Source organism: Gymnodraco acuticeps, unplaced genomic scaffold (genome assembly GCF_902827175.1).
Source record: "Gymnodraco acuticeps unplaced genomic scaffold, fGymAcu1.1, whole genome shotgun sequence".
Classification (NCBI taxonomy): Eukaryota; Metazoa; Chordata; class Actinopteri; order Perciformes; family Bathydraconidae; genus Gymnodraco; species Gymnodraco acuticeps.
Window position 1 is genome coordinate 8,243 of NW_022990736.1, and position 576,716 is coordinate 584,958.

Below are 576,716 nucleotides of genomic sequence, written 5' to 3' on the forward strand. Positions count from 1 at the left end.
TATAGTTTTGCTGAATAGTTTCATGTCCGCTTACCTTAGAAACATAAAATGCCATGGCAGTGTGCAGATGGGGAGCATGTTAGCTTAGCAGCTTCAGCTAGCTCTGGAACTTCCAGCTCGGTGGCAGCAGGTCCCGCCTCGGCTCCGCCTCTTTGCCCTTATTTGGAGCAGGCTGGATCAGAGCCCTAGAGATACTAAGAGATACGACACTCCCATAGACCTCCGTTGTAAAAAATGGCGGCGCCTACTTCCGGGGTATGGACATAGAAATAGTTCCAAATATTGTCATTTGGGCGTTGGACCTGATTGATTGATTGAACAGCTTGTATATTGGGTACGGTACAGTACAGCTCAAAACATACAATTGTTAAGGGGATGCAGACCAGAGAAAGACTTTCGTCTTGTTTACATCAGGGTCCCCCATTTCCAATTCATCATGTCATTTAAGACATTTAAGACATATAAGACATACAGATGGCTTATTTACCATTTACATACAGGTGGTTTTTTACATACAGATTGCTTATTTACAATTTTCATTTTAGATTTCGTTCTAATACATCCTAACCGGACATTTAAGACATACCAAGTCTACAGATATACAGTTAGTAACAGAGTCTAAAATGCGAGTATATACATAGATGGGGGGGGGGGGGAAGCTGTCCATTGAACGACAGGTTGAGATTTGTACCATTACCGGGGCCAGTTTTGCAATGCTCTCCCCCGAAGGTGCTCTTTAAGAGAGGTTTTGAAGGTAAGTATAGTTTTACTTTCCTTTACAGTTGTGGGAAGAGCGTTCCACCTTGATGTGGCATAATTGCGAAACGTGTATTCCCCCTTTTTTGTGCCAAATCTGGGTTTCACATGATTTGTGGAGCTCCCTCTGGTGTTATGATCATGGTATTCATTGACCTTTGGGAAGAATTTTGACATGTACATGGGTACCATAGAGGTGTAGTGGATCTTGTAGACCAGGCCCATTGCAAGTAGCTGTACTCTGTCGTCTACTCTAAGCCATCCTAGGTTGTCAAAGTGGGCAGAGGTGAGGTGGGTTCTAGATGAAAGGTCAAGCAGTAGTCTGACCAGTTTATTTGCGATGTTTGAAGTTTTATTTTTAGCGCCTTGGAGGTGCTATGGTACCATGACGTGCAAGCATAGTCATAGTACCCTTGAATGAGTGCTCCTGCCAGAGTTTTCAGGGTGTTTTTGTTTACCAGAGAGGAGATCCGGTATAGGAATCTAGTTCTTTGATTGACTTTTTTTATTACATTGGATGCCATTTTGTCACAGGAGAGGTTTGCCTCAAGAATAGATCCTAGGTATGTAATTTCCTTCTTACTTGTGACAATAATGTCGCCCACTGCAACTGAGAAGTCGTCGGATTTGCTGAGATTATGTTTCGAACCGAAGAGAATGGACTGTTTTACCCAGGTGTAATGATAATTTATTATCGGCGAGCCAGGTGCAGATTCTGCCGAGCTCGGAGCTGAGGGTTTTTTCAACCTGAAATCTGCTCCTGTCAGAGACCAGCAGGGCTGAGTCATCCGCGAACAGGAACAAGTTGCAGTCACATGCTGATGACATGTCGTTTGCATAAATTAGGAACAGTAACGGACCTAATATGCTTCCTTGTGGAACACCACAGCTCACTGGGAGGGGGGGGGGGACAGAGTACCGTTTACCTCCACCATCTGTTCTCTCCCCTCCAGGTAGGATTGCATCCAGCTCACCGATAGTTTATCAAAACCAATTGCTTTTAGCTTGTCAATCAGAATGGGGTGATTGATAGTGTCGAAAGCCTTTTGTAGGTCCAGCATCACCATGCCGCAGTACTTGCCCTCGTCCACCTCTTGTTTGATGTGGTCGCTCAAATAAAGAAGGCATGTGTCAGTGGAGTGGGATGTTCTAAAGCCAGATTGAAATTCATAGATTAGTTTATTTTCCGCGAGGTACTTTTCGACCTGTTCATATACTATTTTTTCCATGACTTTCGAGATGGAGGTAAGTATAGAAACAGGGCGGTAGTTGCCTGGGTCCAATTTGCTGCCCTTTTTGTGCAGGGGGGTTACTCTTGCAATTTTGAAGTCTTTGGGTACTTTTGCCTGTTTTATGGAGAGGTTAATTATGTGAGCTATGACTGGTGAGATGGCGATTGCTGTGTCTCTGAGGAATTTGGAGGGGATATTGTCGTGGCCAGTGGCCTTGTTAGGTTGGAGGACGCTCAGTTTAATGAGTACCTCTGCTGTTGTTACCCTTGCTAGACTGAAATCATCTTTGCGTACCCCTAGGTTTTTGTAGTAGGTCATGATGTGATCTACTCCAAAAAGCCCTGAGTGGGAGGGTCATTTATTTACAAGAGTTGTGGCTATGTTTGTGAAAAAAATGTTCAAGTACTTGGCCACATCCAGTTTGTCTGTGATGAGCCTGTTATCTGTCTTTATGTTTAAGTTAGAAAATCTCGTTTTGAGTTTTTTTACTGCAGCCAAGCTGGTTATTGAGTAATTTCCAAAGTTCATTGGGTTTATTTTTGTTTTCCTCAGTTTTGATATTGATGAAATTCTTTTTGGCAGTTTTGATCATGGAGCTTATGTAATTTCTTAGTCTGTTTCTTTCAATTTTTTGTTCAGTCACGTGGGCCTGGAGTTCACTGCTCGTGCTTTTGGAAAGCATTGACTGACTTTTAAGAAACTCAGAGCATTTTTTGTCTCTGGTTTTCATGGCGGTCAATATGCCGGAGTGCATCCACGGCTCAGCGCGATTTTTTATCCTGGTTGTTCTTAGGGGGGCCAAATCATTGAGTATTGCAGAGAATTTGTTTTTGAAACCAAGCCATGTTTCTTCAACTTGTGTACCACTGAGCTCATCTGACCAGTCCAGGCTCTCCAGTTCTAGGTTAAAGGCCTCACTTACATTACGGCGCGTCGATTAGTTCCAGAGGTAAGTTGCTGAAATATCGAACTCTTTTGAATTGTCAACTGTCTATATTGTATCAGAGGCCCTTTATGATGCTTATACTGGTCTTCATTTGTATATGCACAGCGTAATTATCTATATTTTATCTTGGTTGTTATAACCAATTTTGCTAGCATTGCCTGCTAGTTAGCTAGCGCAACTTCGTCAGCTTTGAAGGTAAGATTTCAGTAATGAATCGCTAGCAGCTTATATATCAATGATGCTGGGTAACTAACAAGCAGGATTTAGATTGATTATGTGTTTTTATTGTTATTTTGGTTTTTATCTGCTGAACCTGACCGTGTCAGCCATCCTTAGTCGGCTTTTTCTGTATGATATGACTTAACTGCTAGCACTAGTAGAAATGAGGTGGCGTTTGTGATAAATATTTCATTTAATATTTCATTGAATTTTGAGATATACTAACATTTCATTATGTGACATGTCGACTGTACTTAGTTTTTTTTGTACTGTTCTGTGTTAACTCATCTGTACTGTACAACTAGCCTAGCGCTACTTTTTAATGCTTGATGGCATGCTAGGATAGATTCCTTTGTATTGTAATATACACACTAGTTTAATGATTGTTCTTCAAAGGTATTATTCAGTCTTAAAAAAAACAATAGCCTACTGAATAGGCTACTCTACAGCAGTGAATGAAGGATGAGCCTAAAACATGGTCATGCATCCAAAATGTTTATTTTTAACAAAATAAACACTTTTTTTTTTTTAAATGTGCACTTTTTTTAATTCAGCCTCATATGTCAGCCATGGCTGTTGCTGCTGCTGCTGGCGGAGGCTGCTGCTGCTGAAGGAGGGTGCTGCTGCTGAAGGAGGGTGCTGCTGCTGGAGGAGGGTGCTGCTGCTGGAGGAGGGTGCTGCTGCTGGAGGAGGGTGCTGCTGCTGAAGGAGGCTGGTGCTGGCAACGGCTGCAGGTGATGACTGCTGAAAGAAGAGCAGGCTGGAGGCTGCTGACGGTGGACCGGGAATGGATATGCCAAGTACATCGATGGCAACGAGTAAGGTGTTTGGCAGTGGCCTAGATGTTATGACCTTCGGTGCAGAGGTCTGTTGGGTCTTCTTTGCCTTCTTACTCTGACACTTGCTGAGTGAAAAAAGCTGAGAGTAGATTTCTTGGAAGTTCTGTTAGTACATTCAAGCGCACAGCACGACATTTTAATTGTCTGGTATTTGTAACAATATTCCCTAAAAGGCACAATCACCACGAACACGGCTAAAGCTAAAGGGTCAAGTACAGTAACTACGACTAACTAACGTTGTAGCCTCTTCTATGGTTGTAGCCTAGCAGAGTGGACAAGTTGCTGTTAGCTGACAGTGAGGCATGTACGTGTCCATCAAAGTGACCACGCCCTAATTTATGCAAAAACTTTAATATAACCTAATATAAATAAAAGGGTTGTGTTAGAAACAATTCACTCACATATCCATAATCATGAAGGTGGAATCTAACTATATCGATAATAAAAATGTATGGAGCCAGGGGTAGAAACATGTTTTTTTCTGCTGTAAAATTGGGCATTTTAACATGGGGTCTATGGAAATTGCTCCTTTCTGCAGCCATCGCCTATCGGCCAATATATGAACTGCAGTGTGTGGCACTTCCGTATTGGCGTCCCGGCTCTTCCCCAAGCCCCCAGGAAGTACGCCGGAGTCGGATGAGAATATTCGTGCTGGCCAAACTGCGGTACTACACTTCCTTTAGGTAGCTGGGCCCGGAAACACTTTTTCCCATTGACTTACATTGGGAAAGAGTGGTCTGTAACTCGTTGGATATTTTTTTTAAAACTAAATAAACAACCCAGTATGAACACTTGTATAGCCCTTATTCAAAACATTCGTTCCTCAAGTTGTAAAAATGTGCTAATAACATTATTCTGAGAGTTATTTCCCTCTGCATTATGAACGCGCATCTAACCCACGGGACCGTGCCGCCCGGCACGTTCATGTTACGTGTTCAGCACTACATGCGTTTATCTTTACCCATGGATGCACAATAAGAACGGACCCATATCGCCTTACTGCCATCCCACGGAGCTGTAATGATGGATATATTGCACATGTTTGCTGTAATTCATCATTTGTAAAATATTATACTACATGGGCTGTATGATCAAATCTTGTACCGTAAATGTTATAAAGTTAATATTACCGACGTTAGATTAACGTCCCTGCAGCTTATTATTGCACTAAGAAGCTTATTGCACTGTATATATATATATATATATATATATATATACAGTGCAATAATTATTTCATGCTAAATGAAGCTCTGTTGGATATCACTAGATCCTGTTACAGCGTAATTTTATCATCATGCGCTAATGAGCAACTCTCATAGGAATGAATGAGGCCCCGCCTCCCACGCTGTATCCAGTTCTTATTATACATCCAGACAGCATCTTAGACCTGCAAAAGTATACATTTTCTAGGGGGAGGCCCCCCAAACCCTTCGTGCGTCATTTCGTCAGCGCATTTTTCAGGGCAATCTCTATTGGGCTCAGGGCCATCTGTAAATTAGCTTAGATGGCCCACACCAGAACCAGTAGCCAGTCAGCATACGAGGGAACCAGCAGCCAGTCAGCATACAAGGGAACCAGCAGCCAGTCAGCATACGAGGGAACCAGCAGCCAGTCAGCATACAAGGGAACCAGCAGCCAGTCAGCATACGAGGGAACCAGCAGCCAGTCAGCATACAAGAGAACCAGCTGCCAGCCAGCATATGAGGGAACCAGCAGCCAGTCAGCATACAAGGGAACCAGCAGCCAGTCAGCATACGAGGGAACCAGCAGCCAGTCAGCATACGAGGGTACCAGCAGCCAGCCAGCATACGAGGGAACCAGCAGCCAGTCAGCATACAAGGGAACCAGCAGCCAGTCAGCATACAAGGGAACCAGCAACCAGTCAGCATACAAGGGAACCAGCAGCCAGCCAGCATACGAGGGAACCAGCAGCCAGTCAGCATACGAGGGAACCAGCAGCCAGCAAGCATACGAGGGAACCAGCAGCCAGTCAGCATACGAGGGAACCAGCAGCCAGTCAGCATACGAGGGAACCAGCAGCCAGCCAGCATACGAGGGAACCAGCAGCCAGTCAGCATACGAGGGAACCAGCAGCCAGCCAGCATACGAGGGAACCAGCAGCCAGCCAGCATACGAGGGAACCAGCAGCCAGTCAGCATACGAGGGAACCAGCAGCCAGTCAGCATACGAGGGAACCAGCAGCCAGCCAGCATATGAGGGAACCAGCAGCCAGTCAAACAGATCTATTAAAAAAATTAAAGAGAAAATTAAAGAGCCAAGAAGGAATCACCAAAAAGCAAAGGCTGCACTAAGAAAAATCAGGAAGGAAAATGCAGCTCTCAAGAAAACAATGAAAATCAGGGACAAGAAATATAAGAAAACGTTTTTAAAAGACAAAGGGGATGAAATGGAGCAATGAGAGAATTAAGAAGGCTTTAAAAAAAATGTGCTTTCCGTGCGACCAACGGGTTACAAAACTCTGCAGGAATTGCAGATTCCCCTTCCAGGAATAAGGACACTGCAAAGAAGGATGCAATGTGTTAAGTTTGAGCCTGGTGTGTTGACAGAGGTCTTTGATTTCCTAAAATTGAAGGCAGATAGATTGACAGACCTTGAAAGGGAGTGTGTGTTGACCTTGGATGAAATGGCAATCACACCAAGTGTGGAGTTAGACATGATTACAGGCAAACTGTACGGTGATGTGACTTTAACAGGTCACACAGGGGTGGCAACACATGCTTGTGTGTTTATGTTGGCTGGAAACAACACGGTGGAAGCAAGTAGTGGCATATCATTACACTGGCAATTCTACCAATGGAGCAGAGTACAGGCCAATCATTATTGATATAATACAGAGGGCAGCATCCATAGGGCTACATGTGCTTGATGTCACCACCAACATGGGTAGCCCTAACCGAGCCATGTGGAAATCCTTTGGGGTGGACCAAAATAAAACATCAGTGCCACATCCAGCAAAACCAGACAGGCATCTTTATTTCATGCCCGATGCCCCACTTCTGGTAAAAAAATTCAAACGTGCCCTTGTCCGTGGGCAGGTCTTCATAATTCCTGAGGATGTTGTTAACAGAGAGAACCTCCCCTCTAACGAGGTTTCTGTGGTCCCTAGGGGTGTAACGGTATCCGTATTCGTCCCGTACCGTTACGGTTCGGCACACGCAGTCACACGACGAATACGCCTTTTTTTTACGAGTGGGAAAAAAGTCTGTCATTCAGGGCAGTATCCACTGACTACACTATATATAATCCAGGGGGCGGTATTGCACCTAAAAGCTGTTTGCCAGCCGCCCTTAAACAACAAATGAAGAACAAGAAGAAACACAACAACAAAACGAACAAAATACAAGAAGAAGAAAAGTTAGTATGGCGATTTCAGATAACACACAGGAGCTAGAACCCACCTGCTTCTTTTAAATCAGCTGTGTGGGAACATTTCGGGTTCCCTGTGGACTACAATAACGATGAAGTGAAATCAACACATAATGAAATAAGACCCCACGGTTTGATGATTGATAGGTGTGTGGGCTGTCTTTCATTTTGACACACGGAACAATGGGGCTATCCACCCTTATCCACAATGTAAAGTAATTCACAGCCTCTTCTCTCTGTGAGGATCAGCAGGTTCAGCTTTCAGAACAAAGTAACGAAAAACTAAAATGGCATTCATTTTTTTAAATATGTCGTGGAGTAATAGATTTATTTATTTTTCTTCTCAAGAGTACCAGAATGTGTATTTTATGTTAGTATTTCAAAAAATCTCCTGGGGGAGAATCCCCCCAGACCCCCCTGCAGGGGTTGGGTTTTCAGCATGTCAACTCTTTCACCTGTGGGTAAATTTCAGGATTGGCTCCAGGTCCAAGACAAATGTGCCTTTTTATTTCATACAGTTCGATTTGGATTGAGACAGGGAAATAATCTAAACCTCACGCGTGGCGTTTCACTGTCAAGGGGAGCGTGTATGTAATTACATTGCAAATACTGACTTGAGCCCCACCACTGTATGGGTTAGCCCTACCATAGATTACCCAACAAAAATACTCTGGAGCCGCCACTGATTATGTTTATTGTTGTTATTTGTAGGGCTTTGTCCTAATATTTATTTTTGTTTTAAACTATGTTGAAAGATTAGTTTAATATCATTTTTTGTATTTTGCTATGAAATTCTGAATGAAATTCTGAATGAAAGGTGGGCGCAAGACTGGTATTTCGCTGGGTTGAGTCGTGTGGGTTTTTGAGTGAGATGCGGCACAGCAGCCTGTCAGTTTACACTTGCTAGGTTAGTTTGGCTATTATCATTTATATTTATCTGCAACAATGGATATCAGGAAGTGGTTCACACTTATACACTTGAAAGGCATATGGCAACTCAGCGCCAGATGCAGGCACATTAGAAGACATCAGTTACGTTACCAAGGAGCTAGCAAGCCAGCCAGGAACAAGGGAGGCTGGCAATCAATTATATTTTGAAGAGAAATTGACTCTCAAGCCCTCTCTCACAAACTCCTGCTCTGTGCGCAAGCAGACCACTGCACACACTCTCTGCCTCGCTCAATCTCTCTCTCTCTCCCTTTCTCTCCATCGCTCAACCTCACTCCACCTCTCCACCCTGTGTGCGCTCAAGTTTGCCTGCGTGCTTGCCCAAGTTGGTACAGCGTTACAAATGTGCCACAAAACCAACCAATGGATGTAGCCTATAATAAGACCATCAACAGCCTTATGGCAACCTAACCCCCCCCCCCCCTTGACAAATCTCGAGATTTCCCGGGAAATGTAAGTTTCGGGGTGGGCCCGCCCTGGTAAATCAAATGCCCGCCCAGAGACGTATGTCTGCCGCCGGGGCTGACTGATAATATCCGCAATATACATCTTTAAACTTCTTCTTACCTTTAAAAGTCCGTCACGAACGGTCTATTATGCTGCAACTCTACAGCTCTGCTAGCCTTGGCGCTAACTTCCGGGGAACGATTGAGAGGCTCCACGATCCGCCATTGCTGTAAAAAAAGTGGTCCATCGGAGTGAACGGAGATGACGTAACTCTCAGTCTATATGGCGCTGGGCAAGGCAAGTTTATGTATATACTGTAGCACTTTTCTGTACACGACAATTCAAAGTGCTTTACAAAACAAATTAAAAGACTTTTTAGGAATAAATACAGTAAAAACACATTATATAATGGCATCTTACAACAGGCATTACAAAGCAAAGATAATAAAATAATTAAAATAAACACCACAGGTATACAATACATGTTTAAAGGGCATACTGTCGTTTGAATATGAGCAGCTCAATTAAAAGCAGCGGCAAAGAGATATGTTTTTAGTCTCGATTTAAAAATAGTACGCGTTTCTGCGGACCTGCATAATTTGGGTAGTTTGTTCCAGAGTGTCGGGCATAACAGCTAAATGCTGCCTCTCCATGTTTTGTTGTTACTCTCGGAACCGATAGCAGACCCGTCCCAGAAGACCTTGATGGCTCGTAATTATGTAGGAGTTCAACAATATACTTTGGTCCAAAACCATGTAATGATTTAAAAATTAGCAATAGTACTTTAAAATCAATTCTTTGGCCGACTGGAAGCCAATGTAGAGATTTCAGAACCGGACTGATGTGATCCATTCTTTTAGTGTTAGTGAGGACACGTGCAGCAGCGTTCTGAACAACCCGATATCACGGCAAGACGTGAACATGTGACGATTTACCATGCTGGGAGACGTGAAGACGTCACAATTTCGTCCCTTCAAACATGACAGTTACACGGTATTGTTAACTGTTGGGTTCAGAATTCCAGAAAAGACATACAACTTCTAAGTTTAACTATTTATTGTAAAGAGAGCAAAATATATATATTACTTGGCCAAGGACTCATCACGTCTTTGGGAATCACAGGCAGCAAAGCCGTAATCTGTAACCACCAAATCCGTCAAGAGCCTCGAACCTCGTGCGCCAATACATTTGATTACACAGAGCGTTGCCCGTACATTCATGATTGGTCAAGACTAGCTGAAGAGATACAATGGTTTAGACTTGGTTCTCTTTGGTTGGTGCGCAGACTCAGATAGAGTCTCTTGGCAACACGATCCTCCAATCAGCATTTGGCCGGCCTGTGGAAGTCCCTCCCTACTCTGGCACCATCATACGTAATTGTTTTGATGAAGCTTCTACAGAAAAGTGGAATCTTGGTTATACTGATTCCCAGCTATGCGTGGGCGCGGAGCTAACCCAGGCGGCCAAGGCCATAGCCTCAATAACTCATTGTTCCTACAGTGCCTGCATCTGGCTTCTGCTACTTTCTATTGCAAGCTAAAACTTTCTTCTGACTATTCCCCTCGTTGGTATCTAACCCATCAGAACCTGGGATTAGTGATTGTGTCTATTTATTCTATAGTCATAGCAATCTCATGAGCACAATAAGCATATAATGTAATAATAACAATCAGTCTTGTAATGTTATATAAAAATAGACTCCACATAACCCATGTTAACCAGGGTTAATAACAACCGACGTCGGGGTAGCATTTGCTAGGCATTTCCGGTTTAATAATAAAAATTATTTTATTATTGATCGATGGCTACTGTCAGCCCTGTGAATACACTATTGCAGTAGTCGAGTCTACTGAAAATAAAAGCATGGACAAGCTTTTCCAAATCCTCTTGTGACATTAGTTTTTTAATCCTCGATATTAGATATTAGAGGGGTGGAGACAGGGCAAGATTTTAGCTGGCGCCCCCCCCCAAATGCAGACACTCACTATGACTCACGCATGCACGGTTCTATATCGTATAAGGCTTCGCCCTCTAACGGCCCGTCCACACTACAGCGTCGACAGCTTCAATCTGCCCATTCACTTTGAATGGGGTGACGTCACGTTGCCTCGCTTTTTCGCCGAACTGAATTGTGGGTAGCATAGCGGTCCGTCTCCGCCGTCAGAAGTTGAACAATGTTCAACTTCTGACGCCGGAGACGCCGGAGTAGCCAGCGCCAGCCAATCAAATCCCGTTTCGGAAAATCTGACAGCTCAAGCCGTAGCCAATCAAACCGCGTCTAAGTTGGGAGAGATATCCCGCCGTTCATTTCTATATTTCAAAAAAAGATGGAGGAGAAACTAGTTATCGCCGTAGCAAATCACACGGTTTTGTATGACCAGACCCTCTTCACCTACCGGGATACAAACCGGAAGAACCAGTCATGGAGGGAGGTGGCAGAGACAGTGGGTGAAACTGGTAGGTTTTCGCCTGTTTGGGGAGTTTATATATATATATCAGGGTTTCCGTTAGCCGGTAATTACCGGTTTTTAGCTGGTAACATTTATTAAAAACCGGTAAATTCAAAACCTGCCGGTCAAAATGTCTGGTAATAATTAGGAAGGCTCCGATAGATCGGCCACCGGTCATTATCGGCCGATATTCACTTTTAATAGTTTGATCGGTGCTCTCTATAAAGAACGATCAGGAGAGCTGGATCTGATCGATATGGACATAAACGCGAGTGAAGTATAACCGGACACGCGAGAGAGAGATCAGATCAGCTGCTGAGTCAGACCGAGACACGCAGCTCTGCATAATCACCTGAAGCCCCGCCTCTGTTCAGCGAGCTGCATGAGAAACTGACGGGCTGTCAGGAGAGAGAGGGAGGGAGAGGGGAAAAGAGATGATCCGTTTCTCCCGTGTTATTATTCAAAGTTAATGTAAACTTTTGAATAATGTACGTTATCTAGGCTACTACAAGTAGTTTGTTTGAATGTAATAATTATGTTGTTTGTTGTTTGTGGAATCATTTATTGAAAAATGGATCTGAATTGTTCGATCTGTTACGATTATAGACTGAAGCAATATAAAAATGAGCCCCGTGAACTGAGTTTTAAACTGAAGCATATCTGCTCATAGTCCGGTAATTACCTGCTAACGGAAACTCTGCTACACAACTCTTACTATTATTATTGAAATATGACCGGTAAGTTTCAAATTTGTCCGGTAAAATAAATTCTGTCCGGACATTTGACCGGCGAGAAAAAATCCTAGCGGAAACCCTGATATATATATATATTGCTCCCATAAAATCCCCAGGGGTTTTTGCTTTCTATGTCGGGGGCGGGAGATTCATGTGATTGGTTGTTGGTCGCGTTGCTTGAATAAAATCCCCAAGCTTCAGACACGCCCAGCTCCAAGCTTTTTTTGAAGCTGTAGTGTGGACGCTCTGTAAGGCTATTGCTATTGGGTAATCCCACGTGTCCCACTGACAGACTTAATCCACGCCCACCTATGACGTGGGCCCCACCTATGACGTGGCCCCCACCTACGGACTCACTTCCGTATAAATCTGCTCCCACTTTTCTTCAGCACTCACTTTTTTGAATGTAGTAAACTGAAAGTGTACTTTGAAAGGTTGAAAAAGCTGATTGATAAATGTTGGGGTGACAGAATAATAAAAACGATGGTATGGAAGGAGTTGTGGCTGTTTGGGGTGAATGGGAGAATGAAAGGTCTCAATGTGAATCTCTGCAACTATGTGCTGAGCCATGCTGTGAAGATCAGGAGGGACGTAGCCCATTATGGGAGCAGAACAGTCGATGTATGGGATGCTTTTAAGCAAAAACATTCAAATGGCATACGTGTACCTGGAAACATTTATTTTTCTGGAGAACTTTGTGGAAGGGTGCGCTCTAGTGGATGTTAATGACAATGACAGTCTGGTGTTTGATTATGATGGAGTTGGCTAACATGTGTGGTGGAAATATGAAAATAAGTGGCTTGACAAGCATAAAGTGTGACTTATTCATAAATGATTACCAGTTTAGTTGTGTTTCTCATATTATGGTTTTGTGTTATTGTTTACTGTGATTGGGCTATCAAAATGAAGTCTAATCGTACAAGTACGTCTGGGTCTCTGTGTTTCATTCAAGCTCGGCTCTGAGTGTGTGTGGAATGAGCCATTTTGTGCGTGCGCGAGTGAGAGAGAGAGAAAGAGCGCACCGGTACCGGATGTAAGAGAATATTTTCATCTGATCTGTTTATAGAGTTTCTTATTGTTTTATAGAATCTGTGATACTGCAAACATCTGCTTGTAGTCAGTCAAAGACCCCTGTGTAGGTTGAGGCTTGTCTGGATCTCTTTGAGACAAGTAGACCATTGTCTCACATCTGCTACTAATTAGGTATACGCGGGCTTTCTGGGAGCCCGCCTCTCCTCGTGTGGGTTAGATGTTTTGTGTCTTTTGGGGCAGAGATTACCTTGGTGGAGCACAAGGACAGTGTGAAACTAGGATGATCTCCCGGCCGTACGTAATTGTCTGTCTCTCAATAAATATCAGTGTATCTACAGGTGAATCCAGTTTCCCTCATTTGATGATGCGCTCAACATTGCTGCAAAGAAGTTTTTACTTCACAATTGGCGTCGCGAACGGTTACCAACAAATCGTCGAGCTGGTGAGTGTAATTTCAAATCTATATTTTGACATTGCCTCGCCAGACTCTGTGATTGACGGTATAAAATTACCTGTGGAACAGATAGATGCAATATTTTTGGTTTCCTCTGTGTGTGTGCACGGCAAACATTCGGAGAGACCTTAAAGAGGGCATCAGTAATGTGGAACTTCGGTTTAAAAGCAATGTAAAGATTTGTACTGAAACGAATCGCCGAATTCTGGAGATTTCAACGGTTTAACTAGTTAAATCAACTCGCCTCGAAATGTTCCTGTTGCTGCTGCAAGGAGGGTGTGGGTAATTCCCCTCCCCCCCCCCCCCCTGTGGGGAGCAGCACACACGGGGATAAACAAAGCACAGTGTCGTATCTTCTTAAATCGCACCATTATGAGTTTTGGAACTAAACAGAACTCTTATTAACGGGAAACGTGATACGAAATATTACGTCACGCTGTGTTTCATAAACTGAGGGGTTGTTGAATTTGGCTGTTGTTAAAATAAAGGGTACTGAATTCATTAAAAGTCTCTGCTCTCCGGATCGGGGAGGGCAGAGCACCACTAAATTAGCATAGTGGTTGTTGATTGAGAATAATGTGGTTATTACTCTTCAGCAGATTCCGTTCTTAGAATTAATTAAATTAATTAATATCTCTGCTCTCGGTCGGTTGAGCAGTTTTACCACTACATTTGCATAGTGGTTTTGATTGAGAATAAGGTAGTTATTTCTCATCAACTGAATTAATGTTTAACAACACAGACTTGTATTTTTGTTAATCACACCATAAGCTCAAGAACTAAATTGAGCTATTAAATGGGAAGGGTGGTGGCAGAATATTACATTCACACTGTGTTTAATAAACTTACGGATTATTGAATTGGAATTTGTTTAAAAAAAAAAAATTAATTAAAAAAAAATAAAATTAAAATTAAAAAACAATAAGTAAAAATAAGTACTGATATTTCCCTACCCCCGCTGAAGTTTCCCTAATTCGGATTAAAATTAAACTGGATGAGTTTAGCTGTCACCTGATATTTGTTGCGGGTTCATGTTTGTTTTGTATAATTGTTTCGTGTTTGTTTGTATACCTGCCGTCTTGTGCATGTTTTTGTAACAACTAATAATGAATCAGTCCACAGCCAAGGTAAAATGAATCTAAATTTCCGCAAAAGGAAAATAAATAGCAAAAAAAGCCTCTGTTTTACACCCGGGAACCTCAGAGGCATAACTGCGGGTCATCTGTCTGCTCAAAGCCATTAGGGTCTGACTCAAATGAGTCAATGTTGTATTATTTGTTTCATTTATTCTTAATCTATGTATTGTATTGTAATAATGAAAATAAAATAACCTAATGTATTGAACACATTCCGAAACAAAGCAGATAAGACAAGACTTAGACACAATGGTGATTGAACCTTTTTGCACGATTGATGCAAAATGAAAACTTTGTCATTATCTGTTTCCAACTGGCCACTGGAATCAGATAATGGATATGAGTTGAAGTTCAATTACAGTTTTAAATATAGTTCAACATCCTTTTCTATACTCTGCTTGGTGCTGCAGAAGAAGAAAATAAAATAAAACGCAAGACACGGGGTCAGAGACAGGCGTGACCTCTGGAAGGAGAAGATAATCTGAAGCAGACCACGGCGCGACCCATTTTCATGCCTCTGTGCATGGCTTAGTCTTTCTATCTGTATAGCCACTGGTGTAAAGTAACTAAGTTCATAAACTTAACAAGTACTATACTTGGGCACAATTTTGAGATACTGGTACTTTATTTGAGTATCTAAAATGTTTTGCTGCTTTATTTTTCTACTCCACTACAGTTCAGTGGTAAATGGTGTACTTTTACTCCACTACATGTATTAAATACCTTTAGTTACTTTCAGATGTGGATGAATGATGTGAAATCTAATCAAGTGTTGAATCAGACTTTAGTTCCACCTGGAGTAAATCCACCAGCTACCCTGCAGTATACAAAGTCATTCAAACTAGCTGCACCTTTACCAGCTTTGAGAACACTTTCATGATCAATCATTATAAAACATATCATATATAGTATTCTGGAATAAACCAATCTGCACAACGACTACTTTTACTGTCGCTATTTTCACTATATTTTGATGACAATACTTTTATACTTTTACTTGAGTAACATTTTGAATGCAGTACTTTTACTGTAACTTAGTATTCCTACACTCTGGTACTTCTACTTGTACTCAAGAACAAGATCTGAGTACCTAAGCTAACGTTAGCCAGAAACCTTCCATTTTGACACAAAGAACAATGGGGTAATTTCAAAGTAATTCGAAGTAATTCACACAGCCTCTTCCCTATGGGAGGAGCAGCAGTTTCAGCTTCATTTAAATATGTCGCGTGGTTATAGATGGATTTATTTTTTCCTCTAAAAGAGAGAATGTGTATTTTATGTTAGTATTTCAAAAAATCTCCTGGGGGAGAATCCCCCCAGACCCCCTGCGGGGGTTGGGTTTTCAGCATGTCAACTCTTTCACTTGTGAGGAAATGGCAGGATTGGCTCCAGGTCGCTTTTTATTTACTACAAGACAAATGTTTTTATTTTATTTTAATTTCATACAGTTCAATTTGGATTGAGACAGGGAAATATTCTAAACCTCACGCGTGGCGTTTCACTGACAAGGGGGCGATATAGCGTGTATGTAATTACATTTCAAATACTGATTTGAGCCCCACCACTGTATGGGTTAGCCCTACCATAGATTATCTAACACAAATACTCGGGAGCCGATAAGTCAATAAGTTGCTTATCGCGACAGGCACACAATAAAACAGTGGAAACAAACATGTGTTTGACTTTCATTATTTAATGAAACTGTGTGGCCTTTATAGTCTGTGTCCAATATTGTGTATTTGTATATATATATTATATATATATATCCTAAGTATATGCTAAGGTCCCGCTACGGACACGATAGCAGTCGCTTCGTGCGCATGTGTGTAATTAAACCCATGATATCAAAATCTCACTCCAGCCAGGTACCCAAAGTTAGCAACCCTGTCCATACCCCAATAATATTTTATTGATGACAAGTTTGCATCCCTGCCTGTTATCGTTTTCATCACGGAGCTAAAAAAAAATGGTGTATTGATTACTGATCTGTGCAAGTCAAATTTGTTAACTCACTTTGGTTCTAATGTTAATGTTAATTTGATTTCAACCCATAAGTAATTATTTAAATCAACTCAACATTCCACATGATGGATTAGTGTTCCACATTTTTCCCACTAATTTGTTTATGATCAGGCCAATGGTAAAGAGAGACATTTATGACCCTGTGTCCTTTTTGTTAGCACGTGGTTCCATTTTGTCTAATGGCGTTGGACAGCTTCACTAAGAGTCACCCAGTTCTACCCTGCTGCAGTCCGGCTGAGTGCAGTCACAGAGATGCTATGGCTGCTCTACATGACATTAATGGTTTGGTCCGAGAATGGACACCATTTCCTGCTCCCAGAGAGAATGACGCTCCTCACACTGAACAATACAGCCATTGACACTGTCTCACGTGGGTCTGCTCCCCCCCACCGAGCCATGAACCGGAAGCTGGAATTCTGCTCTCGGAACTGTCACACCAGCACCAACCCTTGGGTCAGTTAGATGAGACTAACGGCTTCACTTAGGGCATATGGGTCAGAAATATGACTCTCGTTACCACGGAGTGGGTTGTTTGTTTTTTTAAGGCTATTCATACTGCTATGCAGAGTGAAGAGCCCCTACTATTTTAACAAATAGACCTGATGTCAGGGGCCTCTTACTGTCTACTTCTGCATGTATTCACATTATATGGACCATGTTTACACCTGTTGAAACTAGGGCTGCACGGAACTCAGGCTACAATACAACCATTTTGTTCTGCTCTAACGATTCAATTTATAAATTCTACATCAAAATAGTTCGGTTTATTGTTTCCAATGATAACGTCACCTTAAGTGGAGGAATGCAAACCTCTTTTAAAATGTAAGGTTTTGAATTTCTTTGACATTTCTCAGTAATGACACCCTCAGACGCCCACTATCATTTATGCCAGTGGTTCCCAAACTTTGTTGTGCCCAAGGCACACCAAAGGACAAGTAAAAAATCTCAAGGCACACCTATTGTGAAAAGATAGCCCTTATAACACGTGTTATCACTCATATTATGTAAAGTATCTGTAAATGTGCATAATTATTTACTAATGCCAAATAAAATGTGACAAAGACAACTATATTACGAAATATTTCCGAAATTAATTTGAAACTTTATCAAATTAGGCTTCATCAAAGCAGCAACACACTCATTTACACCAGACAGGTCACAAAATAGAAAATGAGGCAAAAGAAACTCAGCAGAAATTCAGCACAGACAACTGTCAATGCAAGGAAGCTGCATTGTCCATGGTCCGGAACTACAAATTATAAATGTATTACTTTAAAAAAAATGTAATATATTACACTACTTCGTTACTATCTACATAAAGTAACTCGGTACTTTACTCGTTACTTTCCTCGCCGAGCACGTACAAACTGCGCATGCGTGAGTGGCAATAACTTTCCTTACCAGCAGGCGGCGGTAGTCAAGCCCCCAGGAAGTGCGCCGGACTCAGATGAAAATATTCGTGCTGGCCAAACGGCGGTACTACACTTCCGGTTTGGTTGCCAGGCCCGAAAACACTTTTCCCATTGACTTACATGGGGAAAGAGTGGTCTGTAACTCGTTGGATACTTTTTTTAACTAAATAAAGTACCCAGTATGAACACTTGTATAGCCCTTATTAAAAAACATTCGTTCCTCAAGTTGTAAAACATTTGCTAATAACGTTATTCTGAGAGTTATTTCCCTCTGCATTATGAACGCGCATCTAATCCACGGGACCGCGCAGCCCGGCACGTTCATGTTACGTGTCCCGACCAATCAGAGCACACTGTGCTCACAGGGAGGGTGCTGGAGCCAGGCTCTGGCTGGAGCTTTTGGAGCTACAACGAGCGTTAAAGGCAGAGAGTGAAATTCAGTGAATACACGTAGTTTACAGAGATGCTGTATGAGGAACCAATGTGAGTTGCGTGTATCTTTACCCATGGATGCACAATGGGAACGGATCCATATCGTCTTACTGCCATCCCACGGAGCTGTAATAATGGATATATTGCACATGTTTGCTGTAATTCATTGTCATACTACATGGGCTGTATGATTGAATCTTGTACCGTAAATGTTGTATTAAATGGAGTTAATATTACCGATATCACTAGATCATTACTAGCTAGCCGCTAGCTGCTAACTGCCGCCTCGTTCATATCAAATCCATGGCGGTAGTGTGTATTTGTCATTTAATACAGGCAACAACCGGAAGACAGAGAAGAAGAATAGACTGCGTGATATGGAGAGGCGAAGTCACGCCCATCTACTTCCGGACCATGGGACCCCGGAAGCGAAAAATTTACATTGAATTCAATGGAGAGAGAACACGTATCTTTTGATCCCGTTTGAATTGTGCCACGAACTACACATATGATGTTTGTCAATCTTAAACAATCATTTCCATGTCAAAAAAGTCACATTTTGTCGTAAAACTGCTGAAATATAAGACTATGAAAAATACGCTACTACAAAGACTACAAATCCCAAATCCCATTATGGGTCGCGTAAGTGATGTCACAGGCATGCTCGGTGATTTATAATAAGACTCGTAATTAAAGCGAAGAAGAAGAAGATCTCATAACTGATTTATTCCCTCCAATAAATTATAGATCGCTAAAAATAAATTCACTTTTACAAGATGCCTGTGTGCTTTGTACCAGGTTGTAGTCATAAAAGTGATCATACCACTTGCTCCTTCTATCGATTCCCGTCTGATGAAAGGACCAGGAGTCGCTGGATCAGACATATCAGGTAATATCATAGGTAATATACATGTTGTGCATGGAACATAGTCAAGTTAGCTACCTAGCTAGTAGCGACGAGTAGCGAGCACGTTAGTTAGCATTACATTACTTAGCCTTGTCATTTTTAGTAGCCTTACCATGAAGTTATTATTTTATTACATGAAGTCAACCAAAATGTTAAACAGTAACCAAACATGATGGTAAGTATTTCGTGAAACTTTTGAAGAGTAGCCTACTGCGCCCTCCACCGGGTGCTAAGGAAGCAGTTCAGGGAGAGTCGAAGGCAGGCATGGAGCTTTGCATGACATTCTTCTGGACGTGTTTCATTGTGATGACAATCTGTTTGTTGGAAAGACAGTCGTTGTGTGCTTATTGAGAGAAAATTGTTAGAAGAGATAATTATTCAAAGTGTTGTTACTTTAAAGTGTTGTTACTGACCTTTTTCTCTTTTATTTTCTTTACCTCACCTGTAACTGCTGAGACGTTGAGGAACATGCACACTGACCTGCTCTGGCAACCTGATTTCCACTGTACGTAATAGTATTTGGTTATGATATATTATTTATATACATCAAAGGCACAATGCACCCCCCAGAGACACACATGTATTGAGTGTGATATTTTGCATAGGTCATGTGAAATCATCTTTACATACTAGAAAACTGTAGGAGCGGCAACTTGTTTTGAAATTGAATTTTTAATATCCGATAATAAAGTTGATCTGTTTTCTTTATTCTTCTCTCTTCCCAGCTCCATCACCATTCTCTGTTCCTGCAGGTCCTGCTTGCTAATCAATGCTCATATTTTTTTACACAATTACAAATAAAGTCATTGTATTGTATGACATGAAGTTGTGCTTCATTCGGAGTCAATAATAAATTCATTCTGCCTTCAACTGCGCAATGATTGTGGACTGCACCGACATCCATGTAGCTGCCCCCCAGTAAGATGAACCAAGCAAAGAGGGTCCCCATCATGCCCAAGGACATCCAGCTGGCCCGCCGCATCCGCGGAGAGAGGGCTTAGACTGACCTGAGACCAGCACACCCAAACACAACAGCTCTTTTAAGAGCCACATACATTTTCAAAGAGTTGCAATCCTACGTTATTATAATGATTAAACTGGTTCATGTATCACTTAGTTTACTGAACCGTGATGAATGAAAGAAATTAGTGAGGTAGTGGTTTACTGAAGTTACAAAGACATTAATATATGAGTAACAGGTCAGTGTAAACACAAGCTTCTGTCAATTATGGATCATTCAAACTATTTATATAAAAATATGTAATAAAGTTCTAAAACAAGTATTCGGTATATTCCTTGATAGCTTTTGGAGAAGGTTGTTTTTAAGTTTACTAAAATCTATCGTTTCAACTGTTTCACTTTATAAAAAGGGAACAGGTGAGTAGAGCATCATTGAGTTTCTTATTCTGTCAGTAAATTATCCAAATGAATGTTTTTCATTATTTTAGTCAACCCTAAACAAATTGATTGTACCTTTTAATGATGACCTTACATGGTCGGCAAAGTTAAATTAACTTCAGAAAATTAAATCTGTTCTGAGAAAAAACTAATAAATGTTTAAAGATAGGAACTTGCCATCCCACTGAAAAACAGTCCGTAGAGATTTAAAGGCGTAGTTGTAGTTCAGTCCAACGTTTCATTTGGATTCATTTGACAACAGTCAACTATTTTCATAAAGAATATATATATTTTTCAAAGTCAACTTTATTGTCAATCTTACTCAGTTTGAGAGATCAAAAAGACGTTTAAATACAATTATACAATTTACAGATATGTATACAAATATATATATCCTATATACACCATCATGTATAATGATGGTGTATGATGTAGAAGGAAGTGTGGTAGATAACAAGTAAATATAGAGTTACATACAGATCCATGTTACAGCAAAAGATGGAATAACTAAGAAGCACGCAGTATAATAATAATTACATGCAACAATTAAATAACTGCTCAGCATCTCCACCACAATCCCAATCTGCTGTGTCCTGTTTTCCTCCCCTCTGCATAACACCCCATCACACATACGAAACACAACGCAGAGTCCGAGGGTGTTAAGAGTATGTTTATTGAAATGTCCTCCTCTCTACTGGCCAACACAGGGAGCATATGCTGGGTGTAGAATTGTTCCAGGAGGAGGAGATTTCCATGCCATGCAGGGTCTTTGGGGATGGGGATGATGATAGCCTCCTTCGTGGTCCACACAACAAAGTAGCAGAGACTCCGGTCTGTGATGTGCAGCTGCCCTTGGACCTGGTGCCAGTATGGGTGATTCTCCTTGAGAATATATGACCCACCCTCCTCACGGAGACAGAAGGATGGTAACTGGACTGCCTCCGTGATGGTCATGTTCCTCTGGCTGTGTGGACACTTCACCTCCAGCAGGGCAGATGGCTGCACAAGTCCATCGGGTGATGCTCCCAGAACACCCGACTCACTCACAAAGAGACCAGACTCGATTCGAACACTGTCACTTGATAGGCCTCCACAAAAGCCTTCACCCCTTCGGCCTCGTTTACAACCCCCCAGTTGACAGTTGGCGATGTCTCTGGCCAGTGGGTTGTATGTCTCCTCTCGCTGTTGGTAAAGTTGAGACACCGGCTGGACTACTTTGGAAGTGCCAGGCTTCCTCCACTGGCACTCAACATCTGTGGAGCTGATCTGCCACATGGCAAATATTGCCAATGCTGCAGCGTGGCTGCATTTGTACATCTCCTGTGCACAATCACAGACAGCGCTCTGCATCGCGCCATCGTCTCCCATGCAGATCTGTAAAAATAAAGTAAGTACCATTTGTTAGCATGCTATAATAGATTGAATGAGCAATAATACAAGGATGGTCCGGATCTGGGGGTGGGAGGGTTTATTTTTCCATAGTTTTGTCCTCTTGTCTGTTGTTATTGTTTGTTTTTCTGTATTTTTTGTAATTTGTGTTGTATTGGTTGTGATTGTACATTGTATTTTTCTAAATGTGTATGAATACGTTTTTGAAAAACATTTGATCAACAATAAAAAAGGATTTGGTCAGGATCTAGACTCAGTGTGTAGTTTATTAATTAATCAATTCTCTCTACATTAGGAAAACACATACCGGTGTACCAGAGGGAGTCACACACAGCTGTGACTAGATAACCAAAATCCTTGAATCGACACACAGCAAATAAACTCAAATGACACAACGAGAAAAAGGAGATCACACATACAGTATAGTCGATATAAAACTGGCCGCTTCAATCTGAAGAGCAACTAAAACAAAACACAGGAGTGTACCTTGTTCTTGTGAACACTAATGTTATCCACAGCATACACAGAGACCACGAAGTTCTTAAGGAGAAAACTAGTTGCTAAAACAAAACACGTTAGTGTACCTTGTTAGCTAATGTTAGCTAGCTGACATTAACGTTACACATTGCACTCATATTACTCACCGAAACCTTGTAAAGCCGGTCCCGCATGCTGGCTCTTACAGAACCGACTAACTCCCCTTTCATATAGGTACAGCTTTCAACGTGCCCAGACTTGTAGTGATTTTCACCTCGTAAAATACTTTTATTCTCATTCTGAAAGAATGTGGTGAAATGTGCTAACGTGACGGCCATCTTTATGTTGGTGACGCGTATTGTGCGAGACGAGAGACCTGTAGTTCACTGAGCGGTTTCACACGAAACAATGTGTAACTTCACAGTTTTACGACACATTTTTATTTTTTTGACTTGCAAAATGTTCTTTTAAATTGACAAACATCATATGTGTCATTCGTGGCACAATTCAAACGGGATCAAAAGATAACCTTTCTCTCTCCATTGACTTCAATGTATAATTTTCCGCTTCCGGGGTCCCATGGAGGCTTTCGGAAGGGGAGGGACTTCGCCTCTCTATAAAATAATGGGCATACCTCCACCCCTCGATAGTTATCGCTGACTCAGCCATGTTTATGCAGCACTGCACGTGGAGATGTGGACGCGCAAGTCGCGCAGATTACGTACATAAACCTACAAAGTACTGATATAGTAAATTAAAAAAATAAATGATTATTTTTGTGTAGTTGTATATTGAAAAAATAATGTATGGTTGTCACAAAATCCCACGGCACACCCGGACTTGCCTCACGGCACACCAGTGTGCCGCGGCACACCGTTTGGGAACGGTGGTAACTCAGATGCTTACATGGACTTGTATGTTTTTCCTTCATATCTAACAGAAATAAGAGAGAAAGAGATGGGAAAGTGAGTAAAGAGGGATAGGAAGGAGGAGAGATATTTGCGAGTTGCATACTCACTCTGAGTTTTCTCGATTAATAGCTTATATAGACAATACCATGCTTAAATAGACTCCTGAGTTATTATTTCATATGTGACAATATGTAAGAAAAGAGGGGAAGAGTCAAATTATATTGAGAAATTGAGAAATTGATTTCATATTGGAACATTCATTTCTCAAACCTATGTTTTATGGAAGAGGAAATGTACTTCTGATAAACTAATCCTTGATCAAACGGTAAATGGTGAATTAATATAACATCTAGAATCATTGAGAAAGGGTTATTCCACAGGGACTAGCTCACATTTAACTTAAAATAACATGTATCTGCTTTGGACTGATGAGTATATGATTCTTGCATGTTAAATGACTAACACAAACCTTACATTTATAATGTGCATGTCTCAGGAAGGCTCCCAAATCATTCTGAGGGGGCCTATCCTATTTTTGTAATTGAATGATAATGTGCTAATCCATTACCTTGAGTTGTCTGCACTCAGGAAAACATCCCTATCAAGTGTTAACCCAATAACTAGGACAGCTCTGAAGGCCAAGGGTCAGAGAGAGAGGATCACACTCTGCGGCTGCAGAGAGCAACTTATCCACAGGCAAGGAGGTCGTTCGAGATGAGAGGATTCTAATCTTCAACTTTCTGATGAGATGGGATGCTTCTTCATTTTCGCTCGCAGGACGAGCGATGGCTTCATACAAGGTTTCTATGTTTCTTGGAGGAGCAGATGTTTTCATAACCTCTCCCATCACGGGGGGGGCATCTGGATGTGCCACTTGGAATAGGCAGGTGCACTGCTCTCAAGCAGATAGCAGAAGGAATGCAGGCAGATGAGCCTCTGTTTCACTGGGAGATCATAAAGTGCTCACTGAATTGAGCCACAAAAGCAGAGCAATTGGGGGGGATTGAGATATGGCGCTCTGATGAAGAAGAGTTTTGAGCCAATCAGCACCTCAGTGCTAATCTACAGATAATTGAGTTATGGCGCTCTGATGAAGAAGAGTTTTGAGCCAATCAGCACCTCAGTGCTAATCTACAGTATCAGGATGCCTTTACACACCAGACATTCTGTGTCATAAAGAGAGGAGGAAAACATGTCTTCTAGCTCTCGTACAAAGATAACATTTGAATTGAATGACCAGATGATTACAGATGTACAATTAATGATTGTTTTTGTATTCCCAATGAACAGATATGTGTTAAATAGTGGTGATAAATATATTTTATCAGATTACACTTTCACACTAAACTAATTAATTGATTGATATTTTCAGATTTATAAGGTATTGAACAATAAGATATTTCTAATATTATAACAGACAATGTTACTATCCTTAATCATTACCAGGTAAAACAGATGTTTTGATGTTGATCTCAGTTGATGCTCTGAATAAAGAACAGATGTTTGATTTTTTCCTTTTCAGGTTGTTATACAATAAAATGTTTGATTCTTCAGATTGTTAAACATTTTGAGAATTGTTTAGTTTTCCCTTCAGATTTTGAAATGACATAATGATTGATAGTTGAAGTAATGTAATTAATTAAATATCATGCCTTACTCTTGAATAAAGCGTAATGAAGTAAACGTAAAGTAATGTTAAAGATTGAGGACACTGTAACTTTACAGATTACAGATTGATCGATTCATCACTGTGAATTTATACCTTAACTAGGAATCTTAGCTGGATCTCTCATGATTCTGATTTATACCTCAATTGGATTTATTATAAATCCTAAATTCTAATTGTGTTTTAATAAGTAATTGCCTTAAAGTAAATCTTTGAGATGTAAGCTGATTTAGAATTTGTGTTTGATGAATGAGATTAACTGAGTGATAAATGATAAAAGATCTTATTTTTGAAACATATATTTTGCTATAATATTTTGTATCCCATGTGTTTATTATTGTGCCTTTTGCCAAAAAATGCCAAGCACTGAAGAGAGATGATTTGTATTATGATTGACTGTGTTCAATCAGGGTGATTGAAGTGTTTTTCAATCTTGTTCTATTTTTAATGTAATGAATGTATCTGAGCCCACCCAACTCTGAAGACGCTTATTGATTTTAAGTATTGACTGAAATATTCTTAGACTAATGTTAATTGGTTATCAATAGATTGATAAAAGGGTGAATCTGTAAGAGAATATTTTCATCTGATCTGTTTATAGAGTTTCTTATTGTTTTATAGAATCTGTGATACTGCAAACATCTGCTTGTAGTCAGTCAAAGACCCCTGTGTAGGTTGAGGCTTGTCTGGATCTCTTTGAGACAAGTAGACCATTGTCTCACATCTGCTACTAATTAGGTATACGCGGGCTTTCTGGAAGCCCGCCTCTCCTCGTGTTGGTTAGATGTTTTGTGTCTTTTTGGGCAGAGATTACCTTGGTGGAGCACAAGGACAGTGTGAAACTAGGATGATCTCCCGGCCGTACGTAATTGTCTGTCTCTCAATAAATATCAGTGTATCTACAGGTGAATCCAGTTTCCCTCATTTGATGATGCGCTCAACATTGCTGCAAAGAAGTTTTAACTTCACACCGGAGATCGTTGTTGTTAGCTTCTGGTGCCAGCGAGCTAGTGGCCGGGTCTCAAACGTTTTGGTCACGATTAATGTAAACAATTATTTCCGAGGCACACGTTTATATGATCATTATACAGGGTGTCCGCGGGGTTTATTTATGGCATCCCGTTAGATTTGACGTCATCTGAACAGGACATCGCACGCTCACTGCTCCGTTTACGCCGGTTGTTAAACAACATCGTATGGGGAAATGCAAGTTTGCGTCCAAATGGTTGGAAGATAAGGAGGAAGGACAATCAATACTGTAGTCAATGTGAGGTAAAGTGTGTCGCCAATGTAACCGGTTAAAACTCCATGTGGCGATGAGGTCTTAAAATGTATGGAAAGGGTCTTAAAAAAGGTCTTAAAAGGTATTCAATTTGACTTCAGGATTCCTGCATATACCCTGTTATAGTTATAAAAAATTAAAAGAATAAATGAAAAACAGGTATGAAATACTATATGACAGTAAAAAAAGAATAAGGTTTAAAAGGGGAGTGATTTGTAAAATATCCATAAAGAAATAGTACATCTGTTTACAGTTCTGTTTCATATGGGTGTTGAGAGATGTATCCATAGATCTCTTCATTTTGCTCTCAAAGTGCACCAGATTGATGCTTTTAACATCAATATTTAAAAATAAATCCCCCCCTGAAGTGAAGTGACGTACTTCCTCCCTGCTCAGCTTAGGGATGTCTTAATTGTCTCCATATTTAAGAAGGGAGACAGGGCAGACTGCGGAAATTACCGTGGCATTTCTCTCTTGTCCACCATAGGGAAAGCCCTAGCTCGGGTGTTGGCCAACAGACTCACCCCCCTGTCAGAAAGCACCCTTCCTGAGTCTCAGAGTGGATTTCGCCCAAACAGAGCCGTTACAGACATGATTTTCACTACTCGCCAACTGCAAGAAAAATGCCGGGAACAAAATCAACCATTATACATGGCCTTCATAGACCTCACCAAAGCCTTCGACTCAGTGAACCGTCAGGCCCTCTGGCTGGTACTGGCAGAGATTGGCTGCCCAGAAAAATACGTTCGGGTACTGAGACTGCTGCATGACAATATGTCAGCCATGGTACTCAGTGGCAGTGGAGACGAAACTGAACCCTTCCGGGTCGACACAGGAGTCAAACAGGGCTGTGTCATCGCTCCAACGCTATTCTCCATCTTTGTTGCTGCTATCCTACATCTCACAAGCAAGCATCTGCCCCAGGGAGTCAACATGATCTACAGAACTGACGGCCAACTCCTCAACATCAACCGTTTCAGGGCTAAAGGTCAAACCACCACCATATCGATCATGGAGCTGCATGCGGACGACAACGCCCTTGTAGCCCTCTCGGAAGAGGACCTACAGGGTATCCTATCAGCCTTTGCGAAAGCATACAAACAGCTTGGTCTAGCCATCAACATAAAAAAGACCCACATCCTCCACCAACCACCACCAAACAGCAGTACGCCTGTCCTACCCCCAAACATCTCCATTGACAACATCAGACTGGAAAATGTGGACTACTTCCCATACCTTGGCAGCCTCCTATCATCACAAGCTGTTATTGATGATGGAATACACCATCGCCTCAGCTGTGCCAGTGGGGAAGGAAGCGAGTCTTTGAGAACCGTGACCTCCAAGCAAAGACCAACATCTTGGTCTATAAAGCTGTGGTGCTCCCCACTCTTCTGTATGGATCAGAAGCCTGGACCACATACAGCAGGCACTTAAAGGCACTTGAGGCATACCATCAGAGATCCCTCCGAAAATTCCTTAGGATTAGCTGGGAGGATCGGCGCACTAACACCAGCGTCCTGGAGGAGGCTGACATTCCCACCATCAGGGGCGGACTGGCCATCGGGAATACCGGGAGTTTTCCCGGTGGGCCGGTGCTGTGCGTGGGCCGGAGGGCCAAAAAAAAAAAAAAATCCGGTAGGATTTAGGCAAACATTTTTTTTTTTGCCTAAATCCTACCGGCCCACATTTGTAAGTGTTCCGGCCACTCCCTGGAGTGTGTGCACCAGATTGATGCATTTAACGTCAATATTTTAAAAAAAATCTTCCCGGGGGAGCATGCCCCCAGACCCCCCTAGGGGAGGTGAGGTCCACCACCTGCCCACACCCCGTGTTAAATTGTCTCACCCATATTGAGGATGTTGCCTACGCCCATGTTTTATTCCATGTGTCAGGCAAATTGGGTCCAAATGTTATTGCATCAATGATCTGTTAACATTAAAATCACTAAATATATGCTGTAACTATTTTGCTCTAGGCAACTCAAGCGCTCAGGTAATGTGATTACTATATGAATAATGGTCCAAAATAACATAAAATGCATAGGGTTTTTTGTTAAGTAACATACTTTCGTCGCCGACCAGCCGATACATGCCACACATTAAGTGGGCCTGTCTGTCAATTAATCCCCGGGCCACTTTTTTCCCCCAGTCCGCCCCTGCCCACCATCACTGCCACCATTGTCCAAAACCAGCTCAGATGGACTGGCCATGTTATCCGCATGCCTGACTCTTGCCTCCCAAAACAAGTCCTTTATTCCCAGCTTGTTAAAGGGAAACGGGCCCCTGGAGGCCAAAAGAAGAGGTACAAAGATAACATAAAAACAAACCTAAAGAAGTGCCACATAGACCTAAAAGCTTGGGAAGACATGGCAACAGACAGGGCGACCTGGAGAAACCTTGTCCGTGAGGGTGCTGCACTATATAATGATGACCTCTGCCATGCTGCACAAGACAAGCGCAGACTCAGGAAGGAGAGAGCAACCACCAAACAGGTACAACCCAAACCCTCCACCACTACATTCCCCTGTCCACACTGCACAAGAATAATCGGGTCCAGAATCGGCCTCTATGCCCACCTGAAGACCCACAAGGACCAAGAAGGAGGACAGTCATACTCGACTACGAGTGACCGGCGATGATGATGACTTCCGGTTCAACATGAAAACATTCCCAGTTAAACATGCAAAAACAAATCACTAAATAAAAAGATAAAACACTGGCATGTAATTTACGTTAGAATAAATAGAATGGTTTTGAATAATAGATGAGAGTAAAATCTACGTCACTTTACAGCCCCGCCCACTTTTGGGGAAACCAACGCTGTCATTTGAACGGCGATCAAGCCTGAAGCCACAGAGCTCTTCTTTACTGTCCTTTCTTCTTAGAGGAAGTACAGAAACACGTAACTCTGGATTTGTTTTAATGTTTGAGGTGCAATAAACAACACAGCAGCTTTTTGGCATGTTAAAACTGTTATTCTCTGCCTCGCTCATGAGAGTAACAGCTGGCGAAATTACAGCCTCGCATACTGATTTTAATTTAACCATATATCGAGCCCGATTCTCAATTTCAAATGTGTGCTCTAAAATGATATTTATAAATGACTATTATCATTATTATAAGCAAGACAATAAATGGCAAAGATATGTAGAAAATAAACGTATTTGAGATACATTCATAACAAACGTAACGTGGGAGAAAATATGTTTCTAGAAGATATGTAGAAAATAAAGTAAACGCTAGTCGAGAATGCAGTTTAGTTCTGTGGGAACGTAATTTTTAGGAGACAGGGTTGCCTTAACAGAGATAGCAACAATACCCAAGGCCGTAGACCTATGCCATGGGAAAAGATACAGTGAAAGGAGAAAACGATCATTCCTACCATTTGCTTTGGGAACCACTCACTTTTTGAAAATACAGCCACTGTGAAGTCAGACATGGAGACACCAGAAATGACATGGCTACAAGAGCAAATATATACACACTGCAGTTATAGAATACACTTTTCCTTTTTCAAGTGTGAATATCTGTAAATAAACCTTCTGGGCCAGCAAAAGGAATACAAACTCTCATGAGCTCCTCTTTGGCTAGGTCACTGGCAGAGAGTATGAAGGAGTATTGACCTTTCTGAAAGGACAGACAGACAGCAAACATCCAAGTAAATAGAGACAACAGGGAGCAACAAGGCACACAGGAAATTAGCTGGAGAGATCAAATTATTTATTTTGTGTGGATGAGATTTATTTGATTTGAATGGTCAACGTGTCCTCCCAAGGTTATCATTCAATGGCCTGATGTGCCTGGCCACTGACTAGCACAGACTATATCATTATTAATGTGTACAAGTTGGTGTGTGTGTCTTTGTGTTACATGAAAAAGTGTAATATAGTCATTTCATTGTAATGTATTCATAATAACAATGAGCATACAAAAGAATAGCTCCTAAAAATTACAAAATACAATAAGAATCAATATATGTTTAAATCTATTTTTTAAATGTTTAATACATATTGTATTTATTACGTAGTGTTTGATCATGTCTTGGAAGTAAGAAGGAATGGTTCCTTTCATCGTCCTGTGGAGGACTGCGAGAGTGTCAGTGTGCTGACTGTCACACAGAAGTCTTTTTAGCCACAAACCTGAACATTCAGTTTGTTTAACAGCACAACATTTATAAAAACTAAAAACCTTCCCAGGGTGCTCTCAAACCTTTATTTAACGAGATTGGTCCCATTGAGATCATAGATCTCTTTTTCAAGGGAGACCTGCAAATTTGACCTCTCATTGTCATCTGTGACATCTTTCCCAATTCATTGTCAATGAAGACGTTCCAGACTTTATACTTGATGACATCACATATTTGAGTGTCAGCGCTGTACTTTTGGATTTGAAAGAGAGTTGGTCATGTTTTGGTATACTGATGGAATGTCTTGGACAAAAGACATCAAGTATTGCAATATTTGATTTATGTATAAATACAATAGGGAAAAGTGCAATATTTGATTATGTATGAATGCAATAGGGATAGTGCAATATTTGATTTATGTATGTGCAATAGGGATATGTGCAATAGGGAAAGTTCTGTATCTGTATGCTTCTTGTCTGTTTCTTTGCCATGTGATATGTGATCTCTGTTCTGTATCTATGACTGATTGTCCTAAATGTTTTATGTTTATTATCTCGATGCCCAAGACAAATTTCTCCTAAGGGAGACAATAAAGCTCTATCTAATCTAATCTAAAAGTATGGTGTTTGGAAAAAGGCGTAGTTCCCCTCTAAATTATACAATTACAATTGTATTATACAATCAAGTAATATTTGCATTTCCGTAGCCCTTAACGTTCCCTCATTTTTTATTGTGTCATAAACATAAAATAAATAATTTTTACTTTATATCTAATGATTAAAAATACTCAAATACTTGAAAGAAGATGATTTCTAAACTGGGTTCTGTAACTATACAGCCAAACTCCTCCATCGCTACACCCCAGCCAGAGCTTTAAGGTCTGCTGACCAGCTGCTGCTGGTAGTGCCCAAGACCAGGCTCAAAACCCGAGGGCACCGAGCCTTCGCAGCAGCTGGCTCCAGCCTCTGGAACACTCTGCCCCTCCATGTGAGGTCGGCCGAGACACTAGGGTTTTTTAAATCCTCACTAAAAACACACTTCTTCTCTCTGGCCTTCTAGTCAGAGTGGAGCATGACACCTGACTTTTCCCTGTGTTTTTGTTTTTTATATTTCAGTTGTAAATTATTGTCTTTTGTTCTGATTGTAGTAATGTGTTTTTATTACATGTACAGCACTTTGGCTCAACCAAAAATCGCTTTTAAATGTGCTTTATAAATAAAACTTGATTTGATTTGATACTCACCACCAGATGGTGCTCAGTTGACAGCTCCGTCTCTCTCTTCACTCATGGGTAAATCGGATAATACAATAACACAATCGATCATCGGCCTTCAGCCACGTTCTCTACCTCCGGGCTGGGAAGCTTCCCTTCTTCCTCAATCTATCATTAGGCGCTTTCACACCAAAGTACTTTTCCCAGGAATAGTTCCGATAGTTCCTGGGATTTTGCGTTAACACCAAAAAGATCTGGAACTAGAACTTTTTTTCGGGAACCTTTTATGGAGTCAGATTTGGGTCAATATTCTCGCGCGTAAAACAAGCTACTCACGAGCGGAAAATGTGCTTTTACACGCGCATAAAATGACCCTCGCGCGCAGATTAAACCCCCGCGAGCGGCTCTGCGCTCGCTCGCGAGAGAGACAGCCCTCTTGCTTGCTCGCGGGAGTGTCAGCCTCGCGGAGTCTGTCTACGCGCGCGTGAAAAGTTTCTGGCACTTTGGGGCGGAGCCACTGGACTTTGATTGACAGCTGCCAGGAAACCCGGGGTTGCCAGGTTTGATAAATGCCTGAACTACCAAGAGCCGAGCAGTGACGGCAGCAAAATCTAGGTGCGTACAGCAGACAGTAGCTAGCAGTTTTCGACGGACACAGCCCACTGAAAAATATATTGTTTTATATCAAATTAATGTATATTACATTACATTACATTGCATTTAGCTGACGCTTGTATCCAAAGCAACTTACAATAAGTACATTCGACCAGGAAGACACAACCTTGAAGAAAACAGAATCATATATATATATATATATATATATATATATATTAGCTGTACACTTTACGAATATAATAGTTTTTTATGGACAACTTTACCATTCAATTTCGTCCAACTGATTTTGCTGCCGTCACTGCTCGGCTCTTGGCAGTTCAGGCATTTATCAAACCTGGCAACCCCGGGTTTCCTGGCAGCTGTCAATCAAAGTCCAGTGGCTCCGCCCCAAAGTCCAGAGCCGCTCGCGGGCGCAGAGCCGCTCGAGGGGGTTTAATCTGCGCGCGAGGGTCATTTTATGCGCGTGTAAAAGCACATTTTCCGCTCGTGAGTAGCTTGTTTTACGTGCGAGAATATTGACCCAAATCTGACTCCATACCTTTTCACCCCCTTTCAGTCCCTGCTAGAGAGGTGGTACTTTCCTGGGGAGGACAAGGTTAGAAAAGGTTAGAAAAAATGCTAACGGCGCTAATTTGATTAATAAAATAGGGAGTGGCTATATACAGGACCGTCCTGTACACAACGCCAAATGGCTATATACAGGACCGTCCTGTACACAACGCCAAATGACTATATACAGGACCGTCCTGTACACAACCCTCTGAAATGGCTATATACAGGACGGTCCTGTATATAGCCATTTCGGAGCTTGTATACAGGACGGTCCTGTATATAGCCATTTCAGAGACCTTATATACAGGACTGTCCTGTATATAGCCATTTCAGAGAGCTGTGTACAGGACGGTCCTGTATATAGCCATTTGGCGTTGTGTACAGGACCGTCCTGTATATAGCCTCGGCCAATAAAATATAGTTATTTTAAAGGTCCCATGTCATGTGTAGGAGCCAAAATGCTTGTTTTGCCATTACTTATTATTTTTATTATTATCTTCATTTGTGTTTGCATCACGTTTAATTTTGATTGTTTATCACTTCCGGCAATGGTCATGTGGGTGTGGTTTATTGTTATTTAGGTCACCTGTTGGATGCCGGTTTGGGAGGATATGATGTAGGAAGAGGGTGAATTTGCTCTGATACTTTCTGTTGACCGTCAGGTCGGGAGTTGTACATTGTTTGTTTGCGTACCACAAAGCTAACGCTGAGCCTCTGAATTAGCCAAGAGCGAAAAAACGCTAACGGCGCTTGCACAGAAAACACGGTTTAACACCCTTATTACTTATCGTAGCTGCACATCCAACATATCGACTAGCATCATGAGAACACACAGAATCGATCGGTACCTACATAATCACTCCATGATAAGAACTTGTGACTTTATAAACAAAAACAGACATTACAACACATGGCGCTAGGTAGCAAAAACGGGAAAATGGCTTACCTTTGTCGTTGTCTGGTCAAAGGTGGTCTTCAATGGCATTAAAACGATAAAAAAAACGTTGCTGAAGGTTAATCCATAGGTTAATCCAATGTGTCTGTGTCACTTTGAAATGATTTCTGATAAGCAATAAACCTACTTTTCCGTTTTCAGTAGTGATGTTACGTATTGCGCCGAGGCTTCGGAGCGTGTGTCGAGTAATCTCCGAAGCTTTTTGTGAAGCATGTATCGAGGCTTGTATCGTTTTGGGCCAGTGACGTCATCGATGACAAACGAAGCCTCGCTGCCTGTCGATACCACGTGACTGCTTCACGAAGCGATTCAGATCGGTTGAACCACAACGCTCATAATACCCATGGATGTATAATAAGAACCATATAACCCAGGGGTAGCCAACACGGTGCCCGCGGGCACTCAGTCGCCCGCAGGGGCAACGTGAGTCGCCCGCGGAGCATGTTCTAAAAATAGCTCGCCAAGCAAATCCAAAATGTATAAAATACACAAAACAAAAAAGGAAATGTAATTAAAAGAATCTACCCTATGCATAAACAAAACCTAAATCATAGCGAACTCTATCTACTGACTACAACTCTATATCTATCTAACACCCCTCCTCCCCCACAATGAATATCGACCAATCACATTCTTGCTTGATTTGCGGGACCAGCGTCAGCCCCATTGAACACAGCCTAGTCATGCCAGCCTATACTGCACATGAGGGGCCAACACACTCTCACTCCCTAAGCGTCCAGGAGCGACGTTTGGACAGTGTCCGTGGCGTCCAGTTGTGACGCTCCTAGGCTCCTTCAGCGTCATAAAGGGACGCAAATAGCTTTCAACTGATTGCAATGTATTCCCATCTGCGGCGGGATTTGACGCTCATGGAAGCACGGCATTCGTTTGTGTCGGCTGCCCTTAAAGGCAATGTGAGCGTCCATTCCCATTGGATAACGGAGAATTGTACACCCGGAAGTAAGTATTCCCCTTACTGTCGATTGATTTTACACTGATATCTGCACTACTCATTGACTAAAAAACACCAGATTATCCTTGTTAATTACACAACATTGATTGGTTTAAATTGTGTGCAATGCTTTTGTATTTTTCCCCTTCGATTCGGAGAAACAAATATTTTTTCGGAGTAAAGGATGGCAGAAGACACTACACTACCCAGAATCCCCAGCTATCGTTTGGACTACACCATGTGCTCTGTTTGACAAACCACGTTTTTTTTCACCATTCATTCCAATGGCTGGCGTCTATGTCACGTGATCTTCAAATTTCTCCCTGCAGAAAAAGAAAACATGGCCGAACTTCGTTTTATTCTCGGTGGAAAATGCCTATTTTAAAGTTAGTTTGGCCATTAAAATGCGTTTTGATGTCATTTGATGCGAGAAATATGAGTTGTTATTTCAGATTATGTGTGCAGTGGATGTACATGATCTTTAGTTTTCTAGTTATTACGAAGATTACTTCAGGAAATCGCGACGTTTTCATTGTTACCAAGGTGGTTTCTAGGGACGCTGCTATCGATATTATTTCTGTTATGTTGTGTAACTGTTGAATGGTGTTATCTTTATTGCTACCCCCTTCTCCGTCAATGTATAGTGTTGGTCCACAGCGCAAACGTATTAGTTTAACAAAATCCGCATCTAAAGATAGCCTACGTTATTTTCCCCTGTGCAATTCCAGTCTCACATCTCACAGCACATCGTCATTAACAAATACCGGAAACAGACCGAAAACATTTTTAAAAAAAATAATACTTTATTCCGAGTGTGCTTGCTTTTCTCTTTGAAAGTCATCACATAGCGGCATTGTAATACACGGTTCGGCTGCATTAAATATGACATATCTGCCGTAGTTCTGTATTTATAGAGCCCTGATGAGAAGACTTCTAGACAAACAGGAGGAACTGAAAACGTGACGTGGATCATAAATATATCAGCCATTAAACAACATCTTACATTTATTTTCACACAATACGTCTCCTTGCAGTATCAACACTAATTCGGCTGACTTTTATATTTGATCCAATTGGTAGATAGGCTGTATTTACACCATAAAGGTGCACAGCTGATATAAAGGGACACCTAGTGGTTAAAGCATGTTATTGAATTTCATTATTTTTATTATTAGATATTAATAGGATCCCTATAAAGTATATTCATTACTCGTTATTCTCTACTAATAGTTAATTAAAGACTGTATATAATGACTATTATGCACATCCCTTTTCAAGATTTAACTATGGTGTAGTTCTGCATTGAATGAAAAACTTGGGTCGCAGGTTCCTCAATAGTGCATTACAAGACATCTATCAATATTTGTGCATACCTCCGGCAATGTTAACTATGTTGAAGCACTTATTTTAACTGATATTATACATATGTATTATACTCTTATAAGATGTATGTAGATATTTCATCTCCGACCTTGTCAGGTATTGAACAATCAATCAATAAAGAACACAGAATTGTTAAATATAAAACACAGAATTTGTGTGATTATACTAAATGATTTACAAATAAACACCACTGCATATTTAACTGTTACACATGCTGATGTAACGCAAATGTTCCAACTTGGGATCAATAAAGTATATCTTATCTTAAGCTGATCGATGGCTACTGCCATATTTGCAAAATTTGCCTCTGAACCTTGACAAGTGCATGTTTCAGGCTTATCAATTAATGTAATGTAATGTAATGTAATGTTATCAATTAACAACAGGGGTCACAAACATAAGACCAGCTGTTAAATAAAGCTCTTCTGACCTTAGCTGGCATGTGTGTATGCTGCTCATTATGGGCACAAGCAATTTTCACCCATTTATTAATTATATGTTTTAAATGTGAGTGTTTCCTATCCCCTAAATGTACACAGTTTAATACGGGCAACTTCTTATTATGGGAAATACGAAAACGTCTTTTAAAACTACAACTCCCAGTAGAGACGTGCCATAGATAGAGAACATGTTGCGAAACAGAATAGCCAGCATGTGTAGTTCTGGGGACGGGGTGGGGGAGGGGGGGACGCGGTGGACCCGTTCAAATCCAGTTTTGGACAGTCTGCCTTGATTCCATCCCATTTCAAGTGCTGTTCGAGAATCGGCGTAACCCTCGGAGCACACTCTCCAATCACAGAGCTTGAGGACTATCACGAGGTTTGTCAAACAGAGCACATGGTGTAGTCCAAACGATAGCTGGGGATTCTGGGTAGTGTAGTGTCTTCTGCCATCCTTTACTCCGAAAAAATATTTGTTTCTCCGAATCGAATGGGAAAAATACAAAAGCATTGCACACAATTTAAACCAATCAATATTGTGTAATTAACAAGGATAATCTGGTGTTTTTTAGTCGATGAGTAGTGCACACATCACTGTAAAATCAATCGACAGTAAGAGGAATACTTACTTCCGGGTGTACAATTCTCCGTTATCCAATGGGAATGGACGCTCACATTGCCTTTAAGGGCAGCCGACACAAACGAATGCCGTGCTTCCATGAGGGTCAAATCCCGCCGCAGATGGGAATACATTGCAATCAGTTGAAAGCTATTTGCGTCCCTTTATGACGCTGAAGGAGCCTAGGAGCGTCACAACTGGACGCCACGGACACTGACCAAACGTCGCTCCTGGACGCTTAGGGAGTGAGAGTGTGTTGGAGGGGCAGAGTTTTACTCTGTGTGTTGTAACTTGCATATATATATTTATTGCACTTGGCGCACACACACGCATGGTGTAATCTCCACTGGGGACATGTCCCCAGCACTTTTCGAAATCCCGTTTGTGTCCCCCCACTTTACAAATATGTTTATTATTATTTTTTAACACAAGCCGCCATCGCCACGGAGGAGCACACAGCCTCTCTGAGCGAGCGAGACAGAGGAAGAGAGAGAGAGAGAGAGCGAGGGAGCTAGGGAGAGAGGGAGAGAGAGCGAGAGAGGTAGGGAAAGCACACTTTTATCTATTTAATATAAAGTAAGAAATCATTCCAATGTGTACTATAGGACAGTACAAAAAACAGTTTAAAAGTGATCAGTAAAATATGCATAAAGAAAAAGATAGAATGCTAACTAGGTAACAAGATAAGAATAAACAAGTTTAAATGATTTGTTATTGGTTGTGATCATATTCTAAAGATGTTTGGATCATTGAAAAGTATACAGCTCCCTTTCATCTGAGAGTTGAGAGCTGTATCCATAAATTCATTTTGTGCTCAAAGTGCACCAGATTGATGCATTTCACTTCAACATTTAAAAAAACATCTTCCAGGACCCCCCTAGAGGAGGTGAGGTCCCCCCTAGAGGATGTGAGCCCCCCCCTCCCAAATAAAGCAGTTTAAAATAATTAAATTGCATACATGTTATTTGAGTAAACACTAAAAATGGGTCCCACAGACCCAAACAGCACACACAGGTTAAAGGCATATAATAATGTTAAAATGTGCTAAATATATACACTGAAAAAAAAATGAAAAAAAGAGGAGTAAAAGTAGCCCCCGACTTGTTTTATTTTTTTAAAGTAGCCCTCATCCTAAAAAAGGTTGGTGACCCCTGATATAACCCCTCCTGTACCCGGGCCCGGTGACACGATGGAATTAAGAGAGCTCAGACCCTCACTTATAGAGGTCGGAACATGTCATAAGTATAAATAGATACAAGCATAAATAAATGTAGGAATAAAAACATCAATAAATACAGGAATACATATCTTGCAGTGTTTTCAGGGAGCTTTAGTGTGTGTGCTGTGGCTCAGCTGGAAAGCAGTTGACTCATGACCGCAGGGTCCCTGGTTCAACGACTGAACAATACGTGTTTTTTGTTGTTTATAAAAGTTACAGCTAAATGAGAATGTAGTTAATAAATGTATTCTTTGATATGGTTTAGCCTTTCTCAGGCTACAACATGGTTAAGTTTATGAATATTATTAAGAAATACAAATCCCTCTTTGCAATGTTTACCAGCCTCCTTAGGCTTTTCAATCACAATCATTCAACTGGAATAAATACAATATTGTTAACATGAAAATATGATTTAATGTTCGTTGTTTAGAGTTATTCTAAGGCTTTACTCAATGGGAACTCGGTATGAGATGATGTCCAATCTGCCTGTTTTACACACTTTGACCAACAGGGGGGTTTGTGTTCAAATGAAGCCCATGATGAAGCCTCATGAGATGAACCCTTTTGCGAACCAATTGGCTGGAAAGCTTCAAAGCTTCATAAGGCTTCATCTCGCCATCACTAGTTTTCAGATTTCAGAGCGTGAGACAGCTTTCGCTCTGGGCAAAACTGCATGCGCGAAGCCCCCACTTTTTGTTGGTAACGTTGGTGTGTATGTGGAAATGCCCCTTTGATTCTATTGGCTCTAATGGTTAAAAAGATATCTCAATTACCAAAATCGACCAATGGGTTCCAGAGAAACGGCAAAAACGCCCATTTCCACCCAGGTGGAGTTTATTTTTCTAAACCTCTCTAAAAAGGTCAAATGTCACTTATTTTGCATCAATCTTGATACAGGGTACTTATTATATGTTGTAGTTTGGATTCCTAAAGCTTTTAGTATACCTTACTGTAACCGCGGCCGCGCACACGGCCTAAAGTTTAGCTGTTCTACTGATCAAAGTTGCCCTCTGACTCAATTTGATCAAACGGCAAAAACTCCACAGATTCAATTTAAAGAAAACACGATACAGTTGGCAGTCAACAAAAAGGCCTAAGACAAGGATTTTCTCCCAAGAGTATGACATTTATTATCATATAGACACATTTACAAACAATATTTTAACCAGTAAAAACAACAACAATTTATTAGGAATTCATCTACTATGCTATTTAAAATGGTATCCAGCGTATAAAAAACGACTAAATGAGCGCAGACAGTTACTGTTGGGAGGGGGCAACAAGCAGGTCTAATCTGAATACTACTCACCGCCACTCACACGTGCCCTGTACAGACACAGCAACTGAAAAGAAAGTGATAAATTAAGAAAAGTGCAAAATTAACTAAACACACACACACTTAAGGGGCAGTGAAGTGCACGTGAAGGCCCAACACCGCTGAATCCCAACTCCCAAGGCTGCCGCTCACGTCAGGGGGGCTGGATCCCTCAACAAAAGACACAAAGCACAATAGTACATCAATCCATTGAAATAGTAAAAAATACTAATACTCTTGGGAGATTAGGAATTGAAGCAACAATGTAAACAAAAGCATCAAAACGAACAACTATAACAAACCAAAATAAGGGAAACAGAACGGTAAAACAAAACAGCAGTGGCGGACAATCTATAAAAGAACAAAGCACATGTTACAGAAATGCTGCCATGATCATAGTCTTTGTAAAAAACCATGATCGTGCATACCTTATGTCCCTCAGACGGCGCAGCCCCTCACACACACAATACTGCCGGTCTTATCACCGTCACGGGCAAAGCTACAGTCTGCTGGAGTAATGTGTAAAAGTTAAACACCCAGAGCCTAACATGCCACTAACTCGATAATTGTGGAGACTTACCGGAAACGTCTCGGTCGAACGGGAAAGAACTATTGGGTATCAGCTGTATAAATATTGTTTACTAATGCCCCTTTCACACCAGCGCTTTTTCAGCTCCGGCTCGGAGCTGGAGCCTGAAAAGCGCCGGTTTTTTCCTGTTCACACCGCAGCGGCGCCGGCTCTTAGCTCCGGAATCGGGTTCACTTCCAGCTCCGGAATCGGGTTCACTTCCAGCTCCGGAATCGGGTTCACTTCCAGCTCCAAAAAATTGTCGGTCTAGAGGCAAGAGCTTCGGAGCTAAGAGGTGGCGTCGCTTACGTCTCTCTTACGTCGAGGCGTGCAGGAAACTAAACCCACCTCCCCTGAACATGGGTCGACTGTCATGCCTGCCTACAAGCAGTAGTGCTTATAAACACACTTTATAAAGTCAGGCAACACTAACCAGGCTTCGTGTGATTCTGTTTATTTGTACCTTACTTTGATCATCCGTTCACTGTTATTGATCATTGTGGAGAGAGGCAGACGTTTTGTTTTGTATTATAGCAGCTATCGGATGGAATCAATACATGGGCTGCACAGGTTGTCGTGTCCGACTATCACAAGTAGAATCATAATAAAAATACGCCGGTAAAATGTGCCTGTAGAAAACGGTTTATGCCACAATAGGATAGCAATAGCAAGTAGTCAGTTTAGCTTCGGTTGCTATGCTAACATCACCAATTTTATATCAGAGAAACTTTCATAACAGCGTTGTGATACCAAACAGCGTCAATTCAGACTGACACACATTCACTTAGGCTAAGGGTAACTGGGGATATGTATCAGCTGCTTGTGTGAGTCGGACAGTGAATACTTTAGAGCGGCCGCTGCAGTGTGAGCTAACCGGGAGCTAACGGGAGAATAAACTCCCGTGGAAGAGCAGCCAACACTGCAGCGGTCGGTAAATGCTGCAGAAACACATGAATAAACAATGAACCACGGCACTCTGGAGAAAAGTATAAGGTTGGAGAAGTCGTTATTCAATTTAATCTGGCTTTGTGTGATTAAAAGCAACACGATCATCGACCCGACGCAGTTCCCCGTTGTTGTTGATGTGAGCGCCGTAATGCCGTTGGGGAGCAAATCAGCGATGTAAACAATGACATCATGACGCAGCAGCGGCAGCACCAGTCGGGTGCTGGGCGGTGTGAACAGAGCGGGAGCAGAAAAGGGAAACCGGAGCTGAACCAGAAAAGCTCTAACTCGGAGCTAGAAAGGGAAAAGCACTGGTGTGAAAGCCGCATGAGTGAAGGGAATGCGGAAGTGGGCGGTACCTCTGTGGCGCAATACTACGGTGGCCGAAAAGTGTTTTACCTCTATGGTCGGCTACATTCATCATTCAAGGGTGGTTTTCACTATAAGTAAAAAAGAATATTTGGACGGACACTATAATTTACAGTTTTTTACTATGTTCAATCAGAATTTTCTTTAAAATAAAAAACATCTCTATTGATTCTGACTTTTCTACATCCAACTCACAGGTTTATCATTGCTTTGAGAAAAAATATTATTAATTTTCCCCTTTTTAGAAGGGAAGATATGGTCATTTGTTCTGGAAATGTCATTTTCGAGCCTGAGACCTGAAAAACAGGGATGGGGTTCAACAGGTTAAACACTATGGACTATGAATGACTTCGGACTCTTATATGGAATGCGTCACAGCAAAGAGCACATTTTAGCCTCTCAGCGGCATAACTCATAAGGAGTTTGTGCCGCTACATCATGCTTTTCCGGTTATTACCCGTCCCCTTAAGTGTTATGAAGGTTTTTCTGCATGTAAACGGTCTGCAAAGTCACAAACCCTCAAAGTACACCCTGTAGCGAGTACAACTCTAACACAGAAAATACCTGTCTACGTGACCATCGGGCGCACAACGTCCGGCAAACACGGCACCCAGACCCCACGCAGCATTCTCACCTGTTTGTCATTACTGGTGTCATTTTCTGGTTGCTAGTGCCATTGTAACTCATAATCACTGATGTTCCGCTGCAACGGTGGTAGACTCATCAGAACAGAGAGGGTGAGCTGACCAATCAGAGCACAGTGGGCTCACAGGGAGGGGGGGGGGCAGGAGCTCCAACAAGCCGTGTAGGACAGAGAGTGAATACAGATACTATACAGAGATGCTGTATGAGAAACCAATGTGAGTTTGGAAAATTGCACAATATAAATCTATTCTAGTAGACCTCAACAATGGAATTATGATCGGTAGAAATGGCCATGACATGTGACCTTTAAGTCATCGGTGTAGTTTCCAGGACTGGGTTTTTATATGTTTTTGACGATGCACTGCTGAATCAGGCTCGTAATGAATACTGAACGGAACATTTTGTTCATCTCAGTTAATGAAATAGGTTACTTGCTGTGTGTAGCACAGACCTTATAGTGTACAATCTAAAATTGTTCAAGAGCTGGTTGAAAGTTCATGAGGGGAACCTGGAAAACAGGGAAGAAGGTCCAGAACTCAGTGCTGTATAGCTCAGTGATTGGTGTAGCCATCACCCATTGTACATTTCAGACACTTTGTCATCAATCCTGCCCTGCTGGTTTTTTGGAAAAAGTCAGCTCCCTAACCATTGGACATTGAAAAGGGTTCTCCAGCTTCATACACTGCTTTCTGTCAGACGGAAGTCCTCTCATCAGCCTACAGGTGGAGTCAGGGGCATGCAGTGGGAGAGGTTGTTCTGCAGCAGAGTTTTGAAGGCAGAGCTGAAATCTGAAGTTACCTACTGTAACTCCAGCTTCTATGAGTATTGGCGTAGCCCTCTAAGGCTATCACTATTGGGTAATCCCCCTGCGCACCCGCGCAGCACTGAAAACACTTGTAGTCCACGCCCGCCCGCAAGGTGGGCCCCACCCTCGGGCTCCCTTCCGGTATAAATAGGAAGGAGGCCCGACAATCTGCTCCCACACTAAACAACTTTTCTTCAGCTATTCGTGGAGCCAGTGGGGCCCAGCACTTATACCTAATTCACACAACTCCGGTTCAAGAAGCGTGCTAGAGCTTTTCAGGTTCAGAACCGGTTCTTCGGTTTAGCTCCGGCTCTTTTCACACAGCCCAGAGTCCGACTGGTGCTGCGTCATTGCGTCATCGTTTGCGTCATGACGTAACCGTTTGCGTGCCTGCTTCATAAAGCCAAACCGCGCGGAAACCCCTCACAGCTCACACCGACAACATCAACAATGGCCGATTGTGCTCCAGCTTCCTCTGTACCTCTTCGAAAGACCAGATTCCCAGTAGGTAGCTGGTCTCTTCAGTGGACCACTGCTGCTTGCTAAATTTCTCCATCGTTGTGTACAAACTGGATAAAATGCCGGCTTTTTGTTGTTGTTCAGGAGTTGATCCCTGGAGTGAATCTCCACACGCTGCATTTCACTCTGGCTCTCATCATGAGGCACATACGTCCAGGGGATGAGTAGTGGTGTGTGCAGTGCTGTCCACACGAGGCGTTATAATGGTGCTCGTGGATTTATTATGACCGTGTGGAGGCATATCTGGGACAGAGGAATGCCGCGAGCTCTGCAGTTTATAAACCAATAGGTTAAAACAGTAGGCTTCTGCAGTGAATGAACCACCTCTGGAGACTCCACCTGTTGGAAGAGACCCAAGGGGATCATCACGTGACCAGCTGACACCAACGCCGAGCAGCTGCGTCACGGAGAGGGCTGTGCGGGGTTGTGACATGCCGGAGGAGAGCTGTCAGTTTCTCCACTCGCTGCCGCGAGAGCCGCGCTCTGCTGCTGGCTGAGTTTAATTCCACTATCAGATAAATGAATATCTGAGAGGGAAGAGGACAGCTTTTCTTCCAATTCATTATGAAACCCAGGCTTTGACAGATGCGATACGAGATGTACCGTCTGTAAAGCGACTTCCTCCCTGGAGCGAGCCAGCCAATAGCAGGTCGTCCAGAGGAAAACACACTCTCATCTAAATGGGGGGGGGGGGAGAGGTGAACTGCAAGGTGTAGGCTACCCTCTGCTGATCAGCCTGCCCACCCATCTGTCCATCAGACACACGCGCTGCCACTCTGAGAAACACTCTGAGAGCGGGCGCACATGCTCGAGGTGTGTCATGGTTGTCATGGCGACAAGCCCCAGAGCCCTCCGAAAGGGCTGTGAGGGACAACGGCGCTCATGGGCTTATTATGACCGTGCGGAGACGTATCTCTTAGCGAGAAATGCCGCGAGCTCTGCGGTTTAATAACCGAGGTTAAAACCAGCATGCTCCCTGCAGCGAGCCCTGCTGACTACTAATCAACAGATTGGTGACAGCCGGCTTAATTAGCGAACTCTGCAGTTTAACATTCCGATAGATTAAACCTGCACGTTTATGCAACGAGCCCTGCTGGCTACTAACCGAGGTTATAGGCAGCCGGCTTACACGGAGTGGGGAATATGTGAGAAACACTTGATACTGATGACTCAGACAAGAAATTGGAAAATGAAACCATTTTATTTCCCTCACAACACGTCAGAAACGGCTCTGCTTCCTCGGAGGCTCTCGCGGAGCAGACCAAGAGCGGTCCTTGAGGCAGTCTTGAATTGTATTTAGATGATTAATTTCATCAGGCTTGATTGATAAATATAGTTGAGTATCATCCGCATAACAATGAAAATGTACAGAATGATTCCTTATAATATTGCCTAACGGAAGCATATATAATGTGAACAAAATAGGTCCGAGCACTGAGCCCTGTGGCACTCCATGGCTAACTTTGGTTTGCGTGGAAGATTCATCATTGACACGTACAAACTGAGAGCGTTCAGATAGATAGGACCTAAACCAGTCTAAAGCAGTTCCCTGTATGCCAACTAAGTGCTCTAGTCTTTGCAATAAGATATCATGGTCGATAGTATCAAATGCAGCACTAAGATCGAGCAAAACAAGAATAGAGACAAGTCCCTTGTCAGAGGCTATTAGAATGTCATTTGTGACTTTAACCAGAGCTGTCTCTGTGCTATGATGTGTTCTAAAGCCAGACTGAAAAGCTTCAAATAAATCATTGTTTTTTAAGTAATCACACAACTGTTTTGCGACCGCTTTCTCAAGAATTTTTGAGAGGAACGGAAGATTAGAAATAGGTCTATAATTGGCTAAAACCTCTGGATCGAGGTTGTGCTTTTTAAGAAGCGGTTTTATCACTGCTACTTTGAATGATTGTGGAACATAGCCTGATAATAAAGACATATTCATAATGTTTAATAAATAAGTGCTAAATAATGGAAAAACTTCCTTTAACAGCTTAGTTGGAATTGGGTCTAACATGCACGTTGATGGTTTAGAAGAGAGAATCATTGAATTTAATTGTTCAAGGTTTATGGCTGAAAAGCATTCTAGTTTACTATCTAGTGTAATATTATAACTTACGTTTCCGGGAGCTATTGATAACACTATACTGGTCAAAGGCAAGAGGTCATTAATTTTGTTTCTAAGAGTAACAATTTTATCGTTAAAAAAGCACATAAAATCATTACTACTGAGTGCTATGGGAACAGAAGGCTCAATCGAGCTATGGCTCTCTGTCAGCCTGGCTACAGTGCTGAAAAGAAATCTTGCATTATTCTTATTCTCATCTATTAATGAAGAGTAGTAGGCTGCTCTCGCTTTACGCAGTGCTTTCTTATATTCATTGAGAGTAATATGTCAAATTAAACGAGATTCTTCAAGTTTAGTGGAACGCCATATCCTTTCAAGTTGTCTCGACTTTTGCTTTATTTTGCGGGTTTCGGCATTATGCCATGGAGCTAATCTATGTTGTTTTATTTTCTTCTTTTTCAAAGGAGCAACAGAGTCTAATTTTATTCGCAGCGCATCTGTAGCACTATCAACAACATGATCAATTTGGGGTGGTGTACATTTTGTATAAGTTTCCTCCCCTACATGCAGACATGCTATCGAGTTAAGTATTGGTGGAATCTCTTCCTTAAATTTGGCTATAGCACTAACAGATAGGTTTCTGCTGCAGGAGCTTTTGACTAATGCTTTGTAGTCTCGTAATAGTACTTCAAAAGTCACTAAGAAATGGTCGGATAAAGCAGGATTATGCGGTTTGACTAATAGTTGCTCAATTTCAATACCATAAGTCAGAACAAGGTCGAGAGTGTGATTATAACAGTGGGTTGGTTTATTTACACTCTGACAAAAACCAACATAATCTAATATAGAGTTAAATGCAACAGTAAGGCTATTTTTATCATCGTCAACATGAATATTAAAGTCACCTACGATAATTACTTTATCTGTTTTAAGAACCAAAGTTGATAAAAACTCAGAGAATTCTGATAAGAATTCTGAATAAGGACCTGGTGCACGGTACACTGTAACAAATAAGATTGGCTGCAAAGTTTTCCAGGTCGGATGCGTAAGACTAAAAACGAGACTTTCAAAGGAGGTATAATTTAATTTTGGTTTAGTATTGATAAGTAAACTTGAGTCAAAGATGGCTGCAACTCCACCTCCTCGGCCCACACCTCGGGCAATATGAGTATTGATATGGCTGGGTGGAGTGGCCTCATTTATGCTGACATATTCTTCATGTCTCAACCAAGTTTCAGTGAGACAGCATATATCAATATTATAATCTGATATTAAATCATTTACCAATATTGCTTTAGATGCTAGAGATCTTATGTTTAAGAGACCATATTTAATATTCCTGTTTTGTTGCACTGTATTAGTTGTTACATTTACTTTTATTAGGTTATTATGTATGACACCTCTATTAGGTTTTACCTTAACTTGTCCTTGGGCAGACACACACACCGCTAATATTGGGTATTTTATTGGGTTCGGGATTCCTATGGATGACTGCCTAGGAGAGAGCGCAGAGAAGCGTGTAAGACTGTGACTCCGCCTCCTGGTCTCAACTCCAGTTTGTCATGGATTAAGTCCACAAAGCCCTGAAATGTTTGCTGAAATGAGATCGGCACCTTCCAAAGTAGGATGAATGCCGTCTCTCTTAATCAGACCAGGTTTTCCCCAGAAGGCTGTCCAATTATTTACGAAGCCCACATTGTTTGCTGGGCACCACCAATACAACCAGCGCTGAAATTATGACATGCGGCTATACATGTCATCATTGATCAGATTGGGGAGGGGACCAGAGAAGATTACGGTGTCCGACATTGTTTTAGCATAACTACACACCGACTCCACATTAACTTTGGTGCATTCTGATTGGCGTACACGAACATCATTACCACCGACGTGAATAACAATCCTACTTTTCTATCGTCCACAGAGCCAAGCATGGGAATGCAGATGCCCTGCCCCGTAGAGATGCCCTGTGGACCATGGTCGCCTCTCCTAGGCCAGAACTGAAGGGGGGGGGGGGGGGGGGGGTGTAAGGGGCTGAGAGGCAGGGTAGTGGGAGGCACCTACATTCCCAACAGGTGGCTCCAGCCTCTTCCAATTAGCAGTATTGGGAGCAGGTGTGGAGACCTCACACCTGGTGCTAATCACTCCCTCAAGGGAGACAAAGCACACAGAGTTGCTCAGTTGTGTGTGGCACATGGAGGGAGCAGGAGGCTCCCAGTGTAAGGAAACGTTTTTGAAAGCTGGTAAATCGGTTAGCGGCCCGGCTACGTTAGCCTTTGTTTAATGGAAGGTATTTTTGGAGTTTGATAGCAATAAAGCCTCTTTTTGGATTTGAACACTGCCTCTGTCGTTATTGCTGCACTACCACTTTCCTCTTTATCTGCCCAGTCCTGTTACAGTAATTATACAATAGATTGGTTTTAAGTTTCCAGGATTTAGCTTTTACTGAAGTTGTGATATCTCTCAATGATAATTTGACAACTTTAGTAGCAGAAAATGAACAAAAAACTATAAAATGCTTTACTTTATAAAAGGCTCTGCGTCCTAATCAGATTGAAGACCTCAACAACTTCTGAGTCTGCAGGAACAGTTATTGGATGTTGTTTATATGAATCGCATAAAACACATTTCCATCTGAACATAAAGCATGTCCAGTAAAGGATTGAACTCTGAGGCAGTTTCCTCTTAAATATGATGTTCCTCTCAAATACTGTATCACTCCTTTCACTGCACTGACTTGTTGAGATTAACAAAGTTTATGTTATACATTATTTCATGTGTAATAGTTTGGCTCAATTTCAGTGTTCCTGTACTTAAATGTTGCGTTATTGATATGATGAAGTATAACCAAAAAGTGTAAACAATCTCAAGATCAGAAAGAACATCTACATCTGTGTGTGTGTGTGTGTGTGTGTGTGTGTGTGTGTGTGTGTGTGTGTGTGTGTGTGTGTGTGTGTGTGTGTGTGTGTGTGTGTGTGTGTGTGTGTGTGTGTGTGTGTGTGTGTGTGTGTGTGTGTGTGTGTGTGTGTGTGTGTGTGTGTGTGTGTGTGTGTGTGTGTCTGGCCTGGTTACGATGATCTCTGCTATTCCTGGTCTGAAGGGGAGGAGCAGGGTGAAAACAAGACTTTGCCCCTGACTCATGCCCTCTGTGGCAGCATAATGCTGACCATCCAAGTGTGTTTGTGTCTCCTTGTTTGAATATGTGGCTGATAATATATATATATATATATATATATATATATATATATACATAACCACCTAAAAACATGTATTGGTGCCAAAGTGCGATATGTTTCTGGTCAATTTCGGTTTTGTTGTTTTTGCTTGTCCCTAAATGTTTTCCTCTTTGCGTTGCATAACCGATGGTACATTTAGCCCCCAAATTAGAAAACCAGTGGCCAAAACTGAATTTCTCTAAGGGTGTGGTATATTCCGGTTCTTTTTATGATAAAAAAGCACTTATTGTAAATGTAAAAGTTTAACCGTATATTAATTTAGTCCCTGTCTTTTATCTGTCTTTTATTTTCTTAGAGGTCGCACGTGCTATACATTATTATCTGACAGGGCTGTAATGTCTCTGAGAGCCGATCCACTTGCTGGCTCACACGGTGGTCAAACAGCAGCAGTTGATGAACTCGTTCAGTCCAACCTGGCTCTTTCGTAACATTATATAAGGTTATGCCATCTGCACAGACTTACTCATTGTTACATATTTGCCCAGCCGAGGGTTAGGGTGGTGGGGGGGTAATAGAGTCCAGCATACTGTGTCACATGTATTGATCCCTCCTTTTCCAAGCACAATCTCCCCCATACACACACACACTCTGGTTTCTTCACACACAGCATTCTATTCGCAGGGAACTCAACAAGTGGCCCTGCAAAATTATTTTAATATTTGATTATTGCCAATATGTGTTGTTAAATGTATGGTTGAGGTTCAACTTCATTTTCAAAATGTTGATTAAACTATAGGTCATTTACCTCTGCTACCTAATTTTAAGGTAGTGTAAGGTACCTTCTATTCCAACCTTAAAAATGATCATAAGTCAGATCAACACATCTCCGTGTTCAAGGATAACCTCATCTAACATTGCATAATGTCACTCTGTCAACAACTCTGCATGCTGTCTCTGGCCCTTGTGAAGAGAATTGCAGCCCCTTTGGAAATCAATGGTAATAACAAGCTTAAAAGTGATCGGCAGATTTCGGGAACATAAAAATATTGGGTAACACTTTATATTAAGGTACACAAATTAACCATCAACTAGTTGTTTATTAGCAGTATATTGGCTCTTTATTAGTCATTATAAAACACTTATTAATGCCTTATTCTACATGACCATATTCTACAAGTAATAAGCCATTAGTTGAGAGTTTTTCCTCAATAACCCTCTAATTAGTGCTTATTTATTGCAAGTAAGGAAGTTGTTGTACATTCAGATTCAGATTCAACTTTATTGTCATTACGTAGTACATGTACTAGTGACAAAATGTAAGTTTAGAAATCTGACCAGAAGTGCAAAATAGCAGTGCAGGAGTCTACATAATGAGAATAATTATACATGGAATTATTATAAATAGAATAATTATAAATAGGCTATAAACAGATGAATATATACAGTGTAAACAGCATTCACAGTAAAATATATAAACAGGTGGGTGGTGGGTATGGGCTTGAGTCTATCAGCGGGCAGAGTTCAGCAGGGTAACAGCCCTGGGGAAGAAGCTGACCCTGAACCTGCTGGTCTTGGACCGGAGGCTCCTGAGGCGCCACCCCGAGGGTAGGAGGACAAACAGATAGTTTGCAGGATGAGAGGTGTCTTTGAAGATGTTGTGCGCCCTCTGCAAACACCGTATCCCTGGATGTCCTCGATGGCAGGGAGTGGGACACCGATTATGCGTTGGACGATTTTCGTCACCCTCTGCAATGCCTTCCTATTGAGCATTGTGCAGTTCCCATACCAGGCTGTGATACAGCTGGTCAGGATGCTCTCAATGGTGCAGCGATAAAAGTTCACTAGAATCTGAGGAGAGAGGTGATCTTTCTGTAGTCTCCTCAGGAAGAAGAGACGCTGGTGAGCCTTCTTTACTATGCTGGTGGTATTGTTGGACCATGAGAGGTCATCAGATATGTGGACCCCCATGTACTAATAAGGCAGTAGTACCACAATAAGTACCACAATAATAGTTATTCTCCCATAATAACACTTAACAAATATGATCTCTTCTGATGTAACAAGACATGAAACTACAAGTGTTAATTGAGTCTAAATAACTCAAAATGAGGTATTTCTATCTAAGAATATGTTCCCTATTTTAAAGTGAAGTCTTGTTCATAACCAATAAGCTATTAGTTTGACTCTAATTGACCTGAACAGGTTCCCTATTCTAAAGTGAAGTCTTGTTCATAACCAATAAGCTATTAGTTTGACTCTAATTGACCTGAACAGGTTCCCTATTCTAAAGTTGCCTCCTCTTCACACTTTGTAAATACATTATAGCACACAACTACTGAAATTAACCTCAACAGTACATGAACAAAGTAGGCACACGTTGAAATATCTGTTTTATTAATGAACCACTGAAGAGAGGTTCAGACACATACCAAAACATATCAAGTTTCTCCAAGGCTGAGAACACATATGTGTCAGGGTTTGAGTCTAGTTGTGGGGTTATTTTGCTTATTATTTTGTTATTGCTGTTCTCCCTGTCATGTTTTCCTCCTTGTTTCTTGTCTGGTCCTTCTCCCTGTGTTTTCCTCCTTGTCGTTAGTTTCCCTGGTGTGTCTAATTGTCTGATTGTGTTCACCTGTTGCCCTTGTGTTTCTCCTTCCCTGCCCGGCTGTTTCTCGTCTCGTGATTACCCCTCCCTGTATTTAGTCTTGTCTCTTCCTGTGTTCGGTGTCGGTTAATTGTTTGTTTTTTCCTGTCTCCCTCTATGTTGGTCAGAACCGTGTTTTGGGTATTGTATTTTCCTCGTGTTACCTCTGTGCTATCCATGCCATGCTATTTTGTTTATCGGCTTTGAAATAAAGCTCGCTTTTGTTTGTAGACCTTAGCCTTTTTTGTAATCTGTCCTACCTTTTCCCAAACCGTAACAGAATTAACCGACCAGCTTTGGACTCATCAGATTCAGCTTTTTTGATGCTACAGACGGAACGTCTTGGGTAGTCTCTGGAGTACATTTTGTATACGTGGTATGACGCCTCATCAATACGGGGTAGAGTGGCTGCTTTGAAGGAGGCATGCCAGGAGGTTGCTCGCCAGCCCTGGCTCAGGAATTTGTTGCCTGAGTGGCTACAACTTTTTACCAGTAGTCCTGGAAACTTTTCTCAAGCCTCTAACCCTTTCCTGGGTTCCGACTACTATCCTGGTAGAGGTCCACGGTGGCTCCAAAGGGCCTCTAGGAGAGGCAGGGCCAGGATTCCAGCCCGTGCCCCAGCAGCCATGGTTCCGGCCCCAGCAGCCATGGTTCCGGCCCCAGTTCTGGCCCCAGCAGCCATGGTTCCGGCCCCAGTTCCGGCCCCAGCAGCCATGTTTCTGGCTCCAGTTTCGGCTCCAGTACTGGCTCCCCGGCCGATGTCAGCTCCCCGTGTCCTATCGGCGTACCGGCCGACTCCAGCACCTCGTCTCCTGTTGGCTCTCCGGCCGACGCCAGCTCCCGTGTTCTGTCGATGTGCCGACCGTCTCAAGTCTCCTCTCAAGTTCCCTCTCGAGTCCCCTCTCGAGTCTCCTTTCGAGTCACCTCTCGAGTCACCTCTCGAGTTCCCTCTCGAGTCACCTCTCGAGTTCCCTCTCGAGTCCATTACATTGCATTTAGCTGACGCTTTTATCCAAAGCGACTTACAATAAGTACATTCGACCAGGAAGACACAACCTTGAAGAAAACAGAATCATATAAGTACATCAGGTTTCATCGAGCCAAACATTTCAAGTGCTACTCAACTGGCTATAGATAAGCCAGTCCTTTATTAGTATATAAGTGCTTTGTTAATAATTCTATCGCTCGAGGTGGAGTCGAAAGAGATGAGTTTTCAGTCTGCGCCGGAAGGTGTGTAAGCTTTCTGCTGTCCTGATGTCATTCCACCATTTTGGAGCCAGGATAGGAAACCCACGTGTTTTTGCTGATGGGAACTTGGGTCCCCCTCGCAGCGAGGGTGCAGCGAGTCGTTTGGCTGATGCAGAGCGTAGTGCACGCGCTGGGGTGTACAGTTTAACCATGTCCTGGATGTACGAAGGGCCAGATCCATTCGCAGCATGGTAAGCAAGTACCAGTGTCTTGAAGTGGATTCTAGCAGTTACCGGAAGCCAGTGAAGGGAGTGGAGGAGCGGAGTGGTGTGGGAAAATTTAGGAAGGTTGAAGACCAAACGAGCCGCTGCATTCTGGGTGAGCTGCAGAGGTCGGATGGCACATGCAGGTAGACCAGCCAGGAGGGAGTTGCAGTAGTCTAGGCGTGAGATGACGAGAGCCTGGACCAGAACCTGCGTCGCTTTCTGTGTCAGCTGGGGACGTATATTCCTGATGTTGTAAAGCGTGTATCTGCAGCAACGGGTTGTAGCAGCGATGTTTGCAGTGAAGGACAGGTTGTTATCTAGGATCACACCCAGATTCCTTGCAGTCTGAGTCGGGGAAACAACAGAGGTACCGATGTTGATAGTCAGGTCAAGAGTGGGACAATCTTTTCCCGGAAGGAAAAGCAGCTCAGTCTTGTCAAGGTTGAGCTTGAGGTGATGAGCAGACATCCACTGAGAGATGTCAGCTAGACAAGCAGAGATGCGTGCGACGACCTGGGTCTCTGAGCGGGGAGAGGACAGAATTAATTGGGTGTCGTCAGCGTAGCAGTGGTATGAAAAACCATGCAGGCTAATGACTGATCCGAGCGAGTTTGTGTACAGGGAGAAGAGGAGGGGACCAAGAACAGAGCCCTGAGGGACCCCTGTAGTTAATTGACAAGGGTCGGACTCAGACCCTCTCCAATTTACCCTGTAGGTACGGTCTTTGAGGTATGAGGTGAGGAGGGAAAGTGCAGAGCCTGAAACTCCAAGTTTTTGGAGAGTGTGAAGGAGGATCTGATGGTTCACTGTGTTGAATGCAGCAGACAGGTCCAACAGCATGATGACAGAGGAGAGGGATGCTGCTTTGGCAGTGTGCAGTTCCTCAGTGACAGCAATGAGAGCAGTTTCTGTGGAGTGACCTGCCTTGAAACCAGACTGGTGCGGATCCAGAAGGTTGTTCTGATTGAGATAACAGGAGAGTTGTTTAAAGACAGCGTGTTCAAGTGTTTTAGACAGGAACGGGAGTAGAGAGACAGGCCTATAGTTTATAACATCAGACGGGTTGAGAGTGGGTTTCTTTAGGAGAGGGTTTACTCTTGCCTCCTTGAGACTGTTTGGAAAGTGACCAGAAGTTAGAGAAGTGTTGATGAAATGGGTGAGAAACGGTAGAATATCAGGAGCGATAGTCTGAAGGAGGTTTGAAGGGATAGGGTCCAGAGGACAGGTGGTAGGGCGGGCAGAGGTAATGAGGGTAAGAACCTCACTTGGAGAGAGAGGGGAAAAGGAGGTTAGTGTGTGGGTGAAAGGAGGGTCTGGTGAACCAGCGGTGAGTAAAGGTGAGTCAGAAAAAGAAGAGCGAATATCATCAACCTTTTTTTCAAAGTGGTTAACAAAGTCACTTGACAGAAGTGAGGAGGGGCAGGGGCTTTGGGAGGATCCCAGAGGGTGGAGAAGATGGAAAATAGTTTTTTGGGATTGTAATAGGAAGATTGGATCTTATCCTGAAAGAAAGTGCTTTTTGCCTGAGAGATCGAAGCAGAGAAAGAGGAGAGGAGAGTCTGATAGGTTAGCAGGTCGTCACGGTGTTTGGATTTCCACCGTTTCCGCTCTGCTGCCCTAAGGACGGTTCTATTAGCACGCAGTGCATCATTTAGCCAGGGAGCAGGAGGGGACTGACGAGCCTGCCGAGATGTGAGAGGACAGAGAGAGTCCAGAGAGGATGAGAGAGTAGAGAGGAGAGTTTCTGCAGCAGAGTTTGGAGGCAGCAGTTGGAACGAGTCAGAGGAAGGGAGGGCTGAGAGCACCGATGAGGCAAAGGTAGAGGGGGAGAGGGAACGAAGGTTACGGCGGACAAGTGCAGGATGAGAAGAGATTAGTTTGTTATGTTTGGAAAGGGGTAGAGAGAATGAAATGAAGAAGTGATCGGATGTGTGGAGCGGGTTTACAGAGAGGTTAGAAGTAGCGCAGTTCCTTGAGAATATGAGATCAAGGACATTGCCAGCTTTATGAGTTGGTGGGGAAGGAGACAGTGAGAAAGCAAAGGCGGTTAACAGAGATGTTAGTTTGTCTATCTTCCCTGTCTGGAGGTTGAAGTCTCCGAGAAGTACAGCGGGAGGGCCAGTTTCAGGGATGTGTGAGAGGAGATGATCTAATTCCTCCAAGAAGTCCCCCAAGGCGCCTGGTGGACGGTAGAGAACAACAAGGGTTAATTGTATAGGATGGGTTACTGTGACGGCATGGAATTCAAAGGTGGAAGGAGTGAAGTTAGGTAGCTTGAAGAGGGAAAAGCTCCATTTGGGAGAGAGCAGGAGACCAGTGCCACCACCTCTGCCAGTGGGTCTGGGTGTATGGGAGAAGGAATATGCTGTGGGGTGGAGCTGCTGGGGTGGATGTGTTGAATGGAGTAATCCAGGTCTCAGTGAGAGCAAGGAAATCCAGGGACTGCAGGGAGGCGTAGCCAGAGATGAAGTCAGCCTTAGGAACAGCTGACTGGCAGTTCCACAGGCCACCTGAAACTAGATGCTGGATCTCAGTGGAGCATGTGGGTTAGACGAGAGCAGGCCGGTTATAGCGATTAGGAGATACACGGGGCCAGTGATAATTGCGAGAAGACACATGAACAGGAATGGAGAAAATACACATGATTATAGCATGAGGGGCTAGAAAACTAAAGAAAAGAAAATAGGACACCAGCGGTAATTAGCTCAATCAGAGTAGGATTTGCCTCCTCTTTGCCTCCCTCGTGACTCCCGCAGGACTCCAATGTCTTTGTCAGTCTTACTCCCGCAGGACTGCAATGTCTTTGTCAGTCTTCGGCTGTCTGACGCTGAAGCTGACGCTCCAGGAAAGAGCTACCTAAAATGGACGCCTGATTGCTGAGTTCTCACAGCTGATGGGCGACAGCAGAGTGGCCTTGCCTATATTGTAATGCAGGCTTGAGTGCCCACTGCGACCTGTGTAACAGGTTCCCTTGAGCAGATATGACATTTAAAATCTCTCAAAAGCGCCGTTTTAGCTACAATAACTACAGAACAATTATACAGAGTAGAATAAATGAAACAGAGAAGTCTAATTAAACAAGAATATAACTTACAGTGGTTGCTGCGTCAATAGGTATTGTCGTCACCCGGTCTAGATGCACACTGTCCCCTCTCGAGTCCCCTCTCGAGTTCCCTCTCGAGTTCCCTCTCGAGTCCCCTCTCCAGTCCCCTCTCGAGTCTTCTTTCGAGTCACCTCTCGAGTTCCCTCTCGAGTCTCCTCTCCAGTCTCCTCTCGAGTTCCCTCTCAAGTCTCCTCTCGAGTTCCCTCTCTAGTCCCCTCTCCAGTCTCCTTTCGAGTCACCTCTCGAGTTCCCTCTCAAGTTCCCTCTCGAGTCCCCCCTCAAGTCTCTTCTCGAGTCCCCTCTCTAGTCCCCCCTCGAGTCCCCTCTCTAGTCCCCCCTCGAGTCCCCTCTCTAGTTCCCTCTCGAGTCTCCTCTCCAGTCTCCTCTCGAGTTCCCTCTCAAGTCTCCTCTCGAGTTCCCTCTCTAGTCCCCTCTCCAGTCTCCTTTCGAGTCACCTCTCGAGTTCCCTCTCAAGTTCCCTCTCGAGTCCCCTCTCAAGTCACCTCTTGAGTTCCCTCTCCAGTCTCCTTTCAAGTCACCTCTCGAGTTCCCTCTCAAGTCCCCTCTCGAGTTCCCTCTCAAGTCCCCTCTCGAGTTCCCTCTCAAGTCTCCTTTCGAGTCACGTCTCGAGTTCCATCTCAAGTCCCCTCTCCAGTCCCTACTCGAGTCCCTACTCAAGTGCCGTTGGAGGTTCCGCCGGGGGTCCTGCCAACCCTATGTTCTGTCCCGTTGGGGGTCCCGCCGACTACTCTTCTGCCGGGGGTCCTGCCAACCCTGTGTCCTGTCCCGTTGGGGGTCCCGCCGACTGCTCTTCTGCCGGGGGTCCTACCAATCCTGTGTCCTGTCCCGTTGGGGGTCCCGCCGACTGCTCTTCTGCCGGGGGTCCTGCCAACACCATATCCTGTCCTGTTGGGGGTCCCGCCGACACCTGCTCCGCCGGGTTTCCTGCCAACACCGTGTCCTGTCCTGTTTCGGGTCCCATCGACACCAGCCCTTGCTCCATCGTGGATCCCACTGACACCAGCCCAGGTTCCGTCCAGGGTCTCGTCCATGTCTGACCCGCCAGGGGTTCCACCAGCTCCTGCCCGGCCCCCTGAGTTCCCCAGCCGCGGTCTTCACCCTCGAGCCCGGCCCCCTGAGTGCCGCGTTCTTCGCCCTCGAGCCCGGCCCCCTGACTTTCCCGGCCACGGTCTTCGCCCTCGAGCCCGGCCCCCTGAGTGCCGCGGTCTTCGCCCTCGAGCCCGGCCCCCTGAGTGCCGCGGTCTTCGCCCTCGAGCCCGGCCCCCTGACTTTCCCGCCCGCTGTGGCCTTCGCCCCTTTGTGAACCCTGCCTTGCCCCCGGCCGTCTGCCCGAGACCCCCTCCATGGACTCTGCCTTGCCCCCGGGCTGTCCGCCCGAGACCCCCTCCATGGACTCTGCCTTGCCCCCGGGCCGTCCGCCCGAGACCCCCTCCATGGACTCTGCCTTGCCCCCGGGCCGTCCGCCCGAGACCCCCACCATGGACTCTGCCTTGCCCCCGGGCCGTCCGCCCGAGAGCCCCTCAATGAACTGTGCCTTTCCTGGGCTGTCGATCCAGGGTTACAAGGCACTTAGTGATCTCATACATGCAAGTGTAACATACACATATTAACACATAGGACCACTAAGTGTAAACAAGGTAAATATAGCTAATGCTAGCTGTGCAATAAGCATGTGTATAATGTATACTAATATATGTATAATAAGAACGATACAGGCTAGTATGGCTAACGCTAGCATATATGCTAAGTTGCAAACAAGCCCCCAGGAAGTGCGCCGGATTCAGATGAAAATATTCGTGGTGGCCAAACGGCGGTACTACACTTCCGTTTGGTTGCCAGGCCCGGAAACACTTTTTCCCATTAACTTACATGGGGAAAGAGTGGTCTGTAAATCGTTGGATCATTTTTTTTAAACTAAATAAACTACCCAGTATGAACACTTATTAAAAACATGTGTTCCTCAAGTTGTAAAAATGTGCTAATAACGTTATTCTGAGAGTTATTTCCCTCTGCATTATGAACGTGCATCTAACCCACGGGACCGCGCCGCCCGGCACGTTCAAGTTACGTGTTCAGCACTACATGCGTTTATCTTTACCCATGGATGCACAATAAGAACGGACCATATAGCCTTACTGCCATCCCACGGAGCTGTAATAATGGATATATTGCACATGTTTGCTGTAATTCATCATTTGTAAAATATTATACTACCTGACCCAGATTAATTAGCTATACCATATGGTATTGCCCGAGGAAGTCGTCATACTTATACATATATAAATAAAGATACATGTGTCAAAGCTCTAATCAAATTAACAGTTGTATTAATTATACTTGTGTATATATATAAATGTATATAGCCTGTGTTGTATATTTATACACACAAATGAACAACCTTGTGTGTGTCAAATAACAAGTTGTATTGTAGTGTTTATTTTAGTGTTGTTTTATGCTTATCCATATTTTGATTTCAGAGCACAGGAGAATGCTGGGCACAACATAAAGCTCAACAGTGAAGCTGGCAATGCTGAACAAAACCATCACTCGATCCTGTTACATCAGCGTAATATAAAAGTACATAACGATTGATGTCTACATTAGCATAATTACTAATGGCTCGGACGTTACTCAACAACCGACTCAAACAACCTATTATCAGACCACCAACACGGCTTCGCCCAGGGCAGATCCTGTTCAACCCAACTCCTGGCCTGCCTTGACATATGGTCTCGTACCCTGGACGAGAGAGGAAGTCTCGATGCCATTTATTTGGATTTCCAGAAAACATTTGATACTGTACCTCACAAAAGATTACTGAAGAAGCTCTATGGGTATGGTATCCGTGGAGACATACTCACCTGGATCTCAGACTTTCTCAAAAACAGGCGACAGAGAGTCTTTGTTAACGGGAAACCATCTGGATGGTGCCCAGTTCTCAGTGGAATTCCACAAGGTAGTGTCTTGGGTCCTGCACTGTTTGTCCTCTATATCAACGACCTACCCGATAATGTGAGCTACATGGTCCAGATGTTTGCAGATTATACTAAAGTCTTCAAGGAAATTAAGTGTAAAGAGGATGCAGAACAACTCCAGTCAGATCTCAGAGAAATGCAAAGATGGTCCGAGTGTTGGCAGCTCAAATTCAATGCAGCAAAGTGCAAAGTATGCACTTAGGTTTTCAGAACCCAAAATATGAGTATAATATGGGTGATAATTCAAACACTATAAACCTATCCGAGACTCAGAATGAAAAGGACCTTGGTGTGAATGTTGATAATACCCTGACATTTAGTGACCATATCCGTCGGGCAAGTAACAAAGCGAATGTTATCCTAGCAATCATACACTTATTTGGACTCTGACGTAGTACGTAGTTTATACATCTCTCTTGTACGGCCACTCCTCGAGTATGGGAATGTCGCTTGGTCCCCCATGTACAAAAAGGTTGATGAGCTCATCGAGAAAATACAGAGAAGGGCAACGAAGCTAGTTCCAGAACTAAAGGACCTACCATATCAAGAACGACTGCAAAGTTTTAAAATCCCGAGTATGTATTATAGAAGGGCAAGGGGAGATATGATCGAAGTTTTCAAATATCTCCACAACATCTACAAAACATCATGCCCACTACAACGGGATTATAACACCAGGACTCGTGGACACTGCCTCAAGTTGAAGAAACAGTACTCAAGACTGGCTATCCGCTGCAACTTTTTCAACCTGCATGTGGTTGACTTGTGGAATGATCTGCCAGAAAGCGTTGTCACATCCAAGACGGTTAACTGTCTCAAGTTTCCTGTCTAACCTTTGTTGGAGATTTGAAGGGATATCTGATCCGCTTTTCAAATCTCCGCGCGTTCCTATGAAGCTGGTTATAATACAGGAAGGAATCCATATCTACAAAGTAACCGTTAACAATAATCTACTTTAATGGCAATATGACAATGCAATACAATCATTACAATACAACATGATATATTACAGTTATATTGCAATGCTTAAGGAGTAATGCCGGCTTACTCCTGCTCTAGTCCGCATACTGCATGAGCTACTTTCACCCGAGGGCAGCATGTGAAGAAGAGGCCGAACGCCAGGGATCCACCGGATATATACCAGAGTAAGAAGGAGGCGTTTGGTGTTAGGTCAGCTGGTCATCTTTTCAGGTCATCTCATTGGGAGACGCAACGCAGCAGGAAACGCAGCAGGAAACCAAACAGGCTCACTTTACAACAAAAGGTCTCAAGGCCTGCATACCTACACCTCCCCCACAGAGCCATAAAACCCTGTTTACTCCAACCAGCCCAGAATGTTTATAGCCATTTGTAGTCCTTACATTTATGAAAGGATAAAACAGAGAAATCAATATAAAACACAAACACAGGTATTGTTTGAACAGTATTCACTTAACTGCTACTATTGATAAGCACCAGAGAAACCCAAGAGACCTCTCTTAATAGCACAACCACTGTAGCTCGTTCTAAGTTGAATGCAAATCAGGACATGCTCTCACCTTCCCCCATCTTCCTTTGTCCTCAAAAACACATGTCAACAGGCCCCAAATGCAGCTCACAGTTTTACCCAAATTATTCCCATTTTAAGCTTATCCATAGTTTGCTAACATGAATAAATACAAATATAACTCTACAAATCCCCCTTTTTATCTCCTTCTCCAGAGATAAACTTAGACAAGGCATTTTGAAATATACCCACTGTCATTATTTTCTACTGTGTCCGTAAATCCATCCGAAGCTGGTATTCAGAGTACCTGAAACCTTCATGGAGACAGAACACCACTTTCCATGGCAGTGAAGGAACCATGAGGGGGTAGCTGAGTGCTAGAATCATCAGCCCCCCCCCCGGAGGAATAGCCCACAAGGACAGCTAATAGGGAGGGGGAGATGCAGCTTGCCCTTCACGGGTGGAACTGATCAGAGCGAAGTAGACTCCTCTGCTGCCTCGACAAGTTCCCTGTGCCGTCCTGGCTTGCCGTGTCTTTGTCCCCCCAAATCCGCTGACAGCAGCTTCTGGGCTGCCTGCTAGAGAGATGTCTTCCTCCTCCTCGTCCTCCGGCCTGCTGATGGCGGCTTCCGGGTCGATGCTGTAGAGATGTCTCCAGGGTCCTCCTTCTCCGGCCCGCTGATGATGCCTCCCGGGTCGTCTGCTGTAAGGATGTCTCCAGGGTCCTGCTCCTCCAGTCTGCTGCTTCCGAGTAGTCCACGTCTGCCAGGGCCACGTCCGTCCTGATGTCGTCCCCTGGTCCTAGTAGGTGGTTTCCCCGCCGCACACTGGCTCCCGTGGTACGAGCTGTCCCCCTTTTCTCCCAGGCAGACGGCATAAGAGGTCCGCTGGGTCACTCGGTCGGGGTCGGAGAGCCTGGGGTTGAGCCACTTTGTCCTCGTGCTTCTCGGGTCCCCCTTTTGGCGCCAGTGACCTGTGTGGAGAAATCTGATACAACTCCCTCAAGCCTACGCTCAGCTGTTTTGCCCCACTTGGAGCCTGTTGGTGGGGTGTCTTGAAACAACAGCCGTCTGTGAACAGGTTTTCCAAATTAATTGTAGACCTCCTATCTGCCAGTGCAGCTTCAGAATCTTAATACTTGGACTGTGCCAACTAAATAAGAACCCCAACATCTTTAGGTAAACTAAATAACATATTTCAATAGCTCTGAATTTCTGACAAGCATCCGTGTTTATTTTTAAATGAAATCCTATTTAAAATCCAAACATAATATGAACTGCTAATGTTTCTGGTAAAGAAACACACTAATGTTATGGATTCAAAAACAACCAAAATCACGATGCTAACAAAGTGAATGATTTCCTGGTGATACTGCTTCTACCTGTCAGTGCTTAGATATTATCACGCTGAAAAAATGAATACAGAATTCCAACAAACTGTCATCAAATGTCTTTCTATTATAAATTTAGATGAAATGTATATCCCTATAATGACCTAAACAATAAAGTCTATGGCTTTTACTTCTTTACCAGGCTAGTTACATGATGTTGTCTAAATTAAATTCTGTCTCATTACATTACTATGTTTTAGCTTAACTTAACTGTAATATGTTCTTTCTATATTTCAAACCTCAGTTACTCTAATGTCTGTTAATATTACAAAATTGTCTCATTATCACAGGTCAACTTCTTCGGTTTCACAGTAGCCCCTTGGCCACTGCTTCTTTGTTACCTGCTATAATTCAAATCAATATTTAGAAACATCTCAACATTCATCAAACAGTATCTTATCCCCAGATATGGAGCAGGTTAATTACATTCAATGCTCAATCCTTAAAAAATGTAAATTGTGAATTTTACAGCCATGTTGACATTTATACATTATACTCACTCCCCCCTTTTACACATGAAATAATGTGTAACAAAAGCCTGTAATGGGAGGGGAACAAAAACTGTCAGGTAATTGGTTAGGAACATAACGAACATTATTATCATTATTTCCACAGTGAACACTTCAGTGAAAAGAAGTGTTCCTCTCCGTCCTTCAGGCCTAAAAGAAACAGAATCTTCAGATTGTAGTTTTACATTTGCCAACCGCCAACTCATGTGAGAGGAAAATATCACATGTGCGGTTTCCTCTTTTTGTGGAATTTTTAGGAAACCTCTCGTTTCCCTTGGAGCTCCAAAATAATATGTTAGTCCAAAAACATGCTTGGTTTGTTATTGTTTTAGAATCATGCAGTTACACTGATCACATGCCGGCATACATTCACACTCACACTGTCTGGTTGTCATGTCAAGTTTGGTCAGGTACACCCCAGAGTCAGTCATCCACAGTGCCTTGTCAAGTTACACTGTCGGTCAGGGTCAAAGGTCAGTTGGTCTCCGTCTTTTTTGGCCATGTGTCGTGCTCTGCAGAGACTTTGACATTTCAGCATAGGCCAGTATCCTTTGTCTACAAAAATATGTCACGATTTCAACTATGATTTTCAAGATGATTCTCACTTGTCATTGGGACTTCCGCCTCCCACTTTTCCTGAAACTTGGTACAAAACTCACTTCCTTCGAGTACCACTACTAATTAAAATGTCTAATGATCTATTTCAGAAACTTTTGTACAATAACTATTATCTTGAGTCAAAACATTACTAGGATCTGTGTCGCTCTGCATTTCATAGCTCATTATAATTCTGGTCTACTTAAAAAACAATGATAAACTCTTTAGCAGTGTGTGGAACCTTGGGTGTCCGAACATGCAACAATTACTCCCTCCTTTATCAAGGATTTAAAACCGAAGTCTGGTAATAACTATGCCACAATGGTGAAATCAACACTTTAGATTGGAATTTAATATGTGGCTTGGCACTAGCCATTAATACAAACAAAGATTTGTCCTATAGAGTGGTTCCTAAAACTATCCTTTTAATGGTGATCAATATTGTAACCAATGAGACCGCTACTTTATTCACACATGAATAAAAATGTCTTAAAGAATGAATTGTTAACATGATGAAAATATTGAAGAATATGGTTCTACTCTGTCAGTGTGTTTTAGGATGATTATCATTTTACTTTAATAGTTTCCTCTTTACTGCTATTTTTAATTTACCAAATGATTAATAAATCTTTCTGTCTTTACGTATTTATGAAGTTAATTCAAGTTATTTAAATGTGCGTTTTGTGAATAAGTGTGTTTATGTGTAACTCACTCATTCCCGTTCTCCTTTCCTCCTCCCCTGGTTTTCTCAAGCCGTGACCCCGGCCTCCTCACTTCTAATCGACCATGCCAACTCCTCTGATTCTGTCTTCTCTTCAGTCCATCAGCTGTTGAATCCATCCGCTGTAACTTTTGTAGGCAGCCATTGGCCCAGTCACATCTGCAGCCCCATCATGCCACTGTTGTTGCACTCCTCCTTTACAGTCTCTCTGCTGTTTTTATGGAGGGCGGATTCTGCTCTCATGTCTATTGTGCCAAATCTCGCGGCGCAGTTTGGAACTTCATGTCCTGTTTGAGGGACCGATGAGAGTATCTCTCTGTATGTCAGCATGCTGGTTTGGTTCTGGATGCCACAGGTGGAGATAGTTCTGGCTGCAGTCTTGATGTAGTCTTGTTGTTGTTGTTGGTTCAGCTCTGGTTCTCTGTCTGTACGATGGAGAAGGAGGAGTCTCCTGTTGGGTTAGGTCTCGTTGTCTGCTTGGAGGGTCGGGATCAAAGCCTTTCTAACTCAGAGGGGGAGTCCAGGTCCCGGTACACATTACCTATAAGAAGTCTAGCCCACTGATGTTAAATAAATCCAACCCTTTCCACTCTGTCTCTTTCTAATCATACTATCTGTCTTAGTTGTTAAATGCCATCTAAACAACATAATTAATGTCTACTTATGATATTACAAAAACTAACTCCAAAAATTGTTTCATCCATTGTTACATATTTACCCAACACAACTCTGAAATACTTACATGTTTCCAGCATCACATATTCCACACACTATGAAAGAACATCTCCATATCTTCTCTCATTTTAAATCCCACTGTTACTTCGAACAATAGTAAACCTGCAGAGCACACCAATCGGATCACAGTAATGAAATTTGAATCAAGTGTAGGCCTATGTCTTCTTTCTGAACATTTATTTATATTGTCTACATTTGCAAACAGTTCGAGTGTAAAATGTGTTTTGCACAATGTATTTACACTCTACAGATTCTTGAGTTTACTCATCTCCAGGTGCTGTCGTTGTAAAAAATGTTCAATCCCTTATTGTTTTGTACCAGTTTACCAAACAATACCGGCCAGCAATGTAATGATTAAACTCTAAGCTCGCATAAGTTTCAAGGGTGTGATACCCCCTTTCAGCCACTAGATGGCAGCAGCAGAAGTTTCAAGGGTGTGATACCCCCTTTCAGCCACTAGATGGCAGCAGCAGAAGTTTCCAGACAAAGGGAAACGCTCTACCTTGGTTTAATATATAACAGACCTCTGGCTTTAAGCTTTTAGCATTGGTCTGTTATTTAAACCCCAGTTTTAAACGGCGACTCGATCTGATATATCGAGTTTTCAGGTTTTGCCGTGCAGGATTCAAACCTCGCATTCACACAAACTGCACCATCTCTACGCCACTCAGGAATAAACACCTGCAGATCCGCGCCAAACTGCTCTATTTCACGTCACGCAGGACTTTCGTCTACCTGTCGATCCACGTTTACGTTTTGTATATAACTTTCCTAACATAGTAAAATATGCATTGTATATTCCATTTAAACTATAAAAACACTGTGAAACGCCTACAGACAATCCTAAAGTTTTAGCGTATCCAATTACAGACAGGCGACTTTCATCGTCTGCTTACCTTATTTGCAAAGTTGCAGAGTCCTGCTGATTGTCTGAGATGTTTGAAAGCGTCTGAATTCTTCCTCAGCTTCGTTATAGACGTCGGGTCACCATTTTGTTGGAGATTTGAAGGGATATCTGATCCGCTTTTCAAATCTCCGCGCGTTCCTATGAAGCTGGTTATAATACAGGAAGGAATCCATATCTACAAAGTAACCGTTAACAATAATCTACTTTAATGGCAATATGACAATGCAATACAATCATTACAATACAACATGATATATTACAGTTATATTGCAATGCTTAAGGAGTAATGCCGGCTTACTCCTGCTCTAGTCCGCATACTGCATGAGCTACTTTCACCCGAGGGCAGCATGTGAAGAAGAGGCCGAACGCCAGGGATCCACCGGATATATACCAGAGTAAGAAGGAGGCGTTTGGTGTTAGGTCAGCTGGTCATCTTTTCAGGTCATCTCATTGGGAGACGCAACGCAGCAGGAAACGCAGCAGGAAACCAAACAGGCTCACTTTACAACAAAAGGTCTCAAGGCCTGCATACCTACACCTCCCCCACAGAGCAATAAAACCCTGTTTACTCCAACCAGCCCAGAATGTTTATAGCCATTTGTAGTCCTTACATTTATGAAAGGATAAAACAGAGAAATCAATATAAAACACAAACACAGGTATTGTTTGAACAGTATTCACTTAACTGCTACTATTGATAAGCACCAGAGAAACCCAAGAGACCTCTCTTAATAGCACAACCACTGTAGCTCGTTCTAAGTTGAATGCAAATCAGGACATGCTCTCACCTTCCCCCATCTTCCTTTGTCCTCAAAAACACATGTCAACAGGCCCCAAATGCAGCTCACAGTTTTACCCAAATTATTCCCATTTTAAGCTTATCCATAGTTTGCTAACATGAATAAATACAAATATAACTCTACACCTTCAGTACACATTTTACAAATATATAAATTTGCAAATATGAAACATACAGGTCAATATCACCTTGCTATTGGTAGCTGAACTGTCAATACCCCAACACATATTCTTAGATATAAATACCTAATTTTGAATTATTTAGACACAATTAACACTTATAATTTCATGTCTTGTTAATAAGTGTTATTATGGTAGAATTACTATTCTTGTGGTACTACTGCCTTATCAGGCCCATATTGAGCAGAGCATATTAAGACCAAAACTCATAATAATAATAATAATAATAATAATTTCATTTTATATAGCGCCTTTCACGAAACCCAAGGACGCTTTACAATGGGAAGTAACGAACAACTTCCTTACTTGCAATAAATAAGCACTAATTAGAGGGTTATTGAGGAAAAACTCAAAACGAATGGCTTATTACTTGTAGAATCTGGTCATGCAGAATAAGGCATTAATAAGTGTTTTATAATGACTAATAAAGAGTCAATATACTGCTAAAGCATGTTGATTAACAACTAGTTGATGGTTAATGTGTGTACTTTAATATAAAGTGTTACCAAATATTGTTTCTCAGATCAAACCACTCAAAACTGTTTATCTGTAAATGCTGACATTAATCTGACAGGGTACAATTCAATAACTAGAAGGCACATATACTACATTACACTGCTCGGATGTATGCTTGAAGCAGCTGTGGGATGTGATTTGATGCTTTTAGGCCAAGAAGTTGCCATGGTAAGCATGTTCAGCTATGTGTTGCTTTATTAAGCAATTGTTGGTAATTAAACTTTATCATGACGGATCAGAATTTAAATAAATAATTTCAGATTCAACATATGAAACTTTTGGCTTGTGTTCCTCAGTAATAAATACTTTAAAAAAAATGTTTTATGTTTTTCACAATATCTGATCTTGTTGAGCACAATGTTAAATCCAGTCGAGGTGTGGGCGCACACATATATCAGCACACTCAGCTAATGTCTGTTTTAAAACTGATACGGCTGTTTACTGAGTACACATCTGGCATGTGTATTCATGCTTGCTGTGGAACATTCCAGTTAATTCATTCACAGTATGTATGGCATACTGAGAAGTTGAGCCATACTTGGAAAGAAAAATGTAATGAAAGGATTGTGTCTTTGTTGATATGGGACAAATTATTAAAAAAAAACATCCTGTGATAACCTGACAGCAATCTATCTTTTCCAATATGGTGGTGGGAGGACATAAGGGGTCTCTGGTATATATTTATATTTCAGGTAAAAGCTGACTGTACATACATGGTTCAAACACCATTATGGAATCAAAAAACCCATATAACACACTATAGGAGAGGGAAACCCTCAAAGAGCAGAATAGGGCCTCTTTAACGACAAAGAAATGCTGTCATAACATGAACGAAGATGTGCAACATCGGCCATAAAAGTGATGAAAAGCTGGTAAGGATATCTGATTATTACACTTGAAACCATGTATGCCTCTAGTAATTTAACTTTTAAAAAGAAAACCGAATCAATTTAGATAATGAGCACATTTATGTCATTTATGTCCTATGGCCTTGAGGTGGCAGTAGTGCTTCCATAAACTAAAGGTGGGGCATTTACAGAAAAACTGTAAGAAACACCTATTCATATTTAGACCAGCAAATAGTTCAATGGCATTCTTGCTTATATCGTATTTGCATACCTGTATTTATCTGTCATGCTGGCCGATTACATATTCAGCCTTATTTTGTAAAAATGATGGGGGATACAATAGACTTGGTAACAAGTCAAACAAGAAACCTACATGTGAATGTAGAACAAGGACTATACTGTATCACAATGTTAACAGTGCACTTGCACAAGGGAGGGATTTCCTCATGGTCAGTGTTCACCAAATAGCACACTTTTAGCATACGACTCCAGGGTTGTTCCCTCTGGACCTCTTCCAGGTCTTTACTTCAACCAGACCTGAGACTTTAGGACGTCTCAGTCCTGGTGTTGTGTTAAAGTCTGCTTCTCCATTGATTTGTGTTTCCCTTCACAGCATTACCTCTAACTCAACCACTCCTCTCTTATACCTGACAGCTGACACTAACACAATATTTACCTAAGCCTTATCCCAAGGTGAGCACTAAAAAAAAACGTATTTAAAAGAGCAACGGACTTTAATACAAGATATGACATTGGTGCACCAGTTCACTTTTGACTAATGACTGTGTGGATTATGTCTACCTAATCAACATGTATTGCTTTCAAAAAAGTGTTTATCTGTTTTTTTCTTTAATACCTCTGCAGTGCCCCGGAGGTGAGGTGGCATCTCTCTATATATAGAAGTCAGCACGCAGGATTTCGGCTTTTGGCTAATTATAGACCGCTTTTTGGTCAGTTTGTATATCATTTAAATATATAACACAATAAAGACTTATTAATTAAAAATGTTTCCTCATTGTGGCAATATGCTTTCTAATAAAAAAAACAAGATTTATACATCTCAAATGTTCCCCCCCCCCCCCACAGGCTCAGTAGAATTACAAATTGCTCAGAGAAACCTTTACAGAAAAAAGAAGAAGGAAAAACCCAAAGTGGAGCTGCAGCTCAACCCGAGGGAGGGGGGGAGGAGGGTAGTCACTGTCTACATCTGACGTCAATCTTTCTACAAAGATAAGCCGTGTGGCTTAATATGAAATATAATGTTCGCACTTATAGGGCGAGTTATGGAGCTCCAGCCTCCTCGTGCAGCTACGAGCACACAGCAGGGGGACACAGGCACGCTGAACTCTTATGGAAAGCCATTTGCGACATTATTCACGCGTAGTTTCGCGTGAATTAACGGGGAGGTCCGTTTATTAGCGCGAAACTTATGGAAAGCCATTTGCGCCATTAATCGCGCGTTTATTCGCGCGTAGTTTCGCGCGAATTAACGGGGAGGTCTGTTTATTCGCACGGTCCGTTTAATAAACGGGGAGGTCCGTTTAAGTTCAAAGTTTCAGTAACCAATCAGTGAAGAGCAAAGCCAGACCAAAGCAATCTGTAGATGAAAAGTTCCTGACATTGTGAGGCTGTAAATTGTACATTATTCCAGATTCAGGGGACTATGTATTAATTTGCCTTTCAATATAATAAATATATCAATCAATATAACCTGCCTTCATTGTCTTTTAAAATAAAATCGCCTTACCTTACCTTACTGAAGTGAATGATATGTATGTCTCTTTAAATCACCTTTTAAATGTACTTCTTATAACATGGCATGGTGTAACATATCAAAATGTTCAGTCTGGTCTTGCTAGAAATGCAATGTCACTCACCTTAGAGCACTGTCTTATGAGATACTTAGCTTAGAAATCAGATTTTTGGAAAACTTAAAAACTCTTGTGAAAACACAGATGTACTCATGTCATCCATTTTTGTTGGTGTTTCAGATTTGGTTTACCAACGTTTTTGGTTCACAAAAGTAGTGAAATATATGAATTACACTATAGGCCTATATAAATGTGTTATTCATGTCTAAAATGAAAATGTGTAAATTAGAATTTGGAGTAAAATAGTTCTATCACTCTACTTTCACCACAGAAAAGTTACATCAGGACTGATTCATGACCTCATATTTAGGGTTGGGTATCGTTTGAATTTCCACGATTCTGATTCCGATTCCGATTCTACTAATCGATTCCGGTTCTTAACGGTTCTCTATTACGATTCTTTGAGCGTCAGGGTAAACAAATTATACATGCTTCTTCCTCCAAAAAAAAATTACATTTATTCGAGAAACTTTTACACAGGTTAGTTTACAGCAGGGGTGCCCAACCAGTCGATCGCGATCGACCGGTCGATCGCGGGGAGATTCCCAGTCGATCGCGAGATGTGTCTAAAAATAGAACAACAATATTCTGTTTTATCGTTAATGTCCTATAACATAATCTTCCTGTGCCAGAATAATGCACTTGAACGCATCAAAGCTTTGTGATTGGCCGGCGTGACCCCATGTGTCGGGGCGTGGCAGTGGGCACTATTACGCTGACGTTGTCCGTGTCAACAAGAGTGACAGTCCGCACTCCGCACACACACAAAACCAAAATTATGGCAGAAGCAAAAAAGCCCAAATATATAATTTTCACTCCGAGTGGGAGGATGATTACTTTTGTATCTATTCCAATTCAAAGTCCATCTGTCTCTCACCTGCATTGCGAGCGTGGCTTTATCGAAGAAGGGTAATTTAGGAGCGGCATTTCAAAACAGTGCACAAACGCTACAAGACGGAATTCCCTCCTAATTCTGCCCTACACTCCCAAAAGGGGAGGGGCCTGAAAGGACAGCTAAATGCACAGCAGTCAATTTTCACCAGGCCCAACAACAAGAGCAAGGCTGCTACCAGAGCATCTTATCGTGTCAGTCACGTTCTTGCGAAACACACATGAAGTCTTTCAAAGACGGCGAAGTTGTGAAAGAAGCTTTCCTGGAGGCTGCCGATGCGCTTTTTGAGGACAGTAAAAATAACAGTAGCATTTCAACAGGTTTTTGATATAATAAAAACTCAAGTTAGATACCGTTATTATTCATCTTTAAGTTTTAGTTTGTTTGAACTTATTCGATATAATTATTGTACAAAATGGTATAAGAATGCAAACTTAAATTGATTATAGTCTATTATCAATGCAGGTTAAGAAACTAGTGTTGCTTGCATCCTATTTTAAAGGCATTTCTTTTTATACTCTACTAAAATGCAACAAAAAAAGGGTTTGATTCTATTAATTTTGTCTTTTTTATTGCACTTTGGCAGCAGATTCCTGTGTAGCTTCAGATCTGAGTTGTCTTATTAGTAAGCCTAATTTATACTTTTGAAGCAACACTATTTTTATATAATGGCAAAGAAAGGGTTCAGAATATTTTCTTTTTTTCCTGTGTCATATGTGGCAGCACTGTTCAATGTTTCTTGAAAACATTACCCACTGTAGTATGTGAAGTGTGAATAAACTCCAACTCTGTATCAACAACACTGTTGTGTAGCTTCAGTTAAATACTTGTATGTGTGCAGATTAGAAAGAGGTGAGATAAAGGATCTGCAGTATTTTATGAAGTATTAATCGTACAAAGGTCAGTTTTATACAAGTAGAAGTGTGTATTTACCTGGTTGTAGGCTGTCAGTAATGGCTACGCCTCTCTATTTGGACTGGTAGATCTCGGCAGACTGGCAACTTTAAAGTAGCTCTCAGTTCAAAAAAGGTTGGGCACCCCTGGTTTACAGTAATATTCACATTAATCAGTCTGTTTATATTCACTGCTATGTAACTGTAACCACTGAAGCTACAACAGTGCAACAGTCCAACTTTTAAAGGAACCCCCCCCCCCCCCATTTAAAAACAGTTCTTGTTGAGAAAAACAAGCATATCTGCCTTCTCAGGCATACTGGGAAGAAATGTTTGAACATTTTAAAGTAAAATGCTTCAATCTGGTGCACTTTAAGCAGAATGACTAGAGACTAGATCTAGGGGGTACAACTCTAAACACCCATATGAAAAAGATCGGTTTACATTTTAATAATCAAATAAGTATGTGAACATAACCAATAACCTACCATAGCCAATAACAAATACATGTAACGTATTTTATTTTTGTTGTTCATTCGTATCTTATTTTACTATTTTATTTATGCATATTTTTTTATCTCTCCAGTTTAAAACGATATGTCTGGTTTACTGTCCTATAGTATACATTGGAATGATTTCAAACCTGTTTTATCCCAATAATTATAAAGGAGTGCCTTGGAAATATGTGTTTACATTGTGATCAAACCGTTTGAGACCCACTGAGATAACTTAGACTAAAGTGAACTATCTACTACACTCAGAGTCCTTTACCTCACTGAGCTGTAGTTATCAGCCACTTAGTCTGACTGGAGAGGACTCTCCCTCCACATCATTGTAGAAACATCTTCTTCTTCCGTTAGAGCAGCTAAAACCAGATGCTAATAACAACAGCGCTGGTACCGGTGCACCCTCCCTTTATCCCTCGCTCACTCCCACGCTCACTCGCACTTTGGTTAGCTGCGGGTGCCAGATAAGCCAACATCCCCCATTTTCATCACTTACAGCGCCCATCGTACAGGGCGAATTAAAAGTGTAACCGGGATGAACAGGGTGTTACATTTACTTAATTATGAATGTTGTTACATCAAGGCCGAAAATTAGAATGAGCACCAACGGTCAAAACTTTTTTTTTCCCTCCCAGAGCTGTCAGCGCAGCGCCTCCACAGATCTGGCGCCCTAGGCGAACATGGTTACGCTGTAGGAAGTGTAGGTACAACGCTACATTTCCCGCCCCGCCGCAGTCTTACAGGCTACGGAGAGCGGCGAGAAACATTTCCTCAGGCATCGAAAAGCGGAACCGAAATTCACATTTCTAAATTATGCCGTTGGAATCGAAATGTTGGAACCGGTTCCAAACCAGAACCGGTTCACGGTACCCAACCCTATTCATATTCCATACTGAGGTTCATGTGATGTGTACAAATACAAATTGAGCATTACAACTTTTTTATTCAATCAACTATTTATGTTAACATAAGAAACTGTAAAATCTTAATATTTACAATACAGGGTTCATACACTTTTTCACCAATGATTTTCAATGACTTTTCCATGACCAAAAAAATGAGTCTTTCATGTGGCTAGCATGCGCTGCCTCGCCCATATTCGAAATATCGAATATGTTACAACACAGTTTGCATTTAGCACGTCTTGGGTCAATGTCTTTTGATAACCACAATTGGTACTTATTCTTTAGAAGCCATACATTGTTGAAACTGCACTTCCCTAGCATCTTGGCAGCTTTATATCAAATAGTAGCTCCTGTAGACTAGAGGGCGTGATTGTAAACATCTCTCACCAGCGAAATACTGCCACAGTTGCCATTATACGATACTGTCTCGTGACAGTTATCATGTTATGTCACGTTTGTAGTTTTGTATGTTTGGGTGTTTGCTGTCATGTTTTCCTCCTGGGTTATTGTCTGATCCTTTTCCCTGTGTTTTTCCTCCCGTCGTTAGTTTCCCTGGTGTGTCTAGTTGTCTGATTGTGTTAACCTGTTGTCCTTGTGTTTCTCCTCCCCTGCCTGGCTGTTTCTCGTCTTGTGATTACCCCTCCCTGTATTTAGTCTTGTCTCTTCCTGTGTTCAGTGTTGGTTCGTCTTTTGTTGGTGACTGAGTTCACCGGTGAGTGTTCTGTTTTGTCTGTGTTAGTTTCATTATCCTTGAAATAAAGGTTTATCAGAGTTATCTGCATTTGGGTCCTGCTTCCTTCACTCAACCGTGACAGTACGAACCAACCAGAAATGGACCCAGCAGATGATCCATTTGAGGTGGAACTACAACATTTTCCCTTTTATTTGGCTTGCTGCTATGATTGGTGGAAGAGAGCGTCCAGTGTTCGGCAGAAGGAGGCCGCTCTGGTAGAGGCGCACCGGTTGGCTATGGAGAAACCAGACTTGGTGAAATTCTTACCTGGCTGGATTTTGAACTTCCTCTGGGTGTGTGATTTCCAGCCTGCTGACTACAAACGTCTCGGTGTGGTCCGTCTGGAGTCAACCAGTGCTTCTGCCCCAGTTCCTGCTCCTGTCCAGGAGTCGTTTTCTGGAACTCGTCTGGCTTTTGGAGGTCCACGGAGCCTTCAGGCGGCTTCTAATAGAAGGAGTCGAAAGTCCAGGCTAGCAGCCCGAGCCCCAAGAGCCATGATTCCGGTCCCAATTCTGGCCCCAGCGGCCATGGTTCCGGCCCCAGCAACCATGGTTCCGGCCCCAGTACCGGGCCCAGCAGCAATGGTTCCGGCTCCAGAACCGGTCCCCACAGCCATGGTTCCGGCTCCAGAACCGGCCCATGCAGCCATGGTCCCTGCTACTGAACCGGCCCACACAGCCATGGTCCCAGCCCCAGTCCTGGCCCCAGCAGCCATATCTCCGGCCCCAGCAGCCATGGTTCCGGCTTCAGTACCGGCCCCAGTAGCCATGTTCCCAACTCCAGTTTCGGCTCCAGGACTGGCTCTCCGGCCGACGCCAGCTCCCCGAGGCCTGTCGGCGTACTGGCCGACTCCAGCTCCTCGTCTCCTGTTGGCTCTCCAGCCGACGCCAGCTCCCCGTGTCCTGTTGGCGTACCGAACGACACAAGTCCCCTCTCAAGTTCCCTCTCAAGTCCCCTCCCAGGTCCCCTCTCGAGTCTCTTCTCGAGTCCCCTCTCAAGACCCTTCTCAAGACCCATCTCAAGACCCCTCTCAAGTCCCCTCTCGACTTCCCTCTCAAGTCTCCTCTCCAGTTCCCTCTCAACTCTCCTCTCGAGTCTCCTCTCGAGCTACCTCTCGAGTCACCTCTCAAGTCTCCTTAGAATTCAACTCTCAAGTTCCTTCTCGAGTCATCTCTCAAGTCTCCTCTCCAGTCTCCTCTCAAGTCTCCTCACGAGTCCCCTCTCGAGTCCACTTTCAAGACACTTCTCAAGTCCCCTCTCGAGTCCCCTCTCAAGTCTCCTCTCCAGTTCCCTCTCAAGTCCCCTCTCGAGTCCCCTCTCAAGTCTCCTCTCGAGTCTCCTCTCAAGTCTCCTCTCGAGTCCCCTCTCAAGTCTCCTCTCGAGTTCCCTCTCAAGTCCCCTCTCAAGTCCCCTCTCAAGTTCCCTCTCAGGTCCCCTCTCGAGTCTCTTCTCGAGTCTCCTCTCAAGTTCCCTCTCGAGTCCCCTCTCGAGTCACCTCTCGAGTCACCTCTCGAGTTCCCTCTCGAGTCTCCTCTCGAGTCTCCGTTCAAGTTCCCTCTCGAGATCCCTCTCAAGACCCTTCTCAAGACCCATCTCAAGACCCCTCTCAAGTCCCCTCTCGACTTCCCTCTCAAGTCCCCTCTCAAGTCTCCTCTCCAGTTCCCTCTCAAGTCTCCTCTCCAGTTCCCTCTCAAGTCTCCTCTCCAGTTCCCTCTCAAGTCTCCTCTCCAGTTCCCTCTCAACTCTCCTCTCGAGCTACCTCTCGAGTCTCCTCTCGAGCTACCTCTCGAGTCACCTCTCAAGTCACCTCTCAAGTCTCCTTACAATTCAACTCTCAAGTTCCTTCTCGAGTCATCTCGCAAGTCTCCTTTCCAGTCTCCTCTCAAGTCTCCTCACGAGTCCCCTCTCGAGTCCACTTTCAAGACACTTCTCAAGTCCCCTCTCGAGTCCCCTCTCAAGTCTCCTCTCCAGTTCCCTCTCAAGTCCCCTCTCGAGTCCCCTCTCAAGTCTCCTCTCGAGTCCCCTCTCAAGTCTCCTCTCGAGTCCCCTCTCAGGTCCCCTCTTGAGTCTCTTCTCGAGTCTCCTCTCGAGTTCCCTTTTGAGTCCCCTCTCGAGTCCCCTCTCGAGTCCCCTCTCGAGTCCCCTCTCGAGTTCCCTCTCGAGTCCCCTCTCGAGTCACCTCTCGAGTCTCCTCTCGAGTCTCCGTTCAAGTTCCCTCTCGAGATCCCTCTCAAGGCACCTCTCAAGTCACCTCTTGAGTCCCGTCTCGAGTCTCCTCTCAAGTCCCCTCTCGAGTCTCCTCTCGAGTTCCCTCTCAAGTCCCTACCCAATGTCCTGGTCTGTTGGAGGTTCCGCTGGGGGTCCTGCCAACCCTGTGTCCTGTGCCGTTGGAGGCCCCGCCATCTACTCTTCTGCCGGGGGTCCTAACAACCCTTTGTCCTGTGCCGTTGGAGGTTCCGCTGGGGGTCCTGCCAACTCTATGTCCTGTCCCGTTGGGGGTCCCGCCGACTACTCTTCTGCCGGGGGTCCTGCCAACCCTATGTCCTGTGCCGTTGGAGGTCCCGCCGACTACTCTCCTGCCGGGGGTCCTGCCAACCCTGTGTCCTGTCCCGTTGGGGGTTCCGCCGACTACTCTTCTGCCGGGGGTCCTGCCAACCCTATGTCCTGTGCCGTTGGAGGTCCCGCCGACGACTCTTCTGCCGGGGGTCCTGCCAACCCTATGTCCTGTTCCGTTGGAGGACCCGCTGAGAGTCCTGCCAATCCCATGTCTTCCCGCCGTTACCTGTCTCGCCGGGGGTCCTGCCAACTCCTGGTCCTCTTCCGTGGGGGATCCTGCCGAAGCCTGTCCCGTTAGCGCCTTCCTGCCCGGCCTCCGGAGCTGTCTGGTCTTCGCCCTCGAGCCCGGCCCTCTGAGAGCCGCGGTCTTCGCCTTTGAGCCCGGCCCCCTGAGAGCCGCGGTCTTCGCCTTCGAGCCCGGCCCCCTGAGAGCCGCGGTCTTCGCCCTCGAGCCCGGCCCCCTGAGAGCCGTGGTCTTCGCCTTCGAGCCCGGCCCCCTGAGTGCCGCGGTCTTCGGCCTCGAGCCCGGCCCCCTGAGTGCCGCGGTCTTCGGCCTCGAGCCTGGCCTCCTGAGAGCCGCGGTCTTCGCCCTTGAGCCCGGCCCACTGAGTGCCACGGTCTTCGCCCTCATGCTTGGCCCCCTGACTCTTCCTGCCACTGCCTTCGCCCTCATGCTCGGCCCCCTGAGTTTGCCCGCTGTGGTCTTCGCCCCTCCATGGACTCTACCTTGCCCCCGGGCCGTCCGCCCGAGACCCCCACCTTGGACTTTGCCTTGCCCCCGGGCCGTCCGCCCGAGATCCCTTCCGGGCCCTCCGCTGTGCTCCTGGGCTGTCAGCCCAAAACCCGTCCTCCAGACCCCCTCCACCCACCCTGGTGGCCCTAGTTTTATCGGAAAGAAATATAGGACAATAATTACTACTAAGTTCATTAAAATATAAAGTTCAAGTGGAATGTTTCTCAAGCACAAATAACAATGCACAACTCAAAATAAAATGGGGAGGTGGGACAGGAGTCTCTCTCTCTTACAACCTATTTAACTAAACTCACACAATGAAAGTACACTATTACTGTAATATTTACATTTACCTATCTTCAAATGGATCCTTGTTGTTGTTGCTGTATTCTCCAGGTTCTGATGCTCCATCTCCACTGCTGCTAGTGTTACAAGTCCGCTGTTCAGAGCTGGTAATCAGATAATAAGCCTGTTGAACAGGAGACAAGAATGAAGCAGAGGAAAAGTTGCTGCCGTTTGTGTGGTTGTCCTAGCCAGAATTTATTAAACACATTAATAAATTCACTTACAAATTATATCCATTTTCTCTATTTATCTAATCATTCTCTGGTTTGACGCCAAATCTATCTCTGCGTTGTGTTGTGTGGTCGAATGAATATGACTTCCTTCTTGCCAACCAGCTTTATTATCTGTGCAAACAGAATATAAGGAATTGGCTTCACCAGCTTTCTATCTCAATACTTCTCCTCAGTGAGGCCTGAAGCTAACTGAGAATGTAAAAATACATTTAGCCAATCAAAATAACTGTATGTCTGACATATTTCGTTTTCTAATCAAAAATGGACATAAATCCACATGCCATATTATGACTTTCATGAAGGATTAAAGCCTTTTTCATTTACAGTATATAATACAGTGATAACAGATAACACACACAACCCGACTGTACTCACTTTAACATGGCTGTTGTACAGGCACAATATTAGCATAGCATTAGCGCTTTAGCATTTAAATAATATGAACAATTATGACCTCAGACCAGCATTTCACATATTTATACAAACAGAATAAACTTGAAATGTAAGCCAGACTAGTGCACGGGACTCATACACATAGTAACATAGTAGAGCTACATTATTCAGGGAGCAACAGCCATTAGCCATTAGCCACACGCTAGTAGCGTAGCTCACAGAATGACATTAAACTACACATAAAACAGTTTCAAACACACTTCTTAGATCGAAATATGACATAATCTGTGTACACACTACTAACTTGTTGAACAGGAGAAATGAATGAAACAGAGGGAAAGTTGCTGCCATGTGTCTGTCGTCTTCTTCTTCTTCTCTTGGACCATGCCGTTTCTCTAACGCTAAACCGGAAGTGGCGATACCGTAAACCGGAAGTGAGGCTAAGAACCTGTCCTTTATCTCTTTTTGCCTATTGAGTCTTTGCATAAGGAATGCAATTTGTGTTAATTTGGCAATTTCTTACCCTCCACTTGCAGCAGCCAGTCCCGCCAAAAGCCAATGGTCCTGGCCTGCGGTTGGAACCAGGCCCTGAAACCCTCCCAGTCTTAAAAAGTTCAACCATTTCGGACGCCAAGAGTGGCTTCTGGTCCTGAAGAAACACGCTCTTCAGGACTGTTGGGTGAGCCTTCAAAATGTCCAATGCTCCAACAATTTTAAGACCTTCGCAAAACCTGTAAATGTAAGAAGTACCAGAAGAGAGAGAACATAACTAAATGTGTGAAAAATGTCCTGTTACAACCTGTTTCCATTTTACAGCATGTGTACATTACACTTACTGTTGGAGGGCTTCCACCTTGCGTCCATCAACATAGTGGTGAAGAGCGGCCGCCAGGAGCTCATCCCTCTGGGTCATGTTTCCCACAAATTGCAAGCAGCCCAAGAGTGAGAGCTCCTCTGTGGCCTCCTCCACTGCCTCTCTGGCCCCTTCAAGGGTTGTTGCATCGGCAATCTAATGTTAGAAATTTGAACATTTGAATACAAAATTCATGGATAACATTATGCTACAATAATGATCATTCTGAATTGTCCACCCCTATAAGTTAAGCTAAATATATTCTAACAATGGATAACGATTAACTTAAGGGTTTCACTTTATAATAAGGGTTTATAATATTCCTTAATAACATAAATCTCCCATTGGAATACACAATACACTTCAGAGTAAGTATGCTATGACAAATTCAAGAGTACTCTAAGGACACACCAGACCGAAGCTTTGTACAAAACAGACTAAATTTGAAAATGTGAATGGAAATAAAGAATGTACTTGCCTTTTTGAGCTTGGCCCTCAGGGCGGGGTCGAATATGTCGTCTATACAGGCAGGGAGAGGTTGTAGACCACATATCTGCCTGTATAGGCGCTCGGAGAGAAAATGTGGAGACACTGACCCCTGAACCAAGCAGATGACCAGCATTTTGGCGACCACCCTGTATAGCCCTTTCTGTAATTCTGAAGATAAAGTATTACAAGATTATACAGTGACCATAGGGCTGCTCGATTATGGCAAAAATCATAATCTCGATTATTTGGATCAATAAATGTAATTGCGATTATTAAATGCGATTATTCATTGACTTTGAAAACATCCATTTATTGGAGAAAAAAATGTGAACAGTATGTTTTTAACAGTTGATTACCCTGAACTTTAAGTATAATTCAACTGAAAAACCATTATAATAATAATTTAAAAAAGGCACTAAAGGCACAATCAAATTCTTCCCCCCGGAAAGCATTTATTTGATTGGCTCTGACTAACTCCACTTTGACCCTGTCTTGTAGACACCGCAAAACCGTTTCAACGTCTACATGTCTGGAAAAGAAACAGATAAAAAGAAAATTGGAATAATAACATTAGCAATATTCGATGGGAATGTGCTTTACACAGTGATGCATGCAGATGGACACAAATCCAGAGAACTGTAAAAGATTATATAATACATTTATTACTTGCAGACAACAAATGAAGTTGCAAATGTACTGGTGAGAGCTGCAGGTAACATACATTATTGTATGTGTAATCTGTACTGTGGCAATCCATGATGGAGCTTCATTTATTTAGTAGGCCTATTACAAAAGGGATATCATCTAAGGTCAAATGACCACAAGATCTCTCAAGCTACAAACATTTATCAAATTACGGGATTCTGTGACTCTTGTCAGCTTTTTCCACAACCTTGAAATCACCAGAGATAAGATAAGATGGACTTTTATTAATCTTTGGTGGGGAAATAGTTTCTCTGCATTTGACCCATCCTAGTGTTAGGAGCAGTGTGCTGCCATTTTGAACGGCGCCCGGGGAGCAGTGTGGGGAACGGTGCCTTGTTTAGGGACACCTCGGTAGCACTTGGTCTTTCCGGGACTTGAACTGGTGACCTTCCAGTTGCCAAGCCATGTCCCTATCGACTTCACCACCACCAAGCGAATGTTCATTACTCACACACTGGCTGGTGGGGAGGGGTCTGCGTTGTGCGGAGGGGCTGCCTGGTGGGGATGGGCTGTGAGGTGGGGATGGGCTGTGAGGTGGGCTGTGAGGTGGGGATGGGCTGTGAGGTGGGCTGTGAGGTGGGGATGGGCTGTGAGGTGGGCTGTGAGGTGGGGATGGGCTGTGAGGTGGGCTGTGAGGTGACAGCGATTCCTGAAAAGATAAGATAGTCAGTATTCTTAACTCAACAACAATCTGCAGTACTGCTTTAATCTCGAGCCAAACTCGAGTCCTGAATTTCGTGTCTTGATTGAAATCTAAAACCTATTTCATATGGGTCAGAGGTATCTCTTCAAGTACATTATAAAAAACCAAACCATTTTGAAACACATGTCAATGAGCTGGTTATGAATGTATGTCAACATTTGGTAATTGTCCTTACTACTTTTTATTTCATACCTGAACTTGGGGAACAACCCGAGATGGGCCGGGTAATGGTTGAGGGTGGGAGACAGGTTCACTGTAAAAGAAAGTGCTTACTTTAGATATACAGAATTATACAGTGATCAATGTTTAATTTATTGTATTTGTAAAGTTGTTTTTAAATGTAAACATTTATCTACCTTTGGCCGAATGTAGAGATTTGACCGACCCAAGGCATTGCCTGGTCGGATCTCCCTTGGACACAGGGAGGTGAGGGCAACAAATCTCCGCTGTTGTCCAACCATCCGGCAGAGGTCAAATTCTGGAGGGACGTTGGGCACTTTCTCCCTAAGGGCCTGTAGGAACTGTGCCGGGTCCAGGTGAAATGGCACAACGACTGTGCAGGTGACTGCGATATCTGACAAAACGACAAAATTATATTACATAACTCAGTGGCCACTTTATTAGGAAATATATAATTGTACACCTGCACTCTAATGCAAATATGTAATCATGTAGCAATAACTCAATAATTATGCACATACTGGTCTTGAGCTTCAGTTAAATTCAAACATAAAAATTACAAAATATTTTGATATTAAATTATGTCTATGAGGCTTATAGTTTTGAGGATTATGTAAGAAGGCATTTTTAGGTGTAGTTCATTATAAACCCACTTACCCATAGGAGAACTGTAGGTGTCTTTGTCCTGCTTCAGGACAGACACTTTCAGTGTGACAGGTCGGCTCGCCACTGTTCTTCCTGTTCTCCTTCTTCTGTCAGGTCCTCCCCCCTCGTCCCGTAGAAACATCTCAAACCTATGAAAGTATTTACATTATGCACAATGTGCACGTTAATTATAAAATATACGAGGTTTATTACGATGTATTATACAGTATAGATATTATTCACCAGGTATTATGTTTATTGTGTACTCTGTGCTTTGCAGTTACTTTAGTGCATTTAAAAGGGTTAATTAGAGTAACCATTGTAGAGTTCAGAGGTGGAAAAATTAGACACATTATCTACCTAAATCAGGGGGGCCAAATCCGGCCCGCGACTTTGTTTTGGCTCGCAAGAGCTTGTAAAGAATATAATACGTTTAATATACGGCAGGGATCACCAACTACATTTGTCCAAGGGCCAAAATGTATCCAATAGACACTATCGCGGGCCAGCGATTTTTATATAGTCCAGAATTTTGAAGTTGTAGACCGGGGGGGGGGGGGGGGTATTGAGTGTTCTGTAATCAGTTACTAAATACTGAATACATGGCTCTGAAAGTAATCAGAATACAGTTACAGTTACGTGTCTTAAACGTTGGAATCGGGTCTACTTTAACGTATTCAGATTACTTTTAGAATACTTTTGGAATACTTTCTTTTTCCATAACAGATGGGTATGTTTTGGTGAACAGGAGACACTTATTTTACTGTTTTAATGGCTTATCAAGAACTCAAACACAACATCTTGGTGTCATTCTGGACAGCTCTCTCATCTGCACCACACATAAAAAACACCACCCGGACTGCATTATTTGTACTGTCTTAAAACCTTTCCTTAGAATATGTTATGAATTGTAAGGTGTCCTTGGATGCTTTGAAAGGCGCCCCTAAATAGAATGAATTATCATTATTATTTATTATCTGAAATGATGTTATAACTTTTAAAACTAATTCCAGTCACTTGCCCCAGGCATTCAGCAGCAGCAGGCCATTCACTTTGATTTGATCCCGTTATGAAATGTCATCATTTCGATAATAAATAAATGCTACATAAACGTTATCTTGCACATTTTATCTAACCATCTCCGTTTCTAACTTTCAATATATTTTAAAAGAGACCTCTCTCTCATCTGCGTGCGGGGGCGGGGCCTCACAGACGCGCTGCATCTCTCTCTCGCTCACAGACATGCTGCAGCGCCGTGCAGTGTGCACACAGCTCTGCCGGTAATGAATATTACATTTTGTGAGGAAATTTTTCCACCAATAATTCCAAAAAGTATTCCAAAATGTATTCACTTCAGGTTTACGAAAGTAACCAGATTACTCGTTTTTCAAATGTAACGCCAGCTGAATACAGTTAGCCTACTTGATTGTTGTATTCTGATTACATAACGCCGTTACATGTATTCCGTTACAACCCAACCCTGCTTCTAGGCTACTGTCCCGCAGCTCCTGCCTCTATGTTGGACTCTGTCGCATCAGGGTTACTGCTGTGGTGCGGAGCGCACAAACCAGACTCTTCACAACGAAGGATCACTTCTTCTTCAAGGCAGGGAAGGTTTTGCAGTACGCATGTCTACTGTCCCGCAGCTGCTGCCTCTCTGTTGGACTCCGGTACTGCACACAGTGGTTACTGCGAACGCAGTAACCACGCCGCAGTCACCCCCGTCGTGCGGGCCGGACGAGAATGTCTGGCGGGCCGGGTGTGGCCCGCGGGCCGCCAGTTGGTGGTCACTGATATACGGTTTCATGCTGCTTTACAGAAAGAAGCACGTTGTCCATAAACTACATGTCCCACAATGCATCTCATTTTGAGACGACATGCCACTGAAGAGACTTGCAATTATTTGCCCTCGACTTCTGCTTTCAGACGTAATTAATTACCAAGTTATTTTCCTATCCGATAATAACCCAATGCAGAGGCAATAATGTCATATAATACATCATTTTATATATATTTATATATGTATATATATATATATATTTATATAGTCTTGTGGTGACACGTTATTGGACATAATTCACCTCTCGTATTGTGTTGCCACACGGACCCTTTAGTGGGAACACCTGTAGCGTTAGCTGCCATTCCTGCTAGCTCGTCAAGCAGAGCAGTTGATGTGATAACCTCTCTGTTATTAATGGCTAATAAAGATTGGAACTCTGTTCTTAATATATCGCCTCCGACTCCCTTTTCCTGGCACTACACTGATGACCTTGACTTTTCCGAGAAAGTTTCCGGGAAATTAACGAGCATGTCTGAACGAGATGTGTTTCGTAAAGCTGCCGGAATTCTGGGAGCACGCCGCGGAGGCATGGTTCGCACATGTGGAGGCGCACTTCGCCTGCCGACAGGTCCGTGACGGGGACCTGAAATACTACCATGTGGTAGCAGCGCTGGGCAGCTCTGCGTCGTCCAGGTAGGTGGGATTCATCGCAGCCACCCACATCATGGCAAATATGAGGCGATTAAGGCCCTTCTCCTTAAGACATTTAGCTTATCTGCTAAGGAGAGGGCCCGCCAGATACTTGACATTCAAGGCCTAGGAGACAGCAAGCCATCCCAGCTAATGGAGAAAATGCTAAATCTGCTAGGGGGGGAAGATCCCCGGATTTTATTCACGGAGATTTTCCTGCGTCACTTGCCTCCCCGGGTACAGACGGCGCTGGCCAACACGCCTGTCACGGAGCCCCGTGCTTTGGCTGAGGAAGCGGATCGTTTTTTCCTGGCTACACAACAGCTCGGTGCAGAGACGTTAGCCGCGACACTCAGCGGCCCACCTGCAGTCAAGAAAGCGTGGCGGAGGCCGGACACGGCTGTGGCGAGCCGGCGTGGAGACGCCGGAGAGTGCGTTTACCACGCACATTTCGGGACAAGGGCGAAGAGATGCATCGCTCCGTGCAGCTACAAACCCCCGGGAAACGGAGGGGCCGGCGCTCAGTAGTGGCCCTGAGCGTCGGCGGCACGTGCAGGCTCCTCTTCGTCAGCGACAGCGTTTCGGGGAGCCTGTTTCTGTGTGACACGGGCGCTCAACGGAGCGTAGTTCCAGCGTCGAGTGAAGACGTCGCCCGTGGGGGGCACGGACCGCGATTGACGACGGCTAACGGCGGTCCCATTCGCACGTACGGCGTGAGGCCTATGTGTCTGTGCATCGGAGGACAGCGTTTCAGCTGGGATTTCGTGACAGCGGACATTTCTTTTCCCCTCCTCGGAGCGGATTTTTTGTGTGCTCATGGACTCTTAGTGGACGTTAAGAATAGGCATTTGGTTGATGCCTTAACGTTTTCTTCCCTCTTACTGATATGTGATGGGTCCAGGCTCAAGGGCGTATGGCACTCTCAACTCTTTCCAGGACATGCCGGGGCCCTGCCTGCCAGTAGCTTTGCCGATATCTGTGTTGATAGGTAATAGATTAAGAGCGGTGAATCATAGAAACAGGAAGCGCTCAAACGTTTGTGTGAGTGTATCTAATTTAGCAGTGATTCCATGTCAGCCACAGCTTGTTACAAAAAACATGACTGATAGTGTGTTTAACAAACTTAAACTAGCTTTATTAAATGTCAGGTCTTTGGCAGGAAAAACATTTTTAATCAATGATTTTATCACTGAGCACAATCTCGATTTTATGTTTTTAACAGAAACTTGGATTGAACAAAATAACAGTGCAGCTGTTCTTATCGAATCAACCCCTCCCAACTTTAGTTTTATGAGTCAGGAAAGAATGCATAAGAAAGGGGGTGGAGTTGCTATTCTTTTAAATGATTCCCTTTAATGCAGGAAGACATCGTATGGAAACTTTCATTCTTTTGAATATGTGGCCCTTCAGCTGAAATGCTCCTCTCGAGCTCTGTTCCTAAATATCTATAGACCACCCAAATACTGTGCAAGCTTTTTTGATGACTTTACTGAACTGCTGTCTATAGTGTGTATTGACTTTGACCGTCTAGTCATTGTTGGTGATTTTAACATCCATGTTGACAACCCCCAGGACAGAGGGGCTAAAGAACTGTTTTGTGTTCTTGATAGCTATGGACTGACTCAGCATGTGACGGAGCCCACGCACAATAAGGGGCACACTCTGGACTTAATTATCTCAAAGGGTCTGAATATCTCTAAGGTTGTGGTGACTGATGTTGCACTCTCTGACCATTCCTGTGTTTTCTTTGAGAGCTCTATTTCTGTTCACAAAAATGTTCAAAAAGAGGTAACCACAAAGCGATATTTAACTGAAAATACTAGGGAAATGTTTACTCAGAATTTCTCTTCCACACTTGCCCCTGCCAACATCTCAGTAAATGAGCTAGTAGATCATTTTAATTCAAAAATTAAAAATGTTATAGATGCCATTGCTCCAACTAAGGTAAAGGAAGTGTCTGGCAAGAAAATATCTCCATGGAGAAAGGCCATGACCGTGAAAACAGAAAAAAGAGAATGTCGAAAAGCTGAACGCAGGTGGCGAAAAACAAATCTCCAGGTTCACTTTGAAATCTATAAAGAGAGACTTGGCCTTTATAATTTGGAATTGAAAAACGCACGACAATCGTTCTTCTCTGACATCATTACCAAAAACAAAAACAACGCACGTGCCTTGTTTGCTACCGTCGACAGACTAACTAACCCCCCAGTGTCAGTAGCCTCTGAATTTCTATCCACCAGGGCGTGCAATGATTTTGCCTCCTTTTTCACTGACAAAATTCAGAAAATCAGACACGCAGTCAGTGCCTCTGCATCAGGAACAGCAAATGTGTTGTCCCTATCTCCACTTAACATCAATTCAGACATCATGACACAATTCCATCAGATTAATGATAAAAACCTAGAGGACATTATTCAACTTCTGAAATCCTCCTCCTGCTGCCTTGATATTATTCCAACAGGATTTTGTTCCAAGATGTTTTGCCTTGCATGGCCTCAGATCTACTTCATATAGTAAACAAATCTCTTCACTCAGGTATTTTTCCACAGGCCCTGAAAACTGCAGTCATTAAACCGCTCTTAAAAAAGAATAATCTAGATGCTTCAGTAATGAACAATTACAGGCCCATATCAAACCAGCCATTTCTAGGTAAAATCATTGAAAAAGTTGTTTTTCAACAGTTGAGTAATTTCTTGCATTTAAATAACTGTTTTGATGTGTTCCAGTCAGGCTTTCGTCCAAAACACAGCACTGAGACTGCTCTTGTAAAGGTCTTCAATGACATCCACTTAAACACAGACAGTGGCAGAACTTCAGTGTTAGTATTATTAGATCTCAGTGCTGCGTTTGACACTGTTGACCACAGCATATTACTAGACCGACTGGAGAACTGGGTGGGACTTTCGGAAACAGTTCTGAATTGGTTTGAATCCTACTTAAAGGACAGAAACAACTTTGTTTCTATAGGTAAATACACATCTGAGTTGACAAATATGACATGTGGGGTTCCTCAAGGCTCCATCTTGGGGCCTCTTCTCTTTAACATCTACATGCTACCACTGGCTCAGATAATGAAGAACAACAAAATAAGTTACCATAGCTATGCAGATGACACACAAATTTACGTAACAATTTCACCAGGAGACTATGCTCCAATTCAAACACTGAGTAAGTGCATTGAACAAATCAATGACTGGATGTGTCAGAACTTTCTCCAATTAAACAAAGATAAAACTGAGGTAATGGTTTTTGGAGCCAAGGCAGAACGTATAAAAGTTAGCGCTGAGCTTCAGTCTGCAATGTTCAAAACAACAGATAAAGCCAGAAATCTAGGTGTAGTCATGGACTCTGACCTGAGTTACAACAGTCACATTAAAACAATTACTAAATCAGCCTACTATCACCTAAAGAACATATCTAGGATTAAAAGACTAATGTCACAGCAGGATTTGGAAAAACTTGTCCATGCTTTTATCTTCAGTAGACTCGACTACTGCAATGGTGTCTTCACAGGTCTCACTAAAAAATCTATTAGGAAGCTGCAGCTGATTCAGAACGCTGCTGCTCGAGTCCTCACTAACACTAAGAAAGTGGATCACATCACTCCTGTTCTGAAGTGTTTACACTGGCTTCCTGTGTGTCAAAGAATATATTTCAAAATACTGCTGCTGGTTTATAAAGCACTGAATGGTTTAGGCCCAAAATACATTTCTGACCTCCTGCTAAATTATGAACCATCCAGATCTCTCAGGTCTTCAGGGACTGGTCAGCTTTCTGTCCCCAGAGTCAGAACTAAACATGGTAAAGCAGCGTTCAGTTATTATGCTCCAAATATCTGGAACAAACTCCCAGAAACCTGCAGGTCCGCTGCAACTCTGACTACTTTTAAATCCAGGCTGAAGACTTTTCTTTTTGTCGCTGCTTTTAATTGAACTATTCATATCTTAGACTGCACTGTAACTTTTATCCATGTATTTTTTCTTTTAATGTTTATTTTATTAGCTTTTCTTTTTAATGACTGATTTTAAATGCCATTTTCTTAATCTCTTTCATTTTTTGTAAAGCACTTTGAATTGCCTTGTGTTGAAAAGTGCTATATAAATAAACTTGCCTTGCCTTGCCTTGCCTCGTGTGCACACTTGGCAGCGCAGCTCTCAGGGGCAGACACGTTTCTCAGACTGTTGGCCGAGTTTCCAGACCTGTCGCTACCCACCTTCTCTGCGCTTACCACTAAGCATGGCGTGGAACACCACGTCACTATCGGGGGGCCTCCTGTTTACGCCAGGGCCCGGCGGTTGAACCCTTCTAAGCTGGCTGTAGCAAGGGCGGAGTTCGCAACCATGGAGCGCCTGCGCATTGTCCGCCGCTCCGACAGTCCTTGGGCTTCCCCCCTGCACGTCGTTCCCAAACCGAACGGCGGGTTCCGCCCGTGCGGGGATTACCGCTGACTCAACGACGCCACTACGCCTGACCGCTATCCGGTGCCGCACATTCAGGACTTTTCGGCGCATCTGGCCGGTACGAGGGTGTTTTCCAAGGTGGACCTGGTGCGTGGATACCACCAGGTGCCCATGCACCCCCTGGACATTCCCAAGACAGCAGTGATAACGCCTTTTGGACTTTTTGAGTTCCTGCGGATGCCTTTTGGACTCAAGAATGCCGCTCAGACGTTCCAGCGCCTGATGGATTCGGTGCTGCGGGACCTTCCGTTTGTGTTTGTCTACCTCGACGACATACTCGTCGCCAGCGCTTCAGTGCAGGAGCACCTGTCCCACCTCCGAGCACTTTTCACACGGCTCAACGAACACGGATTAATCATCAATCCTGCAAAGTGCCAGTTTGGGGTGTCGGACATCGATTTCCTGGGGCACCGCGTCACCAAGGGCGGTACGACACCTCTGCCAGCGAAGGTGGATGCTGTTGTGGCTTTTCCTCGCCCGCTCACAGCCCGGTCACTCCGTGAGTTTCTGGGGATGGTGACTTTTTACCACCGTTTCATCGCCCGGGCCACACACATCATGCGTCCGCTGTATGAAGCGTTGAAAGGCAAGACCCCCGTCCAGGAGATCGACTGGACAGCAGAGGCGGACGGCGCTTTTGCTGAGGTCAAGACCGCGTTGGCTCAGGCGGCTTTGCTGGCACACCCATCATCTACGGCTCCCATCTCCATCACCACGGACGCGTCGGACTACGCGGTCGGCGCAGTGCACGAGCAGTGGGTGGAGGGCGCTTGGCAGCCGCTCACCTTTTTCAGCCGCCAGCTGACGCCTAGAGAACGCAAATACAGCGCCTTTGACCGGGAGCTCCTCTGACTTTATTTGGCCGTGCGGCACTTCCGTTTCATGCTGGAAGGCCGTGAATTTACGGCATTTGTCGACCACAAGCCGCTCACCTTCGCCATGTCAAAAGTGGCGGAGCCTTGGTCGGCACGTCAGCAGCGGCAGCTGTCCTACATATCGGAGTTCACTACGGACATTAAGCACGTGGCTGGCAAGTCGAACTTGGTTGCTGATTGCCTCTCCAGGGTCGTCATCGGTGCCGTCCAGTTGGGCCTGGACGATACTCGCATGGCGGTGGACCAGGTCACAGATCCTGGCGTCCAGGCTCTGAAGGTGGAGAGCGCGGGGCTGTGCTTGAAGGACGTGGTGTTCGGCGACGCGGGCATTACTCTCCTGTGTGACGTCTCTACGGGCCTGGCACGGCCTGTCGTCCCTGCCAGCTGGAGGCGTCCTGTGTTCGAGGCTGTGCACGGCCTGTCACACCCCGGCGTTAAACCTTCGGTGCGTTTGGTAGCGGCGAAGTTCGTTTGGCATGGGCTGAAAAGGGATGTGAGGACTTGGGCCAGGGAGTGCGTGGCTTGTCAACGCGCTAAGGTGCACCGCCACACGAAGGCCCCGTTGGAGCATTTCCTGGTGCCTGAGAGGAGGTTTGATCACATCAACATTGACCTGGTTGGTCCGTTGCCTTCCTCTCAGGGGTTTTCCTACCTCTTCACCATGGTGGACAGAACGACCCGTTGGCCGGAGGCGGTTCCGCTCGTTTCGACATCAGCCGCAGACGTTGCCCGGGCCTTCATTGCAAAGTGGGTGTGTCGTTTTGGCCCCCCCGTCAGACATTTCCTCAGACAGGGGCTCTCAGTTCACGTCCGAGCTCTGGAACGCTGTGGCAGGCGGTTTGGGGGTTAAGCTGCACAGGACTACCGTTTACCACCCTCAGGCTAACGGCCTCTGCGAGCGCTTTCATCGCTCCATGAAGGCGGCCCTCAAGGCCGGCCTTACGGACGGTAACTGGGTCGACAAGCTGCCCTGGGTGATACTGGGCCTGAGGACCGCACCTAAGGAAGATCTGCAGTGTTCTACAGCGGAGATGGTCTACGGTCAGCCGCTGAGAGTTCCGGGGGATTTCCTCCCAAATGCATCAGCTCCCTGGTCTGCCACGGCCCAGCGAGTTTTTCTGCGTGACGCGGCGGAGGCTTTCGCTCCAGTCCCGACTACTCAGCACGGTGCGCCAAGGGTCTCAAGTTCCCGCGGAGCTACGCTCGGCTGGGCACGTCTTCATTCGTCACGACGCACACAGAGGCCCCCTGCAGCCCCCTTACGATGGACCTTTCCGGGTTTTGGAACACGGTGAAAAACACCTGGTGGTCGACATGGGCGGTAAGGCTGAGCACGTCTCGGTTGACCGGGTGAAGGCTGCTCACTTGGACGTGGACCGGCCGGTGGTGCTGGCTCGGCCGCCGGGACGGGGCCGACCCCCGGCTTTGATTCCTGTGAGGGAGTGTGGACCTGTTGTTCCGGTCCCTCCTCTGTCAGGGGCCGCACGGGCGGAGGTCGCTGTGCCGACTCCGGTGCGCAGGTCTCGTGGGGGCAGGCGGATTGTTCCTCCCCGCCATACGGATTTTGTCTACATGTGAATTCTGGGGGGGCTTGTGTGGTGACACGTTATTGGACATAATTCACCTCTCGTATTGTGTTGCCAAACGGACCCTTTAGTGGGAACACCTGTAGCGTTAGCTTCCATTCCTGCTAGCTCGTCAAGCAGAGCAGTTCATGTGATAACCTCTCTGTTATTAATGGCTAATAAAGATTGGAACTCTGTTCTTAATACACCGCCTCCGACTCCCTTTTCCTGGCACTTCAGTCTTAAAGTTACAACTGGCCCTTTGAGTGCAACCTTAATGCTAATGTTTCCCCCGATGAAATTGAGTTCGACACCCGTGATAGTGACTAAGTAGAAGTAAAAATACCTGTTTAAAACAAAGACTCCGGTAAAATGATAAGGAGTCCTTCAGCTTCTTTACTCAGGTAAAAGTCCAAATTACAGGCTATAAAATGTTCTCACGGTAAAAAGTCACTTTTAAACCGTCTTTTATGTTGTTTTCATCTGTCGTGCATGATATGCACCGAGGTCGTTTTTTCTACGTGTTATTGTCCCATCCATTTTGTTTTAAATTAGTCTTTACATCGAGGAAGGAACGCAATGATGCAAAATAAAAATAATCCATAATTCACCTCAAATGCATTACAACTAAAACCTACTTACGTCCGACCTCTGCATTTACCTACTTACCATTTCCACATGGTGGTTGTGGTCTGTGTCTGTTCACATAATTTCAATAAACCCAATCCATGTTATATTAAAATGACATAGGCTACCTTTCCACAACGCCTCCTTGGTTTGGGTGTGGATGTTCTTGGGGCTGGTTCAGCAACATGTCGAAATAATTGTTCATGGTGTCTCTCAGGTCAGATAGCCTTCTCCTCATGTTCACCAATCTGCTGCGAATAGGCGTTAACATCAAACCTTTATATAGCCGCAAATAACAAAAAAACAGTCAAACAGTTAGGGTCAATTATCCAGTCAGTGTTTAATAACACTAATAACAAAAACAATTGATTTGAATGTTCATGTTTTTAATGTAATTTATGTTACTTACTGTTTTACTACCAATAATGATTAGAATTATTATTCATTCTTGTTCCAACACGTGTAGTTAACATATTAAACTATTCTCACATTTTACTTTTTGATAATTAACGTTACTTTTCAATTTTTAGGTTTTATAATGAAGAACCAAAAAAGGCAGATAGGTGATTAAAAATAAATATTTAAAAATAAAAGCCAGGAGGAAAGAATGTCTGAAAACAATGTAATTGTAAATCAAATACTGAAATTACTCACTCATCATGTCTCATACACACATCATCTAATTATTTATATATCCTGCTTCAATTCACAGGGTATAAAACCAGGCCCAGTAGAGAACATGGCTGTGATGTTCGCAAATGCAAAGCAGAGAACAATGTCAGATGAACTAAGTTGAGACATAAGAAATTATGTGAAAGAAAGATATGCACAAAGAATAGCTTATGTTGATTTGTATCTCATTACTCTGAATTGCTCTGAAATACTGTGATTTTAGTGACTCCACACATACTTCTCAACATTCAGGTTTACTGACATAAGCCGTGAATATTAATAAACATTACAAGCATGTAGGTAGAGAAAAAATGGGTCTGCTGACTCGCTTGTCATATCAGCAACCCACAACAGCAAGAAGTCACACCACTGTTTGGCTACAGACTCCAACCATCTGCATGCATTTTTGTTTTTTTCGTGAACATCAACAGCTGCACTTAAAGGGATAGTTTGGGTCTTTTGAAGTTAAGTTGTATGAGGTACTTATCTATGGTTATTGTGTATTATATACAGACAGGAGCAATGGTACAACAGCAAAGCAATGTACTGCTGTGGACGGTGGCAACAGAAAAACATATTTTAGCCATCTCTAAAGAGGCCCATCTGCAGAGGAATATACGATGATTCAACACAGACAGAGAGAGTGGCAAGTTCCCAGTGATAAAGGAGAGAACAGACCCATTCTTTGCCTACATGCCTGTAATGTGTGTTAATATTCACGGCTTATGTCAGTGAACCTGAATGTTGAGAAGTATGTGTGATGACACTAAAATCATAGTATTTTTTCAGAGTAATGAGATACAATTGAATATAGCAATGCTCACATTTGTAACAGACTGATCAATACAAAACATTTTTAGCTGTATAATATCAAAGTCTTTCTAATATCCTACAGGATTCAGCAGGAATTTATGCTGTGAAATTCATACTGTACCATGCCATGTGATCAAACCTCAACACAGTGTGTAGCTATGATGGAGATATTTTCAGTTTAGCTGAATGTATGCCATGGCATACATGTATGACATACATCCCAGGTCTTAGAACACCAAATGTATAACTTTATCAGTTTAAAAACAAAAAATAAACGAACCTGAAAACGTGATCAATTCCCAATGATGCATTATATTTTCACGAGAATTTTAGATTATCCGTTGCTAGGTTTTAGATTATCAGTAGGTAAAAGTGGTATCACAATTAGTCAGTCGGAATATTTTATTACATTATGCCCAGGTACTCACAAGAACATATCCTAGATGTCTGAGAACATCCAGAGATTACATTATAAACTTAATTGTAGCCTCTTCACCTCATTGGAGTCAAGAATTACTGTCAAGCTCACCAAGAAACAGCATCGCGTATGAAGACTGAATGAAAATGGATAGATACATGTTGAAAAGCATTGTAATTAGTAAAAGAAGCAAGAGCATTTTTTAAACTTCATGCAGATATTAATAGCATTTCAAGCTGTGCATGTTCTCAGGCAGCAATGCATATGTGCATTTGTTGCTTTCCTACAGTATGTGCTTATGTACCGTGGCACTAATGAACAGGGATATATTTTGTAATATATCAATGTCAACACATTATGTTTTTCTTTAAAAAAACATTTAGTGGCTATTATTGAATTTCCCCATGAGGTCTGGTCTGTTATTTGTCGAAAACACATCCCAATGGATGACTATATAAAGCCCAGTCACCGTGGCAAAGTGCAGGCCACAAGCAGGGCTAGTAACTGCACAACATCAATGACAGAGACCATTGTTTAAACAAAGTAATTTATTTAAGGAAAATGCACTTGAATACTACAACATAAAAACAAAGGTAGGTACACACATATACTCACTAGAAAATTGTGCAAAGTAGTAGTTTTAAAAAAGGCAATTAGTGTGAGTTCAAAGGGCAAAGAACAGCCTGCGGAGGAGCCGTTGTGAAATATGTGTCATGTCCGTGACAAAATCAGACAACATTCAATGTTGCCATGAATGACAGTATATTTTGGATGACGTCCAGTCCAAGATCTCCTCTACGACCAGCAAGAGGATCAAACTGTGCGGTGAGTTGCTCCATGTCCTCATCGCTTAGCAGGTGCTGGTTTCGAGGTACGGTGACCCTCTCTGGCCAGTCCAATGCAACATCCCCATCATCAGCTCCACCCTCTCTTTCTGGCTCCTCCTGAGCATCTCCTTGTCCTCCACCAAAGAGGCTCTGCATGGCAGAAGTGGTCTGGCCCTGCCGTTCCAGGCAACCTTGGACAAAAACTTGTATGGGACTCTGGTGTCTTTCGGTCCTCAACCCATGATTGTTCCACTGGTCCAAAAAACCCCGTAGGTCATGGTTTATGCGCGGGAGATAGACATAATGCAGGGCCCACATGTGCATTTCATTGTCTATGTCTATTATGCCTTCACTCTCCAGGAAGTTGAAGAGGTCGTAATAGACATTGCTCACACCTCGCCACAGGTCACCCCAGAGCCGTTCTATTCTCTGGTTGTGGGTGCTTCTTCCACGGAGAGCACTGCCTCTGTGAGAGCCTCTGAAGATGCTCATCATTAGGCAGACAGATTTGTTTTCTGCCCCCATGGTCGGTTCTGACCCTCGAGGGCACACCATACTTGGCCACCGCGTCCATGAAGCTCGCCATCACGGTAGTGCTCCTGTTGTTGTCTGAGGCCCAGAGGAAGACGACCAGCCGAAGAATGACAATCCTCCACCTGAAACAAAAACATGAAAAGTATAACTAGTTTGATGCACAATACATAAACTGAAGCAGGATGTAGTGGCCAATTGTCCAAAGAAAATCCATGTTCAAAGGCCACTTAGTCTAGGAGGCGAGCTCGAGTATTGACTCGCGTATATTCAAACAATCAGATACCTTGCTCGTTCCATTCAGGTGCTTTATTGAGAGGTTCAATAGATCAGCTGGCGGCCCACTGCCGACGTGCAACATTTGCACGGTATTTAAACAAATAAACAAACAAGATCCCTCGGTCATACGGATGTGTACGTTCAAAAACTTTTTCCAACTGCCTCTCTAGACTTCCTGCTGTGTCATGCTGGCAGCGTCATTTATACCTGAGCACTCTCCTACGATTGCTTTTTATAAATAATAACAAAACATAAACTAGAGCTGTCCATAAGCAAGATGACACGTTACAAAAACAGTATAATAATAATTCATAGTTATTCAGCTCATTTAAGTTAAATTAAAGAATATTCAATTGGCTCACAAAACCATCATTCATTACCATAAAATAATGTGCCTAAATGGCTCTTACAATTCCGGCCCCTAATTATAAGGCGGGAAGACTTATAATTAATAATAATAACAAGAGTCATTTCCAAACAAACATATGGCTAATAATAGCTCAATTATACTCCTAACAAACAACGTTTGCATTTACTTTTGGGGGAGGAATTCACCTACACCCCTTGACATAGGTTTTCCATAAACAAACTAAATATACATATTTTATGTATATTTTTTTTATATATATATTTTTAAAGGCAAAATCAAGTGTCCTATTCACAAATGAGGCAAAGTCTTTCCACAGGCCTCTCCAAAGTACTGGATTTTGTTTTAACCAGTACTCTACGAACCAGTCCTTTAGAGTCTGTGATGGTCTGCACGACTCTTCCCAGAAGCCACGAGCTCCGAGGGGCGTTGTCGTCCAGGATCATGACAATGTGCCCTGGTGCTAGATTCTGCTTCACTTTAGTCCATTTTTGACGCTCCTGTAGGTCAGGCAGGTACTCACTCACCCACCTTTTCCAGAACAGGTCTGATATGTACTGCGTCTGCTTCCATCTGCGACGTGTGTAGCAGTCATCCTTGCAGCTCAGTCCTGGAGGAAGCAATGGCTGTTTCTTTAATAACAGCAGATGATTTGGCGTCAGCGGTTCAATGTTATTTGGGTCATCAGATGATGTGGTTAAAGGTCTGTCATTAAGTATGGCCTCAACTTCACACAACACAGTCTGGAGACACTCGTCGTCAATTGTTTGCTCATGAAGGACAGACTTTAAGACCTTCTTTACGGATTTTACCTGCCTCTCCCATACTCCACCGAAGTGAGGTCCAGCAGGAGGGTTGAAAATCCACTGGATTCCTTTCTGAGCAAGAGCTTCCTGCATTTTGGCTTGATTCCACTGCTGCATAGCTGCCCGTAATTCTTTGTCTGCGCTGACTAGGTTGGTGCCGTTGTCGGATCTCATAAGCGACACTTGGCCCCTTCTGCACATGAAGCGACGCAGAGCATTTATACAGGAGTCTGTGTCAAGTGTGTGAGCAACCTCTAAGTGTATGGCTCGGGTAGTCATACATGTAAACAATACTCCATATCTTTTAAAGATGCTGCGACCTCTTTTGACCTCTATAGGCCCACAATAATCCACACCTACATTGGTGAAGGGTGGTTTGTTTGGAAGCAGTCTGTCTGAAGGTAAATCTGCCATCTTTTGTCCTTGACTCTTTGCCTGTAATTTTTTGCATGTCACACACCTAGACAGGATTTTTCTTACTGCTGAATTTGCAGCAGGAATCCAAAATCTCTGGCGCAGACGGGAAAGCATGTAGTTTCTTCCTGAATGTCCGACTCTTTCGTGTATATCTTGCAGAAGCAGCGTTGTAGGATGCATGTTGTTGGGCATGATTATGGGGTGCTTTGATTCTTCGGGCATAGCAGATTTACTGAGTCGACCTCCAACTCTCAGAACGCCATCCAGCAGCACTGGGTCTCCGAATGGGACTATTACCTTTGACCAGTGTTTTTTCGTTTTTTAGAGCAGAAATCTCTGCCGGGAAACTGCGGCGTTGACAGTAGCGGATTATTTCCATCTCTGATTCGTTTAAGTCCTCCACAGTAAGGAGCCCCATGCTTAAGGTGCCTTCATACTGCTGCGTTTTCTTTTTCTTTTTGGCCCTTTGCCCGTTTGAATCTTCGTCGTCTTTGTGGATACGCACCTCCAATTCTTGACGTATTTTACCTAGAATCAGGAGACCTTTTCTTAGTCTGAGCATCCATGCGATGGCTCTTTTCAGACGATACCAGCTTGAATAGTAGAGCATTAGCTTGTCCAATGCGTCCATGCCTTCAACAACGTCTATACGGTGCATGAAGACAGGTTTTCTCACCTCATTGTCCTCCTCAGGGAGTTTTACACTGTCCTGTTTTTCAGGCCATTTGTAGTCTGGGTCTTTTAGGATCGCTGGTCCTTCCATCCAACTCTGTCTGGCCACAAACTGCTCTGCTGTGATACCACGAGAGGCACAGTCAGTTGGATTTTCTGCGGTGTTGATGTACCTCCATTGATCCACCTTTGTTTCTTCATGTATTACAGCAACCCTATTGGCCACGAAGGTCTTTAGACGTAGGGCCTCATTTGCTATGTACTTCAAGACTGCAGTACTGTCGATCCAAAACACTGATTCTTGTAGTTCTAACTGGAGCTCCTTTCTGAGAAGTCTGTCCATCTTTACAGCTAGTAGGGCAGCAGTTAACTCCATACGTGGGATGGTAGTTTGCTTTAGTGGAGCGACCCTTGCCTTTCCCATCATAAAGGCACAATGCACAAGGCCTTCCTTGTTTTTCAGCTTCAGGAATGACACCGATCCATAACCACTCTCACTGGCATCTGAGAAGTGGTGTAGCTGTGCAGTAGCAATACTTCCAAATCCCTCAGGCTTGATGCACCTCCTAACTAAAAAGTTGGAAAGCTGTGGTAGTTGGCTTAACCAGGTGCTCCAGTATTGTGCAAGCCCATCAGGAATGTCCTCATCCCATGTAAGCTTTTCCTTGCATAGTTGCTGGAGAAAGATCTTAGCTGGGAGCACAACTGGGGCAAGGAATCCTAGTGGGTCATAATAATAATAATAATATATAATATTTTTATAGCGCCTTTCAGGAAACCCAAGGTCGCTTTACAAGTCGGGTAGGGGGGGGGTAGTAGGGAAAAAAAAGGCAGACAGGTTAAGGGGGTGGGGGGGGAAGTAGCGGAAAAATAAACCTATTAAACTAACTATACAGTGGCGAAAGCCTTGGTAAAAAGGTGCGTTTTGAGGGCTTTTTTGAAAATGTCCAGGGTTGGGGCGCTGCGGATTTCGGGGGGGAGAGAGTTCCAGAGGGTGGGGGATGCCACACTGAAGGCTCTGTCACCAAAAGTCCGCAACCTGGTGCGGGGGGTGGAGAGGAGATCCTGTCCAGATGATCTTAGCTTCCGGGATGGAGTGTGGTAGCGGAGAAGGTCAGACAGGTATTGGGGGGCGAGGGCATGGAGGGATTTGTAAGTCAAAAGAAGGAGTTTATAGGTGATACAGTGCTTGACTGGGAGCCAGTGGAGGTGGATCAGGGTGGGGGTGATGTGCTGCCAGGGCTTGGTGTGAGTGAGCACCCTGGCAGCCGAGTTCTGCACATACTGGAGCCTGTCCAGGGCTTTACTGGGAACCCCGAATAGGACTCCGTTGCAGTAATCCAACCGGGAGGAGACGAATGCATGAATGAGGGTCTCGGCCACGGAATCAGAGAGTGATGGTCGTAGACGGGAGATGTTCCTGAGGTGATAGAAGAGATGGAGCTTACCACTGACAACACTCCTCTTCTTGTGGCTGCTCTCAGGCTGATGTTGACTCTGAACTTGAATGAATCTGATTCTATGCACCAAAGGACGCCGAGTGCTCTTTCGACAGGCAGGGCCTCTTTAGCCAGATCTAGGTATTTTACTTCCTTGGCTCTTTCACTCTCTGGAATAGTTTTCAAGAGGGCTCGGCTATTGCTTGTCCATTTGGTAAGGTGAAAGCCTCCTGAGGTGCACAAGGACATGAGGTCTTTGCTCAGGGCAATGGCTTCAGAGTCACTACTGACCGACTTTAAACAGTCATCAAGGTAGAAGTTCCTTAGAACTGTCTCTACGGCCTGAGTTGATGCCGCAGTCCTGTTTTCTTCTGCTGCTCTTCTTAAGGCAAAGTTAGCACAGCTGGCAGACGAGGTGGCGCCGAAAATGTGTACAACCATTTTGTAATCAACCATTTCTTGTGTGAGGTCTCCATTAGGCCACCACAAAAAGCGTAGGAGGTCTGTATCCTCTTCTGGGACTCTGACTTGGTGGTACATGGCTTCTATGTCTGCCATCATTGCAACATGCTCTTGTCTAAAACGTGTCAGGACTCCGATGAGGGAGCTTGTAAGGTCAGGACCCTGAAGCAATTCGTTATTGATTGAAGTTCCATGGAAACTTGCGGCACAGTCAAAGACCACCCGGAGTTTTTTCTTTTGTGGGTGGTACACACCATGGTGTGGGATATACCACACTCTGTCGTCTTGCCGGCTCAGTTGTGTCTCTGGCATTTTGACTGCATATCCCTTGTTTAGCAGGTCACTAATACAGTCTGTGTATTCCTGGTGAAATTCTGTTTTTTTGGTGAGTCTCTTCTTTAGGTTAATTGCTCTCTGCACTGCAGCATACTTATTGTTTGGCAAGCTGACCAATGATGTCTTTGTAGGTAGATTGATGTAATAATGTCCTTCAGCATGATGGATTGAGCTGGACACAGAGCTGATGAATTTGTTGTCTTCTCGTGACATTTCCAGTTTGTCGCTGTAGCAATGCTCAGGAAAGTCTGCATTGTATTGCTGTATGAGAAGCCTTTCCACAGTCTCTACTGCAATCCGGTTGATTGTGACTTGGTGCTGCTCACCGTCCTCTGGCTCACTGCCTTGTTCTTTACGTGGGCCATTAATAGTCCAGCCAAGGACCGTCTTTACGGCATATGGGCCGTTGTTCTGACTGTGAATGACTTTCCATGACTCGAAAGCTTCATACACGTCATTTCCAATTAGGAGTCCTATCTCAGCAGCGATGCACGGCAGCTCTACTTCCTGAAGGTGTGGCCATTTTTCAATGTCTTTCTGAAGAGGAATATGATCCTTTGTTACTGGGATGCTCTTTTGCGTGAAAACCTTTTTTAAGCTGATAAACTTATCTTCTTTGATTCCACAGACCTCCAAATCTCTCAGCAGAGAACTTTTCACTTGTTTGGTTGAGCTCATTGTTGTTAGGACAAGCTGCGCTCCTTTTCCCTGCAGGTTTAGCTGCCTTGCTAAAGAGTCTGTGCAAAATGTTGCAGAGCTCCCAGGGTCCACGAAGGCGTAGGTTTTCACAAGCTTGCTTCCTGTCTTTGCTTTGATGTAGACCGGAAGAATCGCAAGAACACATCTATCTCCGGCCCCTTCACAGGTAGTAGTCTCCTGGTTTAAGCTCACCAGTGCACTTGAAACTACTGTGTTGTCTGACCTGGCCACGTCTTGGCTTTCTGCACGTGCATGATTGGAAACATTGTCTATTCTATGAATGTGTAGCAAGCTTGGGTGTCTTTCTGAACATGTTTGGCATGTCATTCTCTTTTTGCAGTCTTTACTCACGTGCCCTTTAACTAGGCATCCAAAACATAGTCCAGATTTTCATATAAAGTCCACCTTGTCTTTATGAGGTTGTTCTGCAATCTGATGGCACTCCAATAGTGCGTGGTCCTTTTTGCAGAACAAACATGGCTTCATGAAGGCAACATTACTTGACGTCCTGCTATTTACTGTCAGTGGTTTGCAATTATCTTCCTCTGTTGATGTGGCCACACTGGTTGCAAAGATGCTTCCTTTAATCCTTTCACTCCTGGTATTTTTCTCCATTTGTAAAACGTTCCTGCTTTTCGCTTCGGCAGCAGATCCCTGCAGGTCACCAAAGAGAGGGTCAGCCAGGATTTTGGCTTGTTTATCCACAAAGTCGACCAAGTCTTTGAATCTCACTCTTCTCTGGCTCCTTTCTTGGATCTTGAATGCCAGCACCTTCCATCTTTCTATGAATTTATAGGGTAACTTCGAGACGATAACTCTCATATTTGTAGGGTTATCCAGCTCCTCCATGTAATTCACATCCTCCAGGGCGTTTCTGCAATTTAAAAGGAATAGGGAAAACTTGTTGAGTGCTTGTGAGTCCTCTGGTTTTATTTGCGACCATTTTAGCACCTTTTCCATCAAAGCGGTGGCAATCTTCAGTGGGTTGCCGTAGCGGTCTTCCAACATGTCCATGGCTCTCTGAAAACCACGGTCGGGGGGCATATGCTGGCAGCTTTTTACAATGTCTTTGGGATCACCTCTTGTATACTGTTCCAGGAAGTACATCTTATCTGCAGCATTGTCTGTTCTGGAGCTGACTGTGTGTTGGAATGCCTTAAGAAAAGATCTGAAGTCGAGCAAGTCACCATAAAAAACAGGAATATCACGCTGTGGGAGAAGGGTGAGCTGCTGATGTTTCACAAGCATTTCTGTTATATCAGTCTGCTTCTTGATTACTTTGCATATATGTCCTTTTCATAGTCACTTTGTCGCTGATGTGCCCCACTGGCTAATGTACTTGAGTCCAGAGCCTTTGGTGCTTTAGGTCTAGCTCCAGGTGCTGAAATAGACCTATCTGATGGGTTTACATGACTGCTTGGGATTAGTGGATGGCTGTGTCCTGCTTGCTCTTGTGTGTCTTCTTTCTGCCGTGTCTTTGCATTGTCCAAATACGTGTTCATTGCATCACTCTTATCCTGTGCGTCATACTCTTCATACATTTTAATTTTAGCATTTGACGCTGCTAAAGCTGTTTTCATTTTCAGCTCTTCTTTCTCAGCCCGAAGATGTGCCTCCTTAACTGCCAAGGCTTGACTTTGCTTTAGCGAGGCAGCCTTGGCTTCCAAAGCTGCACGCTTTACTTCCTCTCTTAATCGTGCTGAGGATGCTATTGAAGCGGATGAAGCCCTGCTAGCTCTACTGGATCTTGACACCACAGATACACTGTCCATATGAGAAACATCATCAATGCAGGCTTGTGGTATTTCTTTGCAATGCTCCTCACAATTAATCCACACATCAGATTCTTTAATAAAGTCCTGAAACCTCTGAGATTTAGGCTCAAACCAGCTCTCTTGATCATGGCTCTTTTCTTCTTCGTCCATAAAAAGCACAACTGAGCAGTTACAGTCTTTAAACTCTTCAAAGATTACCTTGAAAAGTCTCATCTTTGAGATAACTTCCATCAAGTTACAGGTGTTGCCCATTAAAGGCTCAACTTCATTCATTTTGGCAGTGAGTTGTCTTAATTTACCTCTCCTTGCATTGATGCAGAGCTGTAGCTGCTGCTCCATGGCCTTTTCTGTTGATTTTGCTGCCCTCTTGTGGGCGTCGACCGTAAACGCACCCACAGTGGCGCTGTCCTCCGACATTATTCAGCTGGTTTGGCTGAACAAAAGACAACAGCTGTTTTACCAAGTGGCTCGAACTCCAACGGAAAGGCATGCAGAGTAGCGTGACAGCCTGCAGTCCATGTCCACACGGTAGAGGATAATCCAAATGGTCCTTTGCTCAAGTAGCCACGATCAGATCCACTTCGTTTCTGCCGCAGCTCCAGTAGTGACGATCAGATCCACATCCGACAATTCCAGTGATTGTAGGTTCCTACACGCTAGTAATCCTCACGACGTTGTCGGTTCGTTTTTGACTTAATGTAGTGGCCAATTGTCCAAAGAAAATCCATGTTCAAAGGCCACTTAGTCTAGGAGGCGAGCTCGAGTATTGACTCGCTTATATTAAAAAAATCAGATACCTTGCTCGTTCCATTCAGGTGCTTTATTGAGAGGTTCAATAGATCAGCTGGCGGCCCACTGCCGACGTGCAACGTTTGCACGGTATTTAAACAAATAAACAAACAAGATCCCTCAGTCATACGGATGTGTGCGGTCAAAAACTTTTTCCAACTGCCTCTCTAGACTTCCTGCTGTGTCATGCTGGCAGCGTCATTTATACCTGAGCACGCCCCTACTATTACTTTGTATAAATAATAACAAAACATAAACTAGAGCTGTCCATAAGCAAGATGACACGTTACAAAAACAGTATAATAATAATTCATAGTTATTCAGCTCATTTAAGTTAAATTAAAGAATATTCAATTGGCTCACAAAACCATCATTCATTACCATAAAATAATGTGCCTAAATGGCTCTTACACAGGAGTTTGGGTTTTGTGGCCTACTGATAGAAAGTATCCATCTTTCAAGTCTGGTATTGGTCATATTTACCTTATTAATTTGTGGTTTCCATCTAGGTGCCATAAGGAGTTTGGTCCGGCGACCCGGTATGCTCTACGGTGCAGTCTCTGTGACATTGCCCGTAGTGCAGCTGCTTCTGGGTTTATCCGCCTCATGCTGTCCCGCACTCTGCTTCTCTGTATCCACAACTGCTGGGCCTGCAGCTGTGCCCTGACAGATTCAGGGCCAATCTGGTTATTCCCAGCTACTATCTCCTTGATGAGGTCGTCTAGTGCAGCATCTGAGATGGTGGAGTATATCCCAGAGCGCAGCATGTGGAACCGCCTGAAAAATAAACATGTTTTAAAAATATGTGAGACCTACGGTATTCAGATTTACTTTACAACATGCATAGTGTAACATGGCTACAACCCCTCCTTGGGATGTTTACAATAAATTGAGACAAGAAGCCCATTCCAATGTTGAAGACATTGCTACATACCTCAATCGCCGTGTCACTGTGCGCAGAGATACTTTTAATATCTGTGCCATCTTTGTAGCTGTAAAACCACAGCTCCTCAAAAAAGAGAGTTGCTCTCTCGAAATGCTGTATTGTGGGGGACCTCGGCCACCCAACAGAATGAGCGGGGCGTGGTAGCCAGAATGACCTGCAACAACAGCAAAAGACTAGATTACATTTATTGTCATTGTTGCATTTCTGTCGTTGTGCCGGAAACCCACACTTTAGTGTCATTGCCCAGCCAAAAGTTACGATGAAAAGGAAATGCAGTTTGGCATTAAACCAGTGGACATGCAACACACTATAGTTGTAGTATACAGTATGAACAAAAACATAAAATGTGGATGGGCATAGAGATACATAGTTGCAGTCAAACCCTGAAGACAGAGACTCCCCCCTCTGGCACACTTCCAATGTCCTCATTCACACGTTTGATGATACGTGGTGTGTACTACAATGAGAGCTGGCCAGACTGCCCACGATAGGGGAGGGGGAATAGCGTCTAGTGCAGCAGGAGATAAAGGTGGAATTTGGAGTCAAGTTTTAAGGTTTCAGTGGACAACTCCAGACTCAGCGTCTCACTAGAATGTGCTAATTAATAGCTGGCAACTACAGATTAAAAACGTTTTTATATTGGTATTACCGATATTTTAATAACAAATAAATACTTTAACCCTCCTGTTGTCTTCGGGTCAAATCTGACCGATGTACTACTTTCATCAATCATAACTTTTTAGTTTTACATTCGATTGCATTAAGGCTTTATGATATCCTTCACAGTAGACATTTGAACATATACAATTGCTGATCACCACTTTCATTGCATTTTGGATGATTTACTCAAATGACCGCCATAAAGAAAAGGAATTTGTAACCATCCGGATCAGATAAAACACAAACACACACACACTGTAGATGTGTCCCCACTCTTATGTGCCGATCCCCTTAGGTGTCTATCCTTTATATATTTACTGCATGTATACCAGTAGTCTGATACAATATCTACAGTTTGGAAGGGTATTAAATTAAATGTGGTGATGATTAATGGTTTTTGTGTTAATGTAATAGCAGTTAAAACAGGACCGGTCACGAACACCAAAGTAAGGGGGGACGGGACGACGACGACCACAATAGGAGGGTTAAAATGTATTGGCCTGTTGGCCACTTACTACTCAACAATACTAACACTGGTTTCTCAACGATAGCCTATCCTAAAGTGAAAAAGTATCACATTGGCCTACCTTGTTGTGCGGTTGTGGTAGGCCAAGATCTCCGGACTTCAACTATATATTCCCGAAGGTCCTGAAGTAAAAGATCAGCTGTAGGGACGTTAATCATCCTGCCCCGTGACCACTCGAGGCTCCTCTCCATTGTTTCTAACCTGCCAGTAAACGGTTTGGTGAAATAGGGAAGAAGACAGAATTTGTAAGTGTGAAAAATCTCACAGCCCCTCAGTAAGTTACATGCAAAAACAAACTACATTCCTTTGTGTTCGATAGTAGCGATAGGCTGGGCCCTTCCTTACTTCACTATTGTGGATTGTAACACAGCATGACCAGCAAGTTTGGAGAAGTCTTGTGCAGTCATTTATTGTCCTTTTGCAACGCAAGATGAAGTTTCTCGTGGACATTTTTCGATGATTTTATTGTTTCTATAAATAAGAAACGGTTTCTTCTTCTTCTTCTTTATCCTATCCTATCCTATCCTATCCTATCCTATCCTATCCTATCCTATCCTATCCTATCCTATCCTATCCTATCCTATCCTATCCTATCCTATCCTATCCTATCCTATCCTATCCTATCCTATTCTATTTATTTACCTTGTGCTGCCCAGCCCATTTGTTTAGCTTCCGGTTTAGTAGACAACGAAAAAAGTAAACGAGGCGAAGTCCCTCCCCTTCCGGTGGGACTCATGGGACCTTATTTCGGGAAAAGTTTGTATTGAAGTCAATGGAGAGAGAAAGATTATCTTTCGATCCCGTTTAAATTGTGGCATGAATTACACATATGATGTTTGTCAATCTTAAAAAATAATTTCCATGTAAAAAAAAAGTCACAGTTTGTCGTAAAACTGTTTAAATATAAGACTATGAAAAATACGCAACTAGAAAGACTACAAATCCCAGTAAATGATGTCATAACTGATGTCACAATTGTTTCCTCCGCTAAATATAAGAGATAGCTAAGATAAGATAACTTTAACAAGATGCCTGTGTGCTTAGTACCAGGCTGTAATCATACCAGCAATGGGTCTTGCTCGTTCTTTCGCTTCGCGTCTGATGAAAGGACCAGGAGTGGCTGGATCAAGTTAGCTACCTAGCTAGTAGCAAGCACGTTAGTTAGCATTGCAGTCTTAGCCTTGTCATTTGTATTAGCCTTAACATGAAGTAACATCAAGTAGCCTAACCCAAAACGTTAAACAGTAAGAGTAGTAGTCATATTTCGTGAACCCTTTGAAGAGTACTGTCACCGGTGTGATCATTCTATAATACACCATTTAAGCCCGGGGGAGAAATGCTAACGCTAACGCTACATTAGCACCGGCGATCTGTTCTACTTCATGCTATCTGCACAAATGGTTGACATTAAACATTGAAAAGATCAGGCAGTTCAGAGAGAATCAAAGGAAGGCAGGCAGCTTTGCATGACATTCTTCTGGACGTGTTTCATTGTGTTGATAGTGAGGTCGATCACAAGACAGTAGTGACGACCATCTTGGTGACGTGTGTTGTTGTGAGAGTCTGCGAGAAAGAAGAAGAAGAAGAAGAAGAAGAAGAAGAAGAAGAAGAAGAAGAAGAAGAAGAAGAAGAAGAAGAAGAAGAAGAAGAAGAAGAAGAAGAAGAAGAAGAAGAAGAAGAAGAAGAAGAAGAAGAAGAAGAAGAAGAAGAAGAAGAAGAAGAAGAAGAAGAAGAAGAGACAGACACATGGCAGTCCCTCTGCTTCATTCATTTCTCCTGTTCAACAGGTTAGTAGTGTGAACACAGATTATGTCATATTTCGATCTAAGAAGTGTGTTTGAAACTGTTTTATGTGTAGTTTAATGTCATTCTGTGAGCTACACCACTAGCGTGTGGCTAATGGCGTCCGCTAGCTTCTTTAACACAGGCTGTTGCACCCTGAATAATGTAGGGCTCTACTATGTTACTATGTGTAATGAGTCCTGTGCACTAGTCTGGCTTACATTTCAAGTTTATTCTGTTTGTATAAATATATGAAATGCTGGTCTGAGGTCATAATTGTTCATATTATTTAAATGCTAAAGCGCTAATGCTATGCTAATATTGTGCCTGTACAACAGCCATGTTAAAGTGAGTACAGTCGGGTTGTGTTATCTGTTATCACTGTATTATATACTGTAAATTAAAAAGGCTTTAATCCTTCATGAAAGTCATAATATGGCATGTGGATTTATGTCCATATTTTATTAGAAAACGAAATATGTCAGACATACAGTTATTTTGATTGGCTAAATGTATTTTTACATTCTCAGTTAGCTTCAGGCCTCACTGAGGAGAAGTATTGAGGTAGAAAGCTGGTGAAGCCATTTCCTTATATTCTGTTTGCACAGATAATAAAGCTGGTTGGCAAGAAGGAAGTCATATTCATTCGACCACACAACACAACGCAGAAATACATGTGGCGTCAAACCAGAGAATGATTAGATAAATAGAGAAAATTGATATAATTTGTAAGTGAATTTATTAATGTGTTTAATAAATTCTGGCTAGGACAACCACACAAATGGCAGCAACTTTCCCTCTGCTTCATTCTTGTCTCCTGTTCAACAGGCTTATTATCTGATTACCAGCTCTGAACAGCGGACTTGTAACACTAGCAGCAGTGGAGATGGAGCATCAGAACCTGGAGAATACAGCAACAACAACAAGGATCCATTTGAAGATAGGTAAATGTAAATATTACAGTAATAGTGTACTTTCATTGTGTGAGTTTAGTTAAATAGGTTGTAAGAGAGAGAGACTCCTGTCCCACCTCCCCATTTTATTTTGAGTTGTGCATTGTTATTTGTGCTTGAGAAACATTCCACTTGAACTTTATATTTTAATGAACTTAGTAGTAATTATTGTCCTATATTTCTTTCCGATTTCATAGCTGCCTGGGCCTAGCAGCAAGAACCTCCATCTGTGCCTGCACCCAGGTCAAGATCTACCGTGGCTCAAGGGCCTTCACCAGAGCCATCACCACCAAGGACCAGAGGACCAGCATCACTACAGCAGCCTCCACCTCCATCTGTGCCTGCCACAAGATTAAGATACACCTCAGTACAAAGGCCACCACCACAGCCATCACGATCAACCCAGCCAGCAAAGAAGTCTCGCCAAGCACACCTCCCTCCCACCGACACAGCCACCAGCAGCCCATGCACCATCACCCCCACCTATACACACAGCAGCCAGACCCACTGTCTTGGAAGACAGACAAAGACCATGGCACTGCTCCCCCTGTCTTTACATTTATAATGAATAGTTGGTTGAGAAAGTTCTGATATTGTCAGGGTTTGTACGGTCATTAAAAACCTGGAAAAGTCATGGAATGCAATATTTTTCCCAAAGTTTTGGAAAAGTCATGGAAATATAACTAAAGTTGCATCAAATATAATTTATATGTTATCTAATCGCCAACATAGTAATACTATAATGATAATAAATACTGTATCGTATAATGAAACGTAAAATGGAAACTGTGGCAGTATTTCGCTGGTGAGAGATGTTTACAATCACGCCCTCTAGTGTACAGGAGCTACTATTTGATATAAAGCTGCCAAGATGCCAGGGAAGTGCAGTTTCAACAATGTATGGCTTCTAAAGGATAAGTACCAATTGTGGTTATCAAAAGACATTGACCCAAGACGTGCTAAATGCAAACTGTGTTGTAACATATTCGATATTTCGAATATGGGCGAGGCAGCGCATGCTAGCCACATGAAAGAGTCATTTTTTCTGGTCATGGAAAAGTCATTGAAAATCATTGGTGAAAAAGTGTATGAACCCTGTATTGTAAATATTGAGATTTTACAGTTTCGTATGTTAACATAAATAGTTGTTTGAAAAAAAAAGTTGTAATGCTCAATTTGTATTTGTACACATCACATGAACCTCAGTATGGAATATTAAGTCATGAATCAGTCCTGATGTAACTTTTCTGTGGTGAAAGTAGAGTGATAGAACTATTTTACTCCAAATTCTTAATTTACACATTTTCATTTTAGACATGAACAACACATTTGTATAGGCCTATAGTGTAATTCATATATTTCATTACGTTTGTGAACCAAAAACGTTGGTAAACCAAATCTGAAACACCAAAAAAAATGGATGACATGAGTACATCTGTGTTTTCACAAGAGTTTTTAAGTTTTCCGAAAATCTGATTTCTAAGCTAAGTATCTCATAAGACAGTGCTCTAAGGTGAGTGACATTGCATTTCTAGCAAGACAAGAGACTGAACATTTTGAGATGCAAAACCATGTTATAAGAAGTACATTTAAAAGGTGATATAAGGAGACATAAATACCCTTCACTTCAGTAAGATAAGGTAAGGTAAGGCGATTTTATTTTAAAAGACAATGAAGGCAGGTTATATTGATTGATATATTTATTATATTGAAAGGCAAATTAATACATAGTCCCCTGAATCTGGAATAACGTACAATTTACAGCCTCGCAATGTCAGGAACTTTTCATCTACAGATTGCTTTGGTCTGGCTTTGCTCTTCACTGATTGGTTACTGAAACTTTGAACTTAAACGGACCTGCCCGTTAATTCGCGCGAATAAATGCGCGAATAGTGGCGCAAATGGCTTTCCATAAACTCTGAGCGCGCACGGAGCCTCGCGCCGCTGGAGGCATGCAGGGCGCGCTGCAATAGTTGTGCTGCGGTCGGATACACGCAGGAAGACACAATGGGCATGGCGAGTGAGGATCTGCTGGTGACCCTCCAGATACTGCCCGGCTTCTTCTCCAACTGTCTGTTCCTCGCACTCTATGACTCCGTGGTGCTGGTGAAGCGCGTGGTGTCGCTGCTCAGCTGCTCGCGCCCCGCGGGCTCCGGAGAGCGGCCCCGCATGCTGACCTCCGCGGGGCTGCGCTCCATCTGGAACAGCTTCCTGCTGGACGCATACAAACAGGTAGGGGCTGATCCTGCGGAGTCCCAGGGACCTGAACCCATCATCATTCACTCACTGTGTTTCAACTTCAGGAATATTCCACATGACGTAGTTTTACCAAATACTGTGTGTGCGTGTGCGTGTGTGTGTGTGAGTATCCCAGGCTTACTGTTCGTTATGTTTCTGTCTCTGTCTTCGTACAACCAGTGTGTACGCAGAATAAATACTACAAGATAGAGCTTTATTCATTCTGAGACATGTAATGCAAATTAAGGGTGTAGGAAGTAACACGTAAAACAGTTTTAAATAGAATATCAGTACAAGACATTTAGTAAAATACAAAAGTAGGGTCAACAACATTAAAATAAAAAAGAGTAAATATATAAAGTGCATAATTAATTAGGTCAATTCACTTAAAGGTCTCCTATTATACTCTTTATCTACAATATATTATAGGTCTCAGATATATAAACATGTATCTCAAGTGTTTGTCTGAAACACCAAACAGATCATTGCAGCATACCTCAGTTGGTGATTGGCTAATACACAACCCCAAAAATATTTGGCACAAAGTGGCAAAATCAGATTTTTCAGATCTCATTTTATGGTTTTTATATAAATGGATCAGGACAAAAAAGAGGGAGAATGTTTTTTCCCAAACGTTCAGAGTCAGAGGTGTTACCTTTAAAACAAACCATAAATGTTAATGAGAGCAACTGTACTGCAAGTGTAGATCAGTTATGATTTAGCTTTGTATTTTCCATGCATGCCCCTCATAAGTGAAGACCACCAGACAATGGTCTATTTCTAAGGCAAGTAGCCTCTTTGTTAAAAACATAAAAATCATTGGAGGAGATATATAACTCTAAAATGGCCAATCATTAGACCCTAAATGTTATCACTCAGAAAAGTATTCAACCGGGTCCCAAGGTGGATAGATCTGCAAACGCTCTGGGGGGGCAAACGGCTCTGTGTGTACGCCTATACCAGTGGCGTCGCCTGGCCTGGGCATCCGGGGCTTTCTCCCTCAATAATATAATACATTAACCATGCTTTACGTGAACCTCATCATGACACCAGAGAGGACGGCAAGACTTTAATTTCCCGTGTTCAGTGAATGCAACAGAGGCATGACACCAGACCAATCAGAGAGTTGCATGGAAATAAACGTGTGCTTGTGTCATTCAAGCTCGGCTCTGTGTGTGTGTGGCGATAGCGCATTTAGTGTGATAGAGAGAGAGACGGAGAGAGAGAGGGAGAGAGAGAGAGAGGGAGACGGAGAGGGAGACGGAGAGGGAGAGAGGTAGAGATGGCAAATCCGGATCCTTTTACGGACTCAGGGTCTTCTGAGTCAGTCATTGAAGAGATCCGGATCATACGAGTCATTTGAGTCATATGAGTCATTTGAGTCATATGAGTCATATGAGTCAGCATCACCAAGACCGTAGAAATCCTATCGGTGAAACCGAAAACTTGTTGCATTTCACGAGCATATTAAACTGACGTTATATTAACCTCCGCTATACAGTGTCTTTTGCTTTAATAAAAAATGTTGATCACAAAAAAAAGGGTTATTTTGCGATTTGGCGAATCTGAGTCTGCTGTTGACTCGTGCATGACCGGTGCTAGCACGGACCGTGTTGTTAGCATCTGGTTAGCTAGCTGCACTAACGGACATAAGGAGCTGTTTGTTCCACAACAAGCTGGAGTAGAGTCCTCTCCTGGCAGACTGAGAGGCTCAGGTGAGCTAAAGGACTCTATGAGTGTTTAGATAGTTCACTTTAGTCTAAGTTATCTCAGTGGGTCTCAAACGGTTTGGTCACAAATTATTCAAAAGATTATTTCCGCGGCACACCTTCATATGATCATTATAGTTATAAAAAAAAAAAGAGAATAAAGGAAAAACAGTTATGAAATACTATATGGCAGTAAAACAAGAATAGAGTTTAAAAGGGGAGTGATTTGTAAAATATCCATAAAGAAAAAGTAAATCTGTTTACAGTTGTGTTTCATCTGGGTGTTGAGAGATGTATCCATAGATCTCCTAATGTTACTCTCAAAGTGCACCAGATTGATTCTTTTAACTTCAATATTTAAAAAAAATATATTCCCGGGGGAGCATGCCCCCCGGACCCCCCTAGAGGAGGTGAGGTCCGCCCCCCACTCATAAAAAAATAGCACTTTACTAAAATCCCAAGAACTATCGGCCTAGTTCCTGGGAAAAGTACTGCGGTGTGAAAGTGCCTAATGTGTTGCACCTGTTCCTATTTGAAAACCTTTGTGATTATATTTACTTTACTGAGTTTGGCCACCTCATCAAAGTCCCCACCTAATGCCTCATTCATGCAATGTCAGCAGAGCGGGAAAAATTAAAACATCTGTTTCTGACTTCCTGTTTCATCCCGAGGTAGTCTCCCCACTTACATTGTTGTCAGAGTAGAGCGAAGCAGGCAGGACCCAAATGTAGATTTTTACAGAAAATACCTTTATTTCAAGGTTAAATAGTAACAAACAGAACTCTTCCCCGTGAACACAGTCAAAGACAAACAAGGATCTCACAAAGACTAACAGGAAAAAACGAACCTAAATGCACACAGGACTAATGAAAGAAACAAGAGACAGGTGAGGAGGGAGGAGGAAACACAGGGGCACAAGGTGAATACAATCAGGAAAGCAGGTAGGAGGGAATAGGTAGGAGGGAACACACAGACAGGAAACCAAAGACAGATCTAGACGAGACAAAACACAACACAGACAGATCGTGACAATTGTAGCCAGAGCAGATAAAACAGATTCAATTAAGAGAGACAAATGAATAAAACATAACGTCTATAAGAACATGATAGGTGTATGTTTTGAGTTGTTGGCCTGTCACGATAATACATTTTGTTGGACGATCAATTTTCCTGGAAATTATTGCGATAAACGATAATATTGTCGGCACCGTTGTAAGACCATTTTAGACCACTGACATAATGATAATATATAATAATAATTCGAGTACATCCTTTCAAACAGAACTTTTTATTGAACATTCAACATTGCAAATGAAATGTGAAATAATATTAAAATATATAAATTATATATAATAAATAAAACAAATCAATTAAATTATAGAAAACTAATTATATCACACACAACCAAAACATTAAATAGACTCAGGCTGGAAAATAGAACTCTCTCTCTCTCTCTCTCTCTCTCTCTCTCTCTCTCTCTCTCTCTCTCTCTCTCCTCTCTCCTCTCTCTCTCTCTCTCTCTCTCTCTCTCTCTCTCTCTCTCTCTCTCTCTCTATATATATATATATATATATATATATATATATATATATATATATATATATAAGCACACATTGTCTCACAAGCACTGTCCATACAAAGACCCAGAGGCCTCAACAGGCCATTTCGAAATCTGTAATTCAAAGACTTCGAGCAAGGAACACCAACATGTTTGCATTGTCGGGCAAATGCATCTTTGATTGTAAACTATCGGGAAGGTGGGGGCTCTCCATCTCCAGCTGCCGTGTTTGCTCCCAGCTGGGAAAACGGAATGAGGGGTGGTTGTGTTTCAGGTGCAGTTTAAGGTTGGTCGTATTACTAGCTTTTGTTGCTACCTTTTTAAAACAAATGCGACATACCAGCTCATTCAAGGTTCGCCTCGTTGATTTGGCTTAAATCCAAAATATTCCCACACCGGAGATGTGGAGTTTTGCAACCACTTCCATTTAACTTCAAATTCCCCTCGAGTAAGTCACACGTTGTCTCCTGCTGCGCGCCGGGCCGGTAGAGTGGCCGGTCACATCTTTATGTAAACAGACGCGCATGTAAACGGCAATTTATCGAGGTCAGAAAAGTTATCGAGGTCATTTTTATTTATCGTACGATAAGTCAATTAATTGCTTATCGCGACAGGCCTAGTTAGACCGTTCAGACCAAGCGGCAAACTCTGGGGAAGAGCCGGGACGCCAATACGGAAGTACCACACACTGCAGTTCATCTAGTGGCCAGTAGGAGCAGGCTGCAGAAGGGAGCAATTTCCATAGACCCCCATGTTAAAATGCCCAACTTTACAGCAGAAATAAACATGTTTACATCGTGGTTCAAAAAACCGTATTCTCTGTATAGTTAGATTCCCCCTTCATGACTACTGTGTGGGGGGTGCATTTTTTCTCAACTCATCTGTTTAATTAATATTAAGCCTTAAAGCTTTTGCATAAATTAGGGCGTGGTCACTTTGATGGACATGTACATGCCTCACTGTCAGCTAACAGCAACTTGTCCACTCTGCTAGGCTACAACCATAGAGGCTACAACGTTAGTTAGTTATAGTTACTGTACTTGACCCTTTAGCCGTGTTCATGGTGATTGTGCCTTTTAGGGAATATTGTTACAAATACCAGACAATTAAAATGTTGTGCTGTGCGCTTGAATGTACTAACAGAACTTCCAAGAAGTCTAAAATTATAATAGTATACATGTTAACCCCGTTCGCAGGTGTTTGTGTGCTTGGTAGCTTAGCTTGTTACTTATTAGCCAGCTAAGGACGTAACCCTTTATACATACATATACATTTTAGTTTATGATTCAGCCTTGGGTAAGACTTTTATAGTCTATGGATATGACGCCCATCATACTAAACGGGAGCAAATGTTAATAGGGGACCGAATTATCCCAGTGGTGGCCGCCAGAGCTAACAGAGCCGCAGGGGGCTAGCTCCAGCCGGTGTCCCGGAGCTAGCCCACTGCGGCTCCGTTAGGTCCGGGCGGTGGAGTCCGTCTTTTCTCAACGTGTGAATGACAAGCATTAAGAATAACAAAATATAGCTAATTCTCTTGCAGATTGTCTCATTTGATTATGAATGTAACGTTTATATAGGGGAACTACACTGTTAGCAGTAACTTGGTATGCATGTATTTCATGTTAGCTTAGCTTCTTAGCCTGAGCTAGCTCTGTTTACTTCCAGTTCGGAGGCAGCAGGTCCCGCCTCGGCTCCGCCTCTTTGCCCTTATTTGGAGAAAGCGGGATTAGACTCGACGTCACAGTCGAGCCGTTAGTGGCCGACTCCGCCTACTAAGGGATTCACGGCAACTCTGCAGAATCCTATGGGTGACGTCACGGACACTACGTCTATTTATATATACAGTCTATGGTTCAGACTCTTCAGGGAGATTTATAATGGATAACACTCAACAGCAGCATGATGATAGGCTAACAATGTAGGTGTGTCGCTGTGCTATTGGATAGATGTGACCAGCTGATGAGAACAGCTGACAACCAACAGCCACAGACTCTGGATGCCACGAGTCTATTAACTTGCATCAAAGATACTCTGACTTGTGTCTTAGTCCCTTCCACCTTGAAATGCATGGAGATTAGGGGTGCAACAACTAATCGACTTAATCGATTACCAAATTAGTTGCCAACTAATTCAGTCGTGGATTCGTTGGTGACGTCATCACGTGTTTTTTACGCGCCGTTAAGCTCCTATTGGTCTTTTTATCGGTACCGGAGACATTTAAAAATTACATGTCATGTATTATTGCTACATAAGCATTATATCGCAGTCTTAGTGTCGCCAACTCGTTTCTATTATGCAAAAAGACAACAAAATGCGTCTATGATGTATTTTCGATCTTTCCAATCCAGAAGAGAAATCTTTCTCTCCCCCGTCTGTGTGCGAGGGGGCGGGGCAGTTTACACACACTCAGCTGCTACATGCAGCAACACACTGCGGAGATGGCGGAGAGAACTCGCTCCGAGGTGTGGTTAAACTTTACCCGTCTCGATGCTCGTTGCCAAAAGTGCAATAAGAGTTCAGCATGTGAGGGCGGTAACACGAGCAATTTGTCTAAACATTTAGCAAAAGTGCTCCACATCCAGACGGAGGAATGCACCGGGTTCAACTGTCTATCTAGTAGCTCTGTAGCCCCATCCACGAGTAACGTTTCCACGTCAGGTGTTATGTATGCTAGCAGCAACACACAGAGTTAACTACATTATACAAACATGGGTTAATGATTAGAGGAAACAGTTATTTATTTTGTTAAAGTTTCAGCTATTCTGTTTACAGTTCTGTCATCACATTATTTAATACGATTTGTTAAAACACTGTTGTTTCTTTTGACGTGAAATATTATTTATTTAATTTAAATAAAAAGCAATGTTAATTCTGTTCACAATGTGTTTAGTTAATTTAATAATATATGTATTTTTAAATCAAGTATTCATCTTTATTGTCTTCATTGTTAATTTCCACATGCCTAAAACAACCTCACGCTAAATCTAAAAGTTGATGGCTAAATAAGAGCGTTTGAGAAATTGTGCAAGGCGTAATAGTCCGAATAGTCGATTAATCGTTTCATTAATCGATAGATTAATCGATTATTAAATTAGTCGTTTGTTGCAGCCCTAATGGAGATATGCAAGGAGACTATCTGAGGAGAGAGGAAATGGGTTTTATAGAATATGAAGATGTGGTGCTCCAGAGGAAAGGACATCTTCATATTCTATAAAACCCATTTCCTGAGGCGATCACAGTCGGATCAGCTTTAACAACTGCAAACACTTTTCATAGGACCACAGCACTCTAGCTATCAGCTATTAAATCTGTATTCTGACCTCATTCCAGTATGAATCTTCAGTGATCAGCTGCAGTGTCCATTTAATAACTGATATACAAAAAGGGAGCGTGTCGGCTGGTAAAATATTTCCCTGAAGGATGCTCCTGTGTATCCCCGCAAGTAGTGAAATATCAAATCAGAGACTTGGGATGCACCCAATCACACCAGGAATTGTGAGTGAGGATGCCTCAGGGGAGTGAAATGGCAGAATTAGAAATGAACTAAAGGCATAAGCTTCAGACTGAACTTAATTAAAACATATTAGCTGTGTGAGGTAGACATCCATTATCAAGGGAAACTATATATTATATATATTGGATTTTATTCTGATGAATTGCATAACATTGAAAAAAGAGTTTGTTAAAAGCTAAAAGCAGAGCCCTTATCAATCTAATCTATTTGTATCTCCGTAGGTGAAACTTGGCTGCGAGGCACCCAATTCCAAAGTGGTGAAGGTGCCGGATGGCCTCGGGGGGGGCAGCAGTCTCAGTGATAAGACAGATGTGCCGCCTGGTGCCATGGCTGGAACCAGAGATGAGTGCAACCTTCTGGATTTTGAGTCGTCAGATCGCCCCCTGGTGGTCAACTTTGGCTCAGCCACCTGACCCCCCTTCATCAGCCACCTGCCAGCTTTCCGCCAGTTGGTGGAGGACTTCAGTGAGGTAGCTGACTTCCTGTTAGTGTACATTGATGAGGCTCACCCGTCTGATGGTTGGGTGGCCCCTCCTATGGGCTCCTGCGCGTTCAATGTCCAAAAACACCAGAACCTGGAGGAGCGGCTAGGGGCCGCACGCAAACTTATCGAGCACTTTTCCCTTCCCCCCCAGTGTCAGCTGGTGGCAGACTGCATGGACAACAATGCTAATGTGGCTTATGGTGTGTCCAATGAGAGGGTTTGTATAGTGCAACAGAGAAAGATTGCCTACCTTGGCGGTAAGGGTCCTTTTTTTTACAATCTAAAGGATGTGAAGCACTGGCTGGAACAGAGCTATGGTAAACGGTAGGAGTCATCAGACATGTACAGAGGACATATTTCCATAAGAGACCAGTACGTTTTGTAGACAAATACAGACCAAATTAAAAAGTGTATTATTGTGATATCATCTGCAACAAAGCTGTAATTAATTCAGTTACATAATTGTGGCTTACTTTTGAAATCAGTCCAACTTTTTGCACAGCCGTCCACTTAAACTGGGATGAACACACACACACATGTGCTAAAAAGTCACATAAACTAGGCAATGCGTTGATTCGGGGCAATGTATTATGACAGACAGTGTATGTGATTCATATGTATTTCTGCCCGCCTTTGCTTTTAAAATCCTGTTTGAAGTGTCTTCTGTTGAAAAAAATAAAGGGCAGAAATCTCAAGTTACCAGTTTTTATCAAATTGGAGTTTATACTATTGATTGGAGATTTGATGTTTGTATTCACTGTCAACAACTTCATTGAATGTTTTAGGTTTATTTACCCCACTTCCTCTAAGGATAAATGTTCATAAATAGATACTGCCCATTGTTGACCATCGAACAGCTCTGTAGTGCCCCCAACCCCTAACAAGGGTTTGTGTTTACTCTGTTGAATCAGAGTAGATTCCATGTGGCTTTTTTGACACTGATCCACACAAATAGAACAGTTGAACAAAATGAATATCCATTAGCATTACTAATCAGCGGTGAACAATATAAGAAATGCATCAACTCTAATAAAAAACTGACATCCTGTCATTGATCATTTTAAATGTGCCCTGGGCAATACTGCTGTTTTTATTATCCCTCTATAAGGATGTAACAGGATCAATCTGAACATGCAGGTTTTTTTTGTTATGGGTTATGTCCGTCCTACAATACATTAAAACACCAGTGATGATTTAAGTGTCTCCTATAAAGTTGGCTGAAACAGTTCCTTCAACTCTGCATGCTTCACACTGCAGTGCATTGATTTAAAAACAAATCGGAACAGCATTATGTTTTCAGACACACTTTGTGTTGCATAGTAGTATGTATACTTTATTATTACAATCTTTGCTAAGGATCCTTTTTTGATTGCATCAGCACATTAGCATTAGCTTATTACAGCTGTATTACTTCACACACTGCAGAATAATGTGTAGCTAGCACTAAATCCCTAAGATTGTATTGGCAAAGTGGTCAATACCACTGACAGATCAATTTAATGTTAGATTCATTTCCTGGATAAAACATTTCTATCCAGAATACATGCATGGATTTAAAATGAATGTACTGTTATGCTGTATTAAAACAAAAAAGTTGTTCTTTAAGGTTCAGGCATTATCTAAAAATATCGCCACAGGGTGGGAGAATGGTTCTTGATGTCCGCACTTTTCTTAGACATACATATATCAGGACCTTATTCAGAGTGCTTTGAATTTTAACCCGACTCGGTTCTTCTTTGGGCTCGAGGTTATGAAGTGACATGTGAAGACCTCTGCTTGTCATGTTTTTTAAAGAAGGGTCAATAAAGATGCTTTAGACTTCCAAGAGTTTAAGTGATAGCATTTGAGTTCTATAGGACACACAGATGGTTTGTTCTGCTCGCAGTGACAGAGGTGTGCTGATGAAAACCTCTGACGAAAGAGTCCCTGACTCGGTCTCTGGTTGGATAGTGAACTGCACCTGGTCAACATCACAGAACCATTGCATATGTTTCGTTGTTAACTTAACTCATGCAGACAACTGTCTTTCATGTCACCAGCTGCACTTTTTCATTCCTGCTTAGTGCAATGTTTAGATTGTCCAATAAGAAGAAAAGGAAAATAAATAAAGTGGAAAATAAAGCTGCTGAAACTGCTGGGTTTGTTGTCTTTATGTCCCAAAGAAATCACAGATGTTAGAAAATTGGACGGGTTTATCTAATTGTGCCATAACTACTGCCAAGTTTATCATTCGTACAAGGAAGTATACAACCTCACAAACATATCAGTAATATCTCACTCGTGTCAATGAAACGGGCGGAACAATCCAAATAAAAGAAGAATATTTTATATTTTAATTAGTTCTCTATGAACATTGATCTCTTACTGTCTAGTCAATAAAATGATAAACGTTGGCATTTGTATCTGCATCTTCTTTAGTAATGTCCCTGCGCTCTAAGAAGTAGTCTTAAAAAATAGCAGTGGGGTGTGCAGTGTATAAACTGAAGACTTACTTTGCCCTTTATTAGAAAAAGTGGAAAGAAATGTCCTCCTCCGCAATGTTTTGGTTAATAAACAAATAATCTATATAATTAAATACATGTAGATGTGCAGCTCTTAAAGCCCCTGTCACACTGTCCCGAAATTGACACCCGATGGACACACGATAAAGGAAATGTTCAAATTCGGCTGTGATCGTAGCAACATCGGGCCATTCGTGAGGGCATCTAAGCCATCGTATGACCGCCGGTGGAGTTTCTCAGGCTCCGGCAGCAACTTCGTGAGCGGCAACTTCGTAAGGCACTCGTGAGGGCATCTTGTCAAATCGTGTCATCTTCGTGTTATCATCGGTGCATTCACCCTCACTCTGATCGGGCGAATGCCCGATGGCACCGATGATAACAAGATGCCCTCACGATGGCCTTATGAAGGGCAACAATGACACACGAATTCAACACGAAAATGAACCTTCGCAAGGTCCTTCGGCAATTTTTTGGCATGCCAAAGATTTTGCCACCGCTCACGAAGTTGCTGCCGGAGCCTGAGAAACTCCACCGGCGGTCATACGAAGGCTTAAGATGCCCTCACGAATGGCCCGATGTTGCTACGATCACAGCCGAATTTGAACATTTCCTTTATCGTGTGTCCATCGCGTTGTTTTATTGCACAACAAAATCATGTAAACATATTATGTAAATAACCCAATTTGTGTTCTGTGAAACTAAAAAGGATATAATATATTATTTTGAAGGACAGTTGACAGGAAGTTGTTGTTATTATGGAAACAATATTACGTTTTCTCCGTAATGTTGTTTCGCCGGTGGAGTTTCTCAGGCTCCGGCAGCAGCTTCGTAAACGGTGGCAAAATCTTTGGCATGCCAAAAAATTGCCGAAGGACCTTGCGAAGGTTCATTTTCGTGTTGAATTCGTGTGTCAATTTTGCCCTTCGTAAGGCCATCGTGAGGGCATCTTGTTATCATCTGTGCCATCGGGCATTCGCCCCGATCAGAGTCAGGGTGAATGCACCGATGATAATACGAAGATGACACGATTTGACAAGATGCCCTCACGAGTGCCTTACGAAGTTGCCGCTCACGAAGTTGCTGCCGGAGCCTGAGAAACTCCACCGGCAGTCATACGATGGCTTAGATGCCCTCATGAATGGCCCGATGTTGCTACGATCACAGCCGAATTTGAACATTTCCTTTATCGTGTGTCCATCGGGTGTCAATTTCGGGACAGTGTGACAGGGGCTTAAAGAAACACTGTCATTGTTACACAATACACTCAAGCAACACCAATACCAACATGACATTGTGTTTGTAAAAGTATCATTTATTTTGTGTTGGGCATAAACTGAGTTTCCATAACAACAAAGTTGTATTGGATTTGACCTATTTGCATAAAATATTTCCTGTTACATTAATATGAAACTAGAGTAATTCCAGTAATGCAATACCAGACTATACATATTCACTTGTATAACATTGCTACAGATATAGAAAAACAACACTTATTTTGCCTTTGGCCAGTTGTCATCTCATCACACCTTATTTCCTCTCATTTTGTCCAAAGGAGACATTTGATCGTGTGGTTTCTGGTCATAAACTTTCCAGCTCCACGATAAAAAGGAATTCCTCTGTGTCGTTGAGGGAAAAGTGACACCTTCCTGTAAAGAGCTGTAAATGACTCGGTGACTGGAAGAGATCAGATGAAGCCACATCGTCCAACACAATCCCAGAAGCTTCTGGATTACACATCAGCCGCTTCCTCTCCTCAAGTGCACAGCTGATAGCACACTGAGTATCTAACACATTACACATGAGTGAGATTCATCATTGCAGCATCAAGTCACTCACTGAAAATAAGAACACTTTATGACTCCCACTGCTATCCAGCAAGACTCGAACAAAACAGTTGAAAGTAGGAACAGACACAAGCAACATGAATTGTGGTCACTATCCTAACTGCCATCAATAACAGCCTGGCTCGACTGGGCACACTTCATGATACATTTTTAAAGAGCGCTGCACAACCATTTGGAGTTTTTTTATTTTTAAAGAATGGTCTGTTATAAAATAAAATAAAACTGTGAATGAGACAGTAATGAATATTTAGAACCAGAAGCATGCGGGACAATCGGATTTTCTCTGGCCTTCTCAAATATCCATGCGATAATCCAGAGGCACTGATCCGAAAACCCAGCTAACCCAGATCACTTTCTTCCCTCTTGGATCTCAGGCCACACTTTCTGCTCCTAAACTGGAATATAAAAAGGATTGGCTCCAAAGCCAAAATGAATAAATTATGTACTTATTTAAATACATATAGGATAGGATATAAGATATGCAATACGGGAGCGGTCAGTGGCAAGAGAGGGGTTGCTCAAAAACTAAGAAACATTCGGTAAAAAATGCGCCACAGGAACCAAGTTCTCCAGCGTACTTTTCTGGTGCGGGCACATAGGGCTCTGGAAGGTGTAGGGCAGGATTAGAGATAGGATCAACTGCTGCTGGGGGCAAAGAGGAGGAGATTGGCGGGGAGAGTTGAGTTGATAGAGCGGTGGGTCAACTGGCTGACTTGATGAAGCATGGCCTGGTTGCTATCATTGAGGGCCTGTAATATCTGCTCATGCTGCCCTAGGAGTTAGCCCTGGTTGGAGAGGGCATTCTTAAATTGTGAAAAATCCGGGGAGACCTCAGAGTCTGTGTCTGCTGGGTTACATTTTCTGGTCAGATCGTACTGTCAGGCTAGAAAACCGATTGAACCCAAATGCAGAACACAAAGCACTGAGATAGGGAGCGGTTGCAAAAGGCTTTGTTAAGATTACTTAGAGCAGTGGTCGCCAACCGGGCCGGCTAAACGGATTGGTCGTACTTTTTACAGTACTACAGCTTCCACAGATGACATTTTTTTATGGATTTTTTGTCAAAGCACTTAAGATATTCATTGCTATCGGGATGTTAAGAGCATTCCATGGAATATAACAAAAAGTATATCTCGAGCCGGTTTCTGAAACGTACCTACCCCACCTTTAATGTCGTATAATTAACAAGGATAAACTGATGTTTTTTAGTGGATGAGTAATGAAAGCTTTAGCGCAAGTTCAATAAGGAAGACCTAACTCGAGTCACTCACACGTCACTCTATGGCTCCCTTCCCCCCTCATTAAATATGAGGGCGTCACGCCTCAGCAGCCAATCGCTGCACATGCTAAATGCCTTAAATACCTGCTCTTCCTCCCTGTCAGTTGTCATTGCAGATGATCACACGCAATGGTAGTTGCAATACAATACTGCTTCTCGTGAGAAAAACCGTAAGAAACAACTAGCTCAAGATGTCCAACTCGGACAATTCGGAACACGAACCTTCTCTGGAAGTCTCCGATCCCGGTTCGGCTCCCCACAGCGGCTTATCAACAGAGGAAGACTTCCTCATCGCCCGGCTCCTGCAGCAGGGCTTTCCCACAGCCCCAGGCCTCACTCTCTCTCAGCGGCGATAGCTCTCGGACCAGGTCTCCATCGTAGCTCCCCTGTCCGGGGCAGCAGCTCCAGCCAGCTTCCCAGAGAGCAGGACGAGGCCGCAGCCGCGGAGGTAAAAAAAGGGCAGGAAGTCGAGCCCTCCAGGATCCCGTCCCCCTCCAAAAAATCCACCCCTTCTCAGGCTCGCCAGTCCGGGAGCGTCACACACCCCTATGGAGAGTAGCGCGGCCGGCTCCCTGCAATCCCTGGCTAGCTCCATGATAGCTATCGATGCTCGCCTCCAGGCTCTGGAAGACTCCGCCACAGGAGCTTCAACTTCCGTTGCACTCAGGTACTAGTTTTAACGAAAACGTTTGCACTCGACCCTTACACAGGGTTGGGTCGTAACGGAATACATGTAACGGTGTTACGTAATCGGAAGAAAAAGAAAGAAAAAAAAAAAAAAATCAGTACATTCAGCTGGCGTTACATTTGAAAAAACGAGTAAACTGAGTGCAGTTACTTTCGTAAACCTGAAGTGAATACTTATTGGAATTATTGGTGGAAAGTTTCCTCACAATGTAATATTCATTACCGGCAGAACCGTGTGCACAGCGCTGCAGCGTATCTGCGAGCAAGAGATGCAGCGTGTCCGTGAGGCCCCGCCCCGCACGCAGATGAGAGAGAGAGAGAGAGAGAGAGTTCTCTTTCAAAACATATTGGAAGGTAGAAACGGAGATGTTTAGATAAAACGTGGAAGATAACGTTTATGTAGCATTTATTTATTGTCGAAATGATGACATTCATAACGGGATCAAATCTAACTGGATGGCCTGCTGCTGCCGAATGCATGGGGCAAGTAACTGGGAAAAGTTTTAAAAGTGATTACATCGTGTCAGATAATAAATAATAATGATAATGTATTCTATTTAGGGGTGCCTTTCAAAGCACCCAAGAACACCTACAATGCATAAACTTTTCCAAGGAAAGGTTTTAAGACAGTACAAAGAATGCAGTCTGGGTGAGTTTTTCTTTTTTATGTGCGGTGCAGATGAGAGAGCTGTCAAGAATGACACTAAAATGTTGTGTTCGTGCTCTTCATAAGCCATTAAAACAGTAAAATACGTGTCTCCCGTTCACCAAAACATACCCATCTGTTATGGAAAAGAAAGTATTCTAAAGAAGAAAGAAGAGGAAAAGATAGAAAGAAGAGGAAAAGGAGAAAAGAAAAGATAAAAAGAAGAGGAGGGAGGAAGAAAAAGAAGAGGAAAGGAAGTATTCTAAAAGTAATCTGCCACCGGTACCGGCGGGATCGTGGGTAGTTTCCGATGCGGAGAAGAAAAATCTGGCCCACCCTATATTTTTACAGGCCCACCCTAAAGTAAATTTCTGCCTACGCTACTGGTCCGCACAGCAGCAACAACCAATCACATGAATCTCTTGCCCCCGACACACAAAGCAATAGCAATGTTAAAACTAAGTAAACTGGAAAAAAAAAAAAAAAAAAAAATCCCCAACAGGCGAAAACCTACCAGTTTCACCCACTGTCTCTGCCTCCTCCCTCCATGCCTCGCTCCTCTGGTTTGTATCCCGGTAGATGAACAGAGACTGATCATACAGCACCGGGTGATTCACTACCGCATAATGAATTTTCCCTCACATTTTTGGAATATGAGGAATTACCTGCGTAGTCTCTCCCAACATACACGCGGTCTGATTGGCTAGCGCTTGTACCGGCAGATTTGCATAAACGGGATTTCATCGGCTGACGCTTCTGCCGAGGCGCCAAAAGTTGAACATTGCTCAACTTTTTGAAGCGAGCAACGCCAGCAAACGCTCCACGTCGCTTCCCAAAATACAGTTCTACTAAAAGCGACGTCACCCCATTCAAAGTGAATGGGCAGAAGCGTTTGGAAGCTGTAACGCACGCCACCGTGTGGACGGGCCGTCACAGTGGCTCTGCGCCAGAAACATCAACAAATAAATAAATAACTAAAAAAATAAATAAAAATAAAAACATTCTGGAATATCACCCCTCCACTCCCATTAACATCCCTCAGCTAGCAGCTGCGCTATCTACAGATTCCGTGTTTGTTGACTATCTCCCGTCATGGCTCTCCCAAGGCTTCAGGGTAGGGGTCCTCCCATCTCCCACAGTGACTTTCGTAGCAAGAAACTTACAGTCAGCCGCTAAAGAACCCAACATAGTTTCCCAGCTCATCGACAAAGAACTTCTCAAAGGATATATAATCGGTCCTTTTAGCTCCTCCCCCTTCTCAGTGTTCCGTTCAAATCCCATCGGAATAGCCACACGTAAATAAAAGGCTGATTTTCGATCTGTCCGCTCCCTGCTCCGGCCCATTCTGCAGCGTCAATAGCATCATCCCTCCAGATCAGTTCTCCCTTCACCATGCCTCAGTGGATAATGCAATAAAGATGATCAAGTTCACAGGGCACGGAGCTCGGCTCTCCAAAGCGGACATTACCGATGCCTTCAAATCATCCCCATTCATCCGTCTCAGTGGAACTTGTTCGGTATTAAGTGGGAGTCCAAACTCTATCTTCGCGTTCGCCTGACCTTCGGGTGCAGAAGCAGCCCCTGCATCTTCAATTCCTTCTCGGAAGCGCTCTATTGGATCCTGCTGAACATCGTCAGAATCCCCTCCGTCCTTCACCTACCGGACGACTTCCTCCTCATAGATCCGCCACAGGACAGCTCAGGGATCTCACTGGCCAAGCTTAAACACTGCTTCAGGAGTGAGGTGTCCCTCTCTCCAAAGAGAAAACGTTAGGTCCCGTCACACGCTTAGAGTTCTTAGGCATCATCCTCGACTCCATAGACATGAAGGCGTCTCTCCCCTCAGACAAATCGCAGCGCATCCAGGACATCACCAAGTCATACTGCGAGCAACAAGTTATCACAAAACAATTGTCGCTCTCCCTTCTCGTACACCTCAACTTCGCCATGCACATCATCCCCCAGGGGCGCTCGTTCATCTCCCGCCTCCTGGACGCAGCATCAGCGGTCGACAACCTCCATGACTGCGTTTTCTTAGACGAAGGCTGCCGCTCAGACCTTCGGTTCTGGTCCCTCCTGCTCGCCCACTGGAACGGAATTACTTTATTCTACGATGGCCTCGTGCGTTCCTCTGACTCAATGAGGTCTTCACGGATGCCGCCCATCCATGGGTTTTGGGGGGTTTCTTTCAGGGAGAGTGGTTCGCAGGGTCATGGCCCCGTCAATTTCTACCTCAAGACGGTGGTCCTCCTCCGCCTTCACAACCTTCATTCGTCCGGACATCAGCGCCGTACGGGCTTCCCAAAGATCTCTAAGACCCTAACTATGGTAGTTATACATATAACTGGTGGTGGCTCAAACACATTCACAAGTATACATGTCTCACTAAGGTTCCCGATATTCAAAACTGCATTCCTGTCCTAATTCCGCGGGCCCCGCCCACAGGGAATAATGTCTCGTCTCACGCCGCAACTACAGGTAACGGGCTTCATCTCCGGCACACAGGTATTTCATTCCCAGGCCTTGCTCAAACGCATCAGTGTAAAATGTATTTCCTGCAGTCCGCGCGGACTCGGGCCACCGTACACTCCGGTGTCAGTTACAAAACAAAGGAAATAAAGAAAGAGTAAAGATATATATAGCCTGCGAAGTCAGGCGTGGCGGAAGGCCACCGTACACTTCGGTGCCAGTTACAAAACAAAGGAAAATAAATGAAGAGTAAAGAAAAAAAAAATATATATATATATAGCCTGCGAAGTCAGGCGTGGCGGAAGGCCACCGTACACTTCGGTGTCGTAGCGGAAGGCTACCGTACACTTCGGTGTCAGTTACAAAACAAAGAGTAAAGAAAAAAGATACATATATATATATATAACCTGCGAAGTCAGGCGTGGCGGAAGGCCACCGTACACTTCGGTGTCAGTTACAAAACAAAGGAAAAAGAAATAAAGAAAAAAAAAAAATATATATATATATAGCCTGCGAAGTCAGGCGTGGCGGAAGGCCACCGTACACTTCGGTGTCGTAGCGGAAGGCTACCGTACACTTCGGTGTCAGTTACAAAACAAAGGAAAGAGTAAAGAAAATATATATAACCTGCGAAGTCAGGCGTGGCGGAAGGCCACCGTACACTTCGGTGTCAGTTACAAAACAAAGGAAAAAGAAATAAAGAAAAAAAAATATATATATAGCCTGCGAAGTCAGGCATGGCGGAAGGCCACCGTACACTTCGGTGTCGTAGCGGAAGGCTACCGTACACTTCGGTGTCAGTTACAAAACAAAGGAAAGAGTAAAGAAAAGATATATATATATATATAACCTGCGAAGTCAGGCGTGGCGGAAGGCCACCGTACACTTCGGTGTCAGTTACAAAACAAAGGAAAAAGAATAAAGAGATATATATATATATATATATATAGCCTGCGAAGTCAGGCGTGGCGGAAGGCCACCGTACACTTCGGTGTCGTAGCGGAAGGCTACCGTACACTTCGGTGTCGTGGACGTTGGGCCACCGTTACAAAACGAAACCGCTCGCTCCTCGGCGTAGTCAAGCCCTGCTGGCCAGGCATGCGACCCGCAGGTCGTTTTCAGATAAGACCGGCACTGATTTCGGCAGTCAGAGTCTCAGCATGACCAGTAAGCTCCGGCAGTGATTCCGGCACAGTGTCGCTCATATACGTGTTAATCTATTATCTCTCCTCCCCAGATCACCAGTCACCCCACAAGGTAAGCAACTCAGTTCATCTCAGTATTCATACTTCACTGGTTTTGGGGATTTCATCGGAGCGGTGCTTTCCCTCCTGAATGATTATCCTGCAAACCGGGGGCCTAATCGCCAAACACCATTACATTCTCCTGTTGTACTATCATGGCAATCATTTCATTCATATGACGTGTAAACAATAAATATGTAATTCTTACATCACGTCTCTCCGGGTTGAAATGAAAGCTTTAGCGCAAGTTCAATAAGGAAGACCTAACTCGAGTCACTCACACGTCACTCTATGGCTCCCTTCCCCCCTCATTAAATATGAGGGCGTCACGCCTCAGCAGCCAATCGCTGCACATGCTAAATGCCTTAAATACCTGCTCTTCCTCCCTGTCAGTTGTCATTGCAGATGATCACACGCAACCCGCCTCCACCCCTCTCGCCTCCCGTCTCCTTCAGGACAAAGCTAAACCTTCCTCCTTCAGACTGGTCTCACCTACTCATCACCACCACCAGTGTCTAGACCCCGGGGATTTCATCGGAGCGGTGCTTTCCCTCCTGAATGATTATCCTGCAAACCGGGGGCCTAATCGCCAAACACCATTACATTCTCCTGTTGTACTATCATGGCAATCATTTCATTCATATGACGTGTAAACAATAAATATGTAATTCTTACATCACGTCTCTCCGGGTTGAACTGCAGATATCACTGTTAAATCATTTGATCATTGGTTTTATTATGAAAACATCGAGACCGGAAATACTGTTTTCAACCCGTAACTTTACATGGAGGCTGCCGCATACCTCAAATCATCTTCGTAATATCTATCAAACTATAGATCCTACATATCGACTGGACGTGGATTCTAAAAGTACAATATACACTTCTCGCTAGGAATCTAATCAAAAAGCGTTTTAATGGCCAAACTATCCTACAATTTAGGATTTTACAGAGAGGGTTATTTGTGAATAAACGACCATCTGTAACGTTTGCATTCAACGGGAGCACTAGAGGGCGAAAACTTTAAAACGTAATTATAGGACGTATTAAGCGCTTGAACAAACGGCATATTTGGTCGTAATTAGGGCCTGAACAATCGGCCCATTTGGTCCTATGAGTTGCAGGACTTGTTGATACTTTGTCCTGACTTTGTTTATTAAATTCAATCTTTAATATGAAAACTTCATAAACATGTGGATGACAATATACTTAATGAACAATATTTTGACATTCATTGAAAAAAATATTCTTCTATCTTTTTTTTATTCGGAAGAAAGTCACATGCGCCTTTTTGGAACTAAGATTTGATCTCATATAAAAAGAAAAAGGGCGTATCTGATCAAAATTGGAAAAAGGCTTTACATTTATGAGTTAAAAAGTAACAGTAATCAATTGTTATAATAAAAAAAAAAATCCTTATATTATATTAGTTAATTGAATGTAATTATTAAAAAAAATACATTAATAACCATTTTGCCAAATAGTTAATTGTTTAGCCATTTCCCCAAATAACCAATTGAAAATAGGCTGCAGAATCCATTGTGATCATATCAAATATCAATATCACATTAGTTCACTGAATAACAATACATTACATTAAACCTGGCCTAATAACTGTTTGGCAAATCAAAAAATACTTTAGAACATTGGGAATGTCAAATATAGCAATATAATTATCTACGACAACAGCATATTTCATGCAGATCATGTACGTTTCAGATTGATTTGAAAGGACATACTAGCCTACTCTGCCTGAATGACTTGCAAAGACTGGTAGAATTCCACATAGGAGTGAGGGATACTCCCATTTCTGCGAGTACGTCTTTCTTTTTCACAGCAGTGATCCCAGGTGGACCTGTGTGCATCTTCTTTGGTTCAATTGCATGAGCACCTCTGGTCTCCTGCTTCCCAACTTGCAGCTTGGTCGGAGAGCTCATATTTGAACTGAATCCTTTTTGGATCTTCTTTTGTGTAGCGCAGCCATTTCATTTTCTGCCAATGAACTGTTTGTCCCTCTGTGTCATTGGTTCTGTTTCGGACCGTGTGTTGTAGGGCTGTGCAATTAATCGTATTTTTATCTCGATTACGATTTTGGCTTGCAACGATTACGAAAACAACGTAATCGAAATTAAACGATTATTTAGCTGCGTGCGCTTTCGCCCCTCCCTAAAAGCCCCCTCAGCCAGGTTGTGAGTGACAATAGTTGTGTGAGTTCAGCGCGAGCAAAGATGGCAGAACAAGAGCAACTTGTGACCAAGAAAGGTAAAACGAATTCCGCTGTTTGGAAATACTTTAGGTTTCAGGAGTCCGATGTGGAACAAAAATAGTACAGTGCAGCAGGGGCGAACTGGCCATCTGTGTGTTCTGGCAACCCTGTCTCCTAAAAATTACGTTCCCACAGAACTAAACTGCATTCTCAATTACGTTTAGACAGAAACGTATTTTCTCCCACGTTACGTACGTTATGAACGTATCTCAAATACGTTTATTTTCTACATATCTTCTAGAAACATATTTTCTCCCACGTTACGTTTATTATGAACGTATCTTAAATACGTTTATTTTCTACATATCTTTGCCATCTATTGTCTTGCTTATAATAATGATAATAGTCATTTATAAATATAATTTTAGAGCACACATTTGAAATCAGTAGGCGAGGCTGTAATTTCGCCAGCTGTTACTCTCATGAGCGAGACAGAAAATAATAGTTTTAACATGCCAAAAAGCTGCTGTGTCGTTTATTGCACATCAAACATTCAAACAAATCCAGAGTTACGTGTTTCTGTACTTCCTCTAAGAAGAAAGGACAGTAACAGAAGAGGCTTGTTTGAGACAAGCGAGACCTGCGCAGACCTGCGCAATTTCGATCAACGTCTTGCTCGTGCGTTGCATGATGGTTAGTCATTTTGTCCGACTTGCTCTGGAGGCTCGCCTACATGAGACGTTGAAATCTCGCGGGACAAAGACGCCCACAGCCTTGAGAGCGAGGCGCGGCGAGGCGGCGCAGTTCCTCTCCACGGGCTGCGGAAGTGAAATGCTTGATGGGAAACGACTCGCTGATATCTCGAGCTGAGCGCTCATTGGTGGTGTTTACCCCGTGCTGGTGATGAAACTCTCCAATTGGCTCAGCAAAAGTTTGTTGTTGTTTTGTGTCAGTTTTACGTCGCCACTTCCATTCACATTTTTCATCATTGTTCCACAATATTTATCATCATGAAATTAATATCTATATTTTTATACTATACTTGCACTGCTTACCGTTTTTATACTTTATATATCTTAGCATATTCATACACACTGTTCATACTGCTCATACTGCTCACAGGCTGATATCTAGTGTATTCATACCCCTCACTGTTTATTCATCATTCAATTCATTCTATATTTTATTCTGTAGATTGTGTACATTACTTTTCACTTCACTGCTTGTTGGACCTGGTTAGAAGCTAAACTGTATTCCGTTGTCTCAGTACCTGTAATATGTGCAATAACAATAAAGTTGAATCTAATCTTGCGCAGGAACAAATGTATTTACTTAGTACATATCTGACATTAACGATTAAACACATGTGTGCATTCTTTATAAATGCAAACCGAGTCAAGCCGACTCCGGAGGTGGCGGTATGCACCTTAAAGTTGTTTGCAATCCGCCGAAGAAGAAAAGAAGAAGAAGAAGAAGAAGAAGACATAAGAAGAGGAAGAAGAGGAAGAAGAAGAGGAAGAAGAAGAAGAAGAAGAAGAAGAGGAAGAAGAAGAAGAAGAAGAAGAAGAAAAAGAGAAGAAGAAGAAGAAGAAGAAGAAGAAGAAGAAGAAGAAGAAGAAGAAGAAGAAGAAGAAGAAGAAGAAGAAGAAGAATCCGAGCTGTCCGACTTCAGGCGAGCATTTTGAGACCTCCCGGCTGCGATCGGCTATTCTCGTCTACTTTCGAGGCGAGCCGCAACGCGTCTCAAACAAGCCTACTATCTCTGTGGCTTCTGGCTTGATCGCCGTTCAAATGACAGCGTTGGTTTCCCCAAAAGTGGGCGGGGCTGTAAAGTGACTCATCTATTATTCAAAACCATTCTATTTATTCTAACGTAAATTACATGCCAGTGTTTTATCTATTAGTTTTTATTTTAAATCGTATAATGTCGGACTTTTTTTTCCGTCTGTGAGGAAAATAAATGGGGCTCAGAGCCTCAAAATACTGAAATCTGTATTTTTTAAAATCTTTTTTTCCTTCTAATTTGTTATTATTTTCTAAATAACACACTGTTATTTACTCAACAATAACACACAATTATCCTTGTTTTTATTTATTCGTTTAATTCTATAATCTTGGGCTTTTTAGCCGTAAATAAAGTCACCGTAAACAGACGTAGGCCTGCTATAAGGGACATTTCGAGCGATACACACCACAAACCCACTGAACAGATTACCCAAGATCCTCAGCTTGAAGCTCGTTGATTGGATGTTTTAGCTGCAATGCATGTTGGGATATGATGTTAATGTGATATGATATCCGAAAACATTTCAAAAATATATAATAATACTTTATTCCGAGTGCTCTTGCTTTTCTCTTTGGAAGTCATCACATAACGGCATTGTAATACACAGTTCGGCTGCATTAAATATTACACATCTGCCGTAGTTCTTTATTTATAGAGCCCTGATGAGAAGACTTCTGGACAAACTTGAAGAATTGCATCTTGCATTTCTTTTCACAAAATACGTCTCCTTGCAGTGTCATGGTAAATGGTAAATGGACTGTACTTATATAGCGCTTTATCCAGTCTTTAAGACCCCTCAAAGCGCTTTACATTCACACCCATTGATTATCAATAGTAATTCGGCTGACTTTTATATTTGATCCAATTGGTAGATAGGTTATATTTACACCATAACGGTGCACAGCTGATAGAAAAGGACATGTCGTTTTTAAAGATATTACTGATTTTCTTTGAATTAAAGAATGTAAATACTGAGTTGAGAGAATAGTCAGGGGATTTGGGTGATGGGAGACACATCTATGGAATCACAATTTCAATAGCTTACCATTAAATGATGGATAGGCCTTTCTGTCTGTGATGTTTTACAAATCAGATATTAATGTGTAGAAGTAAAACATGAGAAATAGTATAGCAATATCCTGTAAAATTATGTAAAAACATGAATAAAACTACACATCTTCAGATGTTATACATACATAAGTGTCCTACACTAATAATACAAAGTTATTATTAGTATGCTGTGTGTACCTTGTGTGCACTGCCTAGTGGTTAAAGCACGTCATTGACTTATTTTAGTTGAATAATGTTATTTTTGTTGAATAATGTTATTTGATGAAAAAAATATTAAGAGTACATACTTTCGTAGGGGGACAGTATAAGGTCAATGATAGAAATATAGAATATAAAAAATCAAGAAGATACTGTAAGTGATCTCTCCAATAAAACAGTTTAGTGCTGGATGTACAAAGATATTAATATGAGGATGTGCAAAACAGACAAACTAATTAACCTTTATTAACACATTAATGAGTACTTTAGGTTAAGGTCTTCTTTCAAATAAGAAAAAAGCTTTGGGGGTATCCATCTACAGATAAATATTAAGCCTGACAAAGTACTTAACGTCTAATATATTGCTTTCCTGCAATGTTAACTATGTTGAAGCACTTATTTTAACTGATATTATACGCATTAATTATACTCTTATGTATGTAGATAGTATAAGAAATGTGCAGAATATGACAGTTTAATGGTGGAGGTATACACACATATTGATAGATGTCGTAATGCACTGTTGAGGAACCTGTGACCCAAGTTTTTCATTCATTGCATAACTACACTAGTTGTGTATATGATATGTCAATAAACCTTTGAACATCTTGAAATCTTGAAAGGGATGTGCAAACATAGCAATTATATACAGTTTTTAATTAACTATTAGTAGAGAATAACGAGTAATGAATATACTTTATAGAGATCTGCAGATAAATGTTTAGTCTTCTCAAGCACCAACTATCAAATATCTCTCCTGATTGTTGGCACTTGACAATCACCGTACCTGAATTTTACTCAGGTGTAACTAAAGTCTGCTTTAAGGGATGTTTATATTTCACATCATTAATCAGAATCTGCAAAGTAACTAAAATAAATGTAGTGGAGTAAAAATACCAGGTTCACCTTTGAATTGTAGTGGAGTAGAATTACAAAGTAACAATGAGCTGTCATGTGGGTATATATTAATGCTGCCCATTATGGATACAAGCGATTTTCACCCATTTAGTAATTACATGTTTTACATTTGTACACACCAATGTGTTTCCTATCGCCTAAACCTCCAGGGCTGTACACAGTTTAATACTGGCAACTTCTAATTTTGGGAAAAACGAAAACGTCTTTTAAAACTACAATTCCCAGTAGAGACGTGCCATAGAGAACATGTGTAGTTCTCGGGGGGCGTTCAAATCCAGTTTTGAATAGTCTGCCGTGGTTTCGTTCCATTTCAAAGAGCTTGACGCTCGGCGTAACCTTGGCGCACTGCCACTCCAACATCCAATCCCAGAGTTTGAAGATTAATCACGGGGTTTGTCAACGGGATTGTAGTCCCAAACGATAGCTGGGGATTTGTAGTGTCTTTGGCCATCCTAAACTGCATTTTTTTTCGGATATCATATCGCATTACGAACACCACATCTGGCATCACAGAGATCTTCTGTTACTGTCCTTTCTTCTTAGAGGAAGTACAGAAACACGTAACTCTGGATTTGTTTTAATGTTTGAGGTGCAATAAACGACACAGCAGCTTTTTGGCATTTACAGATACTTTACATGATATGAGTGATAACACGTGTTATAAGGGCTATTTTTTCACAATAGGTGTGCCTTGAGATTTATTTTGTTTTACTTGTCCTTTGGTGTGCCTTGGGCACAAAAAAAGTTTGGGAACCACTGGCATAAATGATAGTGGGCGTCTGAGGGTGTCATTACTGAGAAATGTCAAAGAAATTCAAACCTTACATTTTAAAACAGGTTTGCATTCCTCCACTTAAGGTGACGTTATCATTGGAAACAATAAAACCGAACTATTTTGATGTAGAATCTATAAATTGAATCGTTAGAGCAGAACAAAATGGTTGTATTGTAGCCTGAGTTCCGTGCAGCCTCTAGTTTCAACAGGTGGAAACATGGTCCATATAACGTGAATACATGCAGAAGTAGACAGTAAGAGGCCCCTGACATTAGGCCTATTTGTTAAAATAGTAGGGGCTCTTCACTCTGCATAGCAGTATGAATAGCCTTAAAAAACAAACAACCCACTCCATGGTAACGAGAGTCATATTTCTGACCCATATGCCCTAAGTGAAGCCGTTAGTCTCATCTAACTGACCCAAGGGTTGGTGCTGGTGTGACAGTTCCAAGTGTTCAGAGCAGACGTCAAGCTTTCAGTTCATGGCTCGGTGGGGGGGAGCAGACCCACGTGAGACAGTATCAAGGCTGTAATGTTCAGTGTGAGGAGCGTCATTCTCTCTGGGTGCAGGAAATGGTGCCCATTCTCGGACCAACCATTAATGTCATGTAGAGCAGCCATAGCATCTCTGTGACTGCACTCAGCCGGACTGTAGCAGGGTAGAGCTGGGTGACTCTTAGTGAAGCTGTCCAACGCCATTAGACAAAATGGAACCACGTGCTAACAAAAAGGACACAGGGTCATCAATGTCTCTCTTTACCATTGGCCTAATCATAAACAAATTAGTGGGAAAAATGTGGAACACTAATCCATCATGTGGAATGTTGAGTTAATGTAAATAATTAGTTATGGGTTGAAATCAAATTAACATTAACATTAGAACTAAAGTCAGTTAACAAATTGGACTTGCACAGATCAGTAATCAATACACCATTTTCCCAGCTCTGTGATGAAAACGATAACAAGCAGGGATGCAAACTTGTCATCTTTTGGGGAAATTTGCCGTTTTGAATCCAAAATAGGTCGTTTGTGTGATTCATGTTGATCTGCAATAAAATATTATTGGGGTATGGACAGGGTTGCTAACCTGGCTGGAGTGAGATTTTGATATCATGGGTTTAATTACACACATGCGCACGAAGTGACTGCTATCGTGTCAGTAGCGGGACCTTAGCATATATTTAGGATATATATATATAATATATATATACAAATACACAATATTGGACACAGACTATAAAGGGCACACAGTTTCATTCACTAATGAAAGTCAAACACATGTTTGTTTCCACTGTTTTATTGTGTGCCTGTCGCGATAAGCAACTAATTGACTTATCGGCTCCCGAGTATTTGTGTTGGATAATCTATGGTAGGGCTAACCCATACAGTGGTGGGGCTCAAATCAGTATTTGAAATGTAATTACATACACGCTATATCGCCCCTGGAGAGTGAAACGCCACGCGTGAGGTTTAGATTATTTCCCTGTCTCAATCCAAATAGAACTGTATGAAAATCAAAAAAAACACATTTGTCTTGTAGCAAATAAAAAGGGCGACCTGGAGGCAATCCTGCCATTTCCTCACAAGTGAAAGAGTTGACATGCTGAAAACCCAACTCCCGCTTGGGGTCTGGGGGGATTCTCCCCCAGGAGATTTTTGAAATACTAACATAAAATACACATTCTCTCTTTAGAGGAAAAAATAAATCCATCTATTACTACACGACATATTTAAATGAAGCTGAACCTGCTGCTCCTCGGGAAGAGGCTGTGTGAATTACTTTACATTACCCCATTGTTATGTGTGTCAAAATGGAAGGTTTCTGGCTAACGTTAGCTTAGGTACTCAGATCTTGTTCTTGAGTAAAAGTAGAAGTACCAGAGTGTAGGAATACTAAGTGACAGTAAAAGTACTGCATTCAAAATGTTACTCAAGTAAAAGTATAAAAGTATTGTCATCAAAATAGCGACAGTAAAAGTAGTCACTGTGCAGATTGGTTTATTTCAGAATACTATATATGATATGTTTTATAATGATTGATCATGAAAGTGTTCTCAAAGCTGGTAAAGGTGCAGCTAGTTTGAATGACTGCAGGGTAGCTTGTGGATTTACTCCAGGTGGAACTAAAGTCTGATTCAACACTTGATTATATTTCACATAATTCATCCACATCTGAAAGTAACTAAAAGGTATTAAATACATGTAGTGGAGTAGAAATACACCATGTACCACTGAACTGTAGTGGAGTAGAAGAATAAAGTAGCAAAACATTTAAATACTCAAATAAAGTACCAGTATCTCAAAATTGTGCCCAAGTATAGTACTTGTTGAGTTTATGAACTTAGTTACTTTACACCAGTGGCTATACAGATAGAAAGAGTGCTGAAATTAGATCTTCCTTTGTGCTCAGGCTCATAAAACCCCCAACGCACCGTGCTGTGGTCTGCTTCAGATGATCTTTTCCTTCCAGAGGTCACGCCTGTCTCTGACCCTGTGTCTTGCGTTTTTTTTCTTTTTTTTCTTCTTCTGCAGCACCAAGCAGAGTAAAGAAAATGAGGGGATTTTGACTAGAAATAATTTGAAACAGTTTAATAAAGAATGTTGAACTATATTTAAAACTGTAATTGAACTTCAACTTATATCAATTCTCCAATTCCAGTGGCCAGTTGGAAACAGATAATGACAAAGTTTTCATTTTGCATCAATCGTGCAAAAAGGTTCAATCACCATTATGTCTGAGTCTTGTCTTATCTGCTTTGTTTCGGAATGTGTTCAATACATTAGGTTTTTTTATTTTCATTATTACCATAGATTAAGAATAAATGAAACAAATAATACAACATTGACCTATTTGAGCAGACAGATGACCCGCAGTGATGCCTCTGAGGTTCCCGGGTGTCAAACAGAGGCTTTTTGCTATTTATTTTCCTTTTGCGGAAATTTAGATTACAATGTATAATTTTGCTCTACATCCCTACATCATGCATTTTTTTTCTCAAGTAATTTACTTTTGGTGAGATAACTAAAGTTTAGTTCATTTTACCTTGGCTGTGGACTGATTCATTATTAGTTGTTACAAAGCATGCACAAGACGGCGGGTAGACAAACAAACACGAAACAATTATACAAACAAACATGAACCCGCAACAAATATCAGGTGACAGCTAAACTCATCCAGCTTAATTTAATCCGAATTAGGGAAACTTCAGCAGGGGTAGGGAAATATCTGTTTAATATGAGTGCCTTCTTACTCATATATACTTGTACAAGTGCTAAGAACGGAATCTGCTGAAGAGTAATAACCACATTATTCTCAATCAACAACCACTATGCTAATTTAGTGGTGCTCTGCCCTCCCTGATCCGGAGAGCAGAGACTTTTAATGAATTCAGTACCCTTTATTTTAACAACAGCCAAATTCAACAACCCCTCAGTTTATGAAACACAGCGTGACGTAATATTTCGTATCATCCTAATAAGAGTTATGTTTAGTTCCAAAACTCATAATGGTGCGATTTAAGAAGAATACGACACTGTGCTTTGTTTCTCCTCGTGTGCTGCTCTCCACAGGGGGGGAGGGGAATTACCCTCGCGCAGCAGCAACAGGGAGATGTCGAGGCGAGTTGATTTAACTAGTTAAACCGTTGAAATCTCCAGAATTCGGCGATTCGTTTCAGTACAAATCTTTACATTGCTTTTAAACAGAAGTTCCACATTACTGATGCCCTCTTTAAGGTCTCTCCGAATATTTGCCGTGCACACACACAGAGGAAACCAAAAATATTGCATCCATCTGTTCCACAGGTAATTTTTATACCGTCAATCACAGAGTCTGGCGAGGCAATGTCAAAATATAGATTTGAAATTACACTCACCAGCTCGACGATCTGTTGGTAACTGTTCGCGACGCCAATTGTGAAGTAAAAACTTCTTTGCAGCAATGTTGAGCCAATCATGAAATGAGGGAAACTGGATTCGCCTGTCAATACACTGATATTTATTGAGAATTCGTACGGCCGGAGAGATCACAGTATACTACAGTTCTCATGTAAGATACCAGCCAACTCTGAAGACAAAAGCGCCAAGAACCCATCTATATGTAAGAAGAGGAGGGCCCTAAAACACGCGGGTTTTCCTTTAATGCATGCCAGATGTCGAGACAAAGACTCGTTGCATTGCCAACCCACATGCGCCAAGCTTCTCCCCCCACAAGACATCAGATGACCTCTTGACCTGTGTCTTCCTGAGAAGCTATGGATCACATTACAGGCAGGAATACACTTTAACCATTAAACAGATTCCCGAGGACAAGTCACTAAACTCTATATACTTTAACAAGACTAAAATATTCCTTTACAAAAACTATTATGTTCTGCCTCGCTCATGAGAGTAACAGCTTGCGAAATTACAGCCTCGCCTACTGATTTCAAATGTGTGCTCTAAAATGATATTTATAAATGACTATTATCATTATTATAAGCAAGACAATAAATGGTAAAGATATGTAGAAAATAAACGTATTTAAGATACGTTCATAAGAAACGTAACGTGGGAGAAAATATGTTTCTAGAAGATATGTAGAAAATAAACGTATTTGAGATACGTTCATAACGAACGTAACGTGGGAGAAAATATGTTTCTAGAAGATGTAGAAAATAAACGTATTTGAGATACGTTCATAACGAACATAACGTGGGAGAAAATATGTTTCTGGCTAAACGTAATTGAGAATGCAGTTTAGTTATGTGGGAACGTAATTTTTAGGAGACAGGGTTGGTTCTGGAGAATCACAGACGGCCGGCTCGGCCCGCTTTTTTTAAACGTTTAAATAATTTCAGTTGCGCTGACAGGCAACAGAGGTCCAGTTTCCCCGCAGCGAGCCCCCCCCCCCCCCCCCCCCCCCCCTGTTGACAGTTCACGAGCTGCGTCCCCTCGACTTCATCCGCCACATCACAGTCATCAATTAAGGATACGCTTTACAGTGCAACGGCCTTCTCAAGCAGCTCGCAAAGACACAACCATATAACAGATGCCATCACATTCTACTTAGCTAAATACATGTGCCCAGTTAGCACGGTTAGCTATCCTTGCCATCCTCACAAGAGAGTAGTACCCCTCCGAACTGTACACAGGCCCTTTTTTTTCTGGCGGTCTCAATGGCTGCATGGACACTGTCACATTCCATCTTGCTGTGTCCAGTCTCCATGAATGGAGACGGGCAAGGTTTTAACTGCATGGAGACACATGGCACTAAAACCAGCATTCCTGTTCTGCCCACTACATGTGTCAGAGTACAGCACCACATGCTCAGTACCTAAAAGAGTTGACAGATACTGGAACATGCATGTGCTGATCTCTGATGAGTTGAATTATCTGTTGAAGATGGATCTGTAGAAACTAAGTTTCCTTTGTCACTCAGCATTGACTTTGAATCCCTGATTATTTCATTCTCTTCATCAAGCTCTTCTGCATCTTGAAATAAACTTGGTAACACTTCTTCAACAGTGAAAAGCTTTCTTCTCATGGTTGACCTAGCTTGCTTACATGTGGTATCAGCCATTTTGACTCAAGTGCTATCCAAAGGCTTGACCCATAATACAAACTCATTTTTGACCAAAATGTCACTTGCGCCCCTCTGGTTCTCACCCCTCAACATACATTATCTCTGGACTCATAATGTATGTGTATAAATGTAGATTCATCTTTCTCACCACAGACCAGTCAACACAACCTGAGGGTTGCTCCTGCAGACCTCCTGCAGACCTCCCCACGCCGCTGGACCGGGAGCTGCTTTGAGAGGACAATGCTTTCACTAATGGCGCAATTCCACTACAGCGTGCCGAGCCGTGCGTGGCCCGTTTTTGGTTGCGTTTCCACTTGGCGTAGTACCGGCTAGCGGGTACTATTTCACAGTTTGTCTGGCCCCATAAAATCGAGGTTCTTTCCGGGCCAACAATCAGGCTGAGTCGGGCTGAGTATGCTAAACTAGAGAGAGAATCGCTGGCAAGGGGGCTACAACTACAACAAGATGAACATATTTGACCGTGATTTAATTGTAATACACGTTTCAAAACTAGGGCCACCAGGGTGGGTGGAGGGGGTCTCGAGGACGGGTTTGGACTGAACGCCCAGGAGCACAGCGGAGGACCCGGAAGGGATCTCGGGCGGACGGCCCAGGGGCAAGGCAGAGTTCGCGGTGGGGCTCTCAGGCGGACGGCCCGGGGACAAGGCATAGTTCACAAAGGGGCGAAGGCCACAGCGGGCGAAGGCCACAGCGGGCGAAGGCCACAGCGGGCGAAGGCCACAGCGGGCGAACTCAGGGGGCCGGGCATGAGGACGAAGGCAGCGGCTGGAAGAGTCAGGGGGCCGGGCCCGAGGGCGAGGACCGCGGCTGGGAAAGTCAGGGGGCCGGGCTTGAGGGCTGGTGTCAGTGGGACCCACGACGGAGCAAGGGCTGGTGTCGATGGGACCCGAAACAGGACAGGACACGGTGTTGGCAGGAAACCCGGCGAAGCAGGTGTCGGCGGGACCCCCAACAGGACAGGATATGGTGTTGGCAGGACCCCCGGCAGAAGAGCAGTCGGCGGGACCCCCAACGGGACAGGACACGGAGCTGGCAGGACCCCCAGCGGACCCTCCAACGGCACAGGACATAGGGTTGGCAGGACCCCCGGCAGGAGAGTAGTCGGCGGGACTTCCAACAGGACAGGACACAGGGTTGGCAGGACCCCCGGCAGAAGGGTAGTCGGCGGGACCCCCAACGTGACAGGACATAGGGTTGGCAGGACCCCCGGCATGAGAGTAGTCGGCGGGACCTCCAACGGCACAGGACATAGGGTTGGCAGGACCCCCGGCAGAAGAGTAGTCGGCGGGGCCTCCAACGGCACAGGACATAGGGTTGGCAGGACCCCCAGCGGAACCTCCAACTGCACTTGAGTAGGGACTTGAGTAGGGACTGGAGAGGGGACTCGAGATGGAACTCGAGAGGGAACTCGAGAGGAGACTCGAGAGGTGACTCGAGAGGGAACTCGAGAGGGGACTCGAGAGGGGACTCGAGAGGGAACTCGAGAGGTGACTCGAGAGGGGACTAGAGAAGGAACTCGAGAGGTGACATGAAGGGAGACTTGAGAGGGAACTCGAGAGGTGACTCGAGAGGGGACTCGAGAGGGGACTCGAGAGGGGACTTGAGAAGGAACTCGAAAAGAGATTCGAGAGGGAACTCGAGAGATGACTCGAGAGGGAACTCGAGAGGGGACTCGAGAGGAGACTTGAGACGGTCGGTTCGCCGACAGAACACAGGGGGCTGGAGTCGGCCGGAATGCCGACAGGACACGGGGAGCTGGCGTCGGCCGGAACGCCGACAGGACACAGGGAGCTGGCGTCAGCCGAAGAGCCAACAGGAGACGAGGAGCTGGAGTCGGCAGGTACGCCGACAGGACACAGGGAGCTGGCGTCGGCTGGAGAGCCAGTACTGGAGCCGAAATCATGGCTGCTGGGGCCGGTTCTGGAGCCGGAACCATGGCTGTTGGGCACGGAACAGAAGCCTGGACCCTGGCTGTGTAAGCCAGGTAATGGAGCACGGAAGCATGGCTGTGTGGGCCGGTACTGGTGCACAGATCCATGGCTTTGTGGGCCGGTTCTGGAGCTGGAACCATGGCTGCTGGGGCCAGGACTAAGGCTGGAACCTTGGCTGCTGGGGCTAGGACTAAGGCTGGAACCATGGCTGCTGGGGCCAGAACTGAGGCCGGAACCATGGCTGCTATGGACAGAAATGGGGCTGGAACCATGGCTGTGTCGGCCGGTTCTGGAGCCGGAACCATGGCTGTGTGGGCCGGTACTGGAGCAGGAACATGGCTGTGTGGGCCGGTACTGGAGCATGGAACCATGGCTGCTGGGGCCTGTACTGGAGCCCAAAGCATGGCTTCTGGGGCTCGGGCTACTAGCCTGGACTTGCGACTCCTTCTCTTAGGAGCCTTTTGGAGGCTCAGTGGACCTCCAAAAGCCAGACGAGTACCCGAGAACGGCTCCTGGACAGGAGCAGGAAATGGGGAAGTAGCAGGGGTTGACTGCAGACGGAACACACCGAGACGTATGGTGTCAGGTTGGGAATTGGGAGGCAGGGGGCTAGCATGCCTGGAGCTAGCAGGCCGGGAATCACACGTCTAGAGGAAGTCCATAATCCAGCCAGGTAAGAACTTCAACAACCATGGTTTCTCTGTTGCCAGCCGGTGCGCCTCTACCAGAGCGGCCCTCTTCTGCCAAACACTGGATGCTCCCTTCCACCAATCAAAGCAGTAAGCCAAATAAAAGGTAAAATGTTGTAATTCTACCTCAAATGGATCATCTGCTGGGTTCATTTGTGGTTGGTTCATTCTGTTAAGGTGAGTGAAGCATGCAGGACCCAAATGCAGAATAAACAGAAAATACCTTTATTTCAAGAATTTCAGGAATAAACAGAACTAGTGTTAATTTCGTCAGCTATTTTTTAATTTAGTTTTAGTCTTAGTCATGTGTTAAATGTCCTTTTTAGTTTTAGTCATATTTAGTCACCTTCATCATGTTTTTATTTAGTCAAGTTTTAGTGGACTAAGAGTCTGAGCATTTTAGTCTTATTTTAGTCGACTAAAACAGTAAACATTTTAGTCAAGATTTAGTCGACTAAAAGTCTGAGCATTTTAGTCTTATTTTAGTCAAAGAAAACTAATTATTTTAGTCTACTTTTTGTCAATGAAAACTGTTGAGTCTTTTTTAGTCATCAGATTATATAGAACATTTCAGTCAAACTAGTCTAGCCAAAACCAATAATTTGTCCTTTTAGTCAAACGTATTTCACAATAAGATTATATCTTGTCCTTATTTGATGAAAACCACAGGTTGAATGATGAAGAAGCTTTGCAGAGAGTATCTGGTCAGGTTTGTGGTGTTTTTACCAGCTGTGTTATGGCCACATTGCTTCCCTTCTGATAAAACAATGCATTAGCTTTTTTTCTCCGCCTCATTGTAGCGAAAATGGGCCCAAATATCACATTGTTTCTTTCTCCCAAGCAGTGGTGGCTTTAGACTTTTTCGTTGTCAGTCATTTTGACGGACAGGATCGTAACATTTCCGTCATAATCCATTATTACCCGTCGAGTGTACAATTTATCAATCACTCGCGCTGACGGGGGGGTATTCGGTTAACGCGAGTGCGACCACTGCTCCCAAGCCATGTTGTTGCCATTTTATTTTCTGTTGAATAAGGTTAGTTAGACCATGAGTTAGACCCGAGTCTTCCTTACAGTTCACAGTGTGCCGCTGCCCGGTGTAATTCAAATCTACCGCCGCGCGCAGCACAGACACACAGCTGCTGCCCGGCCACAGCACCGGAAATGGAACTGCTGGGAGAAAAACTGACTATCAGAGATGTAACGTTATCTTTGATAATATTTCGTTTCCTCATTTTTCGTCAACGAAAGTAAAGAGAGATTTTGGCATAGTCTTTATTTAGTAAACTACATTTTCGTCTCGTCACTTTTCGTCAACGATATTGCATGATGATTTCGTTACAGTTATTGTTTACTGCCGTCAGTGCCGTCTCGTCATCGTTTCGTTTTCGTCATGGAAAAAAAGGTAATTGACGAACATATTTCGTCATAGTTTTAGTCAACGAAATTAACACTAAACAGAACACTACCTCGTGAACACAGTCAACGACAAACAATGAACCAACAATGACAGACAGAAAAACCAGAACTTAAATACACACAAGACTAATCACACAAATAAGACACAGGTGAGGCGGGAGGAGAAAACACAGGGGCACCAGGTGAACACAATCAGGAAATCAGGCAGGAGGGAAAACAGAAAGAAAGCGACAGGCAAGACAGGGGGTGAAGACTTTCCAAAATAAAACATGAAACCAAAGACAGAAAAAGACAAGACAAAACACAACACAGACAGATCGTGACAGCCTGTGTCTGAAACCATCTGGCCATGACATCTGAAAAAAAAAATGTCAGGCATTGATTTTGTTCCACACTCATGAACTGTGGGCAAAATTGCCCCCGTTATATTGACAATATTTATGAAAAAATTAATTAATTCACAATGATGCCGACTCAACATTACTTAGAACAAATCTCTGGACTAAATTGTTTCAAATTTCTCCGGGAAAACAGAGCATAGCGAATTTTTAAACAATTGTCCATTGACCATTCATCTTTGGGAAATAAGTTTTCTTTTTGAAATTTGAAAAAGAGATCACACATCTTACACACATCTTTCCTAATATTCTATTCTGCTACTGATGTAACGAGCAGCCTCGTCCCTGAAGGGGCTTTTGATATCATCTGTATGTGGTGTGTGTATGTAAATGTGTGTATCAGAGTTATGATCATCTCGCTTCACACTTGTGTGTGTGTAGTTTAGGACCCATGGATTATTCTAATCAGTGGTTCTGTAGAGAACCCTGATTTGCGCACAAAATAGCTGCCTGTTCATGCCATTGCGTTATCGCTAATTTAAATGAGGATGTGTGTGTTTGTGTGTATGTGTTGCACGTTTATCGTTAAGGTACAGGTGCCTGGAGCTGCCAAAAAGGCATGTTGTCAAAGTCATAGTAACACGCTGTGTTGTGATGTGCTGTGAATTTGTATTTAGTGTTTTTTTTTCTTTTACTTATAGATTCCATTCTTTTCTCAGCTTGTCCAACTTGAAGGAGACCCAGACTCAAGTAAGGCTGACTTACCACATGAAGACTTTCCATCCATCCATCTTCTCCCGCTTATCCGTGGTCGGGTCGCGGGGGTAGCAGTTCCAGCAGAGAGCCCCAAACTTTCTTTTCCCTGGCGACATCAACCAGCTCTGACTGGGGGATCCCAAGGCGCTCCCAGGCCAGCGAAGAGATATAATCCCTCCACCTGGTCCTAGGTCTACCCCTTGGTCTCTTCCCAGCTGGACGTGCCTGGAACACCTCCCTAGGGAGGCGCCCAGGTGGCATCCTAACTAGGTGCCCGAACCACCTCAACTGGCTCCTTTCGACGCGAAGGAGGAGCGGCTCAACTCCGAGTCCCTCCCTGATGACCGAACTTCTCACCTTATCCCTAAGGGAGACACCAGCCACCCTGCGGAGAAAACCCATCTCGGCCGCTTGTATCCGCGATCTCGTTCTTTCGGTCATGACCCATCCTTCATGACCATAGGTGAGGGTAGGAACGAAAATGGCCCGGAAGACCGAGAGCTTTGCCTTCTGGCTCAGCTCCCTTTTCGTCACAACGGTGCGGTAAAGCGACTGCAGTAGTACCGCTCCCGCTGCTCCGATTCTCCGGCCCATCTCACGCTCCATTGTTCCCTCACTCGAGAACAAGACCCCGAGATACTTGAACTCCTTCACTTGGGGTAAGGACTCATTCCCTACCTGGAGTGGACAGTCCATCGGTTTCCTGCTGAGAACCATGGCCTCAGATTTGGAGGTGCTGATCCTCATCCCAGCCGCTTCACACTCGGTTGCGAACCGATCCAGTGAGTGCTGAAGGTCGCAGACCGATGAAGCCATCAGAACCACATCATCTGCAAAAAGCAGTGGTGCAATCCTTAGTCCACCGAACTGCAGACCCCCTCCCCCATGACTACGCCTCGAAATCCGATCCATGTATATTACAAACAGGATTGGTGACAAAGCGCAGCCCTGGCGGAGGCCAACCCTCACCGGAAATGGGTCCGACTTACTGCCGAGGACCCGGACACAGCTCTCGCTTTGGGAGTACAGAGATTGGATGGCCCTGAGTAGAGACCCCCTCACCCCATACTCCCGCAGCACCTCCCACAGTAACTCCCTGGGAACTCGGTCATACGCCTTCTCCAAGTCTACAAAACACATGTAGACCGGATAAGCGTACTCCCAGGCCCCCTCCAGGATCCTTGCGAGAGTAAAAAGCTGATCCGTCGTTCCACGACCAGGACGGAATCCGCATTGTTCCTCCTCAATCTGAGGTTCGACAATCGGCCTGACCCTCCTTTCGAGTACCTTAGAGTAAACTTTTGGTGGTTCAATTTCACGTACTGTATAGTTCTTCACCTGTTTGACCTTTAGGCACATGCGCCATTGCTGCATCTGTGCAAGATGATTGTGAATGGTTTAAGGGAACGAGTCAACCCTTATAGCAGAATGATGACAGCTACAGCCAGCCCTCCTCCAGAGCGATGGAGATCTGCCTATGCTGGACCACAAGAACCAAGCAGACCTTTGGGTCATATCGCCAGGATTCCTATAGGTAGACAAAGTAAGGGTAACAGTTGGGATGATAGCAACATGTATTGATTGATTGATTGATTGAATCCTAACTAATTGAACAGATGGTCTTATCTTGTATGAAGTATGCTTTTAGTTATGTGAAATATTGTTCATTGTATATGTGAATAAAATCTCAAAGTAGAAATGCCATTCTTCCTCACCGTCAAGGCCCTCAAGCTCACCTTCCTCACTTCCATCACATCTGAACGGCTCTGAAGTGGTTCTCCTGCTACCTCAGCAACCGGAAGTACCACTTGTCTCTGGGGGGTTCCAGGTCTGACGACACCGCAGTGACATGCGGGGTCCCACAGGGCTCAGTGCTGGGGCCGATCCTGTTTTTAATCTATCTATTACTTCTGGGTCATATCATCAGACAACATAACCTCAACTTCCACTGCTATGCTGACGACACCCAGGTCTATATCAAAACACAACCCAATACCACCAATACTATCCAAACACTAAACACCTGCCTGGAAGACATCCGCTCCTGGATGACCACCAACTACCTCCAGCTCAACAGCAGCAAGACGGAGGCAATCCTGATCGGCACCACCGACCAGCTTGCCAAGGACACCAACATCAGCCCCTCCCTTGATGGTCAGCTCATTTCTCTCTACTCCGTTGTCACCAAGCTCAGTGTAAGGTTTGACCCCACTCTGTCTTTCCAAGCCCACATCAAACATATCACCAAGACCCCCTTCTTTCACCTGAAAAATATTTCCCGACTGAAGCCCTCACTCTCAACTGATGACATAAAAAAACTGGTTCATGCACTAGTCTTCTCAAGACTAGATTATTGCAATGCACTCCTCTCCGGTCTCCCAGCCAAATCCATCAACCGCCTGCAACTTGTCCAGAACAGTACAGCCAGAGTTCTCACTGGTACAAAAAGGTCTGCACACATAACTCCCATACTTGCACAACTACACTGGCTCCCAGTCCACTACAGGATCCAGTTTAAGGTTCTGCTCCTCACTTACAAAGCCCTGAATGGACAAAGCCCAAAATACCTCTGTGACCTCATCCGTACCCAGACATCTACCCGCTCTCTCCGCTCCAGCCACGCTCCTCTTCTTTGCATCCCCCGCACACGTCTCCAAACAATGGGAGACCGAGCCTTCTGTTCATTCGCCCCGCGCCTCTGGAACTCCGTCCCAGATCAGCTGAGGTCTGCCCCTTCCACGAGGTCTTCAAAACCAGCCTTAAGACCCGCTTCTTTCGGCAGGCCTTCCAATAAACTTTGAGCATGGTACACCAGGAGTACTGCCATTGTTATCGCTATCTCCGACTTTTATTTAATTTTTAATTGTATTTATTTATTTTTAATTATTATTACTATTATTTGTTTAATCTCTCAAATTGTATCAGTGTCCTTTGTTGTGAAGCGCTTCAAGATTTGTCTTGGCAGATGAGAAGCGCTATATAAATGAAATGTATTATTTATTTATTATTTATTATCTCCCTTACTGCTATTGAGTATTGGTGGTTGTATAAACACAATCATTTGTCGGGTTCCTCATATAACATCATAGTGCATCTACATCACTACAGCAGAATGTCACCTTCAGGACCGTTTCTTACAAGTTGCCTTTATTTGAAGGTTTTTTAATAGTGACGTTCATTTGACCTTCTTGGTTCAAGATGTTTATATACTGCATGCTTTCCCCATTAAATGCAAAAAATGATTGACCAAATCACACCTTATCGCGAAAACCTTATGTAACTGCACCCATTCACGCTGTGTGCCCAACCCTGCAGCCTGGGAAGCAGCATCATGAGTGTGTTCTTTCCCAGAATTCCAAATAACAATTAATTGATGGTCATTGGACAACAAGATAGAAAAAGCCTTATCATAGTTCAGGTCCCTAAAATGTGACACCATATTTATGTAAAGGGAATTTGGCAACACTACACGTTTATAATCATGGGATCACACATATCCTCCATTGTAGCTAACTCTTAGGTGAAACATTTAGAACAGATTTCATTGACTTGACATCTGGTCCAGGTATTCACTTGCTGCATTTAATGCATGACTTCTGTATCAACAGCTTTATCAATATCCTCAAGCTACATATCAATTGAACTTGTGAGCAGGAGGATGGTTAGCTGGTGTTTCTAACTAACTTGTCAGTGGGGAGGAAGAATAAAGATGTTAGCAATCCCAATTTGGAACAGAAAGGGTTTCAATCTCCCCAAATATACAACCACATGTTCCACTGATCGAGTTCCATTCTTATGATCCGAACCATAAAGGAAAACTGTCCGGCGAAGGACATAAAGGGACATTTGAGACGTGGTGGAGCGGGAACGGTTAACATTAGGGGGTTTCCTGTTGCTACTGTGACTTGAATCTGTAAAAGGATTACAAAATAAATGGATGACTGGTTCTTTGATTGAGTTTTATTTTTTGATTGGGCAAGGTACATTACATTCTGTCATGAGTTAAAGATACGTGTTCTCTGTGGAACCTTGCTATATCTCTCAGTCTGAACCAGTATCAAAAATCTTCTTTTAAAGATCCCAAAACCAATATTCTAATAGCATGAAGACACATTTACCTGGTTTATGGTTAGAAAATGTTCAGGTCACATTCCGTTTTGTATCAATCAGAATAAAGCAAGGTTTGAATCCAAATCGAATGCTTCTGTTGCTTGGCCACAGTCAGCTGCGATCCAACCACAGATTAGCTGGACGTCAATTTTGCAAATGTTATCGTTATTAAGTAATGTTGTAGGGAAAAACTGAAGATTTCAAAACAAGTTTTCAAAGGCTTTAGAGATGCCTTATTTTCTCTCCTGTTGGGTTATTATTTATTATTGGATTTATCCAAGGACTACAGTTTACTTTCAGAGAAAACTTTATGTTTGAATTGTTATCAAACTAATACAAAAAGGGTGAAAAACTTAATTAAAACACAAAAACTGTTAATTTCAGGCAAAATAAGACTGCACCTCCACATCATTTAATGGACAAGTTTTGTCATTTGTCATTCATGGATAAAGTGGACTGCAAAATATATATTTTACTCATGATAAAATGGTGACCAGTCCAATACTTTAGGTCTTCATTTCCAGACTCCATCCATTATAGCCTCTTTATCTTTCTGGATTTGTCATAACTCTATCTTTATTCGCTTTTAAAAATAAATATCACTAGTGTAACCCATAATAAGAGAGCCATAATACAGAAGAAAGGGCACCTTGTATTTGTTGGACAACTGCAAGTAGTTAAATATTCATGCAACTTTAGAAACATCTCTGGTTAGATCTCTAGGCTAACAATACACTTTATTCTTTATGAAATATCAATATGATTCTTCACATTCAGATTAAAGTTTTTTCTTCATGTAAATTAACAGTTAATAGATTCTGTCATGAAATACGCTGATAAATCATATCTTCAGTCTGTACAATAGAGGTACTAAAAATTACAACTGTCATGGTATATGTACAATTTCCTACCTACAAAGTACAACAGCTAGCATGTAATAAAATATGTAAACAAATGTCTTGTTTTTTGACACAGTTGACTGTGACAGTAGATAGAAGTCACACTTTCAACATTAGATTTATTTCTGTATACACATTTGTTAACAGTTTGTAGTACTGCATTTGTCTTCCACCTGACACCTTCATAGAAAAAGAGAACGACAGGCAATGAATCAACATACAGTTTTGCAAAAAGATAAAACCACGACTGGCTGTGCATTGATAATAGACCTTTTTTAAATAGATATTTTTTTCATTGGTTAACACTTTTCAGGGGTTTAATAGTAGGAAGGGGTTGAGTTCTGATCTTATCATGAAGAACTGTTTGGCATTAAGTCAAGAACATGGTCCCAGTTGAACACTATACGGGACTGGAAAGTCTGGACTGGACTTTACTGTCGATTTAGGATGGCATGCATTTTACAATCTGTTGCTTTTTACCAAAAGCACCGGCCAGGGGAATAGTCTGTCAACCACTAAGAATAATTGTTGTGAATCAGAGTAGAGTATGAGATCTGCCCATGGCCTTTTGCTCACTTAGTATCATTTTATACACAGACATAGTTTTCTTTTCTTGCTGTTCTTTTTGTCATTTTTTTCCTTTTGCTCAAAGCAAAAAAAAAAATAGACACCACACTTGTATTATGTATAAACCATAGAAAAGTGTCATCCTTTGATACAACAAGAGTCCTCTTTTACGTTTACACTGATGGTGTGCCTGAGCCCCTGTTGTTAAGCACTACGTGTTGCTTACATGCTGAAAATGTATAAGATTATGAGCCTTTTGAAGTTGACAATTTTACAAAAAGGTTTTTTCTTTAATGCCAGAGATCACATAGCTCTAAAAGTCACTTAGGAGAATGATGTCGCTTGAAATATTTCTCTACTGATAACGTCTCTGACCAGATAGAACGTCTAAAGTTGCTATTTAGCCTTGTTGTTATGCTTACAATAGTAAGTGTGCTTTATATTACAGTACATATCATCAGTTTAACTACTCAGCACAGTATAAGATTATTCAAGTTCCATGTTATACCATCATTTGTCATAGCTCCTCGCAAGGAAACTGATAAGGAAATGTTCTTTTAGTGCTTTCTTTCTTCTCTCTCTCTCATATGAACGATAGTCTCACAGTCACACATAATACTCCTTATCCTTGTTTTTCTGTTTCTTGTTGCTGCCTTTCAAGCTCTGCTGTTTGTCCTTCATGACAGCACCATTGCTCTGCACAGCTGAGTTGGTTATGTAGTTCCTGCTCTCGTCCACCTGGTAGGAGCCCTCATCCCTGTTCCTGTACTTATACATGGCATACAGAAGGATGAGGATGCACAGGGCAGCGGCCGCCACTATTCCGATGACCATCCCGGTGGTGCTGCTAGATTCACGGACCACTTCCGAGGGTCCTGGAACTCGCCTGACGCCCGGCTCTGTGGGGAGTGCTGTGGGTATTATGGAACATTGGGGAGGTTATTAATGGGCCCCTCAGCTTGGTGCTGTCTACCTCAAAGGATGTGGGCAATGGAAGCAACACTAGGTCGGGCTGGGGTTTTAGCTCGCGGTTATTCATTTTGCCAGACGGCTGTTTGGCCGGAGCATTGTGGAGGGTTGCGGTGGAGGCAGAGGTGGCGGTGGTGCGGCTCTGGTCGGCGGTTAGTAGTTAGTAGATAGTGGTAGTCCTACCGCGTCTGGAGATTGAAGGTTTATTAGGTCTAAAAGTCTTGGGTGCGTGAGATTTGTAGTCACCTTCAAAGCCTGACGTGGATAAGGTCTGATATGTTACCAAGGAGAAGGTCGTGTAAAAATCTTCGTCATCAGTAGGGGGCAGGTTAGACTTGAACGCTTCCCCAGAGCCATACCCCGATATCACCAAGCCATCATCATCACAATCATCGCTGCCTTGGTCCGACAAGCAAGGTACCCCCGCCTCAGTGGCCTTGGACAGGGACTCTTTGGTGGTCTCAATAATGGTGAGGAGTGGGTGGTGGGTTGAGGGGGAGGGAATGAAGGGTGCACGAGGAGCTACAGAGGGGGGTGCTAATGGATCCTGAAGTACTGGGATGACTAACTCAGCTCCTGGAGTTGGACAGAGACAGGTAGGCAAGTCAGATGGCAGCATGTGTGTTTCAGGAAATATTCTTTAAGCACTAAACAGTCAACAAATCAACCCAAATCCATTCAAAGTAAACTTAGCATATACATTGCAGACTGCTATATCAAGACAAAATGAAGTCAGCATATCTTATTTATTTCAATAGGGCTAAGAGGTGAGCAAGGATGAGCCAGAAAAATCGAGTTTGCTTTTTGAATATGCACATCATAGTTAGTTATTCTGGGTTCAATCTGATTTAATACACTATTTTAATTAAGTGGTAACAGTTAAAATACGAATAAAAAACGTTCATTTCATAGCAAATGCATTCAAATGAATACAGATTTGTTTAAAGTATAACCCAAACTAAAATTTGCTTTCATAATAGAATCAATTTAGTTAGAGCAGTTTCACTGATCAATGGATCTCCGTTCATCTCACACCTGTTACTTATTCTGGTAAAACAAACGGTAGTTATAGTTCTACAAACACTTCTCAGATGCAGAGCCGCTCTGAATGTGAATTCACTGTGTGTTGGGGCTATTAGTAGCCATGTTGAAAAGGGAGGATGGAACTGTTACTGTAAGATAAATCCTCCACCAATGCATCGGATCCAATGATGATGTCTTTATACTGAAGAGCACAGTTCAGGACTGATTTTGAAATGGATGCACAGTGCAGGCATTAGTCATGAGAAATGACCAAAAGTTGTTTATAAAGTCAACAGTCCTTGTTGCCAGGCAGAAACCATTTTAGGGAAACTGAATAACAGAAGACATTTCTGAAAATTATTTGTATCAGTTTATTTCATTGAAACCTTTCCATTTGATAATTTGTATATATATATATATAAGTATTTGTCCATATATATACATATATATGGACAAATACTTTCATTCAGTGTATGCTCAACAGCTTCATGTCACAGACTCGGAGCTGCAGTGTGATGAACTGGTTTCTGTCAGTTAATTATTTAATTCACGTATATTACATAACTGTAACATGTGTGGTTACTTCAGGAATAGTTTGATGACCATTGGCGGCAAAACATCTGCCTTGCTGTGGAATTTAACTGTTATACTCACTGCTCACTATGAATGATTATTGGGTGTCAAACATTTGCTGCTTTAGAGTTAAAATGCTCTCGAACCAAGATGACCTAAGTAACTTTCCCAACACTAAAATTCAAGAACAACTGAAGGCTTCTGAAGGCCACATCCCAACGCTGCAATAACACTGCTCTGTGTGTTCCCGCTTTACAAGCTTCAGATGTACATCTTACTGTAAGTCTTTCCAGATTGTTGGAACTACTTCAGTTATAAAATATGAATAGCTATTTTTTTGTATCATCCTTTAACGCTCAACAGCCCATTTTAGCAAACAAAAGAAGAAGTAGATATCCTGGTTACAGGGCGCACTTGTTTTTTTTAAGAATCTTTTTTTTAAATGTAATTATCATGGAGATGTCATCTAAGACAAGTATAATTGGAGTGAACATTGACTAGAAAAGTAACCATGTGCATAATGAATCTCTGCATATTGCATATCTATGAAGCAAGCATACTCACAAACTATCACCAACACCAACACGCACATTCACAAGCACAACTCTGTAGCTCCAGGCACTTTAATCTACAACCTTTAACAATTAAACACTTATAAACATCATTCAGTTTTCAATGTCCACAGCTTAATCCAAGATGCAGTTTGTAAAATGTAATACTATCTACTTCAAACAGATGTTTGTAGTAGGTATTACATGTAACATTTAGTGTTCATTCAGAGTATTACTCATGGATTAATACTCATTCACACAATAGTTTCTATATATTTAATAATGAAGTTATGTGAAATTGCTAAAAATGCTACATATAGCACCTACCATGAGCATTACTCAGTTGCTCTGATTGAAAAATGACCAAGTATACATATTTAGGATCATCACATTTTACAAACTGCACCTTTAAAAAACATTTCAAAAGGTAGATTGAAGAAAAAAAGTGTAAATTGTCAACTTACATCAACAAATTGCCCGCATGATATAGGCATGAAAAAGAATTTACAAAGGAAAAATTGTGTAAGAATGTTGGATAGCCGCTTGGTACCGTTAAAGATCATTTTTATCCATTGTAGATTGTGTTCTATCTTAAAACACGACGGTACAGGAGGCAACAACAAATACATCCACAACACATAACATAAAAAATAAACACCATAATTCTGTTTTTTTTCTGGTAAATAATTTGTCTTTTCAAAAAATGTGTATTTACATTTTTTTTCATTGTAATAGACTTCAATAGTAACTCAAATCTATTCATGTTACAGTTTTTGCTTGTATTGTAATTGGATCTTTAGTGTAGAATGGATGGATGACATTATACTTTAATATCTCTAAAGACAAGGGAGAAGGTGAAGAAGGGGGGGGGGCTCTGAACATACTACATAGGAGATGAGGGTGATGAGGGTGACAGTGTAAGTCAGTTGCCATGTCCATGTAAAGGCAGTACGAAGCGGTCGGGCGGCATTAGAGCTTTTGGCTGTAAGGAAGGGATGGGGATATACAAACAATGAGCAATATACATGCCCATCTACAGAAAAGAACAGAAGAACTCTAACACTGACAAGTCTGACAAACCCTAAACTGCAACTTCTTCGCCATGCAATTCATTTGTTTTTTGTCTGACAGGCAAAATATTATTCAGCAAAGATTCATTTGTTTTGTCAGAATAGATTTAAAATGAAAAACAATTTAAAAAAAAATGGAAGATAAGTGAGAAGTGGATCCGGAACTGCTTCACCTTCTAATGTGTGGGTTTTTGCATATTGACGAGCAATCTCTGTCCCTGTTGTTGTTTTGAATGTTTTTGTTGTATACTCAACACTTAACAGGAAATAATACAGTCGGAAAAGAAAAACCCACAGGTTAGTCATTGAAGTAGTTCCAAACCTCCCAAAAAATATAAATATATCAAAAATATGTTTCACACTGTTATTCAAATATTATCTGATTGACAAAAAAAAAAACTAAACATACTTAATAAGCCAGAAACCATAATCAGAACCAAAATGCCAGTGATTAATTTGATAAATACAAAAAATATGACCCGTTTAAACTATCAAATGAAAAATATTAGGATGAAATAACAAAGCCAAAATGTAGCACACACTACAACCAGATGCACACAATATAAAACAGAGGGTGGTGAGAGAGGTGCTCGGCCGGCGGACTCCTCTCTCATGTGTTCCTGATGAAACTCCATCTGTAATGTTAGTCTTTAAACATGACGGCCGTGCAGTCTGGGTGTACATCAGAGAGACACGGTACTGGCTGACAATGGGATATAGTTATTATTTTGGTTTTGTTTTAGTTGTACTGCTGGATGTTGATGCATGCTTAGAGTAAGTTGCATTTAGGGAAAGTAGAAAATAAACAACACAGCAAACTGGGAGAAGGTAAGACTGACTAATGTTAGAACAATATGAAATGGACACTGTGTCCCAATCCCTTACTATAGATAGTGAGTTAAGTGAGTGTAAGAAACAACATGTGACACTCTTGATAAATATGTGTGCAGACAGAAGTCAGTGAAGTAGAACTGTGTAAAGATGCAGCCTCCTCTGTTTCTGTCAGCATCGCATTACAATGTGCAGCAATAAACTAAACATTCACTGAATTCTGTTCGCAAACTGACATGTACAAAGCAGTTTGTCACTGTTAACACATAACCTCCCAGACCCAAAAAAACTAAGCAATAAAACCCCAGTTATTATTGTGCAGTATGCGATTGGGACACAGCTCAAGTTAAACTAAGCAGTAGAGGGACAAATCATAACATAAAACATGTGTTAATAATATATAGTCACATGCTATATGTTTAATGCAATTTACTGAGGATTCAAGTATGATAAAGAGTCAAAAGACAAGCAGAAAGCTGATATCCATAACATTGTGCATGGTGGAAGATGGAGTGGTGGTTTGTGTAAAAACCTGCCAGAGTAAACTAATGACAATCAATATGCACTAAAGCTGTTAAATTTGATGCATGAAAATACAAACACGTTATACAGAACATGAACCCCAATGCTGGCACTGTCGAACCATGACAGGTAGCAATACATGTGATTTATTGTACTTATTGTAAGTCAATTTGGATAAAAGCATCAGCTAAATGCTACGTATTGTACGTGCCTTGTTATACCGTCGACAGACTAAAAAAAAAAACAGTGTCAGTAGCCTCTGAACTTCTATCCACCAGGGCGTGCAATGATTTTGCCTCCTTTTTCACTGACAACATTCAGAAAATCAGACAAGCAGTCAGTGCCTCTGCATCAGGAACAGCAAATGTGTTGTCTCTGTGTCCACTTAACATCAATTCAGACATCATGACACAATTCCATCAGATTAATGATAAAAACCTAGAGGACATTATACAACTTCTGAAATCCTCCTCTTGCTGCCTTGATATTATTCCAACAGGATTTTTCAAAGATGTTTTGCCTTGCATGGCCTCAGATCTACTTCATATATTAAAATCTAGATGCTTCAGTAATGAACAATTACAGGCCCATATCAAACCTCCCATTTCTAGGTAAAATCATTGTTTTTCAACAGCTGAGTCATTTCTTGAATTTAAATAACTGTTTCGATGTGTTCCAGTCAGGCTTTCGTCCAAACCACAGCACTGAGACTGCTCTTGTAAAGGTCTTCAATGACATCCACTTAAACACAGACAGTGGCAGAACTTCAGTGTTAGTATTATTAGATCTCAGTGCTGCGTTTGACACTGTTGACCACAACATATTACTAGACTGTAAAACTGAGTGGGACTTTCGGCAACTAAATTGGTTTGAATCCTATTTAAAGGACAGAAACAACTTTGTTTCTATAGGTAAATACACATCTGAGTTGACAAATATGACATGTGGGGTTCCTCAAGGCTCCATCTTGGGGCCTCTTCTCTTTAACATCTACATGCTACCACTGGCTCAGATAATGAAGAACAACAAAATAAGTTACCATAGCTATGCAGATGACACACAAATGTACGTAACAATTTCACCAGGAGACTATGCTCCAATTCAAACACTGAGTAAGTGCATTGAACAAATCAATGACTGGATGTGTCAGAACTTTCTCCAATTAAACAAAGATAAAACTGAGGTAATGGTTTTTGGAGCCAAGGCAGAACGTATAAAAGTTAGCGCTGAGCTTCAGTCTGCAATGTTCAAAACAACAGATCAAGCCAGAAATCTAGGCGTAGTCATGGACTCTGACCTGAGTTTCAACAGTCACATCAAAACAGTTACTAAATCAGCCTACTATCACCTAAAGAATATATCTAGGATTAAAAGACTAATGTCACAGCAGGATTTGGAAAAACTTGTCCATGCTTTTATCTTCAGTAGACTGGACTACTGTAATGGTGTCTTCACAGGTCTCACTAAAAAATCTATTAGAAAGCTGCAGCTAATTCAGAACGCTGCTGCTCGAGTCCTCACTAACACTAAGAAAGTGGATCACATCACTCCTGTTCTGAAGTCTTTACACTAGCTTCCTGTGTGTCAAAGAATAGATTTCAAAACACTGCTGCTGGTTTATAAAGCACTGAATGGTTTAGGCTCAAAATACATTTCTGACCTCCTGCTAAATTATGAACCATCCAGATCTCTCAGGTCTTCAGGGACTGGTCAGCTTTCTGTCCCAGAGTCAGAACTAAACATGGTAAAGCAGCGTTCAGTTATTATGCTCCAAATATCTGGAACAAACTCCCAGAAACCTGCAGGTCCGCTGCAACTCTGACTACTTTTAAATCCAGGCTGAAGACTTTTCTTTTTGTCGCTGCTTTTAATTGAACTATTCATATCTTAGACTGCACTGTAACTTTTATCCATGTATTTTGTATGTTTATTTTATTATAGTTGCTTTTTAATGACTGTTTTTAAATGCCATTTTATAATGTGTTTCCGCTGCACTATTTATGAATGTTCTTAATGTCTTTTATTTTTGTAAAGCACTTTGAATTGCCTTGTGTTGGGAAATTACTGAATAAATAATACATGTATCCTGATATTGAAGCTCAAGCTGGTGACAGGTGATCTTTTTCGAACACCTTGTGTTGAAAGGTACTATATAAATAAACTTGCCTTGCCTTGCCTAATGTAATGTTTGGGATCTCAGCAATAACCCCATAGCTGTGAAGTTGAATGGATAAATGGTTGTCAGAAAAATCAAAGGACAGAGACTTCTGCCATTTATTTCGAGGTTGGGGTGGGTTGAGCAAGTATACTTGTATACTTTTGCCAAAATAAACACCATTGTTGTTTTCGTAGCAATGATAGTTAATATGGGCACTTTCCGGAAAAGACTCAAATGTACTTTCAGCGCAACAGTTAACCATGTGATGGGGGGGATCGGCATCAGATTTTGGAAACATTTCACTAAGCATTATTATGGATACCAGCTTTAACACCACAGAATCTTTTGACATATGATTCAATAATTTGCCTTGTGCAAATTCCATAAGATGGCACATGACTGATTAGTCTATCAAGGAATAATGAACAGAGACCAATGGTTGCCTTGAGTGATAAGTATATAAAAACATAATAATTCTCATTTATGATTCATTTCAGTCCTTCAACATAAGCGTATAAAGAGCATTACACTTTTAAGGACATTTTGTAGTCATATCTACGTATTCTTGGATCATCGCTTGTATTTTAACTCCACATTCCCAACTTGTCACTTTAAACTTTAAAGTGGTTCATGTTGTGAATTTAAACAAAAACTCCAATAAACAAAACCACTTGGTTGGGTTAAGGCCACACTTGAATATGTTGGGAAGTATCATACTTTAAGGTCAAAAGTGTAGGTTTGTAAATTATGTGAAGTAAATCAATTAAATTGTCCAAATCAGTTCATGGTTGACTTTTGGTTTTATACAGAAGACAAACAGTGGCCTCCTGGGAGAAAGTCATGTGACGCCGGCATCCTCTCAACTTTACAACCCCACTTCAAAACATCCAAACCATCCCTTTTAGAGATTAACTTTGGCAGAGAGATAATATTGTATTATTAATTATTGGTCATGGGATGGTTCTGTACTGTTGTCATATTGTTCACAGTATTAGCTATTCAGGAATCTTGCCATCTTATGAAATGAATCTAAAGGAAAGGAGAACACTACAGATTACCAACAGAGAACAGAATCACTCGAGAACTTCTCCAACAAACCAGACAGCCACACTGACAGGATGGAGACGTGTGGACTAAGATAGACAACATTCAATGGAGCTGCGATCGCAAAAATGATTTCCAACTTAAACTCGAATGCAGACAAAGCAACCAATTTAGTCTGAATATGGGGGAATGGATTTAAGCATCAATCAAAAAACATGCAAGAACATGATCAGACGTCACCCAGAAAATAATGATTTCAATAGTTTGCTAAACAATGGTTGATAACAAATGATGAATAAAAGAAAATAAATAAATAACTAGAATTGTTGGCAAAAATAACATTTGTTTCCCATCTTCACTGAAAAATATGTAAACGCAATAAAGCGTTAGGAGGAAGATGACAGGGGAAGGAAAGGGACTGGAAGACTGAAGACTAGTTGAGAATTAGGAGAGGACGACACGAATTTGATGGTGAGAAAATATTGTTTTTGCCTTTATATTTGCTCTGAAACCTTCAAACTGGAGGTACATGTAGAGCTGCATGGTGCAAAGCCGCATGGTACCCGACTATAAGAATACAAAATGATCACCCACCAAAACGTCATGCCACACATGATGAAGGCAAAATACAACAGGGTCTCGATAACAAAAGTTATAAAAGGCAAAACAAATCTAATTGGACAAACTCCCAAAATCATACAACAAAGCAGATTTGAAATAAAAGCATGCAACTTTCAACGCGATGTTAGGGTTAGAGTGGTGTGAATTTCTGTGTAAACACATGATTGGATGACTGGGGCCCTGTCTTTGTCTTTCTTAACAAATCCCCATGAATCACAGCACAGCTTTAACCCCATTTACACCACAACCTTTCACATACCCTGAACAACACGGGAATGATCTTCAAAACGAAGGACCTTTCGCTGGTCAGCAAAAGTCCTCAGAAATCAAGCTTCTGACACACTGAACAAACTGAAACATTAGCCGTTTCTCAAAGTCAAGGACGCTTCCTTGGTAGGACATGTCCTTCCGAGTCAAGTCCTTCAGAGACCAGGCAAGAATCCTTCCTAGCATTCGGAGAACGAATAATGGAACAGGCTAGCAAGTGTGCGTCAAATGCAAGGCTCCGCCTTATTGAGCGTGATTTGTTTGAAGACTCATAACTGATTTGCTAAGATCGAAGATGGACACGTTTTTTTTGTGTCTTTTGCCATGAATTTTTTTAAATGGAGGAAGAGATAGAGCGGGAGTATCGTCGGCGTCTGTCTGCTCGGAGGAGGAGGATGTTCTAGTTAAATAAGTCTTCCCGCTTGCCTTCCGTACGAGTTTTATTCTCTAATGTAAATCAAGTAAATTAAGCATACATAATTACTCCATAGTTAGTTTGTGAGTTGTCATGATGGTTTAAATCACCCTTGGTAGAAACCCCTTTCTATTCCCTCTATTTAATTATTCCCGCACAATAAGCAAGCAACACTTTTCTCCCGTGTCAATTTTGCATATGTAGTTTGCGCATGTTTGTAGTCGATCTAACACTTATCGATGCAGAGAACATGTGTAATCACATTGAAATTGTATTTTAATAATGTAAACATACACAAGCAAATTGCAGATTTGAAAAAAATAACCATTAACAATTAACAAATGTCAAGTAAACAGAAACTGCCCCCTGTTCTTTATGTTGTGTAGGCCCATCATTACTGCATTATTAATGCCACCGTGCCAATCTGTGGAAATTGGTCCGTGCGCATTGTGGGTCATTTAAGGCCGCCGAGGATACACATGAGCAGTCTTGAAATTTCCTGCAATGAAGGATTCTGTCCTCGGTAGAATTCCAAGGATCCTGTACATTGGAAGTCTTTCGGCGGGATTCGATGATGTAGCATCCTTGAAATAGAGGCTCTGAAGGATCCTTCCTTGACATTGAGAAGCAGCCAGTCAATTGACTTAATTACATGTATTATGCCACAAATTTCACGAGTGTACAAGGTTAGCTGAAATAAATAATATTAAGTTGAACCTAATATTTTAATTTAAAACGTAATATTATTGCTTTCAACTAACCTAATACAGTTATGTGAAATCTGCTGAAGTAATAGATTTGATTAAAGTCAACAGCCTCAGTTTGTTCAGCGCAGTCACCATCTGGCCTTCAACTTTAAATATTTCACACTCTAAAGTAAAATGTGTATTTTCTCATGAGATGTCATAGGGCACAACTCACCCACATTCAGTTCATCAATCTTTTTATTTGCAGAATAGCTCACCATCATTTTAAATGCAAATGTTATTTAGCTAAAAGCCTTGTTTTATGGTCAATAAGGCCTTCAAAGAAATTCCTAGCAATAATAAATTCCTGATAATGCTAAGCATGTTTGCCAATTGGAATCCATTGCAACTTTAGTAATAATTTGTATAATGACACTTAGTATTTCATATGAGCTGCAGGTGAAAGGAGTGTGTGGATTTACTGCAGCAGTTTGTTTTGGTCCGCAACATGAACTAAATACTGAAGCTGACATTTCGTCTGGACATCCGAATACATGTATATTTGAAAGGTTATGTTGCATTATTTGAAATGGGTTAAAGGATGTTCAAACTAAAAAAACCTTTAGAAAAATAATCTAACTGCCATGCACATCAGAAAGCTGTGTGACAGTTTGATTATTTAGAATGGAAGTGAAAACATGGCTGTTTGCTGTGTCCTATAATTTTATGTTGTTAAATATGGACATTTCCAAATGATTAATTTGCTTCTCTAAGTTATCACAAAGCTTGAATATTTTAGAATTTAAGCCTTTAGATACAAAAAAGACAGAATAACAAGTACACCTAAAAGCAAGAATATGTACACAGAAATTCAATGATATCTGTTCTCTATCACATGTACTAACATAAGCGAGTATGGAAAAACACAAATGAAGACAAAACATCACCGTAGTCTTTACAACATTCTGCATTAAGCTAAACAAATACAAATAAAATAAGACTTTTAAAAGTGTATTGTTTTAAAATGAAGGTCAGTGGAGCAGTGAATGGCAGCAGCAGTGGACTCAAACACCATGTACATGTAACAGCATCAGTGCAGATAACATGGTTCACCCTTATACAAATTGTGCACACTTGTACTAACCCTTATTATTCCGTTCTGCAGACAGAATTTGTATTTATATTGGTGACCATGTTAACCACTTTGGAAGACCCCATGTGCAAGTGTAGCACATGATATCAATGGCTTTCTGGGCTACTGAAAGAATTGGTTGTATGCCTGATTTACAAGTTTAACTATTTTCAATGTAGCTTCAATTGAACTGTGCATTTCTTAAACCAGCTTTCCTTGTATTGGTTAATGTTATTTGCAGCTATGTTTAATGTGACTACATTGGCTGTTATATGAAGTTACACTTTGTTTAACCATGGGGTTGTGATGCTTTGAGGAAGCATTAATCCTCTGGTGCAGATGAGTGAAAGCACAAAAAAGCAAGCAAATGCAAACTAACCTAGCCCACCTGCATGGCTAGTTTCACACTCCTCCAGGTCCTCGTCATCACTGGAACACTCTGCAGAGGACACAATGTCATCTGCCGTATGCTTCATGTGCAGAACATTGGTCATTAGAGGTCATAGCCACAGCAGAGATACCCGCGAAGAGCCAACAAACACAAAAAACAGACAAGGGAAATGATACAAAAGGAGTTAGAAGGTAAGCATGAATTTTCATTCAATCTATCCCGACAGGTAAGGCCTTCAGGATTCAGCATTGCATCATAACAATGCTGAGGTCATTTCCGATCTTCAATCAATACAAATGTTGTCCAAGTCATCAGAGTCCTCATGGATTAGTGATTTTTTAAGCTTATGCAGTTTTGTCTAATCTCATTCTTGAATAGCATTCTGGGGTTTCCTGGGGACCATTAGGAATACCACTGTGTACGTACATCTGTTCAAAAGCCTTTTTTGGTCCGAAGAGTGGAATATACTATATAAATGTAAAATGTATTTTAAAAAAAATATACCATTTACAAGGATCTCCCTCTCAGGAGAGTTATTGTTAGCGTGTACCAGCAGAGATGTCGATGCTTTGAATTGTATGTGGTAAGTGGAATTTTTGTCAGGTTTATGTAGGAATTTTGGATAGGTTCTTTCCAGTCAGGGAGTTCCACCTTTATTTAGCAGTGTCCAACGTTAGCCCTATTCTGGGATACTTCTGACAAGATTCTGTATTGTGATCTGTGTCGTAGAGTCCTCGTCAATGATATTGTATATTGCATGTGGTGTTTAAGTTAAATCTCAGAGATTAATATTATATTTATGGTAACATGGTATTTTAACTGTGGTCTCTATGTGTCTTTAAGAGCATGGTTGAAAACTTGAGAAAGTCAAATGCTGTGGTTTGCAGAAACGTACAATGGCAACATGTTTATCTGTTAAGGCGGCTGGTGTGTATTATCTAGATTTAAACTGACCATCAATCATCATGTGAAATATATCTATCATGTCTTTCAATCCTGACATGTAATAGTTATTATAGTAGTGTATCCTTACCTGAACAGTTGAAGAGGATCTGTGTTTCCGTGTAGTAGTGGTGGACATCATGGTCGTGGTCTCGATGAAGGTGGTGGACATCTCTGGAGACATGGCGGTGCTCCTGGCTGAGCCCGGCCCACTGGGCACGTCCCCTACCAACCTCACACTCCCATTGATCTTGATGTTGACGTTGCCTTCAGAAGCCATGTTCAACACTTTGAGGCCATTGTAATAAAAGCCAGACAGTTGGCCCTGAAAAGGCCGGCTGCGATCACTACCACCGATAGAGACTGTTGCTTGGGTGTTGAAAATGGTTAGCTGCCGTCCTAGAGGAGACATCCAGATGTGTGAATGTTTGACAGGGAACAGCACCTTTAAAAACACTTATAAAGCAGCACTATTAATATAAATAATGAATAATGAATAATTACTGTCGGGCAGAACGACCAGCGCAAGCAGAACCATTTTTGTATTTTCCTGACATAAAAAATGGGTTGTCCATCTGGGAGGTATGTTGCGACCGGGGTAGGGTGGGAAGATTGTATTGTATAAGAATGTTACAGTTAAATATGTCTTCACTCTGACATTGAAAAGCAGTCGGGTTGAGATGCATCAGATCATAGGAGCTGCTGCATCGTCCAATCAGTGATGGAAACACAGTAAGGGGGCGTGTCGTCCGGCAGCATCCAATCAGTGACGTAAACACAGTAAGGGGGCGTGTCGTCTGGCAGCATCCAATCAGTGACGGATACACAGTAAGGGGAAGTGTTGTCCGGCAGCGTCCAATCAGTGACGGATACACAGTAAGGGGGCGTGTCTTCCGGCTGAGGATTTCCCTGAAGGATGGTGTGGTGGTTCCTCGACTATCGCCCTTCAGAAATCGCTCCTCGCTTCTCGAATAAGAGACTTGCATGTACCCCGTATGATTTCCTACAAGCATCTTTCCATTTGTTGAGTACTTTTTGGCATATTACACTGTGATTGGCTCAGCTGTTTTAGACCTCACCCAGACTTTGGTACATTGAAATACTGGACATACATGAACCATAATAGCAGGAATGCTTAAAGACGGCCACATACTTGCGCTGGTCGTTGCACTTGCAAATTAAAATTGTTTGATTATTTAGTTCCTAAGGTAGTTGTGTATTTATATTTTTTCTTTAGTACACATGATGCTCCTGAAGTTGCATGCAAGGATTTACATTTATGTTTGTTCTAGTGCATAAGTTTAATGGTGGTGTTATAAATAAGATCACAAATATCTGCATTAACATGGAATATCACAGAAACATATTAAGTTAAATCTCACTGTTGAACTTGATCATTATAGTGCAGAGGAGGTTTCTACCCATCAGTATCGTGAGCAAAAATAGGCAGAAGCATGTTAGTTTGAAATTACCTTTCTCTTGTAGCCACTCTTCTACTGGTCTGGCGTATTTGAAAGGAATTTTCTTATTGGCCATTTGATAGCGTTCAATGTCACTGTTCCCTTTAAAGTTTAAGAAAACATTTAGAAATACATTTAGTGATCATCAGCATCATGTCACCAGGGATATGTTCACTTTCCCTAGAAGATTAACAATATGTTTAAATGATTTTAGCTGAAGATTACATCTGTATTAAACTTGTTTAGGATAATTAAGGTCCCTAACAAAATGACAAAAATGCATACATACATGATACTGTAACAATAACAAACACATGATACAGAAAACAAAACGTTTAATTTATCCAGACAACACATGGTTTTCTAGCCTCCCTATTCATTTCAGTCAAAGCACTGGGTTGGCACAGCGGGTTGTTCAGAGATCTGGTGGACCTGACTCCTGTGTTCCAACACGATAGTCAGCAAAGGATTCGGTACCACTTTACAATAAGACTACCCTTATAAAGGGTTTATGAATAGTTTGTAATTAATTTATTAATTAGGTTGTGAACACTTTATAAATCCTTAATAAGCTTTTATAAGACATGAGATAAACAGGGCAACTGTGACCGGATGCTTGCCAAATAGTGAGCCCACATTTATCTGTACTGCTAAGCCTTATTAGAAATGGTAGTAACTCATTAATAAATGGGAATGTGTTTTACACTTTACAACAAGGCTCCCTTTTGGCAACTATAAATGTTAGTAGCTCGTAAATAAATGGTCATAAAGAGATGCCAAGAAACATCAAGATGGAAGGGGGGAATCAACTCAGTGAACAACAGATACCAAGGATGCTGGCTGATGAAGAACACGAAGTAAGCTAGGTAGCCAATATAAGGCTTAGTCATCTTGCCAAATAGTATATATAGACATTTTATTCATTGGGATAAACCACTTGAGATGCACCATCTCGTTTTCAAGGGGGTCCCGACAATAGCAACAACTTACAGACATACATAAACAAAAAGACAAAAAGCAAAACATGACACACAAGACAAACCACATACAGTCTGTTAAGTGAAATTCAAGCAATGCATACAATCATTACAATTTCAGACAGTCGAGCAAATCGGTTTCATCAATATCAGTTAATAACAAGTACAGACCAGTTGAAAGTGAGATGATAATGCATTTTTAAACAAACCCAATGATGCAAGAGATCTAATAGCAGCAGGTAAAGTATTCCAGTCTGTTGGGGCTTTGAACATGAACGCTCTTCTGCCAATCAATTTTTTTGCAGAGGGGACAGAGAAATAAATCTGAACAGAATGTCTAACTTGATGAATTGGTGAGTAGGGTACAAAATACTGCTTTAAATAAGGGGGATAGTTAAGATAAATGTATTTAAATATCAGCTGAAGCCAATGCGTGTGTCTTCTTACATTTAAAGAAGGCCATTTAAGTTGGTTATACATTGTGCAGTGATGTGTACGAAAAGGACAACCAAGAACAAATCTGCATAGTCTGTAGGCTATGTTGAGTGGAGCAATATCTGATTTATGTGCATTTTGGTAGACAACATCACAATAGTCCATAATCGGAAGAATAAGTTGAGAAGCAATTCTCTTTCGGACACTGAGCGTAAAACAATTGCGAGAGCGGTGTAAAACACAGATTCCGTAATTGACTTTTTGTATTACATGCTTTATATGTAGTTTAAATGAAAGTTCAGAGTCTAGCCATACACATATGTAAAGCTATCAACTTTATGCAGAGAATCCTTACATGTTATTACTACATTAGGTTTGGATTTGAGCTTCTGCCTGGTACCAAAGACCATGGTATAAGATTTTGTTTTGTTAAGCAGTAGTTTATTGTGTGATAGCCAGTCCTGTAAGATATTAAAATCCGATTGAAGAGAGATCTGAATTTGTGAAAAATCTGATTTGGTTGTATATATAACAGTGTCATCAGCATAAAGGTGAGTACAACAATTAATGAGACAAGAAGATAAATCATGTATGTAAATAGAGAACAGAAGTGGGCCCAGAGTTGATCCTTGGGGTACACCCTTTTGTTGGATCAACAGGTCAGACTGTTTTCCATTAACAACCACACATTGCTTTCTACTGTGAAGGTACGAGTTAAACCATAACACTGTATTATTAGAAAGACCAATGCCGTGAAGTTTATCCAAGAGCAGATATCGATCAACGAAATCAAAGGCTTTTGTCAAGTCAAAAAAAATGGCACCTGTGAGTTCACCATCATCTGCAGCAGAGTACAAGTCATTCGTAAATGTAAGTAGAGCAGTTGTTGTGGAGTGATTAGCCCTGAAGCCAGATTGAACCGGAGATAAAATATTATAAGTATTGAGATAATGTGACAGTTGATTATAAATTATTTTCTCCAAAACTTTGGAAATAGAACAGATTATAGAAATTGGTCTATAATGATTTGTATCAAGTAAATCACCACCTTTATGCAGTGGAATGATGCATGCACATTTCCAAATAGTCGGCAACAGGTGGACAAAGACAGGTTGAACAAATCAGCAAGTGGGTACATGAGAATATGTGACGTTAATTGTATGAACCTATTTTCTATACCATCGAGTCCTGCACTGCCATCCACTTTTAATTCTGTGATAGCATTATGAACTTCATGTGCTAGAATCTTCTTAAAAGAAAAATAACTGTTGCAGTATGAGTTACTATTAGAAATACCAGTCGTCAAATAGGAGTCAGATAGTAGTGTGGAACATACATTAGCGAAATGCTGATTAAATATTTGGGCAATGGATAATGGGTCATGAATTATTGTATCAGCAGTTCTTATTTTATTAATAGAATGTTTACCTGATTTATTTCAAATATATTTAATTTTAGTCCAAAATTGCTTGGGATTCTTAAAGTCCGATGTGAGAGATTCTTTATAGTAGTTGGATTTAGCATTTCGTGTTTTGGTTTTACTCAGATTTCGAAGATGCCTGTATACTTCCCAATCGACTATAGTTCTTGAATGACGATATATCGACCATGCTTTATCCCTTTCCCTAAAGAGACTGATGAGTTCAGAATTGATCCAAGGGAGATGTTGACCTTTGACCTTAACCGTTCTCACAGGTGCATGTTTGTTCATGACATCAGTGAGGTCTTTATGCAGAAAATCCCAAGCATCTTGTACAAAAGGTATTAGTTGAAATCTGTCCCAATTAAGGGCAACAACATCATTAATAAATAAATCAACAGTCAATTTTTTATATTGTCTGATTTTGACTAATTTTGGAGGTAGTTTAATTAATTTGATTTTCCATACGCAATAAACAATTGAATGATCGCTGAAGCAATCCGACATGACACCAGCTTTTAAGATTCTGTCAGGATGTGACACCAGTATCCAGTCAAGCAGAGATTAGGTTCTAAGAGTGATACGAGTTGGCTCATTAATTAGCTGTTTAACATTTAGACTACTGAAAAGTATTTTCTCTATCAGATGATTTATCCAACCAATGTTTGTTGAAATCACCAAGTAAGATTATTTCATTTCCGCGGGAAATGGAGTTGATAGTGTCAATTATATGGTTAAAAGACTCTGCAGGTGAAGAAGCTGGCCTATAGATGCTACCAATAGTTAAGCATTTATTTTCATGAAAAATAATTTTAAGAAAAATGCATTCAAAATGTAGAGGCTCTATAGAAGTAGCAATTAGCTCAGTCACAAGGTCAGAGGAGACATAAATAGCCACACCTCCACCCCTGCTGCATCTATCAGATCTGTAAAGCAAATAATTTGTGATTTGTAGTTCACTATCGGAAATGTTACTATTAAGCCAAGTTTCAGAGAGTGTGATGATTTTAGGTTTATGTAGAACAACCCATATCCGAAGTAAATCAATTTTGGGCAATAGGCTCCTGATATTCAAATGAATGAATTGTATACCCTTTAATTCATCCAGTCTGGAATGAATAGCAAATAATGTTCCTGTCACTTGTTACGCATACATGCGATTCATGATTGTAAAGATTGGTAGATTCAACCATTAATGTAAAACAGACATTCAAGCACAAAAAGAAAAATACAGAAAAACACAAAACAACCTTTAAGAAGGCCCAGCAGCCCTGGACCCCAAATCCCAGAGCATTACCATGAGTAAACTTAAACATAAACATAATAAATAATTACACAGAGCTCAGTCTGCATTACAAAGAGGATAAAGAAGTCATAGCTCAAAGAAATTCATCCGAACGAACACAAACATTATTTAACAATAACAGCCACTCGGGGCAGTATTGCAATAGTAGTGGGCTCTAACGTGCCAAAGAAGAAGAAGTGACGTCAACGTCACTGTAAAATGTAAACAAACAACACAACTGAAAGAGCCAGGCGGGTGCCCACCTGTTATATTCTTTCACACACAGTGACGTCACGAGCTACCCACAATGCAACGCGCGCCATATATCTATATAGAAATACGCCATTTTCGTGGAGGTGCTAATATCCTGGAGGTGCTAATATAAACAGCTAGGTAATGTAGCCAGGCAGAGCGCACTAGGTTTCTTTTCTGAATTAACGACCGAAGAAATCGTTGCATGTCTTCGGATTACATCTCTGGTCTTGAGGGGTGTGCTCTAGGTCGTTACCAGCGTAAACTAGAGCTGTGTGGGTTGTCCGATTGCCCTTACAGACTGCCTGCAGATGTATGGAAAAACGACTCTCGAAAGTGGCCTTCGGTCGATTTTGGCAGCATCTACGTCTATCTTCTTGAAACACCAGATGATTACCCCACTTGTCACAATAATATTATCATGCCAATGCATATATGTGGTATTTTAGAGTTGACTAGATATTGATTAAGGCAATAGACTATGATATTCTGCTTGCACCTCGTGTGAAATGGTGGATACCGGAAGTACGGTGTCGCCCTCGGCCCAAAACCCGTATGTGTGTGTGAAAGAATTAAGTTATAATAAACACAAAAGAGAGTGTCAACAACATATCAGCAGTCATGACACGTCACGTAAACAGGTCTCTGTTTTTAGAGAAGATGAGAAAAATAAAGAACAAGAGAAGAGAAGAGAGAAAACCGAGGAGAAAGTCACTTAGCTGCACCATCGAAGTGGATCAACATGCTACCATTAGCAGCAGCCTCATCTCTAGGGATGTTCGTCACCCAGGAGAGTTTGAGGTAGACATGAAGACTGCCTCCGCGTCTTTGTGGGTAGAGAAGCGTTGTTGTGTGCCATCAACAACAACGCAGAGGGTGCACGGGTAGAGGAGAAAGTACTTCATGTTGAGTTCACGGAGCTTGCGTTTGACTGGATCGAAGCTCCGGCGTCTTCTGGTAAGCTCGGGACTGAAATCGGAATATATGCTGATGTGTTTCCCGTTGTAGTCCAGAGACTTTTTCTCCCTGGCAAGACGAAGGATTTTCACTTTGTCCTGGAAGTTCAGCAGCTCGATCATGATGGCTGGCACGGGAGTTTTGCCTGGCAGTCGGTGAGCGGTGAGCCCTCTCAATGTTCGGCAGGGTAGGGAAGGCATCTGGCCCCAGGAGCCGAGACATGAAGCCGATAATGTCACTGCCTTCAGCGGACTCCTGGATTCCTACGAAGCGAAGGTTAGAACGTCGCCTCCGGTTCTCCAAGTCATCAACTTTAGACATTAGGAAGGAGTTGTCTTTCTCAAGCTGTTTGACTCGAGCGACACACTCGTGTACATTGTCCTCATTAGCCCCGACACGCTGCTCTAACAAATTCACCTGGTCTCCCAGACTAGACAGGGAATTGTGTATCCTGCTCAAGCTACTTTGAATGGGATCCATTTTTGAGTCAATGTGAGTCAGCATGTCGGTCTTGATTTGCTGAATCGCGTCCCACAAAGTTTGCAGAGACATGTTTCCCTCCATAGTTGCAAATGCAAAAAAATACAATAATCCAGAGACCGTAGTGAGCCGCTTTACTATGTTAATCAAATGTTCGTGTGTTCAGATCATGTGGATCAATGATATGAGCTTTAAAGAGCTAATTTAACAGCGACAAACAGACGAGCTTGAGATGCGCTTACTCACGCTGCGACCATCTTGAAAAGTGACACATGACTTTCCTCCCTTTTGGCAACTATAAATGTTAGTAGCTCGTAAATAAATGGTCATAAAGAGATGCCAAGAAACATCAAGATGGAAGAGGGGGAATCAACTCAGTGAACAACAAATACCAAGGATGCTGGCTGATGAAGAAGACGAAGTAAGCTAGGTAGCCAATATAAGGCTTAGTCATCTTGCCAAATAGTGAGCCTGTGTTGATGTATGAAACTATGTTAGAACTGGTTTATAAATGGTTCTTAATGATTAATAAAGTGTTTACAACCTAATTAATAACCTAATTATAGACCCTTTATGAATCCTTTATATTGTAAAGTGGTACCAAGGATTCTAAGTTATTGTTTGTGTGCACGCTCTCAAGTTAAATGTATCTGCATATGTTTATATGTTTAACTTATCTTTACATTTAAATGTGCTTTAGAAGCTGTAAATCTCTATATCCCTTATGTATTTATAAAAAAATATGTCTGGTCACAAGATGGCTAGGGACAAAACTACTTGCAAGAAACTCCTGCTGAAAGGCTGGTTTCTGTCAGGACATGGACCACTCTGTCCCTGAGCCCGCGGAGACACAATGCCTCCACAGAGAGGGTTCACTGCTCACTCACTCGCTTGGTTGAAGCAACAGCCAAATTAAAGGCTGTTTTCAAATGGAGAGGCCGCGGGCCAAGACTGGACGGAAGCTAAAAAGGGGGCAGACAAAGAGCCCAGTGAACAACTTGAACATCCCAGGTGGGCAGCTCTGTGATCTGCTTCAAACATGCGATGCCAGGGGTGCTATGGGCAAGGAAATCATTGAAAGGTAGCCTCATATGGTAGATTCCACCAGTCCAAGCGCAAAAAATGTGCTGGAGAAACAACACGATTACAGAGATAAAAGGTTGAAGGGCCCCCCCTGCTTAATCCATGCCAAGTGGTGCGCTGACTCCGCCAAGTACTGAGGCGAGTGAAAGCCCTGGCATCGGGCTGAGCATCGTCAGGTGTATGGCAGATGAACTGGCCTGCTCCCAACAACCAGGTCAATAGTGCAGCCAGGCGTCTGCTGGGGGAACACCATGTCTGTCTCAGGTTCACAGAGCTGCAGGAGCGCCCTGTTCCATGAATCAAGAGGTCTGAAGGCTGTGTGCACCCTGACTTCCAAGATGGTGGCACAATCTGCATCTGCCACTCAAAACTGGCTCAACTAAATATGCCTCCGAGCCATTGTCAGTGCTGTGAAAGGCCATGTGCCAGGACTTTATCAAAGCACTACCACAATTGATTAGCGTGAACAATACACCTTGATATTTCTAACAGGAGCTCTTGGACCCCAGCCAGCCTTGAGAATATGCCTGATGAGAAAAGAAGCTTCACTAACAGCCCGTTCATGGCACTGAGCTTTGTTCAGGAAGCTCTACTTCCTATCTCTGTAACCTCTGCCAACAGGGCAAAGGTTGAACCCAGCTGTGTTGTGTTTCAACAGACCCATGCTCTGCAGCATCCAGGACACTGAGTGCAAGACGAGGAGCAGTTGCATCTTTGGGTTTAGCCAAAGACCCCTATAGTGCTCGAGGAGAAACCCCATCAGCTGCCAGCCTGCCGCTTCCTGTGAGAGCAAAGCTGCAGCAGATATTTGAGGACATGGGGAGCTGACTAGGAAACTGTCAGTCTTCTTTTTTCTCTGACTTTGAGAATGTCACTCAAAACTGAGCATTTCTCTAAAACGTACCACGCTGGGACAGTCAGAATACATACTGGTTTTCAAGTATTGCTATAAGCATCAAAGCCCACCATTGTGACAAATATGCAGTTTAAAAAGTTGGAAAGTAAAGTGTCACTATAAAGAGGTCACACCAGTGGAAACAAACAGGTTGATGCACACAGCCATTTCCCTGAGCTGGATGTTTGCAGTTGACCTTAATCATTGAATAGTGTTGTGTTGGGGACATTGACAGGATGTTAGGGAAGAGAAAGGGGGTGAATAACATGCAACACAGGTCCCTAGTATCAATCCCAGGAATGTAACCCCGTAACTACCAGTGGCTTGTAATACGAAGCAGGATTTGGGGTTAGGGAAGTAGATCTCTAAAGGAACTTCGTGAACACCTTCTCTGGAAGCAGGATATGTTGAAGATAAGAGATCAACTTGTAGAAAAGCACTGTCTACTGACAAATCAGAGCTCGTGTTATAAAATAAAATCAGAAAATATGAAGACGTTTAAAGCTATGATCCACGTTAATGGAAACACAGTTTAAACTTCTAAATGCAGGACGTCTGGCAATGAATCACTTAATATGTGAATATGTAAATTATTGCAATATCACTGTGTTATCTTATTTATTTTGGTATTTGTTTAAAAAGTGTCATGCAACATGCAAAACTCATGATATCACTGTCTCGAGGGGCCTCTGCAGAAGTCAAGATACTAAAGGAGAATGTTCACTGCAGCCACAGTGTTATAGCAGATCCCTTATCAACGTATGTTTCGTTATTCACACAGGACAAGGGGGGCCTAGGTTTGGATTAAACTATGTGTATACATTTAGTCCTGACAGTTGTATACATTAGCATGTGTGGTAGTTGCTAAATAAGGTCATGGAATCTGGGATGATGTAACTCAGAGGAGACGGAGACATCTCTGCCATGTATGTTCAAGTGTATGTTATATCTTTCTGGTCTATGGAGCATTACGCGTTTGGTTGCTGTTGAAGCAAAGTGATGTACTCCATTATTATTGTTGTTGCACAACAAAGTAATAATTCATCTCAATCGTATCTGTTTTATTGATCTCTCTCTCTGTGTTATTCTTTAAAGTTGGTGAGCTATTAATTGCACTAACATTTGGATGATTGTAAATGCTGTGATTTGTTTGTGTCCTAGAAGTCTCAAGTCTCTTGGCCAGGCAGATACATAGAAAGCTGTGGGAAACTCAAAGAATTGAGGATCCAGACTTGAGCTTCCGCTAAAAAAACAACTAACAGTCAACAAAAAACGTACTTGGGAATTGTAGCGAATGAATTGGCTTTTGAAGTTGAATTGGTTACTTTTCAGATTTCTAAAAACAAAAGAGAGTGGATTTGAGACGTGCACAGTTGTGGTTGAAATGTTTTATGTTGTTTGTTTTTTGTCCTTGTTGATTGTAAAGGTTTGTCTGTTGTTAAACGTTTATGCTGGAGGAATCATGTTTATTTGCCTCGTAGTCTTGAGTTTCTGCCTAATGACTAGTATTAAGGTTCAGAGATGTATTGGCTGAGGGAATATTGATTTGCTTTGCTACTAAGTATTAATAAATCCGATCTGAGTTGAGGGAGTTAAACATAGAAAACTTGCCTCGCGACCCTTTGAGTGCACTTACAAAAAGTGGACTGGTTTCCATGCTTTTGTAGGATCCTTTGTGAGATAGAATCTCAGTATAAAACACTAAATGTTTTGGTTTACCATAGTTTTTTTGATCAAAGAAGCTGGAGCCTGAAGTTTTCTTTTTCTTTCTCTGTGAGAGTCTCCTCCTGATTTTTGTCAGTGGAGACGTTGTTTATTCAAGGGCTGAGAGCTCCAGTCCGGGGTGTGGGTGTCTTTGTCTGTGAAGAGTCATTTTCACTCCTTTTTCCTTCTTTAAACCATAAAGAGGGTTATTTTTCTATGTTTAGTTTTGTGTTTCTCTGTTTAAAATAAGGAGTTTTTGGAAGATCAAATGAGTGAAGTCGGAGTGAATACATTGAAAATCAATGTGTGATTTGAAGTAGTAGATATATTGAAATAAATAAGAAACAATAATTTGTTGTTGTTAGTCTTTGGTTGGATACACTTACGTCAATGTTTTTCACATTGTGGATTTTATGAAAAGTTTTGAGAACTGATTTTTGCCATTGTTGCATTGTGAATTTCATGGTATTTGTCATTGACTAAGAAATGTACTTCATTATATTTTAAAGGGGTCCAGGGTTGATAAGGGGCAACTTATATTAAATACATGAACGTTAAGGGAAAGAAAAAAGAGGTTTACTGAGTATATGGAGTACATATAGAAAGGTTAAGGTTGTATTCAAATTAAATATAATAGTGGATTTTTCCACCTAGACATAGAAAGAGCAGCATTTGTTAAACATTAAATAACAAACTCACTGTAAGAAATATATTGTAATGTTATTTAGGAGTTGTATTTGTCATACTCTCATTTGGTGGTTGTTTAAAGTAGATAGGAAACTGAAAACGGTTAGGGTTAGGGTTAGGGTTAGGGTAACTATTCACCACAATTGTATTTTTAAGTTTATGAAGAAAACAAAAAGTAGTAACTTAATGTTTAAGTATGACAGAGGTGCCCATGTCATGGCCATTTCCACTGATCATACTTCCATTGTTGAGGTCGACTAGAATAGATTTACATTGTGCAATTTTCCAAACTCACATTGGTTTCTCATACAGCATCTCTGTATAGTATCTGTATTCACTCTCTGTCCTAAACGGCTTGTTGGAGCTCCAGACCCCCCCCTCCCTGTGAGCCCACTGTGCTCCGATTGGTCAAGCGACGTGCAGCTGCTCGTGAGGAGCAGACAGGGCTTCTGTGTCGGCGAAATAAATACAGCAAGAACAAGCTAAACTCATCCTGAGCAGACAAACACTCACAGCCGAAGTAAAAACAATAAGTGTGGCTTGATATTGAGTAAGAAAAAGGTTTATAACGCTGTGAGCATGGGTCTGCGGAGAGCATTTCTCTGCCATCCCAACGTAGTAGCCCGAAAAACGTTTACCCATGTAAACAGTCGTGGTGGTAGATACCTTGTTTGTTTTAAACATCATAAAAACCTTCATAACACACAAGGGGACGGGTAATAACCGGAAAGCATGACATGGGCCCTTAAAGCCCTCTCACACTGTCTGGATAATACAAGAGGTCAAGTTGTGTGATTGATGAGAGAAGCTTGTGGAAAGGAGCAGCTGCACAGCACAGTGAGGAAAGAGCCAGAGAAAGATAGAAGTAAGATGTTTGAAGAGTTTGGTCATGTTTATAGAGAGAGTAAATGTTATTATAATAAGATTCCTAAATATAAAGTGAACTACTATTCTGGAAAATGTTCCTATGGTCCTATTTAATAGATATAAGAACAAGATGCTTATCTAGGTTAACAGAAAATTGCTATTAACCAGTTTCAGCTGCAACTATCCTATCTTTGTTCTAAAGAGAACATACGTTGAATTTACAATTCATATTAAAGTTCACAATTGATACCATTAAAGACCGTTTTGGACTAACAGATTGTTCTTTACGGCCCAGAGATATTTATTTTTGGAATATATGGCGTGTCTGTCATAAACACTCGTGCTTAGATGGAATAAAGTGTTGATGTTCTCAAGAGTGGGAGTTTCAAGGTGTTTTTTTGTTTACAACAATTCAGATTCCTCATTTTTTCAAATATAGCGCGAGTTGAATACAGTTACTTTATTTGTTGTATTCTGATTACGTTACACCGTTACATGTATTCTGTTACAACCCAACCCTGCTTGTAACACACAACTTAGATAAACCATTTGAAAATGGATAGGATAAGTAAGTAGATAAAAGATGAATCGATAGTGTTTAACGAGGGTTTCCTTGTTTTGCCTTAGAACTGAAGTAAACTGAAGTTTTATGAAAACTGTCAGTACTCGTGTTTTTTAAAGATAAATCATCAGTTGTTATGGACTTTGATGCATCTCCACCATGTGTCTCCACCATGCATCAATACCTTTTTGTTTCAAATTTAAGAAGATTTTAAAGATGATGTTTATGCTCTTTTCCTGACTAGAATTTTAAAGCAGGACGTCACCTAAAAAAATAAATGTTACAATGTAGTTTTACTTCTTTTACTGAAGATCTTGAGACAGGCTTGTCTTATAAACTCTCCTCAGACTGTTCAGACCCTGAAGAAATTATGCAATGATTTTACAGCATAGCTTTGCAAGAGTTTTCCAGAAGGTGGTGTATAGGACATTATGCTTCGTCTTTAAGAAAAGAGGCTGCTTGTTTAACGATGGTCTAGAATACTGAAAAGATTCCATCCATCCATCTTCTCCCGCTTATCCGTGGTCGGGTCGCGGGGGTAGCAGTTCCAGCAGAGAGCCCCAAACTTTCTTTTCCCTGGCGACATCAACCAGCTCTGACTGGGGGATCCCAAGGCGCTCCCAGGCCAGCGAAGAGATATAATCCCTCCTCCTGGTCCTTGGTCTCTTCCCAGCTGGACGTGCCTGGAACACCTCCCTAGGGAGGCGCCCAGATGGCATCCTAACTAGGTGCCCGAACCACCTCAACTGGCTCCTTTCGACGCGAAGGAGGAGGGAAAGATTAATACTATTAATCTCCTTTATTTTGCATACAAGTAATCTGATTATTTTATCACACAGAATAATCTTGATCTAAACTAGCTATTGGTAAAACATGTGGTCGTTATACCATTATGGTCATGAACTGAAAGTAAATAGTAAAATAGTATCTGGTGAAAGATGAACTGATTTGATATCCTAGAGCAGTGGTTCCCAACCTTTTTTCCCAAGAGCCCCCCCAAATGACTCCTGTTGGAAGTTGTGCCCACCCCCCCCCCCCAACAGCGGTAATTAAAGTTTCATAGTCTCAAAATGCTACAACTACTGTCACAAACTGGATGAATGTAAAGTATTTTATTAAAGGGGGATGAAAGCGTAATTAAGGAGCACTATTGGAGTGACTTTGATGGTTATTGGACTCACGATTAATTCATTTGGAATCCCGCTATATAAAGAAATTAAAGGACGGCGCAAGTGGAAACAATTCACAAAGGGATTAAACTGTTTAAAACTAGGGCTGTCAAGTTAACGCGTTAATAACGCGTTAACTTGAAAAAAAAAATTAACGCCACTAATTATTTTAACGCGATTAACGCATGTGTATTTTTTTTCCTCGGCCGCCCCGTAGTTTCAGAGCACATCGAGTTTAAAATACCATCTACAAGCTGATGCTGACAGCCCCGCTCCTGCCGCCCGCTTGTGGCAGACCACACTTCCACGCTCACCGGCAGGCACCGACTGGCTGTTGGGAGGACCGGGAGGGTGTGTGTATGTGTGGCCCGAGCGAGCGAGAGAGAGACCTTGTGCATTGTTGTTGTTAGCATCTGGTGCTAGCTAGCTGCGCTAACGGATATAAGGAGCTGTTTAAATGAAAACAGAGGAGCGACATTTCGCCACAACTGCGCCGAGCACTTGACTTTATGCAGGAAGCCAGACAGTGGGACATTGTACGAGAAGTCAGCACACTCAGCACGGATAGTGCGCAACATGATTGCAGCGTCCAGGCAGCTCCCGTTCGAGCATGCCTTGAGTTGCACATAGCTCCAACGAACACACACACACACACACACACACACACACACACACACACACACACACACACACACACACACACACACACACACACACACACACACACACACACACACACACACACACACACACACACACACACACACACACACACACACACACACACACACACACACACACACACACACACACAGAGGTTGTTGTGTTTAATATTCATGAGGATATTTGTCATTGTTCAAATGATAATAAACATTAGCATAAAGCATATTTGTCCACTCATATGTTGATAAGAGTATTAAAAACTTGAAAAATATTCCTCTAAGGTACATTTAAAACAGATCAAAAATGTGCGATTAATTTGCGATTAATCGCGATTAACTATTTTAATCGACTGACAGCCCTAATTAAAACACATGCTCAAAGTAAGCCGGATTTTGCCAATGTGTTTATGTGGATTCAAAAGTCGTAAATAATCTACAAAATGGAGGAGACTGATCTGATCGGAGCAACTGTGACAAATAATCCAACTGAAACCGACATGGACAATGACTATGTTTAAAAAATGCGCTTATCCAGACAAGCCTGGTTTGGACACTTAACGCGCAGAAGAAACATTTTTATTAAAGAAATAATTATACATTTCTGTCTTTTTATGCCTTTAATAGCTACTAACTTGAATTTGTATTCAAATTAATTAATCAATTATTTTTTATATTTTATTGTAATGTAGAGACAAGGCTTTTAGTGACAATCGTGTATTGCGTTACAATTATATGTAAAAAAAAGAAAAAAAAGAAATCTAAATATGATATTTGGCCTCAAATCATCTGAGGTCTGGCGCCCCCCCTGCGATCTTTGGTGTGCCCCCCAGGTTGGGAACCACTGTCCTAGAGGGTTAGTTATATTGTGAATACTTCACAAATTATGTACTAATCTATTTTGAAGTACAAATAACAAAAACACGAGTCCAATTTTGTTTTGTTTTTTTAGTTTACCAAAACTGTTCACCTTAGGTCTAGCTTTAGACTTTGATAGTAAAGGAGTATTTAGGTTTATTTTTATATCTGACATTTTTAAAACATGTTGGCTATTTACTAGATAGAGAGATGGCATTGCTCTCCATTTATTGAGAACATTTCTGAAGATTGAATATTTGTTCCATTGCTAATATTCCTATTTAAAATGTAATTTTCGAGTTAAAAAGGTTTTGTTTGTTCAATCACTAGTTAAATCTGATACATTAATAATGATTTACTTCAGTACCTGGTACTGTAAAATTGTTTGGTATGATTGATTAGGCTAAAACTTTATTTAACATCTGAAGAAAATTCTGCTGCTAACACGGAAAAACGTATTTGGCATCACAGGACACAATGATGTCACTAGTCAACTCCAGCTGGTAGAATAACAAAGAGCACTTTACTATAGGACATGAGATCTCGAGACTGACTTAGATTTTGCAAAGACTGAATGAATGTGAATTGATTAGTCAATTCCTGACCCACCGACACATTTTCACAAAAAACCACAGCATTTCAGAAAACACTGCAGCATTTCAGAAAACACTACAGCATTTCAGAAAACACCACAGCATTTCAGAAAACACTACAGCATTTCAGAAAACACTACAGCATTTCAGAAAACACTACAGCATTTCAGAAAACACCACAGCATTTCAGAAAACACTACAGCATTTCAGAAAACACTACAACATTTCAGAAAACACCACAGCATTTCAGAAAACACTACAGCATTTCAGAAAACACTACAACATTTCAGAAAACACCACAGCATTTCAGAAAACACCACAGCATTTCAGAAAACACTACAACATTTCAGAAAACACCACAGCATTTCAGAAAACACTACAGCATTTCAGAAAACACCACAGCATTTCAGAAAACACAACAGCATTTCAGAAAACACCACAGCATTTCAGAAAACACAACAGCATTTCAGAAAACACCACAGCATTTCAGAAAACACTACAGCATTTCAGAAAACACCACAGCATTTCAGAAAACACTACAGCATTTCACAAAACACTACAGCATTTCACAAAACACAACAGCATTTCAGAAAACACTACAGCATTTCAGAAAACACCACAGCATTTCAGAAAACACTACAGCATTTCAGAAAACACTGCAGCATTTCAGAAAACACTACAGCATTTCAGAAAACACCACAGCATTTCAGAAAACACTACAGCATTTCAGAAAACACTGCAGCATTTCAGAAAACACTGCAGCATTTCAGAGAAACAACCACAGCATTTCAGAAACACTGCAGCATTTCAGAAAACACCACAGCATTTCAGAAAACACAACAGCATTTCAGAAATCACTACAGCATTTCAGAAAACACTACAGCATTTCAGAAAACACCACAGCATTTCAGAAAACACTACAGCATTTCAGAAAACACCACAGCATTTCAGAAAACACCACAGCATTTCAGAAAACACAACAGCATTTCAGAAAACACTACAGCATTTCAGAAAACACTACAGCATTTCAGAAAACACTACAGCATTTCAGAAAACACCACAGCATTTCAGAAAACGCCGCAGCGTTTCAGAAAACACTACAGCGTTTCAGAAAACACTGCAGCATTTCAGGAAACACTACAGCATTTCAGAAAACACCACAGCATTTCAGAAAACACTACAGCATTTCAGAAAACACTACAGCATTTCACAAAACACTACAGCATTTCACAAAACACAACAGCATTTCAGAAAACACTACAGCATTTCAGAAAACACCACAGCATTTCAGAAAACACTACAGCATTTCAGAAAACACTGCAGCATTTCAGAAAACACTACAGCATTTCAGAAAACACCACAGCATTTCAGAAAACACTACAGCATTTCAGAAAACACTGCAGCATTTCAGAAAACACTGCAGCATTTCAGAAAACACCACAGCATTTCAGAAACACTGCAGCATTTCAGAAAACACCACAGCATTTCAGAAAACACAACAGCATTTCAGAAATCACTACAGCATTTCAGAAAACACTACAGCATTTCAGAAAACACCACAGCATTTCAGAAAACACTACAGCATTTCAGAAAACACCACAGCATTTCAGAAAACACCACAGCATTTCAGAAAACACAACAGCATTTCAGAAAACACTACAGCATTTCAGAAAACACTACAGCATTTCAGAAAACACTACAGCATTTCAGAAAACACCACAGCATTTCAGAAAACGCCGCAGCGTTTCAGAAAACACTACAGCGTTTCAGAAAACACTGCAGCATTTCAGGAAACACTACAGCATTTCAGAAAACACCACAGCATTTCAGAAAACACTACAGCATTTCAGAAAACACTGCAGCATTTCAGAAAACACCACAGCATTTCAGAAAACACTGCAGCATTTCAGAAAACACTACAGCATTTCAGAAAACACTGCAGCATTTCAGAAAACACCACAGCATTTCAGAAAACACTGCAGCATTTCAGAAAACACTACAGCATTTCAGAAAACACTGCAGCATTTCAGGAAACACCACAGCATTTCAGAAAACACTACAGCATTTCAGAAAACACTGCAGCATTTCAGAAAACACAACAGCATTTCAGAAAACACTGCAGCATTTCAGAAAACACAACAGCATTTCAGAAAACACTACAGCATTTCAGAAAACACAACAGCATTTCAGAAACGCTACAGTATTTCAGAAAAAACTTCAACATTTCACAAAACAGTGTTTTGTGAAATGTTGTTTTGACTTGCACTTCAGGACCACCGTAAAAATCAGTCATTGAAATCAATTTTCCAGATGATCCTCCCTAAATCCCCTTCTGTTTGCTGAAACTGCAACTTAACTCTCTTTAAAGACCTAGAAAGGGTGATTAATGCCTTTGTTACCTCAAGACTGGATTACTGCAACGCTCTATACGTGGGTATGGACCAGGCGTCAATTAGACGCCTGCAGTTAGTGCAGAACGCAGACACGTCTTCTCACTGGCCATAAAAAGTGGGACCACATCACCCCAATTCTGGACTCATTCCGAATTGATTTTAAACTTAATTTATTTGTTTTTAAAGCACTAAATGGGCTGGCTCCGGCCTATTAGCGGAACTCCTCCATCGCTACACCCCAGCCAGAGCTTTAAGGTCGGCTGACCAGCTGCTGCTGATAGTGCCCAATACCAGGCTCAAAACCAGAGGTCACCGAGCCTTTGCAGCAGCTGGCCAGGGCCGGCCCTCGGCATAGGCAGTATAGGCGAATGCTAAGGGCGCATCAACCCATAGGGGGCGCCAAAAATTGGGGAGAAAAAAAAAAGTTAGAAATTAAAAATATATATATTGCGTACAGCGCCCATAAACTATGGCACACACCCCCCCCCCCCCCCCAAATCAAGTTGAACTGCCCCAGCCCCAGTAAAAACCAGAGGTTTATGTGAAATTGTTCTTTTTTTGAAATAATGGTTTTTAATGTGCAATTATAGGTTTTAATTTTGTATTTGTGTTCATTTAAAATAAATCAAACTCCCAAAAAACATACACAGCTTCTGTGTGCTTTTATTAACATTGGAATTTACTGTGTAAGCGGCCGCGGGGGGTTTCCTGAAAGACTGAGAGGCTCTGATAACCTCAGCTCAGTGAGGTAAAGGCACACCTTTATATGATCATATAGTTATATAAAATCAGCCAGCTAAAATCTTGCCTAGGGCAGCAAATTGGTCAGGGCCGGCCCTGCAGCTGGCCCTAGGCTCTGGAACACTCTGCCCCTCCATGTGAGGTTGGCCCAGACCCTAGGGGTTTTTAAATATATACTTAAAACTCACTTCTTCACTCTGGCCTTCTAGTCAGAGCGGAGTACGACTCCTGGCATTTCCCTGTGTGTGATTTTTATTTTTGCTGTTGTAATTTATTGTCTTCTGTTTGCTATTGTAGTAGCGTTTTTATTACATGTACAGCACTTTGGCTCGACAAAAAAATCGTTTTAAAAATGTGCTATATAAATAAAACTTGATTTGATTTGAACTCTGCCCCATGACTTAATGTACGGTCGCAATGAGTTACTGTACCCATGATGTCATCACATAAACAAAACTGCATCTGGGCCATGCATTCTTCCTTTTCTGGACTCCATGGACCGCTAACAACGCCAGAGAACCCCTGAACACTGGTGGCACTTTGGATGTGCAGTCAGTAAGAACTAATTCACTTTATTATTTTCACAGTAGAGACGGAATCGCTTGCCTGAGAGTTAGCCAGCATTAAAAACCAATAGTAATCAAGTGCAGTGCATTCCCGACAACTGGCTGGACTTAATAACAATAGGACAAACTGGCAGTTAGCATTAAGCTAACTGTACTCTGCAAGGTAACCAGCGGAGCAAACAACCTACATCCATCTTGCAGCGGCTGCATATAATTTGAATTGGCAGTAGTAGTTACATTTGATAGAAGGTTCGTTCTCTTCCCATATAAATGGGTGAATGTTGAACATTTGGATCTCTCATCTCGTAGTCTGTGACAGATGAAAGATTGCCCAAATTATTAAATGTTTTGCATACCTGTAAATAAAAAGCAAGATCAGATGTACATAATGTAGTATACCATTAAAGTTTATTTTATTTGTCAAGAAGTTAACATTTGGCCCTAGAGTTAAATTAAGTTAATGCAATATTGTTCTTTGAATATTATAGAAGATTTCCATTGCTCCTCTAACTGAGTTATTGTTCCTAAGAGATGATCAGATGATGCATTGTTTTCATGTATGTTTGTGTGTGTGTGTCTGGTGCCTTCTCAAGTTTCCTGCAGTAGTTTTGAACGAGAGTTGACTTCTATTTTGCTTCAATTACACTGTTTCCATTTTCTGTCCGTGCCAGTTGTTATTCCATTAAAATGATAGGAGAGCTGTGCTACAGACTGAATGATGTAGTTCCTGCTGGAGACCCACATAGGTTCACAGAGTTCACAAATGACATACCAACACTTCAAATGTGAGGAATGACTCCATATGTTAGCCACTGCATAGCTCAATATTTTTTTTAAAGAGTACAAAAAGCAGAGAAGAGTGTGTGTGTGTGTGTGTGTGTGTGTGTGTGTGTGTGTGTGTGTGTGTGTGTGTGTGTGTGTGTGTGTGTGTGTGTGTGTGTGTGTGTGTGGACAGCTTTTTGTTGTCGTGTTACTCTCTCAATCAGTCAAGTACAAGTTCAAAAGTATAAGCATCAAAATAAACTTAAAGTACCAAAAGTAAAAGTACATATTATGAATATTTCAGAATAATATATATGATATGTGTTGATTATAATTATTGATGTATTAATGTGTATCAAAGGTAAAGGTGCAGCTAGTTTTAAAATCAATGTTGTGGAGTAAAAGTACAAAGTAGTATTAAATGGAAATATTCAAGTAAAGTACCAGTATCTCAAAATTGTACAGTATTAGAGTAAATCTACTTAGTTACCTCCTACCCCTGCTCTCAATATAGCACTGACAGACACTGTATATGCCACCATGTGCTAACTCAAAGTGTGTATACTTATTTTCAGGACTATTTAAGCACTCAAGGTGAAACAATTTCAAGAGTTAAACAGACCATTTAATACTAATAATACCCTTCGGTTAGAAGCATATGCTCTCACCTGTTTTATAATGATGCTATCCTATTGCCATATTATATCTTGTTAAAATTAATTGTTTTACTTTAGCAGTTGGTTTCATTTTAATTGATCATTGTAATTGCTAACATATATGATTGCCAACATGTGTTATTCAACATAAAGATGAGATTGATAATGTACTGTTTTACCTGTTGGGAAGTGTTCGTTGATTGACCAATTATCCACCTGCAGTGTAGCATTCCCACCGTTCCTGGTGAAGCGAACAACGTGATACTTCCCATCATTCACTGGGGTACTGCTCTCCTGCACACTGATATCCATAGTGCCAATGTTGAAAGTCACTCCAATGTTGCCTTGTTGCTGAAATTAGGATTTAAAAAGTGCTTTATGGTTATTTTTGTTTACCTAGAGGTAATATCCGTTATTTGTATCTCGATGGTGAACGTGGAAGTAATACACATGAGTTGGTTCTTTAGTTTAAACTGTGTGTCAAAACAGTCTGATTAGCTGCATCAAGATACAGTATTTCCAAAAAAAGGGGGGTGTCAGTTTGGTAAAATACTTCTACGAAGGCTGGTCTCATGAATTCTCACTTTTGTCTCCATCTCCTGGCTCCTCAACAACTTGCAGGTCAAGTGAAGTGAGCAACAAATGATCAAATACAATAATGGGATGTCCCAAAACTTAAAAGCGGAGGACACGTTAGAGGAAACCGTTATCAAGGATGCCGAGCAAGACACAGGTAACCACAAGGAATGGAAAAAACCTTTACATACCGTCTGCAAACGTACATGCAACGTCAGCCTCTAAGGCCAAAAAATGAAAATAGGATGTAAAAATGTAAATGGGATTCAATCATTGTGATGTTCAGATCTTTCCTTTATTTTTTAATGAATGCTGCTATAGGAGCGTTCACACCGCAGTACTTTTCCCACTTTAGTTCCGATATAGTTCCGAAATGTTGCGTTCACACCAAAAAAATCCAGAACTAAAATTGGTTCATGAGAACCTTTTTACCCCCTAGAGAGAGCAGGGACTTTCGTGGGAGAAAAAGGTTCCTATGTCTGATTGGCTGGGTGGAATGCAAACCATGCCCCGTAAAACTCCCAAAAAGTTTTGTGAAGCTTCCAGTTTATTATCCTCGCATTAGCATTATTAGCATTAGCATTCGCCCAGCGCAGAAACACAGAGAGACTAACTTATGGCAACACAAAAGAAAACATGGGAGCGGTGGAGATGAGGAGGTGTCGGCGTTCTGGCGATTTACTCGGAAGTTGTTTGCGGCCTGTCAGTAAACCCAAAGCAGAAGAAGAATAAGTGACGTCAGCGGCTTCATTTGCCTAATCCTCCCTCAGGGACTCATTCCGGTGTGAACGCGATCTGTACTTAGTTCATGTGAACTAAAGAGTTCTCATGAACTAAGTTCTGATGAACCTTTGTGGGAAAAGTACTGTGGTGTGAAAGCGCTTTGTGCTATTGACAAAAAAAAGGAACACTGAGTGTGTGTGAGTACTTACTATATGCAGCATGAGATAGTCCCCCAGACCAGAGGCACTATCAATCCTGACCAGAATGCCATCTTTCAGGGAGGTGCTGAAGCCTACGGTCAGCCTATCGGTCCTGGTGCTGGGTCTCTCATTGGCTGGCCACTTGAATGTAATGAGGCCTCCTCCTTTGCCAAAGATGTACGTCGTCCCAGCTGAAAAGAGCAGGAGGAGGAAATATGAAAAATGATCTCAACTCCAAACTAATGTCATGAAAAGTGATCAACATCTGGGGCTGTTTGGGCTGTTTTTGCTAGGGAATAAAATGTGTTCCTTTGGACTACAAGCTAAGAACATTTGTCTCTGTAAAACTGACAACTGAAAATACCTCTTCTCATGTCCTTAAGAGGAGAGCTAGTTAGCTGTGTGTTTTGATATGCCCTCACTACTAGTTCACCAATGCGGAAAGCTCAGGCTTTTGCACCTTCCCTTCATTTCATTCCTAACCTGTTCCAAGGAACAGCTCGTCAAATTGGTATTTTGTTGCAGGAGCCTGGCACCCCAACGCTTGCCTCTTGCCAAGCCACTTTTGGCTGTACACATTATGGCTTTTATGAAAAGATCGTGCCCCTTTTGACCTGCTGAAAAACAGCATGTTTTTCATGTCCTTAAAACAATACTCCAATGACAAGTGCGTTTTAAAGCATTAAGCATCAGTTTTTTCAAATGGAACCACACGACAAAAATAGAAAGGAAGAAACAATATAATTCAAGATAGTTGGGTGGGTAGAAGGGGGTATCATGCACCCCCCTGAAATTTACTTCTAATCAGCTTTTCTAGATTGTAAAAATTGTGTAGGAAACGATTAGCTATGTTAAAAAGTTGGCAAATTGTCCCACGTATATTTTTTTCCCAAATTAGTGTTTATTTACCCTAAAAAGTTTCACTCTTTTTACACCTTTCATGTTATTGCAGATAACTGAACAAATAAGGTATCCAGATCCATGTTTTGAGGGTCAAGGAACACAATAAAACTATTCTTAAAGTGATCACATGTGTCTGTGGCATGCTATTATGCTAATTTGTGCCGCCATTACAAGAAAATAGCATTTCAGTCTTGTACCAAGAAGGGTGTATTTTGCACCGACACAGAAATATACTTATAATAAGTGTTTCCTAAGTGGAAAAAGTATGTAGAAAATTATGAGCTATGTTAAAATGTTGTCTGGATGTCCCACATGTATTTTTTATGCAAATTTGTGTCATCATTACCAAAAACGGAATTTTCACACTTTTCCAATATTGCAGATAAATGAACAAATAATAGTAGTGCAAATTCCGCCTTTTTTCCCGCCAAAAACAAACAAGTAGCTGACTTGGCTGCACACACACACACACACACACACACACACACACACACACACACACACACACACACACACACACACACACACACACGCACACACACACACACACACACACACACACACACACACACACACACACACACACACACACACACACACACACACACATTCATCCTTCAAACAAACAAGGTAAGTAGCTAACTCAACTAGACTCATGTGTTTTGTATGTTTTATGTAGGTTTCTAGCTTAATTGTTGTTAACACATCATTTTGCAGCCCAAAGTAGGCTACACACTAGAACATGTGTTAGTGTTATTCTGCCCTGCAGAGGCCAACTGCAGTAAAATATGGTAAACTATTAGCTAGCTAACGTTAGCTAACTAACTAACAGTGAATAGTGAATGAGGGATAGCTACTGGTGTAGCTTGTTGAATAAAGCTATTAGCTAGGTAGTGCTAGGTAGCTAGCTAGCTGTACAGCTAGCTAGGCTTAATTAACTCCTAAGCTAGCTAATGTTAATTAAAAAAAAATGTTTTACCTAAACGAAACATAATTCCAACACCAAGCGTCTAAATCAGCACTCACAACGCCACATTAGCACATGACTGGCGATTTTTCTACTTCATGCTATCTGCACAAATGACATATCATATGAAAGCTGAGATTCATCAGATTACATTGGTATAAGTCTCATCACTGTATGACAAAACTCACTGAACTAGCAGCCAGGAAAGAGGGTTTCCATCATTATGTTTTTTTTAGGCGGGGGGTTTAACCTGAGCTTACTCTGACACAGCAATATCTATATTGATTCTGACACTTCTACAGCCAACTCACAGGTGTATCATTGCTTTGATACAAAATATTATTCATATATATATATATATTCATAAAGTACTTGGTGTGAAAGCGCCTTTTAACTTGAATGGTGATTTATATTTCATTTATCTGACAGGGACGTAGTAAGCCAGCATGCCCAAAAGAAAACGAAGTGTAGATCGTCCAGCCCACAAATGCTCGCCAAGTGTCTGCATCCTTCATGTGCCATCCATGTCTGATCATGGTCCGTTTACACCCCTCACTAAAATTAAAGGAACAGCTATAGAAAAACTACAACAGCTGCATGAGATCCGGGACCAACGTCTCCATCAACCACATAAATCCCCATATTGTATTTAATCAGTGTGTGACCAGATCCCTACAACTCTCCCTGATGACCTGGAAAGTGTTGGGTATCACCGCAACTGTCATCAGCGCTTTACTTGCAACCTTCATCTTCTGGAAGATAATCCAGAACCATCAACCTCACAGTGGATCCCATCTTCCCACCAGAATGCATTTTTTGTGACAAAGTTGAGATCAAAGATGGTCATCGTAAAACTGAGAGACCTGAATACCTCCCATCTTATAAGAACAAAGAAAATGCATGGAAGCAAATCGAATCACGGGCTGAGAAAATGGGTCTAGTTCGACTTCAAAGACAAGTGAAGGGCAAAGACCTCTTTGCTTGTGAGGCTAAACACCATCAGTCGTGCTTTAAATCTTTCCGCACAGCATTCGCCAACTACCATCGCAGCAGTATTCTTAAAGCAGGAGCTAAGGATACTAACCAAGCTTTCGTGTCAGCCTCCCACGAAAAGGCATTTGTTTCAGTACTGGAACACATTGGAACTCATGTAGTCCAGCTAAATGAGGTCCTACAGCTATCTTCCTTGCGCTTGCTGTATGTGGAAGAGCTGAAATTGAATGGGTACGAGAACACAAATTATCGCTCAGAGAAACTCCTGAAACGGCTACAGAAAGATCCAATCAAGGAGCATATCCAGTTTATGAGAGTTGACCACGACAATGCTGATGCCATTTCATTCTGGCTGGTGTACAGCTTGAAAATCACGGTATCGAATGCCGTTGCACGAGCTTACACTCTCGGAACCACAGACAAGTACAAAAACGTTGCTCTCCTACTTCGCCAGAATATTCTGCAGGCTTTCAGAGAGTCCAAAGACCTAAAGTGGCCGCCAACAGCTGACGACATGGAGCTCACTCCTGAAAATCTCCTACCCACAGACCTCATCCGGTTTCTCAGCATGGTTATGGCTGGCAAGGAAGACATGGAGACGAATGAAAAGATGAAGCGCCTGGTATTCTCCATTGGGCAAGACCTGTGCCGTGCAGTGTCAGAGGGAGAATGGAAGTTACCAAAACACATTCTACTCTGTGACTGTCAGGCACTTGTTCAGAAGCAAGCAGCTCACCACAATATTACACAGGCTTGGCCACTCTGAGAGCTACAGATTTGGTTTAGAGTTGGAAACTGCCCTGGCAAAGGTCCTGGACAAAGTCTCATCCTATCGGACACCCGCAATTGTGATAGGAGAGGGAAACCTGGTATTCCACTGTGAGTGGGACAATTTGAATAAAACCACGACCAGTGTGCACGGCAGCAACATTGTCAACAGTGCTGGGGGAATCATGGTCCAGGAGGTCAAGATACATTTGTCCGTCATGTGGTTATGATTGGACCCTTTCACACATCCATGAACTATATTGGGATGCTCACACGCCGCAAAATGTGTGGTTCTGGATATGCAGAGATTCTGTTTGAGGCACAACTAGTGACAAGTGGATCCCTCAAAGGTGTTTTAAGTGGAAAGGCATACGCAAAGTCCCTCTTTTGCCTCAAAACTGTGTGCGAGTCAACGGAGAAGCTGTTGATCGAGCGGTTCATTGAGGAGGAAAGCGTCCTTATCACTGACCCTGCTGCACTTCTCAACATGACCCAGTCTTGCAATCGAGAGCACCTCGATGAAGCCCTCAAAGACCGCTCAACTCTAACCCTCATCGAGAAGTATCACGCCTAGGAGAAGGTGCTCAAGGGTCACCTGGGAAAGACAGCTTCCTTATGGATGTCATTTATTAACCACTATCATCTTGTCTTCATGCTACTCCACTCCGTTAAGACCAACAACATCCAGTTATTTCACAAATGCAATGGAGAGATGGCAAATATTTTCTTTGCATTTGATGGACACAACTACTCAAGGTTTGTGCTATTTACATGACAATTTACCAAATTGGCATTATGAGACAAGCTTTGAAAATAAATGTTTCTATGTCTAATCTGTGCATTTCCTTATCTGCAGATATCTGACTTGGCTGGAGGTCTATCTGACAAACCTGGTGAACACACACCCAGGGGCCAAAGACCTGCTTTCTAAGGGTGCAATTGCGGTGGCCCGCTCAATGATACCAGGGGCACTTAGTGCAGTCGACAAGACCATGGAGGAAACGTTCATGCGCTTTGCCAAATCATCAGGTACATTTCGATTTTTACCCAGACATTGTGTATGTACATGAACAGATATACAGACATTGTATCAAGATTATTTATTATATAATACAATTGTATACTGCTCTCACAAAACCACATTTTATTTGATGATTTCTGAATTAAAATGCATGTAGCTTATTGTGTGGGAGCAGTAGATCACATATTTGTTTCATACTTTTAAGGTGGCTTCACTGGACTATACAGCCAGTTTGGGGCACACCAGAGGTGGTGTCGAACAACCTCCACACGGGCACAGTTTTATGAAAAGACCCTTGAGATGGTGGACCTCATCAAAGACCCAGACTGCCAAAGGGCGGGGAAACATCGGGAGCTGGAGAAGGCAGAGGTCAAAAAGGGTGAGGAGGCCATTCAGCAAACCATCGAGACAATTAGGAACTTTACGAACCCCTTCACCATCTCAGACAAGGACAGGCTCTACTCCCTGGCTTCTGGTGCTCCTGTCCTCATGGAGGTTGAGATGGACGTGCTACAAGCAGAAACTGTGGGCAAGGCTGCTAAAGCTGAGATCATCAAACGGCTACAGAGCAGAGAGCCAGGTAGCTTCTTTGACCCAATCAAAAAGAAGAAGCTCAAGACCATGGAAGCTTGTAACAAAAAGGTCACCCTCACATCCTCACAGGGAAAGGTAATGAGATGTTCCAATACCTGAGGTCTACTATATTATTGAAATTAAGTATTTTAATAACCTTTATTTTTTATTGTTGTGACCCCATATTTTGTTAATGATACACTATCAATATCATTCCAGGTCATCCAGTATCAGGAGCAAAGCAATCTTGCTTTCCTGCTCCTTGTCAAGTCACAACGTGCAGAGGAGCCATTGGACTTGGAGGAACTCATGAAATATCCCCTAATGCCTGTGCCCCCTAGCCTTGGGACACCAGATGGGTTTTTCTCCAAGACTAATAAAGCGGCTCTTCTGCACTACATTCTGGAGGACACCACCCCAAAGGATCTGCCATACCCTAAGGATGACCTGTTCATCCAGGATGGCATGGCTCTGCTCCATGTCCTCACCAACCTTCTCTCAACCTGTGGGGAGATATGCCTACAAGTGCTTGATCAGATGGTGGCCAAAAAGCACTTTTTGTTCTCGACTGACAGTTACCATCCAGGATCTATCAAAGCACAGGAGAGGTTGAGACGTGGCAGTTCAGAGAAGATCATTTTGGCTGGACCAGCAACCAGGAAACCATATGACTTCAAGATGTTTCTCACAAATAATGACAACAAAAAGCAACTCTGCCAGCTCCTGCTGCGAGTATGGAGTGATCAACAGGCAGCTTCAAGGCTGGAGAGAACATAAATGGCAGTGCTGATCATGGAAGGGAGAGCCCATCAACTTCTCTCCTGAAATGGCAAGGTAAATTGAAAGCCCATATTAAAAGTGATTGATGGTTAAATTATACTCTAAGTGATTATCTGTGATTTGTGTCTAGTCTCTGTCATTGTTGATCAAAGTGCAATGTCCCATTGTGTATCAGGTTGAGGTACGTGAGCTCCCCACAATCTACAGCAACCAGGAAGAGGCTGATACAAGGGTGGTACTCTACCTTCATCACGCTGCTGCCTATGGGTACACGAATGCTGTAGTCAGAACACCTGACACAGATATCTTTGTGATTCTTCTTTACCATGCTCATGCCATCAGGCTGACTATATACCTGGATACGGGGTCAGGGAAACATAGACAACTTCTCAACCTCTCTGAGCTCGCAGAATCCCTGGGAGAAGACTACTGTGCCACACTTCTTGGATTCCATGTGTTCAGCGGAGAAGACTGCACCAGTGCCTTCAAAGGGAAGGGGAAGGTGGGGCCCTTGAAAAAGCAGGAGAAGAACCCGAAGTTTCACAGGGCGTTCAGTCAACTCGGTGACAACTGGAATGTCAAGCCTGAGGTGCTGAAGCAGTTGGAGCAATTCACCTGTCTGATATATGGAGAGTCGTGAGTCTTCAGTGGACGTAGTCCGTGCCAAGTTGCTGCGCAAAATGGTGGGGCAGGACGATAAACTCACTGCCAAGTCTAAGGTTGACCTGGCTCGCCTTCCTCCATGCTATGATGCTCTGAAGCCGCACGTCCAACGTGTGAACCATCGCGTCGCCCTGTACAAGCGAGCTGATGAATCAATTTTTAAAAAAAAACAAACCCTATGATGAGGAGCAGGGATGGATGAGGACTGATGGAGTGTTGAGACCGGTGTGGTCCTGCCAACCTCCCTGGTTGATCTCCTGGACACGACAGAGCGTGAACAGGAAGACGAAGAGGAAGAGGAAGAGGAATTTGACTCTGATGATAGCATTGAAAACGATGATTGAGTATTAATCAGATAGTGGAGAGCCAAACCTTGACTGCTTATCTGGAATGGGAAAGAGTAGTCACATCAATACTTATATTATGATGTTTGACCCTTGCTGTAGGCTAGTACAAAACAAATAAATATTGGTTAAATACACGACATCTGTCTAGACACCTTATTTGTTCACTTACTGTACTGCAATATTGGCCTCTCTTAATTTGCATAGCATGCCACAGATACATGTGATCACTTTGGGAATAGTTTTATTGTGATCTTTGACCATCAAGACATGGGTCTAGACCGCCGGGACGCCAATACGGAAGTGCCACAGACTGCAGTTCATACATGGGCCGCTAGGGACTGGCTGCAGAAAGGAGCAATTTCCATAGACCCCCATGTTAAAATGCCCAACTTTACAGCAGAAAAAAACATGTTTCTACCCATGGATGCAATACATATTATTATCGATATAGTTAGATTCCACCTTCATGATTATGAATCTGTGAGTGAATTGTTTTCTAACACGACCCTTTTATTTATATTATGTCTTAAAGTGTTTGCATAAATTAGGGCGTGGTCACTTTGATGGACACGTACATGCCTCACTGTCAGCTAACAGCAACTTGTCCACTCTGCTAGGCTACAACCATAGAGGCTACAACGTTAGTTAGTCATAGTACTGTACTTGACCCTTTAGCTTTAGCCGTGTTCGTGGTGATTATTGTTACAAATACCAGACAATTAAAATGTTGTGCTGTGCGCTTGAATGTACTAACAGAACTTCCAAGAAGTCTAAAATGATAATATTATACATGTTAACCCCGTTCGCAGGTGTTTGTGTGCTTGGTAGCTTAGCTTGTTACTTATTAGCCAGCTAAGGACGTAACCCTTTATGCATACATATACATTTTAGTTTATGATTCAGCCTTGGGTAAGACTTTTATAGTCTATGGCTATGACGCCCATAATGCTAAACGGGAGCAAATGTTAATAGGGGACCAAATTATCCCGGTGGTGGCTGCCGGAGCTAACGGAGCCGCAGGGGGCTAGCTCCAGCCGGCGTCCCGGAGCTAGCCCCCTGCGGCTCCGTTAGGTCCGGGCGGTGGAGTCCGTCTTTTCTCAACGTGTGAATGACAAGCATTAAGAATAACAAAATATAGCTAATTCTCTTGCAGATTGTCTCATTTGATTATGAATGTAACATTTATAAAGGGGAACTACACTGTTAGCAGTAACTTGGTATGCATGTATTTCATGTTAGCTTAGCTTCTTAGCCTGAGCTAGCTCTGTTTACTTCCAGTTCGGAGGCAGCAGGTCCCGCCTCGGCTCCGCCTCTTTGCCCTTATTTGGAGCAGGCGGGATTAGACTCTGACGTCACTGTCGAGCCGTTAGTGGCCGACTCCGCCTACTAAGGGCTTCACGGCAACTCTGCAGAATCCTATGGGTGACGTCACGGACACTATACGTCCATTTATATATACAGTCTATGGTCTAGACACATTATTTGTTCATTTATCTGCAATATTGGCTGAGATAGAGTGAAAAGTGTGAAAATTCCGTTTTTGGTAAGGGTGACACTAATTTGCATACAAAATACATGTGGGATATCCAGACAACATTTTAACATAGCTCATCATTTTCTACATACTTTTTCCACTTAGGAAACACTGATTATAAGTATATTTCTGTGTCGGTGCAAAATACACCCTTCTTGGTACAAGACTGAAATGCTATTTTCTTGTAATGGCGGCACTAATTAGCATAATAGCATGCCACAGACACATGTGATCACTTTAAGAATAGTTTTATTGTGTTCCTTGACCCTCAAAACATGGATCTGGATACCTTATTTGTTCAGTTATCTGCAATAATGGCTGAGATATAGTGAAAGGTTGTAAAAAGAGTGAAACTCGATTTTTAGGGTAAATAAAACACTAATTTGGCAAAAAATATAAGTGGGACAATTTGCCAACTTTTTAACATAGCTAATCGTTTTCTACACAATGTTTCCAATCTAGAAAAGCTGATTAGAAGTATATTTCAGGGGGGTGCATGATACCCCCTTCTACCCACTAGACTTTGTCACTACCCGATCTGCAGTGCGCATGTGCGAGATGGTCCGCCATATTGGACAACTCCGGACGGCAACCCAAGTAGGACAACATTGACACAGTGGCTTTTGGCAAAGCTCAAAATAAAACGAGAGAGAGATGAGTTATTGTTATTATTTACAACGTGACTTCACTATTATTTAACAACTCTTTTTATTGGGTTCTTTTATTGGGGTTAAGTACATTGTCAGAATAAGTGAGAAATGGCTTTAACTTCTGTTAGACAGCTATCATACAAAATACATATTTACTGTGAATGTGTGCAAAAATGTATGGCATATAGCTGTCTAACATAAGTTACATTTAAATATTTGCAAACAAAACGAACATTATAATACTAGTATTGTGTCATCGTATAGCTCAGTGGTTTGGGCTGGCGTGACCTGGAGCTCATTGCACTCGGTTGGTCACAGGTTTGAACCTAGCCTTTACACATTTTATCCCCTATAATCCCCTTTCAAATAAATCTCTCTGAAAATGGCTACATTTGCCCAAAAATAATCTAAAAGAAAGTAAAATAAATAATACTCAAGTATGGAGCTGAGAGAAGAGTTTATTATTTGTAATGTCAGTAGAGATTATTACTATTTACTAATGCATGCCATGATACCCATAGTTCTTACTGAACTGTGATAAAAAAATAATATACATAACCATCTGTAATTGCCTAGGCAAATACATTATTATTGATAATAATAATAATAATAATAATAATAGCTAAGACCACTAATGAAGCCAAATGTGCAGCAATGAGTACAAGACTTCAATTTTTAACCTACAATTCATCTTCCAAAATGACTCATGTTTTATGACTCTTAAAATATATTAAGACATAGATCTGGTGAATGAGGACATATAAGAATAACTCTGGTGCAAACTTCATTTTGTTATTGGATAACATGCTTCCTGAGCAACCAGTTGACTCCAGCTCCGAAGCTCCTCCGGGATGTCATGCCTGGCTCCGGGCAGTAGCACAGGTCTAAACCATAGACTGTATATATAAATGGACGTAGGGTCCGTGACGTCACCCATAGGATTCTGCAGAGTTGCCGTGAAGCCCTTAGTAGGCGGAGTCGGCCACTAACGGCTCGACAGTGAGGTCAGAGTTCAACTCCCGCCTTCTCCAGCCTGCTCCAAATAAGGGCAAAGAGGCGGAGGCGGGACCTCCCTGCCCACCGAGCTGGAAGTGCCAGAGCTAGCTGAAGATACCAAGCTAAGCTAACATGCTCCCCATCTGCACGCTGCCGTCGCATTTTACGTTTCTAAGGTAAGCGGACATGAAACTATTCAGCAAAACTATAAATAATAATCTAAGTTATCGAGTTTTAACATAATACTTCAGAATCTTAAAACCCCTTAACGTTTGTATGCAATTGTGCTAAATTCAACACTGGAATCAAGCAAATATTAATATGTTTGCATGACATTAGTTATTTATATTTTGATATCACTTAACTATACGTTTAATACATTTAAGTCAAGCTAAGGTACATGTGATGGAAGCTAGTTAGCGCTCTTACCTGTGAGGCCTCCTCCAAACAGCATAATAACCAGACTGTATCATTAAAACTAAGTACCAGTTATAGATCCTTGACTTTAGACAAACAATTCAAAAGACAAAATGTATTTAAAGGCCAATCTTTATTTGAAGGTGCCTCTTAACCTGAGATATTAGTTATACAGTAATAGTATTGACAATCTAAAAAAACTGAGCAACTCAACAGTCAACTTTATGTTTCTTATTGTCTAAAGCATTTATTATTTTCATTTGCCCCTCTCATATTCAGTGTGGACGGATTGAGACAGCATTGTGTCCAGAGAGCTGCAGAGACTTCAGGGAGAAACCTCCATGTGATGGACGTCCTGTCTGTTGGTTTGGAGAGGACTGAGGGTCTTCCCTCTGCGAGGAGGACTGAGGGTATTTCCTCTGCGAGGAGGACTGAGGGTCTTTCCTCTGCGAGGAGGACCAGGCCTGATGGAGGAGCCCATGCTGGGCAAAGCTGATACCAACTGCACAGGCCTAGTCGGTCACTTTATTTGACTAAATGTGTTTACTTATACATTTAATAGGTTTACACCTTCTGTCCATATGTGCTTTTGGTTCACATTTCAATAAATTGTATTTGTATTTGCACTCCTTTCGTCTATTATTCTTACTGAAAATGTTAGATTACACATTCACATCTGACTGAAGATTGGCCCCATTTATTTGTGACGTTGCAAAACAAGGTACATGTTGTGAAGCTCATAAAGTGAGGCAAATAGAAATAATCAGCAGATGGAGTGTAGATGTGGAAATAGCTGCATTCGATCAGCTGACTGTTTTTACAATAAAAGTAGTTTCTTAGTGAAGGTCCTGTACTGGTCTTAAAATCTCATAACATCAGCTTTTAATGTTCCTCTTGGATGTTCTTCTTGACCCTCAGAGAAGGAGAAAATGTCCTGTCTTTCAGGCATGTCCTTTCATAACAAAAATGACAGGAAACATAAAACATATTATTGCAGAACAAGTGTGTTATTTATGAAAGCGGTGTGTTTGTGTGTTTAGGGGCTGTAGATATAATTATTTTGTAATTGTAATGTTTTTTTTTTTATTTCAACAGTGAGCTACAAAGACAATCAGATTATGAATGAACAGTATGAAGTTCATCAACATTGAAATATATGTTATTATCAAAATAATATGTAACTGTTATCAAAACGTAGTGCAACTGGAGAAAGCTTGCTCTGTTGTCTCACTGAAAGAATCACTTTTACCACGTTTTTTACAGACAATATTCAGAGATAAATAGTAGCAGTTCTCACTATGTGTTCAATATCTTTGCCTTCAATACATTAAATTAGAAAGCTGACAAAGTCATATTGCTAAATATCTAAATGTAACTTTTTGCATGGAAAACCCCTCAACTTAACTGATGTGTAGGTGATCTAGTATTTAGTATTGTTTAATTGAATGTATATCAGTGTATTCAAGTCAATACTTCATTCATTTAAACCAATGTCTTTCTTGATTCTTTGTACAGTATGAAAAAAGAGTCTTTGTACCTGTGCTGAAGTTCACTGCTGTGAGGAGTCCAGTTCTGTCTCTCACTCTCTGGTCCAGCCTGTCTGCATCACCTGGACACCTTAAACAAACAGATATATATGTAAAGTACCATGTGTACAAACAATATAACTGATTCTCTTCTGTTGAACATGTTGGATTGTGTATTGTCCGAGTCAGGGTCCTTTTTATTTTACTGTAACTTTGGAAGTTGTGTTACCAATGCTTACTGTTTATTTGATACCCATTTGGTAATGCAATGAATAAAAACAACAAGGTTTGGGTTCGTTCTTCAGATGACTGTGACGTTAACGTGTAAGCTCAATAATGAACTCCAGCTCAACCAACCATATTGTAAAATCTAAGTAATCATCTTGAAATATGACATTAATAATTGTAATATACACACATCTTATTGTGAGGTTGATTTCACATACACTACTTCGACATTAGCTTGTCTACATACTTGAGCGTAGCCAATTTAAATTAACCTTAGATGCATACAGTTCTACCTACATAATAAAATATCTCTAAGTTACAAGGATAACCTTATTTTATCAACCTCAAACAGAAGCCGTTTGTTCTACAGTATTATCCCACTTAACGCTTAACACTTGTCTATTTCGTTTTAACCTTTATATACAGTCTATGATTTTAACTTGGAGGCTACGATTACAATCGTTAGCACCGATGTAGCTACCACTAGCTTACATGCTAACCCAAGCCTTACCATTCTATACGTAGCTGATTAAAATCATTAACACATACATAAAGCACTAGAATTTCACTTACCGCAAAACCGCATTCATGCACCGTCTGTTTTAACCGCAGAGCGAGTCACAATAGTCCGATATATAAGCATGAAGAACAAACAACCACGGCCGGCTTCAAGTTATGTTTCCTGGATGAGCTGAGCAGGCAGAGTCCATGTAGCTTCACGGAGCAGGTAGCAGAGAGACAAGAAGCTAACAGCGGCAGGCACTTGACAGAGCCGTCACTCAATGCGACCACGCCCTAATTTATGCACAAACTTTAATACCTAATATAAATAAAAGGGTCGCGTTAGAAAACAATTCACTCACAGATCCATAATCATGAAGGTGGAATCTAACTATATCGATAATAAAATGTATGGAGCCAGGGGTAGAAACATGTTTTTTTCTGCTGTAAAGTTGGGCATTTTAACATGGGGGTCTATGGAAATTGCTCCTTTCTGCAGCCATCGCCTATCGGCCAATATATGAACTGCAGTGTGTGGCACTTCCATATTGGCATCCCGGCTCTACCCCACAGTTTGCCGCTTGGTCTAAACAGCGCAATCAGCTGCTCACGGGAGTAAACAATGACGTCACTCCTCTGAGCATGGCTCTCCGTCACAAAAAGGGAAAAAAGTAACAGAAGAATGACCAGGAAACGTTTGAAACAAAACGTGGCCATAGTTAGTTACAAAACAAAAATAAATAAATAGTAAAAGTAGTAAAAAGACAACAAATTAATAAAGACACAGGGAGCTGGAGCAACAGGCAGCCACATGCACAGCGCCAACAAAGCCAGATTGAAGCATGAGGGAACAACAGCCTGGCTCAGGAATATGTTGAAGATGTCTGTGAGCACATCCAACCCAGTCTCATATCTAAACGTGTAATAACTACGTTGGTCCACAACTTGGGATGTAGTATTTCGACAAAAACGCCTCTGAAATTGTAGGATCCCTACGTTTTTTTTCACCATTCATTTCCAATGGCTGCCGTCTATGTCACGTGATCTTCAACTTTCTCCCCGCAGAAAAAAAAAAACATGACCGACCTTCGTTTTATTCTCGGTGGAAAATGCCTATTTTAAGGTTAGTTTGGCCATTAAAATGCGTTTTGATGTCATTTGATGCGAGAAATATGAGTTGTTAATTCAGATTATGTGTGCAGTGGATGTACATGATCTTTAGTTTGCTAGTTATTACGAAGAGTACTTCAGGAAAGTGTGTCCATACAACCTTTTCATTGTTACCAAGGTGGTTGCTAGGGACGCTGCAATCGATATTATTTCTGTTATGTTGTGAACTGTTTGATGGTGTTATCTTTATTGCTACCCCGTCAATGTATAGTGTTGGTCCACAGCGCAAACGTATTAGTTTAACAAAATCCGCATCTAAAATTGTGGCATAGATACGTTATTTTCCTCTGTGCAATTCTCCAACCCAGTCTCACATCTCACATCTCACATCACGTCGTCATAAGCAATACCGGAAACAGACGTAGGCAAGATCCTCAGCTCGGTGATTGGATGGTTTGGCTGCAATGCACGTTGGGAAATGGTGTTTATGCCATGTGAAATCCGAAAACATTTTTTAAAAATAAAATAATACTTTATTCCAAGTGTGCTTGCTTTTCTCTTTGAAAGTCATCACATAACGGCATTACACGGTTCGGCTGCATTAAATATTACATATCTGCCGTAGATATTTATAGAGCCCTGATGAGAAGACTTCTAGACAAACAGGAAGAACTGCCGCCAAAACTGAAAACGTGACGTGGATCATAAATATATCATCAATTAAACAACATCTTCAATTTATTTTCACACAATACGTCTCCTTGCAGTATCAACACTAATTCGGCTGACTTTTATATTTGATCCAATTGGTAGATAGGCTGTATTTAAACCATAACCGTGCAGAGCTGATAGAAAGGGACACCTAGTGGTTAAAGCACGTTATTTAATTTTATTATTTTTATTATTAGATATTAATAGGATCCCTATAAAGTATATTCATTACTCGTTATTCTCTACTAATAGTTAATTAAAAACTGTATATAATGACTATTTTGCACATCCCTTTCAAGACTTCAAGATTATCTAAGGTTTATTGACGTATCATATACACAACTACGGTGTAGTTATGCAATGAATGAAAAACTTGGGTCGCAGGTTCCTCAACAGTGCATTACAAGACATCTATCAATATGTGTGTATACCTCCACCATTAAACTGTCATATTCTGCACATTTCTATACTATCTACATACATCTTATAAGAGTATAATTAATTTTGTATAATATTAACATGCTTTGCTTCCCCTTCTGTCTGCCCCCCGCCCTTCTTGGGACTGTAATGTGGATTGCCAACCTTCCTGTGTCTCATCTAGGGTTTCCCACACATAGACTATACTTGGGCGGGCCGCCCAGGTATATTAACGGCCGCCCAAGTATATTTCGCAACCCATTTAGTTCTTTTTTTTATTCGTCCGTGACCACGACGCCATCTGCGATCGATTAACTTGTGGAAAATGATCCCTCGCTCTACGCCTCCTGTACCCAGTCCCGGACTAGCCATCGGGAGGACCGGGGGATTTCCCGATGGCCTGGCCTGTTAAGTGGCCTGCCTCACACAGGGTGACTGGCTGTCTACATGATGTGGCCTGCCGACATGGCCACTGTCATAAAGATCATAAATCAAAGCCCTCGATTGATCTCTGTGTGTCATTCAAGCTCGGGATAACCTCAGCTCCGGTGAGGTAAAGGACTCTGAGTGTTTAGATTAACTTAGTCTAAGTTCTCTGTGGGTCTCAAACGGTTTGGTCACGATTTATGTAAACACATATTTCCATTTGAGAGGGTAGTGATTAGTAAAATATGCATGAATAAATAAATAAAAAGTTAAGTAGGTGAAAAAAGGTAAGATACACTTTTAAAACTTGTTGAGAGCTAAAACTAGTTTTTGCTGCTGCCTCAAAGAGGAGCAGGGGGAGAGGAGGGAGAGGGGGGATACAGGTGAGGCTGATTCAGGAGCACAGACACACTCAACTATAAATGAACCACAAATAAATAAATAAACAAGTTTCAGTGTTTTTTTCATATCGGAAATTTGATGTTATTGGTTATGGCCATGATTTTATGATTATTTCATATAGGTGTTTCCATAGATCTAGTCTCTTTATTTTCCCCTCAAAGTGCACCATATTGATGCATTTCACTCCAACATTTTAAAAAAAATCTTACCGGGGGAGCATGCCCCCGGAACCCCCCTAGAGGATTTGAGGTCCACCCCCACTAAAAATCACATTGATAGGTTCCTAAATACATTTACCATTTCTTTTAAATAGTAACCCATGTCCATATGTTTATTTGTGGGTAGTAGATTTAAACTATAGGGCTATCATTATGGGCCCTGCCTGTACCTGTTCGCTCTGCCATCGCGTGAAGGGTCTGCTAACAAGCGACCAACGGAAAGGTTAATGTTAATGTTGTTGCACATCACCTCAACCCAGGAACACTCACATGCAGCATCGGCTGTTCAAATGACCTGTCTGCTGTGATGCATAGCTGTTTGTCTCCCCTGCCCTAAACCTCACTCATTATATGCTCTCTTACTTTTTTACCCCTTGCACTTGATTAATCGAAGGCAGAACAGTAAAGTGCAACACTTACTCCAACAACAACCGAGAGAGACGTACGAGGTGACGCTCAACAAACACATTGTCCTTCACTTATCAACAGAGTATTACCACAGTTCTCTGCCTATAGCAGCAAAACTAGGGGCTGAATCTAATCAGCCCTAACTATAAAATGTATCAAAAAGGAAGGTCTTAAGCTGACTTTTAAAAAACGGATAGGGTGTCAAAAATTAAAGATGATGTTATGTATGCCACACTTGGCTTATATAAAGTCAGTGCAGCAGCACTAACACGGTTTTGACTTTATTTTGAGTTTCTTTCTTCATGGTTAAATGCACTTACTGTGACTTGCTTTGGATAAAAGCATCAGCAAAATGTAAACAATGAAGCAATTCTAAGACATACATACATGTGCAACAAGCATCAACTATGTTTCCCATCACATTTGAAACTACATTGCATACATAATTATGATGATACAAGCCTCAAGTTCAAGCCACCTAGAGAAAGGATGCAAAGTTATGTTTTGTTATGCTGAATGCATGGATGTTAACCTTCTGAAGTGCAACCTGCGTCTTAGTTACAAACAGCTGTCGGTGCAGGTTTTTATACCTAAAGCTCTGTAAAATAATGAAATTGAGATTTCTTATCTTCATTGTCAATGCACAACAAAACATGTCTTTCCTTTACTCCTTTTCGCTTCATTACTGTAGCTCCCTGTATACAAGGCATGGGCAAACTAATGCCCACGGGCCATATACGGCCCGTTGGGCTTTTTAATCCGGCCCGCCGAATATTGGTACAAAATTGTCCAAATTATAGTAAAGACCGCATTCATTTTGCCTTTTTCCTCCAATACCCGGCATTTCAGTTGATCCCACTAGATGGCGCACTCTAGACACAATTGACCTTTGCTGGAGTCTGGTCTATTCTCTTAGACCCCGGCCACACGAGGACGAAAACGGCTAAACGCATAGGATTAACGCAAACGCAATCGCAAACAAGCTTCCGTCCACACGCAATAGTTATCCGGATAGTAGGCTTGTTTGAGACAAGCGAGACCTGCGCAATTTCGATCAACGTCTTGCTCGTGCGTTGCATGATGGTTAGTCATTTTGTCCGACTTGCTCTGGAGGCTCGCCTACATGAGACGTTGAAATCTCGCGGGACAAAGACGCCCGCAGCCTTGAGAGCGAGGCGCGGCGAGGCGGCGCAGTTCCTCTCCACGGGCTGCGGAAGCGAAATGCTTGATGGGAAACGACTCGCTGGTATCTCGAGCTGAGCGCTCATTGGTGGTTTTTTCCACGTGCTGGTGATGAAACTCTCCAATTGGCTGGGCAAAAGTTTGTTGTTGTTTTGTGTCAGTTTTACGTCGCCACTTCCATTCACATTTATCATCATTAAATGAATATCCATATATTTTATACTATACTTGCACTGCTTACCGTTTTCAAACTTTATATATCTTAGCATATTCATACACACTGTTCATACTAATCTCAGGCTGCTGTGTATATCTAGTGTATTCATACCCCTCACTGTTTATTCATCATTCAATTCATTCTATATTTTATTCTGTAGATTGTGTACATTACTTTTCACTTCACTGCTTGTTGCACCTGGTTAGAAGCTAAACTGTATTCCGTTGTCTCAGTACCTGTAATATGTGCAATAACAATAAAGTTTAATCTAATCTTGAGCAGGAACAAATGTATTTACTTAGTACATATCTGACATTAACGATTAAACACATGTGTGCATTCTTTATAAATACAAACCGAGTCAAGCCGACTCCGGAGGTGGCGGTATGCACCTTCAAGCTGTTTGCAATCCGCCAAAAAAACCGAGAGAAAGAAGAAGAAGAAGATGAAGCCGACTCCGAGCTGTCCGACTTCAGGCAAGCTTTTTGAGACCTCCCCCGGCTGCGATCGGCTATTCTCGTCTACTTTTGAGGCAAGCCGCAACGCGTCTCAAACAAGCCTAGTGTCTGCCCATAGACTGTATATATAAATGGACGTAGTGTCCGTGACGTCACCCATAGGATTCTGCAGAGTTGCCGTGAAGCCTTTAGTAGGCGGAGTCGGCCACTAACGGCTCGACTGTGACGTCAGAGTCTAATCCCGCCTGCTCCAAATAAGGGCAAAGAGGCGGGACCAGCTGCCTCCGAACTGGAAGTAAACAGAGCTAGCTCAGGCTAAGAAGCTAAGCTAACATGAAATACATGCATACCAAGTTACTGCTAACAGTGTAGTACCCCTATATAAACGTTACATTCATAATCAAATGAGACAATCTGCAAGAGAATTAGCTATATTTTGTTATTCTTAATGCTTGTCATTCACACGTTGAGAAAAGACGGACTCCACCGCCCGGACCTAACGGAGCCGCAGTGGGCTAGCTCCGGGACGCCGGCTGGAGCTAGCCCCCTGCGGCTCTGTTAGGTCCGGCGGCCACCACTGGGATAATTGGGTCCCCTATTAACATTTGCTCCCGTTTAGCATTATGAGCGTCTAGCCATAGACTACTGTATACAAGTCTTACCCAAGGCTGAATCATAAACTAAAATGTATATGTATGCATAAAGGGTTACGTCCTTAGCTGACTAATAAGTAACAAGCTAAGCTACCAAGCACACAAACACCTGCGAACAGGGTTAACATGTATAATATTATCATTTTAGACTTCTTGGAAGTTCTGTTAGTACATTCAAGCGCACAGCACGACATTTGAATTGTCTGGTATTTGTAACAATATTCCCTAAAAGGCACAATCACCACGAACACGGCTAAAGGGTCAAGTACAGTAACTATAACTAACTAACGTTGTAGCCTCTATGGTTGTAGCCTAGCAGAGTGGACAAGTTGCTGTTAGCTGACAGTGAGGCATGTACGTGTCCATCAAAGTAACCACGCCCTAATTTATGCAAAAACGTTAAGACCTAATATAAATAAAAGGGTCGTGTTAGAAAACAATTCACTCACAGATTCATAATCATGAAGGTGGAATCTAACTATATCGATAATAATATTTATTGCATCCATGGGTAGAAACATGTTTTTTTCTGCTGTAAAGTCGGACATTTTAACATGGGGGTCTATGGAAATTGCTCCTTTCTGCAGCCAGTCCCTAGCGGCCCATGTATGAACTGCAGTCTGTGGCACTTCCGTATTGGCTTCCCGGCTCTACCCCACAGTTTGCCGCTTGGTCTGCCCACACGAGACCGCTCCGTTTAGCTCCAACCGCTGGAGAAGCTGCAGTACATATGCAGGAGCCTGTACGTGGCGCTGTAACTTCCTCCACAAAAGCAGCGAAGAAGCATGGTTGTCATTTTTGCCCTTCTGTTTATTCTCCGCGGTGGGGGCCGAGGGAACCGGGCAGAGTTTTTCGCCAGTCAACGTGTATTAAAGTTTAAACCTTCCGACAAAATTATAAAAGTGCCGGTCAAAGGTCTTCTTTGTTATTTATTGAGCTTTTAAAACAAATGAATAACGACTCTATATAATATAATAATAAAAATACACGGAGCCTCTCTTTTTCCTCCCTCTCTTTGGACAGCGTCAGTAGGCTTGTTTGAGACAAGCTAGACCTGCGCAGACCTGCGCAGTTGCGATCAACGTCTTGCTAGTGCGTTGCATGATGGTTAGTCATTTCGTCCGACTTGCTCTGGAGGCCGGCCCACTTGAGACGTTGAAATCTCGCGGGACAAAGACGCCCGCAGCCTTGAGAGCTAGGCGCGGCTGTGCGCGGCGAGGCGCGGCGAGGCGCGGCGAGGCGGCGCAGTTCCTCTCCACGGGCTGCGGAAGCGAAATGCTTGATGGGAAACGACTCGCTGGTATCTCGAGCAGAGCGCTCATTGGTGGTTTTACCCCGTGCTGCTGATGAAACTCTCCAATTGGTGGGCAAAAGTTTGTTGTGTTTTGTGTCAGTTTTACGTCGCCACATCCATTCCCATTTCTCATCATTGTTCCACAATGTTTATCATAATGAAATTAATATCCATATATTTTTATACTATACTTGCACTGCTTACCGTTTTCATGCTTTATATATCTTAGCATATTCATACCACTGTTCATACTGCTCAACAGGCTGATATTTCTAGTGTATTCATACCCCTCACTGTTTATTCATCATTCAATTCATTCTATATTTTATTCTGTAGATTGTGTACATTACTTTTCACTTTACTGCTTGTTGCACCTGGTTAGAAGCTTAAACTGCATTTCGTTGTCTCAGTACCTGTAATATGTGCAATAACAATAAAGTTGAATCTAATCTTGAGCAGGAACAAATGTATTTACTTAGTACATATCTGACATTAACGATTAAACACATGTGTGCATTCTTTATAAATGCAAAACCGAGTCAAGCCGACTCCGGAGGTGGCGGTATGCACCTTTAAGTTGTTTGCAATCCGCCAAAAAACCGAGAGAGAAGAAGAAGAAGAAGGCGAAGAGAAGATGAAGAAGACGAAGCCGACTCCGAGCTGTCCGACTTCAGGCGAGCTTTTTGAGACCTTCCCCCGGCTGCGATCGGCTACTCTCGGTCTACTTTCGAGGCGAGCCGCAACGCGTCTCAAACAGGCCTAGTGTCTGTCTCATGCAGCAGCTGATCCAGTAATGAGTGACCCGGCCGACAGTAAAAATAAACATATTTATAACTAGTTTAGGTAGTTTGAGAGGTGTCTCCGTCCTGTCAGATTAGACTTCTCTCGCGTTTATGTCCATATCGAGAGAAAGATAAATAATCTGAATTCCAGTGTGCAGTTTACTTTGACGCGGGGGTGAGCAGCAGAGGTGGGGAGAGGCGGGGCTATTGCCTCATCATTATCAGAAAATGATCGCTGAAGCTGCAGTACATATCCACAAAAGCAGCGAGTAAGATCCCCCCCGGATGTGTAAGTCTGCTGTAGATGTTGCACAAAGAACTGTAGCATGGTCAGTAGCGTCCGGAGCACGATAACAACTCTGTGATCCGCCATTGTTGTTGTTGTTGGTGGCGAAACACATCAGCAATGGCGCGGGGTACGCGGAGGTGAGCAGCAGAGGTGGGGAGAGGCGGGGCTATTGCGCAATCATTATCAGAAAAATGATCGTATAGGGCAGGGGTGGCCAACCCGCGGCTCTCGAGCCGCATGCGGCTCTTTGCCTAGTTTCATGCGGCTCTTCAGTTCATATCGAATTGTATATGTGTGAGTTTGGGGGAGAGCCACTGACTCCTGACTAGTGTTGTACGGTGTACCGATACTTGAAAGGTACCACGATTCCCTGCCGTTAAAAACGTTACTATTCCTCCGTTTCATTAGTATCGGTACTTTAAGAATGACGGGGGAAAGTACTCCGGTGAGAAAGCGCCGTTTAATAAGAGCCGTGTGTGTTCAGCGCTCTGCTTCCATTCCCTGCACTGCAGCCGTGCCTGCAGTCCCGCCCCTCTCAAGCACGCTCTAAGTCCCTCCCCTCTCTCATGCACGCGCTAGCTGCCAGAGCATGTGAGAAAACGAGAAGCATGGCTGCAAGTGGGAGTGCAACTGCCGCTGCGCCTCGGCTTGTTGACAAAAAAGACGCCAGAAGCGACATTTGGAAGTATTTTAGCTATATCTCTGACAGTGAGGACAAGCCTACGGACACCACGAGGCCCGTCTGTAAGAAATGTATTAATTTTATTTAATACGAATTATTGTCATTTATTTTATTTATTGTTCTCATTGTTTAAAAGTTTGTGTTATGGTTCTGGTGTGAAATAAAGCACGATAATTACATTTAAGACTGTTTCCCTTTTTTTAAGAAAAGTATCGAAAAAGAATCGGAATCGCAATTCTTGACTTGGTATCGAAAACAAAATGTTGGTATCGTGACAACACTAGCTAGCTACTCCTGACAGTTAAACCTGATATTTAGTAGGTCTGTTAAGTATTGAATGCTGATAATTCTGACGTAATTTGGCCGGTCAAAGTTGTTTGGGCTCGGATAAAATCGCTCCGTTACTTTCGTTTCGTCACGTGTTACTTTCGTCCCGGCTCTCCCTACGTGTGTATGTGTGGTGTCAGGAGTCAGTATGAGAGGATGACAGCGTGTCTAATTTTGATGTGGCCCAAGAGCCAATCACAATAATACCTGTGATGCTGTGAACCAATCACCTTTGAGGGGGGGAAACCTATAGTTGATTAAACACTATCCAGTGTTTCCCCTACCATTGTCTTGGAGGGGCGCTGCACCCTGCCAACGGAGCCCCGCGCCCCCCCTGGAATTCAAGGTGTTTCAAAAATATATATAATTATTATTTTTTAATATATACATAGCACCAAATTGCAAATAATCTATAACTACTGTCACTTTTCACATTGAACATGTGCTATTTTATTAAATAAACTAAACGCTTTCATTTTAAGTTGTGAGTTTATTGTTTTTGACCCTAAGAAACACTGATGCATTAATCAATACCAATATTGCTCCTCTCTCTGCTCCAGAGGATTTAAAAAATATATATCCCAATGCCACAAAAATGCATCAGTGACGTGGTTGAAATCTTGTCTCCAGAAAACAAAAAACTGAAACAAGCGGTATCAGTGACTGTGTGTTTGATGTGGCTCTTTGCAGTAAAATAGAAACAAATTGGCTCTTAACCTCTGACTGGTTGGCCACCCCTGGTATAGGGCGTACACACGGAGCTGTTTGACCCCCCCAGAGCGTTGCGTATGCCGTTCTATCCACCTTGGGACCCGTTATCATTTCCTCAGTCGTTTAGTGCCGTATGCGCAGGGCCGGCCCTCGGCATAGGCAGTATAGGCGAATGCTAAGGGCGCATCAACCCATAGGGGGTGCCGAAAATTGAAAAAAATACAAAGTTAGAAATTAAAAAAATATTATTTTTTTTATTTCATAACAACACAATTTCCCGATTTTGGATCAACAAAGTACATCTTATTATCTTATACTAACAGAACTACGCCTATATTGCATACAGCGCCCATAAACTATGGCACACACCCCCCCCAAAATCAAGTTGAACTGCCCCAGTCCCAGTAAAAACCAGAGGTTTATGTGAAATTGTTCTTTTTTTAAATAATGGTTTTAGTGTGCAATTATAGGTTTTAATTTTGTATTTGTATTCATTTAAAAATAAATCAAACTCCCAAAAAACGTACACAGCTTCTGTGTGTTTTTATTAACATTGGAATTTACTGTGTAAGTGGCCGTGGGGGGGAGAGCTTTAGAGAGCTCTCTCCTGAAAGACTGAGAGGCTCTGATAAGCTCAGCTCAGTGAGGTAAAGGCACACCTTTATATGATCATTATAGTTATAAAAAAATAAGAGAATAAGTGAAAAACAGGTATAAAATACTGACAGTACAAAAAAGTTGTTATTAATAAACAAGAATACAGTTTTGAAAGGGGGAGTGATTTGTAAAACAATCCATAAGAAAAAGAAAATCTGCTTACAGTTCTGTTTCATATGGGTGTTGAGAGATGTATCCATAGATCTCCTAATGTTGCTCTCAAAGTGCACCAGATTGATGCTTTTAACTTCAATATTATAAAAAAAAGTCTTCCCGGGGGTGCATGCCCCCGGACCCCCCTAGAGGAGGTGAGCCCCCCCCCCCCCCCCCCCCACTTAAATCATGTTCAAATGGATAGGAAACTAAATACAGTTGAACACATCTTGTGTCAATATCTTTGTTTTGGTGGTCATGCCACAACCGTGCACGCGCGAATCATAGTGAGTGTCTGCATTTTGGGGGGGGGGGGGGCGCCAGCTAAAATCTTGCCTAGGGCGGCAAATTGGTCAGGGCCGGCCCTGCGTATGCGGTCGTCCTTGTGTGGCCGAATGGTCTATATGACACTAAACAGTAACGCAAACGGCCGTTTTTGTCCTCGTGTGGCTGCAGCCTTAGCTGGCCCTACTCGGCAACCCGGCAAGATCCAAGAGCCAAATACGTCACGCTTACATTGGAGGGGGTCGAGATTAACCTGAGCAATAACAGTTCATGGCGAGTACAGCGAATACAAGTTGTAACAAGCAGTAGCGCTGAGCAAAGTGACTAGAACGCGACCACACACTTATAAAAAACACTTATATAAAGTCAGGCAACACTTACCAGGCCCAGTGTGATTCTGTTTATTGACCTTACTTTAATAACCATCCGTTCACTGTTATTGACCATTGTGAAGAGGCAGACGTTGTTTTGTATTATAGCAGTTATCGGATGGAATCAATACATGGGCTACATGTGGCCATCACAAGTAAAATCATAACGAAAACTACGCAGGTAAAATATGCGTGTAGAAAACGGCTTATGCCACAATATGATAGCAACAAGTAGTCAAGATAGTCTGATTAGCTAACATCCCCTGTAGAATGCCAGAGAAACTTTCATAACAGCGTTGTGATGCCAAACAGCTTTCAGACTAAAACACATTCACTGATGGGGATGGGGGATATGTTTCAGCTGCTTGTGTGACAGTCAGACAATGAAAACTTTATAGCTGCCGCGAGTTAACGGGAGAATAAACTCCGGTAGACGAGCAGCACTGCAGCGGGCAGTAATGCAGCTGAACCACATTAATAAAAAATGCACCACCACGGTACTCTGGAAAAAGGTACAAGGTTGGAGAAGTAGTTCTTTAATTTAATCTGGCTTCGTATAATTAAAAACTACCCGACGCAGTCCTCTATTGATGTTGTTGTGAGCGGTGTTGCGGAGAAAATCTGCGACGTAAAACGCTGTGTGGGTCATAAGAAGACACGTAAACGGTTACGTCATGACGCAAACGATGACGCAATGACGGAATAATTCAGCTTTGAACCTAATTCACCTTTGAACCATAGGCGGATTTTGCGGGGGGGGGGCAGGGGGGGCATTGCCCCCCTTAGTGGCTGAAATATGTTACAGCATTACTACTTCTAAAACTGTTCCAATACAAATATTTCGTATATCAATATTTTAATAGATGTAATATAAGGATTGTTACAATACAACTCTGAATAATATCATGTTTTGTTTGAAATCATTTCATTTTTGAGCAGTCGCATGTTGTGACGTGTGTGTGTGTGACGTATGAGGTTAAGGACACAAGTTCCCTCGCTTTTTTTTTACATACAAGTGATTCAGCTATTGTATTACAATAAGATATGCGGTGATTTTTAAAACGTCCAATTTCTGGGACGTTTAAGGCGTCTACTTCTGCACTAAGTAGGACACTGGTTAATAATATTGTAGCGTGTTCAAGTAACCAAGGGATATAGTAGTTATCAAATAAGTATAAGATGTGCACAGTTATGATAAGTTTTACAGATGTAATGCACTGTTGTTGGGGGGAGAGACCGGCCCTTCCATATGAGTGTGTGTGTACGGCGGGCATGAGGCGTGCATGACGAGACGAGTTGTGTTCGTATGTGGAAAAGTCATACTCAGTGCGGTGAACGTTGGTTTTATTGCTTCTGTATCCGTAGCACCCCACGCAATAGTTGGGACTGTGTACTGACGTCAGTAAAAAAGGTTTGCCCCCCCAAGCGCAAATGTCAAACTCCGCCTATGCTTTGAACCTGCATTTGTAACAATGAGTGGACCAAAGAAAATAAAAGTCAACATTGAGTGCCGAGTGTATAATGAGGAGTGGACAGCTAAATGTTTTTTTACCGTTCTGCTACTGCCCGTCTGTCAAATTTAAAACTCATAGTGGCCCCCGAGCCAAAAAGTTTGCCCACCCCTGCTGTATACTGTGCTCAGTCATCCCTGTGCCTCTAGTGGAGAACGCTGGAGGAGGCTCCTGACAGGGGCCCAGACCAGGGCCCCATCTCTGGCCTCTTTTACTGGCTGCCACTGCAGTTCAGAGCTGAGCACACCTTTGCTTTTGCAGTCCCTAGACTGTGGAATAGCACCCCCATCAGATCAGCCCCCTATATTGACACCAAACTCAAAACGTACTTTTACCCTGTAGCGTTTGAATCCTCCAGGTGCCAACAGCATGACTGTTATATTTGGCCTTTCACCTGCGTGCACTGCAGTTATGTTTATGACATAACAAGTTTATTTCTTTGTGATTAAGCTACCTGCACTGGTGTGTACGGCAAACCCTGACATTTTGAAATATGCCTTATAAAATTATTTGACCTGAATCAGCTTCCTATTACTTTGAGGATCAGTAATTGGAGGCACAACAATTGGTTTTTAGTGTGTGTGATTTTGATATGGATAATCAAAGTGAGATCAGCACTTACGGTCATTGCACTGTGTGCCAGTGTACGAGGTCATGGAGCAGTCACAAGTGTAGTTCTCCCACTGCTGGATACACACACCCATGTTGGCACAGGAGTCCTCCTGACAGGTGGTGCTGGGACCTAAGGTAACACACACACACACACAAACAGACACACAGTGTAATACTATATTTTATAGTCGGTGCGCCTCATAACTGAACCCAGATTCTACTTTAAAGGAACACTGGTGTTCTTGAGAACACACAACCCAACTATTGACATTCTGTTGTCTGTGGACCAAATGACCATATATGGTGTCATCTTCTTTGGGGCAATCCTATGACTTCTCTGTTTACTCTGTGTTTAGACACAGAGTAAACATTAAAGTAAAATAAGTCAATCCACTTGAAAATCAAATATTAAAGCTCAAAGTTTTGAGTGAGTATTTAAAGGTAGGGTAGGTAAGAATGGAGAAACCAGCTCGAGTAAGCTAGAATTTGAAAGTACACAACCGAACAAAATCTGCCCCTTCCTTCAGAGTTCCTTACAGAGCCCCTCCTCCAACACACACGGACGCGCACATGACCAATGAGGGCACGAGATAAGTTTGTGCACGAGATGGAAGGCTCACAGGCAGGTAGGCCATCCAGTTATCTGCCGCGGGCTGAGGCAGATAATTGGACTTGCTTTTTACAGAGCCACGGCTTCCACAGATGAAATAGTTGTATATATTTATTGTCAAAGCATGGAATATAACAAAAAGTGTTTCTGAAGTGAATTACCTACCCTACCTTTAATAGACCTTTATTTGCTGTTGGACAAATTAAATATTTCTGATTCAGATTATGCATGTTGTACAGGATAATGGCTTAAAGAAAAATACATAAGAGTTTTGTTACTTTTAGAATTTCAGAACCCTGCTTAGACCAAACAGAACACTCCGAAGCGCTAGATTTGTGGCTGTTCCTGATTTTCTTTAATACATTTCTTTAATAAAAACTGCCTCACAAAGCCTTTCTAAACAGTTTTTTTAGAGTATGATTGAACCCTGATGAAGGCCATAAGCCGAAATGCTTTGTTACACAACACAGCTTTTCTATATTCTACACGTGTTTCTGGATTTGTATATGTTCACACTTGTTTTCCCTCTCCATGCACTTAGGAAGTAGGTGAGGTTGTGCCTGAAATCCCTGCTATGCTTCTGGAATCGTGCAACATTTGAAAACATGTACATTGATCTACCTAAACAGTCTGCATGTCGTCACAGAGCCATGTCGAGTGGAGACCTACCTGCTGACACTGTTCAAGCTGCTGTGTGGAGCTGTTGAGGAGCGAGTGAACTGATGATGAGTTGGAGGAGCTGATGGAATGTTGGACCTGACAGTGACTTACAATGCAGGAACATCTTTCAGCTAGTCCACTGATCTGCCTCAGAATGTCATGTATGATGTAACACCGTGAACAGCTGCTTCATGTTTGTTCTGTAGTTAAATGCTGCTACAGTACAGTACCACCATCTAGTGACAGTACCAAGTACTGCTAACTCAATAGTAATTGCATTGATTAGGGATCACTGGCTGAAACACATAAATCAGTTGCATGTTATGAAAGCATGTAGTTGAAACAGGCAGTACACCGCAATAAATAAAGTCCAATCAACTGACAATGATATATCGGCAAAAAAACAAAAAAATTATAAATCACACAAGCACACGTAAAAAATGAGACAGAATGCCATGGACGACAACAGCAAGCTGTGATTGAGAGTGATAGCTTTTATTTTGAAAATAATTAATGAATCAACCATTACTTCCTTGCAGTTCATACAATACAGTTACAACATTGTTATCAAATCCCATTCAGATGGCCACAGCTGGAGGACATACAGCACACAGCGTTAGTGTCTGTTTTTATTGATATGATTCAAATGAAACTAACACATGTATTGGTTTAACATGGGGCTATGTTATAAGTGAATGTCAAAAAATAAACACCATACAGTACAATCAATATCCAAATGAATGATATGGCAGGCATAGGAAAACACAGCTGTACAGAAAATGATTTCCATGCAACAGGTTGTGGGAATCCAGAACCTTGAGATGATGACAAAAATAACTACAAAATAATTTGCATTAAAACAATGGAAACATTTTGTCCTTGGGTGAGATTAGCTTGCATGTGCAAAATGTTTCAACAACCAATCAAGCTGTATAAGATGCATTAACAATTGGAAATCAACACAAAACAAATGAGGCCTTTGTTTGTTTTGCTTTGTGAATGAACTGTATAACTGCAGGGTCCGTATGGCCTGGTATAAAACTGCTCATCCTAAACCTAGACTTGTGTTATACCTTTGACATTTGATTCTGTTCTAATTAATAAAGTTGTATAGCTCACATTTCACATCTTCTCTACATGTGTGAAACGAGTACTTTTACTCTTTAAGTCTATGTGGTATGGAGGGCTTTGAAGGTAAATAATTCCTTAGTGATTTGAAGTTAAGATGACATTAAACATTAAAATGTGTGTCGACACATATAATGGAGGCATTGCTAGCCCATCCATGGAGCAAACAAACTCTGTGTTAGGATAAGCTATGGAATTTATCAATTCAAACGATTGTCCAGCAAGCATAATGATGCTGTTTGCCTGATCTTTAGCATTGCATTTTTCTTTACAATACAAACGTTATGTTTAAAGAGTTTTTATTAATTATTATATAAATCATATAATGTAATATTAACACAAAATCTCTAAGAATTTTATTGTGCACATTTTAAAAAAGAATCACGAGCGTAGTTGTGTTTTGGCTAGTTCTGCCATGAAGTGGGTGACATACACTTAATAATGTACACATATGTAGACATTGATAGAGGACTGAAGCTTTAACTAGCCTATTCAAATGACAACATTATTTTGTGAGGTTAAAAAGGTTCGTCATAAAAGTTTGCATTTAGGATTGACACATCCACTGCGTTAATGATGGTATAACACCGGTCTGAGATGCTACCATATTAGTATCACATTTAAAGTAACCTGAGCTTTTCTAAAATGTTCTGATACATATGAATGTGAATGTGAAACTCTACAAAAGCCTCTGAAATAAAAATAGACTACCTGGCAGTATTTTCACACCACTAGCTCTGATGGTGGTTGGACAGCTGTGTTTGTGGGCGACCAATGTGGCCGATAACTTGGTGGTGTGTGTGAGGAGGTGTTCCTTGTTTGGCCTGAGTTTAGCAATGGCTAAGTGAGGCAACAAGTACAGTTAATAGAAGGAAGGGGTTTCTGCATGGATACAGGACGGGGGAGCTACTGTTTGCATTGAGCAGGTAGAAAGGGCTGCTGGAGTTGGAGTTTGTGTTGTAGTCTAAATCAAGTTCTGATCGTAGCGACGGTGTACCTTCACATCCACGCTCAATCTGTCCGCTGCGAAACAATGCGTCATTCAAGAGATCCGGCAGGCGACCGTTGAGGTCCACCGACGCCAAACAGCCCTGGTAGCCTTCTCTGGAAGCCACCAGCTTAGGAAGGTTTCCGTACATGCCTGGACCCAGTCCTGCGATGAACAGATCACCTGCGAGGTAGAACACACAGAGGAGAAGAATAGGAGGATCCAATCATGTATACTCTTTAAACAGTTTCTTTAAGATCAATGCGTCTTTATTTCTCAGGGTCAAGTCAAATCTGAGGTATTTTATCAAGTCCAGATTAAATGTACTTTCACATTACACATCTGCAAGGCACACCCCCTAGACACAGTTTTGGTAGTGGCATGGTGTTAGAAGGGATGCTGTACAATGCACTACAGTTACAATACTTAAAGCTCACCTATTATTCTATATTTGAACAATATATTATAGGGCCATATCTATACAAAACATGTTTCTGAAGTGTTTTGCTTAAAATACCAAACAGATCACCCATTGTAGTGATGGCATACCCCTCTATTTTAGCCCTGTTACTAAAGTGCTGATTCTGGGTTCAGCCCTTTAAATGTAACCGAGCTGCTGCTGGCCACGCCCCTTTAGAGCTGCTGGCCACGCCCCTTTGGAGCGTCCATATGCAAGCAGTGAGCTCTGTGAAGAGAAGGCTGTCTACCAGCATAAACTCAGCTAAACGCTGCCGTGAATAAACGCCATATGATGTTCCAAACCACATCAAGCATTATTTCTGAAACAGTGTGGAGCTCAAACTATACAAGATGTAAATACCTTTTACATTTGGTTTCTTTACACATATTCTCTCCAGTACAGGTTAGCTCTGAGCGTTAGCGATGCTTGCTAATGTAAACACAGACCAAATTACTTCCAAAACAAGTCACGCATTGTTTCTGATACAGCGACGTTTCTGATAGGGGTTTGGTGGGTGGGACGTTGCCAGGAGTTCAACGTAAAGCCAGCCCACATTTTAGTAATGTCGCCATGACCTTAACAAATCTGGATCAGCTCCGTTGTACCTCAGTTTTTAGAGATGTAGGTAAGGAGGAAAAGAGAGAGGGTTGTATTTTCTGACACTTTGAGTCTCCTTACACACCGGGGACACATATTAATGTACAAAAGACTTAAAAAAGTGCATTTTGCATAATAGGGGACCTTTAAAGATTAACAATGATGGCATATCAGACACAAAATAAGATGTAAACATTTCACAGGTGTCATGTCCTCTGCATACCTTTCAGGTCGAGGTTCTTGGCCCCGTTGATGCTCTGACTTGTGGCTGTGGCATCTACTTTCAGTGTGTGGGTGTTGCTATTGTCTCGGGTGATGGCCACATTGTGCCACTGGTTGTCATTCAACGCTCTGTCACTTTTACCCTTGATGAGATTGGGCCCATTTCCAAGGTCAAAGACATAGTGAATGTATCTGCAAGATAAATGGTATTGAGAGTTACACAAAATGATTTCCTAACGTCCTGGTTTTTTTTGCACATTGTGGCACATATGGCCTGGAGACGATGATGTCGGTTTATAGTGTAAAGTGAATGTTAGGCATTTTGGAGAAACCGGGTCTGACCATGATTCACTTTGTGGACTAGCCCAAACTGAAGACTTGGAGGAAATATGCAGCAAGTGGTTCAAATTGAAAGTTGCAAGTAGAACACAACACTATAGAGCAGGGTTGCCAACTCTCACGCATCTGGCGTGTGACACACGCTTTCACTCTCAATCTCACGCTGCCCAAACTATTCTCACGCCAAAAACAAGAATACCGAAGACTAGAAACGGTTTTGAAAACTGTTGTCACGTAGTGATCGTCTTCTCAATAAAACATCTTTGATAATGTCTTCTGGCCAATCAGAATCAAGATAACGGCGTTGTGTTGTTGCAGGAAGTCCCGACGGAGAATACTTTTGCTGTAGTACATCTCTATATACATTGATACAACATTACGTGTTGATAGAAATCAACACATAATGAAATAAGACCCCACGGTTTGATGATTGATAGGTGTGTGAGCTGTCTTTCATTTTGACACACAGAACAATGGGGGCTATCCACCCTTATCCACAATGTAAAGTCATTCACAGCCTCTTCTCTCTGTGAGGATCAGCAGGTTCAGCTTTCAGAACAAAGTAACAAAACCGGGGCGGTGGTGGCAAAGTCCATAGGGACTTGGCTTGGCAACTGGAAGGTCACCAGTTCAAGTCCCTGAGCAAGGCACCGTTCCCTATACTGCTCCCCGGGCGCCGTTCAAAATGGCAGCACACTGCTCCTAACACTAGGATGGGTCAAATGCAGAGAAAAAATTTCCCCACAGGGATTAATAAAGTATATCAATATCAATATCAAAACTAAAATGGCATTCATTTTTTTATAAATATGTCGTGGGGTAATAGATGTATTTATTTTTCTTCTCAAGAGAGTACCAGAATGTGTATTTTATGTTAGTATTTCAAAAAATGTCCTGGGGGAGAATCCCCCCAGACCCCCCATGCAGGGGTTGGGTTTTCAGCATGTCAACTCTTTCACCTGTGGGGAAGTTGCAGGATTGGCTCCAGGTCGCCCTTTTTATTTACTACAAGACAAATGTGCCTTTTTATTTCATACAGTTCAATTTGGATTGAGACAGGGAAATAATCTAAACCTCACGCGTGGCGTTTCACTGTCAAGGGGAGCGTGTATGTAATTACATTGCAAATACTGACTTGAGCCCCACCACTGTATGGGTTAGCCCTACCATAGATTACCCAACAAAAATACTCTGGAGCCGCCACAGCCGACCCGTATTGCGCAAGCGCAGATCTAAGATCCAGTAGAAATGATAAAAAGTCAAAGTCTGCTGCTTATTGTTCTACTAGGCCAAAATAGAGTCAAAGAGTATATGAGAGTGAGAGTGTGTTAATTAATATATTTGGCAGTTTGGAGTAAGTCTGTAGATGTGTTTGTGTGTGTGTGTTTCATGTATAGGCCTCTCACGATAATTAATTTTGTTGGATACATTTTCCCGGAAATTATTGCGATAAACGATAATATTGTCGGCACCGTTGTATGACCATTTTAGACCCCTGACATAATGATAATATATAATAATAATTCTAGTACATCCTTTCAAACTGCTAGTCACATCCTTATGTAAATGTAAATGTATTGAGTTCATTTTTATTTATCGTACGATAAGTCAATTATTTGCTTATAGTGGAAACAAACAAGTTTGACTTTCATTAGTGAATGAAACTGTGTGCCCTTTATAGTCTGTGTCCAATATTGTGTATTTGTATATATTGTATATACTGTATATCCTATATATATATGCTAAGGTCCCGCTGCTGACACGATAGCAGTCATTTCGTGCGCATATGTATAATTAAACCCATGATATACAAATCTCACTCCAGCCAGGTACCCAAAGTTGGCAACCCTGCTATAGAGACACATTTAATTTAGCATAAAACCAACTATGTAGTTAAACATGTATTTACTTATTACTTTACAAACAAGCTTTCATTTAGTCTTTCCCTGCAGCCACGAGGAGCAGCTGGACATCTAGATGAAAGGTGGGGCTAATCTTTAGTTAGGTGATCCAAAACCTACTGGTCTTTGTCGTTGGGGAAATATTTTCCTGGGCCCATAACTTTGACCCAGTTTATCAGTGTGTACTGCCCTCACTGAGCACAGGCCTGCAACCTTGGGCTGCTCTCAGTGTTGTCTCCCTATTCCTGCCTGTTAGCGTCAGCTGATAGAGGTGTTGTAGTGCTTTATCTTGTTATGCAGCATGTTGATTATTCTCTCAGAACTAAGTACAGGGGTCTGGGGTAGAGATCTTCAGAATTGGTTTGGCAACCACTGTGTCAACTCGTGGCACAGCACATGTCTTGTGAATTCTCCGGCCGAAGCTCCAAATAAACCATCAGTGTTTGCCATCAAAGTTCCTGCTCTCCTCGTGTCTCCCTGAGTTTTGTCTCCATTGCTTCAGAAGTTTCCATCACAATTGTGAAGCTACTTTTAGAAAAGAAAAGCCCCTTAAAACATTTGAAACATAAAATCGCCTAAAGCTGCACGTTTAAAAAAAAAAATGTATTATTTAAACATCCAGAGCTGTGTATGTGTCATGCTGCATAACAAGATAAAGCACTACAACACCTCTATCAGCTGACGCTAACAGGCAGGAATAGGGAGACAACACTGAGAGCAGCCCAAGGTTGCAGGCCTGTGCTCAGTGAGGGCAGTACACACTGATACACTGGGTCAAAGTTATGGGCCCAGGAGAATATTTCCCCAACGACAAAGACCAGTAGGTTTTGGATCACCTAACTAAAGATTAGCCCCACCTTTCATCTTGACGTCCAGCTGCTCCTCGTGGCTGCAGGGAAAGACTAAATGAAAGCTTGTTTATATTAGTAAAGTAATAAGTAAATACATGTTTAACTACATAGTTGGTTTTATGCCAAATTAAATGTGTCTCTATAGTGTTGCATTAAAAAAATGCAGATTTCAGTATTCTGAGGCTCTGAGCCATTTCTTTTCCTCACGGACGGCAAAAAAAGTCCGACATACGATTTAAAATAAAAACAATAATCGTGGCTTGATATTGAGTAAGAACATGTTTTTATGAACCCCACAGCTTCCGGTCTTCCAAGACCTGAACGGACAAAAAGACGTGCTGCAGGCACGAAACACACTACCAATAGAAACACATTGCTTTTAAAATCGTTCTGTGTGACACGAAAAAAAGGGGAAAATCGTGTTGGTGAACACGAATCAATAGATTAAATGTTGTGACTATAACACGAAATGCTGTGAGAGTGGGTTGAATAATAATAGGGCAGAATGTCTCTTTTTGTGTTGCTTTGTGTGTTTACTTTGTTTTTGTCATGCAATGCCTGGAATACTTGCTGTTGTAAGACAAAAAGTTCAGAATGTTGGATCAATCACCTGGCTCAGCTACATGGGTTTATGGTCGGTTTGTATCTCTCATTTTGAATGTTTGTTTCTTGGCTTGGGTCATGGTGGCAGAGGGGGAATAAGGTTTTTTAAATGTTTTGACAAAACTGGACTGCTTCCCGGAGGGAGTATACAGCTGGTGTAGGCCTTGGTCTAACCTCTGCAAAGGCAAGAACAATAAAGCAGCTCTGGCTGAATCAGAGCTAACTGCTAACTGCTAAAGACGTTCTGAGTCTCTTTACACGCTCTACTCCCTTAGAAGACAGGCAAGATGGAGCATTGGGGCGAGAGAACTATCAGACTTCAGGTTTTCTTGATACAACATTCATTTGGACAAGCTCTTATGTCTGCTCGAACCAGCCGAGTCTACTCATTAGCTTGCTGAGGTGATAGAAGAATGGTGCAGCATGTGGTATTGAAAACAGAACGTCAGTCAAGCTGAGAAGATATGTCACTAAAACTTTTAAAATATATAAGGCTAACAAGCATCTTTTAAAAATAAAACATACCCTTTAACCAATTCTACAGCAATAAAATCATTGCCATCTCCAGAGTTGAAGATGATGAAGCCGTCGGGGGAGGTGGTCTTGAACTGGAAGAAGAGGTGCATGGATGCGTAGGCCTGCAGCGTCGCCAGGCTCAGATAGCTGTTCTTTGATTTGAAGGTGACGGGGTCAGCGATAATTGAACGAACCCCAAAGCGGGCATTGAGCTCACAATAATCAATGTCCCCATTCTTGCACAGGTCAATGTAGAGCATGCCGTTAAATCTGCAGAAAAGATAGGAACAGGCACTCAAAATGATCATCTTTAAAATAAGGTCTTACTTGTCTACTTCAGGAAAAAGGATAATAAAAAACTGTCTGAAGTGTGGATGTGGGAGACCCATATTGAAATCAAATCCACAGTAAATGACATGATGGCTTCTTGACAAATAAAGCCACAGTCACTGACTTGTTGTGCCATGTGGGGGCAGAAGAACTGCTCAACAAGCTACAGTAAGTGCAATAAAGCACTGTGAAATGTGTGATCGCATTGAATGTCATTTTTTTTCAGTTTTTCTTAATATGTGTATAACTTTTTTATTTATCTTATATTTACTATTGGTTCTTGAAAAAAAACGAATTTGCTGACGAATAATTTGTCTTACAAGGCATATTTGAATTGTAACTGACACAGAGCAACCATTCTCATGTTGTGTCCACTGGAAGAACAAGAGTCAAACATTAACTAAGAAACACACATGTGATGTGAAACCAATTGTATTATCTTTAAAGGGCAAAATAAATGTGTAAAGCTACTAAATCTGGGTGAAAGCTCTGTGAACAACTTACCTTGTCATTTGATTCATTGCTGGATGCAATAATTAGTAACATTTGAATGTCTGCACGTTAACACAGTAAAGTAAGTAGGCCTAGTTGTACCTGAGGCTCTGCAGATGACCGATGAAGCTGGACGGAATGCTGGAGACAAAGCGACGCTCCGTCATTATGCCGGTTTCGATGTTGTGGAACTCCAGGCGAGTGTGGTCACCCACCATTTGGCCTGAAGAGGGGGAGGGTGGAGGGGATGGGTTGAAAAGAAAGACAAAAACGAAAAGAAAAGAGAACACTGTCTGACACTAACACAAAAGGGCTGATTTAAGGAGAAAATTACATTAACAGTATTAGATAAATGCAGTCTGTCACTAAAGCTTACATATCTACATCCTGTCTTTACTGCAGAATTATATATTGATGTATCAATCTCTAAGGCGACACACCACAGCATGGTGTGATACCACAAGGAAACGCTAACATTCATCTTCAAGCATGAACCGAGTTGTGGGTGTGTACCTTCTGCTACATCATCGTCAACAGTTAGCTTGTAGGTTTTTCCGCGACGCACCACTCTCACTGTATGCCATTCATTATCATTGAGCTTTTGCCCGGCATACAGAGTCTCCGGTCCCTTGCCTGAGAACAACGGTCAATCACAAAGTTAAAGACATCCTGAGCCCAAAACCAAACTGTTGTTTTCCCACTGTACGTTTGGAGTCATTGTCAGAATTCTACAAGCAGCTTAGCTTTAGCTTGAAAATGGCTTTAAATCGGTTTTTCAATATCTTTCTTATTACTCTGGGAAACAAAAGTTTGGTTTTGAAAAAAGTACAAAATACTTGACATTTGTATTTCTTCTAAAACACCTGTGCACTATGAAGTGAGTCAAGGCTTTCAAATAATTTGATCAGAAAGAGAAAGGGTAACGACAAAATTGCTTTTACTCATTTTTGAATTAGAAAAACCTTTTATTTCTGTCTTTATTACTCTTTTGATTACATTTACTTTTAATATGTAATTTCTGTTGATAGGGGCGCAAATCAATGTCAACAACAGAAGACGGCGCAGCAGCCCATGACAGTCAGCTTCTCCCAATCAGAATGATTACATTGTTCACAGTTAAAAATAACTGAATATTTCAACCAGGAGCCAAATGATCCACATAGGTCCCCACCTTTCCAAAAAGCAGAGCCAGTGAGTAAAGAGGTTTAATTAGGGATGCACCGATGTTACATTTCTTGGCCGATGCCGATGTTAAGAATAACGAATGCCGATGCCGATGTTTTAATGTATTTTTTTCCACTGTTGTTATTACACTTTCTGGCACGAAAAACAAATAATTTTTCTCGCAAAATGGTTTCAGTTTCAAAGGCTGAGCAAGTTCATTATTATAACATAGTACGCTGTTTAGAAAGTATGAAGCGGATCACCTGCAGCTCTGCCCGCTGTGAGGGACCGGTGAGCGGAGCAAAACACATGTTTAGAGTTAGACCTATCACACTTAGCTATTTTATCTACCTCTGAATCTACCTACACTAGTTATGAATATATGTATTCTTTACTGTCGGATCACTCATTAGTGGATCAGCGAGCTGCATGAGATGGATACTGACAGGCTGTCGAGAGAGAGAGAGAGAGAGAGAGAGGAGAGAGAGAGAGAGAGAGAGAGAGAGAGAGAGAGAGAGAGAGAGAGAGAGAGAGAGGAGAGAGAGAGAGAGAGAGAGAGAGAGAGAGAGAGAGAGAGAGAGAGAGAGAGAGAGAGAGAGAGAGAGAGAGAGAGAGAGAGAGAGAGAGAGAGCGAGCTCCGTTTCGTGTCAACGGAACACTTTTTGTTCCCGGATCTCTGGGTGAAAAAGTGAAATAGTCCCACACTTCCGACATTTTGTTGTTTTGTTTAGTTCATGTTTTTTTTATATAAACAAACTACGGCTGCCGCAGATGTTATGACGGAACGCAACAAAAAATAACAAAAACATCGGTGACTGCCATCGGTGAATGTCACCTCATTTGCCGATGTGCCGATGGCAGTAAATAGGGCGAACATCGGCCGATGCCGGTGTCTGGCCGATGTATCGGTGCATCCCTAGGTTTAACCTTTAAAACCAGCACAGTGTGGGCACAGATAACACATGCTCAGCCTGTTTCTCTAATAGCTTAGGATCCAATCAGAAAGGCTATTTTTTACTGGGAGACAAGTCAAAATATATCCATGGCCTCATTATGAGTAAAAGCAATCCATATGAATTCATTAAAAGAAAGTATACTTTTTGTACCTAAGACATTACATCTTTCGACAGTAAGAACTCTTCTGCATATTCTGCGTATTTCTGCGAGTCCAATTTATATATTTAGTTCATTTGACATAACTAATAACATGTCTTTAGAGAGACACATCTTAATGTATCATAGTTTTAGTTTTGACGATAGAATAAGTAAACAACAACAATATATGAGTTGGCATTCACATGCATGTTGCCCATGGTTAATAATAATGTTAAATATTTGTATTATCATGTGTTCCCTGGATTTAAATGACCTCATTTGTTTCTTTAATTTTGAAGAAAAAAAGTATGCATTGTGCCCAGAAACGTTTGGATCCCAATGAAAATGTCAGATAAGGTCTATAGGTTTGAACAGCGGATGCAGCGGGGGGTTACGAGCTACAGCTTAAATTTAAATCTGGTCATTACGCCATTTCTCTCCGTTGGGATTTATTGTTGATAGATTCAGGTACTTCTGTTTTGTTTTAGCTTTGTTGGTTACCACGACTTATGTACAGATTGGATACAAATTGTATTTCATTAATTACATGTGAATAGACTGTGAATAGACTTTACTATATGTAAACAGTTTTTTATTTATTTATTGGAGAGTCCAACTATTCATTCTCTATAATCAATCACCAGATGGAAGGATTTTAATGTAGACTTGTTAGCAAAAGTTTTTTTGGGTACTAAAAAAGGGGTCAAGGTTATATGGCCCGTGGAGGTCCACCAGCATGTTGAACATCTACATCAACAGTATTAAAATAATAAACAAGCTTTCCAAATAAAGTGTGTCAGTGAGAGATAACAAACCTAAGTAGCTCTGTTTGCTCTCAGATTGTAAGCACTTATTGTGATCACTTATTAAATGTTCTGCATTGGTGTTTATGCTTACTTAAACATTGTGGCAGAGTGAAATACAATAAATATGTATGTGGCTACTACTGGGCAAAATGAGTGTTTCTTTCTGATAGCAATTTGAGAAAAGGGAAGGGCGGTGCAGAATTCACATTTAATAAAAGACATTTCATTTAAAGAAATAACATCAACATAGCATCAACATAGAAAGCAAAATGAAACTTGAGTGTTAACTTACTGGAGTTACAGTTTATCCTGATACAGTCTAGATGGGGAAGAATAAATGACAGATGAAATTGCATCCTTCAAGGTTACTGCTGCAGACATCCAAAAACAAAAAGTCCACCCTTCCGGGGACGTACACATGCAGGAAGGCAGCCATTTTATTCATTAAGTTTACTTTTAAGATTTCCAGAATCATCTTTTAAATGTTAATAAGGTAAAGCATGGATTTGTCATTAAAATGTACTGGTTTTTACAAGCTGCTTTTCTAGAGTTGTGTTACCCTTAGAACCAGACTTAAGATTTAAAAATTGTTTAGGCACAGTATTACAGTAAAATGGCCACTTATAGTACCAGCTACATGAATGTTTCAACCCAACACTGCCTGTTCCATTTTAGATTTACATATTTAGATTAGAACAGTCAAAGTCTCTGGCTCCAAAGCCTCCGCACCGACACGGTGGAAACAGCTATCCATTTTAGAGCCATCGATCTTTGAAAAGTCAGGAAATCAAGAATGTTTCAATTGTATGTTGCTGTTCAAACAGCAGAAAGGTTATATTTGAGGTGTGTTGATGTGATCTGTTAACAGTCCCAGTGAGGCCAGAATGACTGCTGTATTCAGTTGTGAGACAGTGAGGGTTGGTCACCATGTGGCTGGTGGTTTCATGTGTCGTCAACCGCAACAGAAAAGTGGGAGCAAACAGCCACGATCCAATCAGCACCAGCACCATGCAGAGGCACAACAACCCCAACCATCAGATCTGCAACTCTATCCTACGCCTAGTGTCACTTAATTAATCCAAGACTAGATCTTAACATTTTTACAAAGTGCAGAAATTCACACAGATTAATATAGGTTAAGAAATGATATATGCTCTGACCAATTAGAGCTGCATAGCATGAACATTTTACCTGGTATCTGGGATATTGCTTTCATGAATTAACATAATGAATTATTATCTATCTACAGTATGTGGTATGGCAAACCAGCCAACGTCTGCTGATAGTGCCATTACTCTTACTGTACATGTTATCCTTTTAAAAACACATACTGTATATGTGACTAATTTGTCATTCTTTACTAATTATGATTGAAAATGTTTTTGGGGTCACAGCCAGCTGTAGGTTTTGCTGGGCTCTGTTCTCGGGCTGTTCGCCTGACGGGCCGCAGGCTTAAGGCCTTTGAAGGGGTGAATACCATCTTTTGACAAAGCAGGATGAAAAATGGAGTTGAACGGGAAACATAAAAACTAAAAACTGAAAAAGCATAAAATTCCAGATAAGACACAATCATCAGCAAAGAAAACAAGCTCCCAGAAGAACAGGAGGGTGACAGAGAGACGGAACAATGAGGTTAGTGAGAAAGACAAGAAGTTTCTTCTGATGTCCTGTTAAATGGTGGACTGAAGATCAGTGGACATACTTGGTGGAAATCAGTTCTTAGAAAGTCTCAGCACACTTGGGTCTTTAACTAAAAACTTAACTAGTAACCAGACTTTAAAGCCCAGTGTCTCTTCATTATAATGCATATTCTGTAAAGTCTGTGCTGAGACTGTCTCAAAAGTTCTGTACACAAGAATATGGATATGGTTTGTTTGTTTCAAAGATGGGCAAAACATGTTTACCATTAAAATAAATTAAGTTATGATGTGTAGCCTAAGATGTTATTGTTGAATTCAGTAAGCAGTCCGTGGTTCTCTGTGTGCACAGCATTAAAGGACATGCACAAATGTTGTAAAGTTAGAAACCAGTTAGAAAGGCATTATAGTAATGAGTAACTGATACAAAAAGAAAACAAAGGGATAGAGGTGAAAGCAGAGGTCACCGCTTAACAGTGAACAGTCTCACGGGAAAGGTGGAGCAGTGGAGGCAGATGGGGCAGGGGGGGGGTTTGGGGGTATACGATACCTAGGTTGACCGTGAGTTTGACACGACCCCCATCCAACTCCAGCCTGAGCGTGTCGGCTGAGTCTCGGGAGGTGGTGGCCATGAGGAGACCGTAAGCCCGCTGAGACCGGAAGCGCAGCGAGACGTCCTCCGCCTCAGTGTGCATGATGTTTGGCATCACTACCTTCATATACATGCTGCCATCATAGGATAGGATGGAAGCCTCTATGAGAAAAAAATCAAGAGCATAAAGTCATTTTAGACATATTTCATATCAATTTCATCAGCTAGGAACTGATGCTGTATACATATTCAATAAATCCTGGCAGTGGCTCTCGGGCTGTGTGTTGGTCAGTTGGTCCAACACTTGTTTCAGACCAGGGGCCTCATTTATAAAGGGATATACGCTCAAAAGATGGCGTACGCCAGTTTATACGCAATGTTTGCGATTTACAAAATACTAACTTGATGGGAAAACGTGGGTCCTTCACGCAAACTCTAACCCATGCGTACGCACTAAGCACAAACACGGGAGAGACGAGAAACTGCGACACCGCGTTGGCAGAAGGAAGAATGGAGAGAAATATGTGGAAATAATACCATAAATAAAATGTTACAGTACCTCTCATTTATCATATATGAAGAATTCATTTTCAAACATTGATTAAAGCCAATCTTAAAATGTTTAAACAAACGCCTGTTTGAGACTCCTCAGTGCACACAAAAACATAACTTGGAGAAATAAATAAATACGGATATGTTATTTAAAACCACCTCGAATATGTTGTGTTAATGTTATGAAATGTTTTCTCATAAATGATGCGGTAAGCAGGAGGACAGAATTACGTCTAAACTGACGCCGTGTTGCTTTTCTATAGGTTGTAGATACGAGCATGGTTTTATATACTATCACGTTTAATCGTGTTTTATGCCGTTTGCCAAGACTTGATAAGTCGCTCGTAAAACACAGGAGGTATGGAAACTAAGAACACCATATGTGGTAAATTGTACAGCTGATATAACACAACACATTAGTTGTATTTCCTTTAACTGGTGGATATAGGGTTGCTGCGGGGGGGGGGGGGGGGGGTTGAGACCATAGACTGTATATACTGTATAAATGGACGTAGGGTCCGTGACGTCACCCATAGGATTCTGCAGAGTTGCCGTGAAGCCCTTAGTAGGCGGAGTCGGCCACTAACGGCTCGACTGTGACGTCAGAGTCAAATATCCCGCCTGCTCCAAATAAGGGCAAAGAGGCGGAGCCGAGGCGGGACCTGCTGCCTCCGAACTGGAAGTAAACAGAGCTAGCTAAGGCTAAGAAGCTAAGCTAACATGAAATACATGCATACCAAGTTACTGCTAACAGTGTAGTTCCCCTATATAAACGTTACATTCATAATCAAATGAGACAATCTGCAAGAGAATTAGCTATATTTTGTTATTCTTAATGCTTAAATAAGTACCGATACATAGCAGAACAATTGTGGCGATGTTCAGCTTAATAAGCCTTGTTCAACATAATTTATTTAGCTAATACTACAGCAGGCGAACCAAGTCTGCGTTTCGCTGCATTCCTTGATCTCCAGTTATAACGACGGACTCCACCCAGTGTTGCCAATTCCATAGTAAGGAAAGTAGCTTTGGCTGTATGAAAAGTCACCAGAAGTCGCTAAATGACGTCATCGCCTAATTTGCATATCATGTAATAGCGGCTGTAGGAGAGAGCATGGTAGAGGGGAGTACAAAAAACATTCCCAACCCTTCAAGGATCAAAACTTGAAACCACCGGAGTTAAATCCAGACGACAGTAGATCAAAAATGTCTCTATTCTGCAAGGTAAAATTACTTTTTTGCTTCCCCGTCTTAAGCAGAACATAACTCAAAATGTATTATAGTGTGAAAGTGAGTGAGAAACATTTACATTTTACATTTAAATCCCGCTCAAAACCAGGACGGCTTGGCAGGTGGCGCATGCGCAATTCATTTGCAGTCTCGACGCGGGGGAGTGTGGTTGTCTCCTCTCTGCTCTGACTGCAGCATCAGCTCTGCTGCGGCCAGGCAACTGTCAGTCTGAGCGCCTGTGAGTACTATGGAAGGGAGGCGGGGCTCACGGCAGCACCCGCGGCTCGTTAACTGCAGAACAATACGTGAGTCTCCAAACACCAGAAAAGTCCCTAATAACACCATTATAAATCGTTAGATTAGTCGTTAGTCGCTTTTGACACAAATAAGTAGCCGGAGGGTTTGGAAAGCCGCCAAATTTAACGAGAAAATCGCCAAGTTGGCAACACTGACTCCACCGCCCGGACCTAACGGAGCCGCAGTGGGCTAGCTCCGGGACGCCGGCTGGAGCTAGCCCCCTGCGGCTCCGTTAGCTCCGGCGGCCACCACTGGGATAATTGGGTCCCCTATTAACATTTGCTCCCGTTTAGCATTATGGGCGTCATAGCCATAGACTATAAAAGTCTTACCCAAGGCTGAATCATAAACTAAAATGTATATGTATGCATAAAGGGTTACGTCCTTAGCTGGCTAATAAGTAACAAGCTAAGCTACCAAGCACACAAACACCTGCGAACGGGGTTAACATGTATAATATTATCATTTTAGACTTCTTGGAAGTTCTGTTAGTACATTCAAGCGCACAGCACGACATTTGAATTGTCTGGTATTTGTAACAATATTCCCTAAAAGGCACAATCACCATGAACACGGCTAAAGGGTCAAGTACAGTAACTATGACTAACTAACGTTGTAGCCTCTATGGTTGTAGCCTAGCAGAGTGGACAAGTTGCTGTTAGCTGACAGTGAGGCATGTACATGTCCATCAAAGTGACCACGCCCTAATTTATGCAAACACTTTAATACCTAATATAAATAAAAGGGTCGTGTTAGAAAACAATTCACTCACAGATTCATAATCATGATGGTGGAATCTAACTATATCGATAATAATATTCATTGCATCCATGGGTAGAAACATGTTTTTTTCTGCTGTAAAGTTGGAAATTGCTCCTTTCTGCAGCCAGTCCCTAGCGGCCCATGTATGAACTGCAGTGTGTGGCACTTCCGTATTGGTGTCCCGGCTGTTCCCCAGAGTTTGCCGCTTGGTTGAGATGCACAGGCTGCAGTGGAGACGCTGCGCACAGCTGATCGACAGCTGGAACACAAACCACCAAATACAAAAACATAATTCAGATCCAGTCGTCATGACTCCACTCCGGAGGGATTCCCCGTTCACTTCTTACAGTTTCTCATCTAGGGGGGGGTCTCCTGTCTCCTGTTTTGGTGACGATCCGACCTCCATGCTGCTACTCTGGTTCAAACTGCATCCACCAAACAATATGATTTATCTCCACCTCCCCAAAATAACCAAAATCTGACACGGTGTGAGATGTCTTTTTTAGCTGTTCTGTCGTCATTTCCTGCGATCTTCTTCATGCTGTCAGTCAGAATGAATGAATGGGCGTTTCTTTGACTATTTATAGGCAAATATGGGCGTTACGTGAAGCCTGCAAAAGCTGCACTGCATTTCGAGTCGGTTGTGATTTATAAAGGGAAACCGGCGTAGGAAGTGCCGTACGCACTTTCCTCGCCGGTGCGCAATGTTTGGTGAATCGGAAAATTTCGGAAAATGTCTGTAGCTATTTTTTGGATTTCTACTACGTAAGCAACCTTCCCACGTGAATCCTATGCACGGCGTTATAAATGAGGCCCCAGGACTGCATTAACCCCAACTCCAGAGGACACTCCGACTTGTTAGTCAACCTTAAAGAAACTTCGAATCACCATCGCATAATAACATATTGAGGCTTGCAAAAAACATTGTCTCTGAGCCCAACCATGTTCTGAACTGTGAATATGAGTTGTTACCATCAAATAAGAGATACGGGTTCCAAAGATTTAATAAGGTTTGCCTGAAAAACTCTTTAGTGCAATCCCATATCAAATGTACATCAAAGAGTCTTTTACATATTGTATTCAGTGTTTGTGATTTTATGTTTAATATCTGTTTCTTTGTTTCTTGTTCTTATATTTGTCCTTGTTAATGGAGCTGCTGTGGTGCGCTGTAGCTCCTGCTAAGACACATGACATATGGCAACAATAAAAAAGGGTGCGGTTACCTACGTTTTCCTTTGATTGTGGTTCATAAGGATTTACAAATAGATGCAGACAGAACCTTAATCAAAATGCTTGTAGTTATGAGGGTTTCAATTAAATTCAAAACCTTTATTTATCCAGGTAAAATCCCATTGAGATCAATGATCTCTTTTTCAAGGGAGACCTGCAGATCTGCAGGTTTGTCATTCATAGTCCATCACTGTCTAAACCGAAAGTCCTTTGTCACTCTCTTCCATCCACATCTCTTCTCTCCTCCCTACGACGTCTGTTCTCATTAGGTAAGACCTGCCTTCTTGGCAGCCAATCAAAATGACAAATGACAACCTTGAAAGAAACAGATACAGACGGTGTGGTGTATATAATTACCAACCTTTTTACCTTAAACTCACACAGGGGTTGCCTGTATGTGGATACAAGAAACAGTGTGTACAGCAGCAGCAGAGCACCACAGTGGTGTGAACTGGCCATTATGAAATTCTAAGTAGTCTGAGGGAATGGGTCGCTGTCAGTGCTTGAATTGGAATAAAAAGGTGCCAGTACTCTAAATCAGCAACCGTTTCAAGTCAATTTATTTATACGGCCCAAAAACAAGTATTTGGCTCAAAGTCATAGTATATCCTATAATGCTGGTGGGTTTGTCTCTGTACTGTATATTTTAGAAAGGCTCACTGTACTTAAACAAAATGACTCAGGGTGCATCTGAGACTAGAGGCAACCTGATCTCACCAGAATGCGTGACTCCACCACGACTCCTTAACACCGCATTGCGTGGTGGAGTCACAAACTTTGCTACATTTACGTGTCTACACCACGCAAACAACGCCAATGTAAAGTGAATGAGGCTCCTTTGTCGTGGTGCACACACGCATTTCTACAACGTCCAGCAGTCAACTTTTATTCTATAAAACGTTTTTTAAATCTACTGTATAGCTTGTAGTAACTCACGGGAGGCTTCTTTTATTTTATTTGTATTCATAATAATTTGTATTTTTCGTCAGAATGTATTATGGTGCATTCTCTGCCTCTGCCTCCTTGCTTGGTCGGGCCGCTCAACGGTCAGCTTCACAAAGTCACAGGCTCCTCCAAAAGTGCAACACAATAAAACAGATACACAGAAAAAATTGTGCAAGTCAATACAAACAGAAAAATAGTAAAAAGTGAAATAGTGCAATCAGAGTCTATACAAGTGAATGGAATATGATATATTAGATCAATACTTTCCAAGTAGCAGCCAGATGAATGTTATCGATGTTGTTTCAAAGTGCAGGTGTTTAATAGTCTTATGGCCTGTGGGATGAAACTGTCCCTGAGTCTGGTGGTTTTAGTCCGGATGCTGCAGGAAGGTAAGATAAGATGGTACTTTATTGATCCCAATTTGGGACATTGTTTTTGTTGCAACAGCATAAAAGACAAGGCATTTTATTTGCCTTGTCCATTCCCCATTTTATATGGGAATGGACGCTCACATTGCTCTCCGTAATACAATAAAGGGGACATGATCATGATCGGAACATAATGTTCTTTTAAAAAACGTTAACGAAAGGGAACAATCTATTTGACACAGCTGAAGCTCTGGCCTTCCTTAAAAACTAACTAAATAAAAATCAAAGTTGTATTACACACAATGCACTGTTTTTTGAGAACAAAAATTCGTAACTAATGCACCATAATACATTCTGACGAAAAATACAAATTATTATGAATACAAATAAAATAAAAGAAGCCTCCCGTGAGTTACTACAAGCTATAAAATAGATTTTAAAAACGTTTTATAGAATACAAGCTCACTGCTGGACGTTGTAGAAATGCGTGTGTGCACCACGACAAAGGAGCCTCATTCACTTTACATTAGCCGCTTTCACACCGCAGGACTTGCCGTACTTTAGTGCCGGCACTAAAGTACCACGGCACTGAATCCGCCAGGGGGCTAGTGTCAATCGCATTCACACTGCAGTACTTTCCCTGAGGCAAGATTACGCTGACGTCACTTCGTCTTCTTCTTCTCTGGGTTTACTGGCAGGCCGCAAAACCACTTCACGGCGAGTACAAAAAAAAACGAGCGAAGAAGAACTACACGGGGGGAGGGGGTATAAAGCCCACCCGCTGTATGAGGCGTTTGTTTACTTTCCGACCTCAGACATGATGGAGTTCATAAGGGTAATTTACAAATAAAATACCCCATTATAACAATGGACTTTATCTTTATGTATTTATTATATATTACCCCCTCAGGCTGATTTTGGAAAAGGACATTAACCCTTGTTTGGTGTTTTCCCCTTATTTATCTAAAACAAATGACATGATAAATTACTTGTGTTTATGTGTGTAAGACTTGTGTTTCTGCCCCTGCCATTGCTGCACAAGGTTGCAACATTGTAGATAAATTCAACCACCTACACCTGTCTGCTCTCACATTCTTCTATTCTGCACATTTGGGGTGGGACACAATAAATAAAGCTTCGCCAGTTTGTTTGTTTTATTGCACAGTCAAGACATAACAATAACGGCATCACGCTGTTCCAGGTGTGTCGTATGCATGTAAATTGAAGTTAAATAAAAGTGTGAAATGTAAAATAAAGTTTAAGTAGTTTCAAAACAATGTAACAGTGGCAATATATATAGCAGCAGACACACCTTAGTGCAAGTTAGGTGTCAGTATTAAACAACAGTGGCAATATATATATATATATATAATAACAATAGAAAATCGTTACCACTCTTATTATTGTGGTCTTTAATTTTGTTATAGTCCTGCCTGAGTTTCTTTATTTTTACCCGGCATCCGTGTGCACTGTGCACGATTCCCAGCTCAAGTAGCTTTTGCAAACATCGCTCAAAACATTTGGAGTTGGGAACTGCTTTCTGTAGAAGCTGCTGCATCCCGTCCTCAGAGTAAATTGCCAGAAGCGCCGACACTTCCTCATCATTCCACCGCTCCGGTGTTGTAGTACGTGTGGTCATAACTGCTTTAAAGTACAAAAAAACTACTCGCTCAGGTGTGGATGTGGTTTTGTAGCGAGGAAAAAAAAGGCTGCCTAATAAAAAAAATTCAGAGTCTAACGGGGCGTGGTTTGCAATTCGCCCAGCCAATAGAAATAGAATAGAAATTGGCACTTTTTTATCACCAGGTTCGTACCACCTCTCTATTGCTCTAGCAGGGACTGAAAATGGCCAAAAGAGTTCCCGGCACTTAGTAGTCCCGGCGGTGTGAACGCCACATTATTGGTACTAACGGAACTAAAGAACCAAAGTACCAGGGAAAGTCCTGCGGTGTGAATGCGGCTATAGGGGTTCTTTGCGTGGTGCAGACACGTACATGTAGCAGAGTTCGTGACTCCACCACGCAATGCGGTGTTAAGGAGTCGTGGTGGAGTCACGCATTCTGGTGAGATCAGGTTGATTAGAGGGGGTGCAGTGGTAAGGTGCTATTTTTATGAGTTTGGAGTGGACCTGACACCCTCTAGGGGGGTCCGGGGGCATGCTCCCCCGGGAATATATATATTTTAAATATTGAAGTTAGATGCATCAATCTGGTGCACTTTGAGAGCAAAATGAAGAGATATATGGATACCTCTCAACATCCATATGAAACAATTGTAAACAGATTTACTTTTTCTTTATGGATATAAAAAAAAAGTAAAGCCTGACTCCTACTGGCGGCTGGTTAAATGACTCCTCGTCCCTGAGTACACTCACCATCTTTCAGCAGGAAAGAAGAGAGGGAATCCTTGTCCGGCGACAACCGCTGTCTTTTCATTACATTACATTGCATTTAGCTGACGCTTTTATCCAAAGCGACTTACAATAAGTGCGTTCGACCAACAAAACACAACCTTGAAGAAAACAGAATCATATAAGTACATCAGGTTTCATAGAGCCAAACATTTCAACTGCTACTCAACTGGCTTTAGATAAGCCAGCCCTTTATTAGTATATAAGTGCTTTGTTAATAGTTCTAACGCTCGAAGTGGAGTCGAAAGAGATGAGTTTTCAGTCTGCGCCGGAAGGTGTGTAAGCTTTCTGCTGTCCTGATTTCAATGGGGAGCACATTCCACCATCCTGGAGCCAGGACAGCAAACCCACGTGTTTTCGCTGATGGGAACTTGGGTCCCCCTCGCAGCGAGGGTGCAGCGAGTCGTTTGGCTGATGCAGAGCGGAGTGCACGTGCTGGGGTGTACGGTTTAACCATGTCCTGGATGTAGGAAGGGCCAGATCCATTCGCAGCATGGTACGCAAGTACCATTGTCTTGAAGTGGATTCTAGCAGTTATCGGAAGCCAGTGAAGGCAGCGGAGGAGCGGCGTGGTGTGGGAGCCCAATTCAAGCACTGGTCGCTGTGGCCCGAATGGGGGGCCATTATCAGTTTTTATAACTCTGGGGATTCCAATCACGGAGAAGATTTTGTCCATGACCGGAATGATCGTGTTAGCTGAAGTTGATCTTACACTCTCAACAACTGGGTAACGTGTATAATCATCTATGATAACAAGTAGGTACTCTCCAATTGGAAGTGGTCCATCAAAGTCTGCACTAATGCTGTGCCAGGTTGATTCTCTGAAGTATGTCTTCTTCTTCTTCTTCTGTGGTGGAGGTGGGTTTTTGAAGAGGGAAGAGGGAGTTTCACTTTTATTTCGTTTGTTTCTGTTTCAATCGTTTCTATAACTGTATGATCTTTCGTTGGGATATTTGTACTCTTTGTAAGTACGGTTAATACTTTTTCGTGAATGTTTTTCCGTGCCTCGCGGCGGGGATGGCGCCGCCGGTGTTTCTGAGACACGGAGTGCGTTTGGTGGCTCACGCCGCAAGCACAGTGGTGCTGGCTGTGGGGGAGCAGGTCGGTCATGTAAACATCTCCTATGCTTCCCGCATGAACAAAGTGGTCGTGGTCTTTTTGAAAGATCAGAAATATGTGACGGAACTTATTGAGAGCGGATTAATGCTAAACGAGGAATATATTCAAGTTTCGCCGTTGGCGACACCGTCCACGCGGATCACTGTGTCTGGCGTTCCTCCGTTCATCCCGAATGAGGCGCTGGAACGGGAGCTGAGGCGTTTCGGTAAGTTTGCCAGTAATCTCCGCACTGTTGCTCTGGGGTGTAACGGCCCCTACACACGGCGGCGTGCGTTGCCGCTTGGCTGTGGGCGTGTCTTGAGCTTGGGGAGTTTACGTGAGCAACGCGACCAACAACGAATCACATGAATCTCTCCTGTCAATTGCATAAAAGGTTTTACATGTCACACTTTATATGATGAACATTTATGACATTAATGTCTATGGTGCTATTTTACGCAACATTCCATGCTGGCTAAATACTGTCTATGTCTGCTAGCTGTCCATTCAAACGAAGTACACTGGATATAAACTCCTCAAACAGAAGAAAACCTACCAGTTTCACCCACTGTCTCTGCCACCTCCCTCCATGCCTGGCTCCTCCGGTTTGTATCCCGGTAGATGAACAGAGACTGATCATAAAGCACCGGGTGATTCCCTACCGCTACGATTATTTTCTCTTCCATTTTTTGGCATATGAGGAAATGAACTAAGGTCTGGCTCTCCCAGCATACACGCGGTTTGATTGGCTAGCGCTTGTACTGGCAGATTTGCATAAACGGGATTTGATTGGCTGACGCCTCTGTCGAGGCTTCAAAAGTAGAACATTGCTCTACTTTTACCGCGAGAAAAGCTACGCTTTGCTCCCACAATGCAGTTGGGCGAAACGTGACGTCACCCCATTCAAAGTGAATGGGCAGAAGCGTTGAAGAGTCAACGCAAGCCGCCGTGTGTAGGGGCCGTAAGGATGAAAAGCTAAAACATGTCCAATCTCTGCGGAGACAGGTTTTCATGTTTCTGAATTGTCCCACTCAGACACTAGATGTGTCCTTCCGGGTGAGGCACGAAGAGGGTTTTTATATGCTTTATGCGAGCTCAGGGAACGTAAAGTGTTTTGAGTGCGGGGAGTCGGGTCACAAACGTGTTGCATGTCCACAGAGACGGCACGCCGCTCCGCCGGGTGCGGCTGGGCCCGGGGCGGCTGGGTTCGCGGCCGCAGAGCCCGGGGCCCCGGGGGCTGCGGATGAAGTAGGGATGAATATCGTGAGAGATGAAACAGGGACTGTAGAGAGTGTGGTGAGTGTGAGAGGAAAAAATGTGGAAACAGGTAAACGGGTGGGAGATGATGTAGCAGGACAGGTGAGGACCGGGGCTGTGGGACAGGTGGAGGCTGTTGGCACACAGCAGGAGCTGCCGTCTGGCTCTGGGCGGCAAAAAGAGCTTCAACAGGCTGCAGACAATAATGAGGTGACCAGTGTTGGGCAAGTTACTTCCAAAATGTAATATATTACATATTACTTATTACTGTATTTTGAAAGTAATAAGTTACATTACAATATTACTGTCTCTGAAATGTAATGAGTTACACTACTTTGTAGTTACTTTTGAGTTACTTTCACCAAAATAACCACAAAAGAATGGCTAGGTATTTGAAATGCTAAAATGTAGTTTAGTGCAGCTCATTATACATCCAGTGAAGGGCGATGTGGTATAGCATAACAACTGTGTAGGCCCTTAAGGCTACTAACAACTTTTATTACACGGCTTAGTTGAATACTCGATTCTGATTATAAATTCTTAACATGTGACGTGTTGTTAATCCAGTACAGACCACTGTCAAGGACTATAATGAAGGTTGCTAAGGAGGATCCAGAAAGAGAAAGGGAAAGAGGTTAAAAGACGGAGCGCTGGATGTCAGATAAATCACCAGAAGAAGGCAGAGAGGAAGTAAACAATAACAGGACACGGAATGGGCTCTGTAGTGTGTTTAGTATATGGCCATGTACAGGCCCGGTTCCAGAACAATACTAATAATATTTACTGTGCTTGAAAACTGGTATCACATCATCATGTGAGGTTGACTTTGTGACCTGGAGAACATTTCAGCTGCAACATTAGCTCGTTGATAAGCTGGGGATATGAGATCTTTGTGTAGCCATTCGTGGTGAAGGCATCTGTGCTATTGCATGCATTATTTGACACAACATTTCTACAGGCATGGCAGAATATGGCACTATTTTCACATGAATATTCTAGCCAGTCTATTTTTATACCACGAGCTGCAAGATGACCGCCTAACCCCACTGTACAGGTGGGTACTTGTTTAGATATACCTGGGCAGGCTCTGTTTTGCCGTGGTATCCTGGCACCTGCGGGCCGCAGTAGTTTCGGGCGACGAAGACTGCTGCTCCGGGGGCGAGGGCGGCGAGTCAGGCGGGAGTAAGCTAGTGTCCACAACGGAGGGTAACGTGATGTCCCCATCTGACCTGTTGCTACGGTCTGCAGTAGATGCAGTGTTGCTGGCGTTTAGTGATGGTTGCTTTAACCATTTTCGTATCAATGATTATCCACAGATGTGTGTCACTGCTGTGGAAGCACTTTGGAAATGATGCACGCACAGCGGAGCAGGTCACGCGCACCTGACACAATTTGTTGTTAGTATTTTTCGCTCCGTTCTCTTTTTTGAATAGAGGGTGCATAACATTCAACTGCCCCGAAGATCCCGACGCGAAGCCTGAAGGGTAAACACCAGGTTTACTAATCTACCCGCACAATTTGTCTCTGGTGTCGGAATGTCTCGGTATGTTAGTAGGCTACATTCAACAAAACACCATTTCATTTCGGGTTAAAATGTGTTGTAACTGCGTTACTGAGCATTGTGACGGGTAATATATTACCCACATTTCATTAGTAATGCGTTACATTACTTCGTTACAGCAAAAAGTAATATATTACTGTAACTCCGTTACTTTTGTAACGCGTTAAACCCAACACTGGAGGTGACAGAGATGGACACAGATGGTGAGGGGGATTCTGACTGTGTTTCAGTTGCAGATAGTCTCTCTCAGAACGCAGAGATATATTCTTTGGAAGAGATGAATGTCTTTTTAGAGGAGTCCTTTGGCAAGGCAGTGGAAGTGAGAGACTTTTTCCCTGACACTAACAAGTTTCTTCATACAGTGAGCACTCTTCAGAAAGTTGTAGGGTTAGACCTGCTGGATGAAAAGAGACGCTATCGTCTCAGGAAGCATGTAACTGCTATGAAAAAGTTACGAAAGGAAGCAAAAGAGGGAGGAAACTGAAAAGGTCTAAATAATTTCAACATGATCATGCAACACTGGGTGTCTCCTCTCTGCTGTGTGTACCTGTCTGTTCTTTTTCTCTATCTCCTTCCTCTAATGCAGGCTTTAAGGGTTGCTTCTTTAAACATTAACGGGGGTAGAAGTGCACAGAAAAGAGCTTTAGTGTTAGAGGTCTTTAATCAGAAAAATGAGATGTGATATTTCTGCAGGAAACGCACAGTGATAGCCTGAATGAGACGGACTGGGGAATGTGGTGGGGGGGTCAGTATGGACTCAGTCATGGCTCAAACCTTAGTGCTGGAGTAGCCTCTCTAAATGTGAAGATGTGATCCAGCACAGAGATAGTGGCAGGTAGAGCCTTGATGGTGAAAGTGGAACTGTTAGTTCTTTTTCACTTTTATTAATGTGTATGCACCCAATCAGGGCCCTGCACGTGTATCTGTGTTTCAGTTATTAAAAGACGAGCTAGACACTAGTGTACAGGGGGAGTGTGTTATACTGGGGGGGGACTGGAACGCTTGCACTAATGTCACTTTAGACAGAATAGGACAGGAGCCGCATCCTCAGTCGTCCCTTTTACTGTCACAGGTGATAAGAGAGGCTGACTTAGTGGATGTGTAGAGTATGAAGCACCCCTCTGTTAAACAATACACCTGGATGAGAATGCTAGATGGGGGCGTCAGTGCAGCCAGGCTAGACAGATTTTACATGTCTGCTTCTTCTATTACTCGTGCAGTGAACTATCACATCCAACCTGTTGGTTTCACAGACCATCAGCTAGTTTCTTTAGATTTGGTTTTATCCAACACAGAGAAGCCTAGATCGTTCTGGCAGTTTAATGTTAACATTTTACAAGATTTGATTTTCTGTGAGAATTTTAAATTGTTTTGGATCAACTGGAAATCAAAGAAAGAGTCTTTTCCCTCCCTGAGTCAGTGGTGGGAGGTAGGAAAGGCTCAGATTAGAGTGTTCTGCCAACAGTATACAGCCTACTCCACTGCAAACATTAGGAGAGCTATAGAGCAGTTAGAGAGGGAGATCAGAGAGTTAGAGAGTGTGTCTGCTCGAAATATAGAACAGTCCCTCCTAAAACAACAACAGCTTAACTGTTTTCTTCAGGAGAAGGCCAAGGTAGCTCTGATCAGAGCCCGTTTTACTTCCATGAGAGACATTGATGCACCAACCACCTTTTTCTTCAACCTGGAGAGGTCTGTGGGCCAAAGGAAGCAGATGGTATGTCTGCGTCTCCCCGATGGACAGGTAACCTCTGAACCTGCTGAGATGAGGAGGCATGCAGTGTCCTTCTACACAGACCTGTTCAAAGCCGAAGGTTGTGACGTGGAAGCTGCTGATGAACTTCTTCAGGGTCTTCCACAGCTGAGTCCAGCCGAAAGTGACACCCTGGGCTCTGACATTACGCTGGAGGAACTGACCTCTGCTGTGACACAGATGGCCGCCGGCAAGGCTCCGGGCATTGACGGTTTACCTGCAGACTTTTTATAACATTTCTGGAGTATTCTGGGACATGACTTGCTAGACGTATTGATGGAGTCCTTTGGGAAAGGGACTCTTCCAGCTTCCTGTAGGCGTGCAGTGATTTCACTGTTGCCTAAGAAAGGAGATCTAACCCTGCTTAAGAACTGAAGACCTGTGGCTCTCCTATGTACGGACTATAAGATACTGTCAAAGGTCTTAGCAAACAGACTGAAGTGTTTTATTGAACTTCTTATCGGTACTGATCAGACATATTGTATCCCTGGCAGATCAATTGTGGACAATTTGTTTTTGATGAGAGACACTTTTGATGTTTGCAAACTGTATAATATAAATGTTGGTATTATTTCTATTGACCAGGAGAAGGCGTTTGATCGTGTGGATCACACTTTTTTGGCTGCCACTTTGCAGGCTTTTAGTGTTGGGAGCATTTTTTGTCCTGGGTGAAGTGTTTGTACAGTGATGCATGTTGTGTTGTGAAGGTGGGGGGAGGGCTGAGCCCGACCTGTACCAGTTAAAAGGGGGATCAGGCAGGGCTGCCCTATCTCAGGCCTATTATATAGTATTGCCATCGAGCCGCTTTTGTGCAGACTTAGAAACCGTCTGAGGGGCCTGTGTCTGCCAGAGTCAGCTCAGGCCCCCCCGGTGGTTGTATCAGCTTATGCTGATGATGTCAGTGTTTTTGTCCAGGGTCAGTGAGATATCCAGGAGCTACAGGACAGTTTAGCTTTGTATAGGAAGGCTGCTTCAGCCAAAGTTAACTGGGAGAAGAGTGAGGCAGTTTTGGTAGGTCAGTGGAGTGTAGGAAATAGGCCCAGTCTTCCTGGTAACCTTAGCTGGGGAAACAAGGGTTTAAAGGTCCTGGGAGTTTGGTTGGGGTCTGAGGACATGGTGGCACAGAACTGGGAGGGATTGCTGGGAAAGGTGCAAGCAAAATTAGCCAAATTGAAATGGCTGCTACCCCAGCTGTCCTACAGGGGAAGAGTTCTTGTAGCCAACAATCTGGTTGCCTCGTCTCTGTGGCACAGACTCCAGGTGTTAACCCCACCGTCGGGCCTCATGAAACAACTGCAGCGGCTCCTCGTGGATTTCTTCTGGTCGGGTCATCACTGGGTGCCAGCATCGGTCCTGTACCTGCCTGTGGCAGAGGGGGGGCAGGGCCTTGTGGACATTACTGCAAGGACTGCTGCTTTTAGACTGCAGGCAGCTCAGCGGCTGCTGTCTGGTGCCTCTCCCTGCTGGCTGGCTATGGCCCGGCTGTTGCTCTGGAGGGCAGGGGGCTTTGGTTTTGATAAACACCTGTTTCTGCTGAAGGCCCCTGCGTACAAGATAACTGGACTTGCTCCTTTCTACTGCTCAGTCATCAATGCCTGGAAGATTCTGAGTTTTACCAGACCACCCGACCCCCGGCCTGGGATGTGGCTGTTTGAGGAGCCACTGTTTGACACTGGTTTTCATTCTGGAACCCTTTTCTCTTCGGCCACCCTAAAAAATGCGTCCATTCAATCAATCAATCAATGTTCATTTATATAGCCCAATATCACAAATGTTACATTTGTCTCAGTAGTCTTCACAGTGTGTACAGAATATCAGTATGACAATATGACACCCTCTGTCCTTAGACCATCTGTCCTTAGACCCTCTGTCCTTAGACCCTCACATCGTACAAGGAAAAACTTCCGGGGAAAACCCACAATTTAAAGGGAAAAATGGGAGACACCTCAGGGAGAGCAACAGAGGAGGGATCCCTCTCCCAGGACGGACAGACGTGCAATAGATGCCATGTGTAAATCGAAAAGATAATACATTTTACAGCATAGTTATTCATTGAAGCGGGAGTGGTAAAACTTGGCCATTTGACGGGGGTCTCCACAGAAAAACTGGCTGAGGTGACGGGCATTCGATCAACCCGAGTTCTGGAGAACCTGGTAGATGAGGTGTGGCAGTCACTGTCGCCATCCCACCAGACTTTTGCTCTGGATGCAGATCTGGCTGACCAGTGGAGAAAGGGACATGATTATGTTTTTCCTGCCTTGAGTGTGGGTCCTGCGGTGGGGGAATGGAGAGAGGAGGATGGTCTCCTGCTATCACTGGGGACTCTAACACCTGGAACGTTCAGCTCCTGCAATGGGAAGCAGCTATATCTTAGCTGCGTAAAGGTGCTAAACCTCAGCTCTCTTCCAGGCGTCAGAGAGTCGAGGTGGACGGATGTGTTTGGCCTGGGCTCTTCCCCTCAGGGCAGCTGGAGGATCCTGTATAAATCTCCGGTTGAGAAACGGATGGCTGACATCCAATGGAGAGTTATACACGGTGCAATAGCCACTAACAAATACAGAGCTCATTTTGAACTGGGCACAAGGGGGGGCTGTCCATTCTGTTTTATGGCAGAAACATTGGAGCATTTAGTGGTGTCCTGATTGGCTGGTCTTAAAACAATGTTACAGGAGTGGGTGGAAGGGTTGGGGAGGTTTTCTCCATACCACTTTTTGTCCATGGCCCCAAATACATCCTGAAAAAGAAAGAAACCCTACTATTGATGAATGTCTTGTTTGCTAATGCAAAATGAGCAATCTGGAAAAGTAGGAAGAACCAAGTTGCTGGAGTGGGATGGACGGATGCAGTGCTCTGTCTGAGGGGGCTGGTGGCAGCGCGTCTGAGGGTGGAGCATGCGTACTATACGCTGATCAATCATCTGCAGGGGTTTCTGGATGTGTGGGCTGTTGGGCAGGTTCTGTGCTCGCTGGGGGAGAATGACTCTCTAATATTGAAGTTTTAAAGGATAGGTGTAGTTTTTGTTTTTAAAGTGTGTAAAAGAGGATGTTTTTAAATGGGTAAAACGCTTTCAAATGGGGTTTTCAAATTATATGTATTTGGTAGTCATGAAAATCTGTTTATTTATTTGATTGTGTAATGTATTAGGTTTATTCCGACTCTTTTGCAAAGTGGTAAAACAAATGCAAATACAATTTGTTTTAAAAATCTTCTTCTTCTTCTTCTTCTTCTTCTTCTTCTTCTTCTTCTTCTTCTTCTTCTTCTTCTTCTTCTTCTTCTTCTTCTTCTTCTTCTTCTTCTTTTTCTTCTTCTTCTTCTTCTTCTTCTTCTTCTTCTTCTTCTTCTTCTTCTTCTTCTTCTTCTTCTTCTTCTTCTTCTTCTTCTTCTTCTTCTTCTTGTAGTGTTGTCATTTTTAGTGGCTCAGTATGCCCAGCTGGGATATTTGCCTGACATGCAAGACACCTGCTTACCGATGCTTCTGATTTGTGATCAATATCTGGAAACCAAACCAGTGGGAATCACCATTCTGGTGCCCCTCAGTACAATGTCTGATGCGTGTGATACTGTCAGCTCGCTGCTAACTTGTCGGAACTGTTTTAATATGGCAGCATGTTAAGATAAGATAAGACTTTATTTATCCAGAAGGAAATTGTTGTGCCACAGTTACACAAATACAATATACACGGCAGCATAATAGTAAAACTGTACACTTACAGTGCAGTAAAAATTAAATATCTACAGGAAACATAGACGGTCACATAATTAATGTAAATATTTAGTAGTGCAAAAAAACGTAGTGGCAGATTGCACGTTATCATAGCACATTATAAAATAATAATAATATTGCACATGTTATATAGCAGCGAGTGTTTTGTAATGATGGTAATGATATTTATATTGCACATAGTGTTGGTGTGGAAGTTCTGAGTTCCCTTTACTTAAGGGTGAAGAGTTAAAGAGTTTGATGGCCCCTGGGAGGAAAGACCTCCTGTGGCATACCGTGGTGGTCTTCAGTGGTCTCAGTCTGTGGCTGAATATGCTCCGGTAGGAAACCAGTGTGGCATGCAGGGGGTGAGACCCGTTGTCGAGAATATTGAAAGGAAGAAACGTCATTAGGAGAGCAGCTTTTCCAGAGAAGGACGCATTTCGGAGGACATGTGAAGATCAACAAGAAGTCCTGCATCATCTGCATCGATCGGGTTGTGCATCTACAAATTTGACGGTGATGAAAAACCATCTTATTTTCCTCGTCAGTAGGCTATATTATTCATTCTAGCATTACTTCAAAAAATGTTTAAAATCAAACTGATGCTCAGCCAGCCAGCTGGGAGCTAGGGAGTGTGTGATTTAAAAATGTCACTTATGAGGCCTCTTTGAATAGCTCAAACATTTATATGTCCTTGCATTTCAGAGTCATCATGTTTTATCAAATGCTAACCGTTTTGGATCATCTGTGCATTTTCTTAAGATTGGTTAGCTGTAACGTTGAGAGGGGTCTGCCTGCAGACCTCCAATGTCAGGACAGTTCCGGTGCAGACCTCCACTGTCAGGACACCTCCACTGTCAGTACAGGAAGTGACGATTCTGACGAATACGTTTTTTTCCCCGCCCACCGAACGACTCGTCTGATGGTTTTTGCAAATCAGTAAGGTAAGGTGCGTGACCTGTTTGCACTATCCAAAACAATGAATGCAGTCTAAATGTATTGTTTCGCAGACAAAACAACATTTATCGATATAATATGTGACCCGCTCTATCGAAATCAGTCAGAAGTCGCAACGGCTCATTTCAAAATAAACGTGGATTTACGTAAAAAACTATTTTTTCGGGGTTCGGGTGTTTTGTTTGATTTTAAACAAACAAAGTCTTGGCTTTCAGAATATGATACTTTTATTTCCAAAATCACACAATAAATACATGTTTGAAGCTTGTAAAGGGACGAAGACAGGCACCTCTCATTCGCAATCTGCTCTTCCGCAGCGCCGCCCCCCCCTCCCTCCGGCTGACATTATGAATGTAAGAGTATAGTATTCATAGATAACACGGCAGGGTCCGTTACAGTTTGTTTTCATCTGATTTCAAATAAACAAAGTCTTGGCTTTCAGAATATTAAACTTGTTTCGGCAAATTCAGATGATAAATACAACTTTGAAGCTTCGGCATTATTACAAGCGGAGAACGGAGTAACTTAACGTCACAGCAAGCATAACAACAGCCGGTGTTTCTCGTGAGTGTTTTCCCCGGGAAACAAACACAATACACACAAACGCAAAATTACACAAACACACACACACACGTATACACACACACTCGCGAGCTTCCCCTCCAAATGAAAATATCTTCCCTCCGTAGTATTTTGATCATTTGCTAATAATCAATCAGATCGATGGATTCCAGAGAAGAGGAAACTTTGAAGGCCTTTTTCTCAAAATGATGACTCGGTGACAGTCATTATATAATGTGACATATTTCGCTTAATATTTGGAGTACAAAGACAATCCTGATATAATTAGAAAGCTAGGAATAGCTAAGAGAGGCTGTCAAGCTTTGGGAGGAAAAACCTGACGAATGTGACGAGGATGAGATGGAGGCAATCTTGGAGCCATTCAAGTTTAGGTTTGAACATATGGAAGACATGTGGACCTTCTTAAAGGAATGGTATGCTCATGACACTCATTTTTAAATAATTATCATCCAATAAAACAGACCAGTCTCTGCCAGTCTTTTTTTTTTTTTTTTTTAATCCGATGACATTATCAGTGATTTTAAACTGATTAATTACCGAAATAACATCAACACTGTGGGCGGCGCCATTTTACCGGACGTGACGTAAACCATGCGTTTGGTTTCGAGTACACGTTGATGTTCATGTTATTTACTGTAGTTACTCTCTTCAAATATGCCTCATTGTATCGCGAAACATTGCCACAATTCTGATAGGAACAATCCACGGAATGCTCGGTTCCATCTGTTGCCAAAAGGTAAGCGTAGGAAGTACGTTCGGAGGCAGTGGCTAGCGAAATGTGCTCGGCCCGAACCGAAAGATCCACAGGCGCATGTATGCAGCGAACATTTCAAGTTTCCGGACGACTACTCTGAGAGTATGATAAAACATAACATGGGATTTATTGAACAACCATTACTTAATGGAGATGCAGTGCCATCGGTCTTTCTGGTGTCATCACCGACCAGGACACCAGTTCGGCCAGTTGAGAAATCGCCCTCTGCAAGTGTGAAGCGACGGAGGACCAGAAGTAGTGCTCGGAGTAAGAATAAGGTATGTTATAGCGCATTTCCATTGCAGCGGGTAGCCCCGTTTAAACGTCCTTTATCGTCCAGGACAGTTTTTGGTGGCCTTTCCATATAGCGTAGTACCGGCTAGTGGGTATTTTCCCCCAGTTTTTCCGGCGCCATAAAATCATGGTTCTAGGGCCAGGGACAACGAGGCTGAGTATGCTAAACTAGAGAGGGAATCGCTAGCAAAGGTGGTACTACATGCATACATATCTAGTAATCAAAATCATTGTATCTACTAAGTAGTACTAAGTAGGCTCGAACCTGTATGGCTGAATTCCCCCTTTCAATCTCTTCATATTGCTCAAAACTCCGCCATGTTTTCGTGTGTTTACAAAGTGAACGCATGGATGACGTCACGACCATCACGTGACTACTGAAAATGGGAAAAATGGCAGCGGCCTGACAGAATATACAGGTTTTGATAAAAAAGAGCTATAAAATCATTATTTACCGGGGAATATCGCTGATTTCTTCAGGGTATGGTTTAAACATAATGTTTCACTAAATACTGAAGTTTTGATTAATTATCTAATGAGTGGAGCATTCCTTTAAACGAGATCAGAGAAAAAAGAGGGTATCTGGCATTCTGCGAATGCATTTCTGTTGTTTGAATAAAGGGCAACAGGAAGTTGGAACACTTTGTCAGTTTTTGTGTGTTTTGCTTTGTTTTGTTTTTCAATGAAGCATTTGATAATTCACCTTGATTATACCATGAACACCACAGAGGAATGTTGGTTTACTTTAAGATAAGCCTTTTATTGTCTCCCGCATCACACCACAAGGACAATTTAGGAGTCCATCAAGGGGATCTAGCAGAAAAAATAACTACCAAATATGAAAATAATTGACATTTTAATACACAATGGAATCTAAAATGGATATCATTTCTAGCAAATTGTTTAATATGCAGATTCTTAATCCAATAGTGCAGTAAAGGGAGAAATAAAGTAGGAGTGAAGTGAAACAGTCTATTGGTCTTCAACCTTCCTAAATTTTCCCACACTACTCCGCTCCTACGCTCGCTTCACTGGCTTCCGGTAACTGCTAGAATCCACTTCAAGACACTGGTACTTGCGTACCATGCTGCGAATGGATCTGGCCCTTCGTACATCCAGGACATGGTTAAACCGTACACCCCAACGCGTGCACTACGCTCTGCATCAGCCAAACGACTCGCTGCGCCCTCGCTGCGAGGGGGACCCAAGTTCCCATCAGCGAAAACACGTGGGTTTGCTGTCCTGGCTCCAGGATGGTGGAATGAGCTCCCCATTGACATCAGGACAGCAGATAGCTTGCACATCTTCCGGCGCAAACTGAAAACTCATCTCTTTCGACTCCACTTCGAGCGATAGAACTATTAACGAAGCACTTTTATACTAATAAAGGACTGGCTTACCTAAAGCCAGTTGAGTAGCACTTGAAATGTTTTTGCTCTATGAAACCTGATGTACTTATATGATTCTGTTTTCTTCAAGTTGTATTTTGTTGGACGAACGCACTTATTGTAAGTCGCTTTGGATAAAAGCGTCAGCTAAATGCAATGTAATGTAATGTATTGTAATAGCAAACAGTAATTAGACTATAGAGCTAACATAATTATACATAACATTTTCAGGCTTATGACATAAATAAGAGGCTAATAATTTTATGAAAATAAATATGGTTTTAACTAACTTCTACTGCCCTCTTAAGTGGTGTCATGCTGACATAGTTAAAATATGTATCATACAAGTAGACAAATCATCTTGTTATATCAAATACCCACAGCTGTCGGTTAATCATATCATCTGTAGTATATCGTCTTTATTTTTATGTTATTATTATACAAAGATAAATAAGGAAGTGTGTGTTATATGGCAGAGGTTTCAGCTCCGATTATTACATCAAAGAGGCTTAATGTTTTATATTATTTGTATTTCACTATAGCTATGTGGACGGTGTCAAGGTGTGTAACTAAAATACAAGATGTCGTCTTGTATATTACAAGATATATATAAATATATACGATTTTATTTCGTATTTGCGTGCATTTCCTGTTTCGGAACTGATATTAACTACAATACAAGGTCTCCCTATATATATATATATATATATATATGCGGCGGAGGTGGGGAGGTTCCAGCTGGGAACCTCCACCCCGCTGCGGGACCCGTGGGACCCGTGGGACCCGTGGGACCCCTGGACGGTGCGTCTTGGTCACGCTTCATATCGGCCGGCCCGGGAAGGAAGAGACACGCAGAGTGGGGGAAGTCCCCCACCCCTACGCAGCAAACCCTCCCGGCCATCAGAGTCGAACCCGCAGTTCGGAGGAACCGACCGTCAGAGCACCGGCACTAGGCCGGGCCGGCGCGGAGGCCCTCCGACAGTGGGTCGCGTTTGCCATTCGATCAGTGAGGGGAGAAAAATGCAACAAAAATTGTCAAAATCCGTTAATATATGGATGAGTGGGGGGCGGGCTGGACACAGGCCGTGGGGGGACACCCGAGACCGGGCAATGTCCCCGGTAGAAACCGGGTGAAATAGCCCAAAAAATAATAAAACCGGGGAAAATAGGGGGGAAAGTGAAAAAAAGTGTACGAAAATAGGCACTCGTGAGGCGGGCAGAGTCCCCTGTCAACTCCCGTTACATTCCTCCATGGTGTCATTTGAGTTTATATATACAGTCTATGCTTTTGAGCGAAACACTTTTACGAGAACCAGGCTGGGGGGTCAAAAGGGCTTGACCAAGGCCGACCCAAAGTGCACGGTGGGCGGACTCATCACCTCCGTGATGAGTCTCCATTGTGATTCGGTGGGCGGGAAAAAAAACGTGTTCGTCAGAATCGTCACTTCCTGTACTGACAGTGGAGGTGTTCTGAGAGTGGAGGTCTGCACCGGAACTGTCCTGACAGTGGAGGTCTGTAGGCAGGCTCCCATGGTAACGTTAGCAGTTGATATATTTGCCCCTTGTTAATAGCTGCAAATGCGACGAAAAAACACGAAACTAACTTGACGGTTGGAATGGAGTTGGGATAAGTAGAAAGGTGGTTTTGAGAGGAGAGCAAGCTGATGTTAATGTGTGTTAGTGTTTATTGATTTATTTTAACGTTGATTTCGTAGCCAACTTGGTTTATTATACATTTCAGCACGAAGATTGATACAGGTGGTACAGAAAAACAGCCAGTAATATACTGGGCTTCTTGTTGACATATGTTAGCCTAATCAACATTAATGCATCATATGTTTCATTATGCATTTGGTTAGTGTCTTTGTCTGTTCTCTACAGGTGTCTGCCACCGCAGCTGACGTTGAGACAACCTTCACTCTACCTGCAAGTCCTCGTCTGATACTGCTTGGTATACATTTCATTGATAGACATATTATATCAGATTGGCCATTGTTCTTTGAGTTTACAGATATTTATGCAAGGTGAGATGCATTCTGATGTTGCTAAGTCACCACTGGACGGCGATGGATGATCACCCTTGAGGGCCGTGTCATATCTGAGGGCATCACACCAACTTTTTTGACGGGACTTGTTGCTGTCATTTGCGATCTACTATTCAACCTGCAGTATCAGGAAGAGGCAGCCGGTACTCTGGAATTCATTCAGAGGTAAGACTCCTTTCATTTCCTTGTAATCATTATGTTTTTTTTAATGCTGTCAAAATTATCGCGTTAACGGCGGTAATTCATTTTTTGAATTAATTGCGTTAAAATATTTAACGCATTTAACGCATGTGCAGAATGGCCCGCCCCATACGTGCCACCAGTGGCAGCGCCAGGGTATGGCTGGGGTAGGCTACACCCATACCAAGAAATGGCTTGAAAAATGATGTTAAAGTAAGCAAAATAAAGTCCGCCAACTCGCGCCGAGAATTGCACAGTTAGTAAGATTGATTTCAGCAGCCACTTTTGTCACGTAGTGATCGTTTTCTCAATAGAACATCTTTGATAATGTCTTCTGGCCAATCAGAATCAAGATAACGGCGTGGTGTTGTTGCAGGAAGTCCCGACGGAGAATACTTTTGCTGTAGTACAGGGGTGCACATAACGGGTACGGGTTATGTGCGTAATCTGAAATGCGTACCGTCACTTGTGTCACAAAGTGCATTTGCGTACCGACGTAGGCTACTTGTGAAGCTTTTCCAGAAGGCGGTTAGATCACCGGACGACAGAGTCGGTCTCCGTGTGCACAGACAGGGCTGCTGTTAACGTCGGTCTGTACAACGGAATTGTGCCAAAACTACGCCAACCGGCTGCGGAGGGAGACTCCCCCCCCTTCACTGGAGAACTGCGCTAAAACAGCTGATCACAACGTTCACACTCTGTGGTCACTAAGTACTCCACTAGCTGCCCCCCCCGTCGACTTTCCTGAAGTACTCCCCCGTTGATAGAAATCAACACGTAATGCATTAAGACCCCACGGTTTGATGATTGATAGGTATGTGGGCTGTCTTTCATTTTGACACACAGTATGTTAAATGGATATATCCGCCTTCTTTCATTTATCTTTCCATTCCCACAACAATATACATAAATAAACGGCATATTTTGGACATAGTTCGAATGGTGATTAATCATGATTAATTAATTTTTAAGATGTGATTAATCTGATTAACATTTTTAATCATTTGACAGCCCTAGTTTTTTTATTTACAATTAAAATCTTTGAAACCTGAATAACCACAAATCATTACTTTGCTCACTTAAAGGGATAGTTTGGATTTTTTTAACATAAGATGCTGGTATTAGTTACTTACCGGTATTGACACAGACATTAACTCTGGCAGGCAGTCAGAAATGTCCCTGCCAGCTGGTCAATTGTTAGGCAAAAATGCAGAACATGGGGTCAGGTAACAACAACATTTCAAGCCTCAAAAAAACAAAACATGAACCATTCACACGAGAATACAACATATATTGAGTAATTCTGCTGCTTGAACTCTCTATATCTTGAACATATTTTCTTTGTTAATTATGTGTATTACTATTCAGTGGAGCCGATTCCAATATCAAGCCGCCGATAATCTTGAATAGAGGCGTAATATGTGAACTGGCTCCAGTGCGTAGTAATACACTGGCAATTTTCAACAAATTAAATAGTTCCAAGATATAGAAGGGTCTGATAGGAAAAATCAAGCAGCGGAATTACACTAAATACCTCATTATGTCAGTACCGGTTAGTAACTCATATCACATTATGGAATAAAACCCAAACTACCCCTTTAAGACAACAAAGTGTTCCTAATAGTTTTCCATTCAGACTCTGATCTTAAAACATTCCTGATTTCAGGCGCTTCCTTGGTATCAACCCAGAGAGAGGAACAAAGGCCATCCGGGGCAAGGTTGTCTCCAAGAAGACGGCTGTGATCGTCCAGAAGAAGTCTGCCACAGTCAACACACACGTCTCCACACGACTGAAGAACCTCCTTGACTTTGAATGGGACTTCATACAGTATACTGTAGGTCAGTGAGCTCTCTCTCGTCTCTCACTCTCTCACTCCATGTGTTGTTTTGACAGACTGATGTTGCCACATTATGCCACAAGACACTTTGGTATTACCAGCTTCATACAGTAAGCATTGAATCAGCTGGATGAGGGCAGCGTGATTGGCTGCTGCCTGCCCAGCCTTCCAGGGGGCTACGTGGATTGGCCGGTGGTTGTTTAAAGCGAGGGACCGGGACATTTACCAGGAGAGCCGGGAGAATGGAAAAGGTGAAGCTACGAGGCGGAAGAGCGAACGGGAAGCAAGGCTCTGGACGGATCGACGAGGAAGCGACCGTGAGGCGAGGGTCCACGGTGGAAGCTCTGCTGCACGCCGATTTGCTGTACGGCTGCCAGACGCTGATCCACGGGTCAGTTAAAGGCAGTATTGCAACGCTCTCAAGTTCCTGATTATTGCAACGCTGTCAAGTTCTTGTCTTTTGCACCGCTCGCTTGTACCTATCAGGGCCAGTGCGCCTCTGAGTCGGACACGCTCCGAACTATTGGGAGACGCACGCCAAGTCTCCAGCACGGCGCTATAATCACCCAATCACATTTCGAAAAAACTAAACGTAATATCTCACTACAAAAACAAACGCAAATATTTAATTTTAAAAAGTAAAGTCCTTTCAAGTCATCTGTCTCAAGCTTAAGTCAAGTCTCAAGTCATGAATACCAAGTCAAAGTCAAGTCTTTTATCAATGTTAGTCAAGCAAGTCTCAAGTCCAAAAATATGCGACTCCCCACCTCTGCTCTGTGATCTTTTACTGTTAGTTTTACCATTGGTAGTCCCTCCAGCCAGCAGGGGGTGGGGTAGAGCAGTAACAGCCTGAATGACAGGGTGGTCGATAGGCACTGCATTACTTGGCCTTGTGATACGTTTCAATGTGAGAAGTTTGGCTGATATGGTCCCTTAAATATTACTGTCCATGATGGGGATTAAAGAACTGGGTGCCAGCAAGTGCTTATTTTGCATAATGTTCACAATAATGCATATTTTAAGCAGATGTCTGTAACCCACAGAACAATACATATTTTAATTAATTAATTAATTAACAAATGCTAAATTGAGTTGTTGTATTGTCAATCAAGTAATCTACTGGCAACCCCTAACCAGAATGTTACTGTGAAGTATTACATTTTTTACAGTAATCAACTGAAATTGTTCAGTATGAATACTGTATAATTTCAGTATATTGCTGGCGTCTCTGCTGCCAGTATTTTACTGTTAATTGAAAAAATACAGCAGTATACTGTATTTTATGTTTACAGTAAGAGGCTGTAAAGTCATTTCACGGTATGAGTACTGTAGTATTACAGTAGAGTGCAGGCGTCTGTGCTGCCAGCACTTTACTGCTATTTGACAGGAAAATGTGTTACAGTGTAGCTACTGACCATGCTACAGCAGTGAGCAGCAGAGGTGGGGCTATGGCTTCATCGTTATCAGGAAATGATCGTATAGGACGTACACACGGAGCCGTTTGGCCCCCCAGAGCGTTCCGTTTTCAGATCTATCCACCTTGGGACAATTTATCGTTTGCTGGGTCCGTTTCCGCGGTTCCGTTACGGCCATGTGTGAACGAACGGGTTATACGCGAGAGAAAAGTAGCGGATACAACCCGTTTCGTTCTCTTGTAAACACCACCTAAGCTTCTAGTCTGTTATTCTTAACTCAATCAGCATGACAGAGTGATTCAATCAGCATGACAGTGATCTCCAGCCTGGTCCTCATCAACACTCTGATCTGTGTTAACCAGAGAATCACTGACATGATGTCAGCTATTCCTTTTTGGCAGGGCTGAAATGTAGTGCAAATGTTCTTTTTGGTATTAAGTACATTTTCATGGCAAAGAGGGACTTTGCCATACATTGCAGTTCATTTGATCACTCTCCGTAACATTCTGCAGTACATGCAAATTGCCATCATATAAACTGAGGCAGCAGACTTTGTGAAAATTAATATTTGTGTCATTCTCAAAACTTTTGGCCACAGCTGTATACTCTGCATCACTGTTATGCTATTTTCTTGTACTGCTACCAGGTGGTGCATAATCAAATGAGAGCACAATACATTCTGATGAATATCATGATACTATCTAAGTTCTTTATCTGTGTTCACTGCTGACTTCTGATCCAGTTCTTCAGTTTAGTGCTCCTCAAGCATCTGCCATTTAACAAAATCATTCTGCAGGTTTATTTTAATCAAACTGCAGATTTGGCCATCATTGCTATTGGTTGAGGTTTACATAGTCAACAAATGTATTAAAAACCCTTAGAACTCTTTCCCACTCTGCTCACAGGATAAGAGCTGCTTCTCGTTCAAGGGTACCTTCTTCATAGTCTGTATTTTAAGACTGAATAACATCAAGACTGACCTGGTCCAATTATGCTTCAAATATGACCTGCTTTCCATTTTTTCAAACCCCAAAACTATTAATCGTTTGTGTTCTATAGTGAATGTCTACTGATAGTGACAATAGGTGCTTTCACACCGGAGTACTTTTCCCAGTATAGTTCCGATATAGTTCAGAAAATGTGCGTTTACACCAAAGAAATCCGGAACTAGAACTTAGTTAATGAGAACCTTTTCACCCCCTTTTCAGTCCCTGCTAGAGAGCAGGTACTTTCGTGGGAGAAAAAGGTTCCTATGTCTGATTGGCTGGGCGGATTACAAATCACGCCCCGTAAAACTCCCAAAAAGTGTTGTGAAGCCGCCATTTTATTTTCCTCGCATTATCATTATTAGCATTAGCATTAGCCCAGCGCACAAACGCAGAGAGACTAACTTATGGCAACACAAAAGAAAACATGGGAGCGGTGGAAATGAGGAGGTGTCGGCGTTCTGGCGATTTACTCGGAAGGCTTCAGTAGAAGCTGCTGGGAGTCCCAGCAGCTTCTACTGAAGCCTTCCCCAACTCAGGGGACTTTGGGCGGCAGTATACGCCGTGAAGTTGTTTGCGGCCTGCCAGTAAACCCACAGCAGAAGAAGAAGTGACGTCAGCGGCTTCATTTGCCTAATCCTCCCTCAGGGACTCATTCCGGTGTGAACGCGATCTGCTTTTTAGTTCATCAGAACTAAAGAGTTCTGATGAACTAAGTACGGCAAAGTACTTGGTGTGAAAGCGCCTATTGGATGTTACTAAATCTACCACTAGTTGACTAGTTGGCTGTTTGTTTTTCTCTGTGGTAAGTAAACTCTGTCCTTCAAACCAAGTGATGATTAAATAGGCCACTGCTTCCACGGTCACGATTGTTGGATGGTTGCCTCTGCCTTGGAAAAGGTCTGGGTATGGTCCAGGGTTTATGTGAGAGAAAAAAGCACTGACCTCTCTCACAGGTGCGTGACCAGTAGCCAGTGCCGGTGCAGTCGCAGATGAATCGGTTCCAGCCCTCTTTGCAGACCCCCCGGTTCTTGCATGGGTAGCTCTCACACTGCTTGCCTGGTTGCTTGTTGCACGAGGGTTTGATGCCAGCGCCATTCTGAGCCTCAGCAATCTGACGGATATCTTTGCTTCGACCATCAATAAAAAGGTCCCGGATACAGCCCACATAGCCGTAGTTGAGCATGGCTGTCCAGAGCTCAGTGGGCAGGATGAGGTTGGTGCGGTCATTGGGAAGCCCCCCCAAGTACATGTCGCCCTCCAAGTCCAGAATCTCGCTCTCACCGCTGGCTGTGAACGGAGTCCTTCTGCTATTTACGGAGATGGTCCCTGTGGGGGGGTTGGAGGGAGTACAGATTAGACATAGGGGCTGCATAGTTACAAAAGAGAATTCTGATGTACTTGAAAGATGTTGTATTTTATCACATAAATATGTTTGTAGAATTATATTAAATTCAGTTCATTTAATTTTACATGTTAAATAACTTGAGTATGCAAGTAAGATAAGATCAGGGGCCTCATTTATAAAACTTTGCGTAGGATTCACGTGAAAAGATCGCGTACGTAGGAACAAAGGACGTGTATGAACCAAGTAAACCAAGTGCAATCACGCTGGGTTTGCAAATGTAAAAACAGTTGGGACTTTATTTACAGAAATGATTTCTGTTTATTTGGTGGTTTGTGTTTCAGCTGTCAATCAGCTGTGCACAGCGTCTCCACTGCAGCCTGTGCGTCTCAACCCCCCCTGCAGCAACTCTATACACGAGTTAAAGGAAATAAAACAGATGTGTGACATCAGCTAAACAATTGACCAAACACATGGTGTTATTAGTTTCCATACCTCTAGTGTATTACGAGCGATCCATCAAGTTTTGGCGAACGGCATAATAATAATTATCTTTATTTGTAAAGGAAAAAAAATGCTTATCAATTTACACACATTTTTAAACATAATTACTGTATTTAGTATATACAACCATGCACTTGTATCTACATATGCAACCTACAGAAATGCAAAACGGCGCCAGTTTAAAAGGTAATTCTGTCTTTCTGCTTACCGCATCATTTATGAGAATACATTTCAGAACATATAAGAGAACGGTTCGGGGGTGGTTTTCAATAACATATCCGTATTTATTTATTTCTCCAAGTAACGTTTTTGTGTGCACTCAGATGTGCTTTTATCCATTTTCGCAAATGAATTCTTCATATATGATGCATGAGGTAATATTTCGATTGATGGTATTCTGTTCACATATTTCTCTCCTTTCATCCTTCTGCGAAAGGTTTCGCAGTTTCTTATCTCTCACATTTTTGTGCGTACACATGGGTCAAAGTACCGTCAAGAATGCTTTTTATAAATCAGAGATTGCTTACACCATATATTGAGCGTACGCCACATTTAGAAATGAGGCCCCTGATAAGATATCATTTATTGATCCCAAATTGTTTTTTCCCCACTACAGCAGCATGTTAAAACAAGGCATTGCACATCATTAGAACTGAAAAGGGTAGACAAAACAAACAAACAAAAATAAACATCAAAATATAAAATAAACCAGAACTAAAATAGTTAATTGTATACCTAAAATGTATAGTTCACTGTGAAAACACTATGAACGGCCAAATTACAGCCAACATATGTTTAAAGTAGAATATTATTTACATTAAGTGTGCAAGGAATAGCATATTCAATTCGATATACATTTGAAATGTACAGTGTGAAGAAAAGTCAAGTTAACAAAAAAAGTGATACTTGTTATGTACTTTAAAGACAAGGGTGTATATAAAAGGTAATTTATATATTATAGGGTTGCTCGATTATGGCAAAAATCATAATCTCGATTATTTGGGTCAATAATTGATATCACGATTATTAAAAACGATTATCCATTTACTTTGAAAACATCCATCACAAAAAAATGTGAACAGTATGTTTTTAACAGTTGATTACCCTGAACTTTAAGTATAATTCAACTGAAAAACCAATAAAAAAAAAGAATTTAAAAATGAAAAAATAAATAATCGTTTTATTTCGATTATGCTGTTTTCATAATCGTTACAAGCTAAAATCGTAATTGCGATTAAAATACGATTAATTGAGCAGCCCTAATATATTATTATGACTAGTTGACCTCATTGATTGAGCAGCACCACTGACCTGAGCGTCCATCTCTCTGAATGTCCACGTGATACCAGGCTCCGTCGTTCACCTTTGTCTGGGTGGCCTTCACCTTGATGGTCCCTGAGCCCATGTCCAGCAGAAGGTACAGGCTGCCATCCAACAGCTCCACTGCAAAGAAATCCACCTGAACACAAGGATGATCAGATGATATAGTTCAGCTTTCAACACCTGACATCTTGGTGCCAGAATAACAACCTCCATCTCAACGTCAGCAAAACTAAGGAGCTGATTGTGGATTACAGGAAGCAGCAGAGAGAGGGACACGCCCCCATCGCCATCAATGGGAGGAGAGAGTCAGCAGCTTCAGGTTCCTCTGTGTCCACATCACTGAGGACCTGACATGGACTCATCACTGAGGACCTGACATGGACTCATCACTGAGGACCTGACATGGACTCATCACTGAGGACCTGACATGGACTCATCACTGAGGACCTGACATGGACTCATCACTGAGGACCTGACATAGACTCATCACTGAGGACCTGACATGGACTCTTCACTGAGGACCTGACATGGACTCATCACTGAGGACCTGAAATGGACTCATCACTGAGGACCTGACATGGACTCATCACTGAGGACCTGACATGGACTCATCACTGAGGACCTGACATGGACTCTTCACTGAGGACCTGACATGGACTCATCACTGAGGACCTGAAATGGATTCATCACTGAGGACCTGACATGGACTCTTCACTGAGGACCTGACATGGACTCTGCACACAAACACCATCGCCAAGAAAGATCAACAGCGGCTCTTCATCCTCCGCAGGCTGAGGAGGTTCAACATGGACTCCAGGATACTCTGACCTTCTACAGGTGCACCATAGAGAGCATCCTGACCTTCTACAGGTGCACCATAGAGAGGATCCTGACCTTCTACAGGTGCTCCATAGAGAGGATGCTGACCTTCTACAGGTGCTCAATCTCCTCATCCTCCTTGACTGAGTGCAGCCTTCGATACCGTGAGCCACAACATCCTGCTCACCTGACTCAAGGACATGGGTATTGAAGGTACTGCACTCAGGTTGCTCCAGTCCTACCTCTCGATCCGATCACTCTTCATCTCCCTGAACAACCACTCCTCTGCCACAGCTCCTTGGTCAGATACTTCACCACTACAACCTGGACTTCCACTGCTATGCCGATGACACCCAGGTCTACCTCAGCACCAAATTGGGTTGGGTTATCACAGACAACATTCTTTTTTTTTCTAATCCAAATTGACTTTTTCCTGCCTAACTGTTTATAAAACCAAATTAAATATAAATGATGCAATAATTATTTGTAACATATCTTTAACCCTCCTGTTGTGTTTGGAACAAATCTGGCCGATTTACTACTACCGATGTACTACATTTGATTGCCTCAAGGCCTTATGATGTCCTCCACAGAAGGCATTTGAACATAGAAAACTGCTGATCTCCACTTTCATGGAATTTTGAGGTTAAGTCTACTTTGTTACACCATGGTGGTCCCTGTCAAAAATGGTGACCGCACTGCAGTTATTCATGTACACCAGCCGTCTGAGACATTGTTTACAGCTTAAAAGGGAGATAAATCAAATGTGCTGATGATTAATGGGTTTGGTGTTAATGTAAGAGCTGTTAAAACACACAGGTGAATTTGACCGGAAACACCCAAGTAAGGGGGGAGAAACTAACACGACAGGAGAGTTAACCAACTAATTACTTCAAGATTAAATATAATAATATAAAGACTGTTCTTTGGAACTTCTGGTTAATTGACCTAAATGACAGGACAATCTACTTGCTTGTGAGTGAAACAAACTGTTATTTTGGATTTCACAACCAACATTCTAAATGGATACACATCTGTAATCCATTGGTTGGTTGTGCACTTCCTCAGGGATTAATGGTTAATTAACGGTAGGAGCAGTGAAGGGATTTGAGGGGTCAGGGGTCAGAAAGCAGGTCAGCAGCAAAAATGGCTGAAATGCATCAGGGCTAATAAACCAGATCACAATTATCCAAACCTTAACAATATGTAACTGAAGTTCAATATGACAAAAACACAAAAATCTAGTTTTAAGTGTTTTTTTTTTCAGACTTTCTAAACTGTACAGTGTGTGCGTGTGTGAGTCCTTCCAAACAGCATATGTGGTGGCGTTTGACCTCATATTATTCACAAATATCATCAGCTTGACATTCTATTAAGAAGTGTTGAAATTTGCAAGACATTTTGAGATGATGGACTGACCTTTGTGTTCTTCTGGCTGCGGGCGGCGTCTTTACGCTCCTGAGGTTTGCCATGGGTGAAGAGGATAAGGCCGTTGGGTTCAGTTGTGCGGAAATCAAAGGAAATGGATCCCATCCGCTTTGTGTTCCACTTCGGAAGGCTGATGTAGGCCTCAGGAGTCTCGAAAGAAATGGGGTCAAGAGTGGCAACATTCTCACACTTGTAGGACACCTCCCCCTGGATTTTCATCTTCGGGTCCACAATCCGAGCAAGGCGGGACAACTCGAGACGGATGTCATTGTTCTTGTAGACCACCTGTCATAGGTGAAAGGAGAGAATTATTACTATTTAGCTATTTTGGTATTGACAAGAACAAAAATATTGGCTTTCGTCACCTCATCAAGTACCGTTGTTTTTCGCGTCAAACCAAATCTCAAAATTCCACGCAATGCAAATGCAATTTTGAATCAAACTCATTTATTTACAAGCCTGTCTACTGAGATTGAAGTATACCGTATGATGGTGGATACTTGCCAACTGACCATTCTTATGAATTTGACTCTGAAGATGTGATAAGTGACGTAATGCAAATAGGAATCTTAGGGCCATTTGCATTTCAATTCTAACACCCATGAATTGTCTTCAAAAGCCCTGGATAAACGGTGAGGTGCATGGCAAACTGAAAGTGCGCACTATCGCACACAGAGCTGGAGATTTGGAGGAGTTCAGGTATTCTAGTTATGAACTCCGGAGAGCAATTAGCAGTGCAAAGTGACAATACAGAGAGAAGGTGGAATCTGAATTCAAAGGCTGTAACACCCGGAACATGTGGGCGGGACTAAGAACAATGACAAACTACAAAGGAGCAGCGGGGGGTGCTGTGGGAGTGTCTGCGTGCGTATCTCTCCCAGATGAGCTGAACAGTTTTTTTGCACGATTGGAGAGCAGCCAGGCTGGGGGTGCAGAGAAGGATCAGGAGCCCTGCCCTTTTGTTTTAAACAGGGCAGATGTGTGCAAATCCTTTAAAAGGGTTAACCCACACAAGGCTCCTGGACCTGATGGCATCCCTGGCCGTGTTCTCATGGTGTGTGCAGTTCAGCTGGCAGAGGTGTTCACAGACATCTTCAACAGGTGCCTGCCGCAGTCTGTAGTCCCCACATGCTTCAAACACTCCACCATCGTTCCTGTCCCCAAAAAGACAAAAATCACCAGCCTCAATGACTACCGCCCAGTAGCATTCACCTCCATCATCATGAAGTGCTTTGAGCGGTTAGTCAAATCACTCATCACCTCCCTGACTCTCTGGACCCCCTGCAGTTTGCCTAAAAAGCAAACAGGTAAACAGACTACGCCATAGCCCTCACCATCCACACTGCCCTCTCACACCTGGACCAGAGGAACACATATGTGACAATGCTGTTCATTGATTACAGTTCAGCTTTCAACACCATTGTGCCCTACAAGCTGGTCATCAACCTCAGAGACATCGGGCTCAACAGCGCCCTCTGTGACTGGATCCTGAACTTCCTGACGGGCAGACCCCAGGCAGTGCGGGTGGGAAACATCACATCCTCCACCCTGATCCTCAACACCGGAGCCCCTCAAGGCTGCGTGCTCAGCCCTCTCCTCTACTCCCTGTTCACACACAACTGCGTGGCCACACACAGCTCCAACACCATCGTGAAGTTTGCTGACGACACGACCGTCATCGGCCAGATCACAGACGGCGACAAGACGGCGTACAGAGTGGAGGTCGAATACCTGACATCTTGGTGCCAGGATAACAGGAAGCAGCAGAGAGAGGGACACACCCTCATTGCCATCAATGGGACTACGGTGGAGAGAGTCGGCAGCTTCAGGTTCCTCGGTGTCCACATCACTGAGGTCCTGACATGGATACTTCACACCACCACCATCACCAAAACAGCTCGACAGCGGCTCTTCTTCCTCCACAGGCTGAGGAGGTTCAACATGGACTCCAGGATACTCTGCAACTTCTACAGGTGACCATAGAGAGTATCCTGACTGGCTGCATCACGGCCTGGTACGGCAGCTGCATCACCCTCAATCGTAAGGCTTTACAGAGGGTGGTGAAAACTGCACAGAACATCACCAGGACGGAGCTGCCATCCATGGAGGACCTTTACTCCCAGCGGCTCAGGAAGAAAGCCTTCAGGATTATAAAAGACCCCCATCACCCCAGCCACAAACTGTTCAGTCTGCTGCCGTCTGGCAGGCGTTACCGCAGCATCCGGACAAAAACCACCAGATTCAGAGACAGTTTCATCCCACAGGCAATAAGACTGTTAAACACCTGAACTGTTGAAACAACATCCATAACATGCATCTGCTACTTAGTAATTATTTAGCTATTTATCTAATATATCATTCCAATAGCTTGCATATAGACTCTTAATTCACAATTTCACTTTTTTAAACAATTTTTCTTTTTGTATTTACTTTTTAACATTTACTGTATTATTGTGTTGCACTGTTGGAGAGGCCTGTGACCTAAGATTTTAATCGACATAACTACTCTGTAGCTATGTTCGTATGACAAATAAAGAACCTTGAACCTTGTGCATCAGCCAGGCGTAAAGCCAGTCCAGGCCTGGCAGCACTGCTCACCCAGCCCACTTTGAGCTAAATACATTTAGACTATGTCCCTATAAATATCTTGGATAATCAAACCTAAAATGACGTTGCACCTTTTAGTCTTCCGCCAAAGGTTTCAATGTCTTGCTCAAAGAGACTTGGACATGCAGGCCTGAGGTTCTAACCATTAACCTTCCTATTAGAGGCTAAACTGTTTACCTCGGCGCAACATGCATCAAATCATTCTCTAGTGCACATGTGTCAAACTCAAGGCCCGGGGGCCAAATCAGGCCCTTGGTGGATTTAATTTCGGCCCGCAGGATAATTTGTAATTACTATTAGATCTGGCCCGCCGGTATATTGCACACACACCTTCACTCAATCCTGAGGGTTTCCTCCGCTTAGAGCCTGAGCCCAAACATTGATGACCTTGCACCCGAGGTGAGATGCCAAGTATCTGAACTAGCATCACAGAGCAGCACACTGAGTTTCAATGGATGTTTCCTTCTGCACTTTGTTTCTTGAGACAACAGGGCATGTTTGGTTTCTTCTTTGAGGGACATTGTTTTCTTGAAGCTGTTGTTGGCCTGTGGAAAAATGTACTCATAAGAAATGACTGCAGATAGAGCCATAAGAAATACATGCAACTGATTATTTAAAGTTTAATGTTTTTATAGGCAATCATTTAAGCTTTGTTAGTTCCAGGTTTAATATGTGCAATAAGTTCATTTCAATACGTTTTGCAATAAACATTGAACCAGTCCGGCCCTCGACTAGTACCCATTTCTTTATTTTGGCCCATTGTGTATTTGAGTTTGACACCCCTGCTCTAGTGGCTGCAGTTTATATGATATGACAGGAGCAAAGGAGGAGTTGGGGGATGATGGTCTGGTCAAACACACACACCAAGGACAAAACACGAGTGTCCTCTGCTAAACAAAAACTCAACGTGTTCTGTGGTGTTTAGTACAGCGTGAGACTACACAACCACCTCACATACTGAAAAACTTAAGAGACATACTCATTTACCCAAAACCATGAACCTTTTTGTTTTTGCTTTACCATTAAAAATGTTTATATGTTGTTGATAATGTGATATAGCGAAACGGGTATACATACAATGGAGGATATATGTATTTTATCCCTTGCAGATTTTGTAAGTTTGCCTACTTACAAATAAATTACCAGTCTATATTTTTAACGGTAGGTTTATTTTAACAGTGAGAGTAAGAATATAAAAAAGAAAATCCAGAATATGACAATATGTAATAGACAAAAATAGATGTGCATTAAACTGTGGGAAATAAGTATTTGATCCCCTTGCAGAACATGTGTTAGTACTTGGTGGAGAAACCCTTGTTGGACACACAGAGGTCAGACGCTTCTTGAAGTAGGTCTCCAGGCCTGTGCACATCTCAGGAAGGATGTTGGTCCACTCCTCTCTGACGATGCTCTCCAAATCCTGAAGGTTTTGAGGCTGATGCTTGGCCTCTCGAAGCTTCAGCTCCCTTCACAGATGTTCTATGGGATTAAGGTCTGGAGACTGGGTAGGCCCCTCCCTCACCTAAATGTGCTTCTTCTTTAGCAGCTCCTGTGTTGCCTTGGCCGTATGTTCAGGGTCATTGTCCTGCTGGAAGACCCCTCCATGACCCATTTTCAGAGTCCTGGCTGAGGGAAGGAGGCTATTGACCAAGATGTTACGGTGCATGGCCATCCTCTCCTCGATGCAGGGAAGTGGTCCTGTCCCCTTAGCAGAGAAACACCCCAAAGCAGAATGTTTCCACCTCCATGCTGACGGTGGGGATGGTGTGCTGGGGTTATAGTCAGCATCTCTCTTTCTCCAAACACGGCGTGTCGAGTTGATGCCAAAGATCTACATTTTGGTCTCATCCGACCTCATCATCTTCTCCCAAGCCTTCTCTGAATCATTCAGATGTTCGTTGTCAAACTCCAGACGGGCCTTTCATGTTCTTCTTGAGCAAGCGGCCTTCAGGCGCTGCAGGATTTGATCCATTATGGTGTAGTGTGTTACCAATAGTTTTATTGGTGACTGTGGTCCCAGCTGCCTTGAGATCATTAGCAAGTTGCTCTCGTGTAGTACTTGGCTGACCCCTCACCTTTCTCATGATCATCAATACACCACGGGGCCAGATCTTGTGTGGAGCCCCAGACCGAGGGCGATTGATTGTTGATTGATGCCCATTTTTTTGTTCTTCCATTTTCAAATAATGGCACCAACAGTTGTCTCCTTCTCTCCAAGCTGCTCTCTGATGGTCTTGTAGCCAATCCCAGCCTGGTGCAGGTCTACAGTCTGGTCCCTGAGGTCCTTAGACAGCTCTTTAGTCTTGCCCATGGTGGAGAGGTTAGAATCTGATTTATTGATTCTGTGAACAGGTGTCTTTTATACAGGTAACAAAGTAGATATTATTAGTACTTTCCAAAATTGACTTATGTAACCGGTCTGTGGGAGCCAGAATCCTTGTTTGTTGCAAGGCGATCAAATCCCACAGTTAAATGCAAATACATTTCAATATTTTATACTTTTAGACTGCTAATTTCTTTGTAAGTGGGTAGACTTACAAAATTGGCAGGGGATCAAATACGTATTTCCTCGACTGTACATATGCACAATATGACATGTATTGTCTAACTTTCTCAACCAGGCCATGTACAATCACTATCCTGTTTGAAGGAAAACATATAGTGTTGTTTTTAACTATAATGTTAAAATGTGATTTGTTATAACCCTAACATCCTTTTTTTATTTAATTAATTGCAACATACCTGGGGGCTCTTATTTATGCAGATTAAGCATACAATTCAAATAATGTTTTCTATTATTAACAACAAAAATGTTTTGTCACTTATTAGGATCTTCAAGGTTCTTTATTTAGTCATACAGGATCTTTCGGATCATAAATGGATTCATAAATAAATAAATAATTATTCAGTTTATTAATAAACTGAATAATGAGGCTTTATTAGGCAACATGAAATACATGTTGAGTTTCTAACTATCAGCCATTTTGCTTGTTTTACGTACTTTTAAAACATGTGGAATTAGTCAAATAGTGTTGGAAGGTAATTGTTGGAAACATGTGATGGCGCTACTGCTCTGTCAAATACAGCGTTTTATGAAAAATGTCATAAAAGATGGAGTAATACATTGTCTTACTGAGTACTGCATTATCTGCAGACAGAGCACGCCCCCCCCCCCCCCCCCAGCAGCTATTCTGCAAAGATGGAAAACAAATGAATAAAAACACTAAATGGCAAATCTCTATCACAGCTGCCCATGCTATCAATAACAACGGGAGGACGGAGTCGGGGGGTGGGGGTGTAGATTGAAATCTGCTCAAGTGGAAAATTGAAGGCCTTTGTCTGAATCGCTGGGCAGAGAAACTCCCTCTGCCGGCTATATATTTTGGGCACATGCATACACAAAACTAACATGTCACTCCTCCATATAATTGTGTGTGTGCGGGCTCGGCCCCAGGGTCTGTCTGGCAGAGCAGTAGATTGGTAGATTATGGATAATCCACCAACAGATCTGACAGTAAATCAACTCATCCCTTCAGGTGCTCGGGGATGGATCTCTCCTCACTCTCATTCTGTGTAGCTTTGCTTCTCTGGTTGTGACATCCTCCCTCCATAGTTTTTGGTTTGAATAATCAAATACAAAGTCATTTATTTATTTCACAAAGATGATAAAACTGGAAATTCAGGTTCGTTTTTATTATCACTTGTGTAAGCAAAGAAAAAGTAGGGGGTCTGGTGTTTTTGCCATATCTCCCAATTCCAATGATATAGTTAGAGAGAGGATTCATAGGACAGTTTTGATGGTCAGTTTCTATGGTTAAGGTGGAAAGATTATTTATTTTTTAATGAATATTTTTACAATTGAAATGTGTTTAATTGTTAGATTGTTTTGCATTTGTTCAAACTGATATATATATATATATATATATATACATATATATTATTCACAATAAATTGATCCCAACTAAAATGAAAAGGAATGAGGATGAGTTTATTGTGTTTTTATTTGGATGATACATACAAATAAAAGGATGTTTCCTTTTTTAGGATATGACAAAAGGAGTATGCTTCATTGACATAAACACAAATAGAAAAACATATGATGTGGCTACTTTACACGCTCTCCCTTGTACATGCGTGTTGATAAAAGAGAGCATCAATCATATGAAATGTGGCTTTAGACGTAAAGGTGGGGGGGCAGGGAGCTGGTGTGGGAACCGTTGTGTGTCGCTGACAATTTGACAAGTCACTTTCAGGTCCCTGCCACCTCCAAACAACAGGAAGAGCAAAACGGCCTTTCAACATGCAGAGTGAGCTTTATCAGCCCACTGCAGACTAGACTGCACACACACACACACACACACACACACACACACACACACACACACACACACACACACACACACACACACACACGTTTGTGGATGTGTGTTTTATACGGCTGACACTGCCCAAATGATAGAAATCCTTCACTGCATTATCTCTTCAACACACACACTCCCCCCACACACACACACCCCACACACACATGCACACACACACACACACGCACACAGTGAGAGAATGAACAATGTAACATACTGTATGGCTCAGGCTTGTCATTCCTCTCCTCAGTCAGAGCCTCACGCCCCGTCCACACTACAGCTTCAAAAAAAGCTTGGAGCTGGGCGTGTCTGAAGCTTCAGGATTTTATTCGAGCAACGCGACCAACAACCAATCACATGAATCTCCCGCCCCCGACATACAAAGCAACAAACCCGTAGTGTGGACGGGCCGTGACGGCAAAAACGGCTTCCAACGCGTCTGCCCATTCATTTGAATGGGGTGACGTCACGTTGCCTCGCTTTTCGCCGAACTGAATTGTGGGTAGCATAGCGGTCCGTCTCAGGCGTCTGACGCCGGAGTAGCCAGCGCCAGCCAATCAAATCCCGTTTCTGAAAATCTGACAGTTCAAGCCCTAGCCAATCAAACCGCGTCTAAGCTGGGAGAGATATCCCGCCGTTCATTTCTATATTTCAAAAAAAGATGGAGGAGAAACTAATTATCGCCGTAGCAAATCACCCGGTTTTGTATGACCAGACCCTCTTCACCTACCGGGATACAAACCGGAGGAACCAGGCATGGAGGGAGGTGGCAGAGACAGTGGGTGAAACTGGTAGGTTTTCGCCTGTTTGGGGAGTTTATATATATATTGCTCGCATAAAATCCCCGGGGGTTTTTGCTTTGTATGTCGGGGGCGGGAGATTCATGTGATTGGTTGTTGGTCGCGGTGCTCGAATAAAATCCCCAAGCTTCAGACACGCCCAGCTCCAAGCTTTTTTTGAAGCTGTAGTGTGGACGGGCGGTCACAGACAGACTCTGAGTGATGGAGCCTCACAATACTGAAGCATTGGACATGAGGAAGCACATGTATATTCTCAGAGCCTCACAATACTATACTATACTTAATAATAATAGTAACAAAACAGAACAATATAAAAATATTGTGTAGTGCATATCTGATTTGGCATACATGGTCACATGGTCTTGCCATGGGACACATTTTGTAAGATCAAAGCATTGGTGCAGTGTGTGGTCCCGCCCCAAGATGGCATCATTTCCTTTGCAGAAAACACATGAGCCAGGATCCTCTCAGGTCTGTTCAGCATGTGAAGGGTGCTTCTATACACCGATCGTCAGGATAAAGCTTTGGCTTAGTGCCATATAAAGGCATGTCAGTGTTTGTGGTTAGGCACTGGTGTCCTGAAGAATCCTTTATTGTGGGGAAACCATATAACCAGATGCAGTGTACTGCTTTACAATCTCACTTTCAGGAATTACTTTACAGATACTGACCTAATGAACATTGCTTTACTTTAAAATAAAAGATAAGATATGTAATTTGAGTGAATAGTATGCATGAATCCATACTGGAGTGTGTATGGCATATACACCCATTGAAATCTGTCCGATACCACTACCCAGCATGCTCCTGGCAGATATGCCTGCAGGAAATTGGTTGAATAGAATAAGTCTTCATGCAGGCTCACCCCGTGAGGTCTGAGATGGTTTGGTTCACATCTTAACAGAGAAATGGCTCCAGGTCCAGATGATCCACATGGAGTAGGACGAGAGTAGCTTGCTGCTCAAACATCAATGTTGATGGACAATGTTTACCTGATGTCAATTAGTTTATGTTTAATGTGCCCAGAGATTTCATGGTATTTGTATTGCTGCTGTTTGCATTCCTCCTGATGCAAATTCCAAAAATGCTCTACTGGAATGATATATTTTGTCTATTGTGCCGCAAAAGACCGATGTAACACAACTGTAACTCCAGGTTACAGAAGGACCATACATGATCCGTGAATGATAGAATATAAGAAAACAACACTGCTCCTCATGCTGTCACAACTTGAATATGCAGAGCAGGCCTGATGCTCTGCTAAACAGGGTAAGTGACTATTAGCTAAGGACCATTGGGATCAGGTGAAAAATATACCATAATGCAACGGTGTACCTTCTTCAGAGCTAAAAGAGAAACCATGGGGAAATGTATGAATTTAAATAATCCACAAAAATATAGTTAAATCATTAAATTCTCAAAATGTTTCTAAAGAAAACTTCAGAACTACACCTAAATGCTTTTTACCTACAATGCAGTGGGACAATCAGCTCAATTGCTTAAAACTTAAATTAAGTTAAAGATGCAATACCAGAGTCTATCACAGTCAAACTTTACTTTAAGGGACACTAATCTGCTTAATAAAACACACTTATATATCGACGTAACCATTTAACTATTCATTTATTGATGCTTTAAGTCTTGCATAATTGAGTGACAGGTAGGTTTTTTGAACAGGTCGCTAGCAGCAATCCAGTCCGTCCCACTCTTCTGAGCTGTGTCCAGTGACGGCTGTTACACACACCATCATCCACCAATACTTTCATTAGATAGCTGTTTTCAGTTTGTCTATGTATCTGTCCAGCTTTCAATTCAACTATACAAATAAATAAATATGCAGTGTAAGTCAAATTTTAGTTATATATTTGAATTAAAGTAAAATGCACAATATTTACCTCAGCATATGTAGGAACGAACAAATTATTTCAAATATTGAATTGCATGATCAAAGTGCTGTTACTGCAGGAAGCAGAGAGCAGCACTCTCTGAACCCTCGCTGTGTAGAGCTGCTGAATACAGGCACACAGGCACAGACAGACGCTTCATATGAGTGCTTGATGGAGGTGTAATGACAATGACAATTACAGCAATTATGTGTTATTGTAGGCCATTATGTATTTTGTAGGTTTTGAGATGTAGGATTTCTCTGTAATTGCTGGCTTATGAAAGGCATAATAATCACGGTCCAGGCAGCCGCAGGAGCTATCAATGGCGACCAGTACCTGGTGCCATGGTAACAACACATTTATCTATAATGCCACTCTGTGGATGTGGAGGACTAGAGCATTGGCAGCAGGCAAATTATCCCTAATGGCAGGGACTGGAGGATGGGGGGGCGCTTGGCAGCAGACAGAGGCAGAACTGGTGGGTGCTGCGGAGGTGTGGGTGGGTGGGCAAAATGTGTGTGACTTCATGTGGGGGGACGGTATGATGACAGTCTTTGAGACGGTGTTTGTGACCTTTGTGCATCCATGAATGTATGTGTGTATTATTTAAAGAATCAAAGTTAGTCCATTTTCAGGTTCTGAGGCTTCAAAATAATTGACACTTTACCTAAAAGATCATAACTCAAATCCAAATATCACTATTCAGGCAATCTACTATGAAATCAAGCGTCAAATTAGTGCTCTCACACAGGTCTGAAAACAGTTTCCTCCCTGCCATCGGACCAGGAACTTACCTTCTCTTGCCTTACTCAGCAGCCTTCCCATTACAGCAGTGTGACCTTACGCCATGTTTAACCATAACTCAAAATATATCTTATATATATATTAAAATAAAAATATGTATAGTTTTTTGTAAGTGCCTCCTTATCAACATGATTTTTGATATATCACTAGTATGCCACACTATTCTGATAAGTGCTGCCGTGGACATTATTGATATTGATTGATGAAGTGTTTGAGTGTGCTTAAAAGGTCACATGTAAATGTGTGTGTGACACCACTTCCACCCTTAAGACATGTGTGTGTCATGATGAGGAAATAAAGGATTCAAACCTAATGTGCGTGCTTAGATGTATATTTATATGTTGTGTGTACACATGTGATGTGTGTGTGTGTGTGTGTGTGTGTGTGTGTGTGTGTGTGTGTGTGTGTGTGTGTGTGTGTGTGTGTGTGAGAGAGGGGTGGATGGTGCAGCGGGTCTTAGACCGGCCCAGCATGGCACAGAGCAGGAAGTAGGCCAGGGAGAGATTAAAAGGCGAGAGCCACTTCCTTTCTCTCCCTGTGGCCCATGTGATGCTGTGTACTGTGTACTGTGTACTGTGTACTGTGTACTGTGTACTGTGTACTGTGTGTGTGTGTGTGTGTGTGTGTGTGTGTGTGTGTGTGTGTGTGTGTGTGTGTGTGTGTGTGTGTGTGTGTGTGTGTGTGTGTGACTGCCTTACAGTGACTCTGATCCTCTGTTCTGCTCCTCATGAGTGAAACAGCAGACTGATGGCCCTTTCATTCCTACATAATCAGTTATTCAAGCATTTGCCAAACTTGATTTGGGTTTCATTTATGTTTATAGAATGATATGTAAATATGTAAATAACATAAAGTATTATGAAGCTGTGTCCCTGGGCAAGACACTTCACCCCAAATTGCTCCTTTTTGAAAATGCTCTCATGTTTTCAGACATTTAAGGAATAAGGTATTTGCATCGTGACAGAACTATGTGTTTTTCACTGTATTTGATTCAAACAATGATTACTGTAATGCAAGATGCTAGCTCATTACAGAACAGACGGAAGTCACAGGGGAATAGGACCTTTTCTTTGCTTGATTGAATGGGATTACATAGTAATATTGGTAGGGTTTTCCAATTTGCCTTCAACATAGAGGAAGGGATTACAATGGCCTGATATTTTTGTATTCATTGTTCGTTAAAGTACAGGCTTAGCTTGTGATTTGAAAGTAAACTAATCAAAAAGGGAGAGATTCATTTAGAAGATGTTCTGTTTAGAGAGTTGATCAATGAGGGAAGGACGAGGGGGAAGAGGATCATCCAGGAATGGATTTGTAAAATGTAATAACATATGGTATAATATTAATAATAATAATTCAATAATAATAATAATAATATTGGGAGGGATGAAACCCTCTTTAATGGTCACACATGCAGAGCACACAGCACACACAGTGACATGTGTTCTCTGCTTTAACCCATCCTAGTACCAGGAGTCTAGTACCAGGAGTCTAGTACCAGGAGTCTAGTACCAGGAGTGGTCTAGTACCAGGAGTCTAGTACCAGGAGTCTAGTACCAGGAGTGGTCTAGTACCAGGAGTCTAGTACCAGGAGTCTAGTACCAGGAGTGGTCTAGTACCAGGAGTCTAGTACCAGGAGTGGTCTAGTACCAGGAGTCTAGTACCAGGAGTCTAGTACCAGGAGTCTAGTACCAGGAGTCTAGTACCAGGAGTCTAGTACCAGGAGTCTAGTACCAGGAGTCTAGTACCAGGAGCAGTGGGCAGCTATTGCACAGCGCCCGGGAGCATGGGAGTGGGGGGGGGAGGGGGATGTCTGGTGCCTTGCTCAAGGTGATTCAGCTTTCATACTATTTCTAAAGAATATAACTAACATCCAAGCATGACATTGGAGTCAGATTGAAAGGAGGTTTCAGAATACAGCCTGAGCTGCTGAGGAACTACAGGATAAGGTTTTCACTTTGACTAAGTTACATCTCTTGTGAAGGTGAAGTCTGATCAAGACCAAACAAGACAACGGTTTGCTTTGAGTTGAAACCGGATTATTACAAACAAGACAGAGGTATAAACATGTGAAGTGATTTGGGTTGAAACTCAATGATTAGACCATTCTGGTAATGTCATTATGTTTGCCATAATATTACAGGGGGATTCTTAATGTGGCTCTCACATTTCTGCAAAGCACATTTCTGTTTCCTCTCTTTCTTCACATCATCAAGGAACATCCTAACATGCATACCTGTATCAACCACCATATTACAATCCTAGATCTCCTGTCACATGATGCTTGGTTGGTCTCGTTTTCCTTCACAACGGCATCACAGTCCGCTAAGAAAAGAGTCCCTTTTTCAGACATTCATTATCTCTGCGTAAGATAGCAGCCTAAAGCAACTGCTTCAAAAGTGTTAACAAATAAGAAGTGCTTGTCTGCACAAGGAGATCAGCTCTACAACCTAAAAATAGGTCACTTTCTGGGACACTGAAAGAAAATACAGATCAAATACATTCCTAATTGGGGAATGACTGGTATTGAAAGTGGAATGTGGCTTAACCAATCCTGCAGTTTTACTACTAATATAGCAAATTAACTTCAATTTAAAGGTCACCTATCATGCAAAATGCACTTTTTTATGTCTTTTATACATAAATATATGGCCCTAGGAGTCAGGAGACTCACAACGTGTCAGAAAATACAACCTGATTTGCTGATCCAGATTTGCTGCGTCATGATGACATTACTAAAATGTGGGCTGGCTTTACGTTGAACTCCTGGCAACGTCCCGCCCGCGGCCCAACCTATCGTCCCCATATACAGTTGCTAGCTGGATCCCCTCCCTCAGCTGTGTGTCTGTGTATTCAGCAGGATGTCTACAGGAGGGACTTAGAGTAAAGTTGTTATATATATATATATATATAAATATATACATATAATGGCACTGTTCTAGCAGTAAACACTGAATAAAAAACATGTCAAGCTATGTGCTGAGTAAGAAACAATGTGCAACGTGTTTTGGAAGGAATATGGTCTGTGTTTACATTAGCAAGCATCGCTAACACTCAGAGCTAACCTGTACTGGAGAGAGTATGTGTAAAGAAGCAGGATATAAAAGGTACTGTTCTTGTGGTAAACCCCCAAGAGAGAAAGCGTTTGAGCTCCATACTGTTTCAGAAATAATGCTTGATGTGGTTTGGAACATAATATGGCGTTTAATCACGGCAGCGTTTAGCTGAGTTTCTGCTGGTAGACAGCCTTCTCTTCACAGAGCTCACTGCTTGCATGCACTCCAAAGGGGCGTGGCCAGCAGCAGCTCGGTTACATTTAAAGGGCCAGACCCAGAATCAGCACTTTAGTAACAGGGCTGAAATAGAGGGGTATAATAAGGCATGCTACAATGGGTGATCTGTTTGGTATTTTGAGCAAAACACTTCAGAGACATGTTTTGTATAGACATGGCCCTATATAATATATTGTTCAAATATAGCATAATAGGTGAACTTTAAGATAAATCATTGAGTACTTGCTACTATTGCAGTGAGACGCAATAATATAAAACCAGATTTATCAAGATTCTATTTTTGGAGGAGCCGGCTTAATTTATGAGCAGCAAACATGTTTCACCTGCTAGCATAAGAGCTAATGTTATGTCCCAAAGATGACCTCAGGAATGACCAGCCCAACCAAATGGTAGTTCAAAAGTATTTTCATCATTAGGAAAATACATTTAATTCCGCCATGTATCACAACCGTGACTCGAAAAGAGTGAAGTTTGTGTGTTTTTGCTGCTGACTGTTTGGCCCCCCCTGCAGGTCTCAACCCTCAGATGCGAGAGGCGACATGTTGGATTGGAGATTGATACAACAGAGACCATCTGCAAAAGAACACATACTGTTTCTTTAGTCATTAATGTTGTGGAATCTCTGGGGGAAAACTGATTGCCTTTTGATAAGTTGTCAAGTTGGGGGTGGGAGGGTGGACTACACAACCCTGCATTTCCTGATGCTCCCCAATAACATTTGTTCTGACGCCGACTCTAGGTGACTTGGTGGATAATTATGATTTCATAATTTCAAACTCCTGCTTTTGTTGGGTTTGATCCACATAACCCAAAACTACGGTGGCCCTGAAGTGCAAGACACTACAGCATTTCAGAAAACACCACAGCATTTCACGAAACACAACAGCATTTCACAAAACACTACAGCATTTCACAAAACGCCACAGCATTTCAGAAAACGCCACAGCATTTCACAAAACACCACAGCATTTCACAAAACGCCACCGCATTTCACAAAACACCACAGCATTTCAGAAAACACAACAGCATTTCAGAAAACACCACAGCATTTCACAAAACACCACAGCATTTCACAAAACACTACAGCATTTCACAAAACGCCACAGCATTTCAGAAAACACAACAGCATTTCAGAAAACACCACAGCATTTCACAAAACACCACAGCATTTCACAAACACAACAGCATTTCAGAAAAACACCACAGCATTTCACATTGGACGGAAAGGGTATTCCTTTAGTGATGTTTGTGATTGGACAGAGCCAGCCAGAGAAGCACTGCTGTGATTGGTTGTTTTTGCTGCCAGTCAAGAAATGACGCTTCGTGATTGGTCAACACCCGACAGCGAAATATGTCCCAACACATCAGCCGTTAGCACACATTCAGAGCTCACAGCTCCTCATATCTGTTCTGAAACTGGACAAAAGTTAAACATGTACAAACCACAGACTGTCTGTGTCATGGCGAATACAGTCGCTGCTTTATTTATGTCTGTATGACGTTGTTGTGAGTGTGGACGGAGCAGCTACAGGTTAGTTTAGCCTGATGGATCAGATTCCATTCAGAAAACACGCATTTTAAAAGCTTTTCACTTGCCGTCTTGTCTGCAGACTTGTCAAAGCGTTAATTCATGGTTTTTACTAACCGGTATCAGTATGTTGTTACTTCGGCATCACTTTGAAACGTGTATTACAATTAAATCACGGTCAAATATGTTCATTTTGTTGTAGTTGGTATCTCCCATATAATTTACATGGAGATACGCCCCGCCCCCTCTCAGCGCCTCTTGTTTGAATGACAGGAGCAAACACAGCTGACAGCCGCGGTGAAACTCGAGCGATTAGAGCGATGCGAATATTGGGTGGTCTACCATAGTATTTACATGGAGATAAGCCCCTTAAAAACCATGAATTAATAAAGCATTAATTCTGTGTTTACTCCTGGAGAGGGGGCGGGCCGTATCTCCATGTAAATCCTATCGGAATCGGATCGATCAGGCTAAACTAACCTGTAGCTGCTCCGTCCACACTCACAACAACGTCATACAGACATAAATAAAGCAGCGACTGTATTCACCATGACATAGACAGTCTGTGTTTTGTATATGTTGAACTTTTGTCCAGTTTCTGAACAGATATGAGGAGCTGTGAGCCAGCTAACGGCTGATGTGTTGGGCCAATCACGAAGCGTCATTTCTTGACTGGCAGCAAAACAACCAATCACAGCAGTGCTTCTATGGCTGGCTCTGTCCAATCACAAACAAGAAGTGTTCTCCCTAAGGAATACCCTTTCCGTCCAATGTGAAATGCTGTGGTGTTTTCTGAAATGCTGTTGTGTTTTGTGAAATGCTGTGGTGTTTTCTGAAATGCTGTTGTGTTTTGTGAAATGCTGTGGTGTTTTCTGAAATGCTGTTGTGTTTTGTGAAATGCTGTGGTGTTTTCTGAAATGCTGTTGTGTTTTGTGAAATGCTGTTGTGTTTTGTGAATTGCTGTGGCGTTTTGTGAAATGCTGTGGTGTCTTGCACTTCAGGGCCACCGTACAAAACCCTTTATTGCTGCAAATAAAAAAAGAATATTTCTGTGGGTCATATTTTACACAGTTATTGATGATATAATTGATTTGGAAATCCAGATTGTGTGTGTGTGTCTAACAAGTTAGTGATGAGTTAAAATACTATGTTGAGTTAATGTTTCTCAAGGGGAAAAAAGCATGAATTAAGCGAATACTGAGCTGGGGAGCATCGTTTTCAGGCTTCCACTTGGACACACTGGAACATAGGACCCTGGGAAAGGGAATGATCCCAAACGAGCTGATAAAGCCTCATGTACAGTACCTGCCATGTACCAGCATAGACAGGCACAGTTAGAGACTATCTGGTAAATGAAGTGGAACATCTAGGACGGCATAAACAAATACATGAGCTGTGAGCATGTAATGATCATGCCAGGAACACATTTCATTTAGACTGCAGTGAACAATAAAGCAGATACTGTACCTCCTTGAGACAGCCCATGAAGTTGTTGCTGACTGGAGACCCCGGCAGGTCTGCGGTGCTGGGACTTCCTCCCACATAGAAGAAGTCATCAGAGCCCAACATGGTGTAGTCTTCCTGGGTGTAACCCGTGGTGGTCAGAATCCCATCCACTGATATTGTCACCTGACAATGAGGAGTGAACAGTGAATGTGGAAATACAACTTGTAACTTGAATTTTCATGATAGAAATCTTTTAGAACTTAGAACTGAGATGGTTTTGCAATTTGAGTCTTAGACCTGCTGATTTTACATTGGTGTGGATATTAACCATGTATAGGTATGAAGGGTTAGTAGAAACACTAAAGAAAGACATCAAATGGGTGAAGTTAGTTCCAGTAACTGACAAACATGAATTTATGTCCATCTTCATGTGTTACTAATAATGCACAAACCATGCTGTGTTTATGTGATCTTGTGTTATGTCTACATGTGAGGGAGGCAAGAAACGAACAGAATAAACACACATGATAAAAACACCCAACCCAAGAAGAGGGAGGAGTCACAACAGAGAAAATCTAATGCAAACATGCAGGTCACACAGAAGGGCAGATTACACACACACTGTATGAAATGATTCAGAGAAAAATCAAATATCATCTGTGAACTAAAAGTTAGGGTCTAACCAGCAGAGGTGGAAAATAACGACGTACATAACTAATAACTGTCTTTTATTTCGTCATTGCTACATTCAGATGACCAGTATATACTGCAATGGATTTCTGCACAGTCTGTTCCTGAAAATGACCATGGGTAAAACAGTGTTGGTGCCCTGGTGGATTCATCCATTTCTCTAAAGCAATACGGGTTGCCTCATAGTTGCACTTGTTCAGGAGTGTGAATGAATTGAGAGTCTGGTATATGGAGGATTCAGTCCATGTCAGGCCATGCACATATAGTGCACAGGTCAGAATTCTCAGAGTCTTCCTTTTTATTCTGGGTGTAATATGCTCAACATTGCATGTAAAAGGAACATCTGGAATGAAGCAGATTAGTGAAGTAGCAAAGTAATATGTGACCTGAGCAGAGGGATAGATTTAAAACATCAGTGGACGGCCAGATGAATGACAAGATGAGGAAAGCAAACAGCAAAGGAAGGAAATAAAAACAGGATTTGTTTTAGAAATTGTAACCTGATATACTGAAGTCTGAAGAGAGGAAGGGAAGAAGCACACAGCAAACCAAAAATGACATAAAGCAATATCTACCATGAAATGGAGAGTGTTTACGATAGCGCGTCCAATGCCTGTTTGCTTTGCAGAGAGGCGGGTAGGTAAAAAACAAAATGATACAATTGAAAAAAATACATGAAAGTTCATTCAAACCAAATAATAAAAAAGCAAGGGGTTGGTACACATGTTAGTAAAGCAATGGGTCATGTTATTCTTTTAATCTCTACTTACTTACAGTCAGGTTAAAAGCTGGAAACAGGAAGCAAGGTTAAAAGGATTGGGAAAACAATCTGATAAGGTTTGTCATTTATTTCCTCAAAGCGTCCAGATAGAAAAAACACATTTAAAGAATGTTGTGGAGTGGCTTCATGATCAAGGCAGATTAACTGTAATCATACTCGTTCAAACTTGTACAGCAGCAACCTACTAATGTTGCAGAGCTGCTCTTCTTAACAGCAGATGGGCAATACAGCGCCTATTCTCACATATGAGTGAAAGTAAGAGTATTTAACAATTTGTTCTGGCTTCTTGATTGACAAAATACTCTCTGAGGAACTTTGGGAATAACTTGATGACAGGCTGTAGTGGCCAAAATCTAAAAGTTTCTCCTACACACCAGAATCAATTACTCAAATTACCCCAAAAATAAAGGGAGCTGTAAAACGACCAACAAATAATGAATTTAGAAAAATAAAGTATATACATTACATCCCTTATTGATGTTGAAAGAAGACCTATTATTCTTTCTTCTCCTGGAGGCGGCACAGCTTAGCTATGGGCCTATCGATAATGGAGGTTTTCGTCTGGAGCTTCACTGTACGGGTCAGACCTCTTGCATCAGGCTTGGTCTCCAGTACCCCCGTGGAGCAGTTGGGTCAACTACTAGGATGACATCTCCAACGCTAATGTTTTTCCTCACTGTGTTCCATTACTGTCTCTCTTGGAGCAGCAGAAGGTATTCCTGTGTCCATCTATGCCAGAACAGATCCGCCATGTACTGGACCTGCTTCCAGCGGCGCCTGGCATAGAGGTCAGATCTCTGAAACTTTCCCGGAGGTAGGATAGGTTGCGTTTTTAGCAGGAGGATGTGATTGGGAGTCAGTGGTTCCAGGTCGTGTGGATCGGAGGACACGGTGGAGAGAGGACGGTTATTGAGGATGGACTCTACCTCGCAGAAGATGGTTTGTAGGCCTTCATCGTCGAGGGTTTGCTGATGGAGAGTGGAGGTCAGCACCTGACGGACAGATCTTATGAGTCTTACCCAGACTCCACCATAATGTGAGGCTGCCGGTGGATTGAAACTCCACTGGATTCCTTCAGGGTGCAAAGCGCCTTGGATTTTCCCTTCGTTTAGTGAACTCATGGCCTTTCTGAGCTCAGTTTGGGCCCCCACCAGGTTTGTACCGTTGTCCGATCTGATATGCTTAACCTGACCTCTCCTGCAAACAAATCTTCTCAGAGCATGAATACATGAGTCTGTGTCTAACGAGTAAGCCACCTCCAGATGTACAGCTCTGCTACTCATGCAGGTAAACAGGGCTCCAGACCGTTTAACCATACTCCTTCCTCGCTTCACTTTAAGCGGTCCAAAATAGTCCAATCCGTCATTGGTGAAAGGAGGGAGGTCAGGTAGGATTATTTCTTGTGGCAAATCGGCCATTTTCTGCTCACCTGTCTTGCCTCTCACACGCCGACACACAACACACTTTGAGACTATTTTCCTTGCTGCTGAGTTTCCCTTTAAAACCCAGTACTTCTTACGGAGCTCTGAAAGCATGTCGTTTCTCCCGCTGTGTCCAGAGCGTTCGTGGATGTGTCGTAGTAGGAGAACTGAAGTGTGAGCATCTTTGGGCAGAATATAAGGGTGCTTGGTCTCATCAGGCATTGCAGATCTGTGTAGGCGGCCGCCTACTCTCATGATGCCTTCATCCAGTATAGGATCGAGCCTACAGATCTTACTACTCTTCTGCACTCTAAATGGAGCGGTTTCCAGCGCTGCCATTTCCACTGGGAAGGATTGCTTTTGAACATAGGTGATGACTGACCTCTCTGCCTGTGAGAGGTCTTCCACTGTGAGGAGCTGTCCACCAAGTGTGGACCTGAAAGCGCTTAGCTCAGTGCTCACCTTTTGGCTGCTCGAGCGGGTGGTGATGGGACCTGAGGAAAGCTCTTTACGCTTTTTGACGGTCAACATCAGAGCATTCTTCACCTTGAGGTACCATGCCACTGCTTTAAGTAGCCTCTTCCAATCAGAGAAGTATGAAATAAGACGGTCTGTGGGAGTTTCAATGCTTGCCACTGTTGTGAATACTGCAGCGTTTTTCCTGACCTCTGGGTCATTTTGCAACACTGGCTCGGAGGTCAATGATTTTTCCAGAGGCCAACTTTCCTTCGGCTTCCATAGGAACTCTGGGGCATGTATCCACCTGCTGCATGAATTTGACTGCACTCATTCCTCTCGAGGCGTCATCAGCAGGATTTTCCTTGCTGCTTACATACCTCCATTGAGATCGTTCACTATTGTCACGAATCAGTGACACTCTGTTGGCAACATAGGTCTTAAACCTAGTGTAGTCATTACCAATGTACTTGAGTACTGTTTGGCTATCCGTCCAGAAGACTGAGGGGTTTAAGTCCATGTGTAGTTCTTTCCTCAGCATTTTGTCCACCTTCACCAACAGTGTTGCAGCTGCCAACTCCAGCCGCGGTACTGTGATGTGCTTTAAAGGAAGGACTCTGGATGTTCCTAGGACAAAGGCAACATGAACAACATCCTGAATGTTAACCTGCCTAATGGCTTACTGAGCCATAGCCATTCTCACTGGCATCTGAGAAGTGATGCAGCTGTGCAAACTTTCGTGTTCCATAGCTCTTTGGCTTCAGACAGCGAGGCACTTGGAAGTGTTTTATCCTCTCCAGACTTGCTATCCATTCGATCCATTTATCTGATATAGTCTGGGGCAAAGGTTCGTCCCACCCAAAACCTCTCTGGCAGAGCTCTTGCAGCAACTGCTTGGCTGGGAGAATCAGAGGAGCCAGAAAGCCGAGTGGATCAAAGATTGAACTTACAACTGAAAGTATTCCTCTTCGTGTATGTGGCTTCTGGTTGAGATGGATGTTAAACTGGAAATGGTCAGAGTCCAGACCCCACTGCAAACCCAATGTTCTTTCAATGGGGAGACTGTCTTTGTCGAGATCCAAAGTCCTAACATCCTTTGCCCTTTGCTCTGTGGGGATGGAGGCCAGAACTGCTCTGCTGTTGCTAACCCACTGGGTCAGCTGAAACCCGCCTCTTCTGCATAATGCAGTGAGGTCCTTTACTAGCTGGATGGCTTCAGTTTCTTTTGAGACTGACTTTACACAGTCGTCAACATAAAAGTTGCTTCGGACAGTTTCAGCTACTTGAGGTGGGAACCTATTTTCATTGTCATCAGCCGTTTTTTGTAATGCAAAAATTGCACAGCTTGGGGAGGACACAGCACCAAAAATGTGCGCCAGCATGCGGTATTCTTTTGGGGGCTTACTGGTATCACCTTGTGGCCACCACAGAAACCGCAAGTAGTCCACATGAGATTTATCCATTCTGACCTGATGGAACATTGATTTTATGTCGGCCATAAATCCAATTGGCTCTTTGCAAAATCTCACAATGACTCCCACAAGAGAATTACTCAGATCAGGTCCCTGCAGTAGCTCTGCATTCAGGGACATTAGAAGCTCTTCCAAACTTGTGGCAGATATCCTATTCACAGTCACCGTACTGCCCTCACCGCCATTTCTGAGTGGCCCATTTACAACCCACCCCAATAGAGTTTTTACTGCGTAGGGGCCCTCACCTTGGCTATTAACAACCTCCCATGGCTCTAACAGCTTTGGAGCTTTCGTGCCAACTAATAATTCCACTTTAGCACTGATACTGGGAAGTTTGACTTTATTCAGGTACGCCCACTGCGTTAAGTCATTCTGGTTGGGAATGCTACTGGAGGTGACTGGCATTTCTCTCTGGGTGAAAACGTCAGGAAGAGGTAAGAAGTTGTCGCTGTCCAGTGCTGAAACTTCAATTCCAGGTATGACATGAGATGGCACCAGTTTTGCTGATTCATTGTGCTTAACAGAATATGTGTTTTTCTGCCTTTCAGGTTGAGTTTAGACATCAGCACTTCGGAGCAGAAGGTAGCGGTGGAACCAGGGTCCAGGAGGGCATAGACTTGAAATACTTGACTGCCTTTTGCTGCCTTAACTTGCACTGGGACAATGGACAGCACATTATTTTGTTCTCCGGCCCCTATGTGGCCACATAACTCTGCTGTGGTTCTGCCTGCTACACCAGAGGGCCTTTCAGTCTGTTTAGTTGGACCATCTTTAACATAGATGTGCAGGGCACTTGGGTGGGCTTGCTTGCAAACTCTACAGGTGAGGCGTTGTTTACAGTCTCTACTAATGTGGCCTATGGAGAGACAGCCAAAGCTTATACCCTTGATCTTTACAAAGTTCAGCTTGATCCTATGTGTTTCTTCCAATAATTGTTTACACAGTTCCAATGTGTGCTTGCACCTACAGAAGGGACAAGTGGGTTCAGGCTATTTTTCTTTTGGGGAAATAGCGACACCCGTGGCAAAACTGCTGTGGCTGCAAGGGAGTGCGGTCGTCTTTCAACCAGAAGGTTGTGGGTTCGATCCCAGCCCATGCAGTCAAAATGTCGATGTATCATTGGGCAAGATACTTAACCCTGAGTTGCTCCTGATGGCATGGCCAACAGTGTGTGAATGTTATTTAGTTCCTATAGTAAGGTACACTGCTCTGTATGAATGGGTGTGAATGGGTGAACGACATGAACGTATGTAAAGCGGTTTGAGGGGTCTTAAAGACTGGATTGTCACGATCTGTCTGTGTTGTGTTTTGTCTTGTCTTTTTCTGTCTTTGGTTTCATGTTTTATTTTGAAAAGTCTTCACCCCCTGTCTTGCCTGTCGCTTTCTGTCACCTGGTGCCCCTGTGTTTTCTCCTCCCTCCTCACCTTTGTCTTGTTTGTGTGATTAGTCTTGTGTGTATTTAAGTTCTGGTTTTTCTGGCTGTCTTTGTTGGTTCATTGTTTGTCTGTGACTGTGTTCACGGGGTAGTGTTCAGTTTGTCCGTGTTAACCTTGATATAAAGGTATTTTCAGTGTAATCTGCATTTGGGTCCTGCCTGCTTCGCTCAGCCCTAACAGAATGAACCAACCAAGGATGGGTCCAGCAGATCCATTTGAGCTGGAATTACTAAGTTGTTCCTTTTCTTTGGCTGGCTGCTCTGATAGGTGGAGGGGAGCGTCCGGTGTTCAGCAGAGAGAGGCTGCTCTGGCAGAGGCGCACCAGATGGCTATTGAGAAACCATGCTTAGTGAAGTTCTTACCTGGCTGGATTTTGGACTTCCTCTCGGTGTGTGATTCCCGGCCTGCTAGCCCCAGGCGTGCTGTCCCCCTGCCTCCCGGCCGGTTCCCAGCCTGACACCATACGTCTCGGTGTGTTCCGTCTGGAGTCAACCCCTGCTTCTTCCCCATGTCCTGCTCCTGTCCAGGAGCCGTTCTCTGGTACTCGTCTGGCTTTTGGAGGTCCACGGATCCTCCAAAAGGCTCCTAAGAGAAGGAGTCACAAGTCCAGGCTAGCAGCCCGAGCCCCAAGAGTCATGGTTCCGGCCCCAGCAGCCATGGTTCCAGCCTCAGTCCTGGCCCCAGCAGCCATGGTTCCAGCCCCAGTTCTGGTCCGAGCAGCCATGGTTCCAGCCTCAGTCCTGGCCCCAGCAGCCATGGTTCCGGCCCCAGTTCTGGCCCCAGCAGCCATGGTTCCTGCCCCAGTTCTGGTCCCAGCAGCCATGGTTCCTGCCCCAGTTCTGGTCCGAGCAGCCATGGTTCCAGCCCCAGTTCTGGCCCCAGCAGCCATGGTTCAGGCTCCAGAACCGGCCCACAAAGTCATGGATCTGTGCACCAGTACCGGCCCACACAGCCATGCCTCCGTGCTCCATTACCTGGCTCACACAGCCAGGGTCCAGGCTTCTGTTCCGTGCCCAACAGCCATGGTTCCGGCTCCAGAACCGGCCCCAGCAGCCATAGTTTCGGCTCCAGGACTGGCTCTCCGGCCGACGCCAGCTCCCCGTGTCCTGTCGGCGAACTGACCGTCTCAAGTCCCCTCTCGAGTCTCTTCTCGAGTCCCCTCTCGAGTCCTCTCTCCAGTCACCTCTTTTTTCTTATCAAGCTCCACATTTGTGGAATCAGCTTCCAGTTTGTGTTCGGGCGGCAGACACCCTATCCGTTTTTAAGAGTGCGCTTAAGACCTTCCTTTTTGATAAAGCTTATAGTTAGGGCTGATTAGATTCAGCCCCTAGTTTTGCTGATATAGGCTTAGTTTGTCGGGGGACATCTTACTTCTTCCTTCTCTCTGTCTATACCTGTGTACTCTCATGTTCCGATTAACCCAGCTTCCCCAAATGTCTTTCTTTTTGGTGTCTGTATACGCCGGAGTCATGGATGATCCTGCGCTCCTCTGTCCTGGATCTTGAGTCGTGGCTGTGGTCCTGGATCATAGGTCCTGGATGGATATCCTCGTGGATTCATCTTCCTATTATACACACATGCATTTCCAAACATTTGGACTACCTATGTTGCAAATGTATTATCTTTTCAATTTACACACGGCATCTATTGCACGTCTGTCCATCCTGGGAGAGGGATCCCTCCTCTGTTGCTCTCCCTGAGGTTTCTCCCATTTTTCCCTTTAAACTGTGGGTTTTCTCCGGGAGTTTTTCCTTGTACGATGTGAGGGTCTAAGGACAGAGGGTGTCGTATTGTCATACTGATATTTTGTACAAACTGTAAAGTCCACTGAGACAAATGTAACATTTGTGATATTGGGCTATATAAATAAACATTGATTGATTGATTGACCTCTCAAGCCACATCTCAAGTTCCCTCTCGAGTCCCCGCTCAAGTCACCTCTCGAGTCCCCTCTCAAGTCCCCTCTCTAGTCCCCTCTCTAGTCCCCTCTCTAGTCCCCTCTCGAGTTCCCTCTCGAGTTCCATTGGGGGTCCCGCTGACTACTCTTCTGCCGGGGGTCCTGCCAACCCTCTGTCCTGTGCCGTTGGAGGCCCTGCCGACTACTCTTCTGCCGGGGGTCCTGCCAACCCTATGTCCTGTGCCGTTGGGGGTCCCGCCGACTTCTCTTCTGCCGGGGGTCCTGCCAACCCTCTGTCCTGTGCCGTTGGAGGCCCCGCCGACTACTATTCTGCCGGGGGTCCTGCCAACCCTATGTCCTGTGCCGTTGGAGGTTCCGCTGGGGGTCCTACCAACCCTATGTCCTGTCCCGTTGGGGGTCCCACCGACGACTCTTCTGCCGGGGGTCCTGCCAACCCTATGTCCTGTGCCGTTGGAGGTTCCGCTGGGGTCAGCCCCCTGAGAGCTACGGTCTTCGCCCTCGAGCCCGGCCCCCTGAGTGCTGCAGTCTTCGCTCTCGAGCCCGGCCCCCTGACTTTCCCGGCCCTGGCCCTCGGGCCCGGTCCCCTGACTCTTCCAGCCGCTGCCTTCGCCCTCATGCTCGGCCCCCTGAGTTCGCCCGCTGTGGCCTTCGCCCCTTTATGAACTCTGCCTTGCCCCCCGGCCGTCCGCCCGAGACCCCCTCTATGGACTCTGTCTTGCCCCCGGGCCGTCCGCCCGAGACCCCCTCCATGGACTCTGCCTTGCCCCCGGGCCGTCCGCCCGAGACCCCCACCATGGACTCTGCCTTGCCCCCGGGCCGTCCGCCCGAGTCCCCCTTCTCCGCTTCTGCCTTGCCCCCGGGTCGTACGCCTGAGACCCCCACCGCGGACTCTGCCTTGCCCCCGGGCCGTCCGCCCGAGATCCCTTCCGGGTCCTCCGCTGTGCTCCTGGGCTGTCAGTCCAAACCCGTCCTCCAGACCCCTCCACCCACCCTGGTGGCCCTAGTTTTGTGTGCACTATATAAGTACAGTCCATTTACCATACGCCTTTGAGATCTGCGACTTAACATGAAATCTAGTCTTTACAGCCACTTTTCCTTTGGCAGCTGACTGGTCTTGAAGGTCACCAAAAACTGGGTCTGCTGCTATGCGAGCTTGCCTTTCAATTAAATAGATAAGGTCTAAAATCCTTACTCAACCACTGCGCTCCTCTTGCAGTGCGTAAGCTTTGCTGCGCCATCTCTCCCTGAGCTTGTATGGTAGGTTAAGCACAATGCATCTCATGTTGGACACTGAAGGCTTCTCAATTCTCTAATTTCCCCTCCTCGACTCCTCGGTCCTCAGGTAGTGACCCGGAAATGGATTTCAGCGTGCCATGTTGAAGGACATCTCATTTCTCTAAATGCACATTGAGGACCAAGCATCGAGGAGGCTCTCTGGAGGAGCTCTAACCGAGGAGACACTGATGGTTCCTCCACGGCTCCTCCGTGGATGCATTTCCGGGAAATTCCGTGCAGAAAGCAGAGCAGTGTGTAAAATATATATCACTCAGTATAACAGGCCTACATTACTCTCTGTATTTGTCTGCTGTAGTTTAGTAGATATCTACAAACAAAGAGTCGATATTTTTCTAAAACCATTTAGTGCTAGGGTTAGGGCTAACCCTAACCCAAAGCACACCTCTCACTGAAACAGAAAAATACATTAATAAAGGTTCCAAATAAATCAAAACAAAATAAACTTAAATGCGGCTCCTACCCAGGCCAACATGATAATCTTGTGTGAGGTTTGTGGCTTGCGTGTCTGCACACTGCTCCTGATACTAGGAGAAATGCAGCGACCTTTGAGAGAAATTCCCAGTTTGAGATCGATAAAGTATCCATCCTCCCGTCTATCTTAATCATCATGATATAATTCAGTTCCATGTCATGTCCTCCCCCAGTCCTGGTTAAAGCTGCCCTCACAGAGACTGGTCAGGATTTGGTGCTGATCTGCCCTCCTCGTACCTGCAGTCTGCAGTTTCCCCCCCAGGGTTGCTGAGTTACTCAACCTGTTAGAGTCCCATCAGTTTATCAGAGCCTGATTTATCAGTCTTCAGCAATCCTCAAGCACTCTCCAGGCCCTCCATGGCCTCGATGATTCCCCAGCCGCCTGTTTCCCTGACCTGAGCGTGAGGCCATGCAGACCTGCTGCACACCTGCTCCCCTTTCTCTCATCAGCCTGACTATAACTACTTCTGTTCTCCAGTCATTCATCCCAGATTGTTGGTGGTAGTTACTCGCTCTAGGTCGCTTAGTCTAGTTTCTTATTTATAAGGGTTTTTTCCGTCCAGCCTCCTCTCCATCCCCCCTGCTCTCTCACGGCCTTGCCTTGCATCTTCATGTCCTGCGTCTCCTGCCTGTCCCCTCATCCATGGCTTAATACATCTGTTAAACATGATCTGCTCATGAGTCTGTGTTCTGCGCCTAGAACTATCAGTGGATCACATCATTTAAAAAACGATGAACATAACAGTACTGCTCCAGGATTTGGAAGTAGCTTTTGAAAAAAAGCTGTTATCTGTCATTTGTGAATATGCATATCTGTCATTGTCATCACATCATTTTTTGTTTGTAGGCAAAATCACACGTCCAGAGCCTTCATGTCAAACATTGAAAGCTTTTTTGAAATGAAAATAAGTTAATCTTCTACCATTTGGTTTGCCGGTGTATTTGTTTTTGATAAGTGCAAAGGTATGTACGGTAGATGGTGAGTTGTGTTTATCAAGGGGATCCAGAAATCGTGCAATTTCTTTACTTAAAAAAACTACGGCAGACATTTTCTCTCTGTCTGTCTCTGGATGTTGTTTTGACCTTATTGAGTCTGTTAAATCTATTGTTGCTTTTTGTTTGTTGTTGCATCAAATAAATGTTATTCATACATAGAAATATATAGCGTAAAATTATGTGAGACCTAGTGAATGCATAGTTCTGATTTTATCTTTATTTGACATGGTAGTGAGCTAATTAGACTAATGTCCAACACACGACTCTTAGCAGCAAACTTGAATTGCATGACACAGCCCTCCACCATCAACTCATTAAAACATTATCCTCAGACAGATAAGGGGGAGGAAGGTAATGGAAAGAGAGAAAGAAAAAAGTCATGTAAAACCATGAGATGAAAAAGGACAGACAGATAAATTAACACCTGAAAATGAGTGACATTTAAAGATAACAAATGTTTAAAAAAACAAGATAATACAAAAAACTGTTGGGGTTCATTCAAAGTAAATCTACACAGAGCTATTAGCCAGGTTCAACTTGTCTCCTTTGCCTAATTGTTAAAACATTTGAACAGTGAAGACTTTTTCAGAATGGTCAGCTAAAAAATCCTAAATGGATGAGTCAGCAAGCTCACTGGCAATTATCAAGCGAGTAAGCTGTGCATGCTGTTCTTTCTTGCTAACAGCAAGCTTTCAGCTAGCTAGCATGTAAAAACATGACTGCTATAAATCATCAACACCATAATTAAGATCAAATTCATAAAAGGTTTGCACATCCATCTCTTCCCCTTACCTGCCGGAGGTTGCGGGTCACTTTGACATCGTGCCATGAGTTGTCGTTGAACTTCCCGTTGACTGGCTCCACGATGGCCTCAAAGGCACCGGAGCCCAGGTTGATAACGAGGGAGACAGCACCATCTTTCAGCGCCAGGTTGACGTAGTCAGCTGACTTGCCAGTGTGAAGGATAAGGCCGTTGCGCTGCCACGTCTTGAAGGAGAGTGTGATCTCGTCGCTGCTGCTCTGGATGGGGTTCTGGGAGAGGTCGTAGCAGAAGTACTCTGAGCCACGGAAAGTGGCCACGTTCTCTTCCCTCGCTGTGGTGAGGAGAACAAAGAGGAAATAGTATATTTTCAGCGGGCCAGATTCAAATTAGACCCGAAACATCTACAATATGTCTTTTTAATAAACATAGATATAAATAACACTTGGGATTTGAATGTTTTCCAGAGCATCATGGATTTAATTTAAGTTATTATGTTGAGAATTCTCAACATAAAATAAACAACAATATTGAAATGAGGGTCTACAACTGACAAAAAGGTTAACAATGGATGTATTATTAAGACACATAAACCAACTGGCCACGTTTGACAACTTAACCGGACATCATATAATAATCATGATGAAAAAATAAATGTTATGTGCCCATGTATGTATATTAGGAGGGTGTGCATTTGTCCAGTATATAAGTAAATAGCCTGCAAATAATATTATGTTATATTTAATAAAATTGTGCTAAAGTTGCTTTACAGCCCATCAATGTTTCATGAGATGATAAAAGTGATGAATTACATTCCAAACTTGTGATATGAGCGCAATGGACCGCAGTCCTCCTCAATCTGATGCATGTTAACTATGACTAGGAAAATAACTCCGGATTCAGCCATTAGCAAATTGTACACATTTTAGGACAAAATTATTTCAACAAGGGCCATTTAAGTGTTCGTAATAAGTTGATGTACCTTAAAAACAACTATCCACTGATTATCGGACGTCTCTCTCACAATGTAAGTATGGGAAAAAGGATTTGTATTCGACCCCATATCGTACGTTGAGATTTAGAAGTTGTAATTACACAGTTTGCCCATTGTGATATGCAGATGATACCCTACTATAACTATCAATCAAGCAAATTAAAACAATCAATAAGCAACACTTTAACAGTAAAAAATAGGATAATCTGAGTCCAGAGAAGTAGAATGGAAGAAAGAGTCTCCTCTGGGGCCAGTTCACTGTTTGTGTTCGGGAGGTGGACACCCTCTCCACTGTTAAAAGTAGGCTTGGACTACCTCATGGATAAAGATTAGTTCGGACTCACTCAGGCCTGACTTGCACCAAGCACACAGTCTGGCTGCTGTAGGCTCAGACTAATGGGGGACCGAGCTCCTCCTCTTCCTCTCTATGTCTTTCTATCTGCTGTTTCTATCATTCTGAATTCATGGCCTGTAAATGCCTGTCATCATCAGCATCGGGGGTATCATCCTCTGACTTGTTGTGTCTCCAGTCAAAATGTAATCATGCAAAATGCCACATGTAATAGTATGGATCCTAAGTAGTGGCTGCACCTGCTGTCTGGGTTCTGTTTGATGCCAATGGACACCACTCTGGATCCATCTTTTTTATATATGTTCACAATCATATTTTTGTGTATATTTTAAATGTATTGTGTATATAATTATGAAAACACAACACCTACTGCATGTCCATCTGCTCAGATTCGCATGTCTATCTGCTCAGATTAGCTTCTGAGGCCGGTGCTGTTACTGTATCGTATTTGTGCCATGGACGTTTCATGTTTAACATGTTTAAATCTTAGCCTTTAACATAGCTGAGACCAAATCTTTCAATTGACCTTATAATGAAATCATCAAGGGTCAAGGTTACTGCATTGACATTAGAAGGAAAAAGAAGACAGGATGCTGAGGTAAAACAAGACCACTTATGAATATAGGTACAGTATGTAATAATAAGCATGAATCGAGTTATAGTTAGCATATCATTTAACACTGTAAAAAGAGCTCCTCTGTCCAAAAATAGGAGCCTCTAGAGATATTTAACCCATGTCAAAGAGGAATGTAGGCTTGGAGAAGTAAAAGGATCCCGCAGATAGCTATCATCTACAAACATCAAAGGCCTTATCTTGCCAGAACAATTGCCATTTCCTGTCAAATAGCCGGCTTGTGACACAGTGGTTATGCTTGTGATGATACAGAGAGAAGCCAGGACTGTGTCTATGATCTTACTTACAGGGAAATACAGAAGAGCGACAGGGAAGTGCCGAAAAAAGAGAGAAAAGGACACAGCAGAGCTGAGAGATAACAGAGACAAATGATCCAGTCAGGAGTCATTATCTGTGAGATCATCTTTAATTAAAGCAATGTCGTTTAACTTAAAATACTAGACTGTTGACTCAATTGTTGCCACAACACAGCACAATCTATCAGCCAGAGAGACACTACGAGGGGATGCAGCCATGATGTGCTCTGCAACAAAGGCAATTCCTGAAGAAGACTCAACACACACAACATTCTAACGTGATGAAGGTAAGCATTTATCGTGATTCTCTGGAGCCTTGCTAATTATCTCTGCAGGGCTCTTGACTTGTCCAAAGTGGTAGCATTTGGGATAATTTTTTGCGAGTAAAAAATGTGACATGGTCGCACTCTGCCTCCACTGTAAGCAACTGGTTTGCACAGGTTTGAAGACTTACAAATTGGCATACGCTTCTACAAAGCGATGCATTGCTTAAGTCCTTGACGAGAGCTTCCAAGTCACTTCAAAAAACACCCCAGCATCATGTGTCACTGTCCTTTCTACATTCAGACATTGCAGTTGTTCATAGTCACAAAACACCTCCCAATAGGACAATGATATTTTATTAATAACAGGAATGTATTTTTAACAAAGCACACCATCAGCTGCTAGCAAAAGAGGAATTCCATTCGTAAATACGCTGTGTTCTCATCACTGGGCAGGTTTGGGTGGCAGGATGCCAGCTAGATGATTAAATGTGCTACACAACGGGGGGTTACGTATTGTAACCCTAGTTATATAAGCACAGACGGAGCCCTCTACTGGACTCTATGGGTACTACCTCTTAACCATACTATGCGAGCATTCACCTACTGAGATATCTATAAACGTAGCCGGCCCCTGGGGCGGGCCTACCTGAATGCGCTTGCAAGCTCACCGTATATAAGGCGGCCTCGCCTCCTGACTGTCATCCTACACCCTCTTCAGCAGACGGCATAGGACAGACAGGGCCCCAAGTAGAGGGCTCCATCTGTGCTTATATAACTAGGGTTACAATACGTAACCCCCCGTTATATCTTACACAGGCTCCACCCTCTACTGGACTCTATGGGTATAGTGGGGGGAGCCCTGATGCATAAACTACCCTGTCGTCCAACAACATCAACCCATCACACTGCCCCTGACCGGCTTTTGGTTAACAGCCACTGCCCCGCAAATTCTTCTCCTCCGGCTGTGACCGTGGAGAAGTCGGGCCGCAGTTTACTTGGCTGGTAGAGCACACTCAGACACGCTTACCTCGTGTAGAGTGTGCATGGAAAATAGTGAGGAAGGCGCCCTGCATGGGGCTTACTGCACACCATGTTCCCCGGGTCCCTAAGGAGCATGGGAAAACATAAGTGCATTATGCATTGCCCACTGACCCCCCCCCCCCTCACCAGTCCTGTGTTGCCCCAGCAAGCACAGACGATTAGAAGGAGCCAGACATGTCCAAGAGATAAAAGGGGCCTGGCGTGGACCAAGATGCCGCCGTGCATATGTCCTCCACCCCATTGAATAAGGCTGTTGAGCCAGCCATACCCCATGTAGAGTGTGCACGGACCCCTGTGGGGAAGGCTCTCTCCCCACCTGTCCGTAGGCATGTGAAATGTCAGAGCCATCCTGCCAGGCGTTTCTTGGACAGAGCTTTACCGGCCACACTACCCCCAAAGCACACAAACAGCTGTTCAGTGCGCCTAAAGGCAGCCGTGCACCCGACATAACATGCTCCACATAACATGCTAGCGCACGCACCGGGCAGAGGAGGTGCAATTGAGCCTCCCTGGCCCCAATATGGGGTGGCAGATTAAAGCTACCTAATTGAATAGCCCTTGACCTGAACGAACTCCTTAGGCTCTTGGGAACAAAGGAGGGGTTCGGTCTGAGTGTCGCCCTGCTACGGTCACCCCGGATCAAAAGGCAACTCGGGTGCACTGACAGAGCGGTCAGCTCGGACACTCTCTTGGCTGAAGTCAAGGCAAGTAGCAACGCTGTCTTCAATGACAGTGCTTTCAGGGAGGAGAGCTCCAGAGGCTCAGATGATTCTGTGACCAGAGCCTCGAGCACCAACGGCAGGTCCCATTGCGGGGAGGAGGCATGCACTACTGGGCGCTGCCTCCTGACCCCCTGCAAAAACCGCGACATAAGCGGCTGACTGAAGGCTGACCTGCCTCCAAATCCCTCATGGCAGAACGAGATGGCTGCTGCATAAACTTTAACTGTGGAATGAGCCAGCCCCCTGTCCACCAGTAACTGTAAATAGGACAGAATAGAGCCCAACGTACAAGATATGGGTTCTAGACTCCACTCCTCACACCATCGCTGGAATACCAACCACTTTGGCCTGTAACAGGCTATGGTGGATTCTGCTCTTGCTGCCTGGATAGTCTGCATAACTTTGTCAAACAATCCCCCCTGTCTCAGCCTGTCCCTCTCAGGAGCCAAGCCTGGAGAGGTTGGAGAGGGTAACGCCCCTATTGCACCTGCTTCCTGAGACATTGCCCCGCAGAACTGAGGAATCGACAGATGACAGATGTTCTCGTCAGTCATCCTCGTCAAGATTATCATCACCCTCCCCAGGAGGGGGAGAATGAGGCGCAGCGGTGGAAAGGCGTAGAGCAGCTTTCTTGGCCATAGGGTACATTGGCTGTTGCGCCGCCTGGCGAACAGGTCCACATCCGCTCTCCCGTACTGGGCCCAGATCTCCTTCACCACCTCCGGGTGAGCCACCCACTTGGCCCGCCTCTTGACATGAGGCCGGCCCGCCTGTTCTCCAGTCCCGGGATGTGGAGGGCTCTCAGAGACAACACAATCTCCAAGGCCCACAACTACAGGTTCTCTGCTGTGGTCAACAAGGCAGCGGAGCAGACTCCGCCCTGCCTGTTGATGTACGCCACTTTGGTGCGGTTGTCGCTCCTCACCAGCACATGTTTGCAGTGTATTAAGGGTTTGAAATGCTGGAGGACCAACATCACTGCCCGTAGCTCTAGAAGGTTGCTGTGCCGAGTCTCTGTCAGAGACCAGTGACCACCTATAGCTCTCTCTAGGCAGGTCTCCCCCCATCCTGTCACGGATGCATCTGTGAACACCGTGATGTAGAAGGTCACTTACCCCAGTGGAGTTCCCCTCCGGAGATGCTCTGGGGAGTAGGTTGCCCCCCACTGAGGGGGGGATGGTCACCAGATGTCGTTTGTGCCTCTTGGGATCTAAACGAAGGCCGGCAAACCACCTCTCCAGGCGGCGCATATGCAGCAACCCCAGCGGCACTACAAATTGAGCAGCTGCCATGAGACCCAGAGTCTGCATGATGGTCAAAGCTGTCACCGTTGCCCCCTGTCGCAGTCTGCAAACTGCCCGAAGCAGGGATGCCTGTCTGCTCTCTAACAGGGTGGCGCGTAGCCTGCCTGCATCGAGCACCTTCCCCAGATACTGCACTTGTTGGTGAGGTATGGGACTGCTCTTCTTCCAATTGACCGCAAAACCCAACTTGGTTAAAGGAGACATGTCATGGCCATTTCCACTGATCATAATTCCATTGTTGAGGTATACTAGAATAGATGTATATTGCGCAATTTTCCAAACTCACATTGGTTTCCTCATACAGCATCTCTGTAAACGACGTGTATTCACTGAATTTCACTCTCTGCCTTTAACGGCTCGTTGTAGCTCCAATAGCTCCAGCCCCCACCCTCCCTGTGAGCGCAGTGTGCTCTGATTGGTCGGGTCGGATTCCTTGTTTAGCTATACACATCGAAACACAGCCAAACTCATCCTGAGCACACACAAAGTCACAGCCGAAGTAAAAACAATAAGTGTGGCTTGATATTGAGTAAGAAAAAGGTTGATAAACGCTGTGAGAATGGGTCTGCAGAGAGAATGGGTCTGCAGAGAGAATTTCGCCGCAATCCCAACTGTCTGTTATCAGCCTGCAGCCAGGGAGGAGAAATCAGCAGAGCTGCCTGCACTGTGTGTGTGTGTGTGTGAGGAAGTCCGTGGATTGGTCAATTTGGACCAATCAGCGGGGGCTTAACGTAACGGCTCTGTGGACGTAACATAACGGCTCCACGGATTGGTCCATTTTGTTCCGGGTACGTGTTGACATCATGCCATACCCGGAAAAATCAAGTGGACAATGGCGTATCTCCAACGAGGCGTTTTGGGGAGGTATTTTCTGTTTTAGAATTTTACTCCCTACAGGGTGTATTTGAGGGTTTGAGACTCTGCACACCGTTTACATGCATAAAAACATTCATAACACACAAGGGGACGGGTAATAACCGGAAAAGCATGACATGTCTCCTTTAAGTGTAGGATAAATTGGGCTGTGTGAAACATTGCCGATTCCCTGGACCTGGCCATGACTATGAGGCCGTCCAGATAAAAGAAAACCCTCATGCCATGGCCGCGAAGCGGCTGAAGCGCTGTGGCCACACATTTGCTGAACGTGTGGGGATAGGGAATAGCCGAACAGTAGTCTGTTGTACTTGTAGGCTATCCCCTGGAAGGCAAAACGCAAATACTTTCTGTGCTCTGGAGCAATTTCGACATGAAAGTAAGCATCCTTCAGGTCGATAGTTGTGAACCAATTTGTTTTTGCAACAGGGCCTGAATCTCTGCCGAAAGGAAACGTATCTCCTCCTGGGATGATAGATTTGCTTCTCTTATGCCGTTGAATGGAGGAGGGACGCTGCAAAACTGGAGTGAGTAACCCCGTTTCAGTGTCCTGTCCATCCACTTTGTTAATACACAGCTGAGCTTCCATTCCGCATAACACTGTGTTAGGGGACAAGCAATCAGCCGTGGAGCCACAGCTAGGAAGCTGCGGTATTCCCTGGTGGCCCACTCCGCCGCCAAACTCCCCATGAAAGGAAGTTCGGCCCATGGGGGGCTGACACAGAAAGGGCCGATTTTCGATTGAGGTCCTTGAACGCACCACGGCGCACTCTCGTGGGAGCGCGCACTCCGCCATAATGCAGTCTTCACCCAGACGGTAAAATTCATTAATCTGAGTTTTTATGCTAGACGCGTTGTGTCTCCTGACAATAACACGCCAGCCATAATGTCCCTGTACCCGCATAGCGCTTTAATAGCATTTCCTGCGATTTATTACCCTCACATAAGCATGCCCACTAGCTGCTTCCTTTACTGGAGTTACAACTGGGGCAGCAAGTGGGGAATCAGTACGGTTAACATTATGAGGAAGTGTGGAATTGTGGAGAGAAATTACACTTAGACTGGGATTAATGCAATCATTTTTATTGAAAGTGACAAAGTCACAATCTTTGCATCAAAGAGGGAGGAGGCGGGATTCGCCCTTGCGTCCTGGGTGGATAAAGTCACTCTCTCCGCCGGGACGCTTCCTCCCACCGCCAGTCAGCTCCGGGAGGACGGTGCACCCCACCCAGAGGCCCTCTGCTGAGGTGGAGCCGGAGCAGAAGCCTGTCGAGGTCGGACAGTCCGTCCCGGCGAGTGCCGGTATTGAGCCGGTTCCGCGGGACGAGCCGAGGAGGTAGAGGGGGCAACGGGAGCCGTGGGGGCTCTGTACCGGCGCCTCTCTCTCAACGAGACGCCCAACACACCGAGATGATTGGCCGCTGCTGCCATCTGCATTCCGAGCCGGAATATTTTGTCCAAATATTCCAGTATTTCCCGGTCACGAGGCAGCGGGGGCAGAGGCTTCTTCCCCTCCGCCCATCCAGCTGCCTGTGGAAGCAGATGGGCCGCCAGGCTCTCATCTAGGGGGGGCACGACGGGACACGCTGTGTCCGAGCGGCCCTGCACCCTAAGGATTCCCGCCATACCTGCCACTGGAGCCTTCGTCTTCAGTGGCTGCCGCCACGTCGCCTCCACACACTGCCAGATATCTGGTAACGGGGGCGAAACGAAGGCCAGCTGCGCCGGACGAACCAGGCCATAGAACCCCTGACGGAGGCGGCTCACCGGCTTCGGTGGCAGTGGCAGAGGTAGCCCTACACGCTCCGCTGCCATGGCCATCACCAAGGGGAAGTCTTGACATGCAGACCTGTGCAGTGAACCCTCCTGGATGAGGGACCCGGAAGCACCAGACATTGAAGAGTCCTAGTCGTCTTCCTCCTCGAGAAACAGGGCCGCCCGGCCCGCCGGAATGGCGATAACGAACGGCACCTCCCCGGCCACATCCTGTTCCTCCATTTCCACCACCTCCGCGTCCTCCGGCCGGACATAATAAGCCTGGAAGTGCTTCAGACGGTGCCGGCGGCTGAGCCGTGGGAGCATACGGAAGGCATTGCAGGACGGAGACTGGGTCAGGCCGTCCGCGGCGTGGTCAGGCCCCAGACACTCAAAACAGAGGCGGTGGGGATCGGCACCTGCGATTAAGCCAATGCATGTAGGACAGGGCCGGGGCTCAAGGAGTGGTGAGTCCATGATTTAAGTTTCTTTCTCTTTCTTTCACGTTTACGTTGCTCAGTTGTTTTATCCTGCTCGCTGAAGAGAAAAGGATGACAGTCAGGAGGCGAGGCCTTCTATACGGTGGGCTTGCACGCGCATTCAGGCAGGCCCGCCCCGAGGGGACGGCTACATTTATAGATATCTCAGTAGGTGAATGCTCGCATAGTATGGGTAAGAGGTAGTACCCATAGAGTCCAGTAAAGGGCGGAGCCTGTGTAAGATATAACAACAGATAACACAAAACGACCTCGTATTTACAGGGCTAAATGTACATACCTAGAGACATTGACAAGTACCAACAGTATCAGTTATCATTGCACCTATCCGAGCTTTGAAAACAGGCAGTGGAACCAATTTGCTCATTTTCAAATCTGATGGTAATGAATAGAGGATGAAAATAACTTATTTAAGAGTGAAATGAGAATGAAGTGAGGAGATTATTATCAGCTGATATTGGTTTTAATGGCATCCAAAAGCCATTACATTCAGAGCCTGCCTTTGATGAATGAGCTTTGATAAGTCCTGCAAAGGGTCATCCATAAAAATGTCAGGAGAAGTGGCATCAGGAAAAGTTATTGCTGCAGTAAATCTCCCTTATGTTTGGAGGGTAAGGAGAAGATGCATGTTCAATGTAACAAAGAAAGTGTGGTTCTAAGGCCGGTGATGCACTGCCACATTTTTGGATACGCCTTTGGAGGCGGCTTATGGTAGAGAAATTAACATTCAATTCACAGGCAACAGCTCTGGTGGACATTCCTGCAGTCAGCATGCCAATTGCACGCTCCCTCTAATGTTGTCTGATCAGCATCTTGATATGCTTCACCTGTGAGGTGGATGGAGAAGTACTCACTAACACAGATTTAGACACATTTGTGAACAATATTTGAGAGCAATAGGCTTTTTGTGTACATGGAAAAAGTCTTAGATCTTTGATTTCAGCTCATGAAAAATGGGAACAAAAAGTGTTGCGATTTTGTTCAGTGTATCAGTGTTTGATCTATCAAGATCAAGAGCATTCTTAGAGAATTCAGCCAGAGCTGAATAACCAGCACAGTTATATTCAAAATGTCACTGTGATGCAACTAAATATTTCATAATAAATGTATAGATATTTCTCAATCATTTCACTGTCTTGTCAGACAGCTTCACGGTTAGCTGACACGCAAATACCTACTTTATAAATATAAAGCAGCTCAAATAAAATAAAAGTTAAAGCAGGTGTGTTTGTTTCAACTTTGACAAGATGAAGTGGCTGTGAGTGTATGTGTATCATACATTATTAAAAAAGCTCTGGCAAATGAATAATATGGACTGTTTTTTAAATCATTAATATTACGACAGGCCTCAGTGGCACCTAGCTAATGGTTGTAGTGGGAATATGAATCTGCAATAAATATGTCATTGGCTCATACATTAGTAAGTGACATTGTGATTTATGGTGTGTGGATTTTCCTGCAGATTTCTGCATGGCTGACTGAATATGTTTGTGAATTGGCCATTGTGTCTCTATTATGAAACATTTTCAAAAAAGTCTGGCCCACAGAAAGAAAAGGAAATTAACAACAAATGTGACACTATAACAAAGCATCCTTGTAATTCATATTGTGCATTTAGTTTGTGTCTATGCAGCAACGAGAAATCGAGGGAGAACAGCAGCACTTACGGTAATGGTTGCTTGTGACATCAAAATGTTCCATGATCTCAAACTCTCAAAAGTAAAATGACCCAGTTTGGACATGTTTAAGAAATGCTTTGCAAAAGCAAGAAGATATACGCAAGGCAGTTTTTTTCTTCTTCTAGCTAGCAGTCCGTTGCTATGGATAGCAAACCGAGGACGCTCTGATCAAGGGACCACCCCTGCGAGATGGAGTTCATGACTTTATGAGCTGTTCATGAGCACTCATGAAACATTCATGAACAACTCATTATATGTTCACTTGTCATGTTCATGAACCAAAATTCTTAAAATGCTCATGAACCATTTTAAAGAGCAGTTCATGAAATTGTTATGAACATTGTTCATTCATATAAAGTTCCTGTTTTGCTCATGACAGACTTTTATGAGCAATTTATGAACTTTTCATGATCCAACCAATCACAAAATTATAATTAAAACCCCCAAAAGTTTGCATGAGCATTTCATGAACTTTTCATGACTATGAGCATTTCATTAATTTTGGATGATTGTGGCAAGTTCAGAATATTTTTTAATATTCATGAGCATTTTATGAACTTCTGATGATCAGTGTGATGATTTTAAAGACCTCTTGAATATTCATCTAGGCTACTATTTGAACATTTCTTTATTTTTTAAAACTTTTAATCTTAAAACAAAACAATAGTGAATTTGAAACTGAACATTATCTGTATTTATTTAGGTGACATTCATATCATTTTATGGTTTATCTGTACTGTTTGAGAAGCAGTACGAGTAAGTAGCGCCAAGGTGGAACCTTTGGCAGGTGAGTGGTGACATCTGGGTTATTTTAGGGGGGACACTTCCGCCCCCTCCTCAGAAGCAATCCAGACGATCAACCGGATCTTGTGTATAATTATTGCTGCTGCACTTTTCTGTTTTCTACAGGTCAGTACATGATGAAAATGATCGATGTTAACTTGTGTGAATTAGATATGATGTTGGAGATGTTTAGGAGAGTGTGTCAGAAAGTTTTGAGCATGTTTGACATAGTAACGGTATTTTAAAAATACTAAACTGTCGGCAACAATAGATGCCATTTTCGCGGGCTTCAGCCGCGCCTGGGTAAATGTGACCTGAGCGAAGGCTCGCAGGCAGGTTAGCTGCTGCGCACGGGTAATATGTTTTGTTTACCTGAGTGCAGTCTTGCAGGCACATTGCCTTGTTTTTTGTTTATTAACATTGACAGTGTATTTTTGTGATCTCCATAATATGTTATATTTGGTAAAGATAGATATATTGATAGAAAGTATTATTTGATAGCGTTATGTGTTTATATTGACTATGTTGAATTTCTCCTTGAGATACAGTAATGGACTGTGACAGACGGATAACTTAAATGGAGAAATGTGATGTTTGTAAAGTACAGCTATTTGAATGTAACTGTGTACTTTGAATTTTGAATAAAAAGCAATCCAGACGATCAACCGGATCCTGTGTATAATTATTGCTGCTGCACTTTTCTGTTTTCTCCAGAAATCATTTATTGTTGCTGTGGTACCCAAGCTTTTGGGACCCGTAACCCATTTTTTTGTGCAGCTGAGTGTCAAGAACTGTGCTTCAAATAGTGATAGGATTAATTGTAGTGCTCCACCTGTATACATGTATGTTTGTTTGTGTGTTAATTTGAGTAAAGTTCCATTGTGATTGACATAATTGTTGTTTTCTATGGTTGCCAATTGACCCACAGTCAATGGTTCATGAACAGTTCATGTACATGAACAGTTCATGAACAGTTCATAGCCAGTCATTGAATTATATTCAGTGACTGGGTATGAACTGTTCATGAAGTTGTTATGAACAGTTCTTGATATGTTCATGAACCATGGTTAATTCATGAACAATTCTTGAAATGTTCTTGGTTGAATACTGAATATCCCTACACTCACTGAAAACTCCATTTCATGAATTGTTCATGAACCTGCCTAAAACCATATTCCATGAATTGTTCATGAACTATTCCAGCACAGGAGTTTCATGAGTAGTTCATGAACTGCCCTAGTGCCATTTAATGTTCATGCAAATTTCATGAACAGTTAATCAACTTTGTTATGAGCTGTTTATGAGCTGTTCATGAATATGGTTCACTAATATTCCATGAACTTTTCATGACAAGTTCATGAACAGTTCACTATCATCTCACTGGGGCATGTGCAGTCATATCAGTGCTCACGAAGAAGTCCAGTCAATTAAAAGTCAGCAGTGGCCAAAAAAAACTGAAAAAAACATTCCTCCGTGAGACAACACCATTGAATAATTTGATTACTTGCCCTGAAAGACTTAAAGGTCCCCTATTATGCAAAATGCACTTTTTGATGTTTTTTATACGTAAATATGTGTCCCCGGTGTGTCAGGAGACTCATAAAGTGTCAGAAAATAAAACCCTCTCTCTTTTCCTCCTTACCCACATCTCTAAAAACGGGGGAACAACGGAGCTGATCCAGATTTGCTGCGTCATGATGACATTACTAAAATGTGGGCTGGCTTTACGTTGAACTCCTGGCAACGTCCCGCCCACGGCCCAACCTATCGTCCCCTATCAGAAACGTTGCTGTATCAGAAACAATGTGCAACGTGTTTTGGAAGTAATATGGTCTGTGTTTACATTAGCAAGCATCGCTAACACTCAGAGCTAACCTGTACTGGAGAGAATATGTGCAAAGAAGCCGGATATAAAAGGTACTGTTCTTGTGGTAAACCCCCAAGAGAGAAAGCGTTTGAGCTCCATACTGTTTCAGAAATAATCCTTGATGTGGTTTGGAACATAATATGGCGTTTAATCATGGCAGCATTTAGCTGATTTTCTGCTGGTAGACAGCCTTCTCTTCACAGAGCTCACTGCTTGCATATGGACGCTCCAAAGGGGCGTGGCCAGCAGCAGCTCGGGTTGCATTTAAAGGGCCAGACCCAGAATCAGCACTTTAGTAACAGGGCTGAAATAGAGGGGTATGAGGCATGCTACAATGGGTGATCTGTTTGATATTTTGAGCAAAACACTTCAGAGACATGTTTTGTATAGCTATGGTCCTATAATATATTGGTCAAATATAGCATAATAGGTGAGCTTTAAGGAATGTTGTTTTTCCATAATAGCAGATGGTGTAGTATATATTTGAAAGTACCTGCTTGATATTTTCAATATGGATACCAATAGGGACTTTATGAAAGTAAGATGCTGAACCAAATACAATTTCCTTTGTGTTCTATGTGTGAATCTGATTCCTATTACCATAATTATCAGTCCATTCAACCACGTTGTTTATGTTGGTGCAGCCCAGGGTGCTCCGAGTTATTTAACAGAGATATCAGCGTTGTATCATCAGAATCCTCAGAATCTTTTGATTCCCATGTACAAATATATTTCCTGTCTCCCAATATCTACATTGACTGTGTGAGGTCAAATATATGGTTATTTGAACATCACTTTTTATTTATTAAATATTTCTGCATAATGTCAACTCAGATGTGCAGTAGTGCAATCAAAAACTAATACACACGAAGAAGGAAAACACATACATGACAAGAGTATCCATTTATGAGCTTTCTGATTCTCTGCTGCTCCCTGTCTGTCTCTTTCCTCAGACTGAAATTGTTCCTTTTTGTCAGAGCTACAGGTCACACAGACGCTGTCCTCTAGAAGCAATTTCATAACCAGCTAATTTGAATTTGCCAGATCCTTTTTCATCTTCTGGTATGAGGAGTTTTTCATTAATTCCCTCATAATTTCAATTACAGGTTCATCATGATAGCAAAGGTGATGGGGAAGCAATGGCGGTGTGTGAGGAGAGTGTGTAAGACTTTTAGACAAACAGACCAAACGTCTGGTAAGTATCACTAACTGCTGAAAGACAAATATCCATGAATGCTGTCAATGTTCAATATGCCTGTGCTTGCTTATTGGATATTAAAAGTATATCTTAACTCATGTCATTTTTTCATTTAATCGTTTATTTGAACCGGGACAGTGCACATTAATGAACATTTTAACAAAATAATGCTTTCAAATGTAAATGAGCCGGATTTTAGCTTTGAGCTGATTTCCATCCGTAGTCCCGTCATACCTACAGTATACAGAGCAGTGCAATGTAAGTGTCCTTTTTGGTGTAAAAATACATTTTTAAATTCAGAGGTAGATTTACTATTGCGCCTGGTGTATCAATTGACAATTATAACTAAAGTAATAATGAAAGAATAAATGGTAGAGTCATGTTCACAGAGTAAGATTGTATTCTGCTGGATTTAGTTTGCTCATCCGCTTTTGTCAGTTGCTAATCATTTAGCACAAGTTGCCCATTTTATGTTTCTGTAACACAAAGAAGGAGCTGATGAAGGGCCGTGCCCTGGCAGTCACATTTACTTGCACTTTGCCAGGATTCACCTACTGGTTTCAAAATATAACATCCAGCACACTGTAAACCCCAACAGTACTACTAACTCATAAGTATTATGGGTACTGCAATCAAAACCAAATATCAAGTCAACCGAACAATAAACTTATACGTTCTTTTAACGAAAAGTGCTGTTTCATTTTATGTGAATCATAGGGAATATTGAAATTTGAATTAAAACTTCTGAGTGAACAGTCACGCAGCGTCTGACGTCATTACGTCATTACGTTGCGACGAATCGAGAAAAATCCATCCAACATGGCGGCTCTTGCAAGCGATGGGATTCCACACATGGTTTAACTTGTAAGTACCAAAATAAGTCGTTAAAACTGTTTTTCTTGTTATAATATTGTAAGGATATACCACCTGAAGATTATATGTGATCGTTAGACCCCATTGTTTAATTCAGAGTTACGTGCAGAGCGCCGCAGTTACCGGCTGCTTCGCGCTATTTTTTGAATTTAGGACTGCCGGTTATGTACTGTCAGGACGTTAACGTTAGAGCAGCAGCATGTTAACTTTAGCTAGAAACTCCTATTATACCTCATTCACACCAACGGTGTTTCAGGGCCGGTTCGGAGCTGGAGCTTGAAAAGCACCGGGTTTTCCTCTTCACACCGCAGCGGAGCAGCCTCTTAGCTCCGGAATCCGGTTCGTTTCAAGCACCAAAAAATTGTCCGGCCAGAACAAAAGCACCACATACGTCACGCTTACGTCGAGGCGGGGGCAGAGACAGATCAACTCCTGAACAACAACAAAAAGCCCGCGTTTTATCCAGTTTCTACACAACGATGGAGAAACTTAACAAGAGTTTCAGAGTTTCAGTGTTTCTGCCATAGACTGTATATATAAAGGTTTCTGCTCATGGTGAAGCAACGTGTCTGCGTGTTAAGGTGGAACCTGAGCATTCACGTTGATCACCTCTCATTATAACTCATTATAAATCTATAAAACTATAAATATTAAACTTTACTTCACGTGTTCATTTGAGAACAGCTGTTACATACCTGGGTGAAGGTTACAGTTCATTTAAATGAAAGATACAACGTTACTCCACACTCATGGTTCAGTCCACCTTAAGAAATAAGACCGACCTCGGAAGCAGTCGTGTTTTAAAAAACCCTTTATTGACACGAGTACACTTTTTTATAAGAATATAACTAAACCACAGAAATGACTCCGGAAAAGCTGCAGATAGAGCCATAAGAAATGAATGCAACTGATTTCATCCGCGCGGTTTGGCTTTATGAAGCAGGCACGCAAACGGTTACGTCATGACGCAAACTATGACGCAACGACGTATTACCAGTCGGACTCTGGGCGGTGTGAAAAGAGCCAGAGCTAAACCGAAGAACTGGTTCTGAACCTGAAAAGCTCTAGCACGGAGCTTGAACTGGAGTTGCGTTGGTGTGAACGGCAGCCCTACTGTTGAAGAGAATTAAATTAACATATTATAGCAGGAAGTTTAATACAGTGTAATTTTTGGTATATTCATTTTAATGTCTCCTGATATATAAGAAGTGTGTTTTTATATATTCATGTGTGTACTTAATTGCTTTGTATTTAATAGTAGCAGTTTATATGAACAAAAAGCTGGAGAGATGAGAAGTGAAAACTTCCCTGTCATGACTCATGAGAAGTGCAGAAAGGAAATACCCTTATATGGGTACAGCGGGGCAAACAGCTGGAAGACAGCAGAATGTGTGTGTGTGTGTGTGTGGCTGTATCATAACTGTATCTGTAACTGTAATGTATCATAACCCAGATTTACCTCAGCACCAAATCCCCCAACAACCCCCCCCCTCACCCACATCGTATCCTGTGTGACTGCAATAAAATCCTGGATGCAACACAACTTCCTCAAACTCAACAGCAATAAAACTGAACTCCTCCTCATCGGCTCCAAATCCACCCTCAGCAAAACCCCCAACCTGACAGTCACCATTGATGGCACCCCTGTTTCCCCCTCCACCCAGGCACGCAACCTTGGCGTTATATTTGACCCCACCCTCTCCCTCGAGCCCCACATCCGTCAAGTTGTGAAAACCTCATTTTTCCACCTCCGCAATATTGCCAAACTCCGTCCCTCTCTCACCCGCCCTGCAGCTGGGCGACTCATTCACGCCTTCATCTCCTCCCGCCTTGACTACTGCAACTCACTCCTCTACGGCATCAGCTCCACATCCCTCAGTAGACTCCAGCGTGTCCAGAACGCAGCCGCCATACTCCTCCCCCACACCAAATCATGCCATCACATCACCCCGGTCCTCAAAGAACTCCACTGGCTCCCCGTTTCACACCGCATCCATTACAAACTCCTGGTCCTCACTTTCAAAGCCCTCCACCATCTGCCCCCCCCCCTACCTCACTGACCTCCTCATCCTCTACCAACCACCCCGGTCCCTCAGATCCACCTCAGCCGGTTTGCTGTCCATCCCCAAGGCCAAACTCCGGAGCTTCGGGGATAGAGCCTTCTCTGTGGCAGCCCCGAAGCTCTGGAACTCCCTCCCCCAATACCTCCGTGAGTCTGAGTCCCTCACCCTGTTCCAGTCCCGCCTCAAAACCCACCTCTTCAACTCTGTATCCATAAGCCCCCCCCCCCCTCTCAACCAACTTCCTCCTGACTGCTTTTCTGTTTTGTTTCTTTTTGGCATTGTCTTTGTTTTGTTTGTCTACCCTCCCTCCCAAATGTAAAGCGTCTTTGGGTTCAAGAAAAGCGCTATAGAAATAAAATATATTATTATTATTATAACTGCTCGATTATACTGGTGCTTGTGTTTTTATTGATTTCTTTCTGTTTCATTCTTTCATGTTGTGAGTACTAAATTGCCACAACTTTGTGCAGTAGTTGGCTTAAATGTGTTTAAATTACTTGTGTGAAATAAGGAGCAGGTTGACATGACAGGAGACTGGGGATGTGGGGAGAGGACACAGAATGCCAAGTAGCTAGAACGATACATGTCTAAAATATATGTGTGTGTTTAATTACTTTGTATCAATAATAATAGGGAGTTGGAAATACGAGGAGTAAAACCATTATTTAGAGTAAAATGTGAGCAGGAGAATGCCCTTATTTGAAGATAGCTCAGATCTCTGAAATGAGTGTGCGTTCTCTGTATATGTTATGTGGGTTTGTGCAGGACACCCAATGTGTCTGTGTTACCTTAAATGGTAAAAGAAGGAAAATGAATGTGCGTGACACAACCTAAGGAAGAATGAGTGTGCATGACACATCCTAAGGAAGAATGAGTGTGCGTTCTCTATAGAGGCTGATATTCTACTATTTTACTGCTTGAGAGCAGAGGTAATGTTTTCCTCGTTATTATTGATATTAAAGTAGTACATATATTGTTTGTATTAGTCAACTATAACAAAAGTATGTGAAACTGTGTGTACATTGAACTAAGGGGAGAGGGGGGCCACAGAGAGGGAAGTCTCTGCAAAATGTGTGGGTGTGTGAAAGTACACCCAATGCGTCTGTTTTACCTTAAATGGTAAAAGACTCTTGTTTCTGTGGGTCCTCTGCTGGCTCGTCGCTTTTATATCAACCAATGAATGGACTCTATGGGAGGAGAATCCGGCACACCTCCTCCCCGTTCTTTTTGCATATATAAGCCTGTTGTGTCTTTAGATCGCTCTCTTTTTCTCCTGCCGTCAAGATGATAAAGTTCTCCCGGCATTTGGACCAGAGCAGGGGCTGGGCCCACCCCTTTGAAAGTGTAATGTATTCTTACCGTTTATCATTAAAAACAGATTATTGTTTAACCCTGTATCTGGTGCTTTGAATTCCTTCCTTTATGATTTTACAAGATGCTCCCCAAACGAACACGCGGAGCCGAGGTAGGTTTTAAAACCACTCAGACTCCAACACTGTTTAAAAGTGTGTTTCTTACTGGTGCTTATTAACGCTATTATCTGGTAAATGTGATGTAATTCGTGAATATTCTTGAATTAAGCTAGTAGCTAGCTAGAGCTGTTTTCCACAATTACATTGATGCTAGTGACAGTAAGCTAATGAAAACGGCAAGCTTGTATTAAAACTCTGCACATTTATTTTTGCTGTAGGGTGAAGCTGGTGCATAGCCGTGAGACTCCTCAATATTCAAGGTAACTTATTGCTAACCCATACTGTGTTCTGTTTTTTCATTTAATTAATTTAGAACTTTTTTTCAGTAGCTTTATTTATTTAATTAGGTATTCAGAACATTAAACAGAACTGGCCTTTCTACAGTAATCCGATCATCATGCTTTGTTGAAGTTTCATGGTTGAAATGGTTCAATGGAGTGTAAGGACGTTAACGTCAGAGCAGCAGCATGTTAACTTTAACTAGTAACTCCTATCAGTCAACGGCAGCCCCACTGTTTATAACGGCCCCTACACACGGCGGCGTGCGTTGCCGCTTCAATGCTTCTGCCCATTCACTTTGAATGGGGTGACGTCACGATTTGCCGAACTGCATTGTTGGAGCAAAGCGTAGCTTCTCTCGCGGTGCTCGCTGCAAAAGTAGAACAATGTTCTACTTTTGCCGCCTCGACGGAGGCGTCAGCCAATCAAATCCCGCATATGCAAATATGACAGTACAAGCGCTAGCCAATCAAACCGCGTGTATGTTGGGAGAGCCAGACCGCAGTTATTTCCCATATGTCAAAAAAATTGAGGAGAAAATGATCATGGCAGTAGGGAATCACCCGGTACTATATGACCAGTCCCTCTTTACATACAGGGATACAAACCGGAGGAGCCAGGCATGGGGGGAGGTGGCAGAGACATTGGGTGAAACTGGTAGGTTTTCGCCTGTTTGGGGAGTTTATATCCAGTGTACTTCGTTTGAATGGACAGCTAGCAAGCATAGACAGTATATTTAGCCAGCATGGATGTAGCATGAATGCTTTGCTTTGTATGTCCGGGGCGGGACATTCATGTGATTGGTTGTTGGTCGCGTTGCTCGCGTTGACTCCCCAAGCTCAAGACATGCCCACCGCCAAGCGGCAACGCACGCCGCCGTGTGTAGGCACGCCGCCGTGTGTAGGCTCCGTAACTAAGTGTGTTGCTGGTGCTTAATGTTATCCGCTATTATCTGGTAAATGTGATGTTATTCCTGAATTAAGCTAGTAGCTAGCTAGAGCTGTTTTCCACAATTACGTTGAGGCTTACACACAGGCATGTTTGCTAGTGACAGTAAGCTAATGAAAACTGCAAACTTGTATTACAACTCTGCATATTTATTTTTGTCGTAGGGTGAAGCTGGTGCATAGCAGTGAGACTCAAGATTCAAGGTAACTTGAACAGAACTGGCCTTTCGACAGATCCGATCATCATGCTTTGTTGAAGTTGCATGGTTGAAATGGTTCAATGGCGTGGAAGTGCAAAGTGTGTGCTGTCTCGTCAGACACCCGGGCTCAGTTATTTAGGCACTATCGTTTGAAGCATAGCCACTACTCAATAGTTAGCCCTTTGCCATTTGTCTATGACTCTTGCATTTTTTACATTTCAATCATTTATCATTGCAGGAAGTTGAGAAAAGTGAGAAGAACCTCATCTTGATAGAAAAGCTCATGCAGACGACGTTTGCCCTTCGTCGCCAGGAGATCGTTCAGGAAAATCCCTTGGTCGGGGACTTTTTAGAGAAATGGCCCTCCGGAAGGAATCACAGGTAAAACATAGACGCTCTCAGACATTTTAATCCGTCTCTTTTCTGCCCCTTGTCACATCTTTCTCATAGTCTGCACACCGTTTCCCAATTTTGCTTGCAAAAACTGCCTACTTTGCACACAATGGAACAGTGTTGTTGTTCAATGTTAATATATTATAAAACAATATTTATTTTTATAATATACATAATAATACAAATGAAATGAATACTTTGAATATGATCATGTTGCAATATATTTTTACGGAAACAACAAAACAGGTTGCATCACTAATAATTTTACAGTTGCATATCCATTAATAATCTTTATACATTTGTGTGTTCCTGTAGGTTTGTGCCGAGTTTCACCGAATCACAAACGTCAACCTATGGAACCAGTTATTTTCTGAACTAGACGGCCTGCGACTGATTGCCTTGCACAGGCAGAAGGCGGCACGCACTGGCAAGGTATCTGAGGCCCTGCGTGAAATCCTAAGGATTTGTGATCTCCAGGTGAGTTTAATAGAAGTTTGGTCCAAATCAAGTTTTTCCAATGACAGCCGAGGCTAAATTACTTGATTGGAACACACCATAGTATCAATGCTTATTTACTTTTACACAAAACCACATTCATTCAAATTCACAAATAATAAACAGATATTGTAAAAGATACTGGATTGTATTTTTCAGAAGAGTATCACAAATATAACAATAACAAATCCCCCATTTGTTATTGTTATATTTGTGATACTCTTCTGAAAAATACAATAATACAATATAATTTTAAATATTGTTTCCCCCCCCCGGGAAAAAATATTTAAAATTATTAATTTAATTTGACAACAATCAAAAATAAATATGTATATATTAATTTAAAAAGCCATTGCTTTTTAATTATGCTAGTTTTTGCTTGTCTTTCCAGGAAGTACAGGATGTCCACATGAAACGCAATGCAGCCCTTCGAGCCCTCCCATTATACCTGCGTGAGGGGGACCCACAGTTCTTCAAGTCTTGGAGCGTAAGTATTTAGTGCACTCAAAGTACTGCTAGTGAGGTCAGAATGTGTGCTTGTAAGAAACTGTTTCGCTATTTTACCCTTCCAGTTAAAAAAACAAACAGACGGGAGCAATCAAAAATATTTTCAGATATATAAAAGAAAGGTTCACCTAAACACATTTTTTAAATACCTTCCTATATACTTACCTGTTGAGGAATATGTGAATGAGATTGTTTAGTTACTTCAAGTCAACCTTACAGTTGGACTCTATGCATTTCCAGGCAGAGGAGGTGGACCGGCCAGACATCACCAACACACCGGTTGCTATTGTCAGCATGGTCACCGAGGGCACTCCAATTCAAGTTGATCTCAGTCCGGCAAGTAGGCTACTGCTATTCTGGTGGAAGGTGATTTCGTCAGCAGCAATATCCCCAGGATGGCGGATTCCTTTGCATTGTTGATTGGCTTGATGTATGTGTTACATTTGGACTACCCCAAGAAACTCATCAACACTTTCACTTTCATACAGAAAGTGCTGATGGGCCTTGATGATGGTAAACCACTGAAGCCCTGCATACTCAATCTAAAAAATGACCTGTTACTGAAAAAGTAGGCCGTGTTACAGGTTGAAACTTTGCACATGCCAATGTTTGTGTTGCACAGTTAATTCGTTGCTTAAAGCAGTTGAATGATGTTTACATTGGGTAGAATATGTCTAAATCTACCTCAGTTGTTAATGCTTGTGCTGATGGGCCTTGATGGTGGTAAACCACTGAAACCCTGTGCCTACAGTTGTTCATGTTTGCACTTTAACTCCTATGGCACGCTGTTTGAGTATTTATTTCATATCCTTGATATCAGACAGCAATTACCTACACTAACTGGCTCTTTGATTGCACTTGTTAGATATATGGTCACACTAGTTTGACATTCTGCTTTACTAGTTGAATAACACATTATACTAGTCACTCTTTTTCAGCCACTAGTGGCACTTTTGTCTGACTAGCAGCACCAAAGTCCCAACTTGTAAGCTTTTTTGATGAACTAATAATAATAATAATACATTTTATTTCTATATCGCTTTTCTTGAACCCAAAGACGCTTTACATTTGGGAGGGAGGGTAGACAAACAAAACAGAAACAAAACAAAACAGAAAAGCAGTGTAAAACTAGTGACCCTCTGACCGTACTAGTGACACTAAAAGTTAACAGCACTGCAAAAACTCAAGTTGGGACTTTGGTGCTACTAGTGCTGCTCGTGGCATCACTAGTAAGGCTTATGTGGTAACTAGTCGGACAAAAGTGCCACTAGTTGAAAAGAGTGACTAGTATAATTGTGTATTCAACTAGTAAAGCAGAGTGCCAAACTAGTGTGACCATATATCTAACAAGTGAAATCAAAGAGCCAACTAGTGTAGGTAGTGTAAGGATATGGAATAAATACTCAAACGGCTTGCAAAACTCCTTGAAATGTTTCTTTTTACAAATAGAAAATATAACTAATTTGTAATAATTTTACTTTTTTGTGAACAATAAGTACCTTTTGAAAAATTATTTTTAATTTCTAATTATTTTATTTTGAAATGTAACTTACATTTTGATGGTCTTTTAAAAAAAAAAGTGTTGCAGTAAGAAATTGCACGTTTTAGAATTCGTGTTTTGATTGGATGAACAATTTAAGACTGAATAAATTAAAAAAACTAAAGTCTACAGAAGTTGTTGAAGTTCTTTGAGTATTTTGTACTTAAATAAATAAATAAGAAAATATTGGCCAATCATAGAGCCAAACATTTCAAGTGCTACTCAACTGGCTTTAGGTAATCCAGTCCTTTATTAGTATAAAAGTGCTTCGTTAATCGTTCTAACGCTCGAAGTGGAGTCGAAAGAGATGAGTTTTCAGTTTGCGCCGGAAGATGTGCAAGCTATCTGCCGTCCTGATGTCAATGGGGAGCTCATTCCACCATCTTGGAGCCAGGATAGCAAACCCACGTGTTTTCGCCGATGGGAACTTGGGTCCCCCTCGCAGCGAGGGCAGCAACGAGTCGTTTGGCTGATGCAGAGCGTAGTGCACGCGCTGGGGTGTACGGTTTAACCATGTCCTGGATGTAGGAAGGGCCAGATCCATTCGCAGCACGGTAAGCAAGTACCAGTGTCTTGAAGTGGATTCTAGCAGTTACCGGAAGCCAGTGAAGGGACCGGAGGAGCGGAGTGGTGTGGGAGAATTTAGGAAGGTTGAAGACCAGACGAGCCGCTGCATTCTGGATGAGCTGCAGAGGTCGGATGGCACATGCAGGTAGACCAGCCAGGAGGGAGTTGCAGTAGTCTAGGCGTGAGATGACGAGAGCCTGGACCAGAACCTGAGTCGCTTTCTGAGTCAGCTGGGGACGTATCTTCCTGATGTTGTAAAGCGTGTATCTGCAGCAACGGGTTGTAGCAGCGATGTTTGCAGTGAAGGACAGGTTGTTATCTAGGGTCACACCCAGATTCCTTGCAGTCTGAGTCGGGGAAACAACTGAGGTATATAAATGTTATGTTCATAAATGTTGTATGTGACGGGACTACGAATGGAAATCAGCTCAAAGCTAAAATCCGATTTACATTTCAAAGCATTATTTTGTTTAAAATGTTCATTAATGTGCACTGTCCCAGTTCAAATAAACGATGAAATTAAAAATCAATTACCACCACTAGAAATGTATATAAAAAATTGAATGAGATCTATTTGTGGCGGACGATATTTTATTGTGGCGGCCCGTCACAAATGAATCGATGTATGGGAAACACTGGTCATGTTGCCAGCATTCTGTATACACACCAGAGATGGGGAGTTTGTGACTCGGACTCGAGTCGCACTTAAGTCGCACACACAGAGACTTCAGACTTGACTTGGACTCCTGCTCAAAAGATTTCGGACTCGACTTGGACTCGTGTTTTGGGACTCGTGAACAATCATTGTGTTTTCTATTTTTGGCATATTAAAGTTGGGGTAGGTAAGTTTGAGAAACCGGCTCGAGATAAGTTTGTGCCCCGATGGGAGGCTGACAGGCAGGTAGGCTATCCAGTTATTAAATAATTGGTCGTGCTTTTTACAGTATTACGGCTTCCACAGATGAAATTTTTGTATGGATTTTTTGTCAAAGCACTTAAGATATTCATTGCTATCGGGATGTTAAGAGCATTCCATGGAATATAACAAAAAGTGTATCTCGAGCCGGTTTCTCAAACTTACCTACCCCACCTTTAACATTAACATCATGGTAACACCATGGCGACCGGCGGCACACCTGCAGCTGTACCGCTTGTAATTAGGTTCAACTATAAAAACTTCGAACAAAACGCCGGCGGCACCAACAAAAGGAGCGCACACTGCAAAGTCTGCAATATTAAAATCAAGGATGCTGGGGCAACAACGTCAAATTTCATCAGGCACTTGAAAACTCACTCGGAGAGGTCAGTCACATTAACGCATATGGACGGTTAGCAAACATGTTTAGCTCAGCATCAGCTATGTAATGTTAACTTAGCTTGCTACTAGCTTTGTAACTGAATATTTGAAAAGATGAGTGAATGTTTGCTTGTCACACTTGTTTGCGTTGAGTGGCGTTGACATCCAACTCTTGACATGACATAAAAAAGGTCGGTAACGTTAATCATTACGTTCCGCTGCCACCATCTACTGGCTAACGTTAAACGTAGAAAAATACATAGTTACATACATAAATACATCTGTCGGTTTATAGGCAGGTTACAGGTTTATTGTTGACCACGTAACGTTAATGTTACAGGTTTATCAGGTTACCATTACACTGGGTTTGAGTGAGAGGATAGAGGAATATGTTTATTTATAGTAGACTTAAAAGATGTCATTAGAGATCCAGTGTAATTAAACAATACGGTTGCAGAGGTAACATTTTAACATTTTTGTCCACTGGCCAAATGGCTAGCCTAGTGAATGTTGAAATGTTACCAGCCACTCAATAGATTGCCATTGTTATGTTTGGCTGGTGCGTGCAACATACAGTACCAGCCACTTGCATGATTTACCAGCATTTGGCTGGTAAATGGTGTTAATGGTAGATATCTCTTTTGGAACAGGTCATGTTTTAATTTCACCAGTTCAGTATATTTCAGATAATATTGCAGCAATAGTTTTTTAGTTGCAAATGACACAGAACAAATGTTTACTTTAAGTACTTTTAACACAGTTTCCCTGCGGGGGATTAATAAAGTATTTGTGATACTGATTTCTGATTCTGAAGTGTTTTGCTTATAAGTTGTTTGCATTTAGCTAAAGTGTGATGTTTGTCCTCACATTGCAATAGCCTGTTTAAAGTGACCATATAACAAACAACTAATCAGTACTGATACTGTATGCTAATAGATATAGGAGTGATAATAATACAGTAAATGCTTTGAATTTCTTAGATATAGCTGTGCAGTATTATTAACAGACTGGATAGCAGCAGACAATAGAAGGCTTATTACAACCAGAAGAGACATGAGACTTTTATTTTTTAGAGACTTGAGACTTGACTTGGACTCGTGACCAAAGACTTGAGACTTGATCAAGTCTCACCCCACAAAGACTTGAGACTTGACTTGGACTCGTGACCAAAGACTTCAGACTTGACTTGGACTTGCAAAAAAAGACTTGTGAACATCTCTGATACACACACCAGACGTGCACACACACAAACACACACACACACATAAACACACACACACACATACCATGTATACATCTTTTCAGGGGACATGACATTGACTTACATGCATTTCCTGGAGACTTATCCTAACCTTAACCATAACCAACACATGCCTAACCCTAACGCTTACCCTAACCAAGTATTCATCCTAAAATGAATGATTCCCCTCATGGGGACCTCCATTATGTTCCCATAAGGGAGGTGACACACGTGACTGTGTAAACAGATTTAGGTCCCCACAAGGATAGTAATGCTAGGCCACACACACACACCTCGTGAAGTTTGCTGACGACACGACCGTCATCGGCCAGATCACCGACGGCAGCGAGACGGCGTACAACCTGACATCTTGGTGCCAGAATAACAACCTCCATCTCAACGTCAGCAAAACCAAGGAGCTGATTGTGGATTACAGGAAGCAGCAGAGAGAGGGACACGCCCCCATCGACATCAATGGGACTACGGTGGAGAGAGTCAGCAGCTTCAGGTTCCTCGGTGTCCACATCACTGAGGACCTGACATGGACTCATCACTGAGGACCTGACATGGACTGACACCCTCTTCACACCATCACCAAAACAGCTCGACAGCGGCTCTTCTTCCTCCACAGGCTGAGGAGGTTCAACATGGACTCCAGGATACTCTGCAACTTCTACAGGTGACCATAGAGAGTATCCTGACTGGCTGCATCATGGCCTGGTACGGCAGCTGCACCGCCCTCAATCGTAAGGCTTTACAGAGGGTGGTGAAAACTGCACAGTACATCACCAGGACGGAGCTGCCATCCATGGAGGACCTTTACTCCCAGCGGCTCAGGAAGAAAGCCCTCAGGATTATAAAAGACCCCCATCACCCCAGCCACAAACTGTTCAGTCTGCTGCCGTCTGGCAGGCGTTACCGCAGCATCCGGACAAAAACCACCAGATTCAGAGACAGTTTCATCCCACAGGCAATAAGACTGTTAAACACCTGAACTGTTGAAACAACATCCATAACATTCATCTGCTACTTAGTAATTATTTATCTATTTATTTAATATATCATTCCAATAGCTTGCATATAGACTCTTATTTCACTATTTCACTTTTTTTAAACTATTTTTCTTTTTGTATTTACTTTTTAACATTTACTTGCAGTATCTTTTTCAGTTTTTCTGTATTATTGTGTTGCACTGTTGGAGAAGCCTGTGACAAAAGATTTTAATCGACATAACTACTCTGTAGCTATGTTCGTATGACAAATAAAGAACCTTGAACACACACACACACACATACTGTACACACACAAACACTCATACTCACACTAGGGCGTGGATACACACCAAATAAGTGATTACACGCCCCAGTGGCTGCATTATGATCTCACACCTAAGGCATCATGGCTGATGGTGCTCAGATGGCAAAAAAAGGAGCTATGAAGCAGAAGATGTAGAAGATAACTGTAGCCTGTGATATCGACCAAGCCAGTTGTCCCTCATTTGCATATGCATGCACAGACACGTACACACAGAGATTATAAAATGAAGGTCTATAGACTGTAGAATATGTTGTGAAAGATAAAAGGTATCCCATAAAACATGGTAGAATAGAATCGGAGGGATGAAACCCTCTTTAATGGTCACACATGCAGAGCACACAGCACACAGTGACATGTGTTCTCTGCTTTAACCCATCCTAGTACCAGGAGTCTAGTACCAGGAGCAGTGAGCAGCTATTGTACAGCGCCCGGGAGCATGGGAGTGGGGGGGAAGGGGGATGTCTGGTGCCTTGCTCAAGGGCACCACGGCAGGGCAGGAGGTGAACTGGGACCTCTCCAAGTAGCAGTCCACACTCCATATTTAGGTCTGGTCGGGGACTTGAACCGGCGACCCTACGGCTCCCAGTGCAAGCCCCTACTGACTGAGCTGCATCACTCTGATGCCAGCTTTTTCTAGTGTGTTTTTAAACTGCCTTTTTAATTGGTAGAACTCCTTTACTTAAGAAAAAAGCAACAAAACAACAGTACAGTCAAATATTAACAGTAAAAAATTAAAATACTGACTTGCAAATAAATGTCATGCATGCATTGTGAAGTACAAAAGTATTAAAATCGAAATATACTTAAAGTACCAAGGTACAAGTACTTATTATGAAGTATGGCCAATTTGAGTTTAATATATATTCAATTATTGTTCTTTAATTGTTGATGCATTAATGTGCATCACTTCAATGTTGCACTTGGTTAAGGGATAATATATTTTAATTACTTTATATACCGATCGGTACCTATAATTATTTATTATGCTTTAATAGTTGATTTAGAATTATTGTACTAATAATCTAAAGCAGTAAATGTACATGTGTAAACAGGATCCTTTCTATTTCCTAGCGTAAGGGTGGTGCCTGTAGGCTAGAGAACTCAACCATGGCCCTGATCATCCTGTCAATATTAGCACAGGCGCTCAAAATGCTCAACAGAATATTTAGAGAAGGCAGAGAGACATTGACCTTTGTTTTGTTCAGTGCAGCGACTCACTTCCATTTGATCCCAATGCTACCGAGGCCCTTACAATGGTTAAATCATCACATTGTGCATAAACCTCTACCAGTCATTTTGTGTTTTGTAATGAACATTGCGTCAAGGGGGCTGCTGAAGGAACATTTCAATGCATATATTTTACTTTACAGCCAATCAGGCAGTTTAGCCCCAAAGCATTACTGTATATGATTTATTATAAACCCCTGTTGTAAAGCATCAGCTATCCGCACCTGGACGCAAGATACAAGGAGAGAGGGAACAAAGAATAAAGAGGCAAAGTGAAAAAGAGTAAATCCTCAGCCCCTTCTGTAACACTGTAATCTGAGGTGAGGCAGTGTGGTGGAGGATGGCTGAAGGAGACAGAATCACAAGGGAGAGAGCTGAAGGGCGGGAGGCAGTGAAAACGGCGGTGGGGGGGGTTAGAGGGGAACAGAAGATAACCATCAGTAATTTCAGCATGCTGGCGGATTTCCATTTGTTTGGTGGCTTGACCAATGATGCGTTGAGATGTCTGCAGCACACGGCAGTGTGGAGCTGAAACACAGCGCGGGGTTGGGGGGTTGGGGGGTTGGGGGGTTGGGGGGTGGAGCCGCTGAGGCATTCACTCAGAGGAAGAGAAGAAGAGGAGCTGCCATTTTGATGGCATTAGAGAGAGGAAGCTGAGCTGTTCAGTCTCTCTCTCTTCTCTCTCTCTCTCTCTCTCTATCTTCTATCTCTATCTCTCTCGCTCTCGCTCCTCCTTCTCTCTCTCTTCTCTCTCTATCTCTCTCTCTCTCTTCTCTCTCTCTCTCTCTCTCTCTCTCTCTCTCTCTCTCTTCCTCCTCCTCCTCCTCCTCCTCCTACTACTACTACTACTACTACTACTACTACTAGTGAGATTTAAGCTAAACGTAGCTGCACGTTTATCCCTGCCTAAACGTGTCTCCATTGTTACGCCACTTCACAGCTGGTGTAAGCTAGTTGCTATGCGAGCCTCCACAGCGTGAACTACAGGGGGGTTACAATCAACGCCATCCCAGGAGGGGCTATTTCTCTCGGACGCCCAACTATACCAGGCTTATGATGATTGAATTACAAAATTGTTTTTGTTTGGAAATAAATTGTAATCCCTAATCTATCTACGTACACAGTCTATGGAGACAGTAAAAACTCATTTAAAACCAACAAATTAATTTGAGTGTGTGTGTGTGAGTGTGTTTGTGTAACACGAGGTATGCGTGCACATGTGCACATCTTCCCACATATGCAGATGTAAAAGATGACCCAATCCACTCTGACACATGCACACGCACAGTCACACACACACACACACACACACACACACACACACACACACACAAAGTCATAACCCTCTGAGGCATGACGATTGTCCCTCTGGGCTTTTATTTACTACCGGACATAATGCCACATCCCCAAATCCCCCCCCCCCCATCCCAAAAACACACACACACACACACACACTTCTTATTGGCTATTATCTGGGCTGTTGGATCCTATGTTGATACCTAATGAAGGGCCACGGTTGCAATTTCTCAGCTGACAGTCACCATGGTTACAGGAGAACATAGGAGGAGCAGGAGGAATTATTATTATTTAAAAGAGAGGAAAGTGAAATCTGAAAGAGAGAAAAAGGGGCAGAGGTAGTTCAATGACTAATAATTGATGTTATTTAAAACATGTTTTAATAAATTCCGGGTGTTACAGCAACCAATACTGAGAAGATAGAAAACGTATAGTGAAAAGGTTAAATAACATTCATGTTTTACTCTCTGTTTGATTCTACCGGTCTGTTTGAGGTAAATAAATTCAACTTGCAACATTTTAAACAAATCAGACCTTTCTTAACTGTCAATGCTGCAAAGTCATGCCTCCACTGCATGATTCTATCCCACATTGAATACTGTTTTACAAACTGGTCGTTTGCTTGTGCCACAAACCTGAAACCCATAGAACAGCTGTACGAGAGAGCTATCCAGGTGTTTGACAGAAAGCCACATTCATACCACCACTGTACCATCCTTGAGAAACACAATTTCTTGAGTTTTGACCATTTTAAGTCTTTTAAAAGTATGTGTTTTTTTTATAAATGTTTACATGGACTGCCCCCCCCCCTTAGGGGAATTCATCCACAGAAACACACTGGACGCTGCACTAGGTCAGAAACCAGAGGAGACTGTGAGGTCCACCAGACGGACCACTTTTGGACAGAATGTCCTCTCCATTAAAGGCAGCTCTTTGTGGAAGAGCCTCCCAACTGAGACACGGGATTGTCCCACTCTCAATAGCTTTAAAGGTCAACTCAAAGAATGGTTGAGAAACAAACAGATGTGCAATCACCGCTAAATGCACTTTAACACAGGGGTATCTCCTCTTGTACTTTATGTATCATAGCTGCTACATTGTACTGCCTTGTGGTAAATGCTTGTGTGCTGCTCTTGCTCTTTCTGCATATCATGTATTTATGTTTGCCATGTATATAAATGTTATGTTCATAAATGTTGTATGTGACGGGACTACGGATGGAAATTAGCTCAAAGCTAAAATCCGGCTCATTTACATTTGAAAGCATTGTTTTGTTTTAAAGTGTTCATCAATGTGCACTGTCCCGGTTCAAATAAACGATGAAATGAAATGAAATGAATAATTACCTCTAAATGTAAACTGTAATTTATGACATCATGGGTCCTGTTTTCATAGTTTGTACTATCCTTTCTGTTAGAAGCTCATCTCATAGAGATCTGGAATTATTTAAGTTTCAAGATATGTTCAAAAGAACGTTGACTTCTTCCTCCTTTTCACTGTCCATCTTTTATTTTTTCTTTCACTTGTGTTGTTTCTGTCAGCCACACTTCTGTGTGATCTCCCAGCTCCTCTCCCACTGCCAGTCACCATTTCTCTCTGATGGACACTTTGTCCTTTGCCTCAAAAACATAATTGCATTTTGAGAGGGACAGATGACATGAAAGGCCAGATTAATCACAACACTAAACTCATTTCTAAAGGACAGTTGTAAGGTGATGGGCAATGACACACACTGTCTGCACGCAGCGGAGAACGTCTCCAACAATGAGATGTGGCAGCACTAATACTGCTGCTCCCTGCCTAATGAGAGGAGACTTGTCAGTGTGTGTGTGCATGTCTGTGTGTGCGTGTCTGTGTGTGAATGTCAGTGTGTGTGCATGTCAATGTGGGTGCATGTCAGTGTGTGTGCATGTCAGTGTGTGTGTGTGCTTGGCATTTTGGGTTCTTCATTAATGTGGCAAAATTCCAAATAAAGAAATGTGCAATGTTTGGTTTGGGAGTGTATGAATGACATGTATTTGTTTGTGTTATAGTTGTTTAATATGATCACAGTTGTGTGTATATCATTTTTACTGTCGTTGTTGTTTTTTTAATTAATTTGTACGATTAAAATAACATACTGAAACTCGTAGTCACAGACTGGCAATTGCTAAATTACATTTAAACATATAACCAGCCCACTGTTTACCACACTGCTGTTCAGCTAGGGCTTTCACTGAATGGCACATTCTCTCTGTGGAGGTTGCTTTTGCATCAGGTTTGTTTCTGTTCATGTTGATTGGAATATATACTAAATATATATTGTTTACACACACACAAACACACACACACACACACACACACACGTAAGCATTTGTGTCAGCATGAAGTGACAGTGGTGGGGGGGTAAGATGGTTTGAAGAAAATAGTAAGTGATTTTGGATAGCAGCAGGGAAGCCCATCACTCACACACACCCGCGAGCAGCACACACACACAATGGGCCTCTGCAGGCCTTCCTGAGGCTAAGTGGCGTTAACCTCTTTCTCTCATGGGGCCCAGACAAAAGCCCCAGAGGAGCGCTAATAATCACCTCCTCTCCGGCCCCTCCCCCACTAAAGCTCCATGTCTGGGCTCTGCAGTACAGCATCATACAGGGACAAAAAATGTAATGGAAACACAAAATGAGCTTACACATTACTTCGAACAAAGAAAAGCTGAAAAAGAGCTATTGTTGAAATGATTGATAGAACAATAGCCGAAGGTCTGGATGTGAACGAGTCACGTTTGAGACTTGATCTGTGGACCCTAACAAATAATCTGGGCAGATCCTCGGTACTGACAGGGAGTTCTCTGTACGTCAGGACGGCAAATGAAGCATTGATCACTCCGAGTGCATTTCTAAATGTTGATCAGGTCTGAATATAAACTCTATCAATATAATATAAATTCAACTTATATTTATTTGTTTCCATATGGGACAAAAAGTCAAAAAATAAACATTGTCCATGGACTATTTAAAGAGAAGCACATTTTTAGACAGCATTTGATTCTGTCCTGAACTTTTCTCATCCATATAGCATCACTGTAACCATGATCACTGTTAATGGTTTGCACTGTATTTGGTATGATGAATATATAAAGTCTTCTTGTAAAATTCACACATGAAAGACAAACACACTCATGAGCTGCTCTTCTCAAGAAAAACACAACATGACAAGTACAGGATTATGGATCGAGCTCATATGTTCAACACATCAAATATTAATTTATGTGTGAGTGATGGTGATACCATACCATACCTACACTCTGGTACACACTGTAGTAAGTAAAACACACTAGCTGATATATGAAGGCCAGTGTGTGTGTGTGTGTGTGTGTGTGTGTGTGTGTGTGTGTGTGTGTGTGTGTGTGTGTGTGTGTGTGTGTGTGTGTGTGTGTGTGTGTGTGTGTGTGTGTGTGGGTGTGGAAGGGCACTGAACAGCTGAGTGTGGGGGAGTTATTGAAGTGGAAGTCACTGGCGTGTGTCGGCGCTCACGCTCCACCTTGATTGGCTCTATTTGTCACCCCCCACCCCCCGCATCTTTTCTCCCACTATTCTCTATTTGGGTCTTCAAACAATATGTTCATTTCCCCTTCTGCTGCCTCTCTGTGAATGCAGGGAGACGAAATGTTAAAAGAGACACATTGATGAGAAAATGGAAATTAGGACAACTTGTAGTTGTGACCCAAGAGCTCAATGATATAAAACTATGAAGTGCTCAAATGTTCTCTACATAATAAAGGTTGTGACTTATCTTTAATGACTAGCTTGAAAGAGTATTCATATATTTAATATCTACAGATGATTTTTGTGATTCAAACACCAGTACTGCACATTAATAGTAATGCAATAATGCATTAGCCATTTTTCAGCCATTCGGGTTTTCATGTTCAAGCCATTTTTGCTGTGTTGAATGAATATTGCTCAAACTTGCCAGAGGATATTCTTTTTTAGTTGTATTTTGAATTGTCGTCTCAGTTTTTTTAATTAGCCTAAAATGGCTAAGCTACACAAAAACTGACACATTTGTTCCTAGCGGCAAAATATGCCCCATTGAAAATGCTTTTTTTTACCCCACATTTATCTTATCATAAACTCTAGATTTCCTTTATGTTAAGATTTCATTTTGGACTTCTAGCTTTCAATTTTAAACGTTTACATTTGTCTACAAGATGGCGATAATTTTAACCCTTTGAAGCCTGCAGCAAAATGTCACACTTTTTACTGTTTTCTGCAAGGGTCACTTGCTACTGAAATGTATATGTGTGTGTCGCTTCTAATGTTGGATAATGGTATGTGTGTGCGTGTTTGTGTGGGTGTGCATGTTTGTGCGTGTTTGTGTATGTGTTTGTGTGTGTGTGTGTTTGTGTGTGTGTCCAACTTCAAAATACTTTTCTCTTAGAAGGCCACACTGCATAATAATCTAATTCAATAATAAAAACAATGAGTTGCGAGAACCAAAACAAAATTGGACCTTGTTTTGGTTCTCGCTCAGGTTGTTTATGCAGGTGCACTGCAGCCATGGTTATAAGTATTACTATCAGTGCAGGAGTAGTCTTTTTGGAGATGGTAAGCAGAGGCGGATTTAGGATTGTAGGAGATCCGGGGCTTAGCCCAGTAGTCGTTGGGTTGGGGGGGGGGGTGCAGGGGTACAGTGCTATTTTTTATAAGTGGGGGGTGGACCGAACATCCTTTAGGGGGGTCGTCGCCTCCTCTTGGGGAGTCCGGGGGCATGCTTTTTTAAATATTGAAGTTGAAAGCATCAATCTGGTGCACTTTGAGAGCAACAGTAACCCTACCTTAATAACATTACATTACATTACATTGCATTTAGCTGACGCTTTTATCCAAAGCGACTTACAATAAGTACATTCGACCAGGAAGACACAACCTTGAAGAAAACAGAATCATATAAGTACATCAGGTTTCATAGAGCCAAACATTTCAAGTGCTACTCAACTGGCTTTAGATAAGCCAGTCCTTTATTAGTATAAAAGTGCTTTGTTAATAGTTCTAACGCTCGAAGTGGAGTCGAAAGAGATGAGTTTTCAGTTTGCGCCGGAAGATGTGCAAGCTATCTGCCGTCCTGATGTCAATGGGGAGCTCATTCCACCATCTTGGAGCCAGGACAGCAAACCCACGTGTTTTCGCCGATGGGAACTTGGGTCCCCCTCGCAGCGAGGGCGCAACGAGTCGTTTGGCTGATGCAGAGTGTAGTGCACGCGCTGGGGTGTACGGTTTAACCATGTCCTGGATGTAGGAAGGGCCAGATCCATTCGCAGCATGGTAAGCAAGTACCAGTGTCTTGAAGTGGATTCTAGCAGTTACCGGAAGCCAGTGAAGGGAGCGGAGGAGCGGAGTGGTGTGGGAGAATTTAGGAAGGTTGAAGACCAGACGAGCCGCTGCATTCTGGATGAGCTGCAGAGGTCGGATGGCACATGCAGGTAGACCAGCCAGGTCAATAACACCTTAAAGCGGACAAAAGGCACTGGAGAACACTCATTAACACCCTTTAATGAAGCAAACTAATGCCTTAACTCACTCAAATAGTCGTTTACTTATTAAGGTGAAACGAATGTGCGTAGAGTTTTAAAGGATGCGGATAGTCTCACCTTGATTCTGGCGCATTGCTTATCGTTTTATAGATCTATTCTCATCCACCATCTTTGTTTGTGACGTAAAGAGTGTAACGGCCCGTCCACACAGCGACGTGCGTTGACGCTTGCCGGCGGGCGTGTCTGACACTCGACCAACAACCAATCACATGAATCTCCCGCCCCTGACACACAAGCAGCGGTTTGATTGGCTAGAGCTTGTACTGGCATATGATTCGATTGGCTGACGCTTCTGCCGAGGCGTCAAAAGTTGAGCATTGCTCAACTTTTGCAGCGAGCCACGCCAGCAACGCTCCGCGTCGCTTCTCACGATGCAGTTCGGCTAAAAGTGACGTCACCCCATTCAAAGTGAATGGGCAGAAGCGTTGGAAGCTTCAACGCACGCCGCTGTGTGGACGGGCCGTAAGAGTCACGTTTCTGAATCGGACACTCTGAGTGGATTCAGTCACAGCCAATCGGAGTCTGATTCAGAGGGTTGCCTGTCAGTTCTGTTGTTATGTGTACTGAAATGAGAGCCGGTATAATTCCACGCGTGAAAACTAAATAAAAATTGGAATACGTTATTTTAGTGTCTTAAAAGTAGACTGAGGTATGAAGGGTTAACATTACATCTTAGGATAACTTTTAGTCATGTTCTGTATACATACTAACATATAAGGGTATACTTAGTGTGGTTACTCCATGTTTACTAGCTATAACATTAACGTCACATCACTCTTTTTCACTTCTTACTCAGTCAGCCAGAGTGCAGATATCACCATTAGATTCACAAACCTGAAACATCATCCATTTCTTGACTGCTGGTGATGACATTGTTGTCAGCTGCTGATACTGCTGCTGCTGCAGCTTGTGGCGCCGGCTGCTTCAATGACAATAACTTTCTAATATCCATAACTGTATAGGCTATTAGCTTAAAACTCGTCAGGCACTAGGAAGGATCACTTCTTCTTCAGGGCAGGCTACGCAGTACGCAGGCTAATGTCCCGCAGCGGCTGCCTCTCTGGTGGACTCCGGTACTGCACATTACTCCCGAGACGTTTAAAAAAAATAAATACAAATAATACATTTTTTTATTTTTTTAAGTGAAACATCCGGGGCTTTTCAGAAAACATCCGGGGCTTGAGCCCAAGTAGCCACCCCCTAGCGCCGCCACTGATGGTAAGGCATTACAGCACACAGGAGGCTTTGGACATCATCATGCACTCTGATTGTGAGGATGGCTCCTCATCCTCCTCCGTGGTCTCTGAGGCTGACACAGAAGAGGCCTCAGAGTCCACGGAGGACGCCTCAGAGGTGGGAACAGACCAGCTAGAGTCCAACTCAGACTCATCTGAAACTGAGAGCGGAGGGGAGTTGGAGGAAGCAGCTGCAGGATGGACTTAAAAAAAATGGTAAAGTGTTTTGGTCTCCCACAAACACTGAGACGCTCCGCTACGTCCCAGCAGCCAGAAGTTTGATCCCGGGACCAACACACTATGCTGTCGCCCGAATCAGTGACCCAGCATCCAGCTTTGCACTGCTGATGACAGATGACATCCTGCAGCATATTATGTCCATGACAAACCTGCATGGGAGACGATCAACTGCAGAGTGGCGAGATATGGACACAGAGGAACTGCAGGCTTACGTGGGGCTGCTCATTTTGGCCAGTGTTTACAGGTCAAAAAATGAATCGACCCTCAGCCTCTGGAGTGAGAAATCGGGACGGAGCATTTTCCGAGCCACGATGTCCCACAAGAGGTTTCACCAGATCAGCCGAACACTGCGGTTCGACGACAAGCTATCCCGACCGCGGCGCCGTGATGACAAGCTGGCTGCCTTCCGCAAAGTCTGGGATATGTGGACGACTCACCGCCTGCCGATGCTGTTCAGCCCATTCAGCGACGTCTGCGTGGATGAACAGCTCGTCCCATTCAGAGGCAGGTGCAGCTTCAAGCAGTACATGCCAAAAAAGCCGGCCAAATACGGTATAAAGATTTGGGCAAACTGTGATGTAAAATCATCCTACGCCTGGAGACTGCAGGTGTATACAGGCAAAGCAGCTGGCAGTTGTCCTGAAGTCAACCAGGGGATGAGGGTGGTCCTGGAGGTGACAGAGGGGCTCCAGGGACACATCATTACCTGTGACAATGTGTTCACGTTCTTCACACTGGCTGAGGAGCTGCTCAGGAGAAAACTGGCCCTGGTTGGCACAATTCGCCGAAACAAGCCTGAGCTTCCCACTATCCTCTCCTCCACCTTTGCCTTTACGAAGACCCACACACTGGTCTCTTACATCCCTCGACGGGGAAGGAATGTGCTGCTTCTAAGCACGAAACACCGCAGTCCAGGCGTAAGCGACAAAATGAAGAGAAAGCCAGTCATAATCAAAGACTACAACCGATGCAAAGCAGGTGTCGACAACCTTGATAAGGTAGGTGCCATTAGGCATCAGTTACGCACACATGTATTCTTACTCTTATATTCTTGTCTGAAATATATGTAGGTTTTTTTCAAATGATATGTTTTTGTTAGGTTGTTGCCACCTACTCCTGCAGGAGGAGAACAAATCGCTGGCCACTTGCCCTCTTCCTCAACCTGGTTGACATTTCCCATTACAACGCCTACGTCCTGTGGACATCAATGGAGCCATCCTGGCAGCAGCAGAAACCGTACAGGAGGAGGCTCTTCATTGAAGAAGTGGGAGAAATGCTGGTGACCCCACACATCAAGAAGAGAGGGCGCCTTCCCCGCTCATCAGCCGCTGCAACAATGGTGTCAGATCTGCAGGGTGCTGCTGCAGGCCCCTCTCTCATCAGTGAACGGAAGAGCAGGAGGCAGTGCCACTTTTGCATGGACAGAAGAGTTTGCAGCACCTGCTGCAAATGTGGGAAATTAATATGCAAGGACCACAGTCTGTCCATTTGCAGCCCCTGCTCCACCTGAGCTGGACTCTCACAGCCAGACACACAGTGTTCATTCAATGTTCATCTTTGTAAAATAAATGTTGTTCTGGTTCAAAATGATCTTGTATTATTCATTTTAGTCAGGCTGGAGTAGTTTTAAAAGATTTACTCTTTTAAATTGGGAAAAAATAGGAATATATCATATTTGTATAGCAGTTTTTGTGAAGGTGGCGATTTCTGGCCTTAGGTACAATTCAAAATACCTTCAAATCAATGCTGCTGCCAATCATTGACCAATCTAGGGACCTAATAATAACAATAATCAAATATTCCTTGAAATGTATTTTTTTTTTTATTATTATAGTTTTTTGTTCTTTTCAATAAAGAAACTGTGGAGTTTTTTCAACAAACTGGCATTTAAAGGGTTAAAATCCCCAAAATATAATTCATATTTCATATGTGTATGTCAGGCTGGAGTAGTTTTAAAAGATTGACTCTTTTAAAGTGGGAAAAAATAGGAATATATCATATTTTTATAGCAGTTTTTGTGAAGGTGGCATTTTTTGGCCTTAGGAACAAATACGTTTGTTTTTTTTAAAGGGACCCTTAAGAGTTAAGAATGGAAATAGGAAAAAACGGTATGGGACAAAAAAGGAGATAATTTGTAGGAGCGGGCGGGTGAGGGACGGGGGAGGTGAGAGTGCAGGATCAGGGGCCTCATTTATAAACGGTGCGTACGCTCAAAAGATGGCGTACGCACGCAATGTTTGCGATTTATAAAAAACAAACTTGACGGGAAAATGTGCGGTCCTCCACGCATTACCCATTAACACTAAGCATAACAACGGGAGAGACGAGAAACTGCGACACCGCGTTGGCAGAAGGAAGAATGGAGAGAAATATGTGGAAATAATACCATAAATAAAATGTTACCTCTCATTTATCATATATGAAGAATTCATTTTCAAACATTGATTAAAGCCAATCTTAAAATAATTAAACAAACGCCTGTTTGAGACTCCTCCGTGCACACAAAAACATAACTTGGAGAAATAAATAAATACGGATATGTTATTTAAAACCACCTCGAATATGTTGTGTTAATGTTATGAAATGTTTTCTCATAAATGATGCGGTAAGCAGGAGGACAGAATTACGTCTAAACTGACGCCGTTTTAAATTTCTATAGGTTGTAGATACGAGCATGGTTGGAGGTATGGAAACTAAGAACACCATATATTTGGTAGATTTGGCAGCTGATATAACACAACACATTTGTTTTATTTCATTTAACTAGTGATAGCGTTTCTACGGGGGGGTTGAGACGCACAGGCTGCAGTGGAGACGCTGCGCACAGCTGATTTACAGCTGGAACACAAACCACCAAATAAAAAAAATAAACATGAATTGACTCCACTCCGCAGGGATCCCCCAATACTTTCTTACAGTTTCTCATCATCTCCTGTCCCCGGCACAAACACACTGCCTGAGGAAGGTTATGTGTATTTTGTCATTAACCTTTTTCGGACCACTTATTTATTTATTTTGGTGACGATCCGACCTCCATGCTGCTACTCTGGTTCAAACTGCATCCACCAAACAATATGATTTATCTCCACCTCCCCAAAATAACCAAAATCTGACACGGTGTGAGATGTCTTTCTTAGCTGTTCTGTCGTCATTTCCTGCGATCTTCTTCATGCTGTCAGTCAAAATGAATATTAATACGGGGCCTTTCTTTGAATATTTATAGGCAAACATGGGCGTTACGTGAAGCCCGCAAAAGCTGCGCCGCATTTCGAGTTGATTGTGACCGTGGCCGTTTCTCAATCTCGAGGATTCTGGCTTCCAAGCCAATATTTAAAGGATGCTACGTCATCGAGTGCCGCCGAAGGACTGTTCCAATCTCCAGTATACTTGGAATTCCACCGAGGCCGCGTCCTTGGTTTGGGGGAAATGTCGAGGCTGCACATGGGTAGACTTCGCGTCCTTAAAATCCCCACAATGCTTTGCGCACGGACCAATTTCAAAAACCCTTGTAATGTAATGTAAATGTAAGTATGTAGTGGCGTAGAACATGTGTTGGTAAATATGTTACTTTGTTACATTACATTACACTACACATTACATTACACCACACCAAAAATGTGTTCCGTGAAAGTAAAGCAAGTTCATAATTAGATAGACATCGTGAGGTATTTATTTTCGGTACAGTTTATGTTGAAACCGTTAGAGTGAGTGGCACACTTGTTAGCCTGTTCCATTCTTCTTCGTTTTCCGAAGCCGTGGCATGGAAGCATACTTGCTTCATTTCTGAAGGAAGTGACTTGGAAGTACGCGACTACCAAGCCAGCATCCTCGCGATTGAGAAACACCCCGTGACTTGTGTCTGTGCGTATTTATTTGCTTTGTCCGAAGCAAGCAACCTTCCCACGTGAATCCTACACAAGGCTTTATAAATGAGGCCCCTGGAGAGAAGCAGATAACAGCTGTGTGTGTGTGTGTGTTTGTGTCACAGCCAGCGACTGGCCGACAGAGATAGAGCGAGGGTCCCCATCATAATCTGCTCTACAAACACACAGACACAGACACATACACACACTCAAATCCACAAAGACACACCTTATCAGTGATGCACTCGGTTTGCTCAGTAAACTCTCACTATTAATGCCACAAAACACCATGTGAGAACCTGCCATATATGTTTGTAAAGCACTTATGGAGCACTTCCCCTCCCAATTTTTCATACATGTACACACTGACACTGATCTCCATCAGGAGCAATGTGGGTTGAAAGGAATTGCTTGTGGACACTTGGACATGCGGGCCGGAACGTTGTGTTAAATGCAGTCTCTGTCCTGAGGCTGCATCCACAGGAATACGTTTTGGTTTTAAAACGGCATTTCACAAGAAAACGATTTCAGTACAATATAGATCTTTTTATTTTAAAGTAAATTATAGTTTCCGTCCAAATAAAACCCCATAACTTATAGTGAAAACCTCCCTTGAATGATGGGATAGTAGACTAAAAGCTTTAGGAATCCAAACTATAACATATAATAAGTACCCTGTATCAAGATTGATGCAAAACAAGTTAAATATGACCTTTTTAGAGGTTTAGAAGAAAAAAACACCTCTGGGGTCATTTGGGTGTATTTGCCATATCTCTAAATCCATCTAAATATTACAATTGGTGATTGAGAGTGATGCGCAGCCAGCATGCCCAAAACCGGAAGCTCTCATACACTCTATATGAAAACTCTGTTTATTGACAGAAATGTTATGATGGATTATCAGTAATCATTTCAAGTCTAATTCAGAGGCTTGGTATTACCCTTGTGTTTCGTTTAGCTAATAATGGTTAATAGTGTCTGATACTGTAGCTGAGTTTCTTCCCGCTAAGTGGATATGACACATTAATAGGTTGTTATATGTTAACCCGTGGGGGCACCGGGCTTAACAGGTTAAAGGTTAAAGAGTGATTCAAGGCTAGCTCCACTGTTAGCCTAAAATATGTTTTATTTTTGGGAAATAAGAGAAAGGAGAAGTGAAGCCGCCATTTTGAGCGTCATTGTAAGCCGTATTGAGAGAAAAAAAGAAACGTTTTTGGTTTATGTTGTTAGTTATTTATTGTCGCACAGGTCAGGTTTTTTGAGTGGATGATAAATTGATCCTAGAGAGAGAGTTGCTGTGCAAGTGCGAGAGGACAACACACACTGAAACAAGATGGCGAGCCAGATCCACTGTTCTGACACCATAGTGTATTGGCACCCCTAGTGGTAAAAGTCGGTACTGTTGCTTTAAGGCACCAAATAGCTTGACTCTCCTTCTTGTTTTTAACCCCGGGATTCCACCGGGTCCGTCTGCGCCGCGTTACGGCCGCGTAAAGGGGCCTACACACCAAACTGACACCAAAGAACACGTCCCGACGGAACACGACTGTTGTGTCACTGGAACACACCGCAAAGACTTCAGCCGACGGTCAAGTAGCACGTACGAACTGCGCATGCGTGAGTGGCAACAACTCTCCTTACCAGCAGGCAGCGGTAGTGTGTATTCGTCATTCAAAAGAGGCAACAACCGGAAGACAGACTGCGTGATACACCGAGAGAAGAAGAACAGACTGCGTGATATAAACAAAAAACAAATAGTGTGTGCGTTCCATTTTCGCTCTACAGCGAGAAGCTCATGGGGCTTTCCCGAACCTGTGTCGAGAGCTGGAGTTAAATGAAATCTCAGATTTTCCTTCTTAATCGTTTGTTTGGGTCCCTCACTTCCGTTTCGCTTCTCATGCACTGATTCTCTAGCTGAACAGCCAATCAGTGATTTATTTGGCCGACGAAATGCCAGCATTCTCCTCCGGTTTACAGGCACTGTGTACATTATATATATATAGAATAATTATGATGATGAATGCATTTTTACCACTAAAATACAGCAACAGATCTTTGATTCATATCGTTTATAACTGGACCATTACAATTATTATTAACTGTGTTTGTACAAAGTAACCTGTCCAGGACATATGCCCAAATCAACAAAAACTGCGAGCCGGCACGCAAGACGCTCCGCTTCTGAAATGCGCTCGGTGGGGTTTGACGCTGTAGGAGGTCGGAACTAAACTGCGGCGCAGCCGTAACGCGGCGCAGACGGACCCGGTGGAATCCCGGGGTTAGTCTACAAAGCAAGCCATGCAGAGCACATCGTAGCTCAGTGCTATGCCACAGATCGTTTTGTTTTAATCCTTGGAGTAGATCTGTATGTAAGTATACAAACTTACCTGTGTGCTTTAAAAAATGTGGTTTAATTGATTGTGTAGTTTTAATGTTTAAGATAAGCTCACTAGCTGCTAAGCTAACTAGCTGCTAAGCTAACGGACAGAGCTCATTCTTAGCATAGGCTGTTGCTTATGCTGCTTGATTTCATGGTTAAGGGAAATGTATGTTATTTACAGTTGCAAGAAAAAGTATGTGAACCCTTTGGAATGACCTGGATTTCTGCATAAGTTGGTCATAAAATGTGTTCTGATCTTCATCTAAGTCACAACAATAGACAAACACAGTCTGCTTAAACTAATACCACACAAACACTTATATGTTTTCATGTTTTCATTGAACACACCATGTAAACATTCACAGAGCAGGGTGGAAAAAGTATGTGAACCCCTAGGCTAAAGACTTCTTCAAGAGCTAATTGGAGTCAGGAGTCAGCCAACCTGGAGTCCAATCAATGAGACGAGATTGGAGGTGTTGGTTAAAGCTGCCCTGCCCTATAAAAAATACACCACTTTTGAATTTGCTATTCTTAAGAAGCATTGCCAGATGTGAACCATGCCTCGCACAAAAGAGCTCTCAGAAGACCTACCATTAAGAATTGTTGACTTGCATAAAGCTGGAAAGGGTTACAAAAGTATCTCTGAAAGCCTTGATGTTCATCAGTACAAATAAATGAACTTTCTCCATTTATAGACAACTTGTCTTACCGTGGTAAGACAAGTTGTCTATAAATGGAGAAAGTTCAGCGCTGTTGCTACTCTCCCTAGGAGTGGCCGTCCTGTAAAGATGACTGCAAGAGCACAGCGCAGAATGCTCAATGAGGTGAAGAAGAATCCTAGAGTGTCAGCTAGAGACTTAAAGAAATCTCTGGCACATGCTAACATCTCTGGTGACGAATCTACGATATGTAAAACACTGAACAAGAATGGAGTTCATGGGAGGACACCACGGAGGAAGCCACTGCTGTCCAGAAAAAACATTGCTGCACGTTTGAAGTTTGCAAAAGAGCACCTGGATGTTCCACAGTACTACTGGCAACATATTCTGTGGACAGATGAAACCAAAGTTGAGTTGTTTGGAAGGAACACACAACGCTATGTGTGGAGAATCCAAAGGGTTCACATACTTTTTCTTGCAACTGTAAGTGACATAGCATGACTCTATTATACTGCACTATATTAAGTTGCACATGTATTATATCAATTGTGTAACTTGTATTGTATTTTTCTGTTTATTCTTGCAGTTTTACAATTTCAAGCCTCAGTAAACTTCAACTCAACAACAGTCTTCTGAGTCTTTGTTCGCTATCTGTTAAGCTATGCAGTGTGACGCATACGCAAGGGCAGAATACCCATGGTCTTCTTTAGATCTTCGCGCCAGGGAGAGGACTTGCTGATTTTTCAAAGGGAAATAGTTGAACTCGCTGCAAGAGTGGTAGGAGTGTTGGAGTTTATTTTATTTTATGAGAACTGAACAGATTATAAGCAGGGCTGCCAACACTCACGCATTGAGCGTGAGAGTCACGCAATTAACCCATATCTCACGCACTCACGCCACACTTGCCTTTCCTCACGCTAAGTTTTCGTCCAAAATAAATGTATATAAATATCAAGATAAAGTGAAGGAACAGCAAACCGAGCGGTCTACGAAATGAGACGGTCTTCTGGCTTAGTTCAGTAAAGTTGGAACGATATTGGGAGATTCTGATTTCACGGATCAATAACTCATGAACAAAACGTTATTCAGACACAAATGACATCTCCTAAGTACCGTGGTAAGGTTGACAACGAACTACAATCACATTTTGATCAAAAAAAGCCAATACGCGCCGTCCTCCGAGCTGGACACATTACATTGGTCTCTATCTGCAGCCCGAGAAGAAACGAGTGCTCAGGGACCGTCTGCAAAGTGCAACTCCCAAAAAAGAGAATACAATAATATTCAATCACTATTATACAGCTTATTACTACCAAACTCACCACACACAATAGTCTCCTGGTGGTCATACTACAGCAAGGAGTTTGGAAGAATATGCTTTTGAATAATTTTGGGGAATATTTATAATTTTAAATCTTCAATAAATATGGCATCATCTTAAATAACTTTACTATTATACAGTATATTTCTACCAAACTCACTATTTGCATTGTTGTTGTTAGCATCTGGTTAGCTAGCTGTGCTAACGGATATTAGAAGCTGTTTCTAAAACAAGGAGAGGGAGAGCTCTGTCCTGCCAGACTGAGAGAGATAACTACAGCTCAGTGAGGTAAGGGACTCTCTGTTTAGATAGTTCACTTTAGTCTAGTTATCTCAGTGGGTCTCAAACGGTTTGGTCACCATTTATGAGAATAAATGAAAAACAGTTATGAAATACTATATGACAGTAAAACAAGAATACAGTTTAAAAGGGAAGTGATTTGTAAAATATCCATAAAGAAAAAGAAAATCTGTTTACAGTTCTGTTTCATCTGGGTGTTGAGAGATGTATCCATAGATCTCTTAATGTTGCTCTCAAAATGCACCAGATTGATGCATTTAACTTCAATATTTAAAAACAAATCTTCCCGGGGGAGCATGCCCCCGGACCCCACTAGAGAAGGTGAGGACCCCCCCCTCCCACACTTATAAAGTATAATATGCCATTTTATATGCTGTGAGCTGATTATCGAGCCTTCGTTGTAGTCGCGGGTATTGTATATGTGCGTATTCCACTGTAGCGCCCGGTATGTGAATGGGAAACCCTAGTTTGTACATGTTCAATATATTTGTAACACTGTACACATGAACGTTTCTTTTTTCGGGTTCACCAAAAAAAAATCTCACTCCAAGCTGAACTCAAATGTTGGCAGCCCTGTTATAAGGTTGGAACTGAAACAAACCAGAGTTTGAACTGAACTCAATAAATGTTTTAAAGGTGACATGTCATGCTTTTCCGGTTATTACCCGTCCCCTTGTGTGTTATGAAGGTTTTTATGCATGTAAACGGTGTGCAGAGTCAAAACCCTCAAAGTACACCATGTAGCGAGTAAAACTCTAAAACAGAAAATACCTCCCCAAAACGCCTCGTTGGAGATACGTCACTGTCCATTTGATTCTTCCGGGTACATCATGATGTCATGTCGTCCCCGGAACGAAATGGACCAATCCGTGGAGCCGTTACGTTACGTCCGCGGAACCGTTACATTAAGCCTCCTCTGATTGGTCCAAATTTACCAATCCACGGACTTCCTCACACACTCAGTGCATGCAGCTCTGCTGATTTCTCCTCCCTGGCTGCAGGCTGATAACAGACAGTTGGGATCACGGCGAAATTCTCTCTGCAGACCCATTCTCTCTGCAGACCCATTCTCACAGCGTTTATCAACCTTTTTCTTACTCAATATCAAGCCACACTTATTGTTTTTACTTCGGCTGTGACTTTGTGTGTGCTCAGGGTGAGTTTGGCTGTGTTTCGCTGTGTATCGTTAAACAAGGAATCCACACCTCCACGGAGCTCAGCGCGATTCACAACGTCCCGACCAATCGGAGCACACTGGGCTCACAGGGAGGGGGGGGGGCAAGAGCTGCAACGAGCCGTTTAGTGGAGAGAGTGAATACTGCTGAATACACATACTTTACAGAGATGCTGTATGCGAAACCAATGTGAGTTTGGAACATTGAACAATGTAAATCTATTCTAGTAGACCTCAACAATGGAATTATGATCAGTGGAAATGGCCATGACATGGGACCTTTAACTCAATTTAACCAATTTGGAACTGAACTTAAAGAGACACTTTATATTGTTATATATTATAATTTCATTGATGTGGAAACTGCAATTATTTTACCTGTAAAAAGGGAAATGTACAGAACAGAACAACCTAAACAATATTTAGTAGACCGGTCTAAACTAAAATAGGCTATTTTATACTATTCATCCCTTCAAGGATACAATTTAAAATAAGGGAAAGGTGATATACTTTTAAAGGATTACCGTCAATCGGTTCATTGTTTTTACCTGCCAAACATTTCCCTCACCTGCTAGCCTGGACTCCTCTATTTCACCGGGTCCGTCTGTGACGCGTCACGGCTGCGCCGCGGTTTTGGTCCGGCCTCCTCCGGCGTCATACCCTACCGGGCGCGTTTCAGAAGCATTTCAGAAGCGGAGCGTCTTGCCTGCCGGCTCGCAGTTTTTGTTGATTTGGGCATATTTCCTGGACAGGCTACTTTGTACAGACAAAGTTAATAATAATTGTAATATCCCAGTTATAAACGGCATGAATCAAAGATGTGTTGCGGTATTTTAGTGGTAAAAAAATATATTCATCATCAAAATGATTATATATACACTGTATATAATTTACACAGTGCCTGTAAACCGGAGGAGAACGCTGGCATTTCTCCTCCTACTTGAAAGACTACGGAGGGATAGGGTCTGCAAAATTAGTTTATTTTTGGGATGGGCCGGATGCTCTGACCGGTCCACTTCCTGCCCGGCGCTAGGACGCTTCTGGGACGCTTCTGAGCCGTAACGCGGCACTGGTGGAATAGCACCCATTGATTAGAGTGGCCGCGACCCTTGCGAGCGGCGCAGCCGTAACTCGACGCAGACGGACCCGGTGGAATCTAGGGGTGACTCTCCGCCGTCCTGCTACCGGTCTACTATCAGATTCCGGTCTTGGTCGGTAATATCACCAGCCACTACGAACCCAACTGTCTGTTCGTCCCGGTGTGGTCAGCTGTGTTGGGCTCTGGTTTTGATTCCTCCGCTTGCCACCACCGCAACCCGCTTCCCTCCATTCCTGGAGGCTATGGTAAGGCTAACCCAGCCTGTAGCCTGTCAGTCTACCTCTGCTACCCCACACACTGTCTCTGTGTTTCCGTGGGCATGCTGTGGATCAACATTTGGATACTCCTGGCGTGCACCACGCTTCTCCTTCACCGGACACTCGGCACTAGGTCCCCTGCTGACACTAGCGCTGTGTTAACGCTCCTTAAGCCGACAATGCCACCGCTTTACTCGGATAACATCGACATACTGCTAGAAACTGGAATACTCGGCAGAACCCATCCACCACACAGAGGGTCTGGCCGAATCTTCAACTACAACTTCACTTCCCCAGACTCCATCCCGTCACTGTAGTCATCCTGTTGCACACCAAATTCCTTCGTCATCGCAACAAAAAGCATGTGAATCTGTCCAATCTGCGTCTCCTCCCTCAGTCCTCCCAAGCAATCACCAAGCAACGTCACCTGAAACTAGCCTTGCTCAGCACCCGTTCACTCAACAATTAAAGCCTCATACTGAACGAATTACAGACAAAAACCTCGATTTCTTCTGCTTCACTGAAACCTGGCACAAACCCTTGGACTATTTTTCACTCAATCAGACTACACCCACTGGCTTCACATGCATCGAAAAAAACTTGTCCAGAGGACGGGGAGGTGGTGTTGCAGCAGTTTACAGAAAGGGCATTACAATTACCACCATTCCCATCCCTGCTACCTCTTCATTTGAACCAACCCAGTCTCACGGCATTTCGTGTTATAGTCACGACGTTCACCTACACGATTTCCCCATTTTTTTCGTGTCACAGAACGATTTTAAAAGCAATGTAAATAATAACAAATTAGAAGGACAATATTTAAAAAAATATACAGATATGAGTATTTTGGCACAGAACAATTTTAGAAGCAATGTATTTCTATTGGTGGTATGTTTCGTGCCTGCACCAAATAATAACAAATAACATAAAACATTTAAAAAATACAGATTTCAGTATTATGAGGCTCTGAGCCCCAATTATTTTCCTCGCGGACGGCAAAAAAAGTCAGACATTATACAATTTAAAATAAAAACGATAATTGTGGCTTGATATAGAGTAAGAAAATGTTTTCATTAACCACATAGTGTCTTCCAAGACCCGACGGGACAAATAGATGTGGTGCAGGCACGAAACATACTACCAATAGAAATACATTGCTTTTAAAATCGTTCTGTGTTACACAAAAAAAATGGGAAAATCAAAAGATTCAATTAATTTCGTGACTATTACGCGAAATGCCGTGAGACTGGGTTGTTTGAACCAACACATCCTCACTCCCAGGTCGGCCTATGTTGACGTTATGTCAAGTGCCCTGTGTCGGCTTTTTCCAACGCAAGAGGGCGGCGGCCGTGTCGGCTTTTTCCAACGCAAGGGGCGGCGGCCCTTAGCGTACATTTTCAACTTTCCGGGATGTCCATAGGTTTCTATATCAACACGTTCTCACTCCCAACCCGTCACATGTTGACGGGCGGTCAGGGCCCCCGTCACTCTATTACGCACAGGGTACCCCTTGAGAGTCAGTTTTCAACGGGCAGGGCGTCCCATAGACTTGCATAGAGCTCCCTGAACGTTGGTAATAGAGGAGTTGGGATCGCGGCGAAATGCTCTCCACAGATCCATTCTCACAGCGTTTATCAACCTTTTTCTTACTCAATATCAAGCCACACTTATTGTTTTTACTTCTTTATTTTAATTGAATAATGTAGGACTTTTGTTGCCGTCTACTCAGAGAGTAGGGGCTCAGAATACTGAAATCTGTATTGTTTCATCGTTTTTTCCTTCTAATTTTGTATTATTTTCTAAACTACACACTGTTATTTACTCAACAATAAGACATAATTATCCTTGTGTTTATTTATTTGTTTGATTAATAAACACAAGTCCGTCAGGACCGAGGGTCGGAGCAGCTCATAGTAGTTGCTTTGGAGAATTTTACACCCGGAAATAAGTATTCTCTCCGCTTCGCTTGACAAACCTCAAGCTCTGTGATTGGAGAGTGTGCTCCGAGGGTTACGCCGAGCGTCGAACAGCACTTGAAATGGGATGGAACCACGGCAGACTGTCCAAAACTGGATTTGAACGGGTCCCCCCCTCCCCCACCCCGTCCCCAGAACTACACATGCTGGCTATTGTGTGTTTTGCAACATGTTCTCTATGGCACGTCTCTACTGGGAATTGTAGTTTTAAAAGACGTTTTCCTATTTCCCATAATAAGAAGTTGCCAGTATTAAACTGTGTACATCCCTGGAGGTTTAGGGGATAGGAAACACTCACATTTAAAACATATAATTAATAAATGGGTGAAAATTGCTTGTGCCCATAATGGGCAGCATTAATATATACCCACATGACAGCTAAGGTCAGAAGAGCTTTATTTAACAGCTGGTCTTATGTCTGTGACCCCTCCTGTTGTTAATTGATGAGCCTGAAACATGCACTTGTCAAGGTTCAGAGGCACATTTTGCAAATATGGCAGTAGCCATCGATCATTTTAAGATAAGATATACTTTATTGATCCCAAGTTGGAAACATTTGCATTACATCAGCATGTGTAACAGTTGTAAATATGCAGTGGTGTTTATTTGTAAATCATTTAGTATAATCACACAAATTCTGTGTTTTATATTTAATAATTCTGTGTTCTTTATGTATTGAATATTCAATACCTGACAAGGCCGGAGATGAAAAACTTGGGTCGCAGGTTCCTCTACAGTGCATGACAAGACATCTATCACTATGTGTGTACCTCCACCATTACACTGTCCTATTCTGCACATTTCTTATACTATCTACATACATCTTATAAGACTATAATACATATGTATAATATCAGTTAATATAAGTGCTTAAACATACAGTAGTTAACATTGCAGGAAAGCAATATATTAGTACTTTGTCAGGCTTAATATTTATACCCCCAAAGCTTTTTTTTTATTCAAAATAAGACCTTAGCCTAAAGTATTCTTTAATGTTTAAATAAAGCCTTATTAGTTTGTCTGTCTGTGTCTCCTATTAATATCTAATAATAAAAATAATACATTTCAATAACGTGCTTTAACCACCAGGTGTCCCTTTCTATCAGCTTTGCACCGTTATGGTGTAAATATACTAATATACTGATTGGATCAAATATAAAAGTCAGCCGAATTAGTGTTGATACTGCAAGGAGACTTATATTGTGAAGAGAAATTGAAGATTTTGTTTAATTGCTGATATATTTATGATCCACGTCACATATTCAGTTTCTGCGGCAGTTGTTCCAGTTTGTCCAAAGGTCTTCTCATCAGGGCTCTATAAATAGAGAACTACGGCAGATATGTAATATTTAATGCAGCCGAACCGTGCATTACAATGCCGTTATGTGATGACTTTCAAAGAGAAAAGCAAGCAAAGTTGGAATAAAGTATTATTTTTAATTTTTTTCTTTCGTATTTCACATCAACAGGAAGTCCGGTTAACTAAAATGTCCGTGCGGAACAATACCCCAACCCATAGACCCGTGGGTGAATAATGTCAATCACCACATTACACACATCCCTTCACATTTACATTTTAATTTACATTAAAGTATTTTGTGAGGCCTTCTAAAATGTTTTTAAATATAATTAGGGTTGTAGTTGAAGAGTTTGTATTGCGCAATCACTTAATCGCACAACGGCACGTCCATTAATACAGATACAGATTTCAGTATTCTGAGCCCATACTCTCCCCATAACTGACGGCAACAAAAGTCCTACATTATTCAATTAAAATAAAGAAGTAAAAACAATAAGTGTGGCTTGATATTGAGTAAGACAACGGTTGATAAACGCTGTGAGAATGGATCTTCAGGTAGCATTCTCTCACGATCTCAAGTCGTCTACAACATACGTTTAGGGGGCTATATAAAAGCCTATGGACATCCTGGAAAGTTGAAAATGTACGCTAAGGGCCTCCCCCCCTTGCGTTGGAAAAAGCCGACACGGCCGCCCCCCCCCTCTTGCGTTGGAAAAAGCCGACACAGGGGACTTGACATAACGTCAACATAGGCCGACCTGGGAGTGAGGATGTGTTGTTTGAACACATCGCCTTTAAACTCTCTGGTTCCACTCTGGTTACTGTCATTATCTACTGCCCCCCCCAAGCCAAACCCTTCCTTTCTCTTCGACTTCTCTGTTTTCCTGACCCAACTGTGCCTTTTCACCCTCCGTTCTCCCCCTAGGGGACTTCAACATCCACATTGATGATAATAACAGCAAACTTGCCACAGAATTCCTGGAACTGCTTCAATGGTTCAACTTCACCCAGCACATCAACTTTCCCACCCTCAGCCGTGGACACATCCTGGATCTTGTCAGCTCTACTGGTCTTACAATTCACTTGTTCTGACCTGCGCCGTGAAGATGGCTCCAAAGTCTCTTGCTCCTCTCCAACTCTGCCTTTTTTTCGAATTATTTCAGTGTTTGTTTACTTTTCGTCGTGTGCACCTGGTCCGCAACATGCGAGCTGACCGCACCAACTCTGCTATACAATATAGCAGAGAGGAACTTCTACAGATCAGAAACTTTGTGGACAACAGCCGGGCGTCAGACAATGGGGACCCGCCATGGCTACCTGTTGCTGTCCTACCTGAGAGACGCAGGAGGAAAACAAAGCGAGGGGCTAGGGCTGCTAGTGGTTAGAATTATTCTGCATGAGGGATAATGGATGTCTCTTATCTGAGCCAAAGAATGTGGACCAAATTCACAGCTGGGGTATGACACAAAAAAAGCAAACTAATTTCCAATAAAAGCACACAACGCAAAAAAATCCCACTCATCTCCTCTTGGGTAATTTGCCTTAATCTAAAGCTTGAAGGGGATATTTAGATGTTGAATTACGCTGACACGGAATTACATGAGATGGAGGCAATCTGGGAGTGAGATCAATCAGGGATAGTCACCTGTTACGTACGTTCAGCCAGCCTGGCACATATATCCGCTTAGCTTTCCTCTATCTGATAGCAGTTGTTCCGTTATTGTTAACTCAGCAATGTGGAACAGATAGGGAAGGCATGTTTAAGTGTTGTATTCAAACCTTATTTGGGTGAATTGGCAGTCAATGAGGCAGCTTAGCTTTCGATGTATGATAACCGCTGCCTTAGTAGGAATGAACTGTTGATTGACTTCAGCAAATGTTCCTTTGTGATCCGCCAACTACTGGATAATCTATTCATGGGTCTCTAGCCAGACAGGTACAGCAGCTGTAATTAACTGGTGAATAAACTAGGGCACATTGTGTTCAGAATATTGAGGTCCAGTACACCACTCATCAGCCTGCAGAGTGATGCATAATTCCATATTGCTTATCCCAGAAAACCTCCCGGCAGATATATAAAAGATGGGGAGCAAATAGAAGGATCAACTATGGAACGATAATGAACCAATTTCCTAGAGTACATCAAAGCTTTTCGTAGTGGAGCTGTAACCACCATAGAATACACCAGTGGCGTAAATGGTGACCAAACCATACTAGGGGGGTCCGGGGGGATACTCCCCCGAATTTTTTTTTTGAGAAATGACCCCTTAAATTATGACTTCTGGTGATGTTAGAGTGGGACACAAATTGAGGCTTAAAAATATGAGATAATCCATAATCTTCAGTTTCCAAAAACCTTGTCCTGGACATAGTTTCTACAGTATAAACTGTGCAGTAGGCCCACACAAACTGCAGAACACTGGTGCTTTGGGAACACTCAAATGATTTAATTCCCATTTAAAATCAGGAGACTGAATATGAACATTATATATGTGTGTGTGTGTGTGTGTGTGTGTGTGTGTGTGTGTGTGTGTGTGAGTGTGTGTGAGTGTGTGTGTGTGTGTGTGTGTGTGTGTGTGTGTGTGTGTGTGTGTGTGTGTGTGTGTGTGTGTGTGTGTGTCATACTTGCCAACCCTCCCGATTTTCGCGGGAGACTCCCGATTTCATTGCCCTCTCCCGGTTTCCTCCCGGGGTCATATTTCTCCCGCATTTCTCCCAATTTCTGATAAAATCAGATTTACTCACGACTGTTTCCACTCGGACTTTAATACAGCTACACCATTGTTTGGTTTCCATTGTTTGGTTTCCATGGTAGCGCGTCTCTTTAGCAGCGCGCGCAACTCAAAGTCTGAGAGGGTGAGGAGTCACATAAAACTGAACAAGAATCGACAACTCGACCCTCTGCTCACTCCTTTCCTGTAAAATACAGGTCCAGCCCACACATATGCTCCATGGTGCTACAGGCATTGCACTTACAACTACAATAAGCATGCAAATGTTAATCTACAGCTCCGGCGATCCACTAGCACCTGGAGTCTCCACCTGCAGACGCAGCCATCCTCATCAACTACTGTAGCGTTACCTTGGATACGATCACAAACAACTCACAGACTGCATCTTGCGCTGAAATTGCCGCTTAAACGCTTCTGCCCATTTACTTTGAATGGGGTGACGTCACGCTTCGCCAAACTGTTTTGTGTGAGCAAAGCGTAGCTTTTCTCGCGGTGCTCGTTGCAAAAGTAGAGCAATGTTCTACTTTTTAAGCTTCAACGGAAGCGTCAGCCAATCGAACCGCTGCTTGTGTGTCCGGGGCGGGAGATTCAGGTGATTGGTTGTTGGTCTAGCTTCAGACATGCCCACCGGCAAGCGACAACACACGCCGCCGTGTGTAGGGGCCGTAAGCAATGTGTTGGCTGCTGCTGCTCTGGCTGAGGGCTCCTTTCTTACCGCCCAGACGAGAGAGGGTAATGATACGCTGCGGCCAGGCAGGAAACATGTGACTTATATATTATATTACTTATATATTGACTTAACTTTAGACATCGTAAAACAATTTTAAACGAGATTTTATTGTAGATTATACATTTTACTGATGCCAACTATATAATATTTACCTTGTTCATTAAAAATAAAAATAAATATTCTTTAAATATATCTTTTAATTTTATGACAATCAAACATGTGGGAAGAGGGGGGGCGGCGCCCCTAGCGCCCCTATGGGCCGGCCGCCACTGGAATACACACATACATGCCATGGAGTAAATCTGAGTTTCTCAAGTGTTTTTAATGTGTTAAATGTTTCGTATTTCTTAATTTGTTTTATCTTAACCGCCTTTGCCCACTTACAAAGTAATGAAAAGTCTGTATTCTAATCGTAGGTTTTTTTTAGCAGTGAGAGTAAGAATATCAAAAAGCAAATTCAGAAATTGACATTATATAAAAGAAAAAATATATATTTGCATTTAACTGTGGGAACTGTTAGAACTAACTAACTGCATAGAACATGTGTTAGTACTTGGTGGACAAACCCTTGTTGGACACACAGAGGTCAGACGCTTCTTGTAGTTGGTCTCGAGGTTTGTGACCATCTCAGGAAGGATTCACTCATTCAAGGTCCACTCCTCTCTGAAGATCCTCTCCAAATCCTGAAGGTTTTGAGGCTGATGCTTGGCCTCTCGAAGCTTCAGCTCCCTCCACAGATTTTCTATGGGATTAAGGTCCGGAGACTGGCTAGGCCACTCCATCACCTAAATGTGCTTCTTCTTTAGCCACTCCTGTTTTGCCTTGGCCGTATGTTCAGGGTCATTGTCCTGCTGGAAGACCCCTCCATGACCCATTTTCAGAGTCCTGGCTGAGGGAAGGAGGCTATTGACCAAGATGTTACGGTGCATGGCCATCCTCTCCTCGATGCAGGGAAGTGGTCCTGTCCCCTTAGCAGAGAAACACCCCCAAAGCATAATGTTTCCACCCCCATGCTTGACGGGGGGGGATGGTGTTTTGTTTGAACGTTAGAGGTCCGTTGATAGTCAGCATCTCTCTTCCTCCAAACACAGCGGGTCGAGTTGATACCAAAGATCGCGATTTTGATCTCATCTGACCTCATCATCTTCTCCCAAGCCTTCTCTGAATCATTCAGATGTTCATTGTGAAACTTAAGACGGGCCTTTCATGTTCTTCTTGAGCAAGGGGCCTTCAGGCGCTGCAGGATTTGATCCATTATTGTTACCAATAGTTTTATTGGTGACTGTGTTCCCAGCTGCCTTGAGATCATTAACAAGTTCCTCCCGTGTAATTTGTAAGAAATACAATCAATGTTTATATGACGTAATTTAAATTAAATACACGGTTTTAATTTAAAGCTGTTTTATTCTGAAAACCGGAAATTAAATACAATTGTTTTGATTTAGAACGGTTTTATTCTGAAAACCGGAGGTTCACACAACGACTTCCGGTTTTGCGAGTAAATATTGTTAGCTTCAATTTAGCATTAGCATGTGGCTAATATTACTTTTTTAAACCCTCCGGTATCATTCGATTGGACTACGCAAATTAGTCATTCGAGACAAAAATGTCCACTGCAAAAGACTTTGATAAAAACATTATATTAAAAGGTTTTTTTCACAACTTTTTTGGGTTCAATCTTTAAAGCAACTTCTGCCCTTATAGAAAATACCAAAAATGTAATCATTTTCAGGATTTTAACCCTTTAAATAACATTTTGAATACATGAAACCGCTGGTTTTTTTCATGATGAAAACTATGATATGTAAAAATACATATCTGGGGACTGGCTCTTTTTTTTTTATAACAGTCTTGGATATGTCAAAGATTAGCATCAAAATTCATTTGTTTGCATTATTAGTTTTGCACAAAATCAGATTGAACAAAAAAGTCACACATTAGTCATTCGGGACAAAAATGTCCACTTGCAAAAACTGCTCTAAAATGACAACAGATTAATATTTAAAAAAACGTTTTGGGGTTAAATCTTTCAATCAACTTCAGTCCTGATCAAAAATACCACATTTTAAATTATGTTCAGGATTTTAACCCTTGAACTGCCAGTTTGAAAACATGAATTTGCGTTTTCTATGAAAAACATGCACAAAAAGGCAGTTATTTTCCATATAATGAATGTTGGGGGGGTCGGCTTTTTTTTTATCACAGTCTTGGATATGTCAAAGATTAGCAACATATAAAATCATAAATTTTTTAATATCAGGGTTTTATATTGGAGGAAAATAGTTAAATGTGTCCTTTTGACTGTATATGACCAGATGTGACATTTTACCATTGAATTACATGCTTGTCATTTCTTGGTTTCTTTGCCTGTTGTATAATGGGGCCCTGACAGCCATTGGAATACATGTATGCAACTCATATGATGTAGGTGTGTTGGTATGAATGTGGAAGAGTGGTATCAGCTGAGAAATGTGTGTGTTTGTGTGTGCGTGTGTGTGTGTGTGTGTGTGTGTGTGTGTGTGTGTGTGTGTGTGTGTGTGTGTGTGTGTGTGTGTGTGTGTGTGTGTGTGTGTGTGTGTGTGTCTGGATGTACAGGGTGTGTGTACAGAGACAACAATATACAGTAGATTTGGTTTACAGCAAGTCACAGTTTTTACCTCATATCTTTCTTTCTTTCTCTCTCTCTTTTTCTCTCACTCCCTCATTCCCAAACTCATACACACTCTTACATATTAAACCTCCTTATACCTTGTATGTGTGTGAGTGATTGTGTGTGAGAATGAGAGTAAGTGTGCTCTCATGGCGTTTTGTTTTTCATTTGTGCTGTTTCATGTGTCTTTGAGGTAAACAGATGTATGATCTTGACCCAGCTTGACCTCGATGTTTTGAATTGTTTGGAACTTGTCTCCTTCTCACCAAGCTGCTCTCTGATTGTCTTGTAGCCGATCCCAGCCTGGTGCAGGTCTACAATCTTGTCCCTGAGGTCGTTAGACAGCTCTTTAGTCTTGCCCATGGTGGAGAGGTTGGAATCTGATGTATTGATTCTGTGGACAGTTGTCTTTTATACAGGTAACGAGTTGATATTAGGAGTACTTTTGAAAGGAAGATGACTTATTTAACCGGTCTGTGGGAGCCAGAATCCTTGTTTGTTGCAAGGCGATCAAATATTTATTTCCCACAGTTAAATGCACATCAATTTATATATTTTATGATTTACATTTCTGGATTTTCTTTTTGATATTCTTCTCACTGTTAAAATAAACCTACCATTAAACCATTAATTTATTTGTAAGGTGTTAAACTTACAAAATCGGCAAGGGATCAAATAATTATTTCCTTCACTGTATATTAGCCATTATTTGTAATTTATTTGGTTTTACATTTTATTTATTTTGTATATTAACCCATTTCTACTGTATACACCTGTGTGTGCAATTCAATATAATGTCAAACTTAGAAATTGATTTATTTCCTTTACTGACGGCGAGTGGTTCTTTATTTCAGACTGTAGTCCTCACTTACCGGAGGACAATAAAAGCCCATTAAAACACCATTTATCTGTGAGAAATGCTGTGGCTATAGACCCAGTGTTAAAAAGCAGAGCTGTGACACACACACACAAAAACACACTGTGTTTGAACACACTGTTTACAAATGATGAACTACACATAATGCAGCTGAGATACACACATGAAAACACACAGAGTCCCCTAGATATTTTAAACAGGCAGATGCTTTCCTCTCTACCCTCTTTGTCTAATTGTATCTCAAGGTGTAAATGAATAAATACCATGCAACAATCATCTCAAAAGGTGACCAACCACATGTACAGATAGGTCCTGAGCATCTGTGACATTAAGCACAGGTCTCTGAGGGGGGGGGGGGGTCTCAGGATGATGGCATGAAGGAGTGTGAGTTAATCGCTCATTACATGAGATGCTAGGTTTGTTGTTCACCCGTTGGTAATTTTGGTTGAGTTTCAGTGGCTTTCCCTTGGGATTTATAATAATGCATTTCACCTGTGTGATTTGGGATTAAATAGTAAAAAACTGAGCTTGTAGTCAGTGTGTAGGAAGTCGTACCAACTTTTCCACAGGCATGTTTTAAGTTTGTATTTTAGTATTTTAAGGTCTTTGCAAGACTTGCTTCTGTTACTTCTGACACAGAGAGCAGATAACACAGTGAAGTGTGTGTCAATGATGCAATAGTCTCAGTCCCAAGACACAATTTATCTTTATCCAGCACATTGTTTTTCCAAACATGTGTCTCGCAATCAGGCTAAACTACTACTACCAACCTACTGTCTCATATTCACATTCTCTTTACATCAGCAGTGTGTTTTGCCTCTACCGTCATGAAGGTTGTTATGTTAGGTTAGAAGATGTTTTTGAGGATGTGGTTTGTAGTTCTGTTGAACTATGTCCTAATATGACCATTTTTTATCAGTGAGAAAACTGAAAACCCTCTCTTTGTAGTGTCAATCAAACAGTAACCATTTCAACAGAGAGGGGAAATAGTGATGGGAAGCAAGATATTGCAAAAATAAAAAAGACGTAAAACATAGTTAACATAATATAAATGTAAAGAGAGGGTCGCTTTGGATAAAAGCGTCAGCTAAATGCAATGCAATGTAAAAAGAGGGATAGTGGTGTTGAGAGAAGGGACATGGAAAAAGAGGGAAATAGTGAATTGGTGCCCAGAGAATTGGGAAAGATTAAAGATGGAGTCTCAATGAAATGCCATTGCCAGTAATAGGAAATGTCAATGCCAGAAAGCAAGTCACTTACATTGGGAAATAAATGTTGCCTGAAGCACAATGTGCTTGACAAAACCTTTAACATCATCTTTCCAAATCAAAATGAATGGACAGAGGCCAGAAGGGGATGCAAGTAAATGCTCTCTGTCTGTCGGCAGTGGCAAATTACATACACACAAGTGCACACACACATTTTCAAAAAAGTATATATAGTATATAGCAAACATGTGCTTCTGTCTATTTCTCTAATGTACATTATGTAATCTATGTGTTTTGCAGTGTATATTCAAATTGTGACTGGCAGCTGCTCATTATTTCTCAGAGCTCAGCTTTGTTCTTCCTTTTAATGATTATCCCAGAATTGTTGTAATAGTCACATCCGCCATGAGTTTAAAAAAGCCTCCAAACCAGTTTTACAGAGCACTTTCCCTTTGAAATACACACACACCTCCTGGCAGAAATCAATAGGAGGAGGATAAAATCCCCTTCCATTTAATTAAGATAACCAGTACATTTTCACTTATAATCTCTTTCTTTCCTCCTCCATCTCTTTCCCTCCATATATCCTTCTGTGCCGCTACTCGTGTCATTCCCCTCTGGGGGGGTGAGAAATGTTGTCGCTAGGAATCTGGATTTAATCATTTCCCAGATCGACGCCATGTTTTTCTTCCCCGAAGCATGTTCTCACTCCCCCACCCCCACAACCTCCTCTTTAAAATGTCGTCTAGGGAGTGTTCTGCAGCCAAAATGTGTTCGCTCCGGGGCAATTGGACTATTGGGGTTGACATCGTCAGCTGAACGGGTAACTCTTCATTGTATGGCTCTGTGTGGCAGTGCAGCAGGGCTCCAGCATTTTGTAGTAAATAGATGCTGTTTAGATTCTGAAGGCTGGGGCTTGAAAGTCATAGACAGAAGTGGGAAGTAACTAAGTATAATCTACTCATGTACTTCAGTACAATCTGGAGATACTTGTACTTTACTCGAGTATTTCCATTGTATGCTACTGCATGCTTTTACTCCACTACAATTCAGAGGTACATGGTGTACTTTCACTCCACTACATGTATTTAATACCTTTAGTTACTTCACAGATGTGGATGAATGATGTGAAATCTAATCAAGTGTTGAATCAGACTTTAGTTCCACCTGGAGTAAATCCACCAGCTACCCTGCAGTATAGAAAGTCATTCAAACTAGCTGCACCTTTACCAGCTTTGAGAACACTTTCATGATCAATTATAAAACACATCATATATATTATTCTGAAATGGACTAATCTGCACAATGACTACTTTAAGTATATTTTTGTGATAATACTTTTCTACTTTTACTTGAGTAACAATTTGAATGCAGGACTTTTACTTGTAACAGAGTATTCCTACACTCTGGTACTTCTACTTTTACTCAAGTACAAGATCTGAGTAATTCTCCCACCTCTGGTCATAGACCAAAGAAAAATAAATCAACACTAGGAGGTGTTGGGGAAATAGTTGTCAGTGTATGAGTGTGTACTGCCCTCACTGAGCACAGGCCTGCAACCTTGGGCTGCTCTCAGTGTTTTGTCTCCCTGTTCCTGCCTGTTGGTGTCAGCTGATAGAGGTGTTGTAGTGCTTTGCCTGTTTTATCTTGTTATGCACAATGTTGATTATTCTCTCAGAGCTAAATACATGGGTCTGGGGTAGAGATCTTCAGAATTGGTTTGTTCCAATACTTTTGTTTATATAGTGTACCTTTACTTGTGCATATTGTAGGTTGAACATAAGCCGAGCTGAACGTGTTTTACTTTGTCACACACTGTCTTTGTGTTTTGGTCCAGTTCAGGTGTATGTAGTGTCTCTACTGTAACATGTCTCCGTGCTTTAATGTTCAAAAAGCTCTTTATTTTCCTCATACTGCCTGTGCTGCAGCACTTCTTTTCACCCTCTGTCTGAAACCAGAGCCCAGGCTGCTCTGATTGGTTAGCTGGCCGGCTCTGTTGTGATTGGTCAACCGCTTAGAGATGTCCGGCTCCTTGGCCTATCACGTACACTGTGTTGCAGCCCTAGCCAATAGGAGCGACAACGTTTTAATTTTATTATTTTTAATATTAGATATTAATAGGATCCCTATAAAGTATATTCATTACTCGTTATTCTCTACTAATAGTTAATTAAAGACTGTAGATAATGACTATTTTGCACATCCCTTTCAAGATTTCAAGATTTTCTAAGGTTTATTGACATATCATATTATACACAACTACTGTGTAGTTATGCAATGAATGAAAAACTTTGCAGGTTCCTCAACAAGACATATATATCTATCTATGTGTGTATACCTCCAGCAATGTTAACTATGTTGAAGCACTTATTTTAACTGATAATATACATATCACATATGTATTATAAGATAGTATAAGAAATGTGCAGAATATGACAGTTTAATGGTGGAGGTTCACACATATTGATAGATGTCTTGTAATGCACTGTTGAGGAACCTGCGACCCAAGTTTTTCATTCATTGCATAAGTACACCGTAGTTGTGTATATGTATGTCAATAAACCTTAGAAAATCTTGAAATCTTGAAAGGGATGTGCAAAATAGTTTATATTATATATATATTATTATATATTATATATATAATAGTTTAATTGATGATATATTTATGATCCACGTCACGTTTTCAGTTCCTCGTGTTTGTCTATAAGTCCTCTCATCAGGGCTCAATAAATAGAGAACTACGGCAGATATGTAATATTTAATGCAGCCGAACCGTGTATTACAATGCTGTTATGTGATGACTTTCAAAGAGAAAAGCAAGCACACTCGGAATAAAGTATTATTTTAAACATTTTTTTCGGATTTCACATGACATAAACACCATCTCCCAACGTGCATTGCAGCTGAACCATCCAATCACCGAGCTGAGGATCTTGCCTACGTCTGTTTCCGGTATTGCTTATGACGACGTGATGTGAGATGTGAGATGTGAGACTGGGTTGGAGAATTGCACAGAGGAAAATAACGTATCTATGCCACAATTTTAGATGCGGATTTTGTTAAACTAATACGTTTGCGCTGTGGACCAACACTATACATTGACGGGGTAGCAATAAAGATAACACTATCAAACAGTTCACAACATAACAGAAATAATATCGATTGCAGCGTCCCTATAGCAACCACCTTGGTAACAATGAACATGTTGTATGTACACAATTTCCTGAAGTACTCTTCGTAATAACTAGCAAACTAAAGATCATGTCCATCCACTGCACACATAATCTGAAATAAAAACTCACATTTCTCGCATCAAATGACATCAAAACGCATTTTAATGGCCAAACTAACCTTAAAATAGGCATTTTACACCGAGAATAAAACGAAGGTCGGCCATGTTTTTTTTTTATGCGGAGAGAAATGTGAAGATCATGTGACATAGACACAGCCATTGGAAATGAATGGTGAAAAAAAACATAGGGATCCTACAATTTCAGAGGCGTTTTTGTAGAAATACTAAGTCCCAAGTTGTGGACCAACGTAGTTATTACACCTTTGGATGTGAGACTGGGTTGGGTTAGCAACACTATACACCTCTGTAGTGCAATCAAACCTGATTAGCTAATCATAATACTTGCATAATGTCGCCACAATTCATTATCCCTGAATTAGTTCCTTGTCGCTCCCAAGGAAACATTGATCCTTCTCTCCTCATGCACACATTGCATACATACAAAAACCCAAAGCTACACACAACATGTGTAAACTACTAACCGGAGGATTTTTTTAAACAAATGGTGCATTGGAGCTGATATACTGATGTGGATAAAGGAATTTTGGAAAACGGAGTATTATTAGAATGTTGCCACAGCCTTAACTTTGCTAGCCAAAGCTGCAACTCTCAGTGAACGTGACACACAGATCTAATCACTGTTTTAGATAGAAAACGAGGGTTTACTTATGGTAACCCTGGTTATATAAGCACATGCTCCGCCCTCTACTGGACTCTATGGGTACTACCCCTTGGTCATTCATCCACTGAGACTTCTATAGATGTAGCCGGCCCCGGGGCGGGCCTACCTGAATGCGCGCGCATCCCACCGTATAAAAGGAGGCCTCGCCTCCTGACTGTCATACTGCACTTCTCTTCAGCAAGCAGCATAGGACAGACAGGGCCCCGAGTAGAGGGCTCCGCCTGTGCTTATATAACAAAGGTCACCATACGTAACCCCTCGTTATATCTCTCACAGGCTCCGCCCTCTACTGGACTCTATGGGTACAGTGGGCGGAGCCTCGATGTATACACGCACTGTCGTACAACAACACCGTTCCACCTCACTGTCCCTGACCGGCTTTCTGGTTAGCAGCCGCTGCACCTCACTCACCTCTACCTCGGTTGTAACCGTGGAGAGGTCCGGGCTGCAGCTGACATAGCACTCTCTGAGGCACTTACCTCGCGAAGAGTATGCTCGGAAAACAGTGCTGAGGGCTCCCCCCCTCCGCCCATAGGCGGACGGAGAGAGTCCTCAGCCCCGTATGGGCTCACTGTGCACCACCTCTCCCGAGTCCCTAAGGAGCACGGGGAGAGCGCAAGTGCCCCATGTCCCCCACTCAGACACGCTTACCCGTGAAGAGTGTGTATGGACTATAATGTGGAGGACTCCCCCCTCCTGCCCTAAAGCAGGGGGAAAGAGTCATCCCGCCCCGTATGGGACCAGTGCGTGCCACGTCCCCCGGGACCGGGGCCCGGGAAAAACATAAGCGCATTATGCATGGGGAGGGGGTCAGATGCCCACTGACCCACAGCCCACCTCCCTCCTCACCAGTCCTGTGTTGCCCCAGCAAGCACAGACGATGAAAAGGAGCCAGACATGTCCAAGAGATAAAACTTTATGAAGGGGCCTGGCGTTGACCAAGACGCCGCCGTGCATATGTCCTCCACACTCACGCCGTTAAATAAGGCTGTTGACACAGCCACAGCCCGTGTAGAGTGTGCACGGACCCCCGTGGGGAAGGCTCTCCCCGCCTGTCCGTAGGCATGTGAGATACACTCATAGAGCCATCCTGCCAGGCGCTTCTTGGACAGAGCTTTACCGGCCACGCCGCCCCTAAAGCACACAAACAGCTGTTCAGTGCGTCTAAGGGCAACCGTGCGCTCTACATAACATGCTAGCGCACGCACCGGGCAGAGGAGGTGTAATTTAGCTTCCCGGGCCCCACTATGGAGTGGAGGATTAAAGCCCCCGAACTGAATAGCCCTCGACCTGAACGCACTCCTTAGGCTCTTGGGCACAAAGGAGGGGTTCGGTCTGAGTGTCGCCCCGCTACGGTCACCCCGGATCAACAAGCAACTTGGGTGCACCGATAGAGCGGTTAACTCAGACACTCTCTTGGCTGACGTTAAGGCAAGTAGAAATGCTGTCTTCCACGACAGTGCTTTTACAGGGAGGAGAGCTCCAGAGGCTCAAATGGTTCTGTGACCAGAGCCTCGAGCACCAGCGGTAGGTCCCACTGCGGGGCGGAGGCGTGCACTACTGGGTGCAGCCTCCTGACCCCCCATACATTAGTGGCTAACTAAAAGCTGACCTGCCGCCAAATCCCTCATGGCAGGACGAGATGGCTGCTGCATACACTTTCACTGTGGAATGAGCAAGCCCCCTGTCCACCAGTAACTGTAAGTAAGACAAAATAGAGCCCAACTCACAAGATAGGGGCTCTATTTTCCGCTCCTCACACCATCGCTGGAATCCCAGCCACTTTGGCCTGTAACAGGCTGTGGTGGATCCCGCTCTAGCTGCCTGGATAGACTGAATAACGCTGTCAGACAATCCACCCTGTCTCAGCCTGTCCCTCTCAGGAGCCAAGCCTGGAGAGGTTGGCCGAGAGAGGGTAACGCCCCGATTGCACCTGCCTCTTGAGACATCAACCCCAGAACTGGGGATCCGCCCAGGGCTGGCCCACCTTCATCTGTGTCATCTCTGAGTACCACGTAGCCCCGATGCGATCCGGCGCTACTAGGATGACTGCCAGACGTTCCCGCCTCACTCTCCCCAGGAGAGGGAGAATGAGACGCAGCGGTGGAAAGGCGTAGAGCAGCTTTCTTGACCATGGCTTGTGTGCGAACGCGTCCACCCCCAAGGGCGGATCGTCTCTCAGAGCCATGGAGAACCACAGGGCACAGTGGCTGTTGCGCTGGCTGGCGAACAGATCCACTTCTGCTCTCCCGAACTGGGCCCAGTTCTGCTTCACCACCTCCGGGTGAAGTGTCCACTCGCCTGGCAGGCCGCCCCTCAACATGAAGTCGGCCCCCCCTGTTCTCCAGTCCCTGGATGTGGAGGGCTCTCAGAGATAACACCACCTCTGAAGCCCATAACCACAGTTTCTCCGCCGTGGTCAACAAAGCGGCAGAGTGGACTCCGCCCTGCCTGTTGATATATGCCACTGTGGTGCTGTTGTCGCTCCTGACCAGTACATGTCTCCCCCAAATTAAGAGTTTGAAATGCTGGAGGACCAACACTACTGCCACAGCAACGGCACAGCAACCTCCTAGAGCCACAGCTCTAGGAGGCTCTAGGAGGTTGCTGTGCCGTGTCTCTGTTAGAGACCAGCGCCCACCTATAGCTCTCTTCAGGCAGGTCCCTCTCCATCCTGTTCTGGACGCTTCAATGAACACTGTGATGTAAGAGGCCACCCATCCCAGTGGAGACCCCCTCCAGAGGCGATCCAGACCCCCTCTTCCGGCGAGACGTAATGCTCCTGGAAATGTTCCAGCCACTGAGCCGCGGGATCAGGCGGCAGGCGTTGCAGGCCGGAAGCGGGCCCAGGTTGGCCGCCGCGTGGTCAGACCCCAGGCACTCGGCGCCTGCGATTAAGCCCAGGCACAAAGGGCAGGGTGGCTGCTCCAATAATGGTGAGTCCATGTTTATTTTCCTCTTTCGTCTAGCTTTTCTCTCAGTTGTTCCTTGCTTGCTGAAGAGAAAAGGATGACAGTCAGGAGGCGAGGCCTCCTTTTATACAGTGGGATGCGCGCGCATATTCAGGTAGGCCTGCCCCGGGGCCGGCTACGTCTATAGAAGTCTCAGTGGATGAATGCTTGCATGATATGGTCAAGGGGTAGTACCCATAGAATCCAGTAGAGGGAGGAGCCTGTGAGAGATATAACCAAAGCTTTCAACAAGTTCCTCTCAACTTTTTCTGGGATAGCCGAAAATCAAACTGTGTGTGGGGGCTATTAGAGAGCAGAGTGTGTTGAAATGACCTGAATGCACTGCAATTATATGAGTTTCTATGCGTTTGTGTGTACCCAGATGGCACCACATTGGATTCAAAGAGAAAGGAATAAGTGACAAATTACTTTTAGGGGATTCTACCACAAAGACCATTCAAGTGTTACACGCAGCATGATAGAAGGTACATCTATAGTTTGATTAAAATGGCGCGTAATATGCAATTGAGCGCTTATTCTATTTTTATTGACCAAACATCAGCATTCACCCCTTAACACACACATTAATCATGAGCATTAAAATAAATTCACATGCATACACAGACAAATGTAGGGATACATTTTACTAACACAATCTTCTTATAAGTGATTATTTAATCTACCTCCTGATCCCAAATATTACACAACGTTCCTTACAGTGAACTAACTGAAATCACATCAACATATATTTAAGTAGCTTCGGAAGCAACAGCTTCAGTTAAATTAATGGATTCTATCCAAGAAAAGAAGAAAAAGAGGGCATAAGAGAACAGGAAAGAACACATTAAGAGTGTGTGTTGTCAGTGCTGCTCTCAGTCTGGTCTGGGTCTGTTGTTTTGGTGAGCACTGCTGAGTGTTGGCAGAGGAGCTGGCAGCACGGCACAGTATGGAGCTGCAGGAACAGCTCGGCTGTAAGCGGCGGCCAAAAATGGTTTTGGTCTGAATCACATGACAAGGTGTTAGTGTGCTTTAATATATATTACATCCCCTCTGTTTTTAGATCTTCGCATGGTTTATTGATACCATGAACTAAGTACAGAAAATAGCATATGTATCTCTTGACATTGATTTATGAATGGAAACATTCATAAATCAATGAACATCCGTAAAGAATACATGACTGAACTATGGTCCCACTACATGTTACACTCATGAGTCAGCGGGGTCCTCCCATGATAGTCAGTCGGGGGTGAAGTTCAACTTTTATTAAAATGAACTGTCTGTTGGATGTTGATTTAGCCATATATACTAATTTCACATGATCGTGCTTTATTGTGAAAATCCACTTCCTGTTTCGTCACCTGTTCACTCCCTCGCCTAAAGACAGTACTACATTAACCAATGGCCACTGTAGCCTGACCTTTGACGTCATGTCACACATTAATAAATATATGTATATACAGTTGCAAGAAAAGTATGTGAACCCTTTGGATTCTCCACACATAGCGTTGTGTGTTCCTTCCAAACAACTCAACTTTGGTTTCATCTGTCCACAGAATATGTTGCCAGTAGTGCTGTGGAACACCCAGGTGCTCTTTTGCAAACTTCAAACGTGCAGCAATGTTTTTTCTGGACAGCAGTGGCTTCCTCCGTGGTGTCCTCCGTGGTGTCCTCCGTGGTGTCCTCCCATGAACTCCATTCTTGTTCAGTGTTTTACGTATCGTAGATTCGTCACCAGAGATGTTAGCATGTGCCAGAGATTTCTTTAAGTCTCTAGCTGACACTCTAGGATTCTTCTTCACCTCATTGAGCATTATGCGCTGTGCTCTTGCAGTCATCTTTACAGGACGGCCACTCCTAGGGAGAGTAGCAACAGTGCTGAACTTTCTGCATTAATAGACACTTTGTCTTACCGTGGACTGATGAACATCAAGGCTTTTAGAGATACTTTTGTAACCCTTTCCAGCTTTATGCAAGTCAACAATTCTTAATCGTAGGTCTTCTGAGAGCTCTTTTGTGTGAGGCATGGTTCACATCTGGCAATGCTTCTTAAGAATAGCAAATTCAAAAGTGGTGTATTTTTTATAGGGCAGGGCAGCTTTAACCAACACCTCCAATCTCGTCTCATTGATTGGACTCCAGGTTGGCTGACTCCTGACTCCAATTAGCTCTTGAAGAAGTCTTTAGCCTAGGGGTTCACATACTTGTTCCACCCTGCACTGTGAATGTTTACATGGTGTGTTCAATAAAAACATGAAAACATATAAGTGTTTGTGTGGTATTAGTTTAAGCAGACTGTGTTTGTCTATTGTTGTGACTTAGATGAAGATCAGAACACATTTTATGACCAACTTATGCAGAAATCCAGTTCATTCCAAAGGGTTCACATACTTTTTCTTGCAACTGTATATACACATTTATTTAATAGATTATATACATAATTGTATACATAATATACACAATTAATTGTATAGACACCCTAAGTGGTTTAGATTAACTGTGTACATTTACTCCAGTACTGTACTTAAGTACAATTTTGTACCACTACAATTCAACGGTAAATAGTACTCCACTACATGTATTTAATCCCTTTAGTTACTTTACAGATGTGGATTAATTATGTGAAATATAATCAAATGTTAAATCAGACTTTAGTTACACCTGGAGTAAATTCACAAGCTACCCTGCAGTAAGTTCATCATTCAAACTAGCTGCACCTTCACCAGCTTTGAGAACACTTTCATGATAAATAATTATAAAACATATCATATATATTATTCTGAAATGGACCAATCTGCACAATGACTACTTTTACTTTTGGTACTTTAAGGATTTTTTTATGCAAATACTTTTGTACTTTTCTTGAGTAACTTTTTGAATGCAGGACTTTTACTTGTAACAGAGTAATCCTAAACTGGAGATCGGATCGATCAGGCTAAACTAACCTGTAGCTGCTCCGTCCAAACTCACAACAACGTCATACAGACAGAAATAAAGCAGCAACTGTATTCGCCACGACATAGACAGTCTGTGGTTTGTACGTTAGCCGGTAATTACCGCTTTTTTAGCTGGTAACATTTATAAAAAAACGGTAAATTCAAAACCTGCCGGTCAAAATGTCCGGTAATAATTAGGGATGCTGATCGATTGCCGCTGATCATTATCGGCTGATATTCACTCTTAATAGTTTGATCGGTGCTCTCTATAAAGGCCGATCAGGAGAGCTGGATCTGATCGATATGGACATAAACGCGAGCGAAGTATAACCGGACACGAGAGAAATCAGAGATCAGATCAGCTGCTGAGTCTGACCGAGACACGCAGCTCTGCATAATCACCTCTGCATGATCACCTCGCTAAACAGTGGAGCAGTTTAGCGAGGTGCATGAGAAACTGACGGGCTGTCAGGAGAGAGGGAGGGAGAGAGGAAAAGAGAGGATCTGTTTCTCCCTTGTTATTATTCAAAGTTAATGTAAACTTTTGAATAATGTACTTAATCTACTATACAGATGTAGCACGTCATTTCAGACGCCTACCCGTGCGGGTCCGTGATCGGCACGGGGTGCAGTGGCGTTTTCTCCCGGAGGCCAAGGGAAGCCAGGCTTCCCCTGTTTTTTCGGATTGTAGTTATAATTTAAATAAATAAATACAAACACTTTGTTTTGTTTCGATAATTCTCCTTTGCTGTGTGTTGCTGCCGGCCCGGCTCTCCCCCATTCTCATTGAGTATTTTACAAAGAGTGAAACAAACAGCGCCCCTCTAGATGTTATGGTGAAACAGTAGATTGCACTCCCTGTTGCGAGAGGAGGCCAGCCGAATCTAGCTTCCCTTGGTGAAAAAAAATGGAGGGATTGACCAATCAGATGAGGCCCACGTGATGCCCCTGCCAACCTGTGATTGGTCAGGGCCATGCCAAGGGAAGCTAGCCGCCTCTTGCTTCCCTTCAGAGGCGGCTGGCGGCTGGCGATTTGATTGGACACTGCCATCCAATCAAATCACATCAACATCAGTTTTAATACTGTAACTGTCATCACCGCCGTTAGAAATTATCAAGCAAATGAAGCATTATGGAGGGTGGAGATTTGGCGTACTTAATCAAACATAACTTTACTAAACTTCCGCTACAGCAGCAACTAAAAATTAAATCAGATGACAGGCAAATGCCCGCACTCGAGCTGTGTGTACGCAGAGGAAAAAGGGAGAGAATCGGACGTTCAATGAGGACAATTATGTCCGCACGGAGTGGCTAACTGGAAGCGCTAAACTTCAGCGTCTAATTTGCTGGCCATGTCTTCTTTTTGACAAGGATTCGTGCTCCCTGAACAATCCTTGGGCAACTTCAGGATTCATCGACCTTGCTAACCTGTCACGGGCAATTGAGAGGCACGGTAAATCCAAAAATCACATAGATTGTGTGATTGTCTGCATACATTAATAAGTAAAATGCTTAAATTAATAAGGAGAGAGTTTCAGCTGGAGAGTGCGTGCGGACCTGTCGGTTAGATAACAGGCGTGTGCAAGTCCTGCATCTGTGTGATACAAATGTGTGTAAAATGATACCGGGCGCTGTAATCACTCATCTGGTTACGTTATTGACCACCCCCCGACCCAAAAAATGGGCTTCCCCTACATTTTTCCCCACGCCACGCTACTGACGGGGTGGGCCCCTGCTGAAAAGGAAAACCCCCCGCAGGACTTGATACGCCCCCTTGATAAATAAATGTAATTATAATTAAACCAGCTACAATGGATCATGGATCCACCAGGGGGAGCCGTGAAAAGCTGCCACAGTGGAACTCATGTGAAATAAAAAAGAAACATCTGATAGATCTACAGTAGAGGTATCTGATATAGGCTACTGTAGCGGATATTTGTTAAGATCCTAACCCTAATCATTTACAAAACATCACCATGTTTTTATTTAACAAAATAATGTTGTTTAATCCACGTTGGCGTAAGTACAAAACCATTGGTTTGTTTTTTCGTCAGGAAATGCAGCCCGGCTCAAACAGTACAAACAATTTTCAATCATCATCCTCACGATCATTTAATGTATCATATGTTCGCCGAATTGACATGAAAGCACTAACAAATGTAGTTTAATCTACGTGAGTTTACAACTACAAAAATAATCGGTTTGTTTTTATATCACATCCGACTGGAGGAAATGCAGCACTACCGACTTTTAATCCTAATTAAATCATCATCTTCACGATCATCTATGTTTATGTTCGCCGAATTGACATGAAAGCACTGACAAATATGAATATACTGTAGTCAACTTCATTAAAACGTTATGAACGTGCCTAAACTCAGTAATTCACTAAAAATAGCTTTATATTTTAATGGAGCCTCGTCATCTCCCCACGGGCCAACAATAATATGTACAGTGTTAATAGTTTACTGTATTATTAGTGTTTAATATTACTGCTATAACAATCACACATTGAGTTCATTGTGCAATTCGTTGTGCAATGTTAAAATCAGACCGTTTTTTTTTTTTTAAACAGTCTGAATGAAACGGCAGCTGTGTGTTTACACACCTAATGGCCCATCAGCCACAGCTCTCTCCCTCTCCCCCTGATATGTGTGGGCTGGACCTGTATAGTTTAATTTACAGGAAAGGAGTGAGCAGAGGGTCGAGTTGTCCATTCTTGTTCTGTTTTCTGTGACTATCTTCCTCCCCATGCTGAACACCCTCTCAGACTTTCAGTTGCGTGCACTACTAAAAAGACGCGTTACCATGGAAACCAAACAATGGTGTAGCTGTATTGAAGTCCGAGTGGAAACAGTAACATTTGGAGCTTTATGTTAGAATCAAAATTGTGTAAAATAAGAGGATTAGATGACTTACTTACGAACATGTTGTTTTGACTTAGGCAATTTGAAACCTGATTTAGGCCTTATTACTTCTGGAGTAAGTGACTTAGGCAAAACAGTGCACTTATCTTTCAAAGAAGACCTTTGACCGGCACTTTTCAAATTTTGTGCGGAAGATTTCAACTTTAACGGACATGTTAACCGGCGAAAAAAAATCTCACTGAAACTCTGCCGCACTCTGCTCGTTCCTTTGGAAGAGGCGGAGAGGTGGGTGTTTGTCATCTGCTGGTGGACTACTGGAGAGAATTACAGTGAGGGAGGGATTGCATTGAATTACAGCAGCAGGAGCAAACGCTTGCCTCGGGGAGGGAGAAAAAGAGCCACAGCGGAGAATAAACAGAAGGGCAACCATGGCAACCATGGCAACCATGACAACCATGTGCGGGAAGTCTTCTTCACTGCTTTTGTGGCAGACTACAGCGCCACTTACAGGCCTGGCATATGTACTCCAGCGCTTTCGGGCGGCAATGGCCGGCCGTGGCCCAACCCCCCATTCCCCTGATAGGTGGAGAGTTGCCCATATAGGCGGAGCTCCTCGTTCCTGATGTCAGAGAATTTTCAAATCTGGATCAGTCTGTATCAGATCCGTTGCAGCCCCGTTTTTAGAGATTTGGGTATGGAGGAAAAGAGAGAGGGTTGTGTTTTCTGCCACTTGGTGAGTTCCCTGACACACCGGGGACACATATTCATGTATAAAAGACGTACAAGAGTGCATTTAGCATGATAGGTCCCCTTTCATTTATCTGTTAGTTTTTCTTTCTTCTTGAAGCAGCCATTTTGTAAAGCTTGTCAAATTGCCTAAGTCACAAGACAATGTGACTTAAGCAATTATCTTTTTTAAATATATGGCCTAAGTCACACTCTTGACATAGGCCATTATACTATCAGGGTAGGAACAGCACTATCCTTTCAATAACAGGGCTCAACGCTAACTTTTTTAAGTGGTTGCCAAGCTGGCAACCAGGCATCAGCTTTTGGTTGCCAAAACTGAAAATACGGTTGCCATTTTTAGACACCTTATATTTTAAATAATTAAGATACTATACAGTTATACATCAACTTAATAATGATAATGGGAAACAAAAGAATGTTCAAATGCTTTACAATAAGTAATTAACGCAATTATTTGAAACTTAAGTGGTAGGAAACGTGTCCACCCTCAATTGCTGGTATACAAAATACCAGTAGTGCAGCTGTTGTCCTGTTCTTCACAGAACAACTCACAAATGAATTGAGCAAGTCACTAGTTTCTTGGTCATCCGTTGTCTCCCTTTCAAATTTGGGTTTTCTTGACCTCTGTGCTGACCCCCACCATAGATCCACTGGCCCTTCAGCATTGAAGTCTTGGATTGGCCGGACTAATACATTTCTAATGTTAAATAAATGAAAACCATTCACAGTTAAGAATTAGATATTAACTATTAATGCTGTAAATGAACTTTTATAAGTCTAACTATATGTAACATATGTTAGCTTTTTATAGAAGTGATTATATTTGTATGCCAATATTTTCCTGTGGTAAAGTTTCGTTTTGCACTTTTATTTTGGTAGTAAAAAGATCGGGACTCTTATTTTGAAGGAACTTTTACCGGAAGTGAATGCACAATGGAGCAGAATGTTTCGCCTCCCAAGACTTTACACATTTCGTCTTTGCTTTTCTTTCGGGTTCATCTTGCGCTTTATCAGTTGAATCACTTTGAACATTCGTTTGAGATGTTGACGGGTTGGCCGAACTTTTTACCGCACAGTCAAACAACTTAATTTGCGTCGCCATTTTTTTAACACACGGCGCACCGCGCACACGAGTAAACGTGCATCGCTTTCTGGCTCCGTAATCGCACCAATGCACGTGCAACTTAAGTATCAGGTTCCGACTGGTCACAACAATAATTAAATATCATCATTTATCTATTTTGGGGTGCACATTTTGCTGTTTGCTGTCCTTATTTCTTTATGTTAAAAACTGGTTTCCACTGATGGCAACCAAAGGCCAAGAAGTGGTTGACATTTTTTCTGAATGGTTGCCAATGGCAACCGTTGCTGTCGAGCCCTGAATAAGGATGTAGTCAATTTTACCAGAGGTGGCCAGCATCAAGAAGAGATGATTTAGGCAATAAAAAAAAAATGTTATCCAAAATATGATGTTGAAGTGTTTTCTGAAAGGCTGTAGCATTTTCTGAAAGGCTGTTGTATTTTCTGAAAGGCTGTAGCATTTTCTGAAAGGCTGTTGTGTTTTCTGAAAGGCTGTAGCGTTTTCTGAAAGGCTGTTGTGTTTTCTGAAATGCTGTAGTGTTTTCTGAAAGGCTGTAGCGTTTTCTGAAATGCTGTGGTGTTTTCTGAAACGCTGTAGCGTTTTCTGAAATGCTGTGGTGTTTTCTGAAATGCTGAGGTGTTTTCTGAAAGGCTGTTGTGTTTTCTGAAAGGCTGTTGTGTTTTCTGAAAGGCTGTAGCGTTTTCTGAAAGGCTGTTGTGTTTTCTGAAAGGCTGTAGCGTTTTCTGAAAGGCTGTTGTGTTTTCTGAAAGGCTGTAGGGTTTTCTGAAAGGCTGTTGTGTTTTCTGAAAGGCTGTAGCGTTTTCTGAAAGGCTGTTGTGTTTTCTGAAATGCTGTAGTGTTTTCTGAAAGGCTGTAGCGTTTTCTGAAATGCTGTGGTGTTTTCTGAAAGGCTGTAGTGTTTTCTGAAATGCTGTAGCGTTTTCTGAAATGATGTAGTGTTTTCTGAAATGCTGTAGTGTTTTCTGAAAGGCTGTTGTGTTTTTCTGAAATGCTGTAGTGTTTTCTGAAAGGCTGTAGCGTTTTCTGAAATGCTGTTGTGTTTTCTGAAATGCTGTTGTGTTTTCTGAAATGCTGTTGTGTTTTCTGAAAGGCTGTAGTGTTTTCTGAAATGCTGCAGCGTTTTCTGAAAGGCTGTTGTGTTTTCTGAAATGCTGTAGCGTTTTCTGAAATGCTGTAGTGTTTTCTGAAATGCTGTAGTGTTTTCTGAAAGGCTGTAGCGTTTTCTGAAATGCTGTGGTGTTTTCTGAAAGGCTGTTGTGTTTTCTGAAATGCTGTAGCGGTTTTCTGAAAGGCTGTAGTGTTTCTGAAAGGCTGTAGTGTTTTCTGAAATGCTGTGGTGTTTTCTGAAATGCTGTTGTGTTTTCTGAAATGCTGTAGTGTTTTCTGAAATGCTGTTTTGTTTTCTGAAATGCTGTAGTGTTTTCTGAAAGGATGTTGTGTTTTCTGAAATGCTGTTGTGTTTTCTGAAATGCTGTGGTGTTTTCTGAAATGCTGCAGCGTTTTCTGAAAATGTTGTTGTGTTTTCTGAAATGCTGTGGTGTTTTCTGAAATGCTGTGGTGTTTTCTGAAATGCTGCAGCGTTTTCTGAAATGTTGTTGTGTTTTCTGAAATGCTGTGGTGTTTCTGAAATGCTGTAGTGTTTTCTGAAATGCTGCAGCGTTTTCTGAAATGCTGTAGTGTTTTTCTGAAATGCTGTGGTGTTTTCTGAAATGCTGTGTGTTTCTGAATTTTCTGAAATGCTGTAGTGTTTTCTGAATGCTGTCGTGTTTTCTGAAATGCTGTAGTGTTTTCTGAAATGCTGTTGTGTTTTCTGAAATGCTGTAGTGTTTTCTGAAATGCTGTTGTGTTTTCTGAAATGCTGTAGTGTTTTCTGAAAGGCTGTGGTGTTTTCTGATATGCTGTGGTGTTTTCTGAAATGCTGTTGTGTTTTCTGAAATGCTGTAGTGTTTTCTGAAATGCTGTAGTGTTTTCTGAAATGCTGTAGTGTTTTCTGAATGCTGTAGTGTTTTCTGAAAGGCTGTGGTGTTTTCTGAAATGCTGTTTGTGTTTTCTGAAATGCTGTTGTGTTTCTGAAATGCTGTTGTGTTTTCTGAAATGCTGTAGTGTTTTCTGAAATGCTGTTGTGTTTTCTGAAATGCTGTAGTGTTTTCTGAAATGCTGTTGTGTTTTCTGAAATGCTGTTGTGTTTTCTGAATGCTGTAGTGTTTCTGAAATGCTGTGGTGTTTTCTGAAATTGCTGTAGTGTTTTCTGAAATGCTGTAGTGTTTTCTGAAATGCTGTTGTGTTTTCTGAAATGCTGTTGTGTTTTCTGAAATGCTGTGGCGTTTTCTGAAATGCTGTAGTGTTTTCTGAAATGCTGTAGTGTTTTTCTGAAATGCTGTGGTGTTTTCTGAAATGCTGCCGCGTTTTCTGAAATGCTGCAGCGTTTTCTGAATGCTGCAGTGTTTTCTGAAATGTTGCAGTGTTTTCTGAAATGCTGCAGCGTTTTCTGAAATGTTGTTGTGTTTTCTGAAATGCTGTTGTGTTTTCTGAAATGTTGTTGTGTTTTCTGAAATGCTGCAGCGTTTTCTGAAATGCTGTAGTGTTTTTCTGAAATAATGTTGTGTTTTCTGAAATGTCGTTGTGTTTCTGAAATGCTGTAGTGTTTTCTGAAATGCTGCAGTGTTTTCTGAAATGCTGCAGTGTTTTCTGAAATGCTGCATTGTTTTCTGAAATGCTGTGGTGTTTTCTGAAATGCTGTAGTGTTTTCTGAAATGCTGTGGTGTTTTCTGAAATGCTGTTGTGTTTTCTGAAATGCTGTTGTGTTTTCTGAATGCTGTTGTGTTTTCTGAAATGCTGTTGTGTTTTCTGAAATGCTGTTGTGTTTTCTGAAATGCTGTAGTGTTTTCTGAAATGCTGTTGTGTTTTCTGAAAGGCTGTTGTGTTTTCTGAAATGCTGTTGTGTTTTCTGAAAGGCTGTTGTGTTTTCTGAAAGGCTGTGGTGTTTTCTGAAATGCTGTAGTGTTTTCTGAAATGCTGTTGTGTTTTCTGAAAGGCTGTTGTGTTTTCTGAAATGCTGTTGTGTTTTCTGAAATGCTGTTTTGTTTTCTGAAATGCTGTAGTGTTTTCTGAAAGGCTGTTGTGTTTTCTGAAATGCTGTTGTGTTTTCTGAAATGCTGTTGTGTTTTCTGAAATGCTGTGGTGTTTTCTGAAATGCTGCAGCGTTTTCTGAAATGTTGTTGTGTTTTTCTGAAATGCTGTGGTGTTTTCTGAAATGCTGTGGTGTTTTCTGAAATGTTGTTGTGTTTTCTGAAATGCTGTGGTGTTTTCTGAAATGCTGTAGTGTTTTCTGAAATGCTGTAGTGTTTTCTGAAAGGCTGTAGCGTTTTCTGAAATGCTGTGGTGTTTTCTGAAAGGCTGTAGTGTTTTCTGAAATGCTGTAGCGTTTTCTGAAATGATGTAGTGTTTTCTGAAATGCTGTAGTGTTTTCTGAAAGGCTGTAGCGTTTTCTGAAATGCTGTGGTGTTTTCTGAAAGGCTGTTGTGTTTTCTGAAATGCTGTAGCGTTTTCTGAAAGGCTGTAGTGTTTTCTGAAAGGCTGTAGTGTTTTCTGAAATGCTGTGGTGTTTTCTGAAATGCTGTTGTGTTTTCTGAAATGCTGTAGTGTTTTCTGAAATGCTGTTTTGTTTTCTGAAATGCTGTAGTGTTTTCTGAAAGGATGTTGTGTTTTCTGAAATGCTGTTGTGTTTTCTGAAATGCTGTGGTGTTTTCTGAAATGCTGCAGCGTTTTCTGAAATGTTGTTGTGTTTTCTGAAATGCTGTGGTGTTTTCTGAAATGCTGTGGTGTTTTCTGAAATGCTGCAGCGTTTTCTGAAATGTTGTTGTGTTTTCTGAAATGCTGTGGTGTTTTCTGAAATGCTGTAGTGTTTTCTGAAATGCTGCAGCGTTTTCTGAAATGCTGTAGTGTTTTCTGAAATGCTGTTGTGTTTTTCTGAAATGCTGTAGTGTTTTCTGAAATGCTGTGGTGTTTTCTGAAATGCTGTTGTGTTTTCTGAAATGCTGTAGTGTTTTCTGAAATGCTGTCGTGTTTTCTGAAATGCTGTAGTGTTTTCTGAAAGGCTGTTGTGTTTTCTGAAATGCTGTAGTGTTTTCTGAAATGCTGTTGTGTTTTCTGAAATGCTGTAGTGTTTTCTGAAAGGCTGTGGTGTTTTCTGATATGCTGTGGTGTTTTCTGAAATGCTGTTGTGTTTTCTGAAATGCTGTAGTGTTTTCTGAAATGCTGTAGTGTTTTCTGAAATGCTGTAGTGTTTTCTGAAATGCTGTAGTGTTTTCTGAAAGGCTGTGGTGTTTTCTGAAATGCTGTTGTGTTTTCTGAAATGCTGTTGTGTTTTCTGAAATGCTGTTGTGTTTTCTGAAATGCTGTAGTGTTTTCTGAAATGCTGTTGTGTTTTCTGAAATGCTGTAGTGTTTTCTGAAATGCTGTTGTGTTTTCTGAAATGCTGTTGTGTTTTCTGAAATGCTGTAGTGTTTTCTGAAATGCTGTGGTGTTTTCTGAAATGCTGTAGTGTTTTCTGAAATGCTGTAGTGTTTTCTGAAATGCTGTTGTGTTTTCTGAAATGCTGTTGTGTTTTCTGAAATGCTGTGGTGTTTTCTGAAATGCTGTAGTGTTTTCTGAAATGCTGTAGTGTTTTCTGAAATGCTGTGGTGTTTTCTGAAATGCTGCAGCGTTTTCTGAAATGCTGCAGCGTTTTCTGAAATGCTGCAGTGTTTTCTGAAATGCTGCAGTGTTTTCTGAAATGCTGCAGCGTTTTCTGAAATGTTGTTGTGTTTTCTGAAATGCTGTTGTGTTTTCTGAAATGTTGTTGTGTTTTCTGAAATGCTGCAGCGTTTTCTGAAATGCTGTAGTGTTTTCTGAAATAATGTTGTGTTTTCTGAAATGTCGTTGTGTTTTCTGAAATGCTGTAGTGTTTTCTGAAATGCTGCAGTGTTTTCTGAAATGCTGCAGTGTTTTCTGAAATGCTGCAGTGTTTTCTGAAATGCTGTGGTGTTTTCTGAAATGCTGTAGTGTTTTCTGAAATGCTGTGGTGTTTTCTGAAATGCTGTTGTGTTTTCTGAAATGCTGTTGTGTTTTCTGAAATGCTGTTGTGTTTTCTGAAATGCTGTTGTGTTTTCTGAAATGCTGTTGTGTTTTCTGAAATGCTGTAGTGTTTTCTGAAATGCTGTTGTGTTTTCTGAAAGGCTGTTGTGTTTTCTGAAATGCTGTTGTGTTTTCTGAAAGGCTGTTGTGTTTTCTGAAAGGCTGTGGTGTTTTCTGAAATGCTGTAGTGTTTTCTGAAATGCTGTTGTGTTTTCTGAAAGGCTGTTGTGTTTTCTGAAATGCTGTTTTGTTTTCTGAAATGCTGTAGTGTTTTCTGAAAGGCTGTTGTGTTTTCTGAAATGCTGTTGTGTTTTCTGAAATGCTGTTGTGTTTTCTGAAATGCTGTGGTGTTTTCTGAAATGCTGCAGCGTTTTCTGAAATGTTGTTGTGTTTTTCTGAAATGCTGTGGTGTTTTCTGAAATGCTGTGGTGTTTTCTGAAATGTTGTTGTGTTTTCTGAAATGCTGTGGTGTTTTCTGAAATGCTGTAGTGTTTTCTGAAATGCTGCAGCGTTTTCTGAAATGCTGTAGTGTTTTCTGAAATGCTGTTGTGTTTTTCTGAAATGCTGTAGTGTTTTCTGAAATGCTGTGGTGTTTTCTGAAATGCTGTTGTGTTTTCTGAAATGCTGTAGTGTTTTCTGAAATGCTGTCGTGTTTTCTGAAATGCTGTAGTGTTTTCTGAAAGGCTGTTGTGTTTTCTGAAATGCTGTAGTGTTTTCTGAAATGCTGTTGTGTTTTCTGAAATGCTGTAGTGTTTTCTGAAAGGCTGTGGTGTTTTCTGATATGCTGTGGTGTTTTCTGAAATGCTGTTGTGTTTTCTGAAATGCTGTAGTGTTTTCTGAAATGCTGTAGTGTTTTCTGAAATGCTGTAGTGTTTTCTGAAATGCTGTAGTGTTTTCTGAAAGGCTGTGGTGTTTTCTGAAATGCTGTTGTGTTTTCTGAAATGCTGTTGTGTTTTCAGAAATGCTGTTGTGTTTTCTGAAATGCTGTAGTGTTTTCTGAAATGCTGTTGTGTTTTCTGAAATGCTGTAGTGTTTTCTGAAATGCTGTTGTGTTTTCTGAAATGCTGTTGTGTTTTCTGAAATGCTGTTGTGTTTTCTGAAATGCTGTAGTGTTTTCTGAAATGCTGCAGTGTTTTCTGAAATGCTGCAGCGTTTTCTGAAATGTTGTTGTGTTTTCTGAAATGCTGTTGTGTTTTCTGAAATGTTGTTGTGTTTTCTGAAATGCTGCAGCGTTTTCTGAAATGCTGTAGTGTTTTCTGAAATGCTGTTGTGTTTTCTGAAATGTTGTTGTGTTTTCTGAAATGCTGTAGTGTTTTCTGAAATGCTGCAGTGTTTTCTGAAATGCTGTAGTGTTTTCTGAAATGCTGCAGTGTTTTCTGAAATGCTGTAGTGTTTTCTGAAATGCTGTAGTGTTTTCTGAAATGCTGTAGTGTTTTCTGAAATGCTGTAGTGTTTTCTCTGAAATGCTGTAGTGTTTTCTGAAATGCTGTAGGTGTTTTCTGAAATGCTGTAGTGTTTCTGAAATGCTGTGGTGTTTTCTGAATGCTGTAGTGTTTTCTGAAATGCTGTTGTGTTTCTGAAATGCTGTGGTGTTTCTGAAATGCTGTTGTGTTTTCTGAAATGCTGTTGTGTTTTCTGAAATGCTGTTGTGTTTTCTGAAATGCTGTTGTGTTTTCTGAAATGCTGGTTGTGTTTTCTGAAATGTTGTTGTGTTTTCTGAAATGCTGTTGGTTTTCTGAAATGCTGTTGTGTTTTCTGAAATGCTGTTGTGTTTTCTGAAATGCTGTTGTGTTTTCTGAAATGCTGTTGTGTTTTCTGAAATGCTGTTGTGTTTTCTGAAATGCTGTTGTGTTTTCTGAAATGCTGTTGTGTTTTCTGAAATGCTGTTGTGTTTTCTGAAATGCTGTTGTGTTTTCTGAAATGCTGTTGTGTTTTCTGAAAGGCTGTTGTGTTTTGAGAAATGCTGTGGTGTTTTCTGAAATGCTGTTGTGTTTTCTGAAATGCTGTTGTGTTTTCTGAAAGGCTGTTGTGTTTTGAGAAATGCTGTTGTGTTTTCTGAAATGCTGTTGTGTTTTCTGAAATGCTGTTGTGTTTTCTGAAAGGCTGTTGTGTTTTGAGAAATGCTGTGGTGTTTTCTGAAATGCTATAGCGTTTTGTGAAATGCTGTAGTGATTTGTGAAATGTTGTTTTGACTTGCACTTCAGGACCTTTGTTCATATATTTCAGAAAAAGTTAGTTCAAAAAGGTACGTGTCAATTATTTTTGGCAAAATAAACCCTGTACTGTCCTTGCATCAGCCAGCCAGTAGCAAGAATGAATAATACATGTTGTGTAAATGTCATCAATGAGTAGAACCCATGGTTTACTGAGGAAACGGTAAGAGAGCTTGTTCTTGTGAAAATGGATGTAAAGTATCTCACTGCACACACTGTACAGCGTCCTGACACATTTCCAAACCCACAGGCACAGTCAGAAAGCATAAAAGCCACACACTCTTTGTTCCATCTCCTTCAATTAAAGTTGGCTTAATTACTTGCCTAATCCAAGAGCCCTCGGTGAGAAACCATTACAGAGGAGACACTGAAGACAGCAAATAAACACATTACACAGCACTGCTCTCAAAAACTCACAGAGCAAGCGTCGCTTTTCATACAGGCGAAAAAGGAAAGATTTCGAAAAAGCTGTACCTTTGCTTTTAGCTAGAAGAGGAGGAGGAGGAGGAGAGAACAGAGGATCCACGGCGAGAGAGCCCAGGCAGGGAAGAAGAAGAGGAGATGTAAGTCCAAATACACCAAACGTTTCAATGTATATATTATTACATGTCATGAAGATAAATGCATGTACGACTGTAATGCAACTGACAGAATGTTTGAATGAAACAACAAGGCTGCCCTACGAAGGCCCCGAGCTCTACACAGAGTGTTAACATTTAACCATGTTAACGCTGAAGTAATATCATGTCTACTCTAGCTTGGGGAAAAAACGATATGGGCTGTTTATCAGTCAGTGATGCGTCAGAGCGTCAGTCTGGAGTTTTCATCGAATTATGAATTTGACAGTCGCTTCATAGAACATATTTTTCAAAGTAGAGGAACATTTCTTCAATTTCTTTTTTTAATATGAAAGAACATCACAGTTATGCATAGCAGAGTAAATGTGGATTATTACTTTTAATATGAAATCGCCATGAATTTAAAAAAAAAAATACTGGAGACCAATATGTAGCTTAATAGCTAGTTTTTTCTGTTGTCTCCTTTTGAGTACCGTATTTGAGTAAAGGTACTTTGTTACTCTCCAACACTGTCAGAGGAGGAAAAATGTTCCTCTTGCTGCACACCGCCGGAATGTTTTGGGATGATTAGTTTCAAATATTTGTACTTGTTGTGGAAAGTCTTTACCAGATTACACATGGATTGATGATCTTTTCACACAAGAGATAATCCTCCATACCTTCTTTTTATGAGGATAATATATTCATGGCTTTGTAGGGCAGTCAAGTTAAATATTAAAATCCCAATGTATGTAAACCATGCATTTTCACAATCCACACCCACACCAGAGCATCCAACTCGGCACTGCAAAAAAACAGAAGATGGAAGGAGAGGCATACCTTGTTCTGCCATCATATGTGCAAGGCCTTGAGAGGTGGAAAGAGGGACGAAGGGGGGAAGGGGGAGAAAGACAGAGAACACTTGAGAAAGAGCACACTAAGTTTCAATACTCTGTGGTATTGTGATGATACATGTTTTTCCCAGGAGGCAAAGCATGGCATCAGAACAGGTCACACAGAGCTTTCTTCAGTAGAAACACCAGCATGTTAGTACAAGTGATATTTAACCTCCTTTCTTCCTTGAGATCAATAACAGAGCTCACATTTTCTGACCTGCTGCAGGGATTTAAATCTGCAATACCTTATAAATCGATATATATATTGTAACGTAAATAAGTGGCCTAAGGTGGGCAAGCATCATTTAAAAAAGGGCAAAGGTAACAGACATACTGAAAAATCAAGATGTATAAAGCCACTAAACATTCTGTCAAGCTTCCCATGAGGAAAGGAAGCATGAGATCTTAGTCACCTTTACAATGAATACAGCAACAGTTGTTTCTCATCTGTTTTCTACTGTTTTCAGTTATGACTGGCACACTTTTAATGACATCACTTTGCTTCTTGTTCTACCCAATAGTAAGATAATGGCAAATAATTGCAGTATCATTTGTTACGTTAACAAATGTTTAGTTAATCGCCCTTCTTTCAGGCAATTGCTAATTTCAGAAAGCAAACTGCTCAGTGCGTTTTATACTGTATACCTGAAATGATTATTTGAATCTGGTAAGGTTGCCTCAAAGAGTAGAATCACTGGGTTTTATTGCATATATGAAATCTGCAGCTACACAAACAATTGTCATGTGTTTAACGTTTTTTCATGTAAACTCACCTGGCATATTGTTGTTGACCTCTGGAATACAGGGAGACAGAGAGAAGAAGCACACAAAGCCAGCATTAGAAACACTCTTATTACTTGCATGTTGATTATCATGCAAAATAAAATACACGTAATAGTCCATACAGAGGGCTGGCAGTGGGCACAGCCATGTGTATGTTATTCACAATGCAGAAGGTTTCAGCCATGAGCGTGAAAGCTTCAGCAGTCTGGAACTGCCATTTACTTCCATTGGGTGACATTCAGAGAGACTTATATTCATGTATTAAAACACTGAAGACACACACTTGAATTAGGCCTACATTTGATCATTTTGATCAGGTTCTGGTTATAAATGATAGACATAAAACAAAAAAGCAACAAAAGCCAAAACAATGTGTAAGGGACTGAAGAACAGAATAAAGTGCCTGAGTTCCTGTTCACAGTGGCTGACATGATGTCCAAAGTGATAGATCAAACACCATACTTATAATTGAGTTGTTGCAGCCAGCCCTAACACTAGATCCTGGATCCGCCTGGAAACAATGAATAACAGCAAAACTTTTTGAAATATGACTGACCATTTTTGAAGCTTTTATTTTAGAATAAAGTGGTTGTCAAGTCGACATTTTGATTAAGGTTGGGTGACAGATAAACAGTTTGATATCAACAAAATATCACCGCCTGAACGGTACTGCAGAAAAACACTCAGTCAAACAACATCAAGTGGGCTGTCTTGACAGGTCAATTCCCCCCCCCCCCTGAGAGGGCCGTCCATCTGCCAGTGTGCCCGCAGGACACATGTAAATTATGGTATCATTTTTGATCTATTTCCACTTTATTTTAAGTCAAGGACTGACTTATATTTAGGTCAGTAATCTACCCCTTTTTTAAATGTTAACACAATATAGAGAGGATAGGAATAAATACCACACCTGTTTGATAATATAATAGCAAATAACATGATTAATCATCTACACATAGTTATCTAATAATGTCATGCTGGAATTATTGGATAATTGAAAGGTTGATGTAAAAGAAAAATGATTGCTTATGACATAATTGAGCTCATGTACAATATGGGTACATGGGCTATGGTGGTTACAGTTAATATATAGGCCATCCCTATTGGCTAGACGTCCTGTAGGCAGGTCATGTAACCCTTTGTTCAAAAGTCAGGAACATATTCTGCAGAGGCAATAATGTTTCACTGGGGATACATTATTGAGCACAGTTGATATGAATACTACATTTAATTTGCCACTGGACTTGTAATGCCCTTTATTAATAATAAAGATGAATCTTGTGTGTGTGTGTGTGTGTGTGTGTGTGTGTGTGTGTGTGTGTGTGTGTGTGTGTGTGTGTGTGTGTGTGTGTGTGTGTGTGTGTGTGTGTGTGTGTGTGTGTGTGTGTGTGTGTGTGTGTGTGTCGAAAGACAGAGAGATAGAAACTTGCGAACATATACATATTTAATAATGTATCAATCAACACACTACTCAAACACTCATAGTTAGAACTGGCAGGATTCAGCTCGATACAATTACATCAGGGAGCTCACAACTATGTGTTTCTGTCCTGAACCAAACCAATCTATATCCTCCAGCTCCCCTTGAAAATTGATTCCCGAAAAGAAATCCAAGCAGACCATCATTCTTTGGGTTGACTCTCCTGCATTTAGAAAACTGTATGTATTCATCGTTGGACACATGATCTAAGTGAGAGTGTGACTCTCTTAATTCAATACCTAAAAGGTGGCGGAGGATAGCGAGGGATTACAGCTCAACGTGGATTACTTAAAGGGATGATTCATCATGTGTTGGACGAAGTGGGAGTGCAGTGATCAATGAACAATTTCTAAATATTCTCTCTTTCATTAGTGCTGGCTTAGCCGATTGTTTCCTGCACGTCATTAACATGGAAGGTAAATCAGCAAATGGAAGGTGTGTGTAGTACACACACAATCCCCTCAGGATAAAAGCCTTAGTCCATACGGGGCTGAGGGCTCTATTATAACTGTTTTTATCATCAATATTGTAACAACCATAATCTCCTCACTGACCGCTTCCACCAGCAGCCATGTTTCATGTATGAACACTAGGGAGCTCCGGGGGGCTCCTGAAGCCATCTGCTCTGTAGAGTCAAAGGCCTGGGACTGGACTGGTGACAGCATCACGACACTGACACTTGATAGACAGGGGAATACACATCCAGAGAGGTTGTGGAGGTAGTTTCTGTGTTAGTACCACTCTTCCTGAGCCTCTCATGGTGGTTCCAGTTCCTTCTTTCTGACCTTAGCTGGGAGAATTGCCGACATTTGGCTGTTGACCTGACACAACATAGTGGGTATTTGATAGGCTGACAGTATTTGTAGACTTTATTTATGTATTTATTTTTTGTTTTAGTTCAACATATCTGTCCACCACAATAAAAAAAGGTAAGTTGTTTATTGTTAAGTGACAAAGCACTCTAGTGGCCATGTGAATAAAGACGTTGTTCAGCAAGGGACAAAGAGTAAATAGTGACATGTTTTTATAGAAGCAGAAAGTCCTGGAGGATGGATTAACATCATCATCTTTCATCATGACAACCGCAAGGTAAACAGTGCAAAATGTCGTTAACATTATAAAGAACGTAACCTGCATGGCATTCATTTGATTTGCTGATGCAGTGTATTGCTTGATTATTTTACATTGTCCTTAAACTATTTGCATTCCAATACCTGAGAGGGCCCCGTTTGTTTTCATGCAGGGCCCAATGTGGACTGAACACAGCCTAATGTTTCCTCTTTGAGTAAGCATTTCAATTGAAGCATCTGCTGGAATTGCTGAGTTTGTTTAGAGGTGAATGAATTACTGAATGAAAGAGTGAAGGCAGTAGAGTTGTGGATGAGTGACTGATAGAAATGTGCTGTAAAGGTAATTCTATGTTTTACTTTGAGAGTCATTTGATGTACAGTATCTCCCATTCTATCAGGTTCAGGTTTTGTTTTAAGCCATGATTTGTTCTCTCCTTGTTAAAAACGGTAGAGCAAGGGTTCAAAATGAAGGCAATCCACCAATCTGTATCAGCCAGCCTCATTAAGTACATCATCTATCCCTTAACAATCAGCAAAGCAGATCCTCTCAGGGCTGCTGGAGTTCCGGGCTTCCACTCACCGATCAGTGCCTGGCAGGAGGCAGAGAGAGAGGAGAGCCTGACGTAAATCAACTCCGGGAACACATTCCTACGTGAGTGCTCTACATCAAGGTTGGGAACGGCAGCCTATCAACCTACAAGGGTCACCAACACGCCTGCATCACAGCGCCGAGGGGGGAGGAGTGTGTGTGGGAGATTTAGGTAGAAAACTTTGAGAGGAAGAGGAAGTCACATGTAGAACAGATCTTAATGTGGTGGAGGAAAACATTTTAATTACAAATGTTTATATTTAGAACAATCATGGTACACTGTCGAAAGATTAGCTGGGGACATTTTGCTCGGGATATTGGTGGTCCCGTGAGGATGATGCCTAATGATCTAGGGTCCTTGATTTTGGAGCACACATGTATTATTTTCTTTCGAGCGATACTTTATATATGTTAAGTCCCACTATTGGAAAGACTAAGGAAAGCTTAACCATTAGTGTGTCATCAGTTCTGTCCTGCACTTTGTTATTGTGGGGTGTACGCTACTCTCCTTTTAGACTTCAGGCCTTTCTGTGTGGATCGCCACTAATGTCATGAGCTCATGATATTTTCCTCTTTTATTAGCTGGCAGTGTTTTTTATAGGAAGTATCAGTATTTCCAGAAGCTCTCCGGATAAGAAGGAGAATATTGGTACTGCTTCCCCTTCCCAGCCGGTGCTGTAGAACACCAGGAGAACTCTCACTGCTGTGACAGTAGAGGGCGCAGCCAGAGAAGTCTAACAAAAGAACACAGCGTAATTCAAAAAGAGTGTTCTCTAACACACAAAGAAAAATAAGATGTGTGAGGTTGTACTCAATCACAAATATCTCGACCTGTGGAGCCCACCTTGTCAGTGAAAGGCCACTGAGGCAATCACCTGAGAAAAGCAAAGCATTTTCCACCAATAGAGAAGGAGAAAAACAAACCCCTTCACCCCCATCCTTCCCTATAATTCAAACACAGGCACTGATAGATAAAACAAATAAACAGTGTCCCCGGCCTTTGGCTGCGTGCCGGGGACTTGGCATCGGCCCAAATGAGATGTAAATTACATATTTGTGCCAGGTTAAAAAAGAAAGTCGAAGATGCTGGGAATAAATAGCTAAACAAATGTATTTAAACAAATGACCTCTGATCTGAGTTAATTAAATGGAAAAGACGACTCTCTCATCTAAATTGTATTGATTATCTGATAAGGAGTGAGGTAATTGTCTACTCTTCAGCTGCTGGTTTGGAAAGGCTGAAGAATGTGTATTGATTGTGAATAACTAAGAAGATAACAGTTTTTTTAACGCACAGATAACGAGCAGATGGATTCCTGCACCCTTTCCATGTGCTGACTGCATGTTCACCAATCACCACCACAAAACAGCCATTATCACTGTTCTGTGCTCAGGATTCATTATTATTATTAAAGCGAAGTGAAAAGCGCATTTCATTTGGCCAGCAGAGAGGAAGGCCGGGGGAAATGAGTAAAGGGATTTATTTTCATCTAAATCAATGTTGGTCTCAGTAAAGCCGGCTGCAGAGTGATTGAAACACTGCTCTAGCAAAATTCTCAGCACAAAAGGACGCGATACAAAACACCTGCCATCTTGTGATTTGGTGAAGAAAGGGGAGGCCCCATTCTCTCTATAGGCGTCCTTATCACAGCCTGCAGGACCCATGCTATTAACCTGTGCTTCACTGGCAAACTGTGCTTAGATAAGCTTTCTGATTTTACAGCTAAGACCCACACACACACACACACACACACACACACAACCACCCGCACACACACACACATAAACACACACACACACATCGGGATAATAGTAATCATTGTGAGAGCCAATCAGGCCCACAGAGTGCCCAACCTCACAGCTCATGATAGACGGGTAATATGAGAAATGATGGTGAGACTCGAGAGATAACATGTTGAGTAATGTGGAGAACACTGAAAGGTGAAGATGTTAATGATGTTTGTCTTTAACATTTCTGTTGGATAACTTGACAAAGTGATTGACACTGGACAAGTTCAAATCAGATGAATTACTGTACAACAACAACAACAACAACAAAATGGGTTTTTATCCAAGCGTGACTGGTGCAGCTCTCCAAATGTGAACTAACACTCAATGAAGCAAGCGCTTCTTTTTGATTTGCTTTAACTGGCTTTGTACTGAAATCTCTGAATCATTGGCCACATCTCTAATTTGTTCAGCCTCTCAAATCAAGCCTCTAGGAAGGCCATTTTGGCATAATGCCCACAGATGAAATTGCAACGATTAAAAGTTTAAAATGGAAAACAAAAAGAAATGTAGCTAAATTCAAAGTTAAAGTAAATGAGTGTGTTTCATAGTTGGAGTGCTGCCAGGGGGAATGAGAGCTGGGTCAGACTTTAAAGTTACCTTCACTGCAGAAGCGGCCCCTGTATTCGGTTTTGGAGCAGTCACATACAGGCTCCCCATCCACCACTGAGCATGTACCGCCATTCTCACACGGGTTCACCGTGCACCACCCCTCCGACTCCAGGGGCACCTTAAGGCTTCCCAGGAACAGGGGCTGTGAAATGCCATATTTGAGGTCTGTTATTGTGCCCCTGAAGGGCTGCATGTTTCGCACCGTAGGCAGTGTGAGCGCACCGTTGCGGATATCCTGAGGCACTCCACCCAGGAACAGATCACTGACTATCTTCATGAACACACGCTGAGGCCGCACCTCGTCTGCTTTGGCCTGGCCGTCCAGGACCAGCACTGTGCGCAGGTTATACCTGCTCAGAGAGGCGAAGTGCCAGCTGCCGTCGTCCACCCGTCTGTTGGACACCACTGTGGTCTCGGCACAGTCGATGCTGAATCCCAGCTGCAGCCTGCCCTCCACCACCGACAGCTGCAGATAGTCACAGTAGCCTCCATCGTCAAAGTACAGCAGCAGCGCCTCCGAAGCCTCCATCTTAAACTGGAAGCTGAGGTCACCACGGGTGCTGGCATCCCAGCGGAGGTAGCGTGCCCACTGACCTGGTGTGCCTAAAAATTCCAGTCCCAAACATGTGCTGAGAAACACCTGCAGCCGGATAGAAAACCCTACGAGACCCATTGCTGCAGAGAAAGTATTAATCCAAGAAGATGTCTGAAGGGGGTGCAGTCAGATTGAAATCTTCGGATGGTTCCACAGGTTCATTCACAATATGTGCAGATATATATTCTGATAAATATTTCTTACAAAAATATGTTTTAAAAGGGGAAAGGGCAGTAGCAGGTGAACAGTCGTTGTGGTTAACAGTCTTAGGTTTACATCAGTAAATTGTCTGGTAGTTGCAAGGCAGTGGTCAGATGGAGGAATAGTTGGTGTTCTCCTTAGAGTTGATGCTTTTATTACTAGTAATCGTTATTTATGCTTTAGGACAGATGTTATCAAAACTCATGGTGTAAGGTTTGATGGAAAGGACCTTTATGGATAACAGGGCAGGTGGACGTTCCCCCTTGATGTTGTCTGGTATAATCCACTGTCCTCTTCTGGTTCCATCACTGTCAGAAAAAGAGAGGCAGAGCGTTACAACAGGTCATTCAGCACTAAGAGCACACACACATCCTAGGTGTATTTTGCATCTATCGGTGCAAAAACAGCACATTTTATGTATGTATTCAATTTTAAGACGTTACTTTACAAAAAGGTGCTCTGAGAGAAGAAAAAGCTTCAGCAGCTACATTAATACAAATCACCAATGGTATAGGTACATGGTATAAGTACAAGTAAAGGTACTTTAGTTAAGAAAATATGCTAATACAATTAATGATGATATCATGTAGATTGAACTATCCAGCAGTTCAATTACTTACAATGAGCTCCACTTTGAGAGTTTACTGCGAGACCCTAAATCATGAGACCAATCTACCTGCGTCTGTAAAAAGGAGTTCAACCTAGCACAGCAAAATGCTGGCTGAACATTAAAGAAAATGTATTAATATTCTAACATTGTGTACATGATACTTGAACAGAAGCCCTTTTCCTGCAGAACTTGTACTTTTAATTATAATATTCATATATATTTGATAATATTTGTAATATTACTTAGAAGATTGACATTGTAAAAAGTATAACTTCTTTCTTATAGTAAGTCCATTGTAATAGTAATGTCCCAATCTCATATTCACAATATCAAATGGTTTTGTCTTACTATTTGAAACAAGTTTTTTTTTGTATTGATAGTAAATAGTTTATTTAATAATTGGAGGAATTTATTAGACATGACATTTTGACGTGAAAAACGTTGGTATCTTTTCGTATTTATTAGACTAACAAAACTAGAACATGGGTAATACTGGAATCAGCCTTTGAAATGTCTAACAATGTTAAATGTACATTGGGTGCTGACAGCTCTAATGACACAATATACTCACATTACACAAAATAATGTTCTTGTAATGAGGACAACATGGCTGTTTTATAACCCAAATTGACCATACAGTGTCAGAGAGTTAAAAGCTCACATGCTCTGTTGGCAGTCACCAACCCTTATTACACTTGCTTTGTGATATTGCTACATTTGTCCTCCTCCACAAAGGTTGTTTGGAGATATCGGTCATCTGCTGAGTAAATGAGCTTCATTATTCTCATGGTAGTGCATGACTATCAGTCGGCCGGGGACAGATTTCTGCTGGATCCTGGTAAATATTCAGAGGAACAGAGGAACAAACATCCAATCACACAATGAACTTTCTATCTGCAGTTCGACCTACAAAAAAAATGAATCTTGTGTATGTAAAATAAATCACCCTTTCATTTATTTAGCTTCCAATACAGTAGAAAACACTAATTTATGACCTTACCTGTGAGCTAAGTTGTTCATTGCCATATCTACACTGTAGCTAATATGCACATGACAATAAAGCTTGAATCTTGCATCTAAGTGTGGAGGTGCAGTTAGTGTTCTCATCACAGTTCTGTGGGAGAGAGGCTAAAACGGTCCTCACAACTACGATAAACTATCCATTGCAATTCATGGATATTCTCTCGCATTACGGGCTACTCTTATTTTCACACAGTTACACTGGCATTTTGTTGGCAATATTCTAATATTTGTGTAAAACGCTTCAAGATTGTGTGACATCGGGGTACTAAAAAAAAATATGGTCTTTTCTTCTACAGACTTTACTTTGGACATGCTATTAGCATCATCCAGAGACATTTCCCTGACCTGGCCTGTTCAATGCTTAGTTACTTTGACACTGAACCAGTCAACTCAACCAAAATATATTTTTATGAAACAAACAGTTCTTTAAAAGGTGGTTAACAAAAATCCTACAAGTTTTTTCCCTTGTGACATTTTAGATGAGCTTAAAGACAGAACTCTCAACATCTCGTCTATTAAGTGTTAGTGAGAAAATCAGACTTGCACATCTTCTTTAGGAAATTCTGACCTGACTTTGGTCAATTGCAGCTCATTTCAGAGAAAGTGACAGGTGACTGGCCAATCACAGGTATTTTCGTAGAGCGTTTGGCTGTTTGACGAATACGGATGCATGTGCTCATCCCTTCAGGTGAAAGCCTCTGCAACAGGTGAAGAAACCATTACAGCTTTGGCGACAACTGCTTACACTACAAATTAACCAAAAATAGGAGGATAGATCTTTGAAAAAAACTGTTGTACAACAATGTATCAATGCATTTCAGTGATGTAGTGTTCGAAATGTAGTCACTTAGATGCCTGCGTTATTTTACTAGTAGCAGGTTGTTGGGTACAGCTGAACTGTTAGGCTCACCCTTACCTTTCACATGGTCACATTGTGTTTGCTGTCATTTGAAGGTCTTAATAACAATATTGTGTATAGCTGACTGAGGCTAGAATGTTGTATTTTATAGTACATGGGATGTATTGTATTGTTTTTTATTATGGTATCGAATTGTTCTCAAGAATCATGAAATTGTATTGGTTTGGTATCAACTGCTACATTTCTGAGAGGGGTCTGCCTGCAGGCCTCCACTCTCAGGACAGTTCCAGTGCAGGCTTCACTCTCAGGACACCTCCACTGTCAGTACAGGAAGTGACGATTCTGACGAACACGTTTTTTCCCCGCCTCCCGAAGGACTCGTCTGATGGAAGTTTTTAAATCACAATGGAGACTCATCACGGAGGTGATGAGTCCGAGTCCACTCACCATGCACCTTGGGTCGGCCTTGGTCAAGCCCTTTTGACCCCCAATCCTGGTTCTCGTAAAAGTTGACTTAGCCATTTTTTGCTCAAATGACACCATGGAGGAATGTAACGGGAGTTGACAGGGGACTCTGCCCGCCTCACGAGTGCCTATTTTCGGACACTTTTTAAAAACTTTTCCCCGGTTTTATTAATTTGTCTTTTTTTGGCTATTTCACCCGGTTCCTTCTATCGGGGACAATGCCCGGTCTCAGGTGTCCCCCCACGGCCTGTGTCCAGTAGGGATGTGCATCTCCATCACTGAGGCCGATGCGATGCGCATCTCGATACATTGCCAACGATACGATACATTAACGATACATTTGAAACACCAGGCGATGCGATACGATACGATTCACCCCTGTTGCGATACAGTTCGATACGATTTGATTCAACATTATGCGATACGGGGCGATACGATGCGATTCAACACGATGCAAAAATAATGATACTTCAATATGGTACGACAGAGGATTTTTATTTTATTCCTCATATGCAGCAAATCATAAATTAACAAAAAAGTGCTTTACATATTTGGTTCTCTCTACTAGTACTGCGCATCCCATTCTGCTGTTTCTTTTTCACCTTTTTTCACCTTAACATGTTCCACCCTGAGCCTGTTTTTCAGGTCTCAGGCTCGAAAATGACATTCCCAGAACAAATGACCATATCTTCTCTTCTAAAAGGGTTACATTAATAATCTTTTTTCTCAAAGTAATGATAAACATGTGGGTTGGATGTAGAAAAGTCAGAATCAATATAGATATTTCTTATTTTAAAGAAAATTCAGATTGAACATAGTAAAAAACTGTAAATTATAGTGTCTGTCCAAATATTATTTTTTACTTACAGTGAAAACTACCCTTGGATGATGGTAAGGTAGACTAAAAGCTTTAGGAATCCAAAGTACAACATATAATAAGTACCCTGTATCAAGATTGATGCAAAACAAGTGACATTTGACCTTTTTAGTGAGATTTAGCAAAATAAACTCCACCTCTGAGGTGATTTGGGTGGAAATGGGGGTTTTACCGTTTCTCTGGAACCCATTGGTCGATTTTGGTGATTGACATCTCTTTCTGACCGTTAGAGCCAATAGAATCGAAGGGGAATTTCCCCATACACACACATGGTAAAAAAAAAAGAAGGTGGGGGCTTTGCGCGTGCAGGGTTACATCAGAGTGAACCTATCTCTCACTCTGACATCTGGAAACGGAAAAGCAGGTTTATTGCTTATGGATTATCAGAAATAATTTCAAAGTGACACAGACACATTGGATTAACTTCAGCAGCGTTTTTATCGTTTTAATGCCATTGAAGACCACTTTTGACCAGACAACGACAAAGGTGAGCCATGTTGATGATCAGTTAGCGGAGTTTCTTCCCGTTACATGGATATAAAACATTCATAGTTTATTGAATATTAAGATGCCCTCAGACGCTGTTTCCTGCAGATGACGCGTCTTTCCCCCTGGTATCGGGGTGCGGTGTAGAAGAGGTTAAAAAACTCTCCAGAGTACAGTACAATGTTATAACACCTCACAGTTAAACAATTTAAGGATGCATTGCTCATGATTAACAATGTGCAAATAACAGCTACCATAGTGCAATGCCCATACAGCTGCCAGCCTGATGTGCTTGACACTCATTCATAGGCTAACTCACCAGTGAGCAGAAAGCAGTGGGTTCTATAGGAACAATAAAGAATACAAATAACCTTTCACAAACAGGTATTTCATAACTGCTTACAGTGAGGAAGACATTCAAACTATTATTGGCCGTCACAGGCTGCTGTAAACTAAACACCACTCTCTCTGACAGAACACCTCACTGAGTGATTTAACTCATATGTCTAACTTTCAGGTTTCTCTTTTCAGCCGCAGACCCCATGTCGCCTCTTTATGTGCGTCGCTAAGTTCCTCGTACTACTTGTGTTCTTTAAAGCGGCTCGGAATCGTTAACAATTTGCGAGCGATTTTTCAAGTTGTCCGTCTTTCTTGAAAAACCCAAAGTGTTGCCAAACGTTTGATTTGTAGGTATTTTCAGTGCGCTGTGTTTCTCTTTCTCCTCGACTTCCATGTGTGTTGATAACTGAGACTCTCGGCCTCCGTAGTGCGAAGCAAAGATCAAAGATCGTCTCTGCTGAGTGCTGACAGGATGAGAGGATATTATATGAATGAATCGTTTTTTTACCGATGCAAAGACGCTACAATCGATGCATCGCGAGTTCAACCCGAACTGTAGCCGATGTGCACTCTTTCAACCGGTGCACTCGCATCTTGAACGTTTATGCCGGTGCACCGATGCAAATCGCTGAATCTTAACATCCCTAGTGTCCAGCCGTTTCCCCCCCCCCCCCCCACTCATCCATATATTAACGGATTTTTACTATTTTTGTTGCATTTTTCTCCTCTCACTGATCGAATGGCAAACGCGACCCACCATCGCGATTTGCCGGCACTAGGAGCACCGGTGCTCTGGCGGTCAGTTCCTCTGAACTGCGGGTTCGACTCTGATGGCCGGGAGGGTGTGCTGCGTTGGGGTGGGGGACTTCCCCCACTCTGCGTGTCTCTTCCTTCCTGGGCCGGCCGACATGAAGCGTGACCAAGACGCACCGTCTGACTCAGGGATCCCACGGGTCCCGCTGCGGTGCACCCGGCAAACACGGTTGTTTCTCGAACCCTCCACTGTTGTCTAGCGGGTGTAACTCAAATACAAGATGTCGTTATTTATATATATATATATATATATAAATATAAATACATCTATATATATTACATTACATGTAATTTGTTAGACGCTTTATCCAAAGCGACTTACATACATTCAGTACTGTGGACAATCCGCACAGGAGCAATTTGAAGTGTCTTGCAGGGACACAACGACATGCTGACTGCAGTGGGACTCGAACTTGCTCCCCCCTGATTCGATGTCCAGCACACTAACCACCGAGCCACAGCCTCCCGTATATAGATATAATGTCATATAGTGCGATTTTATTTTGTATTAGCGTGCATTTCCTGTTCGGAAAGTGGTGCTGTACTGAGAGAAAACAATACAAGGTGTCCCTATTTATATAAATATATATATATACATATGTATATAATAAGTGTCAGTACGAATTTATTTTGTATTTGCGTGTATTTCCTGTTCGAAAAGTGGCGCTGTACTGATAGTGGCGATTTTATTTTGTAATTCTTAGCTTGCACTTCCTGTCCTCAGAGTGGAGGTGTCCTGAGACTGGCGCCTGCAGGCAGTCTCCCATGACATTTATGCTTTTGTGACATCCCTTATCACTGTATGAACCATGTCACAGAATGTTTTGTTTTCTTTATACAATTCACACGGGCTGCTTCTAAAATAAGCCTGATGCAAATAGATTGACCTCCAACATAAAGCTAAAAGGATTTTACACTTGCTTGATCTTTTTTTTTGTCGTCGAGAAACACAGTTGTCAAATATATGATGAAGTAGAACAAATTAAATGACTAATCATCTGTTTCGTCCGACTACATCAAACGACACCACATTTAAACAAACTGAAAGCAGGTATGGTGCATCTGCAGGGGGACCCTCCAATAAAACATGAGGCCTGTTATAAACCTATAAAGCCAACAGCCTGCAGTCAGAGTTAACAGGTTGGAAGTGGTTATCAACATGATCTGTTACCATGCTTCTTCCAAAAGGACTGGTACCGTGTGCTAGCCGTGTTCTAGCTGTATTTGGTGTGTCATTCCACTATTCAATCGCACAAAATGGACCATGTGTCACCCACAAAGAATATAAAATCATAAAATGTTATTTTATTTGAGTAACTAATATCTGTGATAAATACCTAACTATACTTATTCCTTTTCTCATTTGTATGAATGTAAATGAGTTGCAATGCAAGCAGAGTAAAATGGACTTAGGCAAACCAACCATAATCCAAAAGCATTAATGTTATGTTACTCTTGGAAATGACACAACAACTGTACAATAACACTCAGTCTAGACACTAGGGCTGCACGATTTTGGGAAAAATTCTAATTGCGATTTTTCTGACAAATATTGCGATTGCGATTTGCGATATTTGTTTTAAGCGACCCAACGGAAGTTTATTGTAAAATGCGGCCATATCTCCGGCTTGGAAGGTCGCATCAACGTGCTCCCGTCTCTAGCACCCTCGCAGCCCAAGCTACCAGTGAAAGAACTAAACTTACATGAAACTTCCGTTGGGTTGCTTTAAAGTCAAGCTTCAGTTTAAGATTCACCCTGTAATAGAAACATGTGATGGAGCATTACTAACCTGACTCAGATGGTTGGTTTCACCAAACCATCTAGAGCTACATTGGAAGCCATTTGGAAAGGGCAGGCACTTTCAGAAGCACTTGGCAGGTGATTGGATCAATCTGTCTATCACCTGCTATCATGGGTCACTTCTGATTGATTAACAATGGCTGGTACATGTGGAGCACAGCACTTCTGATTGGTGTGGATGACTGACACACAAGAACAAAACAACAAAAAATGTTAAAAATATCGCAGGCTTTGCGATTTGATAATCGCATCATTTAAAATCAATTAATCGTTCAGCCCTACTAGACACCCAACTCATTTGTGCTGCCGACATTGGGACCTTGTGCTCATGACCCAGTTTATGTAACTGTAACCAGGCTAATGTAACTAAATTGACTTTTATTTGTTGCATCATGTCCACCATTGGCTCAATGTTCCGTTTGTTTTCAGAATGTAACCATTGTGAAGAAAAATCACAGTCTGGTCAAATAATGACATCCATGTTGTAACTGTGAGTCAAAACCTCAAGTTAACTTTGACTGCTTTTATAGCATTATCAAAATTGACATTCCATTTCAATAGGTTTTGGATATGTCCCTAGCAACGCTGATATTAAGCGTCAATAATCAAAAAGAAAACAAATTACAAGGCAATGCAGCTGTTTGGGACAGCCATTGTCACACTCTGCAAAGTACATGACTGCATCATGCTGCACTACTAAAGAAAGCAATTTTATAAATTGTTCTATATTTAACTGATGTCATTCGTTCAATTCTTACCATAAATCAGGCAGGTGTTCGTACTTCAAAATGTTATTTATATTTTGTATTATTTAAAAGAAGGCTTTATTCTCTTTGACATTTGTGTTATTAATTCCATTTTACAACTGTGCTCAGAATAGCGGCAAATGGCCCGATATATCAGCTTTCTGCAGCTTCAGTAGAAAATAATACAAGCCTTAGCCTTTAAAAAATCATATCAGCCCAGATAGATTACAGATAAATCAAAACTCTAATGTTGAAAAATGCTTTGGCAATTACCAAAAAAAAAGTTTTTCTTTTTGATATTGTTCCAGTTGTTGGTGTTCCTCAGCAGGCAAACACATGTTTAACCAAAGTCCCTCTGCTTTGACGTAACACTTATTAATAACATTAGCATTATCTGCCCATTGCTGCCAGCTCATCAGATATCAATCCACACTTAATTCACTAGAGGGTATAAATACTGCATCATGTTTACATGAAGACTTGTTCTGTCATCATTCGCAGAGTGTGTGTGTGTGTGTGTGTGTGTCTTTTGTTGCAGTGTCGGGAGCATCAGGGGTTCAAAGGCTAAACGGCATGGATCATTGTTCGGTGTGAAAGGCTCCTTTGACCAACCCCACAGGGACGAGTCCACACACACACACTGACAAAAGGCAGCAGCACTCTGGATCCTATTAACAACACACGCACTGGGACAGAGATGTGTGTGTAAATGCAAATAAAGCAGCCAACCAGTAGGCCCTTTGAGTTTAAATGGATGCCACTTACAAGTAATTTTACAGCAGGTGCCACACACACACACACACACACACACACACACACACACACACACACACACACACACACACACACACACACACACACACCACACCACACACACACACACACACACACACACACACACACACACACACACACACACACACACACACACAACACACACACACACACACACACACACACACAACACACACACACAACACACACACACACAACACACACACACACACACAACACACACACACACACACACACACACACACACACACACACACACACACACACACACACACACACACACACACACACACACACACACACACACACACACACACACACACACACACACACACACACCCCTCTCTCTCAGCCTCTCAGCCTGCAGATGATATCTGAGGCTGCTTTTCTCCTGATTGTATGGCTGGAAATAAGCAGGACACTGCCACTGCGTTAACATCTCACAAACATTCAGACAGGGGCCATTTTCTTCTGTTGCTGCAGTGGTACACTCCATAAACATTGGAGCAGGTTGTGCTACATGGAAGTTGAGGGGGGGAGAGACAGCAGAGGGAGAGACAGAGAGTGTGATGTTCCACCTCATCCACTCCCACTCATGCATCGCATGAAACACCCCAGCGCCACTCTTCCTCTGCCCTCTTCATCACGTTGCAAACGCACACATGGCCTATAAAGATACAGACAGGAATGCAATATGGACAAATATCTAGGATCTTATGTACATTGTCTAATGTCTTAAAATATGTGGTTAGACAAAAACACCTCAGCAACTCCCAGGTAAGACAAGATGACATTGATCATTATAGGGACAGTAATACAGAGACTGATTAATAAATTCAAAATATACAAATATATTATAATAGGGTTAATATTCTTATGCATTATGATTATAACTACATCTAAAAAAAAACGTTTGTTTCCAATTTTTCCTGTGTACATTATGTGTTCACAGGACATATACAATTAATTATACAATGAATACAATGGGAAGTTAAATACAAGTGAGGGATGTAGGATACTGTGTGTGTGTGTGTGTGTGTGTGTGTGTGCGTGCGTGCGTGTGCGTGCGCGCGCTCACAGTGTTCTCAGCATCTCTGCTGGACACGCCTTCTCTGGGCTCTGGTTCTGCTGCAGCACCCTTCACAGCATTACATCACCAGTAAGAGCACCAGGTCCAGCACCGCCTCACACACGCGCACACACACGCAAGCCTGCACTTCGCAAACCAGCGTGCCACACTAATGTCTACATACACCTTCCCGGTGCTAGACGCACACTCACAGTATATACACCATCAAAAATAACACATGACACGCGCACACATGACTGCAGAACCACACAAATATTAAACATGCATATTAACTACCAACGTATAAATAAACGACACACACACACACACACACACACACACACACACACACACACACACACACACACACACACACACACACACACACACACACACACACACACACACACACACACACACACACACACAGTCAGCGAACACACCCACAAATATCTTCGTATCTCCTCACCAGCAGCAGTTTATACAAAAGCACACTCCCTTTCTCATCGTCTCATTTTTCCATGTATGACTAATTTGTTTTTTATTCACAGTTTATTTTGACTCGTCGTGCTTTGTGGCACTTCTCGAATTGTTTATTAGAAGAAATTAAGCGCCAATGATGCCTCGGCATTTTAAGGCCCAACACATCTGAAATAATTGCATTTGATTTATATTTGAACAACTGATCTAAAAGGGTGTCTACAGAGATTGCACAGCACATTTCTCGGTGCGGCTGGATAATATTAATGACCAATGTCAACGAGCAATGCCACACACTATTGCACCTGAATAAAAGATAAAAAGCGAAAAAGACGTGGGGGAGACACACCGTCTGAACGCAGAAAAACGAGCACATTAGAAAGAAAGAGCATTCTCTAAAATCCTGCGTAATATCTGCCTCTCCCCGCCCAGAGGGATTACTGTTACCTTGAGAGCCCTTGGCTTTTTGCGCCTGATTTGTCAGCGCACTTAATCGGCTGCCAACCAGAACAAAAAAAAGAGGACAGCCAAATTACCCCAAACAGCCTCCATCTACCCCAGCACCCCCAGAGAGGAAAGACAACTAAGAAGGACACTAAGAAGGAAATGAAACCGAGGACTGGTTTCTTTCTTTCATAGAGTAAAATTATATAATAATTATGATGCATTCAATATAAAATGACAATATTCATAGTTTAATATTTGTCAATTGCGATCACACATTTCAATCATTTTTAACCGAGTCGGGTTACTTTCAATTGTGAGCAATGCGCACACAGCTTTTCTTCAAGGGAGGGGGAAATACACATATAAATGATTTGAAACAAACGAAACATTTGAGATGAAATATGTTTCGTTATTTGATGATGGGAATGCATGTTTGGAAGGAGCAGGTGATGGAGCCCCTTTGGGCCTGAGCAGGAGAAACAGACGCAGTCTCGGGCGGGTCACGCCCATTATGAAGCTCGTTTTGGAAAAAGCCTGATTAGGAATTGGCCCTGCTTAAATGTACAAGAATCATCTAATCCTATTAACTCTTTAAATCCGACACATCGAAATGTGGGCTGAATCGATGAATGAAACATAATTGTCATCCTCTTGCTTTTGTGAATTCCAACGAATTTAGTCTCGCGCATCAGTTAAACTGGAGCTGCTGATCATGTATGAGTGTGAGATATTACAGGAAAGGATGCACGAAGAAGGAAGGCCCGACACATACTGCTGATCAACTGCAGATTGTGGATTTCTATGGCGCACTGCATAAGGCCTCATATGTTCCTACAATAAAAAAAGCCAAACCTGATATATCATTTGGACATTCTGCATTCGTCGCAATGTAAATTACAAACAAAAAAGGCAGTGCTCATTTTAATGAAAATACTTCACTGTAGATATATTTGAGCCTGATCTACAAAACAGGCCTAGACTGTGGCTTTTTGGAAAATAATTTTAAATTGAAAAGGAGAATCTTCCTCTCTGCGTGCAACGGTAGAAATGCAGTGTTTTGGAGAGAGCCGTCACATCTCAGTCCTCCCTGCGGACGCCATTTGATCCACCAGGGAACCGAAGTCATACAACACATCAGAATCATCTTTTCACTCAAATGTGATTTCCTCTCCACATACACAACGTATAATAGGCCAATTAACGTGAAAATATAATCGTTATTTTTAGGATTTGATTCATTTAATATAATGATCTGAAATAAAATAAAAACGTGCCATCCGTTTGATTAATCCGGTAAATATGATCTGAGTAAACATGTTGGAAGGGGATGGTTATTCCATGCTGATGTCCACCTCCGTTAACACATAAGGTCATGTAACAAACTGCATGCACTTCTCCTATTACATCACAATACTGTATGCCTCCATATTGAAAGAGTTTATTAACCGCGTTGGCTTGTTTGCAGAGGGATGCGTGCATTAGTTTCACATTTTAACATGAAGCTGCAGAGAACAATGCGCGGACACCGGACACCTGGCGTGCTTGATCTATAATTCATCATTCTAGCAGGTGAAGGAAATCTGTTTGGATCGTGGTTGAAGAGCATTTTTTAGGGCCACTATTCCAAATTGACACACACGCGCGCTTTAAACGCTCTGTGCACGTGTTTGCAAGATGATAAATACAAATAAAACGAATCTTTCATATAGTAAACATCGCCTCTGGGGATCGGAGAGGTCGTGTGTAATTCGATACCCGCCTGTCACGCTGCATCTGCTCCGTGGGGGGAATTCACAGGCCAACATGGAAGAAATTCCCATTTTGAATCCACACACGCCGCTGTTCCTTCAAGGAGACTCAGCGCGCCTCCATGTCCACATATTCACGGTTCCGGTGCGCACAAGCTGGAAACGTCCTTTACAAAGTGGCAAGTTCCGCGATACCTGTGCGCCAGGAGTGGAGCCTCACATTTCCTCTGGCACCTGCTCCTGTTTCACTACGCTGAACTCACACAGTTCTCTACACAACAACATGAACAGGTTGGAGGAAAACACGACGCTACTGACCTTAGTTACAAACATGGCCAAGAATATCCAACTGCTAAAATCCAGCTTTAAACTCAACGGAGCCGCAGTTTTTAAAATCCAAGCTCCGTTCCAAAGCAGACGTATTCGTGCCGGTGCGCAGCGGCGGGGTTGGGGGGGGGGGCACCAGGCCGTACCAGGCTGATCTATCCTTCCTCTCAGGTGCGTCTACCACGGTGCATCATCCGCACAAAAGCCGCTGTTAGCTCGGTGCGGATGGTAGCGGCTTCAGGCGAGAGGCGCATGCACGCACACAAACGCGCAACTCGGGTCCGCCCTCAGCAAGCGCCATTTAAAGGCATACAGGCACGTAAGCGGCCATCACACACACACACACACACACACACACACACACACACACACACACACACACACACACACACACACACACACACACACACACACACACACACACACACACACACACACACACACACACACACACGATATCAGAATCAGATACGATTATGAATATTATTATTAAAAAAGTAATAATTATAATACTTCCAAGCTGTAACAATCAATATATGTATATATATATATATATATATTTTTTTTTTTAAAGAGGGTTACACATAATAAACATTTAAAAAAGCTGACACACCATAAGACACTGAATAAACTGAAACGTTGACTATAATGACATGTATTATTTTACCAATTGCACATAACTGTAGTTGAAAGCAATAATATTACACGTTCTTCAATTTCTAAAACACGTTTTTTGAAAACAGGGCTTATTTTCTCAAAATACTAAACACAATTCACAAAACCACACACCCAAAGTGCAAACAACCTCATATATTCTGGAATGGAAATGGAAAGGAAAACTTTGAGGAAAATTAAATATAAAACATATTTTTACAAAACACAGAAAAGTACTTAGGCTGCATTTTACCACCTGGGTCATGGCCTCAGCCCCTCATCAACCTGCAGAAGAAGCATCACCTGCCTTTTTCTAGTGCTTACATCCTGATTGTCAACAATAAAGCAGTTTGGTGTTTATGGTCATTAGGCATGTATATTTGTTACAGTTTTTTTCAGTTGCTAATGTAACCCCGGTTTAATGTCCCCTCTGCAACAGATCACTCAGAGCTGGTGATTACTTCAGTGTATTTTCCCTTAAGAGATCCTCACGCGCTATTACTTTTACAAAATAAGTGTCCAATAATCAACAACAAAACATCAATGATTGTATACATTACATTACATGTTACTTGTTAGACGCTTTTATCCAAAGCGACTTACATACTCAATACTGTGGACAATCCCCACAGGAGCACTTTGGGGTGAAGTGTCTCAGGGACACAACGACATGCTGCAGTGGGGTTTGAACCTGTGACCCGCTGATCCAAACACCTATCCAAACACATACGCACAACCCACTGCGCCACACGCCGCCGCCATAAGCAAAGTGAAACATTAAACATAAACAAACTGGTTTATGAGGGGCCGTACAGGCCGTAATTCATACTGGTCCTCTCACGCACATACATTCTCCTTATACATACATACATTTTCACTCTTACACACATACTACATTCTCCTTATACATACATACATTTTCACTCTTACACACATACTACATTCTCCTTATATATACATACATTTTCACTCTCACACACGTATATATTTACACTCACACATTCATACATTTTGCTCTCATATTATCATATTTCAATGCACACATTCATATATTGTCACTCACACATTCATGCATTTTGTTCTCATATTCATATATTTTAATGCTCATATTTATACATTTTGCTCTCATGCACATTCATTCAATGTTTACATTTAATATTATACATAATATATGCATGTATGAAGACAATGTATGTATGCAAGAGAAGAATGTGTGTATGTATGAAGACAATATATGTATGTGTGAGAGAAAGTATAGTGGAAACGGAAAGAGTATGGTTGAAACGGAAGGCAGGTCATTATCGCGCTGTGATTGGCTCAGAAGGTCGAGCGGGGCGGGCTCATGTTCAGAATTTCGGATTCAAATCAACATGATGGAGGGAGATGAATCCGTGTATCTTCGGACCATTTGTTTTTATGTATTCAACAAGTAAACGGAAGAGCGCCTGAGAGGCGTTTTTGCCCTTTTGCTTGTTACCTTACTAAATGGTCTAATGGTCAGTGGAGCGAGGGGGGAGGCCCGCGAAACTCGCGGAAGTGATTTCAAAACAAAAAGCACTCGTTTGCTTGGAACGGTGATTATAAACAAGAGGAAACTAGGGGAATTTAGCGATCACAACGAAAACGGCCAAGACACACATTGAGCCCAGAAAATGAACGTTATGGGCTGTAAATATAATAAGCCGGTGTCTAAAATGGACAACATTGTTAGGAGATGTAAACTATACAGCGGTTCTGCACTGCGGTCACCTCAGCCGTCTCTCGAGTTTTTTTTTCAAATCAGCAGCTCTTTCCCTGCTATATTTGATGATCGATACAAATATCTGTTACCACAAGTTCTTAATAAAAGTGACACTGTTGGACTCGGTACTAGTTTGACTGCTACCAAAAATAAAATGAATTACTTTTACTGTGTACTTTATGAGTAGCCTAATCCTCTGTCAAAGTCCCCTCCATAGTAGCCTACATAATGCATGTTTTCTGCTATCTTTGATGAATGATAAAAAGACAATTTTACCATTAGGTCTTAATGATATTGACTGCGGTCAACTCAGCCGTCTCTCGCATTTGTTTGGTCAAATGAGCAGCTCTTCATTTTTGAGTGCGCGATTAATAGCGTATTTACGGTAATCACAGAGAAGCGGCGCTGACGGTAGTACAATAGCTATATTTGACGAGGGATCCAATTATTTTTAGCCATAAGTTCTTAATAAAATTGGTACCGTTGGACTCAGTACTTGTTAAACTACCACAAATACAATGAAGTACTTTTACTGTGTACTATTTGACTAATACTCCCCTCCAGAGTACAATAATGCATGTTTTCTGCCCTCTTTGATGAAAGATAAAATGATTTGTTGTTCTCATGGGTGGAGTTTGACAAAGGATTACTCAAAAAAGTACACAGTAAAAGTAGGCTACTTGATTGTACTTGTGGTAGTACCGAGTCAAACAGTGTCACTTTTATTGAGAACTTGTGGTAACAAATATTGGTATCGATCATCAAATATAGCAGGGGTAAAAAGAGCTGCTGATTTGAAGAAAAAAAACTCGAGAGACGGCTGAGGTGACCGCAGTGCAGAACCGCTGTATAACATTCATTCAAATAACATTCATTTTCTGGGCTCAATGTGTGTCTTGGCCGTTTTCGTTGTGATCGCTAAATTCCCCTAGTTTCCCTTTGTTTATAATATCACCGTTCCAAGCAAACGAGTGCTTTTTGTTTTGAAATCACTTCCGCGAGTTTCGCGGCGCACCCCACTCCCTCCCTCCCCCACTGACCATTAGACCATTTAGTAAGGTTAAAAAGCAAAAGGGCAAAAACGCCTCTCAGACGCTCTTCCGTTTACTTGTTTAATAAATAAAAACAAATGGTCCGAAGATACACGGATTCATCTCCCTCCGTCATGTTGATTTGAATCCGAAGTTCTGAACATGAGCCTGCCCCGCTCGACCTTCTGAGCCAATCACAGCGCGATAATGACCTGCAGGGGCGTCGCCTGGACCTGGAAACATTCGGGGCTTAGCCCACAGTGGCGGCGCTACAGTCGAATTTTCTACTGCAAGACTCCCCACACGCACATACACAATTGCGCCATCTAGTGTCACAAACGTATGCATTAGCTTTGTTACGGCAATGGATTGTGGGAGATTCTCATAGCACGTGAGGATCTCTTGAGGGTAAGGTGCCTGTATTATGTCGGTGGACAAAATGTATGTTTTTATTTTATAAGGACAATAACGTACTGTTGTGTTTGTTTAGTTTAATGTTAATTGTTTAATGCTCACAGTCACAGCAACATGTTTTTTGTGTGATTGGCTATTTGCAGTGGCGAGCCGTGACTTTTATACCTAGGCCCTCTGACCCCCACCCCTTCCCTCGAGTTATTATGTCACAGCAGCGTATACTTCAGCGGAATATCAAAACAACGGCCCGGGGTGCAAAACGCATCAATGACAGCGACCCTCTACCACACAAAACAACACCTGTAAATAACCCTATTTGTGTTCTTTGAAATTGAAAAGGATATTGCATTGTGTTTGTTACTTTCGTTGCAGTTGTATGTCTTAAGTGTAATTTGGCATGCTTTTATTTTGAAGGCGAGTTAACGCTGTTGACAGGAAGTTGTTGTTGTTGCTATGGAAACAAGAAAAGTTGCACAGCGGGCGGAACTTGTCATAAAGTCCGCGATACACCCACCCATTTAGAGGGAAGATATGATTGGTTAATTGTACTGTCATTTGACATTACTCTCTCGTTTTAGTTACTATATATAGCGGGCCCTCTGTGAATTCATAGCTGGACGTCCAACAGCTCCTGTCTTCACAGACTCGCAGAGAGGGGCTTCTTTCATTTAACCCTTAACATTCCAACAGAAACTGAATAGGCAGATTCGAAGGATTTATTTCTTTGGAAATGTTATTTTAAATACAATTAAATCAAGTTATTTTGGTAAAACTAATGAAAAATATAACTAAAATGTTTTTAAATATTATTTTGTAGAATATCTTAGGCCCTCAGAGTTTTTTTAAGTTTAATGTTTCACATCACTTATGAAAAATATACTATCACTATACGATCACTGATATTTTGTTGTTGACTGGACACTTCTTTTTTTAAAGAGATAGCATGTGAGGATCTCTTAACCTCTTAAGCCCTGAGCCTGTTTTTCAGGTTTCAGGCTCGAAAATGCTATGCCCAAAACAAATGACTATAACTTAACTTCTATAAGGGTTATATGAATTTCTTTTATCAAAGCAAGGTTACATCTGTGAGTTGGATGTAGAAGTGTCAGAATCAATATAGATGTTTCTGTGTCAGAGTAAATTCAGATGGAACATAGTAAAAAAAGGTAAATTCTTACCTCTGCCTAAAAAAAAAAACATTACTTATAGTGAAAACTACCCTTGAATGATGGTATGGTAGACTAAAAGCTTTAGGAATCCAAAGTATAACATATAATAAGTACCCTGTATCAAGATTGAGACAAAACAAGTACAATTTGACCTTTTTAGAGAGGTTTAGCAAAAAGTAGTCAAGGCGGACTGACCTTTGGGCACATTTTGATATCAGTGCCATTTGACCTTTTTCAGGTACCATACTGTACAAATAATTGTATTATCACTATAGGTAATCATTCCATCCAAATACAAGTGTTTTTATAAAATTAAATGACGTTTTTTTGTAATGTAAATGGTGTGTGTGTGTCTGTGTGTGGACTTTGCCACAGTCCTTACATGTTTATCACCCGACTAACACTTCTAGGAAGGTTTACTTACACAATAACAAATAGGAAACAGGATAAATTTGTCTCCAACAGGAGCAGATTTATTTCAAAAATAACACACTAAAAACGACACTAAAACCGAAATAACAAGCATTTTTTTTGTAAATACTGGCAAAAAAGAAAAAATGTACACAACCTGAATGTGTTTAGTGTTTTTGAATTGAGGCACCAGGCACTTAGTGCTGTAGATAGGTCTTCACCGTTGTGTTGCCAGCATCAGAGCACCTCCTGAGCGCGGTGGCATCTGCCCCATAATACTTGGGAATGCATACGAGTGATGGGGGGGGGGGGGGGAGTGTGGTGGTGCTGCTGCAGGGACTTCACCCCTCATGTCTGCAGCAAGCTGCTCCCTGAAGGACCTCTGGGTGTGTGGCTTCGTCCTGCCGGGGTCACCCCTCATCTTGTGCAGCTCCTTGTGGAGAAGGAAGCTGTTCACCACTGCAATGTCCAGAAAATGGTAAAAAAAAAAGGTCTTGTACCATTTCATGGTTTTGTGGTGAACACTGTAGTACCCAATCAAAGCATCGGACACATCCACGCAGTCCATGCTTCTGTTGTAGTCCACCACAGCGTCAGGAACGGTAACAACCTTAGTCTTCCACACACCAGCCCGTTTCACTTTCCTCCTGACAGTCTGTCCACTGAATCAGAAGATGCAGAGGGAGGCTGAGTTAGTACTGGTGCAGACGTCCAGTGGCGTAGCTTGGATGTTGATGGCTCTGGGGCAACTGTATGCTGATCTGATGCACGTCGTAGCTCGGATGAGGCAGATGTTGATGGCTGTGATCCAGAAGCCATTTAATACTTGTCTTCATCACTGTGAAAACAAATGTGGAAAAAACAATTACTTTGATTACTTCACTGTATTATTCTTTCAAAAATGTAACTCAAATCAGAAATAATTCCTCCATTTAGCGTGTGTGAAATAACCGTATACATATATATATATTAGGGCTGTCAGTCGATTAAAATATTTAATCGCGATTAATCGCATGATTGTCCATAGTTAATCACACATTTTGTATCTGTTCTAAATGTACCTTAGAGGAATATCTTTCAAGTTTTTAATACTCTTATCAACATATGAGTGGACAAATATGCTTTATGCTAATGTTTATTATCATTTGAACAATGACAAATATTCTCATGAATATTAAACACAACAACCTCTGAACATTACAAATATTCACCTCAATTCAACCTGGAACCTCTCTCATACAATAATACAATACAAATGGTGTGTGTGTGTGTGTGTGATGGATCGTTGGAGCTATCTGCAACCAGTGGCGTAGCGGAGGCCCGCGGTGCGGGGGAGCCCCGGAGCTTAGGGGGCCCCGCCCCCACTGTAGGCTATCCTCTTAGATATCGTGACGCGGGAACAGGGCGCAGAGGGTGAGGCCCCCCCCCTCCCTGCTATGTTGCTACTCATGTGTACGCTGCCTGTAGTAGTACAACAGTGTATCATTATAATTATTTGCTCACCTGCGATAGGGCTAGCCGGCTGATAACTAATGTTTATTGGCAGGCTGGGCAGCGTTCAAAACAAAGCGGGAAGCATTGCTCATATAAATAACGTTCATTAGTTGCGTTGCCGGTAAACATGAAAAATGAAGCGCCACCAAGCGGTGCTCAGAAAAGCAAAATGAGAGCGAAAGCCGAACAGGAGAGGGCAAAACTACCTAAAATAACTTAATTGTTCCGGCAGGCAGCAAAGGTAGACGTAGACTCTAACGTTACTGCAGATAGACCGCTAGCAACCCCCCCCGGCCGTCAGCTCCGAGTCCAGGCAGACAGCCCAGCAGCCCCGTTACAGCCGAGCCAGCTAGTCGTGCCTCGCGTTTCGAGACAGGTTAGACATTAGAATAATAGAACGTTTTATTCGCCATAACCAGTAAGAGTATGCTACAGGTTACATTGGAATTGGAATCTAATCCGTTCATTTTTGCAGGTCAGCAAGAAGTCAGCTGTGCCCCCTCCGAGGCCAGTTCAGACATAGGCATAGCCAAGGCTGCCCAGCCAGCTAGCCGTGCCCCCACAGACACCAGCAGCCCCGTTACAGCCGAGCCAGCTAGTCGTGCCTCACGCTTCGAGACAGGTTAGAATAATAGAACGTTTTATTCGCCAATCGCCATAAACAGTACGAGTCAGTATGCTACAGGTTACATTGGAATTGGAATATAATCCGTTCCTTTTTGCAGGTCAGCAAGAAGTCAGCTGTGCCCCCTCCGAGGCCAGTTCAGACATAGCCAAGGTTGCCCAGCCAGCTAGCCGTGCCCCGACAGTGACAGCAGCTCCCACCCACCCCAGGGACTCGTTGGCCAGCGACAACTCTGTGACTGAATACCCTACTGATTAGGGGTGTTGAAAATAATCGTTTCTACGATGCATTGCGATGCGGACGTGGACGATTCGGTCTCGATGCAGTGACGGAAGATAATCGGTTATAGCGTAGTAACGTTGCTTCCTGATTTTCCGGCCGCGGCTTTACTATCACGTTTTTTTTTCCTGTCACTTTAATATCAAATCGGTCGGTGACGCAGAGATCAGGGAACAGACGTGACAGCGGCACAGCAACACCAAACACGGAGCAGTCTGCTTTATCCACCAACACAACACCACCAGTCCAGAACCAACAGCAGAAGGACCCGCTCTGAATCACTCCGTGTCGCTGCGGCTCAGGGATTTATGTTTTTCAAAAATAATCGCGTTACAATCATGTCAGGTTTTTGGTGGATTTAATTAAGTCTTGGATTGCAAAGTATGAATGTCCTCTAGCAATTTTCAGACGATATATAGGCTACGTGTGTAAAGTTTGTGAAGGCAGGAGGAAAAAAGCTTCCGCGATCACCGTCTCCTCTGTTCCTCCAAACCCCGCCCCCTCCCTGAAAATAATGAGTGACAGGCTGATAGTGACCCGATAGAAACTTTATTATTCACTTAATCACTGAGATATGATGAAGCTAATTTAATCTCATACATTCATGGGATTTATGTAACAGTAAGACAGAGAATGTAAGTGTGCACCCACATGCACTATTTTTGTTTGTATGCTGTTGTAAATACTCCTGTTGTCTGCTGTGTTCAGACTCAAGTCCTGTGTGTGATGCCACATTCAGGACATTCAGTGTCCTTTTTTTAACAGAAGACCGTTGCTAGAAGCTGCAGCTAGACTGCAGAAGCATTCTTTTTTTGTTTTTGAGGATGGAACAACTTCACACACAGATATAGGGAGGCTAGACCTATACAATTCATTTATTTTGGTTTATAAATTAATGTCAAGACATTTATGTTATTGATTTCTGAAGCACTTTCTAAATAATAAAAAGAGAGTTCATATGTATTTACTGCATGTATGCATTGATGAAAAATAAGCCATGTGCAGTAATATAGAAAATTGAGGATGCAACGCATTGGTATGAATCGTGATGCATCGGGATATCGAATCGAATCGTTGACAGGATAATCGTAATCGAATCGAATCGTGAGACCAGTGAAGATGCACAGCCCTACTACTGATAGGGGGAAATTCCCTGTAGATTTAGAAGACGATGATGTTAAACGGTACATTCTGAATAACGGGCCATGCAAGCCTGAAGGGCCATTCAAAAGGGATGGGAAGGGAAGGTGCTTTTCAAAAGAGTTCTATAACAAAACATCCAAAATTGGACGTAGAATTCCGCGCAAGTGGCTATGTTACTCGCCATCTATGGACCGGGTGTACTGTGAGCAGTGCTGGCTGTTCGGTGACAGACCGTCTGCCCATCACCTCCACCAAGCGTGGAGAATAGGAATACATTATTGGCAGGGTCTCTCTAAAAAGATTAAGGAACACGAATTATCTCGCTCTCATTTGGCAGCATGTGTCGTGTATGATACGTGTAAAAAATAATCTGACCATTGACGCGCAAATATCATCTGAGTTTAAGAGAGAGGTGGGGTTTTGGACCGAGGTCCTAACCAGAATAACTGATGTTACACTAACACTGGCCTCTCGCAACTCTGCTTTCCGGGGTCACAGAGAGAAAATAGGTGCTATAGATAATGGTAATTTCTTATCCATAGAACTTATGGCGCGTTATGATCCAGTTCTGCAAAGGCTTATTGAAAGCAAAAAGAAGGTGCACTACCTAAGTCCTCAAACTCAAAACTAAATAATTTCATTGCTATCGAAAAAAGTGCAGGACACAATCATTACAGACATACAGAATGCAGAATTCTATTCGATTATAATGGATACTACCCAGTGTTATGGAAATAATTGTCATAGACGCCAAGATGTGACATACAGGACAAACCTTGATGTCTGTTTACCTTCTTTAAGGACACAGGCTGCTTAGCCAATAATGTTATTGTTCCCATTCTGTGACCGGTCAATACTGGGATACAGATGGTCTGTGTTGTGGGTACACTGGGACACTTCCTTCTCTGTATTTGTGGACTCCAAGGTGAAATCTTCGAGGTCATAGGTGTCCGAGGCGAGTAGCTCAGTGTTCCCACACTGTTTAGGCTATCTTCTCAAATATGTTGTTTACTCTCTGCGAAACCAGTTAGATGGGCTGGCAAGAGAGAGGCTCTCCAGAATTGACGTGGCAACTCTACCGTGAAGTCAGAACCTCTGACTCTTGGACTTGTGATGTGAATCCTCCGGCCGTAACTCCAAATAAACCATCAGTGTTTGACATCAAAGCTACTGCTCTTCCCGTGTCTCCTTCCTGAGTCGGTGACTCCCACTGCATAGCTACACAGAAGTTTCCTCTACACCCAGGACATTTCAAAAGTAGACCAACTGAGTCAAGTGTTCAGATATGTTACTATAGCAAATGATGAAAATGGAAACGCTACAGAGGTGAAAATAAACGAAAGTTTTTTGGGCTTCCATGCAGTCACGGACCAAACTGCTGCAGGTCTAGAGAGAGAAATTCTCGAATCGATGGAGAGAAAGGGGATACTACTTGGGAAGTGCCGCGGACAAGGATATGACGGGGCTAGCAATATGAGTGGCGTCTACTCCGGTGTACAAAAACGCATAAGGGATAAAGAGCCCAACGCAGTGTACATTCATTGTGCTGCGCACAATTTAAACCTTGTACTCAATGACGCATGCCAAAATATACCTGAGATAAAAGACTTCTACGACACTGTTGAAAGGCTATATGTATTCTTTAGTGGAAGCATCAAACGATGGGAGCTTTTGGAAACACACCTCTCAGTGCCCAAGGCTGGCCAGCCTACACTGAAGAGACTATGCCCGACACGATGGGCATCAAGACAAGACGCCGTCCAATCATTGCGGTTCCGTTATGCTGACATTATGCAAGCGCTAACTAAGATAGACTTGCTCTCCAAAAAAAGCGAGGAACGTGCCGAGGCGACTGGCTTGAAAAAGGCCATGGAGAGCTTGGAGTTTGTTGTAATGACTGTAATACAGGGCAAGGTCCTTGAAACAGTCAACATTGTGTCCCAAGCTCTCCAGCGCAAAGACGTGGACCTCTTACAGGCGACAGCAATGCTTGGTAACGCAACCGATACACTTGCCCAACTCCGAGGAGAGTTTGATGGCTTAAAAGCGCACGCGCAAGACCTGGCATCCTCATGGGGTGTCCACAGTCTCTTCAAAGACAGACGCGCAAGGCGCACAAAGAGGCACTTTTCAGAGCTTTGCGAGGACCAGCGGTTCCAAGACCCAGGGGAGCATTTTAGAGTGGCGGTATTTTACGCAAATATCGATATTGTCGTTGCCCAACTCAAAAATCGATTTGTTGGAATGAGCGAAGTTGCACAGCGATTTTCTTTTCTGCTTCCCCGCGAACCTTTGCGCAAAACAGACAAGGATCTGTCTGAGTCCGCAAGTGCTTTATCAGGCCAGTATAAAGACGACCTGTCAGCCGAGTTACCTTTCCAGATCCTGTCCCTCCGTAATGCTCTTAGGCCTACTATAAAGAAAATTGAGCGTGGAACAATCAAAGACCTTGCACAAACCCTGCTCATTGAAAATCAGTCCATTTTGCCAAGTATCCCCGATGTTGCCACAGAACTGAAATTGTTTTTAACTATACCCGTGACTGTTGCCAGTGCTGAGAACTCAAAACTTAAATTAATAAAGACATATTTGAGGAGCACAATGTCGCAAGAGAGACTGTCTGGGTTAGCAGTCCTTAGTATTGAGAGCCGACGCGCGCGCAGTATAGATTTAAAGACTGTCATACAGGACTTTGCGCAGAAGAATACCAGGAGACGCGCTCATATAAAATAATAGACCTACAAAGCAGCTCCTGATTGCATCCTCTATGTAGCCTATAGGATGTGTTTTATTTGTTTGTTTTTTGTAGGCTACTTTTCTTTTATACAGAATGTTATATATATGTGAACCGTTCCGTTGTGTGAACTCCAATGATGATAGGCTATAACGTTCTACAATATACCTTCATGTTACAAAAAATACACAGCCACTTGTTTGTATTTGTCAATGATGTTTAAATCAGATGTATATTTATATTAGTGCTGTCAAAATTATCGCGTTAACGGCGGTAATTAATTTTTTGAATTAATTGCGTTAAAATATTTAACGCATTTAACGCATGTGCAGAATGGCCCGCCCCATACGTGCCACCAGTGGCAGCGCCAGGGTATGGCTGGTGTAGGCTACACCCATACCAAGAAATGGCTGAGCCCCACCATGAAAAATGATGTTAAAGTAAGCAAAATAAAGTCTGCCAACTCTCGCGGAGTAAATTGCACAGACAGCAGTTAGTAAGATTGATTTCAGTAGCCACGGTTTTGAAAACTTTTGTCACGTAGTGATCGTCTTCTCAATAGAACATCTTTGATAACGGCGTGGTGTTGTTGCAGGAAGTCCCGACGGAGAATACTTTTGCTGTAGTACAGGGGTGCACATAACTGGTACGCAGGTTATGTGCGTAATCTGAAATGCGTACCGTCACTTGTGTCACAAAGCGCATTTGCGTACCGACGTACTTGTGAAGCTTTTCCAGAAGGCGGTTAGATCACCGGACGACAGAGTCGGTCTCCGTGTGCACAGACAGGGCTGCTGTTAACGTCGGTCTGTACAACGGAATTGTGCCAAAACTACGCCAACCGGCTGCGGAGGGAGACTCCCCCCCCCCTTCACTGGAGAACTGCGCTAAAACAGCTGATCACAACGTTCACACTGTGGTCAAGAAGTACTCCACTAGCCGCCGCCGCTCCCCCTCTGTCGACTTTCCTGAAGTACTCCCCCGTTGATAGAAATCAACACGTAATGAATTAAGACCCCACGGTTTGATGATTGATAGGTGTGTGGGTTGTCTTTCATTTTGACACGCAGAAAATGTTATAATAAACATAGATACTGTATGTTAAATGGATATATCCGCCTTCTTTCCATTCCCACAACAATATACATAAATAAATGGCATATTTTGGAAAATAGTTCGAATGGTGATTAATCATGATTAATTAATTTTTAAGCTGTGATTAATCTGATTACAATTTTTAATCGTTTGACAGCCCTAATATTATTATACAGTTCCTACTGACCTTACTGTTTAAATCAGATGTATATAATTATACAGTTCCTACTGACCTTACTGTTTAAATCAGATGTATATTATTATACAGTTCCTACTGACCTTACTGTTTAAATCAGATGTATATTATACAGAAAGTTCCTACTGACCCTATACTGTTTAAATCAGATGTATATTATTATACAGTTCCTACTGACCTTACTGTTTAAATCAGATGTATCTTTATACAGAAAGTTCCTACTGACCTATAGGCCTACTGTTTACAAAATATGCCTGAAAAAATAAACGCGATGTCTATCCCATGTCACTCTATTATTGATTTAGGGGAGGGGGCGGGGCCCCATGGTCCGACCTGCGGGGGAGCCCCGAAATATTGCGCAACGCCACTGTCTGCAACCCAAGGCATATGCTCGAACCGGAGCTGCCTGGACGCTGCAATCATGTTGCGCACTATCCGTGCTGAGTGTGCTGACTTTTCGTACAATGTCCCACTGTCTGGCTTCCTGCATAAAGTCAAGTGCTCGGCGCAGTTGTGGCGAAATGTCGCTCCTCTGTTTTCATTTAAGCAGCTCCTTATATCCGTTAGCGCAGCTAGCTAGCACCAGATGCTAACAACAACAATGCACGTAAGGTCTCTCTCTCGCTCGGGCCACACACACATACACACACCCTCCCGGTCCTCCCGATAGCCAGTCGGTGCCTGCCGGTGAGCGTGGAAGTGTGGTCTGCCACAAGCGGGCGGCAGGAGCGGGGCTGTCAGCAACAGCTTGTAGATGGTATTTTAAACTCGATGCGCTCTGAAACTACGGGGCGGCCGAGGAAAAAAAATACACATGCGTTAATCGCGTTAAAATAATTAGTGGCGTTAATTTTTTTTTGCGTTAACCCGTTATTAACGCGTTAACTTGACAGCCCTAATATATATATATACTGATATACAATACAGCTTTATTTATAAACTGCTAATAGTCAATGTCTAGAACTACAAAACAGTAATAACTTGCTTCCCATAGAATAATTGAGGCCTTGTGTATGTTTGACTTTTCATGTTCTCGAAAAGAATCCAATGAACGCTTCCAGTTTGTGTATCCTGAGGTGGTGAGGGTGTCCCTTTGATCCCTTAATTGCTTTGCCATATAATCTACAACTAAAGCAGAATGCTGCATTGGCAGTTGTAGAATATTCGAGCCATTTAAAAGTATCAAACCAACTTGGTTGAAATGATCTCTTTTGCTGGCCAAACATGCCGGATGGAAAGCAGTGATGTCTCACTTGCCTTGGCCCTGTATCTGCAGTCCCTACATCAGTTCCCCAGTTACCCATTGACTCTTGTCTGTTCTGATGTTCCTGTTCATTGTTGTTCTTATCTGTTGTATCTCCTTCTTGTGTGTCCCTTTCTCCTGTTCTCCTTTCTTCCTCCTCTAATCTGTTTGGCTCATCTGTGATGACTGTGTAGTAGGGGTGTAACGGTACACGTACCCGTACCGAAATTATTCGGTACGGGCCCTTCGGTTCGGTACAGGTGTGTACCGAAGTGTACCGAACGAATATAACGTTAAACGTAAAAAATTGAGAACGTGAACAACTTTTTGGAAGTAATCTCAGGTGCTGCGTCGCAGCATTCAGAGTAATTTGCTCACATTGGGTTCAACGCGTCATAGAGCGAGCAAGTCATTTCATTGGATGAGAGGCATACTATGAGAGCGGGTCAGAGGGATGCGTTCAAATGTAGTCAGTAATTTGAGGAACTGTCGAAAATTAATGGCGAACGCAGATAAAGTTGAGCTCGAAAATCCTCCAGCATCATTGAAGTCTCCGGTTTGGGAACATTTTGGTTTCGCAGTTACGTACAAGGATGAAGGACAAAGACAGGTGGACCGAACCAAAGCTGTTTGTCGGCATTGTTCAACTAACATTGGTTGCGCGGCTGGCAATACATCAAACTTGCACACTCTTGAAAAGGCATCACCCGAACGTGAATATCACCGGTACCAAAAGAAAAAAGACTGAAGTGCAAACCCAACTCCCGCTAGCATTTAAGCCTCCACCACTCACAAAAAGTTCAGACCGAGCCAAAGCTATTACAAACGCCTAATATCCTTATGTTGCCATGTTAGCAAAGCGCTACCTGGCTGTATCTGCTACCTCTGTCCCTAGAGAGGGTGTTCTCCACATCAGGAGACATTGTTAGTGCCAGCAGATCTGCCCTTTCAGCAAGCAATGTGGACAAGTTAATTTTTCTTTAAACAACATGAAAATACAATGACAAGCAAGTCATAATGTCAAGCTGGCTGCTTAGGTGCTAGTACAGTACAGTTCAAATACAGATTATTTCAGTTCATCGAAAAGCTGCACCTTAATGTTTATTTTATTATATTTTGTATTTATTTGAGTGAATATTCACAGTTTAATAATAATTAAAAACCCAAAACTAATAGTTTATGTTTTGTGAGTACTAGTACAGTAAAGTTCAAATACAGATTATTTCAGTTCATCGAAATGCTGCACCTTAATGTTTATTTTATTATATTTTGTATTTATTTGAGTGAATACATTATTCACAGTTTAATAATAATAAAAAATATATATATATGTTTTGTTTTGTGAAAAAAAATTCTGCTGTACCGAAAACGTACCGAACCGAACCGTGACCAAAAAACCGAGGTACGTACCGAACCGAAATGTTTGTGAACCGTTACACCCCTACTGTGTAGGTAAACACAAACAAGTATGTAAGTCAATCAGTTTCCAGCTCTGTCAAATAAATGAATTTCAAGATACACAAATGTGTCTTCATTAAAATGAGTGTCACCACACTGTCACAAAATGTAATACTAACCAATTGAAAATAGTTACATTTACATTGGAAACCTCTTGTAGATATCACTGTTAAGAGTAGTTATCTGCCAATAGGACAGAATCATTCCTATACAAATGCAGTTTGAGTAATTCACATAATATATTTACTTAAAACTTTGATATAGTCATTTTCACTTAATACTAGAGATGTCCCGATCACGTGATCGGGGATCGGAGCCGATCACGTGATTTTCAAAAGATCGGAATCGGGAGAAAAAAATCGGGGATCGGGAATTTTTTTTTTATAAAATATTTGTATTATTTTATTTAATGTTACAAAACAAAAATGACCATGTTCACGTCTTAAAGTCATCCTGAGGACTTAGTTTTGGTTTACAATTACACAACATCATGTATGTGTTGCTTCTTTTGGGCTTGTTTTCATAGTGCTTATTTCTGTCAAATCTGGCAACAGAGTGGGCGCAGTGTCTAATAGTAGCAGCTAACGAGAGGCTACGTTCAGCTGGTGACTCGGGAGTCGGGACAGAGAAAATGTCAGGAGTTTGGAAGTATTATAAAATTGAAAGCGAAGGCAGTGTAACAGCCAGATGCAATGTTTGCAAGGCGGAGGTTCCGCGTGGTGGAAAGAACAGAGCTACGTTAAACACGACCAATCTAATACGCTACCTGAGAAACAAACACCAACAACACGACGAGTACACAGCGGCCCCAGAACAGTGAAAAAGCCAACAAAAAATAACAGCCAAGATAGCTGAATTCATTGCGTTGGATGACCAGCCGTTATCTGTTACCTTTTTTTTTCTCTTAATGCATTGCATAAAGATCGGATCGGGCGGGGAAAATCGGTATCGGCAGATTGTCAAAATCAAATGATCGGAATCGGATCGGGAGCAAAAAAAGGTGATCGGGACATCCCTACTTAATACTCTAATATAGTCATCTTTCTGCATTCAAAACTAAGGAAAGCTGTACAGTTTGACATGATAATGAGGGAAAAAGGCCTCCGATAATGCAGATCATTTTTTGATCATATCAATTTTAAGATGCGGGTCAAGGCTTAATATTTGGGAGCATAGTGTCCCTTGCCTAGGACTCAGGAATCAGGATCAACTGTGTACTACTGTAAGGTAGCTTCTAGCTTCATGTCGAACACAGACAGTAAGTCAACATTTCCCAGAGAGCTTTCTTTGAAATCACCAAGTAACGCTAAAAAACACAACATTTATATTGTATGACAAAGTATTTATTTAATATATCTGGCTAGCTATAGCTACTTGCTAACGGTTTAGCTTACCCGCGCGATTCAAAGTAATGTCAACGTAGGCTAGCTGTAATTTATGCTTTGCTTACATGTTCGCATAACTTGTAAGTTTACTGACAGATACAGACCTTGTTCACCTGGCTCAGGTGGTGGCTCTGGGGTTGTTGTGTGAGCCATCACTTGACAATTGCCGTCTTTTTAAATAAATGTTTTTCTTATGTCCATCTTCAGAATCTCCGCGTCCGCGGCTGACAGTTTAAAGTTTAAACATTGTCACAGAGGAGAGGTACGTACCTGTCAGCCAATAAAACACGTTTATTTCCATGCAACTCTCTGATTGGTCTGGTGGCGTCGTCTTGCCTCTGTGTTGCATTCACTGAACATGGGAAATTACAGTTCTACCGTCCGTCCTATAGGTAAAGTAGGTTAATGTATTATATTATTGAGGGAGAATTTGTCCGGGGCTAAAGAAAAAACATCTTTAGCCCCGGATGCCTACCCCAGGCGACGCCCCTGATGACCTGCCTTCTGTTTCAACCATACTCCTTCCGTTTCTCTCACACATACATATATTGTCTTCATACATACACTGAACAAATATATAAACGCAACACTTTTGTTTTTGCTCCCATTTTTCATGAGATGAACTCAAAGATCTAAAACATTTTTTATATACACAAAATAACCGTTTCTCTCAAATATTGTTCACAAATCTGAACAAATCTGTGATAGTGAGCACTTCTCCTTTGCCGAGATAATCCATCCCACCTCACAGGTGTGGCATCAAGATGCTGATTAGACAGCATGATTATTGCACAGGTGTGCCTTAGGCTGGCCACAATAAAAGGCCACTCTGAAACGTGCAGTTTTGCTTTATTGGGTGGGGTCCGAAAACCAGTCAGTATCTGGTGTGAGGGGTAGGGGTAGGGGTAGGGTTAGGGTTAGGGTAATGTTGTGAATCGAGTGGCCCATGGTGGTGGTGGGGTTATGGTATGGGCAGGCGTATGTAATGGACGACGAACACAGGCCACTCGATTCACAACATTACCCTAAATAAAGCAAAAATGCACGTTTCAGAGTGGCCTTTTATTGTGGCCAGCCTAAGGCACACATGTGCAATAATTATGCTGTCTAATCAGCATCTTGATATGCCACACCTGTGAGGTGGGATGGATTATCTCGGCAAAGGAGAAGTGCTCACTATCACAGATATTTTCAGATTTTTGAACAATATTTGAGAGAAATGGTTATTTTGTGTATATAGAAAATGTTTTAGATCTTTGAGTTCATCTCATGAAAAATGGGAGCAAAAACAAAAGTGTTGCGTTTATATTTTTGTTCAGTGTACATACATACATTATTCTCTTGCATACTGTAAGTGCAGCCTTTACATGTTCATAATTTAACTGTAATGTGTATTTTCTAAGTGTACTAATTATTATTGTTGTAATGTTTCATGCGTGTAACATTTAGTCTTTTATTTTGAAGTCCAAGCTCACGTCTCGTTATGCTGTTCTCGCGTGAGTTAGAGAGCGAGAACATGAGAAGCACCCTCAGAGTAAGATGCACGGATACTTACGGCCCGTCCACACAGCGGCGTGCGTTGAAGCTTCCAACGCTTCTGCCCATTCACTTTGAACGGGGTGACGTCACTTTTAGCCGAACTGCATTGTGGGAAGCGACGTGGAGCGTTGCTGGCGTTGCTCGCTTCAAAAGTTGAGCAATGTTCAACTTTTGGCGCCTCGGCAGAAGCGTCAGCCAATGAAATCCAGTTTATGCAAATCTGCCAGTACAAGCGCTAGCCAATCAAACTGTGTGTATGCTGGGAGAGACTACGCAGGTCATTTCCTCATATTCCAAAAAATGGAGGGAAAATTCATTATAGCGGTAGTGAATCACCCGGTGCTGTATGATCAGTCTCTGTTCATCTACCGGGATACGAACCGGAAGAGCGAGGCATGGAGGGAGGTGGCAGAGACAGTGGGTGAAACTGGTAGGTTTTCGCCTGTTTGGGGATTTTATATCCAGTTTACTTCGTTTTAACATTGCTATTGCTTTGTATGTCGGGGGCGGGAGATTCATGTGATTGGTTGTTGGTCGCGTTGCTCGCAAAAAATCCCCAAGCTTCAGACACGCCCACCGCCAAGCGTCAACGCACACTGCTGTGTGGACGCTCCGTTACAGCTCCGTTAGTTTTGTATTCTTATACATATAAGTTGTGAAGAGAACTGAAGAATACTTCCCTCTGTTTACAGAGCATGCAGCCCAACGAGGTATGTTATTGTGTTTGTATTACATTTATGTTTATTACCTTGCTAGTTATCTCACATGCTGTGCATGTTATTGTGTGTCTAACACGAAACTATGTTTGTCATTTATACTGTTTGTTTGTGTAGTTTTCACGGTGGATTCGGAGGAATAAACCCGTAATGAGAAAGCCACTTGTGTCTGACTGTGCTTCGAGGGAATTACAGTGAAAACTCGACTGTCCATCGACGCGAGTGTGTCTTAATTGACGAAGCGGCAACTTAAGAGGATCACGGACTGAGCACAAGGCTGTCTTCAAATGGCCGCCGGAGGAGAAGAAACTATGCATGCACACACAGAACTGGACGACGCGCGCAGTTTTTAAAAGACCAACGCTTCAAGACAGAGCCATAAAGAACTTGGACACTAAGAAATCAAGAGTGATCTGAGTAAAGGGCTTCTGTAAAGGTTTGCTAAACCGTTATTACTGTGAGTGCCAACTATAGTAGTGTGTGTGGTTAGCGTTTTGACTTATTTGCTCATGTCATTTTATTAAGGCTTGTTAATTAAGGCGTAAAGTTAAAGGGAACATAAGTGTTTTTATTTCCAATTTCTAATTCAAAGTGTGTTTTTGGGAATAATAAGTGAAAGTTATTTCATTGAAGTTCTGAAGTCTTATTTTTGAGTATATTTTTGAAAGGTGTAAGGTGTTTTTTGCACATTTTCTATTTTACGTGCATTTCTACCTCTATTGAAGTCTTATAGGGTACATTTAAGTCACACTTACATTTGAGTAAGTGTTGAAAGTTCATTAAAAGGTTTAACTGCATTTTGCTGTTTATAAAAGTGAGTCACTTTAAAGTAGTGATTACTAATGTCTAAGTCTAGTGAGCCTACAATTCAGGTTAGGGAAAGTGCAGAGTCCCAATACGAAGCTGTGGATAACACTGAAGCACAGCAGCTAAGAAGAGGTCAAAGAACTAAAACTCCTACAGAAAAGGGTAGAGAAATGCAAGAAGAACAAATGAAAACGCTCCTACAAAAGTTCAACTACAATTATGAGAAATGGAGAACACAAGTGAAAACAGCTAAGCGGCCATTATCTCAAACAACAGAGTCTTTATCTGATGATTTGCTTAATGACATAATTCATGATGTCACAAGTTTGTCAGAAGATGTCCAACATGTTTATGAGGATCTGCGTATAATCTCAACTCCAGACCAGGACACGCGTCGAAGAGTGGATCTGTGTGCAGAGATTTCTAAGTTTGTCATCATCAGAGCCTCAAGTCTCCTGGATGGAAAGGTTCCAGAAGGAGAAAAGAAAGATTGGCCTGAAGCAGGTTCTCTCTTTAACTCAAGCACCAACACTTCTTCTTCGAAAAGCAACTCCAAGCAATCGAACCAGTCTTCTGTGAAACGACAAGAAGCTGCTGCTGAGGCTGCTGAAAGCCAAGCTGTTCTGAAAGTGTTACAAGAACAAGAAAGAGAACATTTGGAGATTCAGCGCCTGGAAGTAGAAGCTAAAAGAAAGATAGCTGATCAAGAGACTGCAGCCATGAGGCGTTGTTTAGAAAGAGAAGCAGAAGAGTTAAGACGTTGTTTAGAAAGAGAATCAGAAGAGTTAAGACATCGTTTAGAAAGAGAATCAGAAGAGTTAATACATCGTTCAGAAAGAGAGGAAGAGGAAGATAAAATTAAAGCTCGTCTAGAAGAAGAGCATGTAGCTCTACAACAGACTCTGGATGACAAACGGAGAAAAATACAGCAGTTGGAAGCAGTAAAAGATTTCAATGCAGCACGAGCAAGAATGCAAGTGTGTGACCAAGAAGAGTCCATTAGAGAAGAATGGAAAGACGTGCTAGAGAGGGATCTGGTAAGTAACCCAGTGCCTGCTCCCACAAGTCCTCAACGACAGGTTGTCACTACTTCCTCAAGTGAAAGTACAGCAGAGCTTGTTAAGGTGCTAGCTGGTGCCTTAACTGCCAACAGAATTCCAGTTCCTGAACCCTCAGTATTCAGTGGGGATGCATTGAAATACAATGACTGGAAACTTTCATTTGAAATACTGATTGACCAGAAGAACATCCAAGACAAAGAAAATATATACTACTTAAGGAGATATGTTAGTGGACATGCTAAGAAAGCACTTGATGGTTATTTCCTGCTCGGAACCAAATCTGCTTATGTTGCAGCATGGGATATTTTGGAGGAGAGATATGGGAATCCATTTACAATTGCAAAAGCCTATAGAGACAAGCTTCAATCGTGGCCCAAGATAGGATCTAAGGACAGCTTTGAGCTCAGAGATTTTGCAGACTTTCTCCGTAGTTGCGAGGCTGCCATGGTCCATATCAAGGCATTAGAAATCTTGAATGACTGTAATGAAAACAGGCAAATACTTTCAAAATGACCAGATTGGCTAACTGCAAGCTGGAATCGGAAGGTTACTGAAGTCCAAGAAGACAGTAAACAATTTCCCTCCTTCAGCCAATTTGTAAAGTTTTTGACAAGAGAAGCAAAGATTGCCTGTAACCCTGTCACATCATTGCAATCACTGAAGCAAGGTGAAGCTGAAAACACCATAATTCCAGTCTGGCTTTCATCCACATGTCAACCAGCAGAAGAAATCCTTGTATATGCTCTGTGACACAACATTTGTGCTAAGTGAAGTAGCTGAGGCTTTGGAAGCAAGTAAACAACAAGTCAAGCTCAAGCTATCTACTATGACCTCAAGAACCACAGTTGTAAGCGCTCAAAGAGTGAACAACCTACAAGTCAGAGGCTTTTACTCCGGTAAAAAGATTCCCTTACTGCCAGTCTATACACATGACTTCATTCCAGCCAACAGAACTCACATACCAACAGATGAAACTGCAAAAGCTTGGTCTCATCTAGAGCACCTCCAAGAAGAGATTGCACCTCTGCAAGACTGTGAAGTGGGTCTGCTCATAGGGTACAACTGCTCACAAGCTTTACTTCCAAGAGAAGTTGTATCTGGCAAAGAAAATCAACCTTACGCACAACGTACAGACCTTGGATGGAGTATTGTTGGAAACATGAATCCCTGTCTAGATTATGGAGACGCCATTGGCGTTAGCCATCGCATAATAGTAAGACAAGTGACACCAGTTGTAGAACCTTCTCTCAGTCTCAAAACTGAAGTACACTATGTGAGCCGAACCAAAGTTAAAGACAATCCAGCAGATCATGCCTCTCGAGGTTTAACTTCAGAGCGACTGAAGACTTCAAATTGGTTCACAGGATCAAAGTTTCTTTGGCAAAAGGACCTACCTGTAAGAGAATGCAAGGTGGGAGAAATCAATGAGGATGATCCTGAACTTCGCAAGGAAGACGGGTCATTATTTGATCGCTTACCGAAATGCTCTGATTGGTCAAGAGCAGTTGCAAGACTGAAACGACATGCCAAACAAAGAACCAATGAATGTACAACCATTCAAAGGCGAAAGATCAAAGTTACCTGACAACAAGACGTGCGCAGTACACCGCCTACATTGTCTTGAAAGAAGACTAAATAAGTCTTTCCAGGGTCAGATAGTAGGGTCAGAAAACTTAAATTACTGGTTAGCCAAACCACATTAGACAAAAAGGGGAAACCCACAATTAGGACTGTGTTCCTTGAAAGACCTGTACACAAGGTTGTTACTCTGCTTGAGGCAGAATAAGGTGTTTAATGTGTTGCCTGAGATTCCATGTTAAGTTGTTATCTACAGGTAATGTCTATTTCAAAGGGTAAAGCGTTTACTTTGTACAAACAATCTTTTGTGTGAAATCTCACGAGTAATGTGTGATTTGGTGGGAGTGTAAGTGCAGCCTTTACATGTTCATAATTTAACTGTATTGTGTATTTTCTAAGTGTACTAATTATTATTGTTGTAATGTTTCATGCGTGCAATATTTAGTCTTTTATTTTGAAGTCCAAGCTCACGTCTCGTTATGCTGTTCTCGCGTGAGTTAGAGAGCGAGAACATGAGAAGCACCCTCAGAGTAAGATGCACGGATACTTACAGCTCCGTTAGTTTTGTATTCTTATACATCTAAGTTGTGAAGAGAACTGAAGAATACTTCCCTCTGTTTACAGAGCATGCAGCCCAACGAGGTATGTTGTTGTGTTTGTATTACTTTTATGTTTATTACCTTGCTAGTTATCTCACATGCTGTGAGATGACACAAAACTATGTTTGTCATTTATACTGTTTGTTTGTGTAGTTTTCACGGTGGATTCGGAGGAATAAACCCGTAATGAGAAAGCCACTTGTGTCTGCCTGTGCTTCGAGGGAATTACACATACATTGTCTTCATACATACATACATTCTTCTCTTGCATACATACATTGTCTTCATACATGCATATATTATTTATAATATTAAATGTATACATTGAATGAATGTGCATGAGAGCAAAATGTATAAATATGAGCATTAAAATATATGAATATGAGAACAAAATGCATGAATGTGTGAGTGACAATATATGAATGTGTGCATTGAAATATGATAATATGAGAGCAAAATGTATGAATGTGTGAGTGTAAATATATACGTGTGTGAGAGTGAAAATGTATGTATGTGAAAGGAGAATATATGTGTGTAAGACTGAAAATATATGTATGTATAAGGAGAATGTATGTGCGTGAGAGGACCAGTATGAATTACGGCCTGCACGGCCCCTCATACTGGTGGACAAAACTCACATACCTGCGTTTTGTACACTGTAAAAAATGGCTGTGAAATCCACAGTTATTTACAGTGTTTGTGCACAGTAAATCACTGTATACTATGTTAGAGTATAATACCGTGTTTCCAACCAAAGATCAGTACCTCTGGAGTTACTTTAAAATATCAGTAGTAAGGTAGTAACGTCCCAACTGTATACAATCTCAGTAACCAACAATGTACTGTAGAAAATCTCAGTAACCAACAATGTACTGTAGAAAATCACAGTAACCAAAAAAGAAAGAACCAACCGAAAAACCCCATTTTTAGAATAGCTAAAATATCTAAAATAAACCAACATATTTTTCTTAATATACATAATCTTGATGCTAATGACTAGTTTGGCTATACTAGATATTTTAAGACCCTATGTCTTTGCAAACCGGAAGAACTACAACTGTGGCGCTGATTTGTACCAAGCTGCATAGCGTGGCTCTAGGGAATTGTAGTTTTTAAATATATTAGTGTTTTTCCTAAAATTGGAAGTTATAAATACTGAATTAAGAATACACTGAGGGTTTAAGGGGATGATAAACACATTTGTGTAATCAGATTTTAAATATCAAATTGTGAAATGGGTGAAAATACATTTTAACAATATTCGACCCAAATTTGACAGTGCCCCCAGTTTTGACTATACTCACATGATAGCTGAGGTCAAGTGCTCTCTATAACAGTATGTCCCATGTCTGTAGTCCCTTTTGCTGCTTAATTATAAGCCTTCAAACATGCACCGAGGTCAAGGTTCAAAGCAGGAGCCATGTGGAATCTGCATACTGACATATGTTACTCCCTGGGTCAAGACCTTTTCAACAATGCATTTGGTGTACCTCTACGGCAAAGTTTTCATTTTCTCATTTCATGGTCACAAGCCATCCCAGGCGTATAGTTTCAGAGAGCACTTTCAAGGCCCATAGAAGGCCCATATAGAAGCTTTTTTGTTTTATAGAAATAGTGACCAAAATGAGTCACCTTCAGAGATTACAATACTACAGAATTTTTCATGAGTCAATGCAAGCATACGAAGAATGTGTCTTGGCATTGCGCCTTAAAAATGCAACACAGAGTAATACAAATAGACAAAAGTAAGGTAATAATCATAATTTGTATTAATATTGTGGTGGCTCAATTCCCAGTCCAGTTTGAGTCACCGAGAGGCGCATTTTGAAAGAGAAAGTCCACACCGAAGTAATGTAGTCTGACAATATTTAATTTACAAAAACGAACGACAAACTATAGGGACAAAAACGATCAACAGTAAAAATAGGCTTGTTTGAGATGAGCTGCGGCTCGTCTCGAAAGTAGACGAGAATAGCTGATTGCAGCTGGGGGAGGTCTCAAAAAGCTCGCCTGAAGTCGGACAGCTCGGAGTCGGCTTGACTCGGTTTGCAATGGCGGAAATTCCGTTGGCGTTCTTCGTTGCAGATGAAGTGGATGCAATAGAAATCCCACAATTATTATATCACTACAAATGAATGACTCAAGTGTCTGTTCATTTTAAAACAAATCAATACAAGGGGGGTTGAATCCTATATGTAAAAGACAGAACCACTACTTTTCAAAACTTCTTTCGTCAGTGGTCTTGACCAGTTTGCATTTATAAAGAATGCACAAATGTGTTTAATCATTAATGTCAGATATGTACTAAGTACATACATTTGTTCCTGCTCAAAATTAGATTCAACTTTATTGTTATTGCACAGATTACAGGTACTGAGACAACGAAATGCAGTTTAGCTTCTGACCAGGAGTGCAACAAGCAGTAAAGTGAAATGTAATGTCCACAATCTAGAGAATAAAAGATAGAATGAATTGAATGATGAATAAACAGTGAGGGGTATGAATACACTAGATACACACAGCAGCCTGAGAGCAGTATGAACAGTGTGTATGAATACACTAGATATACACAGCAGCCTGTGAGCAGTATGAACAGTGTGTATGAATACACTAGATATACACAGCAGCCTGTGAGCAGTATGAACAGTGTGTATGAATACACTAGATATACACAGCAGCAGCCTGTGAGCAGTATGAACAGTGTGTATGAATACACTAGATATACACAGCAGCCTGTGAGCAGTATGAACAGTGTGTATGAATATGCTAAGATATATAAAGTATGAAAACGGTAAGCAGTGCAAGTATAGTATAACATATATAGATATTAATTTCATGATGATAAACATTGTGGAACAATGATGAAAAATGTGAATGGAAGTGGCGACGTAAAACTGACACAAAACAACAACAAACTTTTGCGGAGCCAATTGGAGAGTTTCATCACCAGCACGGGGTAAAAACCACCAATGAGCGCTCAGCTCGAGATACCAGCGAGTCGTTTCCCATCAAGCATTTCACTTCTGCAGCTCGAGGAGAGAAACTGGGGGTGTTTCTCAATGTCGAGGACGCTTCCTTGGTAAGACATGTCTTCCGAGTCAGGTCCAGAGGCTAGGCAAGAATCCTTCCTGGCATTCGGAGAACGAAGAATGGAACAGGCTAGCAAGTGTGCAGGTGTGCGTCATATGAGAGGCCCCGCCTTAAATTGTCAGCCAAAGATTTTGGAAGTTGGTCCGTGCGCAAAGCATTGTGGGGATTTTAAGACCGCGGAGGATACACATGTGCAGCCTCGAAATTTCCCGCAACGAAGAACACCGGCCTCGACATTGTGACTCAAGAGACAAAGAAAGTAATTAATCATTTCAGTAGAATTCATTAAAACATATTTAATTCAATTAATGGAATCAAACATAATTAAAGCTGCAAGCAGCGTTGAGCGGGTCTTCGATGCTCCGCAGGCTGTTGTCCGCACGTCGATGTGTGTCTAGGTGTCTCGGCCGTTGGCAAATGTGGGAAGTTTCAGGCCGATCGGACAATGTCTTTGAGTTACAGCAGTAACACAAACATTGTGTTTGATGGTGGGTGATCTGTCGCCATGGCAACGGCATTTGATGACACCCCATAATACGCCTAGATGTGTTGAGGGCTGCATCGTTATCAAACCTGTGAAGTTTTGTGCCGTTTGGAGCATGTTAACTGGCGTTATGAGAAAACCGTGTTTCTCACGGCGACCATTTTGTTACCATAGCAACGGCAATTGACGAAATCTCAAAACTGACACATATATGTCTCGAGGGCTTGACGGTTAGCACACATATGACATTTGAACACTTTTTTACCATTTACACAGGAGTTATATCAATATCGTGCTTAACGGCGAGGGATGTGTTGCCATGGCAACAGCTTTTGAGGAAAACTCACTATTGTCATATTGAGGTGTTAACTGTCATCTGAAGTCTGGTGCAGTTTGGACATTTTTCCATTGAGTTAGGACAACACCTTGTTTCATGGAAAGGGATCTGTCGCCATGGAAACAGCATATGACATCCCATAATTGGCATGGAGCTGTTGAGGGTCGGACCATTAGCCATCATCTGAAGTCTGGTGCCGTTTGGACCATTTTCATAGGAGTAACAGCGACACCATGTTTCATGGCGAGGGATCTGTCGCCATGGCAACGGCATATGATGACATCCCCTAATTGACATAGAGCTGTTGAGGGCCGGCCCATTAATGATAGTCTGAAGTCTGGTGCTGTTTGGACGATTTTCCATTGAATTACAACAACATCGTATTTTTTGGCGAAGGTTTCCATGGAAACGGCATATGGTGAGATCTCAGATTTCATCTAGAGCTGTTGAGGCATGGACCAGTGATATAAAAGTGAAGATTGGGGGACGATGGGACCGTGTCCATTGGAGTTACAGCGACACCGTGTTTTATGGCGAAGGATCCGTTGCCATGGTAATGCCACATTAAGTAACATCAGATTTGACCTAGAGCTGTTCAGGGCCGCAGTGTTAACCATCATGTGAAGTTTGGTGGCGTTCTGAGCATGTCAGTTTGAGTTATGACATCATCGTGTTCCATGGCGAGGGAGCGCCTAGCATCGAGCAAACGCGAACTTTGGCGCCAAATAACGGCTACGCCGTGCGAAAGAAGAAAAATTCCGTGATAATTTTTAATTGCCCATGTCTCGAGACGCCACCCGACGAATTTCGAGTCGTACGGATAAAGTCCCTAGGAGAAGATAGATTTCGTGCGGAGGACGAAAAACGCGATAAATCCCGTTTTTCCGACGCCAAATTCAAAATGGCTAGCTTCCTGTACGTTATTTTATACCCCTCCAAGAGGCTTTTTTGTTCGTCTCGAGTTTCGTTTGTTTACGTGAACGTTAAAGTGGGGGGAGTTAACGTTAAAAACGGAAGTGGGCGTGGCCTACGCAATTTTTTACGCAAAGTTCCGGAACCAATTACACATCGCAATTTTGTCAACTTTTGACGTGAATGCAAAATTTGTCGACCACGTCACTGTAGTCGCATGGGCTACCTACTGTCATGATTTAGGCCACTTTTAATGGGCTTTTGTTCCTCGTTTTTTTTTTTGTGGGTTTTGCATGGTTATCGCGAGCGACTACATTTATCGTAACAATATCAATTATGCTCCGCCCACGCGACTGGGCTCGCGCGGCCTATCAGCCGTCATGATTTCCGAACCTTTTCTGTGCTTTTGCCGGTTGTTTTCCCTGTTTTGGGTGTGTTTTGCAGGTTTATCGGTCGCTGCGCCCTAATTAAAATACAAGTATAATTTAAAACGGTATTGTATTTATATATACATTTATAAGGATGGCATTTATTAAGGATGGTATTGGTAGATACCAGTAAAAATTCCATGATTCTCTACACAGCAGATCCTAATTACTTCAATATACACTCCTTTATCTCGTTTGCATACTGTAATATCTACTTTATGTTGTAGTTGTGAGGAAAACTTCCGTACATCAATGCTGAGGTGAAATGATGGAGACTGGATCGTCGTTAGCCAAAGCACTGAGAGTTTATTTAAGAGTACAATTATTACGGCCGGAGAGATAGCAAAGCTTCACCCTGTCAGGAAGAAACCTAGCCAGCTCTGACACAAAGGAACGACACACTGCAAGATACATGAGAAAGGGAGGGACCTTAGAAAACGCGGGCTTTCCTTTAATGCATGCCATATGTCGAGACAAAGGACTGTTTGTCTCGTAAATGCATAGACAAGAAGAAGAAATACCCTCCCCCACAGGAAGGCGGGGGAGGCCTCTTCGAGCTGCTGCAAGGAAATAACTTTTATCATAAAAGTTAAGGACAACAGAGATTGGATTAAAATATTCTCTCACAGTAGTAAAACATCTCCTTAATAAAACTGTATTTATTGATATTTCTCACTAAAGACTATATTTTACTGGACTACATTGAACACATCCTGCTAACGTTATAAATGCATCTTCGCCCAATACACACTTTTACTGAATTGCACCTGAATGCACCTTAACTGAAGTCAATGGCACTTCCGTCACTGGCTACTGAGAGCTAACATAAACTCTCCTGCAGATTCAAACATGGATTTGCATCTATTGGCTCTGTGCACAAGATGGCGTCTATCAACTTCCGGCGGCTGGGTGTGCGGTTGTAAACTTCCGGTCTATGGTGTGGAGTGGTTGAGCGGGTAGATAGCAATATATAGATAGATAGATAGATAGATAGATAGATAGATGGATAGATAGATAGATAGATAGATAGATAGATAGATAGATAGATAGATAGATAGATAGATAGATAGATAGATAGATAGATAGACGACATTGGACATGGTGAAGACATTACCTATTGACGCAGCAACCACTGTAAGTTATATTCTTGTTTAATTAGACTTCTCTGTTTCATTTATTCGACTCTGTATAAATTGTTATTGTAGCGTAAACGGCTAAATCGCATTTGAGAGATTTTAAATCTCAGATCTGCTCAGGCGAAACCTGCTTTACAGGTCTCAGCACTCAAGCCTGCATTAATATAGGCACGGCCAGTCTATTGATAGCGTGAAGTACAAGCGCGTGACTCAGTGATTTTGTACCTTAAAAAGCATTTAAATACCGCATTTAAAATCTGATGAACTCAGTGTGCATCTGGACCCGGTGACGACATTACCTATTGACGCAGCAACCACTGTAAGTTATATTCTTGTTTAATTAGACTTCTCTGTTTCATTTATTCGACTCTGTATAAATTGTTATTGTAGCGTAAACGGCTAAATCGCGTTTGAGAGATTTTAAATCTCAGATCTGCTCAGGCGAAACCTGCTTTACAGGTCTCAGCACTCAAGCCTGCATTAATATAGGCAGGGCCAGTCTATTGTCGCCCATCAGCTATAGACAGTTAACTAATTAGAGGGCCGTGGCCCTACAGCTGTGAGAACTGAGCAATCAGGCGTCCATTTCGGGTAGCTCTTTCCTGGAGCGTCAGCTTCAGCGTCAGACAGCCGAAGACTGACAAAGACATTGCAGTCCTGCGGGAGTAAGACTGACAAAGACATTGGAGTCCTGCGGGAATCACGAGGGAGGCAAAGAGGAGGCAAATCCTACTCTGATCGAGCTGGTGTCTTATTTCTCTTTTCTTTAGTTTTCTAGCCCCTCATGCTATAATCATGTGTATTTTCTCTATTCCTGTTCATGTGTCTTCTCGCAATTATCACTGGCCCCGTGTATCTCCTAATCGATATAACCGGCCTGCTCTCGTCTATCCCACGTGCTCCACTGAGATCCAACATCTAGTTTCTGGTGGCCTGTGGAATTGCCAGTCAGCTGTTCCTAAGGCTGACTTCATCTCTGGCTATGCCTCCCTGCAGTCTCTGGATTTCCTTGCTCTCACTGAGACCTGGATTACTCCATCCAACACATCCACCCCAGCAGCTCTCTCCACTGCATATTCCTTCTCCCATACACCCAGACCCACTGGCAGAGGAGGTGGCACTGGTATCCTGCTCTCTCCCAAATGGAGCTTTTCCCTCTTCAAGCTACCTAACTTCACTCCTTCCACCTTTGAATTCCATGCCGTCACAGTAACCCATCCTATACAGTTAACCATTGTTGTTCTCTACCGTCCACCAGGCGCCTTGGGGGACTTCTTGGAGGAATTAGATAATCTCCTCTCACTCATCCCTGAAACTGGCCCTCCCGCTGTTCTTCTCGGAGACTTCAACCTCCAGACGGGGAAGATAGACGAACTAACATCACTGTTAACCGCCTTTGCTTTCTCACTGTCTCCGTCCCCACGGACTCATAAAGCTGGCAATGTCCTTGATCTCATATTCTCAAGGAACTGCGCTACTTCTAACCTCTCTGTAAACCCGCTCCACACATCCGATCACTTCTTCATTTCATTCTCTCTATCCCTTTCCAAACATAACAAACTAATCTCTTCTCATCCTGCACTTGTCCGCCGTAACCTTCGCTCCCTCTCCCCCTCTAGCTTTGCCTCGTCGGTGCTCTCAGCCCTCCCTTCCTCTGATTCGTTCCATCTCCTGCCTCCAAACTCTGCTGCAGAAACTCTCCTCTCTACTCTCTCATCCACTCTGGACTCGCTCTGTCCTCTCACATCTCGGCAGGCTCGTCAGTCCCCTCCTGCTCCCTGGCTAAATGGTGCACTGCGTGCTAATAGAACCGTCCTTAGGGCAGCAGAGCGGAAATGGTGGAAATCCAAACACCGTGACGACCTCCTAACCTATCAGGCTCTCCTCTCATCTTTCTCTGCTTCGATCTCTCAGGCAAAAAGCACTTTCTTTCAAGATAAGATCCAATCTTCCTATTCCAATCCTAAAAAACTATTTTCCATCTTCTCCACCCTCTTGGACCCTCCAAAAGCTCCTCCCCCCTCCTCACTTCTGTCAAGCGACATTGTTACCCACTTTGAAAAAAAGGTTGATGATATTCGCTCTTCTTTTTCTGACTCACCTTTACTCACCGCTGGGTCACCAGACCCTCCTTCCACCAACACACTTACCTCCTTTTCCCCTCTCTCTCCAAGTGAGGTTCTTACCCTCATTACCTCTGCCCGCCCTACCACCTGTCCTCTGGACCCTATCCCTTCAAACCTCCTTCAGACTATCGCTCCTGATATTCTACCGTTTCTCACCCATTTCATCAACACTTCTCTAACTTCTGGTCACTTTCCAAACAGTCTCAAGGAGGCAAGAGTAAACCCTCTCCTAAAGAAACCCACTCTCAACCCGTCTGATGTTATAAACTACAGGCCTGTCTCTCTCCTCCCGTTCCTGTCTAAATCACTTGAACGCGCTGTCTTTAAACAACTCTCCTGTTATCTCAATCAGAACAACCTTCTGGATCCGCACCAGTCTGGTTTCAAGGCAGGTCACTCCACAGAAACTGCTCTCATTGCTGTCACGGAGGAACTGCACACTGCCAAAACTGCATCCCTCTCCTCTGTCATCATCCTATTGGACCTGTCTGCTGCATTCGACACGGTGAATCATCAGATCCTCCTTTGCACTCTCCAAAAACTTGGAGTTTCAGGCTCTGCACTTTCCCTCCTCACCTCATACCTGAAAGACCGTACCTACAGGGTGACTTGGAGAGGGTTTGAGTCCGACCCTTGTCGATTAACTACGGGGGTCCCTCAGGGCTCTGTTCTTGGTCCCCTCCTCTTCTCCCTGTACACAAACTCGCTCGGATCAGTCATTAGCCCACATGGTTTTTCTTACCACTGCTACGCTGATGACACCCAATTAATTCTGTCCTTTCCCCGCTCAGAGACCCAGGTCGTCGCACGCATCTCTGCTTGTCTAGCTGACATCTCTCAGTGGATGTCTGCTCACCACCTCAAGCTCAACCTTGACAAGACTGAGCTGCTCTTCCTCCCGGGAAAAGATTGTCCCACTCTTGACCTAACAATCAACATCGGCACCTCAGTTGTTTCCCCGACTCAGACTGCAAGGAATCTGGGTGTGACCCTAGATAACAACCTGTCCTTCACTGCAAACATCGCTGCTACAACCCGATGCTGCAGATACACGCTTTACAACATCAGGAAGATACGTCCCCAGCTGACTCAGAAAGCGACTCAGGTTATGGTCCAGGCTCTCGTCATCTCACGCCTAGACTACTGCAACTCCCTCCTGGCTGGTCTACCTGCATGTGCCATCCGACCTCTGCAGCTCATCCAGAATGCAGCGGCTCGTCTGGTCTTCAACCTTCCTAAATTCTCCCACACCACTCCGCTCCTCCGCTCCCTTCACTGGCTTCCGGTAACTGCTAGAATCCACTTCAAGACACTGGTACTTGCTTACCATGCTGCGAATGGATCTGGCCCTTCCTACATCCAGGACATGGTTAAACCGTACACCCCAGCGCGTGCACTACGCTCTGCATCAGCCAAACGACTCGTTGCGCCCTCGCTGCGAGCGGGACCCAAGTTCCCATCGGCGAAAACACGTGGGTTTGCTGTGCTGGCTCCAAGATGGTGGAATGAGCTCCCCATTGACATCAGGACGGCAGATAGCTTGCACATCTTCCGGCACAAACTGAAAACTCATCTCTTTCGACTCCACTTCGAGCGTTAGAACTATTAACAAAGCACTTTTATACTAATAAAGGACTGGCTTACCTAAAGCCAGTTGAGTAGCACTTGAAATGTTTGGCTCTATGAAACCTGATGTACTTATATGATTCTGTTTTCTTCAAGGTTGTGTCTTCCTGGTCGAATGTACTTATTGTAAGTCGCTTTGGATAAAAGCGTCAGCTAAATGCAATGTAATGTAATGTAATGTAATAGATAGATAGATAGATAGATAGATAGATAGATAGATAGATAGATAGATAGATAGATAGATAGATAGATAGATAGCATACAGTAGTAGTAGTAGTAGTAGTAGTAGAACCTTTATTTATCCAGGAAAATCAATTAAGAACAAATTCTTATTTACAATGATGACCTGACAGGAGGCAAAGGCTTCCTGAGGGGATGGGGTTTGGGAGGAAAAATAAATAAAAAGACACACTCCGGGCACTACAGAACCCAGGAGACAACACAAACACATAGAGCAAAGATGACAGGCATAGCAGTTAAACATATACAAACTCTAAAACAATATTGCTGTGGTTCAATCAGTCATTAAAATCAGCATCAGGCAAAGCAGATAGCATACAGATAGCATACAGATAGCATACAGATAGCGGTAGAGCAAAGTGAGAAGGCTAACTCTAACGTGATGGCACTATTTTACACTCGATGTCTCCAAGACCTACCGAAGGTTAACATCAGTGATGTACATCGGATGGTAAAAGCGTCAAGCTCAGCCCCGAGGAGCAAAAGAGAAAAGGGGTTCAAGATGTAGCTACATATCCAGTTACATCGACAATTATGAAGGTAAGTGACAAACAAAGCTGTAGTTACTGGCTAACTTTGACAACTTGACAGTCTTGATACAGTGTAAAGCGTTTTAATGATGTACTATTACGTTTTTTTGGATAACATGAATGATATCCAATTCCCCACTGTTTCAAACAAAGATCTACCTTCAGGGAGAGTGAGCATCAGGGCTAGCTGTTACAGGTCCATGAGAAAGCATGAAAAGCCTCACGATCTCAGAGTAGGGAGGAAAATAAAAAGTGTTCATCGGTTCAAAGCCTCAATCAGGTTCAGGTTCTGGGGTTTTGATGTAGCTAAAATGACTGACATTTTGTTTTACTGTGTAGATTGTCTTTGAGAACTGCTCACCTGTGGAGATTGCAGTGACAAAGTGTTCCTGTGTAGCTGGAACAGCACTCTGCAACCACAATGTTGCACTGCTGTTCCAGACCGCACACTACTCCACACTAGGGCTGAACGATATACCGTGTCATGGCGATAACCGCGGTATGCGCATGCGCGGTATTCACACCGCAGGGACGTGCGGTTTTATTCATTTAAAAAAAAAAATGCTAACGCACTTTAGCACAGAATTCAAAATAAAGATACCCTTATTACTTATCGAAACTGCACATACAATATATCCGATTAAAGCTGAGACTCCACAGATTATTTAAGTATAGTATCTAAGCGATCCGATCTTGCAACAGGGGAACCAAACACAGACATCACAACACGTACCTTTTACGGGAGATCGTCTCACCGTAGCTGTCAATCTGATCAAAAGACGTGTTCAATGGCATAAAATGAGAAAGAAAAAACGCGGCTGAATCGGTTGATAATGTATCTGTGGCATTGAAGCAATTGTTTTAATCCATAATTCCATTTTTATGTAAAAATCGGATCACAAAAGTTAGCTGCTAATGGTAGCCACCTTGGTGGTATGCAGCTTCCGGTTTTGGCTACGCGTCGTCACTCTCACTCCTTATTTGTTCATGTGTTGGTGTGTGTAGAACTTCCCCTGATATTTGACCTTTTTAGACAGATTTAGCACAACAAAAACCCTCTTTTGGGGCCATTTGAGTGGATTTTCCATATCTCTGGCCCACCTTGCTGGATTTTGACATGTGACATCTCTTTCTGACCGTCAGAGCCAATGGAATCGAGGGGAAATCACACAGTCCTTATTTGGTAATGTGTGTGTGAGAGACTTCCGCATAGCCGAGACCGGAAGCAGCAGCCACTATGGTGGCTACCATTAGCAGCTAACTTTTGCTCTGCGATATTTACATAAAAATGGAATTATGGATTATAAATTAAATCATTTTTTTATACAGAGACGTTAAAAACCTATGGATTAACCGATTCAGCTGCGTTTTTTCTTTCTCGTTTTAATGCCATTGAACACGTCTTTTGATCAGATTGACAGCTACGGTGAGACATCTCCCCTCGAAGCTACGTAAAGGTACGTGTTGTGATGTCTGTGTTTGCTTCCCTGTCCGAGTCCGGATCACTCAGTGATGATACTATATACCTAAATAATCTGTGGAACCTCAGCTTTAATCGGATATCTTGTAAGTGCAGCTACGATAAGTAATAATAAGGGTACTTTTATCTTGAGTTCTCTGCCAAAGTGCGTTAGCATTTTTCGCTCAATGGTCATTTAGATGCTTCTTATGAGACTTGTGTTTTGTTTTGGTATAAAATGGTTTGTATCGTCAGTTAGCTGAGATTATTTCCGTTAATCTGGTATAACACATTAATAGGTTCTTAAATATTACGATCCCCTGAGACACTGTCGTGAAAAAAAAAAGTAAAGTACCCGCCGGGACTTTGGGGTTTAACAGGTTAAAAAAAACGCGATATATACCGCAGGGGGGGGAAAAACCGCGATGTCAGTTTTTTTCAATACCGTGCAGCCCTACTCCACACTCAACCTGGCTGCTGTCCCCCCTGTCCTCAGCTGCACTGAAACAGAGCAGCGATGGCACAAGCCAAGAACCATGGTAAGTACAGTATGTGTTCACAACCAATCCACGGTTTAATGAGTATTTCCTTTGTGCCAAGAGCTGATCTAGTATGTTGCATCAACGACCTTTTCAATTCATTTGACAATTCTTTTTTGTAATTAATAGGGTGTGAAACCAGGCAGAGTGAGTGACATGGTGTTCATTTCCACTAAGCCAAAGCAGTTTACAGTTGCTGACGGTGTAAGGTAATATCTATTGTCCTAAGTAATTGTATGTAGCCTGCTACAACTTTGTGATTGTTGTTTGAGTGTAAAATTGTTGTTAAAGTCCTACTTATCATATAAACATGTTCAAAGGAGTACACGTTACAAGGCCGTACGGGGGGAGCTGCCAGACCCAGATGTCCTCAAAGTCTGCGAGGCATACAAGGACTTCTCAGCAGACATCGCACCACTGATCACCACCATGGCTATAAGTGTGGACGTGCCACTGGTTAACTGCACCTTTGGAAAAGTTCAGGAAGGTAGCCCCATCTCATACCAGCATCCACTTCCTCTTAGCCGGGTTATATTACATCACCCAGATGCCCCTCCACCACCACCTCTACCTGTGGATGGCTATAGGCTGGAGCCTACCACCTGTGAGATTGTGTGCAGTCACCAACAGCACCTCCATCTACTGTCACTTGCGACAACATTGCTCATGGCAAGGAAAATTGAGGTGGCCACAAGGGAGCAGAGCGACAGTGTGGAATGGCACCGTGTTAGGAGGCCAAGAATAACTTCTTCCCGTTTCAGGGAAGTATGCCATGTTCGAGGTCAGAGTTCGGCTGAAAACTGGGCACAACGGATTCGGAAGGGAGTGGCGCAAACAGCGTCAATCAAGAGGGGACTGGCACTGGAACCGGTTGCCATCCAGGAATACTGCCGGATTAAAAACACTAATTACTGGCCGTGTGGGTTTGTCATTCACCCAGATGCCCCCTGGTTAGGGTCATCTCCTGACGGTCTGGTGTTTGACCCAACTGAGAGCCCACCCTTTGGACTTGTAGAAATAAAATGCCCAAATGTGAAAAGTTATGTGGACTGTAGCTACTTAAAAATGCAAAGTGGCACATTAAAACTGAAGCAGTCTCATGGGTATTATTGGCAGGTGCAAGGCCAGCTCCTACTCACAGGGATGGAGTGGTGCAATTTTGTCGTTTTTGCGGAGGAGGATATCCTTATACAGCGTATCTGCAGAGACTACGAGGTGGCAAAAACCATTAGGGAGAAGGGAGATTATTTTTATTTTTATTTGTACATGGACTGATATGCACTACACTACATTAGTGTACCACACTACATCATACTACATTACTGATCTAACATGAATATGTTCCTGTATATAGTTCTTTCAATTGCTAAAACCAGAACCAAGTGTGTTCTATAAGTCAAAAATATCCTTTACTCAAAGGACCTATGTGAGGAAGAAAGGGGTGTTTATTGGCAGACATTTAATGTCATATGACGTTATTCATTAACAAAAGTTGTGGATGCTAACTAACTTATCTTGCATTGATCTGTTCATCTGTTACATAAACTAGCATTACTTAAATATGCAGAGACTAATTGAAATGTTTAAATATGTATTTGTTTTCCCCGATATAACATCAACCTATGTTTTGTAAAAGTTTATTAAATGAATCTGTAAAATGTTATCATATTGTGGATTTATTACATTATGTATTGTCCTATGTTATTTTTGTGTGCATTTGCTATCTATCTATCTATCTATCTCTCTCTCTCTCTCTCTCTCTCTCTCTCTCTCTCTCTCTCTCTCTCTATCTATCTATCTATCTATCTATCTATCTATCTATCTATCTATCTATCTATCTATCTATCTATCTATCTATCTATCTATCTAGAGCACTTAGTTGGCATACAGGGAACTGCTTTAGGCTGGTTTAGGTCCTATCTATCAGAACACTCTCAGTTTGTACGTGTCAATGATGAATCTTCCACGCAAACCAAAGTTAGCCATGGAGTGCCACAGGGCTCAGTGCTCGGACCTATTTTATTCACATTATATATGCTTCCGTTAGGCAATATTATAAGGAATCATTCTGTACATTTTCATTGTTATGCGGATGATACTCAACTATATTTATCAATCAAGCCTGATGAAATTAATCATCTAAATAAAATTCAAGACTAAGGACTTAAAAACGTGGATGACCTTAAACTTTTTGATGTTAAACACAACCAAAACTGAAGTTATTGTACTTGGCCCGAAGAATCTACAAAACAAATTATCTAAGGATATACTAACTATGGATGGCATTCATTTGGCCTCCAGTGAGACTGTAAGGAATCTCGGTGCTATATTTGATCAGGATTTATCCTTTAACGCCCACATAAAATCTATTTCAAGGACCGCCTACTTCCATCTACGTAACATTGCAAAAATCAGGCATATATTGCCTCAAAACGATGCAGAGAAACTAGTCCATGCATTTGTTACTTCAAGGCTGGATTATTGTAACTCTTTATTATCAGGGTGTACCAAGAAGTCAGTCAAGTCGCTTCAGCTGATTCAAAATGCTGCAGCTCGTGTACTAACCAGAGTTAGGAAAAGGGACCACATTACTCCTGTTCTGGTTGCCTTACACTGGCTCCCTATAGAACACAGGATAGAATTCAAAATTCTTCTTCTCGCCTACAAAGCCCTTAATGGGCAGGCGCCATCTTACCTTAAATAACTCATTATACCCTACTATCCTACTAGGGCATTGCGTTCCAAGAATGCAGGGTTGTTGGTTGTTCCTAGAGTCTCTAAAAGTACAATGGGAGCCAGAGCCTTTTCTTATCAACGTCCACATTTGTGGAATCAGCTTCCAGTTTGTGTTCGGGCGGCAGACACCCTATCCGCTTTTAAGAGTGCGCTTAAGACCTTCCTTTTTGATAAAGCTTATAGTTAGGGCTGATTAGATTCAGCCCCTAGTTTTGCTGATATAGGCAAGGCAAGGCAAGGCAAGGCAAGGCAAGGCAAGGCAAGGCAAGGCAAGGCAAGGCAAGGCAAGGCAAGGCAAGGCAAGGCAAGGCAAGGCAAGGCAAGGCAAGGCAAGGCAAGGCAAGGCAAGGCAAGGCAAGGCAAGGCAAGGCAAGGCAAGGCAAGGCAAGGCAAGGCAAGGCAAGGCAAGGCAAGGCAAGGCAAGGCAAGGCAAGGCAAGGCAAGGCAAGGCAAGGCAAGGCAAGGCAAGGCAAGGCAAGGCAAGGCAAGGCAAGGCAAGCAAGGCAAGGCAAGGCAAGGCAAGGCAAGGCAAGGCAAGGCAAGGCAAGGCAAGGCAAGGCAAGGCAAGGCAAGGCAAGGCAAGGCAAGGCAAGGCAAGGCAAGGCAAGGCAAGGCAAGGCAAGGCAAGGCAAGGCAAGGCAAGGCAAGGCAAGGCAAGGCAAGGCAAGGCAAGGCAAGGCAAGGCAAGTTTATTTATATAGCACTTTTCAACACAAGGCAATTCAAAGTGCTTTACAGAAAATGAAAGACATTAAGAAAATGGCATTTAAAATCAGTCATTAAAAAGAAAAGCTAATAAAAGAAACATTAAAAGAAAAAATACATGGATAAAAGTTACAGTGCAGTCAATTAAACATTAAAAGAAAAAAAAGTACATGGATAAAAGTTACAGTGCAGTCTAAGATATGAATAGTTCAATTAAAAGCAGCGACAAAAATAAAAGTCTTCTGCCTGGATTTAAAAGTAGTCAGAGTTGCAGCGGACCTGCAGGTTTCTGGGAGTTTGTTCCAGATATTTGGAGCATAATAACTGAACGCTGCTTTACCATGTTTAGTTCTGACTCTGGGGACAGAAAGCTGACCAGTCCCTGAAGACCTGAGATATCTGGATGGTTCATAATTTAGCAGGACGTCAGAAATGTATTTTGGGCCTAAACCATTCAGTGCTTTATAAACCAGCAGCAGTATTTTGAAATCTATTCTTTGACACACAGGAAGCCAGTGTAAAGACTTCAGAACAGGAGTGATGTGATCCACTTTCTTAGTGTTAGTGAGGACTCGAGCAGCAGCGTTCTGAATTAGCTGCAGCTTTCTAATAGATTTTTTAGTGAGACCTGTGAAGACACCATTGCAGTAGTCGAGTCTACTGAAGATAAAAGCATGGACAAGTTTTTCCAAATCCTGCTGTGACATTAGTCTTTTAATCCTAGATATATTCTTTAGGTGATAGTAGGCTGATTTAGTAACAGTTTTAATATGACTGTTGAAACTCAGGTCAGAGTCCATGACTACACCTAGATTTCTGGCTTTATCTGTTGTTTTGAACATTGCAGACTGAAGCTCAGCGCTAACTTTTATACGTTCTGCCTTGGCTCCAAAAACCATTACCTCAGTTTTATCTTTGTTTAATTGGAGAAAGTTCTGACACATCCAGTCATTGATTTGTTCAATGCACTTACTCAGTGTTTGAATTGGAGCATAGTCTCCTGGTGAAATTGTTACGTACATTTGTGTGTCATCTGCATAGCTATGGTAACTTATTTTGTTGTTCTTCATTATCTGAGCCAGTGGTAGCATGTAGATGTTAAAGAGAAGAGGCCCCAAGATGGAGCCTTGAGGAACCCCACATGTCATATTTGTCAACTCAGATGTGTATTTACCTATAGAAACAAAGTTGTTTCTGTCCTTTAAGTAGGATTCAAATCAATTCAGAACTGTTTCCGAAAGTCCCACCCAGTTCTCCAGTCGGTCTAGTAATATGCTGTGGTCAACAGTGTCAAACGCAGCACTGAGATCTAATAATACTAGCACTGAAGTTCTGCCACTGTCTGTGTTTAAGTGGATGTCATTAAAGACCTTTACAAGAGCAGTCTCAGTGCTGTGGTTTGGACGAAAGCCTGATTGGAACACATCAAAACAGTTATTTAAATGCAAGAAATTACTCAACTGTTGAAAAACAACTTTTTCAATCATTTTACCTAGAAATGGCTGGTTTGATATGGGCCTGTAATTGTTAATTACTGAAGCATCTAGATTATTCTTTTTTAAGAGCGGTTTAATGACTGCAGTTTTCAGGGCCTGTGGAAAAATACCTGAGTGAAGATATTTGTTTACTATATGAAGTAGATCTGAGGCCATGCAAGGCAAAACATCTTGTTGGAATAATATCAAGGCAGCAGGAGGAGGATTTCAGAAGTTGAATAATGTCCTCTAGGTTTTTATCATTAATCTGATGGAATTGTGTCATGATGTCTGAATTGATGTTAAGTGGAGATAGGGACAACACATTTGCTGTTCCTGATGCAGAGGCACTGACTGCTTGTCTGATTTTCTGAATTTTGTCAGTGAAAAAGGAGGCAAAATCATTGTACGCCCTGGTGGATAGAAATTCAGAGGCTACTGACACTGTGGGGTTAGTTAGTCTGTCGACGGTAGCAAACAAGGCACGTGCGTTGTTTTTGTTTTTGGTAATGATGTCAGAGAAGAACGATTGTCGTGCGTTTTTCAATTCCAAATTATAAAGGCCAAGTCTCTCTTTATAGATTTCAAAGTGAACCTGGAGATTTGTTTTTCGCCTCCTGCGTTCAGCTTTTCGACATTCTCTTTTTTCTGTTTTCACGGTCATGGCCTTTCTCCATGGAGATATTTTCTTGCCAGACACTTCCTTTACCTTAGTTGGAGCAATGGCATCTATAACATTTTTAATTTTTGAATTAAAATGATCTACTAGCTCATTTACTGAGATGTTAGCAGGGGCAAGTGTGGAAGAGAAATTCTGAGTAAACATTTCCCTAGTATTTTCAGTTAAATATCGCTTTGTGGTTACCTCTTTTTGAACATTTTTGTGAACAGAAATAGAGCTCTCAAAGAAAACACAGGAATGGTCAGAGAGTGCAACATCAGTCACCACAACCTTAGAGATATTCACACCCTTTGAGATAATTAAGTCCAGAGTGTGCCCCTTATTGTGCGTGGGCTCCGTCACATGCCGAGTCAGTCCATAGCTATCAAGAACACAAAACAGTTCTTTAGCCCCTCTGTCCTGGGGGTTGTCAACATGGATGTTAAAATCACCAACAATGACTAGACGGTCAAAGTCAATACACACTATAGACAGCAGTTCAGTAAAGTCATCAAAAAAGCTTGCACAGTATTTGGGTGGTCTATAGATATTTAGGAACAGAGCTCGAGAGGAGCATTTCAGCCGAAGGGCCACATATTCAAAAGAATCAAAGTTTCCATACGATTTCTTCCTGCATTGAAGGGAATCATTGAACAGAATAGCAACTCCACCCCCTTTCTTATGCATTCTTTCCTGACTCATAAAACTAAAGTTGGGAGGGGTTGATTCGATAAGAACAGCTGCACTGTTATTTTGTTCAATCCAAGTTTCTGTTAAAAACATAAAATCGAGATTGTGCTCAGTGATAAAATCATTGATTAAAAATGTTTTTCCTGCCAAAGACCTGACATTTAATAAAGCTAGTTTAAGTTTGTTGAACACACTATCAGTCATGTTTTTTGTAACAAGCTGTGGCTGACATGGAATCACTGCTAAATTAGATACACTCACACAAACGTTTGAGCGCTTCCTGTTTCTATGATTCACCGCTCTTAATCTATTACCTATCAACACAGATATCGGCAAAGCTACTGGCAGGCAGGGCCCCGACATGTCCTGGAAAGAGTTGAGAGTGGCATACGCCCTTGAGCCTGGACCCATCACATATCAGTAAGAGTTTGTTGTGTTTTGTACACACACATCCTTATCAGGCTTCGGAGACTGCAGATGCCCCCTCGAAGGGAGGGGAGGTGGTCGACGTAGGCACGGTGATGGAGACGGGCGAGATGGTGCGGGGGTAGAGGACATGCTGCCAGGGGGGGGAGGTGGTTGACGTAGGCGCGGTGATGAGGACGGGGGAGATGGTGCGCGTCTCCGCGGTGATTTTGGTGGGCGTCATTGAGGAGCGGGGGTAAAGGACATGGTGCCAGCCCTGCGTATCGCCTTCGTTTGGTCTTTGAACTCCAGGAAGGAATCGGTGCCAACCCTCTGTATCTCCTTTGTGTGTTCATCGATCTCCAGGAGGGTGGGCGAGGGTGAAAGGGTGAACGGAGTATCCTCAAAGGCGTTGACAGGGGGGGGGGGGGGAGTGACGGGCAGTGGAGACTCCTCCATTTGTCTCATAGGTCTCCCATAATCAGAACATTCCTCAGGCGGGTGCAGTGATAATTCTTCAGGGTTTTCTGCGTGATGTGTTGTGTCTTTCTCCTGTTTTGATTCCTCTTGCCGCTTGTCCTTGGCAGAGGGAACAGATTGATGACGCAGGCAGTTGAATATGTTAGAGATAAACAATTTCACTCCTGACTTGTTCAGGCAAACTCCATTTGCCTTGAAAAGATGTCTGTGATCCCAGAAAAAGTTTAAATTGTCAATAAAATGAACAGAATGGTCAGTACAGGCCGTTGAAAGCCAGGTGTTCAGTGCAAACAATCTGCTGAATCTCTCCACTCCTCTTCTGACTGGCGTTAGAGGGCCACTGATGAACACCTCTGCATTTAGAGAGCTGGCAGTTTCCAACAAACATTTAAAGTCTTCTTTCAGCACTTCTGACTGTTGTTTCACAACATCATTTGTTCCAATGTGCAGTACCACATTCTTCACAGTCGGATGTTCAGCCCCAATATGCAGGATCTTCTCAGCCAAGTCAGAGACCACATCCTTGGGAAAACAGAATACTTTGGTGTTGTTCTTATTACACAGACCTTTTACATCTCTTACAGCAGAGTCACCCACAATCAGAGTTTCAGGCCCAGTCGTTAGCTTTCCCTCTAGCCTTTTACTTTTAGAGTAGCTATTGGTCCTTACCCTGCTGCGTGAAGAGGACAGGTTATCCAGGTCATCAGATCTCCGGTTCTCGGTCAGCGGAGCGTATCTGTTCTGGATTGGCACACTTGGTGGTTTAGGAGGATTGTTTGTAATTCTCCCTTTAGCAGCTGTCCACTGCTGTTTCCTAGTATGAATAGGGGTTGAAGAGGCGCTCTTCCTGGGTGATAACAATGCAGGCCAGCCGGTCGCATCACAGATTTTGGAGCTCTGGGCTCTGCCTGTTATCCGTCCTCCCAAATCCCATGGAAATGATTTACTCTTAGGCTTTGCACCCAGAGAGTTCCAGGGAGGACTACCACTTGTAGATTTATTACCCGGTACACAGCCCTCCTGTTCCTTGGAATCCTTGTAGCTCCTAACTAGCTGTGAGTTAGCATACCCTTCTCCATTATTTTGCAACACTGGTAAAGTCGTGTCATTCCCACGACATAGTCCATTCACTTCCACGTTAACTTCCAACCGTTGCATTTTCATTTCCAACACAGCCATCTTCTGTATAAGTTTCTGGAAGTCATCTGTAGAGAACGGAGGCATTTTGCTACCAACTAGCTAAATAGCAGTAGCCTACCAGGCTTTAGCTTTTGCTAGGCCACGCTATTGTAAGACTGACGTCGTCGTAAAAATGTTGAAATATGGCTGAAACCCTCCGTCTATTTACGAAGATGAACTGTCCCAGTGATAAGTTAATGTCCAGGAGCCGCTGCTCGAAGTTTTCAGAGAATAAGAATAGGAAAATCAGCATAAAAAGTAAGCAGAGGCAAGAGCAAGCAGAAAAGCGTCTGCACTGTCAGAAAGATAAGCAAGAATAGGCTTAGTTTGTCGGGGGACATCTTACTTCTTCCTTCTCTCTGTCTATACCTGTGTACTCTCATGTTCCGATTAACCCAGCTTCCCCAAATTTCTTTCTTTTTCGTGTCTATATACGCCGGGATCCGGAGTCATGGATGATCCTGCGCTCCTGTGTCCAGCCCTGGATCTTGAATCGTGGCTGTGGTCCTGGATCATAGGTCCTGGATGGATATCCTCGTGGATTCATCTTCCTATTATACACACATGCATTTCCAAACATTTGGACTACCTATGTTGCAAATGTATTATCTTTTCAATTTACACACGGCATCTATTGCACGTCTGTCCGTCCTGGGAGAGTGATCCCTCCTCTGTTGCTCTCCCTGAGGTTTTTCCCATTTTTCCCTTTAAACTGTGGGTTTTCTTCGGAAGTTTTTCCTTATACGATGTGAGGGTCTAAGGACAGAGGGTGTCGTATTGTCATACTGATATTTTGTACAAACTGTAAAGTCCACTGAGACAAATGTAACATTTGTGATATTGGGCTATATAAATAAACATTGATTGATTGATTGATTGATTGATTGATTAATCTATCGCTATCTACCCGCTCAACCACTCCACACCGTAGACCGGAAGTTTACAACCGCACACCCAGCCGCCGGAAGTTGATAGACGCCATCTTGTAGCCAATAGCGTTGCATAAGCATGACAAATATAGTTTGCACTTCATATTGAATAATAACAACTCGATGCTGTAACTGCAGACCATGAGTTTAAATTGGGTACACATCTAGATTGTAGAAATATATAATAAATAACTCCCAGTAAAACAAACGGTGAAATACATACAGAGGAATTAATATCAAATAGGCGCATTAGTAGCTTGCTCTTACATAACCGCTGGGTTATAAAGTAGTAGGGAATAGTTTTAGAGGAGGTATTTTACCGCACAACATGCTTAGGGTGACCAGGTCCCAATAAACCAAATGTCGGACAAGGAGTATGTTTGTGTGGGACACCCTCTCAACAGCACCCAGGGAAGTCAAAATGCAGTAACAATTTAGTATCTTAAAGGGGACCTATCATGCAAAATGCACCTTTGTACGTCTTTTATACATGAATATGTGTCCCCGGTGTTCCAGGGAACTCACCAAGTGTCAGAAAACACAACCCTCTCTATTTTCCTCCTTAGCCAAATCTCTAAAAAAGGGGCTGCAACGGATCTGAAAAAAACGGATCCAGATTTCACTTATTTTCTACGTCACAAAGACGTGCTCCGCTTATTGGTCAACTCTCCACCTATCAGGGGAATGAGCCACGGCCATGTGCATTGCCAAACCTCTCATTCGCATATAGGCTATCGGCAGGCTAAATCAACCCCAGTCACATCTGTGTTTTTGCCTGCTCTTGCCAGGATGTCTAAGCCAGTTAAACGTTGTGCTGTTGTTGGCTGCAAGACTCGAGAAAGGGGACTGCATGCAATGCCATCAGTGGAAAAAGAAAATAATCTGTGGCTAGACTTCATTTTCAAGGGACATATGCCCAGTGCTTGAATTGGAATGAAAAAGGTGCCAGTACTCTAAAATCAGCAACTTTTTCAAGTCAATTTTATATATACAGCCCACAAACAAGAATTTGGCTACTATAATGCTGGTGGGTTTGTCTCTTTACTACTGTATATTTTAGAAAGATTCACTGTACTTAACATTTGTTATGATAGGCAGCGGATATGGCTAAAGCTCAGTAAGGTCAATATTAACTGAAAATATAGCAATCAAAGTCTAGATCTTCTGCTGAAGACACATGAAGCAGAGACCTTTCAGGTGAGAGCCCCTCTGGTGGTGTTCAACATTAATGACAAGGAAACAAAGCTCTGGTCAGAAGCATTTTTTATAAAAAGCTTTAACAAAATTAAGTATTTCTGTACATTTTGAATGCAATCTAACTTTCCAACTCAGAAAACGAAAAACGAAAAAGTGCCAAAAGTCTTCTCACATGGCTGAGCTGCTTTGCAATATACTTCACCACTGAAGAATACAAATATGTATAAAGTAAACTATGATGCAATCTAACTTTCCAACTCAGAAAAATGATAAAGAGCATGAACAAAGAACATGTAAAAACAAATGCAAAATTTGCACAATCTAAAATGAGAAACTGTAACTGCAAGTAACAAAGTCTGAGCCATGGTAAAGAGTTACATTGAACACCAAGCTGATCAGATAACTCCCTGGTTGGTCTGAAGTCCTTCTATCTCCAGGATCTGTACAAATCGGCACATTATGCCAAAAGTCTTCTCACTGGGTGAGCTGCTTTGCAATATACTTCACATTGTTAGAAAAGGCTCCAGAAGGCCTTGGGGACATCAGTATCAGGGGCTGGAGCTGGACAGGCTCTTTCATCAGCACTTCTCCTTCCCTTTGCCAGCCAGGACCTCACATACTGTTCCGGATTGAACTGTCCTAGTGATGGTCCATTACATTTAATGAAAACCAGGCTGGACAGTCGGCTGACAGAGAGAGCATTCCTTTTTGCAGTAAGGATATTGTTCATGCAGCTGAATGCCCGCTCACACTCTAGTGGAGACAGCGATGGTTCGGACTGCTTTCAGTAGAGGCTCCATGGCAGCAGGTGTACGGGATACCCTGGTTTCCTTGTATTCGCGAAAGCCCTGAACAGTCTCTCTTCTGTCCACTTTCAGCACTTCGCACAAACGTAGCACCTCTACGTCCCCATACTGTACGTCTAACTCCTCTTCAGGCCAACTTCCAGGATGGATAACTTTCATGTCCTGGATTAGCTGATTGTCCCGGGCCTCCCGGCCATGTAATGGGATTTCTCTTGTGCTGACATGAGAGGAGGTTGTGGAAGTCATTCTGTGTCTCAGATTCTCTACCATACTGCGGAAAAACTGACCTGCATGAATCTGTACAAGCCTGCCATTCTCACGCAGGGCACCACCCTTGAAGGACTTCTCAGCTAGAGCTGTATGAACTGTAGTCATGTGTGGGCCAGGCATGGTGACCATGGATTCAAAAATTCGTATTTCTCGAGTTAAGAGCCTATCTGCTGTAGGCAGTGTCATCTCTCTTTTTTGGAGTTGCCGAGAGAGGTCGCTGAGCTCTGTGAGCGCATCGTACATCAGTCCCAGATTGCTGACAAACGTTGCAGATGTGAGCACATCATCCAGGCCCTTGTACTTTGCTCTGTCTCTGGAATCCCTGCTCGTGTCGTTTGCAGCATTTGTGAAGTGATCATGAAGCACTCTGTAGTTTTCCCAGACTGCTCTGACGCTCCTTTCACTTGAAGCCACCCAGCGGATGGACAAAACACGCCCTATCACCAGGAGACGCTGTCTGACTGCTTGCGCACACTGCGCTAACTGCCTCTGATTTTTGGGGGAAGCATGGAACAAGGAATAGAGTTTGTCAAAAAAGATCTGGAAATGATTGAGCCCTGAGACCTCCTTGACCACATCCCCAACTGCCAGCTCTAGACGATGATTGGAGCAGTGCCACACAAACAGGCTTGGGCATTTACTACACAACTGGGTAGCAACGCCTGTTCTCTTCCCTAGCATGACTGAAGCCCCATCACATGCAAAAGAAACGAAACACTGACCTAAAAAGTCCTCGTTAAAATATCTTCCAAGACACTCCATTAACGCCTTTGTGATGTCATCAGCCGTTGTTCCATCCAACTCGATCAGCTCCCAAAAAAACGTTTCGGGCTCAGCATCAGCTAATGCTGAGCGTAGACACACAACATTTTTGCCATTTTTTTCTTCAGCTCATGAGCTATGTGGTCGATGATTTCGCCACAGGTTTTATTGGAGTGCAAAACCCTGCCCACGTTCAGCCCATTCAGTTTCTGTACATTCAAATCAATTGGCATGTCTGTGAATGGCCGGCTATGTTTGCCAATTTTATATGCCGTTCGAAAAACTCTGATAGTGGTGTCTAATTCAGATGTATGCATAGACTGCACTTGATGTTGAATAGTTTCACGTGAAGCAGATATAAGGATGTCAGCAGCTTTTACATGGGCTTGTGATTCTTTATGTTCTTTGATTTTTTTTCTCAGGCTAGCTTGTTGTTTGCCCTTGTCAACACCGAAATGAGACACTGCACACTCACCCCATTCAGTTGACAGTTTCAGTCCTTGTCCAGTGTGTATTCCCAAAGATTTGACATCTCTGCATATCCGACATCCTAGCTTCTTATCTTTAAGAAGGAGCCATGCATTGGTCTTGCAAAAATATTGCACCTGGTCCGTTGTCCAGCAGTCAGGTGCATCGCTTTGCCCGGTGTTGGTGGTGGCAGTTGCGCCAGCAGCAGCTAACGTTAGAGGCTCTGGAGGAGGCGGCGGAGCTAGTGCTAATGCTAATGCACTAGAACTTGGAGCAGGAGGATCAACCAAAGAAAGCTCCCCATCAGACACAATTTCCAACACAGGCACAGCATTCTCTGTATTTGAAGTTTCTTCCGGCGACAACCGCTGTCTTTTTGCACTTTTATTAATCCACGCTAACATTTTAGAAATGTTAATTTGTGACGTGACTTGCTTTCCTTCTCTCGGGGGCGTGCCTGCTCTGTTCTATCACTCTACATAGCCACCCACTGGGTGGGAGTTGCACTGCATAAACACAACACACGTGCATCTAGGTATGTAAATTGTAAAGCATTAAAACATGGTTTTACTAACAGTTTTCAGTATGTTATTACTTCGGCATTATTATTATTATTATTTTGAAACGTGTATTACTATTAAATCACGGTCAAATAGGTTAATTTTGACATAGTCGTTTCCACCACAGTATTTACATGGAGAAGATAAGCCCCGCCCCCTCTCCAGCACGTTCTGTTTGAATGACAGGAGTAAACAGCTGACAGCCGCTGTGAAACTCCAGCGGTTAGAGCGATGAGAATGTCCGTTCGGCACCTCATGACGCATCTACTGAGTACCGGGCGGCTGTATATATATATATGGATGTATAATAAGAACGGCGGGAGAGTGTTGAGTACTGGCACGGTGCATGAGTACCGGAGTACCGCCAGCATGCCGGTACTGAGCAAGAAGTGCCGGTACTCCATGGGTCAGAACCAGAAGTGCCGGTACTGCGTACCGGTGAGTACCGGCCCAATTCCAGCACTGCATATGCCAGAAGACCACGGCAGATTTCTGTTGGTGTGACTGTGTTCCAAACATTTTACGACGGACATGTTTATGAACTTCTCTCAAGTCCAACACGGATATGCCTCCAAACTAATGCTAAACCCGGGATCAATACCAACCATCCGGGAGCAGGCCAGTGAGGACACATCCAATTTGGAAGCTGTAAGTTTTTATTTAGCGGTGTTTTTCCTGATAAAGCTATCTCTAGCTTGTAGTATGTTGCATGTAGCATGTAGCTTCGCCGTATCAATGTCGCCTCAAACCCAAATAGTAATCGGTTAGGTGTTTATATGTTTTTATAACATTTTATATTGTACGCTCCGCAGTCTTTACTTTGTCTTTTATTTTAATTATCAGGCATTTGCTAACATGTTCAGTCATACTGCCGTAATGGCGATCTGTGTGAAGGCTGTAAAGCCACGCCCTAGCCGATAACACAAGTATTTATTCTCCTATTTATTAGTATTTTGTATCCTCTAAAATCCTATTGAGTAAGTTATAATAACAAACGTAATCTTCTGTAGGTAAGTGCCGTTTTTTTCCAGCGTTATATGTAAAAGCTTTTGTGATTGTAGTCTGTAAGAACGATCAGATATCATCGATCTGTAAGCTAAGCTACGCTACGCTAATGAGACATGCCGTTTTTTGCAGCGTTATATGTAAAAGCTTTTGTGTGTTTACTTGTTTGCGCACATGAATATAAATGGGGGTGTGTTCGGATACAACACTGTGTGTATGTATGCGAGGGGGGACACACACCACGAGTAAAACGGAGCTAAAGCCCCGTTGGGCTGTTGTTGTTGACGAGGCCTTACCTAGCAACAGGCTAATTAGTGGCTAGCACTCATTACAGTCAGTCTACTGAGCTCAGCCCCTCTCCAACACATCATCTGTATTGAGTCAGAAACACAGCATGCACGTTACGGTTCAAAACTAACTCAGATTGGAAAAGGCTAAGCAAAGAGCTTTGCTAAATAGAGAGTTTTAAGCCCCATCTTTTGGGATTTCAGACTATATTTATCCAAATAGTATTTTCTCATCCTGAATACTAAATTGAGATGATTTTGTTCTAACTATGTGTTCTTCTTTACAGGCCAGCACCTCACACACTTACTAATTAGTGACAATTTGTACATCCTTTGCTATTATTTACTTTATTTTTGTATCATGGCGGAAATGAAAGACTGTACCTGGCAGCCCTGCACTACAATGAAAACGCTGAGCGTGCACAAGCCAACATCCACTGGAAAGCCTCTGTATAAACTGCAGTTCCCAAAGGCCAGGAAGGGAGAATGCAGAGCAAAACCAGTAAAGACTGACCCCACATTCTGTAAGTGTTTAAAATATTTATTATACAACTATTTACAAATATAAAATTAGAAAGAACTTTCAGTTTTTTACATGCATATACTAATCTAAACCACATTTTTTGTTGTGCTTTTTTTTTAACATTGCACAGGCTACGTGGCCAACTTGATGGACCTCATCTTCGACCAAGTCTTTGTGGACCCTGCACCATTATGAGCGACCTGACAGGGACGAGGTCATCTCCGGGTATGCTACACGGTTCAATTTGGCTGCTGTCTGAACCCAACATCGACATTTTGCGGATCAGGAAACTCCTGCCTCCTTGAGGACAACGCAGGCCGGAATCACCACTCTGATCCTGCGTCCAAGGAAGCCCCAGCACCAGCTCACAAAGCTTCTGTAGGCTAGATACCTGTGACGCCTGAAATCATTAAAAAAAATATTTAGTGTCATTTATACAAAATACAAGTACATTTATTTATTTTTATGGGTTCAAAGAACCGTTGATTTTGACAATAAAGTTCCGAGTTGATATCAAATGTGTCGTGATTATTCATATTTGGATGGGTAAAGAATATTCTGATTTCAAAAGCATAAGGTTGTGTGTGGACTTTTGTTGTCGTACACATGGGTGTGTTATGCCATTGCTGTGTAGTATATAATAGTACATGTACAATGACAGAATGAAAGATTGCATAAAGCCATATACACCAGTATTTATTTCCATGAACAATATTGGCATTCGTTTTACAATTTCAGTCAAAACAAACCACTCACTGCTCTATTTGCCTCAACTGTAGTCCACCATGTTCAGCTCTGTAAATATTCAATGCATTCTGCAGGGAGAACACATTCAGGCACACAGGCTCCAATCCAGGATGGTCCACCACAGGTTACAGAGTCCTCAAGTTCCTGCATCCGTCTTGACACCTAGTGTGATAAACATATTGAATGACATGTTAAAAATGCATTCTCTAAACAGACAACTTAGTGAAGCTATCAAAAATGTTACCTGTGGTATCTCCATGCAGCACATTCTCCGTTCAGAAGGCATCGTGGCGCAATTTGCACATGTACACCTGTAGAAAGAAGTCAATAACTGAGCTTTTAAAAACACATGAAACTACACACATTGCTGACAACTGAGGTGTTGTTGGAGTTATACTTTTTATCACCCTAAGTTATTGAACTTTCCAACGGTTGTTGCACGATGTTGGAAGAAAAGGGCTGTAAACTATTAATAAACGCAATGAGGCCAATGTATATATGCTGAAAATATGAATGTCTCCCTTTATAAATATATATATATGTATCGCTGTTTTTGCGTTACAAGCTCTAAGTTATAAACTGTACACATTGCATTCTTGCTAATTAGCCAAAATATGAACGGAATAAGTAGCAAGCATCGTAAGAGAGTAAAATAAATAGGGACAACAGCTTGTCAACTAACCATTCAGAAACGTCCTGCTGCAACCGAGATGTTTGCACCTCTACCAAAACCTCCGCTGCTTCAGGGTCAGTCTCTGGATCAAATTGATAATATGCTTGAACACATGCATTGCTCTGAGATGACATGTTTATTCCACACTCGTAATCACAGCAAGCATGGTAACGTGACTCTCACCGGCTCATGCCCCGCTCTTCTGCAGGGGGCGTGGTCAGCTGCTGCTCAGAATTTTCAAAGACAGGCTTGGAATAGAGCAAAAATGAGCAAAACGAGGCATGGCTAAAAAATGATCTGTTTGGTATTTTGAAAAATAAAATGTATAAATATACCTTATATAGGTATGGTCATACACTATATCATTTAAATATAGCATGATAGGTCTCCTTTAAGAAAGAAAAGTAAACTAAGGCTAACCGAGGCAGCAGGCATTATTCCCTTCAAGTGTTTAGAAATGCATCTTCCTAATTCAACTAGTGTATTACCTGTACAAGTAGGCACAACATAAATTAATAGATACAATAAAACCATAAGTACAAATCAAAACTGGCCAGGAGGGAACAAAAACATAATACATAAAATAAAATAGCTTTCAGTTGTGTGCATCACAGCAACAACAGGTGGGGCCCCCCCACAGTGTGTGGGCTATTTTGTCACCTAGAACCACTGGTGTCTTTAACTCTGTCAAACAACTCTCCACAGAGGCACAAGCACATCTGTTATTATGGACGCTGCTTTTGTACGACCACATGACATTTTCTTTACTATATCAGAGTCTGGAAAAATGGTCGGCGCTAGCTTGTTACCACAGTCACTATGGTAACACTGGTTATTTCTGCTGCTGTTACCTTGTCTGTGTTGCCATAATTTTTTGGTTTGAGTAGGAATGTCTCCATAGAGTGGGATGTCTCTTTTTGAGCTACACGTTTCATGTGAGAATCACATTCTCTGTGTCTTTTGACGTCGTATTCACCGCCATGTGAAATTGAAAAATTATTCTTGCAAAGATTGCAAAAAACTCTCTGAGAGTCGCCCTGCACTGGCTTCACCCACGGGTACGTGTCTTCCCAGTCTTTGTTGTATGTGCATCTTCTTTTCTTCTTAGCTGTAGTTTCAGTTTCCTCCATTTTCCATAACCTGCTGCGACGCCTGCGTTATTGACTGACTTTCGTTGTTGTTGTTTGGCGGGGCCGCGGGGGGGTGTGTGTGAGTGAGTTACTCTCATTGGTTAACACTTGACCAGCACCCGTCGTGTGTTACAGTTTGATTGACAGCAAACACAGCCCCGTGATGATAGCCTTCCCTGCTTTCTCAACAGCCATTGGATAAATCTGATTTTAAAGAAAAGCGTTTTAGCCAATCAAAATGAAATATGCGGGACATGGTCTCAATTTGCGGGACGCACCAAAAGTCGTGAAAATGCTGTGCAGTCCCGCGCAAAGCGGGACATCTGGTCACCCTAAACATGCTCGACAGCAGAGCCTCTGTGCCCCTGGCCGCATGACGGAGCCCGGCGAACGCTTAGAGCGGCACAGGGGAACAGTTTGCGGAGTTGATTCTTAATTAACGTGCACTTTTAACAGAATTGTGTAGGTAAGCACTTGATGCAAACTTTGCCAAACACCATTTGTGCGACTACACATGAGCACGACAGGGCTGAGTCTAACTTTAACAGCAGTAATAGCGCTGGCATGCATTAAAATGTCAATGTTCTGTTCGAAACCGTGAATACAAGAAAAGTAAATAACACTTGCTTGTTAAAAAGCAGTAATTAATAACTCAGGTGGTGTGCTTACTTGTTTTACGATGATTTGAAGAGGATCCAACGCAAACACGTGTAGAACTGCTGAAGAATCGCTGGAAATGGATCTCTTTGGCCTGAACGCCAAGCATCATGTCTGGAGGAAACCAGACCTGGCCAATACCATCCGTGAAGCATGGTGGTGGCAGCATCATGCTGTGGGGAGGTTTTTCAGCAGCAGGAACTGGGAGACTAGGATCAAGGGAACGATGAATACAGCAATATACAGAGAGATCCTTGATGAAAACCTGCTCCAGAGCGCTCTGGACCTCAGACTGGGGCGAAGGTTCACCCTTCAACAGGACAACGACCCTAAGCACACAGCCACGATAACAAAGGAGTGGCTTCGGGTCAAGTCTGTGAATGTCCTTGAGTGGCCCAGCCAGAGCCCAGCCAGAGCCCAGACTTTACCCCGATTGAACGTCTCTGGAGAGATCTGAAAATGGCTGTGCACCGACGCTCTCCATCCAACCTGATGGAGCTTGAGACAATCTGCAAAGAAGAATGGGAGAAACTGCCCAAAGATAGGTGTGCCAAGCTTGTAGCATCATGCTCAAGAAGACTTGAGGCTGTAATTGCTGCCAAAGGTGATTCAACAAAGTATTGAGTAAAGGGTGTGAATACTTATGTTTATGTGATATTTGAGTGTTTTATTTTTAATTCAAAAAATTAATTTAATCCATTTTGAAATATGGCTGTAAAATAACAAAATGTGGAAAAAGTGAAGGGGTATAAATACTTCCGGATACACTGTAAGTGTATAGGCAGAATATAAATTGGACCATCACAGAGAAGTAAATACATATTACATTACAACAACTTAAACAATGGGCTATTGCAAGAAGAGTAAGACACCTGGAAGTGTTTGAATAATAAAAATAATAATAATAATAACTTAGATTTATATAGCGCCTTTCAGGGGACCCAAGGTCGCTTTACAGCAAAAAACAGGAGTTAAACAAACATAAACAAATAACAAAAAACAATCAGACAAACAGTCGGACAGACAAAACAACAAAATAAATTAGGGGCCGAAGGCCTTGGCAAACAGCTGGGACTTGAGGGCCCTTTTAAAGGCGTCAAGCATGGGGATGTTGCGGATCACCGCAGGGAGAGCGTTCCAGATGGTGGGGGTTGCCACACTGAGAGCTCTGTCCCCGAAGGTTCGCAGGTTGGTACGGGGGGTGGCAAGCAGGCCAGAATCTGAAGACCGCAGGTTCCGGGTAGGGGCATGTGGGCGGAGGAGGTCCGATAAGTAGTGGGGGGCATGGGCATGGAGGGACTTGTAAGTCAGGAGGAGGATTTTATAAGATATGCATGATTTGACCGGCAGCCAATGGAGGTGGATGAGGGTGGGAGTGATGTGCTGCCACGGCTTTGTGTGAGTACCCTAGCAGCACAGTTTTGGACATACTGGAGCCTGACCAGGGTTTTGTTGGGTACCCCAAACAGGACACCGTTTGTGGACTAATAAAGGCATCAATGCAGAGACAGAAGATAGCAGCAGGAGGCGCTATGTGGAAAATAGCGCTAATCACACAAGATATGAGATATACATGGGTGAGGTGATTGGAGGTGATTGGAGGTGATAGAAACATTTCAAGGATGATCATTGGAAACGAGATGCACTTGAGCTAAATGTTCAGTGTCAAAGCAAAGGGTGTGAATACGTATGTGATATTTCTTTTAATTATTTTTAACACGTTTTCAAAAAATTCTTTAAAAACGTTTTCGCTTTGTCATTGTGTGTATTGTGTGTGGGATATTGAGAACAAAAATGAATTTAATCCATTTTGAAATAAGGCTGTAACATAAAAAAATGTGAAAAAGGTTAAGGGGTATGAATACTTTCCGGATGCACTGTAGGTGACATCAGTCCAATTCAGGCAAAAATATCCCAAATAAATAAATAAAATGTCAAAAGGTGAAGGAAAGTGATGGTACTCAACTGTAGCTAACAGTAACAACACTTGCACAGAACATCTGACATCTATTTATTGTATTTCAGGCCTGTAATGGATCTCAGCCCTGCCTAATCTGTCCCTGGAGATGTTTAAGTGCTTGTCACACACTGATTTTATTATTACTGAGGAGTAAAGAGTCATCATTGATCTTCACACAACGTGAACATGAAGTTAAGCAGGTTTTTACAGTGTAAAAATTGACCTGTTTTCTATGAATTCATGGTAAAGGTTTGAAAGTAAAGGTGAATTACTGTTGGAGAAACTTTTAATAAATGATCTGTTGTGTCCGATAGCTCCGATGTTGATAAGGCACTGGAGGTATAGAACGTACTTCCCAAAATGCAAGACCACCTAGACTGCTTAGGGAAACTCATCTAAGCTCGGCTTGGCTAAGAACACCAGCAGCCGTTGTGTCACTTCTTTCAGGCACTAAAGCGTGGCAATCCATACGTTGGATATCAACGGAATGTGTGTGCAGTAGGTGTTGGTGAGCTTCTAGAACTCCAAAGCAGTATCTAAACGGCTCCTGGAGAAACAGGTTTAGCTGGGAGAATCCCCAGTTTAGGGCAGCATCAGGATCCAGTCTCTGTGATTCATTTAGAATGCCAATTTAGCAACCACAATCAATCAATCTCAAAAGCCACAATTTACATCAGAGCTCTGAAGTCATTATCTCAACAAAGCACACCCTTACCCCTCAAAATAAACAAGTTAAAACATACAGCCAGCAGCTCTGACACTTGATGTCTCAGATGTCAGAGGGCAAGCCATTGATAACCAAAGGTAATGAAAAGTTCACTCTCTTCCTGTGAAGGTCAATGTTAGCTGTCTGGCTTTTAGCTCGTAACCGTTCTCAACATGTCAAAACCGTACGGCATTCCTGCTCAACCAACACATTCTCACTCCCAACTCGTCCTATAGTGACGTTATGTCAAGGTCCCTGTCGTCACTTTCCAACGCAAGGGGGGGTTCCCTTAGCGTCCAGTTTCAACTTTCGGGGATGTCCATAGACTTCTATAGAGCTCCCTAAACGTATGTGGTGGACGACTTGAGAATGCGAGCGAATGCTCCCCGCGGACCGTTCTCAGCTGAAGCGTATGGTGCGAGATGTCATTGCAACACATTATGCTCTTTATATATTATTTATAAAAAATGACAAAATTATAATTTTCATACTCTGTGATAGGCCTCAGCGACAGTTAGGAAAAAACAATAGGCTTATAGGCATTGTTTTCTCTTATGTGAAGTTGAGATGATGCATGCTGGGTAATGAATTATTTACGTGGACGCATACGTTGCGAGACTTCGTTGCATTAAAAACCTTATGCTCTCTATATATTGTCTTTATTATGCTTTTAACCAGGGGTGTCAAACTCAAATACACAATGGGCCAAAATAAAGAAATGGGTACTAGTCGAGGGCCGGACTGGTTCAATGTTTATTGCAGAACGTATTGAAATGAACTTATTGCACATATTAAACCTGGAACTAACAAAGCTTAAATGATTGCCTATAAAAACAACATTACACATTACATAATCAGTTGCATTCATTTCTTATGGCTCTATCTGAGTATCTTATGAGTACATTTTTCCACAGGCCAACAACAGCTTCAAAAAAACTATTCCCCTCAAAGAAGAAACCAAACATGCCCTGTTGTCGTGAGAGAAAAAGTGCAAAAGGAAACATCCATTGAAACTCAGTGTGCTGCTCTGTGATGCTAGTTCAAGCAGATACTTGGCATCTCATCTTGGGTGCAAGGTCATCAATGTTTGGGCTCAGGCTCTGAGCTGAGGAAATCCTCAGGATTGAGTGAAGGTGTGCGTGCAATATACCGGCGGGCCAGATCTAATAGTAATTACAAATTATCCTGCAGGCCGAAATTAAATCCACCAAGGGCCTGATTTGGCCCCCGGGCCTTGAGTTTGACACATGTGCTTTAATGTGCTTTAATCCCCTAGACCTGGGCGTAACAACGGTGTCTCGGGCTTTGGCTGTAGGGCGGCTCAAATTATGTTGTCCGGCCGTTGTGAAGATTGCTTTGTTTATTGTCCTTTTTTTTTTTTTTTAAATAAAGTATTTTCATCACGGCGCACGCATTTAAACGTGTGACCTAATTTGGTGCGTCACATTAAAAGTCCATTGCTGAATCCCCGTCTGGTAAGAGCTGCATTAATTTCATGTGTACAATCAGAGACGACGAAATCCATGAAATATACACCAAAACTGTTATTAAGTCCAGTCAGCAAGTATTGTAAGCACCTTAAGAAGTGCAGGGTAGTCGTGTTGTGAGTTTGTGAATCCTTTTAAGACATTAAAATACAACTTACTGGACTATGTGCGGTATGCTAGCTAACGGCTACTAGCCATTAGCTACTAGCTCGTATAATTTTATATTTTAATGGGGTATGAGTGAATTGACTGAATGACACCTAATAAGAGCAGTCCAAATTATTATTCCTACATGTTTATGACAGATGTGTATCTTATGCACAGCCGTTCAAATATAGTGTTACTTTTATTTGTCAAATATAATCATACTTTACCTTTACTTGTCCCACAGAGAGGACATTCACATTGTTACAGCAAAAGTAAATAGCAACATTTTAATTAAGAGGCATGCATACATTTAAGATAAAAATAAATAAATGACAATTTATGAAACTACACATCCAGGTGGAACACAAAAGATAACAATAGTGTAAAAGGTACCTTGGCTAATTCTAAATAGTGTTTCTCTTCTTTCCACACAGGTCTTTCGAAATTCCCATTTATATACCCCTGTGATCTGTGATTCTATCACCCACTTTACCACTTTTAAGAGCCATATTTGTTTTGTTAAACCGTCCTTTTCAGTGTGCCTTGTCCCTACCTGTGTTGCTGTCTGTGTATCACTCTCTGTCCCTCTCTCTCTCTCTATACAGTATGTCCCTCTCTCTCACTTTTGTATACTCACTCTCCCTCTCTCGCTTTTTCCCTATCTGTGCTTACCCCTGTTTTTGTCTTATCTGTCTGTGTGAGTGTTTCTGTCTGTCTGTTTGTCTTTCTGGCCATCACCATGAGTGATTCAGAGCTCCAATATGTCCTTAAGAGCCTAGATGATCTTGTTGAACAAGAATAACTCAATAATGAGCTCCAAAGTCTTGATAACATGATTTCTAAGCTGGAGGCAGCAGCACCAGTGAAGACACCTGAACCAATTGTAAAATGGAAAAAGAGAGATGTCGATGGTAACCAAATATTTGAGAGACCAAAAGGAAGCAGGAATCTGCCAAATCAGGGCGAGTATTTCATTTTCACTATATGTTGAAGAAATATAAATGTCTAATCTAATGAGTATTACAACAACAGCATTACATGTATTCATTGATGTATAGGGAAAACAATCGAACCAACGGCAAAACATGTTTACATTTGAAAGTAATCTGACATTATTATAGCACTTGACCAGATTATTTGACTACATCTAATTCTATCTAAGGGGTAATGAAGACATTTAAATAACATTTATGGCAAAGGTTTGTGTTTTGTACAGCTGGTCCCAGTCAGAGGAAAGCTCCTCGTGTTGATGCTCCTGACACTGACTGTGAGATGGTCTTTGCTCCAGAGACTGTTGGTATGTATTGTGTCTCTCTAAGCCTAAATCAGTATCTCCATATGTCTGTACTTGTTTCTGTGAGATGTGTCTGGCACTGATTTGGAAATGTTAATTCCATGTTTGAATTTTAAAAACAATTTAACATAATTATAAACATAGCTGTGTAAGGGGCTGAGAGGCAGGGTAGTGGGAGGCACCTACATTCCCAACAGGTGGCTCCAGCCTCTTCCAATTAGCAGTATTGGGAGCAGGTGTGGAGACCTCACACCTGGTGCTAATCACTCCCTCAAGGGAGACAAAGCACACAGAGTTGCTCAGTTGTGTGGGGCACATGGAGGGAGCAGGAGGCTCCCAGTGTAAGGAAACGTTTTTGAAAGCTGGTAAGTGGCCCGGCTACGTTAGCCTTTGTTTAATGGAAGGTATTTTTGGAGTTTGATAGCAATAAAGCCTTTTTTGGATTTGAACACTGCCTCTGTTGTGATTGCTGCGCTACCACTTTCCTCTTTATCTGCCCAGTCCTGTTACACTGGTGGAGGATGCAGGCATAAGGACTCTAGTGGTGGTGTTGCAGTCAAAAAGTTGCACACAAAAAATAAGAAGTTTGCAGTTTTTTGCATTTTTAAGATGGAGGATGTACTAAGAGAGTTGGTGCGCATTTCTACTGAGCAGCAGACTCTGCAACGGGAGATGATACAGGAGCTGCGGAAACAGAATGCGCTTCTCCATGTGGAGGTCCAAAAATGCCTAACAGCAGCCTCTCCTATCCAGAGGGGAGCAACCGTGCAGCCTAACCCAGGTCGATTCATCCCCAAAATGACAGAGTGATGAGATAGAGGCCTACTTAATAGCCTTTGAGCGCACAGCTGAAAGAGAGGGCTGGCCAAGGGACTCCTGGGCTGATCTGGTTGGACCGTTCCTCCTGGGCCCGGCACAGCAAGCTTACTTCGACCTCCCTCCTGACCAAGCAAAGGATTACGTCATCTTGAAGAGGAAAATCCTGGCGAGTTATGGCTACAGCTTAGCAACAAGAGCCCAGCGGAGCAGAGTTTGGATGTGTTCTCAATACGACCTGGACGCACAACGATGGTGGAACATCAAATCCACACAGAGCCGGGCCAAAAGGTAAAGATGCGGCCCTACCGGGTGCCGGAGGCAAGACGGACGGCCATTGAGCAAGAAGTGCAGAAAATGCTGGCTATGGGGGTGATTGAAGAATCTCACAGTGAGTAGACCAGCCCTGTCATTCTGGTTCCTAAGCCAAACAAAACCAACAGGTTCTGTAATGATTTCAGAAAATGTAATGAAATCTCCAAGTTTGATGCGTATCCTATGCCCGGGATAGATGAGCTGATTGATCGGCTTGGGGAAGCCAGGTATATCAGCACTCTGGACTTGACGAAAGGGTATTGGCAGGTCCCACTTGAAGCAGCCTCAAGAGAGAAGACGGCCTTCGCCACCCCCACAGGGCTGTACCAGTATACTGTGCTTCCCTTCGGGCTTCATGGAGCACCAGCCACGTTCCAGAGACTGATGGACAAGGTCCTGAGGCCACATCGTGAGTATGCAGCTGCCTATTTAGATGACGTTGTTATCCACAGTGACTCATGAGATAGCCATCTCATAAGGCTTGCAGCAGTGCTAGAATCTCTCCGCAGGGCAGGCTTGACATCCAATCCAAGAAAATGCAAGCTTGGACTAGAGGAAGCCGAATACCTGGGCTTCACCATTGGGCGCGGCAACGTTAGACCACAAGAAAGGAAGGTTCTGGCAATCCAGGACTGGCCACGGCCATCAACAAAGAAAAAGGTGAAAACATTCTTGGGTCTGACGTCCTACTATTGCCGTTTCATCCCAAACTTCTCCACAGTAGCCTCTCCCCTTACAGACCTGACCAGAGACTCACAGCCGCTAATGGTCAAGTGGACAGGAGAGGCTGAACACGCCTTTGAGGGACTGAAGAGGGCTCTCTGTGCACGGCCGGTGTTGGTGACCCCAGACTTCAGCCGGGGGATGATTGTGCAGACGGATGCGTCATAGCTGTGTAAGGGGCTGAGAGGCAGGGTAGTGGGAGGCACCTATATTCCCAACAGGTGGCTCCACCCTCTTCCGATTAGCTGTATTGGGAGCAGGTGTGGAGACCTCACACCTGGTGCTAATCACTCCCTCAAGGGAGACAAAGCACACAGAGTTGCTCAGTTGTGTGTGGCACACGGAGGGAGCAGGAGGCTCCCAGTGTAAGGAAACGTTTTTGTAAGTCGGTTTTTCCAACCCAGTTTAGATTTAACCACGCCCACTTCCGTATTACGCAAGCTTCGACGTAGCTCTACGCGATAGCGTCATAGACTTCATCTTCGGCAGTTATAGCGGTCGCGGTAAAGCAGGATATTGAATAGTTGTTTTTTGTCTTTCCAAAGGATTTGTTGACTGAAAGTAAACGATCCTGTAATCAAAGCCATATCGAAGAGTCCTGAGATTGTATTACTGGTGTTTTATCATCTATAAATAGCCTGTGTGTATCCTCAAATATCGTTTTCAGGACAAACAAAAGACATTTGTACACACGGATGTATTCATTTATTCACACACTCACATATATCCACTTTATATTAATTCATTTGTACACACACACATAAATATATATAAACAACACAATATAATAAAAACAGTTGCAATAATAATATGGTATGATCAATTCTACCCTTTTGTTTTTGCTCCCATATTTCAATTAAAAGATATTTTTCAGGCATGTGTGGGTCTTCGGTCCTGTAACATAAACCAATATATATATCAATATTATGTAAAAAACGTGAAATAATAAGTATGTGGATCAGTAAACTCACTTCATTTCCACACGAGTACTCTTGAGTGTCGTGTGCATTTTTGCTTGACAGCAGGTGTTCTTGCTGCTTTTGGCTGCTCTCGGGTTCACCCTATGCTGACACTTATAACTTGCTTGAACAAAATAAAGCAGATTTATTATAGTACAGGTCAAAGTAAAAAGGATCATTAAAAGGTAACTTCAAGAAATATCAACAAGACAACACTTACTTTGAAAAGCACCCGCTTCCCCAACCTGGGTCGGGTAACATCCTCCCTCCATGTCACCCCTGATGACCCCTTCAGCTTGTGTACCCACTCCTTGACCTGTTCCACAGTGTGGACATCCAGCCTCAAAGTGGCCTCAAAACCAGTGTCCCCCAGTGAAACCACCTCTTCATACTGGCACACGTGGTATCTGAACTCACCTGGTAGCCAACCCTACAAGGAAACAGACAACTATGAATTAAAATCCACACACATAATACTGTGTCAGCTCAGAATACCAGTAAGAGTTGTGCCATGATCTGAAGAACTAAAGAGGACCATGAGGTTTAAAATGTACTCACTTTACTTAGAACTAGAGTAGAATACACATTATACTGGCAGACTTAAAAAGTCTGAAAAATAAAAATCCAACCCTCAAAATCCTAAAACATTGGTATAGTTATGCTAAAATGTTTATATTCTCTTTAAATGTACTTCATGTGTTTGCATGTTATTCTTTGTAATGCCGTGTCTTTTATCTGGACAATAAGTCTGTTATTAAGTGGTATAGTTTAGATGATGTGTAGATGAGGCATTGATATGAGCAAACACATCCAATGTAATTTGATGTTCATCATAATATTGAGAGATAGGTCTTATCAGATACCTTCAGCTGCGGGTACTCTATATTGTTCTGTGTGCCTCCAGAGCACACTAAAACACGAGGTCTGAAATGAAAGCAAAAAAACCAGCTTATTCAGGTACTATTCTGATGCTAATACTGTACTTATACTTGAGTATTTCTATTTGTACTTTTACTCAAGTACAAGATCTTATCACTTCTTACACCTCTGGAACGCACTTTTATGTAAAGGAATACATTTTTATAAATGTCCCAACATTTCATTTTTACATGGTCTCAAAACGTCAAATGTTGTATTATAACAAAATAGACATTTATAACATATTATAAATGTCTAAATAAAATATGAAATAGATACCTTTACATCCTAAACAGAAGGTCAAAACGTTAATATGTTACATGACAAACAAAACATTATATATATAGGCTATATATACAGATGTTTGCTAATGTATCAGTCATATTGACAAAGAAGCACTATTATATTGTATATTATGCAGCGTTTAAAAAGGACGGTATTTCGCTTGTCAGATTCAGATTTCGCAGGTGTGCCGCGTGAGGCAGTGATGTGGAATCAGCTTCCAGTTTGTGTTCGGGCGGCAGACACCCTATCCGTTTTTAAGAGTGCGCTTAAGACCTTCCTTTTTAATAAAGCTTATAGTTAGGGCTGATTAGATTCAGCCCCTAGTTTTGCTGATATAGGCTTAGTTTTTCGGGGGACATCTTACTTCTTCCTTCTCTCTGTCTATACCTGTGTACTCTCATGTTCCGATTAACCCAGCTTCCCCAAATGTCTTTCGTTTTGGTGTCTATATACGCCGGGATCCGGAGACATGGATGATCCTGCGGTCCTGTGTCCTGCATCGCGAGCCCTGGATCTTGAGTCGTGGCTGTGGTCCTGGATCATAGGTCCTGGATGGATATCCTCGTGGATTCATCTTCCTATTATACACACATGCATTTCCAAACATTTGGACTACCTATGTTGTAAATGTATTATCTTTTCAATTTACACACGGCATCTATTGCACGTCTGTCCGTCCTGGGAGAGGGATCCCTCCTCTGTTGCTCTCCCTGAGGTTTCTCCCATGTTCCCCTTTAAACTGTGGGTTTTCTTCGGAAGTTTTTCCTTGTACGATGTGAGGGTCTAAGGACAGAGGGTCTAAGGACAGAGGGTGTCGTATTGTCATACTGATATTCTGTACACACTGTGAAGACCACTGAGACAAATGTAACATTTGTGATATTGGGCTATATAAATAAACATTGATTGATTGATTGATGTAACCATAGGGATGTAACGCCAGGTTGATGCTGTGACGTAACGCCGCGTCGATGCTTGCGTAATGCGGAAGTGGGATCTAAACTGGGTTGGAAAAACGATAGACGCGGCCCGGCTACGTTAGCCTTTGTTTAATGGAAGGTATTTTTGGAGTTTGATAGCAATAAAGCCTTTTTTGGATTTGAACACTGCCTCTGTCGTGATTGCTGCACTACCACTTTCCTCTTTATCTGCCCAGTCCTGTTACAGCTGTTAAATATTTCCAAGCCACAGCTACTCCATACAGTAAACTTTGATATATTATTTTATATAATAATAATTTTTATGATATATTATCAATATTTTTTTGTTTAATTCCTTATCTTTTAACAGAGTGTTTTCTACAAGATCTCCAGCAATCACTAAGCGATGCCTCAGGTGATGAGCTAGAAACATCAGCTCCAACAGCTCCTCTTATGGCTTCCTTACGCCCCGTCCACACAGCGGCGTGCGTTGAAGCTTCCAACGCTTCTGCCCATTCACTTTGAATGGGGTGACGTCACTTTTAGCCTAACTGCATTTTGGGAAGCGATGTGGAGCGTTGCAAGCTTCAAAAGTTGAGCAATGTTCAACTTTTGACGCCTCGACGGAGGCGTCAGCCAATGAAATCCCGTTTATGCAAATCTGCCAGTACAAGCGCCAGCCAATCAAACCGCGTGTATGCTGGGAGAGACTACGCAGGTCTTTTCCTCATATTCCAAAAAATGGAGGAGAAAATAATCGTAGCGGTAGTGAATCACCCGGTGCTGTATGATCAGTCTCTGTTCATCTACCGGGATACAAACCGGAGGAGCCAGGCATGGAGGGAGGTGGCAGAGACAGTGGGTGGAACTGGTAGGTTTTCGCCTGTTTGGGGAGTTTATACTATATATGATATTCTGAACAAACTGTGCTGTTGTATTAGCTGTAACGTGTCTCTACTGTAGGCTAGTTTTATTATATGTACAGCACTTTGGCTCGACCAAAAATCGTTTCTAAATGTTTCTAAATGTGCTATATAAATAAAACTTGATTTGATATATCCAGTGTACTTAATTTTAACATTGAATGGACAGCTTGCAGGCATAGACAGTATATTTAGCCAGCATGGAATGTAGCATAAAATAGCACCATAGACATTAATGTCATAAATGTTCATCATATAAAGTGTGAATGTAAAACATTTTATGCAAATGACAGTGATAAAGGGATTTGCTTTTCATTAATGTAGGAATAATTTAGTCAATTCTTCAAGTAGTTCAACAAATTAACTTTATGATTTCATTTCATTAGAGGAATTGTGCAGGACAAGGTGGAAGTCTCTGAGGGACAGGTTCCGGAAGGAGAAAGCTAGGGAGAAGGAGGCAAAAAGAAGCGGGGCAGGGTCGTCAGGGGGATATAAGCCCTGGCGTTTCACGGCAGTGATGGGTTTTTTAACCCCATTTCTCATTCACCGTGAGACGTCCAGCAATATCCCCCGGCAAACCCTGCCTCCACCCCCCTGTACTACTCCTGACCCCAGCCAGGTGCCAGAGGATGAGAGCCAAAGCCAGCTAGACGAAAGCCTTGGTGAGACTCAGCCAGCCAGCAGCCAGCAAGCTGAGGCAGGGCAGACAGGAGAGGAGGCAGGGTAGACAGGAGAGGAGGAGGATAATGTTGAGGGCCGGGGAAAAAGGAGAAGGGGAAGGGAGATGTCCGCCTTTGAGAAAGGGTTGCTGTCAGCCATCAGTCCTGTTCTCTCCATGCCACTATATCAACCTCGTCCAGTGGTGGAGGAGGACGAGTTGTTTCTCCGTGGCCTCTTGCCTTCATTGTGAAGGATGTCCATGGCAAAGAAGATAAGGCTGAAATTTGCCATTCATAAGGCATTTTTTGAAGCAGAGCAGCAGGAAGACTGATTAATCACTTTTTTTTGTTATTTACAGCCATACTGATCCACACTACATGTTTTACACTCATCACTGCACTCATCACTGCACACACTTCACTCACAATATTACATATACATTATTATAAATAAAAGTTATTTAAAGTATGTTATGGCTATACTGTGTCTTCACTTGTTCATGTCGTTTGTCAGTTACAACATACGGAAGATACAGAAGCTTCATGTATGTCGATGTATAGGGGAGGCGTGTGGTGCAGTGGGTTGTGAGTTGGTATTCGGATCAGGAGGTCACAGGTTCAAACCCCACTGCAGTCAGCATGTCGTTGTGTCCCTGGGCAAGACACTTCACCCCAAATTGCTCCTGTGGGGATTGCCCACAGTATTGAGTATGTAAGTCGCTTTGGATAAAAGCATCTAACAAGTGACATGTAATGTAATGTAATGTATAATGTGCTGTCTTCTGTATAATTGTTCATGTGAAAACCTGTTGAAATCATGAGTGGTTTATCAGTAAAAACAGGGCTGAAGGAAAAAGATTGTTAGCAATATCATAATATCAATTTAAGAAACATGTTTATTAGGAATGTTTGTTTTTAAAATGGCTCATTTGGAATATTTGCTTTTTAAAGAAAATATGGGTAGCTCTTAAAAGAGCTTTTGGTTTGGAGGCTCTTAAAAGAGCCATGGTGACCCTACATCACATTCTGCTGCCATGGCACTGCACCCTCCTCATTGAAATAGCTGCAGAATGTGTCCCGCAGTTGGATGGCTCTGCGTGTGGCATTGTTGGAGCCCATCCTCGGTGCATCACGCAGGGTTGGAGTATCTGGAGCTTCATCCGTGGACTCCTCGACAGGTGTGCGTGATGTCCTTCCGATCGTCTTCCTGCGGAGGAAGTTGTGCAACACACAGGTGGCCTTCACACACAACTCTGTTACCTCCGGGCTGGTGGTGATGACACGCCGGAACATTCTCCACTGAGATGAGAGGATGCCAAACGCACATTCAACCACCAACCTGGCCCGGCTGAGGCGGTAGTTGAACATCCTCTTTTCACGGGTGAGGTGACGTCCAGGGAATGGACGCAGCAGGTTGTCCAGCAGCGGAAAAGCCTCATCTCCTACAAACACATGGGGAAGAAGGCCGAGCCGCTCTGCTCCTGGGATGACGGTGTCAGGTGGTAGCTGCAGACTGCCATCTCTGAGGCTCTCTCCAAATGCAGAATTCCTCAGGCTCCCACTGTCGCTGCTCCTTCCAAAGCCTCCAACATCCACTACCCTGAAGAGGTACTCAGCATCCACGACAGCCAGTAGTACCAAGGAGTGGGTGGACTTATAGTTGAAGTACAGGGACCCAGAATTTGCCGGAGCCTGGATCACCACGTGCTTCCCATCAATGGCACCAACGCAATTCGGAAAGTTCCAGCGCTCCTGGAACCCAGCAGCGATGGCTCTCCAGTCCTCGGTCTGTGGTACTGGCATGTACTCCTCAACCAGGGCGGTCCAGATGGCACCCGCAACCTCCCTGACAATGACAGCCACGGTTGCATGCCCGACCCGATAGCTGAATGCTATGGTCCTGTATGAGTCACCGGTTGCCAGGTACCTGAGAAAAAAATAATATACATGATTAAAAAAAAGTATATGTCCCCACACACACACACAGACCACAGACACACACACAGACCCCCCCCCCCCCCCCCCCCCCCACACACACACACACACACACACACACACACACACACAGACCACAGACACACACACAGACCCCCCACACACACAGACCACAGACACACACACATACCCCCCCCACACACACACACACACACACAGACAGACCACAGACACACACAGACCCCCCCCACACACACACACACACACAGACCACAGAGACACACACCCCACACACACCCCCCCAACACACACAGACCACAGACACACACACAGACCCCCCCCACACACACACACACAGACCACAGAGACACACACCCCACACACCCCCCCCAACACACACAGACCACAGACACACACACAGACCCCCCCCACACACACACACACACACAGACCCCACACAGACCACACACACACACACACACACACACACACACACACACACACAGACCCCCCCACACACACACGCCATGTACACAGGGGAGCAATACTGTATTTACCTAGCTATCTTAATTAATGTCATCCATCTGAACTAAATCACAGACTTCATTCATCATATATATATATATATATATCAATACATTTGATATACAAAATGTTACATTAATTCTAGGAGTGCAATACTTTGACAAACACTATAGTATTAATATGCATTCATTATGACAATATCATACTATTACTATAGGAGTGTTCTATAGTGTGTTCAAAAAACAACTACAGAAACACTTCAGCAATAGCACACGACAGGCCGTGGTATATGCTCATTATATCACAGCTAAGGGGCGTGGTTCGACAACCCCCTTAGCTGTGATATAATGAGCATATACCACGGCCTGAAGTGAGCTAATGCTTTTATAAAACGGTTACCAAGTGTGGCAATATGAAAGAAAAATACACACTCTAATTTAAATAGTTTTTATGAGTAAATAATGATGTTCAAAATAAAATAGTCCCTCCGTTGCCTTCTGCACGAAACATAGTGCAAGGTGGTTGCTATGCAACATCACTAACAGCTAGCGAACATATTAGACAGAGAGCGTTGATCCATTATTTGGCTATTTATTTACATTCATTTGTATGTTGCCGTTTATTGTGCAGCCACTGAAAAACTGTCCAGCATCAGTAGCATGGCTTACGTGGTTACTTGTATAGGTTGAGGTTGTTCTAGGCTGTTGCTTGGCGTGGGGAGAATATTACTCCACTTTCTCCGGTCCCCGAGATTTGGCTTCCAGTAGCTCTGGAGAGAGCTTTCGCACCTGTGGCCACTAACGGAGCGTCCACACAGCAGCGTGCGTTGACCATTTTTTCTTTTTGAACACCTAACCTTTTTTTTGTTGATTTGAAAAGTATATATATTGCTTTTTAACCAGGTGAAATGGAGTGGGGCGTATCAGGATGGGGCTGGCTTAACACTCGGAGAGGAGGTGGAACAGTGCAAGGTCTTTCTCTCTAGGATTGCTGTAACAACCAAACACATGTCAAAAGCAGGTGAGATGACGACATAATGCTCTTATAACATCCTAAGCACAATAGGTAATTGGAATAATGTAAACATAATATTGTATGTGTTTGCAGGACACAGACATGCTTACTCATGGCCATGCGCTGGAACCAGCAAAAATTCAAAAATGTGGCAACCTCACTGTGTCACCGATATCAGAAGGTAAGGACATGAGCAATGTCTTTTAAGATGCTATATGTTTTGGCATTATTTGAAGCTGTGGCCTGATATATTTGCTCTTGCTGGCTCTGATTGTTTGTCATTGTAGACCACCAAAGCAAAACCATTTTCAGAACCTGGAAACCATGAAAGTACAAATGGCAGTGACAGAGCAAATTGGAAGACTGGGTCAATGAGTGGGCAGAAGGTAAGGGAGGCTGTGACGCAGTGGATTAGTGCATGCCGTTGTGTCCCTGAGACACTTCACCCCAAATTGCTCCTGTGGGGACTGTCCACAGGATTGAGTATGTAAGTCGCTTTGGATAAAAGCGTCTAACAAGTAACATGTAATGTGGTGAGGAAATTATTAACATTACTTTAGAAAAAGTATAGCTCTTCTGCAATTTTGATTTTGATTGAGTCTCTATACCTAAACCAGTTTGGTTGAAGTCAAGGTATTTCAGAAACTTTCTAATATTAAATCTTATTAGCCGCAAAAACAACAACCACCCCAAATGATGCTGATTCCTTGGCCAGCAGAATTGAGGTGCTGGTGGCTAGTATCAAGAGACGATCCCAGCGTCTTTATAAAGATAAAGACGGCAGCAAAGGTCGTGCCAGGATCCGACGTAAGATCAGGACAGATTAGAGCCGCTCTATAGCCAAAGCCCGAGACACCGTTTAAAGCATAATAAAGACAATATATAGAGAGCATAAGGTTTTTAATGCAACACAGTCTCGCAACGTATACGTCCACGTAAATAATTCATTACCCAGCATGCATCATCTCAACTTCACATAAGAGAAAACAATGCCTATAAGCCTATTATTTTTGCCTAAATGTCGCCGAGGTCTATCACAGAGTATGAAATTGACAATTTTGTAAATTTTTATAAACAATATATAAAGAGCATAATGTGTTGCAATGACATCTCGCACCATACGCTTCAGCTGAGAACGGTCCGCGGGGAGCATTCGCTCGCATTCTCAAGTCGTCCACCACATACGTTTAGGGAGCTCTATAGAAGTCTATGGACATCCCCGAAAGTTGAAACTGGACGCTAAGGGAACCCCCACTTGCGTTGGAAAGTGACGACAGGGACCTTGACATAACGTCACTATAGGACGAGTTGGGAGTGAGAATGTGTTGGCTCAACCTGTAGCATGGAAGTGTGTGCTGTGTTTGCACTACGTGTGAGGTGTGAGCAGAAATCAAAGTTCACATTTTCAAAGTTTAGTTCTAGTTTTCTGCTAAGTGTGGCGGCACATGGGGGGTGTTTGTTGGAAATCCTATTCAACTAAAAGCCAGACAACGCCACCTTGGGAATTGCACCCAAGGAAATAATTAGTCCACGTACCAACAAGGCACTCAGGTTTGTGATACTGAGGGGCAGGAGACGTGGTTCTAATTTATCAAATGTTTTATTTCTGGCATTAAAATATCATTAAAAACACAGTAAGATCATCATACACACTGGAAATAAAGGGGGGAACTCTTAATTCAGGGATGCTGAGGCTTACCAATGGCAACAAAGTAAATTAAGGCACCCGTGATCACTGCACATTCACACGAAGGAACACAAATCAGGGGGGAGCACAGCACCACACCTTTGGCTCTCAGCAACTAAAGAGGGGCAAACAAGACACAATTACTGGGATAAACAGTCAACACAAATTAATACACAGACGAACACATAAGACAATAAAAAGTCAAGAATACTATGAAATACTGATTTCAAGTAACTGATATTAACTGAAATAAACTAAACAAATTTAAAGCAACAGGGTCGAAAACTAAACCAAAGAAACGAAAATCAACCAAATGCCTCATTCACAACAACGGTGTTTCAGGGCCGGTTCGGAGCTGGAGCTTGAAAAGCACCAGGTTTTCCTGTTCACACCGCAGCGGAGCAGCCTCTTAGCTCCGGAATCCGGTTCCTTTCAAGCACCAAAAAATTGTCTGACTAGAGCAAAAGCACCACATAAGTCACACTTACGTCGAGGCGGGGGCAGGGGCGGGATCAACTCCTGAACAACAACAAAAAGCCGGCGTTTTATCCAGTTTGTACACAACGATGGAGAAACTTAACAAGCAGCAGTGGTCCACTGAAGAGACCAGCTACCTACCTGGTCTTCCGAAGAGGTACAGAGGAAGCTGGAGCACAATCGGCCATTGTTGTTGTTGTCGGTGTGAGCTGTAAGGGGTTTCCGCGCGGTTTGGCTTTTTGAAGCAGGCACGCAAACGGTTACTCATGACGCAAACGATGACGCAATGACGCAGCACCAGTCGGACTCTGGGCAGTGTGAAAAGAGCCGGAGCTAAACTAAAGAACCGGTTCTGAACCTGAAAAGCTCTAGCACGGAGCTTGAACCGGAGTTGCGTTGGTGTGAATGAGGTATACCAGTCTACTTAATCTTGAATTAAATAAACAAACTTAACTCAATTAAATAATGTTGGAGCACCACCCAATGGCGGTGGTGGAAGGTTCACCTCTGCTCCGCGCCGTCCCTTGATGACTGATGAGCTGGTCAAATTTACAAAAGAATGAACTCCAAGCACCAGGATAAAAGTTAAACAATAATCTGTTTTAATGGTAGAAAATAACAACACACAATACAGAGCACTCTGCAATAGTACCAAATACAGAGTGCTCCGGGCTCAATTTCCTACCACCGTGTGATATACGTACCACGACAGCCAGTCAGGAAAAGAGCGCCGAGCATAAGAATGTTACAGTATTTATACACATAAGCGGGGAGGAGTTGTGTAGGTTGCTCCTCCCTAGCTATTTGTTATTGGCGATTTCACTTCTGGGCGAGCTAGCCAGTGAGTTGGCAGTTCTCCATTGGCCAGTTCTGGGCGGGACCCTAGGCAATGAGTCAGCAGTTGTTGATTCCATCTGTTGCTCCATCTCCTGTACGTGTGTGAGTGTGTGTGTCCCTCTGCCCTCAGGCAGTCCCCCAACAATGATTTGGAGTAGTATAATCTTACAGACAGAGGACTCTTTGAAAGAATGAACACACATCTTATCATGTAGCTTATCACACAAATGTCACATGGTTTTCCCTCTGAAAGCTATGCTTGTATAGGTTTTAAACGTCCTTGTCTTATGACATCTTTAGGATTAGTTAACTAACAAAGGTTAACTGTTCTTATACCCTCAGGCCTTCTTTGAACTTCCTTCCACCCCGAAGTCAGCTCACTCAATCATGAATACATCTATTGATAAATCAGAAGGACCATTGTCTCTCTAACTGTGTGACTCACATCATCCCATGGCTTCTTCAAATATCTGGAAATTGTAATTAAAGTATGTTATATTTGAGAAGGTCCAAGAATTGACATAATATTTTCTCCTCTTATTAATTTAAGCTTCCAGATCATACAGAAAACTCTTACAGACAACCTACTGAGTTCTGCCATCGAAAGCCCAAAATGACTCTCTGAAAAATACTTTTCAATGGGTATTTATTTTACTCAAGGCAGAAATCACAGGTTGTACTGTACCTTACCTACTCACAAATAGCCAAAAAACCACCTTCTGATTATTAACAAGTCAAGTGGAAGAAAAGACCATTTGCGCTAATCTACAACTTTCTGCTATAACATGTTACTTTAATACTTCAAATCCCCCTTTTGATCTCACCTCAAGAGATCAACTTACACAAGGCATTTTGAAACATAGCCACTGTCATTCTTTTCTACTGTGTCCGTCCCCCAACATTGTATAAATCCATCAGAAGCTATTAGAGGGATAACCTGAGTGCTAGAAAGCAGTATCCTTGTGTGGTGAATCATCAGGGACCTCCTCCCCCTCAGAGGAATACGCCAACAAGGGCATCTGATAGGGAGGGGGAGACCCAGCTTTCCCTTCAATGGTGGAACTGATGAATCTGATGAGAGAGAAGTAGACTCCTCTGCTTCCTCGTGATGTCCCCCAGCCCGCTGACGGCGGCTTCTGGGCCATCTGCTGGATGGATGTCCTCGGGGTCCTTCTCCTCCGGTCCGCTGATGGCGGCTTCCGGGTCGACGAGGGCCAAGTCCGTCCTGATGTCGTCCAAGGTCCTAGCCAGAGGTTTCCCACCGCACACTGGCTCCAGTGGTACCAGTTGTCCCCCTTTCCTTCTAGGCGGACGGCATGAGATGTCCTCTGGGTCACTCAGTAGGGGCCGGAGAACCTAGGGTTGAGCCATGTAGGCCTGATGACCTTCAGCCAGACGAACTCCGCTGTCTTGGCCTCGTGCTTCTCGGGTCCCCCTTTGGCGTCAGCAACCTGTGTGGAGAAGTCTGATACCAGCCCCTTAAGTTGCTGGAAATATGGCTTTGAACTCATGACCTCTACCTCCTTTACTACACTCAGGGCTCCTGGGCCCGGGAACTGATGGCCATGGGTCAGCTCAAATGGGGAGAAACCTGTCCCTCGGTTGATAGAGCTCCTGATTGACATAAGGGCTAGGGGTAGAGCATCCAACCAGTTCATGCCTGTCTCCTCACATGCTTTGCTGAGTTTTTGTTTGATGTTCTGGTTCATCCTTTCTACCTTTCCCTGAGATTGGGGTGATAGACGGCTCCGAGACTGTGTCTTAGTCCTAAAGACTGTTCTACTGTGCGTAGGTCATGGTTCTTGAAATGGCTGCCATTGTCTGACCTCACTTTCCTAGGAAACCCATGTAGTGGAATGTAATGCGTGACTAAGAACTTGATCACTGAGTCTGCATCTTCGTTATATCCCTGTTATAATTCAATCAATATTTAGAAACATGTCAACATTCATCAAACAGTATATTATAGACATGGAGCAGGTTAATTCTAAAACTGTCAATCAATGGTCAGATTGAACATCCAAGTTGGGGCGGCAGGTTTCTTTCAGTCCCTAAATGAAAAATGTAGATTGTGAATTTGATAGCCATGTTGATCTAATACATTAAACCCACACTCCCCCTTTTTACACATGAACTCATGTGTAACAAAATCCTGTATGGGAATAAAACCTTCAGGTAATGGATTATAAGAAAATACCAAACATTATTCACAAATGTACATCCATCATTTTCCACAGTAAACACAGAATAATGTGTTAGTCCAAAAACATGCTTGATTAGTCATTGTTTTAAATCATACAGTTGCACTGATCACATGCAGACATACACCCACAATCACACTGTCAGGTTGTAAAGTCAAGTTTGGTCAGATTCACCCCAGAGTCAGTCATTGACAGTGCTTTTCTCAAATAACACTGTCAGTCAGGGTCAAAGGTCATTTGGTCTCAGTCTTTTTGGCTATGTGTCGTGCTCTGCAGAGACTTTGATATTTCAGCATAGGCCAGTATCCTTTGTCTACAAAAATCCATCATATATGGAGCGCCATCATTTATTAATTCACAATTACAACTATAATTTTCCAGATATCTCTAACTTTTCATTGGGACAGCTGTTTCCCACATTCCCTAAAATGTGTTAGCCAAAAATGTAACTTCCTTATAGTACTACTACTGCAGTTTATTAACACCTAATCTATATTAAAATGTCTAATAGATCTATTTCAGAAACTTGTGCATATAATTATTGTCTTGAGTCAAAACATTATTAGGATCTGTAATGCTCTGCTATGTATTTCATAACTCATATTCATTCATCTTCAATGCTGGTCCACTTAAAGAACAATGTTAACCTCTTTAACAGTGCGTGGAACCTTGGGTGTCCGAATATGTAACAATCACTCCTTCCTTTATCAAGGATTTAAAAACAGAAATAATTTCATCAATGGTTTGTAGTTTAATTTAGGAATTATCACTTATGGTAGGTATGTGTTTACTTTTTAAAATCTCTAACTGTCAGTTAATTACTAATTAAATGGATGTCCATTAGAAGGTGGTGACGCTAGTCTTTTAAACTCATAATCTGGTGCTGTGCGCTCCCTGTGAAGCTGCAAGTAATATTTTAAAAACCACTGCAGGGTGGGTCGAGTGACCCCTCCTGCCTATTGTTCGTCAATAATATGCACCATTACAATGGGTGATTGAAGGCCCCACATTATTTCCAATTTCAGCATCAGCCTTCTTTAATCTAAAATTACTTTTTAAATAGGAATATTTAGAAATGGAACAAATATTAAATCTTCAGAAAAAATCTTAACAAATGTCTATCTAGTGAATAGCCAACATATTTTAAAAATGTCAGATGTATACAAATAAGTCTAAGTACTTATTTCCTATCAAAGTCTAAAGCTAGACCTAAGGTGAACAGTTTTGGTAATGGACAATTTAATCTAAAAAATAAATAAATAATTGGACTCGTGTTCTTTGTTTTTTGTTCTTCAAAATACATTAGTAAATACCTTGTGAAGTATTCACAATATAACTAACCCTCTCTAGGATATGAAATCCGTTAATCTTTAAGCAGATACTATTTCCCTATTTATTTTCGAATTCATGATAATAATGGTATAACAACCACACGTTTTACCCATAGCTAGTTTCTATGTCAAGATTATTATGTGTGACATAATAATCAGATGTCTTGTTTGCTAAACAAGGATATTACACTTTAATCTTTTCAGTATTCCAGACCATCGTTAAACAATCAGCCTCCTTTCCTAAACACCAAGCATAATGTTTTACACCACCTTTTGGAAACTCCTGCACAGTTATGCTGTCAAATCATTGTATAATTTCTTCAGAGTCTGAACAGTCTGAGACAAGCCTGTCTCAAGATCTTGTCATAATGAGAACAGTTAGTGATGTGTTGTCTTCTGCAGCTGTAGTCAATTGGATCAATGAAACTCTTGTTTTGCACTGGGATGTCCTGAGGGGGAAGGAACCTCTGGATCAATGTGGTACAATCAGCAGACACATGTTGTCCTCTGCACAGTAGAAATCCCCAAAAACTGCATTTCCTCTTCACACCACTGTTGCCTTGACAACGAGGCACAAGCAAAATGTCAAAACCTCCTCAGAGATGCGTTCTTTGCCCAGTTCTTCTGTTTCTGTAGTGAGCAACTCTTCACCAACACACTGATTCAGAGTACAACCCAAAGGTGGCGCACAACTATCCAGTGCTGCTGTAATCACAGCAAATCAGCTACTGGAGAAAAACTCAATTTAAATCTCTCCCCCAACGGGTTACAAAACAAAACGGCTGAGTGTCTATATGGTCAGGAATGCTGAAACAATTGAATGTTAAAAAAAACTAATGGTAGTAGTTTACCCAGATTCTTTGCTTCATTAAAAGTAGTACAACTATATTGTAAAATCTCTTTTGTCTAGTTGACGTCCTGCTTCTAAAATTCTAGTCAGGAAAATAAAATAAACTTCATCTTTAAAATCTTCTTCTTTACTTCAGTTCTAAATAAAATGAGCCAAACAGGAAAACCTCCTTAACCACTTGCTTATTCTATTATTTTTCAAATTGTTTATCTAAGTTGTGTTACAAGCATGGTTAGATTTGTAACAGAATACAAAACTAACTGTATTTAGCGCTATATTTGAAAAACAAGTAATCTGATTACAGTTAATAAATATATTTTTGCAACACTGAAAGGAATTATTGGTGGAAAAGTTTCCTCACAAAATGTAATCTCCATTACTAAAGCTAAAACCTAAATAAATCATCACGGAACAGTTTTCTGTCCTTATCACTTAATTGTTTCAATACAAACTAAAAAGCGTTGTGAAAACTCCCACTCTCGAGAACATCTCAACACTTTATTCCATCTGAGCGTGAATGTTTATGACAGACACGCCCTATTAATCCAAAACGGTCTTTAATGGTATCAATTGTGAACTTTCTTAATATGAATTGTAAATGCAACGTATGTTCTCCTTAGAACACAGATAGGACAGTAGCTGCTGAAACTGGTTAATCGCAGCTTTCTGTTAACACAGATAAGCATGTTCTTATATCTAGTAGATATATTTTTATTTCATGTTTTACTCATAAAACAATATGACATTTTCCAGAATAGTAGTTAACTTTATATAAGTTGTACTCTTTCTAATCTTTTCAAACATCTTAATTCTCTTGTCTCTCTCTCCTTCCTCACTCTGCCCTGCAGCTGCTCCTGTCCACAAGCTTCTCTCATCAATCACCTCTTTGTGTTATCCAACAGTGTGAGATGGCTGGAGCAAACCTCGTGCAGCACCTCTAAACATGAACAGATTCCTTCTGACTGACAAACTTATAAAAACCTCTTTTTAGTTTCCCTTAACGTTACTGTATGTAATTACGTTCCTTTGAAATATAATTAAGTACAATTATCAGTTAATGACAAATACCATGAAATTCACAACGCAATGCAATGGTAACAATTAGTTCTCAAAACTTCTCATAAAAACCACAATGTGACGTAACTGTATCCCACAAAAACTATGCTAAAAACAACAAATTATAGTTTCTTATTTATTTCAATATATCTTACTACATCAAATCACTCATTGATCTATTAATTTTCAATGTATTCACTACAACTTCAGATCACTCATTGATCTATTAATTTTTAGGCATCAGAGAAAAGAGCAAGCAGACACCCGGCTGATGAAACAAAGGATCTCCTCTTCTACAGAATCAGAAAGAGGGGGAGATATTTTCACAGACAAATACAGACACCCCAGATGGGACTCTCAGCCTTTTCATGAGAAGGGGGCTTCTTTCAACAACTAACAACAAACTATGGTATTCCCAAAACATTTATCAACATAAAACAAGACCTTTACGAATCAACAATGACAACCAACAGACAGAACAATCAACAAACAGATTTCCGAATGTCTCGTCGGCCCCTACTCTGTCTTCTGCTATCATTTTATTGCGTAGGAAACGGAGATCTGTGGAGGACTTTTTACGATCCGCCGTTTTAATCCCACTGCTAATCCATTTTTCTGCTTGAGCCCATTGGTCCCTAAGGGTCCCTGCTACTGGGGCTCCTAACTCACTCTCTTCTCGTTCAAATTCTCCTCCCATTATGACTTTGTATTTCTTTTTATTTTACCTTTATTTAACCAGGAGATTAAAAATCTCTTTTTCAAGAGAGTCCTGGCCCAAGAATGGTAACAGCACCGTTTCAGACAGTTTTACAGTTACAAACAATTAAAAAACACACAATCACAACACAGTCATACACCAAATGTAGCCAAAGCATTTACAGACACAGCGGCCTGCTTCAAGGTCAGTTAAAGTTGCTTTGAGTGTTTCTAATGAGACCAGCTCTCTGAGTTTCAGCTCAGTTCTTTATCTGACTAAGGTTGATTGTGTTCACCTTTTATACTATTTTCACAGAAAATTATTCCCCGTACAGTCTATCCAGCTTTTATAGTGCGATGTATATTTTCCTTTATCGTCACGTTTAGCTGGTTAGATTTTAACCCAACAGAACAAGAGATAGTGAGAATCTGGTCGTTTCAAATGGCTTTTGAAGGTCGCGTTTCTCCTCTTGGAATTTTTACATATAACTCAACCGTAGCTCCTATAAAACTGGGAAGTGTTATTCTGTTTTTTTCTGGATGGAGTCTTTAGAAAACCACTGAACATCCCCAGCAAGTATACCCTGTGGGGACTCGATACCTCCACTAGGCGCAGGGACTCTTATACCCTTCCAGCCGTAGAAACTCTATACCCTACGCTGAAATACTTCGCTGCTTCACTTTTATATTATATAACTTTCCTACCTAACTAAAATATGTATTGTATTTTACACCGTCATGACTATGACACTGGAAAATGTCCCTGACAACTCTAAAATTTGGTTATAGCCAATCACAGATTTTGAGTGTAACAGGTGTCTGCTCACCTTGCAGTTGTACGGCGCCCTGGTTTTAGTTGTCAAAGATATTCTAGGTGTCTTCCCTGGACCATTCATCCGCTGGCTGTGGATGGCAGTGCACACACCTCCATTCATCATGATGAGAGCCGGAGTGAAACGCAGCGTGTGGAGGCTCCCTGGCGTGGCTCGTCGCCATGACGACCACAGAACATCTCGAGCATGTGCGCCCGCTCTCAGAGTGTTTCTCAGAGTGGCAGCGCGTATGTCTGATGGACAGATGGATGAGCAGGCTGATCAGCAGAGGGTACACCCTGCAGTTCGCCTCTCCCCCCCACCCCACAGTTCAATGGGATACAGGAAACACTCCTGTCATCCCAGGAACAGTCTGGCGCTCCATTCAGAGCTGCAGGAACTCCTGTTGAAATAGGATATTTCCAGGGTTCCTCAAAGGGAGGAAAATCAGGGGTTTTCACTCCCATTATTTTTCTAATCCCGAAAAAGACTGGGGGAATGAGACATCCTCGATCTGTCAGTATTCCACATGCTGACGATCAAACAGGTGCTGGAATGTGTTCACCAGGACGACGGGTTCACTTCCACCTGAAGGATGCATACCATCCATACCATTCCACGTACCCATCATCCCGAAACACAGGAAATTCCTGCGTTTCTCATTTCAGGGAATATCAATCATCTGCCGTTCAGATATTCCCTGGCTTCTCGCATTTTTGTGTAGAGAAGGCTGGAGCCGCTACACAGAGGAGGGATGAGAGTGTGGTTTTCTCTGGACGACCTGCTATTGCTGGCTCGCTCCAGGGAGGAAGTCGCTTTACAGACGTTACATTTCGTATCGCATCCGTCAAAGCCTGGGTTTCATAATGAATCTGAAGAAGAGCTGTCCTCTTCCCTCTCACACAATCATTTATCTGGGAGTGGAATTAAACTCAGCCAGCAGAGCGCGGCTCTCATGGCAGCGAGTGGAGACAGCTCTCCTCTGGCGTGTCACAACCCACACAGCCCTCTCTGCAGCTGCTCGGCGTTGGCGTCAGCTGGTCACGTGATGATCCCCCTGGGTCTCTTCCAACAGGGGGACACTCCAGAGGTGGTTATTTCGCTGCAGAAGCCTGATGTTTTTAACCTATTGGCTTATAAACTGCAGAGTTTGCGGCATTCCTCTGTCCCAGATATGCCTCCTACACACGGTCATAATAAACCCACGAGCACCGTTATAGCGCCTCGTGTGGACAGCACTGCACACACCTCTCATCCGCTGGGCGTGTACGCGCCTCATGATGAGAGACGGAGTGAAATGCAGCGTGTGGAGACTCCCTCGCAGCCCTTTCGTCTCACGGGCGGCGAGGGCGATGGCGTGGTTCGTCACCATGACGACCATTACGGCACATCACAAAGAAGCCTCTCACCGCAGTTCCATGGGATACAAGAAACACTCCTGTCATCCCAGGAACAGTGTCTTGCGCTCCATTCAGCGCTGCAGGAACTCCTGTTGAAAAAGGCATTTTTTCAAAAGGGAGGATAATCGGGGTTTTAACTCCCGCTATTTTCTAAATCCCGGAAAAGAACGGGGGAGTCGCCCCGTTGCTGTACAATCAATGTGTTGATTTGCACAGACAACAGGCTACGGCTATGGAAGCAGCCATACCTCAATCGCCAGGGAGGAGTACGATCTGCGCAGCTTCTGAACACAGCCAGGCAGCTGCTGTTCTGGGCACGCACACACGTTGCTCTCCATCAGAGCAATGTATATTCCCGGCAAATTGAACAGAGGGGCTCGCAGAGCGCAGCAGCCATGTTATGCGAGGAGTACGGAGACTCAGACCTGTGTCACATGCACTGGCGCCTCAGTGGGATTTGGCTTTGGTGTTACGCGCACTAAGCAAAGCCCCATTTGAACCTTTAGACCAGGTTCCCCTTAAACTGTTCAGCCAAAGTAGCATTACTTTTGGCTCTATCAGCAAGGAGGGTGAGTGATTTGTCTGCTCTCCCTGTGGCTCTGTCAGCTCTCCGGATCCAAGGAGATGGCAGTTCAGCTGTTTTACGCCCTAACCCGGCTTCATGCCAAAGGTCATCACAAGCTCTTTAGAGTCGAGAGTGATCACCTTGGATGGCTTCTTTCCCCCTCTTCACAGGTCGGAGGAAGAAGCCACGTCTCATCTCCTCTGTCCTGTGCGCGCGCTGTCCTGCTAGTGGCGCGCACGGCTGCCTTGCGCCGTTCTCAGTGCCTGTTTGTGCATTATAGAGAGCGCTCGATAGGGCAGCCTCTGTCTGCACAACAGCTGTCATACTGGCTGTGTGAGGCTGTGTCACAGGCATATGTCTCCTCTGGGGTGGATCCCCCGGAGAACATCAGTGCGCACTCCACCAGAGGAATGTCCTCCTCCACGGCTTTGCACGGAGGAATGTCAGTGGAAGACATTTGCACTGCTGCATCTTGGTCTTCCCCCTGTTCATTTATTCAATTGTATTTGAGGGATGACTCCCTTTCCTCTCTGACACATCCTGTACGGAGTGTCTTGTCAGAGTGACGTCAGGAATCCAGCTGTGCGCTCTCCTGCCTGTCTGCATGCAGAGAGCTGCTCTTGTTCCCCCTCTTTTGTCACTGGGCAAAGTGTGACCTGTTGGAGCGCCACCCAATGGTGGTGGTGGAAGGTTCACCTCTGCTCCGCGCCGTCCGTTGATGAGTGGTCAGTTAAAGGAAGAAGGATTCAAACACCGGGATAAAGGATAAAACAATAATCTGTTGGTAAAAGCAACAATACAAAATACAAAGTACTCTGGACTCAAGTTCTACCACCGTGTGATATACGTACCACGACGGCCAGTCAGAACAAGAGTGCCGAGCATGAATATCGGACAGCTTACATACAGTTTCTGGGGGAGGAGTTGTATAGGTTGCTCCTCCCTTCATATTTCTAATTGGTTGCTTTACTCCTGGGCGGGCCCTAGACAGTGAGTTGGTAGTTCTCCATTGGCCGGTTTCACTTCTGGGCGAGCCCTAGGCAGCGAATCAGAGTAAGTCAGCCATTGCTTCCCGGGAACAGAGTATTCCACTCTTGAACAGAGCGTGAGAAATTCGGAGTCTGGCGCTGATAAGTCCAAGGCCGTTTTCATGGGCCGTTTTCATGGAGTCAACATTGGGTGAACATAACAATCTTTATCTTTTCACCTGGCGCTACTCCCTCTTTTTCCCAAGCATACATTTTACACGGACTCCCTCCTTTTCCCAAGACTATTGGCTCCTAAGATATGTCGGGCCGAGGTTATAGTTGTTGAAGCAGTTTATATAAAAACAGGTTATACAGGTTACTTTAGACCTTCGTCTCTACTTTCTCTCAGCGGCAGGTATGTATTCGTCCCCTCATGGAGAATATTCATGTTATGCTATATTACAGGGACGGTGTTGCAATAGGCATGGCGCAATAGGCATGAGTTATTATCTGAGCAGGTGTGTGCTTCTAGTACCGGGCGGACCCAGTGAGGCGCAGACTACATCATGCTTCGCCCTTAACCCAATAGCGATAGCCTTAGAGGGCGAAGCCATATACGAAATAGAACTGAAGTTACCTACTGTAACTCCAGCTTCTATGAGTATTGGGGTAGCCCTCTAAGTTCTGGGCCCCACTGGCTCCACGATTAGCTGAAGAAAAGTTGTTTAGTGTGGGAGCAGTTTGTCGGGCCTCCTTCCTATTTATACCGGAAGGGAGCCCGAGGGTGGGGCCCACCTTGCGGGTGGGCGTGGACTACAAGTGTTTCAGTGCTGCGCGGGTGCGCAGGGGGATTACCCAATAGCGATAGCCTTAGAGGGCTACGCCAATACTCATAGAAGCTGGAGTTACAGTAGGTAACTTCAGATCAGTCTGCATGCAATTTTGCCTCCCGGTAAAAAGCTCCTAAATCAGGGAGGGATGCAGTTGTGTACCAAACAGTAAAATATACAATTATAGAATAGTGTGCTATAGCAGTGTATAGTGGGTTCTAAAATGTTTGACTTAATGCCCAAAACAAGCCAATCTAATACCAGAAATTCTAGATTTTACTGGGACAATCTTTTCTTTTTTGGTTCCGACGCCGCACAAGTGGCAGCCTGTTACAGCAGCTCCTACTCACACTAGTAGTTTTCCTTATCTTCTTTTGTGTAACGTTAGAGGTCCAACTCGGTGTCGTGTAGCCATGCCCGCATCTCTGGTCCTAGGTCGAAGAGGCTGGCTTCCGAGGGTGGTCTATATAAGGGGCAGATGGTGATTATATGGACAGCGGTCTGCTCAGGGTCACCGCACTCGCATGCCGCACTGTCCGCCAAGCCCCACGTCTTCATCAATGTTTTAAAGCGACCGACCCCAGTTCGTAGACGGTTCAGAGTGGTCCACTGCCGGCGTGGTAGGTCGTCTCCTCCAATGGCGCCATCTCCTGGGTCCCAGATGTAACAGTGGATTCGGGAGGGCCCGGCTGACTCCCACTCCTGCTTCCAAGCTGCTGCCAACCATGCATCTCTGGAGATGTCCTCAGAGGTGGAGTTGAGCATCTCTTGAGCTGCTTTGTTGTAGGGGTGGCGGGACTTGAGTCTGCTTGGAGGTGCTGGTGTTATTGTGGTGTTGTGCAGGATGTGCCAGTCATACTTTTGTGCCTTCCTGGCCAGGGCGAGGGTGGCAGCCTCCCGTCGGAGGCCGGCCGGTGCTATTCCCGCGAGGACTGGCAAGAGGGACACAGGGGTAGGCTTTAAGCATCCAGTTATTATTCATAGGGAGGTATTGATAGCCACATCGACCTTTCTCGCATGAGGGCTTCTGCTCCAGACTGGGGCGCAGTATTCCGCTACAGAGAAGACCAGGGCTTGAGTGGATATTCGCAGTGTCTTAGCGGAGGCTCCCCAGGTTGTTCCAGTGAGGCGGTGGATCAGCGCGACTGGATTTCACCTTGGCCTTGACTTCTTCCAGGTGTTTTTTAAAGGATAATGTCCGATCCAGACGCACTCCAAGATACTTCGGGGCTTGCTGGACCTCCAGACATTTGTTGTCGACGCGCACCTCAAGTTCCCTCCTGGCTTCTCTGGTGCTAAGGTGGTATGCCGCTGCGACTGTTTTTCCGACGCTGAGCTGTAGACGCCACCTTCGGAGGTATGCTACTAGTGTGCCCATGTCTTCGTTAAGACCCTCTTCCATCGCCTTCCACGTTGGTCGGCTCAGCATGATGGCAAGATCGTCTGCGTAGCCATACTTTCTGGATGCTGTATCAGATAGGTCGTGGATGTAAACATTGAACAGCATCGGCGAGAGAACAGACCCCTGCGGTACCCCGTTCTTCAGTCTTCTGAGCCTACTGCACTGGCCACTGCTGGTCTGGAGGATGAAGCTACGGTTGGAAAGTGTCTCCATGATGAACTTCACCATGTGGCGGTCCGGTATTGTCCTCAGCAGCTTCAAGTGGAGTCCCCGGAGCCACACGGTGTCATATGCAGCAGTCAGATCCAGGTACACTACCCCAGCTTTCTCATTGTTCTGGAAGCTGTCCTCGATGTCCTGACAGAGTAGTGTTACCTGGTCTGCTGTTGATCTTCCACGACGGAAACCAGCTTGTTCCCGTGGGAGCTGTGAGCCCACCACTGGCTCGATGCGGCTATGGATCATCCTCTCCAAGATCTTAAATGGGACACAGAGCAACGAGATTGGTCTGTATGACTTGGGGTCTTCTGCAGATTTATTTGGCTTCGGCAGAGCTATGATAGAGGCACGACGCCAAGTATTTGGGAGCTTTAATCTCTGGTAGCATGATGTATAGAAAGCACAGAGCCAGCCAGTTGTTGTTGTGCTCTGGTGGATGACGAACTCCGGGTGGATGTTGTCACGGCCAGGGGATTTGCCTGGCTTGAGTTATAACAGCTTGCTCATGGCCTCACTGAGTTCCTCTGCTGTGAATTCTCCCGAGAGGTTGGAATCGACACTGGCCGCTCCCGAGATGCAAGACACCTTACGCGATGTCAGTTGGGCAAAGGCTTTGTCAGCATCCGGGAAGCGGCCGTTCTTCAGGAGCTGGGATGCGATGGCGTTTGCTGTGACTGGGCAGCTGTGGGGTGTTGTATTTCTGCCTGTGAGCTGGTTGATGGTCTGCCACGTCTTTCGACTAGAATGGGTGAAGTCGATTGATTCAACGACCTCTGTCCATCTGGCCCTGCGGGTGATATCCAGCTTCTTGAGCAGTGCTGCTGCAGTCACATCCACCTCTTCTCTGGAGCTAGCCCTCTGGTGGTCACACAGAAGGTGGCTGCATTCCTCGTCCCAACCCGGGATGTAATTCCTGTTATAGCCACGTGGGATGGACTTCTTTGCCGCACCCAGGAGGACCTGGCAGTAGGCTGCATAGGCCGCATCCAGGTCGGCTGTGTCTGGGTCTGGCAGGCCAGCTGACCTTCTTTCAGTCTCCTCAGCATACGACTCCCAGTTGGCTTTTCGGAAGTTCCATCGCTTGACGGGTTTCCCTGGTACCGGTTCCACCAGTGATGGGACTTTAATGATGGATGGTCGGTGATGTGAGCGGGGAAACCTGTCCAGGACGCGTCTCACCGGTATCGGGTCGATACTGTGGCATATGGCGAAGGCCAGGTCCGGGTTGGTGGAGGTGTTCCAGCATGCAGAGAAGAAGGTTGGAGGCTCCTTGGGGTCATACAGCAGCAGCGCATCAGTGTTGGAGGCCCATTCACTCAGCGCCACTCCATTAGGTGTTGTGTAGTTGTAACCCCAGTCTGTGTGCTGACAGTTGAAGTCACCTGCATAGATGGCGGGTGCAGTTATTGATGGGAGTGACGTCGTGGACAGCTCTGATGGTGGGGGCTTATATACGTTGACGACTGATGTTTCCTGGATTTCACTCAATGTTAGAGCCAGGTGGGGATTGGCTACTGGCTGACCAGCTTATTTCAGTCCGGACGAATGTTGCTACACCGTGTTGCTTGCTGTAGATGGACCCAGCGAGATGGAACCCAGGGATCTTGAGGATGTTGTCTGATGTGCAGTGTGTCTCCTGCAGGAGCAGAACCGCTGCCCCATTGGAATCAGCCAGGTGACGCAGGACTTCGAGTTTGGCGGTTGTTAGGCCCTCGACATTGAGTTGAAGCACTGACAGGCCTCGGTTTTCGACGGTCGGGATGACTGCCCGTCCGCCGGTCCTAAGCCTGCCAGCTCGGCGTTTGGTTGGCGACATTAGTTTCACAAGTTGGTCTTGCACCATTTCTTGTTACTTGCAGAGGAGGCCACGTGGAGGCTGTCAAGAGCCATTTTGCTCCTTTTTCCCAAAAATTGTTTTGTCTGGAGCCGCAAAACATATTTCATAGCTTGATAGCTTATAAAGTTGTATTTATTGTTATATCGGACACAAACTACAGTTTTTTTTGCATTTATTAGGCTATTTATTACATTATATAAAACCGTTAACCTCTAATAAGAAACAAAAAACTCCTATAAGGAGAATTACAAATAATAAACAGGCCTACTTTAAAATAAATTAAACACAGCACTTGGGGAGTCCTCATGTGAAGGAAAAAATATATAATTAAAATGGGCCCACTTTAAAATAAATAAAACATATAGCTGCACCATAAAAAGAGTTGAGTTTAGGGTAGGGTAGGTAAGAATGGAGAAACCAGCTTGAGTGCGCTAGAATTAGAAAATACCCAACCGGAAAAAATCTGCCCCTTCCTTCAGACTTCCTTACAGAGCCCCTCCTCCAACACACACGAACGCGCACATGACCAATGAGGGCACGAGATAAGTTTGTGCACAGATGGAAGGCTGACAGGCAGGTAGGCCATCCAGTTATTTTAGCCGGGCCGGCTCAGATGATTGGTCGTGCTTTTTACAGTACTACGGCTTCCAGAGATTAATTTTTGTATGTATTTATTGTCAAAGCATTTAATATATTCATTGCTATCGGGACGTTAAGAGCATTCCATGGAATATAACTAAAAGTGTTTTCTGAAATAAATTACATACCCCATTGAATTATGACTGAAGATCGTCAGCTGTCTTCCTCTCCCGTGTTGTTCCTCGATACGTAAAGGCTGCACCACCGTTCACAACTTCTCTCTACATATCAAACATACCGGTAAACCAGCATCGTTTGCTGTGAAAGCATATAACTCTGTCCACACAGAATTAAATCCTGTGTTCCTCCGGTACTTTTTCTTTGATTTATCCATAGTTCGCTCATCGAGCCGGGGGTCAGGTTAATCGCCTGCAAGAAAAGGCGCTAGGATGTGATGCATATTTTAGTTGACCTAATTAAAACCGTTTTGTTTTTTATTTATGTGTCACAGTATCACCTCAAAATACAAGATACGAAACATTTTCAACCATGCAAGAAAATATAAATAGTCCTACAAATGCTTTTATTTTATTTCCTTCTTATTTTTGTCTAAGCTCAAGGGAGCCAGAGTAGATGGCTTAAAGGGCCACATGCGGCTCGAGGGCCGCGGTTTGCCGACCCCTGGTCTAAGCTTATAGCAGCAAAACTAGGGGCTGAATCTAATCAGCCCTAATTATAAGCTTTATCAAAAAGGAAGGTCTTAAACTGACTTTTAAAAACGTATAGGGTGTCTGCCGCCTGAACACAAACTGGAAGATGATTCTGTGGCTCAGAGGATAGTGTGCTGGACTTCGAATCAGGGGATAGCAAGTTCGAGTCCCACTGCAGTCATCATGTCGTTGTGTCCATGGGCAAGACACTTCACCCCAAATTGCTCCTGTGGGGATTGTCCACAGTATTGAGTATGTAAGTCGCTTTGGATAAAAGCGTCTAACAAATGACATTTAATGATTCCACAAAAGTGGAGCTTGATAAGAAAAGGCTCTGGCTCCTTTTGTACTTTTAGAGAATCGAAGAACAACCAACAACCCTGCATTCTTGGAATGTAATGCCTGTTAAGCCCAGCAGCCCCCGCTGACTCTTTCTTTTCACAAAACTGTGTCTCAGGGCTTCTTAACATTTAACAACCTATTAATGTATCATACCCACTTAACGGGAAGAAACTAAGCTAACTGACGATAAGAAGTCTAACAAGTCTCACAAGAAGCGTCTAAATGAGCCCTGAGCGAAAAAATGCTAACGCACTTAGCACAGAACTCTCAGTAGAAAATCCTTAATTACTTAACGGAGATAGCTGAGATTCAACAGATTCTAGCGGTATAAGTATTATCACTGTGCGACCAAAACTCGCGGCAGCTCAGGCAAACCCAGCTTTTCTGAGCCAAAACGGCAAATATGTCTTACCTTTGTTGAATTCTGATCAAAAGTTGTGTTCAATGGCATTAAAACGAGAAAAACGCTGCTGAAGGTTAATCCAATGTGTCTGTGTCACTTTGAAATGATTACTGATAATCCATCCTTCCATTTTTGTCAAAAACTGAGATTTCATATTAGCTGCTATTAGCTGTTATTAGAGCTACAACCCAGCTTCCGGTTTTGGGCAAACTGCGTGCGCATCACTCTCACTCCTCAATGGAAATGTTTAGATGGATTTAGAAACCTCCCCTCTATTCTATTGGCTCTAACGGTTCAAAAGAGGTGTCAATCATCAAAATCGACAGAGGGGGGCCAGAGATATGGTAAATCCACCCAAATGACCCCAGAAGTCTCTAAAAAGGTCAAATGTCAATTGTTTTGCATCAATCTTGATGCAGGGTACTTATTATGTGTTATAGGATTTGGATTCCTAAAGCTACTATCCCTTCATTCAAGGGTGGTTTTCACCAGTGGCGAGCCATGACTTTTATACCTAGGCCCTCTGACCTACTTGGTCATGCAGTTGATCCTTTGCCACTCCAATTTATCATTGTAACTCAATCTTGAAAATGACTCCGTTAATAATTTCGCAACGATGTCATCACCTTCACTGATGTGAGACATCATGAACAAACTTATGCCAATTAGCTAGAAAATAAAGCCCACCCATTTAGAGGGAAGATAAGATTGGTCAATTGTACTGTCATTTGACATTACTCTCTCGTTCAGTTACTGTAGCTTGGCCCTCTGTGAATTTATAGCTGGACCACCAATCAGCTCCTATCTTCACAGTAACTTGCAGAGACGGCCAAATGAGCTTCTTTCCTTTAACCCTTGAAACTGAACAGACAGATTCGAAGGATTTATTTCTTTGGAAATGTTATTTTAAATCCAATTAAATCAAGTTATTTTGGTAAAACTAATGAAAAATATATATTTTTTAAAATATTATTTTTAGGGTGAAAACAGGGCCCTGACGGCTCGCCACTGGTTTTCACTATAAGTAATTTTTTTTTTGGACGGACACTATAATTTACATTTGTTTACTATGTTCAATCTGAATTTACTTTCAAATGAAAAAATTCTATATTGATTCTGACTTTTCTACATCCAACTGACAGGTTTATCATTGCTTTGAGAAAAAAGATTATTAATTTACCCCTTTTAGAAGGGAAGATATAGTCATTTGTTCTGGGAATTTGTTCATTTTCGAGCCCTTGGGGGCGCAGAGGCATGACAGGGAGAGACCAGGAGGAAAAATTGTTATAATAATAATACATTTTATTTCAAAGCGCTTTTCCAGATGCTCAAAGACGCTTTACAGGGGTTTGATAAAACATGATAAAATAGAATAAAGAATAGAAATAAAAAATAAATAAATATTAAAACAGCAACACAGCATAATTCACAAATTAAAAGCCAGTCTGAAGAGGTGTGTTTTGGTCAGTGTTTTGAAAGTGGGGGGTCGGTGCAGTCTCTGGTGCGTTGTGGAAGGGAGTTCCAGAGGGTGGGGGCAGAGATGGAGAAGGCTCTGTCCCCCCAGGTTCGGAGCTTGGTTCGTGTGGGGATAGAGAGGAGGTTCGCTTCTGATGAATGAAGGCTGCGGGAGGGGGTGTGTCACGTCAGTGAGGTAGGGGGGGGGGCCTGGTTATTGAGAACTTTGTGTGTTAGCAGAAGGATTCTGAAGTGTATTCGTTGACGGACAGGGAGCCAGTGCAGGTTTTGAAGGACGGGGGTGATGTGGTCTCTGGAGCGGGTGTGGGTGAGGAGGCGGGCAGCGCAGTTCTGGATGTATTGTAGTTCATTTAGAATTTTGGATGATGAGCCATACAGGATGCTGTTGCAGTAGTCCAGTCTTGAAGTGATAAATGCGTGGATGAGGGTTTCATCAGCCGGGAAGGAGAGTGAGGGGTTTTTCAGATGGAAGAAGGCAGTCCTGGTGATATGGTTTGTGTGTTTGTCGAATTTGAGCTGGCTGTCAAAGATTACTCCAAGGTTGCGAATGTGAGGAGAGGGGGTTAGAGTGGTGTTGTCAAGGGTGAGGTTGAAGTTCTGGGTGGTGTTGGTGCGGGATCAGTGGCGTTTTCTCCCGGAGGCCAAGGGAAGCCAGGCTTCCCCTGTTTTTTCGGATTGTAGTTATAATTTAAATAAATAAATAAAAACACTTTGTTTTGTTTCGATAATTCTCCTTTGCTGTGTGTTGCTGCCGGGTCCATCTCTCCCCCATTCTCATTGAGTATTTTACAAAGAGTGAAACAAACAGCGCCCCTCTAGATGTTATGGTGAAACAGTAGATTGCACTCTCTGTTGCGAGAAGAGGCCAGCCGAATCTGGCTTCCCTTGGTGAACAAAAATTGAGGGATTGACCAATCAGATGAGGCTCACGTGATGCCCCTGCCAACCTGTGATTGGTCAGGGCCATGCCAAGGGAAGCCAGAGGCGGCTGGCTTCCCTTGCCTCACAATCCAATCAAATCGAATCAACTTAGTGTTGCAGTGACACATCCTAAAATCCGGAAGTAAGCTGCTCTCGGTTTCCCTCGACAAAAAAGCAATGGCAGTTCTCCATAGGATTTTGGAAAATACCTCGAAATAAGGTCAGTGGAAAACGAACCTGTTAGATAAATGCAAGTTTTGTTCAGTCGGATAATATCCACATGTCTACCCTACTTTTATAATTTTCGAATCATAAATCTAATCGATAGAAGATAGATAGCGTCACTGCACCACTCTCACCACTGTTAGAAAGTAGCAAGCAACTGAAGCAAGTGCAATTATGGAGGGTGGAGATTTGGAGTATTCCATCAAAAATAATTGTACTAAACTTCCGCTACAGCAGCAACAACAAATACAATCTGATGACAGGCCGATGCCCAAACTGGAGCTGTGTACAGAGAGGAAAAAAGGAGCGAATCGGACGTAAAACGTTAAAGGTCTCCTGATTTAGTTTGTGAATGAATGCTTATTAGAGTTTCGGCTGGAGAGTGCGTGCGGACCTGTCGGTTAGATAACAGGCGTGTGTAAGTCCTGCATCTGATAAAAATTTGTGTAAAATGATACCGGGTGCTGTAATCACTCATCTGGTAACGTTATTACATTGACCACCACACCCCCGACCCAAAAGAAAGGACGTATTATTGGCTTCCCCTAATTTTTTCCCCACGCCACGCTACTGTGCGGGATGTGGGTCAGATTATGATGATATCTGATTTGTCACTGTTCAGTTGAAGGTAGTTTGTTTGCATCCAGGATTTAATTTCTGAGAGACAGTTGGTGAGTGTGGAGTGAGTTGTGGCAGTGATGATTTTTGTGGAAATGTAGAGTTGGATGTAATCCGCGTAGCAGTGATACTGGAGGTTGTGGCGGCGGATGATTTTTCCTAGGGGGAGGATATAGAGGATGAAAAGGAGAGGACCAAGCACCGAACCCTGGGGGATGCCTTGGGACAGAGGGGCAGTGGAGGAAGTGCAGTTATTTATGTGGATGAACTGGTGTCTGTTGGTGAGGTATGATTTCAACCAGGAGAGTGCAGTGTCAGTGATGTTAAGAGATGATTCCAGGCGGGACAGCAGGATGGTATGGTTGATAGTGTCGAACGCTGCTGTGAGGTCGAGGAGGATGACCTCAGTTGTCATTGAGTTATGACAAAAAAATAAAAATAAATAAACATTGTTATGACGTATAGGCATGACCGGTGGAACACTAAACTGTTGTGTCCTGTAGTTACACTTAGAAACCTATGAGGGCGCTGTAGGACACAGGTGTATAATGTACATGATGAGGATGGAAGGTCAAGCCTGAAAAAATGTGTAGTGCAAAACAGGCTCATTGCAGCCACTAATGCTGTGATAAGACACGCTTTTTCCCCAAATATCAGCATTTTCTTTCTTTTCATATTTTTGCCCAGATTGCAAAGTGGCAAAGTATTATAAGTTATTGTTCTAGCAAAAAGATTGCCCAATTGTATTATTTATTATGATTTTTGAGCACACAGACTTATGGAACATTGTTTTATTATCACTGTTCTAGCAAAGTGATTTTTATTTTATTTTTAAAGGAATGCTCATGTTCATATTGATGAAAAACTAACATTTAAGAAATCATTGTGGACTTCAGGAGGAACAGCAGCGATCCAGCCCCCCTCTACATTAACGCAGAGTGTGTGGAGAGGGTCCACCGCTTCAAGTTTATTGGTGTCCTCATCTCCAACAACCTCTTTTGGACAGACAACACCAAAGCAGTCATCAAGAAGGCCCAGCAGGGTCTACTTCCTGAGGGTGCTGAGGAAGAACCACCTCACCTCAACTTCAAGCTGCTGGAGACCTTCTACCGCTCAGCTATCCAGAACCTGATGCTCCAGCTGCACTGCGGCAGGCAGGAAAAGGCTCCAGAGAGGGATCAACACAGCACAGAAAATCATCGGCTGCCCTCTCCCCTCCCTGATGGACATCTTCAACTCCCGCTGCCTCAGTAGAGCAAATAACATTGTGAAGGACAGTACACACTCTGGTCACCATCTGTTTGACCTGCTGCCGTCTGGACGGCGCTACCGATGTCTTAAAGCAAAGACAAATAGACTTAAAGACAGTTGGTTCCCCAGAGCAATAATTGCACTAAACTCCAGCATGCACACACAATATACAGTGGGGCAAAAAAGTATTTAGTCAGCCACCAATAGTGCAAGTTCTCCCACTTAAAAAGATGAGAGAGGCCTGTAATTTTCATCCTAGGTATACCTCAACTATGAGAGACAAAATGAGAAAAAAAATCCAGAAAATCACATTGTCTGATTTTTAAAGAATTTATTTGCAAATTATGGTGGAAAGTAAGTATTTGGTAAATAACAAAAGTTAATCTCAATACTTTGTTATATACCCTTTGTTGGCAATGACAGAGGTCAAACGTTTTCTGTAAGTCTTCAGAAGGTTTTCACACACTGTTGCTGGTATTTTGGCCCATTCCTCCATGCAGATCTCCTCTAGAGCAGTGATGTTTTGGGGCTGTCGCTGGGCAACACGGACTTTCAACTCCCTCCAAACATTTTCTATGGGGTTGAGATCTGGAGACTGGCTAGGCCACTTCAGGACCTTGAAATGCTTCTTACGAAGCCACTCCTTCGTTGCCCGGGCGGTGTGTTTGGGATAATTGTCATGCTGAAAGACCCAGCCACGTTTCATCTTCAATGCCCTTGCTGATGGAAGGAGGTTGTCACTCAAAATCTCACGATACATGGCCCCATTCATTCTTTCCTTTACACGGATCAGTCGTCCTGGTCCCTTTGCAGAAAAACAGCCCCAAAGCATGATGTTTCCACCCCCATGTTTCACAGTAGGTATGGTGTTCTTTGGATGCAACTCAGCATTCTTTCTCCTCCAAACACGTCTAGTTGAGTTTTTACCAAAAAGTTCTATTTTGGTTTCATCTGACCATATGACATTCTCCCAATCCTCTTCTGGATCATCTAAATGCTCTCTAGCAAACTTCAGACGGGCCTGGACATGTACTGGCTTAAGCAGGGGGACACGTCTGGCACTGCAGGATTTGAGTCCCTGGCGGCATAGTGTGTTATTGATGGTAGCCTTTGTTACTTTGGTCCCAGCTCTCTGCAGGTCATTGACTAGGTCCCCCCGTGTGGTTCTGGGATTTTTGCTCACCGTTCTTGTGATCATTTTGACTCCACAGGGTGAGATCTTGCGTGGAGCCCCAGATCGAGGGAGATTATCAGTGGTCTTGTATGTCTTCCATTTTCTAATAATTGCTCTCACAGTTGATTTCTTCACACCAAGCTGCTTACCTATTGCAGATTCAGTCTGCACCAGTCCCAGACTGGTGCAGGTCTACAATTTTGTTTCTGGTGTCCTTTGATAGTTCTTTGGTCTTGGCCATAGTGGAGTTTGGAGTGTGACTGTTTGAGGTTGTGGACAGATGTATTTTATACTGATAACGAGTTCAAACAAGTGCCATTAATACAGTTAACGAGTGGAGGACAGAGGAGGCTCTTAAAGAAGAAGTTACAGATCTGTGAGAGCCAGAAATCTTGTTTGTTTGTAGGTGACCAAATACTTATTTTACCGAGGAATTTACCAATTCATTCATTAAAAATCCTACAATGTGATTTCCTGGATTCTTTCCCCCCATTCTGTCTCTCATAGTTGAAGTGTACCTAGGATGAAAATTACAGGCCTCTCTCATCTTTTTAAGTGGGAGAACTTGCAAAATTGGTGGCTGACTAAATACTTTTTTGCCCCACTGTATACATTCGAACAGATTTATTTTACTTAAACCGATATATTCCTGCACTTTAACTTTATCTGAATAATGAAGTATGAATGCTTGTTGTTTGAATGTTGTACGTCTCTTGTTGGTTTTTGTATTTTTGATGGCACCTTAAAAAAAAGGAGTAGCTCTACTATCTCATTGTACTTGTATAATGACAACAAAGGATTCTATTCTATGTATTACATTACATTACATTGCATTTAGCTGATGCTTTTATCCAATGCGACTTACAATAAGTGCGTTCGACCAACAAAATACAAACTTGAAGAAAACAGAATCATATAAGTACATCAGGTTTCATAGAGCTAAAACATTCCAAGTGCTACTCAACTGGCTTTAGATAAGCCAGTCCTTTATTAGTATAAGTGCTTTGTTAATAGTTCTATTGCTCGAAGTGTAGTCGAAAGAGACGAGTTTTCAGTCTGCGCCGGAAGGTGTGTAAGCTTTCTGCTGTCCTGATGTCAATGGGGAGCTCATTCCACCATTTTGGAGCCAGGATAGCAAACCCACGTGTTTTTGCTGATGGGAACTTGGGTCCCCTTCGCAGCGAGGGTGCAGCAAGCTGTTTGGTTGATGCAGAGCGGAGTGCACGTGCTGGGGTGTACGGTTTAACCATGTCCTGGATGTAGGAAGGGCCAGATCCATTCGCAGCATGGTACGCAAGTACCAGTGTCTTGAAGTGGATTCGAGCAGTTACCGGAAGCGGAAGAGGAGGGAACGTAGGAGCGGCGTGGTGTGGGAGAATTTAGGAAGGTTGAAGACCAGACGAGCCGCTGCATTCTGGATGAGCTGCAGAGGTCGGATGGCACATGCAGGTAGACCAGCCAGGAGGGAGTTGCAGTAGTCTAGGCGTGAGATGACGAGAGCCTGGACCAGAACCTGCGTCGCTTTCTGGGTCAGCTGGGGACGTATCCTCCTGATGTTGTAAAGCGTGTATCTGCAGCAGCGGGTTGTAGCAGCGATGTTTGCAGTGAAGGACAGTTTGTTATCTAGGATCACACCCAGATTCCTTGCAGTCTGAGTGGAGGAAACAACAGAGGTGCCGATGTTGATTGTTAGGTCAAGAGTGGGACAATCTTTTCCCGGAAGGAAAAGCAGCTCAGTCTTGTCAAGGTTGAGCTTGAGGTGATGAGCAGACATCCACTGAGAGTTGTCAGCTAGACAAGCAGAGATGCTTGCGACGACCTGGGTCTCTGAGCGGGGAAAGGACAGAATTAATTGGGTGTCGTCAGCGTAGCAGTGGTATGAAAAACCATGCAGGCTAATGACAGATCCGAGCGAGTTTGTGTACAAGGAGAAACGGAGGGGACCAAGAATGGAGCCCTGAGTGACCCCTGTAGTTAATTGACAACGGTCGGACTCGGACCCTCTCCAAGTAACCCTGTAGGTGCGGTCTTTGAGGTATGAGGTGATGAGGGAAAGTGCAGAGCCTGAAACTCCAAGTTCTTGGAGAGTGCGAAGGAGGATCTGATGATTAACTGTGTTGAATGCAGCAGACAGGTCCAAAAGGATGATGACAGAGGAGAGGGATGCTGCTTTAGCAGTGTGCAGTTCCTCAGTGACAGCAAGGAGGGCAGTTTCTGTGGAGTGACCTGCCTTGAAACCAGACTGGTGCGGATCCAGAAGGTTGTTCTGATGGAGATAACAGGAGAGTTGTTTAAAGATAGCGCGTTCAAGTGTTTTAGACAGGAACGGGAGGAGAGAGACAGGCCTGTAGTTTATAGCATCAGACGGGTTGAGAGTGGGTTTCTTTAGGCCTTGAGACTGTTTGGAAAGTGACCAGAAGTTAGAGAAGTGTTGATGAAATGGGTGAGAAATGGTAGAATATCAGGAGCGATAGTCTGAAGGAGGTTTGAAGGGATAGGGTCCAGAGGACAGGTGGTAGGGCAGGCAGAGGTAATGAGGGTAAGAACCTCACTTGGAGAGAGAGGGGAAAAGGAGGTCAGTGTGTGGGTGAAAGGAGGGTCTGGTGACCCAGCGGTGAGTAAAGGTGAGTCAGAAAAAGAAGAGCGAATATCATCAACCTTTTTTTCAAAGTGGTTAACAAAGTCGCTTGACAGAAGGGAGGAGGGGGAAGGGGCTTTGGGAGGATCCAAGAGGGTGGAGAAGATGGAAAATAGTTGTTTGGGATTGGAATATGAAGATTGGATCTTATCTTGAAAGAAAGTGCTTTTTGCCTGAGAGATGGAAGCAGAGAAAGAGGAGAGGAGAGCCTGATAGGTTAGGAGGTCGTCACGGTGTTTGGATTTCCACCGTTTCCGCTCTGCTGCCCTAAGGACGGTTCTATTAGCACGCAGTGCATCATTTAGCCAGGGAGCAGGAGGGGACTGACGAGCCTGCCGAGATGTGAGAGGACAGAGAGAGTCCAGAGAGGATGAGAGAGTAGAGAGGAGAGTTTCTGCAGCAGAGTTTGGAGGTAGGAGTTGGAACGAGTCAGAGGAAGGGAGGGCTGAGAGCACCGATGAGGCAAAGGTAGAGGGGGGAGAGGGAACGAAGGTTACGGCGGACAGGTGCAGGATGAGAAGAGATTAGTTTGTTATGTTTGGAAAGGGGTAGAGAGAATGACATGAAGAACTGATCGGATGTGTGGAGTGGGTTTACAGAGAGGTTAGACGTAGTTCCTTGAGAATATGAGACCAAGGATATTGCCAGCTTTATGAGTTGGTGGGGATGGAGACAGTGAGAAAGCAAAGGCGGTTAACAGAGATGTTAGTTTGTCTATCTTCCCTGTCTGGAGGTTAAAGTCTCCGAGAAGTACAGCGGGAGGGCCAGTTTCAGGGATGTGTATTTTAATAAATGTTAACTTGTAAGTAAGGGATCTGATATTGTGAAGAGCCAGTTTTAAACAACCAAAAGGTGCATAGCTGTGTGCTTTGTGCAGGGGGAGTAGCACAGTGTGATTGACAGGTCAAGTGGCAGAGCAGGCGAAGCGGAAAGGGCGGGGCTCGGTAGACCAAAAAGAGCGGATGTTTGTGTTTTGGTTTGTAGTTGTGTACTGAAAGTTACGACGTGATCCACGGTGTACATATCTGGGACGTTTGAGGATGTCATGATGGGCAAGCAGAGTTGGAGGGATCAGGAAGTGGGACCGGAGACACAGCAGCTCCGTAGCGGAGTATTTCAGCTGCGGGGCAGCGTTAGTGACTGTGAAACACAGTGCAGCCCAAATGACGAGCCTGCTGAACATCATGGTGAGAGAAGTCAGTCAGGGTGCAGTTCAGCGTTATTGTAGTCCGGGTGATGGTTAGGGGACAGTAGAACCAGGATATAGCAGCGGTATACAGTGTGTCAAGTCCCCAGGCAGGGAGACCAAACCCACGCCCGTGGCTGAGTCGCAGGTTAGCCGGGTAGTGTGTGAGCAGGGACCAGCTCCTGTGATGAGGCAGCCTTCGTACGACTTGGTAGGCAGGAACAGACAGCTCCGGTCAGGCAGGTGTTAGGCACGCCAGATCCGGGTATCCAGTCACCGATAGCATAGAGAAGTCCCAAAAGTCCCAGGTTAGCTTGTTTAGCAGCTAGGATAGCTTCGGGCTGCCGGGTGTAAACAGTGCAGCACCAGGCAGGCTGCAGGCAAAACACTGTGGAATTACTTCGACTTCAGACTGGCTAAGTAGTGTAAGGTTGGAACAATAGAGCACAAACAGACTGATTCAAGTTAGAAGGACAGCTAAAAATAACAAGTTACGGCGGAGGCGCGGCAGCAGCTTGCCAGCGGTCCCTCTAGAGCAGGGATGGGCAAATGGCGGCCCGCATGTGGCCCACACCTCCTCTTTTGACGGCCCTCAGGTTAATTTATAAACAACGTAATTAATAAAACAAATTTAAAAAATAAATAATAATTTGTTTTACTTGTAGTACTGATACCGTCCACTAGATTCCTAGTTACGTCGCGAGCTGCGTAAATGATTTCAAATACCGCAAAATAATCTGTGACGCATTTGTGTGTATTGTGTTTGTTTCCCGGGGAAACCCTCACAAGAAACACCGGCTGTTGTTATGCCTGCTGTGACGTTAAGTTGCCTCTTGTAATTATGCCTTTACAAGCTGAAAAGTTGTTTTTATCATCTGAATTTGGCGAAACAAGTTTAATATTCTTAAAACCAAGACTTTGTTTATTTGAAATCAGATGAAAACAAACTGTCACGGACCCTGCCGTGTTATCTATGATTACTACGCTTTTCATTCATAATTTCAGCGGGAGAGAGGGGGAGTGGTGCTGAGGAACAGCAGAGTGCGGGCTGACAGGTGTCTGTGTTGACATTCCCCCTATTGTGGAATAAGGGGAATGCAGAGACTGGCTACAAGTGTTTTAGGTTAAAGTTAGACAACTAATGTCTGGGTTAGTGTTCATGACTTCATGTTTATGTCATCTAATGGTTCATCTCAATACACACACATTTTCCGTGCTTTCCAATAGTTTAAAATAGTTTTATTCCACTGTTTAATAACCTGTTCAATACAAACATGCCACTTGTAAAAATGAAATAACATTTCTGTGAACTGATATTTGTTTAGTGAGCTTATTAGAGGATGTTCCCATTTTTTGGGGATGTTCTCTTTGATTGTAAAATGTCAATGAAGATGTCAGACTTAGTATATTTGTTAATAATTACATACAACACATGGAATTTGTGTGTGTGTGTGTTCCAAGTGAATCTGCGGCCCCCTGGTGGCCAGTACATCAATGATGTGGCCCCCACCACCATCAAAGTTGCCCATCCCTGCTCTAGAGTAAAATCGATGATAATTTAAGTTTACTTAAAATTAGCCGTTTACTCTTGATTTGCCTTTGACAAAGTAGAGATAGGCCTACTCTTGAGTCAATTTACATTACTGTGATCTGATTAGTGTGCTCTGCAGGTTTTACTATTGTTCTAAGTAACAGTGGGATTTAGAATATTGGAGAAAATATGGAGATGTTCTTTCGTAGTGTGTGGAATATGTGATGCTTGAAACATGTAAGTATTTCAATTTATAGGAGAAAATGGTTTCTTGAAAGAGTTATGTTGGGTAAACATGTAACAATAGATGAAATCATTTTTAGAAGGAATTTTTGTAATATCATTAGTAGACATTAATTGTGTTGTTTAGATGGCATTTAACAACTAAGACAGGTAGTATGATTAGTGTGCAACTCGATTTTGACAGGATAACAACTGGTGACTTCTAGAATTGTGTGAGTAACATTCTGTTTTTAGACTTCTCTGTTTCAGTGTGTGTACTCTGTATAAATGCTCTGTAGTTGATCTGATTGAAATTGTGATTTTAAATCTCAACACCGCTAGAGTATCTGTCAGGCAGAAACTTGGGACAACTAATTTGACAGAAACCTTACAACTGAACTAACTGACTGATAGGGTTAACTTTGATTTAAACATTTGTAGAATACTAAGAGCTTTATTGAGTAGGTGTAACTGTATTAAGGGTTAAACTCATAACTTTATAACTTAGGGTTTAATGTAATTGTAAAACCATTGGGCCACTGAAAATACAATAACAACTCAGGAGGGAGCCAGTCTAGATTTCCTTTTGAGGGCCACCAGCTGCAGAGAGTTAACTAATTAAAGGGGCGTGGCCCCACAGCTGTAAGAACTCAGCAATCAGGTGTCCATTTTAGGTAACTTTCCTGGAGCATCAGACGAAGACTGACAAAGACAAATGTCCTGCTGGGGTCACGAGGGAGAAAAAGAGGAGGCAAATCCTACTTTGATTGAGCTAAGTATCGCTGGTGTTTTATTTTATTTCGTTTTTTAGCCCCTCATGCTATAATCATGTGTATTTTCTCCATTCCTGTTCATGTGTCTTCTCACAATTATCACTGGCCCCGTGTATCTCCTAATCGATATAACCGGCCTGTTCTCGTCTATCCCACATGCTCCACTGACATCCAACATCTAGTTTCAGGGGGCCTGTGGAACTGCCAGTCAGCTGTTCCTAAGGCTGACTTCATCTCTGGCTACGCCTCCCTGCAGTCTCTGGATTTCCTTGTTCTCACTGAGACCTGGATTACTCCATTCAACACATCCACCCCAGCAGCTCTCTCCACTGCATATTCCTTCTCCCATACACCCAGACCCACTGGCAGAGGTGGTGGCACTGGTCTCCTGCTCTCTCCCAAATGGAGCTTTTCCCTCTTCAAGCTACCTAACTTCACTCCTTCCACCTTTGAATTCCATGCCGTCACAGTAACCCATCCTATACAGTTAACCATTGTTGTTCTCTACCGTCCACCAGGCGCCTTGGGAGACTTATTGGAGGAATTAGATCATCTCCTTTCACACATCCCTGAAACTGGCCCTCCCGCTGTACTTCTTTGAGACTTCAACCTCCAGACAGGAAAGATAGACAAACTAACATTTCTGTTAACCACCTTTGCTTTCTCATTGTCTCCATCCCCACCAACTCATAAAGCTGGCAATGTCCTTGATCTCATATTCTCAAGGAACTGCGCTACTTCTAACCTCTCTGTAAACCCGCTGCACACATCCGATCACTTCTTCATTTCATTATCTCTACCCCTTTCCAAACATAACAAACTAATCTCTTCTAACTCTACACCTGTCCGCCGCAACCTTCGTTCCCTCTCCCCCTCTACCCTTGCCTCATCGGTGCTCTCAGCCCTCCCTTCCTCTGACTCGTTCCAACTCCTGCCTCCAAACTCTGCTGCAGAAACTCTCCTGTCTACTCTCTAATCCTCTCTGGACTCTCTCTGTCCTCTCACATCTCGGCAGGCTCGTCAGTCTCCTCCTGCTCCCTGGCTAAATGACGCACTGCGTGCTAATAGAACCGTCCTTAGGGCAGCAGAGCGGAAACGGTGGAAATCCAAACACCATGACGACCTCCTAACCTATCAGGCTCTCCTCTCCTCTTTCTCTGCTTCGATCTCTCAGGCAAAAAGCACTTTCTTTCAAGATAAGATCCAATCTTCCTATTCCAATCCCAAACAACTATTTTCCATCTTCTCCACCCTCTTGGACCCTCCCAAAGCCCCTTCCCCCTCCTCCCTTCTGTCAAGCGACTTTGTTACCCACTTTGAAAAAAAGGTTGATGATATTCGCTCTTCTTTTTCTGACTCACCTTTACTCACCGCTGGTTCACCAGACCCTCCTTTCACCCACACACTAACCTCCTTTTTCCCTCTCTCTCCAAGAGAGGTTCTTACCCTCATTACCTCTGCCCGTCCTACCACCTGTCCTCTGGACCCTATCCCTTCAAACCTCCTTCAGTCTATCGCTCCTGATATTCTACCGTTTCTCACCCATTTCATCAACACTTCTCTAACTTCTGGTCACTTTCCAAACAGTCTCAAGGAGGCAAGAGTAAACCCTCTCCTAAAGAAACCCACTCTCAACCCGTCCGATGTTATAAACTACAGGCCTGTCTCTCTCCTCCCGTTCCTGTCTAAAACACTTGAACAACTCTCCTGTTATCTCCATCAGAACAACCTTCTGGATCCGCACCAGTCTGGTTTCAAGGCAGGTCACTCCACAGAAACTGCCCTCCTTGCTGTCACTGAGGAACTGCACACGGCTAAAGCAGCCTCCCTCTCCTCTGTAATCATCCTTCTGGACCTGCCTGCTGTATTCGACACGGTGAACCATCAGATCCTCCTTTGCACTCTCCAAGAACTTGGAGTTTCAGGCTCTGCACTTTCCCTCCTCACCTCATACCTCAAAGACCGTACCTACAGGGTAACTTGGAGAGGGTCCGAGTCCGACCCTTGTCAATTAACTACAGGGGTCCCTCAGGGCTCTGTTCTTGGTCCCCTCCTCTTCTCCCTGTATACAAACTCGCTCGGATCTGTCATTAGCCTGCATGGTTTTTCATACCACTGCTACGCTGACGACACCCAATTAATTCTGTCCTTTCCCCGCTCAGAGACCCAGGTCGTCGTACGCATCTCTGCAGACATCTCTCAGTGGATGTCTGCTCACCACCTCAAGCTCAACCTTGACAAGACTGAACTGCTTTTCCTTCCGGGAAAATATTGTCCCACTCTTGACCTGACAATCAACATCGGCACCTCTATTGTTTCCCCGACTCAGACTGCAAGGAATCTGGGTGTGATCCTAGATAACAAACTGTCCTTCACTGCAAACATCACTGCTACAACCCGCTGCTGCAGATACACGCTTTACAACATCAGGAGGATACGTCCCCAGCTGACCCAGAAAGCGACGCAGGTTCTAGCCCAGGCTCTCGTCATCTCACGCCTAGACTACTGCAACTCCCTCCTGGCTGGTCTACCTGCATGTGCCATCCCACCTCTGCAGCTCATCCAGAATGCAGCGGCTTGTCTGGTCTTCAACCTTCCTAAATTCTCCCACACCACGCCGCTCCTCCGCTCCCTTCACTGACTTCCAGTAACTGCTAGAATCCACTTCAAGACAATGGTACTTGCGTACCATGCTGTGAATGGATCTGGCCCTGTTTTAGCTCTATGAAACCTGATATACTTATATGATTCTGTTTTCTTCAAGTTTGTATCTTGTTGGTCGAACGCACTTATTGTAAGTCGCTGGATAAAAGCGTCAGCTAAATGCAATGTAATGTAATGTAGAAAAAGACAGAGTGGAAAGGGTTGGATTTATTTAACCTCAGTCTGCTAGACTTCCTATAGGTAATGCGTCCCGAGACCTGGACTCCCCCTCTGAGTCAGAAAGGCTACGATCCGACCCTCCAAGCAGATAAAAGACCTAACCCAACAGGAGACTCCTCCTTCTCCATTGAACAGACAGAGAACCAGGGCTGTAACAACAACAACAACAACAACAACAACAACGAGACTGCATCCAGAACTGCAGCCAGAACTATCTCCACCTGAGGCATCCAGAACCAAACTGCATGCTGACATACAGAGAGATATCTCATCAGTCCCTCAGACAGGGCATGAAGTTCCAAGCTCAGCCACGAGATTTGGCACAAGAGCAGAGTGTGGGACATGAGAGCAGAATCCGCCCTCCATAAAAACAGCGAAGTAAAGGAGGAGATGAAATGCAAAGCAGTACAAGAACAGTGGCATGATCAAGGGGGAGTGCTGGGGAACTCCAGTTCGAAACCCGCTCCTGCCGCCACTGTGTCAAGCCGTTGTGTCCTTGGGCAAGACACTTCACCCGGATTTGCTCCTGTGGGTATTGTCCACAGTACATGTATAATACCAATGTGTACCTGTAAAAGCGCCTCGATGTCTTCGAGGCGTGAAGATGGACGGTGTGGCGCAGTGCGCTGTGCAATGATCATCAGATCAAGGGGTGAAACCCGCCGCTGCTGCGTCTGTAAAGCCGGTGTGTCCTTGGGCAAGACACTTCACCTGAACTTGCCCCTGTGGGTATTGTCCACAGTATCTGACCATTGCATGTATCATATATGTGTAATGTGTGTATATGTAAAGCGCTTTGAGTCATTGATAAAGCGCTATAATAAATGTAAGGAATTATTATTATGATGGGGGCTGCAGATGTAACTGGGCCAATGGCTGCCTAAAAGAGTTACAGCTGATGGATTCAAGAGCTGATGGACTGAAGAGAAGGCAGAATCAGAGGAGTTGGCATGGTTGATTAGAAGTGAGGAGAATTGAATTAATCAATTGGTAAATAAAAAATAGCAGTAAAGAGGAAACTATTAAAGTAAAATGAGAAAATAATCCTAAAACACACTGAGGGATAAAGGGGGACACATGATGGAAATATTCACTACACTTTAAGCAGTGGGTGTTTTGGAGTACAGAGTAGAACCATATTCTTCAATCTTTTCATCATGTTAACAAATTATTCTTTAAGAGATTTGTATTCATGTGTGAATAAAGTAGTGATTTAATTTGTTACAATATTGATCTACAGTTTAAAAGGATAGTTTTAGGACCACTCTATAAGAGCAGACAAATCTTTATTTGTATGGATATAGTATTCCAATCTAAAGTATTGATTTCACCATTATAGCATAGTTATTACCATAGGAGGGCTTTAAGGTGGAAATATGAAATTACTTCTGTTTTTAAATCCTTGATAAAGGATTTTGTAATTGTTACATGTTCAGACACCCAAGGTTCCACACACTGCTAAATAGTTCAACATTGTTTTTTAAGTAGAGCAGTAATGAGCTATGAAATACATCGCAGAGCTACACAGATCCTAATAATGTTTTGATTCAAGATAATAGTAATGTACACAAGTTTCTGAAATAGATCTATTAGACCTTTTAATACTAATTAGGTGTAAATAAACGGCAGTAGTAGTACTATAAGGAAGTGAATGTTGTACCAAGTTTCAGGAAATATGGGAAGCAGAAGTCCCAATGAAAAGTTGGAACCATCTTGAAAATCATAGTTGAAATCATGAATAAATAAGGAATGGCGCTCCGCATATGACATATTTTTGTAGATAAAGGGTACCCGCCTATGCTGAAATATCTTTGAAAAGACTCTGCAGAGCACGACACATGACCTTTGACCCTGACTGACAGTGCGACAAAAGCACTGTCAATGACTGACTCTGGGGTGTACCTGACCAAACCTGATTTGACAACCAGACAGTGTGAATGTGAATGAATGCCGGCATGTGATCAGTGTAACTGCATGATTCTAAAATAATAACTAACCAAGCATGTTTTTGGACTAACATATTATTTTGGAGCTCCAAGGGAAACGAGAGGTTTACTAAATTTTACTCCCACAGGAGTTGGCGGTTTGCAAATGTAAAACTCAAACTAATTCTGAAGATTATGTGTTTACTGTGGAAAGATAATAATAATGGATGTAAAATTGTAAATAATGTTCGCTATGTCCCTAACCAATATTTCCATATTTATATATTTGTTCTCCCCTCCCCATTACAGGGTTGTGTTACACATGAGTTCATGTGTGAAAAGGGGGGTGTGTGTATAATGTCAAATTCAACATTTAAATGTTTCTTTTAGGGATTGAAAGAAACCTGCCGCCCCAACCCAGATGTTCAAACTGAGCATTGAATGATAGTTTTAGAATGAACCTGCTCCATATCTGGGGATAAGATACTGTTTGATGAATGTTGACATGTTTCTAAATATTGATTGAATTATAACAGGTAACGCAATTGCAGAATCAGTGACCAAGGGGCTACTGTGTGAGATACACTGAACAAAAATATAAATGCAACACTTTTGTTTTTGCTCCCATTTTTCATGAGATGAACTCAAAGATCTAAAACATTTTCTATATACACAAAATAACCATTTCTCTCAAATATTGTTCACAAATCTGAAAAAATCTGTGATAGTGAGCACTTCTCCTTTGCCGAGATAATCCATCCCACCTCACAGGTGTGGCATATCAAGATGCTGATTAGACAGCATGATTATTGCACAGGTGTGCCTTAGGCTGGCCACAATAAAAGGCCACTCTGAAACGTGCAGTTTTGCTTTATTGGGGGGGGTCTGGGGGGGTCCGAAAACCAGTCAGTATCTGGTGTGACCACCATTTGCCTCACGCAGTGCAACACATCTCCTTGGCATAGAGTTGATCAGGTTGTTGATTGTGGCCTGTGGAATGTTGGTCCACTCCTCTTCAATGGCTGTGCCAAGTTGCTGGATATTGGCAGGAACTGGAACACGCTGTCGTATACGCCGATCCAGAGCATCCCAAACATGCTCAATGGGTGACATGTCCGGTGAGTATGCTGGCCATGCAAGAACTGGGATGTTTTCAGCCTCCAGGAATTGTGTACAGATCCTTGCAACATGGGGCCGTGCATTATCATGCTGCAACATGAGGTGATGGTCGTGGATGAATGGCACAACAATGGGCCTCAGGATCTCGTCACGGTATCTCTGTGCATTCACAATGCCATCAATAAAATGCACCTGTGTTCGTCGTCCATAACATACGCCTGCCCATACCATAACCCCATCACCACCATGGGCCACTCGATTCACAACATTGACATCAGAAAACCGCTCACCCTCACAACGCCACACACGCTGTCTGCCATCTGCCCTGAACAGTGAAAACCGGGATTCATCAGTGAAGAGAACACCTCTCCAATGTGCGAGACGCCATCGAATGTGAGCATTTGCCCACTCAAGTCGGTTACGACGACGAACCGGAGTCAGGTCGAGACCCCGATGAGGACGACGAGCATGCAGATGAGCTTCCCTGAGACGGTTTCTGACAGTTTGTGCAGAAATTCTTTGGTTATGCAAACCGATTGTTGCAGCAGCTGTCCGAGTGGCTGGTCTCAGACATGCTGGATGTGGAGGTCCTGGGCTGGTCTGGTTACACGTGGTCTGCGGTTGTGAGGCCGGTTGGATGTACTGCCAAATTCTCTGAAACGCCTTTGGAGACGGCTTATGGTAGATAAATGAACATTCAATTCACGGGCAACAGCTCTGGTGGACATTCCTGCTGTCAGCATGCCAATTGCACGCTCCCTCAAAACTTGCTACATCTGTGGCATTGTGCTGTGTGATAAAACTGAACATTTTAGAGTGGCCTTTTATTGTGGCCAGCCTAAGGCACACCTGTGCAATAATCATGCTGTCTAATCAGCATCTTGATATGCCACACCTGTGAGGTGGGATGGATTATCTCGGCAAAGGAGAAGTGCTCACTATCACATATTTTTTCAGATTTGTGAACAATATTTGAGAGAAATGGTTATTTTGTGTATATAGAAAATGTTTTAGATCTTTGAGTTCATCTCATGAAAAATGGGAGCAAAAACAAAAGTGTTGCATTTATATTTTTGTTCAGTGTATAATTCCAGAATGGAATACCAAAACAGTTGACCTGTGATAATGAAACAATTTGGTAATATTTTAACAGATATTAAAGTAACTGAGGTTTGAAATGTAGAAAGAACATATTACAGTTAAGTTAAAGGTGAGGTAGGTAAGTTTCAGAAACCGGCTCGAGTGCACTAAAATTTGAAAGTACACAGCCGAAAAGAATCCGCCCCTTCCTTCAGACTTCCTTACAGAGCACCTCCTCCAACACACATGAACGCGCACATGACGTCAGCAGACTGGTGAAAGTGGCCGCCTGTCGCTGGCGAGTCATTGAAGTACTGATGCAATGCACGCCCAATGACGGCACGCCCAATGAGGGCACGAGATACATTTGTGCGTGCACGAGATGGAAGGCTGACAGACAGGGCGGCAATCCAATCCGTTTAGCCGGGCCGGCTACGGATTGGTCGTACTTTTTACAGTATTACGGCTTCCACAGATGACATTTTTTTATGGATTTTTTGTCAAAGCACTTCAGATATTCATTGCTATCGGGATGTTAAGAGCATTCCATGGAATATAACAAAAAGTGTATCTCGAGCCGGTTTCTGAAATTTACCTACCCCACCTTTAAGCTAAAACATAGTAATGTAATGAGACAGCATTTAATTTAGACAACATCTTGTAACTAGCCTGGTAAATAATTAGAAGTAAAAGCCGTAGATTTTATTGTTTAGGTCATTATGGGGATATAAATGAACATGAGGGCAATTTAAATTCATAATAGAAAGACATTTGACGACAGTATGTTGGAATTCTGTATTTATTTGTCAGCTTGATAATAGACAGGTAGAAGCCGTATTGCCAGGTGCAATTGATGGGATTTCTGCACACGATCCAAGCAGAGAATGACGTACCTTACAGGACAGATATACTCAGGAAATCATTCACACAGTATCATGACTTTAGTTGTTTTTGAATCCATAACATTAGTGTGTGTCTTTACCACAAACAGGAATAGTTCAATGTTATGTTTAGATTAAAAAAAAAAAAAAAGATTTCAAGGATTTTATTTAAGCCCCTGTCACACTGTCCCGAAATTGACACCCGATGGACACACGAATATGGAATTGTGAATTTTGCACGAAGATGGCCCCGAACCACACACGAAGGCAACATTTACATTACATTTAAGACATACAACTGCAATGAAAGTACCAAAAACAATTATGTTACAGTACTATGATACTGTACTGATATCTTCAGACTTTGTTCTTTACTTTATCCGTCGTTATATGTAGAAAATATTACGTTTTCGCCGTAATGTTGTTTCCATAACAACAACAACTTCCTGTCAACTGTCCTTCAAAATAATATATTATATCCTTTTTAGTTTCACAGAACACAAATTGGGTTATTTACATAATATATTTACATGATTTTGTTGTGCAATAAAACAACCCGATGGACACACGATAAAGGAAATGTTCAAATTCGGCTGTGATCGTAACAACATCGGGCCATTCGTGAGGGCATCTTAAGCCTTCGTATGACCGCCGGTGGAGTTTCTCAGGCTCCGGCAGCAACTTCGTGAGCGGTGGCAAAATCTTTGGCATGCCAAAAAATTGCCGAAGGACCTTGCGAAGGTTCATTTTCGTGTTGAATTCGTGTGTACATTTTGCCCTTCGTAAGGCCATCGTGAGGGCATCTTGTTATCATCGGTGCCATCGGGCATTCGCCCCGATCAGAGTCAGGGTGAATGCACCGATGATAACACGAAGATGACACGATTTGACAAGATGCCCTCACGAGTGCCTTACGAAGTTGCCGCTCACGAAGTTGCTGCCGGAGCCTGAGAAACTCCACCGGCGGTCATACGATGGCTTAGATGCCCTCACGAATGGCCCGATGTTGCTACGATCACAGCCGAATTTGAACATTTCCTTTATCGTGTGTCCATCGGGTGTCAATTTCGGGACAGTGTGACAGGGCCTTGAGGAATAACACAGATGCTCATCAGACATTTCCGAGCTATTGAAATATGTTATTTAGTTCACCATGAAGATGTTTTATTTTGTTTCTAACATATGCCAAGTAGTAAGATTCAGATATCAGCAGGTTCTGAATTATTATTCCTCAGTCCCACAACTAACAAGAATGTGGATGGGGAGAACTATATCTGCTATAACCAGCAGAGATTCATAAATTACACCAGAGACACAGTACAAAGATGACTGTGGTTAATATTGTCTGCTTATCTGTATTATTGTGTTGCATTGTTGGAGAAGCCTGTGACCTAAGATTTTCAACGACATAATTACTCTGTAGCTATGTTAGTTTGACAATAAAGAACCTTGAACCATTTCCGGTTAGCATTAGCATGTAGCGAATGCTACGTTTTGAAACCGTGAATTGAAGGTGAAATGACATGTGATGCATAGGCGGAGTTTGACATTTGCGCTTGGGGGGGCAAACCTTTTTTACTGACGTCAGTACACAGTCCCAACTATTGCGTGGGGTGCTACGGATACAGTATCAATAAAACCAGCGTTCACCGCACTGAGTATGACTTTTCCACATACGAACACAACTCGTCCCGTCATGCACGCCTCATGCACGCTTTATGCCCGCCGTACACACACACTCATATGGAAGGGGTGGTCTCTCCCCCCAACAACAGTGCATTACATCTGTAAAACTTATCATAACTGTGCACATCTTATACTTATTTGATAACTACTATATCCCTTGGTTACTTGAACACGCTACAATATTATTGTAGCGCCCCCCCTGCCCCCCCGCAAAATCCGCCTATGATGTGATGTTGTACCCTAAACACTGGGTTTAACACTCATTTATTGACGCTGAAATAACGTTTATTAGGGAATGTTTAAATAACCACAGACATCAGAATGATGTAATTTAGCAGCAGAAAACGGCAGGGATTGCATTGGACCCGCCCCCGTCGACGCCGGCCAATAGAAGAAGACAAGTTGATAACCCGTGAGCCACAGGAAGGATCGGTCTCTTTCCTGACCTCGGCTGACCCAACGCACACGCGACAGACAACCAGCTGAATGGGGAGAGCGCCTCTGTATATCACCGCATAATTTCTGTAATTAAATGCTGTTAACTTTTATAAGCTTCCCTTGACTCTTTTCAGTTAATCCTGCTCTCAGGGTTCAAGAATTCCTACAGAACCTATACAAGTTAGGGATGTGCATCTCCATCACTGAGGCCGATGCGATGCGCATCTCGATATGTTGCCACGATACGATACATTAACGATACATTTGAAGCACCAGGCGATGCGATACGATACGATTCACCCCTGTTGCGATACAGTTCGATACGATTTGATTCAAAATTATGCGATTCGGGGCGATACGATGCAATTCAACACGATGCAAAAATAATGATACTTCAATATGGTACGACAGAGGATTTTTGTTGTATCCCTTATATGCAGCAAATCATAAATTAACAAAAAAGTGCTTTACATAATTGGTTCTCTCTACTGCGCATCCCATCATGCTGTTTCTTTTTTACCTTTTTTACCTTAAAAAACTCTCCTTAAACAATTTAAGGAGCCCATGATTAACAATGTGCAAGTAACAGCTACCATAGTGCAATGCCCATACAGCTGCCAGCCTGATGTGCTTAACACTCATCCATAGGCTAACTCACCAGTGAGCAGAAAGCAGTGGTTTCTATAGGAACAATAAAGAATACAAATAACCTTTCACAAACAGGTATTTCATAACTGCTTACAGTGAGGAAGACATTTAAACTATTATTGGCAGTCACAGGCTGCTGTACACTAAACACCACTCTCTCTGACAGAACACCTCACTTAGTGATTTCACTCTGTCTAACTTTCAGGTTTCTCTTTTCAGCAGCAGAAAATAGTGCCATATTCTGCCATGCCTGTAGAAATGTTGTGTCAAATAATGCATACTATAGCACAGATGCCTTCACCACGAATGGCTACAAAACGATATCATATCCCAAGCTTATCAATGAGCTAATGTTGCAGCTGAAATGTTCTCCAGGTCACAAAGTCAACCTCACATGATGATGTGATACCAGTTTTCAAGCACAGTAAATATTATTAGTATTGTTCTGGAACCGGGCCTGTACATGGCCATATACTAAACACACTACAGAGCCCATTCCGTGTTCTGTTAGTGTTTACTTCCTCTCTGCCTTCTTCTGGTGATTTATCTGACGTCTAGCGCTCCATCTTTTAACCTCTTTTCCTTTCTCTTTCTGGATCCTCCTTAGCAACCTTCATTATAGTCCTTGACAGTGGTCTGTACTGTATTAACAACGTGTCACATGTTAAGAATTTACAATCAGAATTGAGTATTCAACTAAGCCGTGTAATAAAAGTTGTTAGTAGCCTTAAGGGCCTACACAGTTGTTATGCTATACCACATTGCCCTTCACTGGATGTATAATGAGCTGCACTAAACTACATTTCAGCATTTCAAATACCTAGCCATTCTTTTGTGGTTATTTTGGTGAAAGTAACTAAAAAGTAACTCTAAAGTAGTGTAACTCATTACATTTCAGAGACAGTAATATTGTAATGTAACTTATTACTTTCAAAAGACAGTAATAAGTAATATGTAATATATTACATTTTGGAAGTAACTTGCCTAACACTGGTCGCTAAGTTCCTCGTACTACTTGTGTACTTTAAAGCATCACAGCATCGGTTACAATTTGCGAGCGATGTTTCAAGTTGACCGTCTTTCTTGAAAAATCCGAAGTGTTGCCAAACGTTTGATTTGTAGGTATTTTTCGGTCCGCTGTGTTTCTCTTTCTCCTCGACTTCCATGTGTGTTGATAACTGAGACTCGCGGCCTCCCTAGTGCGAAGCAAAGATCAAAGGTCGTCTCTGCTGAGTGCTGACAGGATGAGGGGATATTATATGAATGAATCGTTTTTTTACCGATGCAAAGACGCTACAATCGATGCATTGCGAGTTCAACCCAAACTGTAGCCGATGTGCACTCTTTCAACCGGTGCACTCGCATTTTGAACGTTTATGCCGGTGCACCGATGCAAATCGCTGAATCTTAACATCCCTAAAGGCCCTGTCACACTGTCCCGAAATTGACACCCGATGGACACACAATAAAGGAAATGTTCAAATTCGGCTGTGATCGTAGCAACATCGGGCCATTCGTGAGGGCATCTTAAGCCATCGTATGACCGCCGGTGGAGTTTCTCAGGCTCCGGCAGCAACTTCGTGAGCGGCAACTTCGTAAGGTACTCGTGAGGGCATCTTGTCAAATCGTGTCATCTTCATGTTATCATCGGTGCATTCACCCTCACTCTGATCGTGGCGAATGCCCGATGGCACCGATGATAACAAGATGCCCTCACGATGCCCTCACGATGGCCTTACGAAGGGCAACATTTACACACGAATTCAACACGAAAATGAACCTTCGCAAGGTCCTTCGGCAATTTTTTGGCATGCCAAAGATTTTGCCACCGCTCACGAAGTTGCTGCTGGAGCCTGAGAAACTCCACCGGCGGTCATACGAAGGCTTAAGATGCCCTCACGAATGGCCCGATGTTGCTACGATCACAGCCGAATTTGAACATTTCCTTTATCGTGTGTCCATCGGGTTGTTTTATTGCACAACAAAATCATGTAAATATATTATGTAAATAACCCAATTTGTGTTCTGTGAAACTAAAAAGGATATAATATATTATTTTGAAGGACAGTTGACAGGAAGTTGTTGTTGTTATGGAAACAACATTACGGAGAAAACGTAATATTTTCTACATATAACGACGGATAAAGTAAAGAACAAAGTCTGAAGATATCACTACAGTATCATAGTACTGTAACATAATTGTTTTTGGTACTTTCATTGCAGTTGTATGTCTTAAATGTAATGTAAATGTTGCCTTCGTGTGTGGTTCATCATCGTGCGAAATTCACAATTCCATATTCGTGTGTCCATCGGGTGTCAATTTCGGGACAGTGTGACAGGGCCTTAATACAAGTGCATGTTTCAGGCCTATCAATTAACAACAGGAGGGGTCACAGACATAAGACCAGCTGTTAAATAAAGCTCTTCTGACCTTAGCTGTCATGTGTATATATATTAATGCTGCCCATTATGGGCACAAGCAATTTTCACCCATTTATTAATTATATGTTTTAAATGTGAGTGTTTCCTATCCCCTAAACCTCCAGGGATGTACACAGTTTAATACTGGCAACTTCTTATTATGGGAAATACGAAAACGTCTTTTAAAACTACAACTCCCAGTAGAGACGTGCCATAGAACATTTTGCGAAACACACAATAGCCAGCATGTGTAGTTCTGGGGGGGGGGGGGGGGGGGGGGGGGGGGGGGGGCTGGGCTGGACCCGTCCGAGTCCAGTTTTGGATAGTCTGCCGTGGTTCCATTCCATTTCAAAGAGCTGTTTGACGCTCGGCGTAACCTTGTCGCACTGCCACTCCAACATCCAATCACAGAGCTTGAGGACTAATCATGGGGTTTATAAAGGAAAGCGGATGTTGTAGTCCCAAACGATAGCTGAAGATTCTGGGTAGTGTAGTGTCTTATCATTACCAATCAATATTGTGTAATTAACAAGGATAAACTGATGTTTTTTAGTGGATGAGTAATGCAGATATCACTGTGTAATCATTTGACAGTGAGGGGAATACTTCCGGTTTTGTTATGAAAACTTCGAGACCGGAAATACTGTTTTCACCCCGTGAGGGTTGACGCTAACTTTACATGGAAGCTGCCGCATATACAGTACACGTTCTCCTGGCGAGACCTCAAATCATCTTCGTAATATCTATCAAATTATAGATCCTACACATCCACTGGACGTAGATTATAATAGTACAATATACACTTCTCGCTAGAAATCTAATAAAAAAGCATTTTAATGGCTACAATTTAGGATTTTCCAGAGAGAGTTATTTGTGAATAAGAGAGCCTCCGGAGCGTTTGCAATCAACGGGAGCATGTTGTTTCTTACACGACTACACTTTAAAACGTGACTGGGAGGAAAGGACGTCCCATTGCTCTTAAAAACATAATATCTCACTTCCTCTCTCCTCACATGGTCCCATGCATTTTGTTGTGCAACAGTGTAATGCAAATGACAATAATGATCCTCAAACAAACAGGAAAGCAACAGATGAAATAGTATACTTTAATAATAACTCATTAACATTAAAACATCCAACCAAGTTATTGTGTTTTTGTGTATTCTCTGTACTCACGGTAAGTGGTAGGACAAGGCCAACAACATTAAATAATACGATAAATATAACCGAAAATTCATGAACAATGTAAGTAGGAGCTTTGGCACTAACAGACAGTACTGTAACAATTTTTTGACCGAAATGTTTCCCACCAGCCTATAGTCCTGCAGCTGTATGACAGTTTGCAGATACTCTGTGAACACAGATTATGTATTCCCTGTCTAATGTAATGGTTCAAGTCAATTTCAAGTTTCTAAAAAAATATAATTGAAAATAATCGTATTGATTTTCATAAGACTAAAACAAATAATGTATCTTGAGAAAATGAATTATTTTTTTTTTTAAAGTGTCTCAATACAGCTGACTGGACAGATCGGTTTCCAGAGACACCAGAATGTTATGTCCATATATACTGTATATCTATACAGTTTCGAAATGAGTCAATACCATAATAGTAACCTGTGTGTGTATGAGCACATGTTCAACATTTGTTAACATGCAATAAGAGCTACAGCCACTGTTTAATGTGTCTCAATGCAGAAATGTGAGCAGAGCAGTGAGCCAGGTTCCCAGCCGGCAGCCCTTCACCCAGAGCAGCAGCTCGTACACACTGAGCCCGCACAGCTGCACACACTCCGCCAGCGTGACCTGCACCCGCCTGCTCCTGGACCGGGCCTTACTCCTCCTGTGCCTGTCACCGGGGTCAAGAGTCAGGAACTGTTTAGTTTAGCAGGATAATCTCCACATATTGACACCACTTTTACGATTTTTTTAAGTAAATTGCTAACGTTAGGCTATAAAGGAACTACAGCACAGTCACATGACTTCACGTCACCACAGCTAAGCTAAAAGCGGCTAATGATCAGCGTCTTGACCTTTAATATTCGCATTTAGTAAATTGTTAGCTGTTCTTATGAGTCATAGAAGCCTCAGACCAGTGGGGTATTTACTGACGTATTTTATGTCCTAGAACAAAACTCTTCAGCTTGGGTTAACCACAGACCTTATTTCAGGATAACAATCAACAACACATTTTGTTTTACTTTGAGCCAGGGGAAGTGGTAAAAGCTGACTAATTTCCAGGTTGTATTCCTGTTCCACGTCACTAGAGAGGAGAGAACAACTCTGCTGACCTGGCCATAGCACGTATGCAGCAGCGGGACATGTTAATGAAGGACGAGGACGAGGCTCTGGTCTGTAAGGTGGTCTCGATGCCCCTGAGCAGATCGTTGGTCTTCAGCAGCAGCAGCATCTGCCGGGGAACTCTGTTCAGCAGCTCGCTAATCTGAGGGAGGTACTGAGCCGCATTGGTCTGGATCTCTACATCCTGCCGGGGAAGACACATAGGAAGACAAGCTGTGTCTTTACTGGATCCACACATGTAGTGACAAGAATGAGAAAAAAAGATCACATACACTCCCACATTTAACGGCTCTGCACTTGCTCCCAGTAAAATGTTGAACTCTTATTCTTGCCTACAAAGCCCTTCATGTCAGGCTCTATCCTATCATAAAGAGCTCATAGTTCCATACTGTCCCAATAGGGCATAACATTCCAAGAACAGAATCCCAGTTTGTGTTTAGGAGTCAGACTCCCTCTCCACATCTAAAAGCAGGCTTAAGACTTTCCTTTTTAATAAAGCTTGTCGTTTTGTGGCATTGTGCCCTTGAGCAAGGAATTTGATTCAAGGGCTTTTCCCTAAATTGTGTGGATACAAATCTAAAATTAGCGAAGAGTCTGATGACTGAGACAAAAAAGTGATGCACCGGGGACAGGTGGTGTTGATATCATGAGGAAAAAAGACCCTAGCAGAAATGACAACACACTATCAATCACAGCATAGAGGAAGGAAATGATGAAAGAGGGAATATTTTTGCCTCAATTATCACTATTTGTCTCTTTGATGTTGAAGATGTGTGTTTGAGTGTCAGTGTCCAGCTCTACTTCAAAGGCCTCTCCCTGCTGCACATCAGCGGGCCTAAATCACACTATTAGTCATGGAACAAAGTGGAAAGCAAGCTTACAAACAGTTAGTTATTTCGAAAACTCAGACACAAAGTAAACCAGGAGTGGGAGGAGAAATACCTTTTTATAGCGTTCACCACTCTGAATAGAAGCACAAACAATATTTAGGTTTATATTTCCCAATAGGTACTGTAAAACGAACTTTTTTAAAAACATCATCAACCCATGTGTCTGGACTGTCAGAGCTATTTTAAGCCACCATTAGCACCGTCTACAACAACAACATTAAACATCTTAAGAACGCTGTGGGTACACAGTGTGCAAACTCGACCAGATAGGATTAACTGCTGTTTCCAGAGACCTGTGTAAGTTCTATTTTGTTTTTAGACTTCTCTGTTTCAGTCTACTCTGTATACATATTTTGTAGTTCATCTTGCTAAAATTGTGTTCTGGAATAACAGAACAGCTAAAATACCTGTTTTTCAGGCAGAAATCTGGGTAACTTATTTTTACAGAAATCTTAAAACTGTACCATCTGCTTCTTAGGGTTGACTTTGATTTAAACAATTGTACAAATACTAAGGGCTTTACTAAGGGTAATTGTAGTGATGTTACGTATTGCGCCGAGGCTTCGGAGCGTGTGTCGAGTAATCCCCGAAGCTTTTTGTAAACCTTGTATCGAGGCTTGTATCGTTTTGGGCCAGTGACGTCATCAATGACAAACGAAGCCTCGCTGCCTGTCGATACCACGTGACTGCTTCACGAAGTGATTCAGATCGGTTGAACCACAACGCTCATAATACCCATGGATGTATAATAAGAACAATATAACCCCTCCTGTACCCGGCCCGGTGACACGATGGAATTAAGAGAGCTCAGACCCTCACTTATATAGAGGTCGGAACATGTCAAGTATCAATGAATAAAAGCATAAATAAAAGTAGGAATAAAAACATGAATAAATGAATAAATACAGGAATAAATATGGTCCAGTGTTGTCAGGGAGATTCAGTGTGTGTGCTGTGGCTCAGCTGGAAAGCAGTTGACTCATGACCGCAGGGTCCCTGGTTCAAAGACTGAACAATACGTATTTGTTGTTGTTATAAAAGCTACAGCTAAATGAGATAATGTAGTTAATAAATGTATTCTTTGATATGGTTTAGCCTTTCTCAGGCTACAACATGGTTAAGTTTATGAATATTATTAAGGAATACAAATCCCTCTTTGCAATGTTTACCAGCCTCTTTAGGCTTTTCAATCACAATCATTCAACTGGAATAAATACAATATTGTTAACATGAAAATATGATTTAATGTTCGTTGTTTAGAGTTATTCTAAGACTTTACTCATTGGGAACTCGGTATGAGATGATGGAGCACACTGTTGAGATGTCCAATCTGCCTGTTTTACACACTTTGACCAACAGGGGGTTTGTGTTCAAATGGTTCAAATGAAGCCCATGATGAAGCCTCATGAGATGAAACCTTTGTGAACCAATTGGCTGGAAATCTTCAAAGCTTCATAAGGCTTCATCTCGCCATCACTAGGTAATTGTATTAGGGTTAACTTTATAACCTCTGTAGCCAGGGTTTATTCTGAAATGTGTCTGTAAAAAGTGCATGACAAAAGGCCTGGAGGCTCAACTGATTGTGTGAAGTGACACAGTTTCTACTGGTGCCCATCAGCTGCAAAGAGTTAACTAATTAAAGGGGCGTGGCCCCACAGCTGTGACAACTCAGCAATCAGGACTTGTGTCCATTTTAGGCAGCATTTTCCTGGAGCGTCAGACAATAGAGTCCTGCGGGAGTCACGAGGGAGGCTCATCCTACTTGGACTGAGCTAAGTATCGCTGGTGTTTTTATCCCCTCATGCTAAAACATGTGTATATTCTCTAGTGATGGCAAAATGAAGCTTTGAATGAAGCGTCGAACCACTTGGACAATTGTGTCGGAAATAGGTTAATTTCTCGAAGCTTCAGTTACAGCGACCTCTCCTGGCGAAGTGCAAGGCTGCAGTGGGTTTAACGTATCTTTGCCTTGAAAAATATTTGATGCACACACACACACTAAGACTGAATATCATGTTCTATTTGCAATTAAAGATTGATAATTGTGTGTATTGGGTTATTGAGAAGAGACTAGAGAGTGATGGAAATGATTTTGGGCGGAGAGGGCCTTTTATCAGTTATTAAAGTATTAAAGTTGAAAAGCAATGATTACAAGTTCATCCATTCCGGGATTTGAACCAGCTGCGCGGAGGACACGCCGCATTCGCGCCGCCGGCTGTACCCACTGGGCTATCTATTCCTTAAACTACTGAACTGTTTTTATATTACTCATTGTCTTTTTGTTCACAACTTCTCCACATTTCGAAGTGTTTCCCAAGCCAGAACGACCTATCTTTCTTCCTGGCTTGCTCTATAATGATCCAATTCAAATGCAATACCAACAACTCAACACAACAACGCAAACTACGACAACAACCCACACATTGCGCATTGTTTAAAGCGGTTATAAAGTGTTGAAGTGCTCAAATTCGAAACTGTTTCAACCTGTCACCTGTCAGAATAGAGACGAGGCAGTGCATTGAATCACCTGATTGGACGGTGAACCAGTGAGTTGATTCATTCAGGAAATGAAGCAGTTGCTGCTTCGGACGTCACATATCACGTGATTTGAAGCAGTTGCTGCTTCTGACGTCATATGTCACGTGATTTGAAGCAAGCTTCGAAGCACTGCTTCTATGGAATAGGAAGTCCAGGGTTGAAGCTCCGTTTGAAGCTTCAGCGTCAAACTGCCATCACTAATATTCTCCATTCCTGTTTATGTGTCCTCTCGCAATTATCACTGGCCCCGTGTATCTCCTAATCGCTATAACCGGCCTGCTCTCATCTATCCCACATGCTCCACTGAGATCCAGCATCTAGTTTCAGGCGGCCTGTGGAACTGCCAGTCAGCTGTTCCTAAGGCTGACTTCATCTCTGGCTACGCCTCCCTGCAGTCCCTGGATTTCCTTGCTCTCACTGAGACCTGGATTACTCCATTCAACACATCCACCCCAGCAGCTCTCTCCACAGCATATTCCTTCTCCCATACACCCAGACCCACTGGCAGAGGAGGTGGCACTGGTCTCCTGCTCTCTCCCAAATGGAGTTTTTCCCTCTTCAAGCTACCTAACTTCACTCCTTCCACCTTTGAATTCCATGCCGTCACAGTAACCCATCCTATACAATTAACCATTGTTGTTCTCTACCGTCCACCAGGCGCCTTGGGGGACTTCTTGAAGGAATTAGATAATCTCCTCTCACACATCCCTGAAACTGGCCCTCCCGCTGTACTTCTCTGAGACTTCAACCTCCAGACGGGGAAGATAGACGAACTAACATCTCTGTTAACCGCCTTTGCTTTCTCACTGTCTCCGTCCCCACCAACTCATAAAGCTGGCAATGTCCTTGATCTCATATTCTCAAGGAACTGCGCTACTTCTAACCTCTCTGTAAACCCGCTCCACACATCCGATCACTTCTTCATTTCATTCTCTCTACCCCTTTCCAAACATAACAAACTAATCTCTTCTCATCCTGCACCTGTCCGCCGTAACCTTCGCTCCCTCTCCCCCCTCTACCTTTGCCTCATCGGTGCTCTCAGCCCTCCCTTCCTCGGACTCGTTCCAACTACTACCTCCAAACTCTGCTGCAGAAACTCTCCTCTCTGCTCTCTCATCCTCTCTGGACTCTCTCTGTCCTCTCACATCTCGGCAGGCTCGTCAGTCCCCTCCTACTCCCTGGCTAAATGACGCACTGCGTGCTAATAGAACCGTCCTTCGGGCAGCTGAGCAGAAACGGTGGAAATCCAAACACCATGACGACCTCCTAACCTATCAGGCTCTCCTCTCCTCTTTCTCTTCTTCGATCTCTCAAGCAAAAAGCACTTTCTTTCAAGATAAGATCCAATCTTCCTATTCCAATCCCAAAAACTATTGTCCATCTTCTCCACCCTCTTGGACCCCCCCAAAGCCCCTTCCCCCTCCTCACTTCTGTCAAGCGACTTTGGTAACCACTTTGAAAAAAAGGTTGATGATATTCGCTCTTCTTTTTCTGACTCACCTTTACTCACCGCTGGTTCACCAGACCCTCCTTCCACCAACACACTAACCTCCTTTGCCCCTCTCTCTCCAAGTGAGGTTCTTACCCTCATTACCTCTGCCCGCCCTACCACCTGTCCTCTGGACCCTATCCCTTCAAACCTCCTTCAGACTATCGCTCCTGATATTCTACCGTTTCTCACCCATTTCATCAACACTTCTCTAACTTCTGGTCACTTTCCAAACAGTCTCAAGGAGGCAAGAGTAAACCCTCTCCTAAAGAAACCCACTCTCAACCCGTCTGATGTTATAAACTACAGGCCTGTCTCTCTCCTCCCGTTCCTGTCTAAAACACTTGAACGCGCTGTCTTTAGACAACTCTCCTGCTATCTCCATCAGAACAACCTTCTGGATCCGCACCAGTCTGGTTTCAAGGCAGGTCACTCCACAGAAACTGCTTTCCTTGCTGTCACTGAGGAACTGCACACGGCTAAAGCAGCCTCCCTCTCCTCTGTCATCATCCTTCTTGACCTGTCTGTTGCATTCGACACGGTGAATCATCAGATCCTCCTTCGCACTCTCCAAGAACTTGGAGTTTCAGGCTCTGCACTTTCCCTGATCACCTCATACCTCAAAGACCGCACCTACAGGGTTACTTGGAGAGGGTCCGAGTCCGACCCTTGTCAACTACCTACAGGGGTCCCTCAGGGCTCTGTTCTTGGTCCCCTCCTCTTCTCTCTGTACACAAACTCGCTCGGATCGGTAATTAGCCCGCATGGTTTTTCATACCATTCCTACGCTGACGACACCCAATTAATTCTGTCCTTTCCCCGCTCAGAGACCCAGGTCGTTGCACGCATCTCTGTTTGTCTAGCTGACAACTCTCAGTGGATGTCTGCTTGCCACCTCAAGCTCAACCTTGACAAGACTGAACTGCTTTTTCTTCTGGGAAAAGATTGTCCCACTCTTGACCTAACAATCAACATCGGCACCTCTATTGTTTCCTCGACTCAGACTGCAAGGAATCTGGGTGTGACCCTAGATAACAAACTGTCCTTCACTGCAAACATCGCTGCTACAACCCGCTGCTGCAGATACACGCTTTACAACATCAGGAGTATACGTCCCCACCTGACCCAGAAAACAACGCAGGTTCTGGCCCAGGCTCTCGTCATCTCACGCCCTAGACTATTGCAACTCCCTCCTGGCTGGTCAACCTGCATGTGCCATCCGACCTCTGCAGCTCATCCAGAATGCAGCGGCTCGTCTGGTCTTCAACCTTCCAACATTTTCCCACACCACGCCGCTCCTCCGCTCCCTTCACTGGCTTCCAGTAACTGCTAGAATCCACTTCAAGACAATGGTACTAGCTTACCATTCTGTGAATGGATCTGGACCTTCCTACATCCAGGACATGGTTAAACCATACACCCCAGCACGTGCACTCCACTCTGCATCAGCCAAACGGCTCGCTGCACCCTCCACACACATGGATTAACATTGATTTAATACATTAATGTAGCCTTTATTTCTGCTAAAGAGGTGTCGACGTGTAGACTTGGAGAAGGCGTATGACCGAGTTCCCAGGGAGTTACTGTGGGAGGTGCTGCGGGAGTATGGGGTGAGGGGGTCTCTACTCAGGGCCATCCAATCTCTGTACTCCCAAAGCGAGAGCTGTGTCCGGGTCCTCGGCAGTAAGTCGGACACATTTCCGGTGAGGGTTGGCCTCCGCCAGGGCTGCGCTTTGTCACCAATCCTGTTTGTAATATACATGGATCGGATTTCGAGGCGTAGTCGTGGGGGAGGGGGTCTGCAGTTCGGTGGACTAAGGATTGTACCACTGCTTTTTGCAGATGATGTGGTTCTAATGGCTTCATCGGTCTGCGACCTTCAGCACTCACTGGATCGGTTCGCAACCGAGTGTGAAGCGGCTGGGATGAGGATCAGCACCTCCAAATCTGAGGCCATGGTTCTCAGCAGGAAACCGATGGACTGTCCACTTCAAGTAGGGAATGAGTCCTTACCCCAAGTGAAGGAGTTCAAGTATCTCGGGGTCTTGTTCTCGAGTGAGGGAACAATGGAGCGTGAGATGGGCCGGAGAATCGGAGCAGCGGGAGCGGGACTGCAGTCGCTTTACCGCACCGTTGTGACGAAAAGGGAGCTGAGCCAGAAGGCAAAGCTCTCTGTCTACCGGGCCATTTTCGTTCCTACCCTCACCTATGGTCATGAAGGATGGGTCATGACCGAAAGAACGAGATCGCGGATACAAGCGGCCGAGATGGGTTTTCTCCGCAGGGTGGCTGGTGTCTCCCTTAGGGATAAGGTGAGAAGTTTGGTCATCAGGGAGGGACTCGGAGTTGAGCCGCTCCTCCTTCGCGTCGAAAGGAGCCAGTTGAGGTGGTTCGGGCACCTAGTTAGGATGCCACCTGGGCGCCTCCCTAGGGAGGTGTTCCAGGCACGTCCAGCTGGGAAGAGACCAAGGGGTAGACCTAGGACCAGGTGGAGGGATTATATCTCTTTGCTGGCCTGGGAGCGCCTTGGGATCCCCCAGTCAGAGCTGGTTGATGTCGCCAGGGAAAAGAAAGTTTGGGGCTCTCTGCTGGAACTGCTACCCCCGCGACCCGACCACGGATAAGCGGGAGAAGATGGATGGATGGATGGAGGTGTCGACCAACCTAACAAATCGTTAAATAAAAAGATAAAACACTGGCATGTCATTTACGTTAGAATAAATAGAATGGTTTTGAATAAGCCACAGTGCCTTAATGTACCAGTGAAAGAGGCTGTTTAGATGATAATAACAAAAAAAAAAGTTTTTTCCAATCCGATCAGAAATTTAAGAAAACCATGGATTTTTGAATATTCAAAGAGCCCGATTACAATGGCCAGACAGGTAAACAATTACATTAAATAATTGGAAATCGACGATCGGGCTTGATATATGGTTAAATATAGCAATAGGCGATCGATGTCCATTAGGGATGTGCATCTCCATCACTGAGGCCGATGCGATGCGCATCTCGATACGTTGCCACGATACGATACATTAACGATACATTTGAAACACCAGGCGATGCGATACGATACGATTCACCCCTGTTGCGATACAGTTCGATACGATTTGATTCAACATTATGCGATTCGGTGCGATACGATGCGATTCAACACGATGCAAAAATAATGATACTTCAATTTGGTACGACAGAGGATTTTTGTTTTATTCCTTATATGCAGCAAATCATACATTAACAAAAAAGTGCTTTACATATTTGGTACTGCACATCCCATCATGCCGTTTATTTTTTTACCTTTAAAAGCTCTCCAGAGTACAATTGTATAACACCTCACAGTTAAACAATGTAAGGATGCATTGCTCATGATTAACAATGTGCAAATAACAGCTACCATAGAGCAATGCCCATACAGCTGCCAGCCTGATGTGCTTAACACTCATTCATAGGCTAACTCACCAGTGAGCAGAAAGCGGTGGGTTCTATAGGAACAATAAAGAATACAAATAACCTTTCACAAACAGGTATTTCATAACTGCTTACAGTGAGGAAGACATTTAAATTATTATTGGCCGTCACAGGCTGCTGTAAACTAAACACCACTCTCTCTGACAGAACACCTCACTGAGTGATTTAACTCATATGTCTAACTTTGAGGTTTCTCTTTTCAGCCGCAGACCCCATGTCGCCTCTTTATGTGCGTCGCTAAGTTCCTCGTACTACTTGTGTACTTTAAATCGGCTCGGCATCGTTAACAATTTGCGAGCGATTTTTCAAGTTGACCGTCTGTGCCGTGCACATATACCATCAGGACGTTACTGATGGGGTGCGGCTGCGGAGTGATACTGTGTGTATGCAAGCCCGCATCTAGGACGGATCTATGTATCATGGCTGTAGACCTGTTAAGTAATAAAGATACCTCATACAAAAGTCTACGGATACCTTATTACTCTCCATGACCTGCGGTCAACTATATAGCATAAAGGACTATTACACCGTCTTTCTTGAACAATCCGAAGTGTTACCAAACGTTTGATTTGTAGGTATTTTTCGGTGCGCTGTGTTTCTCTTTCTCCTCGACTTCCGTGTGTGTTGATAACTGAGACTCTCGGCCTCCGTAGTGGCGAAGCAAATATCAAAGATCGTCTCTGCTGAGCGTTGACAAGATGAGGGGATTTTATATGAATGAATCGTTTTTTTACCGATGCAAAGACGCTACGCCATCGATGCATCGCGAGTTCAACCCGGTTCAACCCAAACTGTAGCCGATGTGCACTCTTTCAACCGGTGCACTCGCATCTTGAACGTTTATGCCGGTGCACCGATGCGAATCGGTGAATCTTAACATCTCTAATGTCCATAGATGAGAGTAAAATCGACGTCACTTTACAGCCCCACCCACTTTTGGGGAAACCAACGCTGTCATTTGAACGGCGATCAAGCCAGAAGCCACAGAGATCTTCTTTTACTGTCCTTTTTTCTTAGAAGTACAGAAAAACGTAACTCTGGATTTGTTTTAATGTTTGAGGTGCAATAAACGACACAGCAGCTTTTTGGCATGTTAAAACTATTAATTTCTGCCTCGCTCATGAGAGTAACAACTGGCGAAATTAGAGCCTCAACTACTGATTTTAATTTAACCATATATCGAGCCCGATTCTCGATTTCAAATGTGTGCTCTAAAATGATATTTATAAATGACTATTATCATTATTATAAGCAAGACAATAAATGGCAAAGATATGTAGAAAATAAACGTATTTAAGATACATTCATAACAAACGTAACGTGGGAGAAAATATGTTTCGAGAAGATATGTATAAAATAAACTTATTTGAGATACGTTCATAACAAACGTAACGTGGGAGAAAATACGTTTCTAGTTAAACGTAATTGAGAATGCAGTTTTGTTCTGTGGGAACGTAATTTTTAGGAGACAGGGTTGGGACTTTTCTAGCTGGCCTGATAGTAAATCGCCTCCGCACCGCCTCTCTCCTGGGCAGGCTCAGGGCTACGTCCATTCGGGTTAACCAGTTAAGGTGAGAGTTTTTTTTCTATGACAACATTTCTCTAATATTCTGTAGCCCTGTATATAACAGTTTTGAAACTGTGAGTGTGTGTATTTGTGTGTGACAGCAGCATTGTCAGAGCTGTCGGTTCAGATAACCAGAGAGTTGACAGGCACACAGAGAGACAGACAGCTAGTCAACATCCTGACACAGATAAACTGTTTCTGCGGTCTCTCCCATGCTCACAGGAAATACATGTTAAAAAACAACAAGGACGCTCAGGAAACCAGAGTCAGTGCAAGTCCTGAAACAGAGAAAGCCACAGGTGAGGAAACTGTCCATCACAGCTATCAATTCATTTCCATGTGGAAGACATCAAAGGCTGCTATAAGCCTTGTACGATTATTATAAAGGAATGATTTCTAAAATGACCCCAGAGATAAAGATCCTTTCTGAATGGCATTTTAATCTGCTATTCATGTAGGCCAGCCTCTAACAGCAGCTTGATCTGTTGGACTTTGTGGTACTTCCATTACGGTTTTGTCCATGGTAGTCAAGAGTGTAACTTTGATTTGAGAAGTGGGGGGGACACAAAACAGGGGGTCCTCCGCAATGAAACATTTTCTCAATTTAATTACTTTAATTTCCTGCCTTTCTACAAATATATTAGGGACTATAGTGTTAACAAATCCAATAAAAATGTGTAGTGTATATAATGAGTGTGCACACTTATCTAGTATCCTATCCATGTGAACCTGTTTTATTTGTGATGACCTCACATCCTCTAGGCTAGGGCAGGGGTACTCAAACTTTTTTATTAAAGGTCCATTTGTGAATTGTATACAAGGTCACTTGTCCGGATCAAAACAGGACTTTACTGGCATTAATAAACTGAAACTGAAATTAAGAAGCAGTTTCTTATGGTGCGCTATGCATGGGGCCCCCTTAAGGGTGAAATTAAAGGGTGTTTCATGTTGTCATTGCTGTGGACCTTCTTAATCTACCTTCTTTGGCGGCCCCTTTCTGGTCCAAGCAGAAGGGGGCAAGGCACAAGGCAGGCAAGGCAGGCAGTCTGTATACACACACACATTCAATACATACATACAGTATGATTGCTTGAACTAGTGGGAGAAATGGAACTGTTTGTCTGTAGCCAATGCCTTGAGCCTCGGCAAAAAAGGCATTAGAAGCATTAGAAAGTCAAGGTAAAATTGCGGTTAACTTGCGGTCTGCAATGTGTGTCACGCTCGCGCACACAAGTAAATATATCTGCACGTTCATTCTCACAACGCGTCAGACACAAGAAAATATACATTCATTTACATCAGAATCAGAAAGTTTTTATTTTGTATAATTTTTTTATTTCTTATAATGGGACACAGAGTTCGGTCCGGATTGATTTGTAGTTCGGTCCGGAGTTTGAGAAGCCCTGCTCTGGGGGGTCCGGGGGCATGCACCCCGGGAAGATTTTCTTTCTTTAAATTGAAGTTGAATGCATCAATCTGGTGCACTTTGAGGGCAACATTAAGAGATTTATGGATACAGCTCTCAACACTCATATGAAACAGAACTGTATATATTTAAATAATCAAAAAACCATTAGAATATTCTCACAACCAATAACAAATCATTGATAAACTCCTCTCTCCTATCTTTATCATACCTAGTCTGCATTCTTTCTTTTTATTTATGCATATTTGACTAATCACTCCCCTTTCAAACTGTGTTTTTTATTTGTGTACTTACCTATAGTATAGGATTTCTTAACTTATTTTATATTAGATGGAAATATTTGTTTACATAGATGACCAAACCATTTGAGACCCACTGAGATAACTTAGACTAAAGTTTACAATCTAATCACTCAGAGTCCTTTACCTCCCTGAGCTGACGTTATCTCTCTCAGTCCGACAGGAGAGGACTCTCCGGCCGTTTCTCAATCTCGAGGATACTGGCTTCCAAGCCAATATTTCAAGGATGCTACGCCATCAAGTGGCGCAGCAGGACCGTTCCAATGTCCAGCATACTTGGAATTCCACCGAGGCCGCGTCCTTGGTTTGGGGGATATTTTGAGGCTGCACATGGGTAGACTTTGCATCCTTAAAATCCCCACAATGCTTTTGCTGAACCGACACAGCACACATTTAAATGTAAGTATGTAGTGGCGTAGAACATGTGTTGGTAAATATGTTACTTTGTTACATTTGTTATCACCAAAAATGTGTTTCGTGAAAGTAAAGCAAGTTCATAATTAGATAGACATCGTGAGGTATTTATTTTCGGTACAGTTTATGTTGAAACAGTTAGAGAGAGTGGCACACTTGTTAGCCTGTTCCATTCTTCTTCCTTTTTCCGAAGCCGTGGCATGGAAGCATACTTGCTTCGTTTCTGAAGGAAGTGACTTGGAAGTACGCGACTACCAAGCCAGCATCCTCGAGATTGAGAAACGGTCTCCATCTCCTTATTGTTGAAACAGCTTCTAATCTCCGTTAGCTCCGAGCTAGCACCAGATGCTAACAACAACCCCCGTAACTCTGTCAGTCAGTCAGTCAGTCAGTCAGTCAGTCAAATGCTAACAACAACCCCGTAACTCTCTATGTCTCTCTCTCTCTGTCTCTCTCTCTTTCTATCTCGTGCCACACACACACAGACGCTCCTCCGTGGCGATGACCGCTTGCGTAAACAAATTATAATAAACACATTTAAAAAGTGGGGGGGGACACAAATGGGATTTTGAAAAGTGGGGGGGACATAGCCCCCCTGTCCCCATTGGAAATTACGCCGATGATGGTAGTTGACGCTGGGTGCTGATGCTGTAATGCAGGGGTGGGGAACCTCCGGCCTCCGGGCCGTATACGGCCCGCGAGACCATTTGGTGTGGCCCTCGAGGTAATTTATAAACACAGTACACGCAAAAAAGAAAAAAATTAAAGAAATCTAGACCGCAAAATAATTAAACAAGTAAGTGCCTGTTTTTCCTGGCCAAGGTCAGGGTCCTTGAACACAACACAAGCCTAACGTGTCATCACGTGGTATATGTCTCGTCTGACAGGGGTGTAGTTCTGACCGAGAGCACCAGAACGCAGCTCCGCTCCGGCACTTCCAAAAATTGCAGTACCCATAAGGAGCCGTACACATGCTGCAGTTTTTGCGTGGTTGTGTCTTAGTTGTAAGCCCAGTGGCGATCTGTCATACTGATCATACAGTCAATAACTTTGTTGTTATTAGCATCTGGTTAGCTAGCTATGCTAACGAATATAAGAAGCTTTTTCTCCAACCAGTGAGGTAAAGGCACATCTTTATATGATCATTATAGTTATAAAACAAATAAGAGATTAAAGTAAACAGGTATAAAATACTATATGACAGTAAAAAAAGTTGTTATTAATAAACAAGAATACAGTTTGAAAGGAGAGTGATTTGTAAAATATCCATAAAGAAAAAGAAAAATTGGTTACAGTTCTGTTTCATATGGGTGTTGAGAGATGTATCCATAGATCTCCTAATGTTGCTCTCAAAGTGCACCAGATTGATGCTTTGAACTTCAACATTTAAAAAAACAAATCTTCCCGGGGGAGCATGCCCCCCAGACCCCCTAGAGGAGGTTAGGTCCCCCCCACTTCAATCATGTCCACATGGATAGGAGTCTAAATACATTTGCACACATCTTGTGTCCATATTTTTCTGTTTGGGTGTTCATGCCACAATCGTGCACGTGCATGCATGCGTGAGTCATGGCAAGATATCTGGATTAAGAGGTTGCTTTTTCTTTGCACAGCATGAAAGAAAGGTGAAATGAGTGGGCTGTGATTTTAGTATTTTTAAGCAGAGGTCAATCATTTGTACGGCGCTCGGAGGATGTTGAAAACATTGAAATGGCCCTTGAGAGGAAAAAGGTTTTCCACCCCTGCTGTAATGGCTCAATATAAATATAAAGTAGTAGACACTAGGCCTACTTCCTGCATAAGCATTTAACATTACTTTTAAACATAATTAGCAGATGAAAGACAGTTGCACACACATTTGTAGAAGATTGAGTTGTAGGGTGAGTTCTCCAACCCATATTATTCAATAATTGCCAACCCCATTGTCCTACTTCCCATATCTCAAATTATTTTTTATTAGCCTAACTAAAAAGACGTTTGTCGGTTTCTGCCTGTATCCTAGAAAGACCATAATAGGGGCGGGGTGTTCAGAAGTGATCTGCTGAATCCTGCTTGGGGAATATCATTAGCAGCAATTATAGGAGGTTGGTGAGCAGGCTCACAGCTGTCAGCAGGACAGAGGAGGCGACGGTGCTCTCATTTGCATCTGAAAGCTTCAATAAGGACATATTGTATTGTGAGTGTTGCAATAATAGGCCGTGCAAAAGGGAATGCGATTAGAAAGGGGGGAGCTCTTCTCCCAAGTGCAATAGAGATTCTGCAGGATGATTTCATACAGCAGCTAGCAGATATTAAAACGTGATGGGTATAGGCAGGGGGAGAGAGAAAGAATTTCAGAATTCAATACGGGATATCACAAGTGCCCTTTTTAAACTCATGCGACTTTACTCAGTATGGATGTCTCAGGTCTGTTTACTCAGGTCTGTATCGTCTCCTCCTGGCTCGCAGCTTTCCCCCTTCTCCTTCTTCTCAGCTGGCGGGGGACATTGGGGCTTCCGCAGGTTAGCATCGCCATGCTACAAGAGGCTAACAGCTGATCTCTGGTGTAAATATGCACTTCGTTCACTGCATGTTAGATCCCCGGACACAGAAGTGTGCAAAAAAGTGTAAGAACCAATGCAAGCGGTGTGGTTTTTGCAACACATCCTCACTCCCAGGTCGGCCTATGTTGACGTTATGTCAAATCCCCTGTGTCGGCTTTTTCCAACGCAAGGGGGGGGGCCATAGCGTCCATTTAAATACCGCATTTAAAATCTGATGAACTCAGTGTGCATCTGGACCGGGTGAAGATTTTACCTATTGACGCAGCAACCACTGTAAGTTATATTCTTGTTTAATTAGACTTCTCTGTTTCATTTATTCTACTCTGTATAATTGTTCTGTAGTTATTGTAGCTAAAACGGCACTTTTGAGAGATTTTAAATCTCAGATCTGCTCAGGCGAAACCTGCGACACAGGTCTCAGCACTCAAGCCTGCATTACAATATAGGCAGGGCCAGTCTACTGATTGCGTGAAGTACAACAGCGTGACTCAGTCATCTTTCACCTAAAAAAGCATTTAAATACCGCATTTAAAATCTGATGAACTCAGTGTGCATCTGGACCGGGTGAAGATTTTACCTATTGACGCAGCAACCACTGTAAGTTATATTCTTGTTTAATTAGACTTCTCTGTTTCATTTATTCTACTCTGTATAATTATTCTGTAGTTATTGTAGCTAAAACGGCGCTTTTGAGAGATTTTAAATCTCAGATCTGCTCAGGCGAAACCTGCTACACAGGTCTCAGCACTCAAGCCTGCATTACAATATAGGCAGGGCCAGTCTACTGTCGCCCATCAGCTGTAGATAGTTAACTAATTAGAGGGGCGTGGCCCTACAGCTGTGAGAACTCAGCAATCAGGCATCCATTTTAGGTAGCTCTTTCCTGGAGCGTCAGCTTAAGTGTCAGACAGCCGAAGACTGACAAAGACCTTAGAGTCCTACGGGAGTCACGAGGGAGGCAAAGAGGAGGCAAATCCTACTCTGATTGAGCTGGTGTCCTATTTTCTTTTCTTTAGTTTTCTAGCCCCTCATGCTATAATCATGTGTATTTTCTCCATTCCTGTTCATGTGTCTTCTCGCAATTATTACTGGCCCCGTGTATCTCCTAATCGATATATAACCGGCCTGCTCTCATCTATCCCACATGCTCCACTGAGATCCAACATCTAGTTTCAGGTGGCCTGTGGAATTGCCAGTCAGCTGTTCCTACGGCTGACTTCATCTCTGGCTACGCCTCCCTGCAGTCTCTGGATTTCCTTGCTCTCACTGAGACCTGGATTACTCCATCCAACACATCCACCCCAGCAGCTCTCTCCACTGCATATTCCTTCTCCCATACACCCAGACCAACTGGCAGAGGAGGTGGCACTGGTCTCCTGCTCTCTCCCAAATGGAGCTTTTCCCTCTTCAAGCTACCTAACTTCACTCCTTCCACCTTTGAATTCCATGCCGTCACAGTAACCCATCCTATACAGTTAACCATTGTTGTTCTCTACCGTCCACCAGGCGCCTTGGGGGACTTCTTGGAGGAATTAGATAATCTCCTCTCACACATCCCTGAAACTGGCCCTCCCGCTGTACTTCTCGGAGACTTCAACCTCCAGACAGGGAAGATAGACGAACTAACATCCCTGTTAACCGCCTTTGCTTTCTCACTGTCTCCTTCCCCACCAACTCATAAAGCTGGCAATGTCCTTGATCTCATATTCTCAAGGAACTGTGCTACTTCTAACCTCTCTGTTAACCCACTCCACACATCCGATCACTTCTTCATTTCATTCTCTCTACCCCTTTCCAAACATAACAAACTAATCTCTTCTCATCCTGCACTTGTCCGCCGTAACCTTCGTTCCCTCTCCCCCTCTACCTTTGCCTCGTCGGTGCTCTCAGCCCTCCCTTCCTCTGACTCGTTCCAACTCCTGCCTTCAAACTCTGCTGCAGAAACTCTCCTCTCTACTCTCTCATCCACTCTGGACTCTCTCTGTCCTCTCACATCTCTGCAGGCTCGTCAGTCCCCTCCTGCTCCCTGGCTAAATGATGCACTGCGTGCTAATATAACCGTCCTTAGGGCAGCAGTGCGGAAACGGTGGAAATCCAAACACCGTGACGACCTCCTAACCTATCAGGCTCTCCTCTCCTCTTTCTCTGCTTCGATCTCTCAGGCAAAAAGCACTTTCTTTCAAGATAAGATCCAATCTTCCTATTCTAATCCCAAAAAACTATTTTCCATCTTCTCCACCCTCTTGGACCCCCCCAAAGCCCTTCCCCCCCCCTCCCTTCTGTCAAGCGACTTTGTTACCCACTTTGAAAAAAAGGTTGATGATATTCGCTCTTCTTTTTCTGACTCACCTTTACTCACCGCTGGGTCACCAGACCCTCCTTCCACCAACACACTAACCTCCTTTTCCCCTCTCTCTCCAAGTGAGGTTCTTACCCTCATTACCTCTGCCCGCCCTACCACCTGTCCTCTGGACCCTATCCCCTCAAACCTCCTTCAGACTATCGCTCCTGATATTCTACCGTTTCTCACCCATTTCATCAACACTTCTCTAACTTCTGGTCACTTTCCAAACAGTCTCGAGGAGGCAAGAGTAAACCCTCTCCTAAAGAAACCCACTCTCACACCCGTCTGATGTTATAAACTACAGGCCTGTCTCTCTCCTCCCGTTCCTGTCTAAATCACTTGAACGCGCTGTCTTTAAACAACTCTCCTGTTATCTCAATCAGAACAACCTTCTGGATCCGAACCAGTCTGGTTTCAAGGCAGGTCACTCCACAGAAACTGCTCTCATTGCTGTCACGGAGGAACTGCACACTGCCAAAACTGCATCCCTCTCCTCTGTCATCATCCTGTTGGACCTGTCTGCTGCATTCGACACGGTGAATCATCAGATCCTCCTTCGCACTCTCCAAAAACTTGGAGTTTCAGGCTCTGCACTTTCCCTCCTCCCCTCATATCTGAAAGACCGTACCTACAGGGTGACTTGGAGAGGATCTGAGTCCGACCCTTGTCAATTAACTACAGGGGTCCCTCAGGGCTCTGTTCTTGGTCCCCTCCTCTTCTCCCTGTACACAAACTCACTCGGATCAGTCATTAGCCCGCATGGTTTTTCATACCACTGCTACGCTGACGACACCCAATTAATTCTGTCCTTTCCCCGCTCAGAGACCCAGGTCGTCGCACGCATCTCTGCTTGTCTAGCTGACATCTCTCAGTGGATGTCTGCTCATCACCTCAAGCTCAACCTTGACAAGACTGAGCTGCTCTTCCTTCCGGGAAAAGATTGTCCCACTCTTGACCTAACAATCAACATCGGCACCTCAGTTGTTTCCCCCGACTCAGACTGCAAGGAATCTGGGTGTGACCCTAGATAACAACCTGTCCTTCACTGCAAACATCGCTGCTACAACCCGTTGCTGCAGATACACGCTTTACAACATCAGGAAGATACGTCCCCAGCTGACACAGAAAGCGACGCAGGTTCTGGTCCAGGCACTCGTCATCTCACGCCTAGACTACTGCAACTCCCTCCTGGCTGGTCTACCTGCATGTGCCATCCGACCTCTGCAGCTCATCCAGAATGCAGCGGCTCGTCTGGTCTTCAACCTTCCTAAATTTTCCCACACCACTCCGCTCTTCCGCTCCCTTCACTGGCTTCCGGTAACTGCTAGAATCCACTTCAAGACACTGGTACTTGCTTACCATGCTGCGAATGGATCCGGCCCTTCGTACATCCAGGACATGGTTAAACCGTACACCCCAGCCCGTGCACTACGCTCTGCATCAGCCAAACGACTCGCTGCGCCCTCGCTGCGAGGGGGACCCAAGTTCCCATCAGCAAAAACACGTGGGTTTGCTATCCTGGCTCCAAAATGGTGGAATGAGCTCCCCATTGACATCATGACAGCAGATAGCTTGCACATCTTCCGGCGCAGACTGAAAACTCATCTCTTTCGACTCCACTTCGAGCGATAGAACTATTAACGAAGCACTTATATACTAATAAAGGACTGGCTTATCTAAAGCCAGTTGAGTAGCACTTGAAATGTTTGGCTATATGAAACCTGATGTACTTATATGATTTTGTTTTCTTCAAGGTTGTGTCTTCCTGGTCGAATGTACTTATTGTAAGTCGCTTTGGATAAAAGCGTCAGCTAAATGCAATGTAATGTAATGTAATTTTCAGCTTTCCGGGATGTCCATGTGCTTCTATGGACGCTCATGGAAGCATGGCATTCGTTTGTGTCGGCTGCCCTTAAAGGCAATGTGAGCGTCCATTCTCATTGGATAACGGAGAATTGTACACCCGGAAGTAAGTATTCCCCTTACTGTCGATTGATTTTACAGTGATATCTGCACTACTCATTGACTAAAAAACACCAAATCAATCGACAGTAAGGGGAATACTTACTTCCGGGTGTACAATTCTCCGTTATCCAATGAGAATGGACGCTCACATTGCCTTTAAGGGCAGTCGACACAAACGAATGCCGTGCTTCCATGAGCGTCCATAGAAGCATATGGACATCCCGGAAAGCTGAAAATGGACGCTAAGGGCCCCCCCTTGCGTTGAAAATGGACGCTAAGGGCCCCCCCCTTGCGTTGGAAAAAGCCAGTCACAGGGGACTTGACATAACGTCAACATAGGCCGACCTGGGAGTGAGGATGTGTTGGGTTTTTGCCGTCCATGGTTCACTTATAATTGAATCAGTGTATTTACGAAAGAAAGTGGAAAGTAGGATGAATAAATATATTTAAAAAATAGAAACTACTCAGCAGTGAGTAGGAGAGCTGTAACAAGGCAGCCACTTGAGAGGCGCAGGAAGTAGATCAGAAAACATACGTCAAAATGTGCTCAATTTGTCAAACACAGCCTGGGTAATGTTTTTACTAATTACTTGTTTTTAATATTGCGTAGAGAAGCGTTCATTAAAAGGATAAATATACCTGCATGGAAGACGGCAAAAAGCCACAGCTCTAAAAGCACTCACCGTTAGCTTAGTGAATAGGATCAAATGAACACTAATGGAATGCATCATCAGTTGTTAAAAGCTGGACTTTAACAATTATCCATGCATGAGAGAGTGAATAGAGAGAAAAAAGGAAGGAAGGATATCTTAAAAAGGATAATAAAGAGAAAGTAGATGCAGAGCCTTCATCATGAAAGACTGAGGGAGAGGAGCAGGTCTTTCACACATTCTTACACTGGGATAAAACTATTATGTTTATGAATGCATAAAAATACTCACATAGACTAACATTGTCCCATGAATATTGACTTTGCAATAAAGGGATTCATATAAATACAACCTGTCTCCAAAAACGACTCTGCTTCTTTTCAAGACTGGTGTAATTGAGTTGACCTCTGAAAGCCACCTTCTAAACACAGACCCCAGACCTGGTATACAATGGGTGCTAATAAGGGTTATTTATATTTTTGACTTAAATTAAGTTCACAAATAATTTCACAGCCTGTCTGTCACCTTGTGTGTGCAGGGACAAACATTAGCATCCATCAATCTTAATGTGTAAGAAAGTTTTGCAGCTGTCAATACAAAGCCAAGAAAAATAAAATAAAAAAATAGAACAATTTTTAAAACAGAATGAGGCCGGTATAAAATACAAAAATAAAAATGTACAGTGCAGCATAAGTAATTAAGTTATTTGATTTATTAAAAAGCAACTGCAAAAAGAAAAGTCTTCAGCCTGGATTTAAAAATAGTAAGAGCTGCAGATGTTTCTTTTTGGCAGAGCTGTACCAGAAGACCTGCGAGTTCTAGATGGTTCATAATCAGAAGATCAAACATTTATTTTGGCCCTAAACAATTGTAATAAATAATTTGTTTTATAACCGTAGTATTACATTCTAATGATTGCTACTTCAACCTGTCAAGCCCTGAGCCTGTTTTTCAGGTCTCAGGCTTGAAAATGACATTCCCAGAACAAATGACTATATCTTCCCTTCTTAAAGGGTTAAATTGCACTATCGAGAGGTACACGTCAGGGGTGCCCTCTACCTCCATTACTATTTGTACTGGCAATTGAGCCCCTGGCTATCGCGGTTAGAACCAAGCGGCAAACTCTGGGGAACAGCCGGGACGCCAATACGGAAGTGCCACACATTGCAGTTCATACATGGGCCGCTAGGGACTGGCTGCAGAAAGGAGCAATTTCCAACTTTACAGCAGAAAAAAACATGTTTCTACCCATGGATGCAATGAATATTATTATCGATATAGTTAGATTCCACCTTCATGATTATGAATCTGTGAGTGAATTGTTTTCTAACACGACCCTTTTATTTATATTAGGTATTAAAGTGTTTGCATAAATTAGGGCGTGGTCACTTTGATGGACATGTACATGCCTCACTGTCAGCTAACAGCAACTTGTCCACTCTGCTAGGCTACAACCATAGAGGCTACAACGTTAGTTAGTCATAGTATTGTACTTGACCCTTTAGCTTTAGCCGTGTTCGTGGTGATTGTGCCTTTTAGGGAATATTGTTACAAATACCAGACAATTAAAATGTCGTGCTGTGCGCTTGAATGTACTAACAGAACTTCCAAGAAGTCTAAAATGATAATATTATACATGTTAACCCCGTTCGCAGGTGTTTGTGTGCTTGGTAGCTTAGCTTGTTACTTATTAGCCAGCTAAGGACGTAACCCTTTATGCATACATATACATTTTAGTTTATGATTCAGCCTTGGGTAAGACTTTTATAGTCTATGGCTATGACGCCCATAATGCTAAACGGGAGCAAATGTTAATAGGGGACCAAATTATCCCAGTGGTGGCCGCCGGAGCTAACGGAGCCGCAGGGGGCTAGCTCCAGCCGGCGTCCCGGAGCTAGCCCCCTGCGGCTCCGTTAGGTCCGGGCGGTGGAGTCCGTCGTTATAACTGGAGATCAAGGAATGCAGCGAAACGCAGACTTGGTTCGCCTGCTGTAGTATTAGCTAAATAAATTATGTTGAACAAGGCTTATTAAGCTAAACATCGCCACAATTGTTTTGCTATGTATCGGTACTTATTTTCTTAACGTGTGAATGACAAGCATTAAGAATAACAAAATATAGCTAATTCTCTTGCAGATTGTCTCATTTGATTATGAATGTAATGTTTATATAGGGGAACTACACTGTTAGCAGTAACTTGGTATGCATGTATTTCATGTTCGCTTAGCTTCTTAGCCTGAGCTAGCTCTGTTTACTTCCAGTTCGGAGGCAGCAGGTCCCGCCTCGGCTCCGCCTCTTTGCCTTTATTTGGAGCAGGCGGGATTAGACTCTGACGTCACAGTCGAGCCGTTAGTGGCCGACTCCGCCTACTAAGGGCTTCACGGCAACTCAGCAGAATCCTATGTCCATTTATATATACAGTCTATGGTTAGAACTCATTCTCATATCACAGGAATAACAGTTGGGGGCATTGAAATCGCCTGGCCCTTTACGCTGATGTTATCGTTTTATTTATAGAAAATGTGTCTGTGTCATTGCCAGCGCTCAATAAACTGATAAAGGATGTTGGTACATTCTCAGGGTATAAAGTGAATAGTTTGAAATCTAACATTCTTCTACTTAAAGAATCTGAAAGACTTAATCCACCTCTTCAAACAGATTTCCAAAATTCCCTGGAAGGCTTTAAATATTTAGGAATGCAGATTACACCTGAAATAGAAGACCTTGTTCCAACAAACTATGACCCCATAATAGCTTCTGTGAAAGATACAAAAAACCCTTTTGTCAGGAACACAGTTGATGTCTGGTTCAAAGTACAAATCCACTTAGGTTTAAAGTCACATATATCCTCTTTCACTCCTGTATGGGGTAACAGAAGATGTATACCAGGAACATATGACTCAGGGTTTAAGATTTGGGCCAACAGAGGCATCAATAAGATCAGTGATCTATACGATGACAACAAACTGATGACCTTTGAGATGCTAAGAAATAAACATCATATTCCCTCAACACATTTCTTTAAACTGTTAAGCCCGAGAGACCCCGGTACCGGGGCCCTCCCGCAACATCTTGCAGGAAACAGTGTCTGAGGGCATGTTAACATTTAAAGGGGATATATCATGCTATATTTGAACAATATATTGTAGGGCCATACCTATATAAAGTATATAAATATAGTTTTTATACTTTATATAGTATAAAAACTATATTCGCATCGGGCTCCTGATCAGCCTGTCGGTGTTCTTTTCCCCATAATGACCGCGTCGCTGCACATTATCCCTTACATATGATTATATAGAGTCATTATTCATTTGTTTTAAAGCAGGAGGCGCAAACGCTTGCCTCGGGGAGGGAGAAAAAGAGCCACAGCGGAGAATAAACAGAAGGGCAACCATGGCAACCATGGCAACCATGCAAGGGAAGTCTTCTTCGCTGCTTTTGTGGCAGACTACAGCGCCACTTACAGGCCTGGCATATGTACTACAGCGTCTCCAGCGCTTTCGAGCAGCAATGGCCGGCCGTGGCCCAACCTCTCATTCCCCTGATAGGTGGATAATTGACCACTAAGCGGAGCACCCCTTTTGTGACGTAGACAATAATTCAAATCTGGATCAGTCTGTATCAGATCCGTTGCAGCCCCTTTTTTTTTAGAGAGATTTGGGTATAGAGGAAAAGAGAGACGGTTGTATTTTCTGACACTTGGTGAGTTCCCTCACACACCGGGGACACATATATAAATGTTTTTTTTGTTTTAAAACACAATGCTACCGATGAGCCTCTGAATTAGCAACGAGCAAAAAATGCTTACATATTACTGCATCGAAACTCACTCATAAAACCTTATTATTTATCCTTTCTGCACATCCAACACATCGATTCGCATCGTGAGATGACACAAAATCGATGGGTACATACATTATCACTATATGATAAGAACTCGCGACTTTATAAACAAAAACAGACATCAAAACATGTGGCGCTAGGTAGCTAAAAACGCTAACATGGCTTACCTGTGTCATTGTTTGGTCAAAAGTGGTCTTCAATGGCATTAAAACGATAAAAACGCTGCTGAAGTTAATCCAATGTGTCTGTGTCCCTTTGAAATTATTTCTGATCATCCATAAGCAATAAACCTGCTTTCCCGTTTCCAGATGTCAGAGCAAGAGATAGGTTCACTCTGATGAAAAGCCCCCACCTTCTTTTTTTTACCATGTGTGTGTGTGGGGAAATTCCCCTTCGATTCCATTGGCTCTAGCGGTTATAAAGATATTTCATTCGTCAAAATCGACCAAGGGGGGCCAGAGATATGGAAAATCCACCCAAATCACCTCAGAGGTGGAGTTTTTTTTTGCTAAATCTCACTAAAAAGGTCAAATGTCACTTGTTTTGCATCAATCTTGATACAGGGTACTTATTATATGATGTATTTTGGATTCCTAAAGCTTTTAGTCTACCTTACCATCATCCAAGGGTAGTTTTCACTATAAGTACAAAAGGATTTTTGGACGGACACTATAATTTACAGTTTTTTACTATGTTCAATCGGAATTTTCTTTAAAATAAAAAAACATCTATATTGATTCTGACTTTTCTACATCCAACTCACAGGTTTATCATTACTTTGAGAAAAAAGAATATTAATTTAATTTAATTAAGATATGGTCATTTGTTGTGGGAATGTCATTTTCGAGCCTGAGACCTGAAAAACAGGCTCAGGGTGGAACATGTTAAGCTGTTTTGGAGAGTCAGAGAACAAATACAAATTCAGTGGTAGTGGAGTTGTTGTATAACGTTCAATGTCAACCCAAGGTATGGGGGTTCCGTCCAAGAACCAACACATTGCTGCTCTTATTTGGGATGCCCAGTAATACCAGGACAGATTTAGTACCTGGAGTCCTCCTCTCTCATAAGGTAGATATAAAAGGGATAGCCGGTCTCTGATTGTTCCAGATAACATTTGTAAAGATTTTCCTCATTTTGGGGAAAAATTAGGATGGTGGGTGCAATGGCAGGGATTGAAATATATAGATACAGAAATGTAGGTAGGACATTCATCTTGATAATATTGATGCGTCCGATTAGGGATAGAGGGAGTGATGTCCGCCTGTTAAGTATCTGCAGCTAAGGAGTTATATATCTAAGGCACACAATCACTCTGCACTTTTATACAGCAGAACCATTCAAACAGCAGAACCACAAGGTCTGCCCTAGAGGGGACTGTGTAGTCCCTCTTAGGTCCAGTTCCTTTGTTAAACACTGTTTCTCTGTGAGGGCATCAACACTCTGGAACACAATACCAATACAGATAAGGAATAACACCTATCATACATTTAACCACAATCATAAGAACTGGCTTTTAAACAATCAAAAATGTGAACACTTTTAACTGTATCAAGGTATGATGATATTTCATCTGTTTGCATGTTTGTTTGTTCCTCTCTATTGTTGTACTGCTGTTCCTATTTATTGTTGTACTGCTATTTATGTATTGTTGTACTGATGTTGTCTGCTGTACTCTATTTAATTATGTTTTTATTTGCTTGTATTGTTGTGGTCATTTAACATCTTGCCAAGGACAACAGTTGAAAATTAGCCTGCTGGCTAATACTGGCTCATTTACAGCAATGTGAATTAATGTGCACTGTCCTTTTAAATAAATAAACAAACAAACAAACTCACTATTATGTCCACATCTATCAAAGCTGGAAACAATTATAGTACATCACTCCTCTGGTCATGGACAGGTGTCTTTGATCTATGACCTTTGAAAACTGAATCTTGTATCTACTGATTTGAATGCAGAGGTAACAATTGAGGAATGGGGGGCAGATATGCCACAAAGCCCAGGTTCAAACTATTAACACCAGGTTTAGACTCCTACAGTACAAATGGATTATGCGTACCTATATAACTCCATCCCTACTACACCATTTTGATGCAAATATTCCAGATCAATGTGTTAAATGTGATAATGATAAGGGAACACTGTTCCACTGCTTATGGGACTGCCCAAATATTAAATCATTTTGGAAAGATGTTCTGGGCACATTATCAAAAATAATTTCTGCCACATTACTAGAATGCCCAAAACTCTGTATTCTTGGGGTTTTCCCTCTAACTCCCAGACTTAATATCACTAAGAAAATACCTTTTTTTTCTCTTCTCCAAGTTAAACACACAATAGCTGTCTTTTGGAAAAACCCAGAAAACTCCTCGATCAATCACTGGTTAAAAAATCTCTCTAAAAAATTGTTTAGCCTTAGAAAAATTGACATTTGCGATACAGGGAAAGCCTGAAGTGCTCCATCAAGTATGGGGGGAATTCTCTGAGTTTCTAGAAATACATGTACCTCCTAATTGACCTTGTCCTCTATAATGGTTGGATGTAACTTTTAATGTTTAAATTACAATATTTACCACATGTGCACTTACATGTATGTATGTATGTATGTATGTATGTATGTATGTATGTATGTATGTATGTATATATACATTATATATATATATATATATGTTTATATATTTCTCTTTTTTTTTCCTTTTTTTTCTTTCTTGTATTTTAATGGATTATGTTTTTGATTTTTCTTTGTGGGGATATAGACTTGTGCAATGTCTTATGCTGAAAAAACGAATTACCAATACAAATATTTGTCCAAAAAAAGGGGTCAATTAATCATCTTTTTTCTCAAAGCAATGATAAACCTGTGAGTTGGATGTACAAGTGTCAGAATCAATATAGATGTTTTTATTTTAAAGTAAATTCAGATTGAACAGTAAAACAAATTAAAATATAGTGTCCGTCCAAAAAAAAATACATTACTTATAGTGAAAACCACCCTTGAATGATGGGATAGTAGACTAAAAGCTTTAGGAATCCAAACTATAACATATAATAAGTACCCTGTATCAAGATTGATGCAAAACAAGTGAAATGTGACCTTTTTAGAGAGATTTAGAAAAAAACAAAAACACTTCTGGGGTCATTTGGGTGCATTTGCCATATCTCTGGCCCCCCTCGTTCAATTTTAATGATTGACATCTCTTTTTAAACCGTTAGAGCCAATAGAATCGAGGGGACGTACGTGATGCATAGCCAGAATGCCCCGGAACCGGAAGCTGCGATACACTCTGGTAGCTATTATTAGCAGTTAATATGAAAAATAAAAATAAAAATGGAATGATGGATTATCAGTAATCATTTCAAAGTGACACAGACACATTGTATTAACCTATGGATTAACCATCAGCAGCGTTTTTATCATTTGAATGCCATTGAACACGACTTTTGATCAGACCAACAGCTAAGGTAAGACGATGTCCCGCGAATGCTCCGTAAAGCTCTGTGTTGTGATGTCTATGTGTGCTTCCCATGTCGCGAGTTCTGATCGCTCAGTGATGATACTTATACCCCTAGAATCTGTGGAATCTCAGCTTGCTAATCGATATCTTGTTTGTGCAGATACGATAAGTAATAAGGGTATTTATACCTAGAGTTCTGTGCTAAGCGTGTTAGCATTTTTTCGCTCAGGGCTCATTTAGACGCTTCTTGTGAGACTGTTTTGTTTCGGTAAAAATGGTTCGTATCGTCAGTTAGCTGACTTTCTTCCCGTGAAATGGGTATGACACATTCATAGGCTTTTAAGTGTTAAGAAGCCCTGAGACACAGTTTCGTGAGAAAAAAAACCTGCAGGCGGGGGCTCTCGGTCTAAACAGGTTAATGCTCTATAACAGGGGTCGGCAACCTTTTTGATATGAAGTGCCATTTAAAAACGTTTTTTTTATCAGCGTGCCAACGATCGAGAATTATCAACGGGGGGGGGGTGGAGCTTGACGCTCGGTCAACTATCAGCAGGAGGGCGGGGGAGCCTCGCTGCGGGGAAGCAGTGTGTGGACCTGTCAGCGCAACTTACATGATGCCGAATTTAACGTGTGTATGTTTCTGGAAGTGAAACGAGGCAGCAGAAAAACAGAGGTCTGTGATGTATTTTGTGAAACAGAAGAACAGCTAAATAAATGCAACGGCCTCCCAAGAAGAGCTCGCCTCTCTCCAGTCATTCAAGCTAAAGTGTGTTATTGAACCTGAAGCTTGTTGCTTCTGCCCTCCTCGACTACGGTCTGGGAGCCGACAGGAAAGTTCAACACACAGATGGCCAGTCTGCCCCTTTGTAGCATATTATTTAGATGAGAGATGAGCAGATCGCCACTGGGCTTTCAACTAAAGACACAGCCACGCAAAAACTGCGGCATTTGTACAGCTCCTTATGGGTACTGCAATTTGTGAAGTGCTTTCCTCTGTGGTGAAACGATCAGCACTGCACCACGGAGGAAAGCGGCAGAAAGTCACCTGGAGTTAAGAGAACGGGGCTGCGTTGCGTGCATGGCTTCCTTCTGCAGGTAACGGGGAGACGCGCTCTGGCGGCGGTCTCGTTCAGGATCCGAAAATACAATTTAAATATTTTATACACTTATTCCACTTATTCCTAGTGTGCCACTGATTACGGTGCCGCGTGCCAATGCTGGCACGCGTGCCAGGGGTTGCCGACCCCTGCTCTATAAGGTCTGACAGTGTACTGTACGTGGGGCTGAGCTATTGTTACATTTTGAAACATGTTCAGGCACATTCCACAACAAAAAAGTGTATACTTCTTTGTGTCAGTGTCATGTCAGCTCTACCTTATGATTTACAAAAATATTTTACCGAAAAAAACACACAAAGCTATTTATGTATTGGTCCCTGCTTAATTCTGCTTTGTATGGCCTGTCATGTGTGAATGGGTAGACACTGTAGCCAGGGGCGCCTTAAGGGGGTGAAAAGTTAGGACGATTCTAAGGGCCCTTGACTGACAGGGGCCCCAAAATGTTTAGAACGTTAAGAAAAAAAAATGTAAGTAACCTTTCATCAATCCTCAATAATTAATATTAATAGAACGTTATATTGATAAATTACTCACTAAACTTACGATTAATTTAACTTATTTTCCTCCAAAAGTTAATTACCCAAAGCCTCTGTACACCCCCCTTCTATTTACATGTAATGGTTTGGTCCTGCCTCCAAACGCGGTGCGGCACCGGCACTTGCAGAGAGTGGAAAGCATGTGAGGAGGGATGCTAGTACTTAGCCTATGTAAGACGTGTTGTACCATGTTTCAACGACCAACAAAGTCAGGCTGTAAGAAAGAAGAGAAAGGAGATACAAAAAGAGAGAGGGACTAAAGGGCGACAGTATGTCACCCAGTTTTTCACAAGAAAAGGTGGGTGTGGTCCATGAGTGGTGGAAAGTCTATTAGCTAATGTTTTTTTGTTTACTAAGCTGACATTAAGTACTGTTAATATCTTTACAGAAAATTCAGAGGTCTTTCATTTCACTGCTCTTAACATCCCGATAGCAATGAATATATGAAATGCTTTGACAATAAATACATACAAAAATGTATCTCTGGAAGCCGTGGCTCTGTAAAAAGCACGACCAATCATCTGAGCCGGCCCGGCTAAAGTAACTGGATGGCCTACCTGCCTGTCAGCCTTCCAACTGGGCAACAACGTATCTCGTGCCCTCATTGGTCATGTGCGCGTTCGTGTGTGTTGGCTCTGTGAGGAAGTCTGAAGGAAGGGACATATTTTTTTCGGTTGTGTACTTTCAAATTCTAGCGCACTCGAGCTGGTTTCTCCATTCTTATTCTTACCTACCTACCTTTAATAAATGCAGGTACATTTTTAGCGCCTATTCATACTAAATCAGTTGTCCCTCCCCCTGGTGCCAGGTCCAACAGATCCATCTTTAGGCTCAGCAGCCCTGTCCCCCCATAAGGCTGAACCAGCTTTTCTCCCAACTGAAGGAGGTGAGCAGCATTGTGTTGAATGACATGCCACGTAACATATCTGAAGGGAGACTGGAATACAAAATATATATATAACAAAAAGCTAACATCTAATTTAAATTATACATTTCAAACACAGTATTTTCCACATAGCCAATGATCTATATAAAACAAAAAAACTGCTTTTAGTCTATTTAGGATGATGGACAGTTTGAAGCATTGAGTGATCAGTCTGTATTAGGTAAACAAAATGTTAATCACCGACATTTTGGTTATGATATTAATACTAGGTCAAGTTAACGCATTAATAACGCATTAACGCAAAAAAAAATTAACGGCACTAATTATTTTAACGCGATTAACGCATGTGTATTTTTTTCCTCGGCCGCCCCGTAGTTTCAGAGCGCATCGAGTTTAAAACACCATCTACAAGCTGATGCTGACAGCTCCGCTCCTGCTGCCCGCTTGTGGCAGACCACACTTCCACGCTCACCGGCAGGCACCGACTGGCCATCTGGAGGACCGGGAGGGTGTGTGTATGTGTGGCCCGAGCGAGCGAGAGAGAGACCTTACGTGCATTGTTGTTGTTAGCATCTGGTGCTAGCTAGCTGCGCTAACGGATATAAGGAGCTGTTTCGATGAAAACAGAGGAGCGACATTTCGCCGACAACTGCGCCGAGCACTTGACTTTATGCAGGAAGCCAGACAGTGGGACATTGTACGACAAGTCAGCACACTCAGCACGGATAGTGCGCGTAACATGATTGCAGCGTCCAGGCAGCTCCCGTTCGAGCATATGCCTTGAGTTGCACATAGCTCCAACGAACACACACACACACAACACACAACACACACACACACACACACACACACACACACACACACACACACACCACACACACACACGCACACACGCACAGACACACACTTTGTATTGTATTATTGTATGAGAGAGGTTCCAGGTTGAATTGAGGTGAATATTTGTAATGTTCAGAGGTTGTTGTGTTTAATATTCATGAGAATATTTGTCATTGTTCAAATGATAATAAACTTAGCATAAAGCATATTGTCCACTCATATGTTGATAAGAGTATTAAAAACTTGAAAAATATTCCTCTAAGGTACATTTAGAACAGATACAAAATGTGTGATTAATTTGCGATTAATCGCGATTAACTATGGACAATCATGCGATTAATCGCGATTAAATATTTTAATCGACTGACAGCCCTAATTAATACTAATGTTATTATATTAAAGCAGGGGTGGGGAAACCTCAGGCCCCCGGGCTGTATACGGACCGCTAGACTATAGCAGACTATAGTGTTGCACTTTAGCCAGCTTCAAACTGTTGCATAAGAGAGGTATAAATAATCCTCTTGAGCACAAATGGCGCTGTGGAACCCCTGTGGGTAATGGGACCAACTAAGACACACAAACCAGCTTCATGTATGTGGATCCTAGAAACAATCATACCTTGAGGAAAATGTATATAACTGACAACTTTTTAATTTTAATGTAGGTATTTTGGCGCCCTTGGCTTTGAAAGAAGTGTGACAAATATTGGTAAAATATCCTGTAAAAACAAACATGGCCAAAGGTGTGTGGATATCCTCCCACATGGGCATTAACGTGCTGTGATACAGCTCATCCAGAATGCAGCGCTCGTCTGGTCTTCAACCTTCCTACATTCTCCCACACCACTCCGCTCCTCCGCTCCCTCCACTGGCTTCCGGTAACTGCTAGAATCCACTTCAAGACACTGGTACTTGAGTACCATGCTGCGAATGGATCTGGCCCTCCTACATCCAGGACATGGTTAAACTGTACACGCCAGCGCGTGCACTACGCCCTGCATCAGCCAAACGACTCGCTGCACCCTCGCTGCGAGGGGGACCCAAGTTCCCATCAGCAAAAACATGTGGGTTTGCTATCCTGGCTCCAAAATGGTGGAATGAGCTCCCCATTGAAATCAGGTCAGCAGATAGCTTACACACCTTCCGGCGCAGACTGAAAACTCATCTCTTTCGACTCCACTTCGAGCGATACAATTACTAACAAAGCACTTATATACTAATAAAGGACTGTCTTATCTAAAGGACTGGCTTATCAAGTGCTGAGTAGCACTTGAAATGTGTTTGCTCTATGAAACCTGATGTACTTATATGATTATGTTTTCTTCAAGTTTGTATCTTGTTGGTCGAATGCACTTACTGTAAGTCGCTTTGGATAAAAGTGTCAGCTAAATGCAATGTAATGTAATGTGATACAGACTTAAATTCAGCCATAAAAGCATAAGTGAGGTCCAACTGATGTCGGATGATAAGGTTCGCTCACATCGTCGGCTTTCCAGTTCAACCCGCCGCCGTAGAGCAGACGCACATGAGACCAAGGCTGAAACCTGGTTCCAGTCCGACCTTTTCTGCGTGTGTTCCTTTCTCTCCCTCTTCCTTGTCCATCTCCTACCCTATTAAATTAAAGGCTCTAAGAAAACCTTTACAAAAATCATTGAAAACAGGAACGTAAAGAACTTCCACCACTGAGAGGAAAACCAACATTCACAATTGAAAACTCTCAGCACTGGCTGCTAGTTCTCTACTGCACTACTGCTATTTTTTTTTGTACCTTGGAACTGTTCTCTATTTTATTAACGTGTGTTTTGTTATTTATTATGTTTGTCAACTAATTGTATTTGCCTTTTACTTGCACTGTCCCTATGCTGTCCCTATGGGGACATTTCTTAATTTGACTTCATATAACATTTTGACTTAATCCACTCTGCTGTGTAATGTTGATTCTTAACAGCTACAGAGACCAGTCTGATATTTGCAAGTGAAACAGCAATCTACCAGTAAAGGTTTCCTATCATGCTATTTTTAGGCATATATTATAGGTCTCAGATATATAATGAAAATATATAAAAACATGTCTATGAAGTGTTTTGCTCAAAATACCAAACAGGACTGGGCGGTGGTGGCGAAGTCCTTAGGGACTTGGCTTGGCAACTGGAAGGTCACCAGTTCAAGTCCAGGCAAGACCAAGTGCTACCGAGGTGTCCCTGAGCAAGGCACCACTGCTCCTAACACTAGGATGGGTCAAATGTAGGGAAACCATTTTGTTACATTGTACCTGTACTATGTAATGACAATAAAAGTGCAAAAAAAAGGAAAGCATTATAGGCATGCCTCATACCCCTCTATTCCAGCCTTGTTACTAAAGTGCTGATTCTGGGTATAAAGCTTTTTAAAAAATTAAACGCCATATCATGTTCAAAACCACATCAAAGATTATTTCTGAAACAGTATGGAGCTCAAATGCTTTTTTTCTTGAGGGTTTACCACAAGGTGAGTACCTTTTTATATCCGGCTTTTTTACACATACACTCTCCAGTACAGGTTAGCTCTGAGTGTTAGCGATGCTTGCTAATGTAAACACAGACCATATTACTTCCAAAACATGTCAGGCATTGTTTCTGATACAGCAACATTTTCTGATAGGGCCGTGGGCTCAAAGCCAGCCCACATTTTAGTAATGTCATCATGACGCAGCAAATCTAGATCAGCTCCGTTGTAGCCCCGTTTTTAGAGATGTGGGTACGGAGGAAAAGAGAGAGGGTTTTGTTTTCTGACACTTTGTGAGTCTCCTTACACACCGGGGACACATATTTATATATTCGAGTAAACTGATAGTGATTTGGCTAATTGCTGCTGTCTAAACACAGTGTGGACAATAATACCGTGTCTGTATGTTGTTCAACATCCCACACTTTACATAGTGGGCTCAACATTTATATTTCTAGGCTATAGACATGTTTTATGGGACTGTAACCTGTGCACTTTGTTAAATAAAGGCAATCATCGGAATAAATACTCTGAACATGCACTATCCGTCTGTTGGAGCTCATACAGTAGGCCTACCTCAGAGTGTGTGACAGGCACAGAGCTGATGCCGGCGTTCACAGCGGTCCAGGATCGAGCAGTGAGCACGCAGGCGAACAGCGCAAACAGATCTCCAGCCCCCAGTCTGCGGCTGTAACGCTCCACCCCCGACATGTCCCCTCTAATCAGAGCTTGCCACAACCGACAGTAGTCCAACCTGAAGTCTGGCTCCAGGACCTGGAGGGGGTAAAAGTACCAGACAATTACATTATTCTGCAGATTGGTCCATTTCAGAATACTATATATGATATGTTTTATAATGATTGATCATGAAAGTGTTCTCAAAGCTGGTGAAGGTGCAGCTAGTTTTAATGACTTTGTATACTGCAGGGGAGCTGGTGGATTTACTCCAGGTGGAACTAAAGTCTGATTTAACACTTGATTATATTTCACATCATTCATCCACATCTGTGAAGTAACTAAAGGTATTAATACATGTAGTGGAGTAAAGTACACCATTTACCACTGAACTGTAGTGGAGTAGAAGAACACAGTAGCTGTTTCTAGGTATGTTGACAAATAATCATTATCTAAGTAAAAATCATCATAACTTCTGCAAGTTGTGGGTGTGTTCTGTATGTCTTTATATTCATTTTATATTTACATTTACACAAGGAGTGAAACAATATTCTACTCCAAAATGACAGCTGTAATCAGAAGTCATAAGGAGTTAATTGGTACCATTATGGTTCCAGAAAAATATGTGTGTGTGTTAGTTTGTTTGCTTGTGTGCGTGCATGCATTTGTGTGTGCCAATTTTGAAGGACTACCTTAATTATTTATGAATACAGGAACAAGCAGTTAACAAACTGAGTGTAACACAAGTGTTTGTAAGAGCAGTGTGTGTGTGTGTGTGTGTGTGTGTGTGTGTGTGTGTGTGTGTGTGTGTGTGTGTGTGTGTGTGTGTGTGTGTGTGTGTGTGTGTGTGTGTGTGTGTGTGTGTGGTGTGTGTGTGTGTGTGTGTGTGTGTGGGTGTGTTTGACTGCATCACTAAAGCTGTGGTGCACACATCGCAACACAACATCCTGCACTCTGCTAAGCACAACATCAAATTAGTTGTTTATCAAAAAGCTTTTATGGTGTTGTAGCTCTAATAGAAGTGTGTCTGCATGTGATAGTGTGTGCAGAAGCCATGATTTATTACGGGCACCTTGACTGTGTGTTTGCTGCTCTACCAATGTATGTACCAAGGCTTTTAGCCTAGGCCAGCGGCATGACAAATAGAGTGTTTTTATCTGCAGGCAGCCTGTAGATTTGTTACCTGATAAAGACCGTGATCAAGCAGGGTGATCTCGGTCTTCTTGCTCTTAGGACACTTTCGGACCAAGACATTGCCCGGGTGCGGGTCACAGTGAACAAAGCCACGGACAAATATCATTTCACTATAGATCTTGCCCAGGTTCTCTGAGATCTGTTGGAGACATGATATAGAAAGAAAGGAGAAAAATTCAAAAATGACAAGTCACAACACATTTAGAATGTAAGTGTGACAATCTTGGTGTATTTTTGATATTGTTAATAATGATTTATGCGCTTAGTTATTTGGACATGAAGACATTTATGATTTGTGCATAGTCATGGTATTGTTGTGCTGATTGATTGGAAGTTATTGTGTGTATAGCTTTAAAGTGTGGCAAATGTAATGTTATTTTGAAACCCTTGGTTTGTCTGCGTCATGTTATCCCAAGATCTTTTCTAGGGGAAATACAGGGGCAGCAGGTGAACACGATGAGACAATCAGGCACAGGACGGACAACTCAGAGAGTAAGAAACCAGGAGAAAATAAATGTCAAAATAAACAGGAAAACAGACAGACCGTGACATATTTGGGTCTGGGGTGTGGTGAATTGGCTCATCGATGTCCACAGCTTTCAAAGTAAAGACCCCCCCACTTTAAATGATTGCATCGCTATATGTAACATTTGGAAACAAACAATATCTCCTAGACATAAGCTGCAAATCCAACAGGAAGTCCATGATTTCATAATGTATGTGCAATTTATGCATAATTTTCGCCTTTGAACTCTAACAATGATAAAGATTAAAGAATAACTTATTGTGCTCACTTTCAGGTAAGTATTTGCATTTTGAGCTCCTACTAGAACTCAAATGTTAAGATGTTAACGATGCAAAACTGCAAAGTTTTTCTCGTTTAATGAAACACTGTTGCGATACATCATTCATCATGAGAGGAAGTTGTTTTTTTAGGGCTAGCATGCCTAAAACAAACAACCTCTGTTGTCTGATATTGTTCTTGTGCATGGGGGGTGTGCCACCGACTGTCAACAGAAGGTCAGCCTTTTGTCTAGAGCTACATAGTGAACACAGGGAGAATGCATTTAATTATAGATATAATAGATAGAGATATTGCTTGGGCAGCTATGGCGTTTCTCCACTTTCATCAATGATTTTTAAGTCATCAGTCTATGCTAGGCTGTGTAGACACACTGATAGTTTGTGTTCGTGTGTGGTGTGTGTGTGTGTGTGTGTGTGTGTGTGGTGTGTGTGTGTGTGTGTGTGTGTGTGTGTGTGTGTGTGTGTGTGTGTGTGTGTGTGTGTGTGTGTGTGTGTGTGTGTGTGCGTGTGCGCGTGTGTCTGTGTGTGTGATTATCAGTCAGTTTAGTATAAGCTTTGTAACCAACCGACACACAGAGCAGGCAGTACCCTCGTTGACATCGATGCCGTGTTTCTTCATGTATTCCCTGTCGTTACCTGCCCCCCCTCAGCAAACTCCATGGTCAGAATCCTCTTTGTGGACAGATCCCAATGTATCTTGGGAACCTGTAAAGAGAGATCTAGGTTCAGATGGCCTGTCAGGCTGAAACAGGATAGACCTCTACTTAGAGCTAACAAACCTCTATTCAAATTATGTAGAAATCATTCTGGCAGGCTTTTAAACGTATTAGAAAATATTCAATTTATTGGGAATACAACGTAATATTAGATAAGATTACATAAAATGTACTTTATTGATCCCAATTTGGGAAATGTTTGTGTTACAGCCAGCATAACAAGACATGGCATTGTATCAATAACAATTAAAAGACTAGAAATAAACAAGAAAGTAGAAAATATACATGTTAATGTAACAAGGTTTATATATCAAATCAAGTTGTATCTATAAAGCACATTTAAAAGCGATTTTTGGTTGAGCCAAAGTGCTGGTACATGGTACTATAAAACACATTACTACAAGTCACAATAAAAGACAATAAATTACAACAGAATAGAAAAAAAACACAGGGAAAAGTCAGGAGTCATGCTCCGCTCTGACTAGAAGAACAGGGGAGAAGAAGTGTGTCTTAAGTGTAGATTTTAAAACCCTTAGGGTCTGGGCCGACCTCACATGGAGGGGGGCAGAGTGTTCCAGAGCCTGGGGCCAGCTGATGCGAAGGCTCTGTGCCCTCTGGTTTTGAGCCTGGTCTTGGGCACTATCAACAGCAGCTGGTCAGCAGACCTTAAAGCTCTGGCTGGGGTTGTAGCGATGGAGGAGTTCAGCTATATAGGCCGGAGCCAAACCATTTAGTGCTTTAAAAACAAATAAAGGAGTTTAAAATCAATTCGGACCGAATTGGAAGCCAGTGTAGTGAGGCCAGAATTGGGGTGATGTGGTCACGCTTTTTGTGGCCAGTCAGAAGACGTGCAGCTGCGTTTTTGGACTAGCTTCAGGCGTCTAATTGAGGCCTGGTCCATACCCTTGTATAGAGCGTTGCAGTAATCCAGTCTTGAGGCAACAAAGGCATTAATAACAATTTCTAGGTCTTTAAATGATAAATATGACTTGGTTTTGGCCAATAGTCTTATTTTAAAAAAGCTGGATTTGACTACGGTGCTGACCTGCTTGTCGAATTTAAAAGTGCTAGTGAAGGTCACTCCAAGGTTCATGACAGAGGGGAGGATGTTTTTTATTGAGGGTGCCCAGAATATTAACCGGAAGAGGCTGGCGGTTGGGGTCCAAAAAAGATGACCTCAGTCTTGCTCTCGTAGAGTTTGAGAACGTTTTGGCTCAGCCAGGATTTGATCTCTATCAAGTAGTCCATCAACTGCTGTAGTAAGTGTTTGACATTTGCTTTGAGAGGCAGATAGATCTGTACATCGTCGGCGTAGCAGTAGAAGGGAATAGAGTGGTGAAGTCCCTCCCCTTCCGGGCGAGCTCCATGGGACCTTATTTCGGAAAGTTATGTATTGAAGTCAATGGAGAGAGAAAGATTATCTTTCGATCCCGTTTGAATTGTGCCACGAATTACACATATGATGTTTGTTAATTTAAAAGATGATTCTGCAAGTCAAAAAAAAAGAAATTTGTCATAAAACTGTGAAGTAACACATTTGTTTGTGTGAAACGTTCAATTAACTACATCTCTGGTCTCGCAGACTTTCACAACAACACACGTCACCAAGATGACCCTCACTACTGTCTTGTCAAAAAAGTGATTGACTACCCTTACTATGCTCACAATGCTGCCTGCCTTCCTTCCTTGATTCTCTTCTGAACTGCCTGATCTTTTTAATGTTTAATGTCAACCATTTGTGCAGATAGCATGAAGTCGAACAGATCGCCGGTGCTAATGTAGCATTAGCATTTCTCCCCCGGGCTTAAATTGTGTCTTATGGCGCGTTTCCACTACAGCGCGGAGCCCCGTTTAAGAGGGCTGTGACGTCAGCGGCCCGCTTTTGGTTGCGTTTCCACTTGGCCTAGTACGGCTAAGCGGGTCCTAATTCACAGTTTTCTGGCCCCATAAAATCGGGGTTCTAGGGCCAGGAACAACCAGGCTGTGACGTCACTCTCGACTGCTGATTGGTCAGAGAGAATCGTCGCAATATATATATATATATAGCGAAGGCTTGCAGCATTTTTATAAACAGCATTTTTGTTAACAGAGTATCAACAAAAATGGCAAAGAAAGCACACCGTGGTCCGCCGAGGAAGTTACGACATTCCTACACTTATTGCAGATGACAAGATCCAGCGGGAGCTCGACGGGACAACTCGCAATATGAAAGTGTTTCAGGAGGTCTCTACACTGATGTGCGGAAGCGGTTGCTCGAGGACTGTCTTGCAGTGTAGGGAAAAACTGAAAAAGATGAAGAGTGAGTATCGCGTAGTGAATGACAACAACAACACGAGTGGTGCCAGTAGGAAAAACTGGAAGTGGTTTGACCTAATGTACACCATTTACGGCCATAGACCGGCTAGCGTTGGGAGGGAGGTCTGGACTCAGCAACGGCGTTACTGGAGGTTCTGCATGGTAAGTTGTTGCTAACACTCTGTTATTTGCTTGAAAGCGTTGTGTCCCTATCTGTTCTAAAGCTCACTTCTAACAAAGAAGTCTATTTTATCCTTACATTTATGTTCGACAACCCATGCTTGTATGGAGCATCGAAGGCTAGCTAGCTAGCTAGGCAGATAGCATTAGCTAGAGCTATTGTTACACTGCGTTACTATAGATACTACCCTAGTTTCATAAACTGTAATGGAGACGCTCCATAAAGTGAGCCAGTCCTAACGAGCGAGCCAGTCCTAACGAGCGAGCCAGTCCTAATGAAGTGAGCCAGTCCTAACGAGCGAGGCCGAATGATCACACCGTGTGACAGTACTCTTCAAAGGGTTCACGAAATATGACTACTACTCTTACTGTTTAACATTTTGGGTTACTTAATGTTACTTCATGTTAAGGCTAATAAAAAGTACAAGGCTAAGACTGTAATGCTAACTAAAGTGCTTGCTACTAGCTAGGAAGCTAACTTGATCCAGCCAGCCACTCCTGGTCCTTTCATCAGACAGGAAGCGAAAGAACGAGCAAGACCCATTGCTGGTATGATAACAACCTGGTACTAAGCCACAGGCATCTTGTTAAAGTTATCTTATCTATCTCTTATATTTCGCTGACGAAAGAAATTGTGACATCAGTTATGACATCACTTATGCGACTCCGGGATTTGTAGTCTTTCTAGTTGCATAATTTTTCATAGTCTTATATTTCAAACAGTTTTTACGACAAACTGTGACTTTTCTGACATGGAAATTATTTTTTAAGATTGACAAACATCATATGTGTAATTCGTGACACAATTCAAACGGGATCGAAAGATACGTTTCTCTCTCCATTGACTTCAATACATAATTTTTCCGAAATAAGGTCCCATGGACCGGAAGCAGATGGGCGTGAACTTCGCCACTCTATATTGTGTTTAGTGAGAATTGAACCTAGTATGTACAGTAAAACTAGGATGGGCCCCAGGATAGAGCCTTGGGGAAACCCCACAGGTAAGAGGGGCTTTAGCAGAGGAGAAGGCCACCTAGTTCAACCTATTTGATTGATTGATAAATGTACAATGTGTTTTCTATTCCATGAGAAACTATGGAGCAGAGAGTTCTCTGCCAGCCAGAGGTGATTTGTTGTACAGTGTTATTAAGTGGGCAGGAATGTTTTTCCTGTATCTGTCCTTGTGCAGCAGTCTGTTGGAGAAGGAGCTGTCCAGCTGCAGGTGGAGAGGGGGGGGGGGGGGTTATCCATGATGGACAACAGCCTGTTCAGTGTCCTCCTCTCCACTACAGCTTCAAAGGGGTCCAGCCCCCCCAGCAGACCGCAGCAAAGAAGAGAGCACTGGCCACAACAGAGTGGTAGAAGATCTCCAGCATCTTGCTGCACACGTGGAAGGATCTCAGCTTCCTCAGGAAATAGAGTCTGCTCATCCCTTCTTGTACACAGTGTTTGATCCTCCAGTTCAGTCCATTGTCTAAGTGCACTCCCAGGTATTTGTAATCCTCCACAACAGCCACATCCTCTCCTAGAATGCACAGGGGCTTGGTCCTCTTCCTCCTGAAATCAATGACCATCTCTCTGGTCTTGGCCACATTCAGAAGCAGAAGATTTCTTCCAGTCCACTCCACAAAATCACCCACCAGCGCTCTGTACTCCTCCTCCCGTCCATCCCTTATACACCCTACACACTGCAGAGTCATCCGAAAAGAGTGAGTGAGCACGCTGCATCAGGTAAATAATAGCATCGTCCACCCCCAGGTGAGGCTGGTAGGCAAATTGCAGAGTGTCTAGAAATGATCTCACCTGCGGTCTGAGATGGGACTAAGACCACTGTCTCCAGCACCTTCATCACATGAGATGTGAGAGCTGCTGGCCGATAGTCATTGAGCCCAGAAGGAGTCGTCTTTTTAGGGACAGGACACAACGCAGCACCGGGATGGTCTCCAGGTGCAGGCCTCAGGTTGAAACAGAGTGTTGGAGAACAGGAGACAGCTGGTGGGCACAGGGTCCTTAGTAGGGGTGCAAACAACTAATCGACTTAATCGGTTTAAAAATCGATGACCAAATTAGTTGCCAACTAATTCAGTCGTCGATTCGTTGGTGACGTCATCACGTGTGTTTTACGCGCCGTTAAGCTCCAACGTTATCGGTACTGGAGACATTTAAAAAATACATGTCATACATATGTGTTATTGCTACATAAACATTATATCGCAGTCTTAGTGTCGCCAACTCGTTTCTAATATGCAAAAAGACAAACAAATGCGTCTATGATGTATTTTCGATCTTTCCCATCCAGAACGCGATCTCTCTCCCCCGTCTGTGTGCGAGGGGGCGGGGCAGTTTACACACACACAGCTGCTACATGCATGCAACACATGGCGGGGATGGCGGAGAGAAGCACTCCAAGGTGTGGTAAATGTTACCCGTCTCTAGGTGGACAATGCTCGTTGCCAATAGTGCAATAAGAGTTTAGCATGTAAGGGCGGTAACCACGAGCAATTTGTCCTAAACATTTAGCAAAAAGCGCACCACATTCAGATGGAGAAATGCACCGGGTTCGACTGTCTTTCTAGTAGCTTCTGTAGGCACCATCCACGTAGTACCCCTCACTGCAGTGCGCAGTACCTCAAGATCGCCCCTCCTCAACCATTGAGGCACATGACGGGACGCCCCTCCTTCTCAACCTTTGAGGCACGTGACATCCCGACTCCCCGTGTTGTGTACTTACCCAGTCACAAAAGTAACATATTATATCTTATATTATTAATATATATATAATTCTGATGTCTGTGGTTATTTAAACATTCCCTGATAAACGTTATTTCAGCGTCAATAAATAGTGTTAATCCCAGTGTGTTTAGTGTGCAACATCACATGTCATTTCACATTCAATTCACGGTTTTCAAAACGTTAGCCGCATGCTAATGCTAACCGGAAATGAATAATTTTCAGAATAAAAGTGTTAAGTTAATAGTTAGTGTGAACTTCCGGTTTTTTTCAGAATAAAACTGCTTTACATTAAAACCCTGTATTTAATTTAAATTACGTCATATCAACATTGATTTTAATGTCTTACAGTAGGAGAGGTTTAGGTTTGGGAGGGAGGACAGGAAGATTAGGATTAGGATAAAAACGTAGGGAGTGGTTAGGGTTAGGATGGGGGGAAGGGAAGGGTTAGATTGAAGGGAGGGAAGATACTGCTACCCGGGAAACAGGATGCAACGCGTCATCTGTGAGCTCCGCCCACGTTGAGCTCCCGCCCACATCGAGATCATTGAGGCACTGCGCCACTGCAGTGAGGGGCTTCTCCCATCCACGAGTAACTTTTCCACGTCAGCAACACACACGGAGTTAACACAATTATACAAACATGGGTTAATGATTAGAGGTAACTGAGTTATTTATTTTGTAAAAGCTATTCTGTTTACAGTTCTGTTATCACATTATTTAATACCATTTGTTAAACATTGTGTTTCTTTTGATGTGAAATATTATTTATTTAATTTAAATAAAAGCTATGTTAATTCTGTTCACAATGTGTTTGGTTAATTTAATAATATATGTATTTTTGAATCAAGTATTCATCTTTATTGTCTTCATTGTTAGTTTCCACATGCCTAAAACAACCTCAAGCTAAATCTAAAAGTTGATGGCTAAATAAGAGCGTTTGAGAAAATTGTGCAAGGCGTAATAGTCCGAATAGTCGATTAATCGTTTCATTAATCGATAGATTAATCGATTATCAAATTAGTCGTTTGTTGGCAGCCCTAGTCCTCAGGACCCTGGGGCTAAGTACCATCCCGGGCCAGCAGCCTTGCCTTGGTGGAGTTTTTCCATCTGTCTCTGGACCTGTCCTGTGCTCATAGTGAAGCGGGGGGGAGGGGGCATGATGTCTCAGTGGAGGGGAGGCACATCAAAGGTGAGGTGGTAAAGTCCAGTGTGCTTGGCAGGGGGGATAGAGGGGGGGGTCAGAGGCAAGGTGAGCAGAGGGGGGATGCTGAAGCCAGGCTGAGTGGTGGAGGGTGAGGTGTGAGGTGGAGATAGAGGAGACAGCCAGCGGGCGGGGGAGCTAAACCTATTGAAGAAGGTGTTCAGCTCGTTGGCCCTCTCCAGGGTGCCCACAGTCAGTCTGTTTCTCCCTTTGAAACCAGTGATGGCCTTCTATCCCAGCCCAGACATCCCTGATATTGTTCTGCTGGAGCTTGGCCTCCAGCTTCTTCCTGTTGGAATCTCTGCCCCTCCTCAGCTTGTCCCTCAGCTCTTGCTGGATACTCCTGCTACCTGTCACCTGCAGAAGTTCTCTGACGACTCCGCCATCATTGGCCTCATCTCCAACAGGGAACTGACACAGGACTTCACCCTCTGTTGCCAGAGGAACCACCTCCAGCTCAACGCAGGGAAGACCAAGGAGCTGGTTGGTAGACTACAGACGGCTTCAGCACTCTCCCCCGACACCAGTGAACAACAAATACCTGGGTGTTCATCAGAACAATAAACTGGACTGATCACTCTGCTGCTCTGTACAAAGAGGGACAGAGTAGACTGTACCTGCTGAGGAGACTGAGGTCTTTTGGGGTGAGGGGGCCCTCCTGCAGACCTTCAATGACACTGTGGTGGTCTCACCCATCTTCTATGGTGTGGTCTGCAGGGGCTGCAGCATCTCGGCTGCTGACAGGAAGAGAAGGAACAAACTGGTAAAGAAGACCAGCTCTGTCCTGGGGGGGTCCTCTGGTCACTGTGGAGGTGGTGGGAGACAGGAGAATGGTCCCTCCCTGCTGGAACAATGTGTACCCCCCCCCCCCCCCCAGGACCCCCCTGTCCTCACTGTGCAGCTCCTTCAGTGACAGGCTGTCTCACGGAGAGATACCGCAGGTCCTTCCTTCCTGCAGCGGTCAGACTGTACAACCACCACGGCCCCTGGTAGACCCCTTGTTATACCTGGCTCCTATATCTCTCAGAACTGTTACAGGATGTCTATTTTGTAAATTGTGTAATTTTGTTATTTTTTATATATTTTTTATGCATGCTTCTTGGTTAATATTTGGCTGTCTTTGTTTACAGTGAGAACAGCTGCTGAGGTCTGTGCAGAAAGCATAACAGTGTGTATAATATATATCACTCAATAATATATAACAGGCCTACATTACTCTCTTTATTTGTATGCTTTAGTTTAGTAGATATCTACAAACAAAGAGTCGATATTTTTCTAAAACCATTTAGTGCTTCACATAATAAAATACACAACGGCTGTATCCTGATATATATTATGCTTTAGGAGCTGTGTGTGTTGTACAGTGTGTAGGTGCGTATGTGTGCATAGATGCGGCGGACAGACGGGTCTCAGTTGGTATGGTTTCCTCTGCATACTTTTAATACATGTAAATAAAACTTTTGGCCCCATTGTAGCGACCAGAGAGGGGGGGTAACGTAACACTGATAGTGTTACGTTATTATGAGAGTGCTCTGATACTTGTTTGTTTCTGAAATTGCAGGGCTCGACAGTAACGGTTGCCAGCTTGCCATTGGCAACCATTCAGAAAATATGTCAACCACTTCTTGGCCTTTGGTTGCTATCAGTGGCAACCAGTTTTTAACATAAGAAATAAGGACAGCAAACAGCAAAATGTGCACCTCAAAAGAGATACATTTAAATTTATTTGTTGTTAAGAGTGATATTTAATTATTGTTGTGACCAGTCGGAACCTTATAGCCTACTTAAAGAGCCTGTGACAGCCTCCCAACAACTGTTGTGCAATGAAATATTGGGCTACAAGTAATCTCGAACCGTCAGTTTAAAAAAGAAAAAGCGATACCGTTCCGATAAATATCAATAATTTCGAACATCGCGGGGAAATTCCTTCGACTCATTATGAAGTTTTGGGGAAAGCCGGAAGTGACGTCAATGCGGGAACGCTTCACTGTGAGGCGAGAGAGCCAAACACGGACAAAGTGTGTTGTCATGCGTAGAAATGGTGAATTACTGAGTTTAGGCACGTTAATAACGTTTTAATGAAGTTGACTACAGTATATTCATATTTGTCAGTGCTTTCATATCAATTCGGCGAACATATACATAAATGATCGTGGTGAAGATGATGATTAAATTAGGATTACAAATCGGTAGTGAGAGCTGCTGAATTTCCTCCCGTAGGATGTGATATAAAAACAAATCGTTTATTTTTGTAGTTGTAAACTCAAGTGGATGAAACTACATGTATTAGTGCTTTCATGTCAATTCGGCGAACATATGATACATTAAATGATCGTGAGGATGATGATTAAAAATCGTTTGTTTGAGCCGGTCTGCATTTCCTGATGAGAAAACAAACCGATGCTTTTTGTAGTTGTAGTACACCAACATGGATTAAACGTGTGTTTTTTTTCACCACAATGTTGGGGAAATTAATGGATAAATGCACGGATTATTATTATTATTATTCCACTCCGATCGGGACACTAGGTCCACCGTTCCCCCGCAGCGAGGCTCCCCCCGTTGACAGTTTACGTGGGCTGGGCTGGGTGCAGTGGCGGACTGGCCATCGGGACGAATCCCGATGGGCCGGTAACGAAGTGGGCCGGTCGGATAAGTCACTAGCACATCCCCCACTCCCCCCGTTGACAACTTACTAGCGGTACCGAAGTGGGCCGGTCGAGAGTCCCGGGATGATTTTTAGTCCCAGTCCACCACTGGCTACATGACCGTATGATCGCCCATATTGATGCACCTAATTCCTAAAATTCTAACAGATACAACATAAAGCGATCCTTCAGCCTCATATGAGCTCTCAGACACGTTCAAAATTAAACTGTCTGAGCTGTCTGAGCTTGCTGCTGTGTACACCATCGTGCGTTTACATGCAGATGCTGGGATCCTGAACGGTGCAGCTGGAGCGCTGTGCCCGCAATGACGTCACACGTAATTTGGCGGGACTTGAAGAATCCCCGAGAAGATCCAGAAAATGGTCAACATTGAAGGGCAGATTAATGGTTATCAAAGTACAAATATCCAAAATCAGTTCAGTAACGGTTTTTCAAGGGGACAATATTTACTCAAATTGATGGGTTTGGATGATGGGGGAAACTCGTGGTCACAGGCTCTTTAAGTTGCACGTGTATTGGTGTGATTACGGAGCCAGAAAGCAATGCACGTTTACTGGCGTGCGCGGTGCGCCGTGTGTTTGTTTTACAAAAAATGGCGAAGCAAATTAAGTTGTTTGACCGTTCAGCCAACCCGTCAACTTCTCAAACGAATGTTCAAAGTGATTCAACTGATAAAGCGCAAGGTGAACCCGAACGAAAAGCAAAGAGGAAATGTGTAAAGTCTTGGGAGGCGAAATATATATGTACATTCTAGTGATGTGTCGGTCGCGAACGAGCCGGCTCCAAGAGCCGGCTCTTTTAAGTGAACGACGCGAGCCGGCCCGCGAACGAGCAGTTTTTAAAAATGTTTTAAGTAATACAAGACAGAATGATATGATGATCGCCGGGCTACAGCTGCTCCGTGCATGCACGCAGTGACATGTAATATCCAAGGATTAGAGACGGTTGGATGCTGCTGTTTTGAGCATTGCAATACATTTATTTTTATTATGTTTTTTTATGATTAGAGACGGTTGGATGCTGCTGTACTGAGCATTGCAATATATTTATTTTCACTATGTTATTTATTTATGATTATCCTTGGGCTCAGCAAAGATTTGATGTCAGCTGCTGCTGTCTTTTTTTCTATAGTTAATAGTTACTGAAATAGAGCCAAGGGCCTTTTCCTTTAAATATAATTTGAAAATGTCGATACAGTAGCCCCTTTTTTTTAAATGTCTATGCTTAAGTTTTTATGGGTGTTGCTATCTGCTTTGTGTAGCGTGGTTCTACAAGCAAGTCAGTGCATTCATTGGGTGGTATCAGAGAGGTACAAGGGTCTGTAAATGCAATGAAAACATTTGGCCACAGCAAATCATTTATTAAACATGTCATTTTTACTTTTGAATACTTCAGTACAAAGGATGTATTGAATAATTTAAGTGATATATGTGTACACATATAAATCAAAACAGGTCAAAACAGGGCTACATTTGATTTAATTATAAAAATGTATATGTGGTAAACTGAAGAGCCGTTTGGGAGCCGAAAGAGCCGGCTCTTCTTGGTGAGCCGAGCCAAATGATCCGGCTCACCAAGAAGAGCTGGAATTCCCATCACTAGTACATTTTGCTACGTTCCTTGTCCATTCACTTCCGGTAAAAGTTCCTTCAAAATAAGAGTCCCGATCTTATTACTACCAAAATAAAAGTGCAAAATGAAACTTTACCATAGAAAAATATTGGCATAAAAATATAATCACTTCTATAAAAAGGTAACACATGTTAAATATAGTTAGATATATTAAAGGTCATTTACACCATTAATAATTAATATCTAATTCTTAACTGTGAATGGTTTTCATTTATTTAACATTAGAAATGTATTAGTCTGGCCAATGACAGAACCACAATCAAGACTTCAATGCTGAAGGGCCAGTGGATCTATGGTGGGGGTCAGCACAAAGGTCAAGAAAACCCAAATTTGAAAGGGAGACAACGGATGACCAAGAAACTAGTGACTTGCTCAATTTATTTGTGAGGGATCTGTGAAGAACAGGACAACAGCTGCACTACTGGTGTTTATTATACCAGCAATTGAGGGTGGACAAGTTTACTACCACTTAAGTTTCAAATAATTGTGTTAATTACTTATTGTAAAGCATTTGAACATTCTTTTGAGTCACATGTCACATCATTAAGTTGATGTATAACTGTATAGTATCTTCATTATTTAAAATATAAGGTGACTAAAAATGGCAACCGTATTTTCAGTTTTGGAAACCAAAAGCTGATGCCTGGTAACCACTTTTAAAAGTTAGTGTTGAGCCCTGAATTGTATATATTTATATCCAGATCCAACGTGTTTTTAAACGGAGCAGAAATAGAACTAGTCCCCCACTTCAAGTATCTTGGAGTCATACTGGACTCGAACTTGACTTTTAAGAAACATATCAAGAAAGTATCCAATACCGTTAAATTCAACTTGCAACATTTTAAAACAAATCAGACCTTTCTTAACTGTCAATGCTGCAAAGTCATGCCTCCACTGCATGATTCTATCCCACATTGAATACTGTTTTACAAACTGGTCGTTTGCTTGTGCCACAAACCTGAAACCCATAGAACAGCTGTACGAGAGAGCTATCCAGGTGTTTGACAGAAAGCCACATTCATACCACCACTGTACCATCCTTGAGAAACACAATTTCTTGAGTTTTGACCATTTTAAGTCTTTTAAAAGTATGTGTTTTTTTATAAATGTTTACATGGACTACCCCCCCCCCCCCCCCCCCCCCCCCCTTAGGGGAATTCATCCACAGAAACACACTGGACGCTGCACTAGGTCAGAAACCAGAGGAGACTGTGAGGTCCACCAGACGGACCACTTTTGGACAGAATGTCCTCTCCATTAAAGGCAGCTCTTTGTGGAAGAGCCTCCCAACTGAGACACGGGATTGTCCCACTCTCAATAGCTTTAAAGGTCAACTCAAAGAATGGTTGAGAAACAAACAGATGTGCAATCACCGCTAAATGCACTTTAACACAGGGGTATCTCCTCTTGTACTTTATGTATCATAGCTGCTACATTGTACTGCCTTGTGGTAAATGCTTGTATGCTGCTCTTGCTCTTTCTGCATATCATGTATTTATTTTTGCTATGTATATAAATGTCACGTTCTTATATGTTGTATGTGACGGGACTACGGATGGAAATTAGCTCAAAGCTAAAATCCGGCTCATTTACACTTGTAAGCATTATTTTTGTTTTAAAGTGTTCATCAATGTGCACTGTCCGGGTTCAAATAAACGATTAAATGAATAAATAAAATATATAAATATATATAAATATATATGTGTGTGTGCGTGTGTGTGTGTGTTTGTATATGTCCGCATCTGTAGCCTGTTATTGTCTCAATATACCGCACTGTCAATTAATTAAAAAAATATAGGACATTGGAACAACGAAATTGCCATTACAGTAAATATATAAGTGGTCATGAACACATCTGTCCATCAGACAGAGGGCTGCTGTGCCTCCTGTCATCATTAATGGACGTCTCTTTAAAATGACCGCTCAGAGGAGAGGAGTTCTCATTTCTCTAACCGCCTGCTGCTTCCCCTCCTCTCTCCTCGGTTCCCCTCCTCGACTCCTCCGCTCGCATCTCCTGTAGGCGGGACTAAGACGTGAGGATAGGAGTCAAGGAGAGGAGTCGAGGAGGGGAAATAAGATAAATGGGAAAGGTCCATTGTGTTTCACCTGTTGCCCCTGTGCTTCACCTCCCCTCTCCAGCTGTGTATTGTCCTGTGATGACCCCTATGTATTTAGTATTGCCTTCCCTTGTGTTCCCTGTTCGGTTGTCGTCATTTTCCGTGGGGTCGTCTTGTGTCTAGATTTCCCTGGTCTACCCTCCTGTATTTTCCCGGTTTGTTTGTTACTTTTCCCTTTTGTTCCTCTTTGCCTGCTCCTGCCGTTTTGCTTGTTCACATAATAAAAGCTTGCCTTTTGTTTGCTTCCCCAAACCTGCCTCCCTGTTTTTACTGCTTTTGGCACTTCCAGGGTTTATGTTTCTTACCAATATGCCAACTCATACAAGTAGTAAAAAGCAGAACAAAACTGAACCAAAGAGGTTTTAGGTATAAGATGTAGCTTGGTAGAAATCTTTGAACTGCACTCGTGTGTGTACCTTGAGAAAGGGGAAGTGGGCCAGCATGTTGGCCACCTTCTCAGAATTATGTCCTTCTCTAAGAAAGTCCAGCTCCAGTGGCATGTTCTTTTTGGCCTCATCCACCAACCACATGAAGGCAAATTCTGGGCAGAGCCAATGGACCGCTTTCACCAGCACCTTGAAATGACAAATTAGAATCAGTTTCCAAATCCAATAAATTAGGAATTTACACATAGATTGATATGCTGTCTGTCTGACAGCATACAGTTGATCAGGAAAAGTGCTGTTGATGGGATTCAGCACTGGGTAATTCAAGTCAGAGGAAATACATCTACTATCAAGAAGCTCTATATACCTACAGTATATGATTATGTATGTATGTATATAACAAAATAAATGCATGTGCGTGTATATAAAACTGAATTTCCCCCTCAGGGGATCAATGAAGGTCCTTCTTCTCTTCTTCTCTGCTGCCGGCGCCAACTGCGCTGAAGCTTCAACTGCGCTGAAGCTTCAACTCCCGCTTTAGCCTGGTGCACCCACTATTGTTGTCCCCCAGGCCAACAGTGCCCAACACTTAATTTAGTAATTCACAGAGACACACTCACCTCCATCATCACTATGTCCTTGACACTCTGGCTCTGGACTTTGGGGTGTTGAACCTTGATGGCCACTGTCCTCCCATCATGCAACAGTGCCTTGTGGACCTGGGCTAAGGAGGCTGCACCATGAGGCTTCTCCTCAAAGGACAGAAATAACTCTGACAGCTGAGGGAGACAGAAAGAGATGAAGAAGATAAGAGTGGGAAAGAGCAGTATGAATTTCATATGCCATGAAAACAGGGATTTTGGGCCCCATGAAAAGATATCACATTGGTTACTTAAACATTTTTTTCTAAAAAATGTTCTAAAATAGTTGTTAAAATAGTAGGCCCCTGTCAGTCACAGGCCCTTAGAATCGTCCTAACTTTTCACCCCCTTACGGCGCCCTTGCATATAAATAACACAATTTCAGCTGACACAAGGTAAACTGATTTGCATTTAAGCATACTTTTAACGGTTCAATTTAACCCCAGTTGTTGATAGGCAGTTGATAAACCCAAAAGTTTAACCATCTATGTAATACAAGAGGAACTTACATTATGCAAACCTTTATTATGTAACTATGTTGCCAAACATTGTCAAATAAACTGAAAATATATATACATTCATGGAGACATGCCGACATGTGCATCAGGGGAAGCTACTGGTGTGGCAGCTACTTTCAGTAGGAAACCTCAGGCTAAACGCCTGTCGAGTGTGCTACTTTACATTACATTGCATTTAGCTGACGCTTTTATCCAAAGCGACTTACAATAAGTACATTCGACCAGGAAGACACAACCTTGAAGAAAACAGAATCATAAAGTATATCAGGTTTCATAGAGCCAAACATTTCAAGTGCTACTCAACTGGCTATAGATAAGCCAGTCCATTTTTAGTATATAAGTGCTTTGTTAATAGTTCTATCGCTCGAAGTGGAGTCGAAAGAGATGAGTTTTCAGTCTGCGCCGGAAGGTGTGTAAGCTTTCTGCTGTCCTGATGTCAATGGGGAGCTCATTCCACCATTTTGGAGCCAGGATAGCAAACCCACGTGTTTCTGCTGATGGGAACTTGGGTCCCCTTCGCAGCGAGGGTGCAGCGAGCTGTTTGGCTGATGCAGAGCGGAGTGCACGCGCTGGGGTGTACAGTTTAACCATGTCCTGGATGTACGAAGGGCCAGATCCATTCGCAGCATGGTACGCAAGTACCAGTGTCTTGAAGTGGATTCTAGCAGTTACCGGAAGCCAGTGAAGGGAGCGGAGGAGCGGAGTGGTGTGTGAAAATTTAGGAAGGTTGAAGACCAGACGAGCCGCTGCATTCTGGATGAGCTGCAGAGGTCGGATGGCACATGCAGGTAGACCAGCCAGGAGGGAGTTGGAGTAGTCTAGGCGTGCTACTGAATCATAGTGGCAAACAATCAATTGTGCTTGTGTAACAGTGTAAATAATGAATGTTTGTTTTATTAAAGGTCACCTATCATGCTATTTTTAGGCAATAGCATAGGTCTCAGATAAAAAAAAACATGTCTATGAAGTGTTTTGCTCAAAATACCAAACAGATCACCCATTCTAGCCATGCCTCATATCCCTCTATTTCATTTCCTGTTTCAAAAGTGCTGATTTTGGGTATAAAGCTTTAAAAAAAAGAAAATGTATAAAAAAGAGGGGCGGAGCTTATGCCTGCTCATGCGGGACATTCTACCGGCAGATAATGCCTTGATTATCAAGGATCATTTCTGAAACAGTATGGAGCTCAAAGGCTTTCTCTCTTGCCGGTTATACAACAAGGTGAGTTCCTTTTTATTTCCTGCTTCTTCACACACATGCTCTCCAGTACAGGTTAGCTCTGAGTGTTAGCGATGCTAATGTAAACACAGACCATATTACGTCCAAAACCGTCGGGCATTGTTTCTGATAGCAACGTTTCTGAGAGTGCTGTGGGTCCGCCGCCGATATGACGTCAAATCGCCGCAAATCTGGATCAACTCCGTTGTAGCCCCGTTTTTAGAGATTTGGGTACGGAAGAAAGAGACACACCGGGGACACATATTTATGTATAAAAGAGATCAAAAAGGGCATTTTGCATGATAGGCCCCCTTTTAAATCCTGTTAAACTGGGACTACAGCCATAGTTTTGCCATTTTATTTTTGAGAAACTGCAGCCGGAAGCGAGTGTTACGCTGAATGTGGTGCATTTTGGAAATCCCTCAGTGTCAAAGGATTCTTAGCTGCGGGTGACTTGTTGCTCTGTTCACTCAGTTGTAAATATGATAATAATTGTGATCTACGTGTACCATTTTGTGTAAAATCTATCTGCATTTACTAACTAACTAAATGTCTTTAGTAGTTGTATCACTTATTAAAGAATTGTATATAAACTGAGAGTGAGCCTTTCCAAATCCAAAAGAGGTAGGTTTGCGCGCGGCAAATGTGCACGCCCAAATTAGGTAATCAGGAGAAATGGAACCCCAGTGATTACATGTATAAACCATGTATTTAACATATATTGCATAATTTTAAGCATTTTTCAGAAAAAGTGGTAGTTTGGTAAACAGTGACATCAACGACATGTTTAGTCTGTAAAATGCCCGAAAAGTAAAAGAATGGGAGATAAATATCTATAATACCCAAAGTCTCCACATTTTATTATATTTTTAATGTGTTTCTGGTCCTCTTTCAGTTGAGACAGTGTAGATCAGTATTTCTCAAACTTTTTCATACCAAGGACCACTTAACCAATACAAAAACACTCGCGGACCACCTAACTCCACAAATATCAAAAAACACATCGTTTTTTACAAATCGCCAGAAAATGGTACAAACAAGTGGCCACATGTGTGATGAAGGTGTTGCACTGGGCTATATCATGCAATCAAAAGTTAAACTTAAGCTCGCTCCATTGCGGAGATATTCCCGCGAGAGTGCGGGAAACTTTAATTAATTAATTTATTTCAAATGTGAAATGTTACCAATATACTCACGGACCACTAGGGGGCGCTCACGGACCACACTTTGAGAAGCACTGGAAGGATGTGTCAGGATGTAAAAACATTTTTAAAGTTTCATGTTGTTGACATATTAGAGTCAAAGGTTTGCGAAATATCTTTGTGTTGCGCCATAAATCAGAAAATACTGCATTAAAAAAGTTATTTCCTGCATTTTTCTACTGATAAAGTGTGATATAAATAATGTACAGGCTTTCAGATTGCTGTAGTTCACTAAACAGAGACATTAACGACATGTTTGGTGTTGAAAATGACAGAAAAAGTGAAAGAATGGGAGATAAATATTTATATAAAAATTATATTTTGTGTCTGTTTGTGGTCCTCTTTCAGTTGAGACACTGTAGGTGAAGGATGCTTCAGGAAAAGATCAAACACTGGATGTCTTTCAGTCGCCAACATGTGTTTTCGAGACACTGATACTAACGGGAAATCCTGCAGGACTCAAATGCCTTGTTCCCTTAAACTCATTTGGGAGTGATTACCCATCAGCCCCGGAGGTGCAGAGGAAAGGCAGCGTTACCCCCGGTCTGCACGTTGTTTCTCTTTCAGAAACACAGCGGACTGTTTGTATGATGCGATCACAGACACGCTGCAAATGGTGTCCGCCAAAAGTCGAGTCCAGTGTCTATGTAGTGTCATTTTTATTTGCTATAGTTTGGGAATATTGAAAATCGGTAGGGAAAACCAGCTAAGTCGGTAGGCGGTAGAAACATGTCAAAAGCGGTAGTATACCGCCCAAATCGGTAGGTTTGGCAGGTATGGCCGTCTTCCAGCTAGCTAGTTAGCCGCAAACCGTGTGAACAACACAGTCTCACAGCATTTCGTGTTATAGTCACGAAATTGATCTATTGATTCGTGTTCACCAATACGATTTTCGCATTTATTTTGTTGGCAGCTCATTCCTTAACACACAAGCTTCCGATTGCTTATAATAAGAGGAAATATTAAATATATGTTATCTAAATAAGTTATTGAGCTTTTTTCTTATCAACTTAGATTTGTTAGAAAATGTGGGCTTATTAACACATATATGTTTAAGAAGTACAATATAAAACATGCACACGTTTAATTTGTGGGCCATATTTCATTATACTTTTTTAATTAGCTGAGGGCCGATTCAAAATGGCCCTCGGGCCGCATTTGGCCCCGGGCCGTAGTTTGGACAACCCTGATGTAGTAGCAGAAATATACTATTGATGTGTGAAAGGGGTTTGGTTGCATTACATTGTAAAATGTCAAAGTATTTTAAAATAGTTTTGAATAAAAAAGCCTGAAAAATATTTAAAAGCATATTTATTCAAAAATAAGTGTTCTACTGTAACAACAACATAACCATTGATGTGTTTGGTAGCACTACATCTTAAAAAAATGAAGTTATATATGAATATATATTTTCGGCGTTGCAGTTTATAGACGGTCCCAAAGCACTTCTCCTGCTCGCGACACAGAGGGCCTCATCATATAACTTTGCCCCAAGTTGGCCAGGGGCGGCTGTTAATTCACAACACACAAAGGCAGCTCATTCTGGAAGAGCCTCCCAACTGAGACACGGGATTGTCCCACTCTCAATAGCTTTAAAGCTCAACTCAAAGAATGGTTGAGAAACAAACAGACGTGCAATCACCGCTAAATGCACTTTAACACAGGGGTATCTCCTCTTGTACTTTATGTATTATAGCTGCTACATTGTACTGCCTTGTGGTAAATGCTTGTATGCTGCTCTTGCTCTTTTTGCATATCATGTATTTATTTGTTGCTATGTTTATAAATGCAGGGGTAGACATTAAGGGTAACATTCCGCTGGCCCTCCGGGCCGGTGGACTTGTATTATCACTGGCCCCACCATTGTAACAACTGGCCCGGAGCATTCGTCCAAAATAAATCGACTAATAATGAAGAAAATTAACACATTAGTTGCAATAGTAATTTATGCACTAACTACATTACTACATACTACAACATTTGAACAATCAGTTTTTCCTCATTTTCCTCAATTGTTCATATTTGGTTTATTAAAATAATGATATTGTGGTCATTGTTAAAAAATGTCTGCTATTATTATGAGTATTATTATTTGTATAATGCACTTTCTGCCTTCCTGTCATTAGGAGTTAGACATATGGCTATGTAATATATTAGATTAGATCCTTCATTATCCTAAACTGCTGGGACATTTCGCCCTTCCTTTATATTGTCTACTCTTCACTTACTTGTCAGCATAGGTCGGCATTGATGTACAGAGCCGACAGAAGACCTTGTTTATATTGGCATCATATTGAGAGGTGCAGCCAGTGACGCATCCTAAAACCAGGAAGTAAGCTGCTGGTTCCCTCGACAAAAAAGCAATGGGATTTCTCCACAGGGTTTTGGAAAATAGCTGGAAATAAGGTCTGTGGAAAACAAACCTGTTTGATAAATGCACGTTTTGTTCAGCCGGATAATCTCCACATGTCTACCCTACTTTTATAATTTTCGAATCATAAATCTAATCGATAGATTATAAAAGGGTTCTAGGATGCGTCACTGCACCACTAGAAGCCAACTCCATCGATCAAGCTGGCTGAAACTTTCTCTCCCTCTTCTTCTCATGCTCCCTGTCACTCTCCTTTAACTCCTCCGGAGACTTTCTTTTATTTGAAGATTGTTTTTTTCCCGGCACTTGGCCGGTTACCGCTGGTATTAAAAACATTTTGGCGAATGGTTAGGTGGCGCGATAGTCTGTAGTGAAGGAGCGCGCTCCCGCTCACGGGAGCCTGCTTGCGCTGCGCTCCGCAGCAAACAGCTGTTTGCTTTTCACCCAACAGCTGTTTGCTTTTCACCCAACAACGACAACCGACTCACGCAACGCTATGTTGTAGCGTTAATAAACGAAACAATTTAACTAAATTGCTAGTCAAAATACCAATACCACAGGACCATTTTTTTTAAAAAAAGCAATATTTTTAGTGGCCCGAGCGCGCAAGTGGAAAGTACGTTATGCTGGCCCTGGGAGTCTAAATAGTGCTTCCGGGCCAGCGGACCATTTATAATGTCGAGCCCTGAAATGTCATTTTCTTATATGTTGTATGTGACGGGACTACGGATGGAAAGTAGCTCAAAGCTAAAATCCAGCATATTTACACTTGAAGCATTATTTGTCTTAAGTGTTCATTAATGTGCATTGTCCCTATTCAAATAAATGATTAAATGAAAATGAAATGAAAATCTCCCTGCTGTGTGTCGAGGCGAAGATTTTCTTCAGCTCAGTTTCCAACCGGCTCTGCGCCTACCTGGCCAAGAACACCTACATCGACACATCAGTCCAGAAGGACAGCATATCAGGGATGCCAGGCTGTCTGGAACACAACAGTGTGGTGACTCAACTCATCAGGGAGGCCAGAGAAAACAAGGGCAATCTTTCAGTACTATGGCTCAACTTGGCAAACGCATACAGCTCCATTCCACACAAGCTGGTGCAACTCACTTTGAAAAAACATCACGTCCCCAGTAGGATAAGTGACCTCATTGCTGACTATTACAACAACTTGAGGATGAGGGTCTCTTCAGGAGCAGTCACATCAAGCTGGCACACAGTGGAGATTGCTATCATCACAGGGTGCACTATCTCTGTGACACTATTCTCCCTAGCCATGAACATGCTCACAAAGTCTGCTGAACCAGAGTGCAGAGGGCCCCTATCAAAGTCCACTCAACGGCAACCACCCATCAGGGCAATCATGGATGACCTCACAGTCACCACTGAATCAGTCCCAGGCTGCCGATGGATTCTGCAGGGGCTCGGAAGATTGATGAAGTGGGCCCGTATGTGATTTAAACCAGCCAAATCACGGTCCATGGTGCTGAGGAAAGGCAAGGTAGAAGAAAAGTTCCGGTTTAACATCGAAGGCACAGTCATCCGAACCATCTCAGAGAAGCCAGTCATAAACTTAGGCAAGGTTTTTGACGGCTCACTGAGGGACACAATATCCATCCAGTCGACCTGCACTGAGTTGGATGGCTGGCTGAAATCTGTGGACAAGTCTGGACTACCTGGAAAGTTCAAAGCCTGGGTGTATCAGCACGGCATTCTTCCTAGAATCCTTTGGCCCCTCCTCATCTATGCAGTTCCTATCTCCATTGTCAAAACCTTAGAGAGGAGGGTCAGCAACCAGGGTTTCCCACACATAGACTTTACATGGGCGGGCCGCCCAGGTATATTAACGTCCGCCAAAGTATATTTAGCGACCCATTTAGGTTATGCGTCCGCGAGCATGACGCCATCTGCGAGCGATTAACTCCCTCGCTCTACCCCTCCGGTATCTGTTCCCTCTGCTATCACGTGAACAGTCTGCTTTATGCGCTCCGCAGTAACCCCGCTGCGAGGCTCCGGCGAACAGTTCAATAGCACCCCGCCCCCCCTGTTCATGAGCATGCTCCACTAGCGAAAAGCGAGGGAAAAGTAACATGGGCTGAGCTTTGGAAAGCAGAGCCACATCACATCAAGTTTCTTGTTAAGGCAGTGTACGATGTGCTCCCAAGCCCATCGAACCTTCACATATGGGGCATAGAAGAGTCACCAGCATGCCCACTGTGCTCCAAGCTAGGAAACCTGGAGCACATCTTAAGCTGCTGCCCAAAGGCGCTTGGAGAAGGACGGTACCGTTGGAGGCACGACCAGGTCCTTAAGTCTGTAGCTGAAGCTATTGCAGCAGGAATCGAGTCAGACCCTCCAAGCAGACCATCGCCTTTGTCAGAGACATGTGTTGCAGGTATGTTCACTTTGAGCTGTTAAATGTTTTATTGAAGTGCAATTTATGTGTTTTCAATAGTACTGCTATATTGTGTCGTTACCACAAGATGGCAGCATAGCTTTTAATTTGAACACAATTGTAAATGTATATATATATATATATATATATATATATATACAGATATATGTAGATATAATGTCTGAAAATATTCAATGTTGTTTGTGAATACTGTTCATGTAAGTCATTTAGTTAATCTTTATTGTAACTCACAATTACAAACTAAATTGTTTTATGTTTGTAATTGATGTTATTGGTTTTCTTTACATTTGTATTTAGAATCTTTTTCCTCTAAACAAATTATACCACTATACGATCACTGTAAAAGTGTCAAAGGATGCTTAGCTGCAGACAGAGCAATATCTCACTGTAGTTTGGCTAAACGGTGGATCTGTGTATCTATCCCATCCGTCTGATATTTCAACCTGGCTCCTGTGGATTGTAATAAAGCAACAGCAAAGCAGGACACAGATCGTGAAATCTGGCTTCTTGTTGGAGGAAAAGCAAACTGATTTAGTTTGCAAGTTCAGTAGAAAAGGGGTATGGTAGGCTTCCTCAGACCATTCCCAGTGACCTCTTCTCTCTGGTTCTACAGCTCACATAGTTGGGAAGGGTGCTTTCCATTCTAACATGGATGAAGTCCCCCGAGATCATTGTCATTTCACCAGCTGATTTGTACATGAGGGTCCCCAAGTCCCAGGCTCAAGAGTCCAAAGAGGGGCCACAGACGTTTTGTTCCCTGCTTGTTGCCTTTCTCTCAACGTGTCCGTATTATTTTACATGTATGCAGCTTGGTGTACAGATGTCTTATGAATGATCAGCCTTTTGGTGGCCCTCAAATGTTTGCCCCATGCCGTAGAAGCCAGCTGGTGTCTACTTCTATCTATATTTATAAATCAGGCTCTGAACATTTTAAGCCAAAAGCAATTGTAACAAATGTCTGCAAAGCATGGCTGAAAATGATCTAATATCAACATGAACATTTAAAACAAATAAAGAATGTTGGAATGAATGGTCCAACCACTTTGTCATGTTTGCAGTGTTCGTGTATCACCAATGCCCGGCTTGTAGCCTCCGGTTCAAAGGCAAACCTTACCACTCAGTCACGGCTTATGTTAATCTCAGCTATGTAGTTAATACACATGGTAATGTATGTGTGCAGGCCCCCCTCCCGGAAGGCAGACCCACAGTGACATACGTTCCCTGAAATGAGTTATGGCACATATAAAATGGCCCCTGAGGCTCTACATTGGGATGGCCACACATTGCTGTCTCTTTCAGCATTACAAAGTGAACATGTTGGCCCCAGCTGTGTTAGGACAAACACATTATTAGAGCACAGAAGAGCATGAATGAAAGAGATCGCTTAAGTGAAAAGAGAACATCCAAATTCCCACTCCATACTATCCAACTGTTCTAATGTGAGGGTCAGGATCTGGTAATAAAGGAAGAATGTGTTTGTACACATTCTTACGCTGGTTTGCCTTCACTAACTGTACGGAGGCTCAGTCACTGGTACATCTTTATATACAAAGCCATGTTAGGGAAACTTCCATCTTATTTCTGCTCCCTGATCTCACGGAGAATTGTAAGTGGCTACTGCCTGAGATCGCATGCTGTGGTTTTATTAAATGTGCCAACTGCTAGGACTATCTTAGGGAAGACAGCTTTTAGATGCGCAGCTCCTCTGTCTTGGAATAGTCTGCAACTGAAATGGAAACTGAGCAATCTGGTGCCCCTAAATGTTTTTAAAGCTCGGTTGGATGCTACTCAATCGGAAGCTGTTGGTCCCTGTTCATGTGGATAGTTATGTAAATTATAAATCCCTGTAATGATGCTGTATGATGTCCTTTTTGTTGTTCTGTTTATGTTTCATGTGGAACCTATTTGAGCAGGTCTCCCTTGAAAAAGAGATCAATGATCTCAATGGGATACACCTGGATAAATAAAGGTTTGCAATGAAATGAAATGAAACACACAGCAAATCCTCATTTCATTGAACTCAACTGAGAATTAAATTGTTTGTTTTTTGTTTAAAGGGTCTTTACTTGTCTTGTATATTTTGGATTTAAGATTTTTAAAGCCCCTTTGTTATGTGCCTTATGTGTTAGGCAGTCTCTTATAAGTCACTAAATTAGATTACTTAATTTCTGTGTGTAAAACTTTGCAAAGATTCCGGCAGTAGTTAACTTAAAATGTGTGAATTCAACAAGATGAATCCTTTGAGAAGGGAAATCCAGTCTGACAGGTGGTTACAAAGTAGAACAGCATCAGCAGAATGGTCATGTTTTATTGTTGGACACTCCACTATGAGAACGTACTGCCAATTCCTGAAGCTCAATAACCACTATGCCACTAACTAGTTGTAATATCTGGCCTGGAAACAGATCATCATGACCTTTCAGTAGTTTCACTCTATATGGGAAATGACAGCCTTTTGGCCTTATCTAGGCAAATCTCTCCAAATCCATGAACAGTAGAAATGCATAAGTAAACAGAAATAGTGCTGAAAACAGCAGGCAGTAGTTACGTCTTGCATTTGAGAATATTCAACGAACATGAGAAGGCATACTTCATGTGTGAACCAAACAGAGAATGGCGCTGAAGTTGCACCCTGACTCCGAGCTAATCAGAGTCATTATTCTGCTGGCAATCCCAAAGGGAGGGGGGGCATTCACTGTGCTGCCCTCTTTTAGAAAGATACGCTATATCTGGATAACACATAGAAGTGGCTCTGAATGACATGGGGCTTGTTAAGACATTATATTGTTTTCAATTATTTATATTATAATTCAGCAAACTTTTGGGACCATGTACAGAATGTTTCCATTCAAATGTTTCCATGGAAATGGGAAATGGATGTCAATATTGTTGCAATGTTTCACAATGCAGCATGTCTTGCATGTCTTCGGGCAGGCCCCATCCTTCCAAGCATGTTTAGACGGATAAAAACAAATCTAATAACTTGACAAGACACATGTAATGTGAGTAGCTGTAGTTTCAGGACCATGGGCAGCACTGTGCGTGTGTGCACTGACCCGGGTGCTGAACGTAGTGGAACATATCTACAGGTTTGATTTATTGTTGGCATAGGCTACAGTCTGTTTGTTAATTCACTTGTTTATGGAACCAATTTGTGCCTTGTCTTTTTCTTTTTCAGTGTAGTGGAGCCTCACTTCAGAGCGTTTACCGCGACCCATCTTTGGTGTTATGAAGTGACTGAGCTCGTGAACTGTCTACGGGAGGGCGGGGGGAGCCTCGCTGCGGGGCTCTGTCGTCTGTCAGCGCAACTTACTTGATGCCGTGTTACTATCTGGACACTTGTAATTTGATCAGAATCTCCTTCAAGTACACAAAGAATATCTTCAATATAGCGCCATTAATATAAAAATTCAACATTGACACAAAACAGTCTCAACAAGACAATCAGTGATTTGCAACAATCACCATAATATCCATTAAAGGCAGGTATTAAAGGTTTAGCTACTTTGGTGTAAAGCACAAAGCAAACCGCATGTATGTTCTGGGAGAGCAACATGCTCTATTTCCCTAGAAATGCTTATGTAATATTTTCAACTAAGTAAGCCTTTTCTTTAACACACACACACACACACACACACACAACACACACACGCACACACACGCACACACACACGCACACACACACACACGCACACCACACACACAAACACACGCACACACACACACACGCACACACACACACGCACGCACACACACACACGCACACACACACGCACACGCACACACACACAAGCACGCACACACACACGCACACACACACACACACGCACACACACACACACAACGCACACACACGCACACACACACACGCACACACACACACACACAACACGCACACACACGCACACACACTCACACACACAACGCACACACACGACACACGCACACACACACGCACACACGCACACACACACGCACACACACACACGCACACACACACACAAGCACGCACACACACACGCACACACGCACATACACACGCACACACACGCACACACACACACAAGCACGCACACACACACGCACACACGCACATACACACGCACACACACACACACACGCACACACACACACCGTACACACACGCGCACACACACACACACGCACGCACGCACACACATGCACACACACACACACACACACACGCACGCACACACACACACACGCACACACACACACACACACGCACACACACACGCACACACACACACATGCACACACACACACACGCACGCACACACACACACACACACACACACACACACACACACACACACACACACACACACACACACACCCACACACACACACACACACAACCTGAGACAGCCTGCTGTCATAACAACTAGTTTGAGAGCAGACGTGGCCCTATGCACTAAAAGCAACATTATCGGCGGCATCAGGAGCACGGCTGCTTATTAAATGAAATTAGGACAGATAGTCAAACAGATAGTGTTGTTTGCCCTTTTTCTTCTTCCTGCAACACACACATGCAGGGACCAGCACATGCCCTTACCTTCAGAGAACAACATATAACTGTGCCATCAGACCCCTTTAAACGAAACTATAAACCCAAAGCAACACAGAGACCAAAGAATAAGGAAGTTACAGTACATGAAGTTATGACCCAGTCCAACGTACCTCCTTGCCGAGGTCTTCTCTGATGACCTGCTGGATCTCCTGCATGCTGCTCTGAGGAGCCCGGCTGTGGAGCACCTTCAGGGTGCACGTGTACTCCTCAGGCAGCAGGTAGTCCAGGGCCCCGAGGTGTTGGCCCACCTTGATGAAAGTCCCCCGGTTGGCACAGCACAAGTCTCGAAGACGTTCTGCCGATCGCAGATGCACCTGCAGGGGAAAAGACAGCCTAAAGTCAGAAACAGGATTGAAGGACTCGAGAATGCAACAGTTTTAACATTTGGCCTGAGGATGGAGCCAAACAGTGTCTGTAAGGGTTCATCCTCTTCCACCATTAATGCATTGAAGACGTTTTTGTTATCTGCCCACTGAAGATCATGGTCATTTGTAGAACCAGAAGTAGAGTCAATTGTTGTCAGTGAACAGTTGGAGGGATGGATGTGTGCACTATAGTTCACATCACACTGGTGTCTATTACATGAACACAAGTCTATTCCTAATCCTAATATAGTGCAGTCACAAATGATGATCTGAAGGTTCACTGTATTCCTTCATCACACAGTGTTGGCTACTAATACTATAATAACATCTGAAAATAAGTCTTTGATCACTGATTTGATGATTTCTTGTAACTTCCGTTCCAGCACTAAAGAAGATACATCAGGAGAAAGTAATGATGAGAACAGTGTGTGGGCAAGTAGACCGATAGCAATAGCTAAATGGAAGGCCAAACGTCCTCTGCATTATTATTTACATAACGAGGAACGCAGTTTCATTATTTTTTCATGATTAGTATTATAAAACTGTATATATATGGTAACATTCTAAACAATACATATAGAGTAGAATACAGTTAATTTGGGGATATATCAGTATTTCAGGCTTGACTTGTTTTACTTACAGCCATGAGGGAAAGGTGAAAAGCTGATAGTCACTTTTAACATTTATCCAAGTTTAACATTCAAAATATTTTAGAACCTTCTGCCGGTTGTGGGGTTTTGAGACAGTGAGATATACAGCAGTAATACAATTATAATAAGAAAGAGACAATAGAAATGTAAGAGATTGAAAACATTCATATTATATTGAAAAGAGTACATCTTAGATTATTAAAAAAGAACAGATTTAACAGAATTAAACGACTATTATGTTGAAGGGCCCAAAATGATGAATGTGCCGGTGTGTGTGTATGTGTGTGTGTTGGCCCCTTGTCCCTTCTGTCTCATTAGAACCAGCTGGAAGTGATAATGCTTATAGAGGGGCTCATCTCCTGAGACCACTGCAAATAAAAAGCCGTGAAATTAGCTCCCCTTAACCTCTGTAACACACACACACACACACACACACACACACACACACACACACACACACACACACACACACACACACACACACACACACACACACACACACACACACACACACACACACACACACACACACACACACACACACACACACACACACACACACACACACAGCCTGCTGTCATAACAACTAGTTACCATTTGACATGAGTGTCATCTGGGCCCTGATGACACAGCAGTAGCAGAGATTACCAGATGAGCAGGAACCTTTTTATAAAAATGATCAAGGCACCTATAAACGACCAGTTATCTTAATGGGAAAAGCTTTAATACATAATTGGTAGAACATTTATTTTGTGATGTATTATACATAAACATGTTTTTTTTATACAATGCATTTTTGGATATACTAAACCAAAACATAAAATGCATCAAAGCATCCTCAACAAATATTTTAATAAGGAGACATGGGCAACAAAAAAAGAAACTTCTTAGGTTATTAATTTTGAGAAGGACAGAATTAAATCTTGAATCTCACAATACTGGAAATAAAAAAAGGAAATGTTCAGAATCTTAAAGAAAGACAAGTTTGACTTACATTTTGAAATTATGATCCCATTCTCCGGAGTTTGAATAGACAAACCATATTTATTAAATACACCCTTAATTTCTTCAAATTTGACAGATTTGAATTCTGAATAAATAAAAAACAGTTGTCTGATAATAGATATTCCTCTGGAATTGAACTAGCTCAGCAATGGTGATTTCCCAATATATGTTGCCTGGTTTCAACTGATCAAAACAATTATTTTAAACATTGCTTATTTAAACTTTTAATCTGAAAACACACCTAAATTAAAGCCCAGGTTGATTACATGGTTGATAACATTGATTATATAATATTTAGCAAATTGTATTTAAAATCAACAAAATATTTTCCAGTTTTCCTCGTCATTAAACACAGTTTATTGCATCACATGCTCGTAGTGTGAGTGTTTGAACATGTGCCTGCACTGTAAAATATTACCATGATTTCACAATATTTAGCTGTAATATTTTTAAATAAATTACTGTTTTACCACTTTACAGTCTTTACCTGTAATGTTCACAATATAATGAGTGAAATCAATACAGGCACAGTTAATTACTGTGAATGTACAGGATCAATGATTACCAGGATTTCACAACATGTTACTGTATTATTTCACAGTAAAATACTGTATTCAGACCATCCTCTGTGATAACACAACAAATTAAGTGATTTTCTTGCTTTTATCGCTCTTGCTTGGCTTTAAATACTAATTTCTTTTTTTGGTGCAGGTTTTACTTAAAGGGGACCTATCATGCAAAATGCACCTTTGTACGTCTTTATACATGAATATGTGTCCCCGGTGTTCCAGGGAACTCACCAAGTGTCAGAAAACACAACCCTCTCTATTTTCCTCCTTAGCCAAATCTCTAAAAAAGGGGCTGCAACGGATCTGAAAAAAACGGATCCAGATTTCACTTATTTTCTACGTCACAAAGACGTGCTCCGCTTATTGGTCAACTCTCCACCTATCAGGGGAATGAGCCACGGCCACGTGCATTGCCAAACCTCTCATTCGCATATAGGCTATCAGCAGGCTAAATCAACTCCAGTCACATCTGTGTTTTTGCCTGCTCTTGCCAGGATGTCTAAGCCAGTTAAACGTTGTGCTGTTGTTGGCTGCAAGACTCGAGAAAGGGGACTGCATGCAATGCCATCAGTGGAAAAAGAAAATAATCTGTGGCTAGACTTCATTTTCAAGGGACATGTGCCAGAAGACCACGGCAGATTTCTGTTGGTGTGACTGTGTTCCAAACATTTTACGACGGACATGTTTATGAACTTCTCTCAAGTCCAACACGGATATGCCTCCAAACTAATGCTAAACCCGGGATCAATACCAACCATCCGGGAGCAGGCCAGTGAGGACACATCCAATTTTGAAGCTGTACGTTTTTATTTAGCGGTGTTTTTCCTGATAAAGCTATCTCTAGCTTGTAGTATGTTGCATGTAGCATGTAGCTTCGCCGTATCAATGTCGCCTCAAACCCAAATAGTAATCGGTTAGGTGTTTATATGTTTTTATAACATTTTATATTGTACGCTCCGCAGTCTTTGCTTTGTCTTTTATTTTAATTATCAGGCATTTGCTAACATGTTCAGACATACTGCCGTAATGGCGATCTGTGTGAAGGCTGTAAAGCCACGCCCTAGCCGATAACACAAGTATTTATTCTCCTATTTATTAGTATTTTGTATCCTCTAAAATCATATTGAGTAAGTTATAATAACAAACGTAATCTTCTGTAGGTAAGTGCCGTTTTTTCCAGCGTTATATGTAAAAGCTTTTGTGATTGTAGTCTGTAAGAACGATCAGATCTGTAAGCTAAGCTACGCTACGCTAATGAGACATGCCGTTTTTTGCAGCGTTATATGTAAAAGCTTTTGTATGTTTACTTGTTTACGCACATGAATATAAATGGGGGTGTGTTCGGATACAACACTGTGTGTATGCGAGGGGGGACACACACCACGAGTAAAACGGAGCTAAAGCCCCGTTGGTCTGTTGTTGTTGACGAGGCCTTACCTAGCAACAGGCTAATTAGTGGCTAGCACTCATTACAGTCAGTCTACTGAGCTCAGCCCCTCTCCAACACATCATCTGTATTGAGTCAGAAACACAGCATGCACGTTACGGTTCAAAACTAACTCAGATTGGAAAGGCTAAGCAAAGAGCTTTGCTAAATAGAGAGTTTTAAGCCCCATCTTTTGGGATTTCAGACAATATTTATCCAAATAGTATTTTCTGATCCTGAATACTAAATTGAGATGATTTTGTTCTAA

General features: G+C 42.6%; 4 protein-coding genes across 7 annotated transcripts; 1 reads left to right on the forward strand and 3 right to left on the reverse strand.

Annotated features, from left to right (window-relative positions):
* Positions 1-93,947: 93,947 nt before the first annotated feature.
* Positions 93,948-105,725, reverse strand: LOC117556537. Its single transcript, XM_034231875.1, has 5 exons — positions 105,252-105,725; positions 104,968-105,107; positions 103,709-103,874; positions 103,258-103,551; positions 93,948-94,858 (listed from the first exon to the last, which is right to left on the reverse strand). The coding sequence occupies exons 1-5, from the start codon at positions 105,311-105,313 to the stop codon at positions 94,609-94,611; spliced, it is 912 nt and encodes a 303-aa protein (XP_034087766.1). The 5' UTR covers positions 105,314-105,725; the 3' UTR covers positions 93,948-94,608.
* Positions 105,726-109,572: 3,847 nt separating this feature from the next.
* On the forward strand, positions 109,573-119,279 carry dio2 (iodothyronine deiodinase 2). Its single transcript, XM_034231872.1, has 2 exons — positions 109,573-109,873; positions 116,882-119,279. The coding sequence occupies exons 1-2, from the start codon at positions 109,649-109,651 to the stop codon at positions 117,470-117,472; spliced, it is 816 nt and encodes a 271-aa protein (XP_034087763.1). The 5' UTR covers positions 109,573-109,648; the 3' UTR covers positions 117,473-119,279.
* A 30,151-nt stretch (positions 119,280-149,430) lies between these two features.
* Positions 149,431-393,573, reverse strand: nrxn3a (neurexin 3a). 4 transcript variants are annotated; one of them, XM_034231876.1, is made up of 25 exons: positions 393,302-393,573; positions 379,618-380,733; positions 374,081-374,101; positions 373,252-373,278; positions 372,329-372,340; positions 290,429-290,730; positions 279,965-280,009; positions 278,721-278,882; positions 261,966-262,259; positions 259,716-259,863; positions 257,501-257,884; positions 228,909-229,112; positions 227,014-227,040; positions 224,170-224,289; positions 223,759-223,879; positions 222,844-223,104; positions 218,626-218,816; positions 217,355-217,528; positions 213,970-214,089; positions 187,226-187,407; positions 185,897-186,068; positions 165,729-165,818; positions 164,348-164,655; positions 163,312-163,393; positions 151,668-151,972 (listed from the first exon to the last, which is right to left on the reverse strand). In XM_034231876.1, exons 2-25 carry the CDS (start codon positions 380,300-380,302, stop codon positions 151,668-151,670), a joined length of 4,437 nt encoding a protein of 1,478 aa, XP_034087767.1. In that variant the 5' UTR covers positions 380,303-380,733; positions 393,302-393,573. The 4 variants fall into 4 exon arrangements, with proteins under 4 accessions (XP_034087770.1, XP_034087767.1, XP_034087769.1 ...); XM_034231879.1 differs by lacking the exons at positions 227,014-227,040; positions 279,965-280,009 and having other exon boundaries at positions 149,431-151,972; positions 163,303-163,393; positions 393,302-393,571; XM_034231878.1 differs by lacking the exons at positions 279,965-280,009; positions 393,302-393,573 and having other exon boundaries at positions 379,618-380,302.
* A 115,335-nt stretch (positions 393,574-508,908) lies between these two features.
* Positions 508,909-572,747, reverse strand: adck1 (aarF domain containing kinase 1; the record flags this gene model as incomplete). The annotated part of the gene is given in 9 exon segments (XM_034231873.1): positions 508,909-509,667; positions 510,110-510,303; positions 543,451-543,648; positions 544,733-544,882; positions 546,122-546,183; positions 546,186-546,252; positions 559,507-559,665; positions 560,097-560,255; positions 572,544-572,747. Coding segments are annotated over 9 exon segments (1,353 nt in total), but the record flags the coding sequence as incomplete, so codon positions are not given.
* Positions 572,748-576,716: the final 3,969 nt, after the last annotated feature.

Coding starts and splice junctions, on each gene's coding strand:
- LOC117556537 (XM_034231875.1), bottom strand. CDS start 105,313: ATGACTGCACAAGACTTCTCCAAACTTGCTGGTCATGCTGTGTTACAA. Junction 103,875..104,967: donor TACCACAACCGCACAACAAG/GTAGGCCAATGT, acceptor CTGTTGTTGCAG/GTCATTCTGGCTACCACGCC. Junction 94,859..103,257: donor GGAAACCACAAATTAATAAG/GTAAATATGACC, acceptor TTTTTGTTTCAG/GTGGAGGATTGTCATTCTTC.
- nrxn3a (XM_034231876.1), bottom strand. CDS start 380,302: ATGGGTCTCGTAGGGTTTTCTATCCGGCTGCAGGTGTTTCTCAGCACA. Junction 224,290..227,013: donor CAGGATAAACTGTAACTCCA/GTAAGTTAACAC, acceptor CGTTGTTCTCAG/GCAAGGGACCGGAGACTCTG. Junction 223,880..224,169: donor TGACGATGATGTAGCAGAAG/GTACACACCCAC, acceptor CCCCCTCTTCAG/GCCAAATGGTGGGTGACCAC.